This window comes from Brachyhypopomus gauderio, chromosome 14 (genome assembly GCF_052324685.1).
Source record: "Brachyhypopomus gauderio isolate BG-103 chromosome 14, BGAUD_0.2, whole genome shotgun sequence".
NCBI classification, from domain to species: Eukaryota; Metazoa; Chordata; class Actinopteri; order Gymnotiformes; family Hypopomidae; genus Brachyhypopomus; species Brachyhypopomus gauderio.
The window spans coordinates 8505210-8962709 of NC_135224.1; the positions used below are offsets into that span (position 1 = coordinate 8505210).

The window sequence follows — 457500 nt, forward strand, 5'->3', positions numbered from 1 at the left end:
ACAGTTCATATTGACTGTGTTATCCATGATTATTATTATGATATCATAAATTCAGCTTCTAATACAATAAGAAATACATAGTATGTCCATCTCAATGGTGAAATGTTTTAGACATTTGCAGACAAGGTATTTGGGGTGTTTAACTGGACAATTCCACTCGCTGTTGCCCTCTCCTGCTTTGGGGGATTAAATGCATCCATCTTGGCTGCCTCGAGGTGAGTGACATGTAAGATCATCTACATACAAACAGTATAAATTATACCATCATCATCATCTTCTTCCTCATCAGTAGAATCATCCTGCGCTGCATGCGTGTGACGTGTCATGTGTGCGATGTGTCATGCGTGTGACGAGTCATGTGTGTGGTTTCTCCAGGCTGTTCTTCGTGGGCTCCAGAGAGGGCCACCTGCCTGACTACTTGTGCATGATCCACGTTAGCCGCTTCACCCCTATCCCTGCCCTGCTGTTCAATGTCAGTCACCTCCCAAACACCACTGCCTGAACGTGTGTGTGTGTGTGTGATCAGAGAAACTGAAACAGAAATGAATGCCAATGTTTAGCCCAGTCATTCATGCATTCTCACGCGTGCCTGACACAGTTTCAGTTCGTCTGCCCACGGTCATGCTCAGTCCATATTATGTTCTTCATGTTTCCCAAGAATTCCCGGTTATACATCCATTGGTTTCATTTCACAACTCTCCAACGAAGCACGGGGAACACATGGATGAGTGATGTGCTCTGATGTTGTTTTTGGCAGGGCGCCATGGCTCTGGTGTACCTCTGTGTGGAGGACATCTTTAAACTGATTAACTACTACAGTTTCAGCTACTGGTTCTTTGTGGGTCTGTCCATCCTTGGCCAGCTCTACATGCGCTGGAAACAGCCAGACAGACTACGCCCACTCAAGGTATAGCTGGTCTCTTCCAGTGAATTAGCATATTGAATATTTGATTTGTCATTCATAAATTATCACGTTAGTGATAAGTTGCCATTGTGAAGGATTATATCTTTACATCAGTCATTCCTTCTTTCTCTTTCTCAGCTCAGTATCGTCTTCCCAATCATTTTCTGCCTCTGCACCATCTTCCTTGTGGTGGTCCCACTTTATAGTGACACCGTTAACTCCTTGATTGGCATTGGAATTGCCCTATCAGCCGTGCCCGTCTACTTCTTATGTTGCTACACCCCCGCCTCCCGAAGGCCAGTGTGGCTTCGCAGATTCATCGGTAAAACTCTGTTTTTTTTACTACATTAATTCCATTTTTTTAAATGTCAAAGAATTACATGATGTGTTAATCCTTTTTAATCTCATTTTCTTTGCCACATTTTCAGCTTCATCTGGATTGCTAATTCAGAAGGTCTGCTACTGTGTGCTGACTGAAATGGACATAGATGAAGGGAAAATCGAGTAAAAATGGACATCCAATCAAAAACAAGGCGACGTGTCCTTACAGTACACCAACAACCAATAGTCTGTCAGCATGATGAACTCTCAGAACAGCCAGTTGCGCCACTTGACAGACGTTATAAACTCTTTGGGAATCCATCTTCCCTCTTGTTCTAAAGATTATTCTATATATTAAAGGACATTTTTAATACAAAGCTGGCCAGTGGAGTCTCACTGGTGATCTGAGGCCCCAGAGTTTGGCTCCAATCCTTATAACCCAGAGAACACTAGAAATTCACAGTACTGTCTGGAACAGGTTTGAAATTCAGTGTACATGTTCAGTGTATGGGAGTCCAGTGTTCATGGAGGTTGAAGAGATATTATGCAGGTAAACTCTTTTCCAAAGATTCCAATAGGAAAAACAGGATGTATTTAAATGTCTCAAATACATGACTCCTCTAAAATGCAAAAACTAGGGACCAAAATCGATTTTAGTTTCACTGTGGGAGAATGTAAAACCATATATACTACTCAAAAAAATAAAGGGAACACTAAAATAACACATCCTAGATCTCAATTAATAAAAATCTTTGAAATCAGTTGAAAATCTCTCATTTCTACCTGTTGTCTGTTCCATTTGCACAAGAGCAGATGAAATTGATTCACAATCAGTGTTGCTTCCTATCTGAACACGAAGTGTGGATGACTTGGAGTTACATTGTGTTGTTTAAGGGTTCCCTTTATTGTTTTGAGCAGTGTATATTAATCAGCATCACATAAATGTCAGTTAGTTTTATATGTCCCTATTTTTCCACTTTGAATCTATGATCAAACCAAAGCAATGAGGACATATTTAGCTTAGTTAACATTATATTTATGGATATAACAATAAAATTACACCAACCAGAAATCTGCAGTAAAGTGATCTGTTTCATATTTAATGATAATATCAGTTTTGTACCCAACACAGTTTTCCCTGTGCTCCTCTTCAACAGTCTCTTGATAAATGAATACAAGGTAGCTAGCCTGCAAAACGCTTGCGTGGTAGCCGTCAGCCAATGGTGTCCTCCCAGGGTCTCTTCTTTGCAGACTGTTGCTGGGGTCTGTTCTTGGGACTGGCTGATTTTGTTGTTGACATGGGTGCTGACTGCTGCAGGGGATTGTGGGTAAAGGTCTGCCTCAGCGGGCCTAAAAGGGGAATTACAGATAGAGGTTTGGCAACATTGAAGAAATCAATAACCATACACGCACATGCTCACACACTACAGAAAATACCAGACACACCTTTGGCTGCGATGTCGAGGTGTCCTTTAATTCTCCTTTCTCTGTCCTCCAGCTGTTGAGCCAATTGGGCGTTTTTCCAACCTATATGAAAGCAGTCAGAAGAGCATGCTAATTTGAAAAACACGCATATTCATCAGTGGCACATCAGACATCTGTGAATAGTACCTTGAAAAAGCAGCTTGAAAATTACTTGAATCAATATTGAAATATAACATTTAGTGCAAACATCAACACCTTCTTTATTTCATGTTTGGATGAGGCTTTGCAGGGATCCTCTTTGTTTCTTTATGGCTACTGCAATGTCCATGCCCAATCATAAATGTTTACACGAATTTGCTGTGCTCTTCTACATTTAAGCTTGAATGTAATATAATGTTATATAATTTTTTTTACCAAATGGATAACAAGAAATGGAGGCATGTGAAGACTGCACATGGCACCAAGCAGTGCTTACCTTTCTTGATGCTGGCGAGGAAGCCCTCGTTGGGGGGGAGGGCAGAGGGCGGGTGAGTGATGCGCACTGGGATACGAAGCTTCTGCCTCACCGCTGGATGTCTGAGCAAGGCCACCTGACCCAGCGTGAAGACGTTTGACGTCAGCCAGTATGTAAACACAGCCTAGGATCAAAGACACCCAGTTATTCACATAGAAGTAGCATCAGATGACATAATTGATATATAGAGTGAGAGTAAGAGTGTGTGAGAGAGAGAGAGAGAGAGAGAGAGAGAGACTGACCGTAGGGAAATTAATAGTCATCGGTAAAATGACAAAGGGCATGATTCTGAAGACCGTCTTCATTGCTCTGAGATTTGGGTTGTCTACACCTGACTCTGCACCCAACTAAAATGGGGGAAGGTGGATCAAAGAGGAGATGTAAGGTTTAACTAAGATGTAAGGTTTGTGATTAATGTGAAATAAACACAAACATGCTTTGGATCTTCTTGGCTACAATTCAAAACTAATACTGTCACGTTCTGCTGACAGTACCTCCAGGATGGCAAACATAGTCCCAGTGACGAAAACGGGTAGGATATAAAACGGATCTGCTATAGTAAGGTCGGGGAACCACCACAGTCCTCCAGTCTGCAGACTGGGCACAGGAAGATAGGCCATCTTACGCAAAGCAACGAAGAAGGAGATGAAGATTGGGGCCTGCGAAGAAAGAATATACACAAATACATGAATGTGACACAGCAGAAAACGACCATGAGCTCGCCATCAGCACATGTGTAACAGGAATAATTCTACACTGACCTGCACCAGAGGTACCAGGAATCCTCGAATGGGGTTTACATCATGTTTTTTCTGAAACAGCATCAACTCAGAATATGCCTTTGAGACTACAAAGAGAAGCACAGATGCGACATCATAACTCTGAAAACAGCACTCATGACGCAGGAGGAGATACCAGAGGAGAATAGTGTGTTTAAAGAGGGAAGCAGGTACTGACACTCGAAGCTGTTCCCGCTCTGCTTGGCCTCGTTCATGTGGTTGGTGAGTTTGGTCATCTGTGGCAAAACATTGTTCAGCTTGACTGCCTCCCTCTGGCCCTTCACAATGACGGGGAAGACGGCACAACGGGCTATGATGGTGCCTAAACACAAATCACACAGCAGCTGAAACCTCACCATGTCATACAATGAAGTCAAAGCACACTGACAGAGTAAAAGAGGAACACAACATTCTTTCAATGACACACTAAATCAGAAGCTCTACTACACTAAACATTTGGTGTAACAGAGGTATTAAGTACTGAAATGGAATATTTAGTACATTAAATACTGAATTAACACATCCTCCAGGTTGAACAAATGAAAGCTCATTTACATGCAGGTACGCAGAATATAATTCTATACCATTAGATGTATATTATTAGTTAAACACTTACCTGCAACAATAGCACCCCACCAGGGCAACCCAACACTGACATGCATGAATTCCAATAAGTTCTGAATCAATCCCACAGGAGTATAGCTGCCTAGACCCAATTCTGATAAGCTGAGTTCTGCTGCCCCCTGGAGGACATCTGCTGCCATGACAGGGGCCTCAGACACTTGTTCTGTAATTGGCTGTGTGATGACTGGGCTAGGCTCAGTGATAGGGACAGGGACCGGAGCGGACAGTGTAATGTCTGCTGTTGAGCTAGTAAGCAATCCTGTTTCAGCTGTGGCCTAAAAGAAAGCACAGGACAAGTATCAGAAAATAATAAAATAACAATGTTTTTAAAATGATCATAAGGTGGTTATTAATCGTCACTCTTAAAAGGAGAGTTAAAGTCTACAACAATGTGAAATTACAGTGAGGTCACAGTTACTGGTTAACACACCTGTGAGCTGTTTTGGCGCATAGCCATTGCACTGCCCAGCAGTGATCGTCCATGGTCACGACCCCCCAGAAGAGCCCGGACAAAAGGACTTCTGCTTCCTCTGACTGTGTGAATATGCGATCGCTGTACAACACACTGGCAAGGAGTGAGGGTCAAAGTAAGAAAAAAAAGAAGGTGTTAGAGAGATGTTCTCCATGCAATCACTCACAGCATGTGCAAATGTAAACAGACACCTATGCACAACTAGGGACATTGCTATACGATGAAACCTAAAATGGCCTGATAGAAAGAAACAGAAGATGCCATTAGATTTATACTACAGAAAACAGTGGCCATTTTCAGCTATTATATTCTGCCCTTAAACAGTATTACACATTCAAAGGATTGTGGGGTTCTCCTCATAGTGTGGCCACACATGGAAGTACCCCCAGTGTACCTCTGACGCATGCAAACATACCACGGATGAAGCTGCACGGTTACTTATGTATCACACAAAGACATTTTTATTGTTTCGTTGAATATATTGAGTACCTTTGGTTCTTTTCTGTTAATCTACTTTAGGATGATTCTCTCTGAAGTAGCTCGCCCTGCAGATTTAACGTTGCTTGAACGCAAACCAGCTATGCTAGCAATGGGTACGGGATGGATAGCGACCTAGCACGGCTACTTTAAATTCCGAAACAACAGGATCTGATCAGGACAAAGTATACAGCCCTGAGCTGCAGTAGATCGCTCCCGTGCCCAGATATTCATAGCAAAGCCCTCTGCTACTGAACACAACGTAATGCCGGACGACCTAGCTAGCATGTCCAGCAATGACTTTGAAAGTAGGCAGCTCGACGTGTGAGCTCGGCGAGTCCTACAACACAAAAACAAACATCTCTTAGCTGCTACAAATTAATTTGACCAACCCCGTTCCACGTCGATGCAGCTGACAGCGTGGAGATACTCACGATACCTGCTTGTTTAAAACAACATTTCGTTAGGCAGCCATGGACCACTCTACCCCTGAGCGCAGCCATGTTGAAAAGAGAAACACAGTACGGAAAAGGTGAAAGGACAAACTCGTTTGGGGATTTGCGTTATTCAGATCTATCAAACATAGACGATGTATGTCCCTTGTTCGATTTTAAACGATCAAACTACTCCATTTTAATCCAGCATGTATTAAAATTGGTGTAATAGATGTGATAGTGTAATAGATGTGATGTAACACATGGTTCTGAAGGAAATTCTAATTAGATGGCAGGATTCTGTTATACAAAGCAGTAATCAAAATCAGTGCACTCTCCTCTGTCATAGAAGAAAACAACACTATCCTTAGAAAATATCAAACCAATAAAAAGTGTTAGATTAAATAACAAAAAAGAGGTTAATACATTTATAAACGTAGCCTCTTACTACATTTAGATGTAGATATGTAGATGTGCTCACTGACAACTTATTTTATCAACAACAAAAAAGGTAGGCCATCCATCTTAAATAATCTTTGTGCTTTGACACAGGGCCCAAGCATTTATGGGGCCCTAAGCAGAATTTCATTTGGGGTTCCCCATACCACCATCTCAGCATCGAATTCTTATGTAATTAATATGCTCATCATGATATCTTGGTGCTATTTCCCCCAACCCCCAGTGGCTCTAAGCGGCCCTTGTAATTCGAGTAGGCTGTCAGGACCATTTTTACTATTTTCTTTTTTTTTTTTTGTCAATTTGTGAAACCCATGTTTCCAAGTAAAATCTAAAACCAGACATTTTTGTTGCGTCAGACATATTTTTTTGTTCAAGTGTCATGAATGACTCCTCCCCCTCTGTCAATCATGTTCGTGTAAGTGCGTTTACTTCCGTGTTTTCGTTTACCATGTGCGTCCATGTTTTCTTCCTGTTTTATGGCCCTGGTTAGCCCTTTGTCATTCCTCTCACCTGTGTTTCTTGATTCACCTGTGTACCCCGTACCCCGTTTCCTGAATCCCTCATGGCTGGTCATTATTCATAACTCCTCATGTTCGTTTATCCATGCTCATTTTACCCAGCCCTGCAAACCTGGTGATTATTCCTGATTATCACAGGGTTTCATAATTCTAGAAACTGCATCAAGTCGTATATTCTGCTTGGTGTTCCTACCCCATGTATACATCGCTAAACTCATCCAGGTCTTAGTGTGTATTACATGTTCTAGCCTTGATTTAAACTTATAATGCATGCTTTTGGGAGTGGAGGTGGGGTTCTGTACCCTCGTATAACAGCCCTAACGACGAGCGTGTTGACTATATATAGTCAATATTACGGAAGTTTCAAGTCATACTCATATGACGACGTCAGATAAAATTTTGGATTACTTGGAGCTGAGAATGTCACGTGGAAAATCTGTATATAGTGGAAATGCAGTTCGCCGTGTTTGTTTCTAACGCAGCTATTACACGTTTCCACACATTTTTGTCCCGACACGTTTGCATTAGTATCTGATTGTGGCAGGAACCGTGACGTCTCGTCCTCGCTGCATTGCAGTCAGAGCCAGCACCACCGGCCGGCCTCGCTACGGAGGACGTGACAGTGTTTTCTCCATAGAAGTGGTTGGAGTGAAAGAATAAAAGCCTGCTCTTAACTTACTCTTAATCTGGAAATGTCAGACCCCGAAGAAAAGGACAACTGCTCAAAAGACGCAGCACCTTTATCATTTTTTAGTAATCTAAGTAAGTTTCACTTGTTATCAATTATATATTTAAAATACTGCATTGTTTAATTAAAATGTTGATAGTGTATAAATTGGTTATTACGTTGTGGATTAGAGAAAAGACAAGACAAGGACAAGACATTAAATATTTAGATTAAAGAACCTTTTAGTATTAATAAAAGGCCACAAAGAGAAACTGAAAGTACCTTTTCAAGCAACGGAAATGTTTACTACTCAGACAATGTTTACTAACTAACTAACACTAACTAACAAATTTTAGGAATCTCAAAAAGTGAACAATCAGACCACTGCCCAGAAAAAGTGGAAGTCGGTAAGTTCCATTAAGTTCCAGTTAATTGCTTTCAACAGTGTGCCCTCCTTTGGTCCTGACCTGAAGTTAAAGGAGAGAATCCTCCGATGCAGATTCAGATCCGATAGTTGTATTGTCATAGATAGATAGCGATATAGGCCTAACCATTTCAGTTCCGCTATACTCAGTGTGTACCCAAACTGTACATTAAAATTGAATCACAAAATCTAGAGCAGCCACATAGTAAGGCAGGAATAAAAAAAATACCAGAATTGTAAACCACTCTTTGTTACACCACTCTCTGCTACAAGGGTTTGAAACTTTGACATTTTCTTTTGTCAGTTGTTCCATGTGGTCATAAAATGCCATTAGACTACTTGATAGCATGGTCCAAGTACTGTCTTAAGCAGGTATGCCCGTTTCCTATTGATTTAATATTTGATTTCTGTTTAATATAGAACCATCCCATTTGTTACACAATTTGAGACATTTTGCATTATAATAATTATACTTCAACATGCTATTAATAAAGTGTATTTTTTAATAAAACATTATTTCTTTATTTTAGATGGAAACTAAATTCACCTGCCCAACATTTGATAAGAAGAAGAAGGAAATGTGTTCAGCAAGATTTTCTTACCAAGAACTGTGTCAGTTAGCTACCCTACCTCCAAGGATAAAGAGTTTTTTTGAAGAAAGACTTGGTGCTCTGAGTGCTGCAAAATTCTGCGACTATAAAACCGTAAGAACATTTTGCTTACATTCTCTAATAAATAATAATAAATGCTTCATATATTACTGACAACATAAGAGTAAAAGAACTGTAATGGGTTAAAAAAAAACTTAAAATCACGTAACACTTTGCGTGATTTACCTGGTATGTTTTGTGTCAGCCTGACTCTATCTCTGATTCTTGCGCTACAATCAGTGTCCCGGATGCAAGTCCTATGTGGAGAGAGCCAATAAGACGAACCTGTGTGTCCACTGCACCATCTGTACGACGGCTATGGGACGCACCTACGAGTTCTGCTGGAACTGCATGGGTGAATGGAAGGGGCAGGTGCACAATGCCACGGTCTGTGGCAATAGTGGCTGTGAGACGAAAAAGGTACAACTCGGTATACTTGGTGGTTATTTGGTGGAGATCAGGCAAACCTGATCGGGCATAGCTGGTCATGTAGTAATTAGGGACAGAGCTGCATGAGGACATGACATGAGTGATGAGCTGGTGAACATTTACTCACAGCAGTGTTGTTTTTGAATTCAAATCAGTAAATTTGAATATGATTCATATACCATTTTTTACAGTAGACATAACAGAGTTGAGAAATGTTGCATTCAAAAGCCAAACCTTTGCTTTGTGTATCACTCGATAGTGAGATTTTGGTATTAGGCTCATGCATGAAATACACTCAAGGCATAAATACAAAGAGGACAAGCAAACAGTATCTTATGTGGTAATATACACAAGTTTGAGAAAGAAGGATGAATTAACATCTGATGAGTCCAGGACACATGCAAATAGCTTCAACTCAAAGAAACTGGTCCAACAGACAGGAGGAAATAGAGCAGGAAAGTGGTGTAGCATGACCATGCACAGACAGGGTATCATCATATCAGACAGTGTATCAGCATATCAGACAGGGTATCATATAAGACAAGGTATCATATCAGGCAGGGTGTCATCATATCGGACAGGGTAACACTTCAGGGTTTTGGAGCATACATTAATGATTATTTAATAGTAGGAACTCCAGTTGGTCTGACAGCTTAACTAACAAGGAAAAACAGAGAAGGCAGCGTGGGCATTCCTGAAGCCTGGTAGTATTGGTGATAGGCCGGCTTCCAGGAAATGTGTGTACTGCTAAACATAAGAGTTGCTGTGGACAAGATGCTCTGCCACACACCATAAGGTGAGCAGGTACGAAGCACCCTGAGACACTGTTCCCCTTCAACAATGAAACCTGTTGGCCCCAAAGTGAAACATGACCATTTATATTCCTGAACCCTGAGATATGCAAATTTATTTAGTTTTTCTCAAAATTTATTTAAATAATTGAATTTCTCAAATTTACTTTTCCAATCTCCACACCATCTGGTCACTCGTACACATCATGAAGGCAATGGCTTACTCATTATGAACAAATACCAAATACTTGGCTTAATGAAACAAATTATTTTGTACAATTGTCTGCTGTTTCCTATGTTATCAGTTACTTTACTTGTCATGTCAAAATACTTGTTCTCTGTTGAATAGTCCTACCCCCAAAAGATATCAGCATTAGTTAAAAAGTCATTACATTCAAGTTATTACATTCATATATGCTGAACCAGTCAACATAACCTGTAAAGCATCTTTTATACATCTTCATTAGACTGTTGTGGTAAAATGAGGTGGAATTATGACCTTCACTGATAATGAGGAGTGTAGGAAGCTTTAGATCAACTAATGGTCAACCAGTTCAGAGGTACGTCTTACAGTATGAACCCTCAGCTGGCAAGCACATATAGACATATGACATTGCTGAATGCCATGGATGTAGTGTGTGAGGACATCACAGCTGAAGCCTACAGAGGCTGGATAAGACATTCCAAAAGATTATTTCTACACTGCATTGCAAAAGATGATATCTATTGTGATTTTATGTCTTGAGAGTCTGACATAACAGACAGACAGGAATGTCAGGAAATGTATTGCACTAAAATTTGACATGCAGTTTGGCTTGTGCAGTTCTTCCTGTTTCCTACGTTTACTATCCAATCTCTTGCAGTCAATCTTCCACATGCAGTAATGTGTAACTTTGTACTATAGAAATGTGCAGCCTAGTGAATTTCAGTCATTGTCCTCAAAACCTTAGCCAACAGAAAATGTTTACAGAGTACTCTGATGTATGACAACTTGGCTAAGTCAAGTTCGTAGTCAAACACTAGGGCTTGTCATTCTGATGTTCATTGACATAAAAAAAGGTTCACTAAATCTGTGTCATCTAATTAGAAATATCTTTAACAATTTTTCAGCCCTCTCAAGCTAAATGTGATTCTTTGAAGTTGTGTCAACCTGAATTCAAGACACAAAAGCGTACCGAACCGGTATTATACCATTACCATACATCATACATTTATGTTCATGTGACAGCAATAGTGTTTGGAGAGCTGTATGCATTTTCTACCTAGATTTATGAAACAAAAGAGAAATCCAGTGACAGAAAGCGACTGGCTATGATCATCAACAACATTGAATTCAGCTGCAAAGACTATTATCGACCTGGAGCAGACATGGATGAAAAGAGCATGAGGATTCTACTTGAGTGCTTAGGTTATAATGTTATAATACTGAACAACCTGTCTGCAAAGGTATGCTTCAAAAAACAAATGCCCTGTTGTCTTTTGCACATATTTTGCATTACTTATGTACTGCCCCCCACATAATTATATGTCTGAATCGCTGTAAATAGTCATATGTTATAGTCAATAACAAAACACTCAGACACATCAGGTAAATGTTTGCCGCATCACCTTTGCAGGGTATGGAGGCTGCTTTCAGCTATTTTTCACAGTGCAATGAACACAGATATTCAGACAGCACATTTGTTGTGATTATGTCCCATGGTGGACCTGAGGGGATTCATGGGATTTATGTTGAAGACGATGAAGATATTTTCCCCGTCGAGAAAATCTTTCAAAACCTTAACTCTGAGAACTGCCCAGGCCTAATAGACAAGCCAAAAATCATTCTCATTCAGGCTTGCAGAGGAGGTAGGATCATTTAACATTATTCCAAGTACCATGATCAAAACACTTCTGTGAAATGCTCATAATTCTTTTGTATGCTGCATACTTAAATTGTTACTTATTGTATTATAGAGTTTGATACTTTGTAGGACTAATATACATCATTCATCTCCAGATAAGGAAGGTTACGTGTGGGTGCCTGATAGCGTAAAATGTAAAGGAAAAAGAACAAAACAACTTAGAGAGAAAGACTTTGGTTGCCTCAGATCCTGCACTCCAGGTTACGCACACTGACATTATTCAATGTCACATTATTCAGCAGTTAAAAATTTTAGTGAAATACTGTTGTTACTAGTGTTTATGCCATGCATATGCATCACTGATTTATATTCTCAACCATGCATCTTCATTACAGACACTGTATCCTGGAGGAATCCAGAGACTGGCTCGGTCTTCATCCAAAGCCTTGTAAAAATCTTCAATGAACATGCACATGAAGATGACATCATGGAGCTGTTCAGAAAGGCACGTTTTGTTTTTGAGCAAAATAACTATTAGCTAAAGTTGGTGCTGAATTCTAAATTTCTAATTTTATTTTATTTTTTAACGACTACAGATTTTATATTGGTTTGAGGAAGAAGCAAAGGAGGACCGTCGTTACCAAATGCCATGCATGGAGAGAACCACTCTTTCAAAGAAGTTTTATCTGTTTCCTGGACTTTGAGTCTAGAACTTGTTACCACAGCCAAAATGATTCCTTTGCCAGAACCATAGCAGACATTTTGAAAACTGTGATCTGATTTACCAGTTACTTTATCACTGGGAAATGATAGCTCCTCATTTTGTACAACAGCAACCTCAACTGTACCAATCCCAGAACTGAAGGGTGACTCAGGGTGTGAACATTGCAGGGCCCTCAAGTGAACTTATCCTACCCATAGCATGTAAAATTATGTAATTGTAAAGTGTGCACAAGGAGCTTGACTGATGACCATGTGGCTGTTGAGACAACTGGTTTGTTCATCAGCATTATGGTGTTCTGTCTTCCTGTGAAGTTGACCTGGTGCTTTAGTACAAATGTGAATATTTTACTAAACATGTTGGCAATTGCTGTATTGTTGTATTTTATGCATTATGACAGCTGTTTAAAGTCTCGCAGTACAAGGATGGTGCTCATGATAAGACAGTGGAATAATTTTAGTCTTGCAGCATTTTTTATTTTATTAGTATTTGATCATTAATATATGTAATGAAGCTACAATTGACAAACGTCAGGGAAATAAATAGATAAATACAATTTCAAGAAGAAATGTTTATGGTTTGCCATTTTTCATAGTTTCCATCTCAGTTCAAAGTTGCATAGCTGTAACACACACACACGGACAATACCTGCTTTGAATGTAAAAAAAGCTTCATACTTTTATCATTTAACACTATAATTGCACATCTCAGTATAGCACTTATTTACACCCATGAGGTGTGATGGCTAAGGTATCTAAATTGTAAATAGCTAAGATAACATTTTGTGCCAATAGATGTTGTATTCTATGGGAAATAGGATTTTCTATGAGAAAATGGGAAGGAAAATTTTCACAAATTTCAAAGTCAATTTGCATCAAGTTAGTGAGTAAAGCAATATGTGAATGGAAGAGTAAAAAGGTAAGAGAAAGTTTGTGTGTGTGGGGGGGTTTGTCACGTATGGCCTCGCCCCCTCCCTTAGCTGTCACTCCGGGTTCCCTCATGTCTGTGCTCCTTGCCCGTTCGTCCCGCCCTGCTCGTTTGTCTCCGTGATTCCTCGTTTGTTACCACGTCCCTGTATTATCATCCACACCTGTTCCTTGTTTCGGGCCCATGTATATAAGCCCCTGAGTCTCCCTTGTCCTTTGTCTGGTATTTTGATTGTGTCTATGTTGATCGCTGTACCTGGCCGTTGATTGTTCCTGTCTTTTGATCCATTGTCTGTACTCGTGTCCCCTGTCTTGGTAATGCCTGTTTACGCATGTTTTTCGGACTGCCCTCCCGTTATGGACCCGGACTGGTTATCGGACGATGAGTATGGTATTCCCTTGAATAAATCTCGCTCCTCTCAGCAATTGTGTCCGTCCTCTCGCTCCGCAGCACGAGATGCGTTACAGGGTTAAAAATGTATTTACTAATATATCTTCACTGATCATTAAACATATGAGATAAAGTGGATGCTAAACCACTAGTAGTTTTAGTTATGATTTTTAACTACTCTCCCAACCTTAAAAAGGTCCCTTCTATAAACAATAGCCTACTTTATCAGAGATTTACCATTCATTACCCTTACTCATGGGATTGGCCTAAGAAACACGCAAAGCAGATATTTTATAGGGAAGTGGTATTAGCATACATTTACATTCATCTGATACTTATTATGAGTTTATGTGGCCTACTATAGAGAGAGCCAAGAGAGATCATGGATAGACAACAATATTTATTAATTAACCAACAATAAAATTATTAAACAATAGAACAACTATTCTTAATCAAAGTACCAAAAGATATCATACCCCATGGAAACAAAGTTATACACACTAGTGCAGTGTACCTCAAGGTTAAACAAATAGAAGAGACCCTGCACCAAAATGTCCATTTTTAATTCCCAGCATATCAAAGGACTGCAGTTTGACTGGGTTGATCACGTTGGGATAGGAAGTACGAGGGATGTATCCCCCCCCCCCCCCCCCTCAAAATAGGAAACAGCTGCATTCGTCCCACCCCAAAAATTACAGTCCAAAAATGAGTCCACACAAGCCAGGCAAATACACTGCTATAACCACAGATAAATGGTCAGTTTTCATGAATGAACATTTCATGAATGAACTTGGTGAAACACCCACTGGAGTATTTTTTACTCATCAATACTTTACTTAGAATTATTTCCTGCAGAACAAATGAATTCAACAAACTTCTAAACATGAACATGTCCTAGATGTTGGTATGGCCAGTTTCACCTCATCTCTGATCTACTAGCCTTTTCCCCTCGTGTTGTTATTTTTCACCAAAATGTTTAGCCACCACATATGAATGGGTTTTCCATTAGTGAGACATTTAAAAATGACTTTACTATTCTAATTCTTTGAGCAAACTGAACCCTACTCAAAGCTCTCCAAAGCACTGGAATCAAACACAGAACTCCAGCAGCCATCATGCCTAGATGTTTCCATCGTAGAGGAGAACTACCCACTTGGACTGACACCGCTGTGGGAAGAAGGATGAAAATATAACAGCAAACCTAAATTAAAGTCAAACATCCTATACTTTGTCTTTATGATTGCATTCAAAATGTACATGTATTTCAGCATAGTAAGGAGTTATTGTCATTTTATAAAACAAATTGAGGATAAACAACTGTTTACTTACTCCTTCTGTACATCAGTAAATAGGCCAGCCGAGAGCTACAAAATTACAAACATACAGAGATCAGTGTGGTGAAATTTATAACTCAGTTAAAAAGAAAAACATATATCTGATGTAAAACGGGGTGCACGTCAATATCAAGGAATGAGTCAGTATGCAGAGGCATTAAGTTAAAAAAATGAAACTTTATTTACAGAAACCTTTATTAACACAAACCACACAGACAAAGAAGGGACTCGTCTAAACAAAGAGTGACAAATATTAAAGGTAACATGCAAACTTGTATACCCAGACACAAACAACACACAGGTGCAACACATGACACTAATGAGACAAGAGACAGGTGAAATGGATCACACACACACACTCACACTCTCTCTCTCACACACACACACACACACACACACACACACACACACACACAAGCCCAAGGAAGTAGCGGGAGCAGTTTCCATGACATCTAACATTCATAAGAATCTAAAGTATGGACAGAATGCATTGTACTCACTGTTTGAGGGAGCTCACTGAATCCTGTTGAGGTAAAAAGTCCACAAGATGTTAAAATCAACACAAAATCAAAAAGATAAAATAACACTAGGTAGGTAGTAACACATTATTGCAATTACCTTCGTAACAGAAGAGTCATCAAAGCAGTACCACATGTTATCTTCAAATGACTTGATGATGGCATTATAGTGACCTCCGCTATATCCTCCGCTGTGGTTAATAACTGCATAAAGACCATATTCACAGTCCTGAGGAGAAAAAAAGATCAGTATCAGAGGATTAATTAATTCATATGTAACTAATGGGAAGAAGAATCCATGTACTAAACATTACCGAGGCTCATCTAACAATGACTGTCCTAAACAGTGGTCAACACACTGGGGAATTCATAGTCAGGCAATGAAAATACAACAGGGTCAAACGCTGGATTAGACAGACCACTGGCGCAAGGAAACCAGGACACGGGAAAACTGTACTGGAATTTCAGAGCAGGCCGGTGGTGAGCGCATGCATTAATAAAGAGACCGAGATGAGATGAAGAGGAGCACCACGTGCAGGATGTCATTGTGACATCATGGATGAGCAGAAACAATTTGATTGGATGGATGTCTCAGCACACCTGGATTGAGCGTGGGTTGGACAATATCATACTTTGAGGTGTATACTCAGGGGAATATCCATGGGACAGCCATTCTTCACATGCCTCATCTGCACATAGTCAAAGTCAAACCGCTTCAAGTGCAGGGTCAGGATAGTAGGAAACTCTTCCATTTCAATCCACTAGAAATAATAAAGGTGTCAAACAAAAGCCATAACAGAGTTATTCCATTAGATACAAGGAGTTGACTGGTTATATATAAACTAAAGCCCTGAGTGACTAACTGAGGGATTTCAGTATGGTCTGAGTTCAGCATGGGCTGATTTCTGCATGCAATAATCTTTTACAGTGACTAATCAGGAGAGTAAAATTTCTCATGTGACAGTTACTCACAGTCTCTGTTTCTGTTTTTTGGTCACACTGGTCACAATACAACCAGTTGTCTTCATCTAACCTTGAAAGTTTGAAAAAAGCTTCCAGTCCCTCTTTCTGTACAAAGTAAAAGTTGTGAATAACTGTTTAATATAACAAATGCATTATATCAGCAAGGATGCTTCTGGCCTACACTGAATTATTACAATGATTACACTGAATAGAGAATCTTCTTACCACATTGTACAATTCATTATGCCCAGCCTCAACGGCTAAAGGGACTGTGATGAAGGGAGACCTGTCTTGGTACACATGGTCATTTGAACATTTACTTCTGTTACTCAATTTCCCTTCAAATCCCTGAAAATTGTATTAAAAATATATTGTGTCACCAGTCAAATGGCAGGTTGTGCAAAAAGAATGAGAATGCCAGCAAATTGAATGCAAAACATAAAGAAGATTCAAAACATTTTAAGCCTACCTTCCTCACTTGTGGCTCAACTGTTTTTAAGATTTTCTGAAAGTATTCCACTGCATCTTGCTGTTCATAAACTAAACACATTATGACGTTATTAATAATACAGAGAACAGACATTTAATGAAAGACATTAAAAGTGACTCACCACTTCTGATGCACAAGCTCCGAGTTATCCCTTCAGTAGTACCATCAACCACTTCTAGCTTCTCAAAGAGGTTTTGTATTTGCATCAACAGATCACCACTTTCATTAGAGAACTTTGGACCTTGCTTAAAACTAACATGAAAACAATATTAACAAAAAGGTGTGGCATATTTATGAACCGCTAATTGTAGTTCTACATATTCATACAAATTATTTCCACAAATGTGGTGAGGATAATACAAACTAAGACACACTCAAATAAAAATAACAATATTGTCAGTTTATCTGTACATTTTGAAAGAACATTTCATACAAGAGACAGCAATAATTAAGGCACAGTAACAAGAAATAGTACCTCTTTACAGCTTCTCTAAACTCTGGGGTCATGAAGAGACACTGCAGGACTGAGTTCAGGTAGCAGGTAGCACCCTGATTTTTCAACCCATGGTACTGTTTTTCACCACATCTGGGTAAAAGTATTGTGTTTAACTTTATTAGAACTCACAGCTTTTGACTGTATAGCATTCAGCAATGAAGAATTGTCAGTGAAATTTACAAAATAATTTATTTTGTGTGTTCCAGAATTAGAAGATAAAACCAAAGTCCTATTTGTGATAGGAGTATTACGTTTTCATTGGTAACAGAACTCTGGCTAGACATTCTCACAACAACTATATATATATATATATATATAACAATATATAGACACTCTTCAGTTGAATTCAAATACTGTTTACCATTCCAGGAGCAAAATCGATTTACTAGCTTTACCTCATCTGCCTGCTAAATTGCAGCACATTAAGTTTGACAGACTGTTGGGTTTAATTCTTAGGTATGGCTAGCATGGAATTAACATGGACAGAAGTGACACGTCCCCAATATCCAGGGTTTATTGAATTGTCCCCACCAATATATTGATCAAGAGGGTAAAATTTGCGTTTTCCGTAAGTGCCACATCCCCACCAATGTCAAGAGCAACCCTATGCCCTTGCCTATGCACAAGGTCTAATTAAATGTTTATTAATTAAATTTAGATTTTGCATCTAAAGTGTTTTGTATCTTTAAAAAGCACCAACAAAAGTCACAGCAAAGTGGGTATTAATTGAGCCAAAATTTAACTAAAGCAATCAGAAAAAATGCCAAAACATTTAGTGTGTCAAAATATATCGGTGTGATATTAAGAAGGGAGATTACACTGCTGAACATAATGATAACATACGACCCGACAGACTAGGGAAGACCACACTGACCTCCTTGGAACACTTGGATCTAAAGAAAAAAACTTTAAACCGTTGTCCTAATATCAGCGCAAGATTAAACCTATAGGGCAGCAGCAGGATACTTTAATCCGATTAAATGGCACCGAGTTTGAGGGCAACACTTCACATTCCGGCAGGGCGATGCTGTTTGGGACTAAACTCGAGGAATTAAGATTTCCAGGGTTGCAAACTCTCACGCATTGAGCGTGAGACACACGCATTTGACCGTTTTCACACGCTCTCACGCCACACTTCCGATATCTCACGCCGAAAAAACATCTAGTTTATTTACCTCTGATCCACATCTATGATTCAATGAGTTACTAGTTCTCTCTGGCGCCAACCACCGGCGATCGTTAGATCGCGATATAACACTTAGGGCGTACTCACACTAGGCTCTGTGATCCGGGCCCGGGCACGGTTGCCTGCCGAAGCACGGTTCGTTTGGCTAGTGTGAGCGCTCCAACCGTGCCCGGGCCCGGATCAGTTAACCGTGCTCGGGCCCGCTTTGAAGAGGTGGGCCAGGGCACGATTCATGTGGACTCGGGCACGGTTCGCTTCTAGTGTGAGCGCTATCCGTGCCCGGGCCCGCTTGGTGCCTCGTCTGATTGGTTCATTTCGCTGGAACTCAAACATGACATCAGTGATGCGACGCTCACGTTAAACAGTCATAGCGGCAAAGCGATTAGCAGACAATCGTTGTGTTAAATGATCGATAAATCTGTGCTTGCACCGTGTTTCTGCACTCCCAAAACGACTCCAAAAATACAATAAAAAGAGAATCATGAGCTCTATAGTGTTGTGCGAGCGCGCTTTTTTTCCAAATAAAGCGGCGTTGTGATGACGTAAGCGTGCTCGGGCCGGGTTGCTGAAGCGAGTGTGAGTGCAGGCCAGCGGGGGAGTGGGGAGGGGGGATAACCGGGCCCCAGCACGGATCCAGCAAACCGTGCCTAGTGTGAGTCGTCCATTTTACGTTCGCCCCCCCGTCAACAATTTACGCTCGCCACCTCCTCCAGGTTCAAATCTCACTCCAAGCGATCTTGAAAAGTTTGCAACCCTGGATTTCGCTATACCTACTATGTTCAGATAAGCCCAGAAATACTAGGTTTAACTTTCATCCTTGTTCACACTATCGCCAATTCTATTCGTTTTGGTAATAAACTGTATTTCCGGAGGTCAGGTGCTGTCGTAAATTCCGCCAAACGTCCCTTAACTTTCCTTTCCTTAAGCACACAGGAGTCATCGTCATTGCAGTTATTCTAAATCCACATATGCAAACCGAAATATCCAGAACTGTTCAAATACAGGCTGCAGTGTTGTCTGCTATTCCTACCTTATTAGTTCCTCAGTATTTGGTGGCACGTTCCTGAAACATCTCAGGATGGTTTCCACAAAAGTCCACACCATCTCGTTAGCTCTTACAAAACTATTAGTAGAATTACCCTATTCCTTATTGATATATGCCCAGATATTTCCCGAAATGTTTCAAAGCATGTAATATGAACTATGCCAAAAAAGGAAGCAAGCGAGAAAACGAATCAGTTTTAGTTTCACTTTTTCACTCTGTCATATCAAACTGGTATGCTTTCACTTCGCAGTTGTTTCATTTATCCACTACAAGTACATTACATAAACAAACTGGGTTGTTGAAACGATATGTAATATAAGCATTAAGGGTTTAAAATGACCACTGCATCCTAATTCAAAATAATGGCAAGAGTTGTCTGCCGCAAGCTAGCGTTTGTTTCATTGATTTCATTAACATTTCCAAGTTGATAGTCTCCTTGTTGATAGTTGATAGTCGTTGATAGTCTCCTTCTGACTGCAATTATGCAACTTTTCTCTGCATGGGGCATTTATAGGTATATGGCTGTATGGCTAGGTGAACTATGGTGAGTTCCTTCAACAAGATAAGGTGAACTAGCTATGGCTATCCGTCCATACGTTGAGTAAATACAGAGGCTACAACGCCAGCAGTGCGCACGCGCAGTATTGCATTATTATTATTGCATATTACCGCTTGTCAGAAAGCTCTCTGAAACGTTACATTACTCTCTGGCCAGGTCCGAAACTGCAGAGTGCTACTACACTGAATGTGTAAAAAATAAAATATAATAAATAAAACAAATAAACAAACGAATAAATAAAAGGACACCATCGTTTGAAGTGCTTTCAGTAGTGCAGTATGTAATGATCCAGAGTGTGCTGTTTGGGACACAGCCTTACTGTCTAACATTAATGTTAGTCTTGTCTAGTCAGGAAACCTTAACAAACGTTTTTTGTCATTTCATTTCATCATGTCACCAAAGAAAAAAAATAAAACCACAGGACACAACGCTCCTGAGTTTTTTTTTAAGCCATATGCTTTATGCCAGGGGTCTCCAACACGTCGCTCGCGAGCTACCAGCTCGCCACCCCTTTCCGAGTAGCTCGCCAAAAGGCCAATGAATTACATATAAATTTGTAAACCTAATTGGTCCCATTGAGAAATCTACTTAAATTTATGTCCAATCAAAATTCACAGTTGTCCCTCCCCTTCTAACACTAAATGATTATTCGCCAATTATACAACAGTTAGTTCACAATCCGACTGGTTGAGAAGTGTTCTAACCCTGCAGATATGTGTGATAACAGCACGTTATAGGCCCTTTTCACACTTCCGCATTTTTTCTTCCGGAAGCTCTCGTCGCAGGGTAAAGTTACTTCCGTTACACATTAAACAATGGCAGAGTCCAATAACAAGAGCTTTTGCAGTGCACCAGGGTGCTCGATCTCGAAGCAAAAACAGTCGTATCTCAGTTTCTACGGTTTTCCGGCTGACGACGAGCAGAAAAGAAAATGGGTTTGTGCAATTAGGAGGGATGAAGGGGAAAACTTTGTGATACGGAGCATCTTTGTGTGTAGCCAGCATTTCACTGCTGCAGACTACATAGCAGGAAGCTCGCGGCTAAAAGTTGGTGCTGTTCCCTGTTACTGTTCCCAGTACTGTTACTGTCCCCAGTACTGTTACTGTTCCCAGCCGGTTTCAGTGGAACAGTTGCTGTCCGCGTTTGAAAGATCAAGCTCTCGGCTGGGAGTACACGTACGTCCGCTAGCATCTAGCTGTGACCCGCTAGCATCTAGCCCCGGTTCGCTAGCATCTAGCTCCGGTTCGCTAGCTTCTAGCCCCGGTCCGATAGCTTCTAGCCCCGGTTCGATAGCTTCTAGCCCCGGTCCGATAGCTTCTAGCCCCGGTCCGATAGCTTCTAGCCCCGGTCCGATAGCTTCTAGCCGTGATCCGATAGCTTCTAGCCCCGGTTCGCTAGCTTCTAGCCCCGGTTCGCTAGCTTCTAGCCCCGGTTCGCTAGCTTCTAGCCGTGATCCGATAGCTTCTAGCCGTGATCCGATAGCTTCTAGCCCCGATCCGATAGCTTCTAGCCCCGGTTCGCTAGCTTCTAGCCCCGGTTCGCTAGCTTCTAGCCGTGATCCGATAGCTTCTAGCCCCGATCCGATAGCTTCTAGCCCCGGTTCGCTAGCTTCTAGCCGTGATCCGATAGCATCTAGCTAGAAAAGAGCAAGCTCTCGGCTGGCAGTACACCACGAACATCTACTAGTCGAGAGTTTGCTCTTTCAAATGCGGACAGCAACTGTTCCACTGAAACCGGCTCTGAAACTAGCTGTGATCCGCTAGCATCCAGCTCTGCTCGGTAGCATCCAGCTCTGACCATCACTTTGCTGTCGACTATATTGGACACTGAATAAACAATAACACGTAATAACTTGGTGTGTGTCATGAACTTTATTGATACTGATGTAAACCAAACAATCAATAGCTGACGTCCCTTGGCTTGCTAAAGCTGGGCGTACACTGTACGATATTTTAAATCATGTACTCAGCTCCAGCTCAAACTACGACTAAATCGCAGGGAGAGTCGGCTCGTGGAGCTGCTTCAACAGTGCGATACTCTCACGAGGAGCGATTTGAATTTCAAACATGTTTGATATTCTTGCGACGCTGCGATTTCTGATCGGGAGTTGGTCGTGAGGTGTGAATCGCTCCTCGTTAACCCGTGTAAACTATACGATGCACGACACGCGATTGAGCCGAAACTCGCAAAAATAGTCGCACGAGTGAAAAATCGGCTGAAAATGGGCCAAAAATCGCACAGTGTACGCCCAGCTTAACCTAGCTAGATATTGTTAACTAAAGCTGTCAGTATCATATGTAATATTATAATATATCATAATAATATAGACTGTTTTACCACTCCGTAGGATGACTAATGGAACCAGCTATACCTTAAATAATAGTTAGTTACCTAGCTAGTGCTAGCTGGTGTTAGCTTACCCTGGTATAAGTGAATAAATTATTCTACAAACAATTTGTAGCCTCTATTTAACTTGGAACCGTTCGTTGTTGAATGTTCTCCAACGATACTGGAAACATATTTAAAATTCAGTCTCGGCAGCGACGACAGGGATGAAGTAAACACACGCTCCATGCTGAGGTGAACTGACAACAACTATCTTCTGCGAGTACCGGAACTTGTTTTACCCGGCGGTGACGTATTTCCACTTTGTTGTGAAAAGGGCCTATTCTCGTTCTCTGTATCACTCCGCGGACGCGTTGTCAAGTAACGGCATGTACATATATTCACGATAACACACTCCCTCTCGTGTTCTATTTCTCAATTAGCTGCCAATCAAAAAGTTAGGCTGCCGTCAATATAGAATAAACCAGGGGTCACCCACGTCATGAGTCGGCCGCGGGCTTGTTTAAAAAATTGCTCACTATAGTGCGAAGCGCTGCATCGTTTGTTTTTGCTACTATTATAGATTGTCCGCGGTTGCTAGCGGTCTTCCCGCTTAGCAATTGACACTCACACACGCAACTTTCGTTCGCCACCCCCCCCCCCCCCCCCCCCCCCCCCCCCGCTCAACAACTTTCGTTCAAAAATGGAGTCATCGCAAAACTAAAACACGACTTTCCCAATGTAAAATCCATTCATTGCATAGCTCACCGACTGGAATTAGCTGTGCATGACTCCTTGAAATCTGTGTGTGGATGCAATCATTTTGAAATGTTCATCTCAAAACTATACAGCTTATTTCATCAGTCACACAAAACTGCTAGATTGCTACAGGAAGCAGCAGATGACCTTAACATTCAAATTTTGAAGATTGGCCAGGTCTTCACTGTAAGGTGGGTTGCTAGTAGTTTTAATGCAGTGAGAGCTGTGTGGAGGAGTTACCCAGCTCTGGCAAAACATTTTACAACTGAGAGTGAGAACAAGTGTCATTCTGACAGTGTGAGGAAGAAGTACACTGGGCTGTTGAAGCACCTCACCAGAGCTGGTTTTTTGTCTGATTTGGCCTGCATGAAAGATGTTTTAAGAGAACTACAGAGCCTCTCTTTGAAGCTGCAGCGAAGAGACACAACACTTGTTGACAGCAACAACTTTATCCAACAGACAACTGAAATTCTAACTGCAATGAAACTGCAAGGTGGAAAATCAGCAACAAAGGCCCAACAGAGCATTTTGACTGGTCTGTTTAAAGGTGTTAAGTTTACTGGTGAGAGAGCAGGAAAAATAAACAGCCCTCAGTTTTACCAAGCAGTTGTTGACAACTTGAATGCCCGCCTACCAAGTGATGATCTTGTTCAATTACTGAGGCCTCTACACAAGTCCAGTTGGCCACAAAAGCGTGAAGAGCTTATCTTGTTTGGTGAGACTGAAGTGCACAAGATGGCAAAACTCCTTGGTGAACCTACCAGAGAAGCAATTGAGGAATTCAGAGAGTACAAACTACAAGGGACACAAGAGGGAGCGATTCTGAAGAGACTTCTAATTGCCAGTAAGACCTACTTAGCTACCTCTGCCGAATGTGAGAGGGGGTTTTCAGCTGTTAATGACATGACAGGAAATCACGAAATAAACTCCGTGCAAAGAGTCTGTCTTCTCTTCTTTTTGTGGACATTAATGGACCACCTTTGGAGATCTTTGACCCTACTCCTTTTGTGATGTCCTGGTTAAAAGCTGGACATCGCCTTTCAACATCTTGGGTGACTGGGAGGAAACCACAAGAAAGTGAGCCTAAACCTTTGTGGTCAATTTTTTAAGGTAAGACTTATTTTATATATTTTTATTAGGCTATTTTGAAAATCAACAATTTTAAAAGGCATTAGCCAAGCTATATAAATGCATTCCTATTGTTCAACTTAACATTAAATACTGTAGTCCCAGTGTCAAAATAAAGTGGATGAGATGGGACAAAAAAAGCCTTATCTGCAGGAATTTTAAGTTACATTGTCATTTTCTATTTGTATTGAATGAAATCAATAAATTATTCCTGTGGGAGAGATCATGTAGAATATAAATAAAATTTTGATGGCAAGAAATCTGAGGAAAGATAGCAGTCAATAGCATTGTGTGTGTTTTTGCAGGATTAACTGTGGATTTTGTTGTATAATATATTATGACTATAAAGGTTATTGTGTGATATGTGCTACATACAGCTGATGTAATAGATTTATCATTTACGTGCTGTAGACATTACAGTAAGAAAGCAAGACACTGTAAGGATGGTAAGACTTCAGTTTACTGAAGCATGTGCTTGCGCTGTACTGGTTTTCATTTACACCCTGAAAAAAACTTGACCCTGTTGGAAAAAAGAAAATTAAAGGCTAATAACTTGATTGTGGAAGACTGTGGGAAAGCAGGAGTAAGGAGGCCTCAGTGGCCTTGAGGAGAACAGAAGGGGCCTATTCAGTGCAGGATGTGTAGCAAGCAGTTTTTAGATAACCAGGCACACAGGCTGGGAGAAGAGGAGCAGGTGATTTTCCATGGAGAGCAGCCAGGATTGGGGAGTTATCGAAACTTAACAAATCGAAACTTATGGACAGAGGGTATGAAAGAAAGGACATCGCCCAGCACGAGAGGCTTTTCGCTTGGACACTGCTGAGATCCACTTGGGTTAGGTAGATTCCTAGGCAAACTAGCACCAGTGCACTGAAGAGTTTGTACCACGTATACTTCTATTATATTGCATTCATTATATTCTATATAAATCATTTTAAAAGAACTTTTGTTGTCAAGACTTTGCTTGGACCACTCAGTCAAAAACCAGTCGGTTCATCGGGGCGGTGTTGGGGCCCGTCTGGGTCGGAGAAGAAAATTCCCAAAACTTGTTGCTGTTATAACATAAATCCTTTACATTTGTTAGGTTATGAAACCCACATTACTCCATCAATCAACGATCAAACTATCCAAGTGAATAAAGAAAAAATGATCAAATATATCACATTTACTTTGTTCAAAACTTGAAATATCAAATAACTGAAAAATGCACCCGAACTGAAAAATGCTCCCTCTGAAAAAGACTGAAGCGCAGCGATTTATTTAGCCACAACAAAGCAGCTTTTACTGCCGTTTCGTTTGTGGTTGTGAACACATCGCAGTTTGCTTTTTAATTCTTTGACAATTCGTCGTTTTACTTGATGTCTAATTTTGGCATACTTAGTTTAACATTTAACATTTTAGCTTTACTCAAATCAAGACTTCTTCAGTTCAGCGGTGTTCCTGCCAGGTCATATAGATCAGGTTGCTAGGGCAACCATGGTCGTTAACACCTCTTTGTGTGTTCAAGGAGATGGAAGACCCAACTTCTTTTGGGGGGGGGGGGGGGGGGGGGGGGGACACTTCCAAACTTTACTTTTATATTTAATGGTAAGTAGCTCTTAATATGTTTATAAATAAATATATATATATATATATATATATATATATATATATATATATATATATATATATATATATATATATATATATATATATATAGTACTCTTTATTTCCTTTGTATAATTTCCTTATATTTGATGCATTACATTCAGTCACTAATGGACTAAAGACAAATAATATTCATCTCAAATTGCAGTATGTTACATTAATGTTTGGTTTGGTCCATGTGTAAGCTATTCAGGGTTACCAAAGGTTCAGAACATCAATTCATAGCATTTCGATGTCTGCCCCTAGATTTCCTCCTGCGTCGTTTCCCAAAGCGCTACCGTAATACCGCGTGTATGCGCGTAAATGAGCTTTCAGTGTAAATAGCGCGACCGAGCTGTTGCGAAGCTGCGCTCGGCCTCACAAAATAAGACAATTGCAAATCTAAATGAAAAAATTATTGAATGTGATTTTTTTTTATTCGCATGCATGCATGGAACGTTTAAATGAAAATTTAGGAATACACTGCCATTTTGCGCATTACATTTTTTGTTTAGGAGCTGAAATGCTTCCAAATCTGAGGGATAAGTCTTGGGAAGTGATGTGCTTACATATATTTTGCTATAGGAAAATGCTTGAAAGTCATGCAAAGGATCCTATATATATAATTTCTACAGTAAAAATATTTGAAAAGCAATTTATGAGCATTTTAGATATATTTAATTAAGGTTCAGAACAGCTTTGATAATAAGATCAACTCTTTTGGACAGGGACTGTGTGATATTTCACATTTTTTGGAGCAATTATTTTCATTTGTCTCCCTCTGGACAGCGCTGCCTGTAGATATCTGCTCTGCTGTAGATTATGATGGACTAGATCAGGTGTGGTTGAAATAATAGCTAAAAAAAAAACAAATAATAGCTACTCCCTTAATGAAAATGCCCGAACAGTTTGGATAGCTTTGAACACGTTCATGTTTAGTAGTTTGAATTTCATATAAAATATTAAAATGCTTTTGTGATTTTTATCTCTGAAGTGAATTTCCCCTGTTACCAGTTCTCCTTCCTCTCCACACAGAGGTCTCATGAATGCTTGTATTAAGGTTTCTTGCTAATTTTCTGACGAATTATTTGTTGTTAGGACCATTGCAACAATAATATTTACCAATTTTGGGTGTGGGCCATTTTTCACCCAGGAGAAACACGGACTTGAAATAGGAGGAAATATTCTTGACTTGAAACCCATTCTCAAAACTGGCTACAGGTTTCATTCAAATGCAAATGAAATGCTTTGTCCTTGATCATGACTCTGCACAGGACTGGGTATCTAGTCCTAGTAGGCACTGCTGTGTACTCCCAAAATGTAAATTGGGTAAATACTTCACAGGTTCCTTTTGTACATTAAATTGGCTTAAATTGCTGCGTCCTTCAACACAGACCTGAAGTTAAAGCTCAGTGTGTCAGTCTGGCGGACTTGAGTAGAGTCAAAAACACGATCATATTGTTTTCTTTGTTTTTAAATATTCCACTAGTATACACAGACTGAATTAATTTGTACGACGCCGGTGAAATACACAAAGTAAAGGCTCCACGCGTGGTCATACAACAAGGCAGGATTTGTTGGTGGAGATTAACGTGAAAAGGATGGCCATGAATATTATGATTGTATATCGACATATTTGTTTGAATATTCGTATTTTATCACAACGTTTATTTTGAAAATTGTAAGGCTAGCTAGGCCTAACTTGTCCGTACCTAACGCAGCCACCCAGTAACTTTAACCAGTTTGCCAAATATTTTAACTATATTATATAATTATTTGTGCAGATAAAACCTCTTCCGAATTCTTGCTGAATCTAGGCTATTTTGTGTAGTTAATCGCACAACAGCACTTTGATATTTAAGATGTTCTTTTGTTTCCTCTGTATTCAACTAAACGTTCACGCAGTCACTCAGTCCGCATCACATTACTGCACCCGCGTGTGCTCGTGTCCGCTTAGAATGACTGTGCACGAGTGTGTTCTCTGATCATACATTGGTAGGAATATGAAATATAAGATTTTTAAAGATACGGTTTAGGCTACGTGTAAGTAACATTGTTACATAGTTTCTAATATTTTTTGCAAATAACCGTTCACATTCCATTGTAACTCTTGTCTGCAAATGTTACTTAGTGACTGTGTTAAGAACAAAGTCATAGCTGCATTCAGTTTTCCAAATAAACGTCGTGATGAAATAAATGCAAAGATTTAAGTATCTGCGTTGTATAATGAACGTTAACGGATAAAGGTCTATGTTTACCAATGCGAGTCATTTTACACTGAATTAATGTATGTCGCTAGTAAAGGCATACAAGACATGTTTTAAAAAGGACCTATTAGCCCATTTTGGTTTTCCCTTTCTTTTAATGTGTTTTGCACCTTGTGTATATAGACGGCCTGCAAAGTTACAAAACCCAGAGTGACCAACTCTTGTCCCAAATGAACCATTTTTCTCAGTTGTGTGGAAGATCTCGCCGGAGTTTCAGCCATGTTCTTTGTAACAAGATGAGCGCTTCCTGTTCACAGACAGCAGTGACTCGCCCTCAACGCGCAGCAGCGTCTGCAGGTCTGGAGGTTCTGTGGCCACGTCGTGAAGACGCTCACAACCGTCTGCGTTGTGAAGGAAATTTACCCGAAGAGGATAGCGGAGGGATATTCTGGTTTTATATCGACAGGTATGTTCAAATTTTCGTATTTTATTATAACGCTTATCTGGAAAACTGTTAAAATGGCTAGAGAGGACTAATTTGTTCGTAGCTAACACAGCCACTAACGTTAACCAGTTTGCTAACTATATTAGCTATGCATTTGTGCACATGAAACTTCTTCCGAATTTTTGCTGAATGTAGGTTATTTTGTGTAGTTAATCGCACAACAGCACTTTGCTATTTTATCTGTTTTTCTGTTTCCTCTGCATTCAACTAAACGTTCACGCCGTCACTCGCACCGTCGTGTCTGCTTAGTCGCGCGAGACCGTAGGGTGTGCTGTTGTCCAAAATTGTGCTCGCGCGCTCCAGTGTGTTATGATCATGACGATGTGAAATATCAGATTTAGTTTAGTTTTAGGCTACACGTAAATAGCATTTTGAAATAGGCCTGAAAGACCGTTTTTTGTTGTGTGGTCAAGTCGAGAAGACGTTCACGTCGTTCTGCGTTGTGAAGGAAATCTTTGCTCGGCCACAAAGACGCCACTGGATGAAATTCATGTTTAAAGCAGTTTTTTCCTAATACTCGAATATTTCACGGAGGACTTGTACAAAAATGGTGCGAAGTTCGATGCTTGGCTTTTCATATTTTATTTATTTCCTATGCAAGGGGCACTTGCAGCTTTGTGTGACGCTACCAAAGACGGACTCGGCGAGCCTGTAAGTATTTGTGTTTGTGGATTTGTAAAGTTTAAAGTAAACAAGGTGTGCTAACTACTAGTGTTGCGCGACTTCGGCTAACGGATCTTGGTGTGCTACAGTGGTTCTGTTTATCAACAGCAGGCATCGGTTTCATTAAAAGTTCAGATGTGATCAAAATGTCGAACAGTGTTCGAGTCGAGGTGCACTTGTGGTGACAAACTCCAGGTTAATTATGCAAGCGCAAATCCCCTGTTGCTGGCCGGTAAACGGCTTGGAAACCCCTAGACAGAAAAGTAGTGCGTGAAAATTAGTCGTGCTTAAAAGATCCATAAGAGGAGAGTTCGCCTGCAGACGAATGATAATTATCATTTAAACCCTTTATTGACTTGCCATGATTTATTCTAGTTGATAACAGCGTGGTTTTGCATCATTTTCAAGCGGACGAGACGTGTAGTGGCGGAACAGCTCTGGGCGTTGGTCAAGCCGAGCAGACGTTAGGCGGAATACACAGTGCATGCACGATATCGTGTGTTTTATTGTATTCATTTTGCTTTACAGTTTGTGAGTTTTAAGCTGGTTAGTGTAGCTTTTTGGAAATGTAACGAGAGAAGAGGGGAGCTTATAGAAGTGAAAACACGATCGCACCCCTATACATGTGAGAGTGAGGGAGACGTGTGTAATTTGAAACGAGCGTCCTGAGCCCTTCATCCAAGAGGCGGGGTTAATGGTGATACTTCAACCAGCCACTAGAGGGCGCCCGACAATTGCAAATGGTGGCTTCACTTTTCACCCGCTGTCGTCCAGTGCACTTAAGTCTTTGACGCAACTGCCATTTTCTATTTGAACAAGGAATAGACTGACGCTTCTGCTGTAGTGGTCGTTTACGTTTTTAAGTCAGAACAGTTTTGTGTCTAAGCAGTTAAGGAGATGTACTACTCACGAATTGCTATAAACTACTTGTATTCGATTGGTCGATCAGCAACCTTATTAACATGTCTGAACCCTTGACTTTTCACACCCCTGCACTGCGTGTAGCACAACCTTTCTCGATGAACTCATGACTGTAACTTGATCTTTGTTTAGAGTCCTTCCGTTTTCATGCAAAAATCGTGTTGCGTTGTAGAACCGTAGTGGGGATTATCGATGCTTTGAACGGCTACCCTCGGTTCGGCGGCCGACTGGTATCGCTTCTCGGCCTTTTGGCTAAGATCAAGTGTAGTATCTGTTCTTATCAGTTTAATATCTGATACGTCCCCTACCCGGGGACCATATATTAAATTGATTTTTGGAACAGGGAGATGGAATAGGGGCTTGCTCCGTCCACTCCACGCATCGACCCGGTATTGCAGTACCTCCGGGAACGGTGCACTTCCCCCCCCTTTATTCTGTAAAGGAAAGTTCTCTATCTTATTTTTTTATGTCGTTTTTCTAACGTTTATCTTGTATGTGTGGAATATCTCACATCCTTGAAATGTTATTAAAATAGTCGCTCCAATTAAGAAATTCTCTCGGCGACTGCACTGTTACCTCCAGATAACGCTCTTATTCTCACTTGTCTTCTGGCCACTGAGGGTAAAGCGGGAGGAGTTGAGCGCGTGAATTCATTAACCAAAAGTAAAAGGCAGCGAGCACCAAGAAAAGCCATTGAAAGCTTCATTTCTCCACACCGTTTAATAATACGTCACTCTGCCACATTGGACCGTTGTGAATTTGGCTCCCTTAGGATTTTGCTGTACATCAAACCATTAATAACGTCTCAACGTCCTATGGCTAATTGCATATACCGGAGCCGTGCATCATGGGAAACGTCTTCACAGTTTTGTCTACAGTCGCCTCAGCCCGCCCTCCGTGGTGATAAATATTCGAATCCTTGCGACGTGATTGGTAGTCTACAGTGAATCCGTCCGATGTGATTGGTAGTCTACAGTGAATCCGTGCGATGTGATTGGTAGTCTACAGTCAGAGTCCCGGTCGACCGTAGACTCTGGGCCAATCGGAAGATTTACCGGTCTACGTTGCATTTCTGTAGACTCGTCTCCAAAATTTGGACTCCAAAGCGAAGAAAAAAACAATGAAAGAACAGACGCGTTAAAGCAGTATGTGGTTATATATGTTTTTGTTCGCCTTTCTTTTCGACTGTGTTGAGTTGTTTAATGAAAGGAGAACTTACCCTTCCAGTGAATAACGTGGCTTTTGTTGATCTGGTCCCTCTGTATACCAGGAACTCATACTTACCTGGCAGGGGAGATACCATGATCAAGAAGGTGGTTCACCCAGGGCGAGGCTCAGCCATTGCACTCCGGTTGTGCTGACCCCTGCGAATTCCCCAAATGTGGGAATCTCGACTGCATAATTTCTGGTAGTGGGGGACTGCGTTCGCGCTCTCCCCTGATTTACTCTGGTTAAAAGTAGAATTGTCTTTCTTTGTTTCTTGATTTTGTGGAGAAGACGTGGGATTTCAATGAGGGCAGATATAATGAAGGTATTCATTAAAAACCATACGTGTCCCAATAAATTGCATGCCACATTTTATACATAAGTATCAAATGCTAAACGTAAAACAGTGAAAATATTTCAAGTTTATAATTGGAGTACAATGTATGTGGATGCCACAGCAGCGCCATCTAGCACAAATCAAATATGACAATGGGAATAATATTATATACAAATATCACATGCAGTATGACAACATAAATGATTAGATTATCTCACTAATTGTAATTGTTCTAGAGAATTTCAAAAATGGGCTGTGTGGGCTTTTTTAGTTCAGTAAACCTGGAAAATCATTTGATAGCTGTCCGTTACGAAGTTTCAGACAGTGAAACACTTAATGTACAAATCTTGTATGCTGGTAGGGTTTGGCAATCTTTTGGCTAAAATCAAGTGGTTATTCTTTTCTTAACTATAATAAGAACTTAAATGAGCTTTTAATTAATTAATTGAGCTTTTACAACTTTATTGTAGTACTGGCCACTTTATTGAAGACATGAAATGGGGAACACAAAACAGCTCTGGCCTAGGTGGTAAAGTATTGTTCAACAATGAGAAATGAACAGTCATTAAAAAAAAAAGAAATTAACACTACAGTTAACAATTTAAACAATGTCTTTGAAATTGAGTGTCATTAAAATAAACAATATGCACAATGTAAATATACCATATTTACAGCTCATTCATTCAAGCTGTCAACAACAGAGATGAAGTGTTCAGAGCGGTCAGTCTTTGAAAAATATTTTTTGTGTCCCTGGGTCGTTTGATCACAGACTGGCAGGGTTTGCACTCGTGACCATGTGGCTCCCATTCATGAGGGGTATTCCTTTAGCTTGTGCTTGTATTGTGTTGCTTTTGCCCACGATGGAAGACCTAATGCAGACGGACCAGCAATCTCACAGGTTGTCTGACTGGCAGGCATTATGGACCGTTTGGACTGGCCAGCAATCACAGGTCTGGTGACTACATGTTTTTTCTCTCTCCTGTGGTGGCAGGACGCTGGTGGTTGAGGCCGGGAGTGCGGTGTCATTACGTCCGTCCTTCCCTTTAACACCTTTGTCCCTGCCATGCTGGGTGTGGGCTCACACTGTGTTATGGGTAGTCTAGTGGAGGGAAGACTGCTGTGGTGCTGGAGAGAGGTTGTTTTGTAGTGTGCAAGTTGAGGAGCCTCTCTTGGTGATGGATGAAGTCCTGCCCAGTCTTTGTAAGTAAGTAAGTAAAGTTTATTTATATAGCACCTTTCACAGAACAGAGTCACAAAGTGCTTTACACTGGAGAAAAATAAGTACATAAATTAAAAGTACATAGATAAGAAAGGTAAATAAAATTATACAGAGTGCATGAACAGGATGTACAAAAATAGCATAATAGTATACCAGTGAATTAAATGCCTGCTTAAAAAGGTGCGTCTTAAGTTGTGTTTTAAAAGAATCCACAGAATCAGCTGACCTCATAGCCAAAGGGAGTGAGTTCCAGAGTTTGGGTGCTATGACCTCGAAGGCCCGATCACCACGCTCTAGAAAGGCGCTATACAAGTTGAACAATTCATTCATTCATTCATTCATGTGTTTTAAGCCGGGTGCGTGGAACAATCATGAGGTTGGCTTCAGAAGACCTTAGTACCCTCCGAGGTGCATAGCAGTGAAGGAGGTCATTAAGGTAGCATGGTGCCTTACACCTTAAGGATTTAAAAGAATCTTAAAATGAACTCTGTTCCACCGGCAGCCAGTGAAGCGCAAATAACAGTGGTGAGGTATGAGAACGTCTTTGGCTCTGACATTCCTATCCACACTGCGCCTGTAAGTCTAGTCAAAATCAGCATGTTGAGGCCTACTACTTTAAAGTTTGTTAAATGTAGACAATTACTGCATGTTCACTACACTCACTTGCTGGCGAGGATGGCAGGAAACGTAGCTTGATGAACCTCGCTAAATTGTGATAAAATAGCAGAATCCCATGCAAGACACCCACCTACAGTACCACCTGCTCTACTCCTGGCTGCCTTTGTACAAGGTCCACAGCACAATGAATGAATGAATCTTCAACTTGTATAGCGCCTTTCTATATACCCAAGGTCGCTTTACAGTTTTAACACAGGTACAACCAATCACACTCCAGCGAGAAGCGGCAGCCAATTGCGCACAGCGTACTCTCTACCGGGATCCACAACCCCCTGAGGTACTGAATGGGGTGCAGGAAGGGGAGAGAGGACAGACCCTAGTGGCAGAGCACCATCCACCACTGGGCATACAAGCACACACACTCAGACAACTGCTTTTTATTGACCTCAGTGAGCATCGTGTACCAGTTGGACACATCACAGATGTGATGTACCTGAAATACACAGAGGGGAGATGAATGACGTAAATGCCAATAGATTCATAAGACATTTCATGCTTCCTTTTTGCCTGTTTGCATTATACTTATATAGTATATTGCATTATACTTCTATTGCAATGTATTAACTCGAATACAAGTGAAGCGAGTTGTATCCAGTGGTGGTAGCCAGACTTGTAGAGATACATACTACGAAAAAGAGCTGTGGAGTTGGCAGCCCTCCCCCGACATAGCCGGGAGGTTCTGGTGGGTAAAACCACATGCGGTCGGACTTCATGACCCGTTGCCTCTTGACCAGACCAGTGTTGTCCTTGTAGGTTTGAACGGGGGTGAATAGCGCTGTGGGCTGGCTAGCAGATACGTGCTTTTTGGACCGGACAGCTGGCTTGGGCTGTGTGGACTGGACTGTAGACTTCAGCTTCTTGCGTCTCTCTGGTGGCTGAAACCCTGGTCCCGGGACTTGATCGAGTCTAAGAATTTGCCAAACAGAGTAGTTTTTTTAAGTGCTTTGATGTCTGTTATCAGTGTATCTCACTTGCCTTCCACTGACCGGCATGCAGCTAACAGTTCAGTTTCATCACCCTCCCATGGTGAAGGAACACACTTGGAAGTGCTTGTCTGCGGTGGCTAGACAACAAATGTATTGTAAATATCTAGATTGTATGACACTAGGTTTTTAATGACCAAAAGTAAAGAAACACATTCCACCAAAATGACTGAAATATCACTAAATGAATCATTTCCATTTAGGGTGACATTCTGCTCACGTCCTATTTCATAACACTAACTTGACCCTTGTCATTAATATATTTCCTGAACCGCTTCATCTGCACGCATGTGATGTGTGTCACTGGCATGTTCAACCACCTCTTCACAGAACGGTATGCTCCCTGTATAATCTCTCTCTGCCCACCACTGAACTGCTCTGGTCTGTCCTTTCGGATGAGGTACTGACTGTAGCGTTCCCACATCTCTTCAAAGGTGTGATCCTCAAACCCCTTCTGACCGTAGATACGCCTGTCAATGTTGGCCTCAAGAAGAATGGAGATCTGTGGGAAGGTCTCTGCATATTCGGTGAGGTAGTCTTTCACCCACTGGTTCATCTCTCCCTTTCTATGTGGGGCTGTCACCTCTGAACTGTGCTTGTCAAGTATGCTGGAATAATGTTCATCATTATCATTACTAGGATATGATGATAGGATATCAGTTGCAAAAAAACTTTTTTATTTATTTTATGTATTTATTTTTAAGGTTGTTGCTTCAAAGCAACAATGCACCATAATGTACAAAATTTAACATTTTAATGTTTTCATACAACAAAATTAAGAACATCAATACCTTCCTTCTCAATACATTCATAAACATGCCCATACACATACAAGACCATCCGCATAACCATACATGCGTCCTTTTTCCCCCGATAGTTACAGGCCTCTTTGGTCGCAATGAGTACAGCCTGTTGACGGTTTACAGGCGCAGCTGGATTGACGACACGGATTACAGGGGTCTCCATCTTCACGTGTGTTTTCTTAAACTGATATAGTAACGCCACAAGAAGAAAAACAACTATTCGTTTATTGAAGTTTTATCAACTTCACAGTCACCTGCAGGTCACTTCTGCAAGAGTGATGTTAGACCGGTCACAGTGACGGTCTACAGCAGGGGTGGCCAACCCACGGCTCGCGAGCGGCATGCGGCTCTTTGCCTGGTTTCATGCGGCTTCCCAGCCGGTCCGCGGGCTCACCTGCACAAATGGGGCGACACACTGCTACATTTTCGTGGTGCGCGGTTTGTTTACAAGCCTAGCGAGCCGCTAATACTTTTAAAACCGGCGTAGTGGATAACACTAATTTGACCGTCTTCACAGCTAATTTACACTCACCACCCCCCCGCTCATCAAATTACACTCGCCAACCCCCCCTGCTCAACAATCTACTCTCGCCCATGTATGATGTGGCTCTTTGCCGTAACACAGTAAGAAAGTGGCTTTTGGTCTATGAAGAGTTGGCCACCGCTGGTCTACAGTAACCGTGGGGAAAGTGTCATCGTGTTCCGATGACCCAGTACTGGATGTCACGGTACGGCGGCCCCCTACACATAAGAGCTCTGCCGTGTGTGTGCACGTGTGTGTGCGCGTGTGGCACGGCGAGGACCAGGGCGTCTTCCCTAGGGGTGGGAATCGTTTACTATCTCACGATTCGATTCCGATTTTGGGGGCCACGATTTGATTCAAAATTGATTTTCGATTCAAAACGATTTTCTATTCAAAAAACGATTTGACTGGCTTTGCAATAGAAAGGCTTTACAAGACAGAATGACAAACACAGAAAATAGTGTCATTCACTTTTAATTAACAAAAATAATGTGCTTTGGTAAAATAAAATGCTTTTTGTTGTGTTACCAAAATTCTTTAGCTTCATTTTGCAAGCTCTCAGGGCTGGCTCGGATGCAGTTCCACCGGCGTAACCGTACACAGCCAGGTCCCTGTTTTCTCTGTGGTTGCTTCTCGTTTAATGGTGTCTCGCCACCTCTCCCTGTTATGCTTTCTCTTTACTTATTCGAGTATCTATCTCCTGCGTCGCTTCCTGATTCATCTCAAGTTTTCCCAATCCTGTATTTCTTCCTATCCGTTTTGCCTTTATTTTTTTCCCTGAGACTTGGCGTGATCGTTTTCATTTTATTTCGCTCACCCTGCCCGTCACACTAAACAAAATATGAATTCTTCAAAACTGAAATAACGACAGATTAGCTCGCTATGTACAGTTTTCTTGATTTTTGTCTTGCCTATCAAAATCCAGAACACAGGTTCGACAGTGACTGGGTATGTCATATTTACTTGTATTCGTTTTTTTTTAACTAGTTTAACTTAATTTAATTGGGTTTTTTTTTCATTGATACTTACAAAAACAGATTGGTATCGATGTTTTGACAGTATTCTTACAGTAAACCAAAGTGTGCATTTGAGATGAGCAATCTGGCCTTCTACAGCCATAATGCCTCAGCGACTGTAGACTTTCCACCAATCAGGAGGCTTGATTGTCTACAGTCGCCTCAGTCTGCCAACCGTGTCGTGATTTGTTAGTCTATGTTTGACTTGGTCAATGATTGGTAGTCTACAGTAAAACCGCGGGATGCAATTGGTAGTCAACAGTCAGAAGCCCACTTGACCCGCTTGACGGTCACTGTAGACTTTTGCACCACCGTAGACTCTTAACACACTACGGGGGTTCAGCCATACCGAAGTGCAATTTTCTTGCAATATGATTTGTTTTAAAGTCTACAGAGTGTGAAGGGCGTTTTCTAATTTATTGAGCGGTGGTCTGATAGGCTCAGGTTCCCCATCAATGAAGTAAATGTGTATTTAAATGGTTATTCAGAGAATGATGTCCAGATTCTTGTTCATCTTAACGGGGGTGTATATTATAGTTTGTTTGTGTGTTATGGTATGTTTAATGTGCTTGTTAATAAGACTGGGCAGTAGCGGTATTTATCTTCCACATCCACATTTGTCTTGTAATGACGTGCACCTTGATATAAATTAATATTTAATTTATATTTAATTTAATATGCACTATTAATATAAGTTATATTTTTGAAACTGAGTTTTATATGTTGTTGCTACCGTTTTTGTTTTGTTGTGTTTTCTGAAATGTTAATATGACTACTTTAGTCCAGCTGCATGTTATTCCATACTTTCTTTTTGTACGTGCATGTAAATCTTTACACTGGACTCAATTGCTGGAACAACATGCGATTGGCAAATAAAGCATTTGACCTACATGTGACCTGATATTAATTAACATAAAAAGGGCTAGTTACACATTTTCAACTATGTCATGATATATTCTACTTGTATACGAAGTTTACAACTATATACAATATTTATAACATGTATACAATATATAAATCCAAAACCAAAAAACAGATACAGTTTTACAGACCAAGCACTTGTGGGTCTGGGGCCCTACTCGGTTTCATCTACAATTCTGGTAAATTCCTCATAACTACCGTACACTCTATTTTCAAGTCTTTTCGAGGCCGACATCATTTTGACGGGACCAAAACGTTTCTTTTTGTACTTTTTGTGTCCCTGAATTGTTTGGTTGCAAAGCTTGCAAATGGGCAGGTTTTGAATACGTGATACCTTGCCCCCAACCGCAGTGAGATTGTCTGCAAATTTTCTTTTATAAAGTGTGCCTCTTGACCACGGCAAGAAAGTTGCAGCACTGTCCGCAGGGCAAGGTTGGCTGGTGATCGTTGTAACGGGTGCCAAGGCGGGTGAAGAGACTCGAGTCGGATCTGGAGCAGTCGCAGAAGTTACAGTCGGTACGGGTCTGGTGATGGTTGACGTGACTGTGGTTCTCATTGTAGTTCTGCCAGACTGTCTCACACATGCTGGCCAAGGAGGTACCGAGGCAGGCTGAAGAAGTCTTTGAAATTTTGTCTTCTCAATTGGCAACATGGCGTCTGTTCTTTGTTTGAGTACCTTGGTCCCTGCTCTGCTCGGAGTGTGGATGTACTCGATCTGTGAGTAGTCCGCTGGAGGGAGGACTGAAGGCTGATGTGGGGCAGGAGGTAGGTCCTCTGATGAGATGGACATGTTTTTATATATATATATGTTGCATGGCATTTTTGTTGTGTGGAGATTTACGAGTCTCTCTTGGCAACGGATGAAGTCTCTGATGGTCTTGATGTTAATTTTCGGTAACGGTACACCCATCTTGCTCAAGACCGGATCCTTTACAAGTATGCAATGCTGTATTTGTTCGTAGGCTTTTGCAATGACATTCTTTTCGGGTCCAGGACATGCACTCTCTGGAGTACTCAACCAGAAAAGCTTAACTAGGGTGTACATCAGCCTGTTGTGTTGAGCACTGATGTCTTGTTGAGCTGGTGCATAATGTTTAGCCATCTTGACTCTCTGAATCACGGCAGCGTCAACAAGATCATCCCTTTTAGTGCGGTAATAGAGCGCGTTGCCCCAGTGCGTTCTGTACAGTTGGTTAAACTTCTGATGTGGTTTGTCGTGTTCCTCCACAGTGTTCCAGGCTTCAATGAGTTTGTTTAATTTCTCTGTTGTCAAACTCAGTTTGCCCTCACTCAGACCAATCTCCACCAGCAGCGAGCAGAATGTCTCCAGCTGCTTGAAACCTGGCAATGGATTAACACTGCATGCATCCTCCTATGATAAACAAAGCAAAACAAAAAACCCACAATTGTCATGTTACCGCCAATCAAATTGTAGGCAAACCGAAAATAATTAAATGCAAAACTACTCACAAAGGCTGCAGGGTGGATTATAGTGGACTCATCAGTGGTAATCGTAATGTGAGCAGGGAAAGCAACTAACACGTCTTGGCCTTCTGCCTCCGTGTCACTCTGGTACGCCTCGTCATCCTCACATGGGTCTGGCGGGCCAGGCTGAACAACCTCCTCCTCTGAATCTTCAAAATGTATATAATAAATGAGTACTCTGTGTACTGTGTGCTCTTTGCAAGGGCCCATACCTCTTATTAGCTCAAAACACTTATCTGAGAGTCTAGATGAGCTTTAAATAGGGCTTTCTTTTTTATGATGCAATCAATTGGCCTACTTGAAATTCAGAAAAGTACTTAAAAAAAAATACCCACTTTAAATAGGTATATCATAGGTCTTTCACACATTTTAAATGTATGACATTAAAAGTAGCCTGAAACATACAACTTAATGTAAACAGCACTTGGAATAATTGAAAAATAATTAATACACGTGATATACACGAACAATATGCTATTGTTTAATGCAGTAACATGCAGGAATGTAAATTTTTTGTCTACCTTAGGACCTTGGACAACCTGATGGTATATGAAAGCTGCAAATCTGTGGGGAAAAGTTTGCAGTCATGTTCCGAAGACCCAATAAAGAACAAAATATTAAATATAAAATACAGAAAGAATGATGCATCGCTAACTAGCTAGCCATCTCCAGTTTTTGACTTGCTTAACAAAATCCACAACACAGGTTTGGCAGGACCTTGGTATACATAGCTAGCTAACACACAGAACAAAGCCACAAAATATACACCATCATCTGCTGACATTTTGTTGTTCATTTAGTTTAATTTTATTTGTTTCACTGATACTTACAATAACGTTGCTCTCAGTGTTCGTATCTGAAGTAACAGGACAGTTATCGTTTGTTTGCCTGTCAGACTTGAAATTGCAGTAGGCAATGGAGATCAGCGATCCGATTGGTAGTCTACAGTCGTAGTCCCTCAGCGACTGTAGACTCTCGGCGAATCCGGAGGCTCCATTGTCTACAGTCGACTCAGCCCGCCCTCCGCTTCGTGATTGGGATCCTACGTTCGACTCGGTAACGATTGGTAGTCTACGGTGAAACCACGGCATTCTATTGGTAGTCTACAGTCAGAAACCCGGGCGACCGTAGACTCTCGCTTGAGTGAGATGTCGTCGCAATTGTCGTTGTCACCTACACACACCCCCCCACTTATTTACTCAACGTATGGACGGATAGCCATAGCTAGTTCCACCTTGTTGAAGGAACTCGCCATAGTTCACCTAGCCATACAGCCGTATACTTATAAATGCGTTGCATAATTATTCCTCTGAAAAAAAAAAACTTTATATGATTTTTGCAGTAATTCAGTTACTCTGTTATCCAGCTACACAGCTAAATAAGCACTTGCCACATTGCTGAAAGTAACAGGTTAGGGCAAATGAAAAACAGCAAAGGCATTTCCTAGGACGCAATTTGATCATTTCGTGAACGACTTGAAGGTTTGTCCTCTGTGTAATCACTTTGTGAGCGTCTTGTATAAAAGGGCCATTTTAAACCTCATCTCTCGCTTATGGCCATACCACCCTGAGAACGCCCGATCTCGTCTGATCTCGGAAGCTAAGCAGGGTCGAGCCTGGTTAGTACTTGGATGGGAGAACGCATGGGAATGGCCAATGACTCCCTCCCAAGTCCCTATCGCTCAATCTGATCATGATCAATCTTCCGGGAGTTTGGAGGAATCTCCAAGTGTATATAGCAGTCAAAATTCAATGGATGCTGCAGTGCTACTTCTCTGTAATACTACGTAACCTTCAGACTACACAAAGCTATTTTATGAGATATTTAAAATTTGTTTTCATATACAAAGTCTGTTATATCGTGCTCATTTACATACGTTTCAGATGTAGAAATTTTTATATTGGAATATTTAGGTAAAAAAATTCCAAAAATATTGTCTCTAAGGAACAAGCCAGTGATGTTTCATTTATATATTTACTTACCGAAACAGTGAATATGAATATGGCATGTAAGATAATCCATTTTATCATGTATTATGTCTCCATGTATTTAATCATGTTATCCAACTGTCCTATTTTTGTTTTTATGCCTTCCTGGCAAAGCTGGCAGATTGTGGCCAATTGCCTCAGCAGAACGTGTGTGTGTGTGTGTGTGTGTGTGTGTGTGTGTGGTATAAGAACCATTCTGTTCATATTAAACATTGGAAAAACTCTGATACATGACTGTGTGTGTCTATGTGGGTTTTTACCTGTGAGAGGTGCGTTTGTGGCACTTTGCACATAATTCCAGAATTCTTTTTTAAAATATAATAATTGATATAATAAATAATTGATTTTATATTTAAGAGCCTTTTCCACTTAGATATTCTGTCCTCTTCACCTGTGATATTACCTTTATTATTAGGCATATGTTGTGTTAATTAAGAAGCTGAAAAATCATTATTGCATACAACAAATTAAAGATCAGCAACCTCCTATACCCTTATAAATGTTAATACTGGAAATAACAGATTTACAAACACCAAGAGTAGTAACAATAATTTTTTTTTATTAATGCCATTAACAGGTATAATAAGTGTTGCTTTCTAATTTACCTTCCTCTTTAATAATTCCTCGTCAACCATATTTTTGAAGTGTTCAAAGCTTTCATACACAACACCCTCAAAACCAGAAGTGGTTGATTTCCAAGTCGCCGGGCAGTAGGTGAATATTTTCTGGCTGCTTCCAGCAACAGAGTTCATGGGCGGTGTGTACCTCTTATGCTGCCCACCACATTGGTGTAATTTGCAGGCCCCACATGGTCTCGTGGATTTATGAGGTTTTCTGGGTCTGGAGGACAGCGCAGAGGGTGGCGCTACAAGAACAATGCGAATGCCACCTTCACTGCATGATGGCATAGGTAGCATGAAGGTAGCCTGTGGTTGTGCAGGAACCACCAGGAATACGGGTGCTCCAGACACTCTGGGCGGTATGGGTGTGGTCGCAGCATGCTTAGGCCGGTTCACCAGCTCTGGGTTTGCATCAACTAACCTGCAAAATATTAACATGCATGTGATAAGTGTCAGTATGATTTATGTCCACACACACAAGTGCTTTATATTTCCATCTTTTTAGCATGTGAAATTAAGTGCTTCTTACCTCCGCTTCTCACCACGCCTTTTACCAGCAACATGATGAGTGTCCTGGTAGTGGTAGTGGTCCTGGTGGTGGAAGAGATGTTGGCAGAGTTGGAGGTGCTGGTATTTGCTCGTTTGAAAGTACTCTCCGGTGAGGCTTTGCTGTTGGTGTTACTGTAGCCATGTAGTTGGCGTTCTTCTCTTCTCTCGATATGAAATTTGAAATGGATCTGGCATTCAGATTGGGCAGAGGAATGGAGAGAGTGAAGAGCACTGGCTCGTCTCTAACCCTGTCAACGATCCTCTTGTACTGTCCCTTTATGGAGGAAGTTATTTTACTGGGAGAGGAGAAGTGACTAGTTGTTGGCCTATTTTTGAGCATTTTGATGAGGAGATACAACAGACGAGGAGATATAACAGATACAACAGACTATCCTCTGTCACCTTTGTTGCCTGAGGGTACCTCATCCACCCAAACTTTGTCTTCTGGGCTGCTCTGTGAAGCTTTTACCACACACTTTACACTCATTCCCTTTTGGAACATGAAGCTTCGTGTGCCTAGTGAGGTTAGACTTCTCAGTGAAAGTCTTGTTGCAAACAGTGCACTCGTGAACCTTCTCCATTTTACCCTAACAAAACATAACATACAATATAAACAAATATGTATTCATCTTTCCAATATGTGGCTATACAAAATGTGGCTATATATGTTCCAATATGTGGCTATACAAAAAAGTTGAGCACGGTGCCGCTCAATGATTGGTGTGTTGAGCGCTGAAATGGGGACTTGGAAGGGAAAGTGTCTGGGAATACCAGGTGCTGTAAGCTTTTTCTCTGCTCACAATTGTTGACTTTCATCTTTGCTCCTTCTGTCTACTTGCGTCACTGAGGTTTTAAAAAATTATTCTTACCTCTCTATTGCTCTATCTGTCCCCCCCCTCCCCTCCCCTCCCCTGCTCTCCTCTCCTCTTCCCTCCGCCAAAAACCCCCCAGCATGCAGAAACGTGCGTCCAGCTAAGAGGAAACGTCAACACGCCGGCTTGGTACTCTGCAATATTGCGCGTGCGCACAGCTGGCGTGCTTAAGTTGTAGCCTCTGTATTTACTCAACGTATGGACGGATAGCCATAGCTAGTTCACCTTATCTTGTTGAAGGAACTCATAGCCGTCATACAGGGCAGAAAGTCTTGTATATAAAAAATATTTTGTGTGTCCCTGGGTCGGTTGGTCACATATAGAAAAGTGGGGAAAAGAAAAGAGGGGGATAGAAAAAAAAAAGGTAAAAGACAGAAGGGCAGGAAAAAAAAAACAACCAGCTCAAATGACCACTGCAAAGAAGAGCAGAAAGTGTACCCAAGACATATAGTACAACAGGGCCGTGCAGAGACCTTTGGAGGGGCAGGTGCTCAAAGTGAAAAAGGGGCACATGGAGCACAAATTTGAAACACCATACAGAAACATACCTTGAAATATAACAGTTTGATTTGTAGCAACCCTTATTCATAAATAATATAACATGGAATCACAACATACCATATTATTGTCCACATCTCATATCTTTGATAGAGGGCAAAAGTAGTCTATATCTATAGTCTATATTTACCTGATTGAGTACATTGAACAGCTACTGTTGAGGGGGTTGGTGGAGACGCTGTATTGTTCTGATATTGAAGTGACTAAAAAGAGCATGGGAGAGATAGTGGCTGATTAAAATAAGTGTTATGTGATCATGATAAGATGCAAAGATAACTAAGATTAAACATGGCGCACTGTGACCTGCCATACGGCTGATTGTTTGTAGGAGATTCTGTGCTGAGAAAGGATACAGCAGGCTGACTGAACTAAACAGATCAAGTTGCACATTCGTAAAAAGAAAGGGGAACATTAATGGGAGGACAAGAATAAAAGAGGGGTGGAGGTACAGCCTATATCCACTAAGCTATAATTCAAGCTCTGCATTAATTTAGGACATAGAAAGATAATGTATTAAGTTGAATTCAGATCCCCATTAGACACTGGACTGTTTAACTGTGGCTTCTCTTCCTGGAGTCCTTGGACAAAAATGGAACAATTCTTACACCTCTTTATTTTAATTTCACAGCTGTAGTTTTGGTTTCTAAAAAACAAATGCAACCATTTGTTTTGACACAAACATGACTTCAACATGTAATGTTCCATCCTGTTTTTATTAATTGATACTCATAAACTCATGTATAAACTTAACATTTTTAATGGGAGAAAGAGAATAGAGGAAGGGGGTGTGTGTGTGTGTGCGTGCGTGCGTGTCTGTCTGTCTGTCTCTCTGTGCATGTAACAAAGTAGTATTTTTTTGTTTCAGTTATAACAGCAACTTCCTGTTGCCCATGCTCCGAAATATGTCAATGACTTCACTGTAGTTGATTGGAATATCCTTTTCAATTGCCAGTAAATGTATTTGTGCTTTATCCACTTTGTGCAAGACAGCAAGGTTATAAATGTCACATATTTTATATTCATGCATATTTAATTTGTCTGTATACAAGTGTTAAAACACATTCTGATTTGTTTAATGAGGTCACAATCACAATTTAAATTCTTCAAATTAATTATTATTGTTGTTGTATTTATACTAATATAGTCCAAAATTATGTAAATAGGCATGTACATGGCAGAGTTTTAGTCAAATAGCATATGCCTCATTGCCTTTAGAAATATACATGTAGGAAAAACACTGCAACTGTGTGTGTGTGTGTGTCTCTCTCTCAGCAGACAACAGACACTTTTTTTGTTTTTTGGCGGTCGTGGTAATTTTTAAAGTAGTCCGGTAATAAAACGCACCCCGCCATTCCTGAATTTTCACCCGCGACTGACTTTTCAAACAAGCCCAATTTGGCGGTAAAACCGCGAACCTGGCAACATACATATACACACACAGTGACAGGCACACTGTAACTCGTGAGAGTGTGTGTAGAGTCTCACACACACAGAATGCTGCTAACTTCACTAACTTTGTCAGTTATCTTGCAAGAAAACAATGTGGCGTGCACAAACAAATACCACGGCAAAACCTACCTACCGGACCGTTAGCTGTTCTTTCTCCGTATCTAGTTAGCAGCTTAGTAGCGCCTAGGTCACGTGCTGACGTCACGTAAAGTCAGGAGGGCACGTAAGGGTCAATGTGAATCAACGTGATTCACATGTGAATGGTGATTATTATTATCATTATTATTATTATTATTATTATGCCACACAGACAGACTTTCACACATACAAAAATTGACAAAAGGGCACTTTGGGCAGAAAGGGCCAAAGGGGCAGGTGCTCCAGCACCCTCCACCCCCCCCTCTGCACGTGCCTGTAGTACAAATGACTGTGATGTATGTGTGTGTGTTTATGTGCAACATAGGATAAATGTATGGAATGTACTTGCCAGCAAGGGTAGAAAGTTGCGACAACATTCCTCCAGAGGGCAGAGGCAGGCAGAGAAAGACCTGGGAAACCAACACCCCCCCCAGGAGCAGTGGAGTCCCAGGGCCACACTTCCCAGTGACCCCTGCATCCCCGCCCCAGGGGGCGGGAGAGGGAGACCCTGAACAGCTCCCCCCCACCGCGGAGCGCAGGACCAGGAGAACCAGAGGTAACAGAGTCCCCCCAGGATGCCCCCACCACGGGCCAGCAGCTAGGCCTCAGTGCCACCCACCACCCGACTGGGCCGCCCTTCCGGCGAGGAGCCTCGAGCCGCCCCGGACCACAACCGCCCAGGGGAGCGGGCCAACCGCCACACCGGAGCACCAAGCCGGGCCCCGAAACCCCAAGGCTCACCCCCCTCCTTTGTGCTTTGTGAATTGTGCACTTGGGAAATGTATACTTACCTGTGTTGGGAAATGCAAGGGAGTGCGGGTGCCTCTCAGGGCTTCCTTTATATAGGCCAGAAGAGTCCATGGTCATACAGCATAGAGGGGGGGGGCAGCTTAAGCATCCTGGGAAAAGAAAACACAAAGGTAAAAGATACAAAGGGATATCCATGTAAATATTGTTTGAAGGTACCTATGTTGTGTATGTGTTATTATTTGTCATACGTGTTAGTTATTTTATTGCACATTTCTGTGAACGCACCCCAGTCAGTAATTGGTTTGGCCCAATTAGACAGAGGGCGGGGATATGGGTTTATAGGGACAGAGTGCAGAGAGGGTGGTTTTTTTTGTTTATTTTTATTTTATTTTTAATTTTTTTGGTCTCTAGCGTGTGTGGGGAAACTTGCGGGGTGAGTCGTTATTGGGACATTAAAATCCCATTTCCTTACTGGCTGCAGTAAGTCGGTAACAGAGAGGTTGCTTTAACGTGCTATAGTGCAGTTGAATCTCTGTTTTAACTTTCATTTGTTTTCTCTTTTTTAAAGTTTTTCTTTTCTTTTTTCACGTGTGCTGTGAATAAACATACCCTTCGGGATTTAAAATGTATCCTTCGAGCCCTGCCTAATCTCTCTCCGACACGAACTCAGCGCTCCTATCAGGAAACGCTATGACCAAAGTGTGGTATTTGGACACAAGGGACCTGAGGGCGACCGGTGTACCCCCTCACCTGATGACAGAAGGCATTCCTACCCCTCCATCCCCAATGCTGTTGTGTGTAGGTGTATATGCACCGTAGACTCTTAACACACTAAGTAACACGCCTGATTATTCTATTGATCTGCTTCTTTGAAGGCTATCTATGGGCAACTAAAGCCAAGATCTTTCACGATCAGTTTAATTTAATACCCCTCTGTGTGCCTCTATTACTAGCTCAGAGCAGAAACCTGCTGGGAAAATGATCAAATTCGGCCCCAACATTGACCTCTCTGATCCAAAAAGGTAACAGTTTTTCTAGAAGCTTCCATATGATTGTCTTGCTGCCCTCTGATTTTGTGCCAGATGCATTAAGATTGTTGTACATCCCCTGTGCTTTTATTTTGTAAATACTTTATCTTGCATCAAAAATAGGATTATGTGTGAAACGACACAACTTATCTTAATTACCATATGTAGACAATGAAGTGATTTTTTAAATATGTTTGTCAACTCTTGGCTTTGTGTGTGCAGGTGGAAACCTCAGCTCCAGGAGCTACAGAAGTTGCCAGCATTCATGGGTGTGTCCTCTAGTGGCAACATGCTGAGTCACGTAGGCCATACCATCCTGGGCATGAACAGTGTGCAGCTCTACATGAAGGTCCCAGGCAGTCGCACACCAGATCTGCACCCTCAGTGTAACCCTCACTAAATCACTATTATGGTTGTATTAATATGGAATCTGCCTAAATGTGTTACTCTGGCAGGCCATCAGCGATTTTTGTGAGAAGAGACATTTTTTGCTTGATTAAATCTGTGTAAGGTTAAACTGCATTTACCACTCTCAGTCTTGGATGATTTAAGATGAACATTTCAGAAGATTATTATTTTGATTTTAAATATTCTGTAAGTCTGTACATGGGCTTCCATATTTGTGGCAAAAAAAAAAGATATTTGGTATAAAATGTGCGTAGATTGTCGGGTGTTTGAGGTTTGCACCAGTTGAAATATGCCTGTTTAACCATACCTTCCTGATCTCATCCAGGCATGGGGAGGACTACCTAACTGTCTCATGGTGGCCTGTGTTGGAGGATCTGTACTGCTCCAATATCCCAGTGTACCGCTTCATCCAGAAACCTGGAGATTTGGTGTGGATCAATGCAGGTACAGTGCATTGGGTGCAGGCAGTGGGCTAGTGCAATAATATTGCATGGAATGTGGGACCGCTTAATGGTAATTACCCACCAAGTGGCAAAATGCTCAATGGGGAGGGGTGGGGGATTCACAGAAATTCACACTGACACAGCCATTTACAGTACACACACGGTATTAAATGATGACAAATCTAGCTTTAATACTGTCCGAATTCAATCCATATTGAAGTGCTGGTTTTTCTGCAGTGTTTTGATTGTATTTATGTTGTGTTTTCAGCATACCAGTACCAGTTGGCTCTGGAAAGGTTTGAATGGAATGAGGTGAAGAAAGTGAAGTCCATCGTTCCGATGATCCACGTGTCCTGGAACATGGCTCGCACAGTCAAAATTTCTGACCCCACCGTTGACGCTTAAGATAATTGAGTACAACTACCTGAGGTAGTGCCAGGGCACTGTTATTGCTATATAAAGACTTTGCACACATTCAAATAGAGACCTTGCCTTCCACAAATATGTTCAGTGTTGGCGTTTGAAGTATTTTAGCAGAAGTGTACTGTAGTGTAAATGGTAACTGCCTTCTCTCGCTTGTCTTGCACTCAGGCACTGTCTCCTGCAGTCTATGAAACACATTCAGGTTGTGTGAGACCAGCTTGTAGCAGAAGGGAAGAAGATCTCCTACCAGAGCAGAGTGAAAGATGAGCCAGCATACGATTATAATGAGTGTGTTATGAGTGCTCCAGAGAACCCTGCTCATCACGTTACATCCCTCACTGCCTGGCCTGGTCTGTCCAAGACACTTCATCCAAGCTCATGCAGAACCTTCAAGTTCACAACAGTCCTGTGAAAATGTCCATCATTTCACTTGGCAAACGTATATTATAACTTGTGTGTGCATGTTTCCCCATTGTGAAGGTGGAGGTCTTCAACCTGCTGTTTGTGACGAGTGAGAACGGAAGCAAAAAGATGTACGTGGTGCACTGTGAGGACTGTGCCAGAGAGCGCAGCCCCAACCTCTCTTAACATAGTGGTACTAGAACAATACCGCGTAGAGGACCTGATGAACATCTATGACTCCTTCAGCTTGGTGAGGACACGCACGTGAATACACACACACGCACACATACCACACCACATATGCTCACACACAATCAGTAAGGCAGTCTTACTTTCACTCTTAGGAGACTCATCATGCCCTGGGCACATGTACAGTCGCACATAGTGCTCACACTCTGTTTGAGATGCGTAAGATTAAATAATTGAGACACGGCATATGTAAAAAAAGACTCCCAGTTTACTCCCAGCAACCCAACATACCAACCTCTGATTGGCCCTGAGAGACTTACAATGAAAGGCAGTTTGTGCTGTCATAGTCCTGGCAGTTAAACATATAAAAATGGCATCTGTTTTTTTCCTCCTCCATTTTCTTTCTTTTGGATCATTCTGTTTCTTTGTTGAAGACTGAAATGTGTAAATATCAATCAATCAATCATTCAAATTTTATTTATACAGCGCTTTTTACAACAGTTGTTGTCACAAAGCAGTTTTACAAGTGCCAAGTCCTAGCCCCCAGTGAGCAAGCCAAGGGCGACAGTGGCAAGGAAAAACTCCGTAGTTTTTTTTTGCATGAGGAAGAAACCTTGAGAGGAACCAAGACTCGGGGGGAACCCATCCTCCTCTGGCTGACACCGGTCACCATGACAACAACAATTTAGACAGAAAGAAATATAGAAAAGGAAAAAGATGTAATAATGTCTATCATGGTGTAAGCATCCGGTTAGGAGGTGGTTGGCCCAGGATGGATCGCTTGTCTCTCCTCATCTCATTATTCCTCAAGCAGGCGGGCAGCCATGTGGAAAAAATTAAACGGGGAAAATTAGCTCTGTATGAGGACATATATAGGACAGGTGAAATTATAAACATTTCTGTAGTGTGGCAGCAACTCCGGCATTAAGTTAAATTATTACAGCCTAGCTAAAAAAAGCAGAACCAGAAGGTAACAGACTTGGGGGCATTCTGAAACATTGGCATCCATCCACTGCACTGTCAACAAACTTGAGTGACCACGAGCAGTGACAGGACAGTCTACCATAAAACCCTTTGTCTATGAACCCCTGTATCTGTACCTTTATCTAAGGGGGGATATTAATTATCAAACGCTAAACTAAATAAGTGGGTTTTTAACCTAGACTTAAAGATTGTGACTGTGTCAGAGTCCTGGACGCATTTTGGAAGGTTGTTCCAAAGCTGGGGGGCCTTACAAGAAAAAAGACCAGCACCCTGTGATCTTAGTGGATGTGGGGGTTCATAATAGGAAATAAGTTCCTGAAGGTATTTAGGAGCAAGCCCGTGCAGTGCTTTATAAGTTAATAAAAGAATTTTTAAATCAATACGGAATTTAACTGGGAGCCAATGCAGGGCTGATAGGACTGGTCTGATATGCTGAAATTTTCTAGTTCTGGTCAGAACTCTGGCTGCGGCATTTTGAACTATTTAAAGTTTATTTAGATTCCTATTTGAACATCCTGACAGTAGTGAGTTTCAGTAATCTAATCTGGAGCTAACAAAGGCGTGCATCAATTTTTCTGCATCATCCTGTGATAATGCATTTCTTAACTTGGCAATGTTGCGGAGATGTAGAAAAGCTATCCTAGTAGTATTATCTATGTATTTATCAAATGATAGGTCAGGGTCGAGTATGACACCTAGGTTTTTGGCTACTGTGCCAGGTGTAATGGGGTAGTCTGCAAGATTAAGCAGCTCCTCCTTACTTGATGGCCATGGTAAAACCCAGATGCATACCTAGAGCCCTCCGCGCCTCAAGTATGTCTCGTCTTGACCCTCCATCATCCAGGACACATGGGAGACAAGCATCCAGACTTTTCTCAGTCCTGGCTCCAAGGTAGTGGAATGAACTTCCCTTGTGTGTCCGAACATCAGAGTCACTTGCTGTCTTCAGACGCCGACTGAAGACCCACCTCTTTCAAGTGCACTTTGCATAATTATGCTTTGTCTATTGTACTTTATCGTCTCTTTCCTCAGGTATTGTGCATAATTGGGTTATAGGAATTGTTTACTGTCTTTTTCCTCAGGGGATGTGTATATTCAGGTATAATTGTTAGGTATCATTTGACTTTCGTCTAGTGGTTTTTCCAGTACCTTGTGTTCAGGACTATCTATTCTACCTTGGAGATTCCAAGCAACTACATAGCACTTTTGTAAGTCGCTCTGGATAAGAGCGTCTGCTAAATGCCATAAATGTAAATGTAAATTAAGCATTAAGATCTGGAATTTCCTTCTTGAGGCCTTAGGGCCCAGGAGGAGAACTTCTGTTTTGTCCTCATTAAGTTGGAGGAAGTTTAGAGACATCCAGCATTTAATATCTCTTACACAAGCATCGGGTCTTTTCCATTAAGGTTTCATTAATTTCTGTGAGAATACAATTTGTCATGAATTTGTTTAGTGAGTCACGTTTTACCTTTTTGCTTAATATACAGATTGATTCTCTTGTTTTTGTTGTACAGTTTTATTTAACTTCTTTCTTCTATTTATTGTGTATAAAATGTTCTCCCTTGTCTTTTTTAGGGTTATCAGAGATGTCTGTGGTTTCTATTATTCTTATTGCTCTGTATAGTTTTGTTTTTTAAGGAGATTCAGGATAAATTTGTCCCATAAACTCTCGAACTGGGCTATATATTAATTCCTTAATGATTATAGCTCCACTTTTTGTAGATTGTAGACTGCAGAGCAGAAGCAATTTGTCTAAGAAAGACATCTTTTGTATAGGAGAGCAAAAAGCCACTTTTGTAACTGAAAATAGCAGCAAAGGCTTCTCATCGTTGCAGGTTGTGACCCCATTCGCCCTGCCCTTTACCTGGTATTGTGTGGGGGAGGGGCATTCAGAGCTGTTTTTTAAAAGAATCTACACATTTAGTGGTGCTTGAATTTGTTTTAAACATCATTTATGTGAGAATACAGTTACAATGCCAACCGAGGCATATGTTATACAGAATTTATCTGCAGTTGGTTGTCACAAACCAAAAATTGAGAAGGTGTCACATCAAACTAAATACTTGCATTTTACTGGAATGAGGTTTAGTGTGAATCGAATTACCCATTCGATTGATGGTATCATTTCCTTTTTAATTTCTAGTCTTAGGCTTGAATCAATTATTTTATATATAATGAAAATGTTGGTTACAATCATGATATAGAAGGTGCCGAGTTCTCTTTGAACTACTTTTTCTAAAGAAAAATCTATTTTTCCTGTTGCAATATATCATTTCTTCTTTTCATGGTCATTTATTTAAAATCTTTAGTTTTAGCGAGTTTACACAGTAAGCAAACTGAGCCAGCCATGTCTTAAATACTTTGTGAATTTGTGTGACTATGACCATTAATATTAAATGCTTTTTTGGTGTTGTCCTTTCCTTCTAGTAGCCATAATAAAAGTGACTATTTTAAAACCATTTATCAACTCGAATCAGGTATAACTTTAACTCATAACCAGCCCCTTGCTGAGTTTACAAACCAAACCTAGCCCACCCATCATCTCTATTGATCAGCATTTAATAACACTGCAGCTTATCACTAGATATTTATAAACACATTTAGATAATTTTAGGTGTTGAAGAATGAGAGGAACCTGTAATATTATAATATATCATAATAATATAGACTGTTTTACCACTCCGTAGGATGACTAATGGAACCAGCTATACCTTAAATAATAGTTAGTTACCTAGCTAGTGCTAGCTGGTGTTAGCTTACCCTGGTATAAGTGAATAAATTATTCTACAAACAATTTGTAGCCTCTATTTAACTTGGAACCGTTCGTTGTTGAATGTTCTCCAACGATACTGGAAACATATTTAAAATTCAGTCTCGGCAGCGACGACAGGGATGAAGTAAACACACGCTCCATGCTGAGGTGAATTGACAACAACTATCTTCTGCGAGTACCGGAACTTGTTTTACCCGGCGGTGACGTATTTCCACTTTGTTGTGAAAAGGGCCTATTCTCGTTCTCTGTATCACTCCGCGGACGCGTTGTCAAGTAACGGCATGTACATATATTCACGATAACACACTCCCTCTCGTGTTCTATTTCTCAATTAGCTGCCAATCAAAAAGTTAGGCTGCCGTCAATATAGAATAAACCAGGGGTCACCCACGTCATGAGTCGGCCGCGGGCTTGTTTAAAAAATTGCTCACTATAGTGCGAAGCGCTGCATCGTTTGTTTTTGCTACTATTATAGATTGTCCGCGGTTGCTAGCGGTCTTCCCGCTTAGCAATTGACACTCACACACGCAACTTTCGTTCGCCACCACCCCCCCCCCCCCCCCCCCCCCCCCCCCCCGCTCAACAACTTTCGTTCAAAAATGGAGTCATCGCAAAACTAAAACACGACTTTCCCAATGTAAAATTCATTCATTGCATAGCTCACCGACTGGAATTAGCTGTGCATGACTCCTTGAAATCTGTGTGTGGATGCAATCATTTTGAAATGTTCATCTCAAAACTATACAGCTTATTTCATCAGTCACACAAAACTGCTAGATTGCTACAGGAAGCAGCAGATGACCTTAACATTCAAATTTTGAAGATTGGCCAGGTCTTCACTGTAAGGTGGGTTGCTAGTAGTTTTAATGCAGTGAGAGCTGTGTGGAGGAGTTACCCAGCTCTGGCAAAACATTTTACAACTGAGAGTGAGAACAAGTGTCATTCTGACAGTGTGAGGAAGAAGTACACTGGGCTGTTGAAGCACCTCACCAGAGCTGGTTTTTTGTCTGATTTGGCCTGCATGAAAGATGTTTTAAGAGAACTACAGAGCCTCTCTTTGAAGCTGCAGCGAAGAGACACAACACTTGTTGACAGCAACAACTTTATCCAACAGACAACTGAAATTCTAACTGCAATGAAACTGCAAGGTGGAAAATCAGCAACAAAGGCCCAACAGAGCATTTTGACTGGTCTGTTTAAAGGTGTTAAGTTTACTGGTGAGAGAGCAGGAAAAATAAACAGCCCTCAGTTTTACCAAGCAGTTGTTGACAACTTGAATGCCCGCCTACCAAGTGATGATCTTGTTCAATTACTGAGGCCTCTACACAAGTCCAGTTGGCCACAAAAGCGTGAAGAGCTTATCTTGTTTGGTGAGACTGAAGTGCACAAGATGGCAAAACTCCTTGGTGAACCTACCAGAGAAGCAATTGAGGAATTCAGAGAGTACAAACTACAAGGGACACAAGAGGGAGAGATTCTGAAGAGACTTCTAATTGCCAGTAAGACCTACTTAGCTACCTCTGCCGAATGTGAGAGGGGGTTTTCAGCTGTTAATGACATGACAGGAAATCACGAAATAAACTCCGTGCAAAGAGTCTGTCTTCTCTTCTTTTTGTGGACATTAATGGACCACCTTTGGAGATCTTTGACCCTACTCCTTTTGTGATGTCCTGGTTAAAAGCTGGACATCGCCTTTCAACATCTTGGGTGACTGGGAGGAAACCACAAGAAAGTGAGCCTAAACCTTTGTGGTCAATTTTTTAAGGTAAGACTTATTTTATATATTTTTATTAGGCTATTTTGAAAATCAACAATTTTAAAAGGCATTAGCCAAGCTATATAAATGCATTCCTATTGTTCAACTTAACATTAAATACTGTAGTCCCAGTGTCAAAATAAAGTGGATGAGATGGGACAAAAAAAGCCTTATCTGCAGGAATTTTAAGTTACATTGTCATTTTCTATTTGTATTGAATGAAATCAATAAATTATTCCTGTGGGAGAGATCATGTAGAATATAAATAAAATTTTGATGGCAAGAAATCTGAGGAAAGATAGCAGTCAATAGCATTGTGTGTGTTTTTGCAGGATTAACTGTGGATTTTGTTGTATAATATATTATGACTATAAAGGTTATTGTGTGATATGTGCTACATACAGCTGATGTAATAGATTTATCATTTACGTGCTGTAGACATTACAGTAAGAAAGCAAGACACTGTAAGGATGGTAAGACTTCAGTTTACTGAAGCATGTGCTTGCGCTGTACTGGTTTTCATTTACACCCTGAAAAAAACTTGACCCTGTTGGAAAAAAGAAAATTAAAGGCTAATAACTTGATGTGTCAATTTAGTGTTTTTCAGGAAGACTGTGGGAAAGCAGGAGTAAGGAGGCCTCAGTGGCCTTGAGGAGAACAGAAGGGGCCTATTCAGTGCAGGATGTGTAGCAAGCAGTTTTTAGATAACCAGGCACACAGGCTGGGAGAAGAGGAGCAGGTGATTTTCCATGGAGAGCAGCCAGGATTGGGGAGTTATCGAAACTTATGGACAGAGGGTATGAAAGAAAGGACATCGCCCAGCACGAGAGGCTTTTCGCTTGGACACTGCTGAGATCCACTTGGGTTAGGTAGATTCCTAGGCAAACTAGCACCAGTGCACTGAAGAGTTTGTACCACGTATACTTCTATTATATTGCATTCATTATATTCTATATAAATCATTTTAAAAGAACTTTTGTTGTCAAGACTTTGCTTGGACCACTCAGTCAAAAACCAGTCGGTTCATCGGGGCGGTGTTGGGGCCCGTCTGGGTCGGAGAAGAAAATTCCCAAAACTTGTTGCTGTTATAACATAAATCCTTTACATTTGTTAGGTTATGAAACCCACATTACTCCATCAATCAACGATCAAACTATCCAAGTGAATAAAGAAAAAATGATCAAATATATCACATTTACTTTGTTCAAAACTTGAAATATCAAATAACTGAAAAATGCACCCGAACTGAAAAATGCTCCCTCTGAAAAAGACTGAAGCGCAGCGATTTATTTAGCCACAACAAAGCAGCTTTTACTGCCGTTTCGTTTGTGGTTGTGAACACATCGCAGTTTGCTTTTTAATTCTTTGACAATTCGTCGTTTTACTTGATGTTTAATTTTGGCATACTTAGTTTAACATTTAACATTTTAGCTTTACTCAAATCAAGACTTCTTCAGTTCAGCGGTGTTCCTGTCAGGTCATATAGATCAGGTTGCTAGGGCAACCATGGTCGTTAACACCTCTTTGTGTGTTCAAGGAGATGGAAGACCCAACTTCTTTTGGGGGGGGGACACTTCCAAACTTTACCTTTATATTTAATGGTAAGTAGCTCTTAATATGTTTATAAATAAATATATATATATATATATATATATATATATATATATATATATATATATATATAGTACTCTTTATTTCCTTTGTATAATTTCCTTATATTTGATGCATTACATTCAGTCACTAATGGACTAAAGACAAATAATATTCATCTCAAATTGCAGTATGTTACATTAATGTTTGGTTTGGTCCATGTGTAAGCTATTCAGGGTTACCAAAGGTTCAGAACATCAATTCATAGCATTTCGATGTCTGCCCCTAGATTTCCTCCTGCGTCGTTTCCCAAAGCGCTACCGTAATACCGCGTGTATGCGCGTAAATGAGCTTTCAGTGTAAATAGCGCGACCGAGCTGTTGCGAAGCTGCGCTCGGCCTCACAAAATAAGACAATTGCAAATCTAAATGAAAAAATTATTGAATGTGATTTTTTTTTATTCGCATGCATGCATGGAACGTTTAAATGAAAATTTAGGAATACACTGCCATTTTGCGCATTACATTTTTTGTTTAGGAGCTGAAATGCTTCCAAATCTGAGGGATAAGTCTTGGGAAGTGATGTGCTTACATATATTTTGCTATAGGAAAATGCTTGAAAGTCATGCAAAGGATCCTATATATATAATTTCTACAGTAAAAATATTTGAAAAGCAATTTATGAGCATTTTAGATATATTTAATTAAGGTTCAGAACAGCTTTGATAAGATCAACTCTTTTGGACAGGGACTGTGTGATATTTCACATTTTGTGGAGCAATTTATTTTCATTTGTCTCCCTCTGGACAGTGCTGCCTGTAGATATCTGCTCTGCTGTAGATTATGATGGACTAGATCAGGTGTGGCTGAAATAATAGCTAAAAAAACCCCAAATAATAGCTACTCCCTTAATGAAAATGCCCGAACATTTTGGATAGCTTTGAACACTTTCATGTTTAGTAGTTTGAATTTCATATGAAATATTAAAATGCTATTGTGATTTTTATCTCTGCATACAGAAGTGAATTTGCCCTGTTACCAGTTCTCCTTCCTCTCCACACAGGGGTCTCATGAATGCTTGTATTAAGGTTCTTGCTAATTTTCTGACGAATTATTTGTTGTTAGGACCATTGCAACAATAATATTTACCAATTTTGGGTGTGGGCCATTTTTCACCCAGGAGAAACACGGACTTGAAATAGGAGGAAATATTTTTGACTTGAAATCTCTCAGAGAACCCATTCTCAAAACTGGCTACAGGTTTCATTCAAATGCAAATGAAATGCTTTGTCCTTGATCATGACTCAGCACAGGACTGGGTATCTAGACCACGTAGCGACTGCTGTGTACTCCCAAAATGTAAATTGGGTAAATACTTCACAGGTTCCTTTTGTACATTAAATTGGCTTAAATTGCTGCGTCCTTCAACACAGACCTGAAGTTAAAGCTCAGTGTGTCAGTCTGGCGGACTTGAGTAGAGTCAAAAACACGATCATATTGTTTTCTTTGTTTTTAAATATTCCACTAGTATACACAGACTGAAATAATTTGTACGACGCCGGTGAAATACACAAAGTAAAGGCTCCACGCGTGGTCATAAAACAAGGCAGGATTTGTTGGTGGAGATTAACGTGAAAAGGATGGCCATGAATATTATGATTGTATATCGACATATTTGTTTGAATATTCGTATTTTATCACAACGTTTATTTTGAAAATTGTAAGGCTAGCTAGGCCTAACTTGTCCGTACCTAACGCAGCCACCCAGTAACTTTAACCAGTTTGCCAAATATTTTAACTATATTATATAATTATTTGTGCAGATAAAACCTCTTCCGAATTCTTGCTGAATCTAGGCTATTTTGTGTAGTTAATCGCACAACAGCACTTTGATATTTAAGATGTTCTTTTGTTTCCTCTGTATTCAACTAAACGTTCACGCAGTCACTCAGTCCGCATCACATTACTGCACCCGCGTGTGCTGTGTCCGCTTAGAATGACTGTGCACGAGTGTGTTCTCTGATCATACATTGGTAGGAATATGAAATATAAGATTTTTAAAGATACGGTTTAGGCTACGTGTAAGTAACATTGTTACATAGTTTCTAATATTTTTTGCAAATAACCGTTCACATTCCATTGTAACTCTTGTCTGCAAATGTTACTTAGTGACTGTGTTAAGAACAAAGTCATAGCTGCATTCAGTTTTCCAAATAAACGTCGTGATGAAATAAATGCAAAGATTTAAGTATCTGCGTTGTATAATGAACGTTAACGGATAAAGGTCTATGTATACCAATGCGAGTCATTTTACACTGAATTAATGTATGTCGCTAGTAAAGGCATACAAGACATGTTTTAAAAAGGACCTATTAGCCCATTTTGGTTTTCCCTTTCTTTTAATGTGTTTTGCACCTTGTGTATATAGACGGCCTGCAAAGTTACAAAACCCAGAGTGACCAACTCTTGTCCCAAATGAACCATTTTTCTCAGGTGTGTGGAAGATCTCGCCGGAGTTTCAGCCATGTTCTTTGTAACAAGATGAGCGCTTCCTGTTCACAGACAGCAGTGACTCGCCCTCAACGCGCAGCAGCGTCTGGAGGTTCTGTGGCCACGTTGTGAAGGAAATTTACCCGAAGAGGATAGCAGAGGGATATTCTGGTTTTATATCGACAGGTATGTTCAAATTTTCGTATTTTATTATAACGCTTGTCTGGAAAACTGTTAAAATGGCTAGAGAGGACTAATTTGTTCGTAGCTAACACAGCCACTAACGTTAACCAGTTTGCTAACTATATTAGCTATTCATTTGTGCACATGAAACCTCTTTCGAATTCTTGCTGAATGTAGGTTATTTTGTGTAGTTAATCGCACAACAGCACTTTGCTATTTTATCTGTTTTTCTGTTTCCTCTGCATTCAACTAAACGTTCACGCCGTCACTCGCACCGTCGTGTCTGCTTAGTCGCGCGAGACCGTAGGGTGTGCTGTTGTCCAAAATGGTGCTTGCGCGCTCCAGTGTGTTATGATAATGGCGATGTGAAATATCAGATTTAGTTTAGTTTTAGACTACACGTAAATAGCATTTTGAAATAGGCCTGAAAGACCGTTTTTAGTTGTGTGGTCAAGTCGAGAAGACGTTCACGTCGTTCTGCGTTGTGAAGGAAATCTGCTCGGCCACAAAGACGCCAGTGGATGAAATTCATGTTTAAAGCAGTTTTTTCCTATTACTCGAATATTTATTATGCGCCCGGTACTTCACGGAGGACTTGTACAAAAATGGTGCGAAGTTCGATGCTTGGCTTTTCATATTTTATTTATTTCCTATGTAAGGAGCACTTGCAGCTTTGTGTGACGCTACCAAAGACGGACTCGGCGAGCCTGTAAGTATTTGTGTTTGTGGATTTGTAAAGTTTAAAGTAAACAAGGTGTGCTATCTACTAGTGTTGCGCGACTTCGGCTAACGGATCTTGGTGTGCTACAGTGGTTCTGTTTATCAGGCATCGGTTTCATTAAAAGTTCAGATGTGATCAAAATGTCGAACAGTGTTCGAGTCGAGGTGCACTTGTGGTGACAAACTCCAGGTTAATTATGCAAGCGCAAATCCCCTGTTGCTGGCCGGTAAACGGCTTGGAAACCCCTAGACAGAAAAGTAGTGCGTGAAAATTAGTCGTGCTTAAAAGATCCATAAGAGGAGAGTTCGCCTGCAGACGAATGATCATTATCATTTAAACTCTTTATTGACTTGCCATTATTTATTCTAGTGGATAACAGCGTGGTTTTGCATCATTTTCAAGCGGACGAGACGTGTAGTGGCGGAACAGCTCTGGGCGTTGGTCAAGCCGAGCAGACGTTAGGCGGAATACACGGTGCATGCACGATATCGTGTGTTTTATTGTATTCATTTTGCTTTACAGTTTGTGAATTTTAAGCTGGTTAGTGTAGCTTTTTGGAAATGTAACGAGAGAAGAGGGGAGCTTATAGAAGTGAAAACACGATCGCACCCCTATACATGTGAGAGTGAGGGAGACGTGTGTAATTTGAAACGAGCGTCCTGAGCCCTTCATCCAAGAGGCGGGGTTAATGGTGATACTTCAACCAGCCACTAGAGGGCGCCCGACAATTGCAAATGGTGGCTTCACTTTTCACCCGCTGTCGTCCAGTGCACTTAAGTCTTTGACGCAACTGCCATTTTCTATTTGAACAAGGAATAGACTGACGCTTCTGCTGTAATGGTCGTTTACGTTTTTAAGTCAGAACAGTTTTGTGTCTAAGCAGTTAAGGAGATGTACTACTCACGAATTGCTATAAACTACTTGTATTCGATTGGTCGATCAGCAACCTTATTAACATGTCTGAACCCTTGACTTTTCACACCCCTGCACTGCGTGTAGCACAACCTTTCTCGATGAACTCATGACTGTAACTTGATCTTTGTTTAGAGTCCTTCCGTTTTCATGCAAAAACCGTGTTGCGTTGTAGAACCGTAGTGGGGATTATCGATGCTTTGAACGGCTACCCTCGGTTCGGCGGCCGACTGGTATCGCTTCTCGGCCTTTTGGCTAAGATCAAGTGTAGTATCTGTTCTTATCAGTTTAATATCTGATACGTCCCCTACCCGGGGATCATATATTAAATTGATTTTTGGAACAGGGAGATGGAATAGGGGCTTGCTCCGTCCACTCCACGCATCGACCCGGTATTGCAGTACCTCCGGGAACGGTGCACTTCCCCCCCTCTATTCTGTAAAGGAAAGTTCTCTATCTTATTTATTTTATGTCGTTTTTCTAACGTTTATCTTGTATGTGTGGAATATCTCACATCCTTGAAATGTTATTAAAATAGTCGCTCCAATTAAGAAATTCTCTCGGCGACTGCACTGTTACCTCCAGATAACGCTCTTATTCTCACTTGTCTTCTGGCCACTGAGGGTAAAGCGGGAGGAGTTGAGCGCGTGAATTCATTAACCAAAAGTAAAAGGCAGCGAGCACCAAGAAAAGCCATTGAAAGCTTCATTTCTCCACACCGTTTAATAATACGTCACTCTGCCACATTGGACCGTTGTGAATTTGGCTCCCTTAGGATTTTGCTGTACATCAAACCATTAATAACGTCTCAACGTCCTATGGCTAATTGCATATACCGGAGCCGTGCATCATGGGAAACGTCTTCACAGTTTTGTCTACAGTCGCCTCAGCCCGCCCTCCGTGGTGATAAATATTCGAATCCTTGCGACGTGATTGGTAGTCTACAGTGAATCCGTCCGATGTGATTGGTAGTCTACAGTGAATCCGTGCGATGTGATTGGTAGTCTACAGTCAGAGTCCCGGTCGACCGTAGACTCTGGGCCAATCGGAAGATTTACCGGTCTACGTTGCATTTCTGTAGACTCGTCTCCAAAATTTGGACTCCAAAGCGAAGAAAAAAACAATGAAAGAAGAGACGCGTTAAAGCAGTATGTGGTTATATATGTTTTTGTTCGCCTTTCGTTTCGACTGTGTTGAGTTGTTTAATGAAAGGAGAACTTACCCTTCCAGTGAATAACGTGGCTTTTGTTGATCTGGTCCCTCTGTATACCAGGAACTCATACTTACCTGGCAGGGGAGATACCATGATCAAGAAGGTGGTTCACCCAGGGCGAGGCTCAGCCATTGCACTCCGGTTGTGCTGACCCCTGCGAATTCCCCAAATGTGGGAATCTCGACTGCATAATTTCTGGTAGTGGGGGACTGCGTTCGCGCTCTCCCCTGATTTACTCTGGTTAAAAGTAGAACTGTTCTTGTTTATTGCTTGAGTTTGTGGAGAAGATGTTGAATTTCAATCAAGGGAGATATAAGGAAGGTATTCATAAAAAATCATACGTATCTCAATAAATTTCTTTGCCACATTTTATACATAAGTATCAAATGCAATAGTATGCAAAACGTAAAACTGAAAATATTTCAAGTTTATAATTGGAGTACAATGTGGATGCCACAGTTGTTGTTTGCTGTTTGCAGGCCCGTTGACAGTCTTGCTGGGGCCCGGGACAAGAAAGTTTCATGTCCCCCCCCCCCCCCCCCCTGCGCACGTCATTTGAATTTCCTCTGTGCCAGACAATCCTTCTGTTAGGTCATACAGTATATAATATAGCCACACATCAAAGCTGTTTCTGACAGCTCACTGGTTTATACTTGACGCGTCGCCAGCGGCGCGAGAGTTCGCGCGAAAATGACGTAATCGCAGTGGCTCCGCCCATACGGGAGTGCCTCACGCGCTGTCGGTTCGCGAGGTCGTGCACCTCTCGAATTTTGTAACTTTGCGCGCGCCGCGCTTCAGCGCCATGAACAAAGTCATGTTTGTAGGGTTCATACACCTTTATAAGGTGGAATTCAAGCACGTGTACGTCACTTTAAAGGTCCATTTCAATATTTTCCACCACGTTAAACTTAATTAAGTTAAATATTTATACATATACTCGAAATGATTCGAAATAATTCGCTTTTTATCACATTATTTAATGGTTGTTTATTTTCAAAACGCCCAATCTTAACGTCTTCACGAGAACTTCAGTCAGACAGCTATTTGTTGTGAAACGAAGTAGTTACAATTTCAAGCATTTTCAAGTACTTTAGCCTAAATTCCAGCACTTTTCAAACCTGGAACACAATGCAACTTTAAAATTCGTCAGGTAAATGTTTTTCCTTTCTTTTCTGCGCTCCAGATTTCTGTATTTACTTTAACTATCCACCACTGTATTTCCCGCTGTTGGGCCAGTACCAGCCGGCTACGGTCGGTGCTGGATCAAACCATTTTCCAGTGGGAGGCGGGGGTGTATGCACTTAATGGAAAATATGCAGATAGGTAAAAAACATATATATTTGAGCCATTGAGCTTATTATGAGTACATAATTTTATATTAATGAAAGATTTCAAGATTATTTAAAAATTATAGACTTTAAATAAAAAATAAATTGCTGGGCTCTTTGATGGGCCCCCCTGGCCCTAGGGCCCGGGACAACAGACCCGGTTGTCCCCCCCTGTCGACGGGGCTGTTTAGCTGTGTAGCTAGATGACTGAGAGGAACTGAATTACTTCAAAAATCATATAAAGTTTTTTCTCTCTCTGAGGAATAATTATGCAACGTTTCTCTGCATGGGGCATTTATAAGTATACGGCTGTATGGCTAGGTGAACTATGGTGAGTTCCTTCTACAACATAAGGTGGAACTAGCTATGGCTATCCGTCCATACGTTGAGTAAATACAGATGCTACAACTTAAGCACGCCAGCTGTGCGCACGTGCAGTATTGCACAGTTCCAAGCCGGCGTGTTGACGTTTCCTCTTAGCTGGACGCACGTTTCTGCATGCTGGGGGGTTTTTGGCGGAGGGGAGGGGAGAGCAGGGGAGGGGGGGGGGGGCAGATAGTAATAGAGAGGTAAGAATAATTTTAAAAAACCTGAGTGACAAATCGCAAGTAGACAGAAGGAGCAAAGATGAAAGTCAACACTTATGAGCAGAGAAAAAGCTTACAGCACCTGGTATTCCCAGGCGGTCTCCCATCCAAGTACTAACCAGGCCCGACCCTGCTTAGCTTCCGAGATCAGACGAGATCGGGCGTTCTCAGGGTGGTATGGCCGTAAGCGAGAGACGATGTTTAAAATGGCCCTTTTATACAAGACGCTCACAAAGTGATTATACAGAGGACAAACCTCTAAGTCGTTCACGAAATGATCTAATCGCGTCTTAGGAAATGCCTTTGCTGTTTTTCATTTGCCCTAACCTGTTACTTTCAGTAATGTGGCAAGTGCTTATTTAGCTGTGTAGCTGGATGACTGAGAGGAACTGAATTACTGCAAAAATCATATAAAGTTTTTTCTCTCTCGGAGGAATAATTATGCAACGTTTCTCTGCATGGGGCATTTATAGGTATACGGTTGTATGGCTAGGTGAACTATGGTGAGTTCCTTCAACAACATAAAGCCTGGTTTATACTTGACGCGCCGCGAGAGTCCGCGCGGCGAAAATGACGTAATCGCTGAGGCTCTGCCAGTGCGCGAGGTCGTGCACCTCTCGAATGTTGTAACTTCGCGCGCCGCGCTTCAGCGCGATCGACAAAGTCATGTTTGCAGGTTTCATACGCCTAAACAAGGTGGAATTAAAGCACTTGTACGGCACTTTCAAGGTCCATTTCAATATTTTCCAGCACGATAAACATAATTAAGTTAAATATTAATACATATACTCGAAATGATTTGAAATAATTCGCTTTACACCGCTCGCGCAGGGTCGCGCGAGGTGGGCGCGAGCGGAGTAGGCGTTTAAACTTTCGCGAACGTCGTTGCAGTGTTCTCCGAAAATGACGGAGCACGCCAGCTGTGCGCACGCGCAGTATTGCACAGTTCCAAGCCGGCGTTTTGACGTTTCCTCTTAGCTGGACGCACGTTTCTGCATGCTGGGGGGTTTTTGGCGGAGAGGAGAGGAGAGCAGGGGAGGGGGGGGGGGGGCAGATAGTAATAGAGAGGTAAGAATAATTTTAAAAAACCTGAGTGACAAATCGCAAGTAGACAGAAGGAGCAAAGATGAAAGTCAACACTTATGAGCAGAGAAAAAGCTTACAGCACCTGGTATTCCCAGGCGGTCTCCCATCCAAGTACTAACCAGGCCCGACCCTGCTTAGCTTCCGAGATCAGACGAGATCGGGCGTTCTCAGGGTGGTATGGCCGTAAGCGAGAGACGATGTTTAAAATGGCCCTTTTATACAAGACGCTCACAAAGTGATTATACAGAGGACAAACCTCTAAGTCGTTCACGAAATGATCTAATCGCGTCTTAGGAAATGCCTTTGCTGTTTTTCATTTGCCCTAACCTGTTACTTTCAGTAATGTGGCAAGTGCTTATTTAGCTGTGTAGCTGGATGACTGAGAGGAACTGAATTACTGCAAAAATCATATAAAGTTTTTTCTCTCTCGGAGGAATAATTATGCAACGTTTCTCTCCATGGGGCATTTATAGGTATACGGCTGTATGGCTAGGTGAACTATGGTGAGTTCCTTCAACAACATAAAGCCTGGTTTATACTTGACGCGCCGCGAGAGTCCGCGCGGCGAAAATGACGTAATCGCTGAGGCTCTGCCAGTGCGCGAGGTCGTGCACCTCTCGAATGTTGTAACTTCGCGCGCCGCGCTTCAGCGCGATCGACAAAGTCATGTTTGCAGGTTTCATACGCCTAAACAAGGTGGAATTAAAGCACTTGTACGGCACTTTCAAGGTACATTTCAATATTTTCCAGCACGATAAACATAATTAAGTTAAATATTAATACATATACTCGAAATGATTTGAAATAATTCGCTTTACACCGCTCGCGCAGGGTCGCGCGAGGTGGGCGCGAGCGGAGTAGGCGTTTTAAACTTTCGCGAACGTCGTTGCAGTGTTCTCCGAAAATGACGGAGCACGCCAGCTGTGCGCACGCGCAGTATTGCACAGTTCCAAGCCGGCGTTTTGACGTTTCCTCTTAGCTGGACGCACGTTTCTGCATGCTGGGGGGTTTTTGGCGGAGAGGAGAGGAGAGCAGGGGAGGGGGGGGGGGGGCAGATAGTAATAGAGAGGTAAGAATAATTTTAAAAAACCTGAGTGACAAATCGCAAGTAGACAGAAGGAGCAAAGATGAAAGTCAACACTTATGAGCAGAGAAAAAGCTTACAGCACCTGGTATTCCCAGGCGGTCTCCCATCCAAGTACTAACCAGGCCCGACCCTGCTTAGCTTCCGAGATCAGACGAGATCGGGCGTTCTCAGGGTGGTATGGCCGTAAGCGAGAGATGATGTTTAAAATGGCCCTTTTATACAAGACGCTCACAAAGTGATTATACAGAGGACAAACCTCTAAGTCGTTCACGAAATGATCTAATCGCGTCTTAGGAAATGCCTTTGCTGTTTTTCATTTGCCCTAACCTGTTACTTTCAGTAATGTGGCAAGTGCTTATTTAGCTGTGTAGCTGGATGACTGAGAGGAACTGAATTACTGCAAAAATCATATAAAGTTTTTTCTCTCTCGGAGGAATAATTATGCAACGTTTCTCTGCATGGGGCATTTATAGGTATACGGCTGTATGGCTAGGTGAACTATGGTGAGTTCCTTCAACAACATAAAGCCTGGTTTATACTTGACGCGCCGCGAGAGTCCGCGCGGCGAAAATGACGTAATCGCTGAGGCTCTGCCAGTGCGCGAGGTCGTGCACCTCTCGAATGTTGTAACTTCGCGCGCCGCGCTTCAGCGCGATCGACAAAGTCATGTTTGCAGGTTTCATACGCCTAAACAAGGTGGAATTAAAGCACTTGTACGGCACTTTCAAGGTCCATTTCAATATTTTCCAGCACGATAAACATAATTAAGTTAAATATTAATACATATACTCGAAATGATTTGAAATAATTCGCTTTACACCGCTCGCGCAGGGTCGCGCGAGGTGGGCGCGAGCGGAGTAGGCGTTTAAACTTTCGCGAACGTCGTTGCAGTGTTCTCCGAAAATGACGGAGCACGCCAGCTGTGCGCACGCGCAGTATTGCACAGTTCCAAGCCGGCGTTTTGACGTTTCCTCTTAGCTGGACGCACGTTTCTGCATGCTGGGGGGTTTTTGGCGGAGAGGAGAGGAGAGCAGGGGAGGGGGGGGGGGGGCAGATAGAAATAGAGAGGTAAGAATAATTTTAAAAAACCTGAGTGACAAATCGCAAGTAGACAGAAGGAGCAAAGATGAAAGTCAACACTTATGAGCAGAGAAAAAGCTTACAGCACCTGGTATTCCCAGGCGGTCTCCCATCCAAGTACTAACCAGGCCCGACCCTGCTTAGCTTCCGAGATCAGACGAGATCGGGCGTTCTCAGGGTGGTATGGCCGTAAGCGAGAGACGATGTTTAAAATGGCCCTTTTATACAAGACGCTCACAAAGTGATTATACAGAGGACAAACCTCTAAGTCGTTCACGAAATGATCTAATCGCGTCTTAGGAAATGCCTTTGCTGTTTTTCATTTGCCCTAACCTGTTACTTTCAGTAATGTGGCAAGTGCTTATTTAGCTGTGTAGCTGGATGACTGAGAGGAACTGAATTACTGCAAAAATCATATAAAGTTTTTTCTCTCTCGGAGGAATAATTATGCAACGTTTCTCTGCATGGGGCATTTATAGGTATACGGCTGTATGGCTAGGTGAACTATGGTGAGTTCCTTCAACAACATAAAGCCTGGTTTATACTTGACGCGCCGCGAGAGTCCGCGCGGCGAAAATGACGTAATCGCTGAGGCTCTGCCAGTGCGCGAGGTCGTGCACCTCTCGAATGTTGTAACTTCGCGCGCCGCGCTTCAGCGCGATCGACAAAGTCATGTTTGCAGGTTTCATACGCCTAAACAAGGTGGAATTAAAGCACTTGTACGGCACTTTCAAGGTCCATTTCAATATTTTCCAGCACGATAAACATAATTAAGTTAAATATTAATACATATACTCGAAATGATTTGAAATAATTCGCTTTACACCGCTCGCGCAGGGTCGCGCGAGGTGGGCGCGAGCGGAGTAGGCGTTTAAACTTTCGCGAACGTCGTTGCAGTGTTCTCCGAAAATGACGGAGCACGCCAGCTGTGCGCACGCGCAGTATTGCACAGTTCCAAGCCGGCGTTTTGACGTTTCCTCTTAGCTGGACGCACGTTTCTGCATGCTGGGGGGTTTTTGGCGGAGAGGAGAGGAGAGCAGGGGAGGGGGGGGGGGGGCAGATAGTAATAGAGAGGTAAGAATAATTTTAAAAAACCTGAGTGACAAATCGCAAGTAGACAGAAGGAGCAAAGATGAAAGTCAACACTTATGAGCAGAGAAAAAGCTTACAGCACCTGGTATTCCCAGGCGGTCTCCCATCCAAGTACTAACCAGGCCCGACCCTGCTTAGCTTCCGAGATCAGACGAGATCGGGCGTTCTCAGGGTGGTATGGCCGTAAGCGAGAGACGATGTTTAAAATGGCCCTTTTATACAAGACGCTCACAAAGTGATTATACAGAGGACAAACCTCTAAGTCGTTCACGAAATGATCTAATCGCGTCTTAGGAAATGCCTTTGCTGTTTTTCATTTGCCCTAACCTGTTACTTTCAGTAATGTGGCAAGTGCTTATTTAGCTGTGTAGCTGGATGACTGAGAGGAACTGAATTACTGCAAAAATCATATAAAGTTTTTTCTCTCTCGGAGGAATAATTATGCAACGTTTCTCTCCATGGGGCATTTATAGGTATACGGCTGTATGGCTAGGTGAACTATGGTGAGTTCCTTCAACAACATAAAGCCTGGTTTATACTTGACGCGCCGCGAGAGTCCGCGCGGCGAAAATGACGTAATCGCTGAGGCTCTGCCAGTGCGCGAGGTCGTGCACCTCTCGAATGTTGTAACTTCGCGCGCCGCGCTTCAGCGCGATCGACAAAGTCATGTTTGCAGGTTTCATACGCCTAAACAAGGTGGAATTAAAGCACTTGTACGGCACTTTCAAGGTCCATTTCAATATTTTCCAGCACGATAAACATAATTAAGTTAAATATTAATACATATACTCGAAATGATTTGAAATAATTCGCTTTACACCGCTCGCGCAGGGTCGCGCGAGGTGGGCGCGAGCGGAGTAGGCGTTTAAACTTTCGCGAACGTCGTTGCAGTGTTCTCCGAAAATGACGGAGCACGCCAGCTGTGCGCACGCGCAGTATTGCACAGTTCCAAGCCGGCGTTTTGACGTTTCCTCTTAGCTGGACGCACGTTTCTGCATGCTGGGGGGTTTTTGGCGGAGAGGAGAGGAGAGCAGGGGAGGGGGGGGGGGGGGCAGATAGTAATAGAGAGGTAAGAATAATTTTAAAAAACCTGAGTGACAAATCGCAAGTAGACAGAAGGAGCAAAGATGAAAGTCAACACTTATGAGCAGAGAAAAAGCTTACAGCACCTGGTATTCCCAGGCGGTCTCCCATCCAAGTACTAACCAGGCCCGACCCTGCTTAGCTTCCGAGATCAGACGAGATCGGGCGTTCTCAGGGTGGTATGGCCGTAAGCGAGAGACGATGTTTAAAATGGCCCTTTTATACAAGACGCTCACAAAGTGATTATACAGAGGACAAACCTCTAAGTCGTTCACGAAATGATCTAATCGCGTCTTAGGAAATGCCTTTGCTGTTTTTCATTTGCCCTAACCTGTTACTTTCAGTAATGTGGCAAGTGCTTATTTAGCTGTGTAGCTGGATGACTGAGAGGAACTGAATTACTGCAAAAATCATATAAAGTTTTTTCTCTCTCGGAGGAATAATTATGCAACGTTTCTCTCCATGGGGCATTTATAGGTATACGGCTGTATGGCTAGGTGAACTATGGTGAGTTCCTTCAACAACATAAAGCCTGGTTTATACTTGACGCGCCGCGAGAGTCCGCGCGGCGAAAATGACGTAATCGCTGAGGCTCTGCCAGTGCGCGAGGTCGTGCACCTCTCGAATGTTGTAACTTCGCGCGCCGCGCTTCAGCGCGATCGACAAAGTCATGTTTGCAGGTTTCATACGCCTAAACAAGGTGGAATTAAAGCACTTGTACGGCACTTTCAAGGTCCATTTCAATATTTTCCAGCACGATAAACATAATTAAGTTAAATATTAATACATATACTCGAAATGATTTGAAATAATTCGCTTTACACCGCTCGCGCAGGGTCGCGCGAGGTGGGCGCGAGCGGAGTAGGCGTTTAAACTTTCGCGAACGTCGTTGCAGTGTTCTCCGAAAATGACGGAGCACGCCAGCTGTGCGCACGCGCAGTATTGCACAGTTCCAAGCCGGCGTTTTGACGTTTCCTCTTAGCTGGACGCACGTTTCTGCATGCTGGGGGGTTTTTGGCGGAGAGGAGAGGAGAGCAGGGGAGGGGGGGGGGGGGCAGATAGAAATAGAGAGGTAAGAATAATTTTTAAAAACCTGAGTGACAAATCGCAAGTAGACAGAAGGAGCAAAGATGAAAGTCAACACTTATGAGCAGAGAAAAAGCTTACAGCACCTGGTATTCCCAGGCGGTCTCCCATCCAAGTACTAACCAGGCCCGACCCTGCTTAGCTTCCGAGATCAGACGAGATCGGGCGTTCTCAGGGTGGTATGGCCGTAAGCGAGAGACGATGTTTAAAATGGCCCTTTTATACAAGACGCTCACAAAGTGATTATACAGAGGACAAACCTCTAAGTCGTTCACGAAATGATCTAATCGCGTCTTAGGAAATGCCTTTGCTGTTTTTCATTTGCCCTAACCTGTTACTTTCAGTAATGTGGCAAGTGCTTATTTAGCTGTGTAGCTGGATGACTGAGAGGAACTGAATTACTGCAAAAATCATATAAAGTTTTTTCTCTCTCGGAGGAATAATTATGCAACGTTTCTCTGCATGGGGCATTTATAGGTATACGGCTGTATGGCTAGGTGAACTATGGTGAGTTCCTTCAACAACATAAAGCCTGGTTTATACTTGACGCGCCGCGAGAGTCCGCGCGGCGAAAATGACGTAATCGCTGAGGCTCTGCCAGTGCGCGAGGTCGTGCACCTCTCGAATGTTGTAACTTCGCGCGCCGCGCTTCAGCGCGATCGACAAAGTCATGTTTGCAGGTTTCATACGCCTAAACAAGGTGGAATTAAAGCACTTGTACGGCACTTTCAAGGTCCATTTCAATATTTTCCAGCACGATAAACATAATTAAGTTAAATATTAATACATATACTCGAAATGATTTGAAATAATTCGCTTTACACCGCTCGCGCAGGGTCGCGCGAGGTGGGCGCGAGCGGAGTAGGCGTTTAAACTTTCGCGAACGTCGTTGCAGTGTTCTCCGAAAATGACGGAGCACGCCAGCTGTGCGCACGCGCAGTATTGCACAGTTCCAAGCCGGCGTTTTGACGTTTCCTCTTAGCTGGACGCACGTTTCTGCATGCTGGGGGGTTTTTGGCGGAGAGGAGAGGAGAGCAGGGGAGGGGGGGGGGGGGCAGATAGTAATAGAGAGGTAAGAATAATTTTAAAAAACCTGAGTGACAAATCGCAAGTAGACAGAAGGAGCAAAGATGAAAGTCAACACTTATGAGCAGAGAAAAAGCTTACAGCACCTGGTATTCCCAGGCGGTCTCCCATCCAAGTACTAACCAGGCCCGACCCTGCTTAGCTTCCGAGATCAGACGAGATCGGGCGTTCTCAGGGTGGTATGGCCGTAAGCGAGAGACGATGTTTAAAATGGCCCTTTTATACAAGACGCTCACAAAGTGATTATACAGAGGACAAACCTCTAAGTCGTTCACGAAATGATCTAATCGCGTCTTAGGAAATGCCTTTGCTGTTTTTCATTTGCCCTAACCTGTTACTTTCAGTAATGTGGCAAGTGCTTATTTAGCTGTGTAGCTGGATGACTGAGAGGAACTGAATTACTGCAAAAATCATATAAAGTTTTTTCTCTCTCGGAGGAATAATTATGCAACGTTTCTCTCCATGGGGCATTTATAGGTATACGGCTGTATGGCTAGGTGAACTATGGTGAGTTCCTTCAACAACATAAAGCCTGGTTTATACTTGACGCGCCGCGAGAGTCCGCGCGGCGAAAATGACGTAATCGCTGAGGCTCTGCCAGTGCGCGAGGTCGTGCACCTCTCGAATGTTGTAACTTCGCGCGCCGCGCTTCAGCGCGATCGACAAAGTCATGTTTGCAGGTTTCATACGCCTAAACAAGGTGGAATTAAAGCACTTGTACGGCACTTTCAAGGTACATTTCAATATTTTCCAGCACGATAAACATAATTAAGTTAAATATTAATACATATACTCGAAATGATTTGAAATAATTCGCTTTACACCGCTCGCGCAGGGTCGCGCGAGGTGGGCGCGAGCGGAGTAGGCGTTTAAACTTTCGCGAACGTCGTTGCAGTGTTCTCCGAAAATGACGGAGCACGCCAGCTGTGCGCACGCGCAGTATTGCACAGTTCCAAGCCGGCGTTTTGACGTTTCCTCTTAGCTGGACGCACGTTTCTGCATGCTGGGGGGTTTTTGGCGGAGAGGAGAGGAGAGCAGGGGAGGGGGGGGGGGGCAGATAGTAATAGAGAGGTAAGAATAATTTTAAAAAACCTGAGTGACAAATCGCAAGTAGACAGAAGGAGCAAAGATGAAAGTCAACACTTATGAGCAGAGAAAAAGCTTACAGCACCTGGTATTCCCAGGCGGTCTCCCATCCAAGTACTAACCAGGCCCGACCCTGCTTAGCTTCCGAGATCAGACGAGATCGGGCGTTCTCAGGGTGGTATGGCCGTAAGCGAGAGATGATGTTTAAAATGGCCCTTTTATACAAGACGCTCACAAAGTGATTATACAGAGGACAAACCTCTAAGTCGTTCACGAAATGATCTAATCGCGTCTTAGGAAATGCCTTTGCTGTTTTTCATTTGCCCTAACCTGTTACTTTCAGTAATGTGGCAAGTGCTTATTTAGCTGTGTAGCTGGATGACTGAGAGGAACTGAATTACTGCAAAAATCATATAAAGTTTTTTCTCTCTCGGAGGAATAATTATGCAACGTTTCTCTGCATGGGGCATTTATAGGTATACGGCTGTATGGCTAGGTGAACTATGGTGAGTTCCTTCAACAACATAAAGCCTGGTTTATACTTGACGCGCCGCGAGAGTCCGCGCGGCGAAAATGACGTAATCGCTGAGGCTCTGCCAGTGCGCGAGGTCGTGCACCTCTCGAATGTTGTAACTTCGCGCGCCGCGCTTCAGCGCGATCGACAAAGTCATGTTTGCAGGTTTCATACGCCTAAACAAGGTGGAATTAAAGCACTTGTACGGCACTTTCAAGGTCCATTTCAATATTTTCCAGCACGATAAACATAATTAAGTTAAATATTAATACATATACTCGAAATGATTTGAAATAATTCGCTTTACACCGCTCGCGCAGGGTCGCGCGAGGTGGGCGCGAGCGGAGTAGGCGTTTAAACTTTCGCGAACGTCGTTGCAGTGTTCTCCGAAAATGACGGAGCACGCCAGCTGTGCGCACGCGCAGTATTGCACAGTTCCAAGCCGGCGTTTTGACGTTTCCTCTTAGCTGGACGCACGTTTCTGCATGCTGGGGGGTTTTTGGCGGAGAGGAGAGGAGAGCAGGGGAGGGGGGGGGGGGGGCAGATAGAAATAGAGAGGTAAGAATAATTTTAAAAAACCTGAGTGACAAATCGCAAGTAGACAGAAGGAGCAAAGATGAAAGTCAACACTTATGAGCAGAGAAAAAGCTTACAGCACCTGGTATTCCCAGGCGGTCTCCCATCCAAGTACTAACCAGGCCCGACCCTGCTTAGCTTCCGAGATCAGACGAGATCGGGCGTTCTCAGGGTGGTATGGCCGTAAGCGAGAGACGATGTTTAAAATGGCCCTTTTATACAAGACGCTCACAAAGTGATTATACAGAGGACAAACCTCTAAGTCGTTCACGAAATGATCTAATCGCGTCTTAGGAAATGCCTTTGCTGTTTTTCATTTGCCCTAACCTGTTACTTTCAGTAATGTGGCAAGTGCTTATTTAGCTGTGTAGCTGGATGACTGAGAGGAACTGAATTACTGCAAAAATCATATAAAGTTTTTTCTCTCTCGGAGGAATAATTATGCAACGTTTCTCTGCATGGGGCATTTATAGGTATACGGCTGTATGGCTAGGTGAACTATGGTGAGTTCCTTCAACAACATAAAGCCTGGTTTATACTTGACGCGCCGCGAGAGTCCGCGCGGCGAAAATGACGTAATCGCTGAGGCTCTGCCAGTGCGCGAGGTCGTGCACCTCTCGAATGTTGTAACTTCGCGCGCCGCGCTTCAGCGCGATCGACAAAGTCATGTTTGCAGGTTTCATACGCCTAAACAAGGTGGAATTAAAGCACTTGTACGGCACTTTCAAGGTCCATTTCAATATTTTCCAGCACGATAAACATAATTAAGTTAAATATTAATACATATACTCGAAATGATTTGAAATAATTCGCTTTACACCGCTCGCGCAGGGTCGCGCGAGGTGGGCGCGAGCGGAGTAGGCGTTTAAACTTTCGCGAACGTCGTTGCAGTGTTCTCCGAAAATGACGGAGCACGCCAGCTGTGCGCACGCGCAGTATTGCACAGTTCCAAGCCGGCGTTTTGACGTTTCCTCTTAGCTGGACGCACGTTTCTGCATGCTGGGGGGTTTTTGGCGGAGAGGAGAGGAGAGCAGGGGAGGGGGGGGGGGGGGGGCAGATAGTAATAGAGAGGTAAGAATAATTTTAAAAAACCTGAGTGACAAATCGCAAGTAGACAGAAGGAGCAAAGATGAAAGTCAACACTTATGAGCAGAGAAAAAGCTTACAGCACCTGGTATTCCCAGGCGGTCTCCCATCCAAGTACTAACCAGGCCCGACCCTGCTTAGCTTCCGAGATCAGACGAGATCGGGCGTTCTCAGGGTGGTATGGCCGTAAGCGAGAGACGATGTTTAAAATGGCCCTTTTATACAAGACGCTCACAAAGTGATTATACAGAGGACAAACCTCTAAGTCGTTCACGAAATGATCTAATCGCGTCTTAGGAAATGCCTTTGCTGTTTTTCATTTGCCCTAACCTGTTACTTTCAGTAATGTGGCAAGTGCTTATTTAGCTGTGTAGCTGGATGACTGAGAGGAACTGAATTACTGCAAAAATCATATAAAGTTTTTTCTCTCTCGGAGGAATAATTATGCAACGTTTCTCTCCATGGGGCATTTATAGGTATACGGCTGTATGGCTAGGTGAACTATGGTGAGTTCCTTCAACAACATAAAGCCTGGTTTATACTTGACGCGCCGCGAGAGTCCGCGCGGCGAAAATGACGTAATCGCTGAGGCTCTGCCAGTGCGCGAGGTCGTGCACCTCTCGAATGTTGTAACTTCGCGCGCCGCGCTTCAGCGCGATCGACAAAGTCATGTTTGCAGGTTTCATACGCCTAAACAAGGTGGAATTAAAGCACTTGTACGGCACTTTCAAGGTCCATTTCAATATTTTCCAGCACGATAAACATAATTAAGTTAAATATTAATACATATACTCGAAATGATTTGAAATAATTCGCTTTACACCGCTCGCGCAGGGTCGCGCGAGGTGGGCGCGAGCGGAGTAGGCGTTTAAACTTTCGCGAACGTCGTTGCAGTGTTCTCCGAAAATGACGGAGCACGCCAGCTGTGCGCACGCGCAGTATTGCACAGTTCCAAGCCGGCGTTTTGACGTTTCCTCTTAGCTGGACGCACGTTTCTGCATGCTGGGGGGTTTTTGGCGGAGAGGAGAGGAGAGCAGGGGAGGGGGGGGGGGGGGGGGGCAGATAGTAATAGAGAGGTAAGAATAATTTTAAAAAACCTGAGTGACAAATCGCAAGTAGACAGAAGGAGCAAAGATGAAAGTCAACACTTATGAGCAGAGAAAAAGCTTACAGCACCTGGTATTCCCAGGCGGTCTCCCATCCAAGTACTAACCAGGCCCGACCCTGCTTAGCTTCCGAGATCAGACGAGATCGGGCGTTCTCAGGGTGGTATGGCCGTAAGCGAGAGACGATGTTTAAAATGGCCCTTTTATACAAGACGCTCACAAAGTGATTATACAGAGGACAAACCTCTAAGTCGTTCACGAAATGATCTAATCGCGTCTTAGGAAATGCCTTTGCTGTTTTTCATTTGCCCTAACCTGTTACTTTCAGTAATGTGGCAAGTGCTTATTTAGCTGTGTAGCTGGATGACTGAGAGGAACTGAATTACTGCAAAAATCATATAAAGTTTTTTCTCTCTCGGAGGAATAATTATGCAACGTTTCTCTCCATGGGGCATTTATAGGTATACGGCTGTATGGCTAGGTGAACTATGGTGAGTTCCTTCAACAACATAAAGCCTGGTTTATACTTGACGCGCCGCGAGAGTCCGCGCGGCGAAAATGACGTAATCGCTGAGGCTCTGCCAGTGCGCGAGGTCGTGCACCTCTCGAATGTTGTAACTTCGCGCGCCGCGCTTCAGCGCGATCGACAAAGTCATGTTTGCAGGTTTCATACGCCTAAACAAGGTGGAATTAAAGCACTTGTACGGCACTTTCAAGGTCCATTTCAATATTTTCCAGCACGATAAACATAATTAAGTTAAATATTAATACATATACTCGAAATGATTTGAAATAATTCGCTTTACACCGCTCGCGCAGGGTCGCGCGAGGTGGGCGCGAGCGGAGTAGGCGTTTAAACTTTCGCGAACGTCGTTGCAGTGTTCTCCGAAAATGACGGAGCACGCCAGCTGTGCGCACGCGCAGTATTGCACAGTTCCAAGCCGGCGTTTTGACGTTTCCTCTTAGCTGGACGCACGTTTCTGCATGCTGGGGGGTTTTTGGCGGAGAGGAGAGGAGAGCAGGGGAGGGGGGGGGGGGGCAGATAGAAATAGAGAGGTAAGAATAATTTTTAAAAACCTGAGTGACAAATCGCAAGTAGACAGAAGGAGCAAAGATGAAAGTCAACACTTATGAGCAGAGAAAAAGCTTACAGCACCTGGTATTCCCAGGCGGTCTCCCATCCAAGTACTAACCAGGCCCGACCCTGCTTAGCTTCCGAGATCAGACGAGATCGGGCGTTCTCAGGGTGGTATGGCCGTAAGCGAGAGACGATGTTTAAAATGGCCCTTTTATACAAGACGCTCACAAAGTGATTATACAGAGGACAAACCTCTAAGTCGTTCACGAAATGATCTAATCGCGTCTTAGGAAATGCCTTTGCTGTTTTTCATTTGCCCTAACCTGTTACTTTCAGTAATGTGGCAAGTGCTTATTTAGCTGTGTAGCTGGATGACTGAGAGGAACTGAATTACTGCAAAAATCATATAAAGTTTTTTCTCTCTCGGAGGAATAATTATGCAACGTTTCTCTGCATGGGGCATTTATAGGTATACGGCTGTATGGCTAGGTGAACTATGGTGAGTTCCTTCAACAACATAAAGCCTGGTTTATACTTGACGCGCCGCGAGAGTCCGCGCGGCGAAAATGACGTAATCGCTGAGGCTCTGCCAGTGCGCGAGGTCGTGCACCTCTCGAATGTTGTAACTTCGCGCGCCGCGCTTCAGCGCGATCGACAAAGTCATGTTTGCAGGTTTCATACGCCTAAACAAGGTGGAATTAAAGCACTTGTACGGCACTTTCAAGGTCCATTTCAATATTTTCCAGCACGATAAACATAATTAAGTTAAATATTAATACATATACTCGAAATGATTTGAAATAATTCGCTTTACACCGCTCGCGCAGGGTCGCGCGAGGTGGGCGCGAGCGGAGTAGGCGTTTAAACTTTCGCGAACGTCGTTGCAGTGTTCTCCGAAAATGACGGAGCACGCCAGCTGTGCGCACGCGCAGTATTGCACAGTTCCAAGCCGGCGTTTTGACGTTTCCTCTTAGCTGGACGCACGTTTCTGCATGCTGGGGGGTTTTTGGCGGAGAGGAGAGGAGAGCAGGGGAGGGGGGGGGGGGGCAGATAGTAATAGAGAGGTAAGAATAATTTTAAAAAACCTGAGTGACAAATCGCAAGTAGACAGAAGGAGCAAAGATGAAAGTCAACACTTATGAGCAGAGAAAAAGCTTACAGCACCTGGTATTCCCAGGCGGTCTCCCATCCAAGTACTAACCAGGCCCGACCCTGCTTAGCTTCCGAGATCAGACGAGATCGGGCGTTCTCAGGGTGGTATGGCCGTAAGCGAGAGACGATGTTTAAAATGGCCCTTTTATACAAGACGCTCACAAAGTGATTATACAGAGGACAAACCTCTAAGTCGTTCACGAAATGATCTAATCGCGTCTTAGGAAATGCCTTTGCTGTTTTTCATTTGCCCTAACCTGTTACTTTCAGTAATGTGGCAAGTGCTTATTTAGCTGTGTAGCTGGATGACTGAGAGGAACTGAATTACTGCAAAAATCATATAAAGTTTTTTCTCTCTCGGAGGAATAATTATGCAACGTTTCTCTCCATGGGGGCATTTATAGGTATACGGCTGTATGGCTAGGTGAACTATGGTGAGTTCCTTCAACAACATAAAGCCTGGTTTATACTTGACGCGCCGCGAGAGTCCGCGCGGCGAAAATGACGTAATCGCTGAGGCTCTGCCAGTGCGCGAGGTCGTGCACCTCTCGAATGTTGTAACTTCGCGCGCCGCGCTTCAGCGCGATCGACAAAGTCATGTTTGCAGGTTTCATACGCCTAAACAAGGTGGAATTAAAGCACTTGTACGGCACTTTCAAGGTCCATTTCAATATTTTCCAGCACGATAAACATAATTAAGTTAAATATTAATACATATACTCGAAATGATTTGAAATAATTCGCTTTACACCGCTCGCGCAGGGTCGCGCGAGGTGGGCGCGAGCGGAGTAGGCGTTTAAACTTTCGCGAACGTCGTTGCAGTGTTCTCCGAAAATGACGGAGCACGCCAGCTGTGCGCACGCGCAGTATTGCACAGTTCCAAGCCGGCGTTTTGACGTTTCCTCTTAGCTGGACGCACGTTTCTGCATGCTGGGGGGTTTTTGGCGGAGAGGAGAGGAGAGCAGGGGAGGGGGGGGGGGGGGGCAGATAGAAATAGAGAGGTAAGAATAATTTTAAAAAACCTGAGTGACAAATCGCAAGTAGACAGAAGGAGCAAAGATGAAAGTCAACACTTATGAGCAGAGAAAAAGCTTACAGCACCTGGTATTCCCAGGCGGTCTCCCATCCAAGTACTAACCAGGCCCGACCCTGCTTAGCTTCCGAGATCAGACGAGATCGGGCGTTCTCAGGGTGGTATGGCCGTAAGCGAGAGACGATGTTTAAAATGGCCCTTTTATACAAGACGCTCACAAAGTGATTATACAGAGGACAAACCTCTAAGTCGTTCACGAAATGATCTAATCGCGTCTTAGGAAATGCCTTTGCTGTTTTTCATTTGCCCTAACCTGTTACTTTCAGTAATGTGGCAAGTGCTTATTTAGCTGTGTAGCTGGATGACTGAGAGGAACTGAATTACTGCAAAAATCATATAAAGTTTTTTTCTCTCTCGGAGGAATAATTATGCAACGTTTCTCTGCATGGGGCATTTATAGGTATACGGCTGTATGGCTAGGTGAACTATGGTGAGTTCCTTCAACAACATAAAGCCTGGTTTATACTTGACGCGCCGCGAGAGTCCGCGCGGCGAAAATGACGTAATCGCTGAGGCTCTGCCAGTGCGCGAGGTCGTGCACCTCTCGAATGTTGTAACTTCGCGCGCCGCGCTTCAGCGCGATCGACAAAGTCATGTTTGCAGGTTTCATACGCCTAAACAAGGTGGAATTAAAGCACTTGTACGGCACTTTCAAGGTCCATTTCAATATTTTCCAGCACGATAAACATAATTAAGTTAAATATTAATACATATACTCGAAATGATTTGAAATAATTCGCTTTACACCGCTCGCGCAGGGTCGCGCGAGGTGGGCGCGAGCGGAGTAGGCGTTTAAACTTTCGCGAACGTCGTTGCAGTGTTCTCCGAAAATGACGGAGCACGCCAGCTGTGCGCACGCGCAGTATTGCACAGTTCCAAGCCGGCGTTTTGACGTTTCCTCTTAGCTGGACGCACGTTTCTGCATGCTGGGGGGTTTTTGGCGGAGAGGAGAGGAGAGCAGGGGAGGGGGGGGGGGGGGGCAGATAGAAATAGAGAGGTAAGAATAATTTTAAAAAACCTGAGTGACAAATCGCAAGTAGACAGAAGGAGCAAAGATGAAAGTCAACACTTATGAGCAGAGAAAAAGCTTACAGCACCTGGTATTCCCAGGCGGTCTCCCATCCAAGTACTAACCAGGCCCGACCCTGCTTAGCTTCCGAGATCAGACGAGATCGGGCGTTCTCAGGGTGGTATGGCCGTAAGCGAGAGACGATGTTTAAAATGGCCCTTTTATACAAGACGCTCACAAAGTGATTATACAGAGGACAAACCTCTAAGTCGTTCACGAAATGATCTAATCGCGTCTTAGGAAATGCCTTTGCTGTTTTTCATTTGCCCTAACCTGTTACTTTCAGTAATGTGGCAAGTGCTTATTTAGCTGTGTAGCTGGATGACTGAGAGGAACTGAATTACTGCAAAAATCATATAAAGTTTTTTCTCTCTCGGAGGAATAATTATGCAACGTTTCTCTGCATGGGGCATTTATAGGTATACGGCTGTATGGCTAGGTGAACTATGGTGAGTTCCTTCAACAACATAAAGCCTGGTTTATACTTGACGCGCCGCGAGAGTCCGCGCGGCGAAAATGACGTAATCGCTGAGGCTCTGCCAGTGCGCGAGGTCGTGCACCTCTCGAATGTTGTAACTTCGCGCGCCGCGCTTCAGCGCGATCGACAAAGTCATGTTTGCAGGTTTCATACGCCTAAACAAGGTGGAATTAAAGCACTTGTACGGCACTTTCAAGGTCCATTTCAATATTTTCCAGCACGATAAACATAATTAAGTTAAATATTAATACATATACTCGAAATGATTTGAAATAATTCGCTTTACACCGCTCGCGCAGGGTCGCGCGAGGTGGGCGCGAGCGGAGTAGGCGTTTAAACTTTCGCGAACGTCGTTGCAGTGTTCTCCGAAAATGACGGAGCACGCCAGCTGTGCGCACGCGCAGTATTGCACAGTTCCAAGCCGGCGTTTTGACGTTTCCTCTTAGCTGGACGCACGTTTCTGCATGCTGGGGGGTTTTTGGCGGAGAGGAGAGGAGAGCAGGGGGGGGGGGGGGGGGGGCAGATAGTAATAGAGAGGTAAGAATAATTTTAAAAAACCTGAGTGACAAATCGCAAGTAGACAGAAGGAGCAAAGATGAAAGTCAACACTTATGAGCAGAGAAAAAGCTTACAGCACCTGGTATTCCCAGGCGGTCTCCCATCCAAGTACTAACCAGGCCCGACCCTGCTTAGCTTCCGAGATCAGACGAGATCGGGCGTTCTCAGGGTGGTATGGCCGTAAGCGAGAGACGATGTTTAAAATGGCCCTTTTATACAAGACGCTCACAAAGTGATTATACAGAGGACAAACCTCTAAGTCGTTCACGAAATGATCTAATCGCGTCTTAGGAAATGCCTTTGCTGTTTTTCATTTGCCCTAACCTGTTACTTTCAGTAATGTGGCAAGTGCTTATTTAGCTGTGTAGCTGGATGACTGAGAGGAACTGAATTACTGCAAAAATCATATAAAGTTTTTTCTCTCTCGGAGGAATAATTATGCAACGTTTCTCTGCATGGGGCATTTATAGGTATACGGCTGTATGGCTAGGTGAACTATGGTGAGTTCCTTCAACAACATAAAGCCTGGTTTATACTTGACGCGCCGCGAGAGTCCGCGCGGCGAAAATGACGTAATCGCTGAGGCTCTGCCAGTGCGCGAGGTCGTGCACCTCTCGAATGTTGTAACTTCGCGCGCCGCGCTTCAGCGCGATCGACAAAGTCATGTTTGCAGGTTTCATACGCCTAAACAAGGTGGAATTAAAGCACTTGTACGGCACTTTCAAGGTCCATTTCAATATTTTCCAGCACGATAAACATAATTAAGTTAAATATTAATACATATACTCGAAATGATTTGAAATAATTCGCTTTACACCGCTCGCGCAGGGTCGCGCGAGGTGGGCGCGAGCGGAGTAGGCGTTTAAACTTTCGCGAACGTCGTTGCAGTGTTCTCCGAAAATGACGGAGCACGCCAGCTGTGCGCACGCGCAGTATTGCACAGTTCCAAGCCGGCGTTTTGACGTTTCCTCTTAGCTGGACGCACGTTTCTGCATGCTGGGGGGTTTTTGGCGGAGAGGAGAGGAGAGCAGGGGAGGGGGGGGGGGGGGCAGATAGTAATAGAGAGGTAAGAATAATTTTAAAAAACCTGAGTGACAAATCGCAAGTAGACAGAAGGAGCAAAGATGAAAGTCAACACTTATGAGCAGAGAAAAAGCTTACAGCACCTGGTATTCCCAGGCGGTCTCCCATCCAAGTACTAACCAGGCCCGACCCTGCTTAGCTTCCGAGATCAGACGAGATCGGGCGTTCTCAGGGTGGTATGGCCGTAAGCGAGAGACGATGTTTAAAATGGCCCTTTTATACAAGACGCTCACAAAGTGATTATACAGAGGACAAACCTCTAAGTCGTTCACGAAATGATCTAATCGCGTCTTAGGAAATGCCTTTGCTGTTTTTCATTTGCCCTAACCTGTTACTTTCAGTAATGTGGCAAGTGCTTATTTAGCTGTGTAGCTGGATGACTGAGAGGAACTGAATTACTGCAAAAATCATATAAAGTTTTTTCTCTCTCGGAGGAATAATTATGCAACGTTTCTCTGCATGGGGCATTTATAGGTATACGGCTGTATGGCTAGGTGAACTATGGTGAGTTCCTTCAACAACATAAAGCCTGGTTTATACTTGACGCGCCGCGAGAGTCCGCGCGGCGAAAATGACGTAATCGCTGAGGCTCTGCCAGTGCGCGAGGTCGTGCACCTCTCGAATGTTGTAACTTCGCGCGCCGCGCTTCAGCGCGATCGACAAAGTCATGTTTGCAGGTTTCATACGCCTAAACAAGGTGGAATTAAAGCACTTGTACGGCACTTTCAAGGTCCATTTCAATATTTTCCAGCACGATAAACATAATTAAGTTAAATATTAATACATATACTCGAAATGATTTGAAATAATTCGCTTTACACCGCTCGCGCAGGGTCGCGCGAGGTGGGCGCGAGCGGAGTAGGCGTTTAAACTTTCGCGAACGTCGTTGCAGTGTTCTCCGAAAATGACGGAGCACGCCAGCTGTGCGCACGCGCAGTATTGCACAGTTCCAAGCCGGCGTTTTGACGTTTCCTCTTAGCTGGACGCACGTTTCTGCATGCTGGGGGGTTTTTGGCGGAGAGGAGAGGAGAGCAGGGGAGGGGGGGGGGGGGGGCAGATAGTAATAGAGAGGTAAGAATAATTTTAAAAAACCTGAGTGACAAATCGCAAGTAGACAGAAGGAGCAAAGATGAAAGTCAACACTTATGAGCAGAGAAAAAGCTTACAGCACCTGGTATTCCCAGGCGGTCTCCCATCCAAGTACTAACCAGGCCCGACCCTGCTTAGCTTCCGAGATCAGACGAGATCGGGCGTTCTCAGGGTGGTATGGCCGTAAGCGAGAGACGGTGTTTAAAATGGCCCTTTTATACAAGACGCTCACAAAGTGATTATACAGAGGACAAACCTCTAAGTCGTTCACGAAATGATCTAATCGCGTCTTAGGAAATGCCTTTGCTGTTTTTCATTTGCCCTAACCTGTTACTTTCAGTAATGTGGCAAGTGCTTATTTAGCTGTGTAGCTGGATGACTGAGAGGAACTGAATTACTGCAAAAATCATATAAAGTTTTTTCTCTCTCGGAGGAATAATTATGCAACGTTTCTCTCCATGGGGCATTTATAGGTATACGGCTGTATGGCTAGGTGAACTATGGTGAGTTCCTTCAACAACATAAAGCCTGGTTTATACTTGACGCGCCGCGAGAGTCCGCGCGGCGAAAATGACGTAATCGCTGAGGCTCTGCCAGTGCGCGAGGTCGTGCACCTCTCGAATGTTGTAACTTCGCGCGCCGCGCTTCAGCGCGATCGACAAAGTCATGTTTGCAGGTTTCATACGCCTAAACAAGGTGGAATTAAAGCACTTGTACGGCACTTTCAAGGTCCATTTCAATATTTTCCAGCACGATAAACATAATTAAGTTAAATATTAATACATATACTCGAAATGATTTGAAATAATTCGCTTTACACCGCTCGCGCAGGGTCGCGCGAGGTGGGCGCGAGCGGAGTAGGCGTTTAAACTTTCGCGAACGTCGTTGCAGTGTTCTCCGAAAATGACGGAGCACGCCAGCTGTGCGCACGCGCAGTATTGCACAGTTCCAAGCCGGCGTTTTGACGTTTCCTCTTAGCTGGACGCACGTTTCTGCATGCTGGGGGGTTTTTGGCGGAGAGGAGAGGAGAGCAGGGGAGGGGGGGGGGGGGGGCAGATAGAAATAGAGAGGTAAGAATAATTTTAAAAAACCTGAGTGACAAATCGCAAGTAGACAGAAGGAGCAAAGATGAAAGTCAACACTTATGAGCAGAGAAAAAGCTTACAGCACCTGGTATTCCCAGGCGGTCTCCCATCCAAGTACTAACCAGGCCCGACCCTGCTTAGCTTCCGAGATCAGACGAGATCGGGCGTTCTCAGGGTGGTATGGCCGTAAGCGAGAGACGATGTTTAAAATGGCCCTTTTATACAAGACGCTCACAAAGTGATTATACAGAGGACAAACCTCTAAGTCGTTCACGAAATGATCTAATCGCGTCTTAGGAAATGCCTTTGCTGTTTTTCATTTGCCCTAACCTGTTACTTTCAGTAATGTGGCAAGTGCTTATTTAGCTGTGTAGCTGGATGACTGAGAGGAACTGAATTACTGCAAAAATCATATAAAGTTTTTTCTCTCTCGGAGGAATAATTATGCAACGTTTCTCTGCATGGGGCATTTATAGGTATACGGCTGTATGGCTAGGTGAACTATGGTGAGTTCCTTCAACAACATAAAGCCTGGTTTATACTTGACGCGCCGCGAGAGTCCGCGCGGCGAAAATGACGTAATCGCTGAGGCTCTGCCAGTGCGCGAGGTCGTGCACCTCTCGAATGTTGTAACTTCGCGCGCCGCGCTTCAGCGCGATCGACAAAGTCATGTTTGCAGGTTTCATACGCCTAAACAAGGTGGAATTAAAGCACTTGTACGGCACTTTCAAGGTCCATTTCAATATTTTCCAGCACGATAAACATAATTAAGTTAAATATTAATACATATACTCGAAATGATTTGAAATAATTCGCTTTACACCGCTCGCGCAGGGTCGCGCGAGGTGGGCGCGAGCGGAGTAGGCGTTTAAACTTTCGCGAACGTCGTTGCAGTGTTCTCCGAAAATGACGGAGCACGCCAGCTGTGCGCACGCGCAGTATTGCACAGTTCCAAGCCGGCGTTTTGACGTTTCCTCTTAGCTGGACGCACGTTTCTGCATGCTGGGGGGTTTTTGGCGGAGAGGAGAGGAGAGCAGGGGAGGGGGGGGGGGGGGCAGATAGTAATAGAGAGGTAAGAATAATTTTAAAAAACCTGAGTGACAAATCGCAAGTAGACAGAAGGAGCAAAGATGAAAGTCAACACTTATGAGCAGAGAAAAAGCTTACAGCACCTGGTATTCCCAGGCGGTCTCCCATCCAAGTACTAACCAGGCCCGACCCTGCTTAGCTTCCGAGATCAGACGAGATCGGGCGTTCTCAGGGTGGTATGGCCGTAAGCGAGAGACGATGTTTAAAATGGCCCTTTTATACAAGACGCTCACAAAGTGATTATACAGAGGACAAACCTCTAAGTCGTTCACGAAATGATCTAATCGCGTCTTAGGAAATGCCTTTGCTGTTTTTCATTTGCCCTAACCTGTTACTTTCAGTAATGTGGCAAGTGCTTATTTAGCTGTGTAGCTGGATGACTGAGAGGAACTGAATTACTGCAAAAATCATATAAAGTTTTTTCTCTCTCGGAGGAATAATTATGCAACGTTTCTCTCCATGGGGCATTTATAGGTATACGGCTGTATGGCTAGGTGAACTATGGTGAGTTCCTTCAACAACATAAAGCCTGGTTTATACTTGACGCGCCGCGAGAGTCCGCGCGGCGAAAATGACGTAATCGCTGAGGCTCTGCCAGTGCGCGAGGTCGTGCACCTCTCGAATGTTGTAACTTCGCGCGCCGCGCTTCAGCGCGATCGACAAAGTCATGTTTGCAGGTTTCATACGCCTAAACAAGGTGGAATTAAAGCACTTGTACGGCACTTTCAAGGTACATTTCAATATTTTCCAGCACGATAAACATAATTAAGTTAAATATTAATACATATACTCGAAATGATTTGAAATAATTCGCTTTACACCGCTCGCGCAGGGTCGCGCGAGGTGGGCGCGAGCGGAGTAGGCGTTTAAACTTTCGCGAACGTCGTTGCAGTGTTCTCCGAAAATGACGGAGCACGCCAGCTGTGCGCACGCGCAGTATTGCACAGTTCCAAGCCGGCGTTTTGACGTTTCCTCTTAGCTGGACGCACGTTTCTGCATGCTGGGGGGTTTTTGGCGGAGAGGAGAGGAGAGCAGGGGAGGGGGGGGGGGGCAGATAGTAATAGAGAGGTAAGAATAATTTTAAAAAACCTGAGTGACAAATCGCAAGTAGACAGAAGGAGCAAAGATGAAAGTCAACACTTATGAGCAGAGAAAAAGCTTACAGCACCTGGTATTCCCAGGCGGTCTCCCATCCAAGTACTAACCAGGCCCGACCCTGCTTAGCTTCCGAGATCAGACGAGATCGGGCGTTCTCAGGGTGGTATGGCCGTAAGCGAGAGACGATGTTTAAAATGGCCCTTTTATACAAGACGCTCACAAAGTGATTATACAGAGGACAAACCTCTAAGTCGTTCACGAAATGATCTAATCGCGTCTTAGGAAATGCCTTTGCTGTTTTTCATTTGCCCTAACCTGTTACTTTCAGTAATGTGGCAAGTGCTTATTTAGCTGTGTAGCTGGATGACTGAGAGGAACTGAATTACTGCAAAAATCATATAAAGTTTTTTCTCTCTCGGAGGAATAATTATGCAACGTTTCTCTCCATGGGGCATTTATAGGTATACGGCTGTATGGCTAGGTGAACTATGGTGAGTTCCTTCAACAACATAAAGCCTGGTTTATACTTGACGCGCCGCGAGAGTCCGCGCGGCGAAAATGACGTAATCGCTGAGGCTCTGCCAGTGCGCGAGGTCGTGCACCTCTCGAATGTTGTAACTTCGCGCGCCGCGCTTCAGCGCGATCGACAAAGTCATGTTTGCAGGTTTCATACGCCTAAACAAGGTGGAATTAAAGCACTTGTACGGCACTTTCAAGGTCCATTTCAATATTTTCCAGCACGATAAACATAATTAAGTTAAATATTAATACATATACTCGAAATGATTTGAAATAATTCGCTTTACACCGCTCGCGCAGGGTCGCGCGAGGTGGGCGCGAGCGGAGTAGGCGTTTAAACTTTCGCGAACGTCGTTGCAGTGTTCTCCGAAAATGACGGAGCACGCCAGCTGTGCGCACGCGCAGTATTGCACAGTTCCAAGCCGGCGTTTTGACGTTTCCTCTTAGCTGGACGCACGTTTCTGCATGCTGGGGGGTTTTTGGCGGAGAGGAGAGGAGAGCAGGGGAGGGGGGGGGGGGGGGCAGATAGAAATAGAGAGGTAAGAATAATTTTAAAAAACCTGAGTGACAAATCGCAAGTAGACAGAAGGAGCAAAGATGAAAGTCAACACTTATGAGCAGAGAAAAAGCTTACAGCACCTGGTATTCCCAGGCGGTCTCCCATCCAAGTACTAACCAGGCCCGACCCTGCTTAGCTTCCGAGATCAGACGAGATCGGGCGTTCTCAGGGTGGTATGGCCGTAAGCGAGAGACGATGTTTAAAATGGCCCTTTTATACAAGACGCTCACAAAGTGATTATACAGAGGACAAACCTCTAAGTCGTTCACGAAATGATCTAATCGCGTCTTAGGAAATGCCTTTGCTGTTTTTCATTTGCCCTAACCTGTTACTTTCAGTAATGTGGCAAGTGCTTATTTAGCTGTGTAGCTGGATGACTGAGAGGAACTGAATTACTGCAAAAATCATATAAAGTTTTTTCTCTCTCGGAGGAATAATTATGCAACGTTTCTCTGCATGGGGCATTTATAGGTATACGGCTGTATGGCTAGGTGAACTATGGTGAGTTCCTTCAACAACATAAAGCCTGGTTTATACTTGACGCGCCGCGAGAGTCCGCGCGGCGAAAATGACGTAATCGCTGAGGCTCTGCCAGTGCGCGAGGTCGTGCACCTCTCGAATGTTGTAACTTCGCGCGCCGCGCTTCAGCGCGATCGACAAAGTCATGTTTGCAGGTTTCATACGCCTAAACAAGGTGGAATTAAAGCACTTGTACGGCACTTTCAAGGTCCATTTCAATATTTTCCAGCACGATAAACATAATTAAGTTAAATATTAATACATATACTCGAAATGATTTGAAATAATTCGCTTTACACCGCTCGCGCAGGGTCGCGCGAGGTGGGCGCGAGCGGAGTAGGCGTTTAAACTTTCGCGAACGTCGTTGCAGTGTTCTCCGAAAATGACGGAGCACGCCAGCTGTGCGCACGCGCAGTATTGCACAGTTCCAAGCCGGCGTTTTGACGTTTCCTCTTAGCTGGACGCACGTTTCTGCATGCTGGGGGGTTTTTGGCGGAGAGGAGAGGAGAGCAGGGGAGGGGGGGGGGGGGGGGGCAGATAGTAATAGAGAGGTAAGAATAATTTTAAAAAACCTGAGTGACAAATCGCAAGTAGACAGAAGGAGCAAAGATGAAAGTCAACACTTATGAGCAGAGAAAAAGCTTACAGCACCTGGTATTCCCAGGCGGTCTCCCATCCAAGTACTAACCAGGCCCGACCCTGCTTAGCTTCCGAGATCAGACGAGATCGGGCGTTCTCAGGGTGGTATGGCCGTAAGCGAGAGACGATGTTTAAAATGGCCCTTTTATACAAGACGCTCACAAAGTGATTATACAGAGGACAAACCTCTAAGTCGTTCACGAAATGATCTAATCGCGTCTTAGGAAATGCCTTTGCTGTTTTTCATTTGCCCTAACCTGTTACTTTCAGTAATGTGGCAAGTGCTTATTTAGCTGTGTAGCTGGATGACTGAGAGGAACTGAATTACTGCAAAAATCATATAAAGTTTTTTCTCTCTCGGAGGAATAATTATGCAACGTTTCTCTGCATGGGGCATTTATAGGTATACGGCTGTATGGCTAGGTGAACTATGGTGAGTTCCTTCAACAACATAAAGCCTGGTTTATACTTGACGCGCCGCGAGAGTCCGCGCGGCGAAAATGACGTAATCGCTGAGGCTCTGCCAGTGCGCGAGGTCGTGCACCTCTCGAATGTTGTAACTTCGCGCGCCGCGCTTCAGCGCGATCGACAAAGTCATGTTTGCAGGTTTCATACGCCTAAACAAGGTGGAATTAAAGCACTTGTACGGCACTTTCAAGGTCCATTTCAATATTTTCCAGCACGATAAACATAATTAAGTTAAATATTAATACATATACTCGAAATGATTTGAAATAATTCGCTTTACACCGCTCGCGCAGGGTCGCGCGAGGTGGGCGCGAGCGGAGTAGGCGTTTAAACTTTCGCGAACGTCGTTGCAGTGTTCTCCGAAAATGACGGAGCACGCCAGCTGTGCGCACGCGCAGTATTGCACAGTTCCAAGCCGGCGTTTTGACGTTTCCTCTTAGCTGGACGCACGTTTCTGCATGCTGGGGGGTTTTTGGCGGAGAGGAGAGGAGAGCAGGGGAGGGGGGGGGGGGGGGCAGATAGTAATAGAGAGGTAAGAATAATTTTAAAAAACCTGAGTGACAAATCGCAAGTAGACAGAAGGAGCAAAGATGAAAGTCAACACTTATGAGCAGAGAAAAAGCTTACAGCACCTGGTATTCCCAGGCGGTCTCCCATCCAAGTACTAACCAGGCCCGACCCTGCTTAGCTTCCGAGATCAGACGAGATCGGGCGTTCTCAGGGTGGTATGGCCGTAAGCGAGAGACGATGTTTAAAATGGCCCTTTTATACAAGACGCTCACAAAGTGATTATACAGAGGACAAACCTCTAAGTCGTTCACGAAATGATCTAATCGCGTCTTAGGAAATGCCTTTGCTGTTTTTCATTTGCCCTAACCTGTTACTTTCAGTAATGTGGCAAGTGCTTATTTAGCTGTGTAGCTGGATGACTGAGAGGAACTGAATTACTGCAAAAATCATATAAAGTTTTTTCTCTCTCGGAGGAATAATTATGCAACGTTTCTCTCCATGGGGCATTTATAGGTATACGGCTGTATGGCTAGGTGAACTATGGTGAGTTCCTTCAACAACATAAAGCCTGGTTTATACTTGACGCGCCGCGAGAGTCCGCGCGGCGAAAATGACGTAATCGCTGAGGCTCTGCCAGTGCGCGAGGTCGTGCACCTCTCGAATGTTGTAACTTCGCGCGCCGCGCTTCAGCGCGATCGACAAAGTCATGTTTGCAGGTTTCATACGCCTAAACAAGGTGGAATTAAAGCACTTGTACGGCACTTTCAAGGTCCATTTCAATATTTTCCAGCACGATAAACATAATTAAGTTAAATATTAATACATATACTCGAAATGATTTGAAATAATTCGCTTTACACCGCTCGCGCAGGGTCGCGCGAGGTGGGCGCGAGCGGAGTAGGCGTTTAAACTTTCGCGAACGTCGTTGCAGTGTTCTCCGAAAATGACGGAGCACGCCAGCTGTGCGCACGCGCAGTATTGCACAGTTCCAAGCCGGCGTTTTGACGTTTCCTCTTAGCTGGACGCACGTTTCTGCATGCTGGGGGGTTTTTGGCGGAGAGGAGAGGAGAGCAGGGGAGGGGGGGGGGGGCAGATAGAAATAGAGAGGTAAGAATAATTTTTAAAAACCTGAGTGACAAATCGCAAGTAGACAGAAGGAGCAAAGATGAAAGTCAACACTTATGAGCAGAGAAAAAGCTTACAGCACCTGGTATTCCCAGGCGGTCTCCCATCCAAGTACTAACCAGGCCCGACCCTGCTTAGCTTCCGAGATCAGACGAGATCGGGCGTTCTCAGGGTGGTATGGCCGTAAGCGAGAGACGATGTTTAAAATGGCCCTTTTATACAAGACGCTCACAAAGTGATTATACAGAGGACAAACCTCTAAGTCGTTCACGAAATGATCTAATCGCGTCTTAGGAAATGCCTTTGCTGTTTTTCATTTGCCCTAACCTGTTACTTTCAGTAATGTGGCAAGTGCTTATTTAGCTGTGTAGCTGGATGACTGAGAGGAACTGAATTACTGCAAAAATCATATAAAGTTTTTTCTCTCTCGGAGGAATAATTATGCAACGTTTCTCTGCATGGGGCATTTATAGGTATACGGCTGTATGGCTAGGTGAACTATGGTGAGTTCCTTCAACAACATAAAGCCTGGTTTATACTTGACGCGCCGCGAGAGTCCGCGCGGCGAAAATGACGTAATCGCTGAGGCTCTGCCAGTGCGCGAGGTCGTGCACCTCTCGAATGTTGTAACTTCGCGCGCCGCGCTTCAGCGCGATCGACAAAGTCATGTTTGCAGGTTTCATACGCCTAAACAAGGTGGAATTAAAGCACTTGTACGGCACTTTCAAGGTCCATTTCAATATTTTCCAGCACGATAAACATAATTAAGTTAAATATTAATACATATACTCGAAATGATTTGAAATAATTCGCTTTACACCGCTCGCGCAGGGTCGCGCGAGGTGGGCGCGAGCGGAGTAGGCGTTTAAACTTTCGCGAACGTCGTTGCAGTGTTCTCCGAAAATGACGGAGCACGCCAGCTGTGCGCACGCGCAGTATTGCACAGTTCCAAGCCGGCGTTTTGACGTTTCCTCTTAGCTGGACGCACGTTTCTGCATGCTGGGGGGTTTTTGGCGGAGAGGAGAGGAGAGCAGGGGAGGGGGGGGGGGGGCAGATAGTAATAGAGAGGTAAGAATAATTTTAAAAAACCTGAGTGACAAATCGCAAGTAGACAGAAGGAGCAAAGATGAAAGTCAACACTTATGAGCAGAGAAAAAGCTTACAGCACCTGGTATTCCCAGGCGGTCTCCCATCCAAGTACTAACCAGGCCCGACCCTGCTTAGCTTCCGAGATCAGACGAGATCGGGCGTTCTCAGGGTGGTATGGCCGTAAGCGAGAGACGATGTTTAAAATGGCCCTTTTATACAAGACGCTCACAAAGTGATTATACAGAGGACAAACCTCTAAGTCGTTCACGAAATGATCTAATCGCGTCTTAGGAAATGCCTTTGCTGTTTTTCATTTGCCCTAACCTGTTACTTTCAGTAATGTGGCAAGTGCTTATTTAGCTGTGTAGCTGGATGACTGAGAGGAACTGAATTACTGCAAAAATCATATAAAGTTTTTTCTCTCTCGGAGGAATAATTATGCAACGTTTCTCTCCATGGGGCATTTATAGGTATACGGCTGTATGGCTAGGTGAACTATGGTGAGTTCCTTCAACAACATAAAGCCTGGTTTATACTTGACGCGCCGCGAGAGTCCGCGCGGCGAAAATGACGTAATCGCTGAGGCTCTGCCAGTGCGCGAGGTCGTGCACCTCTCGAATGTTGTAACTTCGCGCGCCGCGCTTCAGCGCGATCGACAAAGTCATGTTTGCAGGTTTCATACGCCTAAACAAGGTGGAATTAAAGCACTTGTACGGCACTTTCAAGGTCCATTTCAATATTTTCCAGCACGATAAACATAATTAAGTTAAATATTAATACATATACTCGAAATGATTTGAAATAATTCGCTTTACACCGCTCGCGCAGGGTCGCGCGAGGTGGGCGCGAGCGGAGTAGGCGTTTAAACTTTCGCGAACGTCGTTGCAGTGTTCTCCGAAAATGACGGAGCACGCCAGCTGTGCGCACGCGCAGTATTGCACAGTTCCAAGCCGGCGTTTTGACGTTTCCTCTTAGCTGGACGCACGTTTCTGCATGCTGGGGGGTTTTTGGCGGAGAGGAGAGGAGAGCAGGGGAGGGGGGGGGGGGGGGCAGATAGAAATAGAGAGGTAAGAATAATTTTAAAAAACCTGAGTGACAAATCGCAAGTAGACAGAAGGAGCAAAGATGAAAGTCAACACTTATGAGCAGAGAAAAAGCTTACAGCACCTGGTATTCCCAGGCGGTCTCCCATCCAAGTACTAACCAGGCCCGACCCTGCTTAGCTTCCGAGATCAGACGAGATCGGGCGTTCTCAGGGTGGTATGGCCGTAAGCGAGAGACGATGTTTAAAATGGCCCTTTTATACAAGACGCTCACAAAGTGATTATACAGAGGACAAACCTCTAAGTCGTTCACGAAATGATCTAATCGCGTCTTAGGAAATGCCTTTGCTGTTTTTCATTTGCCCTAACCTGTTACTTTCAGTAATGTGGCAAGTGCTTATTTAGCTGTGTAGCTGGATGACTGAGAGGAACTGAATTACTGCAAAAATCATATAAAGTTTTTTCTCTCTCGGAGGAATAATTATGCAACGTTTCTCTGCATGGGGCATTTATAGGTATACGGCTGTATGGCTAGGTGAACTATGGTGAGTTCCTTCAACAACATAAAGCCTGGTTTATACTTGACGCGCCGCGAGAGTCCGCGCGGCGAAAATGACGTAATCGCTGAGGCTCTGCCAGTGCGCGAGGTCGTGCACCTCTCGAATGTTGTAACTTCGCGCGCCGCGCTTCAGCGCGATCGACAAAGTCATGTTTGCAGGTTTCATACGCCTAAACAAGGTGGAATTAAAGCACTTGTACGGCACTTTCAAGGTCCATTTCAATATTTTCCAGCACGATAAACATAATTAAGTTAAATATTAATACATATACTCGAAATGATTTGAAATAATTCGCTTTACACCGCTCGCGCAGGGTCGCGCGAGGTGGGCGCGAGCGGAGTAGGCGTTTAAACTTTCGCGAACGTCGTTGCAGTGTTCTCCGAAAATGACGGAGCACGCCAGCTGTGCGCACGCGCAGTATTGCACAGTTCCAAGCCGGCGTTTTGACGTTTCCTCTTAGCTGGACGCACGTTTCTGCATGCTGGGGGGTTTTTGGCGGAGAGGAGAGGAGAGCAGGGGAGGGGGGGGGGGGGGGGCAGATAGAAATAGAGAGGTAAGAATAATTTTAAAAAACCTGAGTGACAAATCGCAAGTAGACAGAAGGAGCAAAGATGAAAGTCAACACTTATGAGCAGAGAAAAAGCTTACAGCACCTGGTATTCCCAGGCGGTCTCCCATCCAAGTACTAACCAGGCCCGACCCTGCTTAGCTTCCGAGATCAGACGAGATCGGGCGTTCTCAGGGTGGTATGGCCGTAAGCGAGAGACGATGTTTAAAATGGCCCTTTTATACAAGACGCTCACAAAGTGATTATACAGAGGACAAACCTCTAAGTCGTTCACGAAATGATCTAATCGCGTCTTAGGAAATGCCTTTGCTGTTTTTCATTTGCCCTAACCTGTTACTTTCAGTAATGTGGCAAGTGCTTATTTAGCTGTGTAGCTGGATGACTGAGAGGAACTGAATTACTGCAAAAATCATATAAAGTTTTTTCTCTCTCGGAGGAATAATTATGCAACGTTTCTCTGCATGGGGCATTTATAGGTATACGGCTGTATGGCTAGGTGAACTATGGTGAGTTCCTTCAACAACATAAAGCCTGGTTTATACTTGACGCGCCGCGAGAGTCCGCGCGGCGAAAATGACGTAATCGCTGAGGCTCTGCCAGTGCGCGAGGTCGTGCACCTCTCGAATGTTGTAACTTCGCGCGCCGCGCTTCAGCGCGATCGACAAAGTCATGTTTGCAGGTTTCATACGCCTAAACAAGGTGGAATTAAAGCACTTGTACGGCACTTTCAAGGTCCATTTCAATATTTTCCAGCACGATAAACATAATTAAGTTAAATATTAATACATATACTCGAAATGATTTGAAATAATTCGCTTTACACCGCTCGCGCAGGGTCGCGCGAGGTGGGCGCGAGCGGAGTAGGCGTTTAAACTTTCGCGAACGTCGTTGCAGTGTTCTCCGAAAATGACGGAGCACGCCAGCTGTGCGCACGCGCAGTATTGCACAGTTCCAAGCCGGCGTTTTGACGTTTCCTCTTAGCTGGACGCACGTTTCTGCATGCTGGGGGGTTTTTGGCGGAGAGGAGAGGAGAGCAGGGGGGGGGGGGGGGGGGGGCAGATAGTAATAGAGAGGTAAGAATAATTTTAAAAAACCTGAGTGACAAATCGCAAGTAGACAGAAGGAGCAAAGATGAAAGTCAACACTTATGAGCAGAGAAAAAGCTTACAGCACCTGGTATTCCCAGGCGGTCTCCCATCCAAGTACTAACCAGGCCCGACCCTGCTTAGCTTCCGAGATCAGACGAGATCGGGCGTTCTCAGGGTGGTATGGCCGTAAGCGAGAGACGATGTTTAAAATGGCCCTTTTATACAAGACGCTCACAAAGTGATTATACAGAGGACAAACCTCTAAGTCGTTCACGAAATGATCTAATCGCGTCTTAGGAAATGCCTTTGCTGTTTTTCATTTGCCCTAACCTGTTACTTTCAGTAATGTGGCAAGTGCTTATTTAGCTGTGTAGCTGGATGACTGAGAGGAACTGAATTACTGCAAAAATCATATAAAGTTTTTTCTCTCTCGGAGGAATAATTATGCAACGTTTCTCTGCATGGGGCATTTATAGGTATACGGCTGTATGGCTAGGTGAACTATGGTGAGTTCCTTCAACAACATAAAGCCTGGTTTATACTTGACGCGCCGCGAGAGTCCGCGCGGCGAAAATGACGTAATCGCTGAGGCTCTGCCAGTGCGCGAGGTCGTGCACCTCTCGAATGTTGTAACTTCGCGCGCCGCGCTTCAGCGCGATCGACAAAGTCATGTTTGCAGGTTTCATACGCCTAAACAAGGTGGAATTAAAGCACTTGTACGGCACTTTCAAGGTCCATTTCAATATTTTCCAGCACGATAAACATAATTAAGTTAAATATTAATACATATACTCGAAATGATTTGAAATAATTCGCTTTACACCGCTCGCGCAGGGTCGCGCGAGGTGGGCGCGAGCGGAGTAGGCGTTTAAACTTTCGCGAACGTCGTTGCAGTGTTCTCCGAAAATGACGGAGCACGCCAGCTGTGCGCACGCGCAGTATTGCACAGTTCCAAGCCGGCGTTTTGACGTTTCCTCTTAGCTGGACGCACGTTTCTGCATGCTGGGGGGTTTTTGGCGGAGAGGAGAGGAGAGCAGGGGAGGGGGGGGGGGGGGCAGATAGTAATAGAGAGGTAAGAATAATTTTAAAAAACCTGAGTGACAAATCGCAAGTAGACAGAAGGAGCAAAGATGAAAGTCAACACTTATGAGCAGAGAAAAAGCTTACAGCACCTGGTATTCCCAGGCGGTCTCCCATCCAAGTACTAACCAGGCCCGACCCTGCTTAGCTTCCGAGATCAGACGAGATCGGGCGTTCTCAGGGTGGTATGGCCGTAAGCGAGAGACGATGTTTAAAATGGCCCTTTTATACAAGACGCTCACAAAGTGATTATACAGAGGACAAACCTCTAAGTCGTTCACGAAATGATCTAATCGCGTCTTAGGAAATGCCTTTGCTGTTTTTCATTTGCCCTAACCTGTTACTTTCAGTAATGTGGCAAGTGCTTATTTAGCTGTGTAGCTGGATGACTGAGAGGAACTGAATTACTGCAAAAATCATATAAAGTTTTTTCTCTCTCGGAGGAATAATTATGCAACGTTTCTCTGCATGGGGCATTTATAGGTATACGGCTGTATGGCTAGGTGAACTATGGTGAGTTCCTTCAACAACATAAAGCCTGGTTTATACTTGACGCGCCGCGAGAGTCCGCGCGGCGAAAATGACGTAATCGCTGAGGCTCTGCCAGTGCGCGAGGTCGTGCACCTCTCGAATGTTGTAACTTCGCGCGCCGCGCTTCAGCGCGATCGACAAAGTCATGTTTGCAGGTTTCATACGCCTAAACAAGGTGGAATTAAAGCACTTGTACGGCACTTTCAAGGTCCATTTCAATATTTTCCAGCACGATAAACATAATTAAGTTAAATATTAATACATATACTCGAAATGATTTGAAATAATTCGCTTTACACCGCTCGCGCAGGGTCGCGCGAGGTGGGCGCGAGCGGAGTAGGCGTTTAAACTTTCGCGAACGTCGTTGCAGTGTTCTCCGAAAATGACGGAGCACGCCAGCTGTGCGCACGCGCAGTATTGCACAGTTCCAAGCCGGCGTTTTGACGTTTCCTCTTAGCTGGACGCACGTTTCTGCATGCTGGGGGGTTTTTGGCGGAGAGGAGAGGAGAGCAGGGGAGGGGGGGGGGGGGGGCAGATAGTAATAGAGAGGTAAGAATAATTTTAAAAAACCTGAGTGACAAATCGCAAGTAGACAGAAGGAGCAAAGATGAAAGTCAACACTTATGAGCAGAGAAAAAGCTTACAGCACCTGGTATTCCCAGGCGGTCTCCCATCCAAGTACTAACCAGGCCCGACCCTGCTTAGCTTCCGAGATCAGACGAGATCGGGCGTTCTCAGGGTGGTATGGCCGTAAGCGAGAGACGGTGTTTAAAATGGCCCTTTTATACAAGACGCTCACAAAGTGATTATACAGAGGACAAACCTCTAAGTCGTTCACGAAATGATCTAATCGCGTCTTAGGAAATGCCTTTGCTGTTTTTCATTTGCCCTAACCTGTTACTTTCAGTAATGTGGCAAGTGCTTATTTAGCTGTGTAGCTGGATGACTGAGAGGAACTGAATTACTGCAAAAATCATATAAAGTTTTTTCTCTCTCGGAGGAATAATTATGCAACGTTTCTCTCCATGGGGCATTTATAGGTATACGGCTGTATGGCTAGGTGAACTATGGTGAGTTCCTTCAACAACATAAAGCCTGGTTTATACTTGACGCGCCGCGAGAGTCCGCGCGGCGAAAATGACGTAATCGCTGAGGCTCTGCCAGTGCGCGAGGTCGTGCACCTCTCGAATGTTGTAACTTCGCGCGCCGCGCTTCAGCGCGATCGACAAAGTCATGTTTGCAGGTTTCATACGCCTAAACAAGGTGGAATTAAAGCACTTGTACGGCACTTTCAAGGTCCATTTCAATATTTTCCAGCACGATAAACATAATTAAGTTAAATATTAATACATATACTCGAAATGATTTGAAATAATTCGCTTTACACCGCTCGCGCAGGGTCGCGCGAGGTGGGCGCGAGCGGAGTAGGCGTTTAAACTTTCGCGAACGTCGTTGCAGTGTTCTCCGAAAATGACGGAGCACGCCAGCTGTGCGCACGCGCAGTATTGCACAGTTCCAAGCCGGCGTTTTGACGTTTCCTCTTAGCTGGACGCACGTTTCTGCATGCTGGGGGGTTTTTGGCGGAGAGGAGAGGAGAGCAGGGGAGGGGGGGGGGGGGGGCAGATAGAAATAGAGAGGTAAGAATAATTTTAAAAAACCTGAGTGACAAATCGCAAGTAGACAGAAGGAGCAAAGATGAAAGTCAACACTTATGAGCAGAGAAAAAGCTTACAGCACCTGGTATTCCCAGGCGGTCTCCCATCCAAGTACTAACCAGGCCCGACCCTGCTTAGCTTCCGAGATCAGACGAGATCGGGCGTTCTCAGGGTGGTATGGCCGTAAGCGAGAGACGATGTTTAAAATGGCCCTTTTATACAAGACGCTCACAAAGTGATTATACAGAGGACAAACCTCTAAGTCGTTCACGAAATGATCTAATCGCGTCTTAGGAAATGCCTTTGCTGTTTTTCATTTGCCCTAACCTGTTACTTTCAGTAATGTGGCAAGTGCTTATTTAGCTGTGTAGCTGGATGACTGAGAGGAACTGAATTACTGCAAAAATCATATAAAGTTTTTTCTCTCTCGGAGGAATAATTATGCAACGTTTCTCTGCATGGGGCATTTATAGGTATACGGCTGTATGGCTAGGTGAACTATGGTGAGTTCCTTCAACAACATAAAGCCTGGTTTATACTTGACGCGCCGCGAGAGTCCGCGCGGCGAAAATGACGTAATCGCTGAGGCTCTGCCAGTGCGCGAGGTCGTGCACCTCTCGAATGTTGTAACTTCGCGCGCCGCGCTTCAGCGCGATCGACAAAGTCATGTTTGCAGGTTTCATACGCCTAAACAAGGTGGAATTAAAGCACTTGTACGGCACTTTCAAGGTCCATTTCAATATTTTCCAGCACGATAAACATAATTAAGTTAAATATTAATACATATACTCGAAATGATTTGAAATAATTCGCTTTACACCGCTCGCGCAGGGTCGCGCGAGGTGGGCGCGAGCGGAGTAGGCGTTTAAACTTTCGCGAACGTCGTTGCAGTGTTCTCCGAAAATGACGGAGCACGCCAGCTGTGCGCACGCGCAGTATTGCACAGTTCCAAGCCGGCGTTTTGACGTTTCCTCTTAGCTGGACGCACGTTTCTGCATGCTGGGGGGTTTTTGGCGGAGAGGAGAGGAGAGCAGGGGAGGGGGGGGGGGGGGCAGATAGTAATAGAGAGGTAAGAATAATTTTAAAAAACCTGAGTGACAAATCGCAAGTAGACAGAAGGAGCAAAGATGAAAGTCAACACTTATGAGCAGAGAAAAAGCTTACAGCACCTGGTATTCCCAGGCGGTCTCCCATCCAAGTACTAACCAGGCCCGACCCTGCTTAGCTTCCGAGATCAGACGAGATCGGGCGTTCTCAGGGTGGTATGGCCGTAAGCGAGAGACGATGTTTAAAATGGCCCTTTTATACAAGACGCTCACAAAGTGATTATACAGAGGACAAACCTCTAAGTCGTTCACGAAATGATCTAATCGCGTCTTAGGAAATGCCTTTGCTGTTTTTCATTTGCCCTAACCTGTTACTTTCAGTAATGTGGCAAGTGCTTATTTAGCTGTGTAGCTGGATGACTGAGAGGAACTGAATTACTGCAAAAATCATATAAAGTTTTTTCTCTCTCGGAGGAATAATTATGCAACGTTTCTCTCCATGGGGCATTTATAGGTATACGGCTGTATGGCTAGGTGAACTATGGTGAGTTCCTTCAACAACATAAAGCCTGGTTTATACTTGACGCGCCGCGAGAGTCCGCGCGGCGAAAATGACGTAATCGCTGAGGCTCTGCCAGTGCGCGAGGTCGTGCACCTCTCGAATGTTGTAACTTCGCGCGCCGCGCTTCAGCGCGATCGACAAAGTCATGTTTGCAGGTTTCATACGCCTAAACAAGGTGGAATTAAAGCACTTGTACGGCACTTTCAAGGTACATTTCAATATTTTCCAGCACGATAAACATAATTAAGTTAAATATTAATACATATACTCGAAATGATTTGAAATAATTCGCTTTACACCGCTCGCGCAGGGTCGCGCGAGGTGGGCGCGAGCGGAGTAGGCGTTTAAACTTTCGCGAACGTCGTTGCAGTGTTCTCCGAAAATGACGGAGCACGCCAGCTGTGCGCACGCGCAGTATTGCACAGTTCCAAGCCGGCGTTTTGACGTTTCCTCTTAGCTGGACGCACGTTTCTGCATGCTGGGGGGTTTTTGGCGGAGAGGAGAGGAGAGCAGGGGAGGGGGGGGGGGGCAGATAGTAATAGAGAGGTAAGAATAATTTTAAAAAACCTGAGTGACAAATCGCAAGTAGACAGAAGGAGCAAAGATGAAAGTCAACACTTATGAGCAGAGAAAAAGCTTACAGCACCTGGTATTCCCAGGCGGTCTCCCATCCAAGTACTAACCAGGCCCGACCCTGCTTAGCTTCCGAGATCAGACGAGATCGGGCGTTCTCAGGGTGGTATGGCCGTAAGCGAGAGACGATGTTTAAAATGGCCCTTTTATACAAGACGCTCACAAAGTGATTATACAGAGGACAAACCTCTAAGTCGTTCACGAAATGATCTAATCGCGTCTTAGGAAATGCCTTTGCTGTTTTTCATTTGCCCTAACCTGTTACTTTCAGTAATGTGGCAAGTGCTTATTTAGCTGTGTAGCTGGATGACTGAGAGGAACTGAATTACTGCAAAAATCATATAAAGTTTTTTCTCTCTCGGAGGAATAATTATGCAACGTTTCTCTCCATGGGGCATTTATAGGTATACGGCTGTATGGCTAGGTGAACTATGGTGAGTTCCTTCAACAACATAAAGCCTGGTTTATACTTGACGCGCCGCGAGAGTCCGCGCGGCGAAAATGACGTAATCGCTGAGGCTCTGCCAGTGCGCGAGGTCGTGCACCTCTCGAATGTTGTAACTTCGCGCGCCGCGCTTCAGCGCGATCGACAAAGTCATGTTTGCAGGTTTCATACGCCTAAACAAGGTGGAATTAAAGCACTTGTACGGCACTTTCAAGGTCCATTTCAATATTTTCCAGCACGATAAACATAATTAAGTTAAATATTAATACATATACTCGAAATGATTTGAAATAATTCGCTTTACACCGCTCGCGCAGGGTCGCGCGAGGTGGGCGCGAGCGGAGTAGGCGTTTAAACTTTCGCGAACGTCGTTGCAGTGTTCTCCGAAAATGACGGAGCACGCCAGCTGTGCGCACGCGCAGTATTGCACAGTTCCAAGCCGGCGTTTTGACGTTTCCTCTTAGCTGGACGCACGTTTCTGCATGCTGGGGGGTTTTTGGCGGAGAGGAGAGGAGAGCAGGGGAGGGGGGGGGGGGGCAGATAGAAATAGAGAGGTAAGAATAATTTTAAAAAACCTGAGTGACAAATCGCAAGTAGACAGAAGGAGCAAAGATGAAAGTCAACACTTATGAGCAGAGAAAAAGCTTACAGCACCTGGTATTCCCAGGCGGTCTCCCATCCAAGTACTAACCAGGCCCGACCCTGCTTAGCTTCCGAGATCAGACGAGATCGGGCGTTCTCAGGGTGGTATGGCCGTAAGCGAGAGACGATGTTTAAAATGGCCCTTTTATACAAGACGCTCACAAAGTGATTATACAGAGGACAAACCTCTAAGTCGTTCACGAAATGATCTAATCGCGTCTTAGGAAATGCCTTTGCTGTTTTTCATTTGCCCTAACCTGTTACTTTCAGTAATGTGGCAAGTGCTTATTTAGCTGTGTAGCTGGATGACTGAGAGGAACTGAATTACTGCAAAAATCATATAAAGTTTTTTCTCTCTCGGAGGAATAATTATGCAACGTTTCTCTGCATGGGGCATTTATAGGTATACGGCTGTATGGCTAGGTGAACTATGGTGAGTTCCTTCAACAACATAAAGCCTGGTTTATACTTGACGCGCCGCGAGAGTCCGCGCGGCGAAAATGACGTAATCGCTGAGGCTCTGCCAGTGCGCGAGGTCGTGCACCTCTCGAATGTTGTAACTTCGCGCGCCGCGCTTCAGCGCGATCGACAAAGTCATGTTTGCAGGTTTCATACGCCTAAACAAGGTGGAATTAAAGCACTTGTACGGCACTTTCAAGGTCCATTTCAATATTTTCCAGCACGATAAACATAATTAAGTTAAATATTAATACATATACTCGAAATGATTTGAAATAATTCGCTTTACACCGCTCGCGCAGGGTCGCGCGAGGTGGGCGCGAGCGGAGTAGGCGTTTAAACTTTCGCGAACGTCGTTGCAGTGTTCTCCGAAAATGACGGAGCACGCCAGCTGTGCGCACGCGCAGTATTGCACAGTTCCAAGCCGGCGTTTTGACGTTTCCTCTTAGCTGGACGCACGTTTCTGCATGCTGGGGGGTTTTTGGCGGAGAGGAGAGGAGAGCAGGGGAGGGGGGGGGGGGGGGGGCAGATAGTAATAGAGAGGTAAGAATAATTTTAAAAAACCTGAGTGACAAATCGCAAGTAGACAGAAGGAGCAAAGATGAAAGTCAACACTTATGAGCAGAGAAAAAGCTTACAGCACCTGGTATTCCCAGGCGGTCTCCCATCCAAGTACTAACCAGGCCCGACCCTGCTTAGCTTCCGAGATCAGACGAGATCGGGCGTTCTCAGGGTGGTATGGCCGTAAGCGAGAGACGATGTTTAAAATGGCCCTTTTATACAAGACGCTCACAAAGTGATTATACAGAGGACAAACCTCTAAGTCGTTCACGAAATGATCTAATCGCGTCTTAGGAAATGCCTTTGCTGTTTTTCATTTGCCCTAACCTGTTACTTTCAGTAATGTGGCAAGTGCTTATTTAGCTGTGTAGCTGGATGACTGAGAGGAACTGAATTACTGCAAAAATCATATAAAGTTTTTTCTCTCTCGGAGGAATAATTATGCAACGTTTCTCTGCATGGGGCATTTATAGGTATACGGCTGTATGGCTAGGTGAACTATGGTGAGTTCCTTCAACAACATAAAGCCTGGTTTATACTTGACGCGCCGCGAGAGTCCGCGCGGCGAAAATGACGTAATCGCTGAGGCTCTGCCAGTGCGCGAGGTCGTGCACCTCTCGAATGTTGTAACTTCGCGCGCCGCGCTTCAGCGCGATCGACAAAGTCATGTTTGCAGGTTTCATACGCCTAAACAAGGTGGAATTAAAGCACTTGTACGGCACTTTCAAGGTCCATTTCAATATTTTCCAGCACGATAAACATAATTAAGTTAAATATTAATACATATACTCGAAATGATTTGAAATAATTCGCTTTACACCGCTCGCGCAGGGTCGCGCGAGGTGGGCGCGAGCGGAGTAGGCGTTTAAACTTTCGCGAACGTCGTTGCAGTGTTCTCCGAAAATGACGGAGCACGCCAGCTGTGCGCACGCGCAGTATTGCACAGTTCCAAGCCGGCGTTTTGACGTTTCCTCTTAGCTGGACGCACGTTTCTGCATGCTGGGGGGTTTTTGGCGGAGAGGAGAGGAGAGCAGGGGAGGGGGGGGGGGGGGGGGCAGATAGTAATAGAGAGGTAAGAATAATTTTAAAAAACCTGAGTGACAAATCGCAAGTAGACAGAAGGAGCAAAGATGAAAGTCAACACTTATGAGCAGAGAAAAAGCTTACAGCACCTGGTATTCCCAGGCGGTCTCCCATCCAAGTACTAACCAGGCCCGACCCTGCTTAGCTTCCGAGATCAGACGAGATCGGGCGTTCTCAGGGTGGTATGGCCGTAAGCGAGAGACGATGTTTAAAATGGCCCTTTTATACAAGACGCTCACAAAGTGATTATACAGAGGACAAACCTCTAAGTCGTTCACGAAATGATCTAATCGCGTCTTAGGAAATGCCTTTGCTGTTTTTCATTTGCCCTAACCTGTTACTTTCAGTAATGTGGCAAGTGCTTATTTAGCTGTGTAGCTGGATGACTGAGAGGAACTGAATTACTGCAAAAATCATATAAAGTTTTTTCTCTCTCGGAGGAATAATTATGCAACGTTTCTCTGCATGGGGCATTTATAGGTATACGGCTGTATGGCTAGGTGAACTATGGTGAGTTCCTTCAACAACATAAAGCCTGGTTTATACTTGACGCGCCGCGAGAGTCCGCGCGGCGAAAATGACGTAATCGCTGAGGCTCTGCCAGTGCGCGAGGTCGTGCACCTCTCGAATGTTGTAACTTCGCGCGCCGCGCTTCAGCGCGATCGACAAAGTCATGTTTGCAGGTTTCATACGCCTAAACAAGGTGGAATTAAAGCACTTGTACGGCACTTTCAAGGTCCATTTCAATATTTTCCAGCACGATAAACATAATTAAGTTAAATATTAATACATATACTCGAAATGATTTGAAATAATTCGCTTTACACCGCTCGCGCAGGGTCGCGCGAGGTGGGCGCGAGCGGAGTAGGCGTTTAAACTTTCGCGAACGTCGTTGCAGTGTTCTCCGAAAATGACGGAGCACGCCAGCTGTGCGCACGCGCAGTATTGCACAGTTCCAAGCCGGCGTTTTGACGTTTCCTCTTAGCTGGACGCACGTTTCTGCATGCTGGGGGGTTTTTGGCGGAGAGGAGAGGAGAGCAGGGGAGGGGGGGGGGGGGCAGATAGTAATAGAGAGGTAAGAATAATTTTAAAAAACCTGAGTGACAAATCGCAAGTAGACAGAAGGAGCAAAGATGAAAGTCAACACTTATGAGCAGAGAAAAAGCTTACAGCACCTGGTATTCCCAGGCGGTCTCCCATCCAAGTACTAACCAGGCCCGACCCTGCTTAGCTTCCGAGATCAGACGAGATCGGGCGTTCTCAGGGTGGTATGGCCGTAAGCGAGAGACGATGTTTAAAATGGCCCTTTTATACAAGACGCTCACAAAGTGATTATACAGAGGACAAACCTCTAAGTCGTTCACGAAATGATCTAATCGCGTCTTAGGAAATGCCTTTGCTGTTTTTCATTTGCCCTAACCTGTTACTTTCAGTAATGTGGCAAGTGCTTATTTAGCTGTGTAGCTGGATGACTGAGAGGAACTGAATTACTGCAAAAATCATATAAAGTTTTTTCTCTCTCGGAGGAATAATTATGCAACGTTTCTCTGCATGGGGCATTTATAGGTATACGGCTGTATGGCTAGGTGAACTATGGTGAGTTCCTTCAACAACATAAAGCCTGGTTTATACTTGACGCGCCGCGAGAGTCCGCGCGGCGAAAATGACGTAATCGCTGAGGCTCTGCCAGTGCGCGAGGTCGTGCACCTCTCGAATGTTGTAACTTTGCGCGCCGCGCTTCAGCGCGATCGACAAAGTCATGTTTGCAGGTTTCATACGCCTAAACAAGGTGGAATTAAAGCACTTGTACGGCACTTTCAAGGTCCATTTCAATATTTTCCAGCACGATAAACATAATTAAGTTAAATATTAATACATATACTCGAAATGATTTGAAATAATTCGCTTTACACCGCTCGCGCAGGGTCGCGCGAGGTGGGCGCGAGCGGAGTAGGCGTTTAAACTTTCGCGAACGTCGTTGCAGTGTTCTCCGAAAATGACGGAGCACGCCAGCTGTGCGCACGCGCAGTATTGCACAGTTCCAAGCCGGCGTTTTGACGTTTCCTCTTAGCTGGACGCACGTTTCTGCATGCTGGGGGGTTTTTGGCGGAGAGGAGAGGAGAGCAGGGGAGGGGGGGGGGGGGGGGGCAGATAGTAATAGAGAGGTAAGAATAATTTTAAAAAACCTGAGTGACAAATCGCAAGTAGACAGAAGGAGCAAAGATGAAAGTCAACACTTATGAGCAGAGAAAAAGCTTACAGCACCTGGTATTCCCAGGCGGTCTCCCATCCAAGTACTAACCAGGCCCGACCCTGCTTAGCTTCCGAGATCAGACGAGATCGGGCGTTCTCAGGGTGGTATGGCCGTAAGCGAGAGACGATGTTTAAAATGGCCCTTTTATACAAGACGCTCACAAAGTGATTATACAGAGGACAAACCTCTAAGTCGTTCACGAAATGATCTAATCGCGTCTTAGGAAATGCCTTTGCTGTTTTTCATTTGCCCTAACCTGTTACTTTCAGTAATGTGGCAAGTGCTTATTTAGCTGTGTAGCTGGATGACTGAGAGGAACTGAATTACTGCAAAAATCATATAAAGTTTTTTCTCTCTCGGAGGAATAATTATGCAACGTTTCTCTCCATGGGGCATTTATAGGTATACGGCTGTATGGCTAGGTGAACTATGGTGAGTTCCTTCAACAACATAAAGCCTGGTTTATACTTGACGCGCCGCGAGAGTCCGCGCGGCGAAAATGACGTAATCGCTGAGGCTCTGCCAGTGCGCGAGGTCGTGCACCTCTCGAATGTTGTAACTTCGCGCGCCGCGCTTCAGCGCGATCGACAAAGTCATGTTTGCAGGTTTCATACGCCTAAACAAGGTGGAATTAAAGCACTTGTACGGCACTTTCAAGGTCCATTTCAATATTTTCCAGCACGATAAACATAATTAAGTTAAATATTAATACATATACTCGAAATGATTTGAAATAATTCGCTTTACACCGCTCGCGCAGGGTCGCGCGAGGTGGGCGCGAGCGGAGTAGGCGTTTAAACTTTCGCGAACGTCGTTGCAGTGTTCTCCGAAAATGACGGAGCACGCCAGCTGTGCGCACGCGCAGTATTGCACAGTTCCAAGCCGGCGTTTTGACGTTTCCTCTTAGCTGGACGCACGTTTCTGCATGCTGGGGGGTTTTTGGCGGAGAGGAGAGGAGAGCAGGGGAGGGGGGGGGGGGGGCAGATAGTAATAGAGAGGTAAGAATAATTTTAAAAAACCTGAGTGACAAATCGCAAGTAGACAGAAGGAGCAAAGATGAAAGTCAACACTTATGAGCAGAGAAAAAGCTTACAGCACCTGGTATTCCCAGGCGGTCTCCCATCCAAGTACTAACCAGGCCCGACCCTGCTTAGCTTCCGAGATCAGACGAGATCGGGCGTTCTCAGGGTGGTATGGCCGTAAGCGAGAGACGATGTTTAAAATGGCCCTTTTATACAAGACGCTCACAAAGTGATTATACAGAGGACAAACCTCTAAGTCGTTCACGAAATGATCTAATCGCGTCTTAGGAAATGCCTTTGCTGTTTTTCATTTGCCCTAACCTGTTACTTTCAGTAATGTGGCAAGTGCTTATTTAGCTGTGTAGCTGGATGACTGAGAGGAACTGAATTACTGCAAAAATCATATAAAGTTTTTTCTCTCTCGGAGGAATAATTATGCAACGTTTCTCTCCATGGGGCATTTATAGGTATACGGCTGTATGGCTAGGTGAACTATGGTGAGTTCCTTCAACAACATAAAGCCTGGTTTATACTTGACGCGCCGCGAGAGTCCGCGCGGCGAAAATGACGTAATCGCTGAGGCTCTGCCAGTGCGCGAGGTCGTGCACCTCTCGAATGTTGTAACTTCGCGCGCCGCGCTTCAGCGCGATCGACAAAGTCATGTTTGCAGGTTTCATACGCCTAAACAAGGTGGAATTAAAGCACTTGTACGGCACTTTCAAGGTCCATTTCAATATTTTCCAGCACGATAAACATAATTAAGTTAAATATTAATACATATACTCGAAATGATTTGAAATAATTCGCTTTACACCGCTCGCGCAGGGTCGCGCGAGGTGGGCGCGAGCGGAGTAGGCGTTTAAACTTTCGCGAACGTCGTTGCAGTGTTCTCCGAAAATGACGGAGCACGCCAGCTGTGCGCACGCGCAGTATTGCACAGTTCCAAGCCGGCGTTTTGACGTTTCCTCTTAGCTGGACGCACGTTTCTGCATGCTGGGGGGTTTTTGGCGGAGAGGAGAGGAGAGCAGGGGAGGGGGGGGGGGGGCAGATAGTAATAGAGAGGTAAGAATAATTTTAAAAAACCTGAGTGACAAATCGCAAGTAGACAGAAGGAGCAAAGATGAAAGTCAACACTTATGAGCAGAGAAAAAGCTTACAGCACCTGGTATTCCCAGGCGGTCTCCCATCCAAGTACTAACCAGGCCCGACCCTGCTTAGCTTCCGAGATCAGACGAGATCGGGCGTTCTCAGGGTGGTATGGCCGTAAGCGAGAGACGATGTTTAAAATGGCCCTTTTATACAAGACGCTCACAAAGTGATTATACAGAGGACAAACCTCTAAGTCGTTCACGAAATGATCTAATCGCGTCTTAGGAAATGCCTTTGCTGTTTTTCATTTGCCCTAACCTGTTACTTTCAGTAATGTGGCAAGTGCTTATTTAGCTGTGTAGCTGGATGACTGAGAGGAACTGAATTACTGCAAAAATCATATAAAGTTTTTTCTCTCTCGGAGGAATAATTATGCAACGTTTCTCTGCATGGGGCATTTATAGGTATACGGCTGTATGGCTAGGTGAACTATGGTGAGTTCCTTCAACAACATAAAGCCTGGTTTATACTTGACGCGCCGCGAGAGTCCGCGCGGCGAAAATGACGTAATCGCTGAGGCTCTGCCAGTGCGCGAGGTCGTGCACCTCTCGAATGTTGTAACTTTGCGCGCCGCGCTTCAGCGCGATCGACAAAGTCATGTTTGCAGGTTTCATACGCCTAAACAAGGTGGAATTAAAGCACTTGTACGGCACTTTCAAGGTCCATTTCAATATTTTCCAGCACGATAAACATAATTAAGTTAAATATTAATACATATACTCGAAATGATTTGAAATAATTCGCTTTACACCGCTCGCGCAGGGTCGCGCGAGGTGGGCGCGAGCGGAGTAGGCGTTTAAACTTTCGCGAACGTCGTTGCAGTGTTCTCCGAAAATGACGGAGCACGCCAGCTGTGCGCACGCGCAGTATTGCACAGTTCCAAGCCGGCGTTTTGACGTTTCCTCTTAGCTGGACGCACGTTTCTGCATGCTGGGGGGTTTTTGGCGGAGAGGAGAGGAGAGCAGGGGAGGGGGGGGGGCAGATAGTAATAGAGAGGTAAGAATAATTTTAAAAAACCTGAGTGACAAATCGCAAGTAGACAGAAGGAGCAAAGATGAAAGTCAACACTTATGAGCAGAGAAAAAGCTTACAGCACCTGGTATTCCCAGGCGGTCTCCCATCCAAGTACTAACCAGGCCCGACCCTGCTTAGCTTCCGAGATCAGACGAGATCGGGCGTTCTCAGGGTGGTATGGCCGTAAGCGAGAGACGATGTTTAAAATGGCCCTTTTATACAAGACGCTCACAAAGTGATTATACAGAGGACAAACCTCTAAGTCGTTCACGAAATGATCTAATCGCGTCTTAGGAAATGCCTTTGCTGTTTTTCATTTGCCCTAACCTGTTACTTTCAGTAATGTGGCAAGTGCTTATTTAGCTGTGTAGCTGGATGACTGAGAGGAACTGAATTACTGCAAAAATCATATAAAGTTTTTTCTCTCTCGGAGGAATAATTATGCAACGTTTCTCTCCATGGGGCATTTATAGGTATACGGCTGTATGGCTAGGTGAACTATGGTGAGTTCCTTCAACAACATAAAGCCTGGTTTATACTTGACGCGCCGCGAGAGTCCGCGCGGCGAAAATGACGTAATCGCTGAGGCTCTGCCAGTGCGCGAGGTCGTGCACCTCTCGAATGTTGTAACTTCGCGCGCCGCGCTTCAGCGCGATCGACAAAGTCATGTTTGCAGGTTTCATACGCCTAAACAAGGTGGAATTAAAGCACTTGTACGGCACTTTCAAGGTCCATTTCAATATTTTCCAGCACGATAAACATAATTAAGTTAAATATTAATACATATACTCGAAATGATTTGAAATAATTCGCTTTACACCGCTCGCGCAGGGTCGCGCGAGGTGGGCGCGAGCGGAGTAGGCGTTTAAACTTTCGCGAACGTCGTTGCAGTGTTCTCCGAAAATGACGGAGCACGCCAGCTGTGCGCACGCGCAGTATTGCACAGTTCCAAGCCGGCGTTTTGACGTTTCCTCTTAGCTGGACGCACGTTTCTGCATGCTGGGGGGTTTTTGGCGGAGAGGAGAGGAGAGCAGGGGAGGGGGGGGGGGGGCAGATAGTAATAGAGAGGTAAGAATAATTTTAAAAAACCTGAGTGACAAATCGCAAGTAGACAGAAGGAGCAAAGATGAAAGTCAACACTTATGAGCAGAGAAAAAGCTTACAGCACCTGGTATTCCCAGGCGGTCTCCCATCCAAGTACTAACCAGGCCCGACCCTGCTTAGCTTCCGAGATCAGACGAGATCGGGCGTTCTCAGGGTGGTATGGCCGTAAGCGAGAGACGATGTTTAAAATGGCCCTTTTATACAAGACGCTCACAAAGTGATTATACAGAGGACAAACCTCTAAGTCGTTCACGAAATGATCTAATCGCGTCTTAGGAAATGCCTTTGCTGTTTTTCATTTGCCCTAACCTGTTACTTTCAGTAATGTGGCAAGTGCTTATTTAGCTGTGTAGCTGGATGACTGAGAGGAACTGAATTACTGCAAAAATCATATAAAGTTTTTTCTCTCTCGGAGGAATAATTATGCAACGTTTCTCTCCATGGGGCATTTATAGGTATACGGCTGTATGGCTAGGTGAACTATGGTGAGTTCCTTCAACAACATAAAGCCTGGTTTATACTTGACGCGCCGCGAGAGTCCGCGCGGCGAAAATGACGTAATCGCTGAGGCTCTGCCAGTGCGCGAGGTCGTGCACCTCTCGAATGTTGTAACTTCGCGCGCCGCGCTTCAGCGCGATCGACAAAGTCATGTTTGCAGGTTTCATACGCCTAAACAAGGTGGAATTAAAGCACTTGTACGGCACTTTCAAGGTCCATTTCAATATTTTCCAGCACGATAAACATAATTAAGTTAAATATTAATACATATACTCGAAATGATTTGAAATAATTCGCTTTACACCGCTCGCGCAGGGTCGCGCGAGGTGGGCGCGAGCGGAGTAGGCGTTTAAACTTTCGCGAACGTCGTTGCAGTGTTCTCCGAAAATGACGGAGCACGCCAGCTGTGCGCACGCGCAGTATTGCACAGTTCCAAGCCGGCGTTTTGACGTTTCCTCTTAGCTGGACGCACGTTTCTGCATGCTGGGGGGTTTTTGGCGGAGAGGAGAGGAGAGCAGGGGAGGGGGGGGGGGGGCAGATAGTAATAGAGAGGTAAGAATAATTTTAAAAAACCTGAGTGACAAATCGCAAGTAGACAGAAGGAGCAAAGATGAAAGTCAACACTTATGAGCAGAGAAAAAGCTTACAGCACCTGGTATTCCCAGGCGGTCTCCCATCCAAGTACTAACCAGGCCCGACCCTGCTTAGCTTCCGAGATCAGACGAGATCGGGCGTTCTCAGGGTGGTATGGCCGTAAGCGAGAGACGATGTTTAAAATGGCCCTTTTATACAAGACGCTCACAAAGTGATTATACAGAGGACAAACCTCTAAGTCGTTCACGAAATGATCTAATCGCGTCTTAGGAAATGCCTTTGCTGTTTTTCATTTGCCCTAACCTGTTACTTTCAGTAATGTGGCAAGTGCTTATTTAGCTGTGTAGCTGGATGACTGAGAGGAACTGAATTACTGCAAAAATCATATAAAGTTTTTTCTCTCTCGGAGGAATAATTATGCAACGTTTCTCTGCATGGGGCATTTATAGGTATACGGCTGTATGGCTAGGTGAACTATGGTGAGTTCCTTCAACAACATAAAGCCTGGTTTATACTTGACGCGCCGCGAGAGTCCGCGCGGCGAAAATGACGTAATCGCTGAGGCTCTGCCAGTGCGCGAGGTCGTGCACCTCTCGAATGTTGTAACTTCGCGCGCCGCGCTTCAGCGCGATCGACAAAGTCATGTTTGCAGGTTTCATACGCCTAAACAAGGTGGAATTAAAGCACTTGTACGGCACTTTCAAGGTCCATTTCAATATTTTCCAGCACGATAAACATAATTAAGTTAAATATTAATACATATACTCGAAATGATTTGAAATAATTCGCTTTACACCGCTCGCGCAGGGTCGCGCGAGGTGGGCGCGAGCGGAGTAGGCGTTTAAACTTTCGCGAACGTCGTTGCAGTGTTCTCCGAAAATGACGGAGCACGCCAGCTGTGCGCACGCGCAGTATTGCACAGTTCCAAGCCGGCGTTTTGACGTTTCCTCTTAGCTGGACGCACGTTTCTGCATGCTGGGGGGTTTTTGGCGGAGAGGAGAGGAGAGCAGGGGAGGGGGGGGGGGGGGCAGATAGTAATAGAGAGGTAAGAATAATTTTAAAAAACCTGAGTGACAAATCGCAAGTAGACAGAAGGAGCAAAGATGAAAGTCAACACTTATGAGCAGAGAAAAAGCTTACAGCACCTGGTATTCCCAGGCGGTCTCCCATCCAAGTACTAACCAGGCCCGACCCTGCTTAGCTTCCGAGATCAGACGAGATCGGGCGTTCTCAGGGTGGTATGGCCGTAAGCGAGAGACGATGTTTAAAATGGCCCTTTTATACAAGACGCTCACAAAGTGATTATACAGAGGACAAACCTCTAAGTCGTTCACGAAATGATCTAATCGCGTCTTAGGAAATGCCTTTGCTGTTTTTCATTTGCCCTAACCTGTTACTTTCAGTAATGTGGCAAGTGCTTATTTAGCTGTGTAGCTGGATGACTGAGAGGAACTGAATTACTGCAAAAATCATATAAAGTTTTTTCTCTCTCGGAGGAATAATTATGCAACGTTTCTCTCCATGGGGCATTTATAGGTATACGGCTGTATGGCTAGGTGAACTATGGTGAGTTCCTTCAACAACATAAAGCCTGGTTTATACTTGACGCGCCGCGAGAGTCCGCGCGGCGAAAATGACGTAATCGCTGAGGCTCTGCCAGTGCGCGAGGTCGTGCACCTCTCGAATGTTGTAACTTCGCGCGCCGCGCTTCAGCGCGATCGACAAAGTCATGTTTGCAGGTTTCATACGCCTAAACAAGGTGGAATTAAAGCACTTGTACGGCACTTTCAAGGTCCATTTCAATATTTTCCAGCACGATAAACATAATTAAGTTAAATATTAATACATATACTCGAAATGATTTGAAATAATTCGCTTTACACCGCTCGCGCAGGGTCGCGCGAGGTGGGCGCGAGCGGAGTAGGCGTTTAAACTTTCGCGAACGTCGTTGCAGTGTTCTCCGAAAATGACGGAGCACGCCAGCTGTGCGCACGCGCAGTATTGCACAGTTCCAAGCCGGCGTTTTGACGTTTCCTCTTAGCTGGTGTGGTGGAAATTTGGTGATTTCCATTTAGATCAGGCTTTCTTAGTATACGTTAAACACATTAGAAATAAGGTTTTTGCATATGTGTGTTAATCAAAGCACTAAAGTCATTCTGGTGACTTTAGTAGGCCTCAGAGATGTGTTTATGTGTGCCTGTCTGGGACATTTAATCTGATGTTCCTCTGGATGTTCCTAAACTGACCTCGCTGGAGACGCATAATCTCAGCGTGGAAAGGACTACGGCGACACTCAGTCTGCCATGCCATCACGAGGATGCTGAGCAGGGAGGGGGCACGCATCATATGCATCTGTCAAATCAGAGTTAATCACTCCTTACTTTGTCCAATCATATTTAGTTAATAACCGTGTGTTCACCTCGTGGACACCGTGTGTATTGATGATCAAGGGTATAAAGGATGAGAGTTCGGATTGGGGAATTAGCTCTCTCTGACAGACACTTGGGTGTTTGTAACTGAGATCTCAATTATTTTAATCCACGGTATGTTTTAATAAATCATTGTACTTATTATCTAACCCAACTGCTTCTGACTTATTTTGTACTCACCATTGAAGGGTTTCAGAATTTCTAAGACATTTTGGCACCCCAGATGGGACTCCACGACTGAGGACGGCACACCTGAGGGAGAGACTAAGCGCTTAGCTCCTGAAGGCCTTACTTCAGTCAGCCAACGACAAATTCCGTTGAGCGGGACTCGCAGGTGTGTGTGCCTCCTCGGCGTCGGAGTTTTCCCAGGAACAGACGAACATTTAAGTTAACTAAACCCTGGTGAGTACAAAGTGTTGATATAAACTTATTGCAGAGGTTGGGACTTCTCTCCTGGTGCGTGTATACACGGTTATGGTTATCGGGCGGGGTAACTGAATGATTAAGTGTTTCACCCTCGGCTAGGAGTCGAGGAGCAGAGTATCAGGGAGAGTGAGAGTCAGGCTCTGCGTGAGTGTGTGCGTTGTGTGAGGGAGTGTTGTTATTTTTTTCTCCCCAGAAGCAGCAAAATGGGCGGATGTGGTAGTAGTCATACTGACAGGGAGGTCAGTGAGATACTGCACGCACATCCTAGAATAAGGTACATGAAAGAACGCTATGGGTCCGAAAGTTTAAAACAATTTCACATGTGGGTAAAGAAATGTGATTTCCCAGAGGGAGGGAGTTTTAACATGAACCGAATTGCAGCATTAAAACGAAGTCTGATAAAAGAACAATATGATGGGTTTAAGGTAAACTGGGAAGCTTTTGACCTGTGGGAGAGGGAGGCGAAACGGCGGGATTATAGATTGCAAACACAAACTAAATATGAAGTTCAACGGGAACTTAAGAATCTCCAGTCTGTTGAGTGTGTTGCAGATCCAGACCTGGACGGATGTCCCAGGCGACCCCCAACCGCCCTGACGGCCCCACCCAACCCCACCGACGTCAAGCCCCAGGAACCAGTCAGACAAAACAAGCCTCCTCCAGCACGTCCAATCAGCCCAGTGGCTATGCACACAAGATCGCGAGACGGGCAAGACACAACTGCCGGACCAAGCCAAGGACGGATGGTCCACGTCAGCGAGTCGCCCCTGTCTCCTCCTCCGGAAACAACCAAGGATCAGGTGATGTGCCCAATGGTAGAGGTGGCTGGTCAGGATGGGCCTATGCTTGTTATGAGAACATGGACTGTTGCAGATTTACAGGAAGTGGTGAAGCAGTTCAAGCTCCCTGGTGACATTGGGGGGCGTAAGTTTGCACATGAACTGGACATGTTTTGCCGTGAGTTCAGGCCGACGTCACATGAGCTGCGACGACTCCTGGGCCTGAAACTGGGAGTAGAGGTTACAAAGATCCAGATGGACTGGTCAGTCAAGAACATTCAGTTGGTCAACAGTGAGTGGTCACATGAAGGTAACGAACCGTATCGGACAATGTTACATGAACTATGTGCAGCAATACGGGATGCCTTTCCCCTTGTTATGGATTTAACCAAAATAGCTATTTGTAAACAAAATGACTCAGAGACTGTGCAGGAGTACCTGTATCGACTCACCCAGGTGCATGATGCTCACTGCGGCATGGACAAGCCCGACAGGATGGACAACGGGCCAATCACACCCTATGAAGCTCATTTGCGGAATGCTTTCATCAATGGACTGAAGCCGGAGATTTCCGAGAAGCTCAAGGACACTTGCATCACGTGGGAGACAGCCAAGATGGAGGTGATTGTGCAACATGCTATCCACGCGGAAAAGCGACGGAAGACGGTGAGTGCCTGGAAGCAAGACAAAGAACCGCGGCAAACACAACTTTCCATGGTTCGAGTGGTGAGGGGCGATGAAAAAGGTAACTATGCAGGAGGCAAAAGCTGGAAGGGGCAGAAGAGGACTAAAAAGGTGAAGAACCGCAGGAGAGATGATGACGACAACGCTTGTTACATCTGTGGAGAAGACGGACACTGGTCAAAGGAGTGTCCACAAAGACAGGATAAGCGGGAGAAGCAAGGTCGGCAAAGTCATGGTGGGGACTGATGGTCGGAGGGGTCAACTGGTGATGTCCTGAAGGGTCAGGTAAGACACAATTTTTTTTTTCCTTTATTATATATAAAAAAAAAAAAAAAAAAATTATATACATATTATTCTGCAACTGGGCTATGCAAATAATGATGAACTGTCGTATGGGGAATATATGCTGTTCTATGAGACAAGTGCTGCTGCTGAGCGGTTATGTTTTTTGGGGTTAACTTGGGCAGAGCAGGTTAGGTTTCAAACAGTAAACGGTGTGGCTGAGGCAGGGTTTGTGTGCGCATGGCTGTGGGAGTGGGTGTGATGGTGTGCGGTACAGTCCGTCAATGGACGGGTTTTTCTAAACCACTGATTTGGGAGGTCAGAGTGAGCAGGGGAGTGCAGCTGTATCTGGGCGAGTTGCCAACATTCCAATGTCCAAAGATAAGAGGGTGTGTGTGTGACTGAAGGGAGTCCCACAGACTCTGTGGTCCCAGGGGAGTGTGACTTAGAGAAACACATCTAGGTCAGACCGTAGGCCTTGCAAACCACAGTACCCCTTGAAGCGGTCAAGGGGATACGACCAGTCTTTGAGACATTGGGAAAGGGGGGGGTAATTGTTCCATATGCTAATTCACCAGTGGGAGTTCCAATTTTTTTCCTGAGTGAAAATTTAGGGAGCCTGGTGTACCGAGGAGTGGAGGTTGTTAAAAGCTCTCCAGGCGGTAAAATTTAGATGTGGTAGCAGGAGCCCCGTTGGTACCGAATCCCTTAACAGTTCTGTCACAAGTCTCACCTGACAGTAAGTGGGTTTTTTGTTGATTTGGCTAATGCCTTCTTTTCTGTACCGGCACATGCAAACTCACAGCTTTGGTTTGCTTTTAAGGTTGATGGTCAACCATACACTTTCACTCACCTAAGCTAAGGCTGTCGACAGGCCTTTAATGCATTTAAAAACAAGCGTTGCACACATCCTTAACATTGGGCCTGGCTAACTCTGTATTTCTGTTTGTCCAAACAGCAGATGATAAGCGGCGACTGAGATCTATTCCCCAATGCCAGACCTGAGGGAGGTCTGGAGCTATTTGTGGACGGATCGGCATCACGTAATCCAGCAACAGAGAAAAACTGTGTGGGTTATGCAGGGGTTTCGCAACACAGCACTGTTGAACCTGGACCACTGTCAGGGCACCATTCGGCGCAGGCAGCTGAATTGGTGGCTCTGACTCAGGCATGCTGAGTGGTTCTAGGTAAAACAGTGGCGATTCGCACAGGCAACAGATATGCCTTTGAAGTAGTGCACGACTTCGGGGCTATCTGGACACACAGGGGGGTTCTCACTTCATTGGGGAAGTTGATCACACATCGTAAATCAATTGCTGAACTTCGTGATGCCATTCTCGTCCCGAAGCAAATAGCGGTATGTAAATGTGATGTATATATTCTGACAATAAAGTTTCTGTTTATTATGGGTAATGAACGGGCAGTCATTTTAACGGAATTGGACACCATGTACACTCTGCGTGTTGATAACACCATTGTTTTCCCAACAGCTGAGATTAGCGAGCTCCAGGAGACAGCAGCCGTCTCTGAGTTGTCTGAATGGCAGCGGGCGAGGGCGGTGGAACGGGGGGGGGCCTTGGGTTGGGCCAAACAACGAACCGTTCCTTCCTAGGAGCATGTTTTCCGGTGTATGACACACGATGATGATCATGTGTCAACAGGGGGGATGTATGATGGTTTGAGATCTTATTTGGCAGGCGGTCAAATACAGGCATCGGGAGAGAACAACCCTCTGCACCCACCACAAGCGAGTGCAATGATGCCATGTTGAATTATTATGCAAACTTGTCCTCTGTCTTGTCACAAGTTCACAGGGCGGTGAAAGAGGCGTTACCTAAGGTCCACAGCACGACCTGGAACGTGGATTCACGCTAGCCATTGCAAGAAGGTTCCAATACCTGAGCAGACGAAGAGCGGTCCTGAAGCATCCCAGCTTCTGTAGGGTGAAAGGAGGGTGTTCGGGCGCCTCAGTCGAGTGGGTGGAAGTGCAGAAAGGGCGTGACCCGCACTCCAAGCACAACGGCTGTCAAGAAGGGTCAACGATCACCCACCATGAACCCTGTGCTCTTGCTCATCCGGTGATGGAGCTCAATGGCGATTGTTGTTGATGGTTTTCTGTGTGCCTTGTTTGCTGTCACTTCTGAGGAGTTGTGTCTTGCAGGCTGCAGACACGGCGCTAAAACCTGAGGACCTCACGATGAGGACAGATGTCAAGGCCACAAATCTACCACCTGATCTTGATGCATTCACTGCCTATGATGATTATGATGATGATGATTTAGTTTAATTACTTCATTGAACAATGTTGTATTCTGTTTGTAATCAGGTGTGATTTGTTTGACCATCCATGTACTTCCTGGAAATTATGCTACGATCGAAAGCCTGTATTGGAGTGGTCTGTAGTCAATGTAATTTGTCCATAAAGGACAAAAAGGAGGGAAATGTGGTGGAAATTTGGTGATTTCCATTTAGATCAGGCTTTCTTAGTATACGTTAAACACATTAGAAATAAGGTTTTTGCATATGTGTGTTAATCAAAGCACTAAAGTCATTCTGGTGACTTTAGTAGGCCTCAGAGATGTGTTTATGTGTGCCTGTCTGGGACATTTAATCTGATGTTCCTCTGGATGTTCCTAAACTGACCTCGCTGGAGACGCATAATCTCAGCGTGGAAAGGACTACGGCGACACTCAGTCTGCCATGCCATCACGAGGATGCTGAGCAGGGAGGGGGCACGCATCATATGCATCTGTCAAATCAGAGTTAATCACTCCTTACTTTGTCCAATCATATTTAGTTAATAACCGTGTGTTCACCTCGTGGACACCGTGTGTATTGATGATCAAGGGTATAAAGGATGAGAGTTCGGATTGGGGAATTAGCTCTCTCTGACAGACACTTGGGTGTTTGTAACTGAGATCTCAATTATTTTAATCCACGGTATGTTTTAATAAATCATTGTACTTATTATCTAACCCAACTGCTTCTGACTTATTTTGTACTCACCATTGAAGGGTTTCAGAATTTCTAAGACACTGGACGCACGTTTCTGCATGCTGGGGGGTTTTTGGCGGAGAGGAGAGGAGAGCAGGGGAGGGGGGGGGGGGGGGCAGATAGTAATAGAGAGGTAAGAATAATTTTAAAAAACCTGAGTGACAAATCGCAAGTAGACAGAAGGAGCAAAGATGAAAGTCAACACTTATGAGCAGAGAAAAAGCTTACAGCACCTGGTATTCCCAGGCGGTCTCCCATCCAAGTACTAACCAGGCCCGACCCTGCTTAGCTTCCGAGATCAGACGAGATCGGGCGTTCTCAGGGTGGTATGGCCGTAAGCGAGAGACGATGTTTAAAATGGCCCTTTTATACAAGACGCTCACAAAGTGATTATACAGAGGACAAACCTCTAAGTCGTTCACGAAATGATCTAATCGCGTCTTAGGAAATGCCTTTGCTGTTTTTCATTTGCCCTAACCTGTTACTTTCAGTAATGTGGCAAGTGCTTATTTAGCTGTGTAGCTGGATGACTGAGAGGAACTGAATTACTGCAAAAATCATATAAAGTTTTTTCTCTCTCGGAGGAATAATTATGCAACGTTTCTCTCCATGGGGCATTTATAGGTATACGGCTGTATGGCTAGGTGAACTATGGTGAGTTCCTTCAACAACATAAAGCCTGGTTTATACTTGACGCGCCGCGAGAGTCCGCGCGGCGAAAATGACGTAATCGCTGAGGCTCTGCCAGTGCGCGAGGTCGTGCACCTCTCGAATGTTGTAACTTCGCGCGCCGCGCTTCAGCGCGATCGACAAAGTCATGTTTGCAGGTTTCATACGCCTAAACAAGGTGGAATTAAAGCACTTGTACGGCACTTTCAAGGTCCATTTCAATATTTTCCAGCACGATAAACATAATTAAGTTAAATATTAATACATATACTCGAAATGATTTGAAATAATTCGCTTTACACCGCTCGCGCAGGGTCGCGCGAGGTGGGCGCGAGCGGAGTAGGCGTTTAAACTTTCGCGAACGTCGTTGCAGTGTTCTCCGAAAATGACGGAGCACGCCAGCTGTGCGCACGCGCAGTATTGCACAGTTCCAAGCCGGCGTTTTGACGTTTCCTCTTAGCTGGACGCACGTTTCTGCATGCTGGGGGGTTTTTGGCGGAGAGGAGAGGAGAGCAGGGGAGGGGGGGGGGGGGCAGATAGTAATAGAGAGGTAAGAATAATTTTAAAAAACCTGAGTGACAAATCGCAAGTAGACAGAAGGAGCAAAGATGAAAGTCAACACTTATGAGCAGAGAAAAAGCTTACAGCACCTGGTATTCCCAGGCGGTCTCCCATCCAAGTACTAACCAGGCCCAACCCTGCTTAGCTTCCGAGATCAGACGAGATCGGGCGTTCTCAGGGTGGTATGGCCGTAAGCGAGAGACGATGTTTAAAATGGCCCTTTTATACAAGACGCTCACAAAGTGATTATACAGAGGACAAACCTCTAAGTCGTTCACGAAATGATCTAATCGCGTCTTAGGAAATGCCTTTGCTGTTTTTCATTTGCCCTAACCTGTTACTTTCAGTAATGTGGCAAGTGCTTATTTAGCTGTGTAGCTGGATGACTGAGAGGAACTGAATTACTGCAAAAATCATATAAAGTTTTTTCTCTCTCGGAGGAATAATTATGCAACGTTTCTCTCCATGGGGCATTTATAGGTATACGGCTGTATGGCTAGGTGAACTATGGTGAGTTCCTTCAACAACATAAAGCCTGGTTTATACTTGACGCGCCGCGAGAGTCCGCGCGGCGAAAATGACGTAATCGCTGAGGCTCTGCCAGTGCGCGAGGTCGTGCACCTCTCGAATGTTGTAACTTCGCGCGCCGCGCTTCAGCGCGATCGACAAAGTCATGTTTGCAGGTTTCATACGCCTAAACAAGGTGGAATTAAAGCACTTGTACGGCACTTTCAAGGTCCATTTCAATATTTTCCAGCACGATAAACATAATTAAGTTAAATATTAATACATATACTCGAAATGATTTGAAATAATTCGCTTTACACCGCTCGCGCAGGGTCGCGCGAGGTGGGCGCGAGCGGAGTAGGCGTTTAAACTTTCGCGAACGTCGTTGCAGTGTTCTCCGAAAATGACGGAGCACGCCAGCTGTGCGCACGCGCAGTATTGCACAGTTCCAAGCCGGCGTTTTGACGTTTCCTCTTAGCTGGACGCACGTTTCTGCATGCTGGGGGGTTTTTGGCGGAGAGGAGAGGAGAGCAGGGGAGGGGGGGGGGGGGCAGATAGTAATAGAGAGGTAAGAATAATTTTAAAAAACCTGAGTGACAAATCGCAAGTAGACAGAAGGAGCAAAGATGAAAGTCAACACTTATGAGCAGAGAAAAAGCTTACAGCACCTGGTATTCCCAGGCGGTCTCCCATCCAAGTACTAACCAGGCCCGACCCTGCTTAGCTTCCGAGATCAGACGAGATCGGGCGTTCTCAGGGTGGTATGGCCGTAAGCGAGAGACGATGTTTAAAATGGCCCTTTTATACAAGACGCTCACAAAGTGATTATACAGAGGACAAACCTCTAAGTCGTTCACGAAATGATCTAATCGCGTCTTAGGAAATGCCTTTGCTGTTTTTCATTTGCCCTAACCTGTTACTTTCAGTAATGTGGCAAGTGCTTATTTAGCTGTGTAGCTGGATGACTGAGAGGAACTGAATTACTGCAAAAATCATATAAAGTTTTTTCTCTCTCGGAGGAATAATTATGCAACGTTTCTCTCCATGGGGCATTTATAGGTATACGGCTGTATGGCTAGGTGAACTATGGTGAGTTCCTTCAACAACATAAAGCCTGGTTTATACTTGACGCGCCGCGAGAGTCCGCGCGGCGAAAATGACGTAATCGCTGAGGCTCTGCCAGTGCGCGAGGTCGTGCACCTCTCGAATGTTGTAACTTCGCGCGCCGCGCTTCAGCGCGATCGACAAAGTCATGTTTGCAGGTTTCATACGCCTAAACAAGGTGGAATTAAAGCACTTGTACGGCACTTTCAAGGTCCATTTCAATATTTTCCAGCACGATAAACATAATTAAGTTAAATATTAATACATATACTCGAAATGATTTGAAATAATTCGCTTTACACCGCTCGCGCAGGGTCGCGCGAGGTGGGCGCGAGCGGAGTAGGCGTTTAAACTTTCGCGAACGTCGTTGCAGTGTTCTCCGAAAATGACGGAGCACGCCAGCTGTGCGCACGCGCAGTATTGCACAGTTCCAAGCCGGCGTTTTGACGTTTCCTCTTAGCTGGACGCACGTTTCTGCATGCTGGGGGGTTTTTGGCGGAGAGGAGAGGAGAGCAGGGGAGGGGGGGGGGGGCAGATAGTAATAGAGAGGTAAGAATAATTTTAAAAAACCTGAGTGACAAATCGCAAGTAGACAGAAGGAGCAAAGATGAAAGTCAACACTTATGAGCAGAGAAAAAGCTTACAGCACCTGGTATTCCCAGGCGGTCTCCCATCCAAGTACTAACCAGGCCCGACCCTGCTTAGCTTCCGAGATCAGACGAGATCGGGCGTTCTCAGGGTGGTATGGCCGTAAGCGAGAGACGATGTTTAAAATGGCCCTTTTATACAAGACGCTCACAAAGTGATTATACAGAGGACAAACCTCTAAGTCGTTCACGAAATGATCTAATCGCGTCTTAGGAAATGCCTTTGCTGTTTTTCATTTGCCCTAACCTGTTACTTTCAGTAATGTGGCAAGTGCTTATTTAGCTGTGTAGCTGGATGACTGAGAGGAACTGAATTACTGCAAAAATCATATAAAGTTTTTTCTCTCTCGGAGGAATAATTATGCAACGTTTCTCTCCATGGGGCATTTATAGGTATACGGCTGTATGGCTAGGTGAACTATGGTGAGTTCCTTCAACAACATAAAGCCTGGTTTATACTTGACGCGCCGCGAGAGTCCGCGCGGCGAAAATGACGTAATCGCTGAGGCTCTGCCAGTGCGCGAGGTCGTGCACCTCTCGAATGTTGTAACTTCGCGCGCCGCGCTTCAGCGCGATCGACAAAGTCATGTTTGCAGGTTTCATACGCCTAAACAAGGTGGAATTAAAGCACTTGTACGGCACTTTCAAGGTCCATTTCAATATTTTCCAGCACGATAAACATAATTAAGTTAAATATTAATACATATACTCGAAATGATTTGAAATAATTCGCTTTACACCGCTCGCGCAGGGTCGCGCGAGGTGGGCGCGAGCGGAGTAGGCGTTTAAACTTTCGCGAACGTCGTTGCAGTGTTCTCCGAAAATGACGGAGCACGCCAGCTGTGCGCACGCGCAGTATTGCACAGTTCCAAGCCGGCGTTTTGACGTTTCCTCTTAGCTGGACGCACGTTTCTGCATGCTGGGGGGTTTTTGGCGGAGAGGAGAGGAGAGCAGGGGAGGGGGGGGGGGCAGATAGTAATAGAGAGGTAAGAATAATTTTAAAAAACCTGAGTGACAAATCGCAAGTATGTTGTGTTTGCATATCTATTTACAATAGTAATGATGTGTAACGCTATATACGGTCATGCAATACCCCTCCCCTCCTGTAGGGGGTGAGAGAAAGATAGGGAGAGAAGGGACCGTGATGTGGTAAGAATGATGGAAGAATGATGGAAGAATAAAAAGTTAGTAGACTGGAAACTTGATCTCGAATTTATTTGATACCCAAACATAACAAATTGGCGACGAGGATGAGCGCTTCGGTACCCAGCCCGCTGCCGTTTCTTTCTCACGTGGGTGAGCCGCCGATACCGTTCGTTACATGGCGGAAAATGTTTGATAACTACATGCTAGTTATAAACGCTACCGGAGATGCATGGCCGGATGCGAGACGACGTGCCGTTTTGCTTCATTGTTTGGGTTCTGAGGGACAACGGTTGTTCTACACTTTGCCGGAACAAGGTACGACTTTTGATGAAGCTATGGCTGCGCTTGAGAAACACTTTGTGCCGAAAGTTAACGTGGTTGCTTGCAGACACACGTTCAGACAACGTGTGCAACGGGCGGAGGAAACCGTGTCTCAGTATGTTGCAGCGCTGCGAGCGTTAGCAGCACCATGTTCGTTTGGGCAAATGGAGAGTGAGATGATAAGAGACCAGTTACTCTCTAACGCTTATCTCAGTACGGTAAGAGACAAGTTATTACTGGAGGATGATCTCACACTGGACAAAGCTCAAACGATCGCGTGCCAGATAGAGTCAGCAACGAAAGATGCTACATTGCTCTCATCGGCGAAACCAGTCACTACTGCATTAGTACAGGCTGTGGGTGCTACACAGGCTTGTTCTAGAAGGAAGCAAGGACTATGTTCAGGGAAATCCCTACCACACAAACAGCAAGACCACAGAAAAAATACAAAAACTGACCATCAGCCACGTAAATGCTTCAGATGTGGATCGGGTAGGCACCTGGCGAATGACAAAAACTGTCCAGCTGCTTCAGTAAAATGCAACAACTGCGGGAAAAAGGGACATTTCGCCAAGGTCTGTAAATCTGCTGTACACGAAGTGAGGGAGGTGGTCATTCCAGAGCTAGCTGTGCTCTATGTAGGTGATGTTAAACATGTGGCAGCAACATATAATAAGATCACATGCACTGCTAATATAGAAGCACCTTCAGGAAACTCCCATGCTCTAACATTAATTGTTGATACTGGAGCTTCTGTGTCAATTCTTCCAGAAAGCTTATACAAACAGTACTTTGCTAATTGCACACTCAAGGAACCTGAAGTGAAATTACTCACTTACGCTAGACAGGAGTTACCAGTGATTGGCTGTCTACCAGCTGTAGTTGACATCAAAGGTCAAAATCACAAAATTTCAACTTCATTCTACATTGTGAAAAGTGGATCACCATTATTAGGCTTAGATCTAATCAAAGCACTAAATGTCAACATTGTTGGGGACAAAGTTGAGGATATTGAAGACCACATTGTGAATACGCCACCGGTGGCCAAGCGAAAATCTACAGTATATAATCTTGACTCTGCCCCGTCTTCCACATTTGAATGTGTGAGAGGCTTCATCCACAAGGTACAAGTGGACAAATCAGTGCAACCTGTCCGCCAAAAGTTAAGGCGTTTACCACTGAGTGTACGCAAAGAGGTATCGGTAGAGCTAAAACGATTACTTCAAGAGGGCATAATTGAACGCATAGATGCATCTGAATGGGTGAGTCCCCTTGTGGTCGCAAGGAAACGGAAAGGGGGTCTCCGACTCTGCGTTGACCTACGCGAACCAAATAAAAGTGTGATTATGGACTGTTACCCTCTTCCTCATATGGAGGATTTATTTGCTGAACTGGCAGGTGCTACATATTACAGCCAGATTGATCTGAGTTCAGCTTACCATCAGCTACCTCTACACCTCGAAAGCCGCAAGCTAACTGCTTTCATAACACATGATGGACTATTCCAATTTACACGTGTTCCTTTTGGCCTCGCATCAGCTCCATCTGCTTTTCAAAAAATGATGGAAACAATCCTGAAGGTTCTTCCAGGTGTACAGAACTATCTAGATGATATTATAGTCTATGGCTCTTCAAAGGAAGTTCATGATGGGAATCTGCAAATGGTTCTACAACGTCTCAAAAATGCTGGCCTTCGGATTAATTCTGACAAAAGCTCGTTTAGTCAAACAAGCATTACGTTCCTAGGACACGTCATTTCTAAAGAGGGTTTACGCCCAAGTTCAGACCATCTAACTGCTATTGCTGATGCTCCGGTTCCCAAAGACATGGCAGCACTACGTTCCTTCCTGGGTTTAACATCCTGGTTCAGTAGATTTCTGTCTAATTATGCTACTCTAGTGGAACCACTGCGAGAGCTCCTCAGGGCAAACACACAAGCCGGGCTACAGTGGAATGAGGAAGCAGAGGAAAGCTTCAACAATCTGAAATCAATGCTTCTGAAAAGTCCTGCACTTTCCATCTACAACCCCAAATTACCAACTTTCGTTACCACAGATGCCTCAGATTATGGCTTAGGAGCTGTGCTAACGCAGCTGCATGACGATAGTAGTGAACGCATTGTTGCATTTGCTTCACGCACATTGTCGACTGCGGAGAGGAAGTACTCCACCACTGAAAAAGAGGCTCTAGCTTGTGTCTGGGCAGTGGAGCGATGGAGAACTTATGTGTGGGGACAGAGGTTCACGTTACGTACCGACCACCAAGCTCTTACAACTCTCCTCAATACCAAAGGTATGAATAGGGCTGGTATGAGGATTGCAAGATGGTCAGCAAGACTCATGTGTTTTCAGTACGATGTGCAGTACCGCCCTGGTAGCCTCAATGTCATGGCTGATGCTCTCTCACGTGTTCCTCTCAACCACTCCAGCGTAGAAGAGGAGTTGGAACACGATTTGTTCACAGAGATAGCAGAGATCTCACCACTCCTAGCGGCACTTCCCATGGCTGACTTCAAGGCGGAATGTGAAGATTGTCCTGAATTATCACAAGTACGGAAGGTCATTCACTCAAGATGGCCAAAAGTGAAAAAAGCTCTTCCAAGTGAGCTACAGCCATACTTCTTGGTGCGACATGAACTGGCTGTGGACACGCCATTGATCTTTCGAGGTACACGCCTGGTTGTACCTAAAGCCCTCAGAGACAGAATTGTGCACTTGGCGCACGAAGGTCATCAAGGGGTTGTTCGCACAAAGCAGCGCCTTAGAGAACTTTACTGGTGGCCGCGCATGGATGGACTAATACATGAGGTCATTTCGTCTTGCACAGTTTGTCAGTCATGTGACAAAACAGCCCATGCTGCTCCTGCACCAATGCAGCCTGTTGAATTTCCAGAAGGCCCGTTCCAGCATGTGGCTGTCGATATCGTGGGTCCGTTTGAACGTGGGGCTAATGACTGTAGATTTGCTATCACCCTGGTAGATTATTTCAGTAAATGGCCAGAAGTAGGTTTTTCGACAAATGCGAATACTGACACTGTCATTGCATTCCTGACTTCTATTTTTGCACGTGAAGGAAACCCTTGTGTCATTACTACAGACAATGGTTCACAGTTCGCGTCCTCTGTTTTTGCTGAGTTTTTGAGAGAACGGAACATCAAACACATTAGAGCAAGTGTTTACCATCCGCAGGCCAACGGTTCTGTGGAACGCTTTAACAGAGTTCTCAAGGACTGTATTCAAGCGGCGCAGATAACCCAACTACCATGGAAGCCTGCAGTGACTAACATGCTCCACAATTACCGAGCCACAGCTCATGCGACGACTGGTCAATCTCCTTTTCAACTTCTGAGAGGCAGGCCCATGCGAACGAAATTACACGTCCTACCACCAGCGGTAGATGAAGAGAGGTATGCTCGGGTCGCTGCCAGGGTGGCCTTACGACAGTCCAAGAGTAAGCATTACACTGACAAGAGAAGAGGTGCACGACCTCCGAACCTCAAAGTGGGCGACAAGGTGCGAGTACGGAAGCCTTTTCATGTGGGAAAAGGAGAGCGGCAATACACTGAGCCCTTGTCTGTGCAACAGCAGACTGGATTAAGCACTTTTATACTGAGTGATGGTAGACGGTGGAATGCTTCACGTCTTTCTCGCTGCCCCGAGAACGCGGTGAGGTCATCAGAAGATGCTATAACGGAAGAAACTGTTACAGAGACTCTGAAAAGAGACAACACTCAGAGAGTGAGACAACCACCAACTTGGACTAAAGACTATGTGCTGACATAGTACCATTAAGAAGATATGTAAAGGGTGTAGGCGGATCGCTGCCCTGAAAAAAAAAAAAGAGTTTGTCATTACTAAAAGCTTTAGTGAATGTTTCTGAATATGCTTATTGATAGGTTCAGTTATAACCGTTCTTATAGTGTATTAACATTCTTCAGTGAGTGGGTTCTACAAGAGCTATTTGTTCACAGTTATTACTTTGATTGTACAAGCCAGGAAAAGTTATGCCTGAGGTTTTCATGTTCTATGCAGTAGGTCAATACGGGAACGAAGCTCATAATGACATGGTAAATCTTTTATGAGTAACAGGGGAGATGTTGTGTTTGCATATCTATTTACAATAGTAATGATGTGTAACGCTATATACGGTCATGCAATACCCCTCCCCTCCTGTAGGGGGTGAGAGAAAGATAGGGAGAGAAGGGACCGTGATGTGGTAAGAATGATGGAAGAATGATGGAAGAATAAAAAGTTAGTAGACTGGAAACTTGATCTCGAATTTATTTGATACCCAAACATAACAAAGTAGACAGAAGGAGCAAAGATGAAAGTCAACACTTATGAGCAGAGAAAAAGCTTACAGCACCTGGTATTCAACACACCAATCATTGAGCGCGAAGCCACGCTCAACCCACCAATCATTGAGGATGCTCTGCTTAACCGCCCAATCGGCATCGCCGCCGTCACTTAGCCGTAAGCCACCGTCTATTCAGCCCGGTAAGTCTAATCTTTTTAAATCTTTAACTGTACTTTGTATATATTTTAGCGTGCGTTAAACTATAATGTGCGCGTCAATATATGCCCACGAAGTAGTAATTCATTCGTCGCTACATGCGTATATTTTATATACGCTCAGTAATATTACCGTTATCTGATTTATGCACATTCTGTCACTTTCATTAGATTAGCTAATAATTTTCGTCATCATTAACTTTTTACTTAACGCGAATCTCATGATTTTCAGTCTATTTTGATCTTAGTTGCCTCGGTTACCTCACAACACTTATTTGCACACATTAGGTCTTAGTTTTCTTATTTACAGTACTATATTATTGTATTGTGTATTTAATTCCTGACTTTCTTTGCATTGCTGCTGTAATAATTGACTTTCCCCCAGGGATTAATAAAGCTATCTATCTATCTATCTATCTATCTATCTATCTATCTATCTATCTATCTATCTATCTATCTATCTATCTATCTATCTATCTAACACACAAACAAACAAACAAACATTTATCGGTCTCCCTCTCTATTAAACCAGGGAGATAAACCAGAATGAAATAGAATTTTGTATAGCCACATATTGGAAAGATGAATACATACATGTTTATATTGTATGTTTTGTTAGGGTAAACATGGAGAAGAAGGTTCACGAGTGCACTGTTTGCAACAAGACTTTCACTGGGAAGTCTAACCTCATTAGACACATGAAGCTTCATGTTCCAAAAGAGAATGAGTGTGATGTGTGTGGTAAAAGCTTCACTTTTAAACAACAGTTGGCCTCCCACCTGAAGCAACATCAGTATCCACACATTCCTCTCTATAGACAGGGAGAGGCCAAGCTGCTGTGCTCACATGCTGGACGTTCATCGTGTTGCTGGTAAAAGGCGTGGTGAGAAGCGGAGGTAAGAAGCACTTAATTTCACATGCTAAAAAGATGGAAATATAAAGCACTTTTGTGTATGGACATAAATCACACTGACACTTGTCACATGTATGTTATATATTTGCAGGTTAGATGAGCTGGTGAAGCGGCCCTAGCCTGCTGCGACCACACCCATACCGCCCAGAGTGTCTGCAGCACCCGTACTCCTGGTGGTTCCTGCACAATCACAGGCTACCTATGCCATCATGCAGTGAAGGTGGCATTCGCATCGCTCCTGTAGCGCCACCCCCTGCGCTGCCCTCCAGACCCAGCAAACCTTATAAATCCACGAGACCATGTGGGGCCTGCAAATTACACCAATGTGGTGGGCAGCATAAGAGGTACACACCGCCCATGAACTCTGTTGCTGGAAGCAGCCAGAAAATATTCACCTACTGCCCGGCGACTAGGAAATCAACCACTTCTGGTTTTGAGGGTGTTGTGTATGAAAGCTTTGAACACTTCAAAAATGTTGTTGATGAGGAATTATTAAAGAGGTAGGTGAATTAGAAAGCAACACGTATTATTATACTTGTTAATGCCATTAATAAAAAAAATAGTTTCTACTCTTGGTGTTTGTAAATCTGTTATTTCCAGTATTTACATTTGTAAGGGTATACGAGGTTGCTGATCTTTAATTTGTTGTATGCCAGGTGCAATAATGATTTTTCAGCTTCTTAATTAATACAACATATGCCTAATAATATCACAGGTGAAGAGGACAGAATATCTAAGTGAAAAGGTTCTTAAATAAGAAATGAATTATATTTAAAAAAATAATGCTGGAATTATGTGCAAAGTGCCACAAACGCACCTCACACAGGTAAAAACCCACACAGACACACAGTCATGTATCAAAGTTTTTCCAATGTTTAATATGAACAGAATGGTTCTTATACCACACACACACACACACACACACACACACACACACACACACACACACACACACAGGTGTTCTGCTGAGACAATTGGCCACAATGTGCCAGCTTTGCCAGGAAGGCATTAAAAAAATAGGACAGTTGGATAACATGATTAAATACATTGAGACATAAAACATGATAAAATCTTACATGCCATGTTCATAACTGTTTCAGTAAGTAAGTATATATATGAAATGTCACTGGCTTGTTCCTTAGAGACAATGTTTTTGGAATTTTTAATCTAAATATTCCAATATTTAGATTTCTACATCTGAAACGTATGTAAATGAGCACGATATAACATACTTTGTATATGGAAACAAATTTTAAATAACTCATAAAAAAGCTTTGTGTAGTCTGAAGGTTACGTAGTATTACAGTGAAGTAGCACTGCAGCATCCATTGAATTTTGACTGTAATATACACTTGGAGATTCCGCAAAACTCCCGGATGATCGATCATGATCAGGTTGAGCGATAGGGACTTGGGGGGGTCATTGGCCATTCCCAGGCGGTCTCCCATCCAAGTACTAACCAGGCCCGACTCTGCTTAGCTTCCGAGATCAGACGAGATCGGGCGTTCTCAGGGTGGTATGGCCGTAAGCGAGAGACGAGGTTTAAAATGGCCCTTTTATACAAGACGCTCATAAAGTGATTACACAGAGGACAAAGCTCTAAGTCGTTCACGAAATGATCTAATCGCGTCTTAGGAAATGCCTTTGCTGTTTTTCATTTGCCCTAACCTGTTACTTTCAGCAATGTGGCAATATTTAGCTGTGTAGCTGGATGATTTGCCCTAACCTGTTACTTTCAGCAATGTGGCAATATTTAGCTGTGTAGCTGGATGACTGAGAGGAACTGAATTACTGCAAAAATCATATAAAGTTTTTTCTCTCTCGGAGGAATAATTATGCAACGTTTCTCTGCATGGGGCATTTATAGGTATACGGCTGTATGGCTAGGTGAACTATGGTGAGTTCCTTTAACAACATAAGGTGGAACTAGCATCATACCATCACAGCCCTGGGTTAACTCTCATATCTTAAATCAACCTAATTAATGCATGGGGACATGTGGGCTCCTGTCAACAAAAACAGCAAGACTAAGAATCGTATAGACCAATTCATAGTGATGCGCAGATGTTGGTGTTGGAATTGTCATTGATCCAATGTGTGGATGCCATTTCTTCAACAGCTAACTGAATTAACCAAATACACAATACATCAAAGTATTGTGTGTTAAATATTTTTCTACTGTTATCCTTAAAGAATGATGATACCCAGCCCTTTAGATTTACTGAGGTTCTTCAAAAATAAAACCACCTATTCCCTCCATCATTAAATTACCTCTAAACGATGGAGGCCGCCACCTAACACGTCCTCAGTTAATTGGGGTTAATGGAGCTAATCAGCAAACACACGTTTCTGACACACACGTTTATGACTCACCATTTAGCCAGGAACTTGTGGAGAAGTATAGTAAGTATTGCACTAAAACAGCAAGATCAATGTACGTCCATACTTCCTTTATGGGTATATGGGAAGCAGGTTGGTAGCATTTCTGCTATTGAATCCTGATGTCATTCTCAACAAAATGCTATAAAAATATATATTCAGAGAACTTTCAGATAGAATTTTCACTGTATTTAGTATTTAAAAAGTGGTATCAATCGTTTATATTTAGGTAACCTACTTGTTAGCTAATTGTAGCTGGCTACTGTTTGCAATATCTATACAAAAAAAACCGCTATTGACATTCATTATACTACTTCCATATGATATCTAATATTAAGCCTTGGAATGGTTGATTCAGCTTTCTTCACGGAAGCTTTTTAACACATTTAGGTTTGCCCATATTTCATGGGCACTGAGATTGTAATCAAAACGACTATCCAATCGAGCAATGAATTTATTTTTCTTCACATAATGAAACAGACATACTGACACCTAGTGACTTGGATGTTTCAGAGATTCTGTTAAATATATTGTAAACCTGATTGCCTCCAAGTGGCGAACATTGAGAATAAATTGGGGTCAGTCCACACAATGAAAAACAGTAAAAATACAGAGACACACATAACCACACACCAAGCAGATAAACACAACTATTTTGTGAACAGGATGATAGATCTATAAGAGGAATTGTAATATGTTTTCTCATCCCCACCCCTTTATATAGTATTAAAATATTAAAATAAAGGCTGAATTATTCCTGAATAAGATAAACCGCTTTACTTTATCTGACTACTAACTACATCTTGCAAATTTTAGATAATGGCTGTTTAGATTCTAATATTCATTGTTTAGTTAACATTGGCAAGTGTGTTTGCCACGGACACACTGTGCACTTCATTTCAACATACATCCGATTTCATGAACAGAAGAATCATGAATAAAAGTCCTTTATGTGGTCCCAGTGGTTCTCTGCTCATCCCATTAGTCCAGTACCTCCAGGCAAACGCAGAATAAGGACAACTGTAGAACGGTCCTGGATCTGGTACTTGGAGAAGGTGTCGGTGTCCTCCACCAGTTGCACATCAGTGAACATTATTCTGAATGTCTGCCCTGGAAAACAAATGGAGGGATTTTATGAGCGTGAAGCAGGGGATGTTTAAAACACGGTGCTACTCGCCCATGTCCATAACCCCTGTGCTGCTACACATGCTGCGTGTTCATCACTTGTTATTTTCTGGCCACAGCACATTGTTAGTTGAGTATTTTACAACAGATTGGTCACTTTCAAGTAACACTGCTAGTAAGGCTTTGTCCGACAACTTTGCACCAGTTCGCTACGCACAACCATACACCTATGGATATTATTGTCATTCATTTCCTATTTGGTCACAATAATATCCGCATTGTGCACAAATTAAGCCTGATGCCGGAGAATAACAGAGAATGCATGCCAATTTATTCCAGCTATAGGCTTTATACCACCTTATTGCTAATGAAGAGACCAACATCGTAAGCATTTATGTTAGAGTGGATGGAAAGTATTTTTATTTCGCTTACCTTTAAGCTCCGGAAATTTCTCTGTGAGTTTCTCTTTGAAGGCCAGTACAGACGTATTGTTGAAATCTGTTTCGTTGTTTGCAACGTCTATAGTTTTCCTCTCTCCTTTAATTCCAATAACTTGAACTTGGTAAATTTTCCCCATAACGATCGAGTGCTACAGTTTAAAAACAAGAACGCCAATGTTGTGAAGTTTCACTTTCTATTGTATACCTCTCACCTGATTAGCGTTTATGCCCTTCTGATAACATGGCGTTTGAGTTTAGATAAGTCAGTTAACATACAAGCCGTTATGTCCGTGCAACCATTTAGATGCTAAATCTTTAAAAACGACATATGTTCACTGACTCTTGGATTTGAAATACATGCCTGGATGCTTTTATTACATTATTAGCAAGGTTTAATAAGCTACTGTAAGCATACACAATGCTTTTGTGGCTATTTCTTAAGAGATTACCATAGGGCTATTTCTTAAGATTATCTTATTAAGGGTTTATTTCACCTACCGTGCTTTAGTAAATAGGTAACATTTGTCAACGGTTTGATAACAGGTGTCAGGATTCCCCGTCCAACACGGCACTCCGGTTTACAAAAAAGCACGTGATTTCCCAAATCAAAACAAAAACTAACAGGCAGTTTACTGCGAGACGCTGACAGTGAGAGATTTCACGATGACTGGGGAAAAGCGTTACGATCCTAACGACTCGACCCTCAAATTTGTGTCACGAAAGGATGATATTAGTAAGTTGGAAGCTTTATTTTGATTAATTCGAAGGAAATACACGTTTTGAGCATGCACCTATACATGGTCCTATAACTTGGACCTATACATGAACTCAAAATGGAATTATGAATATCGCTTGGTGTTCTGTATGTATGTAGAATAAAACATTTCCCTGTGCTTTTAGCCCTTGATGATGACCCCGACATCCTGCGAGCAGAGATGCCGTGTGGCCATGCGGTCACGCCCGAGTCCCTCACCGCCTGGTGCCGCAGCCTGCTGGACCAGGTTGACCGTTTAATCTATCGCCATTCTGAACTTTAGAATACACTTATTCACAAATGGATTAATTCAATGACGATGTCACAGTATTAAAAGGTCTGTCCGATGAACATCCACAGTTCCATTATGATAATACAATGCAGTAAGGCTGTGAGATGCTTCCGAACTACTTTAAATTACGTAAATTACTTGTGCAAAGGATAAAAAATGATTTACCAGTTCAGAAAAAAGATTAAAAAGTCAGCGTCAGTCAGTTGTTAACCTTATTTTTGTGCACAGGGCCAGTACAAGTTCTTGTGTCCAGCTCTAAAGGATGGGACAGTCCAGAAGTGTGGCGCTGTGTGGCCGTATGTGGAGGTGCGGAGAATGGCGTTACTCACTCCAGAGGAACAGGGCCACTTTGAGGAGACCATGGCTGTACTGGCTGCTGTTGAATACTGCGAATACAACTCAGTGAGTACTTTGTATAGCACTTTGGCAATATCTGTACAGTTTTTAAAATAGTAAATACATTTCTGTCTAAAGTTTAGTAATTTGAATTGTTCTCAGTAGATGATCTTTAGGTACCAGTCCTAAAATAATAATCTAGCAAATTTTAATTGAGAAATGAAATACTGTAGAGTTAGGATTAGAGTTTAGTGGTTTTAAAGTGGTTCTTCACTTTATGAACAAGTTTCCTTTTGTAGATTACTTATCCAATTCAGTGGAATTATCTTTGTTTACTTAAACATCTCTGAAATAGCATTCCTTTGTCATTATTCAGTGACTTTGCGGTATGAGACGGAAACACAACTGGCTTTCCAATAGCCAGTATTTTTTCAAAAATTTAAGTACTCAAAAGTAATCAAGATCGCTCTAGAATATCTTACAACCACTATTAAATCAATGCAACTGTTTTTCAAGTCCATTTTTGTCAAATTATCAAGTTTGTTACTCAACAATTTTCATTATTTGCTCACTCATTTATTATTTATTTGTCTTTTTTATTTTTCAAGTGCCCAGGTTGCAAGTCATTTGTTGAGAGGGAAGACTTGACCAACCTGTGTGTACTCTGCACGATCTGTACAGCTGAAACCGGTAAAAGTTATGAGTTCTGCTGGCAGTGTTTTAAGGAATGGAAAGGTCCAGGGCCTCGCTCAGACCGCTGTGAGAACAGTGGCTGCACCAACCCGCACATCGAGAAGCTGACGAAATGTCGGGATGTAATTCTCAATGAAACTCAAGGCATAAAATGTCCCTCCTTGCGAGCCTGCCCTACCTGTGGCAACCTGTTGGAGCATGACACAACGGGGTGCAAAAATATCATATGTAACCGCTGTCAGGTTGAATTCTGCTTTTCCTGCCTAAAACTCACTCCTGTTTGCCTTAAAACCAGCGGACACTTTGGAGTCTGCGAAGATGGTGTGGCTCCCCGGCAGACTGTCATTCCATGCTGGAGGAATTAGGCTATTAGAATACATGGTTTTATTTCAAATATATTTGTATAGCGCTTTTCACAACATATGTTGTCACAAAGCGCTTAATGTCATATACAAACAGCAAGGTAGCTTCAGGCACCCCAAAATACTGTATCATCTGTTGTGGTTCAACGTAAAGTACAGGGTGCATTGAATAAGTAATAAAGTAGATGTGTGATCAGTATATAGACAAGACAGAGGGTTTAGTTAAATAGAGTGCTATCAACAATATTGCTTTGCAACATTAAGATTTTAGAAAATGTAGATCATATTTTAATCCAGTTATACTAAAAGTAACGGAATATTCAGAATGTTTTTAGGAATTTCATGGTCCCGGACAATTAATTTTGTGAAATATGAAAAGCATGTTTTCTTTGTTTTGAGTGACCTTCACACTTCCAATATATGCATTTCTAATATCTAAAATGATCAATAAAGCAGAATTAAAGTATAAATGAAACTCCATATAACTGTACCCGCTCTGGTCATTATTAACATTTAAAATGTTTAAATGAATCATCTTTAAATTTTAGTTACTGCATACTATTTAATAATTTTACATTTACAGCATTTTGGAAAAACTAATCTAAAGCAACTTAGAGATGCCTGCTGTTTCTGTGGAAACCTGCTTCTCTAGATGGTAGATGGTAGATATACCATACTAAATAAATTAGTATATTAAAGCCCTGAACTAAAGTTGGGCTGATAAATACATAGACACATAAGCATACTGCAATGGTTGTTTGAGACATACAATATAAGAATATAATGTTAGCGGATGAATTACATTTATTTTATAAATAAAAAGGAAAGCAATTTTGAAGAATGTCTAAGGCTTATGAATACATTTTGGAGTGTTTCCCCATTTTATATTTCATGCCTCCAATTTATGGCCAAGCTGATCATTCCTACTGCTGCACTACAGCAAGAACAGGGGGTCGTACCAACACAGAGATCTTACAATATCAAATAGAAATTGTGAAGATGTTAAGCACAGGCTTTGTGTTCATTTAAGTGTGAAATGAAGAGATGGCTCTTCAGTCTATGTTTGATTCAGCTCTTTGGGTGAGAAGGGGAAGTTCACTCCACCACCTTTCAAGATATGCAGCAAAATGGTGCACTTTCCAAGTCAGTACAGGGGCTAAAATCCTTTTCTGCCTTTTTAGGCAAGTTTCTTTTAAATTTTATGCAAGCAACTCCAGAACATCAGTGGAGGGGGGAAACAACCGTGATGAGGGAGAACATGGCGAGAGACCTTGATCCCTTCGGAAAGAAATGGCTATTTCCTCCTGATATTGTACAAGAGATCAAATCAAATCAAAGTTTATTTGTATAGCGCTTTTCACAACACATGTTGTCACAAAGCGCTTTACAGGATTTACAAGGTTTACAAGAGATTTACAGATTTACAAGAGAGACCTGCACGTCTGGAGCAGAACTGCAACATGCTGAAAATGTTGGTTATTTAAAATTGCAGCCACGTTTTGTGCATTTTCAGACAGAGTATCCAGAAAGGTACATCACAAATAAGGAAAAGAGTGTGTGTATTCAGGAATATACAGCAGCTTGGTCTTGCTGGAATTCAGCTTTAGGTTATGGACAGTCATCCATGATGAAATGTCTGTCAGATTCATTGGTAACCCAGTTCCCGTCCTGTGATGCATCTTATAGACGGTTGCATTCTGTCTTGGACAATTCCACAATGATGCTTAAGAAGGAAGAGATTAATAAATACCTTAACATTTTTTTACTTTTGTAGCAGAGCAGGAAAAACCGGCCCTTGCATTGTCAACATAACGCTGTTGCTAAGAAGTGATTGCTCCAGCTGATAATTGTATACATATTCCACATGTCTAAACACATCAATGTCCTATTTGATTGTGTGTGCAATGAAGGGGTTGGGGTTGGTATGTTTGTGAAGTCTTACTTTTAGTTTCGTTATGATACATATGACGCGAGGGTGGGACAAGGGGGCCTTCCCTAATTTGCAGGGCACTAGGCAGTGTGCGTACTGAGTGTAAGGGGAGCGGTGGTTCTGGCCACATGGTAATGTTAGCTTAATTTTGGCAATTTATTGCTTGATATTTCTTTCACATGAATAACTAAGGTTACCTCATTAGGTCCCAAGAGGAGATCCTCAGACCCATTGTGAGATCATATGCTGGTGCAGTGGGCCCTGGGTTCCTTATGATACATGACAATGCTAGACCTCATGTGGCTGAAGCACATAAGCAGATCCTGCATGACGAAGGCATTGATGCTATGGACTGCCTAGGAGCATGCCCAGGCATGTGGAGGCCACACACACACACACACACACTACTGAGCCTCATTTTAACTTGTACTGAGGAATTTCCACTAATTTTGGTTTTTCCACTTTTACGATTCCAAACCCAGGACTCCATGGAATAATTTTGATTCACATTGATCATTTTTGTCATTTTGTTCTCAACACATTCCACTATGTAATGAAGATTTTCAAACAGGAATATTATATTCATTGAGATCTAGGATGTTATTTTAGTGTTCCCACTTTTTTGAGCAGTGTATAATTATATATTTGTATATACATTTATTCATACATCTTTTAGCTATCCTGCTTGAAGTAGCCATCAGACGATGCATACTCTAGTAATAAAGGGATGGACATGATCAGCAACAATACTCCGGCAAGCAGTGCTGTTTAAATGATGCTCAGTTGATATTAATTTACATTTATGGCATTTAGCAGACGCTCTTATCCAGAGCGACTTACAAAAGTGCTACGTAGTTGCTTAGAATCTCCAAGGTAGTATAGAACACAAGGTACTCTAAGCTGGAAAAACCACTAGACGAAAGTCATATGATACCTAACAATTATGCCAAGTCATTATAATACCTGAATATACACATCACCGGAGGAAAAAGACAGTAAGCAATTCCTGTAACCCAATTATGCACAATACCTGAGAAAAAGACAGTAAGCAATACCTATAACAAACACATGAGGAAAGAGATGATAAAGCACAGTAGACGAAAGCATAATTATGTAAAGTGCACTTGAAAGAGGTGGGTCTTCAGTCGGCGTCTGAAGACAGCAAGTGACTCCGATGTCCGGACACACAAGGTAAGTTCATTCCACCACCTTGGAGCCAGGACAGGGAAAAGTCTGGATGCTTGTATCTCATGTGTCCTGGATGATGGTCAAGAAGAGTCATACTTGAGGCACGGAGGGCTCTAGGTATACTTCTGGGTTTTACCATGGCCATCAAGTAAGGTATGGACCATTCTTTGCTTTGTAGGCCAGCACCAGGGTTTTATATTTGATGCGGGCAGCTACCGGAAGCCAGTGGAGGGAGCACAGCATGGGAGTGACATAGCTGAACTTGGGAAGGTTGAAGACCAGCCAAGCTGCAGCGTTTTGGATCAGTTGCAGGGGTTTGATGGCATGCATAGGAAGAGGAGGGAGTTGGAGGGAGGAGGGAGTCCCAAAGGAGGGAGTTGCAGTAGTCCAGTCTTTGAGATGACAAGGGACTGGACAAGGACCTGAGTGGCCTCCCTAGAGAGAAATGGCCGAACCCTCCGAATGTTGTACAGATTGCGAATCTGCATGATTGTGTTGTGTTAGCAACGTGGGCCGTGAAGTAGAGTTGATTGTAGACTACACCAAGGATACGCGCTTCCATGAATGGAGTGATCACGGTGTTCTCGAATGAGATGGGCCCAATGTCAAGAAAATATCCCCCACACAATTACACCACCACCACAGCCCTAACCGCCAATTCAAGTCAGAATTGATCCATGCAGTCATGCTTACACCAAATTCTGACCTTACCATCCAAATACTGCAGCAGAAAGTCACCAGATCAAGCAACCATTTTCTGATTTTCTAGTCCAATTTTGGTGAGCCCATGCAATTGTATGCGTAGTTACATGATCTTAGCTGAGAGGAATGGCACCCAGGTGTGGTCTTCTGCTGATGCAGCACAACTGCTTCAAGGATGGACAGTGTTGATAATGTTTTTCTCAAATAACCTCGTTACAACCTCGGTAGTCCAAGTTACTGTTGCATACATTTACACTTACATTTAGGGCATTTAGCAGACTATTATCCAGAGCGACTTACGAAGTGCTTTGCATCCGTTCACAGAATTCATCGTAGCTATTAGAAAACATAGGCTAGAACTGAAGATACCCTTGAAACAGACTACTAACCTACAGGAATGTCATTACCTAGTATTTTGCCAAAAACAGCTAACAAGCAACAAGGAGACTGGAATTTACCAGAATCTGAGGCAAAATTAATTAAATTCTAGGATGTTCCAAGAGTCTATCAGCTCAAAAGATTCTGGCAATTCACCTCTGACATCCGGCAACAAGGCATTTGTCTATTCCATTGTCTGTAAACCCTAGAGATGGTTGTGCATGAATATCCCAGATCAGCAGTCAGAAATACTGAGGCTGAACACACAAATCTGATGTCATCTCAAAATTAAATAATTTGAATGTGCCTGTGATCTAAACAAAATAAAAACGTTAATTTGTTGTGTCGTTTCACTGATTTATCTTCTCGTTTTTGCTATGCAGACATTCAAGTTGTCATGTAATTTCTCTGAACATTTGCATCTGCCACAGAAGTGCGTGACAAAGAATTGAATTGAAAATCTTTATTTGTATGGAGCTCATCTGAATCAATATACTTGTAAATTTTGAAAGTGGATTAATTACCTTAGAAAACCCACAATCTTTTACAGCTAAATAGTATTGGACCCATTTATTATTATTTATACAAAATCAAAAGATTAATAATATCTGTTTAATCTGATGCACAATTACTGGATGCTCTCGGAGTTGAGCTGCCACTTTGAGACTTCAGCTTCTCATAGAACTTCTGTGAGATGAAAACGAACACACACACACACACACAAAACATTTAATATTCAAAACATTACTGGATTCCATACAATAACATCAGATAAATAATCTTTCAGACCTGCATTGGTAAGTATTGCACAAGTGCACTATTATAGTGAAATGATGAATCAAACCAGCCAAAAACACCCCATGAACCCATGTTAAAATACCAGCCAACAAACTGATGTGTACCTGCATGTTCTCATAATGTCGTAAACTGCTACAGTGGATTTTCTTTGCAGTCTCCTCACTGCCATAAAACAGACAGCAGAGCTTGCAATAGAAACCTGTCTTGGGCACCACAAAGTCCAGACCTGTGGACAGAGGGTACAAAACAAATAAAATCAGCTTGAATGTTGTGCAACAATCCAAAATTCAAATGAAAAACAGAAAATGGGAATCTGATGTAGGCTTAGGCAGTAAATATTCAGCCTTCGGTGTTATTTGACAATTCTAAAAAATAAATGGTTAAATTTAGAAAAAAAAATCCTCACATTTCTGTCCCACATCTGTCAAGCTTTCATTTACATTTTATAACGGCTCACCACACTGAACATTTTGAATAGTGCATTATGATTTTAGTGCAACGAAGTTTCAGGCCTAACATTAGTGGCACCTAGCATTGTTTATATTATAATAGGCTTAAATAAAGCCATCTTTAATTAACCTCTTACCAATCGGGTTTTGTGGACTAAAGGGGGGAAGAGAGAAGTCATTATTTATGGAGGACTCTGATCGAGGTCTCTTGGACTCTGGCTCCTGCATCTCCTCAGACTCTAGCCTCTGTTTGGACTCCTCTGGAACAGAGAATGAGCAAAACAAACTACAATTCAATATCCCGATTCAGTTAAGATCTCCTTTGGTAATTTTGAATTCAACTGGTTTACTGAAACAGTTATGAAACACACGCGCGTTAAGAAGCAAGCAGATGCATGACGTTCAACTGAAGTTTAGCTGTGTTTGTGGAAAGAGCAAAAACAACCCCCCCCCCCCCACCCCCAAGCTGAGGTTGTCAATTTAGTTTAGTTCTCATTCACCTTTAATTGCCACTCGCTTTTCTGTTGTAGGCGAGTTAGCCCTAGTCTCCTTGCAGACGACCTCATTTTCCTGCAGGACGACACCGGGCTTCTCCCTTGTCGCAGATGGACCAATCGTCAAGTCCATTTTCAGATTCTGCAACTCCGATTCGACATCTGTGTCTACTGGCTCTGTGACTGAGGAGGGTGGAGAGACTGAAGCTGGAGCCTCCACTGTGGGCATCTCTGGGGTTTCTTCTAGCTTGTTACCAAAACTCCCCTTCTTTCCTCGGGTGGATTTCCTCACTACAGATAGCCATAGCATGCAAAAGCAGGGAGCACAGTGAGAAACCACATTCTGATGTACAAAGCAGTTTCTTTTTCACAGCGTCATTAACATGCTCAACCTTGTATCAGGTTACTTGAATAAAGATCAAAAGAATCTTTTGGGGTAGCACTCACCTGAGCCCTTCAAAGCCCGCTTTTTAAGCCTGCTATCCTTCCTGGCAACAGATGCCACTGCCTTCTGAACTTCCCGATCTTCCTCAACTTCCTCATCTTCGGCCCCCACTTCGTCTACGGTCACAAAGTTCATCCGGCGCAGCTCCTCCATCTCACAGGCTTCCTCGTCTAGGCCAGACGATCCCATTGGCTCCTCTGGCTTGGCTGGGGTTTCAACTTCAAAACCGCTTTGCTTGCATTTGTCCAGCTCCTTCTCATCCATCTCCTCATCATCACCTCTCGCCTCATCCAGTGTAACGAGAGTCTGAGGAAATCAGCAGAGAGCAGCTAGCGTGAGGAAGACCAGGTGGGCACAGAACGGGCCAACAGAATGGTCATGTGACTAATGACAAATGAACAAGACGCAAATAAATAAAATAATTTAAAACACTGACCTCAGGGTTGAAAGAATCCTCTTCATAATCATCCTCAACAATCTCATCCAGAGTTACCAGGCCCTGAAGTTCTTTTTCCAGCTGTTCCTCCTCAGCATCACCTTCATCACCTCCCACCTCATCAACAGTCAGAAGTGCTTCCGGGTCTTCACCAGCCTGCCGCTTCAGCAGCTCCTCCTCTTCTGCTTCATCAGGGAAATCCTCCTCTTCCTCACTGACCTCATCAAGGGTCTCCAGTGCTCCTTTGGAATGAAGGTCTGGGAGCAAGGACAATTTTACTTTTTCTTCATCTTTGTTCTCCATCTGATGGACTCCAGAGAGTGAACTGTCAGACTGGTTATCTGCGGCTATGTCCGATTCTTCTATTTTAGAGGTCAAAAGGGGGTCATTATTTAATACAGGGCAAGATGGCTTGACCTGGTTTGACTCGGGCAACTTATTCTCAGCGTTCTCCTTTTTGATGAGACAAAGGTCTTCAGTGTCTCTCTGAACATTGCCTTCCTTGTTTTTGTCCTCAGTTGGGGAAGCTTCTGCAGTTGATTTATCTGAACACAAACACTCTGGCGTCCTTTCTTCAGCTTCTGTAGGTTCTCCCTCTTGCGAGCCATCTGATGTAGCAGCATCAGCTTCAGCCTTTGGAGATTCTTCCGCTTTCACCTTTTCAAGTTCTTTCATCTCTGTGACTGGCTTAGCGTGTGCAGGCTCCTTCACAACACTTCTTTGAGCTTCCAGCTCTGCTGCTGCTGCCGATCTGGTTCTACGAGACACGGTTCCAGACACGGACTTCTGCTTTGATCGGACAGCAGATGCTGAGCATGAAGAGGATTTAGATTTAGGTGTGCTAGTGGGGGCTTTTAGGTCATCCTGGGCTTCTGTAAGACTGGATGGGGGCTCGGAGCTGGAAGGAGAGTGCTCATCTGCCTCATCACCAACCTCGTCAACTGTAACAAACTCATCCAGGTTGAAGGGGAAGGGCTCCTCCTCCATTTCTTCTTCTTCTTTAACCTGACACGGACAAAACGATTAGTGAGCAATAAAGCAGTATCTCAGGACTACACGGGGCATGGGTAACACTCAGTAATTTAAAACGTACCTTTTCCGTTTTCCTCGTTTTTGAGCGACTCCTTGAGGATCTTAAGCTTCTGCTGGTGCTACGGCTCTGTGTAGAAACAAAAAGATCATTTAATTGAAACCGCAGAATTCCTGTAGTGGAAATTTCAACTCCCTGAAGGCATACATTCGATCATTCTTACCCTGCAGCCGTCCTCCTCACTTTCCTTCGACCTCTTCGAGACTGGACTACCATCCAGTTTGGTCTTCCTCGACCCAGCAGCAGAACAACTTGACGAGCCTCCATGTTTTACAGCAGCAAGCCCATCTTCTGCACCACCTTTGCCTTTGTGTCTGTGAAATGATTCCCCCTCTGCTGATTCTGTGTCACCATGCTGGCTTCTAGATCCAGAGCTGTGAGGTTTCTTTCCCTTTTCAAGCTGAGCCTTTTGGTTGTCACTATGAACTGCTTTCTTGGCTGGCTGTAAATTATCTGACACAGTGGGTTTCTTTGACAAAGAGCTTGACAAAGACCTGCCCACAACTTTCTCCGTTGCATTTTTCTCTGTCTCCGTCTTCTGCTTGGCTTCTTCCTCTGCACGTCTCAAAGAGGACTGCAAACGGCACTGATGCACTGCTGCTTCCAGAGCCTTCAAAATCTCTTGTGTAACAGGCGGAAAGTCCAGAGTCACATCGTCAACCTGAACAGGTGCTGGCTGAGGCTGGACTTCATCAGATAGCTGACTTTGGTCAGATGCTGGGAGAGTGATCTCAATTTGATCTGGTGCAGTCACCTTCACGTCATCGTCAGGTGGAACCTCATTCTCAGGAATAGTATCCCGTGGCTCTGAATCACCCTGTGTGTCATGATCAGATATCTCCATGGGAGCATTCTGAGCCTCCAACACTTCAGAGGTTCCCATGGTGATCTTTGCATCGTCATTGCTGCCAACAAGCACAGTTTGCACTACCGACGGTGACTCAATCAAGTGCTCCAGTCCGTTTTCGGATTCATCCTGTTCCACAGACATGCTGCCAGCTTTTGTATCAGCTATGTCCTGTGGGAGTTCCAGGATGTTAAGAGACAATTCTTCATCATGCCCAGATGTTTTATGGGATGCTTCGTCTGTATGCTCAGGTGTATCGGTGGATGCATTTTCAGTACAGTCAGTTGTGTTCATAGACGTCACTTCTTCAGATGCTACTTGGGGTAAAACACTGACTTCTGACTCTGACTCCTGGGTCTCCATCACAGTTGGAGATGTTTTTCCTTCTTGGGTGCCAATCTGGGCTTCAGTGTCTGTGGTACTTTTAAATGCATTTGTTGCAGTAACAGAAACATCAATTTTGGATTCACTGCTTTCAGGCGAAGCAGTTTCAATAGCAGAGTGGGCCAATTTAATGTCGCTGATTTCTTGAGGCGTTTCAGAGGACGCAACGTCCATTACTGTATCACATTCAGAATGCTTCAACACTGCTGCTGTTTCAGAATTAAGTGTTTCTTTAGAAGTAATGTTGTCCGTCTCGATCTTTGCTTCACTTTCAGTTGTATCCGTCAAAGGATTATTCTCCGTCTTCACAGTGACTACCTCTGCAGCAGTGGAAGCAGGTGCAACTTTGATTGAGCCTGATGTAAGAGGGGGAGCTGCAGTGGTAGGCGTATTAGTAGACTTGGGAGTATGAGCCTTTGTAGATTTAGCTTTAGGCTGTACTTTAACGGCGACTTTGGCAGCTGGTTTAGTCCTGATGGTAAAGTGGCAAGAAGGGTTGTTAGAGGGGAGGCCAAGCGAGTAAGCAAAATAATGCATCCTTGATAACCCACAATAGCAACAGTGAACATATGGACTCACTTACCCTTTAGCATCAGGTTTCTTTTTCACCTGTAATAAAATGACAAATCAAATACAACTTGCATAATTTATTAATACTGTGCAACCATTTCCAAAACCATTCTAACAGCAAGATTAAATATTTAAGCAAACAATACCTGATCCGTAGCCTTGGGTAATTTTGCGAGCTTGAAAATGAGGGAATTATTCTGTACAATACATGGGAACTTGAGGAAGCGACTGTGCACCGCTCGGGCAATAGCAGTAGTTTCCATTTCAAAAATAACCTGAAGTTGAAGCAAAGAAAGAATCATGTTGAAATATATACAAGTACACATGTACACATATGAGTTGTCTGAGAATGGCAAACATTGGTGTCGTTGGGGGGCGGGGGTGGTGAGGGGGATTCCTATATCCAAGGAATTATGAACCATTGAAATTCAAATTTCAATGCATTGTGAATAAACCAATGGCGTAGGTTACTTAAATATTAGTTATTAGCTGAGAACAAAGGATTCATAGTTATCTAGCACATTTTATTATTTACAAACATCTTGTGTTCTTTTAATTAATTTGATCAAAAGTAACTTAGCAAATGTAATGTTACTAATTGGGGCTAAGCTTGCAAGTGAAAATGCCTAGAGACAGGCCACAATACCTGCAGAAAGCCTGTAAAAACTGCAAAAAGCAACAATTATAGCATATGAATGCCAACGTGTTTATTTAACATTGTTGTCCATCCAAAACGTAGTTAATGCCACCACAAGCTTTAGTCGGTTAAAAAACGTATTCTGGGTGCCTCTGGCTGAAAAAGGTACTGCATAACTCCATGGAAATATTTAGTATATTCAGTTTGGTGGAATTTTTGGAAGCAGCATTTTTGTGGCAACAAAAGGAAAAATGAAAACTTCATATTTCTTAAATGTAAAAAATAGGTTATGGTTTACAAATTCTGTTTTCGGGAGGATTCATTGGTGCACAGTTCACAGCACCCACTGAAAACCAAACCAAATACTTACAAATTCACCAATAAAATATAGCTAGTCATGCTATAGGTTAACATCAAACAGCATCTACATTTACCACCACAACCTGTGGGAAATACAATCAATGGGGTTGCCAGTAATTTTAGCAGGGTGGTCACAACCCCCATCCCCCTCAACCCAACCTTGTACAACATTGTATTGCACTCTTACCCTGTTGTTGAGGGGCAGAACCTGCTTATAAGTACCAAAGCGTTTGATGAGCTTCTGAACTTCAGTGATTGCTCCAAGCCCTTTGGGCACATTCCCTACGATGAGGAGGCGTTCAGGCAGGGCTGCGAGTTCCTGGGTCTGTGGAACAGCAGACAATAATGATGGGTGTGCATGCACAGATGAACAGTCCCATCTTCCCCACTCATCATTGGTCAGTTTCTGACCACCTCTTACTCACAGGCAACTTGTCCATTCCCATCAGAACTCTGAATATTGATTCCTGGGGGACGCAAGAGAAAAACAAAAATTGCTCATTTTAAACCCACAGTAATTGCATAAATGTGTTCCTCATTGGCTATGGTACATTTAAGCACACTTTTTCACCGTTCAGGTGACATTTCCCATACACTCTTCTCTAGAAAGATCTAGATTTGCCATGCTCTTAAGTGACACAAAAACAGAGCACTAGATGAACCCATGTGTAAGACGGTCAAGTGCAGCTCTGAACATATACTCACTGTATAATTAAGGTCAATAGGTTGGGTCATCATTGTGATTGTTATCTCCTTATCTTGCAGTTTGGCTGGAGTCGTGGCGTAAGCTTTAACCAGTGCCTCTGCGGCTTCTGTGTCACGCATCTCCAAGTATGCCTGGTACAAAACAGATCAATTATTTGGGAAATTCTTTTCAGCAATGTGTTCTGAACATCCAGTTTGCAAAGTCCACACAAGTTCATCTTCAGTACTGTACATGTATGCACTTGTGAAGGCTTGAATGACATCGTTACCTTCTGCTGAGTGACAGCTATGAGAGGTGGTGAAATACAGCCATGGGGATTGGCAAGATTTGACAGATCATCTTCAGAGACACCTGCTTCTGGAAGGCCAGTTATCTCAACAATATTTCTCTTCCAGGGAATCTCCTGTGGATACAAGAAATGTGAACAGTTTACAACATTGTTAAACCAGGATATAAGGACATGAGGCTAATCACACCATTATCAAGATTCAAAATGATATTCAAAAGAGAATGTGACATTTCATACCTTTTTTATAATCTTGCTCTTAAGAACTGAAGGCTCTCCTACATAAAAGAAAGTACTACAATTACTACCTTCTCGTTCTGCCACACCCAAAAAAAAAAACCCCCCACACACACAGATATATATGGTTTCATACTAATTAGACAAGTTAGACCTCACGCGGACCTTTTATGGAAGTCTTGGTCTTGGCAGTCTGTTTCACTTTAGTTGATTTCGTTGATTCGGTTGGTGTCTGTGGTGACTAACACACACACACACACACACACACACACACACACACACTTAAGTAACAGGACATCGTTTAGTTTATATTTATATGAGCCATCAGTGTCTGCTGCGACAACCATACCTTCTCCATACTAATGTCAATAAGCTTGCCACGCAGTCTCAAGGTTTTACAGTTGACCAAAACTTTGGCATCCTCTTCTCTCTCCATACACACAGACGCCTGTCAGTTTATAAATATTAAATATAAAACTTTGTGTTGTGATTGCTTAGACAAAAGTAGTGCAACATTATTTCCAAGAGCCTCAACTTCAATTCAAGAGTGAATTAAGAATTCACAATAAGCAAAGCTGATTAACAGATAAGTAAGCTTAAAAGTCTGATACAAATCATGTATTAATCACTGACTAAATGAGATGTACACTGCAAGAAATTAAAATTCACACCTCTCCAATGGCTTTAAGAAGGATGGAAGTGTAAATCTTTCCATATGGTTTAAGAACACTGGTTATCTCCTCATAGGTTGTCCCATGTGGAATGTTTCTCAATCTTAGTAAGCAGGAAGTCCCAGGACCAGCTGTTGCTTTTTTAGGTTTCCCATTCTACACACACACACACACACACACACACACACACACACACAATAATCTGAGGCTTCTGTCTACGCACATGAAACCACCAAGACAATCAGTCATTCTTCCAGAAGCATTAACATAAATCCTGAACATGCACACAAATGCACCATCGACTACCTTAGAAGTGGACTTGGTGGCAGATGAGCTGCTGGTCTTGGAGGATTCACTTCTTTTAGAGGGTGGAGAGGAAGAGCGCTTTGTACTGCTGCTACCCTTCACCGTCGAGGAGGAAGTGCTCCTCTTTTTGGCCAGCTCAGCAAGCAGTGCTGGGGCCAGTGACTCTACCACAGCCTTCAGAGAACTACTGCTGGTCACCGAGGACAGTTGAGCTGTAGGAAATACACGGGCAACTTGCAACTTTTTTTTAGAGACAGTAAATTCAGGAGGGGGGAAAATCCCAGACAAAATTTTTCAAAATATCAAGTTTTGCGTATTCATCTTACCCGAGGACTCGAGAAGTTTTTTAGCTAGTCTCTCACTACTGCTTTGGCGCTGCTGGCGAGGGGGAGGGCTGTTACGTCGCGGGGGAGGGCTGCTACGACGCGGGCTCGCTCTACGAGAGCTGCGCACAGGAGACCGCCTGCCGCTGTAGGCCGGGGACCTCGAACGGTGCCCTGGAGGGCTGCGAGACCGCCGTCGGAACGAGGGCGAAGCGGCACGGGTCTTCCTCAGGGGGGACGAGGACCTGCTTCGAGTGCGGGAGCGCCGGTACCGACGAGGACTTCGTGACCTCGAGCGGGAACGTTGGCGGCGACTGGATGACACATGGTGTCGCTTGGGGCTAGGAGTCCTGGAGTAGGAATGTGAACGGGTGTGACGTTTCGGACTACGGCGTTCCAACTTTGGCTCAGTCCTGTAAAAAGATGCATTATTGATTAACTAAATCAAAAGGAATGTGGTGTTGCAACATTACAGTGATATTGTATCATCAAACTTACCTGGTAACAGGGATCGCCTCAACACTCCAATCAGGATATCTGCAAAAATACGCTTTTTGCAATTAGTAGTCATCACCTTTAAAAAGGTGAATCAAAATAACTGAGTAAATAGAAATCTTAGCTCACTGTTTTCTTAAACGCCTGCAATTCTCAATGTGAAGGTTTGTGTTCTGATGTTCAATCCAATCCTGTCACCCAATTAAAAAAAAAAATTAATAATAATAAAAAAAAAACACCCAAACATTTAACATTTTGTTTCAGATTGCAACCTATGCATTCCTATGTTTTAGCAATTGTTAAATAAAGGACTGTGGGAGAAGGTGGCAGATACAAAATTCTGCTCAATTAAATTTTTCAGAATGCATAAAAAGAACCTGCAATGTAGAAGATAACTAAGAATTTGTCTAAAAAACCTTTAAACTCCGAAACGCAATTCACATGCTGTTTTATATAAAAGAGAGAAAAAAAAAACAAGAGTGAATGAATTTGATGTTTAAAATAGTCCTTATGGTTAGGCTAGATCTTAAATGTAAAAAAAAAAAAAAAATCCAGATCCATAAAGAAAATGATTCAGCTTATATATAAAAAAATTCAAAAAGGTCCAAACTGAGGCTTCTTCTGACAGGCTGTCTCCTTCGTTGTTCATGTTCCGTGTTGTTCAGTCCACATCTGAAGGCTTGGGTTAGCCACAGCAGCACTCATTTCAGTGGGTGTATTAGGTCTCCATGAAACATGTCTGTAGCCTTTTCTCCAACAAGAACCCAAATGAAATAACGAATGGCTGAGAAAATCCCAGGAAGTCTTCAGTTTCTTCTTTACTTTAAGCAGTCTTGTGTACAGCACAGTTTCTCCTAAGACTTGCGCATATTGTGGACTATAATTTTGGTACCATTTCACTAAATCAAACACTTCAGTTGAATTATCAAAAAGCATAAACAAGCAATTCAACTTAATTACTTTACATGAATTATTTTTTCATTTTATTTCATACGTTTCATTATTACAGTTTAAGTTCATTGTGAGGCAACATGCCCAAAAACAACGACTCCGTCCATACAATCCATAGGAATGTAGACAGTAAATTTAATAGCAACGTTTCATAATCGAAACGCTATGGTAGGGGAATACACTCACCTTAATCTGGACACATTCTATGTTACACAGAGAGCATGTATGGGGAAAGATTCTTGGAGTGGCAGCCGAGTAATCATTCATCATGGTGGGAGTCGGCAGCCTCTTCGATGATGGGACACTCATTGGAGGTGGAGGAAACGCAGGAGGCCAGGAGAGCTTTGGACCCCCAGAGACCATGGTAGCCATCTGACCCAAGTTACCGAGAAGTGCCGGGATCTGTGGAGGTCGGCTGATGGATGACGATATCGGCGTGGATGTAGGCAGTCTTCCTGGAATTGTCTTGACACCTTGCATCTCCAAGGACTGAGAAGTAGATCGAGGGTCCATTGCTTGAGTTTGCTGAAGTTTTGTGAGCATAACTGAAGCTTGAGAAGGAACCGTGGCAGACGTCTTTTGCTGCGAGTGCTTCACCATGTCGACGGCCTGGAAGGGCGACCTGGAGACTTCCCTCCCATAGTTAGATGACTCTTTATTACGGTGATCACGTGCATAGCTGTCTGGTTTCTCATCAGGGAAACCAAGCTTACTAGAATGTCCATAATCGATGACTTTACTTTGTCTTGTCTCTGAGACCATAAGGTCAGAAGAGGACCTCATATCAGGTTCAGGGACGCTTCTCTTGGCCTTGCGCATACGGATGTCTCGCAAAATGAATGGCAGGTTGTCTGGAGTCAGCTGATCATCAGGATAGTGGCTAAGGAGCTCCAGGTCTTCAATCGAGAGTTGAAAGCTTGCCAAGATGCTGCTGGCACTCTCTGAAGTATAGCGTGTGGGCTGGTGTTCAGCAGGCGGCTGGCTGTCCAAACCACTTGGCCCTCCAAAACCCGAGGACTGGAATAGCTGTGAAGAACTGGATGATTGACCTAAACTTTGAGGAGCAAAAAGTTTACTCGGGGCCTGGAAACAAGTCCAGTCCACATCGTCAGATCTTCCCGGAACGCTAGTTGGTGCGTAACCACCAGCTCCTGAAGAAAGCACCTCATCTCTGATGTCTTTCCTCACGCGGGGATCGGCTGCCTTTGGCTGCTGGAGCATTTGGGTGAGCAGGCGAACCTCCTCACGCGCTTCACGAATGTTCATATCTATAGTAGCATCAAGGGCCTGGGACACCTGTGACTGACGCTGTCCCAGCGGAAAAGTCATCTGCTGGTTCACCATCATGGCCCCACGAGAACCAGATATCGAGTCAGAACCAAGACGAGCTCCCCCCAGGTCCAGACCAGACTGTGACCCAAGACTGTACTGCCCGCTTACAACAGATCTCTGGCCACTCGAAAATGGTCCCCCACGGGCATTATACATTGGATGGGACATGGTAACCTTGAGTAGGTTCAGCAAGGTCAGGGCAGGTGGAGCAATAAGTGGGGGGGTTACGTTTCTGGCAGATATCGCATTCAGCTGGTGAAGTGCCAGCTGAGCCTTTATCTGGGCCAACTGGAGGGAGGCAGGATCAAAAAGAGGTGGACTCCCAGTGGTGGTCAGGCAATTCCTAACGAGAGGCACACAATTTTCCAAGAACAACGCAAAGCTGAAAAAGTTGAGGGGAAAAACAAACAGGATTATTGGCTTGCCGTCATGATGTCCAAACAGACTAACGGCAGAAAGATTTTTATTCCCCCACCACTGTCACACACATTTAAAGTTCCTCCCTCTACTGCATCCCACTAGTGTTGATTTTTCACCGAAGGGGAAAAACTTTAAGCAAACAAATTACAGAACATTTAACACTGTTTAAGGGATAGAAATAACCTCATAAGCTGCATGCATGGTGGGGAAACACAAAAACAATCAGTTCATTTAGCCTCAAATAGTAAGTTAACAGAACAAAATTATTCTGTTAGCATACAACTTAAGGTTTAGTGAAGTTTTAAAGGCAGAAAGGTTCCTTTTATGTAAAAACACCTTGGCCTAATTGTTTTGTAGGTCTTCCCCCCCCCCCCCCCCCCCCCCCAAAGTCAGGTGTAAGTGAGGTCAATCAAATGAGCTACACTGTTTAAATCCTTAGAACAGGCTGATAGCCACATATACAAATCAATAAAGGGAAAGGGAGCAAGGACAAGGAAGCAAATAGGTTATTAAAATCACTACAGAAACATCCTTACAAACCAGCAGCGCCGACAGTTACCCAGCTTGTCAAAAACCAAACAAACAAAAAAAGAAAACTTTGTAAAGTAAAAGGTCAATAAAGCTAATTAGATCTTATTAAAACGAATAAAATGGTAAACTAAACGCCACCCAGGAGAGCAATAAGTGGACATGAAACAAAATAACCATATAATTTTGTCATAGCCCTATACAAAATATCAGAATTTCCATTCCAAAATCTAAAATCAACTGGTAAGAGAATAGGGCCACGTTTAATAAAAATTTAAACACAGTAAATGTGTCTTTACATGACCCAATATACCCAATGCTGCCAGAGAATCACACTAATTACACATTGCCTAAATGCAACTCTGCGTGCAACTCTGAAGCAATCATACCACCTTGTACAACTTCTACAATCAGCCATTAAAACTGCTACATATCCAGACTTAAATTAATGATTAAAATTAATTTCAGCTGCATTACAAAGGACACACACAGCACCTTTGATAATGGTCTGGTATGGAAGAACAGCAGCTGCACCACAAAGATTGTTGTTCCAAAACATGTAATCGTGTAAAAAAAGAATTAAATCCATACACTAGATGTCTTTGCTACGTGTGACACTTTACACTGGCAACCACCCATTTACTACCTACCTCAAACAATTCAACTATCCTGTCAGTCTCCCATAGTATTTTGCCCCAATCAACTTTTAACTTGCTCAGTCTTGAACCTGGGTTAGCTCTTAGCACTACAAACGTATTCTACAAGTTTATCTAAAGTGAAACAGGTTTCCATCACCACTTCATTGATTGTTCCCTCTCCTGTTAAATCAAAGACAACAACATCCCAGGTCTCTTGGCTCTCTAAATAATACTACAAACCCAAGAGAGCAATTGCCCTTATAATAATCCTCTGAAGCACAGCCTGACACCACAGACTTCTCAGACACTTATGCTGAATACTTAACTATTCAGCATAGCAAGCATTTGGCAAGGTAAATTAAACCATGGTGGTTTCTGAAGTACTATTTTTGGTTATTAGAAATATTTTCCAGCAAATATATTGAGCAAAAATACAAAAACGTAGTTTAGGTTACAAACAAACAAAACAAAACCATTTCATAAAAAAGTGCAATCAACAACCACAGCACCAATAGTCCTCTCCCTCATTTTTATGTATCGAGGACAACATACTGCATCTGAAATATGGGTGTTCTGTGTCTAACACAATCACATGAAATGCAAAGGATCTTTATATGACAAATATTTGTTCAATAAAAGCAAAGGATTCATTCACATATGTTTGAGCCTGCATCTTACAGCAGAAAACATGTTACTAGATGCTAAGTTAGAATCATTTAAAGCAGACATGCCCATCTCAGGTCAGAGATTTAAACTCTGCAGGGCAGAAGCCTTTTCAACAGTGATTTATCTTCCTGAAAAATAATACCTTATTATACATTTTTTGCATGCTGAATGCAAATATTTTAAAAATTTCTCCATCACCCATATTTTTGTTGTTGTTGTTCCAGTACACTCCTATCAATATGTATTTGTATGGAAGAGTTACTAAGTGGATCCCCTCCAAGATAGTAGGCTACTGCTGACAAATAAATAAATTTAGACAATAATCATGCAATGTACATTTTAGAAATACGTGTAATAACAGCCTCATTTACATACAGGCAATATATAATATAAAATGTACACGCTGAAAACATAGGTGATGGATGCATTTTTAAAATATTTGAATTAAGCACTACAGCTGGCTCACCTACTTTAACTGGGAGGCACAAACATTTTTTTAATCTAGCTAGACAAACCAATAAGGGCCGCTTTCACGAACACGGGCCGAGTCTGGTCCGTTTGGATTAAACTGCACAGTCACTGGTAAATCACCATTGGAAATTCGTACTTATTTCAGGTCTACGATTAATCTAGGCATTACAAACTGGTTTAAAGTGACTAAAAACGTTCATGTCGCGAACAACCTGTCAACGTTTAGTGCGGGTAAAGCGGACAGAAAATTACCCAGTTTCATTAGTCATGACGAGTGCCAGTCAGGAAGCGCTGGCCAGGCGACGTTAGCCTAGCTAGCTGCGTTGCTTGGAGAAACAAACTGCAATCGACATGAAATAACGCATTTTGTATTGCAAGTACCACCTGCAGTTTTCGAAAAAATAATCACAATGCGAAATGTTATGGATTTGTGAATTAGTTTTTGGTATTTTGTCGCCAATGTGGAATATTACCTCGCTAGCTAATAGTTAGCAAGATAAACATTTGGCGACCGTCCAGTCTATTGCAAACTGGAGAACCCGAAATATTAATACATCTATACCACGCTAACCAAATGCTGGTATTTGTCAACATGGCAGCGGTATGTACACAACCCATATGTAAACACAAATATGGGTTTTGCAGATGTGTAGGCCTCCGATTGGGCCTACTGGACGACTACCACGTCAAGACAGTCATTCGGGTTTTTTTTTTACTTTGGTAAAGAATATCTCGGAATTGGAGGCTTGTTTACAAAATTGTGCTCTGGCTAGCATAAAAAACATACCTCGTGTTTAATACCTAAGTTGATATGGTGGAACAAATCCCGTTTTAAGTCACTTCATATTCACGTTCTCCGTCGCTGCTCTTTGCCCAGACTTCCCTCAACGCGCCGCCCTTGCGCATCACTTTTTATATGGCTCCACAGACCTGATCAAACGATATCGGAACCACGCGAAGATTCAGTCTAACTAATTGAGTGTGTGTATATATACGGTCTCTGTTTTATACGTTTAAAAACTATAAAGTTCTCGCTTTTTTTAAAACAACCCTTCGAAGAAGGACGTTTTTAAAGATAAATGGGCGGTTGTGATACAGGTATTAGAAGCGAACGTGTGTTAGCAGGTTATGACATTGCTACGTCTGAAAATGTCCACACGGTGTCAGAGTTTTCTTTTTAATAACTACGATCATGTCCTAATTCTGGTTTTAATTTTCTCCCAAGATAAACGAAGGTCGAGAAGTGCAGGTTTTGTTGATCACATTTCAGTAGAAACATATTTACACTACAACAGGTTCTGATTCACTAGTGTAGGGTCCTGGACATCTCTGACCCACCTCTGGTTCTAGACATCTACAGTGCTACAAAGCTCAGCTCCCAATGTACTCCAGTACACCTTATGTAGTTAATCCAGGACTTCAGTAATTTCTGATTACAGAGAGGTGTTAAAACTAAGGTTCTGCTGTGTTGGATCTCCCTGAGCAGAATTTACTAGTGAATGAGGTGAATATTTATATTAAATCTTACAGCAGAATTCAAAGTACAAAAATACTGAAACTGAATTACAATGTTCTCAGGTTGCCATGTACTAATACAAAGTTACATTTCAGTGAAATGCATAGTTGAAAGTGTATAACACATTTTTCATGGGTTTCATCAAACTGGTGTCATGTTGCAATTACTGCCGTTAAAGTGTGAAAGGCACACGGCTGTCTTAGATAAGCAGTTCCTGTGTGGCATCTATTATATACAGTTTGGTGAACTACAGTACTGTACAAAAGTCTTAATTATATATTTTTATTCAACTTCCATAATACTGTGTGTAGGTCTATTGCAATTTAGATGTTGGAGACATGATACTGTGGACCAATCAGCATAAATGGGGTTAACTTAAAATAGTCATAGAGGTGTGAGTGCATACATATTTTGGTATCTATTAGTTATGGTCTGGTCTAAGTTTATCTCTGATAATGTCACGTCTCAGAGAAGTAACTTGAGTTGTGTCAGTCAAGTAGATTAAGAACTAAATTGTAGCCAAAGCCTTCTGGCTCCATTACAAAACTGTAACCCCCTCTTAACCCCTTCTTGACATCAACATTTCTCATTCATTGGCTAACCTCAAAAAGGTTCTGTACATAGCACCAATGTTTCTGGCTTCTAAAGAAAAAGTGAAATGAGAAAATTGTGACTGTAAAATTATTTTTACATTTGACTTTATCTGAGCATTAGAAATGACGGTGGTCAAATATTCTTTAATATTCTTCAACAGGTGTTGTCCCTGGGCATGAAAAGATTCAGGGCTCAAGTCTGCAGTGGAGCATTTTTGACTGACTGTAAATTTTAATAAGCTTGAAAAATCATTCAGGGCTGGCATTGAAACATTAGGGGGTTAAGCCCGCTCCTAACGACACCACTGTTCTACATTATAGTTTAGAGGAAATGCTAGAAAGCAGGAAGAGGTCACAAAATGTCATAGATTCATCAGCTCTAAGTAGGTATATTAGTGTGCTGAACATTAAGCCAACTGCCAACCCCCTCCCTCTCCCTCTTCCCTGTCCCATATCACCATGACACCAGGCTTCATGTTTCAAGTGAGGCTCAGTTCAGTTACATGGACAGACTGGGTTATGTGGTTGAGGACAAAGAATGCTAGTCTGATAATAAATCATTTGGATCTGATTCATATTTGTACATCATGTCTCTTTTTCCCTTATTGCTCATTCATACACATACTTGTGAGGTTAGCTGAACTGTATGAACAAGTGTTTCATTTGTTTTCACATAAAATTCACTCTTATGCACAATAAAAAGGGAGATACATGTCTACTCATTCACATCCACATTCCCAATCGCTGTTCTGTCTTAACCTCCCTTGAGTGTTATTCTCAATACAAGTTTATTTGCCAACCCCGCACTGGACATCAGACAACAAGTACAAGTTATCTAAATCCACTAATCTCAGTTCCAGTAATGGATGACACTCTTAATGTGAGTGTAATGTTACCAATTAATCTCTAAGAGCAAGATGGACTGTGCTGATTTTAGAACACGTGTGATTTTCTATGATGAAATATGATTTGCATTTAAAATATTCATAGCCATAGAGCTTCCACAGAGAGATAGTTCACTAGTGCTCCAATCCACTCCTAGTATTCACATAAACAATTCAAGTTCTAGCCCCCATCTCACAATCTCTTGTATTATTGTTTTATCTGTTTTTTTTATTCATCTCCTTCTCGGCACATATTGTACTAGTTATAAGTGAACTGTCATGGTGCATATCCAATCTAGGTTCCTGGAAGCAGTTATCAGCAAACAGCAGGTAAGACCCCTTGAGGAAGAGAGGGCTAACCACAATGCAAACGTATGCATAGAGAAAAGTATTTTTCATATGTGTGGAGTGATCACTCAAGCTGTTCTTTTGTCCCCCCCACCCTCCCCTAAACATTTGTTCATCAGTAATCGCCAACACAGGCTCTCACGGTGCACATGGTGCCATTTATGTCCATCTGGCAGCCTGCACACAGCACCAAATGTTAGGGGCCTCCGTGGACCTGTTGAATAGAGAGCAAATTGGACATAATGAAAACAAACACACTCCAGGGCCTCATGGGAAGGCGTATCACTCAGCACTCATCATGTGAGCCTCTCTACAACCCCCCACTGATGAGCTCATCAGATATTCAACTCAAGCACTCAAGCAGTTTGCATGCCTGCATCAAAGTCTTATTATATCCTCCTTATTAAAGCTAATGGTCTCACACAATATAAGTCCTAGATTATCTGGTAATGGCCTATTACTTAGACACCTTACCATTGTAGAAATAGAGATAAAATGATTTGGAATATAACATTCAGAGGCATGCTAGTTTTATAAAATAAATATGGAGTTAAAACTACATATTTCATCATTTGGTCTCAAGCGATCCATCCCACACACTTGGTTTGTCTATGTTTCCACAGCATGCGCTTCCCGTGGTTATGAGTTTTGATGAAGATCTCCTTTGGCTGAGCTGTTGTCTGAGGTTTGATCACTCCTCTCCCTTCTTTAAGAGGCTACACTCTTTTTATTTCAGTACACATACATCCACTACTTTCCTTATTGCACATCCTTGGTTTCAAAATGTGTCAGTGACACATTTACTTCTAGTAGTGTCTATAAAATATGCCTTCTTTCCTCTGAGCTTTATGTAAAGCTATATTATAGCAGTCCTTAACTCTCTCATTCCTCTGTTTTTACATACGATTGGCACAGGACAACCTATACAAAGCCACCACTCGACTTATTTCAGTGTGAAGTCAAAATAATAATTAAAGTCAACACATTTGTTACAACTGACCTAGAAGTTTTTCTAGGTTTTCTTCAAACAGTATCAAACAGAATTAGCAAAATATCCAAAATAAATTCAACTTACAATATGAATAGCATAGAAACCACCCAGATTTTTTCAGCTATATTGCTAAGAGTAATTTAAAGCTTCTAGGTCCTGATCGCTATGAAAATGTTATTTTTGTGGTTTTGGTGCAGATCTGAATATCTTCAAAATAAATCTATTTTTTGTAAGTACAGCTCTAAAATAACACTTCTGTGATCCTTTATTTCACAAGTAGAGCTAAAAAATACAGTGTTTTTTTCTGACCACCATATTAACCAAGAATTTGGCATATTGGTTTATAATTAGTTAATTCATTCAACCTCTAAACCTGCTTAATCCAGTTCAGGGTGGTGGGGGTGCTGGGGCCTGTCCTGGCAACACAGGGCAGGAACCAACCCCAGATAAGGCGTCAATCCATCACAGGTCACATGCGCACACATGAGTCCATAAACACATACTAAAACACATGCGAGCCTTCTGCAATGAGAATTCATAAATTATAGGATCCAGATATAGATATCTGAGGTTACTGTGCTGGTTGCAAAGTGTCAAGGACACACAGGACATATGTTTGACAAACACATGCTGATCACTCTGAGACTCTATAGAAACTTAAGACCGTTAGAAAAAATAATAGATACTGTATATTAGTATCTGTGATGCTGAAATATCTAAACTTTTGTTTTACTGAGTGTAGTTTAAGTGAATTTAAGATAAACATTTTAGCTATGTTAGAAGAAAATGCTTTATTACTGGGAAATATGCCTTTGAAAATCACCACCTGCTATTGTTGGAGATGGTTATGGATTTGTTTCTCAGAGGGTGTGACTTAGTTGTCATCATTAATTGACAGAGTGAGTTCCAAATAACACATTTAACACACACTTTTCCTGGTGGATAAATTGAATATAGATGTTTAATTGTCTTTATGACATTTTTTTTGTGTTTCAGTATGCACTATTTGTATCAATGTATCATATTTTCTTTATGTAAATGTGGTGATATGTAATGACAGCACTGCAACTGATCTTAAACTGAAATACCATACAAATAAAGAGAACATTATTTTAACTGTTGTGTAGTGATTGCTACACATTTTCATTTTTTATTACAAAAATAATTTTTATTAATCTAGTAATGAATATTGCAAAGCCTGTGTTGATTCAGAATGTAACATGGATGACTCAAAGGTGGATTAGTTTAGATTAGTTTGATATCACATTGTAATATATCTGGAGTGTGAAGCGGGCACTATATTAAGACAAGAAAAACCATCAGCTGACAGCTAAGATCGTGGCAGAATGAAAAGATTATATGAGGAAGATGAATATGGTACATGAGCACTCGCACATACCTCACACACAAACACACACAATGGCTACAAACACACAGACACCGAGGGGAAGCTTGAAAGAAGACATAATCCCATGTTATTTACTATAGACACTGCTATAGACAAAATCCTAGAGTAAAATGAAGCCTGCAGCATGAAACCACTGCCATCTCAGTCTTTTAAAAGTTTTTTATAGAAAGTCACAGGATATTTTTATATCTGGTATTCAGATGATGTCATTAGTAATTAGTGAATTTCTGTGGAAAACATGAACACGAAACCTTGATTCCTTTCTTTCTTTCTTTTGTTCAGTGCTATATTATGCATGATCACTTGGCACAGATTTTAGTATGTGGAGGTCACACATTCAGGCTGATTCTAAAAGTCCAAGCATCTCCCCTTGCGACATACCTCCTGACTTTACTTTATGAGCACAACTGTGTGGCCTATGCCACACGTTTATTGAGTTTTACAGTTAGTTGTTTGAAACTAATACCCTCTCACCACATAGGTGTATTCTGAGGAGAAGCAGAATGAAAATATGGAAGTAAGTGAGGAATACATCAAACAGAATTAGTATGTCCTTGATTGTCATGATTCAGCAAATAATTTAGCAGTAATCCAATAGTAATTATATAGTTCTGACAGCATATCATGTCATGTCCCTTACAAATTGGGTTTTTGGGTCACTCGGCCCCAGCAGTGTGGTGGGTGGGGATGGAATGGAATGGGAAGGACAAATGGACAAATAACAAACGAATGAGTGTGATGGTGGTAGTGGAATTTAAGAGAATGTCAAAGTGGACATTAATCTGCTCCACTAAACCAGAGTCCTACACAGCCATTGTAAGTAAATGTCAAATGCCAGTGCACATAAGTACACTTCAGTTTTAACATCATAATGGATGAAATTATTTCACTCCAAATGTTTTGGGGAAATCATATGATGGTTGCAACTAGGCCTGTGTTGAAAAAATCGATTTTCCGATTCAGAATCGATTCGCACATGATGATCTGATTATCGATTCGTACGTCCAAAGATCGATTTTTTAGTGAACTTTTACCCCCGCCTCGTCACTGAATTCACGCAGGCGTGCTCGGTCTAACTAACTGTAAAACAACATGGCGACGGACAGTGACGGTAACGACGATAGTCAAATCGGCAATCTAAAAACAGAAGGACAGTTTATCCAGTGTCAGTGACTATTTACATTTAGTCCATGTCACTGACAGTTTACCCAGTGTTTTTACAGTTTAAAAAAGTTAAAAATGCTCTTGTAACGTTGGGCGCAAGGCGATGGACGAGACAGAATCCTTTGCACTTTCCAAATCGTTACGTTTATTACATTTACCGAAGCGCAGACAGCGCACATAAAACACGTTTACATAGAACATGTGTGACTCAAACAACGACGAGCACAGGACGCTGCGCGAACGCACATTAAATGGACAAACCACACAAACCCCACGTGATGACGAGACGAGCCACAGGTGAGGATTATCACAAGACACACCCGCACCCGCGGAGATACGCCCAACAGGGAGGGGTCGGGGACCGTAACGTGACAGTTCCGTTATTATATTCTTACTTTAAAGAAAAATACACGTTTACATTTTATACTTTCAGTTTATTAAGTGTGAGCACTTTTAAAATAAAAATGCATTTGGTAGCAACAGCTTTTGGGTGACTTCTTAATTATTTCAATCATAATAATAATGCACTGGTTAGTGTCCCAGTAGGAGTCCACTGTTGCAGATATAGACACCTCAAAGATGTCCTCTGTTTATTGTCCTGGATTACCTTTCTTGAAGGTAGATTTATGATTACCCTTTTCACCAGTCTTCCAGCCATCAGTAACTACCAACTACCAGTAACTATTTGCTGATTAATATTGATATAATACTAGTTTTAACATGTTGCTTCTGTACATAGTCAGGAAACAGCTCAAATAAATACATTTTTAATAACACTAAACCCCGAATTGGATCGAATCGGATCGAATCGATTAAATCGGATTAAATCGAAATAAATCGATTCTTAATCTTCAGAATCGGAATCGGATCGATTCTTGGAATTTGAATCGATACCCAGCCCTAGTTGCAACCTATTTTTAATAGTAACTTTGTAAACCTGTTCATCTGTGCCACTAGTTACACCTGGAATTACCATATTTACCACACCAAGCAAGTCAAAATAACAGTTAAGAGAATATTATATTTACCAACATTGTTAAAAGCTATAGGCTTAGTTGACAGCCAAGGCATGATCAAAGTGTTATCTCATGTAAAGTGTTATCTCATGTAAAGTAAAGTGTTATCTCATGTAATCTTATCACTGTCTAAGGAGGATGGCACCGCTTGTTCAAAAAGTGGTGGCTGCTCACCACGACAGCAGAACAGAGCCTTTGTTAGGCAGAAATGAAGGCACGTGGGAGCAAAAGTGATGGAGGGTATGAACAACAAAGCCTTTGATCCTTTGATTTTACTTCACAGAGGAGCAGGGGTCGCACCAGTGTGTTACTGGGACTGCTATGGACACACTGTCCTGTTTCAACTTAACATACGTTCTACTTGAATGTGATTCAGCATTATTAAAATTAGATAAATAACTGATAACAGATAAATAATCATCAGAACTGAAGCTGGAGGTTTTCATTTACGCATATATTAAATGTGTGTAGGCTATAGCACAGAAACTTCTAGTACTTTTAATTTTTGATATTGCTGAGAGAGAAATTATATGATATGGGGGAGAGGACCCTGAATGTAAAGAGAAATTAGTAGCATGTAATGAGAAATCACAGCCACAGCTATGATTCTGTTGATTAAGAGGTGTATTCTAAGAACCCTGACAGCTGTGCTGAAAGGACTTGTGCGCGCTGAGCTCTGCACACAGGGACTGTGAAGAAGCTGAGAACCAGCAGCTCTCAGTGTCGCAACATTTCCCAGCAGCCGTGTTAATCCTCCAGAGTGAACTTGCAGTAGACAAGACCTGTCCTGCTTCTCCTGATTGATAACAGCATGGCACATAAAGCAAAGCCTGATTATGGTGCTAATCGTGTCTTGTTTTGAAGAAACACACAGGTCAGGTTAGACCGAGACTGAAACACTGGGTGTTTAGCTGCACACTTGAAGGTGTGCTGAGACGTGGAACTTTTCATGAAAAACTGACTCTGAACTATGCTACAGTTTCACAGCACAACTGAGAGACACACAGATAACGTTCTTAGTTTTTAACTCACTCATGTTTAAGTTGGTTTAATATTGCAGGTGGAAGCTGCCCTTTTATGTTAATTGACGACCAATTTCAGTTACGTTAACCCAATCAAAAAACGTTATATATCAAAATTAGAATTGTCTTACTGTTTCTTACCTATTGTAGGCATCAGGTCTGGCTACAAGTGCCAGGGTGTTGATTTGTTTGTTTGTGCTGTTACTGATGATAGTGTTCGACACGCCATCCTTGGTGTTATACTTCTTATTGCCTTTTAACATTTCTTCTGTCCTGGGGCGTCTGTGGGGCGTCGGGCAAAATGGGTCACTGTAGCCACCTGTTCCCTTTTTCTTGGTCTCAAAAAAGGTTCATGTGAAGGCTCTAAAAATCTGAAGACACCAAACAGCTCCCAAGATCGGACAACTAGAACCTTTCAAAAAGGACGGCTGTATGATTAACAAAACCATAAAAAGCTGAGAATGGAAAAGAGTGAGAATTCAGCGTCTGTCAGAGAAGCAATTTATTCCAATCGGGGAAAAAAGTGAACTGATGGTTGTCCTGGTGATTTTACCAAGGATATGTAATGCAGTCATCAATTTGCACCTGCTGGGGAGAAGAGGTATTGATGTGGGGAGACAACTAGGGAGTAAAATTTCCCTTCAAAGAAGAAAAGTGGAAATCTATAAATCTGATAACTGAATTAATGATCCAAAAACTGCTTCTTTCAGATATATTCTGTACAGCATTTGTGCATAGATTCTAAGTGGTCACTTCCTCCTCCTAATCTGGAAAAAACTGTTTGAGGATCCCATTGCAGAAAATAGTTTTGTAGAATTTATTTTCCCACCAGTAATCCGCATGTCTGTTGGAGCAGTAGGAGTCCTGGCAGCATATCCAGCACATGTAGCCCCAGTCCCCGAGAGCAGTGAACTGATAGAACAGTCACATGCCTAATGTCTGCAGGGTGAAGGCAGAGAAAAGCGAGCGAGAAAGAGAGAGAGAGAGAGAGAGAGAGAGAGGGGGAGGGAGAGAGGGACATCTTAGTAGACTAGAAGTTGAAAGTGAGAAGACAAGGCGACATGCATGATACATGATGGAAAATAGCAAAAGTAAGTGCTCACTTCCTGCACCCTCTGTTATAGTTGCTCTTTGCTTTCTGTTTTTGCTACATTGCTGGATTCTCAGCTGTAGTATGACAGTGATAGGGACACACTCGTTTTCTATTTTGGCTGCACTGACAGCATGGCTGTAGCCAGTTATGAGGTCACCAATGTCTAGAATTCTGTAATTATTTAGAGTTTAAAAAAATGAAGTTAAATACAACTGGACATATGCAGTGTCTGCTGTGTATGAGATATGGTCGGAGTGTACAGTGAGGAAAATAAGTATTTGAACACCCCGTGACTTTGCAAGTTCTCCTACTTAGAAATCATGGAGGGGACTGAAATTTTCATCTTAGGTGATCTGGTGCATCTTAGGTGCTTGGATGCTCATCACTGTGAGAGACATAATCTAAAAACAATGCAGAAATCACAATGTATGATTTTTTAAATGATTTATTTGTGATTTAAGCCAGCAGTTTCAGGCCACTGGCATTCTACACATGCGTTGACACTTGCTTCAGTTTTCTTAGCTGGTGAACACTTTAATAATTTTAGGAGGTATTCCGATAATTTAGGACAAAATAAACTTTTGTTTGAACACAGGGCAAATATTACACATAATTAGGCTTATGTGCCTCGATAGACTAATGGCCTATGTAAACATATTGCTCAATATCGTCAATTGGCTTACGTGGGATTTACTTTTACACTTACTCATACACATACATCCCATAATTATTCACTTAAAATATACAATACGGATGATGAATGTCATAAGAGTTGGATAACTTTGGTACAATATTTTAGATTTATTATGGTTTCCATGTCCATAAAAATCATGATGTTCTCTCCTTTTTATACTGCTTGTCTATTTATTTTTCTATTTATTGTACATTTATGGACACTTATTATATTCTTTTGTTTTGAGCTGTGACAATGTGTGTGAGATGTGTGATTAATATAGGATTGATTTATCTTTTACTGACTTACATTTACTATCAACAGCAGAAATAAAAAACCTCTGTGGATCAGAGGTAAATAAACTAGATATTCTTTTCTTCGGCGTGAGAAATCGGATGTGTGGCGTGTGAAGACAGTCAAATGCGTGTGTCTCATGCTCAATGCGTGAGAGTTGGCAACCCTGCGTTAAATGTCTGGGTTGTGGGGCCATAAAAACAATTTGTAGGTTTCTGAAAGACTGCTATATGTTAGACATTAATATAGATAGCTGCTATATATGTTAGACACTTTACAACCTATTGTACACCTGACGTTGTACTGTTGTGTCAAAAGACTGTTATTGTATTCACTAACTTACCTTCATGTTGTAGTGCTCGGTTAAAATGAAGTTTTAAGTGACTCCTAAGTTCAGTGGTCGATGGTGGCTTAAAATGCTCTATTGAGCAAAACGGGCAGTGATATTTGTTGCAACATATGCTACATCGTTCATACATCGGCACGAACTAAAACATGCATCGCAAACGCAGGGGAAACGCCTGAAACTGCGCATGCGCTGCCACTGGCCTTAACCTGCTGTCCTGAACCTGCTGGCGTATATCCGCGGATCCGCACACGAAAAAGGCGTTACTGCATCAGATCAACGGTGCCGTCATGAGGGGCGGAATCACAAACACGGAAGTTGCCATTGTCTTAATATAGGATAGCAAGCTTGCTAGCAAACTGTGAAGACTATTTGGACCAAGCGGAGGCATGGAGGTAAGCTGTAGTATGATGTTTTGTTTTGCTTTTACGTTTTTTTGCCCATGTTTTCCATTTGTACATTGCAGTAGCAAATTCGCATACCTTCGGTGCAGATCTCTCGCAATAAACAACTAATTAGTTGCTGGATCTATTGGAAGTAGTTTTTCTGTACTGCATACAGCGCATGAAGCATTTACACCTCGTGCAGGGATCTAAATGCCTTTGAAACAACAGGTGCACAAAAAGCTGCTGAACTCGGTGGACAGGTGTGTGGACGAGACCTTGGAAGGCATCGTGAGCAGCAACGGAGGTCTCGCGCTGTTAAAGGGCCACAGGGTTGTGCTCCGTGCAGACCTTGAGCACCTGAAGGGGAAGGTGGCACTGCTGTCCGGTGGCGGGTCAGGGCACGAGCCCGCACACGCTGGTGACTCCTGAATTTCTCTAATCTCCTGTTCACTCTGTCCGGCTGATATCCTTCAGTGACGTGTTCTGGGAGCTGTATAACGGTCTCTTTGTGTTTTCGCCCCTGTACCCCCTCTGTCCGTTTCCCTAAAGGTTATGTTGGCAGAGGGATGTTATCAGGTGCTATCGCAGGGGAAGTGTTTACCTCACCTCCTCCCGGCAGTATTCTTGCAGCCATAATGACCCTCTGGCAGAGAGGTGCTTCCGGTGTTCTGCTCCTGGTTAAGAACTACACTGGTGACCGACTGAACTTTGGCCTGGCCGCTGAAAAGGCACGAGCACAAGGAGTCCCTGTGGACATGGTGATCGTGGCCGACGACTGTGCATTCAAACAGCCCAGTAAAGCAGGCCGTAGAGGAATCTGTGGAACTGTTTTCATTCATAAGGTAACAAACAGAACAGAACACCACTGAACTGCACGTGCTCGGCTGTAGTTATGCTGTTGACTTTTTTTCTCCTGTGTTTTTTGTTTTGTTTTGTTTTAGCTGGCGGGAGCACTTGCTGAGGAGGGCCAGCCACTGGATGTCATTGTTGCCTGGGTGACAAAGGCAGCCAAACACATTGGTAAGAGCAACATGAATGGTGCATTCAACTCAAAACATACTTTTAGTTTCACATGCTGCCGTCTCAACCACAGAATCAAGTTCTGAAATCAGGGATGCACCCTCACTGTTGCAGGCACTCTGGGTGTTAGTCTCTCCCCATGCAGTGTGCCAGGACGCCTGCCTTCATTCCAGCTCCTGCCTGGGGACATGGAACTTGGGATGGGTGAGTCAAACTGTCAGGAGTCCATATTGATGACCTTATGTTCAATGATTAATAGGCTGCTGGGCTGTTATTGTACTGGTGTACTGAACATGGCTGTGTCTGTCCAGGAATTCATGGAGAGCCAGGCATTAAAAGATCCAAGGTGAGTTAACAGTCTTTAGTCTGAGGCTGAATTTGTTGGTTAACATTCTGGATGGTTTAGTTAATCCAAAACCACTAAATATAAAGGGAAAATATTTGCATCTAACTTGCTATTACCTTAAGATAAGATCTTCTTCTAAGCTTGGCAGCATATCATTTGTTTTACTGACCTTTGGATGGGATTGATTCAGATGGCTTCTGCCGATGAAGTTGTGAAGACTATGGTTGATCACATGACTGACCCCTCCAGCCAATCACATCTGTCTCTGAAGTCAGGTAAAATATAATATATTGTGGATTAGGGGTTAAAGGTTTTTAGTTATTTAAGGGCAACATGTGAGTCTGTATATACATTTGTGTAAGTTTGGTGGTTCTCTTACAGGAGACAGAGTTGCTCTTTGTGTGAACAATCTTGGTGCTCTGTCTTGCATGGAGATGGCTGTGGTCACTAGAGCTGCCATCAACTGCTTAAGTGAGTCTAACACAATATTAATATAATTGTATTATCTGAATACAGTGTACACCAAGAAGCCTGTAAAGACTACATTTTATGTTTTTCATAACATATGTTTTTGTAATGTTATACACCCTTTGAACAATTTCTAGTGGAAATCTAACAATCAATCAATCAATCAAAGTTTATTTGTATAGCGCTTTTCACAACACATGTTGTCACAAAGCGCTTTACAGGATTTAAAAGGTTAACAATACTACGGGTCCAGAACCCTAATGAGCAAGCCAAAGGCGACAGTGGCGAGGAAAAACTCCCTATGATGGTGGGGAATAGGAAGAAACCTCGGGAGAACCAAGACTCAAAAGGGAACCCATCCTCCATTGGGTGGCCCGTTAACACACAAATTACACAAAATACAGACAAATACACAAGTCACACACAAATCACACAATCAGACTAAGTGAAGGTAAAAATGAAAGTGAAGTAACACTGAAGTAACACTGAAGTGTGTGTGTGTGTGTGTGTGTGTGTGTGTGTGTGCGCGCGTGTGCACGTGCATGCATTCTATTGGCAGAGGAGCGTGGAGTTCTGATTACCAGGGTGATGTCAGGTTCATTCATGACATCACTGGAGATGGCGGGCATGTCTCTGTCTCTAATGAAGGTGGATGAGGAAATGATCCGACTGTTTGGTTAGTTTAATGCCTGCTGCACTTGATTTAAAACCATTTCTCTCTGTTTTTCTGTCATTAATGTTCCCTCGAACCGATCGGTTTGTATTTTACTAAGATCCAAGATGGCACCATTGTTGTACACATCACAACTATATGTTGGCACAAATTTGGATCTGTTGAATCCCTTTTAGTAGATCCATTTAGATAATATCCTGACATTGATATTGTTGGAGAGTTACATAATAAATAAATTATTATTTACGCCTTGGTATGTTTCCCCCTTTTGTTTGACCCTGGTTCTCTGCAGATGCTGAAACTACAGCACCAGCCTGGCCCAACCTCAGCAGTGTATGTCCGAGTGAAAGAAATCCTTACATCGATCCTACAGAGAGACCACCAGCCTCTGAGATTAATCTTGACCAAGGTAGAGAGAGAAAGAGAAGGTGGTTCTGTCCTAACTATCACCTCCGTAGAAATATAGTAGAAATTTGGGGACTTGTGGGTGGGGTGTTACAATAAAAAATAAAACAAGCAAATAATATTAATAATAGACTGTCATTGGCTGTCAGGTCATTTCGCTACTGTGGTGGCCCGCCCAGTTTTGGAGAGTGTGTGTAAAACCCTCGTGCAGAGGCAAGATGAGCTCAATGCCCTGGATCGCGGAGCAGGGGATGGAGACTGTGGCAGTACACATGCCCTTGCTGCTACAGGTAAGGCAAATCTTATTTATCCAACTCTTTCAAATTTATATACGAAGTATGAGATCTTTTATATTATAAAATGTTAAATTCCTTTGATCTGATTCCAGCCATTCAGGAGTGGATGAAGGATAGCACCGTCCCAGGAAGCCCCTCCTTACTGCTGACAGCTCTCGCTGAATTGATCGAGGGGAAAATGGGCGGGTCTTCTGGGGCGGTATGGAATATGTCCTTCAAATCTAAACATGCTATGCACTACCATCCTGAGAAGGAAAATTTAAGACCAATAATACTTACAGATATGGCCATGATGTGTGTATGATGAAAAACCATATGTGGTCTCTGAGTAAATGCTGACCGGTCCTTGCGTAGCTCTATAGTCTTTTCCTCACGGCTGCTGCTCCCCACCTGAGTGAAAGCAACAATGCTGCAGACTGGGCCAAAGCAATGCATGCTGGGACTGAAGCCATGAAAAGGTGGGAAACATACATTCACACTCACCAGCCACTTTATTGGGTATACCTGTCCCGACTGCTCATTAATGCAAATGTCAAATCACATGGTAGCAACTGCATTTAGCCATGTAGACATGGCCAATATGATCTGCTGTAGTTAAAATCGAGAAATGGGCAAGAAAGGTGATTAATGATTTTGAATGTGGCATGGTTGTTGGTGCCAGATGGGCTGGTCTGAGTATTTCAGAAACTGCTGATCTGTAGGGTTTACAGAGAATTGTGTGGGGTATATTTTCCTGACACACTTTTGGCCCATTAGTACCAGTTGAGCATCATGTCAACGCCACAGCCTACCCGAGCATTGTTGCTGATCATGTCCATCCATTTATGACCACAGTGTACTCATCTTCTGATGGCTACTTCTGATGGCTACATGTCATAAAGCGCGAATAAATCAAACATTACAAATTCATAGAATGCAAAATGTGCATTCAGTTCAATATTTAAAAAGCTGGCCTGATTTAGATTTAGTTGGTGATTTAGTTAGTAGGTGTTTTGATCTGGACTCAGTCTGGTTTCGTGAACATGACAATGAGTTCAATGTACTCAAATGGCCTCCACAGTCACCAGATCTCAATCCAATAGAGCACTTTTGGGATGTGGTGGAACGGGAGATTTGCATTATGGATGTACAGCCAACAAATCTACAACAACTGCGTGACGCTATCATGTCAATATGGACCAGACGCTCTGAGGAATGTTTCCAGTACCTTGTTGAATCTATGCCACGAAGGATTAAGGCAGTTCTGAAGGCAAAAGGGGATCCAACCTTGTCCAACTAGCAAGGTGTACCTAATAAATTGGCCGGTGAGAGTAGGCGTTATATCCAAGTTTTTATTATTATTATTAATGCTTTGAAAGTACTATAAAAATTTGTTTGAGTAACTTGGTTTGTGTTAATCGCTTGGCCATCATGACTGAAATGTGCAATACAAATTAACTTGCTTTGCTTTTAATCCAGTAAAACCAGTAACTAGGTGTAATTTCCCTCATAATCTTATCAGGCGAAGTCTTTATCTTATTGGTTCTCTGGATTTTGTGACAGGTATGGAGGTGCAGTGCCTGGTGACAGAACTATGGTAAGACTGACTTTTGAGTAGTTCTGCCTCCGTTTGAATTGCAAGTATTGTTAGTCCTGGGCAAAGCATTCACAGCTGTCATTTCAGTTAACACTGCATTCATTCCCTTGCAGCTGGATGCCCTGTGCCCTGCTGTGGAAGAGCTGATGAAGTTATCTGCAGCGCCTCCTGCTGCCCATATAGACATACTACAGGCAGCAGTGGAGGTACAATACGCAGACACTGAATTAAATGCCCATCTCCCTTTGTTCCTATATCTGTTTATTTATCCCTTCATTTCATGCATGCATTCTCTTATTAGTTATTATCTAATTGTGTCTCATTATCGGCATAACATTTTAAAACCGAATGTTAATGATAACGTTTGTGTGCTCTTACCCAGAAAGCAGAGGTGGGGGCGGAGTCTACCCGTGACCTCATCGCAAGGGCAGGCCGAGCAAGCTATGTTGCGTCGGAACGGCTGACCCAGCCTGATCCTGGAGCAGTGGCCGTGGCTGCTGTTCTCAGAACAGTGTTTGAGGTCTTGAAAAGCAAAAGGCAGTGATTTACACTGCTGTCGTGGTGTGTCTGCATTTTGATGATGTTTTATTACTGACACTGTCTCAGAGGTTGTGTCATGCTTGCGCTTGATGGGAACTAAAACAGATTCCTGTAAGTCAAGCACAGACTTCACACTAGAAACTGCATAACTGTGTTAATAACACATCCCACAGGGCTAAAATCATCTACAAGAGATTAACATTTCAAATAATAATAAAAATTCAGTGACTGAAGTCAAGCCGAATGGTATGGTAGGAGTTTAACAAGTTGAATGAGTTTAATTATGCATACAGGAAGGAAGAAAATCACCAGAGGAAGAGTTTAATAAAACAACATGGAACATAAATAACTACCAATGAATGTAAGTGCCAATAACTAAAGAAAGCCAATGTAGTCAGATAGACACGTCACTCATATTCTGTGTCGGTGATATAAGCTCAAAGAGCACACGGGTGGATGAAGCTCAACTCAACACAATCTCTTGCTTTGGTGGGGCCTCCATTTGTTGACTGGGTGTGAAGGCATTGAGGAGGCTGCCTGCTTCCTTGACTGGGTCAGCTTGTGTCCGTCCTCATAGTGGTCAGGCATAGAGTCCCCAAAAAATGTCTCTGGCAAACAATGTCCCTACGTGAACCAGGTAGACAGGTCTGGGGAGGGGAAAGAATGACAGACAGGCGATGGAAGACAGGAGACTGCTGCTTCCAAAATGGTTGGTTCTGTCACATTGGCTTTCTTTAGCTATGTGCTTTGTGTTTAATCTCTTTAGTCTCTTAAATTGGAGATTTAGGTTTTCTTCTCTTGTTTTTGCACATGAGAGAGTGGAGAATTCCATTCTGGCATGAATTAAGTAGTTTTAAGTAGCAATTTCTGAAAATAGAAACATGTGAAACATTTTTGTATAATGTGTACAAATGTGCCAGAGGGTCAAGAAAATCATGTTTTTTTGTTTTGTTTTGTTTTTCTTCAAAGAACATGTACTTTGACCACATGTGACCACTTCTTCTATTTCCTTCCTCAAACCTGGTCAAATGCAAAATATAATGTGTATGAGAATAACGCATTATTATAATAATAATTGCATTCAAACTGCATAGGACTGAAATGAATTTTAATAGCTGAAATGGGATTCTAATGTACAGATTCTTCTCCTGAAAAAGGAACCATGCAAAAGTATTTCTGACACAAGCCCTTCTGTTTTCTGTTTCTCTTTAAGATGCTAATGTTGAAACCATACTAGCATCCAAATAAAATTAAAATGAATCCTAATGAATATATTTGCTTATCATATTAATACAATTTAATGAGTACAAAATGAGCTATAATAAAACACTGAAACTATAATTCACATCCCACACTAAGATTGACCTCAGTGATGTAGTCAAATTATGACTGCCTTCTGTTTGACTTCACATGGCTAATGTTATTAAACTAATATATTTGCTCATGTAATTTTAAAATGAGTCCAAAATAAGCAATAACTAAATACTGAAAGTTAAGGACATTCTTCACAGAGATTCACCTCAGTTATGTGGTAATATCAGAACCTAGAAAAGTCATTTTGTCATTACCAGTTATTGAGTAGCACGGTAGCACAACAAATAGCTTGAAACTGCAGCAAAATAATTGTTTATAAACCCAAGAGCTTGTAGCTCTCACAAGTCTAATCCCATAACAAAGGCAGAGACTGTAGAGCAGTGGTCCCCAAACTACGGCCCGCGGGCCGGATACGGCCCGCCTCCACGTTTGACCCGGCCCCCGGAACATTTGACCTGGCCCCCGGAACACCCCCTCCCCCCTACCCCCAGGGAAAAAAATACTGCTCCTTGTGAAAGAGAACGTAATGGCGAAAAGGTTAGGTAAGAGAAAAATTGATTCTGAATGTAGGGTATTTAACCTGCAGTGGACAAACGATTATTTTTTTGTTCAATGCAAAGAAAAGGCTGTTTGTCTCATCTGTAAAGAGGCGCTTGCGGTATTCAAAGAATACAATCTACGACGGCACTATGAATCCCGTCACAAAGACCAGTATGATAGTTTGCAAGGCCAAATGCGGGCAGACAAACTGTTAAAGTTAAAAAGTGGACTGTTAGCTCAGCAGAATACATTTGTACGCCAAGCTCAGCTGAACCAGTCATCCGTTCGGGCCAGCTTTCGGGTTGCTCAAATTATAGCAAGCAGCGGTAAACCTTTCACGGATGGAGAGTTTGTTAAGAAATGTTTGAATGCTGTCGCGGAGGAAGTGTGTCCCGAGAAGAAAGATGTCTTCAATGCAGTGAGTCTGTCAGCGAGTACAATCACCAGACGCATCGAAGAAATCGGGGGTAATGTGTATGTACAGCTGCAGCAGAAGACAAAAGAATTTGACTTTTTTTCATTAGCATTGGATGAGAGCACGGATGTGCAGGACACAGCGCAGCTGGTAATTTTCATTCGTGGAGTTAACGCAAACTTTGAGATGAGCGAGGAGTTGGCAGCCCTCCAAAGTCTCAAAGGGACTACAACGGGGGAGGATATTTTCGGCAAAGTATGCCAAACCATGGAAGACTTGGACCTGGACTGGTCAAAGCTTGCCAGCATTACGACTGACGGGGCTCCTAGTATGGTGGGCGCGTCTCGGGGTCTAACAGGACGCGTGAAGCGGGAGATGGAAGAGCGGGGTCTCACCGCCCCGCTACAAGTCCACTGTTTAATTCACCAGCAGGCACTGTGCTGCAAAGTGTTGAAGTGGGATTCTGTCATGAAGGTTGTGGTGTCATGCATAAACTTAATCAGAGCAAAGGGACTTAAACACAGGGAGTTCCAACAATTCCTGTCTGAGCTGGAGTCTGCGCACGGCGACGTGCTGTATTACACAGAGGTCCGATGGCTGAGCCGGGGCAGAGTTTTGAGGCGTTTTTACGAGCTGCTACCTGAAATTAACGCATTTCTTCATTCAAAAGACAAAACGGTCCCAGAGCTGATGGACCCAGAGTGGAAATGGCACCTGGCATTTTTAACAGACGTGACAGAAATTCTGAACAGCCTTAACTTGCAGCTACAAGGCCAGGGGAAACTCATTTGCGACATGTATTCCCACATAAAAGCATTTGAGGTGAAACTAGCGCTGCTTTTGGAGCAAGTGAAAAAGCACAACTTCGTCCATCTCCCTGCTACCCAAAACCTCTCTGCAGAGAACCCAGCGGTCCCGTTCCCAACTGAAAAGTGCGTGGAAGCACTGGAAATGCTCAAGGCGGAGTTCGGTGTGCGATTCCGTGAACTACATGTTCATGCAAAAGAAATCCGTCTTTTCCAGAACCCCTTTGTTGCCGACATCGATGAAGCCCAGCCTTCTTATCAGTTTGAGTTGGCCGAGTTACAGAACTGTGATGTTCTGAAAGACATGTTCAAGCCCAACAGTCTTATTGACTTCTATGCCGCACTCCCAAACGACACGTACCCTAACATAAAAAAACACGCAATGAAGATGTCCACACTTTTTGGAAGCACGTATATCTGCGAACAAACATTTTCGCACATGAAACTCCTGAAAACTTCGCTGAGATCAAGATTGACAGATGAACATCTGCATCAGTGTTTGAGACTGGCTGTGACTAGAATGGAACCTGACATTCAACTTCTCACCAGCCAAATGCAGGCCCACAGTTCACACTGATGAACATACATAGGTAAGCTCACTTTTCTGACTTGAATGAGTCATTCTGAGTATAAACAAATATGATCATAAAATCTACTGGGATAAAATGCATAAAAAATGTATTGTGCTGTGTAGGTCACAAGGAAGTTGATGAGAGAGAAAGGTATCTACAAGCCTTCTAGAACCTACAATCTACAAAAGGATTATAAGGAAGGAACACGAGAACTTTGAGGGACTACTCATATGAGTCATTTAAGGAAGAAATTCTGTTCTGACAACTTTACCTGTTAAGATGTGCACGGCACAACAGAAAGTTAATGTTCCACAGACTTTTTTTTTTCTGTGAAGAACCCAAAGAGCATTTTTTGGTGTTATTTATTTTAATAATGGTGTTATTTTTTTCTTAAATAGTGTTATTTAGTTGGTTAATAGTGTTATTATTTATTACCAGACTTTTTTCTGTGAAGAACCCAGAGAGGATTATTTAGTTATTATTTCATAAATATTGTTATTTATTTTGTTAATGGTTAATATTTAGTTTGTTAATAGTGTTATTGTTTATTTCTTGACTTTTTTGTGTGAAGATCCCGGAAAGTGTTATTAATGTTTGGTTATGTGTCGCTTTCTGAAAACAATAAATGTTGCAGCACCCCTGTGATTGTCAAACTTTTCTGTTTCAAACTGACCCCGGCCCCCCATCAGAGAAGAGAAAAGTTATTTGGCCCTCGCAGGAAAAAGTTTGGGGACCCCTGCTGTAGAGGGTGGAACCTGCTAGCAGTGTGATCCTGTTTAAATTTTATACATGTAAACCTGAACAGGAAGTAAAGAAACCAGGCCAAAGACTGAATGGGACATTATAACTGGGTAAAGCAGACACGTGTCTTATTTTCTCCCCAGTGTAGTTTTCATTCTCTGAGTGTCCGTCTTACACTTCCTGCTTTACCTCACACACACACAAATAACATGCAGCCGTAGAAGCAGCACTTGCTGACTAACGGCTCATCCGGATTAACCTGAACTCTTGCCACATAAAGGTACATTCTTTTATATACTTCTTATCTAGAGATGGCAGTGCTTTCTGTATATGAAGCTGTCTTTATGGTCTGCCATAAAGGTCAGTAAAAGATGCAACTTCATATGAAAAATACACAGTGACATACAGAGTGATTTTTAGGTTTGGTATTACCTCATTCAACTAAATACAGTTACGTGAATATATATGTATAGGTGGTTCCATCTGAGACATGCTTCATACATTGTTGCAGGTTTTGTGGTTATGGTTCTTAGTTTCTGTAACAGTCCAATAATTTTGTGTAAATTTGAGCAGATGTGGAAACCCATTTCTGAAACTGTGGGGTCTATTTAATGGCTTCTCATATACACATCCCAGTGTTTCTGTTTTCATGCTGTTTTTAAGACATTAGTAGAACTATGTTTCCTTCTCTTTGGCTTTCCAGGAATAAATAGTTCACAAAAGTGCTATTTGTGTACACAACAGATCTATTTTATGTGTGAGTATGACTTCATGAAACCTGTTTTGAGGGCAGAGTGCAGCAGTGTTGAGCAGGAAATGAAGGTTTGCAGATGAAACTTTAAGATGAAATGTTTGCGCAATGCAAAGGCACTATCACCACACCACATCTGCTTACACCTGACATACCCTGACATACCCAACAGAAGCTCTGTACGTGTGAGGCACCCAACATGACCACCGGTCAGGGGAGTACAGTTGCTCATGCTTGATGGAAATGCTGGTGTGTGTGTGTGTATGTAATGGAGCTCTCGTCCATTCCATGTTGCAAACTATTATAATGGACAGAACCAGGAGACAACCTCAGTTTTAAAGACTCTTTTATTGAAACCCACAGGACTGCAGTTGGACCTTGTCAGAATGCTGAAAAACAATAAACAACTGTGATTATCTGGCACTATTCAGGGTGGCCAACTGATAGTGTAGAATATTACAAAAATTCCATGCATTTTTTACTGTTTATTGTGTGTTTTGAAAAGTCGTTCAACTTACCTGTTTGTCCCAGCATGTTCGCAGCCTCTTGCAGGTCAAAGGCCCTGAGTCCAGGGGTTTGTGGGGTTTTGTAGTCTGAGGTTGTGTTACAGGTGGAACTTTCCATCTCCGATGTTGGAGCCGGGGGAGAGGACCTGCTTTTATGGTTCTTGTTCTAAAAAGGGGATTCCAGCATGAATGTTTTATTATGAAATGTTTTATATTAATTCTAAAATATTGCTTAAATAATAAAATGTTTGATTTAAGATAAAATAGAAGATGGTAATTATAACTTGTGCATTTTAAACCTTACCTGCGGGCGTGCCAGTCAGTGGTTGAGTCCAAGGTGTAATGTTTGTAAAAGGCAGAACTCTGTGATAAGAGGGGAGAGCTGACTTGAAATGCAGATGAGTGAGGGCCTGGTGCATATGTTGATTAGTTTATCTTTTTTTTTTTTTGCGCATTCTTTATTAATGTTTGTTGGGTTCCAAGGCACTCTTCACGGTGGACTGAATAAATGTGGTATATTGGAACTTCCGGTTCAGTTTTTTTGCAAACGCCACTCGGCTATTCTGCAACAGTGTAGTTGAAGGTTAACTAAAGTATTGGAGCAATGTTGGAACATTTTTGCTTTCTCTCTTTCTCTGTCTCCCACTGGCTCTCTGTTTACCATTCTCTCTCTGTCCCCTCTCTTTCTCTGTCTCCCACTCTCTCTCTCTCACCTTCTATCTGTCCCCACTCTCTCTTTCTCCCAATCTCTCTCTATCCCCTCTCTTCCTCTTTCTCCATCTCTGTCCTCTCTTTTTATAAAACCAGATGGAGTTTGCCTGCAGTCATGTCGTTTGTAACTGGAGGCCAGAGAGTGTAACAGAGGGGGAAATGAGGCAATCAAAAGGTTTAAATCAAGGTTGGTTCTGTTTTTTTTTTTTTTTTTTTTTTTTAGCCTGGAATGAAAAATCACTGATATACATTGGTGAATAGAAAAAATAGCCAAACATTCCAAAGAGCAAAGAAATTCCAGATAAAATAGCCTTAATCATTGTTATACTCAAATGAACACATTCCTTATTAGGTAGGTTCCTACTCCAGCATAGGACACATTTGGTTAACATACCGGGCTGTTCTGATATATGTTTTTTGTATGATCTTTTTTGTATATATGATCTTTATGTTCTGATATAGTCACACTGTGTTCCTGCAGGGTTTTCCTCCACACTGTCCTGTGGTTTGTCCAGGACACATTCTGAGCATCCTTATGACAACCGCATCGCTGTCATTCCAGAACCTGGTGAATTAAAAATAAATTAGATTAAATTAACAAACACATAGAAATGATGAGAATTAAAGTTGGGGGAAGAAAATCTAATCAAACTCTTTGGGCAGTATTAGATCCCACACACTGATTGTCCATATATTTGTGGTGTTACTTATTAAGTAGCATTAACCTTTGAACCTTTCCACTTAAGTTTTAACCTTCCCACTTAAATGTGTTAAATGTCAAGCAGAAATTTTATGTCTTTGATAAGACTTTGAAAGTTCAAAGAAAATAAGATTCACATCCTCTTGTGGGTGTGAAGACAGAAGTAATGAAAGATGAAAGCATAGTTTCCGGAAAGAAGTCCACAAAACAATGATCATTTACCAAGAAAAAAAGTACATTTATGCTGATCTAGTTTTTACTTTGAGATTTACACTTTTGGTTTTCTTTTCAGTGCCTTCTTTAACTCCACCACCAGTACCTCCTCGTCGGTCAATACAAAAAAAGCACTTAAGACCCATCTCACTGCCACCTCCACTACCCCCCCGAGGTCAGGCCAGTAACATGACGTTACTATTAAGCAAAAATGTTTCCTGGATTGTTACCACACTGCTTGTGCAAGCACATTTGACGTTGGCCTACATGATTTCCTTATTATTGTATAACCACTTTTGGTTGGCTGTTTTTAGTGAGCAAACACCACAAGCACAACTTTTGTATGAAGCTTAACTTGCACAGAAATACAGAAGCACATTAATATGGGTTATCAAAAAACTGGAGAGATGGACAAAGCATTTAAGAGGCCTAAACAATTATGAACAAATTATCTACTTAATGAAAGAACAGCTTTTCAGAATAACATGGTTTTATTTAAACCAAATGTAATAAAATACATAGAATAGATAGTATGTATGTACAGATATGTATGATAGAATAGATAGATGTATGTACAAAATTACTGCCAGTGTTAAATTTGAATTCTCTATCTCTTGTTTGTCTGTCTACAGAGCCAGAGGGTAAAGAAGAGACTTGCCTTAAAGCTAATGTAAACGTAGTGTCTCTCAGAATAGGAAGTCTGGTGGACATAAGCAAAGGTGAATTACTCAGTGTACACACACAAAAACAGTGTACTCCGTTGAAAATGCATTTAATCTTAGAAATACACATAATAGTTTGGCAAAAAAACTTTTGTACTGTACACAATTTGCTGCTTTTGTACTGGAGCTACTTTTGAGTTGGCTAATCCATCTAGGGGCCCACCAATTCTGTTGCAAACTACTTCCTGAAATCATCACACATTTCCCTTACAAGAAATTTGGTTGCAAGTATTGTAATCTGACATTCATTTGTATGTATAAGACAAGGCGCTAATGCCAAAAGCCTAAAGAATACAAAATCTGGATTAGATACAGCTAGCAAAAGGTTAGCAGTTGCACTAGCCAAACTATCTATTGTTAGTAGTAAGCAGCGGCAATATCAATGTTGGCCACCTATAATACAAATGGGCCTATAGATAACTGGATTACATACTCCTGGCTAATTGTTGGCCAACGTTACTTCAACCTAAGAATTTTCTGAACATGACTATACCAAAAAAACAAACACCTGTTGTGCGTTTGTGAGCCAGAAAATCGTTGAGTTACAGACACCACAGCTGATAAATCTATGATTCCATTTCCTCATATAGGCTACTTGGATTATGGGAAAATACGAGCAAAATATGGGCAATGTCAGTAGACCCCCCTCAAACCTGGTATTTCTATCAATGTTCAAGCCTAACCTTGGTCAAATCATTGGTGTGTGCAGCTTTGTACACATGGACCCTCCCTCCTGTCTGTCTGACACATTCCTTCCTGTCTGCCATGGTGCTCTTTGAGGTGACTTGCAACAGCCTCCAAGCCTTTTAAAGGAAATCTGTACTCTGGCCAGTCTTGATACAGTCTTGCACAGCACTAGGTGAAGGTTCTGGTTCTTGACCCCCCAAAATTGAGACTCTTCACCAAGCCTAAGAAAAAGTGCAGACTTACAGTGGTTTGATGGGGACTAGTGTTGTAACAGAAAACCATCATGGGGAGATAACATACTTCTAGACAAAGAGTCCGTGGCAAATTGTCAAAGGTTCTGTTTAATCATTCTCATTGGCCATTCCATCAGTGTGGTAGGGGCCACTACAAGTCCTCCATAAAAATGGCATTGCTGACTAGCCTATTCTCAGAACAACAGCCATGGTCAGAGTGAAGGCAGCTTGCAAAGCCAAACCATAAAACCAATTGACCACCAAGATCTGAGCTATCTATGCACTGGTAGCTAACAACTGGCAGCAGCCATTGTGTACTTACAAGACATGTTCATCATTACAAGGTTATTTTCTATACCCTTCTAGAAGAGCTAATTTGGTATATAAAGTCAAAAGGTGGTCCGTGAAACTGTTCATGGCAGCAGGTTTAGCATCCTTGGACATTTGACATCGCTTGAACACCTGACAGCAGTGTCCCTCCTAAGAGGACATCTGTGGCAAAGCCAATCCCATAATCCACTCAGTGCCTTGGTGACCATACACTTGATGTATCTGCATCAATACCACTTCTTTCAGAGATCTAAGCAAAACCAACTAATAGACCTCTGTCACATTTATAAGACTGGAAAACTCCCCATCTTCTTTCATACCTCCCAGACTTCCCCTGGACCATGCACAAGGACTGCGGACAATGCTCCTTGATAATGGCCTCCTTGAGCACCATAGAAGACTCATTTGATGGAGCTAAAGTCTGACATAATGCACATACAGCTGATCTGTCCATGTGGTTGCCACACTTCTTTTAGGCTTTTTTGAGCCACCCAAGTCCATCACTAACTTAAGCAGAGGGAATTGCCACTTAGTAGCAGACTATATAAGACCCAGCCTATAAATACCCACATACAGAGGAGACATTATCAGACTATATAAGACCCACACTATAAATACCCTCATACAGAGGAGACATTATCAGACTATATAAGACCCACACTATAAATACCCTCATACAGAGGAGACATTATCAGACTATATAAGACCCACACTATAAATACCCTCATACAGAGGAGACATTATCAGACTATATAAGACCCAGCCTATAAATACCCACATACAGAGGAGACATTATCAGACTATATAAGACCCACACTATAAATACCCTCATACAGAGGAGACATTATCAGACTATATAAGACCCAGTCTATAAATACCCACATACAGAGGAGACATTATCAGACTATATAAGACCCACACTATAAATACCCTCAAACAGAGGAGACATTATCAGACTATATAACACCCACCCTATAAATACCCTCATACAGAGGAGACATTATCAGACTATATAAGACCCACCCTATAAATACCCACATACAGAGGAGACATTACAGTGGATGCTGTAAATGAAAATATGTAAGTCCTGTGTAGCACGTGCCCACAAGTTTACATGTTAACCCTTCCCCTGCCACACAGTCTTTCTGAGGTTGGTTTTATTGATACATAAAATTGTATGATGCCCTTATCTGTTTATTTAGCCTATTTGTGTAGTCCGGATTTTTTGCCACACAAGTACTTTAAGCCTAACCTACACTTAACATAAACGGATCCTAAAATCATTTAACTTTTTAAAATTCCTCCAGGCAGAGATGTTCTTTATGTGGATGATGAGACTGATGCTGACTACGTGAATCTGTCCTAAGACACAAACTGCCATTATTTTAACTTGTCTTAGCCTCCAGTATCCAGAGCAGCCAGAAACCAGTGTACTGTGGAAGATGTAGGGCAGTCATGTCTTCTGTCAGCACCTCACAAACCAACTCAAACACAACGGTAAGCATCAGCAAACTAAGCGTGTACGTGTGTGTGTGTGTGTGTGTGTGTGTGTGTGTGTGTGTGTGTGTGTGTGTATACTTCACTTTTGAAACTTTTCTTCTCTCTCTGATTGGGTGAAACACAAGCATGCAGCCTGCGCTTCATCTGTGACTTCCCTAGGACATGTACATGCATTTACATACTTTTTCTGGAGGAAATCTTCATTGTCACTACAAATGCACTTAAGTCTGAGTAGTTGCGAGTGAGGAATGGAGTGTTTGCAGGCCTTGGAACAGGAAGAAGTGTAATGCAGATAGGAATGAGAGTCTGTAGGTTTATAATGCATGGTGGTATTTAACCAGGAATTTGTAAGATTCACTGAAACATCCAAAAATTTATTCTCATGTGTATTCAAGAGCTGGATGGAACTTGGAGAATGAAGAAATTAACAGTTGGAGCTCTTCTAATGTGCATGTACCAAAAACGTCATCAACATATCTCAGAAATTGTAAAGGTATAAGTCCAGTGTATCGCTCAAAAGAATGTTTCTCAACAAATCCAACAAAGAGGTTGGCAAATGTTCTGTTTAGTACCAATACTTCTCTTATTTGTGAGTAGTACTTACAGTCAAAAGTGAAGCAGTATAGATATTGTAATGCTGTGATGGTTAGTGCTGTGGTGATTAGCGCTGCCACCTCACAGCAAGGTGGTTTAGGTTCGATTCTCTGCCTGGTCTGCTCTGTGTGGAGTTTACATGTTCTCCCTGTACCTGCGTGGGTTTTCTCCGGGTGTTCTGGTTTCCTCCCACAGTGCAAAGACGTGTGTTAGGTTGATTGGTTGCTCTAAATTTTTGGTAGGTGTGTGTGTGGTGGACTGGCGACCTGCCCATGGTGTACACTGCCTTTGCCTGATGATGCTGGGATTGGCTCCAGTGACCCCGACTAGCGGGATTAAGCGGTAGACATAATGGATGGATATTGTAAAGCTTTCTGTGCATTTTCTTTGTCTGTCCCCTTCTAGGCGTGGTGCTGTGAATTCTGTGGTAACCTCAATGCCCTCTCAGAAAGTGAGCTGAAATTGGGGCGTTCTCCTCTGTGGACACCTCCAGGCAGAGATGTTCTTTATGTGGATGATGAGACTGATGATGACTACGTGAACCTGGAGGACATGTTGGTGGTCTTCTGCGTGGATATTTCCGGAAGCATGAGCGTCACCTCAGAGGTTCCTTTTTCTTTATTTCATCATTTCTCTCCACAGCAGTGCATAATTTTTCTTTTTTCCTAAAGTAGATACATATTTTCTGTCTTTCTGTACCTGTCTCTTGGTCTGTCTTGCTCAGGTGTCTCCTGGCAACAGCATGAGATCACCCACATATGTATCACGGTTGCAGGTGAGTTTCCATTGGAAACAAGTTGAAGATCACAGGACGTGTGCTGTTGTCAACATTCCTTGTTTTATGTTTTCAGGCTGTTCAAGAAGCCCTGCAGATGGCGCTGTCCTCCCTGCAAAAATCTTCACCTCATCGACGGGTGGCAATAGTCACATTTAATGATGAGGTAAAGAAAGGAATAAACAAGGAGAAGATGCATACTTCATGAGATCAAGACTGATAGACAGATGTTATTGTTAATACACACATTTCAACTCTAATTATTAAAAACATTACATTTACACAAACTAAATGAAGTATTATTTGCTGATACTTAAATGTCAGCTTACATACAAATTGTAGAGAACATACATTTATATATAAGACTCCTAAAGGGTTTATAACATTACTGTCCATCACCAATATAAACCAAAAGGTCATCAGTGTCTATTCTTTTGACATTTGTAATAATGCTACTTGGTACAGGTGCCATAGAAACTGCTCTGCAGAAGCCATGGATGCAAAATATAACAGTGACATAACTAGCTGGCCTCTGTGTGTCTGCGTTATGAGGTGACAGTGTATGGGGATGGAACAGGTGTCCCTCTGTCTCTGCGGGACTGGGCCCTGGTGGACTATGACCATGTCCTGGAGCAGGGAGAGAAGTACTGCACACCGCACTGCATCGCAGAGACCTTCCAGAGCCTTATGCAGCGGGTCAAAGAGTGAGTAAGATATGAGGGCTTCCATGTTTGTTGCAGGATTTCACCCACTGGGCTCTCACCTCTCACCCATTCTCACCTCTTTGCTGGTCTCCGTGCCAGTCGATTTCCAGATCTATCCTCATGTCTCCTGAACCATCTGTACGTGCATGTCTCTGTCCCTGGTATTGTAAGCACTATGACAACTCTAAACTTTGACCTTTTTAGATTAAGAGAGCATGGGGCCACAGCCCTGGGCCCTGCTGCACTCATCTCTATCGCCATGGCCTCTCAGTTCACTGGATCAAAGGTCAGCATCTGAATTTCATCTCTTTTGAACGTCTCAAAATCTAGACTTTGTCACCTGAACGTTCCCAACACCATTGAAATGCTACTCGCTTCGTCATACTAAGCTTCCTCCTATGTGTGTGTGTTTCAGGTCATCATTTGCACAGATGGCCGGGCCAACATAGGCCTGGGTCAGTTAGAGCCGGAATCCCCCAGCTCTCCGCCACCCTCACTATATTTCTACAACAAGTTAGCCAGTCACGCTGCAGAAAAGGGGTGTGTCATAAAACATTTGACTTCTTTTGATAAAACGTTTGTCTTTGTGAATTTGTGATGTAATGTAAATTTAAAATATTTTCAAATGTAAAATATACACAGCCTACCCAACACTTGCATGGTACCTACACTCAATGTATCTTTATACTGAGTCTTTAGATTTATAACTAGACATAGTAGCTTAGTTCAGAAAAATACAAATGTATTTTGAAACAAATTATTGCAGTGTAGTATGTTCTTGTGCAACAAAGTGATCTTCTAATAGAATACAGTAGAACTGTAGGCTAAAGAATGGAAAACCCTATAACAGAAAACAGTTATCTATATACTACAACAAAAATACTACTGGCGTGCGAAATTGTGGTTGTGTGCAGAGTGATTGTGTCGGTAATGACATTTGAAGGGGAGGACTGTCGTTTGGCGGAAGTGGGGAAGCTAGCTGACCACACAGGAGGCAGGGTGAGTGTCCTACCCAAAGCTAGCAGTGATCACAAGGCCAGCCAGCACTACCAGTATGAGACAACATCTATTAGAGCAAACGGTCACAGATAAACAAACAATATGCTTGCATCTGACTGACGGGATGTGTGTTAATAAACTGGAATTTAAAAGAAGCAGACACCTCTTTGAAAAACATGTCATCGTGATTTATGTGTACTGTGTCACATTGCAACACAGAAACAATTTGAACACAAGGGCATATTGTGATAAGGAATTCCATCAAGGCACAGACACTGATGACTTAAATACTACAATCACTACCTGTGCATCTGTTTAGTTCTGTACTCACACAAAAGATCTGTGCAATACACACTTTGTCTTATTCATAGAACCTATGATATTATCACCATCAACTTCAACAACACCATTAAAAATGTTTCTGAATCAGATTCTTCCTACATTGCATGCGGTGTATCTATTCTGTCCACAATTACACAAATGTCCGGTGACATTACTATTAAGATGTCATTATTGTCATCATGTCATTGTCATTATTGTCATTACTATCAAGATGTCACTATTACTATTAACAGTCTGTTCTCTAATGTGTCACTAAATCAAAGTTGGTACAATTGCCAAATGCACTGGCTGACCAATCAGATCTCTGAATTGAGTGCATTATTTTCCCTTCCATCCTCTGACCACTAGATCAATATAGTCAACATCGGTACAGTGGCCACGGAAATTCAGACTGCTTTGGCTGACAATGTCTTAGCAACTAATGTCGTAGCAACCCTTCTGGCACCTGAGGGCTTGTGAGTATTGTCTGTTCTTCCAGTAAACTGCATTATCCTTATTCTAAACTACAAAAGTAGAATTTAAACTTCATCTGTAGCTTCACTAAATACAGATTTGTATAGCCATGTACTATGCATGGTAGGAATGAATAGGTGCCTCATTGTAGACCAGTTGTGAGAGCGTAATATGATATTGGAGCGAGGAGCACCAGCCATCAGTGCTTGTGCTGTTCTGCTGCTTGTGAAATGGGTGACGCCTAAATGAACATATCCGCTTTTGGCCTGGACTGCACTGCAGCTTGGAACCTAACGGGCGATGGCAGCTGGGAACCTTCGGTGATAAACAGTTCAAAACGAGTTGTGTTGTGAAAATGATTTTTGATAATCTTGTATACTTTTACCTTTCATGCACAGATAAAAACCTGGACTGTTTTTTAGAGGATCCCTTTTTTGGAGGGTCCTTTTTCACCTTTGTTTGAGTAGAGTTATCTTTGTATAATTCTGTTTCCTAACAGCATTTCTACCTGAATTTGAGTAATGGGTTTGAATGTGTTTTTGTGTTTTCCTTCAGGTATTTTCCATTTGAGGAAGACAATCACATGCTTGTGAGGGAGATCGGTAATGTTACAGGTGGAGTGGAAATCACTTTCCAGTTTGCTGTCAAAGCAGACAAAGTGGACAGTAAGTGAACCAAAAATTTTGCCTTTTCTCTACGTATATGGTCTCTACGATGGAACTAATGGAGCCTATGTATACGATCTCTACAATGCAGTCAGCGGTTTTTGAAGAAGACCTCAACGTTTTGTAAGATTACATAATTAAAGAAAATCAGGTATGAAATGTGTGGGATAATAAGAGATTTTGTGTATAGCCTTCCAGATAAGAGACAGGGTGCCATTCCAGCTGCAACTGTCTTTCCGAACTCGAGACTTAAAGAAGGTGATCCGAGTGATCACCCAGCAAAAGCGTGTGACCACAAGCAGGTAGCACGTCGCCCAGAATAGCCTCCCACACCCACGTGCAGTACCAGCCGTACTGAAGGACGCCAACCACTGTTGTGTTCTTCCTTTCCTCTCCAGCTGGGTGTGGGCCGGCAGCCTTAACATGTCCGTGCTCGGGGTTCACTGCGCCCAGCTGTGCGCCCGGCTCACCATGGAGGGCAGGATTCAGGAGGCCCAGAGGCAGCTCCAAGCACAGCAGGACCTTCTGAAAGATATCAGGTGTGCACCCGAAAACTCGGCGGTCGCGTTAGTTTATGGACTCTTGTGGATTTGTGAGTGTGAGGAACAAAGAGTCATGGTGTGAAGTGTGGTCTGAGTGTGTGTGAATGAAGAGTATATTGATGTTTGTATGTGTGTGTGTTTGGATGTTTACACTTTTAAAGATACTTATTTAAGGAATGTAATGTTTCTACCAGTGAACAGAAGCCAAACCCTAAAGAGGAGAGTATCTATGGCAACTGGATAAGCACCATGACTACGATCTGTGAGGACCTGACTATGGACACACAGGTGTGAAAATGCCCTCAGATCTAATAACATATCATTCAAATTAACTGCTATGTGAGCAACTATAATCAAAATGTTTGCTTTCAGATAATTTAAAAGAAACATAAAACATATCAACTCACAGCTGTGTAAGTCAATTTCAAAGAAAATAAGGAAAACATACCTGGTGCTAAATTCTTATTTTTCTTTGGCTGTTTGAAAACTTTGATCTGATTTAGTGCGTACAATCCACTGCCAGGCCAGCTACACGTTCCTCTCATTGTATATACCCAAAAACCTGAGTAGCATTTTTCCATGACTATCTAATCTCATGCGTGAGATAAATATCTGCTGTGCATGCACTCCGGACACGGAGGCAGCGTTGCTGACCTTTCACCTACTTGTCTCTCCCTCAGAAGGAGGGCAGAACCTCCACCACCTTTACGCCTAGCCGCGCGTCTGCCACGGTAAGTTCTGGAAGACGAGGGGCGAAGGAAATACACACGCACACACATGCATACACGCATACGTATGCATACACACAGGTGCACACTCACACCTGCTGCTGGCTTAGACTTTTATCCTGTTTCAGGGTCTGTCAGATGAGGCGGCGAAGGTGGTGTACCAGCTGAAGAGGGCACAGAGTGTGGGGGAGAATAACGAGAAGGCGGCCATTTTGGAAAGTTGATAATAAGTTGGCTTCAGTGGTCCGTTCGTTAAAAACTTTGAAATGGAGACTTGAGGACAGTCCAATGCTGCTGACATTCACTTTTTACCCCTAAAATATTTTACCTGAATTTACATAAATATCAGCGACTAAGTAAAAACTATGTTTAATTGCAATTTTAGGCATAAAAATTCCTTTCTTACAATAAGGCTTGTGATTGTTGTATACAATATTGTATAGCCTATGTTGTATATTTATAAGCCATTTTTAAGAGTATATGGAACAAAGGCCCACTGACCATGTAGTAATCATGTAGATTTGTAACGTTCATTTGTAAATAATTTAAAACAAACCAGTACATGCATAAAATGGTACTTGCATATGGACATTTCTTAAAGGTTAAAAACACCACTAATTTTACATTTTAACTTCGAATTTGCTACAGTAACCTACTAACTTAATTTTAGTGATTCAATTTAGTTATTACATGTCACGGTTTAATCCAATCTTGTGAATGGCATTGATTATTGAGATTTCCACTGACAAGTCTGACATCTCATGTCTGACATTTCATGTACTTTACTGTACACACACACACACACACACACACACACACACCTTCAAATAAACAAACGTGCTCAAAACTTGAGTGGCTACTAGTTTATGGGTGAAAGGTTAGCGTGCGATTGAGCCCATTTGAATGAATCGCAATGCGTTTTGATTTATGGAAGAAGTACAGGTGCTAGTGTAGAATACCTCTTTTGTAATGATGCGGTTCTATCAAAGATCTTCTGAAGACGGTATGTACCCTTCTGGTTTTCAGCTATCAGCTGGTTTCTATGTTTCAGTGATTTTAACTGATAATTTTTTTATTGCACAAACTATTTTTGCCTATTCTATTAACTGCAAATAAGATTTTTCCATATGTAAAATGTTGTTTTTTATAAATACTTCATTATCATATATGTTGTCCCTATTTAATCAAAATCTATTGGACATTTGATGTTCTGTGTATTTAGAACAACATGATGTATTGCTGAGTAAAACAGCAGCAAGTATGTTTATTAAAACAGCTACAGTTTCTGTGTGTATTATCCAATAAAGATGTAAGATGTAATCAATTCATTCTTCATTCAAATCTAACATGGTTTCATATACATATGTACAATATATATATATTAAACATTAAATCAGAAGCACTTTGCTTGCACAGCTGATGGACATCTGTTTCAAAACGTCCTGTTTCTCTAGAAACTTACTTTGTGTAATTTACTACAATTTCTCTCTTTCTACAAAAAATTCTCAATATATATTATATATACAATTTCTATATATATATATATATATATATATATATATATATATATATATATATATATATATATATATAATTTCTCTTTAAACTTTGTGTAAACTTGTATATGACATATATAGACATAACCATAACAACCAGCAGAGACATAACCCTTTGAGATGTAGTCAGACATCTCATGAGATGTAGTCAGACAGGTTGGAACACATTATGTCCGCATCTGTCAGCCAAAGCATGTTGGCTTTCTTACTATTTATGTCTCATCGGGGATTTGACCAAACTAGCGATTTTGTCTAAATAAAAATTTTGACTAGTAACCAGAGTTTGGCCTGTTAGAAATATCATTCACATTGGATCAGCAGGTGTGTGAGCAGATCTGTTAGAAAAGCTACGAATAGCTGCTTATATTAATGTTTAAAATTCCCTTGAAGTCATTTTTGACCAGTGTATGGAATCTACAATGACATACAGGTACAGGAGCGAACCAGCCAGACGTATACTCTCTAAACATGCAGCCAGCCAGTAAGAAGGTAACAGGTTAGTAGAGCAAGCTGACGTGAACAGGTCAAAACCAGATGGTTTGGTTAATTCCACACAGTGGCCTTCACAGCAACTATCATATATAAGGAGGAGCATGAAAACGGAGGACTGTGGCTCACAGCTGAGCTCAGGGAAGAGAGAAGACTTTAGAACCTACACTCTGCACTCAGAAGAGGTATGTGCTACCACAAGTGTTTTTCTGCGTATGCAGAGAGCTTGGTTATATAGCATCGACTTCTGTGCTTTTGTAACTGTTAATCTAAGAAAGACATAAGTTCTCAAGTCAAAATGTGTTGCTGGTTTGCGTAGATATCACAGAATGTTTTGCTGCTTGAGGAAGCAAATTCTTAAGATATATTTAGCTGATGTGCAAAAACATGCATCGTTTATAGGATCTCCTTTTACAATATGCTGGTTGACAACACACATTAAAGAATTATACATTTCAGTGGGTGGGTACCATGCTACTCTGCAGAACACATTCTTTTCTGAAGCCATACAAATTGTGTAAAAATCCTCTGTGTAATTAGGGTGAAAATGAACCTTGATTATTACTGTGATCACAAACCTGTGGATATTTCCACTCACCTGGCCTAATATGGAATCAGCATATCTTAAATGGTACAGGGCTGGGAATACAATTGCGTATTATTGACGGGTCTAACCAATTTATTGGAAACAATACATGACGACAATCACCAAAGCTATTTTTCTTGTTTATATGGGGCTTTTTAAAAACAGAAATTTTTAAACTATAGAGAAAAATGAACAGTGAGTTTAACAGTGCCATAACCTGCATAACTGTTCTACCCTCTGCATCGTAAACGGTGACCTAACTTTCCAGACCTTCCAGATGACTCACAGCAAGCCAAAACCAAAACAAACTGGTCCACACCAGATCTTTGCACACCTCTGCAGGTCTGTAGTCATACAGAGACTGAGCAAAGCCTTTTAATACACACACATCAACCAACAAAAGTGGTAAAGTTACATAGAGTGTAAAGGGGAAGCAGGATCTATCATAGCATCACAATAAGCGCATATGAAGTCAAAACAGGTCAAATAAAATGATACCAATATAAAATACCGATTAGTTAATAACTTGGTTAATAACTACATGTAAATACAAGGTTTCTTTCCTACAGTCATTTGGAATGTACGATTTGCAAATTGAACTTGTATCAGTCACCTGCATTCTTGCAAAAAGATATGGTAGGTTTTAAGATGTTGTGTACCTGGTTTGAAATTTAGGTTTATTATAAACGCTTTTTTTTTTTTTACAGATCAAGCATAGATTAAAATTCATATTTTATATTGATAAAACCAATGTTAAAATTTAACATGAAGCCTGAATGGAAAAAAAGAGTGTGTTCATGAAAACATATTAACTGGATATTAACTGAGACTTGAGTGAGTAGAGTTCAGTGAGTTCAGTGGGTAATCCCTTAGATTAAAGATCTGTGCATCAGCTGGTTAAGCGTCATTCTTCGGCCGAAACACCTCAAAAGGGTAAAACAGATGCTTCTCTCCGTAGCTTGTTAAAAAGTAATTTTTTCATGGTTCAGATGTGTTTGAAGATTACATTACTACTTCCTTTTCAGGTCTCCATTTAATCTTTCTCTTACTTATCTTCCTTCCGTTAATCACTCTGTCACCCATCTCCTCTCCTGCCTCTTCCTTATTAACAGTATTAAGACTATTAAATCTCAATAATAAATTATTCGTAATAATACTAAAAGTCTTTAGTCTTTCTCGTCCCTAGGTCCATCCAGAGCTATGCCGTTCCTGGGGAGCTTCCTCTCTGAGGAGCAGTTCCAGTGTTCCATTTGCCTGGACATCTTCGACAACCCAGTCTCCACGCCATGCGGCCACAGCTTCTGCATGGCCTGCATCGGCCACTACTGGCAGGGGTCCAGGCTGTGCCAGTGCCCGCTCTGCAAGGAGAGCTTCAAGAAGAAGCCCGAGCTTCACATCAACCGCACCCTCCGTGAGATCACAGAGCAGTTCAAGCAGATGAAGGGTGAGGCTGGGGCGTGTGGCGGGTCGGGCCGGCTGGGGAGCAGCCTGGAAGAGAGGCCCCTGCAACAAGGAACCCTGCCCGGGGACCTCTTCCTCAGGATGAAACAGCGCATCGCAAACCGGCTCTCCGCTGATTACAATTTACATAATGGCATCCAGTCGGCCAGTCTTGGAGAAAAAGCAACGGACGGACGCGATTCGGACGGCAGCCGGTCCCAAGAGTTTGCGAGGAAAGTGTCGCTGAGGAGGTTCACTCTGAGCGGGGCAGCAGATGCAAGGAAGGTGCCTCGGTGTCCCAGACACCACCACCACAAACTGGACCTTTACTGCAAATCTGATGGAGAGTGTATCTGCTCTGAGTGCAGTGATACAGATCACCAATCACATAACGTCATCTCTGTTGAAAAGGAGTGGCTGAGCAGTAAGGTATGAATATCCGTTCCCACACAACCACATGTCGCTTTGAAATGGAAATGATTCTTTATAAATGCTGAAATATGCATTCAGCGAATTAAATTTTAAAAGACTTTAAAGTTAAATGTAGACATAATGTAATTCAGAGGAAAACTAGTGCTTAAAGTAGTTGAGTTTAATAAACTTTCCATGCATAATAAATCTCTAGTTTCTTCCTATTACTTCCTGATTTGCTGTTTGAATGCTGGGTTCTGCATTTAACACAGATGCAGATTGGCATGACAGAAACAAAAATGCAGGAGATGATTGAGCAGAGGCTGAGCAAGATAGAGGAGATCAAAATATTACTGGCAGAAATCAAAGTAAGCTATTACTTATATTTAAAGATCTTTATTTATAGGGGGCTATTTATAGTCACCGACATGAAGAAAAACGTTCTGAACACAAACATGCTTTTCAAGCTTTCAGACATTAACACTACACCTTTCAAGTGTTTTGAACGATGCATTTTAACCAAAGATGCAAATATTATAAACATTTGTATTTGTATTTTAGCAAGATTTGAGAGGAATAACTGGAAATGTGACGAAACAAAAATGTGACATTTCAAATAGTAAACTCTACATTATGTTACATTATGTTCACAAGATACCTTCATTTTAATTTTTCTACTCCATTACTTTCTACTTCATTTTCACCATCCTACCACACCACCTCTTTCCTCCCTCCTCCACCCTGTCTTCTCCATCCGCTTTTCCTCTCACTCCAATGTGTACTCACAACCCCCTCTTCTCCAGATGTCTGCTGAGAAGGAGACGCAGGGCAGCATGCGCGTGTTCGGCGCGTTGCTGAACTCCATCGAGCGCGGCCAGGCTGAACTGCTGGAGGTGATCGAGATGAGCCGACGCTCGGCAGAGCACCAGGCCGAGGTCATGATCCGGGAACTTGATCTGGAGCTCGCGGAGCTGAGGAAGAGGAGTGCCGTGCTGGCTAGTCTGGTGCAGACAGATGACTGCATTAGTGGACTGAGGGTAAGCGCACACATGTATACATCCAAAGCAGGAACTTTGTTCTTTGATGTATGGAAGCTCACAACTGTTAGTTTTACAGTTGTGGAACTGTTTCTGCAGCTGTTCTTGACTAGCTGAAATGGTGATTCTATTGAATTTGTCCTACTGTCCACAGAGCTACACCAATCTCAACACCCCTGTACCAGTCAAAGACTGGGCTGGAGTGTCTGTGCATTGTGATTTTAGCGGAACAAAAGCAATCTATAGCTCAGTCTGTCAGCTGCTGCAAAACTTCCGAGAAGAGCTTCAGAGACTTCACGAAACCTGTAAGGCCGTCCGTCTTTGATTCAGTGAACTACACTGACACCTAGTGGATAAAAAGAATTGTACAATTTTGAGTAATGTAGCCATTGTCCAGGCCTGAAATAGGTGTCACTGCAACGCAGTGGATTAACAGACATTTTAGAATTTTAAATGACATAGTTTGTACATGAATCTACAAGAAGTCTCAAATTGTTTAAGGTTTAAATTTTATTTAATGATTTAAACTCAATGTCTCATGAATTTTGAAAAACATACCTTCTGCATCCTTACAAAAATCTGTCTTTGTTAACTATTAGATAGGCTACGAGATCATTTGCATTTGCTGTTTTCTTATGCAGGTTTACCAGCATTAATTGATCAATCACCATTAAAACAACAGCCAAGTAAGTATTGGAAGTAGTGATCTTTCAGTCACTTATTTTCGTTTGACTGTAACTTAATTCTTTTCAAAACCACTGTCTTGCAGAGGTGAAGAGAATACAGGAGTATGCAGGTACGTGTATTTAGGTATTTTATCTGTTTTTCTATCATCATTCTGTGAGATTCAAAGGATTAACTCTACTGGCAGTAACGTCGAACATTTCTATCATAACTGAATTCCAGTGTAAAGCAACTGACATGCGCGTTTACTATTGTAAATGCTGGCAAACCTTTCGTTCATATCCACATTCACTTAACACAAATCTGTAAGTTATTCAGCTAACCAGTAGCAAACAGTATATAGTATAAAAGTATATATTAAAGTATATAGTTTTGGAGCAATAACTACTTGAGTGAAAAGAAGGTATTGAAGGTCTTAGCATCCTAACTGTACATTATTCAAGATTTTAATTTTAAGATGACTCAGCATTTTCCCCACTAGCTACTTACCACATGCCACAACACGTCACGACAAACACTGCGGTTGGTTAGTCTGCATGTCAGTCAAACAGTCTCCTGTTTTAAAAGTAGGTGGGTTTTGGCTGCACTTCACATCAAAAACAGATTCTCTGCAGACAGCCAAGTCCGGTTTGCAGTACAGTAAACATATGTTAGCCTGCCAACGCTACCTTCAACGAGAAGAGTTTATCTGGCAGCCTGTCTGCATTACCACCGCCATTATTCCCTAAGCTTAGCTACTGCAGTCTGGTTCCACCCTCCATGTACGGGGGGGGGGGGGGGGGGGGGGGGGTAGTTCTTTCGCAATTTTGAGACTGTAATTTTGTGGTATTTTGGAACTGTACGACAGTCTTTTTGTTTTAGCTACTGTTTGGATTCCCGGCATAAAGTTTGCTTGGAATGCCCAACCGCTCATTAAGAATCAATTTATATGCACACAAAATTAAAGACGAGATATTAAAGACGTCTCTAATAATCTGGCGGAGGCTGGGTCCTTCCAGACTGTTTTGCTTTTGTTATTTCTTATCTGTTATTTTTTATTGATAGTTGATTATGTCGTTACTCGGGTTGCAGCTTAAATACTTAGGCCTACTATAAAAAAAAAGAATACAGTAGCCTACATACCATTAATCAGTCAGGTTATTTTACCATATTATAGCTTATATTATCTTCATTGGGCTTTGTAGAAAAGGTAAATGTCCAGTCATCGTTCTCTGTACCACGTTCGTACTGCATTTAGCAGGAAATTGTTTGGGGATTGTTGGATGTTATTTTGTTTGTCATTATAAATGCTATATTCCGGATTACTAGCCGCCCATTCGTCGCTCTGCCTCATAAAGGAAAAGCCACGCGACGATGTTTCTCTCTAGTATTGGCTGTTCGCCACAGTCGTCACACGTCACGCGCTTGGGGATTAATCTTAACGTGAGAGTCTAAATTTAGGTTTGCGAAGAAAAAAAAACATTGACGTGAGTCTGGTTAGTTGCGGTTGGATTTGTTAGCTGGGTTTTGTGAACTTAAGGTGAAACATAATAGCTTTATGTTTGCTGTTTTATTCTGTTGTACAGTTTTGTTACCGTAACTCGACCTAAGACCTGTTGTAATTTTTCATTGCCAAAATATATTTGCTCTAGCATATTCTGTTGTCTCGAATGATATAAGCAACCTTGAGCTTGTTGAAGGTGCTGTATAAACAAAACATTATTTACTATGCAATTAAAGGTTAATCTCAAAGCAATAATTAGGCCATGATTATAATATGCAATGGATGAAGATCAGTCTATTTATGGTATGTATTTTCTAATCACTCCTAACAGTGGACATAAACCTGGACCCAAACACTGCCCATCCTCGTCTCATCCTGTCAGAAGACAGAAAGACGGTGAGGTGCAGTGACAAGAACCAACTTGTTCCTAGGAACCCTGAACGCTTCGATCGGGTGGTGTGTGTGCTAGGTCAAGAGGGCTTTACCAGTGGGCGATACTACTGGGAAGTAGAGGTGGGTGGCAAGACTGACTGGGACCTAGGCGTGGCCAGCCGCTCTATAAACAGGAAGGGCAAGATAACTGTCAACCCCAGCAATGGATACTGGTTCCTCAGCCTACGAGACAAGACTAAGTATGCCTTCAGAACAGAGCCTTCCACCACCATTCCCGTCAACCTGAAACCTCAGAAGATTGGAGTATTTGTGGACTATGAGAAAGGCCAGGTGTCTTTCTACAATGTGGAAGCTAAGGTGCACATTTACACATTCTCAGATACTTTCACAGAAGCCATCTACCCATTCTTCAGCCCCTGTACAAACAAGTCGGGCAAGAACGATGCCCCTCTCACCATTACGCCTGTATTGACTGATTGAAAGATATGACAGCTGGGAGTGTTTTTATCAGCAGAGACCAGATCAAATAATCTGTAGTCTGAAGCATTGAACTTTGTGTTATTCCTGTGTGTTCTCAGGGATGTCTGTAACATATAAGCTTGTGCAGGTAAATTTGGTATCCAAATCACCAGAAGGATTAATATATTATTTGTGTGCCAAAATCAGTACTTTGTTAAAATTCCAAATAGCTATAAATAATTTGTCATATGCCTAATTTACATCTAGATTTTATAAAAGATCTGCATTTGAACACATTCTGTCTTTAGTTTGAAATAAGAATGCAACATTTGTGGTTTTGTTTGTTTGATTGGTTAGTTTAACAGAGCTGGAATATAAAAACTACGAAACCCATCGGGATAAAATTGTTACCATTATCTAATTTTAAATAGCCCACTATTTTATCTAAAGTGACTTGTGAATAAAAGTCCCTGACTTTCAAGTGGACATATTCACTGCTATTATTTAGCAGTGCACTGTAAATACAAATACTGTCCTTTGGTTATATTATTCAGCAATATATTGTAAACATTGAGATCTAGCTAATCCAAGATTGAGCAAAAACTGAAGACAATACAGTTATACTGCTAACATTAGACTCTTAACACTAAACTTGATTCTTGGTACTAATATTATGGATGAATTATTATTGATTAATTCATGCTACTGTTAACTAAAGCTGAATGAACAGTATCCTCGATGATGATAAAATCATAGATTTCTTAGTAGGTAGTAACTCTTGCCACCACTGTTCCTCCTAAAGGAAATCCTAACGGTATTTTTCACTTTGCACACAAAGCTTGTCGAAGCATGTTGCAGGTCCTAGTAGCCTAACTGCCAAAGACAAGCCCCCGGGGTGATAAAATACTGCAAAGACATTTCCTCAGGTAGCCACAAGGGGGCAAGTATCCCAGTCGTCTTATGTAAATCTAGCTCTAGGTCGCCTTTCAAGCTTAGGGTACATGGCCAAAAATAAGGAAATAAGATTTTAAAAACTGATTTACTGTCTCTTTCTTATTGATGCAGCTTAAAATACAGCTTCTTTTTGTGAGGAGGGCGACCTGGTATAGATGTGATTAATTTACAAAGACCAGAATAAGTATTTCTCTTCTGATAAACACTGATAGTTATGTGCTATAATAATGTGCGCTGTTCATTCTTTGCCAATTATGTCTATGCACAGGACAGAAAATTACATCCATGGCCATCAAACAATACATGCACTGACATTCTAAACAGATGTATGACTGTGCTTAGGGGATTTGTAGACAATTGAGGTACATTTTTTCAAAGATAAGGCCTACAAATAAAACAACTAAACAAGAAATATCTTAAATAAAAAATGAATAAGTACATCAGACATAATACATGATAAAAAAATCTAAACAAATAAATAAAACTTGGCAACCAATCTTTTTAAAATTAAAGTATACATAATTTGTAATTAAATTACTGTAAAACTATTTTCTAAAATAGAAAGATATTTAGCTTATTTTACACTAGCAAGCCTAATCCTGGGCATACTCTCCATCCACACTCTAGAATAGGCACAGGATTAAAAAGTGTTTTTGTCAAGCTATTATATAACAGACATAAAAGGTAGTTAATTTAAACAACAGGACCTCTTCGAAATGTTTAGTGAAAGCTGTTGAAAGTTGGTAGAATCATGGAGACTGTAATGATAGCTGTAATTAATCCATTGTGCTTTTGTATTCTTAACACAGTTAATAGTTCTGTGGCACCTCATCATACTGGGTCACCCAATTAGTGTCTAACGCTTTGAGTTTGAGGGCAGAGGATAATACATAAGAATCAAGATGGATACAAATGTCTACTTTTGAGTAGGTTGGTTAATTAAGTCTTTTTATTGTTTTGAACACAGAATCACTGTTTCCAAATTTGTTCTGATATCATTTGTATCATATTTTATTATTCCCATGCAAAACACTCACAATATAATTTAATATAATTTATAAAATTTTATTTATGGACCCTTTAGAATTATCTAGATACCTGCCTTAAATCCTATAATGTAATCTTCAATTTCATTTTAATAAATACATTCTGTATATATAACATATAATCTTACATTGCCTTATCAATGCTTAATATATAGTTAAAACGGTTAAAATTATTTCCTGCTAAAACTCAATTAATAACTCAGAATCACTCAAAAATGTTGTGGAACGGCCATGACTGCAACTCCATTTGTGCCTGTGACAAATGCATCTCTCTTCCCCCACAACTCCACCCTGATTCCTGTACTTCTCTTTTCTCTCTCTCCCTCTGTCTGGTTTCTCCCATCCCACCCAACCCTGATACCCAAGCCCCTCACCCCTCCTATGTGTGTTGAAGGCGTTGTCTGCTCTTGCAAAATTATCATTTAAAAAGAGGGTCACTGGAATCAGGTATTCCAGTCAATTGAATTGTAGATTTTTGGCTTATCTGGTCAACAACAACAAAAAAACACATATACACAGTTGGTTGCTTTTGTTCACAAAAGTATCCTGTTAAAATATGTACATCGTGGTGATACAGCCTAAGGTTAGATCAAAACAGATCTCAAAGGAAATTAGAAGTTATTAGAGGTTGTTGAGGCTAAAGTTGATATGGGGTTAGAATGGCTTTCAGAAGACTTGGGCCTAAATCAGATTACAGTCAGGCTGATAGTTTACAAATGGAATAAATTCATTACATTTGCTACACTGCCTATGCATGCTGTGATATTCTCACGGAAGTGCCATAGAACCTTACAGTGACGTGTAAGGCTCTGCAGGCAAATCTTGAACTTGTCTGTGTTCAGTAGAATGCAACAAGAGAAACGCTCAATAAAGGTGTCCAAGATAAAAGAATAATAATCAGAATAATAATAAGAAATAAACCCCGCGTGTCCACTGTAGAACCTCATGTCAACAGTGAAGTATGGTGGGAGGACTATAATGTTATGGGGCCACTCTTCTGCGCCAAGGCAAAAATTATGTGCTCCAAGCGGTATCCGGATATCCTAGAGCAGAAATGACAAAGTATCTGTGATCCAAAATTCGAAAGACATGCACTATGAGAAAACAGAAGAATAAGTCAACAACAAAGTAGCTCAAATAGATGAAATTCTGAATTTTAGAATGAAACGTCCCAGTCCTGACCTCAGTTTAATTGAAATTCTGCTATGTGTGTGCGTGTGCGTGTGTGTTAGTGAGTGAGAGAGAGAGAGAATGAAAAAGATAATGTATTAACAGTTGAAGCATACCTTGATTATTATTCTTCAGTGACGACCAGGATTCCTCACTAACACAGATAGTTGCTATGCTCATCAAATGTGACAGATGTAAATGTCAAGTGAACAAACACTGTAATACTGGAACAGTGAAGCGGCCTGGGTGCAGCTCCACCCATGTGTGTTATCTTGAAAAGTGAAGGAAAGTCTTTGTGGTATATTTTCTTTGCTGAAAGATGAATGAAGTTGAGCAGGCCTTGACGGAAAAGGAGGTAAAGATAGAAAAAAAAAAAGTTGCAGCAGGTTGCCAATCAGGTTGTGCTTGATCAGGCTGCCGTTTACACTTCCATCTGGTCTCTTGGTACTGTCCCTTTTCTCACTGGTGCTGGCATATGTGTTCATCATGAAAGCCAACTACACGAATGTAGCACCATAAACGCCTGAATGTAAGCACACACACATGTATTGTGGCGTGTATGCGTGTGTGTTTGCAAATTATATCAAATTTAGTGAAAACCTATGCACATTTTAAAACTCTACCTCACATTTGGCAGATTTTCTTTAGCCAGTGAATCTCTTTGATATTTTTTGGACATTTTCATAAGACGTTAGCCTACAAGGAGACTTAAAGAAGGATTGTGCTTGTGTGTTACAGGGGTGATAAAAGTTGTTTTAAGTAGACACCTCCTGCAAAACAGGTATGGTCAAATAATCAGCAAACTATGAAGAAATAAAACCGAAGTTATGTGTTGTCAGACAGGGAAGAAGTGAGAGGGGGATGAGGAGGAAGAAAAATGGGGTAAACGTTCTGCCTCAACCACTCGGACAGCCCAGACGACATACCTCTCATTCTACCACCTACACACTCCCTCTGCCTTTCTCTGTGTCATTCCTTATGACTCTCCTCATTACCACCCTTATTTAGTCATCATCTTAGTCTCTTCTCTGTTTTAATTTGGAAGTGCACAGATTCCCCCATATCACAAATTTTTTTGTTGGATAAAGTGGTGGGCTATTCTGATGTGTTTGTAATAGCTCACTGAGGTGTGTACAGGTGTGTGCAAGTGTAGAATTCGTCAATAGAAACGGGTGATTTTAATGCAGTTAGAGCTGGGGTCGGAAGAACAAGATAAGTCAGTAATGGTTGTCGATGGAAGACAGTGACCCTGTCTTTATACAATGTTGTTGTTCTTAAGAATTGGGACAGCAGTTTTGCTCCGCTCTGCATCTTCCCGTTCATATATTTGTTGTGGTTTCATGTAAAATCTACCTAGCGTCAAAATTCTTATTCATGCTCTTAAAATATTCCCGTTTCTATGTGTTGCGAACTAAACGGTGTTATATATATGTTACGTGAGTCGGTCGTATTTAGCGGTCGCCACGCCTTTTTGGTTCAGTCTTAGTTAGCCTTTCTTATCGTGATGTTACTATCAATATTAAATGTTGGGTTTTAGGTCAATCTCCATCTTTCTTCTTCAGTATTGCCTTCAGTCGCTCCCGCCTTGAAGCGGAATGGCAACTGGGAGTGTGTGTGTGTGTGAGAGAGAGAGGGGGAAGAAAACCGGTTGAACAGGTAAAACACAGAGGCTGGCCTGGGTCGGGTTTGTTGTCACCGTTATTTCCAGACGCATGCGCGCTGTCACCTGTTTCCTCATGAAATGTGTACCTGCGCTTCAATCAACCTTTGAAATTCTCCGTGTTGCGTCTCAAGTGAACGGATCGGAATATTCCCTACACCGTTGTCCGTTAACAGAGCCATCGGATCGGTGTTTATACAGCAAGTATTTGGACTGGGATACATTGGAAGCTGAAAGTTACGGAAGACAAGGAAGGGCACGCAAAAGTGGACAAATCGTGAGAGACGCCACGGGAACCTGTAGCCTATAGGTACAAAAGTTTGGAGAGCTAGTCAAGAGGAAGGAGAATCCGTATTTCTACATTACTACTCACCTGATGCCAACATACAAGCAATACTTTTATTAGATTTTTTGGCTTATTTAGTATGTTTTCACTTTCGTAAGTAGTTTACCGCTCAATTCTAAGTACAACAGAGACCTAGAGAAGCATAGCGGAGAACAACCGAGAGAATAGACCATGCCGCGAGCATTCCTTGTGAAAAAGCCAAGTATATCACCCGGCAAGAGAAACTGGAGCGATCTGCCTGACCACGAACGCGGAGACATTTACATACCAGGTGAGAAGATCAAATAATTAGCTTCCCATTTAACTTGAGTAAGGTGAACCACGTAGGCTACACCGAATAACGGTAAACGTGAATCGTGTGATACACATAAACACAAGTTGGTATATGAGTCACTAAGATATTATTGCAAATTCTTGATCATTTGTGAATGATTTTGATCAACGAAGTAACGTAATTCCTTAGAATATAGACCTTTTTACAATCTCATGAAAACAGTCTTAGACTATTGTCCACATTCGGGCTAACTTTTAAAACCCGAATTTAATGTGTAAATTTTAATTGAAACTATGGCAATCTAAACATATCCTTATGATCACATTGATCTCTTTTTAAAGTGCGTGAGAGGTAAGAGGACAGAAGGAGCCGTTACAACCCGCTCAGTTGACCTTCAGACTCATTTGGCTTCCTTATACACGATGTAAAATTCATTGCACCACATTGTATTACACACCGTTTCGCCTACACGAAACGTTACATTAAAGCTTCTAATACCGCCTTACTTATGAGATATAGGACAATATCTGTGGTGGTGGTGTGATCATAGACCATAATTATTCGCTGCGAAAAGGTTTGTCAACAGCAAACCCGTTTCATTTGTGATTGTGAAAGGGTTAGAAAGGCAGATGGAATTAAAACATTTACTTAGATGTCAAAAAACCCTGCCGATTCACCTAACGGAATACTTGCAAGGCAACCCTCTTTTTGTGAAACCCTTCCCATGGACCATTCCCTTCATCACTACAAACAATCAGGCTAATAATTTACTAAATCCGGCAGGATTTTAGGGGGGCAATTTGAACTTAATTTCCTAACATATCCAAGGAGCATAGCCTACCCACCACCCCCAAAATAAGCCACTTATTCTTTTCAAAGCGAGGCTTTATAAAACCGTTGATTATTATTGTTGTGAGTTTAAGGAACAGATTAACCATGACTTTAGGAATAGGCCAACTCGTACTGATATGCAAATTTAAGTTGTTAAAATATCAGTTCTAGTATTGTTCTACATTGGCCTGCGATCACACTGAAACGTCATTGTTTAAACAGATTACTTGTACTTAGCAGGTATTTATGGGGGAAGATAGACTTAAGTTGTTTCAGATACCTATTCAAGTCAGATATCTGTTCTGTTCTCGTCGCTGCCGTTACCAAAAATCCCGAGTTTATAATTTCGGCCTAATTGTAAACGCCTAGTCCCAAGTAAACGAAAATGACCATTTATGTTCATTAATTACAACGTTTGTGTCACAATTTCAGTAGCCATACATTCTTGTTTACACGGTCGTTTAAGACATCCAACGAGGCTTATTCTAAGAGATAATTTTTAATTCGTTTAGTAAGAAAACTAATGTTTACTAGCATTGTCGTCCATGGCTGAGTTAATGAACAGCAAAGGAAATAACGGACTTCGCCGCGCGGTCTGCTGTTTCCCGCTACACCCTTGGCAAACATGGCACAGCCTGTTCGCGAGTAAACTCTTCAAGAGTAGGCAAGGCCCACCTTTAACGTTTACGTTTGATATTCGCCTTGCAGAACATAGTGGAACACGGTTTAATTTATCGACGCAACATTAAAGTTGTAATCTGTGTCATTAACTTTTTTCGTTTAGGCTTTGTTGTGTTTACCCGAATATTATCTCACATTTCATAGCGTAATTGACTTAACCTGAAGGCTGTGTCGTCACATGAAATGTGTCAAAGTTGCGAGATAAGACATGAAAACTAGATTTGGAACTACGTGCACTGTAAGCCCATAAAAGGAGTCGAACCTGTACATAGCCGACACACTTAACTTAATCGTGACTAGTCATATATATGAAATACTCTGGTTTCAGTTAATTCTAGCGACTTAAATGTGCATATGAATGGGTCTATAAAGAAGGAAAACCATAACGAAAGTGAACTGGTACACAACGCTAATGGGCTGTTAAAAGGCTAATGGGCGATCTGTTATTTACAGGCAAGAAAAACGCTTATTTGTTTCGAACTATTTTATAAAATGAGGCTTAGGTTTCTCACTCTATCTTGCCAATCCACATTTGTTGCACATGTTCCACGTTGGCTGCAAACACACATGGCGTGGTTGTAAGAACAGGGAGGAGTTGCAATATAGCTCAAGATAAATCCAAATAGGTAAGGCAAGAAAAAAAATCAGTGCATCAGCTATAGCAAAATGCTGATGTATGCCCCTCCTAAGAATATTTATTTATTTATTTAATTGTCCTTTGCTTACATTTCCACAATGCAGGCTAAGGACCTGAGCTCAAAAAAGCACAGCAGACGACAGATTTTTTTACAACTGTGGGGGACGTTCAAAATCATTTATCCCTTTTTGAGGAATAGAAACCAGCTAGCGTATAGAGAAAAGGCTACTCTGCACTCTTGTGTTCTGCACATACCGTTACATAAAGAACACAACATTTGCATTATAATTTGCAATTCGTCTGATTATGTTTCACCAGGATCAAGAGATTCATTGTGTACTACTTACTGTAAAAAAGTGGTAGGATGGCCAGAGTGGCAGGACACCATCACCATCACCATCATCATTATTATTATTATTATTATTATTATTTAACAGATCATTGAAGATCAGGATGGTAGAAAACATAATACTTTACTAGAGTTCTGCTTCCAGCCTTTGTGTTGTGTTGTGTGCACACTTGTATAAAGAGATCACAAGCCTGTGTCTCTAGCCTGGCTGGTAGGACTGGTACTGCTGTAATAGGAGTGGCTGACTTCAGACCAGGACAATACACACACACACATGCACACACATACACTGACACTCACACACAGAGAAACGCACGCCTGCCTCCCACCCACTCACACACACCTTCCCCGGAGGCACAACTGTCCCCAGTTTCCTGAGAGCCACATGTAACATTCAGTTTCTAATAATATTCACATTCTTCATCACCACCTACAGCAATAATATGGGTGGTCTGGAAGATGTAACCCAAACTTTGCAAGAAAGATGTAAATTGTTGTCGAGGTGAGAACAAAAGTACAATTGAGGTTAGATTTGGTTGAGAAAAGGGAAACGAAGTGACGATAATATTATTTTGCCACCACTCTCCTCAAATGATTCAACTGATACTCGTATCTTTGCTCATGATCTCTCGATTCTTTCTCTTCCAGTTTCTGTGTCCCCTCCGGCTCTTTGGGAGGAGACGGAGGCCAGTACGGCTGAAGTGGCCCTGTGCCTGTCCACTCGTAAAGAGCACACCTTGTGCACACAGAAATATACACAGGACCCCTATGCCGTGGTGTCTACGGCTGAACTGCCTTCCTCTACTGCTCTGGGACAACAGCACAGTCCAGAGATAGAACGCATCAGAAGTTCACAGAGCAGTACCTATGTCCGCTCCAAGATCAAGGTGAGGCCTTTTCCGAAATGCGCACTTCATTATTTACTGTTATGGCGTTAATGCTCTCGAGGTAAAAACTGGTTAGAGCTGCATTGTTTCAGTGGTAATCATCTAACTCTTTTGACAGAAATATGGTTCATCTTTTATGAACCATTTATGCTGAATCTATGTTGAATTTCAGTGATGAAAGAAACTCAGATGTTGGTTCAGAGCATTCGAGAACATTTCATGTTGAAAGGAAATGTGGACAATTTCATAACATATCTTACCTTCATTAATTTAACTTAACATTGACAGGTTACCACTGGTGAACCACCCTCCGAGACTCAAACTTTCATGCCAAGCACGACCACTGGTTCTCCCGAAGCCATGGCAATCCCATGCCCCACACCCAGCACTGTGACCTCTCTAGCATCCGTAGCAGGTGGAACCTATGTTTGTCAGGTGTGCCAGAAAGTGTTCCAGTTCCAAAGAATGCTCAATAGACACCTAAAGTGCCACAGCGAACAGAAAAGGCACCTGTGCAATTTTTGCGGCAAGGGCTTTAATGACACCTTCGATCTCAAGAGGCACGTCCGCACGCACACAGGTATGTGAGCATAAAGTATTTTGCTGGTAGAGCTGCTCTTTGTAGATAATGAATCAAACAAGAATTGATCAGATTTATTCATAGGGCTGTGTAAAAATGTGAGTATACCGGTTTAGGTACAGTTACAGCTTCCTACTGCTTTTGATCCTGCTCCAAAGTTGTAGGTCAAAGAGAGTCTAGTGAATACACTCCACACACAGACTCTAAAACATGCACGTCTCTCTCCAAGGTGTCCGTCCGTACAAATGTGATTTATGCGAAAAGGCCTTTACCCAACGCTGCTCTCTGGAGTCCCACATGAAGAAGATCCACGGCGTGACGCAACAGTACGCCTACAAGGAACGCCGCACCAAGCTCTATGTTTGCGAGGAGTGCGGCCACACGGCCTCCACCCAGGACGCCTTACTCCGCCACCTCCACCACCAGCATCCAAACAGCGCCTTCTTGCGGGCCAAGGGGGCACGCAGGCAGTCGGGAGCGGCGGGCACGAGCGGAACGGAGGAGAGCTCCCTACCCGGGTCCCCTCTGTCACTGAACAGTGATGACACGGCAGGGTCAGGAGGAAGATAGAAGGACGTGCGAGTTGGCAAATGAAGACACAATGAAGAATACGCACACCGTTCATCGCACCATGTCAGCTGGTTTATATGAAATATGTATATATATTTTAAAGAAGGAAAAATAGAAGGGGAAACTTGCAGTTATAATGAAATGATAACAGCAATACCTTTCCTTCTGTGCCATGACATATTGGATGAACTGGTTAATGTGCCTTAAGCAGTAATAGATTCACTCACAGTTTACACTATTGATGAGGGCTGGTTCTTCCCTTTGAAATTGGTAATAATTATGCACTAGTTCAGTTTACATTGAGGCATTTTCTATTACTGAAAGAGATAAGACTGTAATACTACTACTACAACTGTAAATATAATAAATTCTGTGTTGCGGCTCAGGGGAGACATTTTTACATTAAAGTGCTAAAGTTGCATTTGTAATATTCCAACAGTGCCTTATTTTCTAAGTTCTCGTTTTTTTTATGGGGTTACTGTAGAGGGAAAGCGTTCTTGGTCACTCATTACTGCTGTTTGTAATATATACTGATAGATGTTTTGTAAAAACAGATTTATATTCATTGAGCTGGTAATGTTTCCTGGGTGGAGTTTATCATTTATGCAAGATTTTCTACATTTACATTAACAATTAATTCTCTGAATGTGCATTTTACATATTATGTATTGTGGACATTATTTTCACTTTTCTGACACTGCTTAGGAACCTCAAAGTCAGTGTTCAGCTCACTGATATACCAATGGTATACATTTAATTTGGTAGCAGCCACTACTGACACAAAGAAGACATTTAATATGTGCTTAAGCCTAACAGGGGTAGAGGCAGAGTATCGATTATGTGGAAAACTGGGATTTTACTACTGATTTGTTTTTTCCAATGAATGTGCATTCTATTCATGACAATTAAATGTTTATTTCACGACACGCATTGTTCATTTTGTTCATGAGCCACGAGCAGCATAGGACATCTTGTCGAGTTCTTTCATTTTTGAACTGTATGTAAACAAAAACTGAGAAGGGGTGCTGAGTGCAGAGAAAGACCGGGAGAGCGTGGATGAGTGAGTCAGTGGGTGGATGCCGTGTGTGCATGCAGCGGATTCCTGATCCTTGTTGGGTCTTGTTGCTGGAATTCACGAGCAGACTCACTGTAAGGCTCCTGGATGTTAACGGTTTGAGTTTGTCGTTAGGCCCGTTATATGTATGTATATATATGTGTGTGTGTGTGTGTGTATATATATATATATACATACATATATACACACACACACACACACACACACACACACAGTATATCTAATTACATACATACACACATACACACACACACACACACACACACACACACACACACACACACACACATCATAGATCATGCAGTAACCAACAGAACAGATTAGTAAAACGTCCTCAGACTACGAGAAACTGATACGTTTAATAGCGCTGCGTACATTTCATTGTCCACGAAAAAAAATACCTAATTTCGCACGGCCATGTTCTTACTCCATCGCGCCTGTGAGTGGCGCTGTTTGTGCTGTGCGGCACATTGTCAACAGACCATAGACGTTCGTACTCTACCGCCCATAGAGCAATGTTTTCAAAACAGTGGCGGGGAGAGCGAACCCGGGAATCGGCGAGATAGCTGACACTTTTAGATCATTTAGCTAGCTATATTCCAGTTAGGTCCATAGTGTTGGCTACAGCGTAGAAAACGTGCTAATATTCTTTGCCTCTCACTTCCACAAAGCACTCAGACGTAACTGAGCTAGTTCCTAAACTCTTGGCTAGCTGGGGAGCTTAGCGAGCTCGCAGGCTGCCTTAGGCAGAGTGGATGGACACTGGGTGTAATAGTAGTGTAACGCACTACAATAACAGATGTTCCCATCACATTAAAACACACTCGCTTGCCTTTTAGTCCATGCAGTGTAGTTGGGTAGCAAGCTAGATAGCTAAATACATGGGAAGAGACGGCGACTAGCTAACTACACCTGCACAACTTGTTCGTTTATGTACTGATAACATTAGCTTCTTGCCTTCAAAATGTAACTGAATAGCGGTGTGTTACCTTGTGTAGTGTCTAGGACAGGTTACTGGATTCAAATATGCCGTCGGAACCCGGTCCAGTGCGTTTGGGTCGGAAACGCCCTTTACCCTCTTGCCCCAACCCTCTTTTTCTTCAATGGCTAACTGAGATGCGCGACCACGCCAAAGAGAAGGGACTGAAAACGCAATATGTGTATCAAAAGGTGAACTGGATCTTGTGTGCTGTCATATAAGCGGGCTATTTTGTGTATAATCATCATATTAGCAGGTAGGTTGAGTTTGGTGCATCTTAACACCTGCTGAACAATAAATTCTATTTTTAAGGCTATTCATTCTTTGAAGAAATACCCTCTTCCCCTGAAAAACGGCAAAGAGGCAAAGATCCTGCAGAATTTTGGAGACGGTATATGTAAGATCCTGGATGAACGGCTTCAGAAGCATTACAAAGAAAACGGTAAATTGAGCTGTTATGAACAGTGAAAATTGTCCTTCTGTAGATTTAAACGTAGAAACTTTATTGCCACAAGCTTATGTTTTACTTTTGTTGTTTTACAGGTGTCCACGCTCCTGTTCATTCCCTTCCAAGTGATTTTACTACAAATCAACCTTGCGACAAACTTCACCCTGACAAATCTGTGCCCCATTGTTCCAAGGATCTTTTGGGAAAGGGTGGAGAAAATATGGTAGATTAAACTATTATTACAGACTCAGAGTCCATGTTTTTCGTATATGTTTTCCATTGCTTGATGGGCATTTTTCCTCCGCAGAGAAAAGCGGAGGGTAGTGTCAGAAACCAAGGCGGAGTAAGGAAGAAGAGGGAGTATGTACCCCAGAAGAGATCTGGAGCCTACGCTGTTCTGCTCACGTTGTACAGGCACGCACAGGTGAGACAGACATTGTACACCCATTTGTAGTAGCTGTATAATGCACAGAGCTAAAAAAAAACAAACTGGATATTTCTGATTTATGTCACAAGCAACAACCATGACTCTGCATTTACTGATTTATATTTTGGTAGAAAACCCATGGATGTGTAACTAAAAGAAAATATTATATTGATCTTTGCTTCTTAGTTACCTGACAGTAAAGGCTTCATGTTTAAAAATGAACTGCAGAATGAGGCACAGTCCCTTTGTGATAAATCCTTCTCAGTGGTAAGATTACTGATTCAACTTCTAAAACATTATTGCAAACTTTAATATGCATGTTTTATGCATATTATATGCATACTTTAATATGCATCTACTGAGTTTAGGTAATTGTGTTTAACCCAACATTTGCAATCTGGTCTTTGTGGATAGCCTGATCTAGGCAGTAAATACACAGCGTGGTCCTCAGTAAGCACTCTTATCCAGAAGAACCTTCTCCTGAAGACCCACAGCCCTGCAAGGTAAATCTCACTCTGTATTGTAAAATGTACCCCTTTCAAACTGACTCAAAATCATGTTTTCACTGTGAACCAGTCAGACAGAGAAAGATTTAAGAATAAATTAAGGATGGACTCTAAATAGGCTTGTGTTTTATGATGATGTGCACTATGTGGACATGAGTAATGACACACATACACATTGCAACTACAGGATCCTTTATAATCCACCCCAATATGCCCGCCCCCCCCCCCCCCCCCCTTTCAGCTATTCAGTGGGGTTGAGGTAGGACTCTGTGTGGGCAAGTGAAGTTCTTCCACACCAAGTTCACCCAACCATGCCTTCATGGACTTTGCTTTGTGCCCTGGGGCACAGTCGTGCTGGAATAGAAAGGGCCGTCACTACTCTCTTCCCACAAAGTTGGAAACAGACAATTGTCTGAAATGCTTTCTGAAGCATTGAGGTTTCCCTTCACTGGAACTAAGATTCCTGACAAACAGTCCCATTACATTGTCCCTCCTCCACCAATCTTTAAATTTGCCACAGTGCAGTCAGGCAGGTAACACTCAGACCTCCAGGTAGAGAAGCATGACTCATCACATCACTCCAGTGGCATTATATTTTGCGCCCCTCCATCTGACCCCTGGCATTGTGCTTTGTGATGTAAGCTGCGTGTAGCTGCTCAACCATGCCCATGGCATGAAGCTCCCAGTTTGCAGTTTTTATGCTGATGTTAATGGAAGGAAAGGTTTGGAATTCTGCAGTTATTGAGTCAGCAGAGCTTTGTCAACTTTTATGCACTCCACCCCTCGGTACTTGGCGACCCTGCTCTGTAACTTCATTTACACTGTGGCTGGGTTGCTGTGGTCCCTAAGCCTGTTTACTTTTCAATAATACCACTGACAGTTCATCCTGGAATTTCTAGTGGGGAATAAATTTCACTTAACTGACTTTTTGCCACTGTGGCATCCTATTACAGTACCATACTTAAATTGAATGTGCTCCTTAGAATGAGCCATTCTTTCACATATGTCTCTAAAGGCCGACCACCTGGCTGGTTGCTTGATTTTAATATGTCTGTGACTATGGGACTGAATGAAATAACCAAATTCAATAATTAAGGTGTGTTCTAATTGTTTTGTCCATATAGTGTATATCATGCGATGACAAAAATGTCTGTTGTTTCATATTAAGCTCTGTCACATATATAGATAGATATGACGGAATGAATAATGGAGCTGATCTGGTTGCTTCGGTCTCTTTTCTCATTTGTTTCTCAGGTATTCGCTGACTGAGCTGGGACTAGCTCTGGCGGAGAGACTGGAGTGTGAAGAAGGGCAGACAGATGGTGGACGAGAGGAGGAGAAGAGGACTGTGACTGAGAATGTGGGGGATGGACCAGTAACCAGTTCAGGAGATGGACCAGTTACCAGTTTGGAAGATGGACCAGTAACCATTGACCTCACTGTGAATGAGGGGGAGGAAGAGGAAGAGGAAGAGGAGGAGGACGGCGAAAACAGTTGGTGAGAGCGAATGACTAACAGAGACAGAAAACATGAGGCTGCCTACGCTAGCCAAAAAGTTGTTTAGAGAAGAAAAGTACCAAAAAATCGTCTAATAGGAAGAAAAAAGGGGCTTGCCTTTTGGCAAGACATTTTTAAAAAGCTGGACAAAAACAGGATCTTGTTCTGACTGCCCACTACTCCTAATACCAGTCTTCATAGTCATTCTGATGAGATGTGAAATATATTCCATCTGCATCTATTAATAAAAAAAAACTTAAAAAAATTAATTTGTTTTTCTCTTCAGCGGGCCAACCGAGGAGCCGTCCGCATCCATTTCAGTAAGGCAGGCAGAAAATGCTGCAACTTTTTCAGGTCTGTCAGGCACAGGCAGTGCTGCAGGAGGGTGTCGCCTCCTGCCTGGTACTTACGACATTGTGCTGTGTGTTGACTTCATTGAAACCACTGGGTAGGTAAAACAGTTTTTCATTGTCCGTGATTTGGTTTCATTGAGCGCCGAGTTGTCACTGTGTTGCTTATGTCTTTGGATGCCAGCGGGAACACTGCGCGCAAACAAGAGCTGGTTAAAGAGCTGCAGAAGAATGGAGTGACCTTTGACATCAGGAAGCTAAATGTGGGAGACTTCCTGTGGGTAGCTCGTGAGAAAGTGGAACCTATTCCTGGTAATGTCTTACGCACTCTCTGTGATTGTCATCTTTAGTAGCCACTGGTGTTTTGTAGCATTCAAGTCAATAGCATTTTTTAAAGAATGCTTTAATATTTTGTGAAGATTCCTTCACCAGGTAGACCCTTCAGATAGAAGCTATCAGTTTGTGTTTTCTCAGTGCAGTACTCATAAGCTGTGTGAGATCCAACTGTATGTACATGCTCTGCATAGCATTTACACAGAGATGTGTTAATGGCTGTATTTAAATGAAGGTCTGCTGCGCCCACCGGTCGCAAAAGAGTTGGTCCTTGATTACATCATAGAGAGGAAGAGGATGGATGACCTCTGTGGCAGCATCATGGACGGACGCTTCAGAGAGCAGAAGGTATAAAATAAAGACCTGCTTTTTTTTTGCATGCATACCATCAGGGAAAGTTTGATATAAGATGGACAGGAATTGTAGGTCTTTACTTGATAAATGAGTGAGCTTACCATGACCAGCGCTTGGTAGAGAAGTGAAATCATGTCTTTGAGAGGATCCTAATTAGGAATCCATGCACCGCAGGTGCCAAAACACTATTGAAATTGTTCCGTAGTTCAGGTTGGATATAATTAGGAGAAATTAGAAACACTGAAGCTTAGTCAATGCTGTAAGCTGTGGCATTTTATCAAGAATGTCCTGATTGCAGTAAGGACAAATACTCAGGCGTCATCAAACATTACTGTCTGCGTGACTGCACACAGCAACCATGCAACTTTTGACACCTTTCTCCGGCAGTTCCGTCTGAAGAGGTGTGGTCTACACAAGCCCATCTACCTGGTAGAGGAGTGTGGGGCTACAGCAGCTCACCTGAGTCTACCAGAGAGCACTTTACAACAAGCTATAGTCAATACACAGGTACACCTGCTCAAGTCTGCCAGAACTGTCATCACTGACTACAGATGATATTAAAGAAGTGTATTAGTAAACACACTGTGTCTTGGGCCTTAAATGAGATCAGGTGTATAATTGATATACAGACTCACTTTGACGTTTAGGAGTTGTGAAGTATTTGTCTTTTGTTTTCTAGTGTACAATATGTGAAACTAGAAAAGAAATGGGTACTCGAATTTAATATGCGCTTTTAAAGTGGGCAATAAAGCTAAAGAATAAGCTGTATTGTCCATAAGCATTCACCCATATTTATTTATTTTCAGCCTCATCTCATACATGAATATTTTTGTTACAAAAAGATGTTCTAAATATCACTTAATATCAAATCATTTAAATATGTTCATCTGTATTAGAGCAGGGACATGCATACACCATGTTGGTTTTAGAAAATGAACGTGTTTATTTAGAAGAGTACGTGTATTTGCACGTTCCAGGTGGTGGATGGCTTCTTTGTGAAGAGAGTTCAGGACGTCAGGGAATCGGCTGCCTACCTCACAGTCATGACCAGACACCTGCAGAAACTTTATCAGGTCATTCTCAGACCACGCATGCTGACCAGTGCAAGATGCCGCGCATCTGTGCTGCGCTGTAGTGCGTGGAGTACGGCTTTCTTTTGAATAGAGCTGACTTGGGTTTATAGTAGTTGTATCCTGACTGAGCTGCTTCCCGGCCCCAGAACCGCGTGCTGTTCTGCCGCTCCAGAGAACTGGAGGGAGACGTCGAGTGTGACGTGGAGGGCGGAGCCACGGAGGGACCTCGTTGCTCTCTGATCTCCTTTGCCGAGTTCAACCACGGGGCTGTGAAAAACAAGGTGTGCCATTAGTGTGGGAGTGTGAGCGGTATTCACTGCTGGAGGGCTTTTGTGTGCGTTCATCATTCACTCTCGCCTCTGTCCTTGTGCTGCTGTGGCTCATTAGCCTCTTCTCTCCCAGTGTCAGACAGTTAGGGAGGTGTTTGCCAGGCAGCTGATGCAAATCAGTGGCATCTCTGGTGATAAAGCAGCTGCCATTTTGGAGCACTACAGTACAGTGAGCAGGTACGTACCCTGCAGTGCACTCGTTATTCAGAACAAAAGTCAAATGTGCCTTATTTGCAATCGAAATTTGTCCTCCGCATTTACCCATCTGTGCAGTTAGAACATACACACACACACTAGTGATTACTAGGGGGCTGTGGATCACATGTGCCCAGAGCGGTGGGCAGCCCTAGCCCAGCGCCCGGGGAGCAGTTGGGGTTAGGTGCCTTGCTCAAGGGCACCTCAGTCATGGCCTCAGGTCTGGGAATTGAACTCACGACCCTCCGGTCACAAGACCAGTTCCCTACCACCAGACCATGACTGGCCCAACAGGACAGGCAGCGCCTGGACGTTCTTAATATGGACATGGTGGATGGAGTTGTGATTGTGATTTTGCAAACGTTCACCTCTTTCAGTTTGTTGGATGCGTATGCCCTGTGTGTGTCAGAAGCAGAGAGAGAAAAGCTCCTCGCCTCCATCAAATATGGTAAACTCAAAAGGTTTGTATTTTGTATATTTTTTTTGTGTGTGTGTGTGTGTGTGTGTGTGTGTCATCTGAACCTAAATTAAATCTAATCTCACTGGTCCCTACCATTCAAGTTTAGGCTTTGTATTTCAATGGCAAGTTTGACTTATTTACCTGATTATGGTCTTTTTCTGCTGTTCTATGGCATTATTTTCTGGTAGATTTATAAAGTACATAGAGCTAAAAAAAACAAATTATCAAGTTGATAATCTGAACACAAGTGCTATATCTCATTAAGTCTGTTGACATTTTACATTTCCAGAAATCTTGGGCCTGCCTTGAGCCGTACTGTGTACCAGCTCTACTGCACACAAGGACCCCTGTCCTAACCCTCTCCAAAATGCACATGATCTCATTATACAAAACTGCAGTGCAGTGCTCCACGTTTTTTGTGCTTGGTTCTCTGTTTTTAGATTTATTTACAAAATACGATTAAAAAAAATATTTGATTTCATTCTTCTGCGTCATCTGTGATTCTGTCATAGACTAAAGTGGACTAGCGAAAGTACTGGGGTAAAAGTGCTCTGCTGATTTGCAGTATGGCATATTTTCCTATGTTTGCAATTTATTACTTATCGATTTGTCCACTCGGTGTTTAAGCTAATGAAACTCGCTGAGCACTGATGGTAGTAATCCCTGAAGCGCATCGTTTTAGAGATGCAAAATTGTTTGACATTAGCTAAGTAGTGGTTTGCATTGCAAAGAAATCGTTTTCAGCTGAGTTTTGGAAGCACAGGTGCATGACGTCGACTTGTATAGTAGGTAAACGGCGCTGTGTGCCTCCTCATAGGCCCGAGGACAGTGGAGGGGACACCTGACGTCCTCTGAACCGTCCTCAAGGAGAGCAGCAAAACCACAAAAACAAATGCGTTACGTTCTTTGCGTAACGTGAAAAGGTATGTTTGGGGCACATGGAGTTTTAGGTCTGCCGTAGCGACATGTGCATTTCGAGTCATTTTATGCAGCATAAAATGAAGACCCAGACAAAACGGTCGTATAGGCGCAGCTGCATATATGGATCGTTTCCCGTTAGAATGAGTAACCCGAGCTAGACGCTGGATGAAATGTTTGGGAGCAAAGGACTAATTCGAAGAAAACTGCATTTATGTATCGTTTGAATGGCAAGTTATTTGGCAAAACGAGCTCGTATGTGACGGTGGCTTGTAATGCTATTTCGCTCGAGTTGCCCAGTCGTTAAGCTGGATCGAGGCAGCAGACGGATGGGGTGACTTACCCGGAGAGGAGGACCCCGACCTGGGCCACCGGACCGTGCATCTTCCGGGCGGGTCCCCGCTACGAAGGGGGTCTATCTGGAACAATGCAGGAGGCGACCGTCCAAAGAGATGAGTCCATTCTGAACGGGGCTGGAAGAGAGGAGGTGAGTCGTGTTTTGGTTGGGCTTTACATGTCGACATTTACCACTGACAGTCTGATTTATGAATACATGTCCATGTGTACGTGCTAAATCCATCATGATCAAGACTTTCGCTGTCAGAAAGCAGACTTTTAAATTCAATGTTCTGTTGCAGGCCTATGACCAGCGTTTCAAATAACACGTAAGCATGATTGGGTAGTCAAAAGTGATGAATGGGGGATAATCATGTAGTCTTGATTCGTGTCTGCATCTCCTCACGTTCTTTGGCATTTCCCGTCTGCTGTCTATCGCGCTCCTGCAGTGCAGTTAGCATTGAAATTTACTGTCTGTCCGCCACATCTTTTCCCTGACGCTTGGTTACACAGTGTCTCCTGTTTTATTCGATGCAGAACTTGATCGTTAATTGCGAATTATAACCCTGCGTGGAGTGCTTGGGCTGGTGGAACAACCGTTACTCATTTGGCCGACAGGACCGTGAACTCCGTTCAGTCTTTCAACATCAGCATCCGAAACGTCGCGTCGACTGGCGCTTCTCACGTCGCCCTGCAGACGCTACTCTAAACGGGCCTAATTATAGTTACAAACTCTTACTTGAATAAACGGCGAGTTGACGATGTAAAAACTGTATTTTGGTTGCAAAGCGTCCTTTTGATCTGAGAGAGGCGCTATATTAGTGCAACTTCTTTCGTTCATTCTCAGTAAGACGAAAACAACGCTGATTCCTTAAAGGCGCTTTGCCTTAAAACTATTGTTGATACCGCGGTTCCTAATTGAATATGCTGTCATCAACTTTGTTATAAGTCCGAGTAGGAGGGATAAAAACAGCCTGAAGGTGATTGAGTTTATTAAGAACACAATTAAAAGACTGATACTGCACTCAGAAAGAGCAAAGTTAATGCAACTTAAAATAGCTTAGACTCCTAATGAATACTAAAGGGGGAGACAGGAGAGTTGGGGCGGATAAGTCCTTCACAGGAGATACCAGGACCATGGACGTAATTTTGATTTCAAAAGTGGGGGGACATGGAATTGTCGCTAGTTAAATACTTGGTTTTAACCGTAAAAACTGGGGGGGACAAAAGCCGGCTTTTGAAAAAGTGCCCCCCCCCCCCAAAATTACGTCCATGACCAGGACGTCCTCCAGTTTCATCGACACCTGTCTTATACAGCCACATGGCTGAATCTACTTAGCACGGAGAACCTTTGGACATACGAACACTTTCAGGCACTTTACAGAAGCTTCCCACATTATTTTGGCTAGCGTCTAGGAGCTTATTCAGTGCTCACCCAAGACGCTTTCAGGACGTTCTCCCTGTCTTCAGTGAGCTGTACCTTTAACGGGCTCCACCTTCTAAAGCGTTGCCCATTACCCCGCCTTTTGGTCAAATGTATCACTGAAGTCTCGGAGAATGTATTCATCCAGTTTCTTGTTATTTTGATTTTACAAAGTTAACATTTTCAATGCTGTGTTTAAGGCAAAGACGTATTACTACATGAAATATAAGCGGAATGAAGAAAAGCAATGTAACTGTAGACTCCAGGTACAACATCCTGGCCCCGAACCAAACGTGGTCAAGGTTTTTGTAATCACTGAACAATGAGTGCACCTGATGGGACACTGTATCATCTCCACTGACCTGGTAGAGCACAGTGGAGCATATAGAGTATGTACTGGGCCATTAAATTGTTATTGATGGTGTAGTACAGTATAATCCATATTCTGCAAAAAAAAAAAAAAAAAAAAACTGCTTTTGCTGAGGGGAAATAATTTGCTGTTTAACACACTCCCTCTCTCCCTCTCTTCCCCACTTCCCTGTCTCCTCTCTCTTATTCACTCCCTCTATTCCTCTCCCTGTCTCCTCTCTCTTATTCACTCCCTCTCTTCCTCTCCCTGTCTCCTCTCTCTTATTCACTCCCTCTTTTCCTCTCCCTGTCTCCTCTCTCTTATTCACCCCTTCTCTTCCTCTCCCTGTCTCCTCTCTCTTATTCACCCCCTCTCTTCCTCTCCCTGTCTCCTCTCTCTTATTCACTCCCTCTCTTCCTCTCCCTGTCTCCTCTCTCTTATTCACTCCCTCTATTCCTCTCCCTGTCTCCTCTCTCTTATTCACTCCCTCTCTTCCTCTCCCTGTCTCCTCTCTCTTAGTCACTCTCTCTTTTCCTCTCCGTCTCCTTTCTCTTAGTCACTCCCTCTCTTCCTCTCCCTGTCTCCTTTCTCTTAGTCACTCTCTCTATTCCTCTCCCTGTCTCCTCTCTCTTATTCACTCCCTCTCTTCCTCTCCCTGTCTCCTCTCTCTTATTCACCCCCTCTCTTCCTCTCCCTGTCTCCTCTCTCTTAGTCACTCTCTCTTTTCCTCTCCGTCTCCTCTCTCTTATTCACTCCCTCTCTTCCTCTCCCTGTCTCCTTTCTCTTATTCACTCTCTCTATTCCTCTCCCTGTCTCCTCTCTCTTATTCACTCCCTCTCTTCCTCTCCATGTCTCCTCTCTCTTATTCACTCCCTCTCTTCCTCTCCATGTCTCCTCTCTTATTCACTCCCTCTCTTCCTCTCCCTGTCTCCTCTCTTATTCACCCCCTTTCTTCCTCTCCCTGTCTCCTCTCTTATTCACCCCCTCTCTTCCCCACTTCCCTGTCTCCTCTCTCTTATTCACCCCCTCTCTTCCTCTCCGTCTCCTCTCTCTTATTCACCCCTTCTCTTCCTCTCCCTGTCTCCTCTCTCTTATTCACCCCCTCTCTTCTTCTCCCTGTCTCCTCTCTCTTATTCACTCTCTCTCTTCCTCTCCCTGTCTCCTCTCTCTTATTCACTCTCTCTCTTCCTCTCCCTGTCTCCTCTCTCTTATTCACCCCCTCTCTTCCTCTCCCTGTCTCCTCTCTCTTATTCACCCCTTCTCTTCCTCTCCCTGTCTCCTCTCTCTTATTCACCCCCTCTCTTCTTCTCCCTGTCTCCTCTCTCTTATTCAATCTCTCTCTTCCTCTCCCTGTCTCCTCTCTCTTATTCACTCTCTCCTCCACATCTTCGGTTTCCTCCTTGTTCTCTGTAATCTGCTACGTGCCAGATCAGATCAAATCATGCCAGATCAAAAGATGACTGTGTTTTTTCATGCTAGATAAAGACTTCAATTAGAACAGCAAACAAGATTCCAGTTCTAACATAGAGGTTCCCTGAATCATACCATTTTATGAAGCAGACATACAAGAAAACACATTTTCCTTTTCCATCTCTCTCTCACACTCGCACACTGTTCTTAGGGTTTTAGTTAATATCCTGTGTGCTGTTGCATTATAGTTTACAGACATCAGGCCAAGGAGGGGAAAGTATGTTTTGAAGGTAGTGTAGAAATGGAAACTGCTGCTCTGTGTCAAGGTCTGTATTTTATAATTAATAACCTGTATTATAACTAGATACCTTAGTTAAACTTTTTCACAGCATCTGTCCAGGGGGAGTTGGAGTGTATGTATTGAACAGGAGTTATGCTTTGAGACTCAGGACGTCCACCGGCTTCATGCTGGTAATAGTCAACAACAGGGCATCAGGACTAGACTGAGACGTGTGTGTGTGTGTGTGTGTGTGTGTGTGTGTGTGTGTGTGTGTGTGTGTGTGATATTCCCCCACACCATTACGTTAGCAGCAGCAGTCTGAACCAGTCAAACTATGCAAGATGGATCCATGCTTTCATGCTGAATGGCCAGTTGAATGGGAATAAGATCTAAACTATAAATACGTATGCTCTGCCAGTAGGCACAATAACCTGGCCAAGAGAAGAGCTGGAAGTTGCTGACACCAATAGCATATAACCCCTCATAATCTGGGGTACTCCACCCAAGATCCAGTATCCAAACGCTGTATGACGGCCAGTAGAAGGGAGAATGTTCCTACAAAATGTAAGGTCCAGTGTGAGATGTTTGGATGTATTCATGAATGTTTCACAATGGCCCCCGTAGATGAGCTGATGAGGGAATGTGTCATACAGATTGGAGATGTGGTCACCATGGAAGCAGAGAAGTTGCCATGGCAGGGAAAAACCCCTTTCATGGACTGTACCACAATATTTAACATAGGTGGCAACCCTACCAGTGACTGCAAAAGGCAGATCTAAAGGACTGCTCAGAGTCACTACTCATGGTAGCGACCATTCTGATGCTCTTCCAGGTCTGTAGTAGAAGGTCAATGTGTGAGGGAAACGATATGGACACCTGCTGGGAAATATACTGTATAATATAAATATATGCGCCTCATAAACGTATGAAACTATGGCACCTGTGCTAATGTTAGACCTGTATAGTGTCTCCCTCTTCTTGTAGTATCTTTACTCTCCCTGTCAAGGCATGTTACCATGCTACGTTAGATCTCGGGTTTTAATATTGTTGTTGTCTTAACTTCAATAGCTTTTGTAGCTATAGCTCGAGGTTTGGCTTGTGCAGTAAGGGCAATAAGAATGTATCAAAGCTAAGTGCAGAGTTATGTAACAAACCATTTAGAATGCACTTCCAGATCCAGGGAAATGCATTGTTTTCAGAGGACTGAAGTGAGACCATGATATCGCTTAGTTTTACATCAAAGCTAAAGTGATTTGCAATTTGCAAGTGTAGCTGTTGAGCTTGGTTGTCAGGATTGAATGTGGCCAGTTACATTAGGGGAAGGGGCAGCAGTGGGCTACATGTCTGGGGATATGTAAAGTATGTAATGTGAATATGGTGCATAGTCACTACAAAGGATTGTTTATTGTTTTTTATTACTTTATTATTGTTTTCTTATGTTGAGCTCATACATGAATTTTGCCTTATAACCTGGACAAAGATGGAAAGGGCAGTAATGCTGAAACCATAGTTTATATAGTTGGCCTTTGACAAACCTGAAACATGGGTAAGAATTCTGATTTCTTGTTTTATAGTATTAAATCCATGTTTGGAGTTAAATGGAGCTAATGGATTTAAATGGAGTTAAAACGTAGTGCTGAGCGTTTTTCAGACGTTTCCTATGTGAATTCTATGAATAGAGAAGGCACTTTTCCAATACCATGTTTTGGAATCAGGTCGATGAGAGCAGAAGTGCTGGATCGGATATCGGAGAACACATTTATGAGGAAACCAATACGATGCCGTCACAAATCCAGGCTGAAAATAGCCCAGGAGTGCTCTGCAGTAGCGCACTGCACGCAGTAACAGCCAAATTCATTTAAGCAGGCCACATGATAACAGCTGGCATAGTCTGAGCAGTTTGTACACCGCTGTAGAGTTTAACTTTAGCATTTTATTTCCACTAACCAATTAACCATTAAACATTTATGATGTTGGATTGGAATACATACCCTCATCGGCGAATTTATTAGGTACACCTTGCTAATACAGGGTTGGACCACCTTTTGCCTTCAGAACTGCCTTAATCTTTCTTGGCATAGATTCAACAAGGTACTGGAAACATTCCTCAGAGCGTCTGGTCCATATTGACATGATCGTATCACACAGTTGCTGTAGATTTGTTGGCTGTACATTCATGATGTGAATCTCCCGTTCCCAAAGGTGCTCTATTGGATTGACTGTGGTGACTGTGGAGGCCATTTCGTGTACAGTGATCTCATTTGTCATGTTCAAAAAACCAGTCTTGGATGATTTGCGCTTTATGACATATGGTGCGTTATCCTGCTGGAATGAGCCATCAGAAGATGGGTACAGTGTGGTCATAAAGGGATGAACATGGTCAGCAACAATTCTCAGGTAGGCTGTGGTGTTGACACGATGCTCAGTTGGTACTAATGGGCCCAAAGTGTGCCAGGAAGATATTCCCCACACCATTGCACCACCAGCCTGAAATGTTGATACAAGGCATGATGGATCCATGCTTTCATGTTGTTGATGGCAAATTCTGACCCTACCATCTGAATGTCGCAGCAGAAATCGAGACTCATCAGACCAGGCAACGTTTTTCAAATTTTCTATTGTCCAATTTTGGTGAGCCTGTGCAAATTGTAGCCTCAGTTTCCTGTTCTTAGCTGACTGGAGTGGCACCTGGTGTGGTCTTCTGCAGCTGTAGCTCATCTGCCTCAAGGTTTGATGTGCAGTGCGTTCAGAGATGCTCTTCTGCATGCCTCGGTTGTAACTACTGGTTATTTGAGTTACTGTTGCTGTTCTATCAGCTCAAACCCCCCTGGCCATTCTCCTCATTTTCTGTAAAACCTGGAGATGGTTGTATGTGAAAATCTCAGTAGATCAGCAGTTTCTGAAATACTCAGACCAGCCCGTCTGGCACCAACAACCATGCCATGCGTTAATGAGCAGTTGGACAGGTGTACCTAATAAAGTGGCCGGTGAGTGTACATATAATAATTTATATATATATATATATATATATATAATATACCAGCGACAGAGCCTTATGTTATTATTGTCATGAAGATGATTATTATTAGTAGTAATAGTAGTATCAGTTCTAGAGGTAACAGGAGAATTGCTGTTGCAATAAATATCTCACTAAGAGCGGAACTATAAGGCAATGGAATGAAAAAAACGTTTTTGTTTTTTATAACTTTTTGGCAGCAGCAGTGTGCTTTTTTTGCATAATTCCACAAAAAATCAACTGAACCGAAGCTTCACAGTGGTTTTTAATGAAAAACTGCCATCTGTCATAATTAATCTATATGTGTATAATTATGTGTGTGTGTTTCTGTCTGTCATAGAGTTTCAAAGCTCTGTAGGTATCGAACCTACCTGTTAGTATGTTGGGGGTATGTGCGAAGCGAAGACAGACCACATGCTCTCCCTCATATCTATGATGAGAGCATTGCTGACCATTACACTGGATAGCAGGAGACAGCATTCTCTCACGCTGCCACAAGAATGTGAGCCCTGTCTCATCATTAGGTGGTTTTACTGAAGAGACAATGATTCCATTTAGAAGACAACTTTTTATGACGATCAGGGTCGAGGTCAGCTTCCTCAGGCTTTATCTTGGCTTTTATGAGAGAGTCACATCAGGTTAAAAGCACAACGTCCAGGAAACAGAATTTCAGCTTCCTCAAAGTAAATGGTTCTGGTTACATTATGCATGCAAATTATATACTTAAAAATTGAGGATTCATTTCAGTAATCATTAAAAAGACTACATTATACCTTATTCTTTACATTCATTACTTAGCCAAGATGTTTCACTGTCTATATGGCTGTAAAGCATATATCATTCAAATAGGTTCATTTTGTCTGAACACTGTTTAAATTTTAACTCCACTCTGATGACCTTGATTATTCCTGATAGAACAAAACTTGAAATATCAGTTCATCCAAAAACATTAAAAGAGATGCATGAATTTCCAGATTTTCCATGATTCAGATAATACCTGAAATCAGGCAGAAGTCATTGGCAGTAAAACATTATAAAGGCTGGTCATTAACAACCTATACTTTGGATTATTTATTTTTGTTATTATTATTATTATTATTATTACAACTGATGCTAATTATAAGAACAGCAGATGTTTTAGCACAAACCTGTAGCTGTTGCCTACACAACTTCCCTGTTGTGGCTTTTTTTTGGGTACTGCTATTTGAGATGGACTATGTCCTTTAGTGTGAATGAGTGCTTTTAAAAACATAAGTGTTGACATTATTTTTGTCAATTCATAAAATGCAAACTGAATGAACTGATAGAGAAATCTAAATCAAATCATTGTTTGGTGTGACCAACCATTGCCTACAAAATTCTTCTATATCAGGGATTTTGTAAGATTATATTAAGGTGTATGGCTAACCATTTATACCAAATACCCATCATCATCATTGTTTTCATATATATAGGTTGAAACACAGCCATTACCTGATACAGAAACAGTTGGGTAGGAGGCTCAAAACTGGGTAATGAACAGCAAAACTGCTACAAAGACAAGTGTGTGGAAGACAGTTTCAGGTCATACACCATGGCAAGACTAAGCACAACAACAAGACACAATGTAGTAATACTACATCAGCAAGGTCTCTCCCAGGCAAACATTTCAAAAGAGACTAGGGATTCAAGATTTGCTGTAGAAGAACCTTTGAAGAAGCACAAATAAATGGGCAATGTTGAGGACCGTAGGTGCTGTGGTCAGCCAAGTTAACTTAATGCTGCAGATGAGACGCATCACGCTTATTTCCTTTCGACATCAGATTTCGTCTAGCAGAGCCATCAGCTCAGGACCGCTCAGAACATCATGGAAAGAAATTTATGTAACTCTACTATGCTAAAACATAGAAACTAGAGTGCAAAAAAATGCAAGAGAAGTAATGACTCAAATTTTGAAACATCTGCCTGTGACAGAAGGCGGCTTTTTTCTGTGTGGAGAGCAGACAGTAACAGTGAAGCATGATGGAGGATCCTGAACGTACAGCCAATGTCTTTAAAAACTGTACAGCGTAAAGAAGTACGAGGAGTTCTGAAGTGATATGGCCCCCACAGAGCCATGATGTCAATATCATGGAGTCTGTCACAAATGACTTGTGGTTAGTTCTCCAAGATGTTTAGAACAACCTTCTTGCTGAGTTCCTTCAAACAATGTGAAGTGTACCTGGAAGAATTTAGTGTTTTGAAGGCAAACAACATATATTGCTTCTGTTTTTTTTTTTTAGATGTCTCTTTTATTCAATCTCATTGCATTTTGTTAACTGTCAGAAATAAACTATTAACATTTTGTTTTTTAAAGCGTTCTTGCAGCATTTTTATTTCTCTTTCTTTATTTTCCCACCTTCTCATACAATTTTCTTTGAATATTTCCATCACTTGGGAATGCTACATCTTATCTACTATCACAATGTGCATACATCTAACATAACAGCTGATAACTTTGCGGCTGATAAGCCTGTTATAAACTTTGAGAATTGAGCCGTTTTTCTCAGCAGTAAGTCACAAAAGATCACTCAAATTCAAGTTATCTCTTCAGATTTCCAAAAGGTGTGATGCTCTGGGCAACGTTCAGCTGGGAAAACCTTGGGTGCTGGCGTTCGTGTTCTCTACCTAAGCATTACTGCAGACCATCTACAGCCCTTCATGGCTCATTTGTGTAGGATCTCAAGGTCAGTGAACCGAGTCCCGAGTGACAGGTGCACACGTGGTGCAGGAAGAGGGGATGCCGTGTCAGTCAATGACGAACCTGAGCTTGCAGGATACGGGCTGCCTCCTCAGAGAACAACCTTCACCGGTGACACTTGGAAGCCAGGAAGATCGACTTTGGGCCCATAGACAACAGCTCACTGCACGGTCAGAGGTTCACTGGCGCTATGATCACATTGAGAAAAGAGCGGCGACAACCATCCAGTACAAGTCCATTACCAGCAGCCAAATCATCAAGAGAGGGAAGAAACAGCGACTGGCCAGTTCGGGAGGAGTTGTACAAGCAGTGTCCAAGCTGGCTGGTGGATCTCCATGTGGTGGATCATATTGTCGGGTCAGGGGGTGAAGCAGCTAGTGTACAGCACAGCATCAACCCTGGTGATGCTGGACCACACTGGCTTCAACCCCACCCACATCTCTTTGCCAAGATGAAAGCTGCCGACAAATGGCAGTGTAGGGAGTCCTGGAGGCAGTGAACAGCCCCAGTTGTAGTGGCAAAGAGAAAGGTTAACAGCTAGCACTTCTGTTTGGACAATCAACAGCTCAAAAAAAAAAAAACTACCAAGCTCGATTCATTCCCACTCCCACGCATCAATGACACCTTGTATCACCTCCGCTGATCTGCAAAGAGGATATTGGCAAGAAGCTCTTGCTCCAGACGCCAGAGAGAAAATAGTGATCACCCTAGACACCACACTGTGGCAGTTTACAGTGAAGACTTTTGGGCTATTTAATCCACCACCCACATTCAAGCCCCTGTTGAATCACCGAGGGAAAATGCATCATCTGCCTAGAGGATACATTTACATATGTGCCCAGTTTTGAAAGTCCACCCTATTAAGTCCATGATCCCAACACTGTAGCTTAAAAACGTGCAACAGGAGCTCATGAGCTTTCTGGGACATGAGCAGAGTCAGGGTGGGAACTGAACCACCAAAGGTGGATGCTGTCATGTGGTTTCTCATTTCTACCTTAAATCTTCATCTTGTGTATTGGTTGTGCCTCAATGACTGAGGCTCATGCAGTTCAGAGAGCCCATAGGATGAGGTCGCGGGGTGGATCACGGCCCCGCAGGGCCGCCGCTTCACTGTCTGACACCGTACTGCATGCCTGCACAGTAACGCCGACGCCCTGTCTCGCCCCACCCCTGTGCCACTGAAGAATGATGGTTCTGTGCGTGTCGCGGTAGAACACGTGGCTGAGAGGAGTACCGCTGTCGCCCCCAGCAACATCAGAATGCACGTCGCGAGCCGTGGAGAATTCCGCCACACACGGGAGGAAGCCCAACTCTCCTGGGCACACGGGCAGCCTCAAACAGGACGGAAGCAAGGCTGGGCAGATTTGGCGCTGCATGGACCCACTTTTAAAGCCCTTCATGCTGTGTCTGGATGCACAGCGGCCTGCTGTCCCCTGTGTGGGAGGAGCCAGTGGCTGGGTCTGAAGTCTGGCAGCTGCAGCAGTAGTAGCCCTGTTGACCAGGCAAATGCACGAGTGGCGAAGAGCCACACATGCAATGCTGCGATCAGTGATGCAGAACTACATGTGCACTGTTTCGTGAGTCGTTTTGTAAACATCTGAGCCTCAAGTCTCTGGGTGCCAATCTGAACCAACTATCATGTCATGGGAATAACTCCAAGTCGAGTTTCAAGTCACATGAACAATGGTCACATAAACGAATGTGCATTCTCAATCACAAAGACATGAAACGGTGCCTGAAATCTACTATTCAATTTACACAGGTCTGCAATATAATGTTAAGTAACACAAAATGGTAGTAGGACAATGAAGCATGTACAAAAGCTACAACCTCATTACTGCTTAAAATTATGTGGATTTTACTAGAAAGAATATTTATTAGCTCTCGCTCTAGTGGGCTAGCATACGTTTTAATAGCCTACTTTTTTGTAAAGTGTATCATCTTAGATAAAAACCCCTTGTTTTGCCAGTCTCTTTATTTTGATGCTACATGTAGAGCAAGTAACAATTATGCATGACCGGCTCATGTATGGCGCTTAAATTAAGTCTTAAGTGACTATTCGAGTTGCAGAGTCAAGTCACGAGTCACTTTCAAAACATGTCAGAAATGTCACTCAAGATTGAGCCACTGATTCAGGTCACCATCTCCAGCACCTGGAAGGATACGCCTCTCCATCCATGGAGTGATGGAGTGTTATCTGGGTGCTCACCAATCAGCTCACATGCAACACCAGCATAACTGCCACCACCACCTGCCCCTGTTCCTGCACCTGCCCCTGATCTGGCTGACAAGTCTGTCCACTATAAAGGAGTCAACTGGGTTCAGCTGTACTAATGTTTGGCCATGTGCTCAGCACTCTCACTTATTCTTCTTATACTTTTCATTATCACATACCCAGAAACTAAACTTGCCTGCTGTTCATGTACAGAATTAAACTGGTTGCATCAGTATTTTAAAGAGCGGTATGGTATTTGTTTGCTTAAATACAGTTTCTAGGCTGGTGTTCAGTCATATGTTATAAAATAACAAACTGAAATAAACTGGTCCAATAAGTCTATTTAAGAATGTATCTGCATTTAATTGCTGGATGCTTCACATTCTTCATGTTGGCCCTCCCTGGATGACAGTAATCACACGTATGGGGTGTGGATTAGAAGAAAGGCAAGTTTACTTGTAAAGCACTTTTCATATACAGTGGCAATTCAAAGGGCTTCATGTAAAACGTAGAAGAATAATAAAGCTTTTTACATCCCAAGATCTGTTACCAAGATCTACTACCACCCAGTTCATCTACTACCACATCAGCATCATCAGGAAGGTCTTTGCCAAATAAATAATCTAAATGTTACAAATGCAATTTATTAAAGTTAAAATGAGCTATTCCTTTAAAGAAATGCAATTAAGTTGATAAAAAGTGAAAAAAAGAATTTGATTAATACAAATATAAGAATGACAATTAGGGATGCACCGAAATGAAAATTCTTAGCCGAAACCGAAAACCGAAAATGAGGAAACCAAGGCCGAAAGCCGAAAACCGAAACACCGAAATACATAAAGCACTTTGAGTTACATGTATGTATGAAAGGTGCTATACAAATAAAGATTATTATTATTATTATTATTATTATGCCAATTATTAGTAACATTGGATTTATGGCTAACCTCACTAAAATCAAGGCATTGCTATTCAAAGAATAAATCAACTACAAAATTTGATTTGTATATATTTATTTAGCACTGACATTACAGTAATGCATATTATAAAATAAAATTAGTGGTGGGCCGTTAACGGCGATACCGCTGTCAACGGCCGACCACTAATTAAATTAAACTCGCTTGCAGACCGTTTTTATCTGAGAGGATAAATATATGTATTTTATACGAGTTAAATTTAGTTATAACTGACTGGCCTGAAAGATAAATATAAATTCTCTCATAAAAACGTGACGTGAGTTGCAACAACATTAAACAGCTCAGGTAAACACGCTTCTGAGAAATGTCGTCTGCTCGGCAAAACATAACGGGGCTCAATGTGCTCTATTAGCCTACGAAATCCCTACGACAGAGAACGGTTGATCGTCTAAGGCAACGAGTTCCTTAATTTTTGGTGTAATGTCTTTTGCCTCGGCGCCATCACTGGAAAACTTTTTTGCTAGCTTTATCCAAATAAGCGCGTGCAGGTGGCGATTTTTGCTTGCGTCATCACAGCACATTGTTTCGGCCGTGTTGTTTCGGTGATGAAAGTATTTCGGCCGAAAACCGAAAATGCAAATTTAAGCCATTTCGGCCGAAAATTTTCGGTGGCCGAATTTTCGGTGCATCCCTAATGACAATAATTTATAATGCACTGTAGTGCTTAAAAGTTCAAAGTGCAGCACTACAGGACCTGAGGAAATGGTGTTTAACCAAAAGTCTGCACAGAAAGGAACATTTTTAGTTATGATTTAAAAACATCCAGTCTTGGGGGACTCCTAATATCTTCTATCCTCTGGAACCATTTAAAATCAGGATATCTGAACACCTACCTCTCCTTGCTTAGTTTTTAAGACCAGTAACATTACCTTGAAGTCAACTTTGTAGTATACTGAAAGCCAAGGACCAAAAGAGGGGGGTGACATGTTTGCTTCTTTTGCTCCTAGTAAGAACTCTAGCATCTGCATTGTGAAGTTGTGTGATGGGCATCCCTGCTTGAGATTACGGCATGTATGTGGTTTTTCTAGGTCTGGTTTTGTGAGGAACTCTCTAATATTCTTGATGTTCTCAAGGTAATAAAATACTGATTTAGTAGCTGATATGATGTGACTGCTAAAACTGAGATCAGAGTGTATTAGTACTCCAAGGTTATGAACTAGCTCTTTAGGTTTAAGTTTTTTCAAGTCCAAAAAAGCCTCTTATTGCTGTTCCCAAATGGAATGATTTCTGCATTATTGTTATTCTGTTTTAACGGTAGTGATATGCTCAAAGCACTTGCAAAAAGAGTTGTGGAGACCATAGTTGTCTGGCCAGATGTAAATCTGAGTGTTGTTTGCATCTGAGTGTCATCTGCACAGATTTGATAAGATCTTGTATGATTTGGCCAAAATAAAAGTAACCCAAGAATTGAACCCTGGGGGATGCCACAAGTCACTGGTACTATCTCAGAAACATTATTTTCTATTTCAACGGTCATTTTTGCCATGCAGGTATGAACTGAAACATTTACAACGGTTCCTGAAAGTCCAAGTGAGATCATCCAGTAGATCATCCAATAGTAAAACCTTCCCAGAGTGATTAATTATCATTATTAGAGCAGTCACAGTACTATTAGTAGTAGCTATTTGAGAATAGAAGACCAGTAAGTTGTTTGAAAATATTTTTTTCAATGATTTCCCCAATGATCAGTAGATTTTAAATGGGTTTGTTACTTTTACTACTACTACTTCATATTCATTACCATTACTGTTACTTAAATGTTTCTTCCAGGTTTTTTGTTTTTAATAGAGGTTTCACCACTGCAGTTCCTAGTGCGTCAGGAAAAATGCCTGATAATACTGACGTATTTATTGAATGTGTAAAATTCTTGAAGTGTCACAGCTCAGGTAGCAGGCAGCAAGAGACACACCCCCTCGCCCACATGCACACGTATGACACACATGCCAAGCCCATTCACAACCTCGTCCCTGCTTTCAGTCTCCTATTTATTAACCATTAACACACCCACCTGTTCCTTGTTTATTTTGTTCACTGACACCACTACTTCAATCAATATGTACACCTCTCCAACACTTCATACTGAGACTACCAAACCTCTAAGAGGCTGGGAGAAATATCTCTTTTTATGTTTTGTGAGCATTAATAAAGACACACTCATTTGCCCTAACAATTCACTTCTCTTTGCTCATGTCACATTAAGAAGCTAGTCAGTAAGGCATCAAGGCTACAAATAGACAATTTAAGGCAACTCACTGTATCTATTAAAATGTCATTGTTAATAGGAGTAAACTCGGATTTAATGTGGTGATGCATGTGTCACGGGCTCACTGGTGGATACAGACATACTAATGATACTCATTTTAGTGCTAAAGAATGATGCAATCCCATTACGCCTTTCACTTGATACATTTGTGTATCAAATGTATTCAGGGCCCTTTTATGTTCACAGATTTATTAATTTGTCATCCATTGCAAGGAGTATTTTGCTATTGTTAATGTAATTGTGGATAATGCTGGATAATAAGGATTGTCATGCTTTGTATTTTGTATTATAATTATGCAGCCTGTCTGTGAAGATTTCTTTTATGAATCAGAAGTTTGATCTTTCGCCACCTGCTTTCAGCCTTCCTGCATTATATTATTTGAATTTGAACTACATTAGCATTACTCCATGGTGCTTTCTGTTAGCAGGAAATGGCTTTGGCTTTAACTGGAGCAATCTCATCAACGTTTTAACAAAAGATTAACAGACCCAGATAGTTTGTATGATGCCATGTACAAAAAGCTCATAAAAAGTGTATCTGTGCTGTCATTAATAAATCTCTTCTTAAAACTGTGGCATCAAGTCTTAAGTTCTAGTGAGGCCCATGTATCCGAGAAGACACAGTAATGATCTGACAAAGCTACATCCTCAACCCAGGCTGACATGTGGAGACCTTTTGAGGTACCCAATCCACAGTGTGACCTTGGCAATGTGTGGAGCACATACTGAGAGAGACCAAAAGTCTCCAACATGACACAGAGATCTGTTGCATGGTTGTCCTTGAGATTGTCATTGTGTATGTTTAAATCACCAGCAATTTCAAAATGGTCAAAATGATAACTGCTTGAATTGGAAGGAACCATTAAATAGAGCAGCTGTACCTCGGACTTTCCAGCTGGCATGATTTGAAAAGTTAAAGTTTGGTAGTGCATATCCAATTAATACGGTTTTGGCACTATTATAATTTATCCGATACAGTCAGAAGCATAACGTCAAGCCCATGGGCTATTTTAATATCCTTAGTTAAATTAGATTTGTATGTGAGTGACTAATATTAAGAAGATCTAATGTGTGCTTTGTTCCTAAAGATCTCACATCTTACCAACTGCAGATTGGACACATTTTACAGTGTGTGACATAAACTCCCTGTTTTTACTGTTTCCTGTAAGCACTGGAATGAAGGAGATTGCAGGCATGCTTGGGTCCAAGCTGCTTTGGGAAACACGCATTACGGACATCATCACTATAGCTGCAGAAACCTAAAGAATAGCAGTGTGGCGCACTGTTTGAGAATGGGATTTCGTCTTTCGTCTTCTACTCTGGATAATTGTGGGTGGGGCTTCTATTAGGTAGGGGAAGGTGTTGGGGGTGGATGTGAAGAGCAGGCAGGAGGAGGAGGAGGAGGATTTATTGCTGTACGAGGTCAGGCTCACAGGGAAAGCGTCGTTCCAGCTGATAACGGCTTGTCCACTGTTGCTGGGAGGTTCAGGTGGGGTGAGGGGTCCATGGGGATGGAGAAGAGTATCGAGTCCTCACAAGGTTGTGGTGCTCCTGGAAGCTGATAAGCTCAGTCATCATTGTGGCTCTTATCCAATCCGTCAGGGCGCCCACAGTGGCTGGAAGATCCGGAGCGATAAAATCTGCTGATGCAAGGGAGTCCTTGGGTGTTTGTACCAATGCATTGCCACTATTGGGGGTGGATGAATTGCACACCGACAAAATTAAGTTCTCTGTCAGAGTTTTAGCACCTCTCTTGTTTGTGTGCAGTCTCTCTTCCTAAAGAACAGGTTAAAGATGTCAGTAAAATTCAGGCTGATTGGCCTGCAGCTTTTTTAAAGCCAACTGTTTGATTCAGGCAGCCTTAAGTAGCCTCTCCATGCAGGCAGACCACTTTTAAATGTTTAAACGTAAACGTGGCTACTTGTGTTGAGGAGGTTATTAAAGTCCCTCCTGCTTTCTTTTGTCATTCTTGTCGACATGCACAATAATCCACTTCATTGTTGTGTAGTCAGAGAGCATTGTTGGCAGCTTTGCATTTAACTTGGAGAACGTGACGTCGTCCCCAATGACAAGGGCGTGTGGTGTGTCTACAGCTTGAGGCCCTGTGGCTCAGCCGGGCTCCTCAGGTCAGCTGCCGCTTTCACTGTTAATCTCACTGCCTTTGCAAGAATCCACACTTTGCCATGGTTCAAACCTGTTCTGCAAATTAAGCAATTTATTATCTTTTTTATTTTTATTTTTTGGACTGCAGTGTCCGAGCAGCAGTGTTAGCATTAGCATTAGCAGTAGATGATCAGGTGATTGTTATTGGGGATGGAAAACAACCCAGACTCATTGCTCATTTCCATCACCGGTACTCATGAAGGTGGTTCATGTGTTCTGCTACCCTGCTCTGGTGTCTCCACTGCTACACTGAGCCCCCAGCGTGTGGTCTGCTCTCAGCATTCCCACAGTATGATACTTTTAATGTAGTATGGGAATGCTAGCTCTCAAACTCTAATAACAAGTTCCAAAAACTAATTTCCCGCACTATTGTTTCTGTAGAAGACATTTGGTAAAGAGAGTAATAACTTTGCCAGCGTATTTGTTCAGAAACCTGAGGGGAAAATTTTTTTCTGATCTGTTTTGATATCTAACTGGAACTTTACAGATTCTGTATCTGCAGTGCTAATCTTAAAAATTGAAAATCACAAAGATAAGACCAATTTTGGATTCATAATTGAAAAATAGAGGAGCATGTGAACAGAAAGGTGAGAAACATTTCAAACAAAAAACAAAAAGGTTTTTAAATTAGTGTTACTCATAACATTTGTGGGTTTGCATTTGTTCCACTACCTGTGAAAACCCTAATGAAAGACTGTTACTATGACGTCTGACACTCCCAGTAGAAATGAGCTGTCAGATTCCTTTCTTCTTTTCTTTCCTGTGTTTTCATTCTTCTCTCTTTTTGTCTGTGTGTGTGTGTTTGTGTGAATTTGTGGGCGTGTGCTCTGCAGCAGCGTCCTGTGAAGCAGTCCCTGGCAAGCTCTCTGTGTCGCGAGTCTCACTGGAAGTGCCTCCTTCTGACGTTGCTCATGTATGGCTGTTTCGGCACGCTAGCCTGGTGCGGCTTATGCAAGTCTCCCGCCCTGACTCCGACAGACCCTGCAGCCACGGTGCTGGAGGTCGGGGAGCCGTTCACGCCCGCGGGCACCTTCACCACAAACGAGCTGGCTCTGGAAGGACCCTGTTCCAGCGGCTATGTCTACATCCCTCTGGCCTTTCTGGCTATGCTCTACGTGGTGTACCTGGTGGAGTGCTGGCACTGCTACTCCAAGACGGCCATGCTGGCCCAGGCGGAGGTAGCGGAGGTGTACGAGCGTGTGCAGCGCCTTCAGCAGGCCACACCCTGCATCTGGTGGAAGGCCATCAGCTACCACTACGTGCGGCGCACCAGACAGGTGACGCGTTACCGCAACGGCGACGCTTACACAACCACACAAGTGTACCACGAGCGGGTCAACACGCACGCCGCGAGCTCAGAGTTCGACTACGCCAGGCTGGGTGTGAAGGATGTCTCCAAGGACCTGAGGGGCTTGCGGGAACACCCGGCCGTGCGTCTGCGCTTCACCAAGTGCTTCAGCTTCTCCAACGCCCGGGCGGAGGCTGCCTACCTCACGCAGCGGGCGCGTTTCTTTGGCGAAAACGAAGGGCTGGACGATTACATGGAGGCGCGGGAGGGCATGCACCTGAAGAACGTAGACTTCCGCGAGCACATGCTGGCCTTCCCTGACCCGGCGCGCCAACCCTGGTACGCCCGCCGCCGGGTGTTCTGGCTCGCCTCGGCACTGCTGCTGTCCTGGCCGCTTCGAGTCGTGGCGGAGTACCGCACCGCCTACGTGCACTACCACGTGGAGAAACTGTTTGGGGATGGAGATGACAACAGCCGGGGGGATGGGAGCGAGAACATCGGAATTGGCGAGAACGGCAGTGGCCCCAGAGGAGGGGTAGGCAGTGGGGGATCGAGCTATCGCGCCATCTCGCGAGTCAACACTGTCGACATGACAGAGCTGGAGTGGCACATTCGATGCAACCAGCAGATAGTTCCCAGCTACTCGGAAGCCCTGCTGATGGATCTGGGTTCAGACGGCAACCAGTGTGCCAACCCTCCTCCGGCCAGGTCGAACCCCGCTGGGACGGGTCCGGCGCTGCCTGTGGCCTTTACCTCAGCCTACCTGCTCCAGAACTGCCCTCGCTGTCGGAGATCCACCAGCAGCTCCTCGCTTCCCTCCAGGCTGAGAGGCCCGACGGCCACCCTGCTGAGCGGCACTATGGCTGGCATGAGGGCCGGCGGAGTGCCCGGGGCTCCCGGAGTTCCAGGCAGGCTGGTGCTGAGCAGGAGCGGCTTCTCCCTGGGACGCCTCCAAGCCCCACGGCACACATCCCTGTTCCATTCGCGTAGTGTGGGTGGAGGACTAGGGGGAAGAGGAGAGGAGGGGAACGCTGGAGGAGGGGGAGGAGGTGGAGGAGGAGGAGGGGGAGGAGGAGGTGCGGGCGGTGGATTTCTCAGTTTGGGGTCGAGACAGGATGAGGAGAGCAGAGGAGTCCTGGAGGGGGAGGGGGATGAGGACACGAGGGAAGAAGGGGAGGGAGAGCAGGAAGAGGAGCAAGGAGAGCAGCCTGAGGAAGGAGAGGAGGGTAGAGAGGGAGAGCGAGACCGACCGCCTGCATACCAGGACGCTTTTTTCTTCCCTTTGTTAATAGTGCACGGGGAGGAGAGCTGTCATTCAGGAGAGGACATCTCTTAAATAAATAAATAAAAAGAGAGACAGACTCAAAAGCGGGGGAAAATGACGAGGGGCGGGGGGGTAGCTAAATAAAGATATAGGTAGCACTGTCTTCCCTAGTGAAAGAGAGTGGGAAATAATGTGGAGACTAAACTGGTGTGACCAGATGGACAGCTTTGGATTAAACTGGTGGTAAGAGGTGGAGTTCCCCATTGTAGCGTTACATCATGTTAACTGTGGAAAAGAATGCTCAGAATAACGCTCCATCTACCATACTAGGCTGATCTTTGTGCTACAATGCCTTCGCAAAAATTGAACCATTTTAGAGCCATAAGGATGCAATATGGGTGTATGTGTGTATGTCCAGACACAAAGTGAGAAGAAAGCAGTGGTTGTTAATAGAAAATGAATTTAAAGTAGGTTGGAAGACATGACTTGGGACACCCATACAATACCGAGGCAAGCCAGATATCACAGGGACTCAAGAATAAGGCACAATATTCACAAGTGTTTTTGTCTATTATTACTAAGAGGAAGAAGACACTCTAGAAAGAAAGCAGGTGAAGAAACGCTGTACCAGGAGAGCATTAAATCTCTCTGCACGTCTTCCACAGATAAAGACAAGAAAGTGTTGCATAAATCTGAAGACAAGTATTCCTGTTTGTATAAGGAAACAAGGACAACTGAAATTAGACACAAATATAATCTTCAGGTACAACAAGATCACTGCAGTCTTGGCTGTCTGTCAGTTCAGTCTTCTGTGGGACATTTCAAATGCGTGTAACTTTACATTGCGTACGCCCAAGTGCTAACCACACAACTACAAATACAGTGTGTCCCGTTTCTCAACTACTACAGTAAAACAGTATAGAAGCACCATGAACCTGCCTCTGACCTGTCTTGGCCGTCGGCTCAGAATCTCGGCTAACAACAACCACCACTCTCATCTCCTCCTGAATCTCATTTGCATGTTTGCTGAGTCGTGGCCAAATCAAAATGCACTTGTGTTGAGATTGGTGGGGGAATACTGATCATGAAACATGCTTGGGATATTTGCCCATTTTTGGTTCATTTTTGGAGTGTTTTACCTCTTAGATAGCTTGGACCAAAATTTCTCATTATATCTAAGAAGGATTTATTCATTACATTAAGTGGCACAGTACTTTTAAATAATGGATCTAGTTAGACGATCTGCCGAGCAGATAAAGTTGGAGATTGTTCTCCATGGCTGGACCTCTTGCTTAAAGTTAAGCAAATGACTTATTTTGAGTTATTGGTATATATAATGCATTCATAGCAGTTTTTGTTCTCTAATGTACCACCAGTTTTGCCTCATGAAGGGCTTTGCTCAGCTATGATACTTCACACTGATATATATATATATATAAATAATAGGAATATATGATTCAAGCATACAGCATCTTGCCTCCCATCACAGCCTCTGTATTTCTTTTAGGCTCGAGTTAAATGAGCATAAACAATCTAATCACTGATGAGATCAGTTAGTGTGCCATCAAACATCGTGATTGCTGATAATTCTGCATTACTGTTGAGCACAGTCTGGAAATATTTTATATTCAACACAGGTTTACCAAATTATTTAATTTTTTCACAGATGCTCTTAAGCCATATTTAAAGTCTGCCAAGCTTCTGTCAGTCAGTGCAAATATAACTCCGTTCATCCATTTGAGGTTTCTAATCATTCTGATGCCTTCATATCCTTCAAGTGTTCGGTCAGTTAGCCACTATGTTATCAACATTTTTAAATATCAATACAGAATGTGAATTTCTGCTATTACACCAGAAACATTTTTTTAATGTTCTCAATATATTTAACATGAGTGTTGAACATTTCAAATGTGTTTGATCCAGATATGATTCAGACATGATTCACTGTGCAACACTTCATTCCCTGAGCTCCACAGAAACGGAGTAATCCATCCTTATTCAGTATGACCCAAAACACTTCACATCCTAGGAGCACTAACTAGTAACCCAAAGCCACAGCTTACATTACTTGCTCTCTCATTAAATCACATGGGTCAGGCAGATTTTCTTGTGCCAAGCACAGGCTGCCATGCAGAAAAAAACAACTGTAAAAACCTGTAAAAACAACTGAAATAAATAATGTGTGTGGTGCAACTTGAATGTTGACTAACATTGATGAGAGATTACAATTTGAAACGAGGATGTATAATACGCCACCAGACATGTAGCTACTGTTGGGCTCCAGATATAATCTAATCTACAGCAAGACTTTACAAGTTTAGAACCAACCTAAAGGCAACTGACCAATCTACATTCCAGCTCAGAGTTCCACAAGTTCAGACTTTGAATGTTGAGAATAGCTGATCCTAGATCAGGTTTCTGAGCCTACGTGAGAACAGTCGATTCAGTAGACTACATCTTTAAGTGTTGCTTGGTAGTCTATACAAAAGGACCGTCAGATGTAATTATGTATAATGGTGTTTAAAGGAGAAATTTGTGAAGCTTTATTCATTTATTTATTTTTACTTTTGAGATCTTGTAGAGTTAAAACTTTGATCTTAAAGCTTAAATCCTAAAAGTTCCATTTGCTTCTACAGTTGTATGTATCCCAGGAGAAACGTGTGTTCTGGGAGAAAGTTCTGAATGTAATTATTTGATGGAAAGCAAAGAATAATTGTGTCTTCTTTTGAATTCATGCAGCTAGTAATTATGCTGTTTCGTCTTGATGGGTGGCTGACGTGTACAGTATGTCCCTTTAAAGTAGCTAATCTCAATCAGCAATCCAACAATTGCTTAAATGCCTCAAGCATCAAATGATGCAGACTGTTCTGTGGTAGCAATGACTCATTGATTTGATATGGACCTACTAGGGGGACTACGACGATCACAACGACAATATTAAATATACGTAATAAATCAAAATGCTTGATTAAAAACACGTGTGTTGTGTGATGTTACCTTGGCCCCAACAAGCATAAATCCAAGTTTATTTGACATGGCATGAATTTCTACGTTACCGTCTTAACCGTGAGAAGGTGTATTACAGTAAAGGGATATATGCAGGCATTGTGAGTCGCAGGTACATCAGATCCCAATCCGCTACCATCTGTACCTGCTGTGTGTGTGTGAGAGAGACAGCATGCCTGTGCACGCGTGTGTGACAAATTCATGGCCAGGATCACGAGTGAGCCACCCTGTGGTTATTTCAGGTATATAGAAAGGCCCGTTTTATAACTCATTTAACCCAAAAGCACCACAGGCCTGGTATACATTTCTGTCTCTTTCTCTTCGCGTGTTGGACTTTAACTTGATTTTTGAGGATTTTAAGCGCACAAGGACAGCAGAGGTGAGTCACCGAAGAACAAAATGAAACTGAAATTAACAGGATAACCATGACCGGGAATACATTCTGTCGAAAGAAGTATTTTTTCTGCTACGAGAATTCAGTCCCCTCAGCTGGACGAAGCTTCCATAAACTCATTCCTGCCCACGGTCTCCTGATGCTTTATATTTTGACGACCTGACATAACGGTTTGACGAGAAGTCGCTAATGTCCATGCCGGTTTATCGTGTTTCATTTTGAGAATGCTCATTTGGTGATAAAACCTATGTGAGTCTCTCGAGCCATACGGCAACCGAATACAAATGTGTGTCATGCCAGTTTTTATTTCGGACCCGGAAGCTGTGCCAAGCAGCAGTACCACTGCTGGTTGGTGACTTCGTCTTAAAAGCTTTAATTAATGGACCAGCTGAAATGTTCTCGTCACAAAACTGATGAACGGTTGGAACTACACAAATCTTTGAACTAAATTGAAAGTGTCTTCCCATAACATTTCCTCTTTACTTGTTCATTCCGTCCTGCTGTACTCAAGTCGTTGTCTCAATCCTGATTCAGCTCAATTCAAAAAGCTTAATAATAATTTTAGGGAATTCAGTAAATATAAATAAATACAACAGCAAAGTCAGATCTTTTAAACTATACAGATTCTTACCATGAACCCTCCCTGGCATCAGTATAGTTCTATACATTACATTTTCATACTACATAATAAGTCCTTTGCTCGTTATTTGTTGATTGCAGCTGCTTTTCTCCGTCTCTTTATACTTCTTCCCGACTCAGCTTTTCAGTTTTCCCCATTACAATTCCCATCTCCTTTCCTCTCTAATCACCTTCCCCTGTATGTCGCCATCACCCCCGCCCCCGTCTCTCACTCCGTAGTCGATGACCGGTGCGGTGCAGATGCAGAAGGCACAGGCCAACTCGGTGGCATCCAACGTGGTGCTGGGCTGACGGACGCAGCAAGTGTCGCGAGCGCCGCTGCGAACTGGCCGGGTTTCGAGGAGGCACAGAGACCAAATGACAAATGCCCTGACAACAAGCAGCAGCGAGTTTCAAATAATGAAAGGAATAAAATATAAAAATATATAAAATATTATATTATATAACATACAGAGTATCACAGGAATAAAATATTTAGTATCTTTTTCAGATCCATCATATTTATATATAGACAATGAGCACTTTGTCTCATTAAAAATTTATAGTTTTTTAAGTTTTCCATTAGTGTTTGACATGTTATTTTAAAACAATTTAAACATTTAATCAGATAATTCTGTTTGGGGTCAGCAATTGACATTTGACACCTACATTAACCATAAGTGTAGTTTGGCATATTACATAGGCCAAAAACAGTTGACTGCACAGCCAGATGCTGGAGAAAACAGGTGATGTGCAGCTTTAATGCCAAAATCAGTGTGTCAGTGTTTTTGTGTCTTTTCTAGGAGGGTGAAGACGATCGTAAGCTTCCCCTGCCAGTGCATCTCCTCAGAAATCATCAGACGACAGCGTTCACGTACAACAGGACGCTTATAACCGCACACAAACCCAACTAGTTAACAACACATTTATGGGATTCTTCAGATGTGTGTCCATATTACATACACTACATATTCAAAATGAGCTATAACCCAATACCCAGTACAACTCATAAGACAGATCTGCTGTCTTATGTGACTAAAGTGACTGCTCTGAACAGCAACCGATGACCGGACTGAAACTACCATAAATGTTGAGGAAGCAGACTCTTGTTTTTAGGCTATGGACAGATAAAGCCCCACTCGTCTTTGTGTGTGAGGACAGTAAAAAGGACAGTGTGCCTTTGAATACTTTAGACCTGTGACAGCAGCATGGTTTTGGCACATAGCCCACACCAAACAGGTCTTATCATAGATAGATTTATGTCCCTGTCAACCCAACCTGTGGTGTCTCTCTCTGGCTCGCTCTCTCCCACACACACACACACACACACACCCCTTTGTGTGCTAGAAAGCCCTATTTAAAATGATGCAACAAATTGGATGGTTGATCAAACATTTTGTAAAATACATGAATAGCAAAGTTTACATGTCTTGTAGAAAGTACAACTGAAAAACAGCACTACAGAGGAAAACGACATAAATAACTCGGACCGTCTAATGCTGATATCAGATATTCCAATATAGTAATATATGAAAACAGACAGCAGGGGGCGCTAATGTGCAAATATGCAAAGCCACAACGGATGTTCTTAAAAGTAACAGTACACCAAAGCAAACTTAACAAAGCGTAAGCTGAATTTTGTGGCACATAAGTGCAGGTAACGGTTTTATTTAATAATATAAACCAAAGATTAACACCTTTTAAATGTTAACTAACATCTGTCAGAGACTAAAGACAGCGGTCTCATGACCACAGATCTCACAGACACTTAAGCCTACATATCAGATAATCTAGTCAACAATCAAGTCAAAATGTAAGGAACTTAAGCAGTATATATAATACAGTATAGGTCAGAGACCAATCTGGCAACCATTCTCGTAACTGCCAGGCTACTGTTGCCAATGGCAGATCAGTAGCCATGGCAACAAAGCCTTGATACTGCTAGTGAGCATAACCAAAACCACTGACTGGTGCAGCCAAAAACCCATCTTCTCAGTTAGCATCTGTGTGTGTCTGTGTTTGTCAGTTTCTGTGAGTGACTGTGTGTGTATCTGGAACACAATTGGGTGTGCTTGTGTGTGTGTGTGCCTGAGGGCATTCATTGAGTTCTCTGAGGCCATTCAGGGTGTTTGAGGAAGGGTTCAGTTTCAGAAGGGCTGGCTCCCGGGTCCTCTAGCTGTGATCTGCTGTCCGAGCCCCACCTCCGCTGGACCACCACCAGAACAGCTATGATCACCCACCCAAAGAAATTCACCCACACTGCAATCTGAAAGAGAGAGCAACAGAGGGAAAGACAAAGCTACTTAGCATACAAAATTAACTCATCAAAAAGATAATGAAAATGTTATTTCAAACCACTGCTAAAAGAAGAGTCTGCTCATGTAGGCAGTCTGAAAAAGGGATTTAAAGCAGACTGAGAGGCTGACAGGATGTTAAAAACAAAAACGAGTGTGCTCGCACAGGGAAGTAAAATGAACAATAACGCTTTTCTCAGACTGGTGTGAAACGTTTCAACTAATGCTAAGCCTGATGATTCTGTATGAAACTTGAGCTGGGAGAGGCGGGGTTAATTCATAACTGTATGAATGGTGTGAAAATACTTAGTTCCCGAGTGTACTTTTTGAAGTGACAGCTGGCAAAGATATATAATTCTAATCAGACTTGATTATACCCCATTGATCAAAAACAAGCAAAATAATATTTGTAGTAATTAAATAAAAGGCTCAGGATATAAATACAATGCCTGCCAACACGATGCCTGTAGCACTGTCTCTTAAACTGTTGTTTGCTTCAAATGTAAAGTGCGTTACAAATAAAATGTATTATTATTATTATTATATAATATATATATATATATATATATATATATATATATATATATATATATATATATATATATATATATATATATATATAATATTAACAGATTCCTAAGGGCTTCTTAAGTTAAACAAGAGGAGTTGAACCAGGTTGTTGGGAATGGGGAAAATACTAAACTGTGCAGTACTCAGGGTCCATGACTGGGAAACCCTATTTATATAATTCCCTTGATGTATTCTTAAATATGACAGGCCTGTCCCTATCATGAAGCCTTAAAGTAAAGGTAAAATCAAACACACAACACCTTTAGACCAACTCTTTTTTTTCATTCAATGACCTTACATTGATCTAGCAACAGACAGATATGACCTGTAGCATACCCACACATTTGTTTGACGACTGGGGTATATTCTCACCTGGCTACTGCAATGCTTTATTCAGATTCTAGGTCTCCTCTCAGGATGCCACAACCCTTCGCTGAGGTGGCTAAAATTTAACTGTACTGCAGACATTACTGACTCATCAGAGCTTTTTTCTGCCCGAGACATTATGCTTATGCACAAACACTCCCACAGAAACCTCACAGGATCACTCTTACACTTACACACACACACACACACACACACACACACACACACACACACACACACACACACACACACACACACACACACCACAACTTCACAACATGCCCTTATGCTCAGTCACCCCTTTCAGGCTTTTTTTCCCCACATTTTGAAATACTGAATACTTAAACTAAACTGATCCAAACATTCTGCTCTTAAATCAAAGTTTTGAATTTCTCTAAGGCAGTCCACAATATTTAACACATTATGGAAATAAAATGAAACACATGGATTGGTTTTAGTCAAGTCTGATTTCAGCGTGCAGGCTCTTACCATGTAATTTTTGTTTTTAAACATGGAGATTACAGAGAACACAAGGGCAGTAAACACAGTAAGAGGAGCAGAGGAGAGACTCAGACAGTCACAGAACGAGAGGTGTGGCTATATACTTCAGCATTGTGCAGTTTAGAGAAGAAACTGCTCCCATTGACCGGGCTTTTCCATGGTTTGCTCTGTGCTTCGTCACATCTGCAAAACACACAAAACAATAACGTGCCACAGCCATTAGCGCGAGCGAGCAGTGTGTTCTGGTCATGCCCGTACACGCGCCGCACGACGGACCGCTCAGATTGCCAAGCGGCCATTGGCTTTGAGCCGCTCCATCCATTAGCGATTCATGTGGAGTTTTGTCCTCACCTGGTTATGTTGGGCACATGGAGCACCGACTCACACAGTTTGATTCGGCCCATTTTCAAGATGCAACCCGTTACCACGAGGAAAAACAGGAAGACTGCGCACACAGCCAAAGTAATGCCCATCCATATTCGCTCTCTTAAAGCGGAAGAGATGATCACACAGTGGTGCACAAATAAATATTTACCTTACACAACAAGTACATCCACATATTTGAACTGAATACTGAGGGGGGAAAAATCCATAAGAAGTTGGTTGGGAAATAAGGATTGACTAATATTGTGTATGTTCATCACTTCAGAACTATTCCTAAATGCAAAATGTTGACCTCTGGCTTCTAACCTTTTGAGCTCTCCATCGATGAAATATGTGTAGACCCAGTAGAGAGTGGTGGAGAAACAGAAAATTGCTACACACACAGAGATGGCTGATACGAAGTAACACACAGAGGGAGAGCTTGACCAGCTTACACTGATGTCTGAACTGTTGAAGGTCACCGAGCCATACAGCATACATCTCCCATGAAAGTCACCCTGTATGGATGTACATGCACATATGAGAGAGAGATAGAAAGTCAAGCAATCACAGAGGTGGTTTATTACTATTCCATGACTTGGAAGTCTTGTACAGTGATGCAATTAATCTACCTCTTAGTTAGGAAGAATTGGCATGCAACCTTACACCAAGACATAAAAGTGGGATTCCCCACTGTCGGTGTGAAACTTTAAACTACACGCTCCAGTTATCGTTTCTTTATCCATCTGACCAATTACTAAATAGAACCGAGAAACAGTTGGTCACATGACAAAAAGTGAAACGGGAGAGTGGTGAAAACACGGAAGGGATGGCGACTTCGATTTAGCACCACATCAGCTTTGCTTCCTCAAATTGCTTCAAACTTCAACTATTTTAAAATATAATTTCAGATTATTTGCAGCGTATATCTGACACATTTACCCTCCTGAAGAACATCGGCTATGCCCTTTGTATTACATAATCGATTTAGTTGTAATAATATGCAGCACGCTGCTAACGTTTTCACAAGTCATATGACACGAGATTAATTTCATGACGCATAAACGACGCATGGTTGAACTTACTGGTATAGTAAAATGTTACAAAAATATAGAACATTATACACACTAAAATCGTTATACACACTAAAATCGACATGCTATGCATTTATTTTTTAACACTATGTCGACTCCAAGACTAACTGCACAGTTACAACTGACGGTTCAAAAGTTTCACGAAAAATTAAAAGATTACAAATGGCAGTAGGCTGATCACTATTTAGCCTAACCTACGCGTCTTAAGTTAATGTACAACTATTGTGGTCAAAACATGTCTGTGTTGTCCGTTATTTAGTCAGGATAGTTTCGTGGGGTCATATTATTTGGCAACTTTAACGGACGTATCAAGTGTAGCAAAGTAACATACACCTACAGAGCTTTTTTACCAGAAAACATGAATATGGCATGTTTTTGACGATTACCTGGGAGACTGTAACTGAAGCAGCAGTGATGATTCCGCAAACAAAACAACAGACGTACCAAGCGAGCTCCACCAGCAGTAACCATTGCAGCGCCATCGTGGGACATTAGGTCACATGTGAGCGCACAACTCCTAGTTCACCGCATCCGCGTGAATGACAGTATGGAAAGGATGTGCGCAATGACATAAACGTAGGCCAAAAAATTGCAAATGCTCGTTTCGATAATTAATTTCACGTAGTCATAAAAGTAGCCTAATGTTTTTCATTTGATTTTGATTTAGTGTCGGCCTTCCCATCACCTTCCATATCTGGCTACTGATTGTTTAAATTAAAACTACAGATAATGCAGCGCTTAAATTCGTCCTCGGATGAACGTTTTGATGTAAAACTATTAGGTATAATCAAATAGTAAAAGAAAACAACAATCTCCGACACATAGGACATGGGAACTTGCACGAGCTGGTTCCAGAAAGACTGGGCAGAAGGTCAGAATGAAGTTAATTCCAACGCGTCATGGCTCGTGCTGCCTGTCAGGCGTTTGGACTTAGTCTCAGGGGTAAATGACCCTGTCACGTCTTACACCGCTGATCTCACCTCCCGCTACCTTGCTATCTGCGTGGCAAACTGTTTACTTGGCAAAGAGGAGTACGTACATGTCATAAAATGCTGCTACTGCAAGTGCTTTAACATTCGTTTAATTAAGGTTAGTACGACCACATCAAAATTCACATTTTCGACTTAATGCCTCATGAAATCAACACATATTCAAATAGCATGACAAAAAAAACAAGCTCAATATAAAATTACAATGAAAAGACCGAATATAGGCCCAACATTTTTAACCGTCTAATTTTCTTGATAAATACATGTAAATAAGGTTTCAGCAAGTAAATAGAAAACCTTTTTAGACATCTCCAAATAATGTTTTGTTTTTCTCTCATAACCGCCCAAATTCTAACATCTATTCAGTGACCTATAAAGTGTACATTCAAAGTGTATTTACCTTCATTTATGACACGTGTTTCATTCTCTTGGAAGGCAACAAACAAATGCCTTCAAAACGTATGTACATGTATAGATACCTCTCTCTCTCTCCAAATTATTTAAATTTTATGTGGTTCCAGTTATTGAATGTAAAATATTTTAGCGTGTGTGTGTGTGTGCGTGCGTGCGTGTGTGCGTGCGTGTGTGTGTGTTGGCATTTGTCAGTTTGTTTGGGCCACTGCTGAGCTGCAGGCATTGTGTGTGGGTGTGCATTCCAATGCTAACCTTCTTGTTGTGTGTGTGTGTGTGTGTGTGTTAAGCCTTAGGCTATGGGATGTGTGTGCATGTGGCTGGCCCTGCAGGCACTCACACCATGCGGTGCGGGTCCATGGGGCAGCCTGGAAGGCGGAAGCTGTCAGGAACAGGGCTGTCAAGTTTGCAGATGATCTTATAGATGGACTTTTTCCAGCAGGGGTCAGCATCTCGCCCACTCTGGATGGCAGCAAAGAACTCCCTTAGGGCCAGCTCGGACACCTCCACAAACCTGTCTGGCACCTGGGCAAAAAAAGACAGACGCTAACACACCCACACATAGACACATGCTGCAGAACAGCACTGTCGCACACAACTACTCGCCCACCTGGTAGTCATTGCTCTTGTTGTAATGCATGTTAAGAATGCGGAAGAGCTCGGAGTTGCGGCTCAGGTGCAGTGCCCTCTCCCGGGCAGGGGCGAGGCCCTCTCGGGCGGCCTGCCGCGCAAACCGCTCCATCTGAATGTAGAAGAACTCTCTGAAGTTACTAAACCACTTAATGAGCTGAGAGGTGACACAGCGGTTGAACTGTGGGGAGGGAAGATCAGAGGAGGAGTTAGATCAGATATTATACAAAATAAGCTAAGCATGATATAAACAGGAAAAACGTATAAGTGCTAAAATATACAGTGGTACTATGGCGGCTGAACACTACTGTGAATTAAGGTAGTTCATCAGGAACTGTAATAATTAACTATCTTTCGGTGGAATGTAGTGGAGTAGAAAATGTTTTAAAAAAATAGTTATCCTTTGTGCTTTTATGAAATGGCATTCATTTGATCATGTAATGTTTAATTGTATGCAAAAAATTTTACATAAAATTTGAAAATGTGTGAACGTCCAGCAGTAATTACTGTATCTAACTGCTAATAATTGTGTTTTGCGTCACTATTATTGTGTTGTAAATAGATGTTCCCATGGTGATGAAAGAGTACCTTGACATCAGGGAAGTAAGTCTTTAATGTGTTGGAGCTGGGGTAGCGTGTGTAGAAAAACATTAGCTTGGCTTTCTTTAAATGACATGGGGAGAGACCCTCCTGAGAGTTCAAGCAGTTAAGGAAATTAGACTATAACACATGCTTAATGCACACATATGAGCAATCACACAAAGGGATAAATAAGTAGAAAGTTAGACCTTGAACACTACACCGGAGTAAAAATATCACTCGCTGACATACAGCAATTCTGAATATTTTAATTCCAATGTTGTCCTTCCAAGACTGAGCCAAAATATTTTTAATTCGTGATAGTTTATTTTGATTTGGAATGTAATTCATATTTTTTTTCCTCTATTAGTCAAGCTTAGACAAGCTATAAAAAACACATTCACATTAAATTGAAAAATAACAAATATGAACGATAAAATATCACTTCTAATATATCACTAAACAGATATTGGCTAAGATTAGCAGAAAACACTGCAATTTACATTTAAAATAAAATAAATGTTTTAATATTTAATACATAAGAGGCCATCAAGAAGGAAACTGTCACTGTCAAAAGTCTAATCTGCAATTTATTTTTCTTTCTCCCTGTGTGACTTTTTTGTTTGTTTTTTTTAAAAAAGGATATTGCCCCAGAGCCAAGAAAAAGAGCCGCCTCTCCTCCGTCTAGCCCTCCAACACCTCCCGCTCTCATCCCCTCATCCCTACCCCTGTCGGACAGAGGGGGATTTAACTGCCCCAACAGAGGCACGGGGGGGAACGACAGATTGTGAGAGCGAAATTCCATGAAGGGTTCGTTGGAGAGGGCATCTTTGTGGAATGGCATGGTGGAGAGAGATCGGGCGAAGAGCTGCTGCATGGTGTAATGCAGAAGTGGCAGGGGTAGGGCAGGGGGGGTGGGAGCGCAGGACGGCATGAAGGGGTCCTTGTTCCTGGGGGGCATTAGTGTGGGTAGAGGGGGCTGGGGTAAGAGTGGTAAAAGCGGTAAGCTGGGGTTCGACTGAGGAATCAAGGCGCTCTTGGGTTTGCCCTCGGGTAGGGGATTCCTCTTGTCCTGGGGTCTCTTTATGACTAGTGGCAGAGCCTCGGCTTGATCTACCGTGTGCTCTGCTGTGCTGGGCCTTGGTTTCTTGGCTGGATTCGGAGCCAGTGATCTGCTGGTGAGAGGCCCCTGGAGCAGAGCTGCAGCAGGAGCTGGTGCAGGGTCTGCAGCGTAGAGGCGGACCACCCTGTCGATCACCCGAGCCACCACGCTGGCCAACTCCTTCTTGAGGGCCTGGGCAAACTTCTCACTGCCTCCTGCGATCTCCCAGTCTCCCTGCACCAGGCTACAGCCTAGCCACATGTCTCCTTCATTCAGCTCTACATCCACCGAGGCGTCGGGAAACCTGTCCGCCCGCCCGTTCAGGGAACATTCGTGGTTTTTCGCAGAAGAGCACAGGGGAGGAGAGAGCTCCTCTGTGAGATGATCATCACCTTCTCCTTCAGAGAACATCTCCACCACCTCGTCTATTACCCCATCATCTTCTCCTCCTCCCCCTGTTTTCTCCTCTTCTGTCTGCTGTTCTCCGTATGCTCTCCACACCTTGCGCTGAAGCTCCAGCAGCCGTCCCCTGGTCTCCTCGAACTGAAGTTTCAGCTCGCGCCGTTGCCGTTGCCTCCCCTCCCTGATCTCCTTCCTCCTCCCCCGTTCATCTCCGCTCCTCTCGTCCCTGGCCATCGGGGCCACGCTCCCCCTCCCTCTGTACCCCTCTCTCCCCACCTCTCCCTCCCTCCTCGCCATGTTGTCCACTCTAAGCCTCTTCACCCTCACAAGGTCCTGGCTCCAGTCACCAGGCTCAGAGGCCACGCCCCTTCCCCTCTCTCCAAATCGGTACTGGGAGACGCGTGCCCCGCCCGCTGCCGCCCTCCTCCCCGACAACTCCGCATCCTCCCCTCCGACCTCCGTGCGAGACGGCAGCTCGGAGAACAAGCATGGCCGCTGCCTATATCCGCTCCACCTCTGGGAGGTGCTGTTGGGGTGCAGAAGAGGAGAAAGGATGGAGAAAGGTGCGGGGCTGCCCCCGGATTGGTGTGGGCCGGTGGAGGTGGACTCTCGAGGACTGCGGTACAGGTCGAAGGGGTACACCTGCGACGTTTGCTGCGGGAAAGACTCCGAAGAGGAATCCATCACCCCTCTTCTCTGCTTGGGATTCTGCATTCGAGGAAGAACAAATTAAATTTGCTCATCTGTAATTATGTCGGTGTTTAAAACTGGCACGGCTCACTCGCTGTTATCTTTATCAACATCACCTGTCTCTTTCCTGCGTTATCAGCTCATGAACAGCTGTATCCACTGTTTATTCGGATTGTTGACTCTCTTTCCCTCATCCTTCTCTCTCTCTCTCTTGCTCTCACTCTCTACTACACAGACACAACACTACATCATAGATAAAGTGAAAAAGAGTAAATATTTTTAAAGAGATTACAGTAGTGCACAAACTGAAAGCTGGGCTCAGAGCCTTACACGGCTCAGTGAGAAAGGTAACTCGTAACTTCCATCACTGGTTTACCCGCTATACGTGGATAGATGAATGGATGCTGGAAAGAGATCTAACGTTTAACAGCTTTCACCTTCATTACGTTCAATAAAACGACCTAGTAATTACTACGTTGTAATTTTATATCATTGTGTTTTTATACTATTATTTAAAGGCAAACCTCTATAACGACCACGGGACACAGCATTCGGCGAGTTAATTTTATAGGTTTACATATAAAATTGAACGGGAAAGTATATGTCTAAAAACGTATTGCTTTTAAGTTCCTCGTCGGGTGTGAGGTCTAGCCCGAGGACGCCGTCGTGTTGGGCTCCCCCAAATTCCTGTGCCTCTGACTGACGCACTGACATTTGTAAACTGTCACCGCGCTGCCTCTGTCGCAGATAAACAGATAAACGAACCAAGCTATTTTGAAGGACAAACAAATGACTTGGTACACAGTATTTAAACAGCAGTCGGGTATTTCAAATATATAAAAATAACTTACTCTACAGTCTAGCTGAAAACGTGTCCGAACGGTCACTTTGAACTGTGATTTCTTGATGATTTTCAGTTCCTAAACAAGCATATGGTCGACCCGTGCCCGGTGGTCATCGAGCAGCAACACGCAAAGTGCCACCGAGTTTCCTGTTATTGCGATCGCTCCTGTCTAGCGCTGTCTATCCCCCAACGTCGCGCACTATCGCCGTGTAATTGTCCAGTAGGCGTTGAGGTGCGAGGGAGGGATGTCCGTCAGTTTGTGCTGCTGCCTTCAGTCCTGCTCTACACATACATACACACACACACACACACACACACACACACACACACACACACACACACACAGAGCGTCTCTGTCTCTCCACGTGGGGTAGCTTTCCGGCAAAGGACCTCCACCAATCAAAAACCGTTTGATCCAACGGTTAATCCAGTTAATCCAGAGTATTTCACTGGCCACCAAAGTACTATATCATTACTAAAGCCCACACTTTTGGTGTTTGAATGCTAGTTTGAATGCTTCCTTAGGTAACGTTTTCAAAATCCAATCGGACGTGTAAAATCTCTAGGCTATAACATATAGTTTTACAGGCCTCAGAATGTCATGAAGCTGACATTGTGCCTCGCGTTATTGGGACATTTCTGTGTCTGCCGGGGGAAAAAAACCTCTTCATCTTACAATTTAAAAGTACTCTGCGTCTGTCTGCTACCCCTTATTCATTTTCATTGTCAGATCACTCCCTTTCCCACTTCAGAGCAGTTCTCCACCAACCAACCAGCCCACAATAATCAGCGGCCACTGTTGTTATGGAAACAAGAAATGTGACACAAAGCCTTTTTAATAAAGAGAGCTGGCAGCTAGAGATCTGAGTAAACAAAAACATTTGAATAGGTATAAAAAATACCGGAGCAAAGGTTAGACAGAAATAGAAAATGACACAGCACAGTACGCTCATGTAGGCAATATGTAACAAACGGTAACACTGAATAAAATAAGGTAATCTGGCTGTGTATGGTGGCCTATGAATATTCAGGAACCAAAGGACTCAAATTTAACATGTAACGGTAGTTAAACTCTTTCTTTTACAAAAGGATCAGATTGCACTGCAAGCCCTATATAAGCCCTCACGAGTGTGGCTGAACACTGACTATGCCACTGAATTGTTACAACTGCACACAGGAAACAGAATCCTTTGAACTGGAGCCAAATGACTGACAGCTTCCCTGTTAAAATTTATGAGTCATTTGAACAAAGAGCAGTGAAATACATGCAGCTGGGTTATGGCCATTTGTGTGCAGCGTTTTCAAAATGCCACCTAACTCTCAGTCCTTTCACTCAGTAGGAGACACAATCAAAATGCTTAATTTAAAAGAGTCATGATCAAACATATTGCAATATGACTTCAAACGTGCCTGGAATAAAAAAAAAAACATACAGGCAGAGAGAGAGAGAGATAGAGAGAGAGAAAGAGAGAGAGAGAGAGAGAATGAAAGTCAGACAAGCAAGCACAGACAGAGAGAGAGAGAGTCGATGGACAAAGTGTTTGCCTATTGATTCCCTTTGAGGGAAAATTTATGTGTGTATGTGTATGCGTGCACTCACCCACAAAGCCTTGGGCAAGGTGACAGAGGGAGGGGGAGTGAGTGAGAGGTAATAAGGACAAAAAAAGAGGATTTGGACTGTAGAGGAAGAGGACAGTAAAAGAGGATGTGCACATGTGAAAAGATCCATCACCTGTCTGTAGGAACTACATCAGAAGCAGAGTACAGAGAAACATACCTTAGGGAAGCCTAAACAAAAGTGTGAGAGAGAGAGAGAGAGAGAGAGAGAGAGAGAGAGAGAAAGAGAGAGAGAAATGGGAGGGAGTTTAATGGAGTTTTAGTCCACTTAGCAGAGCAAACTGATTCTTTGATCTTTGACCAAAATGACTCCTACAGTGTTGTCTAGAACCTTACTTATTCTAAAGTACTGTGGTCCTCTCTAGCGCTCACTCTCTCTCCTGTACACACATATGCTAACTTATTGAATCACTCTCTCTTATATACAAACACACACATACACACACACACACACAGTCACATACACTCTCACTCACTCTCCTGCTCACTCTCCCCCAGCACTCAGGATGCAATTATCCTCTTTGGCTGGAGTGTTTTGATGGCATAATTGCCATGGACACTGAGGAGAGAGAGGATGGGAGGGAGGGAGGGAGGGAGAGAGAGGGAGAGAGAGAGAACGAGGGATGAGAGCAGGATGGAGAGGGGGAGAGAGGCACATTGAGTGCTGACACTCTCAGCATGCTAATGCCAAAACACACTCCACCTCCCCATTTTCGCTCTTTGTCTCTTCATCCATCTCTCTAAACACACACACACACACACACACACACACACACACACACACACACACACACACACAGGTGTAATAACCTCTTTCCATTCCATTCCACATCTCACCACTCTGACAATGCCTGCAAGCATCACGGAGAAATAGACAAACACATACATGCATACATATATGCATACATAAACACTGAGATGGGAGGGAGGAGAGGGACATGGAGAGATCAGAATCACAAGGGTGAGAAAACATAAAGAGGAGGATTTTCCATCCACTACAATAAAGAGATGATCCCACTGATCTTCTAATTGTGCTTCAGTTTTTAGCTCTATTGTCTCATATCTTCTGTATTCATACTTATTTTCCCTCTTTATCAGAATTTAATGGAGGTCATCAAAGTATGAAACAGTTTTGGACTTATCCAACCTCTGAATCTTGATCTCTGAAATAGCCTGGACGTCAGACCACCTGGTGGCAGCTTAAAGCAATTACACCTGAAGTAGCTCACTGCATTTTTTCTTTCTAATAAAAGGTTAGATTAAACAAAATTGGGAAAAATTATGTTTTACTTATTCTGAAATAATTTCAGAAGAACGTTTTTAAGGCTGGAAAGATTCAAGTACCAGTTTATTTTGACAGCTTTTCTCAAATGTAGGTATTTACAGTGCTACAGCCACATATACATAGTGTTAAAATACATGGCCCATACTCTCTGCATGGGCCTATTTGTATATCCAGTAGGCTAAGCATGCTGGTAGGTAATTGTGTGAGTAAAGAGTGTGTGTATATGTACGTGTGTGTGTGTGTGTGTGTGTCATGTGGGCTGTTGAAGAGTTAGATTTCAGCATGAGTGTGAGAGATGTGTGTGTGTGTTTGAGAGAGTGTTTTGCAGTGACTGTAGAGGGTGCACTATAATGAACATAAAGGAGTGTGTATGAGCTCTACGTGTTGTCCTGGTGAGTGGGTGTGAGGACAGACAGCAGTCTCTCTGCGTGCTCCAGGCATTCCGCTACTCTCCTCTTCACCGCTTCTCTTTGCTGGGGATCTGCTTCTCCTACAGCCAGACAGGGGGGCATTAATTTAGCATTCAAGATTCAAGTCCTTATAGCAACAAAGTCGAAAATACCTGGACCATTTCTAAAGATGAACAATATTGCATTTCTGCACAGGATCTCTGTTTATACATTTTGGGAGAAAAACTAGTTCTGCATCTTTCACAGCTTCTTAAACCCCAAATAGTGGATAATGAGTAAAAAGTCCAGTTCATAAATTGTAAATGTCACTTTCCCCCAGCAAGGGCGGGGGCCATCACAAAGGGGCGGGGCTACTTCATTTATTTGCATTCTTCTGTGCAAATTCCTTTACTGTGGAATTTACAGTGCAGGAATATTCACATATTCTCAGATTTCTTATACGTTTATATAATCAGTTTACATAAGCACTTCAGGTTCACCACATGCTTGTATCTTTATAAAACTGCTGTAAAAATGACCTACATAAACTGCTCCGTTCACACAGAAGCAAGTTCTCACAAGCTGCGCATTCATGCTGTTTGTACAATATTGCTTAATGCGATCAGATTGAAAACATTTAATCAGAGATGGCGAAGGGACAGACAGAGATTATGCTAACAGGTCAGGATAACAGGTGTTGCACTGTCGTCAGAATTATTGTGTTGCAACGGAAGATCTTCCCATAGACAGCGACTATCAGCAACACCTTCAGCAACTGCTAAATGACAGTAGCAGTATTGTACGTGTATAGAAGATTCAGTGGGGCGGTGTATCTGATGATCAGTCCTGCAGTCTCAGGTCTCTGGGACGATAGCGGATGCAGACGAACAGCTCTTGACGCAATCTACACTGCTGTGGTCCTGGAAAAGTAGCAGCGTCTACAGTCTACTTGTAATATGAGTATCAGCGTCTACGGTTAAATGGTCAGATAGTCTATTAAACAGGTTAATCTGTCAAATGGGATAATCTGTTAAACATGACAACCTTAAAGTTATTAAACATTCATTCAACATTCAACTTCATATTTTCAACCCCAAATTCATTGATTAATTCATTCTACTTTCCAATTTTAGTCTGGAGTTATGGGGTGCCAAGCCGCACTGAGTTTATGAATGTGTCAACAGGCTCATTTGAGAGCAATATCAGTCTGACTTGTATTCTTCTGTTTGGTTTTGCCATTTTGTACACTAGTGTGACCATTCAAGGCAGCGCATCAAAGATGACACTGACCAGAAAGGTTCATTTACTCTAAACTTACTGTTCTTTTTCTCATAAATTTTTTATACTATATAAATGGGTTGTGCAAATTTGCATATTTGCCACCTGGCTGCTTGTGTGTAGAACACTAGTAGGCTCTTCCAGGTATCCTTGCTGAGTAACTCCTGGACCAAGTCTCATCTGCCCCACCCTCCAGGGACAAGTCTCATCTGCCCCACCCTCCAGGGACAAGTCTCATCTGCCCCACCCTCCAGGAACAAGTCTCATCTGCCCCACCCTCCAGGAACAAGTCTCATCTGCCCCACCCTCCAGGAACAAGTCTCATCTGCCCCACCCTCCAGGGACAAGTCTCATCTGCCCCACCCTCCAGGAACAAGTCTCATCTGCTCCACCCTCCAGGGACAAGTCTCATCTGCCCCACCCTCCAGGAACAAGTCTCATCTGCCCCACCCTCCAGGAACAAGTCTCATCTGCCCCACCCTCACAACCTGCCTCTAAACTGAGCAGAACATTTCCTCACCCTTCACTCCTTTCATGAGGATGTCCACTGCTGCTCTGTATCTTGATATTGCTGCACTGTACTCTCCCTCTTTCTCTTTTTCCAGGGCTACATGCAGCTCACTGGTTGCCTGGGCCACATAGCCTGCTTCCTCTTCACAGCCAGTGCCATCTTGATTGGTCAGTTCGAGGGACAGGAGCTCAGAATGGTCAGGAGAGCCACAGGGTTGATCTGAAAGGCAGAATGAGAGGAATAAGCTACCAGAAATGACAGAGTGGCGGCAATATGTCAGTAGCACTGAAGGGCAAAGGGGGCATTGGTGGCGTCTGGTTCATATAGACCTTCTTTAGCGCATGGGTCGAACATGGCTAGTTCTTTGTCTGAGAGGGGGGGTGGTGCCTCATCCAAATGCTCCTCCAGTATGGAGTCGAAGAGCAAATCAAACTCCTCTGATTGATTTGTTGGTGAATCGGCAGACTCAGCACGAGTAACTGCAGTATAAAGGTGATAATGACACAAAATGCACAGTCAATTAATGCAGAATTATAACACATTTCTGTAACTGACAATCTTGAACTAACCAGTCTGCAAGTTCTTATCTAGTGTGCAAAAGGGTACTGACCTGTTCAAGACAGATTTTGCAATCAAACAAAAAGTTGCAAAAATGAGTTTCGCTGTGTGATCTCATGCTGCATTTACTTAGGTTGTTTGTTTTTTCATCCTTGTGGACGACATGCCAAAATCCAAAATGGGTGTTGGGATTACTAACACATTACGATAAAAAATATATTTTTGAGAAAAAATCATCTTATGAGGTAAACTGCTTCAGCTGGTGAACCGGTCGCATTCTAGTACACTAGCGTACAAGAAACACCTAGAAGGCATAATGCTGCTTGGTCCAGAAACAGAATTGTTTGGGTACAGATTCAGGTTGCTGGTTGCTAGATTTAAACTTTTGAAGTAGACTAAATAAACTAGAAAATGAACAGCACCTGTGCTGGGTTGGTCTATGCTGATATCTTCTTTCTCTTTCTCTTGAACCGGGCTGCCCTCCATGTCACTGAGGGCCTCAACTGCCACCTCGGGCTCGCCTAATACTTGCTCTCCCAGGGCGGACTCCAATTCCTGGGGCTGAATTGGGGCCTCCCTCCCTGCCTCCTCTTCAGCACCGAGTTCACTGGTGCCCGTGGGTAAAGGAATGAGAGGTGGAGGTAGAGAAGTGGAAGAAGAGACAGAAGATGGATCTAATGGCCTGCTCACCTCTCCTCCCTGAAAAATGAAAGACAAGAAACAAGAATGGCAGAGAGAATCCATGTGCTTGCGTATGTGTGCATGGGTGTTCATGAGCATCTGACCTTGAAGAATTCTTTGAGCTGAGGGCTGTTGTACAGTGCTGGGATGTTTATAGTAAAGAGAAGCATGGTTTCTGCTGCATGCCTCCTCTCTTCAATCACCACCTCATCAAACCGACCTGAGATGAACACAGATTGTGTTAACAGAAAAACAAGACAAGAGATCTTAGATATCTCAAAAGATTGCACCGTGGACTTCAGCACATCATATATTGCTACAGCAACGCCTCTGAACCAGAACAGTCTAGCTGACACTGTATTTCGCTCTTACCAAATACTTGTGCCCGAGGAAAAGAAGGAAAGTCCTCTTGTCTTCTGAATAGGTTCCTGTGAGTGTACGCCAGCTCTCCATGCAGCTTCTTCAGCTCTGAATACCTTCTCCATACCACTACCTGTCGATCCAAAGCACACTACATTCACTAGGGCAGTTCAGACTGTGTCAAGGTGTCAGGATCGAGTCACTTTAGGTAACATAGCTTAGCAAGACACTGTTGTTTCAAACATCTCCACGTCTCAGGTTCTTTAATTTTGTGCTTTTTGGAATGCTTAAGTTGAATTCACATTCACATTTTGTAAAATTGCTAAATTTCATCCACAAAGGCCATGTCATCACGTCATGATGAACTTACATGGTATATAACCAAATATATGTAAAGTTATGTTAATGTGAAGCTAAGAAACTGCTCAATCATTATGACACCTCTGTCTACAGCACCGATTTGTGGCATTTATTATATTCTCATCATGGGCACATGAATAACCACCACCTAACATAAGAAGGAACACTATCACTGATTAAGATTCCGTTTCCAAGAAACTGGACAGAATCACTACCCACCTCTTTCACATCCTCTGGCCGCTTCTTTGACACAAACTGATGGGCGGAAGGGAGAGGAAAGGGTGATGGAGAAAAATACATACCATTACAGAAACATACAATTGGAGAAGGGGGATTATTGCTGTATTTTGTATACAACTGTACACAGCTGGAAAATGTTTAATATTATGAGTCTTGTGCAAGTGGTGTGTACATAACAGAATTGAGGACAAAGTACATTCAAGATCTCCATCTAATCTTATCTAATAAAACTTTCTTTTAGTATTGTGACAGGAAGTGTGCAGTAAACCCAACCCAATGAGCTCAATGCCAGAGGCAGTCACGAGATTTGATGAGCCAACCAGCGAACAATGGCTCATTGCTAAACCCTGCAACGGCGCCGAGAACACACTAACGATGATATTGTATTTCTTTAGCTAGCTACAGAATGTCAGTGTATATGCACCACCATTAATGCAAGTATAAGAAGCTATAAAACGATTATCCTAAGTCAGAGGGTAGGCTAGGTCAGAAAAAAAACCTGATAAGGCCAAACAAGTGATATGAAATGAAATGGTCTGCCCGAAAATAATCACTGTTATCACATTTGAAATGACTGCGCTTCTGTAAGATTGTATACAGACATACAGCGAACATTAAATACCTATTGTGGTAATAATGTTCAATAAAAACGTGTTCTTGCTTGCTACTAACCCTTGCCGTTACTTTATATTCAGTATGTCCTTTCTCGTGTGTGCGTGGATCTGTAACGGTGAAGAAGCGATGGTATTCTTCTTTCTTGGTCTTTCTAGCCATCACAAAACGTAGAATAAATATATTCTACAAGCAGCAAACTAATTCTGTCATACCTAGCTAGCCTAGCTATCTTACTCTTAAATCTGAAGCTAGAGTATGGATTTTGTTTTGACAGCTACTTCCTGCTTGCGTCAGTGATTACGTATGTTTCATCCCAGACGCCGGGAAACGAACAAAAAGTGATAGAGTGAAAAAACAGTAGATTAATAAAATACATTTTAAAAAACGTTTGTACACGTCTTTAATATTTAAGAAGCATACATTTGTATTATGAACAACCTTAACAGATAACTGAACGATTGGCGTAAAATAACATTATCTGCTGTGATTTTAGTCTTTGTAGTGAAGTCAAATGTTCTTTCAGCAATTCAAAATCACTTGAAATATTTGGGGTTTTGTTAGTGACTTTTATTTTGTACAGAGCTTCCGGCAACATGGACGAAATTGTGACAGACGTCGTAGCTCCTGAAGATTTAAAGGTAAATGTTTTTAATAACCTCGTAAATTATACTGACAGTTTAAAGTGTGTATTCTTGAAACACAAATACTGCGTTTAATCAACAGAAAACAAAACGAAGTCAGTTAGCTAACCAGCCAGCTAAGTATATTACGTCATTAGTTATCAAGCTAGATCACTAACCCAAGCTAGTTAACGTAACAAACTAAGGTGAGATGACTAGATGTTTTGCTAAAGGCGAGTGAGAGTGAACGACGTGCCGATCAATAACTAGCCATACAAGCCATATCATTTAGGATCAGGATACAGTTGTATACTGTCCATAGACGTAAACATAAGCGATATGAAACCAGGAAACCTTTGTATTTTTATGAATTTAAAGCATAACAATAATTAGAACTGAACACTACTAATCTCGATCAGGAAAGAAAAGGGCAAAGGATGCTAGCCAGTACACTGAGAGCTATCTCTGTCATAATATATTATTAAAGGAAAATAATAAACAAAGACAACACCACCAGATCATTTCATTAATTAATGTGAGTTCATTGACTAAATGTAGCCCAAACGTTTATATTAAAAATATACCATAGTCGTTGGTTGATTAGTGTAGTTTCACCTGTGGGAAGTAAACAATGTTTTATAATAATAGACCTATAATAATGTTTACATGTGGCTTAATGATCCTGTAGACAGCTATTGCATAATGTATGAAAGACGTCAATGACCTAAATATTTGTCATAGTCCTTACAGCAACTCTCATAACTTGGGTTGATTTCCTCTTTGACAGAGATTTGAGGAAAAATATAAATCAGAACTGGCAAAAGGATCTGTGTCCAAGGAAACCAAATTTGAGTATGCATGGTGTTTGATCAGAAGTAAATACAGCAATGATATCGTGAAAGGCATTCAGCTGTTAGAAGGTGAGTGGATAATTCAAGTAATGGCTAGTTTTAATGCCTCATTTTAAAACGTTATCATTGTAGTTTCTTTCATCCAGTTATAAACTGGAAGACTTTGTAGAGTTTTTGTAGTTTTGTAGATTTTACTCAACCATGTGTTACAAAGCATACAAATTTAATTATTATAGACCTGGTGCAGAAAAGCCCAAAAGATGACCAGAGAGACTTTCTCTTCTACTTGGCTGTTGCAAACTATAGACTCAAGGTAAGGAGAACTGCTTTTCTTTTTGATTTAGCTGATGTGTGTAGTATCATTAACTGATTTAGTTTTAACAGCTGTGAGGTTACATTGTGATTTGTTTTATTGTTTAAAAAAAGTGCATATTTCATCATTTTAATAAAACCATAACTCAGCATGTTCACAGTCAATAGACAGGATGTGATGAAAGCATTAGTTTAGTGAGTAACCATGAGTAATATATATATATGACTTTTTATCTTTCTCTTTTCCTCTTTCTCAGGAGTATGAGAGAGCTCTTAAGTACATTCGCATCCTGCTGAGAAACGAACCTGGAAATAAGCAGGCTCTTGACCTGGAAGAACTCATCAACCAGGCCCTGAAGAAAGGTGCCTTCTGTGTGTGTGCGCATGTTTGCACTGTGTGTGTGTGAGAGAGCTTGCTGTACCACATAATGCTGTGTATAGTGATATGAGACCACATGGTAAATACCAGTTAGATATGGTGTGTGGTGTTCTGCAACGTGTGCCACTTCAAATTGATGCAAGTGCAGGTTGAGGTCAAACAAATCTCAGAACTTCACTCTGCCTACATTTTACATATCAAGGGCGTCCATGTTGTGCAGGGTTTGTGGTGATGGTGTTCGTAACAGCATATCCTGTCGTGTGCAGAATGTCGTCAGATTGAAGCCTGTTAATGGATTTGGCCACATATAGCACTTGCTGGCAGTTCTAATAACAGCACCCGAGATCAAATATCTAAATGAAAATCAATAACATCTTAATAAGGGCAGGAAGGCAAGATGAGAGTTTTGGCAGCAGGTGATGAGTCAGAATGCTGTGTGATGAAGTGCCTCTACTATTTTCCATCACTTGCTTTCTTTGGCTTGTTATTTGGCCTGACAGGTATCAAAACTGAGTGAATTACATCTCGGTAGTTGTGATGGTGAAGAGATGTGTTTATAGGTGTAATCAGACACCAGTATGAGGAGGTGATCACCAAACACTACACTGATAATCTCTCTTTCCACTTTTTTGTCTTTTCAGATGGCTTGGTTGGTATGGCCATTGTTGGAGGTATCGGTTTGGGTGTGGCTGGATTAGCAGGACTTATTGGAATGGCTGTGGCCAAGTCGACAAAATCTGCAAAGTCCTGATGATTAAGTGCAGATGTTTATTGATTAGCCAACTACTGCTTCCTTCTTCCTTCTCCAGAAAAAAATGACACGCTTGGTCAATCACAAATATCTGTAGGACACACAGGACATTTATAGACACACTTTCCACTGAAATACATCTTTTTTTTTTCCTGCTTGTGACCGCAAATATTTTCCCATATTTTATTAATACACTAAAGTCAAGCCTTTGTGACACCAGCCACTTTCATTTAGGAGATATTTATGCATAATTTTTCACACATTAGGTGAAATAAGGAAATTCAATCTTATTTAAATAAAATCATTGGTGGGTTGTTGTTATGAAGATTAACACCTTGCTACAGAGATTTGTTTCTTTGTAAGTGTGATTGTACTTTTCTAAATAATTTAAAGTATATACAGTGTGTGTGTGTGTTTACATGGTTTTAGAGCTCTTATAATAGGTCTCTCATAATTGTATAATATTTTTGCCATGCTGCCACATATGAACTTGTTACCTCTATGTTTGAGTAATGGTGACCTATGGATTTTATTCTAATAGGTCACTGAGTTTGATGGCTAATAATACAAGATAATAATCAGTTGCCTGTGGCTTTCATAATGCAAATAATGTGCTTCATATCAATTGCTTCCATTCTTATGCTGGCTGAGGACACTTAGAAATTGACATTCTGTCATCAGGATTCAGTTAAATAGTCTCAGACTTGAAGAATAGTATGTTCATTTGTATATAATGCCTGCTTGTCGTTTCACACTAAATGCTGTCCTTGGCCTCTGTTAATGTGCTATTTTAAGGTAAGATCAGACTTCTGAAAATGCTATGACCAGGATCTCTAACAAACATAAATTATACCAAGTTGGCACTTGAACACTGAAATTACATGAGAATCTGCCTCAAATGTGTGTGTGTGTGTGTGTGTGTGTGTGTGTGTGTGTGTGTGTGTGTGTGTGTAAAAAAACCTACTCTGAAACGCTCTGCTCTGAGGGTTTCGGTCATCCTGAATTTAAACAGCTGTGGGCCTTGAAAGAAACAAATTACTTTTTGAATGTGTGAACATAGCCTCAGCTCACGGTCAGCAGCTAACAGTTCTGAGGTCTGTCGGCCTGTCGTCTTGCATTCTTAATTGTAGTGCCTTTCCATCACATAAATCCAAATGCATCTTGGCATGTTGGACATTTTTACAACAGGAGAGCTTATGTTTGTCATTATTACTGCAGATTGTTGTTACTAATTAACCACTATAAAAGTAAATGATGAAGCTAGGTTCTTCCAAGATCTATCATGCTCTACACTAAACAGAGTTCAATTTGATTTTCTATGTTGGAGACGTTATATGCTGGAAGGATACATATGCAGAGGTGGCCACCTGCTGCAGTATATACACGATCCCCTGAGACAGTCAATACATGAAACAATGATTTTGTCTTTGTGTGTTACTAAATCACACCACAAAGTCTTTCTTTGATCTGTTACCTGAACTTTCTTCAAACACATGGGAGGAGTGTAAATGCCAATATATTCAGGTTTATAAAATGTTCATAGTGTGAAAACCACAAAAAGCCATAAAACATAGCCCTCATAAAATTGCCCACCTTAAACATGACCTTTACAACTAAATACAATTTATAACATCAGCCATGGTAGTACAAGTGCTGTTCTTTGGTCAGGTGTTTTTGAATGTTATGTGCAAAAGATTTGAACGAGTTGCCTAAACTCTGCTCTGAGGTCAGTGAAAACAGCTTTGGTTTTCCTATGTATATTTACATGTATATTTGGACATGATTTGGACGTCTAATGTCCCCTGCCTGTGAATTGTTACACATTTTTAATATATCACCACATTATTCACATGAATAATAAATGTATTTAAACCTTAAACACTTTGAACCTTAAACACTACAAAAGCATATAATATAATACCATATAGTGCAGCAGTTCAGCAAACTGAAGTTGATTATGCCTCAGCTGAACAACATAAAAATGTGTTACTTATGAAAGCAGGTGAAAAGCTTCAGAGCACGGTTCTCCAAGCTTAACAAGAAATTCAGAACTGATTGCATAGTTAACCTGGGGTTGTCATATTGATTAAATGTCAACTTTGAGGAAAATTGATTTGTTATTTCTAGGAATTTCATTGTAGTTCTATGTTCAAATAATGAACAATAGTTGACTAAACACAAATCATACACTATGTTAAAGATTTTTAAAGCACATTCGTTTAGTGGAACGTACTGGTTGGATTTACTTTGAAAACCTAAGCAAGAATACAGACTTTCAGTATTTTGTAAATATACCTTGCAGAAGACAGACAGAGGGTTGTTAGTCTCTCCATTACAATTTTAGAAGTGTTAGCGGTGTGCCAAGATTGTATATGTTTTAGGCTTGATTAAAAAATCTCAAAATCTTTTAAAAATAATGTAGTCTCTATCGGTAACAGTTATGAATAATCTATTCCATTTAAAAGTCAAGAGAATCCCAAAACAACACCTGGACGAATGAACTGAAATCTAAAGTTGGAACAGGATAATTTTAGACATTTGATGTAATTGCACTTGTGTGTCCTTGGCTTTCTTGAAAGGTGCTTTAAATAAAATTTATTATTGTTATTATTATACTGTCTAAATTAATCTTACAAAGATAGGAACACAAATAATTTATTTATCAACATAGGTGCAAATTCAGAAGAATAGAGAAGCATCATCAAAATTGTGCGCACTAAAGGTAAAAGGTTTAGAATAATGTCTAAAATGAAGTTTTATATTGTTTAAACATAATATTGTTAAAATATAACCTGTTTACTTTTTATTGTAGTGGATGCTTTAGCATTTTGGAGAAAAGTGTAGACAGACATGAGTCTGATAGGAATAATTTAGGAAGTCTCCCAAATAGGAAGTCTCCCAAAGTTTAAATCAAGATTAAATCAAAACAACAAACAATCAAAATGAACCTTTGAGTTTCTCAGACAATCACTGTGGAATCATTGTGCTATCAAGGTCATGGCCAAACGTTGGACTTTCGTGACGCCCGATAACCACCAGTTGAGTTTCAGGGTATAAATCGTAAAAGAGTGCGTACACGGGAGGGGAGGGCAAACGGATATAATAAATCATTGATCTGGCTGCTTTAAACTCACTATGCGAGTGATTATTTCTCACAAGAGTGCACTTTCTCTCAATGGATGCCTGTGGTGACAGTATTGCATGGAACATGCTGTCACTCTGATATGCTTGTACTGAAACCATAGAACATAATAAAGGAGAGGACCGAGTAATTTATTAATTCTAAGCATACTCATTGGCATTCAAAACGCTATAATGGATCCAATTGTTGAAGTAGTAGCATTGCTGCTTGGTTTTTTGGGATGGGTACTGGTTGGAGTTGCAATACCAAACCGGTACTGGAAGACTTCCACCGTGGATGGGAATGTCATCACTACTTCAACAATTTATGAGAATTTATGGATGTCGTGTGCAACGGATTCGACAGGGGTGCATAACTGTCGTGAATTTCCCTCACTTCTTGCGCTCTCTGGTATGCCCAGCAAGACTCTTAATCTTAATCTTTATTTGATACTTTAACATTTAACTTTAACTACATAAAAAACTAATTTTGCTTATTAATTTAACAATAACATCTCCAGTGGTTATGGTTATTAGTCTACATGTTGTCTAACATGCATATAAGCATATTTACCCCTTTGTTTATATATTTTTTTATCTTTGTGGATACTATGCTCCATTCAGCATAGTGAAACGCAACATTCAGTGTCCTTATGTCCAAAGTGTATTGTCAAATAAAAATGTTTGGTTAGATAGCGCAATAACAACACTACTCATTAAATATAATATAATAACAGAACGCTCATCTTAACTCTTTTGTCCTGCAGGATATATCCAGGCATCGAGGGCTCTTATGATCGCGTCTGTAGTGCTGGGTACATTTGGGCTGGTAGCAACTTTAATTGGAATGCAGTGTTCCAAAGCAGGAGGAGAAAATTATGTTCTCAAAGGCAGGATTGCTGGAATAGGTGGTGTTTTTTTTATTTTACAAGGTAAAATTATATTTTGGTACAAACAAATAATGTAACATGATCTGGTAAATATTACAAATGATCACATCACCTTTTCTTTTCCCACTTCATCTAAGGCTTGTGCACAATGATTTCTGTGTCATGGTATGCATTCAACATCACCCAGGACTTCTTCAATCCACTCTTCCCAGGAACAAAGTGAGTTGTTGTCTACTCTGTTTCTTTAGAGAAATACTGCCCTCTAGAGGCTAGACGAAACACACATTCATGCACCTGCTACGTTGCATCTTGCTGCATTGAGTGTGGTTGTGTTACAGGTATGAGATAGGAGAGGGATTGTACATCGGATGGTGCTCTGGTACTCTTTCCATCTGCGGTGGAGTGTGTCTAGTGTTTGCCTGCAAGTCTGACACAGATGAGAAACCGTGAGTCTCTCTCTCACCTGCAACCATATGCACATCTGACAAAAACGAGAAACTGTGATACTCTTTCTCTATCACACACATACACCCACGTGTACATATTCACGTGTGCATAATTATGTGTATGATGTCACATCCTTATATTTATTCTTCTCAGTGCTTACCCATACCAAGTGTCTAGAGGAACGATATATTCAGCATCAACGTCAAGGAGAGGAGCTCACAGCACTTATGACAAGAATGCATATGTCTGACGGACCGAAGAACCAGCCAAACCAGTATGAGTTGATGTACTGTGTACAAATATAATCCCTGTTGATAAGCATCTTTCTACATTAGTTATAAGTGCAAAATTGTAAATAGTTAGACTTTTTCAAGACTTTGAGGTAATACTATTTAGTTGCAATCAAATAGTGAAACTGTGCCAAATACTGGTCAAAATACTGGTCAAAAGAAAAGTAGCTTTTGAATCTGTTGTACAGAAAATGCATTGAAATTTTTTATACAGATTTTGGACTGATTTTCATTGTATACACATTCATATTCACAATGTGGAATATGCATTTATGAAAATTGTTTTAAGAACAGTCACAATGTACATGACTAATTGTCATTAATTAGGATTTCCTAACATATACACATGAATTAAGGTCAAAAAATTGCAACGAGTTATTTTGTCTGTTGTTCTAGTTTTAGTCTATATTATGTTTTATACTGCACGTGTTAAATAAATGCAAAACTGTCTTATAATGCAGTGAGAACTTTCCCTGCTGTTTTCATGTACTCCAGTGAGTAGGGATTAATGAGGCGTTAGCCTGTCATTCGGCATTTAGTTCACAAAAATAACACCATTAATAGATCTGGCAAAGTGGTTGTACCCAGGAATAACCGCGACGTCAGGAGTGATGCAGTAGATAGCATGCCCATCCTTAAATGTTCATGGGAGTGGCTTAAATGTGTTAAAATAATGCAGCCAATGAGATGACACCACGTTCGTGGCAAAACACCATTGCGAACACGGATGTGGCTCGCCCTATCCAACCACTCATAACGCTGATATGTGAGAGGGATTTGAATTCTACCTCAAGCGGTCAAAAAGGAGTTTCCGAAGAAAGGTTGACAGCTGTCGGTGACAATCACTATTATATCCAGTTACTTCAGTTGAATAAAAAAACCTTATAATATACGATAAAGTCCTGCTCCTGGCGTTGACCATCGAAACAAATAGAAGCTTCTCGGAACCTAAGTTTTAGGTTCTAATAAGGCAGTCGGAAATATTACTTAGTCGGACTCTTAAAATATGAGCAACTTGATGTTAAACTGTAATGATTTTTAGGAATTAAATGGTGCGTTAATTGCTGCAACAAATTGTTAGGCGTGTACACCGAAGGGCAAACAATACAATACGGATATCTGACGTCTAAAATGATGGAGTCGGGACGACGGAGGGGTTTGAGTAGTCTCTTATCCTCCATGTCCCTGCTCTGTGTCGTCTTGGACCTGCAGATTGACGGTAGGATTATTTACTGTTGTACACTAGCTCGGGTTATAGGGAAGCATCAGCTGCTTGTCTTTAGTGTTGTCTTGTCTTTAGTGTTGTGTCTTAGGTGGAACTACTAAATCTGACCTACTGTATGGTCTTAGCAATATTGTTAATGACCGAGGTAAACATAGTCATAATAAATAATAATAATCCTTAAAAGTAATAATAATAATGGTGTTATTTAATGGTTCTTCAAATCCACAAATAAACAGAGCCACGTCTACTTATGCTCAGGTTAACTTAAGAAAATGCATTATGGATTACTATACTATATATGGATTACTGTCACAATGTTCTGTTCATCATTCAGATATGATTGCACGATCTTTATTTTTATTAGTAGTATTTGACTTTATAAGAATGTGTTTATAATACAATTACTGATTTGGTCTTATTCAGAGTAAAGTTTTCAGGTGTTACTCAGCTAAATATGATTTTCTCCAGTCACTGCTATTGTGGTTACACATCAGTGTTAGTGCATGTTGCTTTTGTTTCTTCATGCCAAACGGTGTACAGAAGGGGTCTGCAGATATTTTACTATGAAGTGTAAATAAGCTACTAGACAACCCTGTTTTATTTTGCTTCCTGGTTAATGAAATGCCAGAATTTAAATTCTGTTTCAGGTGTGTTGGGTGCTACCCATGTGGAAATCGAGCAGCATCTGGAAATGGGCCGCAAGCTGCTTGCAGCAGGACAGCTGGCGGAGGCCTTGTCCCACTACCACTCGGCTGTTGGTGAGAAATGTTCACACACACACACACACACACACACACACATACACACCTAAATACAGACACATGCGTACAGTCAAAGGAAAAGAAAGTTAATGGCTTCTGAGAATTTTATCGTAAGTTTAATAAGGTGCATGATTACATGACTACACACATCATACTGAGCTGGCACGATTCATCTTATTAAGGTTATGGCAATGAATATGGTTGTTTTTTCATGTTCTTTTCTCCCATTTAGAAAATTGTAAAATAGGGTAAAATGTTAAACTGCTTAATTAATGACTTGACTGAAAAGGTATCTCAAAAAATTACCTGTATAAATATTTAAAATATTCTGGGCACTAATGGGATTTAAGGACTATAGTGAAAATGCAGTCAATGACTGCTGATGGATGTAGTGTGTTAGAAAAAAATGATAGTGAACATTTGTTTGTGTGTTAAAAAAGTGGTAGTGATTTTTTTTAAGCTGGCATAATCTATAGGTTTTTCTCTTTCATATATTCCTGCTATGACAACCCCAAACAGAAGGTGACTCGAAGAATTACTTGACTTACTACAAGCGTGCTGCAGTGTTTCTGGCTATGGGGAAGTCCAAATCAGCCCTGCCAGATCTGACTCGAGCCATTGAACTCAAACCAGACTTCTTGGCTGTAAGTTTGCTAGGCAGCATACATTTTATTAAGGAATGTGGTGCAATAATCAAAATAATAGGTTTTGCAGAATTGTATGTGGTTGAAGCTTGCTCACTTTTTATGGTGCATGTGTGTGCGCACGTGTCTGCATGCATGCGAATCACAGGCCCGGATTCAGAGGGGAAATATCCTCCTTAAGCAGGGCAACACCCACCAGGCCAGAGAAGACTTCCAAGCAGTGGTGAGCATGATTACTTTTACTCCTCCATTTTCATATTACTACATCCACATCTGATTCATATAATGTGGTATTTTTCTTATTGATGTATCCATTACTATAAAATGAAAATGTTACTGACCACCCATAGCCTGCTTGATTTATTTCTTTTTCTATGTAGTTACAACGCTCCCCAGATATGGACGAGGTGCTTAATCAGCTTCAAAAAGCTGAAGAGCTAGAGGAGCTTCAAGAGGAAGCCCACCTGGCCAGTCACCGTGGGGACTATATCACAGCCATCCAGGTTCTGGACCGTGCCATTGAGGTGAGTGGTAGAGGGGGAAGCCAAGGCAACCTCAAGACCTTTTTTATTACTTTCCTTGTAGGTGAACCAAATTTGGAAGTAATTTGACCACACTGTTGGTGGAACAAATACATTGATTCATTAGTGAACAAAAATGCAATAGGATTTCCATTGTCCGTATTGTTCAGGTCAAGGCAGTGTGCCCAGAGGCAGTATGAGAAAGTTCTTTTGATTTCCTTCCTCTAAACAAGTGTCAGATGCAGGTGCTTTCAAATGTCTGCCACCAGCTCCACCTCTAAAAAACAACAGAGGGGAAAAAGAGCAGGGACATGCTTGTTACTGATACTCAAGTGCAGAACACGATAGCACAGACCTGGGTGCACCATCCGTCCTTTAGATCTCCCCTTGGGATCCAGAGTCTCGGGAGCTGAGGGCAGAATGCTATCTCCGCCTCGGGGAGCCCAGGAAGGCCATTTTAGATCTGACGCCTGCGGCTCGCCTCCTCACCGACAACCGTGCAGCCTTCCTGAAGCTCAGCCGTCTGCTCTATGACCTGGGAGAACACCATGACTCACTCAGGTACATGCCCTCAGATACACACACGTGCACAACATACGCACACACACACACACACCAGACACACCTAGACACCACATACACACAGGGTCATAGTCTAATGGATTTCAATAGTTGCAGTTTTTGCGCACACATATTAGAAGGATCATGTCATATGTGTTAACACTGCATATACAAGTGGCCACTCCTGTTTATCCTATTAAGATTTTATTTTAGTTTTTAGAATACTGTTTCAAACCTTTATATTTTAAAGTATTGAATCTTTCCCCTTCTCCCTGCTCTGCTTCTCTGATCTCCAGTGAGATCCGGGAGTGTCTGAAGCTGGATCAGGATGACAAAGAATGTTTTGCCCACTACAAGCAGGTCAAGAAGCTCAGCAAGCAGCTGGACTCTGCTGAAGAGCTGATCTCAGAACAGCGGTAAGCAGGGCAAGATTCTCTTCTTCTGTTCTTTTGGTTTACTCCTTTCAGATAAAGCTGGGGAAGGGAAGGGAGAGCTAAGGACTCTTTTTATTCACGTTTGCTCTACATTGCCACACAACCAATGATACATTAGAGGAAAAGGTGTCATTGCTTTTGGAGAGATTACAGCTGAGTGGCGCTAAATGTCCATGGCTGTACTCATTGGAATGTGTGTGCAGGCCTACATCTTGCTACGTTTAGGTTTCTCATACACTTTTGGAAATGGTGAATTTAATTTGACAACATTCCTATATTTGTATAACAGATATCAAGAGGCCATAGAAAAGTATGATTCGGTTACGAGGACAGAGCCAAACAGTCCATTCTACACCACCAAAGCCAAGGAGAGGATCTGCTTCTGTTTGGTGAAGGTCTGTGTTATGGCAATGTGTTTTCGGTCACTTTGTGTCAACCCTACATTGCATGATGCAGCAGGCGACCATTTGCACTGCAGTTAAAGTGGGAAGTAGAGAAACACCTGAGTTTCTCTGAAAGTGCTCTACTAAAGTCACATTTAGAACTCCATTACCCATGTTCCTTATTCTAACCTTCCTTGTGTGTATTACAAATGCCTCAGACATATTTTGGAATGCTATACGCTTACCTAGACAGAAAATGCCTTCATATTATTATACTTTTTATTAAGGAAAAGTACGCTTATTTGTTTTGAAGACAGCAGATAGATATGAATGGATTTTCCAGTTTAAATATAGTCTCTGTCATTTCAGTTCAGCATCTCTCCATTTTCTGCTCCCTGTAGATTAAACAGGCAGAGGAGGCATTGGACACGTGTTCGGAGGCCCACCAGAGAGACCCCCAGAATATCCACATCCTCCGGGACAGAGCTGAGGCCTACATTCTGCTGCAAGACTATGAGAAAGGTAGTTTGACTTTTCTGCTTGAGTATATTTGAAAGCAAGCATGTCACCTGCTTTCTGTATATGGAGGATATTGCACATTGTCTTGTCATTCTTCCTTTTCTCTTGTCATTATCTTCCCTTCTCTCTCTCTCTCTCTCTCTCTCTCTCTCTCTCTCTCTCCTTCTCCTTCTCCTTCTCTCTCTTCTCAGCTGTGGAGGATTATCAGGAAGCAAGGGAGTTTGACCAGGATAGCCAGGAGATTCGTGAGGGTTTAGAGCGAGCACAGAAGCTCCTGAAGATCTCCCGCAAGAGAGATTACTACAAAATCCTGGGAGTGAGCAGGTATGGTGATGACACCTTTACAAAATTCTGCCCTGCTGTTCTAACACTAGTGGTTTTGCTGAATATTATATATACTGGTTTGTAGTGAGGTCAGTGTGTTTTTCAGTGACTTCATGTTTTCACTTTCACAAGATCTATACAGTGTGTAATTCACAAAGGAAGGGAGGCAAACTGTGTTGCAATCTGCTCGGTGCAAGTAACATCATCCACATTTTCATTTATTTGTACCCAGGACTGCTAATAAACAAGAAATCATTAAAGCATACAGAAAACTGGCACAACAGTGGCACCCAGACAACTTCCAGTCTGAAGCGGAAAAGAAGGAGGCAGAGAAGAAATTTATTGACATAGCCTCAGCTAAGGAAGTGCTTACAGATCCAGGTAGAGAAGCCCTATCCGTATATATCCATCCATCCATCCGTCCGTCCATCCATTATCTTTACTGCTTTATTCCACTAGTCGGGGTCAGGGGGGCATCTAATTTAGGATCTAAATTAACTGGTCAGCTAAAGAAAGCTCTATTCATTTAGAGGTCTATAATAATTTTTATGAGAATGAAATTGGTACAAGTGTGGATAGCAAAAGTGAGATTTGCTTTATCTAATTCTTGCATCATGTGACTTGCAGAGATGCGGCAGAAGTTTGACTCTGGTGAAGACCCCTTGGACCCCGAGAACCAGCAGGGAGGGGGAGGAGGGGGTGGACATTGGCCCTTTGGTTTCAACCCCTTTGAGTCAGGAAGCAACTTCCATTTCAAGTTCAACTTCAACTAATTCAGCTGTGCCACTACATGTGGAAGGCGTGATACGGGCAATGGACTGGACTCATAAAAAAGCCCACGAAGGAGGACTGGGGAAAGAACATATTTATTCTTCAACTGGCTCTTGGGCTTTCTTAAGGGACATGGTAATGGGTGCTTGCCCCTGGCAGTTCAAGGTTGTGAATGAAGTCTTATTTAGTATGGAGTATTTCTTAAGGCTGAATCATTTCAGATTTATCAGCCACTGTCTGATCTCACTGTAATATTTTCTTTTTGCTTTTGCATTTTTGTGCCATATCTCTTTCACATGTGTAGGTTTTGCCTAGTTGAGTAGTTAACCATAACAAGTATTTTCAGCATATTTTCAGTAATTAAATCTGATGTAAGGGTCACATGGTTTAGTCCTAACACTCCAGGTTAGATCTGCAAGGCACATTTGAAGCATTTAATAGCTTGGAGTAGTTTACCAGTCTAGAGGGAATGTCCATGCGACCACTTCTTTGGATGCAAAGGACCTGACAAGCCTGGCCTGTAACTCACTCACTGCTTAGCAAGTTGAAGATGTTCCACCAGGGGGCGCCATTAGCACCCAGCTGTGGCTGCTGTTTAGAGTGGTGTTTTGCACCATTGATACAAGATGTTCTTGTTTCTGTTGACTGATCTGTATGCTGATTGTAGAACAGATTATTAGTGTTACCGAAGGAGTAGGGTGATGACAGATATGCGTGCTGCACTGTGAGATTTGATCATCTTACTGTTTACCAACACCACCACCTTTTCAAACTGGTTATGAAGATTTGAATCCTAGTCTTGCTATAATCAAGAACTTCCAACACCTTCATTTGTTCAGCAATGCCCATCTTATTTGTAACCACATTTATACTTGAACTTGAACATTTTATTTGTTGGTTGTTTTTGTTTTTTGTCTGTTTAGAATTCAAAAAACACCAGGCCCTATTGATCAGTATAACCCAGTGGTGTAGGTTTCGTTTCAATTTTAGAGGGGACGCCAACCAACATATTATATGAGCAGTGTGATCAGGAATTGCCCCTATGGTATAAGCATATCTGACAGAATGGGTGAACTTTTGGTGATGCTTTTGTGTCACATGAAGACGCTGTGATTAAAAGCTGGTAGCTCACTGGCCTTTCGGTACTTGCATGCCCCAGTGTAGCTTTTCCTTCGAACGGAGTGATTTAAGGAACTTGATTATCAACTGTCTGTTTCTGTCTGTTTGGTTGATTTATGCTTTCTTAGGACAAGCATATCCAGTTCTGCTTTTCAGGAGAATTATTTAAAATAAGACGGGATGTTCAGAATACATACCGGTGTGGGTCTTTTTTCCTCCTCTCTAACCCAAATCACTAGAGACTGGGGCTGGTTAATATTGGTCAAGACTTTTGTTTTTTAGTGTGCAGCATAGTGAGGATTTTGTCGCCCACAGTATATTGCTGGTGAAACTTTTAAACTCGGGCATCCTGCAGTTGCCCCGTGTGCTGTAAGGGTTGGGAAGCGCGGGAATAAGCAAACCTTTCCGCTGCAGCGGTGCAACTTTTGTTAAAGTTAACATTCTGGAAAACACGTCACAGAATGTTGTTAAACTCCTAAATAAGAATACAAATGGATGACCGACCGGCAGTTTTACGTTTCATCATCATTATTATTATTTTAAATAGTAACATCGCGCTTAAAAAATATCGCACTTAAGCGCTTTATCTTGGCTGTAACGTCGTACCTTGCGGTTGCTATAGTAACCACGTTGCGTACAACTGCAACTAGCGCTGGCTAGCTAGCTAATACAATCCATTCGTTTGCAAATGCTATTTTTAAATTGTTTTGTTTGACTTGCTTTGGCAATTTCATAAAAATGGGGCGACCAAAGTATTTCACACCGAATGAAGTGTCCCTGCACAGCACATTAGGAGACTTGTGGGTGTCTTATTTGGGTAAAGTTTATAACTTGACACCTTTAGTTGAAGAATACAAAGGTGAGTGACTTATTTTAGGCTTTCTTTGCGGATAATCTGCACTATTACACAGTCGCAATTTGCTTCATTTAATTAAAGCATCTGCAAACCTGAGGCTGTATCAATGTTCCTGTGCATAAATCTACAGTACGCGCTGCGAATAACCTTGGGCCTCTTTCGCTTTATGTTTGTTTTTTATAGGCGATGTACTTTTGAAACCAATTATTGAATGTGCCGGGAAGGATATCAGTCATTGGTTTGACCCAAAAACAAAAGATGTAAGCACCGAATGACTCTAATGGCTGTAGGCCGATATGCAGTATAGGGGTCTAGTAGAAACCTCTGTACTACATTCTCGTGTCATCTATATTCTCAGATCCTTACTCATGTTGACCCGTTATCTGGCTGCGTGAAATACTACACCCCTAGAGGGCGCTTCGTGCACGTGCCTCCTCCCTGCCCCCGCACTGACTGGTGTAATGATTTCGGCCGGCCGTGGTGGAAGGATAACCGCTACGAGGTCGGGTTGCTCTCTGCCAAGCCCCGCTGGATCCGCATTATCAACACCCTCACCTCCCAGGAGCAAAGGCTGGAAGTAGGCCAAACAACTTGGCAAAGTGTAGTGGGGTCTGTCATGCAAATATTTGGTGCCAGGAAAAAAAATTGTGCACTTCCCTGCTAGTATAAAAACGTGAAGCCCCGTGTAAATTAATTATTTTGAAAAGAAGCCTTGTGTAGGAGCATCAGTGAATGCTGTGTGTGTGCGAGCATATGCAAACAAGACTGAATCCTACATGCTTCTGTTATTTTCCTTTTGTCAAGTAGGTTAGCTGCACTGCGCTTTTGTATACTGAAGAGGGCAGGGTTGGTCTGTGTCTCCACCCCCCACCATGCTCATTTCACCCTCCCCTCACTCTCTGCATCTGATTCCTCTCCTGTTTGACAAAGGGAAATTTTACTGATGTTTCGCCTCTGGCCATCGAATTAGTCCAAGACTGGGCTGGTGTTTTAGGGCTGCAGATCACTGGCCCCCAGCCGCACTATGGGGTGGGCAAGCAGGCTCCTGCCAAATGCCCCATCTGGCACTGGGTGGATCTGCATCGTCCAAAGGCTTATCGGCGTGTTCCTATTGTCTTTCTCCTATACTACCCACCCCACCCCAACCACCCTCATTCTGTCCTTTCCCCTCTTTCCCCTCCCTCTCCAGTGGTTCTTGGCAGTGCACCACCACTGGATCAAACTGACACAAATTCCTTTTCTCTCTTTTGGTAGATATGGGAGAATCTGCTTATATAATTCATATAAGCCCCAGTGGAGGAATTTGGGCACATGCATTTTAACTTAATAAAATCTTAGTGTTGCGTTACATCTCTATAACATCAGAGATAGCATAAAGGTTTTGTCTTTGTTTACTCACTAGGTATGCTCTGAAGAAACTCTGGATGAGATTTTGAAGCGTTACCTACACTACAACTCCCATGCACACAGCTACACCTGGAAGCACAATGGCGTGAGCCTGGACATGAGTAAGACCCTCAGTGAAAATGGCATTCCTGATGAGGATGAGGAATTCTTTGACGCTCGCATGGATCGTGACTTGTTCTCTCTGTCCATATGTCTGTACTTCAATGATGATCTCACGGAATTCTGACCTAAGATTAAGAGTTTCAGTATTGTATACAAAGTAAGAGCTGACATTGCCACCTAAATGCTATATTACAGCATCCCTGTTTTTAAGAATGTAAAATCCGTTTGTAATTCTTATTACAAGTTTACAATCTGAAAACAGTGTAAAAAGAGTATCCAGAAATATATTTGATGTGTTAAGGCATTCAAAACATAACAACTCACCATGATAAGACTGACATGGCAAATGTACTTTAAAAATTCAGTAGTTCTGACCCAGATCTTACTGGAATAATGCTACCATGTTTTGCAATATAATAAAAAGTGATTCACCTATCTGATGTCACAATGTTTCTCAACAAAGATAGCATCTTCTATAAAAGACTGCATACAGTGGCAATTGCTCAATAGGAGGTATTGAAGGTGTGTCATCCAAGGAATTACTGACTGATATGCTAAAGTAACATTCTTTCACACACTGAAAAAAATACTGCAGACACTGCCTGCATATGCATGATTTTAATATCAGCTCATTTATTAGTTTGTATTGTCATGTAAGTTCCCTTTCGGACACTGCTACTGGATATATTTTGTTCTACCTCGCATGTGTTCCTTACAACTGTCTTTATCTGAAAGCCATCATCAGAATGGAGAATATGTACTTTTATAGATTTCCAGTGTTTCTTTTTAGTAACACTTTTTAAAGACGAATAAGCAAACGGATTGTTTCCTCCACACATCAAATGGTTAATTTTTAAGCAATACAATCTGATGTAAATCTGGGCATGGCTGCGGCATAGCTCCCCAACCCCCTTCCCAGTCTTCAGACAACCCCATAGCACAACCCCTTCGCTCCAAAATAGTTTTTATACATTGGTGGGGGCCTTTAAGAATATTAAGGTAGCCATATTTGTTAGATTTGTGTGGCTCTCTGCAGTGCAGAAAGCGCGCGAGTAACTAGCGTCCGTGCACTCAGAAAATCGAGACAGTTACCAGGCAAGTCTGTGTGACGAATCGAGTGAGAGAAAAGAGTGAACGAGTTAAAATACAACTTAGAATCAGCTATACACCCCCTTTTGCTGGAACAATGTGAATGTTTTTGAGGAGGGAGGGGAGACGGGAGAGAGTGCGAGAAAGGGAGAGAGCGAGAGAAAGGAGGAGGAGGGGGGGCGTTCTGAAATAATATAGTCAGCCATTTTTTATGTAAGGGGATTTTTCTTATTGGGGGGGTTGTTAAAAAATAAATATAAGGGCGGCCATCTTTGTTTCTCTGCCTTGTAGTGTAAAATATTCCAAAACGCCCCCCACTTTTTTGTGTGACGATTTGAATATTAAATAAATATCATAATTCGGAAGGAATACACTTTTTGATCTCGAGGACGGGGTCGGTGACAGGAATATAATGTCCTCTCCTCTCCGTTCTTGTGAGGAAGATGAGGGCATGGTGGTTAATTCCGAGGGAGGAGATTTTGATGAAGAAGAAGAAGACGACGGGGATCTAGACGAGAACGCAAGCGACATAAACTCGCCGGCGGCGCCTAGAGAAACTGCAACACTTGCCGCGCCAGGTACTGTACAGACACTGGCAAACTCGGGAGCGCGCTTAGGGAAGGAATACAGCAACGCACAAAACGTACTCATAAAGCTAATCGTTAATATAGTTACAACACATGCACTTCTAAGTAACCTGCTTTCTACGGTACTCGCCGATGGCATTATTTTCTATAGCCCTCCATATCCATACGATAACCCTGCGCTTTTCGCATGGAGTTTAGAGTTTAAACAAAAGTTTACGAGTCCCCTTTCTCTTTCGCATTCCTTTAAATGAATCAGTGTTATCCTTCTATGCCGTGTTCATCTTCCTAATGATTAATTACTTTATGGATGTCACCACGTAATGTTGGTTGCTGTGAAGGTTACAAGCTACTGTAGGCTATCTACATAAGCAGATAAGAAGGGTCCCAAACCATGAATGTCGATGGCTTTGGAGTAATTGAAGAAGACGAGAGAGCAGGACTACCGGTTGATCTGTGCAGTGTTGTGACAGAATGTAAATAAACTTGACCCGACCCACTGTCACTCCGACAGCGATCGTTCAAGGCAGGACAGACAATATCTAGTTGTTTCTAGAAAACTGTAATATGTATATCTTATGTCTTCTTATGTTGGTGTTGCTAAACTAAATGTAGGTATGTGGAAATGATGCACGTATTTAATAAGGGCACCGATGAAGACGAAGAAACGTGGAGTTAGACAAAAATAATTTAATAATTTGACATTTGATATAGCCAGTATTAGGTTGCTCTGCGAGGATTGTTTGAAAGCATATTTTAAAAGTGTCAAACAGAGTTTCAGTGTGTTAAACATCGGCCCTTTTTATTGTTCAAAAAGTGCTTCTTTCCCAAGCTGAACAAGTGCACAAATCAATTTATGCGTCCCTTCCTGCACTTGTAACCCCCAGCGACCTCCGGCATCGGTTTGACTGGTGATTTGGTCCCAGGTGTAGGACTTCGCGGTGGTGGGTGGGGGGGGGTTAGTCGTCGCAGTTCATCGCTTTGCGACGCATGGCTTGCGGCCTCACAATCACCGAGCCCCGAGTGCTTGTTGCTGCCGCCTCTGGCTGCATGAAGCGAGCTGAGCGGGAAAAAATGCAGAGAGCCTCGCGCGGGCGCCCGCTGCGTCTGACCGACAAAGGCAGACAAGAAAATCGAAGTAATTTATTAAGTACAATGGCGACCGCCTGCGATAGTATGGAGCTGGTTTTCTCTTCCTATATGAACCGATACGCTGCCAGAGCGTGCATGTCTTTACATCTCGTCTTGAACATGAAAACGCTTTATAAGATTAACTTATTTCTTTATAGTGTAGGCTACTGTGCCTATGTCTGTCGTTAATTAAAAAAATATATGCACGCACAGTTAAGACAATGGCAGTTGCGTCAGATGATTATGGAAATATTGAAAAAATGTATATAAATATATTTGAGTCATTCGATTGTATGCAGGAGAAAATATGGTCAGTAATTACAAAAAGGGAAAGGATACAGTATAACATCTGTATCGGTTACATAGCTCTAGGTGTCTTTTGCACAAATGCATGTTCATTTTTAATATTTATTATTTGGAATGATGATACATGTGTGGATGTCATCTATTGTTGAGCATCCAGAACTCTTTTTCTTTCATTGAAAGTCCCCTGGGGTAGTTAGACTGCATGCATTGTGTTGCTTTTGAAGATCACATGTTAAACCTTGCAGATTAGTGTGGGTCAAAAGTTGAATAAGACAGTTCCTCAGCATCAGTGGCTGCTCTAGCACCCCCTGTGATGTTCCCAAGTGTCAAACTATTGTTGGGTATAATTGCATCGGAAAGCTTTTGAAGGGATAATTTGTAGGCTTTGTAAAGCATTATCATCAGTAGCGTTAGTCGCTATTCTCCTTACGTACCCCCCCGGTGTCCTTCAATGGCTTCTTGTAGATGGCGGTGAGGATGGGGGGGAGAACTCGGATCGGGACAGCCTGGGAAAGAGGAAGCGAGGTCCCAAGAAAAAAAAGGAGACAAAGAAGAAAGACAAAGATGGCAAGACCGTCAAACCACGCAAGCGCAAAAAGATAGTATGTTGTTTATAGCATGTTTATAGTATGTTGTATGTGGCATGTTGTTTATAGTATGTTGTATGTGGCATGTTTATAGTATGTAGTTTGTAGCATGTTGTTTATGGTATGTTGTTTGTAGCATGTTGTTTATGGTATGTTGTTTGTAGCATGTTGTTTATAGTGTGTTGTTTGAAGCAAGTTGTTTGTAGCATGTTGTTTATAGTATGTTTGCAGCATTTTGTTTATAGTGGGTTGTTTGGAGCAAGTTGTAGCATGTTGTTTATAGTATGTTGTTTTTAACATGTTTATAGTATGTTGTTTGTAGCATGTTGTTTGTAGTATGTTGTTTGTAGCATGTTGTTTATTGTGTGTTGTTTGTAGCATGTTGTTTATAGTATGTTGTTTGTAGCATGTTGTTTATAGTATATTGTTTGTAACATGTTTATAGTATGTTGTTTGTAACATGTTGTTTATAGCATGTTGTTTGTAGCATGTTGTTTCATTTGGCAGACCCTCTTCCCTCTTCCTTCTCCTCTGCATTCATTTTAATAGAGTGCAATCGCTGGTATGATCTCTGAAGTCTAACCTGGCACCTCCGTCTCTCAGGACAGTGACGTAGAGAGGGACTCGGAGCAGGACTACGGAGTCAATTCGGACAGCGCGGCCAGCGATTATGGAGGGGAGAAAAAAAAGAAAAAGAAACATAAAGACAAGAAAGAAAAGAAGACCAAGAAGAAGAAGAAAGCTGATGACGATAGCATGCAGGAGGAGACCACTAAAGTAAGGCAGCTGCTTGGTTCTCTTGATAGCAGTTTTCATTTTTACAGTCGATGCTGTTACAAAACTATTTGGATGTTTCCCCTTCAACTGTATACTTCAAAACAGTAAATAACTATATTTAAAATTGTATACAAAATCGGTCCTTTGTCACGTTCTAATTCATTGGTCTTTGTAGAAGTTTAATTCTAAATTTTGATAGAGACCCCTGCAGTGTTACTGCATGATGACAGACACGTCATAATAACGAAACTTATTATTTCAACCAGATACACATATAACAACACTGCATGTTTGGGTCATTGTCATTGTCATTGTCATTGTTTGGGTACGTCTTTCCCTCAGCCTGTAGAACAGAAGACATCTGCTCAGCTGGCCAAAGACTGGGGCCTGGAGGATGTAGATCATACCTTCACAGAGGAAGACTACCGGACGCTCACCAACTACAAGGCCTTCAGCCAGTTCATGAGGTACTGAGCCTAATCTAGTGACAGAAGCTGGAGCCATGTGTGAGAGTGGTCGTACGCATCCATGCATTACTTAGGACAGTTGCCTATGTTTTGGTCTGGTTCACTACACAGGCCTATGATAGCTAAGAAGAATCCTAAAATCCCAATGTCCAAGATGATGACCATCCTGGGTGCGAAATGGAGAGAGTTCAGCTCCAACAACCCCTTCAAAGGTTCAGCTGCTGCCGTGGCAGCTGCTGCTGCCGCCGCGGCAGCGGCTGTTGCCGAGCAGGTCTCTGCGGCAACTGCCTCTCCGGAACCGCCCCCTCAGCCACCCCCTCTTCGCAAGGCCAAGACCAAAGAAGGGAAAGGTGAGTGGGGAGGAACATGGTGTCGTCCTCATCTCTTTTTAACAGTAGCGTGTAAATCATACTGAACTGTGCCAATCATTGCATGCATTCATCTTCTTTCCAGAACTGTGTGAGGACTTTTAATCTCTGAACCTGGAATTGACACCTCTAGTTTACATTGTAATTTATGTTGTTGCTTTTGACCAATAAGTGTATCTTTACACTTTTGAGTGAGTCTGTAGTACATCCCTGTGTGAGTGCTCCTTCGTCTGTGTCTGACAGGCCCGGGCTATAAGAAGCGCAGTAAGAGCCCTCGTGTCTCTGACAAGAAGAAGCCCAAACCTAAAAAAATGGCTCCCCTCCGGATCAAACTGGGGGCCCTTGGGGGCAAACGAAAGAAGAGCAGCTCGGTGAGGAGACAGGCTGGGTTTGTGTGGTGGGTGGGCAGTGCAACCCAGAGCTCTTCTCTAGCTTGTGTGTATGTGATTTTTGTGAACGCCTTTAGCCCTGTGTGCCAGTTCTTCAGGGAGCGAGGATATAGGGTAAGAGTAGCCAGGTCTGGTCCTAGAGGATTTGCATTCCTTCACAGTTTAGTGATCTTACGGTCAGATGTGCTGGATTCCGGCCAGTGATGGCTTAGTTACCTTGAAAAAGTAATCTGATTTCTGATTACTCCTTTAAAAAGTAACATAGTTACGTTTCTGATACATTTCCTGACATTTAAATAATGTATCTCCTGACATCACGTTTGTGTAGCTGTGCTGTATTATTTGTAAATGTATTTGTAAACGTAGTAATACAAGCAAACTATTCAGTCAGAAAATACAATTAAAATTTCAAGCATTTTCCAGTACTGTAGCCAAAATTCCAGCACTTTTCAAACCTGGCACACAAAGCAACATTAAAATTAATCAGGTAAATGTTCCTTCCCCTGTTTTTGAGGGGTATTTCTTTATACTACCACATATCGTTATGGAGAACACTGCAAAGAATGACGTGTAAAACGCGTTCGCCGCTCTCACAGGTTCACGTGCACAGTTGCTTGGATAAGTAACTTTAATCTGATTACTGGACTGGAAATAGTAACTCATTATATTACTTGTTACCGAAAAAAGTGGTAAGATTAGAGTAACGCGTTACTAAGTACTGACATCACTGATTCTGGCACACCAGGCCTAGAGGCAGGGAACCTCCGATGTAGATTTGTAAAGCCTTCTGTGTGGCGAGTGTTGTGCGTGTGTATCCCAGAGGTTATTTGAGTTGCAACAAACAAAAAAGTGCATGATAATGGCGATACTCAATAATAAGTAGTGAAAATGCACATGTCTGCTGTTCATTTAAGGGTTATTCTGTAAGTTTATGTGTGTGTGTGTGTGTATATGTGCAGAGTGAAGATGTGGACGACGACGACTCCGAGCAGGAGAACTCAAGCGTGCACAGTTCCTCGGTGCGCTCGGACAGCTCCGGCCGTGTCAAGAAGAACAAACGAGGCCGTCCGGCCAAGAAGAAGAAAAAATGTAGGTGACATTTGCATTTTTTCTCCTTTTAGTGTGCTTGGAGGGTTCATGTCTTTATAGTATGGAAGAACCTTGGAGGTTATGTCAGGTCTGTATGTTAGCGACTGGGATGTTTAACACCCCCCCCCCCCCCCCTTTCTCAGTGGTGGGAGAGGAGGACGGGGACGGCTATGAGACGGATCATCAGGACTACTGTGAGGTGTGCCAGCAGGGTGGGGAGATCATCCTGTGTGACACGTGTCCCAGAGCGTACCACCTGGTGTGTCTGGAGCCCGAACTGGAGAGGGCCCCAGAGGGCAAGTGGAGCTGCCCCCACTGCGTAAGTCACCCTCCAGTATGTTTAAGGAAATGTATGTAAGGAAAATGTTTTGATGAGTTTAGAACATTTCATTTTCCTGCAGTGGTCAGATCAAAAGGGCAAATTACTTGATTTATTGTTGTGACAATAAAAGGTGTCAAAGATAAATGGGAAAACCAGGTTTCATTTTTGTAAAAATGCAGTTGTTTTTAAATGGCTTCTTAAGGCTACAGTCATGCACTTAAAATTCATCACTCGCATATAGCTCATTTTCTAAATGTCAGTTTATGAACCTTCTTTTAATTTGTTTACCCATAGCTGTGTCTTAGTTTTAATTTGAGATAGAAAGTCACCTCATAATTCTGGGATGCACCCTCCACCAGGAGAAAGAAGGGATCCAGTGGGAGGCTAAGGAGGAGGACTTTGAGGAGTTTGAGGAAGAGTGTGACGATGGAATGGTACCGGACACAGGACCAGGGGGAGGAGAGGAAGAGGAGGATGACCACATGGAGTTCTGCCGTGTGTGTAAAGATGGGGGAGAACTGCTATGCTGTGACTCCTGCCCTTCCTCTTACCACATTCACTGCCTCAACCCTCCTCTGCCTGAAATCCCCAATGGAGAATGGCTCTGTCCCCGATGCACAGTGAGTATAGGGCAGGCTCAACTGAACTGAGATCAGGTGATGCAATACTGACAAACTGTACCTTATCGGCACAAACTGATTTAAACTGACTTGAATCAATTGTGTCACTGAAATAAAAAAAATGCATTATGACATGCCACAAATGGTCCGGTGCATCTGTCATTTGTCAATTTTGTTATGCATCTCTCAGTGTCCGCCCATCAAAGGGCGGGTGCAGAAGATACTGCATTGGCGATGGGGGGAGCCTCCGCCCCCAGTGCCTGTTCCTCCACCCCCAGATGCTCCCCCTGATGCTCCGCCCCCACCCCCCATGAAGGGCCGTCCCGAGAGAGAGTTCTTCGTGAAGCTGGCAGGACAGTCCTACTGGCACTGTACATGGATCACTGAGCTTCAGGTGTGTGTGTGTGTGTGTGTGTGTGTGTGTGTGTGTGTGTGTCTGTGTGTGTGTGTAAGAGAGAGAGAGCGAGAGAGAGGGATAGCAGAAAAACACATTCCATTTTTATTACAGAATTGCACAGGCTGGTGACCCATACTGTTCCAGAACTAGAGAATTGGAATGGGGGGAGAATACAGACAGGGGAGTGTTAAGAATGGAGGGTTCGGGACTGAAAAACATCGTCAGCATCCTTTTCTTTCTTTCATTTCTCCGTCCTTAGCTGGAGATCTTCCACTCCGTGATGTTTCGTAACTACCAGCGGAAGACCGACATGGACGAGCCGCCCAGTCTAGACTACGGCTCAGGAGGAGAGGAGGATTCTGGGAAGAGTGAGAAACGACGAGCCAAAGACCCCCAGTATGCCATCTTAGAGGAGAAGTATTATCGCTACGGCATTAAGCCCGAATGGATGATGGTGCACCGGATAATTAACCACAGGTGAGCCCTGATGTGTACAGCGCCAGGTAACATACGCGCAGAGGATTTTGTGGATAATCTATTGTGCCTTCTGCAAACATTGACCTGTGTGTGTGTGTGTGTGTGTGTGTGTGTGTGTGTGACTGTAGTGTGGATAAGAAGGGGAACTACCACTACCTGGTGAAGTGGAGAGACTTAACTTATGATCAGTGTACGTGGGAGAAGGATGACTTGGACATCCCAGAGTTTGGCATCCATAAGGCAGCTTACTGGAGACACAGGTACCAGTAAGATGAACGAGTGAAGAGGACGATCGTTCCATTGAATCCCATTTCAGCCACTGGGCCCTTCTAAGCATTGATCTATGTATTTATGCATTCTCATATTTAGTACAATATAACCACTGCGTAATTGAATTTCTTTCATGGATAATGTTTCTGTTTAGCTGTGTGTTTTATAAACCACTTAAACCCCCGAACACTGGACAAGTCTTTGCCGTGTCTTGAAGGGAGGAGGTGATGAAGGAGGACCCGGACAAGCCGAGGTGCATGAGGAGAAGGGAGGAGAACGACGAAGCTCCTGGCACTCCTGTCAATGACGTGAGTACGGAGGCCGCCCGTCCTCCCTCTCCCCATCTCTTACTCCAGTGGAGAAGTATCAGGTCGTTTCCTGGTGAAAATCAGGTCGTTTCCTGGTGAAAATCAGGTCGTTTCCTGGTGAATATCTGGTCGCTTCCTGATGGGTGTCATTCCAAATTGTTGCTCCTGCCCCCCTCCAGCCCACGATAAAGTACGAGGAGCAACCCGAGTTTGTGACGGTGACGGGGGGCACGCTGCACCTCTACCAGCTGGAGGGCCTGAACTGGCTGCGCTTCTCCTGGGCTCAGGGCACCGACACCATCCTGGCCGACGAGATGGGCCTGGGCAAGACCATCCAGACCATCGTCTTCCTCTACTCGCTGTTCAAAGAGGTTCGCAGGGCTCCGCGGGCGCATTTGGTCCAGATAACGGTCACGTTTGAGAGGGAATTTTTGTTCGGGCTGATGGTTGATGACGTTTATGTGACTCTTGAGTCATTCTCCGTGTCTCGGTGCGTGTAACCTCTCTCTGTGTCTACGGTCCAGGGCCACACTAAGGGGCCGTTCCTGGTGAGCGCCCCCCTCTCCACCATTATCAACTGGGAGAGGGAGTTTGAGATGTGGGCTCCGGATTTCTACGTGGTCACCTACACGGGAGACAAAGACAGTCGAGCCATCATCCGCGAGAACGAGTTCTCCTTCGATGACACGGCCATAAAAGGCGGGAAAAAGGCCTTCAAACTGCGGGTGAGAAGGGGAGAGGAGAGGAGTTGAGGGTCAGGGAGAGGAGGAGAGAGAGGAGTAGGTAAAGGTATTTTAAGTACCTAGACCCAGTAGCAGTGATCTTCACCATTCATTGCAGTGGCACAATGTTCAGATGGCCCCTCGGTGCTCTGACAAGTCACCATTGTGTTGAGAGCTGTCTTGCTAATTTTCTCTCCCGCTTGTCAGTCGGGGGGACTTGACGGCTTGCTCAGAATCGCTGAGCGGCGCTTAGATATGTTTCCCTGCTGCTCCACTAGACCGAAGCAGCGTGAAGAGAGTGGGCGGATAGCAAAAGAGTGCGGCGAAGCACAGAAGTAGATTTAGAGGAGAAAGGAGAGGAGATGAACCAGACGAGGGGACAACACAGGAGTATGTTCAGATTTTTATCCTGTCTCTGTGTCTCTCAGAAAGAAGCTCCTATTAAATTCCACGTGTTGCTGACCTCCTATGAGCTGGTGACCATAGACCAGACGGCCCTGAAGTCCATAGAGTGGGCCTGTCTAGTGGTGGATGAAGCTCACCGCCTCAAAAATAATCAGTCCAAGGTATCTGTGTGTGTGTGCGCACTGTGTGTCTGGGTGCTTGAGTTTTGTGTTCACACAAGTGCGGTTACTCCCTATTTGATTCTAATTTAGTGTAGCTAACTTAATTCACAATAAAAGTTCGGTGAATAGTTCAATGAGTGTGTTAAAAAGGCTCTGTTATAAAAGCTGAAACGAGCTTGTGTGTGTGTGGTCAGTTTTTCAGGCGCCTGAATGACTATAAGATTGACCATAAGCTGCTGCTAACAGGCACGCCTCTTCAGAACAACCTAGAGGAACTCTTTCACCTGCTTAACTTCCTCACCCCAAACCGCTTCAAGTGAGGACAAGAACGCACACACTTCCTAACAATCCCTGAAAAATATGCTATGCACTATTTATCTTGTTTATACCTTTGGTTGTCATGAGATGATGTCAAACATGTGACGTGTCTTTTATGACTACCTGAATGTGCTTCAAGACTAACCCTAAACTCTAAATCTTTACTTAATCTCATTCACTGAGATTAATAGTTTGGCACATTCATAAATTACGATACATATGTTTTGTAAATAAATTTTTTGACCATTTTTTGAAAAATGTTTAAGTACACAATGAAGCACACATATACAGAACTCTCTCTCTCTCTCTCTCTCTCTCTCTCTTCCCCTCTGCAGTAATCTGGAGGGCTTTCTGGAGGAGTTTGCCGACATCTCCAAAGAGGACCAGATCAAGAAGCTTCATGACCTGTTGGGCCCACACATGCTCAGGCGGCTGAAGGCAGACGTGTTCAAGAACATGCCTGCCAAAACAGAGCTGATCGTGCGTGTGGAGCTCAGTCCCATGCAGAAGTGAGGGACGATGCCCCCCAACACACACCTGGGGGGGGGGGGGGGGGGGGGGGGGGGGGGGGGGTATAGTCATGTGTGAAGTCCCCAGTGAAGTAAAGTCTGGGTATGTTGGGGTTACAGAGGCGGATGGTGGAGAATGAGAGAATGATATAATTAAGTAAGGAAAGTGGGGTGACAGGACTTGGGTAACTGCAGAAGGAGAAGGCTGGTTTATTTTAACCTTTGTGTGTGTGTGTGTGTGTGTGTGTGTGTGTGTGTGTGTGTGTGTGTGTGTGTGTGTGTGTGTGTGTGTGTGTGTGTGTGTGTGCGTCTTGAAAAGGAAATACTACAAGTTTATTCTCACACGGAATTTTGAGGCGCTAAACTCTAAGGGTGGAGGGAACCAGGTTTCTCTGCTCAACATCATGATGGATCTGAAGAAATGCTGCAATCACCCCTACCTCTTTCCTGTGGCCTCTGTGGTGAGACACACACACACACCCCTATACTGTTAGTGTTGCTCCAACCACTGTAAAAAAAATGCATAACCCTTTTGTATTCTTTTGTTTAGATTTGTTTCATAGACAAATACATAAAATGCTGCCACCTTGTGTCTGAAAGAGACACTACATTATTGGTCAGTTAATATGACACAATACTGTATAGAATGGACCAGATGTTTTAGCTTCTTTCATACATACACTGAGTTTGGCAGGTTCCCGTTCTCCCTTCTCTAACATACTTGATCTAACTCATCAGTTCTTTAGTACATATTTTAGTACATATGTGCTGTAGCACTAACATTGTGTGTGTGTGTGTTTCTGTGTGTGTGTGTGTGTGTGTGTGTGTGTGTGTGTCTTGTAGGAGGCCCCTAAGACTCCAAACGGGGCTTATGAGGGCGTTGGCCTCACAAAGTCTTCTGGGAAACTGATGCTGCTGCAGAAAATGCTGAGAAAACTGAAAGAACAGGGCCACCGTGTGCTGGTGTTCTCTCAGGTACACACACACACACACACACACACACACACACACACACAAACACACACACACACACACACACACACACACACACACAAACACACACACACACACACACACACACACACACACACACACACACACACACACACACACACAAACACACACACACACACACACACACACACACAAACACACAAACACACACACACACACACACACACACACACACACACACACACACACACAAACACACACACAAACACACACACACACACACACAGTACTGACACAGCATGCTCACACACACACACACACACACACACACACACACACACACACACACACACACACACAAACACACACACACACACACACACACACACACACACACACAACACACACACACACACACACACACACACACACACACACACACACACACACAGTACTGACACAGCATGCTCACACACACACACACACACACACACACACACACACACACACACACACACACACACACACACACACACACACAGTACTGACACAGCATCCTCACACACTCACACACACACACACACACACACTCACACACACACACACAGTATTGACACAGCATGCTCACACACACACACACACACACACACAGTACTGACACAGCATCCTCACACACACACACACACACACACACACACACACTGACAGGGCAGGGCCACTGCATGCTGGTGCTCTGTCATGTACACACACACACACACACACACACACACACACACACACACACACACACACAGTACTGATACAGCATCCGCATACACACACAAACACTTGAGCACTGATAGCGCATCCACACACACACACACACACACACACACACACACACACACACACACACACACACACACACACACACACACACACACACACACACACACACACACACACACACACACAGGGAAGCCCTTTGCACACTGAGCTCACATTCACTCCCTAACGCTCCATGTTTACGACAGATGACTAAGATGCTGGACTTGCTGGAGGACTTCCTGGACTACGAGGGTTATAAGTACGAGCGCATTGATGGTGGCATCACTGGCGCTCTGAGACAGGAGGCCATTGACAGATTCAACGGTGAGAACACCTCCAGTTCAGCGCCTGTCCAACATTTATTTAAACAGAGATGGATTTCTACATTTTTACAATTTCTGTCGCCTAATGATCGTTCAGGTCCAGTCTTGGTACGGTGGTGTGAATGTACATTTGCCTGAACTCACTCTTCTGTCTCTCAAAAATTTTTTCCAGCTCCAGGAGCAGTTCAATTCTGCTTTCTCCTTTCCACAAGGGCAGGGGGTTTGGGCATCAATCTGGCAACCGCAGATACTGTCATTATCTTTGACTCTGACTGGAACCCTCACAATGATATTCAGGTATAGAGTGCAACAACACACGGACATGCAGAGACAGGCTAGCCCTAAGTGGAGAAGTCTTATTTGCCTGTCAGTTTTGATGCTTTGATAGTTTGACTCTTTTTCACCGAAATGTCATTTTGAAGACATTACAGATCCAGCCTAAATGAGTTTGGAAGAAGAAACACGTCTGAACATGTTTAAAGATGTTTGTTTGTCCTAACCGATGATCTGCTGACACAGTCTGATTTTGCCTGCATTTCACTCTTGTCTCTCGTCTCTCACTCTGTCTCTGATCTCTCTCACTCTTTATCACTATTATTCGGTCTCTTTTTTACTCTTCCCTTATCGCTTTCACTCTTCTCACCCTCTTGTTTGATATCTCTCTCTCTCTCTCTCTCTCTTCTCTGTCTCAGGCCTTCAGTCGTGCCCACAGGATTGGCCAGGCCAATAAGGTGATGATCTATCGCTTTGTGACCCGTGCGTCCGTGGAGGAACGCATCACCCAGGTGGCCAAGCGCAAGATGATGCTGACCCACCTGGTGGTGCGTCCGGGTCTGGGCTCCAAAGCCGGCTCCATGTCCAAGCAGGAGCTGGACGACATCCTCAAGTTCGGCACCGAGGAGCTGTTCAAGGATGAGATTGAGGGTGAGGGAGGACGAGGATGGAGGGATGGATGGATGGAGGGAGGGATGAACGGATGGGAAGGGAAGAGGAACTGTGGACTACTGGTTTTTTACAGTGACGGTTTACTGTAGATCACTGTAGGACACATGACTGGACTGCATATGTGTGTGTGTGTGTGTGTGTGTGTGTGTCCAGCGGGGGACAACAAAGACGAGGACAGCAGCGTGATCCACTATGACAACGCCGCCATCGAGCGCCTGCTGGACCGCAGCCAGGACGCCACAGACGACACAGACATGCAGAACATGAACGAGTACCTCAGCTCCTTCAAGGTGGCGCAGTACACCGTCCGCGAGGACGACAAGGTCAGAGCGCCACGCCCCCCGCCAGGGAGGGAGGGAGGGAGGGAGGTGGGACGACACTCCTCACGCTTCCACTCCTCGCCAGCAGATCGAGGAGATCGAGAGGGAGATCATCAAGCAGGAGGAGAACGTGGACCCGGACTACTGGGAGAAGCTGCTCCGGCACCACTATGAGCAGCAGCAGGAGGATCTGGCCCGCAACCTGGGCAAGGGCAAACGGGTCCGCAAACAGGTCAACTACAACGACGCCGCCCAGGAGGACCAAGGTCAGACACGCCACGTCACACGTCACGCGTCATGCGCCACGCGCCACACGCGCTGAGGCTCGCCCACTCCCACCCCGTCACATTTGCCGGCCTGTTGCCAGATATTCTGCAAAGTGTGTCTTTTTTCCCCTCTTTTTATCAGTCCTGCAGCCTGTTGTGCTCTTTCTAAAGGCAGCTAGGAGATGAATAGCTCGGAGTCCAGGCCATTGAATCACCTGAGCAGAGAGCAGCACCAGTGCATTAGACAGAAGGGTTGGGTGTTCCAGATATAGTCCAGATACCCTGGAGTCTTTTTTTCCTCTTTAAATGCTTCCTGGAAAGATACGGCAAGACTCTTGGACACCGTTGCTGGATTTAGGTTTGCTTGCTAAGCTATGAGTCAAAGCAGGCCCGCTGTTGGACGTGTGTGTGATGTGAGCTCACACGCGGCTGAGTTTGTTGTACCGTGTCAGCCTGACTCTGTGCTCCGCTGTTTCAGAGTGGCACGCTGATATCTCCGACAACCAGTCTGAATACTCGGTGGGCTCAGAGGAGGAAGACGAGGACTTTGACGAGAGACCCGAGGGTGAGGAAGGCAGACACACACACACACACACACACACACACACACACACACACACACACACCTCTGGGTGGGTTAGTCAGAGCGTGTAAGATGACTGTTGTGGCTTTGTTGCAGAAACATGGCGTGTCCCGCGGTGCATGATCTCGATTACCGCGGTGTTGTTTAGGTCATGACCTTCAGCGTGTGTTTGTCCTTCGTGCAGGTCGGAGACAGTCCCGCAGGCAGATCAGAAATGAGAAAGACAAACCACTGCCCCCCCTGTTGGCCAGAGTCGGGGGCAACCTCGAGGTAAAAGAGGCCCACTCTTTCATACGCACTACTCGTGTTTCTCAGCTTCGCCAGAGATTTCTGACGTATTTCTTAAGTGCTTTTGACTGTACGCATATTACAGTCAACCCCAGCATTCTGACCAGTGATTCTGAGGATTTATTGGCGCTTGTAAAGCGCTTGATCACTCGCTGGGCTGGTGGAGCCGGTGAGCACAATAGCTCCGGCTTTGATCCCTTCAGAACACAACCAGATAACAGATCTGCCCCATGCCTCTCTCTATGCCCCTCTCTGACCCTCTCTGCCCCCTTTGCCCCCCTCTGCCCCTCTCTGACCCTCTCTGCCCCCTCTGCCCCTCTCTGCCCCTCTCTGCCCCCTCTGCCCCTCTCTGACCCTCTCTGCCCCTATCTGCTCCCCTCTGCCCCTCTCTGCCCCCTCTGCCCCTCTCTACCCCTCTCTGACCCTCTCTACCCCTCTCTGACCCTCTCTGCCCCCTCTGCCCCTCTCTGCTCCCCTCTGCCCCTCTCTACCCCTCTCTACCCCTCTCTGACCCTCTCTGACCCTCTCTGCCCCTCTCTACCCCTCTCTGCCCCCTCTGCCCTTTCCTTTCCATTCTTTTACCCTGTTGTTTGTACAGAACCACACTAGTAATTTTTCTTTTTTTTTCCTTTTTGTGCCAAGTTAATTGAAAACACAAGTGAATTATTTATTATTAATGTAGCTATGCACTTTTATTGCCAGGTTTAAATGATCTTGTGTGGGCTGTTTGCCTGTTTGCACTACTGGAAGTATATAAGTATATAATTCCTCTTTTCTTAGACTCAGAATCATGAATGAGTATGCCTCAGTGACTGAAGTCTTATATGCTCTGTTTGTTCATGCATGGCGGCTTTGACGCACCACATTGCCAGAGCCATCAAACCTCCTCCACGCGAAACTGCACCTTCGAAACAGCACGTGCCGTTTGCATGCGTGTTTGTTTGCGTTGCAGGTGTTGGGCTTTAACACTCGTCAGAGGAAGGCCTTCCTGAACGCGGTGATGCGGTGGGGTATGCCTTCGCAGGACGCCTTTTCCTGCCAGTGGCTGGTGCGAGACCTGCGAGGCAAAAGTGAAAAAGAGTTCAAGTAAGAAATCCTCCCGAGGAGAGCGTGAGTAACGTCGAGTGAAACACGAATCCGCGGCAGACGGCCGCAAGACGAAGGGGGAGGATTAGCGGGGCCGCCCAGAGGGCCGCGGCGTTTACTCGACAAGCCTAATCCATCACCTCTCCCGTCCTCCCTCTGACTCTCGCTCTTCTCTCTCTCTCTCTCTCTCTCTCTCTCTCTCTCTCTCTCTTCCTGCTCTTTTCTCTTCTTGTCTCCCGTCCTGCTGCTCCGGGCAGGGCTTACGTGTCTCTTTTCATGAGGCACCTGTGCGAGCCCGTGGCCGACGGCTCGGAGACGTTCGCCGACGGCGTACCCAGGGAGGGGCTCTGCAGGCAGCCCGTACTGACCCGCATCGGAGTCATGAGCCTGGTGAAAAAAAAGGTTGGCTTCTGGATTGCCTGTTTATTTGTGATGTCGGTTTTATGCCTGTCGAGATCGGTTGCAAATATCTCAAGTCAACCTAACTTAAACGTCCCGTTTATAGTTTAAATATAAAGATAGAAGTCATTTGAATGGTTAGGAGCAGGACACGTTTTTTTTGCTACGAGGTAGGTACACCTAGTGCCCGAAAAGACTGCTGCCCTATGTCTATTTAAATAGCACATCTAATGTTTCAGGCAGGAATGATGATAAAACCACCTGAACATGCTTGCCCCCATTTGCTGTAGTAAACTGCATGCGCATACGAAATTTGAGCTATTGTGTTGCATAGGCCTAATCTGTATAAAAAGTGCAGCACAAATGCATGAACAGAATACATACACAATGCAACCCGGACCATTACATTAAAGAAAACCACTGAAATATCTGTGAAAGAGATTTATGAGAGAGTTTTTTTTTGTCAGCAGAGAAAAGTGGAACAGTTAAGATGAGCCAAAAAAGGAAATTTAATTAAAGCCCTGATTAACTCTGGGGTTAGTGTGTAATGGTGTTTCCTGTGCCGGTGCGTGCAGGTGCAGGAATTCGAGCACATTAACGGGAGGTGGAGTATACCCGAGCTGAAACCGGAGATCACTGCAGACTCCAAGAAATCTTCAAGGGCTTCGTCTCCTGCTATCAAAACAGCCACTCCAACACCCGAGCAAAGTTGCACCAACACACCATGCACCTCCAAGCCAGGTGCCTGCACACACACACACACACACACACACACACACACACACACACACACACCCAACATCCATAGATGTGAACTCTTATCACCCACATACACCCACCTATACATACCCATCTGCTCATAGTCAAGCTCATAATAGAAGACAGCAGACATCGTTTGTCCACTAGAGGGAATAGTGTCCCTTGTTTGAGCAGGCCGTGCTCAAAACCACATGCTGCTCGTTCGTGAGTTTGCCTTCAGCCACACATTTAAGAGGCTACAGCTGTTCCGGAATGTTCTTGCTGATGATGAATGGTTACATTTTGGGATACAATTTCTGTGTTCAGAAATTCTCTGCTTGAAGTGACACACACGACTAAACCACACGTACGCACACATGCGTAGGACGCGCAACAATGCAGCAGGAGGTCCAGATATGTGTGCACAGAGAGAGACGAACGTGTACGTACGTACGCATGACCAGATCTGGCTTGTGCTCTGTAGCCACACCCTGTCCACCTGACAAATCAGAGAGGAGCGGAAAGGAGGGAGAGAAGGACGAGGGGGAGAACCAGACTGAAGCGGAGAGGGAGAAGGAGAAAGGAAGAGAGGGAAAAGAAGGAGAGAGCATAGAAAGTCCAGAATCTAGAGAGGTAAGAGAGTGCATGAGTGCATGAGTGCATGAGTGTGTGTGTGTGTGTGTGTGTGTGTGTGTGTGTGTGTGTGTGTGTGTGTGTGTGTGTGTGTGTGTGTGTGTGTGTGTGTGTGTGTGTGTGTGCATGAGAGCTGGTAGAGCCTGGTGCTAGTAACACCAAAGGCCATGGGTTGGTACTGTCATACTGATAAACATGTAAGTCATTCTGGATCAGCATCTGTAATAAAAGAGAGAAGGAAGGTTCATGTGGCATGTGGATGTGCTGTTGGACATGTGGATGTGCTGTTGGACATGTGGATGTTTGTGTGGGTGGGTGAGTCAGTAATTAAACTTCAGTGGTCAGGCAGGGCAGGAGGTGTTTGTGTGTGTGTGTGTGTGTGTGTGTGTGTGTGTGTGTGTGTGTGTGTGTGTGTGTGTGTGTGTGTGTGTGTGTGTGTGTGTGTGTGTTAGGACACAAAAAGACATTCATTTACTCCATTCTGCAGCCTGCTGTAACTCTAAAGGACAGTGAGAAGGACCCTCCACCCAGTGAGAAGCCTGCCACCCCCGAGTCCTCCATAGCAGTGGCTACGGGAGACGGTAAACTGAAGGGCACTGAGCCCAGTCCTCCCTCACCAAAGACCAAAGAGAAGGGCGGAGAGGAGGAGAGCTCTAAGAAAGAGGCCACGAACGACAAAACAAAAGATGAAGTTGTGTCAGACCTCCCCGCAGTCAAAGACGAGAATCAAGGTAGTCCCGGTTTTCATCTACAGCATTGACACCCCCCCGAACCATTGTTTCATTGAGCTTGTCTGCTGTTGCAGGGGCTGAGAAAGGGAGCAAAAGTGAGAAAGTAGGAGCATCAGAAAAACTCGGGGAGGAGAAAGAAAAGAGTGAGGATGCACCTGTTCCTACGGAAACAACCGAGAAGAAGGAAAAAGTAGAAGTGTTGGAGGTTAAGAACGGTGAGTGCTGTACTTCTCACCACCGTTACCATCCCATCATAACTGTCTTATTAAGAATCCACTCTGATTGCGTTGCTGGCCACAGAAGAAGTAAAGGGAGAAAAGGATGCTGGGAAAGAGGTCAAAGGGCAGAAGGAGGACACAGCCAAGGGCAACGGCAGACCAACAGAACGCCCACGGTTCATGTTCAACATCGCAGATGGTGGATTCACAGGTAACGTAACCCGCCCAGGAGGATAAGGTGTCGACGCGGCTCCGCTGGTGCTTTGCACCGTAGAAACACGCAGTTCTGGTTTCCCCTCAAACCGTTCGGAGAACCTGAGCCCAGCTTAGAACAAAAAGCGCTGAATGCGAACTCTGCTACACTGGTGAACCCAGCTCGGCGTGACCCGACCGCGGTCGAGCGTGCACGAGTCCGTTGGAACGCTGGCAGGCTGGTTGCGTGCCCTTCAGAGCCTGCTTTACACACACACACACACAACGGCGCTGTTTCCCGGGACGAGGTTTGACGACCCGGTGCTGTGCACGCCTCTCACTCTCCGCAGAGCTGCACACTCTGTGGCAGAACGAGGAGCGAGCGGCCATCTCCTCCGGCAAGGTGAACGAGATCTGGCACCGACGGCACGACTTCTGGCTGCTGGCGGGCATCGTGGTGTATCCTTGGAGATTGGTGTCGTAACGCCACACCTATGTGTGTGACTGCGTCCATGCATGCGTGTACGCACATATGGACCTGACTGTGACTCTTTATATTAGTTATGCATTTCTCTATGTGACTATGATTGATATATATGACTTGTTCGTGGGGATTATGACAGAAGCTTGTTGCAGAACAAATTCATACCATGTGGTTGGAGAATTGAGAGTTGGTTGTCCACATTTGAACCTTAACTTCTGCCCTCTCGCAGTCATGGCTATGCGCGGTGGCAGGACATTCAAAACGACCCCCAGTTCGCCATCGTCAACGAGCCATTCAAGTCCCAGGCTAACAAGGGTAACTTTCTGGAGATGAAGAACAAGTTTCTGGCCAGGAGGTTCAAGGTAAGACTTCACCCCCATTTAGAAGAACCGGTTTCACCGTATTTAAAGTGCATTTGTGAGCCAGTCCACGTTAAGGCACGGGTAAGGTATTAAAACCTCAATATCTCTTGCGGTTACATTTGGATAATAAGCAGCATGAAGGTACAAGTTGATTAAACCTGTTTCATATTGTTTCTATTTACACCACAGTAAGTATCACAGTAGCCATCTGTTGGCATACACACACATTTTCCACATTATACTTCTGAGTTCCTTGTATGAATTCAAAACACATTGCTAAATTCCCCCCGAACCTCTACAACATATACTAAAGCAGGAGCTGGTTAGGTAGAGTACGAGTGATTCATGGGAGTCTTTTATTCATCCTTATGTTAATGTGTGATGATGACAGGCTTACACATCATGCTGACACAAGCTCTTGTGCAACACAAAGTATTTTTTCTTTTACCGCTCTTCTGCCCCATCACATGTTTCATATCCCGTTCTCTACATCCTCATTCTTTGGTTCCTCACTCCCGCCCCCTCTCTCTCCGTGTCTCGTCATATAATTTGCGATGCTTTGGCCACCGCTGGCCTCTGGGTGATTTCATTAGGACGTGTTTCTGGTTAGACGCTCGAGTTTCCTTACATGTCTCGCCGGAGGGAATATGGCTCCGTCTCCGTCTTTCTCTGCCGGTTTCATCCATGCACATTTACTCCGTGGCTTCAATCCCACTTTCACTTTTTCTTCCATCCTTGTGTGCAAAAATGTCTTTTCTTTTTCATTTGCTTGCCTGGGAAGTATCTGCTTTTTCACTCATTCTTTATATCTTCTAATGTTTCTGTTTCTCTGCCACATTCGTTTTCTTCTTCGTTCCAGCTCATGCACATGCACCAGTTCCCCATTCCATTTTGTTTCCTTAATTCCTCTCTTCTCCCCCTTCTCCAAACTCCAACTTACGAACAGAACACGAATATAATCGTCTTTTACTCAGCCAACAGCTTCATCTTCAGACATTTGGCCTTTTTCTCTCTCTCTCTCTCTCTCTGTCTCTGTCTGTCTCTCTCTCCCTTTCCTCAGCTGCTGGAGCAGGCATTGGTGATTGAGGAGCAGTTGCGTCGTGCGGCGTACCTGAACATGACCCAGGACCCCACTCACCCAGCCATGGCCCTGAACGCCCGCTTTGCTGAAGTGGAGTGCCTGGCTGAATCCCACCAGCACCTCAGCAAAGAGTCACTGGCAGGCAACAAACCCGCTAACGCCGTCCTGCACAAGGGTGAGCACGGGCCGCCGCTAAGCATATCCAGGTTTTTGTGATTTGAAGACCAGAGAATTTGCACAGGTCTGCAGGAAATCTGGACTGCCCAAAGGCACCTACAGTCTGTGTGTGTGTGTGTGTGTGTGTGTGTGGGGAGACTATGTTGTAAAACACCCACTTTGCTCCATGTATTCACACACACACACACAAAAAAATGCTTTTGGAAAATCTCCATATTTCACAATATCTCTGAGATATGGGATATGGAAACACTCACAACCACAAAAGGCAATTTCAGCTAAAAATACTCCCTCTGTGAACCAGAATTCTGTTTGCTGTGTTAATACACAAAGACAAACAGACATTTGGCAGTAATCTTATTTGGCTCATCAGTTTTATTGTTTTTGCCTGTTTCTGAAAACCAAAACTGATTTCTAAATTCTTTGCAATTATTATCTGATTGGATCATTTCAGCTGATTTCAGCTAGCATGTAAAAGTTAAAACCTGTACATCTACTGGAAGTGTTTCACACAATTTGTTATACATTCTTTCTTCATGATTTACATATCTGCGTATTCTAGAAACGTCTGTGTACATATGTTTCTGTGCCCGATGTTGTGTCCCAGGGGGCTGTGATTTCCGGTGCAGAGTATACTGTGCGTGATTGGCTTGTGTAATTGGAGTGTTGACTGGATGTTAAAGCACTGTGCATTGTGTTGCTTTGAAAAGTGCTGAGAAAGGCACCATATAAGTGTAATAATTGTAGAAGTATTAATGATTAAAAAATACCAAGTTGATTTGAAATAATTACTGCATGTAAAATGTTCTCAACAATCACAAGATCAAACCAATCGATAATATCTAAATGAATTGATAGTTCACAGGCTAACAGTGGTTAAGGTAAACTGTACAATACAAAAAGGTAAACACTGCACACGTTTTGATAAGGTAAACACTTTTTTGCAGTTCAAGGTTAAGTATGTATGGATGTCTTCCATATGCTCATCTCATTCGCCCTTGTTAAAAAGAACAGTTTACTTGTGTTTTTGACTGAAAACTATCTGTCCCACATTTCAGGGGTTCTGGTTGAATGATGGATTTGCAGAATTACACGTGGCCTCCTTTCTGTACATTCCTGATGGGATGAATTGTGACATTTGTCATGTTGTAACTGCAGTCCTCAACCAACTGGAGGAGCTTCTCAGTGACATGAAGGCGGATGTGACGCGGCTCCCCGCCACCCTGTCCAGAGTCCCGCCCATAGCAGCACGTCTGCAGATGTCTGAGAGGAGCATCCTCAGCAGACTGGCCAACAAAGGCAACGAGGCACTCACCCCACCGGTAAATACCCGCCCACTCACAAAGGCCCCACCCCCCCAGTACCCCCCCCCCCCCCCCCCAAGACAGAATGGGAATGCCCACTTTGCTGTCTCTCCATCATTCCTCCAGATACTACTCAGATGTGATCTTCCTTTCCTGCAGCCTATTCCTCCAGGTCCCTATGCCACTCCACAGAACTACGGGCCCCCGTTCACACCTGCGCCCCCAGGGGCCATGGCTCTGGCCGGGGCCAACTACAGCCAGATGCCCCCGGGCTCTTTCATATCAGGTGAGCACTGCTGTTACGTTCATACAAAGAGCTTCTCCAAAAAATCATGATGAAAGATGCACCAATGGTTTCGCTTCCAGGCCTAGTTTGATTGGCCAGGGCTGGGACTCAGTGAAGAATGAGAAGGCTTACAGTAAAACACTGACCTGCAGTTCTGATTCTACATAAACCTACGGTAATTATTATTACTAAAGGAAGGGTGCGTCCTCGTTTTAAGGGAATGTCCTATTTTGAAAACCTTAAGTGATGAAACCATTGATTAGTCGACTTTAATCATGAAAGCTTTGGGAAAGAGCTTTGCATGTCATGATGTTCATTTATTTATTTAACTTTGGCATATGATTAGAAGTTAGAAAGTACATGTGCAATTTCAAGACATGCAAATTGATGCACGGAGGTGAGCTTCTTCTAACCAAAACCTGCCCTTTCAACACCTCTTTGGTGTTGTAAGGAGATTGTTAAGTGGTGGTTTACTGATTTACAATGTGGATTGGTTCAAACAAAGCTGAAGGAAGATTGAACACATTTGAGGGAAGCTAATTCAGTGTAGTATTTTGGCTTTGCTTTTAGAACCATGGAGTGTTGTTAAAATCTGGCTTTCCATGGGTGGATTTGATGAGTGAAATTTGTTGAATATACAGAGAAATGAGACAAATCTACTGGAAGGCAAACAAATATTAATGTTGTTTACTCCCTGCTGTATTTCTTAATGCTTTCAGACTTTAATAATTTATGAAAATTGTAAAAGCTTGTTGCAACAAAGACACATAGTGACATATGTGAAGCACCACGCCTTCACAACACCCCTACTTGATTACAGTCTTCAGCCCACTAGCCTGCATTGAGTGAGGGAGGGAGGGAGGGAGTGAGTGTGGGAGTGAGTGAGAGAGAGGGAGGGAGTGAATGAGTGAGGGAGTGAGTGAGTGAGTGAGAGAGGGAGGGAGGGAGTGAGTGAGTGAGTGAGTGTGTGAGTGAGTGAGAGAGGGAGGGAGTGAATGAGTGAGGGAGGGAGTGAGCGTGTGAGAGAGGGAGGGAGTGAATGAGTGAGGGAGGGAGGGAGGGAGTGAGTGTGTGAGAGAGGGAGGGAGTGAGTGTGTGAGAGAGGAAGGGAGTGAATGAGTGAGGGAGGGAGGGAGTGAGTGAGTGTATGAGAGAGGGAGTGAGTGAATGAGTGAGTGAGGGAGGGAGGGAGTGAGTGAGTGTATGAGAGAGGGAGTGAGTGAATGAGTGAGTGAGGGAGGGAGGGAGGGAGGGAGGGAGGGAGTGAAGGCATGACTTGCAAGCCAGGTCCATGGAGTTCTTCACATAAAAAAGCAGAAATTATTATGTCGGTGGTTCATTTAATGGTAGAAATAAACTGAATGCATATGCTTCACTATAATGGCATGTCTTTCAGCCCAAGACACTTTAATGATATAAGGCTGTATTTAGTAATTCTGTAAAACAGACTGTGTCCCAGGAGGTTATAACAGAGCAACAAGCTTAAATACCAAAAGCTTACATAGCAATACTATTTACTGTTTAAACTCAAAATATCTACTTCAAAACTGCCAAAGGGTCCAATAAGAGATTTATGTCATATTAAACGTGATAACTTTATACACATATAAAAAACGTGATTACTAAATATTTTGTATGATTATTCCCCACTGAGCAATGCTCAATAAACTCATCACATGTCTCATCATGTCTGTATTTTACTTTCCATCCCGAATGTTGTATTTGTTTTCACAATGTCGGAATGCACGTGTCTGGAAAACATCCGTCCGATGGTGGAGTCTGTATCATGGCACTCCCCTCCAACAGGTTCACACATTCTATCGCTTTCTTGCAGCATGTGTGGTTGTTTAAAGGAAAATATTTCCTCGCAAATTATGGACAGTCAGAAATGCTAGCCTTTTTAGTTATAAAAATGTTAAACTTTAAAACCGAAAAGGACACATTTTGTACGACTGACATTTACAGAATGGAAACATATTTTTAGGTCTGAGTGTTAAGGTGTAGCGCACATGACCTTTATGCTTCCGTTCTAGCAGTCTGGAAAGGCGAATTGTTTGAAAGCATTGCAAAATATATTGTCAGAAATAATAATGTTTTCATCTCTCTTTCATGACAAGACACAATGAGTAAGTTAGGAGAATAACTTGATAAAGGAGTTTTGATATTTTAGAAGCTAATTCTGTAAAGTAGAATATATATATATATATATATATATATATATATATATATATATATATATATATATATATATATATCTTGCATTTGTTGCAAATTCTACTTGTTTTTTTATACATTTTAGCACCATTAACCATTTATTGTCAATTTAAAAGCAGCTAAAGGTGAAGTTTTTACATGGTTAACACACAACCATAGTTACGCATATAACAATTAGCGTATTTGCACAGGTGCTGATTTCCTAACATCTGCTCCATACAAATAGTATGCATATGTTATGAAATGACACATTATCTCTTCATGACCATATAGTGACTGTGACATCATGTCATTTTACATAGATGCATTTTCGGATTCCTTTCAGCCCTGAAAGACCATGTAAAGTCATCGAGCTGGTACATGTACAAGAATGGGAACCCTCTAACCATTACTACCATCTCCTGTTATTCGTTATGAAACCTCATCACTTAAGCCAAATATTTCAACTATGCATTATTCTGCAAAATGTAAATCTGGTTTGTTTTAACTGAACCAATTGCATTGTTATTTAAAAAGCCTCTGAGGAACTTTCAAAAAGTAATTTGTCTCTCTTTTCCTTTGGTACAAAAATCAATGCCAGCTCTGCTGATAAATTGCGCTTATTTCTTTAGAATTAATTTCATAACAGCACAAATGTGCATGGCTTCCACAAAACAAATGTGAAAGACTGTGCTCATAGTTTTGTTTGTTTGATCAAAATCCCAGACTCGTCATCATGCATACACTTGACTCCATTGCTCCACTTGACTGAGCATTCTATACACGTCCTCCAGCCAAGGCATCTGTGGGAGATATAGTAGCCCCATTTTTTTTTTGTTGGTGCGACTGAACTTTTTCTGAAAATGTCATTATGCTGATCTGCTGCCCTGGCTGTGCCAGGAATCGTTCAGCCCAGGGAGCATTTTTCCTCCTCTGGCCAGAGATATTTTTAAGAGAGCAGGGGGAAAAAAGAAAAGGAAAAAGAAACGCAGGAGAAAATCGGTCCTTAGCGGTGCGGGTGCGAAGGCAGATGGCGCCATGGCCGTGCGCACTGACCCCTGACTGGGCTAAAAATGCAGCACCAGGCCCGTTGGCCACTCCGCTCTCCAGCTGAGACGACTGTGGTGACCCCCCCCCCCCCTCCCCCCAACATAAACTTAGCCAAGGAGAGAGACTGAAAAGCAGTCGAAAAACAACACGAAAAGACTAAACAAACACCAAAAAAAAGTCCAAAAGACAAAAGAACAGAGAGTTGGGAAAAGAGTGAGAGTGCAAGAGATGAAGAGAAAGAGATGAGAAGAGAGATGGAGAGAGTGAGATATGGAGTGGAATGAAGGGAAGAGAGAATAAGAAGTTCTTAACCTGCTTCTCGTTAGTGGAATTTCACAGCCTGCTTCACCTCAGTCAGCTCTTCTTAAACTTGTTGAAGAACAAATTGTTTTTTTTCTTTCACAGAGACCTTCTTAGAGAGACCTTCACAGAGATCTTCTTAGGACTCAAATAATTGCAGAAATGTTTGTTTTTGGAATTAAACAGGTGCTAAGTCTTTCTTTTTCAAAGTGCCAACGTTTATACTGAAAAACACCTGTTTTCTTTTTCGAATCTGAATCAAGCACTCACGTCTCGTTGCACATTTGTCTCGAACTAAGGACATCATCCGTTTGGGAATGCTGTGTCCATGGACTCACATGAAAAATGGGAAATAAAATTTTGTGGACACGAGGATCCCATGGCTCTCGTACTTTTCAGTCTTTTTGTTTTGGTTTGGTGTTTTTTTTTTGTCCTGAATGGCCTCAAGCCCTCCTCTTTCCTAGAGTCTGCTGGTGTGTCTGTGAATATTTTGAGGACTGATACTGTTCCGCTGCTGCTAGCCAGCTCGCTGCCCCGCCAGTGTCTACAGTCTGCCACCTTTCTGCCCCCACAGAAGCCCTGCCCTGCCTGAAGACCAAGGAGCATGATGTACTGCAGCGCCAGCGTGTGGTGGACCTGTGGAAGGACGGCAAGTCGGAAGGGTCAATCGGGCAGGAGCTGCGCATGCCAAAATCCACCGTGCACAGCATCATCGTCAAATACCGCCTGAGCAACACGGTGGAGAACCTCCCTCGTAACGGACGACCCAAGAAACCCTGACTGGCGGGAGCTGTGGACAAAACCTTGGGGGGTGGGGGTGGGGAGGGGTGGATGAAGGGGAAACTGTAGGGCAGAGACAAAAAGAGGGGAACATGGATTGAAAACTGAGGGCAGAGACAGAAATATCCAGAGGCACAGAATGTCAGCTCTGAAATCGTGGTGGGGCTACACAACTGATAAATGGACAAGAAGAGAGTGAAACAGGGAGAGAGGGGTACAAAAGAGGGGCTGTTAGAAAGCAGCTCAGCACACAGAAAAGAGCAACGGGGTGAGGGGTGGGAGGGGTCTGGGCCGAGAGACGCTCAAAGTGCACAAGACCTCCCCGGCCGCCATGCGTCGAGGATGATAAAGTCATCGCGGCTAATCTGAACAGGCAGCAAGGCGGCGAGACAGACAGACGGAGCGAGCGAGACGGGCAAGAGTGACAAAAGAGGAAACGGCCCGATCGTTCCGGTGAGGAGAGGGAGAGCTGTGTGGACCGCGCTAGAGAGACGGGCTGCGAATACTGCCCTCTCTCTTCCAACCCTCTCCCACCCTTCTTTCATCTCTCGCTCCGAGAACAGCCCCAGCGGATTCATCTTTCACTTGGCAAGAGAAATGAGTGCACATGTCTAAGTACCCAGGACCTTTACTCCCTAATTCCTGTGGAAATCTCTCTGTCTCTCGGTCTCACCCTCTTGCTCAGTGGACCTCACCCTCCCCATCCCCCTACCTTTTGGCTCACACGCCGAGGGAGTACTACGGCCCTTCACCATGTCAAAACCAAGAAATTCCAAAGATGGACTGAAAGTTTGTTGTGTTTCCTCAACATTTCCCATCCCAATCAGAGGCGATTGTGAATCGCACGTTGTGAATCGCATGTTGAGATGGACGGTCTCGGATGTTTTTGTGCTTATGAATTGGAAAGTGGAATTCTGGGAAACTTGCTTAACGAGTTTTTTTACTCTCCTTATCGCGGGTTTTTCAGAGTGAAAAAATGCACTAAAGGCGCCTATCAAAAACAGTTTTGGACGACTGTTTTTCTTCTGCATCTTTCTTCTGCATCTTGTGGATGCAAACCAATCTAAACATTTAAGGTTGCATGACACTGTATCTAATCTGAGCTCACTGATCATGACACTGATCATGTCGGAGAGATATTTAATGGGGTTTGCCAGCTGGCCACAAGTAACCCCAAACTAACACAGAATTATTGACATGGGGAAAAGGGAACATGAATCACTTCTTTGTCTCCTGAATATACCTGACTGTGCCCAGCTCAACTGGCATGCCTGGATCTGTTGGTAAACCCAATATTGGTATCGTGCCCAGAGATTGGTCTTGCACCCTAGAATGTGAGATTGGTTTGGTGCTCCTACCTTGAACGGTTGCAGTCAGAGTTCACTACGACAAGCAGAGCCTCGACTGCTTCAAAGGGGGCAACACGTCAATTCCTGTTTATAATCAGTGCCAGATTACCTCCCCTGCGGAAACCTTATACAGTGTTGTGGGAGAGCTCCTGGTGGTCCCACGGGTGCACAAGCACACAATACGTGTGAGCCTGTGACCGCATGCAAGCCCGCATGCATGCACACTGTGTGCCAGCTTGCATGCATTAATAGGTGCACACTGTACACCTGGAGTCTGAAGTATGCATAATAAGGAGAATAAATGGAGGTTTTTTGGATGTTTATATGTGCATGTAGGTGTGTGTGGGTGTGTTTGTGACTACACACACTGTCAAATGAAGATTTGCCACAGTTGCCCTGTGTGTGGGATTGTTCTGATTTGCCACTAGATGAGTGATTAATTGAGTAAAAGAAGTGGTTGTTTAGACAGGCTGGGGTCATGGAGCTGAATGTTTTTCTGAGTTACTGAACAAGAAGAAAGAAAGCGGTTATGCAGGAGAAAACCTGTGCAGTGAGGTAGTGAATTACAGTATTCGATTCAAAGTTTTTTTTTCCTTTTGGGGGGTCTTACAGATCTGAATGTGAGATATGAACTATAGGAACTATATTCTTCAGTCAACATGACTTTTAAGGTCGCAAAAAGGCAAAGGCTGGATTTCTAGTGCAGTTCCCTGTAAAGATATCTGATTTGTTCCAGCCTTTATCTTACAAGAGATGGCATTTATTTTTGTTAATTTCGGTCTACATGTTTATAAAACAGAGATGTTCATAAGTCGTAAAATACAAGTCCAAGTCAAGTCACAAGTGTTTAGGCTGGAGTCCAAGTCAATACCAGGATATGCTTTGGGACAGGACATGGAAAATAACTATTTTATATATTACCGCCACTCCCACGTATTGCGTATTTTCTGTGTCTTATCGCCAATACCATTGAAAATTAAAAAAATTTAAGCTTCCATCTAACAATGACATTTAAACTAAAAAACATTGTAATTTTGCATGCTCAAAACCGTATTAAACGCATCACTCAGTTTCCTTCCGTGATGTAAAATAATCGTGGTGACGATATTGGGGGACGATCATCTGTTATAGACATACTAGCGTAAAAGTAAATAAAGATATTAAATTAAAGATATTAGAAAGTTCATTAAGTCAAATGAGTCTTGTGTCCCAAATAATCTAAACAAAAGTAAGGAATAATGGTAAAAAACACACAAATAAAGTATTTTTCCTATATCTCGTACACAGCGCCTGGATAACAGACCGACTCTTATTGTTCACGAGTTATTTGGACGAGTGCGAGTCGAGTCGAGAGTAATTGGGCATGAGTTTCAAGTCAAGTCTGAAGTCTGTAGACAACTTAAGTGCTACTTCGACTCAAGACGCACACTTGAGTGCTCATCTCTGTTATAAAAATAGTCAGAATCAACTATAGAGATCCCCACCTTGTGTCCCTTAGCTATGGGTGTAATCTTGTGCAAGCTACAACATTTAGGCACTTAGATCAAGCCATTTTTTATTATTTTTTTGTTTGACTTGTGGCACTAGTTATTGCCTTTTAATTTACAGTGTAAAAATTATGCTGTTATTAATGGCTCATCAACGTTAAACAGATTGTCAAGCCTCCATTGCCTTGTGTTTATGAGACTAAAAACGTCAAATAGATTTTATGTTTGAAATTTTACTATATTTCAGTGACGGCAAAAAAAATCCTTGTCAATGGGTCTGATTTCATCACGCTTTTAACAGCATGGTTAAACAAAGCGAAGGAGTCAATACAATTTTTACACAGTTCAATCTTTGATCATCTGTCTGAAATTGCTAAAATCTTAATATGCATGAAAGCCTTTAACAAATCTGATTTTGTCAATATTAACAACAATAAGCATCTATTCATTCAGTACAGGACCATTTGTAGTTAGATAAATTTGTATCCAAAAGGGACTTTTTGTGGGTCATTATTGCAATCCAAAGGTATTAATTGCTATGATCCCCTCTTAGCAAATGTTAATAGAATATAATAGAATCCAATAGAATAGAATAGAATAAAATAGAATATCATAGAAGTAAGACACGAAAAAGAAATTTAATCTTTTTCACACTACAAGTGTCAGTCATAACCACTTAATGTTCACTGTAGGTTCTTGTCCAAGTACGAACTTTTCTAGGATATTTTTCCTTTAACAGTAACACCAGGGAGCATGTGCTGACAGGCTGCAGTAGGACAGGATTCAGACATTGGAATTAGGTGACACAATGATGTTAGACATGCTTTGTTGATCCTGAGAAACTGTGTGTGTGTGTGTGTGTGTGTGTGTGTGTGTGTGTGTGTGTGTGTGTGTGTGTGTGTGTGTGTGTGTGTGTGTGAGAGAGAGAGAGAGAGAGAGAGAGAGAGAGAGAGTTGAGTCAAACAAACTCTGTATAAGCAATCCACGGATAGTACCTATACAAAACTCTAATTTTTATATTGTTTTGATATGTGATATTCTGAATGTATGACACTTCATATTAAAATATGATCAACTGTATACTGTTTCGTTTTTACTTTGCAAAGGTACATTGGCGTCTAATAATTAAGAATCAGTGAATTAACAATCAGAAAATGAGTAAATCAGTCAGTTAGTGGATATAATCAGAGATAAGGAGACATGCCCGTTTAAGGCAAAGGAGAGAAACAAGAGGAAAGGAGTGAATAAAGGAGTGATGACTAAAGGAAAGATGGGAGAAGGAAGGAGACAAATTAAAAGAAACAGTAAAGGGATGAAAAAAGAAAAGAGTGAGGTGTGAAGGAAGGAAAAGGAAGGCAGAAAGAGAGAGAGAGGACAGGAAGAAGCAGACCCCTGAAGGAAGAGCTGAATAAATGACCTGTGAAAAGTAAATAGTAACTTGGAGTTTGAACTTGAATTCTGATCATGGAGGAAGGTGTATGACTGGATGTACACAAACACAGTGGAAACTGTCATACAAGTTAAACCATTGTTAATGGTAAACGTTATTCAGGCTGATCCCTGTGTGTGTGTGTGTGTGTGTGTGTGTGTCTGTGTGTGTGTGTGTGTGTGTCTTTCAGTGTTGAACGGACCTCCCATGTCAGTTAAGAAAGAGAGAGAGGCAGAGCTCATGATGGGAAGGAGAGAACAACGCACCGGAGAAGTGATCTGCATCGATGACTGAGGCCTGCCATGCTCCCCAGATCTACATGCATGCAGACACACATGTGCACACATACATATTCTCTCATATATATATATATATATATATATATATATATATATATATATATATATATATATATATGTATATATATATATATATAAAATGTGTGTGTACATGGACAAAAATCCAAGACGATCTCACAGTTTACCTATAGCAATGGGAATATGCAATGATTAACACTGGGAGATTATTGGCAAAAAATAATGATAATCTAGAATAAAACGTTCCGCTGAATGCACATCACTTTATATAATGGCAGATAGGCGCCAGATAGGCGCCTTTAACTAGCTGACTGGCTGGTTACTATAACGACAGCTCTTTGATGAAGCCCAGTGTCACAGTTTAAGTAAACAATACAAGACACTTCCCTCGCTCACATAACCATTCTCCAACACACTCCTTGGTCTACACCCACCTTCTCACTGTCTGTCCACAGCAGAATCTCTCTCAGATCAGCCGCTACTCTAAGCAATGTGCGCATACACACACCTCACACTCAACACCCGCACATGCATGAACACACACACGCACTACCAGAGTTGTATAATCCAGGTTCAGAAAGTAAAAGTCCTCACCAGGATTTTGCTCAGGCTTCCTGGATTGTGTTGATTCCACTCATTTTATCTGGATTGCACTAATTAGAAATCTAGCAAGCTTGAGCAAAATCCTGGTGAGGACTTTTACTTTCTGAACCTGGATTATACAACTCTGCGCACTACCCCAGAGCCTCACTAGTGCCCTGCCAGCCCCCTTACTCAGAGATACAGCTGCATGTGTGTGTTTGACAGCCTTCATACCCACAACCCCCTATTTCAGTAGCATGCTTGTAACACACTGTGCTTCAGTGGAAGGGAACCCCCCACGCAGCCAGCCATAACCCAGCATTCCATAGTGTACGTTTGGCAAAGCATTCACGGGCCTCTCATCACACCATGGTTTTGCATTGAAAATACGAGAAAAAATTGGCAGGACTTTTCCGTTTGCGGTGCTAGTAGCCGTGGACCCCACTTTGTTAACTAGCTTAATGGAGCATGCGGCCAGAGAATAGCACTGTTAATAACCCGCAAAATACTTCGGTTTCTGCCCAGCAGCTTGATAAGCAAAGGAAGCAATTTAAAACAGGTCAGTGAATTACATGTTGATTTTGATAGCTTCGTTGGCTAGACAGGTGTTTTATTTTACATTTAGCTTCATCTCGGGAAAACCAACAGTAATATCTACTTGGCACATAAAGTTGTGACATTCAGTGTTTATGGGTTTGGTGTTTCAACCCACAAAAGGTCACAATGACTCAAACCTCAAAAGGTCATTTCGCGAAGGATCTGAAACTTTTATTTTTTATCTGTCAAGTTCATGATGGTTACTATATCAACATCATAATGGTTACTATATCAAGTTCAGTAGTGCTTTACTTCCAGCTCAAACTCCCCCCCCCCCCCCCCAGCCCCTCAAACACACACCCTGCCCTCCTCCCTGCCCCGCCCACTCATCCTCCCCACCCCTCCCCCACACTCTCCCGTCCCTTATCTCGCATCACTGTTGTCTCCTCTCTTCGAGACAAAGATCAGCCGCTTCCTTCTGACTCAGCACTCCTTTCCTCTGTTTTCTCATATTTCTACTTCTCCTTTTTACAAAGTCTCTGAATTGTTTGCGTATTTAAACTCAGTTCGTTGTGTTTTCTGTGTTTTTAATCCTTGTTATAGCAACTATAATTGTTGTTGACGTTGCTGTTGATGTCGTCCTTGGTGTTGCGATTGCAAAGCTTCTACCAAATGAAAATAAGGAAAAAAAAAGATAATTCTTTGTATGTTTGGTCTATGATGTTTCGCTATATAAGGCATATTGTAACAATAGCCAACGAAGAGGTTGAACGAACTTCGGAACAATTAACATCCTTCTAGCTTGCGATCTACAGTACATTTGGGGTTTGCAAATAAATAACATACACAGTGAATCAGTCATGTAACCCTGAAATGCATTGACAATATAAAAAACTCATCTATTATATCTAAAACCAGAAAGCAAAATTCCTGTCACCTCTGGCAAGTTTCAGAGGTGACACCTTTGGCTCATGAAATGCACAGTATTATTACATAAGCGCCTTAATTAACGGTTAAACAACTGTAAAGAGTCAAACAGAGTTTGTCAACTCTGTGCCTGCTTGCTCTTATAATATCCTTAGCTATAGGCCTCAACTCATACAGGTAGTTACTGAGTTGAAAAGTTAATTTATTTGCTTCACTCCCTGGCATACCTCCTACGTGAAGACTGAGACAAATGATACATTTCAGTGCTTGACAGTAATTGGGAGAGTTAAAGTGTTGAATCAAGCACTTTTTATTCACTCTGTATTTCTATTTTCCATTTGTTTGTTTTTTTCCTTTATTTTAAAGGTTTAGTTTTATTTTCATTTATTGTTAAGTGTCACTGTGTAAGTTGTGGTTCCAAACCAGTTCCAAACCAGTTCCAAACCAGTGGCTATATTGTGCTTTGACTCCAGGTGGAAGAACGGAACATGTTAATAATACATATTTCTTTTCATTTTGTTTTGTTTGTAATAAAGATTCAAATGAAAACATCATGTGACACTGTGTAACAAACACTCTGCTTTAGTAGTTCAGGGGTTTACTGTAATAATACAGCACTGTTATGTAAGACAGAATGTACCTCACTGTTAAGCGCCTCCTGACATCACTATTCCCAGCCTTGTGGGATCAGAAGATAGAACCGATGAATCATTCCCAGGGACTACAGTGGTGAGCGCTGCTTAGGTCATGGTGTGGATCATATTCACCAGTATCCCATGCTTCCTTAGGTTACCAAGAAGCAATGCTACTTTAGGGACATTTAAACCGGAACTGTTCTTCACAATCTCATTTGTAGGGTATTTACTTATGAATATACAGAATTGTAGCAGTTATATACATAAACGTTCTCGCTCACACTTTCAGTTTTGGTTATTGCAGAATCGCAGCCAATGATTTAATATTATCTTTATCTAATTCCAAAATAATCAACCAGTTTTTAAGACTGGTCTTAAGACCATTTACAGTGTAATGGCGAAGCAAACATTATTAGGTCAAATAAATTATAAAACACACTATTAGATATATTGCTTCACTGGCAAACTGAAGAGCCATGAAATGAAAACTGCCTGTACAGTCACCCTGGATACACATTTGCGCTCACACACATGGCCATTCCACACATCACCTCAACCCCGACGAGTTTATCTTGGCTCCGTCTCTAAAAAGCAGAAACTCCCGCAGCAAGCCAAATGTGGAAGAAGCGACCCTAAAAAAAAAAAGGGGGGGGGGGGGGTGTCAAAAGAATGAGACTGTAGAAAAAAGTTAGAAGGACTGGAAGGGGAGTCAAATAAGTGCATGTTTTTCCTTAAAGGTTTTCAGCTATTCGGTGGAGATAATGATACAGGAAGTGAGAGTGGGAGGCGAGGGGAAACGGAGCGGGGTTGCAGGGGAAATAAGGGGTGTTGAGGGGACCAGGATATGCAAAAGGGAAGCAGAGGCATGATTAGGAAATCCAATTGGAACAAAGTGCATTTACAATGGCGAGGTTTCCATTTCAGATTTAATTAACAGCAATGGCAACGTTAATGGAAGCCTTCAGGCAGGAGATGTTGACATACTTTGTTCACTGTGAAACACTAGCTGTTTCACGCATCACTTGTTAGTGAGATTAAATGTAATAAAAACTGTACAAAAATCTGCAACTTTGCCCTTGAAAACACTCGTATGAAACATTGCATTGTATAAAAATCAAATGCATATGAAATGACATCCTTAGAACATTCCAGCGAAGAATACTGCAACTGCATTATTATCAGCATGCCACTTCACGCTAACCTATATAAATGTATATATATAAAAATATGTATTCAAAATGTGATGTCAAAGACTTACAGTACAGTGTACCACACGGTTGCAGCAAGATGCCAGACTTAAGATAGTTGGTTTCTGTGAAATACTTGGTATAACAAGCCAAGTATTGGTTCATGCATGATTAGTTAATCAGAATAGTCCTCAGTACAAATCCAAACTTAATCCAATGTCAGATATGCCTTTTTCAGTACAAATATTTGGTCCACCCAAGCACTCAGTGGTAAAAGCTCTCACAAACCGTTTTTAAGGTCATGTGATCCTTCTGCCATAGTCTTAAGGCACCCAAGTTCTTGTAGCATTGTCCATTTCACGTTACAGTTCAATGCTGGGTAAAGCATGCTGGGTGTTTTTGCATCTACTGACGTTTATGCATTGAATCCAAGAAATGTCCAAAAAAGGGATCCACTGTAAAATGGTCCAACAGTCTTGTCCAGCTAGTCTTTAACATCCTGTCTGATTCTTAATTTCAGGTACCAATGTACATACGATCCTCATTTAGACCATTGACAGGTGCTTTTGGATATATCCTTTTCTAATTCCAGGCCCTTCCCCCAATAACTGAGTGGGAAAATAGCCGGGACATGAGGTTTAAAGTCACAGATGCAGGTTCAACAACAAAAAAATAGATGAAAAACAGCAACCGTCCTTGGAGCCAATAATGTGACTGCTACAGTCCTCCAAAAAAGACAATAAAAGTGAAAAAAAACCCTACGTAGTCTGACTGACAGGCCATGTTGGTTCATCTAGTTCACCTTAAAGAGACCAAAGTAATGTTTGCCCAAGACCTGCAAACTGAAGTTCTTCCCGGTCACAGCCTTCAGCTCGGCCCCCTTGTCTAGCAGCAGCAGACCAGAGACCTGGCAGGGCTTCAGGAAGTGGAACTTGTGCGAGCCTGCTGCCGGAGTCGTGCCGTAGCCCTCCGTGCACTGCAGTGAGGGGCCTTTTGGCACGAACACTTCCAGCTTCACATACGGACTCTGGTTCTCGTTGAAGTGCACCTGAAGGGGATGGGAAATAGGACGGTATTAAAAGCGATCAGACGCATAAGGAGGGAACTGGAAGGAGATCAACCAGCGGACAATCATTGCAGACGGTGATGCTCCCAAAAAAGGTCATGCAAAACTGAGAACCTGAAGTCAGTTAAATCTTGAGTAGGTTCTTTCATGCATACAGCTTAAAAGTAAGAAATATCAAGTTTCACTCCACTTACTTGACAGTAAAGGAAGTAGACCCCCCTCCGCATGACTTTGAAAGTGCCTGTCTCAGAGTTATAATGTACGGCTTGGGTCATATTCAGTTGCTGTTCAGTCCAACCCTTAATGATTCCCTCATTCCCCACTGTAACACACCCACACACACATTATTACTGAAATATCCACCTGACTCAGTGCTACTGTAAGTATTTTTTTTTTGTCATAACTCACCTTCTTGAAGGGAATCTTTGGTTACTGTTGAAAACAAGAGGCAGGTATGAGCATTGAAGTAAAAAGAACAAACAAGCAATGATCTAGTCTGTATAAAAAAAACATGATTTTATGAAACTTACTTTCAAAGTGAGAGGCCACTTTCTTTGCATTTCCAGATTTTCCTTTTCCCCCTCCCACTTGCACAAGGAAGGAAAAAGGAGAGATGTTTTGGAATAAAAAATAACGATTCTGGAATGCATTGCACTAGAGATAAGGTGTTCATGCAAGTCTTCTGCAACTTATAGTCTTTAACAGCTGTGCAGATGGAAGCATCATGGATTAATCAAGAATCGTTTATCGACCAGCTGAGACGCTGATAGTCTGTCCAGATGGTCAAATATTTTCTTTCCTCTGTCCTGTACCTTTCAGCCATTGTTTTCCTCAAGCACACAGCCATGCGCAGTATTTTCTATTTTCACCCTGCCAGATGGTTTCAGTCAACAAAAAAAAATTGTGGTGACATGAAAAAAATGTTTTAAAAAAATGGTAAGAGAAACTGCTAGAAGAGGGGGCCTTTAGCTCTTCTGTGACCCTGAAGGAGCTGTAAAGATTCTGTCTGTGAAACAGGAGAGAGCAAGGACTGTGGCTACTATTCAACTAACTGCAATAAATTAAACAATACACCTCAAAAAATGAGCGAGGAGAGATTCGTCTCGGTCCTCTCCAGAGGTTGTTTTTTCTTTAGTGCCGGGGCTTATGGGAACTGCCAGAACTCCCAAAACTTGTCGAAAGATCCGATACAACACAAACCACAAACCATAGACATCAAAGAGATCACCAAAAAGTGGTTCAGTTATATGTTATTGCTGGCACGCTGATTAAACTCACAGACCCAGGCTGTCCCAGTGGGACACTCTTCAAGCAGGAGAAAAGTGATGCTTCATAGAATGACTCCAGACAAGATGGCTGTCAGGAGTCAGCTGAAACTCTTCTGCTGTTAATTACGTCTCTAAGTCTGTCTGTTATAAGCTAATGTTTATTCAGTCTATCTTTTGGCCAATAATCAGCAAGTCTGTGGTCCAGCACTGTAACCATACCATGTATGTTACCATGGAGTTGGGTATACAGGCCAGATAAGTGGTTGCATCATTACAACTGATATCACAGAACATTCATAACGGTACAGAAAAATAAACAACCCATTTTAGGCTTCTGCCCAGGGGTCATTAAGTTTAGCATGTCTGTAAAATGACCAAGCCTGGGCACTTAGTTTAGCATGTCTGTAAAATGACCAAGCCTGGGTACTTAGTTTAGCATGTCTGTAAAATGACCAAGCCTGGGCACTTAGTTTTGCTGGATACAAGTCCATCTAGCTCAGGCCTTTAATTTCTCCTGCCAGTCAGCCTGCTACCAGTAGCTTCCTGTTGCAGCTTTTAGAAATATTTGCCATTGCTTTACCCAAGCTGCCAGGGCCCCTTCATTCCTATAACTAACTTGAGCAAAGGTTAAAGAGGCTCTCTTTCTTGCCTGAAATAGCCATCTAAGACTTTGTCACATTTCATCGATGGTAGTCATTGTGCTGATTTGATTTACAGCATTTACAGTCAGTTCCATGCTATTACAAAGCATATGCATGTGAAATATAAACCAGTAGTAGTGTGTGATTACTATCATGCACTCATTTGATTAATGTCATTCATTTACTCCCACAGTACCATCTCTCCTCACTCGCTGTCCTGTAAGCAGCTCTCTCTTCTCCAGGAACAGCTGGACAATGGCCTTACGCTGCATATTCACCTGCGGGAAGGCAGAGAGAGAGAGAAAGAGACAGAGAGAGAGAGGCCATAATGTATGCTATGTTGGTTAAAATGGAGGACAGGAAGAGTGTTAATATTAATTGACGACTCCTGTGGCTAGCCCATGAAACAGGCAGTCTGTGAAATAATCAAACCCACAGACTTTTCTGAGCCAGACACAAACAAACAGTCTCCCGGAGTTTGGCGTGCCTCTGTTAATAGGTCACCCACAAGACTAGATGCCACATCTTATGACTTTTTTTTCTGGATGCCACACATTCCTTAAATGTTTCAGCTCCCTTGCCGAGAACATAGAAGCGTAAAAATAAAAAAATGTGACCTGTATGGGAGCTTCGTCAGCAGTTTGAAGTCTTTTTGGCAAAGAGACTACGCGTGTGAAGACGCGTAGGAAGAAATGCAACGGACCGTTGCCATATATGACAATAATAGATTATTTAATTTAATTAAAAAACTGTATAAAACAAATTAAACATGTCAGTATGAGTAAATACATATGACAGCAGCACATGGTCTAAATCACTACACAGCACAAAATTCAGTCATGTGTCCCTCGTCTGCTCGCTGATTCAGCATGTGCATGCGTGCAAACTCGAGAGCTCAACACGCGCATCTTCTTTATACTGTGTGGCAGTTAAATGCACTTTATCCGCGCACCACAACAGACACTCAGGCAAAGCGACCCAGCTGAGCTGGAAGGCAAAGTTCTAGGTTTTAAATGGTAGTCTATGGATCACAAATCACTCAACCATAATTACACAAACGCTTATACGAGACGCGATGTTTAAAAGGCAATGTCCATCGGTTACAATGTATGCGTGTGCCAAGTAGTCTAGGATTTCCAGTAAATTGCGCTGAACATGGACCACAATTGGCAACAGAGCCATCAGGCTTGGCAGAAATGTGGAGACTAAATAAGCCATAACTCGCAGCGCCTCGCGCGCAAAGTCTGGTATAGCAATAAAATTGCGTCCCACAGACCCCCAGCGCCGCCACAAATGTTTGTTTGTATAATGAATATTGTGGCATGTGTTTTCTCCAAATGTTCCTTACCGAACCATATGAAGTTTAAAGGGTTCGCAGCGCAATATGCCAGAAATGCACAACAATGCCATTCGAAAATGTCGCCACGTGAACTACAGAATTACAAAGTAATAATCTAGAACGCTTATAATAAATTAAAACTTTACTGAAAACACGAAGCGTTGGGCGTGGTAGAAGTTTTACCTGATCCAAGCGGTCACGCAGAGTTTTGATAGACTTCGACAGGTCCCTAGTTTGTCGCCATGTACACAACGTAAACACCGCACTGCACACGGCAAGCGACAACGCGACCACGGCCATGACCGACCAGACGAACCGGAGTGTACGAACCCGTCTTCGGTGCAGAATTCGATGCATTGTCATGCAGTCTACACATTTACCATTCCAGAACTTCCAGATCAATCATTCTGTACATTTTCCACGTGCACATATTTTGGTATTTGTTTCAGGTCCCAAGTGCACACGCTTCACCAACTTAAGCGCAATTGCAGATGTTGGAGTGCGTCTGCAACAACGGCGTCCACAGAACGGTTAGTGCAGTCGCTGCAGCCTAAACTGCGAGATTGACATCAGTTATGAGCATGTGCGACGAATTGGCTGCTGCAAATGCTTCGGCAAGTGGAAAATGCGGGGGTTTTTTTTGCAGAAACTACGGCTGGCAAAAATCACGTTTTCGTCGTTTGAGTTGACAGATGTGCACTGCGCTAGGATGTCAATTCTCGTGGTATCCTCCGACGACGTGATTCGTTGGCACACTTCCCCGTACTGCCTGACAGATCGAACGTGGTGTATTCGGTGAAAGGTCATATTTCAAAGCGCAGGCTGATGTCCAGATCAGAAACGCACTGCTGCAAAGCAAGTCCGCCTCGGACACGCACCACTGCGCACACTGGAAAAAGAACTCTCTCCACATCGTACGATGCCAAGTATTCTTTGTCTCGTGGAAATATGTTTGCTTTATCCAGCTCACAATCAACAAGTGCAATTTCACATTACTCATTTTAAACAGATCTGCTACTGGGAAAATGGGATTTGAAATCGGCTAAAACGGGGAAAACGAATGAGCCACCTGATATATCACTGTCGCTGTGAACTAGCGTTGGTTTCACAAAACAGTATTAATAACATTTGGTATTAAAAATACCGCTTACAGCACAAATAGTGACATGTCTCTATGCATAAGCTATTTATACATGAAATGTGTAAGAACTCTCAGATTGCGCAAGGATAGTAAGAAAGCACAACCTATATATAGATAGGTTATATATAACTAAATATATTAGTATATAAAATTTCCTTCCTACACTTACCTGGTTTCATTTGGCTTCATTTTTCACTACTGTGGCATAAGTCTACATATTTCAAGAGTACATTTTCTAAACTACCACAAGATGGCACTACTTCTTAAAATATGACTGCCGACTTTATAGGTCTTCAAATGTATTGTATAGTCAACGCACCATCGTTGCAGCATGAGAATAGCTTCTTAATTTAGTGTTCTTTTCAAGTAGTGACAGAAATCATATCCCTCAAAATGACACAACTGGCCACTGAGAATTTAAACTAACAGCTTTTAACAAATCATCTTGTAACAAACAACGGTGCAGAACATAAATAGATCTTCAAATCAGTGCAGATCATTAAAAGAAAAATACAGATGTCATCAGTGGGCTTTTATAGAAAGAACCTACACAATGCAACACTTCCTAACAACCTGCTGGCAAATTTAAGCTTTTTCCCAACAAACAACATGGCAAACACCAAGTGGTTGTGCAATGCTGTCTTACAAACGGGCTTCAACAACCCAGAAGAGCTTTTTCTAAACGGAAAGACACCGTTCCCTAGAAGTGCAGTAAAGTTCCTATCTAGACACAATGACAAAAATATACTTGAAATAAATATATAATTCAGCAGATATATTTTAAAGTTACAATGCATTTTAATTCTAGTATCTTTTATATTATCACTAATCTCTGACATAAGCATCAAGCTTTAAAAAATGCCTGCTGACATCTTGCAGTCTGATGACAAATGACTACATAATAAATTGTACATATTTCATTTTGTGATGTTTTTAATTTTCTTTACAAACCAATTCCAGGTAAAACACATTTAACTGATGCATAATGTGCAGGTGAACACAAGGTGAAAATGTTTTTGCACTTCTACATAAATTTTTCCATTCATGTCTTGCACTTGGGATTTTGAAAGACTGAGTTGGTAAACATTGCAATTAAAAAAATGTAAAAGCCAAAGAAGCAAACAAATGAACAACAAAGCAACAAATGAACAACTAGTTTAAGTCATTTACCTCTGGACTGTCTTACATTTAGCTGGGACCAAAGATCAAATTGCCAAGACTTACCAGCAATGCAACCACAAATATTACTGTTCATACGTTGAACTGATAACATAAAGCTTACTGACATGGATTTGAGAAAGAGGCACCCTGAGATTCAGAGGTCTCTCTGAGCTAGGGTATGGAGAGCCTCACCCTCACAACGCATGCAGTGGTAACCCAGGTCAGAGGTCACATCCCAGCAGCCCTGACTCAAGTAGAAGTCAAGAGATGGTCTGTTCCAATCCAGCACAGCAAAATTCAGTTGTGTGCAACCAGCAGCCAAGCCCAACTGTTTACAGTGTTGATCAAAAATGAACAAAAATTCATATGATGATCACACAAATTAATTTTGAATACATTAAAACATATCAGGTATTGAATAATATCAGTTATTGACTACCTGTGCAACTTTGCTCATCAGTGCTTTGCCGATGCCTTTTCCTTAGAGAGATGCAAGAGAAAGAAACTTATTCTGAACTAAATTACAATGACAAATGACATAAATTGGATTCCTCTCTCTCACATGCACAGAGTCGCACTAAACAAACACTGCACGTACCTCTGAACTCTGGCATAACATACAAGTCCTCCATATAAACCGCACGTCCTTTCCATGAGCTATATGTGTAGAAGTACAGAGAATAACCTATTTTGGTATGACCTGAGACAAACAAACATACACACACACGTTTTAAAAACATGTTTGATACAGCACAGAAACATTTCTTCACCATCAAAGAAACGGCCACAGCTAAAATCCAATATTTACATTCAAATTCAAATCAAATCAAATATATTTGTATAGCGCTTTTCACAACACGTCACTCCCTATTCACACCAAGCTTAATTAACTACCTGCAATTTGGAGGTCTGGTGTGCCTTGAGGGTTATAGGAATAACATTCACAATGAATAAGTTAATGAAAATTCATATAAAGAAGTACTGAAGTTAGAAGAAATAACACAAAGAGAAAGAAAATGTAACAATGTGACCCTGAAAAGACAGCACACAGACTAGAGCAACACCGTTGGAGAAGAAGGTTGGAGAAGAATTGCTGGACCAGGCGACACACAGGCTACTGATAGGGGATATTTAACACCTTACTGCTGGACACATATGAACACAAATGTCCTTGGATTGTTTCTCACCATCTTTGGTCTGGTGCTCTTCTGGAACCTCAGCAATTATTGCATGGAAAAATGGGTTTTTAGAGAACCCATCCTGCTCTAGGTCTACAGTGAAGATAATAAAAATATTTAGTCATTTACTAATTACCAATGCTGCTTTCAATTACATCTATTTTAGCGATATACTTTGACACTGTTTAACGAAAACCCATTTAATGTGCCTTAACCTTTTTGTGCGATCTTAACCTGGTCTTCAACCTTCTCATATACTGCCAGTTCCTACAGGAGGTACAAGGAATATGGCACTAGTCGTTGTATATGCAGCTATATGTGTAAGTAGCAAACCAATTAATTCCTTGTTTGTTATTGAATACTGATGTAGTTTCTGTGGATTTGTAGAGTAGTCTATGTATTGTTAAGATTCCGGATAAAAGGTTTGTGTTACTGCAGAGTACATTTTATTTTTATCGTGTTGTTAGTCACCACATAATTATGTTTATTAGTACCCTTCAGCCATCATACACACTTCATATAACAGTATCTACTGTTTAACTGTACTGAGGCATTTCTGATGGCTAGCATACGATCGACAGCTTATGCTAAAACATACATTAGCCACCAACAGCCCACGTAATGTAGTGAAACACTGCATAGTGCGCAATGGGGATCTTTTAGGCCTGTTGAGTGTTGAATAATATATTCTTCAAAGATACAAGTTGAGAAAATGAACGTTTCTAGACGAATATCTGCTAGTTAAAGTCATGATATGAGGATAGGCCAACTGGCATAACTGCCCCTCCCCCACCACCCCTCCCGGCACCCTGTTCAGCTGTCCTAGCTCTAGCGGTGTAGTGCATCTCCCTACATCATCCAATTGCACAGCCGGAGAGCCAACCGCAGTTTTAGACCTGCAGTTCTAGACCTGCAGTTCTAGACGTGCCGTAGTTTTAGATGTATGTAACGTAATATCCAGATAGTGTTTTAGTATGTCGCGGGAGCAGATGGAAGAATGATATTTATAAGCAACAATAATATATGATAGATACATGATAATGTCTGAAGGTCATTTTTGGGTTATCGTAATGTTTATGTCATGAAGGATGAATCTGGAAAGCGTTAGTGTGTCTTGGTTCGTTAGTTCTGGCTACCTTTATGGCTACTTTGTACTTCGACTTTGAGAGAAATGCTAGTCCTGCGAACGTAAATTTTTGCCGGGGGGGTGGTGGCGAACGTAAAATGGACAAAAATTAAGTATTATATTGCGATCGATCGATCGCCAGTGTTTGCGCCAGAGCGAACTGGTAACTCATTGAATCATAGATATGGATCAGAGGTAAATAAACTAGATTTTTTTTCGGCGTGAGAAATCGGATGTGTGGCGTGTGAGCGAAAAACCCCAAGTATCACATAATATTTGCTAGTTGCATGCCAATGAAGGTATACGAGTAAAATAAATCACTCCTAACATTCTGGAAACTATGCTTACTCACTGAAAGCATCCCTCCTGTCGTGTTCGGGTCAAATCTGACCGATTTACAACTTAAACCACTCATAAATATTGTGTTTTACATCTGATTGCTGCAAGGCCTTATGCCATCCTCCACACTATGCACTGGAACATATAAAAGTGATGATCATCTTTTTCATTGGATTTTGAGTGTTTTAAACCAACGATTTACATCTGTGTTGTTGCCGGTCAAGCGTGACCGTCACAGGAAATAAATGGGTATTCAGAATATATTCATCTATGAGACAGAAAACATCCCCATACACACTCACACACACACACCTACACACACAGACACACACACACTCACACACACTCACACACACACACCTACACACACACCTACACACACAGACACACACACACTCATACACACACCTACACACACAGACACACACACACCCACAGACACACACCTACACACACACACACACACACTCGCTCTCTCACACACACACACGCACACCTATACAGACACCTAAACACACACACACACCTACACACACACGTAAACAGACACACACACACACCTATACACACAGACACTCACTCGCTCACTCACTCGCTCACACACACACACCTACACACACACACCTACACACACAGACACACACACACGTTATGCCTATGTTTGCAAGGCCCCTCTGATCTGAGTGTGACATGCCACTCATGTGCATGAATTCACACACACACACACACACACACCTACACACACAGACACACACACATACACACACACCTACAGACACACACACATGTTATGCCTATGTTTGCAAGGCACACTCTGATCTGAGTGTGATGAATTCACACACACACACCTACAGACACAGACACACACACATGTTATGCCTATGTTTGCAAGGCACACTCTGATCTGAGTGTGATGAATTCACACACACACACCTACACACACAGACACACACACACGTTATGCCTATGTTTGCAAGGCCCCTCTGATCTGAGTGTGACATGCCACTCATGTGCATGAATTCACACACACACACACACACACCTACACACACAGACACACACACATACACACACACCTACAGACACAGACACACACACATGTTATGCCTATGTTTGCAAGGCACACTCTGATCTGAGTGTGATGAATTCACACACACACACCTACAGACACAGACACACACACATGTTATGCCTATGTTTGCAAGGCACACTCTGATCTGAGTGTGATGAATTCACACACACACACCTACACACACAGACACACACACAGACACACATACACACACACCTACAGACACAGACACACACACATGTTATGCCTATGTTTGCAAGGCACACTCTAATATGAGTGTGATGAATTCGCACACACACACGCACACACACACACACTCACTCACTCACTCACTCACTCACACACCTACACACACACCTAAACACACACAGACACACACACACACACCTACACACACAGACACACCTACACACACACCTACAGACACAGACACACACACATGTTATGCCTATGTTTGCAAGGCACACTCTGATCTGAGTGTGACATGCCACTCATGTGCATGAATTCACATGCGCGCGTGCACACACACACACACACACAGACACACACACACACTCTCACTCACTCACACACCTAAACACACACACACACACACACAGACACACACACCTAAACACACACAGACTCACACACACACACCTACACACACACCTACACACACAGACACACACACACACACAGACACACCTACACACACACCTACAGACACACACACGTTATGCCTATGTTTGCAAGGTGGTGAAATTTTTTTTTTGTGTGTTAAAACAGACCGGTCTCTGAAGACCGGGAACACTAAAGTAAAAAACGTGAGGTCAACAAAACCGAAGGGTTAAGCAATTTTTGCTGATTTTTAATACAAAATACCCTATGCCAGTAATCCAGTAGTTTAATTAAAAATAAAATATCTTCAGGAGACAAGCTGTGTGTGTAAATGACAAAATTAATCAAAACTCCCTAAAAGAACAGGGAAAATGAGGCATACTACTTCTATTTAAATACAAAATGTGGTGTACATTATCGTTTAAAACTTGTCAAATGTTAGGCCTATAGATTTGGCTAAAACAATTGAGAATCAATGGGCATATTTAACAAATAAACTCTTTATACAATGGATTATTACACTATACAAGCCCCTGAGCCTACGGCATGCATTGGAACTGCTGGTCTAGAACTGCAGTTGGCTGTCGTTAGCTACATTCCGAGCCGCTAGGTGGCGCATGTCTAAAACTACAGCACGTCTAGAACTGCAGGTCTAAAACTGCAGGTCTAGAACTGCAGTTGGCTCTCCGGCTGTGCAATTGGATGCATCTCCCCTCCGCTTATATATTTTTAGGAGTAAACCACTGATCCATTTTTGCCTCCAGAAATCGGACCCACTATCTTCTCCCTCCTGCCACACGCGATCACCTCACCAATATCATGCGGGATATATCCTTGCAATCTTCGAGGGTAGCGGCACGAATACTGAATTTCTTCTTATGGAGTCTAAATACGAGGGAAGAATGTAAAGAGTCTGTCGACGTGCTAACGGTCACTATGAAGGCGAAACGGACAGAGTTTAAAACTGGCGTTTACATTGTAAACATTTAAGCGAAGGCCCACGGCAGAACAGCGCCATCTACTATGAACCAATCACTTTGTTAGGAGTTACCGCTCTCTTTGTGGGGTGAATTATTCCACAAGTTGCTTCATGCTGACACAATTACATCGCTCATGCAGATTTATTGAAAATTCAGCGAAACTTTCATATTTCAAAGCGCATGCTGATATCCAGCTCAGAAATGCAGTGCTGCAGAGAAAATCCGTCTCGGACACGCACTACTGCGCACACCGGAGGAAGACCTCTCTCCACATTATACGATACAGTATTCTTTGTGTCGTAGAAATATATTTGGTTTATCCAGCTCACGAGTGCAATTTCACACTGCTCATTGTTTATTTCACTACACTTCTAAACAGGTTAAAACATGGAAAACGAATAGGTAATAATAGTCTTTATTTGTATAGCACCTTTCATGCATGCAACTCGAAGTGCTTTACAGAATACATAAAAATAAACATTAAATGGAAGCAAAGATAAAGACAAAAATAAAAATGTAAAAAATTAAGATAAAAAGGAAACAATAAAATAATGTAATAAAGCGACAAATTATAAAATAATAGACAACAATGTAATAAAGTGAATGAGTGGCAAAACTTAAAATAATTAGCACAGACATAAAATGTAACTAAATAAAATAATGTAATAAAGTAAAGTAAATAAGATAAGATGGAAAACTATTAAAATAATTAGAACAGAGTTTATTAACTATAAGCAGATCTAAACAAGAAGGTTTTGAGACTCTTCTTGAAGCTGTGCAGGGATTAAATGCCTCTGAGCTCCCCAGGAAGGGCCATAGTGGCTAAAAGCACCCTCATCAATCTTTAATTGACAGTCATGGCCTGGTGGTAGGAAACTGGTCTTGTGATCGGAGGGTCGTGTGTTCAATTCCCAGACCTGAGGCCATGACTGAGGTGCCCTTGAGCAAGGCACCTAACCCCAACTGCTCCCCGGGCGCTGGGCTAGGGCTGCCCACTGCTCTGGGCGCGTGTGCACCACAGCCCCCTAGTAATCACTGGTGTGTGTGTGTATGTGTTAACTGCACAGATGGGCTGGAACCTTAAAATATATTCTAAAACTGACAGGTAACCAGTGCAGTGAGGAGTGCAGGTGTAATATGATCTCTCTTTCTCCTGCGGGTCAGGACCCTTGCAGCCATGGACGTAGTTTTGATTTCATAAGTGGGGGGGACACAACCTGGGGTGGCGAACTGTTGAGCGGGGGGGGGGGGGGGGGGGGGTTGAATGAAAATTGTTGAGCGCTGTGAACAAAAATTGTTGAGCGGGGGGGGGGGGGAGGAGCTCGGAGCTGCATGATCCTAGTGCTAGATTTGTCGCTATTTGGATATTGTTTTTTTAACCGTTAAAAAGTGGGGGGGACATGACTTCGTCGCTACTTAAATATTTGGTTTTAACTGTAAAAACTGGGGGGGACCAAAACCGGCTTTTGAAAAAGTGGGGGGGACATGTCCCCCCCCCGTCCCCCCCCAAAACTACGTCCGTGCTTGCAGCAGCATTCTGAACTCGCTGTAGGTGAGAAACAGAGCTCTTTGGAAGAGCAGATAGAACAGCGTTACAATCATCTAGCCTTGATGTGATAAATGCATGGACAAGTTTTTCACTGTCAGCAGGAGAGAGCATATCTCAGACCTTAGTGATGTTTCGAAGGTGAAAATAAGCTGTCTTGCATGTAGTCATGATGTGTGATTTGAAGCTGAGCTCATTATCAAAAGTGACGCCCAGGTTCTTAACACATTGTTTGACCTTCAGATTAATTTGATTTAAATAAGTCTGGACATAATTTCTTTGTGAATCACTACTAAGAACAAGAACCTCTGTCTTCTCTTTATTTCATTGCAGAAAATTGTCAGACATCCATGTCTGTATATCACCTATGCAGTCAAACAGTGAGCAAATTGATTTTAGGGCTTTAGATTCTAGAGAAATGGAAAGTTGAGTGTTATCTGCATATTAATGATAACTAATACCATGTTTGTTAATGATATGTAGTAATGGAAGCATATATAGGCTGAACAGTAAAGGCCCAAGAATTGATCCTTGGGGGATGCCACAAGTTATTTTTGGACGTGGGGAGGAAGAGGTACCTAATGCAACATAGTAATCACGCCCAATTAGATATGATCTAAACCAGTCTAAGGCTAAGCCACTAAGGCCTACCCAGCTCTGTAGTCAAAGAAGTATTGATGATCAATGGTGTCAAAAGTGGCACTTAAATCTAGCAGAAAAAGGACTGAAAGTTTGCCTGCATCCTTACTCAATCTCAGGTCATTTACTACCTTAACTAGTGCAGTTTTAAAACATTTGGCCACTAGGTGAAAATTGTGAAAATCATGCATAACTCCTCCAAATTTTCACTTAGGAACATGCAGCTTGATTCTTTTGATTCCTTGCAGTACACCTGACTACTTTGCCATTACAAGTTCTATTAAAAAATGCATACTTTTGTCACATTCATCAATTGTTTGAAAATAGCTCTTTTGGAATTAGTCCTAGGAATTTGATGCAATTATGGAAAAATTGGTATAAGCATAATCTGTAGACACTGGAGGTAAAAATTAATTTAAAAAATGTTGGATTTTTAAATATTCAGGTGGGACCAGTTTTCCATTAATCCCTTCTGGCCATGCCATAAATGACCTATATTGCTATAACTCATAAACCATGTAAGTGATCAACTCCCAATTTGAAAGGTTTTTATAACCTGAGGTCCTTGTGAGGTAGGCCAAGTTTGGTTCAAATTGACCTGTCGGGGGCGCTACAGTACCCAAAAACCTAAGAAATCATAAAAACTAATGCAGGAATGTTGTTATGCAAAATACAGACAAGTAATGGGGCTTGTATGATTCAGATCAATGAGGTCTATAACATTGCAATTACATCTCATAACAAAAGGTGCACTGCCTGACCAGAAATGAACCTTTTATTTCACCAAAATGTCCTATTTCATTACTGAGATTAATGAGATATCAGTATGGTAGTACTTGGCCTCCATCTAGTGGCCATATTTCAGAACTGACTGAAAACTATTGCTCATATGAAATACCACACAAACACACACAAAGCTGATCTCAGCATGTGGTTTAGCTTTTTGATCTGACTCAATTTCCCAGTACACATTATTTTGATCCTTTTGGGCCTTTAGTGCCTCAGTTGAATTTAATGTTTTGTCACATTGATTTACTTATGCATTTTTAGCACTCAAACAGCTTCTATGGCTTCTTTTTGCCTATTGAGGCCAAGAGGCCAATTTGTTGGTCTAAAAGACCCTTTGGGCTTTTTTGCCTTTTTTTTGCGATTGTGCCAATCGCCGCTTGCGGCTATATTCGTTATTATTTTTGTTTTACCGTTTAAACACTCCATAGTCCCAAGTTGCCAGAATTATTTCATCTCTCCATTGCAGTGAACATAGATATAATCAATCGCACTATTATTTATTTCACAATAACTTAAACACAGTGTTGTAGTAAAGTTGTAAGAAAGGTGAGGATTTTGTGTGCTTGCTGGGTTACTGTTTTGAAAGCATTCTTGAAAGTTTTTTACATTCTTCAGAGATATCTTCAGCGGTGCCGCGGTTCTCTCTCCGCGTTCCCATTGGCTGTAGCTAGACGCTGCTGCCGACTCTCAGGGCGTACTCACACTAGGCACGGTTTGCTGGTTCCGTGCTGGGGCCCGGTTACCCCTATGGACACTATGGAGTTCCCAATTCTCTTTTTATTTTATTTTTGGAGTCGTTTTGGGAGTGCAGAAACACGATGCAAGCACAGATTTATCGATCATTTGTAATTTGCTGCCATGACTGTTTAACGTGAGCGTCGCATCACTGACGTCATGTTTGAGTTCCGGCAAAATGAACCAATCACACGAGGCACCAAGCGGGCCCGGGCACGGATAGCGCTCACACTAGAAGCGAACTGTGCCTGAGTCCACATGAATCGTGCCCTGGTGGGCCCGGGCACGGTTCGGGGCGATCACACTAGTCAAACGAACCGTGCTTCGGCAGGGAACCGGGCCCGGATCACAGACCCTAGTGTGAGTACGCCCTCAGTCGCCGACTGGGCTAGATATTAAACATGCTAGATATCTGCCGATCGTCTGCGATGAGTCGGCGACCACTCGGCGACGGCTCGGCAAGCGTCTTTCAGCAGTTCACACTACACGACTGAGCGAGCGCCGAGTGATCGCAGATTTGCCTCCGACCACAGTTTCTGTCGGCGATCTACAAAAAACAGTCGGCGACTGAAAAACCAGCCTAAAATCGTGTAGTGTGAACCGGGCATTAAGCAAAGACCCGTCGCAGGACAGCGCCATCTATTAGGAACGTAATTTGACTACTAACTGCTCTTGGAACAGTCTTATCTCTTTGTGGGGTGAATTCCACAAGATGCTCCGTTGACATGATTACATCGCTGATGCAGATTTGCCAGCTGCACAACCACGCTCTGAATGTCCTGTTCTATCACATCTCAGAGGTGTTCATGTAACCAGGGAGGCCACTCAGACAGAACTCATTTCCATTCGGCCAGTTTGGAATGACTTGCGCTTCATAACATGCAGGATTATCATGTTTAAAGTGGTAGTAGAAGATGGGTGTATTAGCCAAGATGATGTTCAACAGCACTAGTCTACACCACCACTAGCTCATGGCATACAGCAAGTTTTGAGGCCTCACCTCAATAGGCTGGGTGGATGGCTATTTTAATTATTTTTTTTATTACCACCTGCCATGCGAGTCTAGAACAAATCTCGCCTACACCACCTCTTGTCCACATGGCCACTAACCTACACTGCTTCTACACTAACCTACACAACCTCTAGTCTACCCCACTACTAACCTACACCAGCTCTCGTCTACCCCTCTGTTAAACAACATCTAGCCTACACTGCCACTAACATACATTGCTACTATACTGAACCATTGATACCAAGCAAGTCGGCTGCATGGATACATGTCTTTCAGGTCAGGTTCTGACCATCTGCATGTTGTAGCAAATCCAGATTCAGCAGACCAGGCAAGATACATACCTGTGTCCTTAGATTCCTTTTCTTTGTTGACACATGAGTGAAATTCAGTGTAGTTAACACTCTGTACGAACTCTAGAGTCCAGTCCTATTTTGACATAATGACTACCTGTACATCAGGACAGGATTAATGGTGTTATTCCAATAGTATGGGCTTGTCACTGTAACATTCAAAGTGCAGGGCAGGCCCGTGTTGACTTAGACACACCTTCCTACTGTAATGTACTCAAGGAGGCAGGTTGATAACTGCAGGAGACCTTGGAAGTACTATGATTTATTAACAAAAACACACAAGGAAGACTAAAACTAAGAAGACATCAAACACAAACTAAACAAGACTAAAGACAACAATCAAGTAACACTAACTACAATTACAGACAGAATTAACAAACAAGGACATAAAACATGTAGCAACATAGACAAACAAAGGCACACAAAGCAAACTAACATACTACAAACTAGAGACAAGATCTAACAAAACTAACAAGACTAGTAGGCTAACAAAAACTGGACTGAATGCAAGAACACAAGACATGAGATAAACAAACAGAGAACTAGAAAACACCAACGCCAGACACAGGGACAAAATAAAAGGGACTACATGCAATGACCAGCAACCAAAAGGAAGAAACACAGGGTTTAAACACACAGGTCAAACAAGGAATAAACAAGACACAGGTGAAACCCTGTGCCCCACGATGAGGGGCAGAGTACAAGGAAGGAAAGCAAAACTAGACACAATGAGGAATTTCAAAATAAAAGCACACAAATAGGAAACCAAGATACAAACATCTCCCCGGGTTGCCGAGGGGACTGTGACACCTACACTGTAACACCACCACCACCAACAGGCTTCAACACTCCAGAAGAGCCTTTTCTGAACAGAAAGATGGACAGTTAACTAGAACAAGTGCAGACTAGTTCCTATCTAGACACACTGATAAAAATAGACTTGAAATAAATGTACATTTTTGGAATTCTGCAGATGTATTTGAAGTCACAATGCATTTTCATTCTAATATATTTTACATTATCACTGATCTCTGACATAAGCATCAAAAATTATAAAATGCCTGCTGCCATCTTGCAGTATGATGACAAATAACTACATAATGAATCATACAGTACATATTGGATTTTGTAATGTTTTTAATTTTTATCACAAACAAATTCCAGGTAAAAACACATTTAACTGATGATTTAACTGATACATAATGTGCAGGTGAACACAAGGTGAAAATGCTTTTTTGCATTTCTACATCTATTTTTCCATGCACGTCTTGCACTTGGGATTTTGACAGATCAAGTTGGTATACATTACAATTAAAATTTTTAAAAGCCAAATAAGCAAACAAAAGAACAACAAAGTAACAAATGAACAACCAGTTTAAGTCATTTACCTCTGGATTGACCTACAGTTAGCTGGGACCAAATATCAGACTGCTATGATTTCCAGCAATGCATCCACAAATATTACTGTCCATACGTTGAACTTATAGCATAAAGCTTACTAACATGGATTTGAGAAAGAGGCACACTGAGATTCAGAGGTCTCTCTGAGCTAGGGTATGGAGAGCCTCACCCTCACAACGCATGCAGTGGTAACCCAGGTCAGAGGTCACATCCCAGCAGCCCTGACTCAAGTAAAAGTCAAGAGATGGTCTGTTCCAGTCCAGCACAGCAAAATTCAGTTGTGTGCAACCAGCAGCCAAGCCCAGCTGTTTACAGTGTTGATCAAAAATGAACAAAAAAATCATACGATAATCACACACATTCATTTTGAATACATTAAATACTTTTGACCCTTTTGTGCTGTTCGAATGCTTGAGGTATACAATATCAGGTATTGGATAATATCAATTATGGTTACCTGTGCAACTTTGCTCATCAGTGCTTTGCCGATGCCTTTTCCTTGGGGAGATGCAAGAGGAAGAAACTCTGAACTAAATTACAATGACCAATGACATAAGTTGGATTTCTCACTCTCACATGCACAGAGTCGCACTAAACAAACACTGCACTTACCTCTGAACTCTGGCATAACATACAAGTCCTCCATATAAACCGCACGTCCTTTCCATGAGCTATATGTGTAGAAGTACAGAGAATAACCTATTTTGGTATGACCTGAGACAAACAAACATACACACACACGTTTTAAAAACATGTTTGATATAGCACTGAAACATTTCTTTACCATCAAAGAGACAGCCACACAGCTAAAATCTAAGCTCCCCGGGTCCTAGGCTAGGGCAGCCCACCGCTCTGGGCATGTGTGCACCACAGTAATCACTAGTGTGTGAAAAAAATGGCACATTTCATTTCATATGAACACAAATGTCCTTGGATTGTTTCTCACCATCTTTGGTCCTGTGCTCTTCTGGAACCTCAGCAATTACTGCATGGAAAAATGGGTTTTTAGAGAACCCATCCTGCTCTAGGTCTACAGTGAAGATGATAGAAAATGTATTCATTTACAGGTATGGTATTAATTACAAATGCTGATTAACACTGTTTAACGGAAAAAAAAATTATATGCCTTAACCTTTTTGTGTAATCTTAACCTGGTCTTCGACCTTCTCATATACTGCGAGTTCCTACAGGAGGTACAAGGAATATGGCACTAGTCTGGGGGTGTCAAACTCATTTTGGTCAAGGGGGCTGCATACAACTTAATGAATGAAAATGAATTAAACTTAATCGGATCTGAAGGGGGCTAGACCAGTAAACTCATTCCAAAATTACATGGAAATAACAATAAGTCCACTTGTTTTCTTTGTATTAATTCAAAGAAGTAAATTATAAAAATCTTTGTATGAAATGAATTGTGCCAGGGTCAACAGAAAAAGCGGGTAAAGCGATAGAACTGACTAAAGCACGACCCTAGCGGACAATATAGGAACGGCAGATTTTAAATAAAATGTGTTTACTCTTCTTTAGTAATGCAGGTTAATTTCGCGGGCTGGACTGAACCCCTATTGTATACGCAGCTGTATGTGTCAGTAGCAAACCAATTCATTCCTTTTCTCTGTTATTGAATACTGATTTATTCTATGTAGATTTGTCTGTTAAGACTGTTTTTGGATATAAGGTTTGTGTTACAGCAGCCGATGTGAGTCAAATACAGTCTAGGACTCCAGCGAATCGCCACCTTTCGGTATTAACGCGATTCATCTGCCACTTCATATTATTTCCTGGCGTTACGTGGGTACAATGACATCGCTGTTTAAGACATACTTCATACTTTCTAATGATGATGACTTGTCGATGGTGAACCATCTATGAACCCGACACTCTTTAAAGCTCCATCCACACGCGATTACCTCACCAATATCATGCGGGATATATCCTTGCAATCTTCTAGCGTAGCGGCACGAATACTTAATTCCATCGTTTGGAGCTTAAATGCGAGCGACAAATGAAAGAGTCTGTCGACGTGCTAACGGTCACCATGAAGGCGAAACGGACAGAGTTTAAAACTGGCTTTTATATACGTTTAAGCAAAGGCCCACGGCAGAACAGCGCCATCTACTATGAACCAATCACTTTGTTAGGAGCGCCGTATGAATTACCCCTCTTGGAATAATCGTTTCTTTTTGTGGGGTAAATTCCACACGTTGTTTTACACGTTCCTTTGATATTTTACTCCAAGTTGACACGATTACATCGCTGATGCAGACATGTCATCTGCACAAGCATGCTGTGAATGTCCCGTTCTACCGCATCTCAGAGGCGTTCTATTGTACTCAGGTCATGTGACCAGGGAGGCCACTCAGACAGACTGAACTCACTGTCAGGCAAGTAGTTTTAAGCTCTGCTGCACGCTTCCTTTGTGGTAAAAAAAAAACTTAACTGCTAGTGAACCTCACCCCAAGCTGTCACCCACAAACCAACGGGCAGGCAGAGTAAATCAGGAGCTGTCTCTGCTCATGTTTGCTGAAGCCCATGATCGTGGGTCGATTGGAGGACAGATCACCACCACCACCACCATCACTACTACTACTGCATCTGGAGAGGTGGCCTGAGGTGAGAACCCAGCTGGACTCAAGGAGATGAAGAAAACATATGTAGCATGGGAGGGCTGTGATCTGGAGGTCAGAAGCTCTCAGATGTTGGCATCTTTTTTTTGGGGGGGGGGGGTACTACTATTAGTCGGGGTACTACTATTATAGTATTACTACTATTAGTCCTACTATTAGGAGGAAGCGTGCAGCAGAGCTTAAAACTACTTGCCTGACAGTGAGTTCAGTCTGTCTGAGTGGCCTCCCTGGTCACATGACCTGAGTACAGAGTGTGTCCCACTGCTATGTGAGTGTGTCCTGATTGTGTCCCACTGCTCTGCTGTCTCCCAACATCTAAGATCTGAGCTGCCAGTACTTTGTTTCTTTTGCTTTTTAGCCAGCTTACTGCAGAGCTTTTCATTTGTGTATTACGTAGAATAAAGTGTCTCCAAGCAGGTCTTGAGTCACGCTGCCTCCTTGCACCTGTTACAATGCCTCTGCTGTTTTTGGCAGAATATGTGAATTTAGTTAACGTTACCATAATAAAAGTCTTTCAACTAATTTGTTAAAAGTAATGATCTCTATTGCAACAGTTAGTTTAGTCTTGTCAACAGTGATTATCTGTCAACAGTATAACCACAAACATTATCATGTTACTCTCAAACATCTGAAAAATGATGGATGAGAAAACTAGAAGCCTGTATTATTCAGACTATCATCAACACAGTGTTTGACAATAAAATGTAGCAGTATACTGTGGCCAGGGCTGTAATAGTAACAGGAAACTGAGGTTAATAATGATAATAATAATAATAATAATAATAATAATAATAATAATAATAATAATAATAATAATAATAACAATAATGATAATAATAATAATAATAATAATTAATAATAATAATACTTTTATTAATGAACTTTAACAATCATGTAATTTTTTAAATGATTGTTTCTTTTCTGTTTTTTTGCAATCTACTGTACATACATCAAAGTAATTAGAACATTCAGTACCAGTTTGCACATATTTAACAGTGTGGTTTATTTATTTTATGTGAAGTAACCTATGTTACATTTCTAATGGACCATCCTAAAATGTTGAACCTGGGTATGGCTCTACATACAAGTGTTACATATACATCTGCTCTTTCCATGTTGGTATGTACAGAGAACAATGGTATGACCTGAAACTATTTACAAGCTGTACAAGGTTCTCATGTATTTTCTATCAGTGAGTCATTTCAGTCATCCACATGGCTCAGATAATTTCACACCCTGTTCTCGCCAGGCTTAACAGTTTTCTGATGAAACAGCAGTGACAAGGGAAAAAATGAATAAAACAGAATCAGAAGATCTAAAATAACAGGGAGGAACATGCAGAGAAAGTGTTATGAAGCTTCATGTAACAATGACACAAATATGCTACAAATAACATGTACAAATGGCTTGTGTGGACTTGAACTGACAGCACACATGCTAGAGCCACACCACAGGACTGCTGTTAAGAATTTACAGTATATAGATACATCTATATTTATACACCATGTCATGTAGGGTACACTGTGAGACCGTGTCATGATTTGTGTTACAGCTGTCCTGCCGTCAGGCATATGTATTGGTACAGTGGCGGACTTAGCAATTTGGGGGCTCAAGGCGAATTTAGTTAGGGGGCCCATCAACATTAATTAATATGCGAGAAATAAGTCAGCTAGTCAGGGGGCCCATACAGTGGGCTGCAGTGGGAGGGGCCCAAGGCAATTGCCTAGCAATGCCTTGATTTCATAGGTGGGGGGACACAAATGGCTTGAGAACTGGGCTGCGGGGTTTACCAAAACCGGCTTTTGAAAAAGTGCAAGGGACATGTCCCCCCCCAAATTACGTCCATGTGATATGTATATATTTATGTGTGTGTGTGTGTGTGTGTGTGTGTGTGTGTGTGTGAGAGAGAGAGAGAGAGAGAGAGAGAGAGAGAGAGAGAGAGAGAGAGAGAGATAACCTGCGACAGTGACACAGCAAATAAGTTCTTTCGTAACTTTAATTTTAATTAGTATTATTATAAGAAATTTACCGTCAGTGAGTGTACGGTAGTTACGAGAGAAAAAGTTAAATCGGCTTTTAATGAGTAACAATTTAAGATTCACGACTTAACAGCGCCATCTATAAGGCGTAGTACCTGCAGCATATCACCATGCGTGTGGTTTTTGTTGTCCGTTTGTAAATAAATGCTACATTTCAAATAAGCCTACACTTTACCTGTGCGTCATATACACTTATTTATCTGCAAAATGTTGTAACCAATAATACGAATGAGGGTTGATTGCGAGACTTCTCGTTACCACCGAAAAATAAACAGAGTAGCTACACATGTATATATTCAAAGTCAAATCAGTTTATTAACAACTCCTTTGCCCATGCTACTAACATTAATGACGCACATAGAACGATATCTGCTCTATAAAAAATACAAATCCTGTCCTTCAAGACCAGGAAATAATAAATCCATCAGTGATACAAATAAAGAGTTTTATTAATTATTAACCTTAGTCACTAATTACGATGGCACATCTTAAAACCTCCTTTAGCATAACAACAACAACAACAACAACAACCATCATCATCATCATCATCGTCGTCGTCGTCGTCGTCGTCATCGTCATTATTATTATTATTATTATTATTATTATTGTTAATATAAATATTATTATTATTCAATGAATAATAGAGAAGCAACCTCACATTATTTAAACTAATTTTGGCACCCGTTTTTATTAAGTGTCTGAGTAAAAGTATTAACTGCCTTGAGACTGAAAATACATTTCATGAGTTAATGTGCAGCTCTAAATATAGAACCGTGGGTGCGTTAACTGTGCTGAGGGCATACACATAGGTGCAGGGTGGGGAGGAAATGGACAGAGGGCGGTTTTCTTTCAAAACAGGCCCCTTGCCGCCAGTAATAGACCCGTGTTGAACTAACGAGGCGTTACACTGAGTGGATATACTGTGATCTGACGTTTGCTTTGTGCGGACGCAGTTGCCGTTTTCCATTTGCTACGCAAACTGCGATGACGCATGTGCAGGAGTCATTGGAGGGGGCTACAGCGTCTTCAGTGTGAACTACCACGCGATGAAAAGCAACGTCCAAGGTTAAATCTGTGAGAAGAATACAAACACATTAAATGTGTCCATTATTCTTGACGTTAAGGCAGATTCTTAAGGGACAAACGGAATTTTGTAGCTTGCGTAAACTTGCGTTAACACTTTTTTTAACATGTGAAAAATCTGAGAAAGGCTAAAATGAAATAAAGGGGAAAAGAATAACTGTTGCAGTCTAATGTGATATTGTAAGGGACAATACAACACCATAAACTAGGTATTATATGCAGCAGTTATATAATTTTATTATAAACGCAGGGCAGAACACTTTGCACATAAAACTTTTAGAAAAGCTTACAAATGTACAGCATAAGAATATGTTTTCTAAGTCTCAACACCCTTTATGGGTGTATTTCTGTGCTTTGTAATTTGGCCAATCCTACATCAATCAGAACTTGATTTGCTTCCTACCGCCTGGCTTGGGAATGATGTAATGTTTAACTATATTTACTACCTCTTTTGACTTCTTCCGTCATAGAAAGAGAGAGAGAGAGAGAGAGAGAGAAAGAGAGAGAGAGAAAGAGAGAGAGAGAACTGATCTATGGCCATTGCTGATCTATGGCCAGTCTTACTGCAGATAATACCACAGTACGCTGAAATACCAAACAGACTCCAGACCAGTGTATGGCTGATACTTGGCCAAACTTGTGCAGCACAGGAAACTGCCTCCTTTTCCTGTTTAGTCTATGACGTGATGTACTTTTCTTTTGCTGCATTACTCTTACTGTTGCAACCAAGACCTGAGACAATTCAGTTGCATCCGACGCCTAACACAGCTGGCATATGACACAGCTCTCATGGGAACCCCACCCCCACCCCTTGTTAAAGACAGCAGAATGATGTCCACATGTTTTTAAAAATCCTTTTTAGCTCCTCAACAAAAGTTGACTAGATTTGTAAAAGAACTACATAAATTATGATATTATTTTGTTGTTGCTGTTGTACAGAAGACCACTGCTCTAGCTTCTCTAAATAAGTTTCTAGCTTAACATTCAGTGCCCCCTCCCACGGCCCCATTTTTAGTTGTGTTCCAGCTAAATAAGTTTTACAATCACACAAGTGAGATATGTGTAGTCACAGTGTTGTATAATCCTATACTACATATGAGGAGCAAAGACTGAATACAGACAGCAGACAGAGTATGTAAGACTTACAGGAAACTGTGCTACATTTCCCCAGATTTCTCCTACTATCTGTATCTTGGTTATTCTCCTCATTTTCCATTTTCCATTACACGAAACTTAATGGTTAATGTAGTACAATATTAAATATCTGTTTCAGCCAAGTAACTGTAGCCTAAGTCATGTGACTAAGAAGACCAGTGTCTCGACTATGGTCATGTGTCCATTTCCTGACTAAGATATGGTCATGACTGTTACTAGATATTTTCCTTTTAAGGAAAAGTCTTGTCTACTACAGCTGTGTGAAAGAGAAGAAAATGTTCTACCGCTAACCCTTTGAATGGATGCATGCTTACCCTCCGTAAAAACCTGAAATACGTTTGCCTAGTATCATATTTTTTAAAATATACAGAAAATCTTCAGGACTTTTAGAAATATTTTGTATGATTAAACAGGAGTTACAAGTCTTAAAATTTGGGGAAACTATTACTAGTTTTTGACTACAAATAACCACAGGCCCCTGTCCTTTACTTGGACAGAGGACAGGCAGGTGACAGAGTGCGTAGCTGTCTTTTGCCAGACTGTGTATTCAAACAAGTAAATTATTTAGTAATCACAGAGTTGTTGTAAAAACACCCATAAGAATGAGTGGAAAGTCACGTACTGGCCAGACTGTAAACAGGCAGCCCACATATTGTCTATGAGACCAGAATGTTTGGAACCATTTTGAATGTATAGTGAACTGTTTGTTAAAAAAATGAACTAAAGTTGATCTACAGTAGGTGAATTGTAAATTTCTTGTAGAGTTGGAGGTGAATGCTACTATAGAGTAATTTCTGAAAATGACAGGAGACAGGACTTTAAGGTGGCGGGTATTTCTATTCAACATGATTAGGATTTAATTGAACCAGTGAACAGGCCTTAATACCCAGACACTGAAAATAAACATGATCAATAAACACCTTCTTAAGTACCTTAATGTTTTTCCATGTCCTGGGTGTGAAAGTACAGGATACAAGCAGCTAGATTTCACACATTGCAGGAAGGTCATTTTTATGCACAATAACTCTCTCTTAAACACACACACACACACACACACACACACACACACACACACACACACACACACACACACACACACACACTGTGAGATCTTGGTTTGTACAACAAACACAAAAGCAGAACGTGACCTGTTGATTGTGGCATCTTGCATGCCACATAAACATGCCACATAAACACAAGCTTAGTCTACAAGTTTAGTCTATTGACTAAATTGAGATATATTTAATTAAATATGATTACCAATAGTGAACTGTTTGTGTTCGACACCCATGTTTTATGGAAAATAAATGACATAACTAATTTGAATAAAAGGTACTTAATTTACCTGTGTAATTTGAATAAAGTGTAAATATTTAATTTACACACTAAACACTGAACAAAATAAATTAAGTTAATCAAATTATATTTTACAGGGAGGACATTGTATAGTTTTGCCTTGGGGGAAAAACATGGGAAAAATTAAGAAACACTAAGACATAAATTAAGGATAGTTTATATACAACCAAATAACCCAGTCACTACCACACAAAGCCTAATTTTCACAAAGTTTAGTTACAGAGATGCGATTTAGAATTTTCACCTAAATCCATGCAGCACTTAAGCTCTGCTTAAATCCATGCAGCACTGTATGTAACTTGGTAGCACACAAAGTAATTTTTACACACACATCTTGATGAGCACAGTTAAAATAAAAGAACTGTCATGTCCACAGTGGGCAACTTCTCATTTATGTATTACATCACAACAAAACAAGAATATATGGTTCACAATGAAACAGACTGAAATGGTGTCCAGTACATGTATACATGTGTCTACAGGCTTAATGAACCGAAATGGCTGTCATATATTCAGAAACCACTCAACAACCCAAGCTTACGCTTTTTGGGTGGAGATAAGTGGTGGATCTGTGATTTTTCAGTGAAGGCCCCACTGGGATGTTATTCCACTAAGGGAAGGATGCAGCTCCTCACTGAAACCGTTGAACGCTTTATGCATGTCAGTTATTCAATAGCCAAAATCTTCCCTCAGCTAACTGAGAGGAAGAAGGTCCTCTGATGATGCGACAGCTAACAACTGATTAGGCTATAGCTGCCAGCGTAGAACCTCTCCTTTCAAATGTACACCCTTGTGCCTAAACTCGCCCAAGATGTAGCCCGAAATTTTCATCAATTAAATCCACCTCCTCTGAGAACTTATCATGCCATCGGAACATGCAAGAAATCATTCTCTGCCAACATTACCAGCATGTTCTATACAGCTTTCTCTTTATTTATCATCAGGTGTCTTTACAGAGACACAGTAGGACTGCATCAGCAGGTCCTCCGGCACACACCGCTATAACCTTGCAGGTGATCCAGAATGCACATACATGACAATCTTCCCAGTCTTCCCACGCAAGTCACTACACTGTTGCATTCCTTCCACTGGCTTCCTGTAGCCATCACATTTAAAAACCACGCTGCATGCCTACAAAGCCAAAAATGGAGCTTGCTCCCTCCTACCTGCCAAGCGCTCCAGTACTATATCTTGCACTGTTTATGTTCCTACTACAGCAAGAGCTGAACCTCTGTCTCTTAAAATAAAGGAAATACACGCCTCAAGCCTTTTCAGTATGAGCGGAATGAGCTCTCACTACATGTACACACATCAGAACCTCTCACTGCGTTTCCTCTCAAATCTAAATTTGTCATTAAAGGTAGCTTCTTTTAGCTCAGACACACTGCTAAACTCAAGTGGTGCTTTTGAGAGGAAAATATGGCTCCTGGCTCCTGTCACTGGCTTCCTATTAAAATAATTGTATATTGATTTCAAAGTTTTATTTATTTTTAGATGTTTGTTTCATTTTCAAAGCACTACATAGACTGGGACATGCAATGTATTTGCAATGTCCACAGTCCCCGTTCCATGCCCAGGCATATTAGATCACTCTACCACACCATGTGGGTAAATTCCACAGACCTGGTTAAAGTGGGAAAAGGGACATTTTTGGTATTGCCCCAAGGCTGTATAATTTAGAATTTTCTAAATATTATCTTTTTTTGAAAATGTGGGAAAGTGTGTACAAAGTTTGGATGGATTATTTTTTATGTACATTGATCATGTAATACACCATATTTCACAAAACTGCATTTGATGTATATGTTTTTTACTGGTAAGCTCATTTTTGCCCTTTATTCTGTACATTGTCTACATTGTCTGCATAATCTATTGTGCACAGTCTTCTGAGATGATGAATTCCATTTCACTGAACCTTTGAATATGCTATGAATGCACATTTGACACCTAACCTTTTGAATAAATTTGAATTGAATATTATCCTGTTCACATTGTGTACTATACCTCATTGTACTTGTTGAGCTTTCATAATGAATTGTCCCTTAATGTGCGTTGCATTTATTTTATTTTGCTATTGTCGTTTAATGTTTTCTCTTTAATGTGCCTGAATTCATCTGACTTAGATGTAAAGTATTTGCGTGAGCATCTGCTGTTTCAAACAAGCTCTATAAATAAAGTAAAATTTATTTGCGGTTGCTATAACAGTATTGCAATGATCGTTGGTCCTACCCGTGTACCCTATATTTGCACAGACACACAAACTCCTTCAAAGCATGATCCATGTGAAATCTGCACTTAAACAAGGGAAAGAAAGTGTTCAGGATTGGGTAGTGAGCTAAAGTATCTTGGGCAGGAGGCCAATGCTAAACCCTGCCTAGACTGCTTGATAGCACCATGATACTGACTCAGGAAAAACAATGCATGAAAGCCAGTTTATAGTCGATTTAGATTTCATTCGGTTCATAATCTTAAAAATCAAATAGCAAACAAATACTAATGGTCCAATGGAAGCTAGATAAGCATCAGGAGGTCGGCCCCGTAGAGCCTGGGAAGATTTAATAGTGAGCATTTTCAATGCATCCAAATCTCCCCCTAAACTATTGCAATCACATATCCTTTAACCACAATGTGCACATGATCAAGAGAACAGTGCAGTGTCGCTGTCTAACGAGAAGGAGAGATTACGGAGAGGAAACTGGTCATTAGGCCCAAAGGCCTAGGAGGGTGGACCAATGGGACTGACTGCACTGTCAGTATGTCACTACATGTCATGTAGCTATTGCATAGTATTTACTTTTAGCTACTTTTGCTGCCTTTTTCTTAAAATATTTATCCATCTTAATGAGGGTTATTGCAAAGGAACATGCTTTCATACCCAATCCAGGTTGGAGGCACCTAGAATATATTGCAAGAAAGAAAAACAGAGAGAAAGTGCTATTTTAAGCCCTACACTTACCAGTAGCTGGCTCTTTCTTATATTGTTGTTATGTCAAGATATGTTCCTGAACACATATTCAGTCATCTGCACACTGGGCCCTGGAAGTCAAACACCTTGGAAAAAACATGGTTTTATTTGGTGTGGTACGGGGGAAAGGGTATGGGTGGCGTCACCAGTACCTCAATAATGACACTGCTGTACTGCTAAAAGGGGAGGGGTGGGTGTGTCGGGCAGACCTGATTACACAGAAACTCTGTGTTCTCTTCTCCGTCTACACACATGGTGCTATTTAGCTTGCTTCACTTCACTGCCGTTTCAAAACGTACTGAGAGACACGTGTTTGCTTGAACATCACTAATGTTGCAGGACACACTTGTATAGACCGGCGTGTGTGTGCGTGTTTTCCACGTATGGTGGAGTTTATGGGAAATGTCTTGTGATAAGGCAATTCAGTAGAAGTGTCTTGTAGCTTTTAAACATGTATATCTGTGTAGACAGAAGACATTCACGTAGTTTAATACGCGTGGAAAGCGTGGATACAGCAATATATATAAATGTATATATTAACGTTTGCCTACTGTTCTCTCCTGCCACTGACGTGCAGGACACTTTTTATTCTACACGTAAAATCAATACTTCCTCCTGGCACGCGCCCCTAGCTCGAGACGCATCGCACGCGCCCCTAGCTCGAGACGCATCGCACGCGCATAGCCGCTTCACGTTCGCGTCTGCTTCGTGATTCGTAGCTAGGAGGCGTGCCCACGCTTTCAAATACAGCTGTCCAAACGCACGTTTGACTCACAGTTCGTCAGACTATGCAGAGGCGAGCGTCGACGCAAATCGCTAGCAAAGGGAGGTCTTTGGTTGCAATTGACTTAGAGATGCACGAAACACCATCGGAGTTTTTGTTATAGTTGTGGCATGTTCCTGGCGATATCATTTCAAGAAAAAAACCAACAACGACATTGGATGAGGTGTTCTAACTTCGGTACTGTTTGGTTTGAAAGTGTGATAAATCAACTCGTGTGTCCCGGGCGTCGAAACGTATCGCTTTTCCTTTATGTGGAAATTCACAAATGAACCGTGCATGATAGGTAAGTAAAATGTCTTAAACGATGCTTTCTTTTCCTAAAAACGCTGAATTGAACTTGAACTTGATTAAACAAATGATGGGAAACGCATTAGTTTAGCGTCGCTTTATTTGTTGTGATGTTAAATTGTATTTAGGCTGTTTTTAGCACAGTCGCACCGAGATATCAAACCTGTCCAATTATACAGCTACATCTTTGATGTGCATTAAAGGACATGCCGATAATTGGCGCCCCTAAGGTGGTTTGAGTTCAGTGGCTTTTCGGCATTTACCTCTACGGCGAGCAGTAGTTTTCCCAGGTTTCATAAAAGTTTTGCTTTAAAAAAAAAAAAACTTAAATATAAACCCTGATATCTCTTTAGGCAGTGTTTTCCCAGACTATATGAAATACTTCATTAGAATCGACACGTAACGTTTGCTAAAAGCGTTTCGTTTCACAGACGCTGTGGAGATTGATGGTTCTAGTAGTGAACGTTTCATGTAGTCTCGTCAGGTCGTTTAATTTCTTGTCATTGCAAATTTGCTGTCTGACCTTGTACTGTTATCCCCCCCCTAACCTTCTGCCAATTTCCTGTAATGTAATACTTAATTTACACTATTTTTAGTATTAAATTTTCTGTATCAAATATGGTTGTATCATGTGAGGTCTGCTGTTTGTAAATAGGTACGTGTAATAGATATCTGCTACAATTATTATTGACACCTGAGGGCAAATCACTGTCCAGAACATCTCTTGTTTGTGTTCTTTAACCCTGACGTACACCACCAAGCATGCCATTGTCTTGGACAAGAAATATTTGGAGGTGGGGGGGGGGGGGTGGGGGATGTGGACTAAAGCTGTTTCCTGTCTAAGACTCGGGGTCAACAATGGCAGTCATTGCTAGAATGGTCGGTGGTCCAATTCCCAACTGACATCAGAAGCCGTTAGGGATGTTGAAATAATGGTCCCTCAAAGTGGAAAGGAGGGGCAAGAATAACTGTACTATACAATACATTGGAATGCTGGGTGAACAGTGTGCTGAAAAAAAGTAAGATTTTCAGGAAACTAAGACAAAGGGAAAGCTTTGTCAACCCTTGAATGGCTGTAATAATTCTTGTGTGTACTGAACGTCAGATGGATCAGTACCCACACTTTGTTTACTTGTGTTGTGAGCAAGTTTCAAAAAGCCAGTCTATTGTTTTTGGCAAGGCAAAGTACATAGCTCATTTAGCCTAACTAGAAGGGCTTGCAAGAGCTGTGGACCTTAAAGGTTAAAGTTCATTTTTTATGGTCTACTCATTTTACTTAATGGATTTGTATTCATTAGATTGCAAGCTCACATTTTAAATGAGGCTGAACTAATTCTGCAGTCTAACCAGATTTATGTTGAATTTGCCCCAAAAAATTGTTAGACAATCCTGTGTACATTTTGGATGCCTCAGACAAAAACTCAAATACACTCTTGTAGGACTGACCGTTTGTAAATGTATCCAGCAGCCCTACAAACAGGATAGTTTTCTTTTCATCCCTCCTCCATGGACGAATCTGCTCAACGTGATCACGTGAATCTGGGTACAACAGTAGTTTTCACCTGCAACAGACACGGATATACCTTGTTAAATTTTTGATGCACCTTGAATGCATGTTCCTGAGTTAGTGCGTCATGGGTGCAACTGATCCTGGGCTGATTACCGTTCTCTGCAAAGAGTAGCATGTTCTCATTTCTACTGTTGGCATAATGAGGTGTGTGTGCACGTGGGAGCAATGCTGAAGTTGTTTCGTAGAGTATTGCACCAAGGAGAGAAGGTGATGTGGTGCACTGCGAATGCTTCTTGCAGATCTCTAATTGACTCTACTGTCTTTGTTTTTCCTCCCAGATCGTGTGGCCAAAACCTACTATTTGATGCTGGGAACGCCACTGGAGAAAGGGGGAAAGGATTTATCTTGAGTTATTCAGTTCCAGAGTTCCTTTGCCATGTCTCTGGCCTCCTTTCACCTGATGCAGACTTTGAAGAACTCTCCTGCGGCCCTGCGCAAACACTTCCGGCGTGACCGCACCGAGAGTCTGTCCCATGGCGACCCCATCTTCAAGGTGCACTACCTGGGCACCAAGAAGATCTTTTCCCTGGACCTGAAACAGGCGGAGGACGCCATCGATCCACTCCTGGATGGCACGCCGGGCAAGCTGTCCAAGGACCACGCCCTGGTGGTGCGGCAGCGTTACGTGGAGGTCAAGGAGCTTAGCACGGGGAGGCAGCTCACCAAGACGTACCTGCACGACATCGCCTTCTGCGCCTCGCACTCCACCCGCCCCAATGTGTTCCTCTACATCTGCAGGCAGCCGGGCCAGCAGCTGCAGTGCAGGGTGTTCTGGTGTAGCCGGGTGGAGAGGGCGAAAGACATGACCGCCTGCCTGGCTCATTCATTTCAGAGGGCACTGAGCGACTGGCAGGATGGCTGTACCACACTGCCACAGACGGAAGGTATCACTAAGGTGGATGAGGCACCCACTGCCAATCCTGGGTCAAAAGGGTCAACTCTGCCAGCCAGCCTGGGAAAAGGTGAGCAGGGCGAAGGAGAGTTGCTAACTAGCATGCTAGTTGGTTCACTTCTATAAATATTAATGCAGTTCTCTGCTAGTAATAACACATGTAATGCTGAAGTGTAATACTGTCTGTATCTGTGCATGAACACAGTCCGCTGGAAGAAGAAGGGGTCTGTGTCCCGCAGTCCTCTAAGAGCCATGACCAGACGGAGCTCCGCCACCGACAGCTGGCACTGAGATGCCCAGGGATGACCCTGCTACTTGACCTCTTGACCCCTATGGGATCGTTCAAATACGAAGGCACTTTTTCTTCTCTCCCACCTCTCCAGCCATGTAGAAGGACGGCAACAGCTGGATTGGTCAGACTCCACCAAACCTTTCCACCCACAAATGTGCAGTTTTTGCAGACTGGAGGCAGTGTAAACTGATGCCAAATTTGCTGTTACTTCTCATTTGGGACACAATAACTGATGACGTACAAGGGGAAGTGGGGGGAGTTGATTGTTCTCAGATTATATGCTGGTGAATTAGTTCATTTACTGTTCATCTCGATTGCAGTGCTGATTTGTGTCCTGGTCTCGGTACCTTGGGACCAAATGCAACTTTATGCAAACAAAAATCACCAAAGTCAACAAACTAACCTAACCAGAGTCTTTTTAAAAATAATTTTATTTATTGCTATTTTCTTATAACCTGCTCAGCTTTGAGTACATGGGAGGTGAGCATACATGATCGGTGAGCAGTTAAACAGGAAGTGCATCTGTTTTTGTATTGGACATGTCACATTAGAGATGCCATAGGCAGCGTGTGATGCCACGTGTGCAAATGCAGACAGTTCTACTGAGTTCAAGCAGATTCAGTTTGGGCACAAGATTACCACCCACAATTATTTGGAACCAACACAGGCGTTTAACACATACCAGCAGAGGAGTGACTATTTTAGTGCTAGTTCCTTATCTTGGATTCCATTACTACAAAAGCAAATAGAATATGCTAGGTTTAACGGGCCAGACAAAATATACTGTAGAATAACAATGTTTAGTGTTTTTACCATTTAATTTGCTTCTCAGCAAAGGTTAGACATGCAATATGGGAGGAGGCTCCCAAGGGGAAAACATGGCTCTGCATTCTTGTGTGCAGTGGGTAAGCGAACACCATGTGCCCCAAGGAGTTCGGGTGGAATTCTTGTTGTGCACCTGCATTGAGACGGGACCATTCTAGACTCCCCAGGTGTCCCTGTCCCCCTAATACCCCCTCCCCCCTGCTTTCATGACTTTGCAAGTTTTTGAACCAGAACATCAGGTTTTGTGAGTTTCTCTTTTTTGTATTTATTTATTTATTTTTACATTTTTTGCAAAAACCATGCTAAGCTAGTGATATCTTCATATGGTGACATCAAAAAGCTGATTGTTCTAAGTGCAGGGGGTGGGGGGGGGTGGTTGTGTGTGGAAGGTGGGGGGGGGGGGGGGGGGGGGGGGGGTTACAAACACTGCTGCATGTGAAGCAACATGTGCAGGTGTTCCAGTGTGAAGGGCTCTAGTCATGTCCTCTTGCCCAAGTAGCAAAAACCTAAATATTCTAAACAGTCTTGAATGGTGTCGATTCACTACTGTTTGAGTCTCAGCTGTTTCACGGCCACTATAATCTTGCTGTTACACATTCCTACTAGAAATAGTTTTAACCCGACAGGTTTTATTTAATGCATATTAAAGTGTAACTCTTAACACAAAGATAGCAGGCCTGCATGCGGGATCTGCGTGTCTGCTAAATGCTTTTTTATGTCTGAAGGTGCATGTTTGTTTTACAAGTTCGGTGTACATATTTAAATAAGTATGTATTTTATGAAAAAATAAACTTTTATACAATAATTCTTGCATGAGTGCTTATCTTTATCTGCTACTGCAAAGCAGTGCGACATGCATGGAAATTTTAAATTGCCTTACCACTCCAGGACTCCAATGAAAAAGAATCTCCTTTTAAAATGTAGTGAGCTCCCCTTTAAACCCCATATGGCACTAATCTTCAGTATTTATCAGAGATGGGCTATAATGTCCTATTATGCAGTGGTGTAAACAATACCTTAAACCTCATATACAGTACATTGGAGACAATTCTAGCCTCAGAAAACCAACCCATCACCCCCATTGGCTCCTTTAAGCAAGCACTCCAAGCAGTAGACTTTGTAACCTTTTATCCAGGGTAACTAGAACTCTCTGATGAATAATGGGATAGTTTCTCTGATTGCACAGATTTTAATTCAATCCCTTAATCAATTTTTAATATTGACTGGCAAGTCCCATAAGCCCATACATCAGGTCACCAGACTCAAAATGAGCAAAATGTAGAGAAAGCTGATTTACTTCAGCTGTAGAATGCCAGACCAACATTATGGATCAGATTACCAGTTCTATAATTCGATAAATAGTGATTACATGAATCAGCACTATAGGTGAGTGCTTGCACATGGTTAACAACGTTCATATTTGCTTGGGCCCTCAGTTTGATCATTTGGCTATAATGATAAATTGTATTTGTACAGCGCTTTTCAGAACCCAAAGACGCTGACAATAAGTACAAAAGACATTGTTAGATATTCAATGCAGAACACTCACAGGAAACAGAACAGTATCACCAATATAACCAAGACATGAGCAGAAGTGGATTAAAGCAGTGATTATTTTTTAGGTTTATTATATAAAATTTTTAAGGTTAGTTTTAAAAATGGAGAAAGTTGCAGAGTCAAGGAGCATATAGAAAATGCCCGATGACGATATCTGTAATGGCTGGTGGGGAGAACAGGAAGCTGGCCGGCAGAGGAACACATGAGATTGCAGGTTGGGTTGTGAGGAAGAAGAGTCAGATGGGGATGAAGGAGCATGTGTGTTTAAAGCTTTATAGGTGAGAAGGCGTATTTTAAATTGGATTCAGTATTTGACAGCGAGCCAGTGGATGTGTGAATAAGAATGAGTGTATCGGTAATAAGAGAGCAGGAGAGAATATGAGTCAGAAGATTATGAACCATCTGGAGGCTGTGGACAGAGGAAGAGCGAATGCCAAACAGAAGAGAACTGCAATAATGTCACCTGTCTGCCAGTGTTTGCTATGGTTCCTTTATGCTTAGAGAGGTGGTAGTCCTCTCTAGACTGGAGCTAGTGCTAGTGGTGGTGTGTGGGGTGTCACTGCTCATCCGAGGAGTCTGGGAACGAGGGGACAATCCTGCTCTCCATGACACGAAGCTTCTGGACTTCAGCGAGACTCTGGAAGTGCAGACGTCTCAGTGGTTTAATCTCCTCCACCACTAAAATAAAGGGAGAGAAGATAAAATACTCAGGATAACAATGGCCTTAAACCATCACACTGTCTACCACAAAGTGATAGAAGAAACTTAGATCAAACATAACTTTGTATCTGTAAAGAGAAACATCCCACGCTAGCCCCAGGGTCAGCCATAGGATTTAGTATTCTGAGTAGGCTCCGAATTCAGAGGTCTGCACACACCCATTTCATAAAATGGCTCCTCTCGAACTCCTTGAACCACAATCATCTCCAGGAAGTTAAGAAGGGCCCCAGTGATCAGAAAGCGCTTCGGCAGTGGAAGGGTTTGAAGGTAGCGCATATCCAGACAGAACGGATTATCTGGAGGGGGCATTGTGCACAGACCAACCAACTCATTCACGATGTCCCATACCTTTGTCCCTGTAAGGAAAATACACAAATAACCATGATGCCTTCAGTGACTGCTGGAACTGTCAGGTCCTGGTGTGTTGCTATTAGAAAGCAGCAAAGAGGTCCTATGTGAATCAATTGTAGGTGCTTTGCATTTTAATACTGATTTATTTTAAACAAGAATAAGGCCTAAAACATACCTTATGTAAGTATATGAACATAAATGCTTTGATAACTATTTGACATATATGTTTTCATTCTAAATTTTATCACCTGAAAATTCCTAATGCAACTGAAGTTTTAGCAGTATTCGGACTATTACAGCTAAGGGGCACTGAACAGAATTAAGATTTCATTTTCAAGTTGCATTCTCCTCCATAAAGAAATAGTTTACCCACACCTTAATTGGTCCTGTATTGTCTTGGGGTTTACCACATCCACAGGGACCCAAGAACCCAGGGTTTTGTGATTACACCACATAGGGTATGGGTTGTCACTTACATAAAGTATGTTTCTGGCCTAAAGTCTGCCAACCTTGAGAGGTTAAAACCCAGTCTGTAATGGACTTGAGCTTCATGGGTGTGTCTTTGACCAGCGAATCAGTGCCTCCGATGTTAACCAAGCGCTCATGATTGGATCGTATCCAGGCATATGGTCGGCCATATTTAGCATAACCAGCCAACAGGAAAAGGGTGCAGTTCATTTCCTGTTTTTACACACATAAATGAGCTTTTATCTAATTTTCTCTGCTACTTTATTTTTTTAATAAATAGTATTAAAAACAACAAAATAGTAGAGTTACTCACAGGCACAGCGATCTCCCTCTCACTAGGAGAAGCTGGGAGAAGATGGCAATCGCTACTTCTACGGGGCAAAACAGAGCTGTTGACGACTCTGTGATGCGGTGATGGGTGTGAATATCTCTACTGTGTGTAATGGCTCCTGAGTCAGCTCTCTACCTGTTAGCTTGCTGTCGGGAAGCCTGGGGAGGGTGGGGCCAGGGCTGAGGCCCTTCTCCAGGTAAAGGGGAGCTGACATAGCCACTGGCCAGGCTACAGCTGCTACTACATGTAGAGCTGGTGAAGGAGGAGGCAACCGACACAGGAAAACCAGGAGAGCGCCATCCCTGAGGACAGATAACAACAGACACCCCCTAACTGTTTGAGGGAAAAACTACAATTCCATTCTCACTCTCTGTGGTACACTTTACAATCTTTAGTGTAGAGTCCACATTACTATGACCACTAATTCATGTCAAAAGAGAGAAACTGATAGAAACTAACCAGATCTTCATTGACAACAGTCAGCAATAGTTCCTCTTTTCCCCTCAGCCAGGGCTGAAAATAACAAAAACCCTGCAAACGAGACGACAAACCATAAAGCATAACCCAAAGATGAAAACCAGTATTGGGTATGGTGTCTGCAATAATTCATCTGATTTAATGTTCATTGTTCAATGAAATATATTAATATCTCCCTGATCCAACCTGTAAAGATCCTAGTATTGCCAAGTCAGACAGGAAATGCTGTAGTCGTCTCTTCTGTTCTCTCTCTTTGTTCTGGTTTCCACAAAAGAACAGTTAAAGACATATTAAACATTTTTTAAATAAACTGTAATTGTAGACTGCACCTTAGACACATGGCAATAAATAAATATTTTTTAAGAAGACAAATCCTATTTAATTGGCCTATACATGCAGCACCATCATCCACGTCTTGTCTCCTAGCAACAAGATATCTCCCCGCCTCTCAGTATCCTCAGCGAGCGAGAGTAAAGAAATATGTTAACAGTTAACGGATTTATCACGTCTTTCAGTTCAATTTGACAACAATTATTCGACTTCACACGTTCCTGTTCTAGAACATCTCGTGTGCAAATTATGTAAAGGTCGGTAAAACAAAATACCAGTACAACGCATTTTCATAAGAATTATACTTACACTTGCACTCATGTCGACTTCATAAGCATAATGGCCAAGAAGAAAAGCTCTGGTTGCCCTTAATACCGCTATATTCAACCGCAGTTACTAACGAACTGACACGCCTAAATTCAAAAGACCTCAACAATGCATCTCGTATTCCTAATACGTTTTAGCACATTAAACTCAATGTACTTTTTCTTTTTTGCACATATAATTTGAATTCAGCAATATATTTATTTGGCATTTTCTATCAATTCATGTCTCACATCTATGTCTCTTCATAATTCCGTGTTTGCAGGATTCTCGAGCTGGTCATCTTGCAGGTAAGCGAGCCTACCGGGCAAGGGATCGGCTGAAAGTTTAGTTTTTCACAAAAAGCGTAAAATAGAGCACAATGGTATACTTGTTGCTGGAGTACGAAATTAGAGGTAGGTGATCGTCCTATCTTATAATATTGGCCTTCACTGGTACACTGGTGCCGCCACACCATAACAGCTTATAAAACTGCTTTATATGTTACGTAGGAATGTTAAAATTGATGTGAAGTACACAACGTTTTCCGAAAAGCAGGGCGTTTCGGACAGTGGTCCATCATCCCCTGTGCAAGTAAAGCCTGGTTTATACTCGACGCGCCGCGAGCGGCGCGGCGAAAATGACGTAATCGCGGTGGCTCCGCCCGTGCGCGAGGGCCTCGCGCGCTGTCGCGGCGCGAGGTCGTGCACCTCTCGAATTTTGTAACTTCGCGCGCGCGCCGCGCTTCAGCGCGATGGACAAAGTCATGTTTGCCGGGTTCATACACCTAAACAAGGTGGAATTAAAGCACTTGTACGTCACTTTAAAGGTCCATTTCAATATTTCCCAGCACGTTAAACTTAATTAAGTTAAATATTTATACATGTACTCGAAATAATTCGCTTTTTATCACATTATTTAATGGTTGTTTATTTTCAAAACGCTCAATCTTAAGCCTGGTTTATACTTTCGCGAGCGACCGTAGCGCGCGACTCCGCCCACCTCGCGCGACCCTGCGCGAGCGGTGTAGGCGTTTATACTTTCGCGAACGTCGCGAGCGTCGCTGCAGTGTTCTCCGAAACGATAGGTGGCGATAGGTGGCAGTGGAGAATAAAAAACCCTTGCAAAACCGGTGAAAGAACATTTTTACCTGACCAGAGACCGTATATATACACACCAGGCATCAAACATAAATATGGCTTTGCAATGTTGTCCGAAATGATATGTGGTAGTATAAAGAAACACCCCTCAAAAAAAGGGGAATGAACATTTACCTGACGCATTTTGATGTTGCTTTGTGTTTCAGGTTTGAAAAGTGGTGGAATTTAGGCTAAAGTACATTAAAATGTTGAAATTACGTTAACAAATACGAGCCTCTTGTAATTCCAGGACGAAACATGAGAGAACGTGAAGATGTTAAGATTGGGCGTTTTGAAAATAAACAACCATTAAATAATGTGATAAAAAGCGAATTATTTCGAGTATATATATTAATATTTAACTTAATTATGTTTATCGTGCTGGAAAATATTTAAATGGGCCTTGAAAGTGCCGTACAAGTGCTTTAATTCCACCTTGTATAGGTGTATGAACTCTGCAAACATGACTTTGTTGATCGCGCTACACACTGCATCTTCTTTCCCCATGAAAGTAGCGATCTCCGACCATGAATTGCGAAGCATCTGTGCGTCTTTATGTTCTTTCATGGACGTGTCGTATAGATGCCTGTAAAGACGTACCTGTCCCGCTAGAGCTTCCTCAAATGCGTCCATTCTACTAGCGCGGCTCGCGCGACTCGCGCAAAGTTACAAATTTCGAGAGGTGCGCGACCTCGCGCCGCGACAGCGCGCGAGGCCCTCGCGCACGGGCGGAGCCACAGCGATTACGTCATTTTCGCCGCGCGGACCCTCGCGCCGCTCGCGGCGCGTCGAGTATAAACCAGGCTTTAACGTCTTCACGTTCTCTCATGTTTCGTCCTGGAATTACAAGAGGCTCGTATTTGTTAACGTAATTTCAACATTTTAATGTACTTTAGCCTAAATTCCAGCACTTTTCAAACCTGAAACACAAAGCAACATCAAAATGCGTCAGGTAAATGTTCATTCCCCTTTTTTTGAGGGGTGTTTCTTTATACTACCACATATCGTTTCGGACAACATTGCAAAGCCATATTTATGTTTGATGCCTGGTGTATATATACGGTCTCTGGTCAGGTAAAAATTTTCTTTCCCCGGTTTTGCAGAGGTTTTTTATTCTCCACTGCCACCTATTGCCACCTATCGTTTCGGAGAACACTGCAGCGACGCTCGCGAAAGTATAAACGCCTACACCGCTCGCGCAGGGTCGCGCGAGGTGGGCGGAGTCGTGCGCTACGGTCGCTCGCGAAAGTATAAACCAGGCTTAAGTACCTTTTAGGTACCTCACGTCACACGCGTGGTGTTTTATCGTATTTAGCGCAAATGTACGCAGCTTTTTTTCCATCCACCGAGTTTTTGCGCATTTTGAAAATGCGCATGAAAAAAGCTGGATGGAAAAAGACCAAAATTCGAAAAAAGCCCCAAATATCGCAAAAAGATTTTTACGCTAGGAGGAGGTGGAAAAGTTAGACTATCGCATCGCCAAAATTCGAAAAAACTGGATGGAAAGGGGTTTTCGCATAAACGATGACGTATCATGCCTCAAGTCATGTGGTTCTGTACATGATCGCGATGTAAAGATGGCAAATGCATGCAAAAACAGTTCTGGAGAGAGCAAAAATTGAATTTAACTTCTCCATGTATAGAAAAGAAAAAGAAAAAAATGTTTCAAAACCTCAACGTGCAAAAATGCGTAACTGCCAGATGGACGTAAAACCACTATTGTTTTGGCGTCATCTCACGCGATCTAAAGTTTATTCGCAGAACTGTAATGAATGGAAACAAGGCTTAATTCGCATTTTTTTCTGCCGAAACTTGGAAATTGCGCATTATTTTTTCGAAAGGTTTGGATGGAAACCCGAAGCGGCGCTTTCTTCAGAGGTAGCTAGTCACAATTTGCAAATTCAACAAACTGCCAGAACGTGCCGAGCTTTAATAGGCTAATAGTTATTTAACTGCTTAATTCTGAATTTGCTCATTTTCATTAGAAAATAAACATTTATCACTGATTATATCATTCTCTTTAGAATTATACCTATTAAAATTTTATCTACTCCGCCCCTGCAACGTTTGGTAAGTCGTGGGTTCAAAGGTTTGGGTCTTGATTGTACTACAACTATGCATCGGGTCTACTTGGACTTCACTTTTCTGCAGAACTGTAATTAACAGCAATTCAGATACTCAAATCTATGTATGAGTGGCAATTTTATTACCCAAAATTGTGGGTCACAAAGCGGCCCAGAATCTCAAACAAGCAGGAAGTTTTGAATTAATCAAAGTCACGAGAGAAGACGGTCATTGCCATAGTGTTCTGTCTTTCTAGCGTGACTCACCCTAAGTCCAGTGATCTCACTCACCACAAGGGGAAGTTAGCCTGCACCAGAGCAGTTCTCCACAGCTGCCAAATCAGTGACAGTGTATTTTTAGTTCAATTGCTTATGTGTCTAAGAATGTTTTGACTCAAGAACTGCTCTCTCCTCTTAATATTCAACAAAATTACAACAAATGGTTGCCACTTTGTGTTTGAAATAGCTGTGAGGGACTTGTTATGTTTGTTATTTGTGGGGATGAACTTGGGCTTGGAACTTGGGCAGTGTCACGAACTTTTCAAGGCTTGCTTTTTGGGGAGTGTGCTGCACTTTTATATCAAAGGGGGCAGGAATTATATTTATTAATATATATTTTTTGTATGCACTTTCTGGTCAGTAATAGATATATGACCTAATTTCCTGTCTCATAGACAGCACAGATATCCACTTCCTGTCTAGTCAGCAGGCTGAAGAATGTGGCTACGCAGTGGTTTTAATCACTATTGAATCACTATTGAGACCTGTCTTCCCATGCCTCTGTCCTCAGCTGCTATGTGGACAATAGTGTAGGCTATACACCATAATTATTTTTTTCCTAGCCTTCCCTTGGTAAGACTGTTCTGACACTGGTGTGGCTGCACAGAGAAACAATGTTCATGCTCCATGTAAAGTCGGTCAATGTGCAGGCTAATGGGAGCTCTCATGATCACCCGTTCATGCTTCAGTTTGGGCCAGCCCTGCAGCATGAGAGAGATCGTCTGTGAGGAGAAATGCATGGAGGAGGGGCCATTACGTGTTCTTATTGGGAATAAGGCCACTGGGAATAAGAAATTTAAATGATTCTCTACTTTTAAGGTATCGGTTCAGTGGAAGAGTCCAGTTGGTTCCTATGATGGATTGAAATTGTTTGATCTGCAGTCAAAGGTACTTGTAAACTACTGTTTGTTATTCAGAAGCAGATCAGATGAGATTCGGTGACCCTTGTATGACAGGACACCTCCTAATGGAGATTTTAAATGCACTCTTATGGTTTGCCAAGCCTAGTTTTGACTTTCTCCTTTTTGTCTCTAATTGTACTGTTAAATAAATAACTCTAGGCATTTGCAGAAAGAGCAGAGTAACTCAAGGCAGGCGTGTAGTTTTCTACAATCCGGGTGACGGCCCGGAGATCCCCACACCCCTGGATAGGTAGCAACGTTGGGGTACCGCTTCACTACCACGGATACTTGGACATTAATGTGCTGTGTCTACTCTTCTGCTCTCTCATACCATCAAGATTGGAATCAGTATGAATCCTTCTTCTATGCAGCCATCTACTCAGTGTGCCGCCTAAACTCTCTGAATATCAATAATTAATGTTATGTCGTGTAGGTTTCTTTGTTAGGAACAAGATGTCCAAATGGATGCAGTTAATGCTGTCATCGTTTGAAGGGACATCAATGACAGTCGAGATTTCTGCGGCCTGCACAAAAACGTTACCACCTTTTCCTTCTTCTAGCATTCCATGTGGAACTCAGGATCCCATGTGAGGCTGGAGGAACCCAAATAAAAGACTCAAAGATAAACGATGAACCATCTCACTTTTGACTTTGACGGATTTTGTTAATGATGGGGTTGAAATTGCTTTAGTTTGACTAAATCAACTTGTATGAAAATGGAACGCCTTCCATTGACACTTTTGGACTGGCTGGTACTGACTGACCTTCAATTCTTTCATTCTCATCCCCAGAGTCATTGGGGGCCTGCATGCTCATGTCAGTGGACCTCTTTCATGTGAATCGGTGAGAGGATGTAATTTGGCCTGGCACTCAACATTGCAGCTTCTGACTTCTGCACACACCGTGTGAGCCTGGAGCACCAATACTGAACAGCAGTGAGCATTTCACTCCTATGACAAACAAACAAACATCCACTCACCCTGAAGTGTGATGTTTGGGTGGAAGAGCTTAACACAAACGTACAGCTATTTAAGATGCACGAATTGGATTTTCACAGCATTTAAAAATATTTTAAATAAATTCCTCACCCTGTGAACTGTGTTCTGTTTCTGCACTGTCCAAAGACACATTGTCTTCCTCCGTCACCCTGGGTGTGTTTGCAGCTGATGTGTAACTGCAAAATGTGACACTTGGGGGGGGGGGGGGGGGACACTTTGACGTGGACAGAAGCACAACACCAAGGGCGTACCCAGGTCTCCTTCTCCCACGCTCTGGGAGGTGGGACCCATCTTTGCACTTTCAGTATTTTGCATTGGTATGTTATGGCGCTGGCCCATTTACACAAGCCTTCAGTTCCCTGCTTTTGGAAATAGGATTGAAAATCCTACTAGTCACCCCTTTGTCTTCATTCTGTTCATTGGTGCACATTATAAGTGACACATCCTGGCCTTGGCCTTTGACCTCCCTGAAGAGGAGCACTACAAGCTATAGCACCAATGTGGTATTTGATATGAAAGAAGCAGGTGAGTCCATGTTACATTTTGCCTAGATTTACCTGGATTACTGCAGACAGGAGAGGACCACTTCAGTGTAGAGATGCCCCTTTACAGCCCTGGCATGGACTATTAGGTGCTGGAAAGGTGTAGCAATAGTCTAGCATTTCAGAAAACAAATTTCATGTATAGCAGCGGTTTCAATGGTTTATTTGTTTTGTTTAGCTTTGCTGCCATCTTGTGGTCTTCTGTAACTTGAGGACGCCATTTTCAGTATTCCGGTGTTCAGCTGGTTGAGGATTTGCTGGTGTACACAATGACAGTGGAAAATGCTTAACAGTAATGATTGGAGTTATTGGCATGTGTAGGACCTGAGCTTGAGAGACGTGGTTGCTAAGATGGACGTTAGTGCAGTTGACACAAGGTGGAACATGCCAGATCTGCAGATTTGTAACATATGCATGTACACACACACACAGAGAGAGAGAGAGAGAGAGAACCTAGCACTGAGTGGTTAGAATTTGTTTTTAGATTTGTTCAGTTTTCATTTTGGGAAATAATTTTCAGGTTTCAGTTTTCCTGAATATACCACAAGAGCCACAAGAGATTCTGATGTTTGTTATACAGAGCTACGTGTCCAGCTGTGACTTTAGGCAAACACACAATTATAGTCAGCCAGCAAGTGATTCATTCTGACATTACCAATCCCAATCTTTGTGTTGTTATACAACAGTAAGCTCTCTGCGGACCTGTGGTGTAGATATTGGCATTCGCCAACCATCAAAAAGGCAGGAAACTTATCATCATAAGTTCTGGAAATCGTGTGTGGGATAACAACATTTGGCATTTTAACAATAATTTGTTAGTAATTTCAGTTTATGACCTTTGTCCCACATTTTCAGTGTTCTTGCCTGAAAAAGAATGGTGGTAGTCACACAGTCTCGCTGCGATCCTCTCACTACGCCTCACAGCATCACCCTTGCTGCACCCGTTGAGCAGATATATGGTCTCAATATCTGTGAGTAAAGGATGGACATTTTGCAGGCCTTACAATGTGAAAAGTTGTACTGCAAATAGGGATGAGAATTTATGGGTTAATAATAGGTGGCGGTATTTAAACAAGAATTTCCAGACTTACTTGACACGTCTAACAAGGTTACCCTCATGCCCAGATGTGCTATGTTCTATGTAAGCTCAGTGGAACGTGGAGAAAGAACTTTGAGATCTTCAAATGAACATTAAGCAGTGCCAACAATGTCATCAATGTGTCTCAGAAATACTAGTACAGATTTACAGGTCCAGTACATTGTTCAAAAATGTTTCTCAACAAGAGCAACAAAGAAGTCAACATAGAACGGGCCCGTTTTTAGCACCCACACTCACTCCTCTTTATTTTCTGAGCTGTAGCTGGAGTCAAAGATGAAGGAGTTAAAAGTTCACACTAATTTAAATTAAGCATTGTACACATTGTGTAGTTAGGCCACATATTTACTGGAAAGGAGGATGTTGGAGTCTCTGAAGACTTAAATTAAGAAACAAATTAATTTATTCAGGTGGAGGGAAACTTCCTGCTGTATGAGAATCAGATAAGGTTCATACAGAAGTTCCTTTCCATAGAAGACCCCCTCATCCATAGGTGAGATCCAGCTCTCTGTAGACTGGGCAGTAAGATATCCTTGCAGACTCAATTTAAATAAAAGCAGTGGCATCTTTTGTGCATTTTTATTAATATAAACATTCTAGTTTCCAAAATGTGTTTTTTCTTGTGTCCCGCACTGACTTTCTTAACTCTGAACTAGACTGAAGCTGCAGTGCTGGTCCCCAGTTCATGACACTCCTCCTCTGCTGCTCTGTGCTCTTCACAATGCAACCATCAATCATTCATCGCAGATGTGGAAACGCACCTGAAGTTCCAGCTGAATGAGTCACCTCCATCAGCCTCTAATGGGAGGTATCGTCCCATCACGGATATAGGAAGGCATTACACACTATAGTGATGTCATGTGGTTCAAATGGCCTAGCTATTTTGGGATTACCTAATTACACAATGTGTCTGTGGAGTCATGAATTAACCATGAGGTTGTGTGTAAGATGCTGACATTTTGTCCAGGTTTGAATGTACAAGGAGGACTGATTGGGTAGGAATGTGATTCTTATCTCCCTCCTGCATTTTCCAACAGATTACTCATAACAGTTAAATTCTCTACACGGTGCACTTTTATTTCAAACATTAACCTATAACTTCTTTTATTTTATGATCTATCACTTTGCTTCTAATTACACATACTTAAAGAAATTTGTAAATTCAAATGTGTATTTGTGCAATATGTGTGACATTAAATCAGACACCAATAAAAGTAACACGATGTGTCATTTATTTGTGTTCACATGAGCTGCAACAAATCACAGGAAATTAATAAAGACCCACTGTAATAAACATTATGCCTCCCAAAATAAACAGAAACACAAAATCATGAGATTTAATCCTTTATTGTTTTAAGTGTATAAAATGGCTGCTGTGCTGTTGTGTGCTTTTTCTTGGCTGCCTGTCCCTTAAGGTCATAGGATCACTGGTAGAGATACACAAGACTGCTGGTAGTTTGTTTTACTTTAGGTGCTGCAACTAGGTGCTGCTGTTCATTTTAAAAGGCTAGTTGGTGTTTTTGTGTAGTAAACCAGTCTTGAGTGTTTCTGAAATCAGAAATGGTTATTTTAGTAAATATGTTTCAAATCCAACAGAATATGCTGTAAAGTTCTGAAACATGGTTCAAACAACAATTTGCTTGCATAAACTACTTAATAAACACAATATCTACTTTCTCAAGGAAGACATATAAAGTTGCTGCTTAATGTAAAGTGTCAAACAGTGCCATTGCATTCAGTGAAACCAAGTGAAAATTGCACCTGTTTAATTACCTAATCAACATAGCTTAGCCAATCAACACGCTTTAAACACAAACAGGTCAGTTTCTTTGAAACTAGCCGATGTGCAAGATATAAAGATCTTAGGGGAAAAACATGCTACCACATCCACAGCTAGATTGACCAGGATATTTGTCTGTGCAAGTGTAGTATATGAAACTATAGACACTTCAATTAATCAGTGGCAATGGCTTTTGTATATTGCTCTGGGTTGGTGTTTTATTATAGGTTTTGATATGGTTAGTTGTCTGTTTATTTTGCTATATGCAGGTACATTTATTTGACCTCTCCTTTGTTTTCTCCAGAGGTCTCCTCCTTTTGTTGATCGTTAGTACACTGTCTGACACAGAACATGCACCACAAAATTTTCACGTGGCTGAAGGTAATTAGAAATATTCCCTTTCTCAAGCCAAGTTCAGTTCCACATGTGTAAATGTGCCTCTAACAATGCTTTTCTTTTTTTTTTTGTCTTTTCACAGCTGGCTTTGAGACTGAATGCAGGGACCGACATTTCTTTGTCTCTGTCAAAATGCCTCCTGGCAGTGAGCTTCATTTTGAAGCAGTTGGTAAAAATTTCTGAGAGTTGCATGCGTCTTGTATCTATAATGAACTCTTACCAAGGAACTGGGGGGTTTTGGCATGGGGTCAAATTTGGCTTGTCGTGTGCTTAAGTTCTGCTTCGTGACCAGGACCAAGATGCTTCTTTTATAACTGGGGTTTACTTCCTAGACGCTGCTGGGGTGCATCTCATTACTCCACAATATGGAGCATTGTGTGGCTACACGGTTCAGGCTGTCCTAGATCGTGCTATTCTCAGGGCTTCCTATTTTTCCTGCCACACAGAAAATGAGGTACGACATAATGATGCATCACTATGAATGTCTAAAATGCTGTGGTTACCCAATGCACATCCAATTCAGATGGACTAGTTATGTAGAATGTGTGTTTTAAGCCCTAGTGTCAGCATTTTCTTTATTTTTAACAGAATGATGAGACCTTCAGCCTTGCATTCAGGTTGATTGTGGTGGACCGTCATGGTGAAGAAACATCTGCTAACATCTCCAAGTCTTGCACACTGTCTTTGCCTTGGTCTCCTAGAGAGGTCTTGTGTGAGGAAAACTACATGGAGGTATGCGTGTACATTCAATTTATGCAATGCTGAACCTTCTAGCAGTGCCTCAGTGAAACATTTTCTTTCCCTTCAGGTTTCTGTGAACAGAGATCTCTCATGTCCTTACACTGGTACTCTTGAAAATGACCTGGCTGTAGTGAGTTTACCAGCCATCTCCAATGCACAAAGACTTTTTGACAATGGACCCCAAAGGCCCTGGAAATGAAGTTTCCTCCTTTCTGACCTCTCCCAGGGATCAGCTGTGTCTAACTGGCAGATTCTGTTTGAGAAGGACGGGCAGCAGTCTTTGGTCCTGTCTCCGGAGAGAGCAGTGGCTCTAGGCTACCTCCTGATGGCCACCACGGGTAGAATCGTCTTCCGCACTGGTTTCGGCAAGCCCCACACATCTGTTAAAATGGTAAGACGTCATCCCATACCAGTCCTGAAATATTCCTGTGGCCTTTTACTGTTGCCATGTTTACACAAATTGAGCTTGATTTAATGAGACCAATGTGTACAACAGTGTAGTCTTGGTAATGAATGTCAGATATAGGCATCTGGGTAGAACTGTTTCATTTTTATGTCAGGTTGATGGGGTTGCTGTGTCTGAGATCCACCCAATAGTGCTTTTCAGACAGAAGCAGACCATTAGGAAGATGGACTTGGATGCTGCCTGTGCTCTTAGTATGTGCCTAATTTTATGACCGTTTGAACTGTAGTTGTATGAAAATGTTTTTATTGGAGTTTTACCTTGTTTGCTCTTCTCTCATATCAGGTGAGGAGTCTTCCAGTGATTTGGAGCCTTACTGGAATAATTCAGTGACTACTAACCAGTTCTCTTTAAAAATGGACTTGGGGAGTGTGATAGGGGTTGATGGTCATCTTCAGAACAAGCAGACCACCATGGACCAGGGCCATAGCAACAGAATCAATGCAGGAACTATGGAGAGAAGCATTCCATATGTTCCTGGAGAACAGTTTGTAAAGGTGAGGCCCTTTTTTATCTTGTATCTCTAGGGACTAGTTGGTATGAATTTTCAACTCCTCCTCTTTAATTAAAGGATTTTTAATAGAAGCATGGTGAATTTTCATTGGCGTTATCGTTGGCCCCTGGCTGAAGTTGCACCTAGTAAGGGCAGAGTATGTAAAGACTGCTGTATTGAACAAAATTTGAAGCTTTGCTGAAATTTTACTTCTGATTTTTACATTTTCAATTGAATTTGGACTGATTTATTGTCCATGAGTCTCTCAGAACGCGGCTGCAAGGGTTCTGACCCGCAGGAGAGAGATCGATCATATTACACCTGCACTCCTCACTGCACTGGTTACCTGTCAGCTTTAGAATAGATTTTAAGGTTCTAGTCATGGTTTTTAAATGTCTTCATGGTCTTGCCCCTCTTTACCTCAGTGAAATGATGGTTAGATATGTTCCAGTCAGGTCTCTCAGGTCTTCAAACAGTAATCTACTGGTGATTTCCTAAAAGCCGATTAAAGATTGGCCCAAAGCTCTGGAATTCTCTTCCTGAAGAGCTCAGAGGCATTTCATCCCTGCATAGTTTCAAGAACAGTCTCAAAACATTTCTGTTTAGATCTGCTTTTAGTTAAGAAACTCTCAATCTTATTTACTTTTTTATATTATGTTGTCTGTTATTTTCTAAATCTAATTATCTTAATAGTTTTTTCTTATTTACTTTACTTTTTATCTTATTTACTTTTTACTTTTTATTTTAATATTTTTATATTTAATTTCTTTTAACATTTTCTTTTTGTCTTATCTCCTTTTAATGTTTCTTTTTATTTATACTGTAAAGCACTGAGTTGCATGTATGTATGAAAGGTGCTATACAAATAAAGATTATTTTATTATTATTTAAAAGGTGACCTCTAAATTCCACATATTTTTTTTGAAAGACCCTCACAACTCTTCTTTGCAGGAGACTTTTGTCAAGGCTGGGCCCCATGTTACCCCTCGTGTTCTTCAGCTGTTCACAATCAATCGTGAGTTTTTACAAACTGGTAGGTGGGTGTTCTTGTACAAGATTGCTGTTAAGCTTTTGCATGTGACTTTCCAGTCTTTTGAGGTAAGAGCATTTTACGTCACCAGTGTGCGCATTACATATGGTATTAAAAATATTTTTAATATTTAAAAGACTGAGATTTTTGTGTTTGTTAGAGACTGTCCCTGAGGAGGGTACCTTCACTGTCTGTCTGGATAATGTCCCCATGGATGTGGTGTTGGTGGCTCTTGAACTCAATGGTAATTACTTACCTGTCCTGGCTGCCATTCAGAGTGGATACATCAGTGTGATTACAAACCCCAATGACACCCATGCCTATAGGACTCAGATTCCATTTGAAGACCCAGCGGTGATGAAGCTGGTGAGTCCCTTAGGATGTAGCCCTAAATAGTAAATGGTCTCGAACCTTTTCGTACTTGAAACTTGATGAATTTTGCTAAGTATCTGGCTAGAGAGCATCTGTGTATATTCTTTACGCTGGATAGATTAGCCATTAATCTCTAATCCAGGTGTGATTTTAAGCTTGATTTGTATAGATTTTCACCTCCTGTTCTCCTCCTTCCAGTATCTTGCTGAAGGCACGATAGAGTATTCGTTGGACATTAAATATACTCTGAGGGAGAGAGCATCTCAGGAAGAACCCTACTACCACTTTGTTTCTGTGGTAGCTTCTATTAAGGATCTCTGTACGTACTGAGTGTACCAAATTGTAGCTTGATTTGGAAGTGGAATTGACTTTCCATTGAATGTGTTTTGCTAGAATTGTAAACTCTACCACAATTTCTTCCCAATAGTTCCCCCTGTTATCAGTGGTTGGTGTAATGAGGATGGCATCAGTTTTGGCTTGAAAAACATGTATGACCACATGTGGGAGTTTGGCATCGGGCCATATACTCTTACACAGCAGCTGGCTGACAGTCGAGGCTACATCATGACCAATGATAGCCAGATGCTAATAATGCATATCCCCCTCTTTACTGTTGGATACATCTATGAGGTTTGGAAAATCTAGTTGCTATTTAAGAAGCTTGTAACGGGCTAATCTAACCAGTTAAGACAAACCCAATGTTTCAAGAAACTACCTAATGCTTAAATAGCTAAAACCTTTTCCTTTTGAAGAATATTTCCCTGCAGCAGTTTATTGGTGCATTTGAAATATCCACAAGGAATGCAAAGACACTGCAGATTGCACAGGCTACGTCCCACCACTGCCTGTTCAAAACCACAGAGCTGCTAGGTAACACTGGACACCACCCGTGATCATTGCTAGTGGCACCAATGGTGTTTGAGCGGTACAGCGCTTGCGTGGATGCAATTTCCTACAGATGTGGGATATCCAAAGAACTTTAATGGTCTGATTGTCTCCATTTCTCTAGTGTGTTCCAGTGATGGTCTAATGACTGTTGTGACTAATGTCACCAAGGCATTTCCTATGGCTGTGCCTGCTATGACCACCTTGTTGGACAGGAGCTGCAAGCCCAGGGAGTTTGATGAAACTAGAGTGCTCTTTTCCTTTAAATTTAACACCTGTGGAACAAGGGTCAAGGTTTGACTTGCAGATTTGTATTATGTGCCATTTGGTCTGTTCCTGCATGGGTACAACGGAACTTTTTGTCTGAAACATTCACTCGGTGGCTAACTTTTTCTTTTCAGCTTGAGAAACGATTTTTGGTGTACGAGAATGAGATTCTGTTCTATACGTCTCATTCCCCCGAGAACAAGCCAGTCATCACCAGAGATGTTCCATACAAGTAAGTTGGATGAGGGTCTGTAGCATTGATGGGTTGCCTTGAGAACCTTGGTGAACCTCCATGTTGGTTCCAGAAACCTCTTTGAACTGTTCTTGCTTACAGGATTACAGTAAGATGCATATATTCAGCATATGGCAGCAGAAGGTTGTTTGTCAACAGGAGACTCAAAGCTCAGACACCAGCGGTGACCGTTCCAACTGGTCAAAAAGCACAAACCCAAACAAAAGGTTGTGCACTATTAATTATTGCTGGGCCTAATCTTGCATAATATAAAAATCACCATTCACACTTTAAATTGCTCTTCAAAGTGGACTATTTGGGTCTTGCCCGTCACGTTCTGAAATTTGGTTCTTAGATGAAGTGTTCAAGCTCGCACCCAGCATGAGACCAATTTATCCTGCAGAAGCCACAGTCACTGTGAAGCCTGCATCTGTTTACGAGGCTCCTGTCAAGTACGTGTATGTGTCTAGCCGGGGTTTAAAGAAAGCAAAAGGTGTTTTCCAGACTGCAAAAGGTAAGTGACCTTAACAACCCGATTTCAGTTGTCCCTGCTGAATTACCATGTGCGCTTCTAACTAGTGACACTCTCATTGTTTCAGGGGGAACATGAACTTGTGCTGTAAAGTTTTAATAATAAATTTTGTTTCCAACCCTACTGTGTTCTTACTACTTGAATGAATTGCATGTCTGGGCCCCAATTTGGCGTTAAAGCAACAGTCTTTGTCTTCACACTCCTGCACATGTTTAGTGCCTCTTCCTTGTTCCCAGTACAGCTGCCAGTACATCAATTCATGCATTTTATATGTTTTGATATTGGAAGTAAAATGAGTAGTGTGGGAAGACTTTGCTACAATACTTTGTTTGCTGAAGATGCTTAAATAAGGTCATCCTATGCCATATTACTGATGGCCAAGTTGAAAACAGTTGTTTTACTACAAATCTAGAGGGGGCAGACTTGATCGAGTTGGGAGATGCTGGGGACCAGGGGCGATTTTAGGATCTGGTCTTTAGGGGTGCCCAGCCCCCAGTGCTCACAGAGGCACAATACCAAAGTATTGCGCAGGTGCAGAGCAAGTTTTTTGCATAATATAATATTTTAAAAATGTGTTGAGCCAGGGGGTGCTGAGCAACTTCACGGTGGTGCTCTAGCACCACTAAAAATACCCTAGCCTCGCCCCTGCTGGGGACACTGGTGCACCACGAGTCATAGCAGGGCAGTATAAATCTAGTAATCTAGATTTTGCAGTCATTGTAATTTTAGAACATCTTTCTCACTTTACTGTATCTGGAAATTGCAAACTATCATGCATCCAAAATCAGTCAGTCTGGGACAAGATATGATTAATGTTCCTAGACATGAGGTGAATGTTGGGCTGTATCTCCTTGCCTAACAAATGAGAAGTCCTGAAGTTTTTTGGTAATTGTGGTGTTCTATGGCTCCAATGTGATCTGGCCCCTGGAAAGCTTCAAGATGAGATTGTTCCTAAAACTATAAGAACTATCGGACAAACTGGAGACTGAACATTATTTAATGGAAATATTTACAAAATTAAGCTCTACATGTCGGTCTGTTTCTGAAATTGTCAAAAAAAAAAAGATTTTAATACAGTGAGTCAGTTACCGGATTACAAGAAGTCTAGGTTAGTTCTAGACTTCTATAGACTTTCAAACATGCAACTACCCCCTTGTGTACGTGTGTCAGTCATAATACAGGCCAGAGTCCAAGTTACCGTGCAGGGAACCCCATGTCTGCTGCTGTCCTGAGTACAGGGGCAGGACTGGGGCTTTGGGTGCTGGCTGTTGACTTTGGGCAGGGCCCATGCTGCCATGGGCCATGGGAAAACAAGCACTGGGCGTTTTGCTGCTCTGAAGAAAGGCTAACTGGGCCTGAGACTGCACCAGATTCTGGATCAGACTCTGAGTTAAGACCTGGGTTTGGTGAGTCTGTGCAGCAAGCTGGTTTGGATGGGTCAGGGTCCGGGCCTGGTTCTGGAGGGCCTGGGTCAGGTTGTGGTGGGCGGCTGGGTAGATTCTTTCCCTCCAGTCCTCCTGCTGTTGACGATGGATCTTCATGTGGGCATTTCTGCTTTTGATCTTGTAGAACATCCTGTAGAATGACCGGGAAGAAAATGAAGGAAATCAGAGGAAAAACACTAAATGTTCTTTATATGACAGAAAGGTTTACATTTTTTGTTTGTTTTATTTTTTGTTTGTAAAAGATAATACTGTAATTTGTTATGTTGGTTAAGGTGAAAGCTGTGACTGGACATAAATAATTTTAATAAACCTTTTTAAAACTAGCTAAAAAGAACATTATAAAAGTCAGAGTGCCAACTGAGAAACAGCTGTGTACTGGAAACTGGCCATGCCCAAGCATGCTGAATGGTTGGAAAGAAAGTTTGCCTTTGCAAAATGATTTTAACATTGATTAAAAATGATTATTCAAAGCAGACAAAAATATTAAATATGAAACTTTCACTTAAGGTCTAGGGAATTAATTAAGAATTTAAGCTGAATAAACAGTGTGTGGGGGTATGTGAAGTGTATACTTACTTTCCACACTGTTTGCATGGGAAGCTTGTAGCCAGTGAAGGTGTATGAATTAACCTTTCTACATTTATAGGGTTCATTGTTATCTTGGAAGGCATCATGATCTGTAAATAAACAAATATCCCTTAAAGTATCTCTTGCTTAAATGACAAATTTTGATGAATAATCTTTAATTCATTTCGAAACCACCAAATATTAAACAAGTAGCATTTGTAAGCATCTCTTAAAACAATGCTCCAGTTAAAATAATGCTACTGTCATATATTTCGCATACGGTCTGTGACTATGGATCATTTTAATGTGTATCCCTATGAATCATAATGTAAATCAGCTTCCATATATGCGCACAATATGTTTTTGCAGCCTTGTAAAAAAAAAAGTAAGTTCAATGTGTGTTTTGAGTCAAATTGTGTCTTTCATAAGTACAGCGAAACGCTCTAAAAGCATTGTCTACGGTAAACACTGCAGTTGGGGAGGTTGAAAACGTGGGAGCGTTTCTAGTGTGTAGGCTCGGTAGCACAGTGTGGAGGCTGTACTTGGTTAGCGGCGGTAACGGCTACGTCCGTGTCCAACTGTCGCTGCTGCTCTCTGAGGCTGTTCTTTCTCTTCCTCTGTTTCTCTTGGAGCCGCTTGAAGTGATAGTAGAATTCCACACATTGCGATATCCGTTTGGTCTTCACCTTAAAACATAACACGCAGACTGTAAAGTTTTGTCCTGCCTGTGGATAAGATGGTATTTTCATTGTTTCGGATTTTTAAAAATACCATTTTGTGAATGAAGGAGAAGTCTTTGCCATAGAGGGAAAATGCCTTATGGAACAACTTTTGTTCACACGACCTCCAGACATCACTGCCTGTGAGAGAAAATGTTTCATTAGTAAGGTTTCATCGGAGGGTTTTATCATTGAACAGTGAAAATAAATGGCTCTTTTTCCACCACAACATTTTCTAGATGTGTGATAGATTTATGTATTTTGATACGAAATAAAACTGCATTGTGGGGAAAAAAAGAAACACGCATAACGTAATCAGCAGTGACGGTTTATGTTCATGCTTTGTTACTTGAGGTCTGCACCGTCAACGAAAAAAAATGGTTTGATGTGAAACTGGATTAAAGCAAGGTAATTTTCATCTAAGGGACAAGTGGAAGGATTTGTCATGGAGAAGTAGAGAGAGTAATAGAGAATGTATCATGAAGGATCAACATCGAAAACTTCAAAATTATTTAAATAACATCCAAATTCAGGTTTATCAGTCACATGATAAAATCAACATGGCCATGAGGGGGCGCATTGCTTTGAATATTATCGTGTTCGGACATGAGCTAGATAAAGAGTGTCCAGTCTCATCCACAAAGGGCAGTTGTAAGTGCAAGATTTTATTTCAACCAAGCAGGAACACACTTGATTCTACCTCTTTAATCATTTGAGCCAATTATTTAACCATCTTCAAAAAGAACTCCAATCAAGTGAGTTCATGATTGCAGCAACATCAACCCTGACACTGACAATGGTGGATACTGATGCTTTGGGCTGTAGTAAAGATGCCAAACCTCACTGTCAAACAGGATAACATAAACATGATTATACACCATTACGCCATTACTCAAAATCCTTATTGTGTTTGCAACCTTTGTTTGCAGCTTGTTCTCTTAAACTGGTCTCGTGAATCTGCCTAAATTGACTTGCATGAGACCAATGAATCTGAACGTAGCACCCAACCTAAATTGCAAACTGAGTGACACTCTGCTAATTTACATGACATGCCTTGCATATGGCTAGATTGTACCCTGAGGAAGACAGATGGGTTGAAACGTGGAGCATGACATTCTGATATAAGCTAAAGGAAAAGAGTGCTGTGAGTGACTGGATAGATGGTTAGCAGTATTACCAGTATAGTGGTAGTCTCTTGAGGGTGTTGAGTTGGAGAAGAAAAACAGCTCCAGAGCAGCCTGTAAAAGATCAATGCTGTTAGATCATTTTTCTTTGTTTTTGTCTGACATATAAGAACTAAACATTCTTCACCAGATAAAGATCATCATTAGTCGCTTCTCACCAATATGTTGCCATGGCAGGATGAGAGGCTATGAAGGGCAAGCTCCAGGTTAGCGCCACCTCCTGGTGACGCAGCAGAGATGCTGAGATCTAGAAGATTCTCCACTGCAAAAGAACATTAATTGCAATTTATAAGCAATCTTGGCACAAAATCATGTGTCCTCTAGAATGATTGTGATTAAAAAACTTTTATTGAAAAAAATGGCTCAAGATAAGAAATATGAATATGCATGAAATATAAATGTTTTGAGTCTGGATATGTCGGTGCATACAGTACTGTGCATGTTTTAGGCAATTATTAGATTTCTTGCTTTAGCAATGAAATGATGACTATATGTAATTTTTTCCCAGTCTATTTATTAGAGTACAAAACAAGACATTTGAAAGCAGTTTAAACAGTAAAAAAATCAGAAAGAACAGCTTCTCTAGGCTACAGTGGTAAGTGTTCAGCCTAACATTCCTTACACTTGAGCAATAGCAGGAGCTGGGCTCTCTTAAACCTGAATGGAATTGAGCCTGAATACAGTGGTATTAGTTCAGAAAACTGCAGGATAGTGTTCCCAAAAGACTTCAGGACAGTGTTCCCAAAAGAGTTCAGGACAGTCTCCCCAAAAGAGTTCAGGACAGTCTCCCCAAATGAGTTCAGGATAGTCTCCCCAAAAGAGTTCAGGACAGTGTTCCTAAAAGATTTCAGGACAGTCTCCCTAAAAGATTTCAGGACAGTGTTCCCAAAAGAGTTCAGGACAGTGTTCCCAAAAGATTTCAGGACAGTCTCCCCAAAAGAGTTCAGGACAGTGTTCCCAAAAGAGTTCAGGACAGTGTCCCCACAGTGTAGTTGCAGCCCATTTCTAGGCATTGAACTGTAAGGAAATCTTGCTAGTAATCATTGTATTCTAAAATATTATTGTCTTTTATACGAAAGTCTGAAAATCAGTGTATTCCATTACTACCCAGACCTGAAAAATAATAGAAATTCAACATAAGACATTGTTGAAGTACCCTACCCTAACCCTAGATGTGCATGAGAATCTTTGAAAATGGCTCACTTAGTGTTAATTAGTGATGTGGCTAAACATGTATTAAGTGTAATGACTTCAGAAGTGTGATCAATCGTGTTTTTGCTTGTTCACTAAAAAATGCAACCAAGTCCACATGTGCAAAAGACCACCACAAATGTCATTGCTGAAGCCATTAAGGAGTTCGGTGCAAAACAAATGTTAAAAAAAACCTGCATGTACTCTGCTAAAATGGGGACACAAGTTCCGAACTGCTCAACTGCAACTGCATATTAATGCAAGGTTGTGAGAAGATGTCAGTGTGCTGTATGCCACTCTATATAATAAGGATATGGTACCAAAACCTGCATAACTAAACCGATTGGATCATTTTACATTTATGGCATTTGGCAGACGTCCTTATCCAGAGCGACTTACGTTTTTATCTCATTTTTATACAAGTGAGCAATTGAGGGTTAAGGGCCTTGCTCAGAGGCACTTCAGTCATGGCCTCAGGTCTGGGGATCAAATCCATGACTCTCCAGTCACAAGACCAGTTCCCTTACCACCAGGCCATGACTGCCCTGACCCTAACTCTAACCTTTACCATACCCTAACATATATAATACAGCATCACTATTCAAATCAGTAAAATTCACATGCCCATCAAAACCCTAGAATTAAATACATCTTTACTGGTTTAATCCAAAATGTAAAAAAAAAAACCATGAAACATAACTCTGTCAGTCATTCTTGAAGATCCCTTAAAACACTTTTTAAATGTCAGTCAAGAATTTTTTCTTACCATGCTCTTGTAGAACAACACTCTCCCCTAACTCCGCCCATGGTTTCCAAAGTAACTCTTCCGGGGGTGGCTCCTTTGGCCATGCCTCAAGCTCCTCCCTATCTCGTAGGTCTGGCAGCTCAGCCTGGAACTCAGTTCCTATGTTAACATGGCTGGTTTATATGTTTGAGAGAAGAAAATCAGAGTCAGAACTGTGTTTTCTGCTCCTGTAAACAGTTTGATCTGTTTAACAGCAATAGGAAAGAGCTACGACAGCGTGTACTACTCCACGCAACAACTAAAAGCCGGAGAGACACCCTTCTCACCTCTGTTGCCTGTGGTGCTCTCTTTCCTCTGACACCAGTCCCCTGTTGTCGAGTGGAGGCAGCAGATTGCAGAAGAGTCCGGTTCCACTCCGGGTTGGGTTTAGCATGGGTGGAGGAGTGTAGTGAAAGCCCATGTGATCCCAGTCATCCCACAGTACTCCTGACTGGAGCACACTACAGAAAGGCCCTCCAGTGTAGATGTCCGAGGAAGTGCTCTAGTAAGAAGATGACAGTCCCATTCAGTATTTTGGCCAGCTACTTGACAGCAGAATTTCCTTACATGGTTATAGAAATAAAACTGGAAGTTAAACATCCATCAGGAGCAGTAGAGCTGCACTAAGTAACTATCTTCTCTGGTAGTGAAGTTCAGACCTTGGAGCTGGACAGACACAATGTACTTGGTCGCTGGAGGCCAGAAATGGATTTAAAGTCTTCGCCCACTCTCAGTGCTTCTGTCGGAGCAGGAGACTGATGCAGTGGGGGGCAGAAAGACTGAGATGACTGGATCATCTACAGAAAGAGAAAGTAGGCATTAAACTACAGATGAACAGTTTAAATGAAATGGCTGGAGTGGCTTTGCCAAGTAGGTTTTCAGTGATTGACATTGAAGCAAACAGTTATGAAATATTTGGCCAGTCAGGGAGTATGTTTGAGTATGTTTTCAATAATACTAAGGTTTTATTGTAAGGTGACACAATTCCATATAACTCACCTGAGACCATGCAGAGGTCTCGGGGTCATGCTCATGCTGAAGCTCTGGGATAGACTGTGGGAGTGGATTCTGGGTCAAAGGTGAACATGGAGAGGGCTCCAGGGAGTAGTCTGAGATGAAAGAGCATTTTTCTCATTTGAATTAAAAACTTACTTAGTTAGCTGTAAATTGTTTACGTTAAAACACAAATTACCTGCATCTCTCTCTGTAGCATCTCTCTGGGGTCTTTGATGAAACCCCACTCCCTCGTGGAAGATCACAGATGGACTTGGGTCTTGAGGAAGGTGCAGTGTTATATCTCCACTCCCACTGGCATCCGTGGAAAGTGGATGCCATTGGGCAGGAGGGAAACTTCCCGGCAGAGTAGAACTGGTACAAGGGAGGGGCGGAAAGAAATGCAAGGAACCTTGGGAAGGGGACTGCAATTGTGTGTGGTTCAGTGTCTGTGCAGCAGGAAGGTGGGTAGCCCGTTTGGGAGGGGAAAGAGATGGTGGTGGCAGGGGTGTAGGCGGTGGACTCAGTACCAGTGGGAAGGAGAGAGAGGGCAAAGGGGGTGGGGAGCTGTTTGAAGCCATGTTGTAGTCACGATGATCACCACTGCTAGTAATCCTGGAAATGCTTCGACCATAAAATGCCTCAGAGAAGGAGTCAAGTTTCTGATGGTTTCCTCCTGCAACACCGTAATCCTCCATTGCATCCTGTTGCTGAGAATTAGAAGTCCACTCATCCTCAAATACTCCATTGTGGGCTTTGAGTCTGTTCAGTGGTATAGGCTGAGATGACACAGAAGACAGATCCCAGTATGCGGGGTCGATCTGTTCATCAACCCTATTCATACTTGTTCCAGGAGTGGAACAGTTGTCAGTGGGCTCACACAAGAGGTTATTGCTGTCGCCATATTGGTTTAGCCTGTTCTGGAAAAGGCCATGATTTGACCTTTGATGGCCTAATGGCTGAAGGCGGTACATGGTGAGAAAGGTATTTGGAAGTGACTCTGACGGATGGATTGTATGATCAGCCATGATCTGTGGAGGTGTGTGTGTGTGTGTGTGTGTGTGTGTGTGTGAGAGAGAAAGAGAGACCAGAAAACCAGAGGCAGCATAAAAGTTCGTTACTTGCCAAGTTGGTCAGTCAGAGCACAGTCATGGCATCTTAGAGGCTGAGAGGAATGAGAGACACACACAATTACAATTTCATTTTAAAGTCTAAATCACATGACGTGAAACTCAGAGTCTGAGAAGTCAGCTTGTACCTCAAATGTTTCAGCTCTGTGTCTAGTCTATGTTGCCTTTCTCTCCTGTCTTTGAATTACTGCAGTCCACACTGTAAATCAAACAGTGAAAAAGTGGGAAAAGTGAGACAGTAACAACGAAAGAAAGATGTTTTGTTGTATTGCTTGTCGACACAATAGCTCCAGTGACTCTGAGGTCAAGCAGATTGCCTACTTTCATTTGGACGGTGCACACGATCACATTCACCAAATTTAAACTGTCCAGTTTTGGTATTGAGTATTGCTCGACTCACCTGTGTTTCTCTCATGCTTTGTTTTGTAACTTTGCTTTTCTTCAAACTTGTATTCTAGCTACATGTGACAATCCTCTAAGATGTTCCGTGGTATGATCTCTTCTATGTACAAATGAAAGTACGAAACCTTCACACGTGCAAGCACTCGCTCTCTCTCTATCTCTCTCTGCCTCTCTCTGCCTCTCTCTCTCTCTCTGCCTCTCTCTCTCTCTCTTTCTTTCTGCCCACCCCCCACACTTTACAAACACACAAACATTTCACATATACATGCTATAGCACACCCACATGCAAGCAGACAGGAATACACACATGAACGAGCACTTACAAGCAGGTGCTGTCGATCAAAAGGTAACTCTTATAGCTGTCAAAGAGACAACCCCACCCCTAAAACCCCGAAAAGCAAACCACATCCTGGGGAAAGAGTCACGGATCTCCCTCTTTCTTTCTCTCTCTCTCTCTGTCTCTCTCTCTCTCTCAGTTGTCCCATCCCTCATTCTTTCTCTCCTGCTCTATTTATAACCATCTCCCAGCACTGCAAGTAATGTAGTAACATCCTATTTTTTTTGCTTAATGTCTAAGAAAGTCTAGGTTGATTGATTTGTAGTAAGCAAACATAACACATTCAGAAAACATGTTTTAGAAGTCTTGTCCAGAACTTGGAATTGCTCTATAAAGTTTGAGAAGCAAGCAATTTGATGTTATTCAAGGTGAAGATAAAAGTCCTTTTTTATATGGTGATGTCGAATCATTCGCCACATGATCGTTAACGCTATCTACAAGTAACCACAAAACTGATCTCAGGTCAGTGTAAAAGCATAACCTCCACCAAAACCATTGTTCACATGGTTGAGAGTGTTATCTTAAGCATCGCGTGTGGTAAGTGACTCACTGTGTCTTAGGTCTGAAAGGCATATGAGTCGACATGTAGCCCTCATCAAGGAGACTGTGGGCGTGTGTGTGAGTGTGTATACGATATGTGAGTGGCAAAGCTTCCTGTCAACACTGTGTCTGTGTGTGTGTGTGTGTGTGTGTGTGTGTGTTTGTGTGTGTGTGTGTGTGTGTGTGTGTGTGTGTGTGTGCGTGTGTGTGTGCGCGTGCATGTGTGTGCGCATGTCAGCCAAAGTGTAGACTTCTGTGCGTGTCGGCCAGAGTGTGATCATTTTTGTATAAGTGCGCATGTCAGTTTGTGTATTTGTGTGGGCAAAAAAAAAGAGATGTCTTTATGCAAGAGAAGATTTCTGGTGTTTCGAACTCATGTGACAGGAAGTTGACCATGAAACAGCAACAGCGCAGGAAGTGGACAAGGGAAACCTCCGTACATCCCGCCCCCGCTCTTGTTTGCTCTCTCCTCATTTCTCTCTATATACATGCAAATTACTCATACCCACAACCCCACAACATACGTACAGTTTCCATACACCACTCTGCACTTCACGCCTTCGTGCCCCGTCTTTCCACCTACACACAGTGGTTCCCCTCACGTAACTCCCGTCTCCCTCCTTTTCTCCTCCCTTCTTCTTCTCCTCCTCTACACCACTGTCATCTCTCACCACTGAACGGCTGCCACTGCTCTATGGATACTGTATACTTACATATACACAATATAACAATAAGATGTACATATGCACAAAATAACAACATGCTTGCAAGGTTTCGGTGACAGGCAAATATTATAATAATGTTTTTTGCGAGAAAAGATAAACACGAGTAAATGTAATACGTGTGCTAAAGTATACACGCGTTAGACGTAACGTGACTAAGAAGGCCAGTGTGTGTTCACGCATGAGCTTGAACATAACTCTTGAACAATACTCTGGTGTATTCTCCATTTAATTTTGTCTCAATGTATTTCCTTCCCAAAAAATTCTAAACAAACCATCGGCAACAACAACAAAAAACACAGAACCTGTTTGCGGACAGTTTAGATAGATTCTGCAATGAGCACGTTTTATCCTTCCCAAGGGGATCGTAAAGAATCAAACAACATCTATGAAGAGTGATTTAAATCAGCACACACACACACACACACACACACACACACACACACACACACACACACACTGAGGTATGCAGATGCACATGCCTTCATTTGAGTAGAATAATGTGTTATGCTAATCATGAGGTCAGTACAGTGTGAATTCACCTGGAAGGTTCATTAACCTCAGCATTATGATTAACATTAACCTCATTGTGGGTGAGATACTGAATCTTGTTCCAGATCTTACAGAATGAAAAACGTTCAGGCAAGTGAATTACATTACATTTTAACATTCTTAAAAGTAGGACAAAAGTTGTACTCTTAATCTATAAGCCTGTGAGGAAATGCAGGTGGTAATGTGATTTCCTCACATAACTATTTTGAGATGCATCAGTGAAAATCTACCTCAGGCCTAACTGAGTTAAGTTCCGACAAATAAATGTCTCCTCAGAACTCAAGCTTATAGAGGACATACAGCAAACATACCATAAAAGGTGGAGGTTTTTAGTCTAGTTTTCTGTCAGTGTGAAAGAATGAACAGGGGAGGGGGAAACTAACGGAACAGTTTGGACTTTTTTCTCTCTCCATTGCTCTGCAATTCTCCACCAAGTCTAGCAGCCTGTTGTTCGACGTGAAGTCAAAATGTCAAGTGTGATAGAGTTGAACAGACAAGGGAGTAGGTGATAGGATGAGAACCCCAAGCAATAGTGACTGGTGGAAAAAAAAAGTGCAGGTCAGCACTGGTGTTCATTGTGTGATTGTGCTGTTATTAATATAATTATATAATATATTAATACTTTAATAATTAATACTTTTACACTGTACAGATCTAATCATTTCTAATTTTCTAATTTCATAATTTCTGACGGCATAGTAGGAGTAGAAGAGAAGATCCACTCATTCAGGAGCTAGCAGTCTCAACAGCAAAAGGTACAACACGATGTCATTTGATGTTGCATAGATTAAATCTTTACAGATTTAAATTCAGGCTTGTAATATTATGTATATTTAAGAAAAGGAAAACAGTGTATATATATATAGTTTTCATTTTTCATTTTCTTAAATATATATACTATATATATATATATATATATATATATATATATATATATATATATATATATATATATATATATATATATATATATATGTGTGTGTGTGTGTGTGTGTGTGTGTGTGTGTATATGTGTGTGCGCGCGTGTGTGTGTGTATAATAGTGTATATCGTGAAGTGTGTATACATATATAAACACACACAGAGACACACACGGGCTATACGTATATATATATATATATATATATATATATATATATATATATATATATATATATATATACACACATACACACACTATATACACTATTATATGCACTTCCACACACACACACACACACACATATATATATATATATATATATACACGTTTTCCTCTAAATGACAAAAACTGTGGACTAAATCATATACCAGAAGTCTATATGCTAGATATGTTTAAACAAATCAGATTTGAGTACCCATTAAAACATCTGCTAAGATGTTCTACAAAGCATTTTTGATGTTTCGGTGAAGAATTCATAAGCTTCTGTCCATAGACAACATGAAACACTGAAGGACCTGGGGGGGAAGAGGCGGCCAAGAAAATTATGGATTTTATGTTCAACGATGTTCATCAGCAGAAAAATGTGTGACTTAAATACAAAATAAAATGGGCCTTCAAATGAAAAAAAAGAAAAATGTAGGAAGATTTCTTATTTAACACAAGATTCCTACAATTAACACATTTACGATATCTTTTGTTTACCAGGTGTTGAAACTTGGCAGGATTCATTATAGAAAAAAAAAATCCATCACTCTGAAGTCAGCGCATTAGTCTATTAATGCAATAACCACCCGTGTTTTGGGTCCGCACACTGACCTGAGGTCAGTGACTAACAAAAGGTTGCCATTGTAGTAAATCGTATTTACTGAAATCCGTTACTGACTAGAATTATTTTAAAACAAAATTCTTAATTTTCTTGGCCAACAGTTCATTTAACGTTTTGCTAAAACTACAGTGAACTGAATATAAAAGTTGTGCCCCATCTTCAAAATGTGTTTTTTGTAACTGTACTTGCGCAGATGATGATGAACCACATCTGAGCTATTAGGTGTAAATATGTAAATTACAGTAATTATTGGGAAACAATTCGTATCTTGAATCCTCATGGGCCACTGAGATTCTTCTCTGGGGCGACCAGAAAATTCCACAACTGGTTTGAAGAGTACTTGGACAAAATGACCTATGGTTTATTTAGCATGTTATACTACAGATGCTACACAGCTCGTTTTCTAGAGATAAACATAATAGGAAGTAACACTTTGGCGTTTACCAAAAAAAATGTATATGAGTTTTTTTTTTTCATTACATCAGAATAAATGCTACATTGGGAATTTAATCATTCACATTTTGATTATCGCATTGAACGCAAACCCGGCACAAAAATGTTTATGCAGTATTGCCCCATACTAAAGTATTACTTCACTCATACGTTCATGTTCATATGTTCACTAAAGAATATGTTCACTATGTTCACATTTGCACTATGTTCACTCGTTGCACAGAAAATGATTCGAGGACCAGTTGTCCTGATATTCAGCTTCCACACTCAATACGTTTTCATTACCCCAAATAGGCAAGACAAGAAGACAGTGTCATATAGAAGGTGAAACAAAACCAGGGAACGTTTAATATGTGCCATTAAATGATCAATTGTATTAATTGCACAATTTAGTAGCAAAACATGCAATACTTACTCAAACTCAGTGACGAAATATAGAAAGGAATTTCTCGTGCCACCTGCAAGCAAATCTAACCAAAGCATATGGAAAATCAGTTAGCTCTTCAAAAATGTATCCTCACCGTAATACTTAATACTACCCCATTAATTAGTTCTGGCCTATCTACAGATGTCTTCATATGTCAAAGCTACAGTATATCAGAATTTGTGTAAAGAAACCTCCTTACCATACCCGATGAGTGATTTGTTTATATATGTATATATACACATATATATTTGCACACATATATATGCTTGAATTCTAAGAAAATACATAATAATACCTAATAAATGCTTAAATCTGTGATGTGTTCAAATACAGGAACAGATATACATTACGCTCTCTAGACTCCCATTATATTCTAGAATGTGGAACAGTCATCTGTTGATTATATATGTGCTCTACATATGATTATGAAACAAGAATTTCAAGATCAGTTAGAGTGTTCACAGAAGTAAGGTTTTCAAAAGCTTTCACACAAGATAATTGTATCGTCACTGTGCAAAGACAAAAATTACGTCAGTTAACTTTAGCTAAAGCTAATGCTAATATTTTTATCTGCATAGACATGAATACACTACATTACAAATTAATTTGCAGATGAACATCAGAAGATGATATGAAGTACAACAGGTATGACAGCAGTCATGGATAATCAGAACTGCCTCTTGGGTCAAATGCATTGATGCTCACAAGGCCGTTTGTAATACTTCTTAACTAAGACAAGAAAATGTAGACATTTCTGTCTTGCAACATTCAGATCTGAACCTGAAGCAAGTTTCTCAGTAACAAAAAGCTCTCTTTGCAAAACTCATGAACTGTGGCCGCTTATGGCAAATCTCATAAGAAATCTCATTGAATTCAAGTTTGTAAGTATAGAAACATCCAGTAGCGCTGTTGTACTGTATGGTTTGACTTTCTTTGTATATTGTGTATTATCCTAACATAAAATGCTGAAACATGCTACATGTTATTAAACTTCAGTACAAGCTAGAATAGATTGATATCTAGATTTATAATGAGTGGCTTACCTCTCTGAAACGTTTCATCTAGGCCTTGAAGCAATCTGAGTGTTGTCACACTAGGTATGTGATGCTTAAGTGTGTGTGTGTATGTGTGTACACACATATGAGCAGAGAGAGAAACTGTGGAGGTGTTAGCAATGGTTAGCTCTTTGGTACGACGGCGTCTGTTGGTTCCTCTGATCTCTCGAAGACTTCGTCACTGGGATCCTGGAAACAGAAAAACACACACACACACACACATCACAGACTATCATGAGTAAAAAAAAAAACATGTATTGCTCCGAGCCAACCTAGGCCTCAGAGGCTGCTCTCAATTTGACAAAGCACTCGTCCATAAACTTCGCTCATTTTCCTTCTCCCACATTTGTTGCTTGGTTTTATTATGTTTCTTAATCCTATTTGGTCTAACTTTATAATGTCATCATCCCCAAGATCCCTGGTTTTGTCCTAGCTCTGGTGAGTATTAGATGACACTCATTGCAGACATGTAGGAGTGCAACAGGAGGGCACTTGGCATTTTAAAACTTTTGTCACAGAGATTCCAGATAGAGCTCTAAGGAGTTAAGGTTTGACAGACTGGTATGATCACATTTCCTGTCAGTGTTTGTGAGGTGGTAATTACATTCTACATACAGTAACACTATCATGAGTAGAGTTTTTAACAGGATATAATTAAGTGTGGTTATCCAGTTTTATTATGTCTAATGTAATTAGAGTGGTCATTATGTAATACTTGAGTTTGAGACAGCTTTTTAGTGACAAAGATTATTGTTATTTTTCCTTTTAATGTTTTCTTCTCTGTATGTCTGGACTCCTCTGGTGTGTCTTTTAAAATAAAGAATAAAAAAGGTAACAGCTTCTCACAAAAATAGAATAACACAAAAAAATTTCAAAAAGCATTACATGGATAGCACAATCCAAAAACAGCATTATAAAACTGGATGATATCATGCAATTCAGTTTACACTAATTCTGTGAAGTCTAGTCAATAATGGTGCAGCTAAAGCAGAAGATAACAAAGGTTAGTTAGAGTGTAGTGAATGTCAGTGGGCTGACCCAGTAAAACTGAGAGTCGATCATGACTGTGCACGGCTCCCAGAGCAGTTTCACATTGTCAGGGCGAGAGGGGGCGTTCTCTCTCAGTTAGAGAGCTCAGCTTCATGTTTATCCCAATACTAAAACCAAGAAAGCAATTAAGTGAGATTCATTCTAAAAAATATTTCGAAGGTGATACATGTAAATAATTAAATGTGCAGTGAAGCTAGTTTTGAGTAGGCCTAATATGTTTTCCACAGATTGTATAGTTTTCATATGGTGTATTAACCTTTAATCTGAAATTTGATTTTACTGTTAGATTCATCTGGGTAAAAGTGCTTCTTTACAAACTTTCGGAAAAAAAGCCCAAAATCGATTCGCTGCCGTCAAAACCTGATGCTAGTCAAAATGAAACACCCGTCTCCACTCAAAGACACATACACATACATGAAAAACATACAAATACCTTGCTATGTTACACACAAAGCGTCGCGACCACACATTGTCATAACAAGAAAGCAGCATCGCTTTTTACCAGAAACCTCTCTCTGGTGTGTGTTCAAATATCATCATGCCCCCACTGACAGTCGGAGCTGCACACACACACAACACGCACACACTGACGGCAGCAGTGCACTCTGGCTGTACAGTAACATTATAAAATCAGATTTTTCCTCACGATCTATTTCATCTCAGATTTGTCATAACCAGCATAATGATCTAATTATTGTGGCTCATATTAACAATGGCAACAACATAAAATAAAATGTTTCATATGCTGACTTCTCGCTTAATCTACATATCTGACGTCGAGTCTAAAGCCTAAATGTTAGGACTCTTTAATATAAGACAGTTAAATAGTAAATAACTAACACAAAAGCATAAATCTGTACATATGCTTAAAATAATATTTCATTTATTGACTATTTTAACACAATATTTAGAATCTGCAGAATTTAAGCTGCTATAATTACTCTAAAGATATCGCTCTACATCGCTCTGTATTGTCTCAAGAATCCCTAGATTCTAAATATAACCATTCTAAATATAATGATTTAAACAAAACATTTGTAAGAAATTATTTTAAAATCTGGTGTTTGCAGAGCTAATGTGAACAATCCATGCTTATATAATGCACAACAAAATCTGAGAAGACAGACACAAATGGAATAGCATAGAAACGCAAACAGTACATCCATCAGTAAGTAAATAAGCACAAAGAATAGCAAACATCAAGTGTAGATGTCCAAGCAGGAAAGATTTAAGTGAATCTTTAAGGGAAACTCAAATCTTACATAGCTTACATTTCACAGACACTGAGTTCTTCTGCTGTACACTTCAAAGTATTTTATCTTCATCAGAATATCTGGAAACTTTCACAGGTTTTCAACAAAAAAAAAAAAAACCCTTTTGTGATATGTGCTTTGAAAATGAATCTTTCACACAATGGGCTTACACAATGCTATACTATTATAATTTCCTGGTATAATTAGAACATCTTCAGAAGGAGGTTGGAGGTTATTACAGGAGAAATACACATAAAGAAAATAAAGATATGACCTAAGTACATTCATTGATAGTTTAAACCATAAATATTAAGGAATAATAATAATGCCCTTAACCTATGGTTCATATTTCAAATGAACCAAGATATTTAACCTCTTATTAGAAGATTTATCAGCATACAGATTTAATCCACTCTTGGCCTCACTGAAGGGATTTGCCATTTTCTTAAGCAAGATAAAAACTATTGACAGTATGGCCTAGTTACTTTTCACAAAACTGTAGTGATTTTGAAAACATTACTTTACTCTATATATTCTTTTGGGGTTCTGTATTTAACCAGAGACCTAATATTAATGTTATTCCATCAGCATGAAAGAAAACATCATAAGAATATAGGTGAATTGTTTGTTTCCTAATTTGATTATTAATGTTATACAAAAATGAAATGTTTTTATTGATATTAACATTGATAACATGTATTCATCTGTTGTACATAAATGTCAAATAAACATGAATAAAAGTTAGTAGCCTACTGGAATAAATGCATCTTACCCCTTATTTGAATATTTGTGAATGTGTGTTTGGGGGAAAACTTGTGAACCATAGTCTTGTTCATTTTTCATCAGTGAGAGGAAGCACAGGCACGCACGCACGCACGCACGCATGTACGCACGCACACACACGCACAAGCACACACACACACACACACACACACACACACACACACACACTCACACTCCTTGACTGAGCTAAAACCAGGTGAAATAATCCAAGAGTCAAAATGAACAAATGTGTGTCTGTCTTGGTCTCAAACACCACAGGTTCTAACACCCTTGAACCGTTCTAGATGTTAAAATGATGTATGCTTATGGCTTGAATGGCTCAAATTTAGGAACATTACTCATGTCGTGATAATACAGCAAAGAAGCCTCCCTAATTTAACATAGGTAATGATAACTATCAGTAAAGACTACACCAAGACTTCAATGCTGTACTCAAAATATACTCGTTTTCTTTTTTTTATCTTGAGGCTTGTCTTGGAGGAAGTAATTGTGCTTTATAAAGTACAAAACTATAGAGTGTATGACATACTTAGGCACACCTGTAGTTTATGCTCTTCCTTTTCCTGCCCTGAGAAATAACGGTATGTGGCCCAACGCCAAAACACGTACATGAACACTGACTTGAACGCAGTCAGTGTCAGAAATAAAAGTGCATGCCACACACAACAGCTACACTGTCACACAGAGAGCGCACAAGAGGGAGTTTGTTACATGACACTAGACGTCTGAATTTCAACTGATTAAGATTTTATTTTTCATCATGGTTTATTCACGCGGCTATAACGATAACGTTCAAGGACCTTCAAACTGTGACAGTACTGTTTCAGTGTTCCCATTAAGGCTTCTAAAAAAGCAAAATATTACATAGAAAAATAAGAACTAAAATAAGCATTTTTTATGCAAAAAACTAAAATATACTGGGAAATAACCCACTATAAGAAATAGACTTCAGATTTCCATGTTTATAAACTAACTAAAACATAGCATGGTGATGAGAACAACTCTCAAAAGGTTTTTAACATTAGCCTTTTTGGGGAAGCCCCGAAAACAATAATACAATGCATGAAGGGCCTTTGTGTGTTTGCAATTTTGCTGCTGTCTCTATCCAGCATAAGGGTAGGACAGTAAAACAGCCTGTTTGGGCCCCAGCTCTAGTTGTTCTAACGGCACCATGCTGTCCACTGCTAGCTTTTCTGCATCTGTACTGAGGCGGATCCTGGCCTCAGACGGCAGATCGATATTGGCCAACTTCATGGTTACAGGTGATTGATCCCAGTTTAGGACAGTGATGAAGCGTTCACTCTGATCCCAGAGGCGGAGGAATGCAAATGAGGAGGTGGAGTTATACAGAGGGGTGTAGTCTCCATGGAGCAGAGCTCTTTCTTTGCCTCTCAAATCACTCAGAGTCTTAAAGAAACTGCGTACGTCTCCACGTTCTGCTCTTACAGTCTGAAGGAGAAAGGTGAAGAAGCATTGCATATTGAAAAAGGTTATAAAGCACATCTGTGCCCATAAAACATCCCATAATTACTTGTAGAAGTCAGGGTAATAGCGAATTTCACAGAGCGATTACTCCTACAGGCACCATGGGGCTTGTCACCACATCACACTTCAAGTTTGACAAGAAATTTCAGAATCTGAACTATGACCATCAGTGGCAAATATACTGTGTTCACAATCCATGCTCAATCCTTTAAGTGTTGTGTTTCTGTCTATCTTGTATTCTCAGTATAAAGACTGCATCAGATTGATATCAATGTCCACATATTTACATATACGTTCACACTCCTAACACACCTTGGCCAGGTAGTCTGCAGACACTGCAGATCGGAGGACAAAACTGAGATTCTCAGTTATTATTGATTTCATGTGGAAGTACAGCACTGCAACCCCAGCACACATACTCACTTTTGCTGTTTCATTGGTCTCCTTAAGTGGACTTTCCAAGTCCCAGATAGCATCGAGAGATTCCTGGAAAGGGGTATTTGAGCAGGGTTAACCTCTTCAAGTAATTGTGCGCAGACATTTGCACAGAAAGTAAAGCTGATATTTTAAAACTACGCATCTATACTGAAAAAGATCCTCCGTTCATCCAACCATTCGTTTCCACTCACTCCATCTTGTAGGCCAACCACCTCCCCGCTGGTGAATACTGGGGTACCAGGCAACGTGAAGAGGAGCATATGGCGTAGGCGTATGGGCATTGCTGCAAACATGGAGAGGATTGGGGTCAGGCTCCACCCCAGACTGGTCTGTGGGTGACTGGAATACATCCGCTTGACAGCCTGGGCTAGGTCCATCCCAGAGTGGGTGAGATTGGAAAGTCCGATGAGAAAAAGGTCAACTTCAGATTTGTTGAGAAACGTAGAGGTGTCATCTACATCTTGATGAATGGCTGAACCCATCAAGGCGCTGTGGGAGAGAGGCATTTAGCAAGGGATTTTTTTCAGCTAAAAAAAGTGTTCAACCTGTGTTTTTCTTACATGACATTTCTGGTCCACAAAATTACATTGTAAAGGATCATGGGACCTTCCTGCCAACAGGGGGTGCTATCAGCACTGCTGAAAAGGTCTTCAATTTAACCACAAGGTGTCTCTCGACCCATCAAAACACTCTTACGTTTTCTTCGTCCCTTCCGTGGTGTTGGCCTGAACAACATCCCGGATAGACTGCCAGTTACGAATTGAGGCAATATCAGGGAGTTTAGACAAGAGGAAGCCCTCCACGCCCTTATGTCGCCAGTAGGCACATGCATCCTGACATAATGGGAGAGAGAAGGGTTCTTTTCAGTTTAATATTCTCCATTTCCAGAAATATGGCCTATTTTTAACCCAGTTTCTCACATCCTCTCGCTTATCAAGTCTTACTCTTAGTTTCTCAGCAATAACATCTTCTCCATTGAACCAAGGTTGTTGTCCATTATAGTTGGGTGTCAGATCTAGCACTATGGAGATACCTGAGTGAGGGGGAAGGGCGGAGACAGAGAGAGAGAGAGAGAGAGAGAGAGAGAGAGATATGGTGGGAGTAAGAAAGAGAGAACGTGAGAAAAGTATGCTTTTGAAGTAACACCACCATGTGATTTTTCCTGAAGTTGATTCTTATGAAAAAAATGCTGATGCCCTGTGTGGAGGACAGTTTGTTACATTTCATTAAACACAGACACCCAATAGGTGTCAGAAAGACATGTTAAAACAAAACTCCTGACATCCAACTAAATATTAGGTCAGAGGATATGTACACAATGGCCTTCACACAGAAGTGAGATTCATAGAAGAGTCATGGCTGGACAGGAACACTCACCCTTCTTGTGGGCTTTTTCTAGCAGGCTGTCCAGGTCTTTCTCCTTGCCCAACTCACCAGTAATGGTCATGAAATCCAGGGTAGGCAGCTTGTCTACCTGAACAGTGTGAACTGGGCCAAGAATCAACCCTTTCACCTTCAGCTGACTCAGACTATCCAACTTTTCCTCCACTCCTGCAGAGATCACGGACAAAACCAGTCTCTAAATGGACAAAACCAGTCTCAAACTGGACAAAACCAGTACCAAACTGTAGCCCGGGCCCTCCGCCAAATCTTTAATCATTAACCTCAATTATGACCAATATAATTTTCTGCTCATGAATACCAAAGGTTAAGAACATTTTCTGGTTGATAAGTATACTGCGGCAATAGTGCACAGGGCAATAATTGTTTATTTGTTCATTTTTTGAGAGACTGTGTGTTCACATAAACCCTCATTCATTACAACTGCCTAACAAAAGCCAACCCAAAAACATCTGAAAATCCCAGAGAAGGCATAATTTAGTGATGACAGCAGCAAAGAAGCTCAGCACGTGATCTCTGAGACGAGAGTCACAAGACCACTGGCAATTTTTCCACTCTTTGACTCTGGCATAGGACAGCTTGGTATTGTCTGGACACAACACAGAGCAAAGCCTAACTACTATAACTAATTGCCACTGGCAAATATTTAAAGTGCTTTAATGTATTACCCACTCAGTCATCCCTAAAGTCTTCCCTAAAGTATTATAATAAAAGTATAATTAATCATACAGTAAAACGAGTCACCTTAAACATTGTTATTCAAAGGAGCATTTCTTACAAAATTCACAATTGATTATGTAGGTTTCTAATCATGAAGAAATTTCTCAATTTCTCCACAGTAATTGCACAATGTATCTGTTTAACACACTCTAATATAACCAGTTCAAATCAGGAAAGATTTGAAAATCGGGACAGCACAATTAAAATGTTAGCCTAACGTTTGAAAAGAGTTCAAATGTTCAATGTCAGCAAATTACGTGCACATCATTCACCCTGTCTAATGTGGTTTAATAAGTGTCCATTTCTACAGTTGTAACACTTTCTGTATCTTCTCCCCCAGCATTATAAAATCCTGCAGGCATGTGTAAGGGTTAATGCCTCTAGATACATCACCCCCAAGGAGTGTTTATGATAAAGCGTGAATGGTAAAAAATTCTAAATTTAAATACTTTTTACAAGTATAATTTTGTAATCCAAAAGTCAAAATTAAGACAAACTTAAAGAATGCCTTCAACTTTACCCCCATACCTTTCAAACCTTTCTCTTCAGAGAAGCCGTTTAGGTCAGATATCCGATAGAGGGGACCCTCATTCCACCACTGCATGTCAGGGATGGGTTTACAGCGTGGAGCCTGGACAATGATCACCACTGCACCCGCCAGCATGCCCATCCAGCCCAGCCAGAAGAGAACCAGCAAAAGCCAGCGAATCCGTACCCACCTGAAAAAATTATATATTGGTATATATTTATAGTATAGTCCGCATCCCAAGTTTTAATGTCACATGCTAACAGTGAATTTAAGTTAACATTTCAAAGTCTCTCGACTTAAAATCCAATTTTAAATAGTTCCTGTGGTTATAGATAATCTTACCTCATCAGTAATCTAAGCTTAAACCACAGTGGTTAAAGATATTCTTAATGATACCATTATAATTTTTGTTTGTTTTGTTGATTAACTTTGTGCAGTCACTCAGAACGATGAAAAAATGCTTGTGATACCACTATTAATCAGTGAAGGGAATTTAAGTGTTGTGCAGTGTGGCGTTTAGTCTGATCCATCTGTGATAGTATAACCACACAACTCACAATGGTCACTAAAGCTGATCCTAGTTACCAAGTGTCTAATTCTGGCATTTTAGCTATCTTTATTATTATAATGTATTTTTAAAATAATTATTATCTTAATTTCTAATCATCCTTAGTACGGGGAGAGTAAAAATGTTAAACTTGTTTTATATGCAGAATGCCAAACTGCATAAAGACATAATCATAAGCAGACAAGGTTTAGCGATTATCCGGCTTTTATCCAGTGTGGTTGCGTTGTTCAGTATTCACTATTCTAAATGGTTTTACTTAATGCCTTGAAAGATGATGCACTGACTATACATACCCCGTGGTCCCAGCGACTCTCATCAGTTCTTCCTTGGATAGGCCTGTGAATTTCACCTCGGTATCCTCTGATACCTTCACTTTAACGCAGCCGTTTTTCTCGGTACCGGTTGGTGTTCCCCCGGTCATCGGCTGCTTCTCCTGGTCCAGTTCGTTGAGCTCGACCTCCTTCAGTTCCATTCCTTTACTCATGGTCTAACTTGGTGGTGCAATTCTTGGTTTGAAAATGAAATAAGTTGTCAGTCAAATAAGATGTGCTTTAAACTATTAAACATTTACAAGTTAGTTCAGCTAAAGAGTAAGGTAGTTAAAGTATTTAGGCCTACACTGTAATTGCAAAAGTTCAGAGATTACCCTGAACCAACAGCTTGTAACCTAGTTAACTAACCTAGCCTATCCCTCAAATTGCCAAGCAAAAACATAGCTAGCGATCTAATACGAATTATTATCAGATCTAAGTTATTTAGCGGTAATAAAATAGCTAGACACATCGCTAACCTAAATGTATGACAATGGTTCAAATATAAACGAACGTTAGCAAAATTAGGTAGAGAAACCTATTAAATAACAGAAAAAAATCCAAATTCCTTCTGGTTAGCGGTCACTAACCAGCAAATAGTTATTAATTTGAGATTACCCGTGGAAAAGTCAGTGTGACCGCAGCCTAATAAAGTTTTGATTACGTTCAGCGAAAATTACGTTGATCAGTACCAGCCACTAAAACTCAAGGTTTAGACCAGAGACCGTATATATGTCCGCCCACTTGTCCGCCCTTGGCTGTCTGAGCCACAGACCGTACAGACTCTCTCACCCGGGTCGAGCACAATCTGGGCTCTGGGATCAATTTGCCAACGTTGCAGTTGAGGATAAAAGTGGGCGGTCTGGGCGAATAACATAAGGCTACGTCTTTATTGTTCACCTGAATACAACGTGAAAAAATTTAAAACGCCTTTTTACAAGTTATTTTTATAACGTTTTTTCTTAATTTTCTACATCATTTAGCTTATGTTCGCGTGAATGGATTGGAATCTCTATAACAAACACAGAGGGTAAAGACTACCATCTGAATTCAGCTGATTCTTTCTGCTGCTTTATATCCTAGAACGGGAAATTTTCCAGCAATTAAAGAATTCTGGGAGCAGGAACGCGCTTCCGTGTGTAGCCTTCAGCATTGATTAGGCCTGTCAAAAATACTGCTGGAGTGGATATGATCGAAGTTCAGAGTATAGTGTTAGCTAAGTCGGTTTGAAACTCTTATAATAACAGGCTATTCACAGGGGTCTGTGTGAAGTTGTGTCCTCTGCTGGTTCACAAAATGAATGAGTTTACATTTCAGAAGCTTGCTAGATTCTACTAGGTTGTAGAATCGTGCTTCTAAAGCATGAGACAAACACACACACACACACACACACACACACACACACACACACACACACACACACACACACACACACACACACACACCAGAGTTCCACTAATCTTTGCCCTAGTGTTATCCCATGATGGTAAGAGACAGCCACACCTTTGAAACGTGCCCCTCTAAACGGTTCCCCCATGCGTTTTTGGTCCATGTTTGTCTCTCCTTCCTCACGGAAAGAGGAAGAGCCTGTGGAGACTGGTTTATTGTCCTGCAACACAGCGTGTATGTTGGCCTTTACAGAGACCTTCAGCAGGGGTTAGGGTGGATCTGCTGTGATCTGGACCTCCAAGCCCTGCTTCAAAAGCAGAACAAATAAATAACGTACACCGGTGGAGACCAGTTTAGTCCCGCACTGTCAGGAGTTTTTCCTCCTTTGTTTCTGTTGTCATTGTTACAATGTAGCTTTGAGTTTCTTCTCAGAATGTACAGTACTGTACAGTATGTCAACCTTTGGGTTTCTATACATGCTGGAATTAACTAGTTTTATTGGGTTGCCGTGTGTGCAAATAATTAGAATTAACCGTTAAAACATGAATAAGAGTACAGAACACAGCCTACAGAACGCATCTCATGTGAAGAATGTACTTCGATTTCACCAGATTTTTGTCCATTTTTGTGCAGTAATAGCTTTTTGCCTTTGTCACATTTTATTGTGTTTTTGCTTGGGCCCAAAACTACAAACATATACTGCGATGATCAGATTAGGACACTCAAGTTTTCACCTTTTTGTGTTTGATATGTACACACAACAATATGTTTGACTTGACTCCTGTTCTGTAACTTACAGTGCAGTTTACTAAACAGATGCATTGGAGTACATTTCTTGTGCACACTGCCTGAAAATAGTTAGACAGATAGAACTTTATTGATCTCAAAGAAAACTGGGGAATAATTTGAAAATAAAGAGTAACAGTTTACTAACGTTACCCTTTTCACATGGTTCATGTAGTGCTAGAAACAACACTGACTGGACACTTTAATTATTGATATATAACAGGTACTCATGGTTCTTATAGGTTACCAAGCTACAGACTAGCCCTTCTGTTGCTAGCAGACTGTCAACCTAACTTGTCTATCAGAGATTAAGTTCCCCTCTCTCCAGATAATACTCAGGTTGGGGACCATGCTTATCAACTGGTGGCCTGGACATACTGACACAGTTGTGGGTGCTGTGTTGAAGTGAGGTGCAGCAGCGTCAACGAGGTGTTTACATGTGTTATCCTAAAGCATCATACAATGGTTCTGTCTTCAGAAACCATATCATTTATAAATGCACACATGGTGTTTCCAGTAAATTAACATTTTAAATAGAGTGATGAGTATGCAGAAATGTATTGTCATTAACAAGATTGTCTTGACAATGACAACAACCTTCAAATATATGAGCATTAACCCAAACCTAATCTTGTCTTTAGAAATAGGCCTGAATAGCAGAACCTATGACGTGCAACACTCCATATGCAGACGCAGAACCACTCCTGGGGAAATTACACTGGCAAACGATGTACCTGTGTGTACATAAGCGATAGGGCAGAGACCAAAAGTCCACCTGTGTGCTGTGTTTGCTTAGTGCACTCTCACTGCTCCTGGCTTATCACGTGACTCCACTCCTCTGATCCTTCCTCGTGGCTCCTTCATGTCATCTGACCACTGTGAACACTGTGATCTTAACACGTTTAAAAATAATAATAATTAATATTATTATTATCATTATTATTATTATTATTATTAATTATTATTATAACCCAATTATTATTATATTCTGTCTAACTGCTTATAGTCTTTGAACCAGCTCAAATCTTTAGATTCCTCGCTTAGCACTTAACTCAAATAAGTCGGGTCTAGCTTGCGGTCTTTCCCCTTTGCTGCGTTTCCCGTCTCCCCTTCTCGCTTTTCTCCTCCCACCGCCTCTCTCTCTCTCCCCCACTCTCTCACAGTGAATAATGTGAGTGTCTTTTTCCGGGTGACAGGACGGAATGTTGGCCACTACCATGTCGCAGAGGAGAATTTCAAACAGCCTGAGGGGCACTTTCGTTTTTTCCTTTTGTATTTGCTGTAAGGTTTACGCTAATTGTTTAGCGGCAGGCCCAACTAATACGATTATGAGGCCTCCTCTAAAATGGCTCCATTATGTCTGATTCTCTCGCTGCTGCCAAAAGATGATAATAGCACACACAGAATACGTATATAAAATATATATATTCCAGGATGTATCGTAGATATTGTACCTTCTTATTGCAGGTTCGGAACCCTATATTGTAACTTATTGTAATGCATCTACATGAACGATTTGCTAAAATATTATTGATTTACAGTTCATACCGAGTGAAAAAAAAGATTGGATTAAGTACAGTTCAGTGGTACACTTCCAGAACCGGGAAATCAAGACTGTACAAGACTGTGGCTGTAGTGCCCTCTTGTGGTGTTACACCAAGCAGCTGTTGTCTATCAGGAAAGGAAACAAAAAGTTATAAAAATGTTTTCTGAATTGCAAAAGACACAAGAAAAACAACCATCTTGCAGAAGAGTAAGAATGTTTACTTAGAAAAACAAATAACCCAAAATGGACTGTACTAACATGTTCAGACAGGTTTGTGAATTGAGTGTTTTGCTAAGTGAGCTGGGCTGAATCCTAAAGGCAGCAGATCTCTCAGACTTGTTTTCTTATACGATCCATCAGGTTTTGTCAAGTAAACGTCCCATTCAGCACCAAACTGCCCGAAAGAGAAGACCAGAGTTGACTGAATATGATGAGTGATGACTAACATTGCAGAAATTTGCAAAATTAAATTGAGAATGCTGACAGCTTTTAATACATATAACACATGCATTCATAAACACACACGTACATGCACACCTGATATGAACAGGTATGATCGAGGCGCTTACCTCCATTAACACCTGTCGACAGGCCCCACAGGGTCCCACAAAGCTGTCTTTAATATCACTAAAATAAAGTAAAAGGAACCACTGTTTGGTTATTATTTAAATAGAAATTGCTTTTGCTTTTGTGTCTCACCATGTGACTGTTACGGCTGTAAAAACCTTGTGTATCACCATGTAACTACTAGGGTTGTAAAAGCTTGTCTCACCAAGTGACTGCTATGGTTACCTTGTGTGTCACCATTATAGCCATAAAACGTTTTGTCTTACCATGTGACTGCTATGGATACCTTGTGTGTCACCATTATAGCTATAAAACGTTTTGTCTTACCATGTGACTGCTATGGCTGTAAAACTCTTGTGGCCCTCGGCAACAGCTCTTTGAATAGCTGTTCTCTCCGCACACACTGTAAGGCCGTATGAAGCATTCTCTACATTGCAGCCTTACACACACACACACACCACACACACACACACACACACACACACACACACACACACACACACACACACACACACACACACACACACACACACACACAGCATGTCTAAGTATATAATTATATAATAATTACCATTTGTTTTAGGTTATTCATACTAAGTGATTGCTTTAGTAGGTAGACCTATACAGCTGTACATCAAAGACTGACATTTAACAGTGTATAATGTGATCCTCCACTCAACTACACTCTTATGCTAGTTGACTGTACAAGAGTCATTTTGTGTATGTTGTCAACAGTTATTATTCCTTTTCATGAGCGACATGGATTTGACAAAAGACTATAAGACAAACACTTGTAATATGAATTTAGATTGCAAATATACTGGTAAAATATTTTTATATGAAAACTTGTGAATACAATATCAACTGATCTATTACATTACACTTATTTATAAATACATATAGCACACCACACAGACATTGCCTGCCCCTTATTTTATTTATGAAAGCTGTCATTGCGAACAGAGCATCACTGTGCAGAGCACAAGACAAATTAGGATTAGTCATTAACCTCTGAGAACACAGAGCTGATTCTAAACGGACTTGCAACCTACAAGGCTCAGTGTATGTCCAAATACATTAAAATAATTTCTGTGTGTATTCTCTCTTACAGGGTTCTAGCTTAATGGTATCTTTAGACTCTGACTTTAGACTCCGGAAAATGTTGCAAATTGAACTAGAACAATGCATTTCCTGAAGGAAATACTATAGGGCTTGAAAAGGTGTGTCCCTAGCCCCTCTGCCCCCTCTGCTCCATCTGTCCCTGTGGAGTGGGTATGAGAGAGATGTATGTATGTGTGTGTGTGTGTGTGTGTGTGTGTGTGTGTGTGTGTGTGTGTGTGTGTGTGTGTGTGTGTGTGTGTGTGTGTGTGTGAGAGAGAGAGAGAGAGAGAGAGAGAGAGAGAGTGAGAGAGAGGATTCAGCTATTTACTTCTGTTGAGTGAATTCGCTTGTATTAATGTTCAAATAAAAGAGAAGAGTTGTCAACAGTGTGTGAGAGAGATGTGTGTGTGTATGTGTGTGCACGTGCGTGTGTGGGGGGAGGGGGAGAGACATTCCTCACACTAACTAATCTCTGTTACTGTGAGTGGAGACGCCTTGTTATTTAATGTGATTTGCACCCTCCGAACAAACGGTCGTAGTTCGGGACATATTTAACTTATCGCTTAACCGAAAGCTTAACTCTCAAACGAATTGATCAAATGATTAGACATCCCGGCCTGCCAGAAAGGACAGGTTTCTCTCCCTTTTAAAATTTGAATGGAGCTTCTAGGTGAAGGTGTAAGGATTTTACAGCAGTTTATCCAGGAGAGTTTTGATCATTTTTCATGCCTGCACACGCTCTAAGTCACGATCTAACAGGTGTAATTTGAAACCGCCATTCATTTCAATGGGGAGCTTAACATTTTTAAAACTTAAATTCATTTAAATCTATAAATCTTGTCGTCTCAAAAATATCATAGCACAAGTCACAGCACCGAGAGCTTCAAAACGCAGTTTGAATGGAGTCTGTACGTTAAGCGGTTCGGGCTGTATTAAACGCACAAATGTGTGGAAGAAGAAGAAGAAGAAGAAGAAGAAGAAGAAGTATGTAGGATAACAATATAGGGCTTTTCAAGCCCTATAATTAAAGGTGCAGCAGTACAGATTATCCCTTTCAACTGCTCAGTTCCATGCCTGTACAGGCATAACCCCGCATTCTTGGGGACTGAACTTTGTTTTGTTTGAGATACACCTTGTTCTGTTTGTAAAGTAGGGCATCAACCCGACGTTAAATGTGTTTAATTAGTTTTTTTTTTTTACCTGTGATTATGGAGCCCCCTGACGTCAAGATTGCAGCACCAACTGGAAAGCGGCTGTAGGGACAGTACGCCATGCTGCGCGCCTCCAGGCATTTTGCAACCAGTTCCGCAACTTGCCGGTGGATCAAGAAGCAATGGAAATAACATAAAAAATATTGGTGAAAAACAGAAATGTTGGAGCGGACACGTTTTTATGCTGGAAGAGCGGGCCATTAGAGTGTCAAACTAGCCTTCTTATTTTTTAATTTAATAGAATAATTGTGGTGTTGTTTAACCCTCAGCAGTCTCTTACTGCTATTTTAGTCTCCCGATATCCCACCAAAGACGCTGCTGGTTAAAGTAGTTAACATATAGCCTATATTTCATCCCCTCCTTACTGTATTGCTGTAGGCAGTAATTCCATCAACATAAATGATAGAGATTACTAGAAATGATCTCATCTTGAAAAAAAGTATAGAGGAATTCTTGAAGGAATAGAGGCATTCCCCTGAGGAATAGAAGGAATTTCTTGAATATCCTAAGACTGGGATAATATTAACTCAAATCATCTTGTATTATTATTGTACGAATACTGTATTGTTGTTACTGTATTATTTGACAGTGTATTGGAAATGCGTTCCTCTTGGACGCATATTGGATGGTCATCCTGTAAGATGTAAGAATTTCCCCAGTTAAGGAGACATTTTGGACTTCAGAAGGCCTACCACTCGTCGTTTTACAGAGATCATTATACTGTGAGTATGTAGATCCGTATTACTGATGACGCTACTTTTTTAAGGTCCTTTGTTGAGTCGTGTCGACAGTTAGTTGTATTTCATTATCTCGTTATTCATCGCAACATTCCTGACAGAGTCAAACAAACGATGATGATGATGATTCTGCTCTTCTGTTTGCAGTATGAATGGAAGACCGCAAGCATACAAGGAAAAACACAAGTCACGCGAATCCTTACACAGCGTTAACCTACTTGTTTTAAGAGTCGGGCTACACCGAAGCATCTTAAATTACAGATACAGAAACCATTCACTGGTCTATGGGCTTTCCCCTGTAGCTAAAGTGAAGCAAAATCGTGTTTGTTTGTAAACAAATGAAGTAAATTTGTACCTACCAGCCATCGGAACGAGAATGACAGGGAGGTTTTCTAACAGAGGGGATGTAAAAATACAAATAATATCTCGACAAATAGCATCCCTACGTACAGTCTAGCTTGATTTAATGTAAGTCTGTTTATCCACGAACATTTCTGCTCGCCGGGTCATGGACCATGTTGTCTACTTCTGACGCCTCTCATTGGTTAGGAGGAAGTTCCGCGTCATTGGATCAGAGGCGCTGCAGAGCCGGACAGGTGAAACATTCAACAGATATTAGAGTTTATGTTTTAGAGTTTTATTATATCCACATTTGTCTGTTTATCTATTTTACAACACATTTGAAAAAGAAAAAAAAACATTAAAAAAGGAACCGGACAGTTTTCTAAAGTGAAAATGTCTATTGCATATACATAATTACTTGTAAGCCTGTTTCTTCTGTTTGTAGGGCCAGATTGAATTAATACACATTACAGACCTAATGCCACTATAATACACTTGTACATGACATAACACACGGAGAAAGTGAACACTAAAAACACACACATCAAACATAGGTTGTTGAACCAAAAAGCAAACAGGTAAAGGGTCTTCTGACAGTAGTGTTTCCCAATCGATGGGTCAGTGTTTGGAGGATATATGGAATAAACCCAGAATGTTCCTGAAAACCAAAAAAAACCCATCAAGTTGGAAACACGTTGTTGATCTTCTAGGAACCAAATGGCTTTGCATTAGTGTCATGTGGATCGACTCCTGAGCGTAACTGTGACCGTGACTGTGGGTCACAATCAGTAACCGTAACTTCTACCACATTTCCTTTATCTTCTCACAAATCTCTGTTCTCTTTCAAATCCTGTTCTTACCTGTAAGAATCCAGCAGATGCCAAATAAGAAGATGCATACAGTGCAGACCATGCAGATTTGATTCAGGGTTCCTCCATGGACGGTGTTCTTCACGTAGACCAGCATCAGTAAAACAACACCACATGCTCCAACCAGGATCAGATAGATAGGAATGCGTGGCTGACTTGGACACTCATTCAAATGAATAGCTCCTAAAATAGGGTAAATACGTAACAGAAGCAGGCACATCATATCAGATAATACATGCAATGCTAGTCTTGAAGGTTTCTTGGGTGGGTCAGTGAATTTGTCTATCTTTATCCTATGAACCTTTTGCATTTATGCTTGAGCTATATTGATTGTTGTTAATGACATCTTATTGTGTTTTAAACCACAGAAATTGGCTACACAAACAAAATCATTATAACAATAATTAGAAATGACTTGTATCACAATAATATACCACATTAATACATTTCACCTTTATATATTTATATAAGGTATTTTATTGAAAATAAAATACCTCAATGCTTTCATTGTTTCTAGATTTTATTGTTTTAGTACTTTAAAAAAAGTGTATTTACCCAATCCAGTAGCTGCTATCAGAACCATCCATGCAATCATATTCACCACAGCTAAAAAGTGAAATATCCAACCATAATCTGAACATGCTCTAAAATACAACACACATGACAGAAGTTTCAGTTAGACTTTACGTCCTACCAATGAGTGATTTATGGACGACGGCTCTTTCTGTGGTCTCCATTTTCACTGGAGGTTCAGGAAAAGCACTCACACATTCCAGGATTTGCCAGTTCCTAATTAAATAGGATGGTGAAATGAAGTAATATAGCAAAAAAAAAAAAAAAAGTTGTTTCTCTGTCGTGGTTGTTAATTTGACTGGCACACTAAAACTCACCGTTAATCTGACTGTCACATTTTCTCAGCACTGTGGTGTATCAGCTTGCATAAGATATTTGAGACATCTTCTTCACTGAGGTAAGGGCTTGAGAAACTACTGGAACATTTCTGCTTTCTGGGGTCAGTATGGCTATAGTGTGCAAACCAACCATTTGTCTGTATGACTAAATTCTTGTTTAACATTTACTATTGCTATAGTTCCTTATGCACAACTTTTTAAATTGTATTTTCTTTTATTTTTATGTGAGAACAACTACAAGTTTCATCTAACAATGCAATGCTTGTGCTGGTAACATTCTGAAATTCACTTATCAGTAAAGCAAAAGAATATTGTCTATAATGGACTTAATAAATTTTTAACTGAATGTGTCTTTATTTATTAGACAAGATTTATTATTAGTTTTCAGCTATAGAAGAGCCCGTTGCACTTGAACAAACTTGATAAACCACATATATTTGTATTTATTTGTGTGATGTGACAAATGAGGACTACATAGTTATATTGCAATTAGTTGTTCATTGGTTTTTTTCCTCTGTGCCACTGCTGTCAATAGGACATGCAACATAATGGTGTGTATGATCCCCAAAGTTGACAAAGAAAGATAAGGACTTAACTAACCAGTGGAGGTTCTAGACCAATCTCTCAGTTGCCAGTACTGCTGCTGTATCATCATTAACAAAATGATGTGTCTCACACCACGTCTCATTTAGGGGGGGCCTTGGTGATGGTGGGGGGGGGGGGGGGGGGGGACGTGGGGGCAAAGATGTTGTGACAGGTACACTGCCCTTCCCCAGAACCGCCTCTGTAACTATCAGAGACTGTATGTTTCTTTCACCCATACATTTAGTTTTATCATAAGGAGTACACTATTATGTTCAGTGAAATGTTTCCATGTAAATTCATATACACCAGCATATATAACATTCTGAACATTTATTAACAGCATGATCACAAATGAATATTCATAAAATGAATTACATTTTAAGCACTGTTGTCTGAGTCATCATTACAGTCTTTACATTCTGTGTAATACAAAATATATTTCATATAATCTTCACACATATCACATGTATACACACACACACACACACACACACACACACATACAACACACTGAAGCATTCATTCAATTATACTGGCAGTGGAATTGAAGCAAAATGTGAAATCCTCTTGTAATGCATAAGGTACTTGGACTCTAGAAGGTAAACCCACCGATGATGTTCAGACTCTACAGACTGATGAGACTGGTGGCATAGTTTCATAATGGGCAGACATATTGTTTCTGTTTACCCAAACATTCTTCCCGTCCTCTAGAAATTAAACAATTGCAGCAGTATCCCAGCAGCACAACAGGAATAAGAATGTATATAGCATTGGTGATCCAGAAAGCAAACTCGTAGAGGATCCTTTCACAGTACTCAACAGAATGATGGGACTCGTAGTTTGGTTTATATGCCATGTACACATAAACACTACCTGGAATAGAGAGTGCAGAACTGTTAATGTGAGCATAAAGCATAATGGTCTTGAATATAAATTTCTGTGATCTAATAAATATCTGGGTAAATAAAAAGTCATCATTATTCTCATTGTACTTTTTCTCCTGTCTTTTTGCTTCAGTTTTATATATGGAGGTCTCGTAATGAAAATGTATTAAAATGAATATGCATCCTTTAGTTTATTTATTTCGTTTTCCTTTATTTAGTTAATTTGGTTTTCCGAAAGATGCAGTCTATGATTATGTTTACTGAAAGCCAAGTAGCAAGAACCTGAAACAATTACACTCATTTTTTCACAGTGATTTCAGGTTTAGTTGTTTGAGTCTGCCTTTCTTTGTTCTTATCACTTTACTCTTGCCTAAACTTTGTTCTTCCTTGACAGTTTATCTAGTTTGTGATCTCATCCATTCAGATTCAGATCATAAAAACTCCCTGATTTTCAGTGTTACCTGTGATTAACCAGACGGGACAAAAAAGGAAGAGCAGGAAGTGAAGAATCCTGAATGGAAGGCACATCTTCTCATTTGATTGGTCGCAGTAAAAGAAGGGGAGGATCTGTAGGCTCAGACACACCAGCCCTCCTACTAGTACGTATATGGGAATCATGGGCTGCTTTGGACAGTCAAAAAGGTGTTTTGCTCCTTTAAAACACGATCAAACAGAAGCAAAATTGCCAATAAGCATATGTGAAAATGTTATCAGTTCGGAAATAAGTTTAGAATTTGCCATGGTAAGTATTACAGTATTACAACAAAACAGTATTACTTTTAACACATATAAGCTCAGGTTAGACTCACTCACCTAAGCCAATGATTACGACAGGAAAAAGACTTAGAAGAATTCTCATTCTTCCTGGAAAAAAATATATATAACTTCTTATTTAGTAACAGCTTTAAAAACACAAGATAAAAAAAGGAATTATTTTGATGTGACAGATCTATCTTTGTTCAAAGAAAGAGATGCAAACCTTTGTAGTACGGTACAGATGTACAGAGCATGTAGTTTTATTTTAAACTTTATTGTAGCTTCAACATGTTACCGTTATCCATCAGAAAAGTCCAGAAAATGTTTCTTTGAATCTCTGAGTACCCTCTCCCTCTGGGAGACGATCTCCACTACAGGACCCTCTTTCTCCAGGGTGATGGTCTCCATCACACTGCCCTCACACTGCCATACCCCTCACATGTGTGTTCATACTGGGCTTCACCCAACCTCAAGGCATCAGCTGGACCTATAAAACTATTTGTAATAAAAAGCCAGAGGTGGCAGAGACCACAGCTGGACTAAAGCTCAAGTCTTCCAGATGTTCTCTGATTACCAGACCAAAAACAGAATCAACATATAGATATAGAGCAATATTGGAAATATTGTCATTAGAAAAACACAGATGGATAAAGATTTCTTAAGGAATGGCATAACGTCTGCAATAGCTGAGCTACAATCTGATCTGCAGTAACATTTTCATGAGAAAAAAGAAAAAACAAATTTTCTGTTGGGGTTATGACTAATCTGTAATATAATGCTCTCTCTCACACACACACACACACAAAAACATTTCCCTTCACTCTTCAAATCATAACATGCCTCTCCCTTTCCGTCATCATTCTGTCACCTTTCACTTTAATAAAAAAAAGAATCTTCACATTTAAGGCATGAGTCAATTTTTTCAGCAATATGTGAACTGAAGAGATCGGTTACATAAAGACAGCAGATACCTGTGCACATGTTGCTACCAACAAAAAGTGCATCAGCGATAAATTCCATCTTGATTTGTCGTTTCTCTGAATAATGAATAAAAACAGAGAAAATCCAGTGAAAAAATACATTCTAACATTAGGTTTGAGAGGTCAGACCAGAAGTTTAAGAAACATTAAAAATACTAGGCAAGAGTTTAAATTATAACCTGTCAAGCGATTCCGAATATCCTTTAAGCATTTTCAATTAACAGTGCACACTGAAAATACTGGTCCTTGTTAGCATTGTGGAGGTTTGAGGATTCCAGAGAAATGTATCTGATTGAAATACCATACTCACAGTTCAATGAATTTCACTACAAAGGTATAAGATCACTTGTGCCCTTACCTGCGATACGGACAGAATTGCTTTGCAGCACAAATGCTTTGCAAACCTGCTGTGACACACCAAAGCTGGTAAGTGGATTGTTTTCTCTTCATAATAGGAATCATGTAAGGTAATCACGTGACATACAACGTTTCTGCATACCAATAAATTTCTATTCCAGTGACAATCCTGACAGATACTTCTTAGTCATAAGCTGGTTAGACCAACTAAGAATTCTTAAGAGCACCACCCAACTATGGCGCTTGTACAGAAAATACATCATGAACAGCCCCTATGTGTGGACTCTTTGTCAGGGCTGGCTCGGATGCCACGCCCTCTACATCCGCACGAGGCACCCGAGTCAGTCCCAGAATCGTCATAATCAGCAGTGATTCGTCTCAGCTGTTTTATAGGCTTCTTAAGGAGCCTTCTTGCTTGTAGAGACGAATCACTGCTGAATCGCTTTGTTGGTCTCATGCCGTTGCGCTTTCACCTCCCTCCCGACCGACCTCCCTCCCTCTCTCGTTTCTTCCGCTTCTTCCGCGTTCTTTGTTTTGCATTTATTATTGTTATAAGATGTGTAATATTTTTCGCGTTGAGATTTTCGCATTGTTTTCTGTTTATGGTTTTACCGTATTATTCACGGTATTTTCTTGTCTGCTTGCGCGTTGATATTTCCACGTTATTTCTATTTGTAGTTCTACCGTGCTCGCACGGTTTAGTTTCCTTTTCGTTTTTGCGCGTCGTGTTTATTTTCTCTAGTTTTGTTTATTGCTCAGGAGTGTGTGTTTGTGTGTGTGTGTGTGCAGGGGCGCAGATGGCACTGGGGACGGGGGGGGGGGACACGTCCCCTCCAGATTTATATTGACCCCATCCGAAATCTAGCATCTACAAGCGTAAACGTATGTATTGTACAGCTTGGTCCCCCTCACTTCAGTGAGTGTGTGTGTGTGTGTGTGTGTGTGTGTGTGTGTGTGTGTGATCACTCCTTATTTTTGCGCTCTGCCTTTTTTACTAACCGGCACTTGGGTCCTCCCTTCTCTCCCCTTGTTTCTTGCGTGGTGTGTACGTCTCTGTACTCATCTCGTTACACTCTTCATCTGAAGATCAGTTCCTCCCACATCAGCACACCAAACACGCTCATTCATCAGTGGAGCCGAATCCATTGTATTGCTCATGAAGCCTTATGGTGAAATTTCAGATCCCTTTCATTTATAGTCAGTGATCAGGCATTGCACAAACACCGTGAATGGCACCACAAACTTTTACTGTACACCTCCACGATGCCCAAGCAGAAAGGTTTCTAATAAAGTTCCTGCAGTTGTCTCTCAGTATGAAAATCAAGGAAATGTCAGTGTATGTGATGTGAGAGTGCTTGGAATGGCCCTCGTTTTCTTCTTGGCAGCTGGTTTGAACGTTCATCTATTATGCACAAGGGTGTAGGAGTGAGTTTGATATTGGGTGGGGCACATTTGCTGAATCAAAGCACCCCCTCCCAGTACCCAAAACATTAGCTAATAAATACACTGATTCTGCTATAGATAAGGCAGCATTTATTTATACTGATGTGGAACATTTGTAGAATTACAATAATTAGTTCATAAATAAACAAATTCCATCAATATCTGTACTTATTAGACAAATCCAATAAAAGGTCAATTTACAAAAACCAGCTATAAACAGCTAGTGACATGAATGTACACGTTGATATACTCGTTACAGAAACACAATTCAAGATCTCCTGATTTGCTTATTTAGAAGGCTGTAGTCTCTACCAGTTATTGATTGTATAACACTGGCCTGTACAACGTAGATATAACAGAGGTATTTGCACAAGACCTCTTAATATTTCATATGACATTAAGATTTTGCCAGTGTTGTGGGGGGGGTGATGTTGGGTTGTTTTTTCCAAGATGTATCACAATCACAAAATAGCTGTTAGTATAATTGTGGTTTGGTATGATCTATGTGTTGTGGTATGGTCCAAATTATCCAGCCATGATGTCCAGTATAGACCAGGACAGATTTATTACTGGTATCGTCGGTTTCATATCCACCATTTAGAATCATCAGCTGGCACCACACCGCAGACATTATACATGTTGGAAAATAGCTGAAACCTGTGCCTGTGATTTTCCATTGTGACGGGTGCACACTTGAGGTGTGGTTTTTTCTGTGTGCGTGTGTGTGTGTGTGTGTGTGCGTGCGTGCGTACGTGTGTGTGTCTGCACACTCTTTTTTTGTACATATGGCAAGTATTCTGACTGTGTGGCTAAGAATTATTTCAAGATCAACTAGTTTCTAAGTACCCAGAAGACATACCATAAAACATGATATTAAACAAGCAGAAATAGAAATGCTGCAAAAAAAAACTGGTGATAGAAGCTTAGAAATCAAAAGACAGACATGATAGAAAGATAGAAAAGAAACTCAGTGTCATCATCACTATCAAAAGTTTCCTTATATAACATAACATAACCTCTGTATGTTCAATATCTGACCAGCAGATTACATCACACTGTGTTTTCTTAAGTAACTAGCAGTGTATTGCACCCAGTATCAGTGGATTTTTAAATCTCTTTGGGTTAATCTCTCTGCCAGAGATGCAAAAGTGCCTTCGAGAAACTAATGATAAAATGCTTCCATGTTCCACTTCGCGTGTGGCTGATTCCCCACAATCATATCTTACAATCACATCTTACACTCATAGTCAGCAACAACAGACATTACAAGCACTATCATGCTTCCTATAATAGCTGTGATGCCAGTAAAAATGTTAAATGTGGGTCCAGACCAATCAGAAGGTTGGCAAGTCCACAGCGCCACACTTTAATGAGACATTTGCCCAAGCCGGTTTGCACACAGGTTTTGGCACCCTTCAGCTCTTAGTATTATGGAAGTGCAGCTGCCATTATAAGTCAGTCAAGCACTGACTGCTGGAAGTCTCTACGTAGATGTAACCACAGGACTGGCCACCCCGGAGTTCAACCACTCGGCTCCGCCCTCTTTCCCCCGGTCCCGTTTGAAGATGAGCTCCTCCGAGGAAGGAGTCAAATGGTAAACCTCTTCTCCACAACTAGGAGCAAACACACACACACACACACACACACACACACACACACAGCTGAAATGCGTTTTTTATCATCATAACATTGAAATGAGTGAAAAACATATCTTACCGTTATGTAGATTTTTTTGTTAGGTCTCCTTCTATAGAAAATTGCTTTAGTGTTAAATTCAGGACTTCCATCTTTCTTAAACACGCGTGTCCTTATAGTGTCCTCCTCACACCTGATAACAGCATACACATCGGGTGCTGAGAGAGAAAGAGAGAGAGAGAGGGACAGAGAAAGAGAGTGAAAGTGAGAGATACCATAAGAGAACATGAGGACTTTGGCGTTCTACGGTGCCTGTTGTTTTTCATGGCGTTAATGCAAGGACAGATCATTACTTGGCTGTTTGGGACAACTGAGCATGGAGGCACTGTGTAGGTGCACTGTAGTTACAGCACACAGCTGCGGGCCACAGCACTGCCACAGTGAAGGAGCAGGCAGCTCCTTCTTCACCTCCCTGCAGAGACAGAGATTAGCAGCTCACCACCTTCTGTGTCTTTGCTCGATAAAGAACAATTAATGCACCGATTCCAAGTATTCTTTATGAAGCTTTATGAAATGACTGGGGTATTTAGATGATTTTCTGCAACTCTGCAGATAGACCTCACCAGAGCTTCATGTTTGTATGTGAGAAGAGACGGAGGAGGAAGCGCCCGGTGGCCCCTGGCTGGAAGGTGGTGGGCACCACAGCGTAGCGCCCTGGGGCCAGAGCCACACGCAGGGTAACACTGCGGGAGTTCATGTAGACGGAGCTGGCAGCCTGCTCGCTGAAGCACTGCACCCTACACCTGCGATTGACCTCCACCTGGGAGAGCGTTAGACCAGAGGAGAAAACAAAACCTTCACACTGACCAGGGCAGGAAGATTGCAGAAGAAGAAAAAATGCCTAACCCGTCCTGACAGGTGGACGGCATACACAGCCAAAATGATTTAGGTCTTCTGATGAGATTACAGCAATCACGTTCGAGAGAGTGTGGCTGTTCAGACACTCACCCTCAGCACCTCGAAGCCGATGGGAAGATTTTCACCTCTTCCTTCTTTCCTTTGAACCCGTCTGTCCTCCTGGTGCAGGCATATCAATACTTCATCTTCCTCTTCTCCGACCTCAAACATGAACTGAGAGAAAGAGACGTGACAATGGACTCAGAGAGAGACGTGACATGAACTCACAGAGAGAGGTCACATGAACTCACAGAGAGAGGTGACTGTGGGTCATATAGAAGTGTGGTAACCTCTCATGGAAAATTGTAAAGTACACAAATATGGATATGTAAACCTATACAATAAATATGGGAAAATAACCTTGTTTTCTAAGTGCCAAATCATAAAGCAATTAGCCAGTCAGTTTCAAAATTGCAGATGCTTAAAAACATCTATAGCTAAAGAGATGACAATCCAGTCAGCAGTAATATTTGAGTGTGTATTTTTCCTGGGATTTTTTGCTTGCTGACTTACTACAATGTCAGTATCACATTCATCTTCATGATAAAACCTAATTTAAATCTCAATATGTGTCATAGCCAAATCATGAGGCAAACATCCAGTGTTCAGTTTAATCTGAGCTGCACCTGAGGATTATGAAGAAACGTTTCTCTGAAGTTACTGCACCCCCCACACCGACTCCTTTTGTCCATTTCTCTACTCCATTTTTCCTTTGCCACGTCCTCCTCCTTCTCCTCCTCCTCCTCCTCCTCCTCGCTACGGTGCTCCTCTTTCTTCCTCTGCCTCCTCCTTCCCCCTTTCACTGTCTTCTTCTGCTTCGCCCCATCGGCAGTCCTGTGGTTCCGCTGTCTTTTGCCCACCCGCTCCTCTTTCCCGCCTCCTCCCAGGACAGGAGCAGGACGGGGCTGATGGCTCCCCTCTGGTGGGCTGTGTGCAGGGGCATGGGCCCATTCCCCCAGGAGCCAGTCCTCTCTCCAGCAGTGCTGGGTCCAGAGCAGGGAGTGCTCCACTAGCCTGCACACCGCCATGTCTGTGAAGTAATGGCAGAAGTCCTCAAAGTCCATCCTGGGATAAGAAAAAAGACACACATATTTGACGTAACATTTGAGAAGATTTTGCAGCTATGCTTTTTGCTTTCTCGTTGCATCTCACATGAAATGTGTCTGTTTTCCATTTTACATCAATGAGATGCTTAACATGTTGTTAAAATCTTTCAGTATGAAACAAAATGAATTATTCTTTGTAAAAAAAAAAACAAAAAAAAAAACACTGACCAAAATTCTCCCACATCTCTGACGACGAGTCCCATTTTCTCCCTTTCGCTGCGGTCAGTCTGCTGCCACAGTGGAGACCTGAAGGCCAAAATATACAAAGATTAAGGCCAGACAGGATGTACATTAAGGCCAAACTACTTCAGGTGTGTCACGTCTAGCTCCACCCCCTACCTGTCAATTCAGCTTTCTTTTTCACTTAGCCCCGCCGTTGTTTTCGTTGCCATGTTTTTTCTTTGTCCGCTCCATGGTTATTGTTTCCAGCTGTCCCTTGATTGTGTGTTCATTTGGTTCGTTATTTTGTCCCTGTCCCAGTTTCCCCTTTCTGTCAATGTCGGAACACTTCGCTTGTTCTCTGCTCAGTTCTTACACTTTAGATAACATTTGTTATCTTGTACTCGTGATTTGTGTTTTAGTCTCGTATATGGTCAAAATCATTAGTGTTCATTGCTGTTTCTCGGTCACGTTTGTTGAGTTTCAGTGCTTTATTCGTGTTGTCAAGTTTAGTCATTCTGGTTGGTGTATTTCTCTGTTCGTGGTTTATGTTTGGTTAGTTTAGAATATCTGTTCATGTTCCCAGGTTTGTTCCTTCCCGTTAGTATCTGCTCCTGTTGCCTGTATATGGTCATTAGTCTAGAAAGCCCTCGATTCTCTCTTCTTTGGTTATCGTCTTTGTGGACTAGTAGTAATATACTGATGTACTGGCTTTGTGTGTCCCTCTCTGTATCAAGTGTGACAGTGTTTCTTATACTACATCTCCGTGTTACCAAAGTTACCATCCTGTTTAAATTAAGTGAATCTCTCTTTCACGTAATCTGGTAATCGTGCTACGTAAATTAAGTGCCCTCCACGGTGGGCACGGTGATCGCACACACGATTGACCCTGTTCGTAACAAGGACAGCGCCCTATCACACCTGTTCGTAACAAGGACAGCGCCCTATCACACCTGTCTTGTCTGCTTTGACTGCAGATTGAAAGTTAATTGCATCCTGTTTTAAGGTTATTCCAGGGAATGTTTGGAAGGAGTAACTGGAATGTATCTTGAACAAAATATTCTTGCATGTTTGCCTATTGGCTGATTTGGCACTTTTGTGATCATTGCCCGCCCCTACACAACATTCAAGAAAAGTCTGCGGTTGGTTATTTTGCAATGCCAATCAAATGGCCCCTTCTTATCATGGCAGATTTTTGGCCATGTAATGGCCAAGCAATTAAACCAGACTTACTGGAAGTCCGAACTTTAAGACCTTCCTACAGATATATGAAACCGATCTATGAATATATTCCTTCCCATCAGAACCATTAGCTTTACGGGTCACTCGTAACCACAGCTGTGATGGGTAACTCCTTACCCCTGGCTCCAGGCCCCAGTCCAGTCCGCCATGCCCCAGGGATTCCTCATGCGTACCATGCAGATCCGGGATGTTCCGCAAATTCCCAAAAGTCTCTCCCCCAAGCGGATCTTCTTGATGTCAGTAACACTGTATGCATGGCCCTTCACCAAGCCACAGTCCAGCACTGACTCCACAAGTTCTCCATCTGCTGGCTAGATATTGGAGAAGTTGAGAACAAAAAGGATGAGCATAGTGGGGTAAAATAGGATCAAGATTGATTTGACATCAGCTCTGGGATGAAGAAAGAGGAGAATATGATTAAAGCCCATGGAAAGGGGTATAAGAGGAGGGTAAAGGTCAATAGAGTGACTAAAGAAAAGACGTTTTAGGCAAAAGCAATGACACAGACTTCGGCAACAATGTAAATTTAAACAAACGATCGTTAAGTTATCTGCACATGCCCATGTGACTATGTTGTTTTTGTTTTTTTAATGTTGTTTTTTGTTTTGCTCACCATGTATACATTTATTGACAGTCACGTTCTTTAAAATGCTAACTTAAAAAGTCATACTGGCATTCTATTGACGGAGCCAGGACGTTATGCCCATATAAGGTATACTGTGTCTAAAGGTTTTAAGTTCTATGGTTTTAGGAAGTTCAAAACTGTAAGAGCGCAACAGAGATGTGTACCCGTATGGAGCAGGTGATGAGAGCTTTGTGACTGTGTGCTTTTCCTAACAACTGGAACAGTGCCCGTCTCTGCTCAGCATGTTGGATCAGAGCCTCTTGGTCCAGCCTCAGTGACTCTGACACTCCACCAGTGAAATCTACAAGGGCTTCGGCAGTGTTGCCTCCCTCTAAGGCCTCATAGCAACCGTTCAACCTGACAGTAAGGAGGATGGAAAACGTTGCTTAATGGGTAAAATTCAAGGGCTAGTGTCTGCCTGATAAGTTCAGTCCCTGCAGCAATCAAAAGTAACTTGATGTGCATGTGCATGTGCGTGTGTGTGTGTGTGTGTGTGTTGTTGAGGGCTTTAAACTTCTATCAACCACTATAGCCCAGCGCGTTCGTTTGATGGGAAAGAGATAGCAGGAATAACCATACCAAAATTATAGCAATACCAAAAAGGCCTTTATTAAAACAGAGATATCTCTGGGGATCTCACATTCTAACATTTTACATCAGAGAGACCCAACAAGTTTTGGTACATGCAGTCTTTATATACTATTTCTCCACCCCCAAACCCACAGATCTTCTTCTATACCTTACATGGTGTTTTTGTTCGAGCAAACATGATTTTGCTGTTCAAGCAGACATGACTTTTCCATTTGTTTCAACATATTAGAATATCTGTTCAAAGGGATGCTGTCCTACACCGGTATGTTGTACTTCTCATTTATCAGTCTAACACTGCGGTCCTCAACTTCCCGTTGACCGGGTCATCTTCCCTTTGAAACTCCTTACACATCATGATTTCCCAAGGCCCTTCTTAGGGTTCACAGCTTAAACACATCTAATGCAGTAGTTATATTTAATTACTATATTATGTTAATGGTAAGCAAAATATATTGTTGCTAATGCTAGTGCTAAGCAAAAACCCAAAATCACAACAGTGTGTGTGCGTGTGCGCGTGTGTATGTGTGTGTGTGTGTGTGTGTGTGTGTGTTTGTCTCTGCATGCATGCACATGTGCATATTTGTGTGTGTGTGTTTGTGTGTGCGTGCGTGTGTATGTGTGTGTGAGTGTGTGTGTGTGGATGGGGTACTTGGCATAAGCTTTCTCCAGCAGGGCACTCCAAAATTCCCGTGGTGATGCAGAGCGACAGAAGAACAGAGATCCGTCCTCACTGACCGGTAAGCGGTCATCCACCACCACGTCCGTCCACTGGCCCATTCGCCAGAAACGAAAGTGGAAAATCCCTGCATACAGATCTGGATGCTTAGGGTTCCATTCCTGCTCTATGTGATCAGGGATCACCTGTTATGAGGGGAGGGGGAGAGGGAGAGAGAGAGAGAGAGAGAGAGAGAGAGAGAGAGAGAAAGAGGAAGTGTGAAGACTCACCATCGCCATTACTGTGTACCAACAATGCTGTCCAAATGACGAATGACATGTTCATATCCCCCCCCTCCACACACACACACACACCTTTTTCCAAAGTGAGGGCTCTGTGGCCAGACAGGATGTAGCTGCCACCATCCAGCAGTTACCTAGCCTGCCCTGGTGCAGGTCTCTGGTGCTGATTCCATCCACAAATAGTCGCGGGTCCCTGCACAGCTCCTGATACACAAAGAGGAACACGTTGAAATGCTTACCTGAGAATCCAGATTACATGTTTACAGCAAAATTACCAGTTCACTGAATATTTTGTGAAACCATCAATATCATATGATGAAACCTAGTATAGAACACAAATGTCCGCCTAAAATGCCTAAAAAACCTGGTGTTTATCCTGGTGTTATAATCTGGTTGTCTAAGATCAAAGTATGTTGAAGAAGAGAAATGTACAGTAAGTAAACAGTGGACCACATGCCACTGTTAGTGGTGTCATGGAAACGCTTCAGTGTTATCCATATAGGGAGCATTGTTGGGAGAAAATACTCTTTTGTATGTATGTAGTATATGTATATATACTATGGGAGGTGTGGTAGGCCCTGTAGTAGGTGCAGAAAGCCTTTGTTTCAATTACTGACTACGTTTGGGTCGTATGAAATAACAGGTCTTTTTACACTAATGGCAAAGCGGAGTGGTCTCTCTTTCCATTTAATAATTAAATGATGGTCTTTGATATCCTCACCCGTGGTCGCTTCCATGTGAGTCCAGGTGGTGGCGCTCTTTTGTAGAAAAGTGACTGAGCAGAAGCAGGAAAGAGGGGGTCCTGGAATAGAGCTCCACGTCTCAAACATGTTCGCTTCAGGGTGTGGTAGTTCTGATTCTGAAACAGACACACTCTGTCAAACATTCCTGAGGAGAGGAGAGGAGAAGAGAGGAGAGGAGAGGAGAGGAGAGGGAAGGGGAGGAGAGGAGAGGGGAGGAGAGGGAAGGGGAGGAGAGGGGAGGAGAGGATGATAAGAGATAACACAATGCATTATGATTGTTCTGGGGAATCGGCTACATAAGATTTGAGGCAACCTCATGTTAGGTGCAGTTGTATGACAGCTGTAAAACCCTCCATAACGGTTACCAGAAACCCTCTCTTTTTGCCTTAGCTCCTAGAATTATTGGGTAAGCATTTTTAGGTGTACCTAGCCCCAGAATTGATAACCAAAGAGTGTCAGTAGTGGGGTGAGCTGAGATGAAGTGACCTCTCCTGGAGCTCTGGAGAAGAGGTTGCATATGAGGTTAGGAGCTTAGCCTCTAGACATGAAGCAGAGGTGTTGTATCAGGTGATGGGCCGATATGTGGATATGGGTAGAGAGTAAGTGGGAGTAATGGTTAAATGGGGTGGGGGGTATCGGGGCTTTTGGCAGGGACATAGCACATGCCAGGATATTTTGTGTGGGGGTGCGTGTGCACACAGATACACACATGCCATAACTAGCCTACTGGACTCTCAGCTTCCCTCTCATAAAGGAAACGCACATAGGCAGAGGTGATTTACTGATAAACAACACAAAAAGCTGGACGGCCAAACTTACACAACACAGTTAGGCAAGCTTAATTCAGTTCTGTTGTAGTCTGTACCTCACTAAAGATTCCTACATACTAAATACACTGCATTCCTAAATACACTGCAGGTACTTACCTGGATTCTTCTTCATTCATATATATATATATATATATATATATATATATATATATATAAAACTGTGTTAAAGTGTTTTATATTCTATTGCATCTATTGCACATAAACATACAATACATTATGTCTCATACTCACTGAGACAAGTTATAAATAGCAAAATCAGCAAAAGTCATCTTCAATATCATCAATATCATCTTCACACAGTACAGTGATGATGTGTAAGATACTACAGCAGTATTCCCATCCACAGTTAAAAATCAGATGAGATCTCTCACCCGTTCCCTTTAGGTTTCTGCTCAGAGTCCTTCTCTGTTTGAAGCTCTCTCCCAGATCTTTACTTTATCCACTTATCTGCACAGTTTCATGAGATGGCTTGTTTGCATCGCAGGTTTTGCAGAAGCCGGTTGTGGTGGTTTAGTGGTCTCGAGAGTCTAATATTTAATCTGTGGTGATGTACACTTCTGCTATTCCCACTGTGAATACACCGAGACGGTCAGGAGAGACAGGTGTTTTCTTTCAGTTGTCAGCTGCCCGTCCGTTGTCACCGTGACAACCTGACTCTTCTGGCCCGGACCGAGTGCAGCGTTATTTTGGACCGCCCGGCACTCGAGGATACGACGCTACGTCCAACTACGTCCATGTATGTCCCGAGAAGGTTCGGTCGCATCACTTGGGTTAAAGTCTGATTCCTAGGAGCGTAAAGCATGTTATCATATACCACACCACTTCACACACCTGAATTTGGAGTAATTCAATATGCCTAAGAGATATGTACATATGAAAACGTGTCCTTAAGTTTGGGACTTCCCTCGCAATGGCTGATTGGCCAGCAGGGAGTCCTATATTTACATTTGTAACCTCAAACCTCCACCCTAACCAAGTACAATGGTACGGGAGGCGGCCAGTAGCGCTGTGCTGGCTGTCAGCTCCGTTAGGCACCCTCAATCAGACACCACTACAGCCATAGGAAACAGGCACCAAGCGCTTAAAAATGATTGATTTACCAAATGGAAACAACAGTCAAGTGACTGGCATACAGGCTTTAAAAAGAGCTTATAAAAATATTAATACAGGGTACTAAAGGGTTGAAATCATAGTCATGTGGGCGTCCAGTCTACTCTGCTTCTCATGTTATTGATGTGTGTGTCTCCTGTTACACATGCATGTTCACCTGCTTTCTCTCTAACCACTTATAGTGGTTTCAGTTGTGTCCTGATGCAGAAAGATGTTGACCAAGAGCCTCACCACAAACTCCACCCATTTTACCCCCACGGGCTCCTACCCAACACCTCTATACCCCACCTCTATACCCCACCTCTCGCTCACATGCACACAGTACCACACACAAATTTAATTTAATATAGAGTAATTGCCAAGGCCCAACACACACACACACACACACACACCTCTCTCCTCTGGTAAGATCATCATGCCATATCTGTTGTCATCTAGCGTGTGGCAGTGACACCTGAGTCTCCAAGAAGCCCTGTGGACACAAACACACACACACACACACACACACACACACACACACACAATACTATGTTAGATGTTATAAACCGTGTATTTCAATCACTGTTGACTTTTTCCTGGTTGTCTAAGATCAAAGTATGCTGAAGAAAAGAAGTGTGCGTTAACAGTGGACCACAGAGGAATATCATGGAAAGGCTTCAATCAATACCCTACTGCTTTTGAACAAGTATTAAACTATTAGCGTATTATTATTTTATTATTTAAATAAAATGATTGTGAAAACAAACAACCCAAGGAATCCCTGACAAACATCGATCCATTTTCTTTCTGATTCTTTCTGTAAGAAAAAGACAGATAAAACAAGTCAGTACAGTTTCAAATGTTATAAGCACATATGCTATGAACTCTGTCAAGAGCAGCACGATACCGTTATACATATTGCGCCACTGGGGGCAGTATTGCACAAGCACGTCACACGTATGTCTCGTTCCCTCTTTTTTGTGCATCTCTGCTCGCTCACATACGCTTTTCCATCTGTTTTTCTCGTATCCCTTCCGCGGTAAGATCATCATGCCATATCTGTTGTCATCCAGCACACGGCAGTGACAACCGAGTCCCTGAGTTTATTCACCATTGTGAACACAGACGCACACACACACAGCCACACACAAATAAACAGTTAAAAATGTATTTCATTTTATTTCTTCTTCATAAAATAGTCGAATAGCCTAATATCACAGTATCCATAAATATGTTATCAGTGGCCCACATAGAACATCACAGTAAGGTTAAGGTAATCAATCTCCTGCTCTTGAACGTTGCAGTTTTTATGTAAATACTTAAAGGAGCGGTTCGTATAATATAATATTCATATAATGAAACAGTCGTTATACTGACCCCTTGTGCTTTGGATGTTTCAAACGTTCTTACTAAATCTGTCACATGGTCACCTCAATGAGGTTGGTTCATTTGAGGACTACAAAGCAATTTGATTCTCCATATCATGTTAGCTGTACTTTATAGAAAAATTTAAAAATCACTTCATAAAAACAATAACATGTTAGTAGTTTCAAATGTTATATGGTTTTATTTCTGTCAAAAGCAGCTACAATACCCAGCACATGTGGACAATTAATAGCATTTTATTACCAGACAAAACTATTATCTATTACAGATCCACCTCACTATTATGTTCAGAGCATGTTACTTATACTATTTAAAAGAAAACATTTGTTGAATTCAATATTCAATTAAATTAAGGCATTCAAGCATATTACAGCCTGAAGGAACTAAATTATTTTACTAATGTGTAAAAGTAAATTTAAGAAGACATTACAAAAACATTATCAAACCAAAAAAAACAAACAAAAAAAAAACACCCAAAACAAAAACATGCTGATCAAAGAAACAAAAAGACAGATCCCTCAGTAAAACCTTCATTTGACACAATTCTGAAATTAAGAAGTTGTTATTAACCATTCATCAGTCGACTTCAGATGATTCGAGATTGTCGCCTGGTTTAAAGAAAGGGCAAGGAAGGAAAGAGCTCATTTGCACATCTCTGCAAAGCTGCCGGACCTAGAACATTCACACGGACATTTACAAGGGCAAGTACATTTAAACATCATCGTCAGTGAACTAACAGTACAGACTAGACTGCAACGTCAACATGTAAACACACGCAATTTGTATATAAACTACGGTCTTGTTATTTAATATCTGAACGAATGTAAATTAAAAATGCACCTCACACTGACACTCCACTACAGTCATTTAGTATTGCAGGTTTGGCCAGACCGGCCCAGATGAACGCAGCCACTACAGCCAATACGTGACTTTCCACTGAAATGGCTTTCCTCATGGCTGGCATGAAGTTGTGCGTTTGTTTACATACTATTCAATGAAATAATCTAATACATAGTTTGTCTGACCACTTTAAAACCTCTTACTGGTTAAACTGGGCATCACTGCAAAGCACATGCACCACTGGGCAGGAAGTCCTGGACGTAACTAGCCACAGCCCTGGTGAGGTAGGTCATGGTGCCAAAGCGGCCACTGGGGGCAGTATCGTACAGCAGCTGGCAGATGCCTGTAGACTGGTCTCTTACCAAAATGTTCTCGCCAGCATTTAGAGCTTTCTGCATGGGGACAGGAAGGGAGAAGGATTAGTGATGCGTGTTTGTTGTAATAGAGAACACAAACATGCATTCACACACACACACACACACACACACACACACACACACACACACACACCTGGTCCTGGTAGAACATGTCATTGGCCATGTGGACAATCTTCTCCACATGTATGATGCTGCCGATGCTGTGGATGTCCACGTCAGCCAACATGGTGAGCACCAGGATGGCCTCTACCAGCAGCTGCCTGTACTCAGGCTGAGGCACACGGTTCAGCACGGTCTCCACATGCACCGCAAACTTGATCTCACCGGGCGTCATCTGGAGGGAGGGACAAAACACATAACGCTAGTTAACTTACAAACACCAGGTATGGGTTGTATGGTAAAACAATTAAGCTTAATTGTATTTCTCATGTAAGTGCACAACAGGGGCAGACAGAATGGATTTTCAATGTTGAGAACAAGTGCCATGCTGATGTAGTGGCTATTACTAGGACTGCCAAGCTTCCTCTAGGAGCTTACATACCCAACACTTTCCACAGAACTCACCCACACCTCACACACCCAACACTTTCCACAGAGCTCACCCACACCTCACACACCCAATACTTTCCACAGAGCTCACCCACACCTCACACACCCAACACTTTCCACAGAGCTCACCCACATCGGACATGTGTTCAGAGCTCTTAAATGGGCTGAACCACACTAGCCCATGAAGACAGCAAGCATCATCTATGCCTCCCATCTAGTAACACTTCATCTCCAGTCCCAAAAACAAACAAAAAAACGTCCCTCGTGTCCCGTGTGTCTCCAGACACTAATGTCCCACCTCTCTCGTAGTTGATGACGGAAGCACGTAGCCTTCGATGGAAAGCCCATGACACTATTGGAGTAGGGGTGAGGGAAAAAAAAGCTGACATCATTTGCGCCATTCAGAGTGTCACAATTCCTCTTACTCACAGACCCCGACCTGTTTGCCAGAGCAACCCTTGCTAACCTTTTGCAGAATCTTCCAGACCTTCTGGTAGAAGCCCACAGGCACCCTGTTGAGGGCTCCGTCCAGCCTCCTGCGACGTAGCCACTGTCCCTGACGGCTGTCCCGTGCCACGGGCAGGCTCACAGAGCCGTCACACGAGACGGGCGAGGGCAGCTGAGATCTCTGGCAGCCACAGAAGACAACATGCCCGCGTCAGCAATGTCCCAGAATGCCCTTGTTCAAGCGTTGAGCAGTAAAATAACACTGACTGTGCTGAAATGGAATGAAGGTCGAGCTCTTACCCCAGACTCGATGTGCTCAGTGTCGACGGAGTGTGCTGGTATTGTCTGTGGAGGAAGAAAAACGGTGCATATGCGTCACTTTACAAAGTCCATGTCTGCTGGATGTAGCACCACCCACTGCATCATTTTCAGGAGCAATTATACTCAAACACCGCAAGCATACTACCACCAGACCACCGTGTATTTGCAGCCCCAGTGAAAGCAGGGAAAAAATAAATTCATTTGCTCTGTTATTTACTTTTGAGTTACATGAACGATTACCCCACGTGTGAATCTGCAGTGCAGATATTTGCCAACACCACCAAATTATGTGTACTGAATTATTCCAAACAATATTAGTACACAGGCCTCTATAAATATGAATCAACACAAAAATCATTTTTGATCTAGGCTGGATCAGAGTGGAGCACATCTGACATCATCACCTGAGTCTGAGCCGACCAAGAGTATCTGCTCTCCTCCAGCTGCAGACGAGACACACCACACACGTTTGTACCGCTCACACCGGAGCCATGACTAGTTACAACAGCCAGCGCCAGTGCTGTGGGTCATGTCCTGAACTAGGTAATGCTGTGCGTCATGTCCTGCTGTGCGTCATGTCCTGCTGAGCGTCATGTCCTGAACTAGGTAATGCTGTGGATCACGTCCTGCTGTGGGTCGTGTCCTGCTGTAGGTGTGGTCTAAATCCACTGGGGAATGTTGCACCTGAATGTTTCGGGTTCTCACCAGTTTCATATCGCTCTTCAGTTTGCTGATGCCCACACGCTCACTCTTTGTGGCACCCACGTTACCCACCTCATGGATGGAGATGGCAGGGCTTACACCCGTGTCCACTGAGCGGACTAGACCACAGGTCAAAACACACACACACACACACACACACACACACACACACACACACACACACACACACACACACACACACACACTTGAGCAAACAGAAAAATCCCTGTGAAAAACGGGGATTTCCACAGAATATCAAATTGTGCTCTCGTCTATCAAATTTGATAAAGTCCAATACAAAATGCACCGCACATGCATGTTGATATGCACACATCACTTCCTTCACACACATATAGACACACATCACTTCCTTCACACACAGATAGACACACATCACTTCAAGTAAACTATCAGAAGCAAGAGAAGGAGAAAGCGACTAACCACTCTTCTGCACACCAAACTCTTTGCCACTAAGGATGTTATGTAGCAGATTCTTCAGCTCAGAAGGACTGAGACTCATGAGACTCTCTGTGGCCTCCTCACCTAAAACACACACACGCACGCACAATTAACAGGTGCCATGCCTTATTCCCTTAAAGTTTTTTCTAACTTCAGCTCTTTTACTAAATTTCTTTTATATTGTATTTTTGTTTTATTTGGTAAATACATAGACAATATTAGACACATAGCTTTCTTAATACAGTATGGAAAATCATACATAGTATATTAATTCAAAGAAAATACAGAACATTCTAGAACAAAGGTTGTACCAGAACAGTTGAGTGACTGGGCCAGTTCAGTGGCCATGACCTGAATGATGAGGCCGATTCTAAGTCTGAACATTTCACTGAAGAGACCTGGCTGGGTCCTGATGCTCATCGCTAGGTACACCATAATCTCCTGTTACACACACACACACACACACACACACACACACACACACACACACACACACACACACACACACACACACACACACACACACAGGAATTGCAGAACCATGACCACCACACCTGTGCTAATACACATCATACTCACAATCATAAAATGAAACAATAATACAATAATATCAGACAGGTGTACGTAAGGTAATGGGGGAGGGGAGTGGGCTGACCTGGGTGAGGATAGCAATGGTTATGTTGTTCTCACTGGCCTGATCTATGAGTTTAGCCAGCTGATCAGGTGACATAGGCCTGCAGTGGAACACACATCACCCACATATACACTTTTCCTTAATAGACACAAAGGTGAAAGATAGCTACCCAATTTCATCAGAGCTTAAAAATGACCACCTTTGTTAGAAACCGGCTTTGTAAGTAAAGCTGCGCATTGTGAAGAACCTCCTGGTGAATGTTGTTCATGCTCTGTCTATACTCACGCAGTAATGGTCTTCTCCCGCGGCTCAGGAGGTAAACCCACTGTTAGATGCTTCTGATGCGCCAGCAAATCAGAACAGGCCTGCAGACACATCCATATACCACAAAAAGCAAATGATGAAGAAAGAAAGATGGACAGATACCTTATTGATCCCTGCAGGAATCAATCCGTTATAAACTATATCAAGAGCAGAGGACACTACACGCACAGCTACAAGATCTGCATACCATATATGTGATATTCAGGTGAATGGCAGGCTGTGTTATACCTATTACACTAAAGTATTGTTGTCCACAACAGAACTGGAACTTTTTTTCTATAGTTTTCTACACTTTGAATTCATTTTCTACTTGTGATTTTCTAATGTGGCAGTCAAAGCTAAGTAGAGAAATTCCTAAAGTAGCCAGAAGGTTATATAAAAAAATAATTAAGGTTGTACGAGGTTATATTAACCAGATGAGGATCAATTCAAATCTGGTTCCACAACCAGTCACTGCTATACTATTATAATGGAAAGTCTGAAGTTGTCACACTCAAAGCCTGGGCTTGGTGTCTGATGGTGGGGTGTGGTTGCCTGACCCAGTCCAGCTCCTCCACTTTCATGCGGAGCATTCCCGAGATCACGCGGACGAGACCCCAGCAGCGCAAGTCTCCAGCCTTCCCGTAGAGCTCCAGAAGCAGCCTGTGTACGGTGCTGCCTGGACCGTTCACCTCCGTGTCCCACTCCATCCCCCTGAGAATGGGCAAGCGCAAAAAACCACGCAGGAATTAAGGTTGGGAAGCTCCCGGATGTTAAAACCGAGCTCGAGAGCAGGTGAGAGCAGGTAAAACGGTGCTGACTTGTCTTTAAAGAGGATATAGAGGATGTCTGCCTGGTCCTGGAGACTCTGTGTGTCTTTGAGGAGCTGAGCCAGGGCCATGTAGTCTATAGCTCCGTCAGAACCACGGGGCAGGTTACGGTCTATTGACAGAACCACCTCAGGAGGCTGTAGGAGAAAACAGGTAGCAGAAACCTTCTTTTCTCTTCTTTTTTGTTATCATTTGTATGTGTGTGTGTGTGTGTGTGTGTGTGCGCGTGCGTGTATGTGTGTGTATACCTGGCTAGTTTCTGATCCAAATGAGTCTTTGAGATTAAGAGAAGGTTGAGGAGAACGGAAGAGCTTAGTAGGCAGATACATGAGCACATCTAAAATGATAAAGAAGGGAGTGAGAATCACTGGCCTTCACCCTCTACACACCTTATACATGCACAGTGAAATGAGCTGGAGGTCAGACTAGAAGTCAAAGTAGTGAGAGTTGTGCTAACTGTGGATGTGGAGCTCTTTGGCCTTGTTCACCAGAGACACCATCTCCCTGGTCTTTGTAGCTGCAGCCTTGAAACGGATGAGTCCAGAGGTCCCACCCTCTGTTCTCAGCCCCCGGTGTGGCACTGCTGTAGCTAAGAGCTGGTCTAAATACTGAGCTAGGTCATCAGAATCTGAGAGAGAGACAGAGACAGAGAGAGAGAGAGAACCTAAACTCATGCTTAATTCCATTCAGTGAAACATAGGAGTGTATGTTTTTGTTTTGGGAGTTTTGCATGAAATCACACCCCACTGCTCTATTAGACTCCAGAATTGTGAGCTTGTCTTGTAATGATGGCAGAGACATTAGACAGCAACAGATAAGAATATAAGCATGTTATGAAAAGGTAAGGGATGGGAATGAGGAGCAGACCGACCTGGGTGAGGATAGCATTGGTAATATTGTTCTCACTGATTTAATGCATCAGTTTTGATAAAATGTTATGAGAACTAATACATATTTAACTAAATGCAACTGCAAAGTTATTGTTTTAGCACATACAACACAGCATGTGGAGTTGCTTTACAGTGTGAAACCATTAATTAAAAGAAAGAAAGCCATACATTTCAGGGGCATCAAATGTGTGTCTGTATCAGTGACTGTATATATAATGGATGGTACGTCGCCGTTGACTCCCATTGTGAACTTTTGAAGCCACCAAGATGGCCGCACGGACACCGCCATCTTGGATGCGCTTGCGTAGTAGATGAAAATTGGAGCTAGAGCATGCGCATTAGAACCTGTAGGCAGTACAGTATCTCCGCCAGAGACCGTATCTCCGCCCCAACATTAGGATACGCCCACCAGTATAGACACTTTTGACGTTTTACAAAATAAACAAAGGTAAAAGGTTTTAATACTGCTGTCGAGAGTTTTGCTGTAGAGAGTTTTGATGTTGAGCGCGTTCACGTTTGAGCGTCACGTTTGAGATGTCAGCCAACGCAGCTATTAACTGTCAATCACCTTATCGCCACACCCCTCATCATAACACTTAATAACTTCTATAAAATCTGTTTACTGTAGAGAAAAACACTGGGAGAGATACTAACGCAATGGGGTGAATTGACAAAATATAATTGCTCAAAAAACTTATTTTACGTGTAATAAAAATTCGAAGTTTCTCGCCGGCCCGTTCACTTACATGGGAATGGGCGGGGTTAAAAGTTGTACTGCAGCCAGCCACTAGAGGGCAGCTGACTCACAGAGGCTTCACTTTTCACTCGTGTCTGGTCTGTATACAATTACATGTGATACACCCGTGGTCTTTACCATCATTAATGTGGAGGTCATGCTGACTGCCTTGACTGAAGGAGCCATCTCCATCATCTTCGTACTCGTCCCAGCCCATGCTGCTACTGCGTACCCTGCTGCTATCCAGGAAGCTCAGACGAGCAAAACAGGAAGTGGTCAGGAACTCCGACAGCTTTCCAGTCTGTATCCTATAAGAAAAGCAAGGAAGGCAGGTGTGAGACATTTAAACACCTGTGTGGACTGTGGACAGAGGAGAAGTTACCAGAAGGTCTTTATCAGCGCAGACCTACCTTGCTCCTCCATAGTAGCCGTCCTGGAGCTTCTTGAGTGTGGCCAGCACCGCAGGGTCTAGGTCTGTGTGGTCTTCAGCTGAAAGGAGTGTAAGGTTTTACATTTATATGTAGGGCATTTAGCAGACGCTCTTATGCAGAGCAACTTACAAAGTGCTTTGCATCTGATAACAGAATTCATCTAGAAAAGTCATGCTTGAGATTTGCCGTGTTTGTGTGGTCCGGGTTTTGAAAAGAGAATAAAAAATTCATGCAGGCAGGGACTATTTTAACACTGTTCTATTTTAACACTGAAATCAGTTTTAATACTCCTCAAGTGAGCAGAAACGAGCTACACCGACCCCCAGGTTGGTTCAGCTCGACTTACTCAGCATGGTCTGGGAGACAGGGAAAGTGACAGTGGGCCGGCCAGTCATCCTCCAGCGAGAGGCCAGATAGGACAGGTCTGTACGCAGCATCTCCACAATCATCCTGTTATCCAGGGCCAGATAGAACTGCTGGTGATCGATGAACTACCAGGAGAGAAAAACACAGGCCCACAAAACCCACAGAGAAGGAAGCGTTACGCCAAAGTCTTTCACATCTGACCATATGTGAAAAGAGTTTTGTGAATTCGTGATGGCAAGTCTAAGCATTCCCAAGCACCGTCTAGATCAGCACCTGAGGTGTAAAGGTGAAGATAGTGTTGCGGATCACGTAGAGCTTAGAGGTTCCCAACACACCGATCCTGCGGTATGGCCTCCCCGTCAGCCCCAGCCTCTCGTTACGCCCTTTGGGAAAAAGAAAATTGTACTTCCTGGATGAGTCAAACACAGTTCCACAATGAAAGAAAACCGAATTTATTTAATTTAGGCTGAACGGTGATCAAATGTGAACAAAAGTGAATGCAGACCTTTAAATATATATTTTAAATGTATTTATTCATTTTGGCTGCATACCTAGCCTGGCATAGATGTGGCTTAGAACTCGAGAGGGCTGCACTCTGATGGGGTGGATGTCTCCCACCATCTCCACTTCGATCCCGTTCTTCAAGAGCAGTCCTTTAATCTCATCATTCTCAGCCAGGATGGATACTGTCCAATGCCAATAAGAACCCAAAGTCCCAAAACTTAGAACATCACAAAAACCGGGCCGTTTACTATGTCGAAAACAGAACAGATGCTTATTCACAAAAAATAACTGCAATCCGACAGTCGTAAATGGAGCTTAGGACAACCTTGGACAACCACGTCAGGCTTGGGGATTGTGGAGAACCGCCGATTGAGTGGGTCTATTTCTCCAGGAGCCAAGAAGCCCTGAATGGAGATCAGAAATTTGTCAGTCCTATCTTAACCCCAAAACACAAATACATCCAAGAACCGCAAGTTGAGAGACCTCCCACCTCTGCCAGCAGGTTTCCCAGAATGTAGAGGGACTGGCCCCACTTGAGAGGGCATTTACCCATAGGAATCCTCTCCACAGAATGAGGGTTAACATATTCTTCATCCACCTGGGGACATATACCCAACAAAACACATTGATATCAATTGAGATCAATGACTATTTGATTGTTAAAGCTCTTAAAATGTCATCCGATTCACTGATCACATAAGCGTTAATGCCGTTTGGGTTTAATCAGAATCAGAATACTTTATTGATCCCCGAGGGGAAATTGCAGATACTACACCCTCCGGAGTGAAGGCGTCTTACGCGATCAGGCGGCACACTGTAGAGCTCTGGCAGCAGACGTATGCCATCTTTCTGTTTGATCAGAATCCCTTCCAGTGCTTCTCTGTACTCCTGGACCTGGGGGGACACGTGCCAATCAGACTCTCAATTAAACCAAGGCAGAGTCTCTCGTGTCTAGGAGAATTTCAGTGTTGATATTCTCTTTACATTGTCCGACGGTTTATACCTGCTCTGGACTGTTTATGAAGATGCCATCCAAAATGAAGTAGGTCCAGAAGAGCGGCCACTCACATTCAATGTTCTCAAACAGTTTAAGCTCAGCAGACTCGTAGTACAGCCTGTGTGGGTCCTGGGGAGAGGACAGTCAGACGAAATAGGGGACAGAGGCACAATGAACATGTTGATGTCAGGAAGCTAAGTGAAGGTGATAATGCAGCCTCATCGAAATGCCTGATCTTTCAATAACCATTATTTCCCAAGTATTTTAGATTTGAGAAAGCAGATAATGAATTCATATTTGTCATTTATCTGAAATTTACATATATATTGAGTCCGTGTTCATGTATTTTGCATATTTACGTATACATGGGGTCCATGTTTACGTAGTGGGCATACATAATTCCTACCTCTTTAGGTGTTTTATGACCATCTCTAAGAAACCGACAGCAGCCATATCGCCCCTACGTAAAATGGAGGCATGGCCAGAGTGTCAAAAGGACCGAGAGGGCACAATAAACACCAACCATAATGGTGCATTCAGCTACAGCGCCTCCTACCTGTAGCTTGGAAATAATTTCCTCCTTGGTGATGTTGACTAACTCGAGGTCCTCCACTGCAAAAGCTGGATAGGAAATGATGGCGAGGACGCCAGCGTCAATCTCTTTGGATGTGGAGGCTCTGGGCAGCATGGAGTTGAGAATGGACTGGAGAAAAAAAACAAACATACACAGCAGCTAGGATCACACCAAAAGCACATGGCAGGAGTTTGGACCTCAGAACCTGGTGGGATAAAACACAGACTAGTGATCCCCAGCTCACGGTTCAAACTTACTAATTATCAGGGATAGGTGGGGTTGGAGCTTGAAAAACACTTAACTGTACAGTTTAGTGGTTTCCTGGGATTGTTTTTTAAAATGGTTATTACATTCAAACCATAGAAATCATAGGAGCCATTTAGTATCTGTTAAATTCAACAACCGAAACGATAAAAAACTAAGAGTACATGCAATTAAAGTTCGATTCAAATGTATAATATGTTCTGTATCTAAAATAAAGGCACACTTTAAACACAAATACACATACAAACAAGTAGATGGAGGGTCTACATTTCTTCAAGACCTGTTGAGACCTGTGTGCGTGTGTACCTGACAGTGTTGGATGTCGTCCGGCAGAGCGTGGACAACCGAGCTTGGCCCTCCTTTGGCCCCAAACAAGTTGAGCTCATCCAGGGCCTCTAGTGCTGCCTACAAACCAAAAAGGCACTTTGTTCAAACACGGATTTCTGTTTAATAAGCTAGGATTCACTCGATGCGTTTAAGAAAGCTGGAGACTGACGTGAGAATCAGGGCCTTTTCACTTTGAAGTGCCATCACGGTATTTCACTCTAGCAGGAAACAAGCACAGGGAGTCCCTTAAACACGTGGGATATTGCACTCCCACTACATATGGTAAAGGAATATGAACAGCTGGGTTTACTGCATACTGCAATTGGCTGCAGTTTAGGAGCTGTGGGGTTAAAGGGTTCCCGTCCTGAGAGTGAGGGAGTCATGCTGAGGTCATGTTAGATCACACACAGCAACAACAGTGTCACGGGGGTTCAATGCATGAGACCTTGTGTCCCGCCAATAGCTACATTCTCAGCTGTTCATAGTAAAAGCTGGAAAGCACTGTGTTTGTCTAGGTTTATAGGTGTGTGAGAGAGTGTACTTGAAATGGAGAGAGTGACAATGACAGACAAGAAAAACTGCTTGACCTCTCAAACGTCATGCAAATCTGGTCAGATAAAGTAAATAAGACCAAAACCCAGTGGGACACTGGATGAAAACACTCAAAATACACTCAAAAACACTCAAATACAAGTACTCAGGTGACTGTAAAGTACAAGGGAATACACTGCTCCCACCATTGTTCACCAGAAGCCAAATCATGAATACGAGTGAAAGGAACACTCAGTCTCTCTCATCACCAGGATCTACAACACGGACTCAGGAAGATCATTCGGAATTGGGAGGTGCAGTTGACAAGTGTTTTAAGAGGAAAGGTGATTAGGACACAGCCAATTGGACTTCATGAGGCTCTGTAGCGGATCTGGAGGACAACTGCAAATAGATTTTCCAATCACATGGGAATCACGAGGCAGAAAAAATATGGACTGCAACATCCAAGATCTAAAAGGTAAAGCAGGTCGTAAAGAGTCCACTGACGGAAAATAATGACATCAAACATGTATGCCATGCCAGTCATCACATACCCAGCAGGCACAATAAACTGGCTAAAAGAAGAGCTGGAAGCTACGGACGTCAAACTCTCACACCAGAAAACTCATCACAATGCGTGGAGGGTGCTCCACCCAACATCCACCTCCAACATCTGAAGGCTGTTGATCAGTTACAAATCAAAGGTTTCTACATTTTGGAGTCATATTACAAAGGATTCAACGTATAATTTTCTCATCAATCCACATATAAAACACAATAACAAAGCAAAATAGTTTTTTTTATTGCATTTACGTCACGCAAACAAATCCAGTTTGAAGAAGCAGAACAAGCTCACCTTGGCCATGCCAACGGAGCTGGCATTGAGCTCAGGGATTCCCTGGTTGGTCTTGTCTCCTCGTTCCCACATTCCATAATCCTGAGAAGCAGACAAGAAGTCACCAGAGTCAGTCCGTCATCAGACGCTGATCTACATGAATGCACCACAAGGTTCTAGTTTCTCAGAGACACTTACTGCCACTTTGTAGGCACTTTCGATGTAGAACATCAGATTCTGGACCAAATCCACTTCATCCTGAGTATATACAATGTGCAGCCCTGAGGGACCCAAATTACACCAATTTATTAACACCCTTTACAAAGTAGTCAGGAACTGATTCAAGGGTTTTAATGCATGATGCACTTTTAAATGAATAGTTCAAATGTGTGAATGCTTCTAAGAATTAATGAAACATTAGGTTATTCACCTAATTAAACTAATGTTAGCCATATTAGCTCTTCTGTGAGAACTTTATTTTTCCTGTGAATTCAACCTGAACTCCTTCAAACAATTACTGTCCTATTTGCCTTACAGGAACACAGACATATTCTTAGAAGTACATCGTTACATATTTTATATTTCCTCTAATGCACTAATGGATTCTTCCTGACAGCAGAGTTAATTGATCCGTATTATTTTTGATTAGCAAAGGGTTCACCAAAGCCTGGATGTCAAACCAAGTAACGTGAGTCTGCAACAGAGGAAACACGATGGCACGATGCATCTTAGATCCTGCCCGCCACCGCCCAGCCCACCTGAGGCGGTCATCTGGGCCAGGAAGAGCAGGAAGAGGGAGGTGGCATCCATCTGCAGGTGACCCCACTCTGCGTCCCCCACCACCGTGGCACAGGTGCAGGTGTTGTACTTGGCGTGGAGGCAGTCCATGGTGCTCTTGCTGTGCTTGAACTTCTCCACTTTATCCAGCTGCGGAGTGAAACGCGAGAGCCCAAAAAAAAAAAACAAAAGTCCTTCAGTGAGCAGACAAGACAAAGTGTTTCCATGCCAGGTGGTACACACTTCGCTGCCCGGAATGACAGGGCAGACTGGAATGCACCGAGGGGAATTGGAACACCCTGCCTTTGTGAGAACTGAGGCAGCAATGCCAGCTCTGGGAACTGGGTGTTCGGTATCTGATCAATACGTTTCTTGTTTCTGACTTGGTGGTGTGGTAGGAAACGGAATGTGCAGCGATACCTGTCGCATTATGCACTGAAGCAGGCCTCTCATGAGCTTCACCACACTCTACAGAGATAGAGGGAAACAAACAACAGTGTGAAGGAGAGAGAGATGAAAGGGAATAAATAAAAAAAACCCACAAGACTAAGACGTACATGCACACACCCATCTGTGCACACAATTATCGCTGCCCTTTTAATCTCCTCTTTAAAAGTGCAACATGACACTACTGAGGCTGGCCGAGCCACCACTACACTGTAGTATTTTACATTCAGATAAACACACACAGCCAGAGTCCTCCAAATATAGCTGCGTAACAGAAGATACAACACAGATACTCTGACACACTCAAGGATTGCGCAAGAGCAACTCATTCAAGGTCTTACATCCATGGCACCCCCCCACCCACACACACACTTTCCCTACCTGCTCCAGTTCGTAAGCCTTGGCCTTGTCCTCGTCACGGTCAGCATTCTTCCTGTAGGCCAGACTCAGAGCCCACACTGAGATGATGCTGTAGACATTATCTCTCACCCAGGCGTCTGGTTGCTCCTCACTGGCAGGGAGAAGTCCTGTCACTGGGTCCTGCAAATCACCAATAACAATAAGTGACTTTGCAAAAGCAAAACAATCATTTTCAATATGAGACTTCATTAACTTAAACGGTCATTGAATTCAACATAAGTCAACTTGGCTACACATCCAACTAAAAATAAAAGAAAACAGTTTTATTTTGAAGAGAAAGAATAGACCGGCTTGATTACTGTCCGCCGTACCTGAAGGATTTTGAGTGACCTTTTTAAAATGTCAGCTCGACTGAGGGGACTGGCTTAGCCCATACCTCTGAAATAGAAACGTTAATCTGAATGCTCACTTTCTAGAAGTGTAATTAATACAGGCCACAGTGTCACATTCTCGAGAAGTGTCAGTTCTTGGGAAACTAACACAGAACGCCGCTGTAAAATGGACCCAACGGCTAATGAAAGTCAGTTTATGCGACCACTGGTCCCAAGGCAGCCAGTTGTTACTGGGTGTTACTGGAAACCATACTCAAACTGTTAATACTACAGGCCTTGAGAGCCATCGGATACTCGCGTAGTGTCAACTGTGCATATGCTACAGTGAATAAATAAATAAATAATCCTGACTGTCAAATGTTCTAGCACACTAAATGTGTTATGCAACTTGCCACCCGACATGCAGCTACTTACTTGGTGGCTAAGGATAGTTTGTTGCACTATCCGAGCATAGTTGTCAAGTTTGACTCCAGAATTGCTCCGACTCCTCATGTTCTCTCTTCTTCTATTCGATGTTCTCAGTAATCTTATACTTCCGTGGACATCGTTTTAAAGATTTCAAACGTGCTTCGAACCTCAAATGATTCCCATAAAATAGGTGTCGGCTGACGACGATTTGCCGTGGGGGAGTTTATGTATCTAAAATGTGAACGTATTCTGAGATCATCAGCTAAATTCGCGAGTATAAACAAACACGAGAACTCTGGTAAACTCCGGAAGAGCAAAACAACCATTAACAATATACACTCGACTGTATCTTCCTAGAGCATATGGCCAAGACCGAACGACTTAATAATGCGATTTCCAAACAAAATGTCATATCGTGTGCGCGGTTTCACATCGCAGTACCAAGTTTTCGGGCGAACGCCTTGAAGCCGTGCGAGGGATCCGCAAGTCTTGAGGAGGTTCATTGGTCACGGAGGAACACGTGGACGAGCAACTTCAGACGGAACGGGCACCGTGCGGTCAAATGATGGTGTTCGGCTGCGTGAACGAGCTTAGGGCTTGTGCTGACCTCAACTCAAATCTAGACCGTAAAAACAACCAGCGAGATAAATCCACATAAAATAAGACTGACAGCACATATACTGTTTAACTTTGCCGGGACAATGTTGTTAATTAATTAATTGTACCATGTCTGTCCACTAAGTGGCGACATAGACCCCATAGACTGGACTCTATATTGGCACTGAACCTGTCTTATGTTCAGCACGAATCACTGAATACATTTTTAACCTCTGCTGTAATATTTAATATTTAATTTAATATATTTTGCGAAGTTAAGGATGACTTCAATACAATTTCCATTCAAATTAGGTCAAATTTTTCTCCGTTTGAAAAAAAATTGCATAGGCTACCTATAATGCCGACTGTTTCTTTCTTAATCAGATTATTTGATCCTTGAAAGCAATGAAAACAGTTGCAGGTGTTTTTAATACAGACAAGACGTAATCCTACATTGTGCAGGATATAAAATGTTCACAGAGGCTAAAACAGCCCTGAAAAGCCATTGAAAACGAACATTTGTTTAATGTGGCCCTTGTACTTTATTGAAGCAGTTCTTTCCCCACTGAACATTTACCATTGTAAGGTCCCTTTTAACATGGTTTAAAGCTATAAAACAGCAGAACACAAGTGGCACAATAGAAGTACCACAGAAGTCATGTAGGCTGTATCTTGTTCGATTGGGTATTGTGGGAAAATATCCTACAGACAAGTGAAAAATAGTAACATTACCGGGTACATTAAGGTTTTATGGTATGTTCGTGGTCACCGTGGCTAGGTTTCTGCTGTTCCTTTTGGCAGGCAGGTTTAGGGAGAGCTGATGAATCGGCTTGCAACAGAAAGAGAGAGAAACTGAAGAGGAAAACGCAGGCACGCGGTCCCGAAGCGCATTTCAGAATGTCCGACGGGGTTTAATATGTTCGCCTCTGGGACCGAATTCACGATTTGTGGCTCCCTGATCACTAATTCCTCTTCTGTGCTGCACGTGTTTGGCTGCCCTTTAGATGCTTTAGATGAATGTGGAAATGTGCAGAAAGTAAGCACGCTGTTTCTGGATCAGTGATGGAAATGATTATTTTAAGATAGATTGTTATGGATGGTGAGGGGACGTGCTTTGCAATCAGCACCGCTGCTGAGATGCTTTATGGCCTCAGAGAGAACACAGCTCGGGAGGATGTTCAATGGATATTCACTTTACATGTGTGCAATAATGACCATATGGTTTGCCCTATGACCGGAACAGCCTCGCGCATTTTTAAGTATCACGCATGTTGAGCTGTGGGAAGATCTGGGCCTACGGAAGTGTTTTATCAATGTTGAGCAAGCCATCAGAAGTCCTTTTCAAAGTCAAACTAGCTGTAATTTCTCATGGCCAATTTTTCATGACATCATACAGCGTATATTTATATCACTCATGCACACCGTGTTTCATATGAAGTACTTTATTTAGTTAAGAATGAATTCAAACTTCATATCCCAATATGTAAACGAGCAGAATAGAGTAGAAAATGCAAACATACAGTAGGCCTAATCTCATACATTCAGTAATAATGCATCTAAGAACAAACAGAAATAGTGGAAGTGGAATATAAAATGAACACAACTAAAATAAATAGAATGTCTGCCACTTAGAATAAGTTCCGACACGTGAGACAAGATGCATGCAAACCCCATATCAACTGGTTAATTAAAAAGTAGTGAAGAGTACTTAATGTTAATAATAATAATAAAACCATGAGTAGGGGAGGATCAATATGAGCAACAGTCTAACGAGACTTTGAACAGTCGCAAGAGGCCACCGTTGCACCTCTGTTCATACTTTCTCCCTGTTTCCAAGATATCAGTAGTTCAGTGACACAGGTTCAGTCTCCGCACAGTTTTTACTTACAACATGCTGCTGTCTCTACTTGCACAGAACTTGTAACATAACCTAATACAAAGAAAACATAATCTAAGAAATAGCTTAGTTGTAGGCTTGATGTGTGCCCCGAAAACCAGTATTATATGCATACCCCCGGCTCTAGCACCGCCTGAAATCTGATATATTTATAGTTTGTGATCAGATATGCTGTCCTTGGTCACAAAACCTCAGAAATGTTATTCATAAGAAGACGTAGTAATAATGGACTGCATGTCACACACTAAGGTTAGGAGGTCCATGCTGATACATGTAAGAGAGAAGAGAGCTTACATTGTGTATGATGTCATATAATTATGATGTAAGGCAGTAACCTGCTTCTAAAACACACTCTGACCACTCTGTAGTGCCCATCAACTGACCCAATCATAGTCCGCTCTATGCATTTCTTTGCCTGTCTTCTAACATGTTGCCTTAAACTCTCAGCACTGACTGCTTCAGCCCCTTTCATCTGATTCCACTGGGGGGAAAACGCAGGTCTCTGTGAAGAGGCAGTGCAGCCTTTGCCACGTTCACTGCAGAAGAAGAAACCATCTCCGCTCTTAGGATTGAAGAGGGTGGCTAAAGGAACAGTGTCCTTTCCTGTGAGGAAAATAATGAACATTCATTTTGCATGGAGTGTACACAGTTGGAAGAAAACATTGCCAAGTGTAGGTCATGTGATCATACTTGCATGTTCCAGTGGAACATTCATAGTTATTCTGGCAGTAGGCTCCTTGGGGTTTAGTTCCCATGATCCTCCAAAGAGGGGTCATACGGGCGGTCCTCCTGAGTGACCTTTCAACTCTCTGCACAGAGCCTGAGCTGGCATCCAGGTCTGGGACAGGACTGGTAGCCACCTGAAACACACGTACACACACATACTAAAGTGCAGGAACAGATAAGCCATCTGAAACAAATACACAGTAAAGTACAGTAAACAATGAAACATAGTTATCAAAGTAACATTTCTGCTTTATTTCAGGTGTCACACCTGTGCAGAAGGATTAAACACTTAGAAACAGTTAATCAACTAGTAGAAAATTGGTTCAGCTACTTAGTAAAAGCATGCATTTGTTTTTTTTTTTTACTTGGAAGGAGAACATGTGAATGAACACTCGTTTAAGACAGAATTAACATGAAGGGGTGTAAGTAGCAAAAAGGGAGAGAGGTTTACCTGTTGAATGAGCATCATGAGCACAAAGCATCCAGCTGCGAACGCTTTTCCTTGAGAGTGACTTTGCTCCTGCATTGTGAGCACGTGTCTTTCGCTACACCGTTTACAGAACCTTTGTGAACCTTGTCGACAGTGACTGCACGGGCCGCGTCTACAGCCTTATGTCCTCTCCAGTCAGAGCCACGGAGTCGCCCCGTCTGCTTGCTCTGGTCTGCTTGCTCTGGTCTGCTTCCTCCCTCTTTCTTCGTTGCCTTCTTTCCGTCGCTCTGCCTTTTTTTGTATCTGTTTGTGACGTCATGTGTTTGCTTAATATTTGCGACATGGTTCAGCAGTCCTCTGGGGCCCTTCACGAGAATGCAGTCAGGGTTATAGGAAGTGGGAGCTAGGACTCCTAGAGGTCAAGGGTCGAGCTATGGTGAAGACGGGGGACACGTGCAGGTAAAATATGCTCACCTCGAGGCTCTCATCGGCAGTCTTTGGAATGAACATCCATGACTTTGAACTTCATGACCGCAATGCCCAACACTGCAGTGCTTGGTCTTAAAGATTTTCTTTATCTTGTTTTAACTCAAAGCCATATGCTACATGCAGGCCAGTAAAGTAAACATGCATTTTAGTGCTGTTTGTAAGCTCAGTACTGATTTTGTTTAAATTCATGGTATATGTATTTGTCATTAGCTGTGTATTTTGATACTGTGACATATTTTTAAAGATATTTGGGGTTTTTTTTTGTTTGTTTGTTTATTTGATTAGTTTTGGGTGTTGAAAGCCTATGAATCATCTCTCCCTCCTGTTTAACTTACACACATCAAGGACAACATCTGAATTGTCTGAACTAAAAAAACTTATTGATGTATAAGTTACATTGCAGAGCAGTAAAAGACACTCTGTAAATTCGACTCGATACGAAAGCTCTAAACTGATACACAGTACAGCATTACTGGAAGACTGTATTTGGTCTTTGGGTCTGTTTGGTCCCAAGGACCCAAAGCTCACACTAATTTCCATCATCTAACCCTGCAGAGACCAGTATACGTACATTTAATCCTATACATTCAATCTTACAACTAAGCCATTCTTCTGTGCTCAAATAAACTATGGCAAAAAAGACCATTCATGACTCACCTTCCACTTAGTCTAGACCGACTAAAGGTAATTCTACATGATTAAAAAATATATTGAAAATATGCTGCAAGTTTCTCCTGAGTTAATTGCAAGACAAACGTGTTGTAAAGAGCGTGGTACCTTAAACGATCATTAGTACTGAGTCAGCGAGGGGGGAGGGGGGGCATCTGAGGGCAGTCACAGAGGAACAATGGTACAGAGAGTGACAGACTAACGGGAAGAAGAGAAGAACAGGGGGAAAGGTTCACAGTGACTCAATGTTTTCTGGATGTGATGTTCCATGTTTTGAATATTATACCAGAAGTTGTTGTTTTTTTAAATAATTCTTATCATTTCATCAGTGTCCTTGGTTGAAATATTTCTGGCATTCTTTATGAAGTATCTGTTGTTCCACTGACCAAGGTCACGTTTATCTCTTTTTGATGTCTGTGTGAAAACCTTTCTGGCATACAGACAACAGTCACTCATCAGTAAGGAATCCGCTTAATTGCAAGTGAAACAGACACATTTCAATTCGCTTTAGAAATAAAAAGGTAAACAGGAAAGAGTACCATGCAAGGTGCTTGAAAAATGCACATACTGGCTTTAGATCAATTTCAAAGAAGCTGAGACGGGCACCATTGTGAAAAGAGGGCATCTTCAGAATGGTCAGGAACTTCTTTTGCATGCACCAGACCCAGCTGCCTCTTACCGGTTATATCTGGAAATTCTACCATTAACTCCAAAGCCTGAACATCTTGCCTAACGTATTTTGGCTAGAACAAAAATGCCTCCACAAAGACGGAAGCAAAGTTAGGGTACATCTGAAGGAGTACGGGGCAGGAAGCGCGTCTCCAGAAGCCGAATGAACAGGACTTAATCTAAACAGGATAACTGGCCTTTGAGCATTTGATTGTGACTCAACAATCAGCATTTAGAGGCAATAAATGGGGACACAGAGAGCAACTCATTTCCATGTCAGAGTAAACAGTGTCATCAAATTTCTTTGCGGTACTTTTCCCAGAACTAGAGATACGCAAACAAACAAACACTGAGCAAGAATATCAGGTGGCAGGTATCAGTTTCCTGGTTTGAACTAACTGTGTGTCATTTAAAAGTCTGATCAGGGTCATATATTTAACTAATAATTGGGGGGGGGGGGGGGCTTTTGAAATCATTCTTGGTTTGCTGTCTCTCGATTTTCTCATTTATTGGTTTTGGTTCCAGTATAGCCATTTTTCAGGCACAGCAAGAATAATTCTAAAGATCGTCATAACCATACGTCAGTCATAATGTACATGCATGCTGGAAACAGCCTGGCTCTCCAGCACTAATAGAGTAGATAATCTCGGCAAATCCCCCTTCTGATCTTTGGTGGAGGTTTCCACATTTGCACCATTTGAGGAGCTCTGTGGGGATTCAATGAGGTCTTCCCCTTGGGCCACAGGGTCATGGACCTCTGGTACCGTCTGGCATGTTTGTGATTGTTGGCAAAGACTCATGAGATTGCAGACAAAGTACACCATCCCAGCAGGGGCGCGATCTGGAGCAGCAGCCAAACAAGGAAAGGGCCACGATGCACTGTTCCTGGCCCACACGAACCAACGGTTTAAGTACCGGCAGCAACATAACAAGAATATATGAAAAGATGACCTCAGGATCCTAACTGCAACTCTCTGCTTTCAGCACATTTACCCTTGACCAATAACAGTATGTTTGATAAATGGTCAAAAGGGAGCTGTAAATTGTTCAACTTAATACAAGAGTCATGACAATATGTGTCCTCACAGGGACATCTTAACCCGTTTTCTGTATTCTCATTATACATATTTGGTAGATATCGGTGCCCCATGACAGTAGATTACCCACAGCAAATACCACCTTCAAGCATTTAGCATGATGTTTGTCCTTGGCTTCATCGTGCTGAGCCAGCATACAGATATGAGTTAGTTATAGGAAGGGTCCAGGTTTTATACAATAAATATCATGCAAAGAATGTGCAAAGAACTGTCCTACTTTAAAAATGATCTGGTTTAGGTTCTCCTCCAATGTTTGTACAAACCAAGGGTCAGAGGTACATTAACATTCCAACTATAGTCAGGTGACTCGTCAACCAAGAATCAGACATTATTATAAAACAAAATCAAAACTAAATTCTCAAGTTTGTGCAGTGCTTCCTAGAAAACAAAACAGTGGACGAAATTAGTCCTGGGTTTTAATTTGCCTTTGGACTTAAAGCATCAAAAACTATTTCTCGTTTTAAAAAAACCCCACGATTTCCAGGTTTTTCTACAGGTGACAGTGCATGTTATGTTTAAAATTTGAAGCAGTAACTGCACAGAACACTGTACTATTAGTTGAAGTGGGACTGCCTTTGTGGATTCTGATTCCAAAGCCTGACAGAACTAGAATCTGATAAGTCAATAAAACATTTCAAAGAATTTAAATCAAAACAGAAAAAAGGCATATTGTGCCTTTTTTCTGTTCAAGCACTGTAATACAGCCACAGTTGTTCCTTAGAATATAGCAAGGAACACTATCACAAATCTTATCATGAATTTAGTGAGGATGTTCATTCTCTCTACAGAATAACTATGCAAAGGCAACTTAAGCTCCTAATTCTGCTGATCTATACATGGCAAATAATCAGAGTTCTATAACCATTAATACATACACTATTGTTCCAAGAATATTTAGATACTTGTCTAAATCAATGGCTACATTTTACATTAGAAAGGTACACTTAGAAAGATGATGTTTTATTTCTCTCTCTTCCTAAGCCTTGATACTGATTCTTTCAGTTAATTACAACAGGAATAGGCTGCCACCTATTGTCAAAGCAATACCCGAGAAAATAAGGTTAGATGAGCGACTTGATCTTAGATGTTTAAAACATAAGCAAATCTGTTTGAAAAGCTTCAAGATTCAATTCAAGCTAAATTACCTTGTTTGTGGTATATTGTACACGTATCAAAATAAGGTTTTTTGCTCTTGTATCTGTTGAGAAAGAACCAATCCAGAATGCTCTTGTTTGTACTATGAGAGATCTACATGACAAGGGACAGAATCAACCCATCCTATCATGAACTGGGAAAAAACTATTACTATTATGTTTAAATTTTTTATTTTTTACAAAATATGCACTTTATTTCATCCAACAAGATTTCATTTCTAAAACAATCACTGTAATTACATCAGCAGTCTCATCATATCCTCTGTAAGAAACTTGTATATGAAAGCCTCTCTCCCATAAACTTTATGCACGTCTCCTTTCATACAGAATGAAGGTGCCCAGTGGTGACCTTGCTTGCCTTTCAAGGATGTGCCTCTGACCAGAGGAAATGTGCAAAAATGTATGGCTTCCAAAAGAGGTCGCAATAGCAGCATGGGTTGCAGCAGTAGCCTCATTATTCTGTCCAACCAATCAAAGCCACAGCTTGATCTCCACAGGTACCACCTTTGCTCTTTTCTTGGATTCATTTTTTTTCCTTCCTTTTTTTCCAACCCATTTTTTTTCCTTCTTTTTGTGAGCGGACTTTTAAGAGTTACGTAAAAGTGCAAACCCTTAATATCGGAGTCCGAATATGTACAAAATCCTGCTGCTTCCCCTCCATTCTTACAACATGAAAGACAGGACATAAATAAGATACACAGACAAACACTTAACAGGAAAGGGAAAAAAAAATCAAGGATCAATTAAAAAAACAAAACAAAAAAAAAAAGAAAAGAAAAGAATGACATGGTCTGCATGGCCTTAACTCATGTCTGTTGCAGCATCAGTCAACAAACCGCCACCAGCCCAGAACACCTTCACACAGTGACAACGGCGGCAAAAGAGGCTCAGCGTTTCAAACATCACTGCATGAAGTCCTTTTTGTTGAGTCCTCGGACTCCCTGCCCGAGCCCAAAGTCATCTACAGGTGCAGGACTCTGCGATCATGTCCTCGTATTCTTTATAGACGATGCGGCCGTTCTTCTCCATCATGAGCACGCTGATGGGTTTGTATTTGTAAGGTACGCAGGACGGTAGCGGGACGTCTGAGCCGCCAAGCTCGCTGATGAAGGTCTGGACGATGGCGTGGTTGGGCGAGTTGTAGCCGTAATGAAGGATGCGGGGGCAGTCGCCCATGCAGTAGCAAGGGTTGTACATGTGGGGCGCGATGATCCAGTGGTCCCAGCCAAGGTCGCGGAAGGTCACGCGGTAGGAGTGCAGCTTGCACTGGTTCTTGGCCACGCCGTTTTTGCCTCGCTTGTAGTCGGGGATGTCGGAGACGATGCTGCCGGGTTCTCCGGAGCGGCGGGACCGCGTGCTGGAGTGGGAAGGGGCTTTGGCCTGTGCCGCCCACTCAACGGGCTGTGCCTCTTCTTCCAGAAAGAGAAGCAAAGCCGGGGCCCTCACGTGGTTTTGCGGCGGGAAACCTTTCCTCTGCTTCCTGCTCCTCACACTGGATCGAGTCTGGTCCGGTTTCAAGCATTTGTATTGAATGAACAGGATAATCTGGCTGCCCTTAAACCGAGACATATGGGAAGTGACGTCAGATTGGGCCCACAAGCTTTGAGGACCCAGGGTAACAGCGTCCGTGCGGTTGACATGCTGCGAGGACGAGACTGTAGCCTCACACATAACAGGAGGGTATGGTGCCACAGGTGACCTCATGTGAACGGAAGACGCTCTTATCAGTTTGTTCAGTGGGAGGTTTTCCAGCTCATACTCTACAATGTAGGTGTACAGCAGGCCTGGCCAGATCAGGGTTTGAGAAAGAGAATGAGGAAACAGTGTCACTTTCTGGGTAAGCAGACTCAAAAATGTAATTATATTTTTTAATAAACAACACAAAGCTAACAAAAGAAGAGTAACGCTGCCAAAAATCTAGTCTAATCCCAGTATTTGGAGATGTGCAACAACTTTGTATAGGCCTATATTTATACTCAGTATAAAGCTATGAAATAGCCATACATGTATACACTTAAAAATGAAAAAGTGAAGCACGTTTTTACCATATTGTGATGAATGGAAGTGTTTTCTGGTGGCAGACGCACGGATGAGTCTGACGGTGTTGGAACCAAACAATTTGTGTTGCTTCGGCCGACCGTCTAGATCCGCCGCCTTCCTGTACAGACTCCACATGAACAACAGACTTTGGTCCTCGGCTTGTCTTTCTGGAATCGCATTATTATCTGAATTCCTCTGCTTTGTGTGGCGATTTCGGCGATTCTGGTCTGTTGGCACAACACCGAGATGTGAGGGGGAAACAGACATTTTGTGAGCCGCACGCGTGAAAGTTGACAACAACAAAAAGAAACACGACAGTACACAAAGTCCAAGGAAGTTGTTACTTCTGGTAGCCTTCATGTTCAACTTCTGGTACGGCTAAGTACGACCAGGAAGACTACCATCATCCAAGAAAGTTAACGTCCGCAATTTGTGCCAAACATCACCTGACATCTGCGTGCTCCACTTACGATCGTTTTTACGACGATCTCCAATTAACCGATTCAACGAGTTCGTTACGTGTTACGTCAGCACTCCTCTCCTCTCACTGGGCTCAGTTTCTACCCGTGATGGGGGATTTGGATTTAAGTCCAAAAGATTTTCTAGTAAATCCGATACGATGCTGGAGGCAACACTTTGATCATAATCATAGCCTTTTATAGACATGAGACCATGAGGCGCATTTAATTTGAGGTGAAGATCTGTGATTTTCATTAGGCCTATGTCAAATTACATTCTTTTTTTACACTTAAAAAAATGTTATATTTAAAGAATATTAAAGTAATATTAAATATTTAAAAACAAATGTTTCACCGATGGAATTCCTGACCTCTATGAAATTAGTAAGTATAGCTATGGTGATTTTGTAATAAGGACAAGAGACCGTATTTGGGAAGATAATAATGACAAAGTCCATGTACCACCAACACCACTAGCTTGTTTGTTTGTTTTTGCAGAAATGTTGTTTGAGAGTTGTTTATACTCTGATGAGATGTCGGCTCCTTTCTTACATCGATAAAGACAAAGCTTATCGGACCTAGTTCGGCATCCACGTAAAAGTGCGCGTCGTAGCTGGACAATGGACAATGCAACAGGTCACGTTGCACAAACGCCCGCCTCTAAGCCCAATTACACTGGGCAGTTACAGTGAAACTCTATCCTAAACGGTCGTTCCGCCTGTCAGTCAAATGTAAGTTTCTCTCTCCCCCCTCCTCGTTGCCTACAGCACTTCCTGCGCTGTAGGAATGCCCGTTCTGACCAGCACACACCCCCCTCCCCGTCTCCTCACGCCGTAGCTGCCCGCTCAGTGATGGGCAGACGGAATTCCGCGGCCTGAGAACTGAGGCGCGCGCGGAACACGGAACATGGAGACCGTGGAGCAGCTCGTGTCCTTCAACCACATCCACGTCCAGCTGAACGGAGGCGCTCCGTGGGGATTCACGCTGAAAGGGGGACTGGAGCACAGCGAGCCGCTCATCATTACAAAAGTAGGTGAAGTCTGCGCTCTCAGAAGTTGGTGCATTTTACTTGAAAGTTTCTTTCGGCAGCAAGTTGCACTAAATATTATGGACGAAAATGTACACTAGGTTGCCTGCGTCAGTTGTTCTTAATGTTGAGGATCTTAGATGCTGTTCTTGGTCTTAAGTCTAACGGTACCGACGTTTGGTGTTGCATGTTGTCATTCAGTATTGGCTAAGCTTCGTAGCTAGCAAAGTATCTTCAGTCTGTTCTAAATATCAGAATTAAAACATCTCTTGACTGTCTGCAGTCTCTCCTGTACTCTGGATGTAGATATAGTTGTGTCGGTCAGTAGAAGAGTTCTGGTTCTTTGCATTCCCATTCACGCGTTTTTTCTGTAAAACATCTAAATCTCTGAGCACCATTTCCTCTCACGAGTCTTTTCTTTGCAGCCTTCTTTGAATGCCCTGTTTGGGGGATTTACTTGTTTGGACTTCATGTGCTGGGGGGTGTGAGTGGGTAAGAAAGTTACACTTTTCCAGCTCCTCCTGAACGCGTGAAGTCAGCTGTCATTTTTAGTTTATTAATTATACTAAGTCAATATTTGGTGTAGTGAGCAAAATATATTGGTGTTTTGTTTGGCGTGTCAGTCAGGAATACGTTTCCAGTCATGTATTTGTAGAGCAATACAAACGGTCCCATACCAAAATTACAATTTACAATTAAAACGTTTGCGTTTCAGTTTGTGCTAATCGTTTTTGACTCGGTTAACGTTCACAAGGGCCGTGTACATGGGATAGCGTCTTCCTCAGATGTCCAACACGACTGTTTAAACGTCTCTCCGTAGTTTTAAACACGGCACGTTACGCACGCGCCACGAGGAGCGGCACCAAGCGCTGTGCATCAGCAAACTACATTCCTTCCGTTTGTGGCTTCGCGTAACATTTTTATTTGGGCAGTGGGCAAAAGAAAACCATTCGGCTTTTGTAGCGCTGTGAGTCTCTGAGTGGATGTTAAATTAAGAGTGCGTCTTCTCATCGGTACAGACAGAAGATTTCTGTAAGCAAAGATTTTTTAAAAATCTGCTTGAGGCACGTTTGAATTATTATTTATAAAGCACAGCCATGTACATTTATAAGAATGTCATTTGTATCACTTTGGGTTCAGCGTGTTGTAAATATTAGCCCAAATGATTAGATTGTGTATATATTTTATATATTGACCATATAGGTGTGCTTTATCTCTATATTTTGCATCAGATATTTTTCTTTGTAATATAAACTTTACTCAAGTTAATGTTAATTCTACACTCTAATCTCCAATCAGCTTGCTTATCTATGACTCATGGTCCCTCTGCCCTAAGAAGCCTCATCCACATTAATGAATGTGACCTGTGAGTTGGAGACCTGTGGTATGGGGGGGTGTGTATGTGTTTGGCTTCCCCCCTAGTAGTTCATTCCTGCTTCTTTTCACCAAATGTGTTGGTTTTGTTTTTCTTGAGGATGGATGTTTTGGGGATGGAGAGCCCCAGAGATCACATTCCCAGACTAACCCCCTGAACCAGTGAGACTGCTGTGGTGTGTGGGGGGTTGGAGGTGATAGGAAGTGGGGGGTATGCATAGTGAACACACGAATGTGAAGTAAATTTGTCCAAATTGCACTTGTGTTTGTGTGTACATTCAATAGCATTTAATTAACATTCTTTCTTTTTTATTTACTGTCATTCCGACCTCTGGTCACTTGGCTTGGCCCATGTTAGACTACGCATTACTTGTCCTGCAGAAAATCTTCATATTTCAGTAACACTTTATGAATCCCTGTGCCAAAGGTTTGTTGACAAGCCTAAATGAATTCAAGATGAGCTCTGGCTTAGCACTGTAAGCTAAGATGCCTGTGTAAGTGTGCCCAGGCAATGAAAACCCGTTTCAAGGTGCACTGGTGTGGCATAACACACCACTCTCAGATGATATCACGAGTGCCTCCCCACCCGAGTCTCCTTGACCCTAGGGCCAGTATTAGGACCTGATCCACCACTGTAATTATAAAAAGAGTTGTATCAAATATTCCATATTGTCTGAACATCCACATTACTGCTTGATGTGCGTTTGCAGTAGTGACTAATGATTGTTATGATTTTTTAATAGGTTTGTCCCATAGCAGAGCCCGGTCTCTCCATTTCCATTCAATAAGACAACCTGTCTGTCTCTTGAAGCGAGATCTTTTAATTATGCTGTGCCTCTAATGAGTGGAAACCTGACAGCATCATTTAAAAAGGTCTGTGTCTTTTATTTAACTAAACGAGAGGTGGGGGGGGGGGGGGGGGGGGGAGCATGGCTAATGTATTTTTGTGGTAGGCTGGTTAATTCTCACTGAGCTTTAACCCACTGCCTTGTGGGATGGATCACAGCCAATCTGATAACCCCATATCCCCCTCCCAGACTTGCTAACTGGCTAACCTGAAACACATGCTTTGTTTCACATAGTGGTGCTTAAGTCAGTAAGCTCTGTGTGTGCAGACGTGCATAGGTACATTGTGCATCTGAGTACTCATACAAGTAGTTTTCGGTGAGCTCAAACATGTAGCTTTTTGGGGGGACTTTGTGTGCATTATCAGGTCCATCATACTGCATTTTAAATATATGCATTTTGCTTTCCTTGACTCTGGGAGCACAAACACAGCAGTGTTGCCCAAACGCAACAATTCACACATGATCTTTCCATTGAATTTGAAGGCAAGGCACGACTCGCGTGCCGTGTTGGGCCTGTGCACCTACGTGGCCCTCCGGTACGTTCCTTTGTCTTTGTCTCCTATCAGCCATCTCTGGACCTAGACGTGCTTGGAGACGCTGTTGGCCCTTTATGCAGAGCAGCGAGGTCAAAGGTTGAGCGCTTCAGGGCTCAAAGTTGATGTCCAGCTGCAGCTGTGTCTTTGGCCTGAGCTCCTGGGCAAGAACAGAGACTCCCAAACCACGCACAGCCTCAGTGACTGAACCCGGGGGGGGGGGGGTTGAGGCCTCCTGCTAACGACACCTGAAGACCTGTGGCTGGCTCTGTGTGAAATGGAAGTTGAATGCGGTTAAATGGAACGTTTATCTTAGTAATGGCTCCCATCGTAAAAAAAATAATAAAAACCCCCAGCGTAACGTGCTGCCATGCTGCGTGGACTTGTTGAAAAGCGGTTACCTCAGCCGCACCACTGGCCGCAAGCTCGGCTGAGATAGGAGGGAACCGGCTCCTCAGAACTGACTGTGGACTGATGAAACGCAGACCTGAAGGGCAAACAGCATGGCAGCAGGTCTTAATGAAAGAAAACCAGCATTGCAATGCCATGCTCATACTAAACCATAAAAAAAACACTCAAAGCCCTCGCTAAGCTCTTTGCTTTGAAAATGAAAATGCATCTATATGGTGAATTTAAGTAAAAAATCTGATTTATGAAAAAGTCATTGTTTAGTTATTTTTTCCCCCTCTTACCACTCTGCTGTCCCCTCTCCTGCCCCCTCTCAGGGTTTGCAATGGAAACATCGTGCACTCCCTTGCATTTCTTATTTTGTGCTGTGAAGTTTATATAGACCACAGGGTGATCGAGTCATGCTTTTCTCTCCACTTTCTAATTGGCCAATGGAACTTGTTCCCAAGCACTGTAGTTTTGGGCTGAAGGAAAAGTCTTTGGACTTTGAGATGGAAATGTTTCTCAAAGACCATTTTCAGTTTGCGTTTCCACAGCGCTGGACTATCCAGTCATTGTAGTCACTCGCAGGTCCATAGCGTTTTTTATCAGCGCTAAGTGAATAACAGAATTGTTTCCCCTTTTGTCATCCAGTAACCACCGACTTCTGTTTCTGGAATGTTTTCCCAGGGTTGAATCAGATAAGCTGTCCATGGCATTGCTTTATGGGACACATCAGTTGGAGGTCATGGATAATTTTGGTGCTGCTGAATTTATGGGTTTGTAGAGGGACTGGATGAAACATGGTAGGGTTTTTTTCCCCTGCAATGTCAGGCTGCTTCTTATAAAGTCTGTAGTTGGTTTTGGGTGTGAGAAGAATCTGATATCTGGCAGGAATGTGAGTTTGGCTCCTGAAGCCTTTGCTTTGGGTGGAGGTGCTTTGATGGAGGGAGAGATATTAGGGTCTTATTGCTGCAACAGCCCCCCCTTTCATGCACACACATTAAAAACTCTTCTATTTCTATTTCATGTCCTGTTGGGTGTAGCTCTGCTAAGTACTTGGCATGAAACGGTAGATATAATGTGGGTCTATTGTTTAGTTTAAGTGGGTAAACATTACAGAACGCATACATGGCTGATAATAGGATTTGAGACATAGTCAAAGATTATAAAATGCTGAACTGAAATGCATCAGTTATGATTGTTTCAGAAATCTCTTTTTTATAACCGCTTTAGTGTATTTGCATGGTGTATAAATGGATTTAAAGTATTATTGGTGTAGCTAAATATTACATGTGAAGCTACTCTATCTCAGCCTAGTGTGGTGCCAAATAAGAAAATCTAGATATGTTCGTGATGCAGAGAAAATGCCTTCAAAGATACTTCAAACGTTTTTCCAAAGCGTATCCTACAATCTCTTCCCAGGGAGCCCAGCGCATGTTGTAAAGTGGGAGAGCAGAAGAAGAGGGCACTTTGTTTGAACAAGGTTAGCAAAGGCTACAAGGTCATTCTTCACACACTTACAACCACCAGTGATACACCATGGATCCATTCACAGACAGCGGGGGAAACTGGGAGATGGCAGGTCTTGTATTGAGCTGTCATGGTGTGGCCTCTTTCCTCCGTGCAGTCATGTCTGCTATGACAGTGATGAATCAATCTGCCTTAGCTTTTGCCCGGAAGGTCGCCAGCACTCTGACATCGACCGTTGTCTTTTTTTGGGAAATGGGTCCTGACACAAGTCCGGCACTTGTGATCGAGACCTTATTGGTTTCACTTTGTGTCTGGTGTATGTGCGGGCAGCGTTCACCTCGGTTTGGATTATGAATCATCATTGCATTTCTCTAGTGTCCAGGGATTCTCTAGAAACATCCCCACCTGGAAAGGTATTTTATTGCCAAATGTGCTGGTGAGTAGCCTGATATGTCTTTAATTTGGCATCTAATTTAACTTCAATAAAACAAAGAAGAGATCTACTCCGTCGGGAGGTCTCGGTGTCTTCGCCTTCTTGGACGCCGCTCAAAGGTGCCTTCTCGCTTCTCCGTGAGAAAGACCTAGTTGTGAGAACCCATGCTGGTACCTTTGGAAAGGCTTCAAAAGCCAGAGGTGCTTTGTGTGGATGTCTCGTTCATGTCTCGTGCATGTCTAGCGCTTGACCGATCGCTTAGGGATGTTTGTGAATATGTCTGCCAGCGGTGATATATGGTATCTCAGTAACCACATAAATGGATATTTAAGTGCTCTCGACACACACATTATTGATTTGAGTGTATGACTAAGTAATTGAGTTATACAGAGCCAAGCTGGTTTGGTCTGACTCGACTGAAATGGAAGTTTAGCCTCGCGTGTTATCACACCCTAAAACAAACTGGACTGCTGCATTTAGTCACCCATGACCACATTTTTTAGAAGTTTTGTGCTGCATATAAGAATAGAAAACGTTATGGCATTGAAGAGGAAATGGGTTCTGATATTGTTGCAGTTATAGTATCGTTCTGTGGATGTCTTCTTTTATGATGGACTGTAGCTGAAAGGCATTTTGGAAAGGAAAAGATGCATTGACGGAACAATTAGAACCTGCCTTTTTTCACATTGTGTCTACATTTGATTGTTTGTAACTAGTTCAGAGGGAGTGTAGACAGCATCTTTTAATAGACTTGTTGGATGAAGTATTTGTGTTTTCACGCCAGTATCACTGGCGTTTTTATCGATTCCAGGTTTATTGGTTTGAAGTATGAAAGTTGTTAACACTTGTGTGATGGATGAGAACTACGTTAATTTGGCATAATGCTTTGTGTTCTACCCTGCTGTCTAAGTGATACTTTGTCACTTGAGTGGCTGAGACTCAAGTAACAAAGAGAGGTGGTTAGGCGTGGCTTAGGTGAGCATGCCACATACGTGTGTCTGACTGGTACAAGGGGGAAGTCTGTGTAAACAGTGGATGTCAATCGAGACTGTAAGAGCCAAACAAAATGAGGAATGTGAAAACACATTTCTCCACAGAGAGGCATTCCTCCCGCACCGAGTCTCATCCTAAAACAAAACATTCACTGTTAAAGTTTGGCTGGGCTGTGCTTGTGCATGGTGCAGGAATACAAGCGTGTGTGTGTGTGTGTGTGTGTGTGTGTGTGTGTGTGTGTGTGTGTGTGTGCGCTTGCTTGTGTGTTTATTCAGACCTCTTAGATTTTCGCATAGATTTTTATTGTAATTCTCGTGTATGTCAGTTTCATTTTTTACTGTACGTGCACTTGTGTGTAATGTTCACCAGGGCATAAATAGGTCTGTAGAAGTTGTTCCTTTAGTTCAGTTGCGGGCAGCTCCAGGGCTGTGTGTCACACCTTTAAGAGTCCAGCAGCACAATGGAACTTCAGAGTGGACCAGCCTACAGCACAGCTCACCGAGGTGGAGCACACACTCATTCTTCCCCGCCGTAGACCTCAATGAGGCCTTTGTCACCCTTTCTCACACTGTCTGTCTCTTTCAACCTCCCTTCCTCTGCCTCTCCCTCTGTGATTCTCTCTCTCTCTCTCTCTCTCTCTCTCTCGTCCTCTTTGTCCTTTGCTCTTTTCCAACGCCACTTTAACTTTGCGTTCTTCTCTCCTCATAAAAGACCATGACCCTGAGTGCCTTCAGAATGGTCCGGGTCGGCTCTGCTCTGAAGTCCGGAGAGACCGCTGGGCTTGAGTCTCGTGGGGTTTGCCGAGCAAAGGCCCGCTCGGGGACGAGGGTTTTCAACCTGCACTCGCTGACCTGAGATAAGGAAAACCACTCTCCACTCTGATAAACTCTCTTTCTGTGCTGTGTGAGATTAAAGATGTTAAAGTAGCGTGCGCACGTGTGTGTGTGTGTGTGTGTGCGTGTGTGTGTGTGTGTGTGTGTGTGTGTGTTGGGTGGAAGGGATGGAGTAGAAAAGAGAGGGAAACTCAGCATAATGCTGACGTCAGTCTGTGTTGTTAGGTTGTGGTGCGGGGCTGTGGATAAGGTCCTTGTCAAGCACTGCACAAAAGCGGCGTTGTGGGGGAGGGGAACCTGGCCGCGTCTCACCCCCACACCCCCCACTCCATTTGGGGCTATTGGGAGTCACAATAGCTGGGAGTCAACTCTGGTCATTTGGATGTATTGAGCAGTCATGAGTGAGCCCCCCACCCCAGTGATTCAAGCACTTGTTGAGGTGCTTTGGGAGCGCTAGCCAACAGATCCGAGCGTCATATTTCCAGTGTGATTGACCTGTGCAAGCTACGACGTTTCGCACCATGACGTCCATCTTTATGGGTGATCCTGTCTGCCCATATCAGGCTGGTGTTCTCTGATGTTTGAGCTCTTGACTCTGCTGCACAGACATCATATCAACAAAGTCAAGCATAGGAGAGGGGAGTCCTGTACTGGAGAGGGGAGTAGGAGGAGAGAGAGGAGGAGACTCCTGTACTGGAGAGGAGGAGAGAGAGGAGGAGACTCCTGTACTGGAGAGGAGGAGAGAAAGGAGGAGACTCCTGTACTGGAGAGGGGAGTAGGAGGAGAGAGAGGAGGAGACTCCTGTACTGGAGAGGAGGAGAGAGGAGGAGACTCCTGTACTGGAGAGGGGAGTAGGAGGAGAGAGAGGAGGAGACTCCTGTACTGGAGAGGAGGAGAGAGAGGAGGAGACTCCTGTACTGGAGAGGGGAGTAGGAAGAGAGAGAGGAGGAGACTCCTGTACTGGAGAGGGGAGTAGGAAGAGAGAGAGGAGGAGACTCCTGTACTGGAGAGGAGGGGAGAGAGGAGGAGACTCCTGTACTGGAGAGGGGAGTAGGAGGAGAGAGAGGAGGAGACTCCTGTACTGGAGAGGAGGAGAGAGAGGAGGAGACTCCTGTACTGGAGAGGAGGAGAGAGAGGAGGAGACTCCTGTACTGGAGAGGGGAGTAGGAGGAGAGAGAGGAGGAGACTCCTGTACTGGAGAGGGGAGTAGGAGGAGAGAGAGGAGGAGACTCCTGTACTGGAGAGGGGAGTAGGAGGAGAGAGAGGAGGAGACTCCTGTACTGGAGAGGAGGAGAGAGAGGAGGAGACTCCTGTACTGGAGAGGGGAGTAGGAGGAGAGAGAGGAGGAGACTCCTGTACTGGAGAGGGGAGTAGGAGGAGAGAGAGGAGGAGACTCCTGTACTGGAGAGGAGAGTAGGAGGGGAGAGAGGAGGAGACTCCTGTACTGGAGAGGAGGAGAGAGAGGAGGAGACTCCTGTACTGGAGAGGGGAGTAGGAGGAGAGAGAGGAGGAGACTCCTCCTGTGGCTGCAGCTGTGAGAACTTGTTCAGCTCTGGCCACTGGCTGATTCTAAGCACCATGCCAGGGGGTTCCCGTGGTGACCTACTGACTCTGCTCTGACCAAAGCATGGCGCGTGCGTGTGTGTGTTTGCGTGTGCGCATCTGTGTGCATTTATATTTGTGATGTTTTTTTAATGGCTTTTTTCAACAACATTCCCCTGTGAACATTGGCATTTGGTATCAGTTTCCATGTTGAATATGTATTAACACACACATGGAAACGTATTGCTATGCATCAGGTCAGTGGGTTCTTATTATTACGCTACAATCAAGGGGAGGAGAAATATGGAACAAACCAACCACGCTGTATTTGCCTTGGAATTACCATAACGAACCACCATTTATGTTCATTACATGCAGTAGGGCTGATGCATGTAGAATGAGTGAACGTCAGTTTCTTCTGAGGTTTCCTCAAGCACACCTATGATCACCTTCCACCTACGATCTTTTCGAGCGACGTAGGGCTTCCTTCCCTTTCTGTCTACGTCGGCTTCTTGGCCGCATCTTTTCATTGGACCTCACACAGAGGTGGGAGACGCCACCAGGAGATCTCCTGCGTCTGATCCGAGGAGCAGCATAGACGAGAACTTTCCATGGTCCTGCAGTCTTCCCAAACCAGCTCGACACATCTACGTCTTACTCACCCCCCCTCCATACCTCTCCGTCTCCTTTTTCCACATCCCCATTGCAGGCCAGTACATCCAAACCCCCCTCTGGGGAGGGACAGAATCCCTTCTCTTTTGTCTCTGCTCTTGGACTGAGGCTGGTTTTGGTCGCCGTGGCGACTCTCCTTACCGTAGGCCATCGTTTAGAAAGAAAACGTGTTTTCGCTTAGCGCTCTCGTTGCGCCGTGATGAATCGGCGAATAACAGCGGCCCGTCGGTGACCGCTCGAATCGGCGGAGGCTGTGAGAAAAGAGGAAGAGAATAAGAGAACGAGGGAGAGGTGAATGTTTGCTTCCAGGGAACATGCTGTTTAATGGACAATGAGCAGATGTTGCATGTGTTAATCATTGGCTGTCATGTAACACACACACACACACACAGGGAAGAAGGAAGAACCCTTCAGTCCATGTGCACGCTCATGAGTGTGCAGTCTTGCAGGCATGCTTGCATACATCATCTTCAGACGTGTGTTCTCTAGAGCTCGTCTGATTCTGCCCCTTTGGCTGATACAGCGGAGCAGACGTGTCTCGGTGGGAGCAGACGACTGAAGCCCAGCTGTCTGGAGGTGAAGCAGGTAATCATTAACAACAGAGCAAACTGGACAAGGCTTTGTTCTTGGTCTTACACATAGAGTTTGTCCGTCTGTTCCTTCAGTGGCCGTCTGAACTGTGTTCGTTTTATTGGCTAAACGTTGTAGTTTTGTTTCATGCTCAGGAGGGTAATAAGATTTGTTGCACAACTTTTTTTTTAGCACATCTCCTTGAGAAAATGTAGTAAATAGAGTGAGTTTTAAAAACTCTAATACTGACTGTCAGTGGTCAGCAACTTTGGATCCATGTCCAAAAAACCTCCACCATCTCATGCAGACTCTTAGGGGTATTCACAGAAAATAGCCAAATGCTAAGAGACTCCACTTGTCCAGAAATAGCCCCGCATGCCTCGGGCTGCTTTGCTGTTAATGATTTTCTGACTGGGGAAATCATTATAGCCACTGATAAAGAAGACTTTGTTTTTGAGCTGCGTTCTCAGATAACTGTGGTGTTCCCCTGCATTCTTTACCACTGCTGTCCGTTGGACCCATCCTCGAATTATTGCTCAAAACCGTGTGTCGAAACTTATCTCTTAATTCTTTGGAAACTTGCTTTGACATGTTTTGTTTCAGACGTGTTTGTTTAAAGGCTAAGCTCAGATTAGCGTCGTTCAGGGTGAGCTTCTCTTCTCCTTCCAGGGCTAAATAATCCCGTCGAGCGAATCCGCCCCCGTTTCTGCTCCTCTTCCTTGCGCGGTCAGCCGAGACGCACCTTTCTTCCTCTCGCGCTTTGAGGTGAACTTACTGAAACGGTGTGAGCCCACTTGCCCGGTCTCATTCGAGGCGGGTCGGCCCCAGAGATCTCCGGCGCGGGCTGCTAGGTCCCCGTCGGAGGACAGGACAGCTGGGCAGTGCCCTGATGTGCCCAGCTGTGGAACAGTGATGGGCGGCGGGCCAGTCCGGCAGGGAGACGGACACGCCCCGTTATTTATAGAGTTAGAGTGGATGACCTCATCCAGTCAGGCCCAAGCATGTGGGCGGGGCTTCCAAGACAGGGAGCTCATTCTTCTCCGTCTCGTCCTGTGGGAGCCCTCAGGCTGCCCGCGCCTGCTACTCTGTGCAGATTAGCCTACTGCGCTGCTTTCTCATTGGGCGTTAGCTCAAACCAGAGAGGTCAGCTATAGCTCCAGAGGCTGAAAGACACGGCCATTTATGAGACCCAGAGGGGCTAAACGCATGGTTGTGCTTTTAGTGATGTCTGAATGACATGAGAGATAATGACGTCCCTGACCTGCTTCATGATGAAACTTCATTCAGTTTCTCTCTATATGCTTTTGTTTAGTACTCTTGTCATTTGTAGCAGGATTTAAACCGTGTGGTCATCAAGGGGCCTTCAGGAATGGGCAACATGTTGGACATGATGCTCTCTGATCTGGGAGCCCTGCACAGTCTCTGGTCTCGGCTCTGACGGGCCCTGTTGGGACTGCATTTCCTACCCTTTTCCCCATTCACCCCATCTCCACCAAATAAACACACACACACACACACACACACACACACACACACACACACACACACACACACACTCCCAGAAAGTTACAACCAGGGAGTGTACACACAGTTTTGGGTACTGCTAAGAATTGCCTCTCAAAGCCACTTATTGTATTAAGACTATTCCCGCCGCGGGACCTTTAATTTTCCAGACCTGCTCTCACCTCCTGGGGGCTGAAATGGAGAGCATGTTTTATCTCGGCCAGGAGGGGCAGGAAAGGAGGTACAGTGATGCCATTTGTTTCCACTCCTCACCCACTAACCCCCCCTCCCCCCCTCCCCCCACGTTTGTTTTTACAAACGAGAAACGTTAATTAGAGCTCTCCCACCAGTACCGGCTGCCTCCTCTGAGCCGTTGTCTGCCAGCCTCCCGTCTGAAGAATGGGGTGCGGAAATTGTTTTATTTTCATGGCTCATAATGAGCAGTGGTTCCTGAGGGAGGTGGCCAGGAGGGGGAAACTTGGGAGAAGGAGAGAAGGGATGGAGCGCCCGTTCTAGACTCCACAAAGGCCGCCTTTGTAAACTCTGCCGCTGGGGAGCTCGGAACAAACTGGCCGGTGCCCGTGCCCAAGGCAAACACACCCCGCACTCTCACACGCGCACGTAACGCGTGGAAAGAGGCCCGATGGAACATAGGTGTGGTACTCACGGGCCAACACAACGCTGCAGTTAAGTTATTTTTATCTCTGAAAACCTCAGAGGAGAACATGACCTCAGGGGAGAAGGGAAGAAAAAGAGAAGGAAAGGTAGCAGTGGGTGGAAGTGGAGGGTTAGGAAAGGAGGAGGAGGAGGAGGTCAGGGTGGAGGTGCTTGGCAGGACCGCGCCAGTGGACGCCCGCAGCTCCACCGAGACTTCAGCTCTCTGGGACTCTGGGACGTTCTTTAAATAATCCCGCGACAGGCTGGAGTTGACTAGGACGGAGAGCTTTAGGCGCCCGGGGAGGCCGTTGGACGGGGCGACGGGGAAACGGGCTCCGTTTTGATGGAAGACGTCGGAGGCGTCACGCGGACACGTCCCCACTTTATCCGTCCTCCCTCTTTCACGCAATTCTCGGGTCTCGGCGCTGTGAGCACGTTGGCAGCGAATGAGGTAAGACTACGCAACTCCAGCGTGTTCTCCTGTTCTTCTACGCGATCTGCATCGGGCCGCCGGCTACGCTTGCCTGCACCGGCTGCAGCAGCTTTACAGATCCCGGGCGAAAGGCTTTGGGCTTTGGGTCCGTCCCTGGGAAAAGTTCTGTGCCTTGTTCTGGTGAAACATACTCAGATGTTCCAAATGGAAAGACGTCGTTCCTTCTTCCTATTTATAAATGCAAATGGACAAACATGAGCTTTTTTTGACCATGCGATCTAGTGTGGATCTGAAGAAATGTATGCGTGCGGGCATTTTTTTATATTGATTGATTTATTTCTGGAGATGTCTACCTGGGTTTTCTTCAGACAACTGATATTAATCAGCGAACTACATCATAGACAGATTAAGCATTGTTAAAACTCCTTTTGAAGAGAAGAGGAGAGGTATTGGAGACTTAGTTTCCATCACCTGTATTCCCCTCAAAAGGGCATGGAGAATCCATGTGAGGGATCAGGATGGTGCTCGATCATGGACCAGCGTGGTGCACACTATCTCCTTGAAGCTTCTGGATACAGCACTGCTGAGTCGGGGAGATAAGACCGCAATACTGATGGAGATAGCGAAGAACGTAAATTGCTGTTCTGTCAGTCTGTGGCTAATCTGTGATGGCGCAGTGCTGATTAGCCCAGTGTGGTTGGGCGTCATCTGGATCTGAGGCCGAGTTCCAGATTTCCCCAGATCTCCTTCAGCACGTTCTCATTTCATGTCAGCAAGTTTTATGGTGATGTTTCGTTTTCCGTATATATATCATGTTGTAGTTGACCTAAAAGCACACATGAGAAAGCCGCACTCTCCCCTGCCTGGCATTGTGTGTTTCGGATATGACTAAGTAACAGCGGACATGACCTCCTCCCCCCCCCCCTCCCCCACCCCTTTTCATCTCGGGTGATTCTTCAGTAAAACCACAGAGAAGTGTTCTTGCAATGTTCAGAGTTGCTCTCCCACATAACCACAGCTTCAGCGCCACAAATGTGTTTATTTACGTTACTGCAAAGTGGCTCGCAATTACCCTGGAAAAAGAGGGTGGCGTGTGCGCGTGTGTGCGTGTGTGCGTGTGCATGTTATCGTGGTAAAATGGACATTTTGTGTGTGTGTGTGTGTTTACAATGTGTTAATTCTTCAGTCTCACCACCTCTTGGCCCTTCTCAGTCCCGCCCCTTAAAGCCTTTGTGATGAAACAACGGGAAGATGGAGCGAGACAGGAACTGTCTGACGGCAGCGGGCGTGGGGTCATCGTCTGGGAGACGGAGAGAGCCTGTGCTGATAGGTGGACGCCCAAGCAGAGCCAGAGCCATTTGTGACTGCCTTCATTTAGGCGCCATCTTGAAGTTTTCTCTGTTTCTCTGCTTTACCACCTAGTGCACCTACACTCACGTTAATCCTCTCGCCTGGTTTACCACCTAGTACACCTACACTCGCGTTAATCCTCTCGCCTGGTTTACCACCTAGTACACCTACACTCGCGTTAATCCTCTCGCCTGGTTTACCACCTAGTACACCTACACTCGCGTTAATCCTCTCGCCTGGTTTACCACCTAGTACACCTACACTCGCGTTAATCCTCTCGCCTGGTTTACCACCTAGTACACCTACACTCGCGTTAATCCTCTCGCCTGGTTTACCACCTAGTACACCTACACTCGCGTTAATCCTCTCGCCTGGTTTACCACCTAGTACACCTACACTCGCGTTAATCCTCTCGCCTGGTTTACCACCTAGTACACCTACACTCGCGTTAATCCTCTCGCCTGGTTTACCACCTAGTACACCTACACTCGCGTTAATCCTCTCGCCTGGTTTACCACCTAGTACACCTACACTCGCGTTAATCCTCTCGCCTGGTTTACCACCTAGTACACCTACACTCGCGTTAATCCTCTCGCCTGGTTTACCACCTAGTACACCTACACTGGCGTTAATCCTCTCGCCTGGTTTACCACCTAGTACACCTACACTGGCGTTAATCCTCTCGCCTGGTTTACCACCTAGTACACCTACACTCGCGTTAATCCTCTCGCCTGGTTTACCACCTAGTACACCTACACTGGCGTTAATCCTCTCGCCTGGTTTACCACCTAGTACACCTACACTCGCGTTAATCCTCTCGCCTGGTTTACCACCTAGTACACCTACACTCGCGTTAATCCTCTCGCCTGGTTTACCACCTAGTACACCACATCAACTTATTCCTGTAAAATTTTTGAATGAGGCATTGCTCTTAACATAGTATTCTGTTCAAATCTGGGTAACGGGTGAAGGAAAGGAGGAGTACCCAGACCTAGGAAATCGGAGTACTGCGGAAGCAACCTTTGGTGCGTTTTATTTTGAGTTTTTTTAACTCAATTTAATTTGTTGAGTTTTACAGGCCTAGGGTCTTGGGTCAGTCTTAATCTGCGTTCCAGTTGGACAATATTATTTTATTCCTGATGAAGACATTTAAACAAAAGTAACTGTGTAGCTATTCAATTTTCACAACAACAGTAACATTTTCTGATATACTGTACATTATACTGTAAAAAAATATAATTAATGTAGGTTTCTCACCCACTAACCCACTGAATTTGCATCCATATAATGGTGTACAAACAGGTCAAAGCCACGTATGGACATTGTTTAGGTAATAGCCGTGATCGATGATCTCGGTTGGCAGGTTACATTAGTGCAAAGGACCAGCGAAACACATTTCTGCAGTTGGTCGTTCATTTAAATCACTTGTGTTAAATGATCAAGTCACGAGAGGTGTGATGAGGCGGGTAGACGCGGTGGACTTTTCCCACGTGCAAATGCACTTAATCCAGACATTATTGGGGTCATATCCAGGTTCAGACTATTAAAGGTGTATTCGTTTTGCAGTGATTTTAGATCAAGTTTTGTATCAGAATGCAAAATATGTACTGTGGCACGGCTCAGTTCAGCAAACTCAGGGTTCTGTAGAGTGGTGGTCAGTGAGGTCAGTAACATAACGGCAATTAAACTGACCAACAAAACCCAAGTTAATATAACGAGGGCCTTTGGCACGGGTAAAACTAGGAGAAAAAAGAAGCACTTTGAGAACTAGGAATGTTGCTTTGTGAAAGTAGTGGTGCTGAAAAGTCCAGTATTTGTGTTCCTGATCGTGACTTCCATATTGCATGACCAAGTTTGTGATTGTTTCTTCTGGCCCTTCGTTTATTTCTGTAAGATTTACGGGCCTTATTATTGTGATTAATGTGTGTCGGATTATGGCTTCTCCACCATATGTGTGAGGCGCGAGTCTCGGGGTGTGAGAACTGCATCTGTTTACAGTAGGGTATGTGTATTCGACCTTTGACCCTTCCATAGGGAAATGTGGCTTGAATGCCCTGCCTGGCGCTGTATATATACATAACTGTCTGGAGGTATGTTGTGTGTGTCTGTGGTGCCTGTGTAGCGCTGGTGTTGAAGGTTAGATGGTTTATCCAAGTCGCTGTGCCCTTGGTGTTTATAAGGGCAACAGTAGAGATCTTTAGTCCTCTTTTGACATTATTTGTCAAAGACTGCTGACAGTTCATGTGTATATGTGAGTACAATTTAACCTTCAACACCTTGGGCTCTCTTGTTCTCTCTCTCTCTCTCTCTCTCTCTCTCTCTCTCTCATCGTGCTGTCTCAGATCGAGGAGGGAGGAAAGGCGGATCAGTGTAAGAAGCTGAGAGTGGGAGACGAACTGGTGAACATCAACGGCTCTGCGCTCTTCGGCTCTCGCCAAGAGGCCCTCATCCTCATCAAAGGCTCCTACAGAGTTCTCAAGATCGTGGTCCGCAGGTACTCTCTCTCCCACACGCCCACACACTCATTCAGAGGTCAGAGAGTACTTCCAGGTCGCGTTCTGTTGGGAAGAGTGTGACCAAAGGAAAGGAAGGCTGCAGAAATAAAAAAAAACAATAAAAATTACCTCATGAGAGAGACAGAGAGAGGTGGAGCTAGCCACCCTGAGTGTGGTGTTTGTTTTAGTTGGGTTGATGCGACATGACGTGGGGCAGACAAGCGTTAGGTCATCCGTGCCTCATGACTTTCTGACTCACTCACTCTTCTACTCCCACTCCTGTGTCTGTGAAGCGAGCAGCGCTGAATTCCCCAGGGCTGTCTGGAGCGGAGTGGACTGGTTCTGGTCAGGCCTGGAAAGCAGACCAAGCATGAAGAAAGGGGGCAATGAATCCTTAATTAACCTCACCATTTCGTTCACTAGAAGAAAATAGCTGTGTCATAACCTTCAAGCTATAGAATCTGTGCAGGTTGAACGGTCAAGTCCCAGTTAAGCCCACTCCGTGGTCTGCTCTGTGGCTACACTCAGGGTTCAGTTTATCAGACCTGTACATGTGTGTGGAGGTTTGGGGTTCTCTCTGTTCACTGCCACAGAGTGGCTGAAGCCAGTTCTGCAACGAATACGTGTGTGAATGATGACATTCGATTGCAAATTACACAGGATGTGTGTGTGTGTGTGTGTCTGTGTGTATGCACATGCACGCCGGAGAGAGAGAGAGAAGCATCTCATTGGCACAGAGACAAGTGTGTGGTGTCTCCTGACACCACAAATGTCTCAATAACTGTTTAGGCGAGTTATTTTCTGTTTCAAGCCACAGCTCAGGTTATTACTCTCCCCTCCTCTCCTCGTATGTGACGAGCTACAGTGTCCAGTTAGTCCTGTGCACTGGTGACGGTGGTGCAGAGATGTCGAGGGTATGAAGGTCTGAGATGGAAAAATTCCTCCCCTTTTTACATCCGTTTAACTGGCAGCAGTTCAGAAATGCACCACTGAGCCTTAGTGTTATTAGCCTGCTTGTGGTTACTCTCTGTAGGTCTCGAGGCATCTCAGGCCTGTGTGTGTGTGTGTGTGTGTGTGTGTGTGTGTGTGTGTGTGTGTGTGTGTGTGTGTGTGTGTGTGTGTGTGTGTGTGTGTTGGTGAGCCTTTGTCACCGTTCCAGGACTTGGTCTGAAGTCCTTAAGTATATCTGGATTGCATGTTTGCCTTGTACAGTAAGACTGATTTATCACTGTATGTTGTCTTTGGTGTTTGCTTGTGGGTATGTGTGTGTGTGCCAGTTATGGGCCGGCTGGTTAAAGCATGCTTATTCACACTCCGTACGTCACAGAGCACCTCCGAGAGTCTTGAGTGACACTGTAGCAGCCAGTCAGTTGTTCTAAGCTTTGTGTGTCTGGTTTTTTGGTGCATAATTTCAGTCCAAAAGTCAGAACGATGTTTTCCATGGCGGTGTAGTCCGTGCTGTCGTCGCAGCTGCTGGCCTCTATGAAGCGTCTCTCACTCCTTCAAGAACGTTCATATAATGTTCAGAGGTGTTCTGGAACCTTTGGCGGTGCTGAGCTGGAGAAGTTCGGAAACACTCTCGGACAGTGGGGCTGTCCGCGTCCTCGTTTGAAACAAACTTGGGTTTGTTTCTTCTGTCTCCACGGTATTTTAGCAGACCACAAATCCAAAACCAGGAAGAATGTCTGTACTGGGGCGAGAACATGCTTTATAAACAAGAGCTGACAGATGACACATGTGAGTGACTCCGCCTCAATGCTGGCAGAGTTCTTGCAGTAATTTCATATGATGCTCATACATGTTCTCCCCTTTAACACTTAAACAACTCATTACTGCCCTCAGCAAGAGGCAAAAGTGTGTGCGTGCATGCATGTGCGCCCGAAAGAGTGTGAGTGTGTGAGTGTGTGAGTGTGTGAGTGTGTGAGTGTGTGAGTGTGTGAGAGTGTGTGTGAGTGTGTGTGAGTGTGTGTGTGAGTGTGTGAGTGTGTGTGAGTGTGTGTGTGTGTGTGAGTGTGTGTGAGTGTGTGTGAGTGTGTGTGAGTGTGAGAGTGTGTGTGTGTGTGTGTGTGTGTGTGTGCGCGCCCATGTGTCCCTCAGTGTTGCCATGGAATAAACTTCTAATCCTTCTATTTCCCAGTTGAGCTAACAGTTTGTGTGCTTCTGTGAGCCCATATGCACATACGTGTGTGTGGGTGGGTTGGTGTGGGTGAACGTGTGGGCATATTTCTGCACGTATGCTCATGTGTGTGTGCA

The 457500-nt window shown here is 42.6% G+C and overlaps 38 protein-coding genes, 3 long non-coding RNA genes, 54 other non-coding genes and 1 pseudogene across 133 annotated transcripts in view; 27 read left to right on the forward strand and 69 right to left on the reverse strand.

The window, feature by feature from the left end:
- The window catches only part of slc7a7 (solute carrier family 7 member 7), a 9479-nt gene extending 7779 nt beyond the window's left edge, over positions 1-1700 (forward strand). For all 3 annotated transcript variants that reach the window (XM_076972223.1, XM_076972222.1, XM_076972224.1), the window contains 5 exons: positions 112-215; positions 376-472; positions 758-907; positions 1043-1226; positions 1333-1700. In XM_076972223.1, coding sequence (XP_076828338.1) covers positions 112-215; positions 376-472; positions 758-907; positions 1043-1226; positions 1333-1412 — 615 coding nt within the window. In that variant the 3' untranslated portion in view covers positions 1413-1700. The remainder of the gene's footprint in view (positions 1-111; positions 216-375; positions 473-757; positions 908-1042; positions 1227-1332) is intronic.
- A 539-nt stretch (positions 1701-2239) lies between these two features.
- On the reverse strand, positions 2240-6067 carry oxa1l (OXA1L mitochondrial inner membrane protein). Its single transcript, XM_076972225.1, has 10 exons — positions 5909-6067; positions 4998-5132; positions 4560-4842; positions 4122-4265; positions 3926-4011; positions 3659-3823; positions 3407-3511; positions 3126-3288; positions 2672-2752; positions 2240-2575 (listed from the first exon to the last, which is right to left on the reverse strand). The coding sequence occupies exons 1-10, from the start codon at positions 6017-6019 to the stop codon at positions 2439-2441; spliced, it is 1410 nt and encodes a 469-aa protein (XP_076828340.1). The 5' UTR covers positions 6020-6067; the 3' UTR covers positions 2240-2438.
- A 1225-nt stretch (positions 6068-7292) lies between these two features.
- casp23 (caspase 23, apoptosis-related cysteine peptidase) lies at positions 7293-13801 on the forward strand. 2 transcript variants are annotated; one of them, XM_076972911.1, is made up of 11 exons: positions 7293-7689; positions 7951-8001; positions 8323-8390; positions 8549-8722; positions 8909-9088; positions 10999-11070; positions 11155-11334; positions 11505-11736; positions 11888-11992; positions 12128-12237; positions 12329-13801. In XM_076972911.1, exons 1-11 carry the CDS (start codon positions 7620-7622, stop codon positions 12434-12436), a joined length of 1350 nt encoding a protein of 449 aa, XP_076829026.1. In that variant the 5' UTR covers positions 7293-7619; the 3' UTR covers positions 12437-13801. The 2 variants fall into 2 exon arrangements, with proteins under 2 accessions (XP_076829026.1, XP_076829027.1); XM_076972912.1 differs by lacking the exon at positions 7951-8001.
- Positions 13802-14157: 356 nt separating this feature from the next.
- LOC143475265 (ubiquitin carboxyl-terminal hydrolase 47) lies at positions 14158-20403 on the reverse strand. 2 transcript variants are annotated; one of them, XM_076973053.1, is made up of 11 exons: positions 19788-20403; positions 17551-17661; positions 17197-17327; positions 17055-17125; positions 16811-16933; positions 16595-16690; positions 16255-16383; positions 15723-15851; positions 15605-15627; positions 15100-15134; positions 14158-14937 (listed from the first exon to the last, which is right to left on the reverse strand). In XM_076973053.1, the coding sequence occupies exons 1-11, from the start codon at positions 19859-19861 to the stop codon at positions 14747-14749; spliced, it is 1113 nt and encodes a 370-aa protein (XP_076829168.1). In that variant the 5' UTR covers positions 19862-20403; the 3' UTR covers positions 14158-14746. The 2 variants fall into 2 exon arrangements, with proteins under 2 accessions (XP_076829168.1, XP_076829169.1); XM_076973054.1 differs by lacking the exon at positions 19788-20403 and adding an exon at positions 18446-19408.
- A 2952-nt stretch (positions 20404-23355) lies between these two features.
- On the forward strand, positions 23356-32578 carry LOC143475485 (E3 SUMO-protein ligase KIAA1586-like; the record flags this gene model as incomplete). The annotated part of the gene is made up of 4 exons (XM_076973338.1): positions 23356-24555; positions 28724-28872; positions 29513-29562; positions 32509-32578. A coding segment is annotated over one exon (1101 nt), but the record flags the coding sequence as incomplete, so codon positions are not given.
- LOC143475808 (U2 spliceosomal RNA) lies at positions 30728-30918 on the forward strand. Its single transcript, XR_013121124.1, has one exon. It is a non-coding gene; the product is annotated as a U2 spliceosomal RNA (small nuclear RNA).
- LOC143475802 (U1 spliceosomal RNA) lies at positions 31772-31935 on the forward strand. The gene has a single exon (XR_013121120.1). It is a non-coding gene; the product is annotated as a U1 spliceosomal RNA (small nuclear RNA).
- Positions 32579-46013: 13435 nt separating the features above from the next.
- LOC143475572 (lysine-specific demethylase 6B-like) lies at positions 46014-52865 on the forward strand. 4 transcript variants are annotated; one of them, XR_013121046.1, is made up of 8 exons: positions 46014-47388; positions 47544-47612; positions 47841-48004; positions 48352-48470; positions 48738-48898; positions 49061-49242; positions 49373-49544; positions 51312-52865. XR_013121046.1 is itself a non-coding variant. In XM_076973448.1 (7 exons), the coding sequence occupies exons 2-4, from the start codon at positions 47569-47571 to the stop codon at positions 48369-48371; spliced, it is 228 nt and encodes a 75-aa protein (XP_076829563.1). In that variant the 5' UTR covers positions 46014-47392; positions 47544-47568; the 3' UTR covers positions 48372-48470; positions 48738-48898; positions 49061-49544; positions 51312-52865. The 4 variants fall into 4 exon arrangements, 2 of the variants coding, with proteins under 2 accessions (XP_076829563.1, XP_076829562.1); XR_013121047.1 differs by having other exon boundaries at positions 49061-49180; XM_076973448.1 differs by having other exon boundaries at positions 46014-47392; positions 49061-49544.
- A 973-nt stretch (positions 52866-53838) lies between these two features.
- Positions 53839-55777, forward strand: LOC143475486 (E3 SUMO-protein ligase KIAA1586-like; the record flags this gene model as incomplete). Its single annotated transcript, XM_076973339.1, has 2 exons — positions 53839-55005; positions 55594-55777. A coding segment is annotated over one exon (1068 nt), but the record flags the coding sequence as incomplete, so codon positions are not given.
- A 5349-nt stretch (positions 55778-61126) lies between these two features.
- Positions 61127-61317, forward strand: LOC143475809 (U2 spliceosomal RNA). Its single transcript, XR_013121125.1, has one exon. It is a non-coding gene; the product is annotated as a U2 spliceosomal RNA (small nuclear RNA).
- Positions 61318-62170: 853 nt separating this feature from the next.
- LOC143475803 (U1 spliceosomal RNA) lies at positions 62171-62334 on the forward strand. Its single transcript, XR_013121121.1, has one exon. It is a non-coding gene; the product is annotated as a U1 spliceosomal RNA (small nuclear RNA).
- Positions 62335-64089: 1755 nt separating this feature from the next.
- Positions 64090-64208, reverse strand: LOC143475843 (5S ribosomal RNA). The gene has a single exon (XR_013121153.1). It is a non-coding gene; the product is annotated as a 5S ribosomal RNA (ribosomal RNA).
- A 967-nt stretch (positions 64209-65175) lies between these two features.
- Positions 65176-65294, reverse strand: LOC143475855 (5S ribosomal RNA). The gene has a single exon (XR_013121164.1). It is a non-coding gene; the product is annotated as a 5S ribosomal RNA (ribosomal RNA).
- Positions 65295-66262: 968 nt separating this feature from the next.
- Positions 66263-66381, reverse strand: LOC143475867 (5S ribosomal RNA). The gene has a single exon (XR_013121175.1). It is a non-coding gene; the product is annotated as a 5S ribosomal RNA (ribosomal RNA).
- Positions 66382-67348: 967 nt separating this feature from the next.
- LOC143475879 (5S ribosomal RNA) lies at positions 67349-67467 on the reverse strand. Its single transcript, XR_013121186.1, has one exon. It is a non-coding gene; the product is annotated as a 5S ribosomal RNA (ribosomal RNA).
- Positions 67468-68434: 967 nt separating this feature from the next.
- Positions 68435-68553, reverse strand: LOC143475806 (5S ribosomal RNA). The gene has a single exon (XR_013121123.1). It is a non-coding gene; the product is annotated as a 5S ribosomal RNA (ribosomal RNA).
- A 968-nt stretch (positions 68554-69521) lies between these two features.
- Positions 69522-69640, reverse strand: LOC143475818 (5S ribosomal RNA). The gene has a single exon (XR_013121130.1). It is a non-coding gene; the product is annotated as a 5S ribosomal RNA (ribosomal RNA).
- A 967-nt stretch (positions 69641-70607) lies between these two features.
- LOC143475830 (5S ribosomal RNA) lies at positions 70608-70726 on the reverse strand. Its single transcript, XR_013121141.1, has one exon. It is a non-coding gene; the product is annotated as a 5S ribosomal RNA (ribosomal RNA).
- A 967-nt stretch (positions 70727-71693) lies between these two features.
- On the reverse strand, positions 71694-71812 carry LOC143475835 (5S ribosomal RNA). Its single transcript, XR_013121146.1, has one exon. It is a non-coding gene; the product is annotated as a 5S ribosomal RNA (ribosomal RNA).
- A 966-nt stretch (positions 71813-72778) lies between these two features.
- Positions 72779-72897, reverse strand: LOC143475836 (5S ribosomal RNA). The gene has a single exon (XR_013121147.1). It is a non-coding gene; the product is annotated as a 5S ribosomal RNA (ribosomal RNA).
- Positions 72898-73865: 968 nt separating this feature from the next.
- On the reverse strand, positions 73866-73984 carry LOC143475837 (5S ribosomal RNA). The gene has a single exon (XR_013121148.1). It is a non-coding gene; the product is annotated as a 5S ribosomal RNA (ribosomal RNA).
- Positions 73985-74954: 970 nt separating this feature from the next.
- LOC143475839 (5S ribosomal RNA) lies at positions 74955-75073 on the reverse strand. Its single transcript, XR_013121149.1, has one exon. It is a non-coding gene; the product is annotated as a 5S ribosomal RNA (ribosomal RNA).
- A 972-nt stretch (positions 75074-76045) lies between these two features.
- Positions 76046-76164, reverse strand: LOC143475840 (5S ribosomal RNA). Its single transcript, XR_013121150.1, has one exon. It is a non-coding gene; the product is annotated as a 5S ribosomal RNA (ribosomal RNA).
- A 967-nt stretch (positions 76165-77131) lies between these two features.
- LOC143475841 (5S ribosomal RNA) lies at positions 77132-77250 on the reverse strand. Its single transcript, XR_013121151.1, has one exon. It is a non-coding gene; the product is annotated as a 5S ribosomal RNA (ribosomal RNA).
- Positions 77251-78217: 967 nt separating this feature from the next.
- Positions 78218-78336, reverse strand: LOC143475842 (5S ribosomal RNA). The gene has a single exon (XR_013121152.1). It is a non-coding gene; the product is annotated as a 5S ribosomal RNA (ribosomal RNA).
- Positions 78337-79306: 970 nt separating this feature from the next.
- LOC143475844 (5S ribosomal RNA) lies at positions 79307-79425 on the reverse strand. The gene has a single exon (XR_013121154.1). It is a non-coding gene; the product is annotated as a 5S ribosomal RNA (ribosomal RNA).
- A 970-nt stretch (positions 79426-80395) lies between these two features.
- Positions 80396-80514, reverse strand: LOC143475845 (5S ribosomal RNA). Its single transcript, XR_013121155.1, has one exon. It is a non-coding gene; the product is annotated as a 5S ribosomal RNA (ribosomal RNA).
- Positions 80515-81482: 968 nt separating this feature from the next.
- Positions 81483-81601, reverse strand: LOC143475846 (5S ribosomal RNA). Its single transcript, XR_013121156.1, has one exon. It is a non-coding gene; the product is annotated as a 5S ribosomal RNA (ribosomal RNA).
- Positions 81602-82569: 968 nt separating this feature from the next.
- Positions 82570-82688, reverse strand: LOC143475847 (5S ribosomal RNA). Its single transcript, XR_013121157.1, has one exon. It is a non-coding gene; the product is annotated as a 5S ribosomal RNA (ribosomal RNA).
- Positions 82689-83657: 969 nt separating this feature from the next.
- LOC143475848 (5S ribosomal RNA) lies at positions 83658-83776 on the reverse strand. Its single transcript, XR_013121158.1, has one exon. It is a non-coding gene; the product is annotated as a 5S ribosomal RNA (ribosomal RNA).
- A 969-nt stretch (positions 83777-84745) lies between these two features.
- Positions 84746-84864, reverse strand: LOC143475850 (5S ribosomal RNA). Its single transcript, XR_013121159.1, has one exon. It is a non-coding gene; the product is annotated as a 5S ribosomal RNA (ribosomal RNA).
- Positions 84865-85832: 968 nt separating this feature from the next.
- LOC143475851 (5S ribosomal RNA) lies at positions 85833-85951 on the reverse strand. The gene has a single exon (XR_013121160.1). It is a non-coding gene; the product is annotated as a 5S ribosomal RNA (ribosomal RNA).
- Positions 85952-86917: 966 nt separating this feature from the next.
- Positions 86918-87036, reverse strand: LOC143475852 (5S ribosomal RNA). The gene has a single exon (XR_013121161.1). It is a non-coding gene; the product is annotated as a 5S ribosomal RNA (ribosomal RNA).
- Positions 87037-88005: 969 nt separating this feature from the next.
- Positions 88006-88124, reverse strand: LOC143475853 (5S ribosomal RNA). Its single transcript, XR_013121162.1, has one exon. It is a non-coding gene; the product is annotated as a 5S ribosomal RNA (ribosomal RNA).
- Positions 88125-89095: 971 nt separating this feature from the next.
- LOC143475854 (5S ribosomal RNA) lies at positions 89096-89214 on the reverse strand. The gene has a single exon (XR_013121163.1). It is a non-coding gene; the product is annotated as a 5S ribosomal RNA (ribosomal RNA).
- Positions 89215-90183: 969 nt separating this feature from the next.
- LOC143475856 (5S ribosomal RNA) lies at positions 90184-90302 on the reverse strand. Its single transcript, XR_013121165.1, has one exon. It is a non-coding gene; the product is annotated as a 5S ribosomal RNA (ribosomal RNA).
- Positions 90303-91268: 966 nt separating this feature from the next.
- On the reverse strand, positions 91269-91387 carry LOC143475857 (5S ribosomal RNA). The gene has a single exon (XR_013121166.1). It is a non-coding gene; the product is annotated as a 5S ribosomal RNA (ribosomal RNA).
- A 967-nt stretch (positions 91388-92354) lies between these two features.
- LOC143475858 (5S ribosomal RNA) lies at positions 92355-92473 on the reverse strand. The gene has a single exon (XR_013121167.1). It is a non-coding gene; the product is annotated as a 5S ribosomal RNA (ribosomal RNA).
- A 969-nt stretch (positions 92474-93442) lies between these two features.
- On the reverse strand, positions 93443-93561 carry LOC143475859 (5S ribosomal RNA). Its single transcript, XR_013121168.1, has one exon. It is a non-coding gene; the product is annotated as a 5S ribosomal RNA (ribosomal RNA).
- Positions 93562-94531: 970 nt separating this feature from the next.
- On the reverse strand, positions 94532-94650 carry LOC143475861 (5S ribosomal RNA). Its single transcript, XR_013121169.1, has one exon. It is a non-coding gene; the product is annotated as a 5S ribosomal RNA (ribosomal RNA).
- A 969-nt stretch (positions 94651-95619) lies between these two features.
- On the reverse strand, positions 95620-95738 carry LOC143475862 (5S ribosomal RNA). Its single transcript, XR_013121170.1, has one exon. It is a non-coding gene; the product is annotated as a 5S ribosomal RNA (ribosomal RNA).
- A 968-nt stretch (positions 95739-96706) lies between these two features.
- LOC143475863 (5S ribosomal RNA) lies at positions 96707-96825 on the reverse strand. Its single transcript, XR_013121171.1, has one exon. It is a non-coding gene; the product is annotated as a 5S ribosomal RNA (ribosomal RNA).
- Positions 96826-97794: 969 nt separating this feature from the next.
- Positions 97795-97913, reverse strand: LOC143475864 (5S ribosomal RNA). Its single transcript, XR_013121172.1, has one exon. It is a non-coding gene; the product is annotated as a 5S ribosomal RNA (ribosomal RNA).
- Positions 97914-98882: 969 nt separating this feature from the next.
- LOC143475865 (5S ribosomal RNA) lies at positions 98883-99001 on the reverse strand. Its single transcript, XR_013121173.1, has one exon. It is a non-coding gene; the product is annotated as a 5S ribosomal RNA (ribosomal RNA).
- Positions 99002-99969: 968 nt separating this feature from the next.
- LOC143475866 (5S ribosomal RNA) lies at positions 99970-100088 on the reverse strand. The gene has a single exon (XR_013121174.1). It is a non-coding gene; the product is annotated as a 5S ribosomal RNA (ribosomal RNA).
- A 966-nt stretch (positions 100089-101054) lies between these two features.
- On the reverse strand, positions 101055-101173 carry LOC143475868 (5S ribosomal RNA). The gene has a single exon (XR_013121176.1). It is a non-coding gene; the product is annotated as a 5S ribosomal RNA (ribosomal RNA).
- A 967-nt stretch (positions 101174-102140) lies between these two features.
- LOC143475869 (5S ribosomal RNA) lies at positions 102141-102259 on the reverse strand. The gene has a single exon (XR_013121177.1). It is a non-coding gene; the product is annotated as a 5S ribosomal RNA (ribosomal RNA).
- Positions 102260-103230: 971 nt separating this feature from the next.
- On the reverse strand, positions 103231-103349 carry LOC143475870 (5S ribosomal RNA). Its single transcript, XR_013121178.1, has one exon. It is a non-coding gene; the product is annotated as a 5S ribosomal RNA (ribosomal RNA).
- A 971-nt stretch (positions 103350-104320) lies between these two features.
- On the reverse strand, positions 104321-104439 carry LOC143475872 (5S ribosomal RNA). Its single transcript, XR_013121179.1, has one exon. It is a non-coding gene; the product is annotated as a 5S ribosomal RNA (ribosomal RNA).
- A 967-nt stretch (positions 104440-105406) lies between these two features.
- On the reverse strand, positions 105407-105525 carry LOC143475873 (5S ribosomal RNA). The gene has a single exon (XR_013121180.1). It is a non-coding gene; the product is annotated as a 5S ribosomal RNA (ribosomal RNA).
- A 971-nt stretch (positions 105526-106496) lies between these two features.
- On the reverse strand, positions 106497-106615 carry LOC143475874 (5S ribosomal RNA). Its single transcript, XR_013121181.1, has one exon. It is a non-coding gene; the product is annotated as a 5S ribosomal RNA (ribosomal RNA).
- A 968-nt stretch (positions 106616-107583) lies between these two features.
- LOC143475875 (5S ribosomal RNA) lies at positions 107584-107702 on the reverse strand. Its single transcript, XR_013121182.1, has one exon. It is a non-coding gene; the product is annotated as a 5S ribosomal RNA (ribosomal RNA).
- Positions 107703-108669: 967 nt separating this feature from the next.
- On the reverse strand, positions 108670-108788 carry LOC143475876 (5S ribosomal RNA). Its single transcript, XR_013121183.1, has one exon. It is a non-coding gene; the product is annotated as a 5S ribosomal RNA (ribosomal RNA).
- A 964-nt stretch (positions 108789-109752) lies between these two features.
- LOC143475877 (5S ribosomal RNA) lies at positions 109753-109871 on the reverse strand. The gene has a single exon (XR_013121184.1). It is a non-coding gene; the product is annotated as a 5S ribosomal RNA (ribosomal RNA).
- Positions 109872-110838: 967 nt separating this feature from the next.
- On the reverse strand, positions 110839-110957 carry LOC143475878 (5S ribosomal RNA). Its single transcript, XR_013121185.1, has one exon. It is a non-coding gene; the product is annotated as a 5S ribosomal RNA (ribosomal RNA).
- Positions 110958-111924: 967 nt separating this feature from the next.
- Positions 111925-112043, reverse strand: LOC143475880 (5S ribosomal RNA). The gene has a single exon (XR_013121187.1). It is a non-coding gene; the product is annotated as a 5S ribosomal RNA (ribosomal RNA).
- A 968-nt stretch (positions 112044-113011) lies between these two features.
- On the reverse strand, positions 113012-113130 carry LOC143475881 (5S ribosomal RNA). Its single transcript, XR_013121188.1, has one exon. It is a non-coding gene; the product is annotated as a 5S ribosomal RNA (ribosomal RNA).
- Positions 113131-119693: 6563 nt separating this feature from the next.
- LOC143475883 (5S ribosomal RNA) lies at positions 119694-119812 on the reverse strand. Its single transcript, XR_013121189.1, has one exon. It is a non-coding gene; the product is annotated as a 5S ribosomal RNA (ribosomal RNA).
- Positions 119813-120779: 967 nt separating this feature from the next.
- LOC143475800 (5S ribosomal RNA) lies at positions 120780-120898 on the reverse strand. The gene has a single exon (XR_013121119.1). It is a non-coding gene; the product is annotated as a 5S ribosomal RNA (ribosomal RNA).
- A 967-nt stretch (positions 120899-121865) lies between these two features.
- Positions 121866-121984, reverse strand: LOC143475884 (5S ribosomal RNA). The gene has a single exon (XR_013121190.1). It is a non-coding gene; the product is annotated as a 5S ribosomal RNA (ribosomal RNA).
- Positions 121985-122950: 966 nt separating this feature from the next.
- Positions 122951-123069, reverse strand: LOC143475885 (5S ribosomal RNA). The gene has a single exon (XR_013121191.1). It is a non-coding gene; the product is annotated as a 5S ribosomal RNA (ribosomal RNA).
- A 5750-nt stretch (positions 123070-128819) lies between these two features.
- Positions 128820-130352, forward strand: LOC143475708 (uncharacterized). The gene is made up of 3 exons (XR_013121095.1): positions 128820-128923; positions 129756-129834; positions 129943-130352. It is a non-coding gene; the product is annotated as an uncharacterized LOC143475708 (long non-coding RNA).
- A 906-nt stretch (positions 130353-131258) lies between these two features.
- LOC143475801 (5S ribosomal RNA) lies at positions 131259-131381 on the reverse strand (annotated as a pseudogene).
- A 1287-nt stretch (positions 131382-132668) lies between these two features.
- LOC143475596 (uncharacterized) lies at positions 132669-134453 on the reverse strand. Its single transcript, XM_076973479.1, has 3 exons — positions 134294-134453; positions 133788-133944; positions 132669-133340 (listed from the first exon to the last, which is right to left on the reverse strand). Exons 2-3 carry the CDS (start codon positions 133930-133932, stop codon positions 133204-133206), a joined length of 282 nt encoding a protein of 93 aa, XP_076829594.1. The 5' UTR covers positions 133933-133944; positions 134294-134453; the 3' UTR covers positions 132669-133203.
- Positions 134396-136695, forward strand: LOC143475595 (uncharacterized). Its single transcript, XM_076973478.1, has 4 exons — positions 134396-134528; positions 134696-134796; positions 135070-135243; positions 135786-136695. Exons 1-4 carry the CDS (start codon positions 134459-134461, stop codon positions 136233-136235), a joined length of 795 nt encoding a protein of 264 aa, XP_076829593.1. The 5' UTR covers positions 134396-134458; the 3' UTR covers positions 136236-136695.
- Positions 136696-140878: 4183 nt separating this feature from the next.
- Positions 140879-166473, reverse strand: znf638 (zinc finger protein 638). 4 transcript variants are annotated; one of them, XM_076972381.1, is made up of 25 exons: positions 166316-166473; positions 164054-164851; positions 151102-152629; positions 150094-150155; positions 149968-150006; positions 149473-149882; positions 149147-149358; positions 148841-148996; positions 148519-148617; positions 148335-148410; positions 148173-148210; positions 147915-148049; positions 147646-147777; positions 147366-147407; positions 147128-147265; positions 146090-146218; positions 145957-145982; positions 144306-145845; positions 144146-144211; positions 143053-144057; positions 142619-142922; positions 142178-142462; positions 141815-141937; positions 141333-141454; positions 140879-141117 (listed from the first exon to the last, which is right to left on the reverse strand). In XM_076972381.1, exons 2-25 carry the CDS (start codon positions 164173-164175, stop codon positions 141043-141045), a joined length of 6864 nt encoding a protein of 2287 aa, XP_076828496.1. In that variant the 5' UTR covers positions 164176-164851; positions 166316-166473; the 3' UTR covers positions 140879-141042. The 4 variants fall into 4 exon arrangements, with proteins under 4 accessions (XP_076828496.1, XP_076828497.1, XP_076828498.1 ...); XM_076972382.1 differs by lacking the exons at positions 164054-164851; positions 166316-166473 and adding exons at positions 155223-155310; positions 155758-155885; XM_076972383.1 differs by lacking the exons at positions 164054-164851; positions 166316-166473 and adding an exon at positions 155758-155903.
- Positions 166474-166484: 11 nt separating this feature from the next.
- tkfc (triokinase/FMN cyclase) lies at positions 166485-172032 on the forward strand. Its single transcript, XM_076972387.1, has 16 exons — positions 166485-166713; positions 166933-167122; positions 167254-167546; positions 167646-167724; positions 167839-167928; positions 168036-168070; positions 168261-168345; positions 168452-168541; positions 169098-169214; positions 169504-169620; positions 169766-169906; positions 170005-170111; positions 170267-170370; positions 171455-171488; positions 171602-171694; positions 171871-172032. Exons 1-16 carry the CDS (start codon positions 166708-166710, stop codon positions 172030-172032), a joined length of 1743 nt encoding a protein of 580 aa, XP_076828502.1. The 5' UTR covers positions 166485-166707.
- LOC143474788 (circularly permutated Ras protein 1) lies at positions 171909-189891 on the forward strand. 2 transcript variants are annotated; one of them, XM_076972386.1, is made up of 20 exons: positions 171909-172049; positions 178481-178571; positions 178866-178952; positions 179377-179472; positions 179930-180016; positions 182669-182766; positions 183769-183969; positions 184088-184138; positions 184215-184304; positions 184691-184842; positions 185047-185128; positions 185258-185382; positions 185757-185841; positions 186532-186638; positions 187192-187301; positions 187492-187603; positions 187700-187840; positions 188038-188131; positions 188524-188574; positions 188700-189891. In XM_076972386.1, exons 2-20 carry the CDS (start codon positions 178481-178483, stop codon positions 188793-188795), a joined length of 1956 nt encoding a protein of 651 aa, XP_076828501.1. In that variant the 5' UTR covers positions 171909-172049; the 3' UTR covers positions 188796-189891. The 2 variants fall into 2 exon arrangements, with proteins under 2 accessions (XP_076828501.1, XP_076828500.1); XM_076972385.1 differs by lacking the exon at positions 171909-172049 and adding an exon at positions 176421-176696.
- Positions 173877-176394, forward strand: LOC143474791 (general transcription factor II-I repeat domain-containing protein 2-like). Its single transcript, XM_076972388.1, has 2 exons — positions 173877-175693; positions 175798-176394. The coding sequence occupies exon 1, from the start codon at positions 174076-174078 to the stop codon at positions 175678-175680; it is 1605 nt and encodes a 534-aa protein (XP_076828503.1). The 5' UTR covers positions 173877-174075; the 3' UTR covers positions 175681-175693; positions 175798-176394.
- On the reverse strand, positions 177497-178930 carry LOC143474792 (uncharacterized). Of its 2 annotated transcripts, XR_013120856.1 has the most exons (4): positions 178779-178930; positions 177978-178036; positions 177686-177839; positions 177497-177556 (listed from the first exon to the last, which is right to left on the reverse strand). It is a non-coding gene; the product is annotated as an uncharacterized LOC143474792 (long non-coding RNA). The 2 variants fall into 2 exon arrangements; XR_013120855.1 differs by lacking the exon at positions 178779-178930 and having other exon boundaries at positions 177978-178137.
- Positions 189892-190599: 708 nt separating the features above from the next.
- Positions 190600-199158, forward strand: LOC143474962 (E3 ubiquitin-protein ligase TRIM39). 2 transcript variants are annotated; one of them, XM_076972648.1, is made up of 8 exons: positions 190600-190801; positions 192373-193071; positions 193326-193421; positions 193857-194090; positions 194245-194395; positions 194732-194776; positions 194860-194886; positions 196589-199158. In XM_076972648.1, exons 1-8 carry the CDS (start codon positions 190721-190723, stop codon positions 197128-197130), a joined length of 1875 nt encoding a protein of 624 aa, XP_076828763.1. In that variant the 5' UTR covers positions 190600-190720; the 3' UTR covers positions 197131-199158. The 2 variants fall into 2 exon arrangements, with proteins under 2 accessions (XP_076828763.1, XP_076828764.1); XM_076972649.1 differs by having other exon boundaries at positions 190694-190801; positions 192389-193071.
- Positions 199159-202038: 2880 nt separating this feature from the next.
- ovol1a (ovo-like zinc finger 1a) lies at positions 202039-208018 on the forward strand. Its single transcript, XM_076973223.1, has 4 exons — positions 202039-202556; positions 205706-205944; positions 206233-206524; positions 206754-208018. Exons 1-4 carry the CDS (start codon positions 202457-202459, stop codon positions 207092-207094), a joined length of 972 nt encoding a protein of 323 aa, XP_076829338.1. The 5' UTR covers positions 202039-202456; the 3' UTR covers positions 207095-208018.
- Positions 208019-208667: 649 nt separating this feature from the next.
- Positions 208668-215601, forward strand: mus81 (MUS81 structure-specific endonuclease subunit). Its single transcript, XM_076972647.1, has 16 exons — positions 208668-209339; positions 209461-209590; positions 209692-209819; positions 209904-210020; positions 210210-210290; positions 210438-210526; positions 211784-212026; positions 212313-212474; positions 212561-212688; positions 212945-213057; positions 213451-213570; positions 214041-214136; positions 214283-214417; positions 214539-214642; positions 215038-215121; positions 215410-215601. The coding sequence occupies exons 1-16, from the start codon at positions 209196-209198 to the stop codon at positions 215474-215476; spliced, it is 1941 nt and encodes a 646-aa protein (XP_076828762.1). The 5' UTR covers positions 208668-209195; the 3' UTR covers positions 215477-215601.
- Positions 215602-215773: 172 nt separating this feature from the next.
- LOC143474963 (transmembrane protein 151A) lies at positions 215774-238668 on the forward strand. 2 transcript variants are annotated; one of them, XM_076972650.1, is made up of 3 exons: positions 215774-216043; positions 216331-216525; positions 234023-238668. In XM_076972650.1, the coding sequence occupies exons 2-3, from the start codon at positions 216466-216468 to the stop codon at positions 235811-235813; spliced, it is 1851 nt and encodes a 616-aa protein (XP_076828765.1). In that variant the 5' UTR covers positions 215774-216043; positions 216331-216465; the 3' UTR covers positions 235814-238668. The 2 variants fall into 2 exon arrangements, with proteins under 2 accessions (XP_076828765.1, XP_076828766.1); XM_076972651.1 differs by having other exon boundaries at positions 216339-216525.
- Positions 238669-241411: 2743 nt separating this feature from the next.
- On the reverse strand, positions 241412-245843 carry tmem179ba (transmembrane protein 179Ba). 2 transcript variants are annotated; one of them, XM_076972653.1, is made up of 5 exons: positions 245334-245573; positions 244181-244371; positions 243842-243976; positions 243595-243673; positions 241412-242025 (listed from the first exon to the last, which is right to left on the reverse strand). In XM_076972653.1, the coding sequence occupies exons 1-5, from the start codon at positions 245427-245429 to the stop codon at positions 241858-241860; spliced, it is 669 nt and encodes a 222-aa protein (XP_076828768.1). In that variant the 5' UTR covers positions 245430-245573; the 3' UTR covers positions 241412-241857. The 2 variants fall into 2 exon arrangements, 1 of the variants encoding a protein (XP_076828768.1); XR_013120891.1 differs by having other exon boundaries at positions 241888-242025; positions 243479-243673; positions 245334-245843.
- Positions 245844-246012: 169 nt separating this feature from the next.
- Positions 246013-253405, reverse strand: prox3 (prospero homeobox 3). Of its 4 annotated transcripts, XM_076972644.1 has the most exons (7): positions 251271-253405; positions 250602-250876; positions 249867-249993; positions 248203-249768; positions 247566-247673; positions 246958-247158; positions 246013-246872 (listed from the first exon to the last, which is right to left on the reverse strand). In XM_076972644.1, exons 4-7 carry the CDS (start codon positions 249742-249744, stop codon positions 246684-246686), a joined length of 2040 nt encoding a protein of 679 aa, XP_076828759.1. In that variant the 5' UTR covers positions 249745-249768; positions 249867-249993; positions 250602-250876; positions 251271-253405; the 3' UTR covers positions 246013-246683. The 4 variants fall into 4 exon arrangements, with proteins under 4 accessions (XP_076828759.1, XP_076828760.1, XP_076828758.1 ...); XM_076972645.1 differs by having other exon boundaries at positions 249867-249974; positions 250602-253405; XM_076972643.1 differs by having other exon boundaries at positions 249867-249977; positions 250602-253405.
- Positions 253406-253542: 137 nt separating this feature from the next.
- snx15 (sorting nexin 15) lies at positions 253543-258787 on the reverse strand. The gene is made up of 8 exons (XM_076972652.1): positions 258546-258787; positions 257853-257888; positions 257286-257406; positions 257018-257133; positions 256655-256931; positions 256004-256153; positions 255684-255893; positions 253543-253986 (listed from the first exon to the last, which is right to left on the reverse strand). Exons 1-8 carry the CDS (start codon positions 258645-258647, stop codon positions 253874-253876), a joined length of 1125 nt encoding a protein of 374 aa, XP_076828767.1. The 5' UTR covers positions 258648-258787; the 3' UTR covers positions 253543-253873.
- A 183-nt stretch (positions 258788-258970) lies between these two features.
- fis1 (fission, mitochondrial 1) lies at positions 258971-261732 on the forward strand. Its single transcript, XM_076972655.1, has 5 exons — positions 258971-259126; positions 259896-260028; positions 260196-260272; positions 260529-260634; positions 261292-261732. Exons 1-5 carry the CDS (start codon positions 259082-259084, stop codon positions 261399-261401), a joined length of 471 nt encoding a protein of 156 aa, XP_076828770.1. The 5' UTR covers positions 258971-259081; the 3' UTR covers positions 261402-261732.
- A 1700-nt stretch (positions 261733-263432) lies between these two features.
- On the forward strand, positions 263433-266582 carry cldn15a (claudin 15a). Its single transcript, XM_076972654.1, has 5 exons — positions 263433-264933; positions 265289-265453; positions 265549-265630; positions 265750-265857; positions 266012-266582. The coding sequence occupies exons 1-5, from the start codon at positions 264717-264719 to the stop codon at positions 266106-266108; spliced, it is 669 nt and encodes a 222-aa protein (XP_076828769.1). The 5' UTR covers positions 263433-264716; the 3' UTR covers positions 266109-266582.
- A 297-nt stretch (positions 266583-266879) lies between these two features.
- Positions 266880-273187, forward strand: dnajc3b (DnaJ (Hsp40) homolog, subfamily C, member 3b). The gene is made up of 12 exons (XM_076972805.1): positions 266880-267367; positions 268021-268131; positions 268654-268778; positions 268927-269001; positions 269159-269302; positions 269679-269860; positions 270157-270276; positions 270584-270689; positions 271079-271199; positions 271388-271520; positions 271753-271901; positions 272148-273187. Exons 1-12 carry the CDS (start codon positions 267280-267282, stop codon positions 272291-272293), a joined length of 1500 nt encoding a protein of 499 aa, XP_076828920.1. The 5' UTR covers positions 266880-267279; the 3' UTR covers positions 272294-273187.
- A 556-nt stretch (positions 273188-273743) lies between these two features.
- On the forward strand, positions 273744-276202 carry cyb5d1 (cytochrome b5 domain containing 1). 2 transcript variants are annotated; one of them, XM_076972807.1, is made up of 4 exons: positions 273744-274269; positions 274450-274526; positions 274625-274768; positions 275669-276202. In XM_076972807.1, exons 1-4 carry the CDS (start codon positions 274149-274151, stop codon positions 275897-275899), a joined length of 573 nt encoding a protein of 190 aa, XP_076828922.1. In that variant the 5' UTR covers positions 273744-274148; the 3' UTR covers positions 275900-276202. The 2 variants fall into 2 exon arrangements, with proteins under 2 accessions (XP_076828922.1, XP_076828921.1); XM_076972806.1 differs by having other exon boundaries at positions 274625-274843; positions 275669-276201.
- Positions 276203-276782: 580 nt separating this feature from the next.
- On the forward strand, positions 276783-308201 carry chd3 (chromodomain helicase DNA binding protein 3). 5 transcript variants are annotated; one of them, XM_076971925.1, is made up of 41 exons: positions 276783-276870; positions 277308-277442; positions 279351-279487; positions 280076-280249; positions 280592-280716; positions 280828-281066; positions 281328-281455; positions 282433-282562; positions 282706-282881; positions 283244-283504; positions 283695-283898; positions 284161-284378; positions 284507-284638; positions 284866-284956; positions 285136-285327; positions 285481-285681; positions 286107-286244; positions 286439-286560; positions 286898-287071; positions 287391-287532; positions 287915-288046; positions 289039-289156; positions 289328-289452; positions 289848-290079; positions 290254-290423; positions 290509-290686; positions 291165-291251; positions 291454-291539; positions 292510-292643; positions 292901-293045; positions 293618-293783; positions 294265-294413; positions 294901-295144; positions 295219-295359; positions 295445-295573; positions 295905-296013; positions 296268-296400; positions 297461-297656; positions 298817-298980; positions 299089-299248; positions 303366-303613. In XM_076971925.1, exons 2-41 carry the CDS (start codon positions 277316-277318, stop codon positions 303569-303571), a joined length of 6315 nt encoding a protein of 2104 aa, XP_076828040.1. In that variant the 5' UTR covers positions 276783-276870; positions 277308-277315; the 3' UTR covers positions 303572-303613. The 5 variants fall into 5 exon arrangements, with proteins under 5 accessions (XP_076828040.1, XP_076828037.1, XP_076828039.1 ...); XM_076971922.1 differs by lacking the exon at positions 276783-276870 and having other exon boundaries at positions 277017-277442; XM_076971924.1 differs by lacking the exon at positions 276783-276870 and having other exon boundaries at positions 277017-277442; positions 299122-299248; positions 303366-303612.
- Positions 308202-311742: 3541 nt separating this feature from the next.
- On the reverse strand, positions 311743-317223 carry tnfsf12 (TNF superfamily member 12). 2 transcript variants are annotated; one of them, XM_076972312.1, is made up of 6 exons: positions 316519-317223; positions 315192-315274; positions 313618-313670; positions 313496-313519; positions 313282-313409; positions 311743-313069 (listed from the first exon to the last, which is right to left on the reverse strand). In XM_076972312.1, exons 1-6 carry the CDS (start codon positions 316696-316698, stop codon positions 312815-312817), a joined length of 723 nt encoding a protein of 240 aa, XP_076828427.1. In that variant the 5' UTR covers positions 316699-317223; the 3' UTR covers positions 311743-312814. The 2 variants fall into 2 exon arrangements, with proteins under 2 accessions (XP_076828427.1, XP_076828426.1); XM_076972311.1 differs by having other exon boundaries at positions 313618-313674; positions 315193-315274; positions 316519-317222.
- Positions 317224-318268: 1045 nt separating this feature from the next.
- LOC143475558 (thialysine N-epsilon-acetyltransferase-like) lies at positions 318269-323879 on the reverse strand. Its single transcript, XM_076973426.1, has 6 exons — positions 323765-323879; positions 320031-320082; positions 319825-319908; positions 319236-319337; positions 319077-319117; positions 318269-318965 (listed from the first exon to the last, which is right to left on the reverse strand). The coding sequence occupies exons 1-6, from the start codon at positions 323771-323773 to the stop codon at positions 318792-318794; spliced, it is 462 nt and encodes a 153-aa protein (XP_076829541.1). The 5' UTR covers positions 323774-323879; the 3' UTR covers positions 318269-318791.
- Positions 323880-330122: 6243 nt separating this feature from the next.
- LOC143475556 (thialysine N-epsilon-acetyltransferase-like) lies at positions 330123-332557 on the reverse strand. The gene is made up of 6 exons (XM_076973425.1): positions 332320-332557; positions 331537-331588; positions 331351-331434; positions 331017-331118; positions 330862-330902; positions 330123-330709 (listed from the first exon to the last, which is right to left on the reverse strand). The coding sequence occupies exons 1-6, from the start codon at positions 332380-332382 to the stop codon at positions 330536-330538; spliced, it is 516 nt and encodes a 171-aa protein (XP_076829540.1). The 5' UTR covers positions 332383-332557; the 3' UTR covers positions 330123-330535.
- Positions 332558-342383: 9826 nt separating this feature from the next.
- On the forward strand, positions 342384-346653 carry LOC143475221 (uncharacterized). The gene is made up of 3 exons (XM_076972998.1): positions 342384-342696; positions 344550-345233; positions 345369-346653. The coding sequence occupies exons 2-3, from the start codon at positions 344648-344650 to the stop codon at positions 345452-345454; spliced, it is 672 nt and encodes a 223-aa protein (XP_076829113.1). The 5' UTR covers positions 342384-342696; positions 344550-344647; the 3' UTR covers positions 345455-346653.
- A 254-nt stretch (positions 346654-346907) lies between these two features.
- LOC143475461 (uncharacterized) lies at positions 346908-352722 on the reverse strand. 3 transcript variants are annotated; one of them, XM_076973313.1, is made up of 8 exons: positions 352557-352722; positions 350371-350442; positions 350167-350238; positions 349843-350009; positions 349690-349747; positions 349418-349589; positions 348716-348913; positions 346908-348515 (listed from the first exon to the last, which is right to left on the reverse strand). In XM_076973313.1, the coding sequence occupies exons 1-8, from the start codon at positions 352587-352589 to the stop codon at positions 348394-348396; spliced, it is 894 nt and encodes a 297-aa protein (XP_076829428.1). In that variant the 5' UTR covers positions 352590-352722; the 3' UTR covers positions 346908-348393. The 3 variants fall into 3 exon arrangements, with proteins under 3 accessions (XP_076829428.1, XP_076829429.1, XP_076829430.1); XM_076973314.1 differs by lacking the exon at positions 352557-352722 and adding an exon at positions 350824-351366; XM_076973315.1 differs by lacking the exon at positions 352557-352722 and adding an exon at positions 350587-350781.
- Positions 352723-354788: 2066 nt separating this feature from the next.
- LOC143475561 (uncharacterized) lies at positions 354789-359020 on the forward strand. The gene is made up of 4 exons (XR_013121045.1): positions 354789-356135; positions 357596-357711; positions 358247-358329; positions 358493-359020. It is a non-coding gene; the product is annotated as an uncharacterized LOC143475561 (long non-coding RNA).
- A 654-nt stretch (positions 359021-359674) lies between these two features.
- On the forward strand, positions 359675-365150 carry zpax4 (zona pellucida protein AX 4). Its single transcript, XM_076972861.1, has 19 exons — positions 359675-359825; positions 359921-359997; positions 360095-360181; positions 360345-360466; positions 360601-360744; positions 360821-360883; positions 360980-361144; positions 361314-361410; positions 361502-361713; positions 362661-362724; positions 362900-363105; positions 363310-363430; positions 363539-363741; positions 363864-363981; positions 364121-364290; positions 364398-364495; positions 364598-364722; positions 364851-365009; positions 365095-365150. The coding sequence occupies exons 1-19, from the start codon at positions 359803-359805 to the stop codon at positions 365103-365105; spliced, it is 2265 nt and encodes a 754-aa protein (XP_076828976.1). The 5' UTR covers positions 359675-359802; the 3' UTR covers positions 365106-365150.
- An 873-nt stretch (positions 365151-366023) lies between these two features.
- LOC143475416 (uncharacterized) lies at positions 366024-380884 on the reverse strand. 3 transcript variants are annotated; one of them, XM_076973278.1, is made up of 16 exons: positions 380759-380884; positions 380314-380432; positions 379264-379464; positions 378209-378263; positions 373169-373239; positions 372110-373075; positions 371917-372026; positions 371577-371714; positions 371205-371419; positions 370900-371051; positions 369101-369204; positions 368936-368996; positions 367811-367899; positions 367582-367725; positions 367049-367149; positions 366024-366602 (listed from the first exon to the last, which is right to left on the reverse strand). In XM_076973278.1, the coding sequence occupies exons 6-16, from the start codon at positions 372936-372938 to the stop codon at positions 366194-366196; spliced, it is 2352 nt and encodes a 783-aa protein (XP_076829393.1). In that variant the 5' UTR covers positions 372939-373075; positions 373169-373239; positions 378209-378263; positions 379264-379464; positions 380314-380432; positions 380759-380884; the 3' UTR covers positions 366024-366193. The 3 variants fall into 3 exon arrangements, with proteins under 3 accessions (XP_076829393.1, XP_076829395.1, XP_076829394.1); XM_076973280.1 differs by lacking the exons at positions 378209-378263; positions 379264-379464; positions 380314-380432; positions 380759-380884 and adding exons at positions 373441-373542; positions 373766-376079; XM_076973279.1 differs by lacking the exons at positions 378209-378263; positions 379264-379464; positions 380314-380432; positions 380759-380884 and adding an exon at positions 373441-376079.
- Positions 380885-383087: 2203 nt separating this feature from the next.
- LOC143475230 (amino acid transporter heavy chain SLC3A2-like) lies at positions 383088-388668 on the reverse strand. Of its 4 annotated transcripts, none has more exons than XM_076973013.1 (9): positions 388539-388668; positions 387796-388008; positions 386934-387124; positions 385662-385835; positions 385229-385317; positions 384981-385117; positions 384476-384773; positions 384270-384332; positions 383088-383810 (listed from the first exon to the last, which is right to left on the reverse strand). In XM_076973013.1, the coding sequence occupies exons 2-9, from the start codon at positions 387984-387986 to the stop codon at positions 383463-383465; spliced, it is 1491 nt and encodes a 496-aa protein (XP_076829128.1). In that variant the 5' UTR covers positions 387987-388008; positions 388539-388668; the 3' UTR covers positions 383088-383462. The 4 variants fall into 4 exon arrangements, with proteins under 4 accessions (XP_076829128.1, XP_076829127.1, XP_076829126.1 ...); XM_076973012.1 differs by having other exon boundaries at positions 388404-388651; XM_076973011.1 differs by having other exon boundaries at positions 388432-388646.
- Positions 388669-402366: 13698 nt separating this feature from the next.
- On the reverse strand, positions 402367-413611 carry LOC143474781 (calpain-5). The gene is made up of 14 exons (XM_076972374.1): positions 412625-413611; positions 411494-411907; positions 410271-410437; positions 409622-409753; positions 409242-409453; positions 408166-408358; positions 407494-407687; positions 406144-406221; positions 405496-405934; positions 404921-405043; positions 404536-404732; positions 404266-404384; positions 403994-404130; positions 402367-403890 (listed from the first exon to the last, which is right to left on the reverse strand). Exons 3-14 carry the CDS (start codon positions 410433-410435, stop codon positions 403726-403728), a joined length of 2154 nt encoding a protein of 717 aa, XP_076828489.1. The 5' UTR covers positions 410436-410437; positions 411494-411907; positions 412625-413611; the 3' UTR covers positions 402367-403725.
- Positions 413612-413755: 144 nt separating this feature from the next.
- Positions 413756-428574, reverse strand: phka1a (phosphorylase kinase, alpha 1a (muscle)). 4 transcript variants are annotated; one of them, XM_076972371.1, is made up of 34 exons: positions 427905-428574; positions 427120-427278; positions 426712-426759; positions 426273-426441; positions 425713-425795; positions 425536-425616; positions 424128-424226; positions 423540-423686; positions 423390-423443; positions 422990-423112; positions 422785-422880; positions 422477-422584; positions 422312-422390; positions 422034-422168; positions 421756-421865; positions 421463-421607; positions 421096-421174; positions 420824-420993; positions 419517-419687; positions 419308-419396; positions 419051-419196; positions 418790-418943; positions 418212-418291; positions 417948-418026; positions 417604-417733; positions 417275-417376; positions 416837-416952; positions 416536-416574; positions 416111-416155; positions 415830-415991; positions 415662-415715; positions 414948-415148; positions 414641-414829; positions 413756-414269 (listed from the first exon to the last, which is right to left on the reverse strand). In XM_076972371.1, exons 1-33 carry the CDS (start codon positions 427980-427982, stop codon positions 414656-414658), a joined length of 3705 nt encoding a protein of 1234 aa, XP_076828486.1. In that variant the 5' UTR covers positions 427983-428574; the 3' UTR covers positions 413756-414269; positions 414641-414655. The 4 variants fall into 4 exon arrangements, with proteins under 4 accessions (XP_076828486.1, XP_076828488.1, XP_076828485.1 ...); XM_076972373.1 differs by having other exon boundaries at positions 413756-414829; positions 428340-428573; XM_076972370.1 differs by having other exon boundaries at positions 413756-414829; positions 427905-428573.
- A 2281-nt stretch (positions 428575-430855) lies between these two features.
- Positions 430856-431824, reverse strand: leap2 (liver-expressed antimicrobial peptide 2). The gene is made up of 3 exons (XM_076973352.1): positions 431570-431824; positions 431083-431252; positions 430856-430995 (listed from the first exon to the last, which is right to left on the reverse strand). The coding sequence occupies exons 1-3, from the start codon at positions 431642-431644 to the stop codon at positions 430956-430958; spliced, it is 285 nt and encodes a 94-aa protein (XP_076829467.1). The 5' UTR covers positions 431645-431824; the 3' UTR covers positions 430856-430955.
- A 3961-nt stretch (positions 431825-435785) lies between these two features.
- Positions 435786-438267, reverse strand: bmp15 (bone morphogenetic protein 15). 4 transcript variants are annotated; one of them, XM_076973633.1, is made up of 3 exons: positions 438113-438193; positions 437672-437893; positions 435786-437410 (listed from the first exon to the last, which is right to left on the reverse strand). In XM_076973633.1, the coding sequence occupies exons 1-3, from the start codon at positions 438117-438119 to the stop codon at positions 436584-436586; spliced, it is 1056 nt and encodes a 351-aa protein (XP_076829748.1). In that variant the 5' UTR covers positions 438120-438193; the 3' UTR covers positions 435786-436583. The 4 variants fall into 4 exon arrangements, with proteins under 4 accessions (XP_076829748.1, XP_076829747.1, XP_076829749.1 ...); XM_076973632.1 differs by having other exon boundaries at positions 438011-438136; XM_076973634.1 differs by having other exon boundaries at positions 435787-437410; positions 438137-438267.
- A 608-nt stretch (positions 438268-438875) lies between these two features.
- The window catches only part of shroom4 (shroom family member 4), a 34750-nt gene continuing 16125 nt past the window's right edge, over positions 438876-457500 (forward strand). Inside the window, exons 1-2 of one of the 2 annotated variants that reach the window (XM_076973626.1) lie at positions 438876-439153; positions 455095-455246. In XM_076973626.1, the coding sequence (XP_076829741.1) occupies positions 439031-439153; positions 455095-455246 (275 nt within the window). In that variant the 5' untranslated portion in view covers positions 438876-439030. Of the gene's footprint in view, positions 439154-451154; positions 451421-455094; positions 455247-457500 lie in introns of those variants that run through there. The other variant, XM_076973627.1, reaches the window with a different exon arrangement.

Coding starts and splice junctions, on each gene's coding strand:
- LOC143475595 (XM_076973478.1), top strand. CDS start 134,459: ATGACTGGGGAAAAGCGTTACGATCCTAACGACTCGACCCTCAAATTT. Junction 134,529..134,695: donor GTCACGAAAGGATGATATTA/GTAAGTTGGAAG, acceptor CTGTGCTTTTAG/CCCTTGATGATGACCCCGAC. Junction 134,797..135,069: donor GCCGCAGCCTGCTGGACCAG/GTTGACCGTTTA, acceptor TTTTGTGCACAG/GGCCAGTACAAGTTCTTGTG.
- LOC143475230 (XM_076973013.1), bottom strand. CDS start 387,986: ATGAGTAAAGGAATGGAACTGAAGGAGGTCGAGCTCAACGAACTGGAC. Junction 385,118..385,228: donor TTATTGCTGAGAAACTAAGA/GTAAGACTTGAT, acceptor CCATTATGTCAG/GATGCATGTGCCTACTGGCG. Junction 384,333..384,475: donor TGGTTGGCCTACAAGATGGA/GTGAGTGGAAAC, acceptor ACCCCTTTCCAG/GAATCTCTCGATGCTATCTG.
- cyb5d1 (XM_076972806.1), top strand. CDS start 274,149: ATGGGGCGACCAAAGTATTTCACACCGAATGAAGTGTCCCTGCACAGC. Junction 274,527..274,624: donor TTGACCCAAAAACAAAAGAT/GTAAGCACCGAA, acceptor CTATATTCTCAG/ATCCTTACTCATGTTGACCC. Junction 274,844..275,668: donor CCCAGGAGCAAAGGCTGGAA/GTAGGCCAAACA, acceptor TTTACTCACTAG/GTATGCTCTGAAGAAACTCT.
- ovol1a (XM_076973223.1), top strand. CDS start 202,457: ATGCCGCGAGCATTCCTTGTGAAAAAGCCAAGTATATCACCCGGCAAG. Junction 202,557..205,705: donor CGGAGACATTTACATACCAG/GTGAGAAGATCA, acceptor TTTCTCTTCCAG/TTTCTGTGTCCCCTCCGGCT. Junction 205,945..206,232: donor ATGTCCGCTCCAAGATCAAG/GTGAGGCCTTTT, acceptor TAACATTGACAG/GTTACCACTGGTGAACCACC.
- mus81 (XM_076972647.1), top strand. CDS start 209,196: ATGCCGTCGGAACCCGGTCCAGTGCGTTTGGGTCGGAAACGCCCTTTA. Junction 210,291..210,437: donor GTGATAAATCCTTCTCAGTG/GTAAGATTACTG, acceptor CTTTGTGGATAG/CCTGATCTAGGCAGTAAATA. Junction 212,689..212,944: donor GAAAGTGGAACCTATTCCTG/GTAATGTCTTAC, acceptor ATTTAAATGAAG/GTCTGCTGCGCCCACCGGTC.
- LOC143474963 (XM_076972650.1), top strand. CDS start 216,466: ATGCAGGAGGCGACCGTCCAAAGAGATGAGTCCATTCTGAACGGGGCT. Junction 216,526..234,022: donor ACGGGGCTGGAAGAGAGGAG/GTGAGTCGTGTT, acceptor TGTGCTCTGCAG/CAGCGTCCTGTGAAGCAGTC.
- LOC143474791 (XM_076972388.1), top strand. CDS start 174,076: ATGCGGGCAGACAAACTGTTAAAGTTAAAAAGTGGACTGTTAGCTCAG.
- LOC143474962 (XM_076972648.1), top strand. CDS start 190,721: ATGAAAACGGAGGACTGTGGCTCACAGCTGAGCTCAGGGAAGAGAGAA. Junction 190,802..192,372: donor ACACTCTGCACTCAGAAGAG/GTATGTGCTACC, acceptor AAAAGTCTTTAG/TCTTTCTCGTCCCTAGGTCC. Junction 194,091..194,244: donor ACTGCATTAGTGGACTGAGG/GTAAGCGCACAC, acceptor TACTGTCCACAG/AGCTACACCAATCTCAACAC.
- LOC143475572 (XM_076973448.1), top strand. CDS start 47,569: ATGATCAAATTCGGCCCCAACATTGACCTCTCTGATCCAAAAAG. Junction 47,613..47,840: donor GACCTCTCTGATCCAAAAAG/GTAACAGTTTTT, acceptor TTGTGTGTGCAG/GTGGAAACCTCAGCTCCAGG. Junction 48,005..48,351: donor ACCAGATCTGCACCCTCAGT/GTAACCCTCACT, acceptor GATCTCATCCAG/GCATGGGGAGGACTACCTAA.
- LOC143475265 (XM_076973053.1), bottom strand. CDS start 19,861: ATGGTGTGGACTTTTGTGGAAACCATCCTGAGATGTTTCAGGAACGTG. Junction 16,384..16,594: donor AAAAAACAGAAACAGAGACT/GTGAGTAACTGT, acceptor TATTATTTCTAG/TGGATTGAAATGGAAGAGTT. Junction 15,852..16,254: donor CCCTGAGTATACACCTCAAA/GTATGATATTGT, acceptor TTTTCTCCTCAG/GACTGTGAATATGGTCTTTA.
- fis1 (XM_076972655.1), top strand. CDS start 259,082: ATGGACGAAATTGTGACAGACGTCGTAGCTCCTGAAGATTTAAAG. Junction 259,127..259,895: donor TAGCTCCTGAAGATTTAAAG/GTAAATGTTTTT, acceptor CCTCTTTGACAG/AGATTTGAGGAAAAATATAA. Junction 260,635..261,291: donor CAACCAGGCCCTGAAGAAAG/GTGCCTTCTGTG, acceptor TTGTCTTTTCAG/ATGGCTTGGTTGGTATGGCC.
- prox3 (XM_076972644.1), bottom strand. CDS start 249,744: ATGGATTCCTCTTCGGAGTCTTTCCCGCAGCAAACGTCGCAGGTGTAC. Junction 247,674..248,202: donor TTTTTCTTGGCTCTGGGGCA/ATATCCTTTTTT, acceptor AACTGCTTGAAC/TCTCAGGAGGGTCTCTCCCC. Junction 247,159..247,565: donor CTTACTTCCCTGATGTCAAG/GTACTCTTTCAT, acceptor CCCTCCCCACAG/TTCAACCGCTGTGTCACCTC.
- LOC143475221 (XM_076972998.1), top strand. CDS start 344,648: ATGTCTCTGGCCTCCTTTCACCTGATGCAGACTTTGAAGAACTCTCCT. Junction 345,234..345,368: donor GCCAGCCAGCCTGGGAAAAG/GTGAGCAGGGCG, acceptor GCATGAACACAG/TCCGCTGGAAGAAGAAGGGG.
- bmp15 (XM_076973635.1), bottom strand. CDS start 437,933: ATGTCTGTTTCCCCCTCACATCTCGGTGTTGTGCCAACAGACCAGAAT. Junction 437,411..437,671: donor CTTCCATTCATCACAATATG/GTAAAAACGTGC, acceptor TGATCTGGCCAG/GCCTGCTGTACACCTACATT.
- LOC143474788 (XM_076972386.1), top strand. CDS start 178,481: ATGGAGTTTGCCTGCAGTCATGTCGTTTGTAACTGGAGGCCAGAGAGT. Junction 179,473..179,929: donor ACCTCCACTACCCCCCCGAG/GTCAGGCCAGTA, acceptor GTCTGTCTACAG/AGCCAGAGGGTAAAGAAGAG. Junction 185,842..186,531: donor CTGACCACACAGGAGGCAGG/GTGAGTGTCCTA, acceptor TCTGACCACTAG/ATCAATATAGTCAACATCGG.
- cldn15a (XM_076972654.1), top strand. CDS start 264,717: ATGGATCCAATTGTTGAAGTAGTAGCATTGCTGCTTGGTTTTTTGGGA. Junction 265,631..265,749: donor CCACTCTTCCCAGGAACAAA/GTGAGTTGTTGT, acceptor GTTGTGTTACAG/GTATGAGATAGGAGAGGGAT. Junction 265,858..266,011: donor TCTGACACAGATGAGAAACC/GTGAGTCTCTCT, acceptor TATTCTTCTCAG/TGCTTACCCATACCAAGTGT.
- LOC143475416 (XM_076973278.1), bottom strand. CDS start 372,938: ATGGCTGATCATACAATCCATCCGTCAGAGTCACTTCCAAATACCTTT. Junction 372,027..372,109: donor TGCTACAGAGAGAGATGCAG/GTAATTTGTGTT, acceptor CTTTCATCTCAG/ACTACTCCCTGGAGCCCTCT. Junction 371,420..371,576: donor TGTGTCTGTCCAGCTCCAAG/GTCTGAACTTCA, acceptor TCTTCTTACTAG/AGCACTTCCTCGGACATCTA.
- snx15 (XM_076972652.1), bottom strand. CDS start 258,647: ATGGCTAGAAAGACCAAGAAAGAAGAATACCATCGCTTCTTCACCGTT. Junction 257,134..257,285: donor TCCTCGGGCACAAGTATTTG/GTAAGAGCGAAA, acceptor TGTTCATCTCAG/GTCGGTTTGATGAGGTGGTG. Junction 256,932..257,017: donor AGCTCAAAGAATTCTTCAAG/GTCAGATGCTCA, acceptor TTCATTTTTCAG/GGAGGAGAGGTGAGCAGGCC.
- dnajc3b (XM_076972805.1), top strand. CDS start 267,280: ATGATGGAGTCGGGACGACGGAGGGGTTTGAGTAGTCTCTTATCCTCC. Junction 268,132..268,653: donor CCACTACCACTCGGCTGTTG/GTGAGAAATGTT, acceptor AACCCCAAACAG/AAGGTGACTCGAAGAATTAC. Junction 270,690..271,078: donor TCTGCTTCTGTTTGGTGAAG/GTCTGTGTTATG, acceptor TGCTCCCTGTAG/ATTAAACAGGCAGAGGAGGC.
- tkfc (XM_076972387.1), top strand. Junction 169,907..170,004: donor ACATGCCCTTGCTGCTACAG/GTAAGGCAAATC, acceptor ATCTGATTCCAG/CCATTCAGGAGTGGATGAAG. Junction 171,489..171,601: donor TGCCTGGTGACAGAACTATG/GTAAGACTGACT, acceptor ATTCCCTTGCAG/CTGGATGCCCTGTGCCCTGC.
- zpax4 (XM_076972861.1), top strand. CDS start 359,803: ATGGCTTTTGTATATTGCTCTGG. Junction 362,725..362,899: donor TCAGCTGTTCACAATCAATC/GTGAGTTTTTAC, acceptor TGTGTTTGTTAG/AGACTGTCCCTGAGGAGGGT. Junction 363,106..363,309: donor ACCCAGCGGTGATGAAGCTG/GTGAGTCCCTTA, acceptor TCCTCCTTCCAG/TATCTTGCTGAAGGCACGAT.
- phka1a (XM_076972371.1), bottom strand. CDS start 427,982: ATGAGGAGTCGGAGCAATTCTGGAGTCAAACTTGACAACTATGCTCGG. Junction 423,444..423,539: donor AAATTATTTCCAAGCTACAG/GTAGGAGGCGCT, acceptor CATTTTACGTAG/GGGCGATATGGCTGCTGTCG. Junction 417,377..417,603: donor CCAGTCACTCAACTGTTCTG/GTACAACCTTTG, acceptor TGTGTGTTTTAG/GTGAGGAGGCCACAGAGAGT.
- leap2 (XM_076973352.1), bottom strand. CDS start 431,644: ATGCAGGAGCAAAGTCACTCTCAAGGAAAAGCGTTCGCAGCTGGATGC. Junction 431,253..431,569: donor TCATGATGCTCATTCAACAG/GTAAACCTCTCT, acceptor CGTGTGTTTCAG/GTGGCTACCAGTCCTGTCCC. Junction 430,996..431,082: donor TGTTCCACTGGAACATGCAA/GTATGATCACAT, acceptor TTTTCCTCACAG/GAAAGGACACTGTTCCTTTA.
- tnfsf12 (XM_076972311.1), bottom strand. CDS start 316,698: ATGACAATGCATCGAATTCTGCACCGAAGACGGGTTCGTACACTCCGG. Junction 315,275..316,518: donor TGCGTGACCGCTTGGATCAG/GTAAAACTTCTA, acceptor GCCTTCCCGCAG/GTGAATATGCAGCGTAAGGC. Junction 313,070..313,281: donor TCTACTTCCTTTACTGTCAA/GTAAGTGGAGTG, acceptor CATCCCCTTCAG/GTGCACTTCAACGAGAACCA.
- LOC143474781 (XM_076972374.1), bottom strand. CDS start 410,435: ATGTTTGACAGAGTGTGTCTGTTTCAGAATCAGAACTACCACACCCTG. Junction 408,359..409,241: donor CTGGAGAAAGCTTATGCCAA/GTACCCCATCCA, acceptor CCTTACTGTCAG/GTTGAACGGTTGCTATGAGG. Junction 407,688..408,165: donor TCATCACCTGCTCCATACGG/GTACACATCTCT, acceptor TCCAATATCTAG/CCAGCAGATGGAGAACTTGT.
- tmem179ba (XM_076972653.1), bottom strand. CDS start 245,429: ATGGCGCTGCAATGGTTACTGCTGGTGGAGCTCGCTTGGTACGTCTGT. Junction 244,372..245,333: donor CTTCAGTTACAGTCTCCCAG/GTAATCGTCAAA, acceptor ACATCCATACAG/GGTGACTTTCATGGGAGATG. Junction 243,977..244,180: donor ATCGATGGAGAGCTCAAAAG/GTTAGAAGCCAG, acceptor TTCCGCTTTAAG/AGAGCGAATATGGATGGGCA.
- oxa1l (XM_076972225.1), bottom strand. CDS start 6,019: ATGGCTGCGCTCAGGGGTAGAGTGGTCCATGGCTGCCTAACGAAATGT. Junction 5,133..5,908: donor CTGCATCGACGTGGAACGGG/GTTGGTCAAATT, acceptor ACTCCTTGCCAG/TGTGTTGTACAGCGATCGCA. Junction 4,843..4,997: donor TGCGCCAAAACAGCTCACAG/GTGTGTTAACCA, acceptor GCTTTCTTTTAG/GCCACAGCTGAAACAGGATT.
- znf638 (XM_076972381.1), bottom strand. CDS start 164,175: ATGTTAAAAGGCAATAAGAAGTATAACACCAAGGATGGCGTGTCGAAC. Junction 152,630..164,053: donor AGACCTGATGCCTACAATAG/GTAAGAAACAGT, acceptor CAACTTTTTCAG/CTTTGCGTTGTTCTTGGAAA. Junction 149,883..149,967: donor GAGGCGATCCCTGTTACCAG/GTAAGTTTGATG, acceptor ATCTTTTTACAG/GACTGAGCCAAAGTTGGAAC.
- LOC143475556 (XM_076973425.1), bottom strand. CDS start 332,382: ATGGAATTAAGTATTCGTGCCGCTACGCTAGAAGATTGCAAGGATATA. Junction 331,119..331,350: donor AGAGCACAGGACCAAAGATG/GTGAGAAACAAT, acceptor TGTTTGTCTCAG/GTCATACCAAAATAGGTTAT. Junction 330,710..330,861: donor TGATGAGCAAAGTTGCACAG/GTAACCATAATT, acceptor CACTGTAAACAG/CTGGGCTTGGCTGCTGGTTG.
- LOC143475558 (XM_076973426.1), bottom strand. Junction 319,338..319,824: donor AGAGCACCAGACCAAAGATG/GTGAGAAACAAT, acceptor TGTTTGTCTCAG/GTCATACCAAAATAGGTTAT. Junction 319,118..319,235: donor TGTTATGCCAGAGTTCAGAG/GTACGTGCAGTG, acceptor CATCTCTCTAAG/GAAAAGGCATCGGCAAAGCA.
- LOC143475596 (XM_076973479.1), bottom strand. CDS start 133,932: ATGGGGAAAATTTACCAAGTTCAAGTTATTGGAATTAAAGGAGAGAGG. Junction 133,341..133,787: donor GAAATTTCCGGAGCTTAAAG/GTAAGCGAAATA, acceptor TTTGTTTTCCAG/GGCAGACATTCAGAATAATG.
- LOC143475461 (XM_076973313.1), bottom strand. CDS start 352,589: ATGGACGCATTTGAGGAAGCTCTAGCGGGACAG. Junction 349,590..349,689: donor AGAGGGAGATCGCTGTGCCT/GTGAGTAACTCT, acceptor GTGTAAAAACAG/GAAATGAACTGCACCCTTTT. Junction 348,914..349,417: donor CTGGGTTTTAACCTCTCAAG/GTTGGCAGACTT, acceptor TTTTCCTTACAG/GGACAAAGGTATGGGACATC.
- casp23 (XM_076972911.1), top strand. CDS start 7,620: ATGTCAGACCCCGAAGAAAAGGACAACTGCTCAAAAGACGCAGCACCT. Junction 7,690..7,950: donor ATCATTTTTTAGTAATCTAA/GTAAGTTTCACT, acceptor AACAAATTTTAG/GAATCTCAAAAAGTGAACAA. Junction 11,993..12,127: donor CCTCAGATCCTGCACTCCAG/GTTACGCACACT, acceptor TCTTCATTACAG/ACACTGTATCCTGGAGGAAT.
- chd3 (XM_076971922.1), top strand. CDS start 277,277: ATGTCCTCTCCTCTCCGTTCTTGTGAGGAAGATGAGGGCATGGTGGTT. Junction 280,250..280,591: donor TGCAGGAGGAGACCACTAAA/GTAAGGCAGCTG, acceptor TCTTTCCCTCAG/CCTGTAGAACAGAAGACATC. Junction 296,401..297,460: donor TTCTGGCCAGGAGGTTCAAG/GTAAGACTTCAC, acceptor CCCTTTCCTCAG/CTGCTGGAGCAGGCATTGGT.